At 40.0% G+C, this 576,716-nt stretch overlaps 1 protein-coding gene, 1 non-coding gene and 4 pseudogenes across 9 annotated transcripts; 2 read left to right on the plus strand and 4 right to left on the minus strand.

Moving 5' to 3' along the window:
* Nucleotides 1-9,611: 9,611 nt before the first annotated feature.
* LOC135361659 (LYR motif-containing protein 4-like) lies at nt 9,612-10,883 on the minus strand (annotated as a pseudogene).
* Nucleotides 10,884-25,560: 14,677 nt separating this feature from the next.
* FUT8 (fucosyltransferase 8) lies at nt 25,561-341,484 on the plus strand. 8 transcript variants are annotated; one of them, XM_064571175.1, is made up of 13 exons: nt 26,478-26,916; nt 76,234-76,331; nt 136,723-136,812; nt 144,891-144,994; nt 181,037-181,465; nt 242,771-242,886; nt 243,003-243,165; nt 250,295-250,409; nt 276,717-276,954; nt 314,430-314,676; nt 326,233-326,409; nt 331,560-331,710; nt 340,484-341,484. In XM_064571175.1, exons 5-13 carry the CDS (start codon nt 181,263-181,265, stop codon nt 340,799-340,801), a joined length of 1,728 nt encoding a protein of 575 aa, XP_064427245.1. In that variant the 5' UTR covers nt 26,478-26,916; nt 76,234-76,331; nt 136,723-136,812; nt 144,891-144,994; nt 181,037-181,262; the 3' UTR covers nt 340,802-341,484. The 8 variants fall into 8 exon arrangements, with proteins under 8 accessions (XP_064427246.1, XP_064427250.1, XP_064427245.1 ...); XM_064571176.1 differs by lacking the exons at nt 26,478-26,916; nt 144,891-144,994 and adding an exon at nt 25,561-25,702; XM_064571174.1 differs by lacking the exon at nt 144,891-144,994.
* Nucleotides 101,327-109,697, plus strand: LOC123862202 (small ubiquitin-related modifier 1-like; annotated as a pseudogene).
* LOC123861702 (eukaryotic translation initiation factor 1A, X-chromosomal-like) lies at nt 154,809-155,230 on the minus strand (annotated as a pseudogene).
* LOC123861703 (cytochrome c oxidase subunit 7B, mitochondrial-like) lies at nt 235,252-235,627 on the minus strand (annotated as a pseudogene).
* Nucleotides 291,991-292,097, minus strand: LOC123862548 (U6 spliceosomal RNA). The gene has a single exon (XR_006795252.1). It is a non-coding gene; the product is annotated as a U6 spliceosomal RNA (small nuclear RNA).
* Nucleotides 341,485-576,716: the final 235,232 nt, after the last annotated feature.

Here is a 576,716-nt window from a genome sequence, read left to right on the forward strand (position 1 = left end):
CCTCTAAATGGGTTTTATTTCAACATTCAACCAATCCCTCTGTTTTCAGGCCTGCCCAGAACTCTGACCCTTGGAGGTATCTGTCACCCCCAGTATCTGAGTCTTTGGGATTCTGCGACTCTGATTTGTTTCTCCAGGTTGTTTAGGTTTCAACTTTCTCTGAATATCCTTTCTTTCTTTCATTTGCTGTGTGTTTGTCTAGTGCTCTTTTAGTCTTTGTGGGTTTATGTCATTAAAAAAACCTTTTTTTTTTGCTGAATTTGTTTTGTGAGAATAGAGATAAATGTGAGTGTTCAATCTGCCATGTGTAATTTGGCAACAGTTATTTTTTTTCATTTATTTTATTGGTCAATATACCTGGAGGAGAAATTGGTTGTGATGTGTTGCATACTCATTTGTCCTGGGAAAAAACGTATTTGGATAAACTCAGAATTGTTTCTTCTCCCTTTCCTCCCCTGCCCCCCAGTGAAAGACCAAAGGTGACCCTTATGTAGGTTTTTTGGCCTTCTAGACTTTGTACTTTGACATTGTTGGCTTCCCAAGGAGAGCTGGACTGGAGTGCCTATAAATCTTCAATCTTAACCAACTGTGAGTTTTAAACCTAACTGTTCCCTGCAGGTCTGTGGCTTAGAGCAATGAACTTAGATAAGGGCAAGGTTTATTGTTGTTTGTTTTACAATAAGTGCTGTTTGCTCATGGTAATTGGTTTACAAAAGCGCTTCAGTCGCTAATAAATAAACACCCAGGGTCATTTGTTAAGTTGGAAGGTGAGAGGTCCCAAGGCTCAAGAAGAACTGAGAACCCTGGTCTTTGCCCATTTTCTTGGAAACAACCTCTGAAATGAGCCCAGGAAATTTCAAAAGTAGCCCAATTACTTCCAAAAATGATTTTCTATCAACTACTATCGTAATTAAACTAGTTGCTACATGCTGTAAATATGATAGGCAGTGAAGTTCAGGCTGCTAATCACAAGGGCCGGAAGTGAAGAGCAAGGATGGGGCAGGAGTGCCAACAACTCTCACTAGACTTGGCCCCATTTTACAGATGATGAAATAGGCTCAGAGAGCCTTGTGGCAAGTAAGTGGTGCCAGTGGATTTAAATTCATGCTTGTCACACACTGACTTGTAGAGAAGGATTTCGGCCCTCTTCGACTTTAAGAATCTTAAAGGGCCTGTGTTCATTCTGGGAAAGCAAAGGGTAAAACCAAAGAACTCTCTGCAAACAGAAATTTCCCATTCTATTTGCCAAACATGGTTTTACACAATCATTTTTCTAGCAGATATTGTAGGGCAGTGGAATTGGGAGGACGGTTGTCAGGAAGGCTTCTGTATTGGTTGTGATATTAGCCAAACCAAATCGGAAAAAATATATGGTGGCAAGAGGCAAGAATGGGAAATCTTTCTTGGTTGAGTCCACAGTTAAAGAACACTGATTTTCTTTTATAGTGGACAAGCTCATCTTCAGGAAAACAAAGAGACCTCTTCCCTCTGATAAGAAAAAAAAGTAACTCCAACCTTGATGGGACTCAGACATGGGCCCGTCTGTCACCTCTACGTAGGGAGGTATTAGAGAGAAACATGAGTTCCTGTGAAGAGTTTCATGTGGTGGGGGGGGCATGGAGGGAGGAGATGAATATGTCAGTTATTCTCAGTATTCCAGAAGAATCTGACAATGTTGGATTTTTATGTTCATTTTAATTGTTTTTTTTTTTTTTTTTAAGATTTTATTTATTTATTTGAGAGAGAGAGAGAGAGCATGAGAAGGGAGAGGGTCAGAGGGAGAAGCAGACTCCCTGCTGAGCGGGGAGCCCGATGCGGGACTCGATCCCGGGACTCCAGGATCATGACCTGAGCCGAAGGCAGTGGCTTAACCAACTGAGCCACCCAGGCGCCCCATTTTAATTGTTTTGATGTCTTAACCTAGTAATAAATTGTTAATCACTTTTCTGCAATAATAAAAGATACATAAAATGGTAAAATGGTTAGTGCCGCATCCTGCTCAGGGTCCCCTCCCAAGCATGGAGTGTTATTGAGATATATTTTAATCAGGTGAGTTGGCAATTTTATCAGAGCATAGAGGACACTGACAATTACCCCTCATGCTACAGCAGACAATTTAAAAAGCCTTCAAGTCCTAATTCAGTTTGGCCACAAGAACGTATCTTACAGAGGGAGCAGCTCTGGTGGCCTGGAGAGTTTGGTCACCAGGTCACATTATTTTGATTGTAGAGAAGGCCCATATTCCTGCTTCAGAACTTAGAAGCTGGGGGTCAGTACATAGGGAGATAAGTGATTACCAAATGTGTTAAAAATGGGTATTCTGTGTTAAATCTAAGTTGCATGAGTTTTTAGATCAAGTTCATATAAGAAAGAATTCATTCTTGAATTCTTTCCAATTTTTTTTAATTTTTTTTTTTAAAGATTTTATTTATTTATTTGAGAGAGAGAGAATGAGAGACAGAGAGCATGAGAGGGAGGAGGGTCAGAGGGAGAAGCAGACTCCCTGCCGAGCAGGGAGCCGGATGCGGGACTCGATCCAGGGACTCCAGGATCATGACCTGAGCCGAAGGCAGTTGCTTAACCAACTGAGCCACCCAGGTGCCCTTGAATTCTTTCCAATTACCAGCGAGGTCAGAGTGTCCATGGAAAGCTATCCTGCGCAGACACTGGAAAAACAGTCATTCCCAATATCTGCCATGTGACCCCATATTACCTTGCTGATGTGTTTGAGTTTTAGTCCCTTGGTTTAAGTGGAGAGGAGAACCCCCCTTAGAAGGTTACCATGTAGAAGAGCCATTGCCAACCTTGATTTTGCAAAAAGCAAGAGTCTTTCTGAAGTTGTTGCAGATTCTCAAGGTATTTCAATACCTGATACCTGCCCTTCCCACCAAGTGCATGCCATCAGGAGAAGCAGCTGTGAAATTAAATGATGGTGGGGTGATGTAACTCCAAAAAGGTTGGAAATTCTTTTTTTTTTTTTTAAAGATTTTTTTTTTTTTAAGATTTTATTTATTTATTTGACAGAGACAGCGAGAGCAGGAACACAAGCAGGGGGAGTGGGAGAGGGAGAAGCAGGCTTCCCACTGAGCAGGGAGCCCGATGTGGGACTCGATCCCAGGACTCTGGGATCATAACCTGAGCCGAAGGCAGACGCTTAACGACTGAGCCACCCAGGCGCCCAAGGTTGGAAATTCTTGATATAATAAGGTCGTAAAGCTAAGAGTCAAGGAAGAAGTGACTTGACTTTATGATGACTAATATGACCATCTCAGCACATCATCTGGTTGCTGTTGCTAAAGGAGGAGGGAGGAGGAAGAAAAGACAGGAAGATGAGGGGCGGAGGAAGAGTTGCCTCAGTTGTGACAGTTTGACTAGACTATAAATTAAGCTAATTATTAGTATCAGCTGTTACTTATTTAATTCAGTAGCGGCACTCTGTAATTCTACAACTGGTAAGTTGGCACAGCATTTTGTAATGGAGCTGTATGAAAGATCCTATATAAAATTAAGTTTATTATTCTTGTTATTATAGTTTAGGAGTCACCTTACCAAGCTGGCATGGTCATGAATTAGGAAGATGAACTGCTAAGGAAGAGGCTGAGAGGAAGCCGATATTTGGATAAAGGTTAAGTAGGATGAAATCTGCAATGGAGCCAAAGGTGTGGGTTCTATTTCTCATTTTGTCATCATTTTGACCTTTTAGAATGGAAACGAAATGAAAATGTTTGTCTTGTATCTACCCGCCTGGGATGTAATAGCGAACTCTGGGAGACTCTAGGAGAGAAGTGGAAACTCCGCTAAAGAAATGCATTAGGTAAATGTCAGGTGATACAACTCTTGATGGTCTTCCAGCTACAACACTTTGAAAAGCTATTTATTCAGGAGAGAGAGGACAGAAAGCCCTGGAGTTTCAGATTAATACTTCTGCAGTGCACCTATGTTAGAATACTTCCAGGACTATAGGTAAAAGAAGTCCGTGGGAGTGTTAGGCAAATGCCTTTGTGTCTACATAGTGATTCTTCCTTATAGAAACAAAATTTTTCTTAGACTATTCCATGTAAAGAATTATGAAAAAGTATAGTAGTGCCTTTAAAAACACTTTACAAGGAAGTTTTTTACAAATAAAAATAATATGTAGAAACACAAGAAAGCAGGATCATATGCGCAAAATTCAAACATTCAATAAATATCTAGTGAGGGCCAACTACCTTATGTGCCAGGCACTGTGCTTAGATCTAAGATCGTAGTGGTGAGTGATGTAAACTGGGATCCAGTTTCCACGGAACTTAAAAGTTGCATACTTTCTGGATTGAAGAGAGGGAGGCCTGATCATCCAAAACTTGTATTTTAAGTAGGCTAGACGTAAGTAATAAATGAGAAACAATTTGTAGTGGCTCGGTACTCAAGCTTTGGAGAGCCAAGGAGGGGTGCTACCCTGAGTTCATCCCAGCCCTCTTCAGCCTTATCTCCACCTCTACTCCCACTGGATTTTTGGCAGCTGAAGGATCAGCCCTGTGGGGTTCCCCAAGGCTCCTTCAGGCAGGTTGGTCAAGTTTCCTGCCTTTCTTTGCACATATGCACATTCCCCACCTTGGTTCACTGGGATGTCAAGGAAGGAAACCCTTGGCAGCTACTTCTGAATGTACTGATCCCAATACTGGAAAGTGTTTCTGAGAGAAAAGGACCCCCAACGTCATGAGTTTCCTATCTCGAGGCTCCATCTGCTTCTGGAAAATTGGAAGCCATTTAGCTTACTGGCCTGCTTGCCTGTGCCGTATGGCATGGAGAATAATGCGGGGAGGGGGGGTCTGGCAACGTGGGATGACTCAGTCCTGCGTTGATATCCCCTGAGTGCACACAGTTGCCCAGGCATTCCAGCTAGAGGTGACACAGTCTTAGCCCTTGATGGATTTGTAATCTAAAGTTAACATTTTTTACATTTAAAAGGAGAACTTAAAAATATACAGGTTAATTCCACTTCCTAAATATTTATTAATTGCCATTAGCTTGGGCCATTAAACACTATCTTTTTTTTTTTTTTTTTTTTAAAGATTTATTTATTTGAGGGAGCGAGAATGAGAGAGAGGGAGTACATGAGAGGGGGGAGGGTCAGAGGGAGAAGCAGGCTCCTTGCTGAGCAGGGAGCCCGATGCGGGACTCGATCCCGGGACTCCAGGATCATGACCTGAGCCGAAGGCAGTCGCTTAACCAACTGAGCCACCCAGGCGCCCTAAACACTATCTTTTTAAAGCCCCGTCTTTCTTTGCCCTCGCTAATGGAGCATTCTCAATAATAGGCTTTTTCTCTTTCTTTAAAATGTTCTTCTACGGCTCTTCTCTTTAAACTAAACTAAGGAAATATTATCATAGCTGAAATCTTTCCCTATTCAGCTAGAAATGAGCATTTAACTTAAAACAGATTGCAGGGTAAGCTTTAAAGGGCCATTAATTAGTAATGATACCACAGGAGCAAGGTGACTGGATGGCTGAAATCGGGCAGAACAGGCCTAATTTTTGCTCTTATGTCATGTGACATTTGTCCTTCAGAAGTACATTAAAAATTACTGGATGAGGTAACTTGGTAGAATTTCAGCATGGTGCCATGCACATGGAAGGTTCTCAGTAACTGTTCTCTGCCTTTTCCCCTCTCCTATCCACCTCCCTTGCTCTCACTAGTCACCCATGCCTTCCACCGCATTATGAAAACAATGCTTCAAACTCCCTCAATCTTTCTCAATTTAGAGCTTATCTCTTTGGTATCCCTTGCTTGGTTGACTCTCCTGATAATCTCTGCGCCACCCCCAGCTTTCTCTGTGGCCCTGCTCTTCCAGTCACCCATCCTCCACTGTGTATCTTCTTTCTCTTCCTCTCTGATGTTTCCTTACTTTAGTCAGCTAACATGCTCTATCGTAAAGTCCAACAAAACTTTCTCTCCATCCTTTTCTTCTTAAGTTACTGGCTCTTTTCTCCTACCTACTGGACCAAGCTTCTTGGAAAGAGTAGTCTATGCTCCCTCTGGTTCCTCATTTAAAATCTGCTCTTTGCTTCTTGCAATCTGGCTTCTGCAGTTACTGAAATTGCTTTCCCAGAGATCAGTAATAACCTATTTACCAGATGTAGTGACCTCTTCTCATTCCTCTTCCACCTGTCCATGGCATGTGATGTGTTTATCCACTCTCCTGATTAAAATTTTTCTTACTGTTTTTATCTCTGTCACTCTTTATCATGGGTGCTCTTTAACATCTCCCATGGCAGCATCCATTCTTAGCTGCTTCTGTTTTGCTCTTGATTTGCATGCAATAAGAATTAGCTAGGGAGCTGTCAAAAATCCAAACCCAGATTAAATCCAGTGAAATCTTATTAAATATACACCAATTAACTCTGATTTCTGATCCCACCCAGAAATCAGATTTAATTGATCTGGGGGTTGGATCCTTTATAAATGCTCCTCAGCCTATTCTCAAGGACCGCTAAGACTAAGACCCATAGCTCTATAATATCTACTTTTATCTCCAGTTCTTACATTATTCCTGTTACATAGACCCAATTTTTTTAGCTCTTTGCTGAGCTTTTCAGCCTTAATGCTCCACGGCACTTCACTTTCTAGGTGGTCCAAATCAAACTCATGTTCCCAAGTCTAAGAACCTCTTCCTCTATGTTTATAGGGCTACCATTTCTCTCAAGCTGGAGACCTAAAAGCCACCCTTAAAAATTCCCTTGGCTTTCCCCACTCAACTCACTTATTTGCCATGCCCTATAGATTTTATTGCTTTTAATCTATTAAAAAAGACCACTTTTAAATCTGTTCTCACTACCATCATCCAGTGCCCCCATTTTAGGACCTTATTGCAATAACTCCTTACCTGGCTTCTCTGCTTTTCAGTCTTGTCCCTCTTCATTCCATCCTCCACCTGCTAGTAGATAGATCTGATTGTATCCACTCAATAACTACTACTGGATTTCTCTTACCCAAGAATAAAGCCCAATTCCTTACTGAGGCCCTCACAGTCTAGCCCCAGCTCTCTTAAACTACTCTCCTCTACCCTAGATTCCCACTCCATGATGTTCCCCATAATGCAGTCATAGTTCCTCAATCATGACATGTGTTCCTTCTTGCCTTTGCTTATACTACTCTAAGACTGGATTCAACTTAGATGGTCCAAATGAAGAGACTATTAAAGAGACACAGGCAAGGCAAAGGGCAACCACAAGAGTGTTTAAGACATCCAGACACTATCAGAGTGGGAAGCTCTTACCTTCTATAGGCCCAAAGGGCCAAGGGGATGAAATACTGTCACCACAGCCTAGGGAGAGCTGGGGCCATGGGAAAGGGGGCCATGAGTAGGAGCTGTAGGCTGGGAAGGTTGCAGCCACTGCCAAACCACAGTGCTGAACCAGAGAGGGGACAGTGAATAAACACCCCAACCTCTCTCTCTTCCTGCCCTCTAATCTCTGGCATGTGTCTTTGATTGGCCAAACTCAACTAAAAGCCAGCCAACCACCAAGGATGGTCAGATGGTGTGGTCTCTAGATTATAAAGCAGGGCAGAGAGAGGCAGAGAAACGAATGGTGGTGTGTGGGAGGGGGAAATTAAATGGAGAAATTAATGGAATGGAAGTAAATGGAATTAAATGGGAGATTAAATGAACCGCAGAATTCCCCTTTCTATAGAGTAAAATCCCCTGTATCTTACAGGACATGGTTCAAATGTTGCCTTTTATGTCGTCTTCCCTCATTTTCCAACCCCAAGATCCAGTTATTATTTCGTTCCTCTATGCTCCCTAAGCTGTTATGTCTACGTTACTGCAGCTATCAGTCTGACTTAAGATAAAATTATTTATGTATCTGCATCCATCTTTTGCATCATATTTCGTGCTACTGGAGGAAGGGGATGGTGCTTCATTCGGCGCAGTGTCTTGCAGGTAACAGCACTCAATGACTGTTGGTTGAATTTAATTGCATTTTCATGTTATCGCCTTCTCCACCTCTGTCAGGGAGATTCATACATACTTGTAAACTGCGGTCCTCACATTTTTTACATTCCCACTCTTCTTAAGAGCTCCTTTTGGTCTTCTTCAGCTTCTTGCTTAATTTTCTCCTTCTTCTTACCCCATTTCTTAAGTTAGATACTTCAAACCTCAGCTCACCCTCAAACTGGGAATACTGCTGTCACTGACCCTGGCAAGAGTCTCTAGCTTTAGTCCGTCTTAAGTGGCTCATATAAAATGTTTTTTTCTCTAATTGATGCATGCACCAAGCTTAAAAATGAAGTTGCAGAACCCAATTTTTTATTCTTCATTGGACTTGAAACTCTTCTGAATAGAAGTTATGCTTGGCTTCACATGTTTTGCATACAGAAAAGGCTGTGTGCTTCTTCTTCTTCTTCTTTTTTTTTAATTCATGAGAGACAGAGCGAGAGAGAGAGGCAGAGGGAGAAGCAGGCTCCCAAGGAGCAGGGAGCCCGATGCGGGACTCGATCCCAGGACCCTGGGATCATGACCTGAGCCGAAGGCAGCCGCTTAACCATCTGAGCCACCCAGGCGCCCCAAAACATATTTTCTTTTTTTTTTTCTTTAAAGATTTTATTTATTTATTCATGAGAGACAGAGAGAGAGAGAGAGAGGCAGAGGGAGAAGCAGGCTCCCCACTGAGCAGGGAGCCCGATGCGGGACTCGATCCCAGGACTCTGGGATCATGACCTGAGCCGAAGGCAGCCGCTTAACCATCTGAGCCACCCAGGCGCCCCAAAACATATTTTCTTTTTTTTTTCTTTAAAGATTTTATTTATTTATTCATGAGAGACAGAGAGAGAGAGAGAGGCAGAGGGAGAAGCAGGCTCCCCACTGAGCAGGGAGCCCGATGCGGGACTCGATCCCAGGACGCTGGGATCATGACCTGAGCCGAAGGCAGACGCCCAACCATCTGAGCCACCCAGGCGCCCCTTCTGTGTGCTGCTTCTATTCTTTATAAATACCAATAGCAAGTGCAGCTAACATAGTTTTACTATGCAAACACTATTCCGCATTGATAGTTTTAATGCATATTCGTATGTGGTTTTGAGATTTCTATATGAAAAGGAGTATTTTTAGACCCAATGGAAATATTATTTTATATTTGTGACATTGCTGATGATAGAAATAATGGCAAAAATTATAATTGCATAGAAGTTCTGAGTTTTCATCTCAAATACTGTGTTTTTCATATTAAGAAGTTCAACTTTGCTCTTTTTTTTTAAACTTGCTTTTTCTTTCCTTAATATGCTCACTCCCACTTTCTTGAACACATGGAACATAGTTATTACAGCTGTTTCAATGTCTTTGTCTACTAATTTTATCACCTGTGTCATATCCTTTTCTTTTTTTTAGGGAGACAATTCTGTTTATTGTTAACCAAGAAACAAAGTGTGGAGGTGCTCTATACGAGTGGTGATAAGATACAAAAGAGAGGTGGGGTGGAGACCCCATAATACACAGCATTATTCTGAGTGAGCTCCAGCTCTTCATTTTAACACTTGAACCAAGGACAGCCATCCTTTTTCACTATGGCTGCAGAAGAATGGAAACCGGACTCAGTTTATCAGCTCCTACAGGGCAGGCAGAGCAAGAGGCTATTTTAAGCTGATGGAAGAGGCCACTCGTGGTCTGTTGGGAGCCCCCACACCAGGCACAGAATGGATGCTGAAGGTGGTCCACAGCTGCCAATGGGGGCCAGTCTCTGCTCCTTAGTACTCAGCTTCTCTTGATTCTCAATATTAAGCTTGTCAATCAAATACAGTTGGCTGATGTGGACCTGTCGATGATTTATTCCAAGCTCTCTTTTGGCTTTATTCACTAGGGTTTGAATTTCTACAGGATCCTTTATTATTATCCTCCTGACATCATAAGTTCTTTAATTGTAGGTGCTGAACCGCTTGCTCTCTCTTAGCATCGCCTGTTACAGATCTAACATTTGTGTACTGCTGGAGGTTGCTATTCTGGAAAGAATAAATGAATGAATGAATGAATGAATGAATGAATGAATGGGTCCTCTTCGAGGAGGTCCCAACTTTAACCTAACCCACAAAACTTCAGCCTGTGTAAAACCACAAAAGAAATAAAATAAAGTGCAATCTTGTTAGAGGGGCTCGGTCTTGCTAGAGGGCTGGGCCTCAGTCTCGGAGAGCCCACCTGTGTCAGATCTGTTTCTGTTGATTGACTGATTTGTTTTCCTCATTATGGGTTGTATTTCCTGCTTCAATTTGCATGCCTGGTAAAAAAAAAAAAAAAAAAAGTATCGATAAAAATATTGGATTCCAGGCATTATGAATTTCACATTATTGGCTGCTTGATTCTTTCTTTCTTTCTTTCGGTATTCCTTTAATATTTTTGAGTTATGTTCTGGGACACAGGTAAGTTACTTCGAAACAGTTTGATCCTTTTGAGGCTTGCCTTTAAATTCTGATAGGAGCAGACCAACCTTTAGAACTAAGGGCTCATTTGGCCTACTAAAGAGGCAATACCTTTCTGATACTCAAGCCAATGCCCAATGTGTTAGAAAGTTTTTCCATTTAGGCTCTTGGGAATGTGAAGTATTTCTAGCCCTGTGTGAATGCCAGTAATTGCTCCTTTCAGGTTTTTTTTTTTTTTTCCCCTTGGCCTCAGGTAGTTTCCATATACATGTATGTTAATTAAAGACTCAAGGGGGAGCCCCTGCAGATCTCCAGTATTTTCTCTGTATGCAGCTTTCTCTTCTCTGGTCATCTACCCTACAAATTCTAGCTGCCGTAGCCAATCTGAATTCTCACCTCTGTCTCTTCAACTCCGGAAAATTGCCAGGCTTTGTTGGGGTTCCCTTGCCTGTGCCATAACCTGGAATCTCTCGAGGCAGTAAGGTGGGGGTAATCATAGGTTCACTTCATTTGTTTCTCTTCTTTCAAAGATCACTGTCCTCTGCTGCATGTTGTCCAATATTTGAAAAGTACTGTTAATAGTTAACTCAATTGTTAACCCAAACCATTGAAACGGTTTTCATTTGTTTAAGGTAAAGGGTAAATCAGATCCCTGTTTTTCTATCATGGCCACAAGTGAAAGTTACAGATTTGACTTTTAAATGGGGGATGGAGAGGTATACTGAACAAATTTTGTATCTGAAAAATAAGCTAGAGTATGACCATGGCTCAGTCATTTAACCTCTCCTTAGCTTTACTTTCCTCATCTGTAAAGTGAAGAGGTTGGTCTATATGATCATTAGGTTCTTCCCTGGTTCTTAAATTCTGTAATTATATAATTAAGCATAGGTTTACCTTTGCAGAGAAAATTGATATATCGTCTTCAAAGTGATAGTTTAAAGATCCAGATCTATGAAACTTACTTTGCCATGGTAAAGTAAACTTAGAGGAGAAGATTTGTTTTTAATGGATGAAGAGGGAATCTGGAGTTACAGACTTGGGAGGGACAATACAAATCCCATAGCACACACTTATGAAATGATTAAACAATTTGAAGAGGGTGAAATGTATAGGAATATTCTTAGTTTCATTATTGTTTACAGGGCCTAGGTATCATGTATTGGACATAGTGAGTGGTCAATCAATATCTGTTGAATATCTCAGCTGATATTTGAATATATTTTCCTAACAAGGACAAGTAACTGAAAAAGCAATATATAGCAAAAGTTGGAAACAAACAAAAAACCCATCAACATTGGGATTGATTAATGGTATATCCATATAATAGAATATTATACAATAGTAACGATACTGAGGCACAGTGGTATGCATTAATATGGAATGCTTTCAAAAATATGTTGTTAAATAAAAATATGAGATCACTATCTGAATTTTTATACCCTTACTTATATATTTCCCAATAAAAATATTTAAAAAGGAATTGAAAAAGCAATGTGTATAATAGTATATTATTTTATATAATCTATATTATGTATAAATAAAATCTGTTTAAGAGCTATATAATTATACACTCAGAGAATACATCTAGAAAGTATAGAAATTGGTGTCACTAGTGCCTTAGGGAAGGAGGACTAGGGGACAGAGTGGAAGAGAGACTCATTTTTCCCTTTATGCCCTTTCATACACCCTTTGCATTTTTTATCATGTGCATATGTTATCTCATTTTAAAAACTGCTGCTACTTGATATGTACATATGTACATATACATTTTCTTTTCTTTTTCTTTTCCAGTAAAGTAACTAAAGTTCTCCAAAAGGGTTAGATTTCCATAAAGCAGTCTGGGAAATATCCCCCATCTCTAGATTACTTGCTTAAAGGAGCCAGGCCATACCCATTCTTTCTATTACTCCAGGGCACCTCCATGGCGTAATTAATTTCTTATTCCTTATAAAAAGAATCATCATGGTAGACACCTAAGTGACTGGCATCTGGAGCATCGTTCTTGTTTGAATATGGGAGAGAAAGCACAAGGCCATTTGTTTCCATGATTCTATATAGTATCTACAGTATTTAATTAACTTTTATACTTTAACCCACCCTTCTTTCTGGCTTCCAGAGGCGCTACCAAAAAAGCACAGGATGTAGGAGCTGAACAGTGAGGCTGTGTGATTCACAAGATGTTAACTTGTGGCCAAGTTGCTCCTTTCCAGTACTGCAGGTAACGTGCAAATAGGTTTGTAAGAGTGAAATGACACCCACAAAGTGGGGATGCTACCTAGTATGTTTTAGGAAGAGAGTTACACTTCTGGAAAGCTATCTTAAAAGAAATACTTTTAGCCATAACCTTTGTGTTCCTACAAGTGTCTGAGGCCCCTCACGTAAAACCCAAGTATTTCCTGGAAGACACTGGAAGATATTTGGAAACATATGTGCAAGTCCCAAAGCAAAAATCCAAGGCTGATGCAAGTCAGAAAAAGTGCTAGGGCTTGCTATTATACATGCCTAAGGCATTTTCTTCTGACTGTTATCTGCTTTAGAATCTCTGGCGCTGTTGCTAGTTTTGAATTCTTGAAATGCCAATGTAGCAAGTAGATAGTTAATGCCAGAAAGATGCCTCCTAGATCTCACTAGCCAATGAAAGAATATGAAGAATAAGATTCCTGACTTCAAGAGGCTTATTTTTGTCATATGGGAGATATTATTGTGTAGAAATCATTGTAATATGTGAATAATAGGAAGGAAAACATTGTTATTGAAGGGGGAAATGTTATTTTGATACAAATATACAATACCATATCTATCTATCTATCTATCTATCTATCTATCTATCTATCTATCTATCAGTGTTTTTGGTGGATTATACATTGGCAGGAAGAATCCTGCTTTCCTCCCCAACCTGAGCCAAAGATCAAGAATTTAACAAAAGGGAGGACACTACTTATGGTGCCAGATCTAGCAAATAAAAATGCAGGATGCTCAGTTAAATTTGAGTTTCAGATAAACAACAGGTAATTTCTTAGCATAAATATGTCTTATGCAATATTTGGGACATACTTATACTAAAAAATGATTTGTTGTTTATCTGAAAGTCAAATTTAGTTGGATATCCTGTATTTTATCTGCCAATCCTAGCTGCTCATAGAGTAGGAGCATTTTTTGTTGTTTTTCCCTCACCTCTTGGTTCCCTCATGGTAAGATGAGTTGCTATTGACACCTTCCAAGAATGGATGAGAATACAGCTGAATTCTTGCTATGCTGCAGAGCCAGAATGGAGGAATAGGCTATAGATTGACTTGCCTCAAGAACAACTGTGAGACAGCCTCCTCCTCCCCCACAAATAAACCAGATGGAGGTGACTTTATCATGTATAGGATGGAAGTTGAGCTTTTTAATTTGGATATTAAAGGAAAAGGTGACTCCTAAAGGCTGGAGGACTTGAAGAAATTCCATACCATAGAAATTCGTGGAGGGAGTGAAGGTGGAAATTTTGTAAGCTGGGTCAGTGAACGCTGGCTATGAGCTGGGGTGCACCTGCTATGTGGAGTCAGGCTGAGGGAGCTCCTGGTTTCATGTCACACTAGCTTCCAGAGATGGAGAACACAGGAGTGAGAAGACAAAAGTCGTGATTGGGATGCATAGGTGGGTTTGTTCAATGAATTGTGGAGGGTCTTGGAGACCACGTTAAAGATTTTGGGCTTAGTCACAAAGCAGTGGGACTCCTCTGGAGGTTTCTGAGCAGGAAATGTCATGATCAGGGTTATGCCTTAGGAATATTAGTCTTGCAGCTCTTTATAGAGGGATTGTGAAGGGGTGAAGGAGTGGAGACCGGGTGATCAATTGAGAGGGGATATGGTCAAGGCTACTGATAGTCCGTATGGCATCTATATGTGAATTACAAAAGGTACACCTCCCCTGAGGGGATGCAGACCAGGGCACTCATTTTGGCAAAAGACTGCCAAGCCACATGGTTTGGTACTAAACCAGGGGCTAGATTTCAGCCCCCATTATCCTCTCAGTCACCATCGTAGTTGGTTAATTAACACTAGTGGCTTAATGCAATGAAGATTTATTCCTTGCTTGTGTCATAGTCTGCTGCTTGTAGGGTGGCTCTTCTCCTAGTAGACACTCAGGCATCCTTGCAACCTACCTCTATCTCATAGTGAGTCCATCTGAAATATCTAGCCTCCAAGATCACCAAGGCAGGGGAAGAAAGAGCTGGAGGTTCTTACAGAGGCACTTAAAACCAGAATAGGAAGTAACTTAATATCATTTCTGTCTGCAACCCATTGGCTAGAACATGGTTCCAACGTGACTAGCAAGGAGGCTGGGAGATATGAAGGATGAGAGTAAGTTGTGCTGCTCTGAGTCTAGAAAACATTGGAAGATGATTCTAAGGATATTAGGGGAAATCCGATGTACTTCATTCAACTTTCAACTATAATAAAAAAAGCAATATGCTTTTTCTTGTACAAGCAATTTAGTAAGCATCTATGTCTAGCAGTTTGGTTTTTCTAGAACTGTGTATGTGGGAAATTATGAGTCATAAATACAGGAAGTATCTCCAGATATTATATGGTTCATGCTACTCTGTCACAGTATGACTGACTTAAACCTAAAACCATTAAATATATATATATACACACCCAAGTTAGTTTGTGTCTGTAAAAATTTGTCTTACTTCATCCACATGTGATACTGGAGTCTAGATTTGTTGTAATGATTGTAAAATTTATCCCACGTCCTTTGATGAGCAAAGTGGTAAGTGGTAATTGGGAGACAATGAGGAAGGATTAAAAACTCTCTTACCCAGAATCAAAATGATCTGTGTGCAACCCTTGTTTACCAGAGCTTCAGTTAGCCTCCCTATTACTAAGTTAAGCTCACATAAGACAAAGGTACTCTTCGAATATTCAAAATACTATTGCATGATCTCAGACAATCAAAATAGACCCCTGAACAATCAGAATTTTGTCATATTGGTGAATATCAGCCCTGATATACAACCAAGGACACTTTAAGTACAAGGTCATGAGGAATCATGCAGAGTTTAAATAAATATTTCAGACTCATCCCTGTGGTGTCCATGTGTCTTAGACTTCCAGGAAAATTCAGATATTAAGTACTAGATTTAGTTGTTAGATTTAGTTTCATTCCATTTGGTGAATAAAATATGATCACCACAGTCACATCTATCTGGGAGGAGTCAGTAAATGCTTTCATTGTAAGTTGGAGGGGAGAACTAATCAAGCACATTTTGTCTTAAAGGCACACAGAATATTAAAAGTAAAAGGGCTGCATAGGTTCTTTTATTAGGCCCTTATTCTAAAAATGAAAAATACTCCTATAAAAGGAAAGACAAAGTTAATTGGATTTCTTCTATTATTTAGGATTGTGGACATAAGTATGTGGAAGGTTTCTTAGGATACTTTAAAAATAGCTATTAAAAGGTGTTACAACTTCCTTGGAAACCATTTGCAGGATCTAACAACATGTAAAGACAATTTTTGTTAGTCAAATCCTTTCCGTTGACATGAAGTCACTTTCTTCATTCATTCATTCACTCATCCATTCACTTAATGTTCACTGAGCATCTCCCATAGACCAAGCACTATTCTAGACACTGGGGACATTGTCTAATTCAATGATCCTTTGCTAGGATTTTGCTTTTTTGTAAATGAAATATTGAGCCTGACAGAATATTGGGTTGGGATCAGAAGACCTGAATTCTAAATGTGATTATACTGAACTATGACTGATATTAATGGTATCAAATAACTAGTCCCCCAAGCCCAAAATCTTACTCATCTTTAGTACTTTTCCACCTAATCCATTATCACGTCCTTCACGATTTCTGAAATTCACCTCCTGCTGTCCATTTCATCTTCTGGTTATCTCATGTTTAAACTACTTTATCCAGAGCTGTGCCACATGGGACTATGTCAGTCATCTACTGCATGTGGTGGAGATATCAGTGCCCACCAAACATCCATGCGCTCCTTTGTATTTCCCAGTCCCCCTTGTTGTTAATTCAGAGCTATAGGACTTCTTCTTTTTTAAAAAAGATTTATTTATTTATTTTTAGAGGAGGGGTAAGGGGGCAGAGGGAGAGAATCTTCACGCAGACTCCCTACCGAGCGCGGAGCCCAACCCGGGACTGGATCTCACCAACCATGAGATCATGACCTGAGCCGAAACCAAGAGTCAGATGCTTAACCAACTGAGCCACCCAGGTGCCCCAGAGCTATATGCTATTTATATATTAGATATTCATAAACTCTTTATTTCAACATCTGACAGAATGAACTTTTAATGAAACTTGTCTGTAGATTAGCTTTTAAAATGTCTATCTCTCCTATGTGAAGACAGTTTTGTTCCATTATCATAGGGCTTTCACCTTTTCACTGATTTTAAAAGGAGCCATGAGTGTTGCCTTTATGTAACTCATGATTTCTTCTGAGCTCACTTTGTGACAGGCGTAAGGGGGGCTGAGTCATTTTGTTGGTGAGACGCTAGATGGTCCGTGTGGAGACAAACTCCAACAGAGTCCACCTGACTTCATAAACTAAACATTTACTGGAAACAATGCATCAGAGAATTTGCAAAGACCAATAGGAAGGCTGAGCTCGAGTTGAATTGCTAAGTACTGGGGACCGAAGGACAGAATGGTAAGATCTATATGTGAATATTAGAAAGATGAGGAGAGTTGTCAAAAGCCAAAGGGGAAATGAGGGAAAGGACTACAGCAGGGGGTCAGGGATGTCAATCCCTGTGTGTAGCCACCTCCTACCTCTGCTACAGGGTTTGCCATGCTCAGGCCCACAGTCCCTGCTGAAGGGGCAGCCACCGCCACCTTGACACAGTAGTTTGGACCAGAATGAATACCTGACTGAAGGCCGGAACACCCGTCACTTAGTAGAGAAAGATATGAAGACCCGACAAGATTTCCCTCTCTGGAGAATGTGAATCAAGAAACCGAGGAAGTTAAGGTTGTGTCTTATACTATGAAAAAGATAAAATTATACGGGAACAAAAATCATGAGCCCCAGAAACCAAAAGGTAGAATAAAAACTGGAAGTCAGTCGGTACTGAGAGAAGAGCAGGAGAGCGGAGAATGAGTTGGGGAACGTGAGAGGGTTGGAGATGTGGATCAGATCTCCAGTTGCCTTGGTATCTGATGGTGCTTCAGCCATAGGGTCAGTTTCAGTTCATGTATTTTGAACTGAAAACAGTTCAAATCCCCCTTTCCTTGGAGAAACCCAAGTTATTTGGTTTCTTGCACCTTAAAGAGCTCAGGTAAGTTGGATGAACTTCTCAGCCATTTGCAGAAGTGCCCAGAAGACAGGGAGTGTATTTTAAACGAAATGATCAGCCTTGAAAGAAATATAAGTTAGCTCCCCTTGACCCAATCTCTGTGAGTTTCCAAGTCTACTTGTAAACTGTGCCAGCACAGTTTATAGGGGGTTGTTTTCAGAGCCTTTACTCTTTGTTTTAAATACCAACACTTGTACTGTAGCATGTACTGCAGAACCGAAATGACATCCAACCTCGGTTCAGGAAATCTTGCCAATCACTATTTCTTTTTCTTCCTGAGATTCTGTTTTCATGTGATCTTGACTTTGGACGTAGGTCAGATAATAATAGTAGTGTCCACAAACGCTTGCTTTAGCTCAGGCTTTTTGTAGGGCTCTATAAATGGCTAACATTTGTTGTGTGCTAAATCTGTGCCAGGTGCTGTTCTCAAGAGCCTTACATGTAATAACTCATTTTACAGTCATGACAACCCAATGAGGTAGATAATATCATCCTTCCCATTTTACATGAATGAAAAAAATGACACATAGTTTTAAAAAGTTTCCCAAGGTTCTCATCGCTAATAAGTGGCAGTGCTTGGATTCAAAGATAGTGAAAATCTACTTTCTGGACCATGACTCCATACTGCCTTGTTCCCATGGAAACTGTAGAAGATCCTGACTAACCAGAGGTTATGAGTTTCTTGATCCCCCTGGCAGGTATGTCGCAATGAAAATTATTAACTCATTCAGCAAATATGATACATAGTGGTGATCAAGACAGAGAGGCAGGGGCTCTGCCCTCAAGGGACCTTCTGGACTTTCAGACTTTTGTCATTTGGTTAGAGTTAGGTTTTCCCCTCAGAATCTAATTTTCCCTCCAGTGAACTCATAAGATAGACTTTTGCCCCTGCAAAGCAGAACCTTAGAACTTTGGTGACTTCAGTAAGGCCCATTCTTACTGGAGCAAATATTTATAACATAGTGACACTGGTAATTTTTTGTCTTTTTTGGCTGGAATTTTTCTTTCTGATTTTTTTTTTCTCTTGCACCTATTCCATCCTTCCCCAGTCTGTATCTTTATTTTTGGTTTAAAATTTTTCAATATAGTAATATGTACTTGTCTTTGTTATATCTCTTTCAAATCTTTTTGGATTTATTTCTCTTTTTATGGAGCACTAAGGATCCAACTTAACAATTTATCAGACCACTATGGCATTGTATCAGGATTAGGTTCAGTGGCATGTAACAGAAAAACCTAGAAAATTGTGGCTTAAATAAGAAAGAAGCTTATTTATTTATTTATTTATTTATTGTTTATTTGTTTGTTTATTCACATGAAAGAATTTCAGAGGTAGCAGCCCAGGACTGGCATGGAGGTGCCACAAAGTTGTCAGGGAGCCAGCTCCTTCCTCACTATTATGCTATCCCCAGGGTTTGGCTATCTTCCTCATGGTCCAAAATGGCTAAAAGGGCTCCAGTCATCACATTATGGCCCAGGTAATAGGATGCAGAGAATGGATAAGAAGGGTATATTCCCTTTCTTTTTATGACTTTTTTTTTTTTAAATAGATGTCCCACACAACATTTCTACTTAGATCTCAACAGCCAGAATTTAGTCATGTGGCCACACCTATGCAATAATGGAGACTGGAAAATACTGGGTTTTAGCTGAGTGGCAATATGACTATCTAAAAATTGGGGGTTGGTTGTGGAAGAATGAAAGAACAGATATAGGGAGGTAATTTGAAGTCTCTGCTTACAGGTACTTTACATATAGTGGATAAAGATTTATTGGTTCGTTTTTATAAACTTGATCATATTCTTAGAACTATCATTGAAGTTGTTAATAAAGATAATTAATTTAAGGATTTTCCCTCTTAATTTTTTACTTTATGATAATATAACATACCATTGCATTAATCACAGCTAAAATAAACCCACCTGAAATTAGTTTATGCAAAATAAGGAATATATTAGAAGAATATGGGGGGAAATCTTGGAAGAGGCAACCCAAAGCAGAAGGAAAGGCAGAGATTCTGTAAATAGTCAAGAAAACCTAGAACTGAGATCTCCAGTATAACAAAGACACTTTCTTCACCTCTTCTCCTCCCTTTGTCCATTGACTTTATTCTCTCAATGCAGAATGTGTTTCTCTACTTGGCAAAAACAAAACAAAACAAAAACATGTCCAATGACATCTTTCAGATCATATATCTAGCTGAGACTTGAGATGACCTCCCCTCCAAAGTCTAAAAATCTTGGAGGAATGGCTTCATTGACCCATCTTGGGTCAGGTGTCCACCTCTTGACCAATTAGCTGTGGCCAATGGCCAATCAGTAGTAACAAGTCTTTTCTTGCTGCCATCACATGGCAGATGTGTGGAAACAGGAGGAGCAGTTCCTATAGGAAAGGCAGTCCTGGCTAGGCGATTGTATAGGCTACCCTATAATTATACATGATGGAAAAACACAGGTCAGTGGTCTGAATTAAATGAAAGATAAAGGAGAAACAGATTTATCCTAATGCAAAAAAATTGATTTAGCTATGAATAAATACCATTTGATAGGTCTGCAATACACAGAATGTTTATTATGTCAGGCATTGTGTTGAGTGCTTTTTACAAGTTGAGTCATTTATTCCTCAACCCTGTGAGCTAGAGATTATTATTCTCTCTTACAGATGGAAAACCAGAGCTCAGGGAGGTTAAGTAACTTGTCCAAGAACATATAGCTAGTAAGTGACATTTGTCTTAACTTCAAAGTTTTTAACTACCATGATAATATACCGTCTCATTGCTTCTCTATTTTCAGTTGGAAGCTATGGTCATTTCTGATGAAGCAATTATTAGTTTTTTTTTTCTTAGTTCTGCCATAACAAAGCTATGTGAACTTGATAAATCTTGAAATGTATCTGGGTCTTAATCTCTTTATCTGTAAAAAAGATTGGGTTGTATTAAATGTTAATGTATTACCTTGTTAACTCAGGTAATATTTTGTTTCTGAAGGCAAGAGCATGAGCTATTATATTTAAAAAATTTTTAATTCACCCAATATTTTTGAGTGCTTCTAGAGCTATATCTGTATTAAGAACTGTGATGAAATTAAAGATATACAAGATGTAATTTCTGCTTATGGTGTTATGGAGAAAAGACCCAGAATTGTTATTTTGCAGTAGCCTTCAGGAGTGATATAACCACCAGCTCAAACATATCTTCAAGGGTTTTTCTCTTTGTTTGCCATCTTCAGTGTGTTGACTTCATTTTAAGGTTCATTCTTCTTGCGGTTGTTAGATTGCTGTCAGTGGTAATCTCTATTATGGGCTGACTCATTCATATCTGGTAGGAAAGAGAGAATCCTCTCCCCTAAATATGGACTAAAAATCCTTCCCTTCAGCTGGATTGGACCAGTATACCCCAGGACTATAATGGTTTTCAGGTATATTAGAATATACCTAAATTAGAATAGTCTAAGACCTAGCATAACCTAGATTCCAAGTCATACTGCAGTAAAAAACAACCCCAAATCTCAGTGGCTTAAACGATAAAGGTGTATTTTTTTTTTTTTAAGATTTTATTTATTTATTTGACAGAGAGAGACACAGCGAAAGAGGGAACACAAGCAGGGGGAGTGGCAGAGGGAGAGGGAGAAGCAGACTCCCTGCTGAGCAGGGAGCCCAACGTGGGCTCGATCCCAGGACCCTGGGATCATGACCTGAGCCGAAGGCAGTTGCTTAATGACTGAGCCACCCGGGTGCCCCTAGAGGTGTATTTTTTATTCATATATCCATTCTGACCTGATGAGGGTGGGAGGTGGGGTGTTCCATATTTTCCTCTTTTAGGGACCTAGGCTAACAAAGACTCTATCATCTTCAATAACACTGGTTTTGAGACTGGAGAAGGGTAAACACTGTGAGAACTTATACTTGCAATTAAATTTTATACCTGGAAGTGACACATAATCACTTCTACCCACAACCCACTATAGACTAGTGGCTATAACTAGTCACGTGGTTCAGCTCAACTGCAAGTGTGGGGTTGAGTGGCAGGGATGTATGTATGAAAATATAATCTCTTTATATGCAAGGAAAGAGAGGGTAAGCAAGTCTCTACCATACTAGGGAATTAATTTACTGATTGATTTAGGCTAATTGAATTGCTCTTCTATAGCTGGAGGTTGGATGGGAGGTTGGATGGTTACCTAAAAAACAAACAGACAGAGAGAGAGAGAGAGAGGGAGAGAGAGAGAGAACTCTATTAATGAGGAAGGAATAGGAGTGGATGTGAACAGTGTGAACTATATGATGCTTTATCCCAATGAAGAAGACAGAAATTTCAGCCATGGAGGCAAGTCATAGAAAGGGATAGTTTGGCTAGTTTCATAAGTCTTTAAATCAATGATTTCATTTACTCTTCTAATTGGAAAGATTGGCTCTGCTCTTTGATAAGTGGGTGTAGACTGAATTTCTATTTAAGGAGTTGGCTCAAAAGTGACTTAAAAACATTTACTGGATTTCAAAGTATAGACTGTTTTTCCATATTTCATTGTTGTGGTTGCTGGCAATGGTGTGTCAAGCTGTCTAGATTTGTAGTTTTAGAACTGGCAAACAACTAAAATTTCTCCAGACCATCCCCTTTATTTTACTGATAAGAAAACTAAAGACCAAATGGGTAAAATGATTATCTCAAGGTCACACCTTTTTGCATGTAACAATAACAGTGCTGTCTTCTGAATGATTTCCTGCAAGATGTAATCCCCTAAGTAAATGTACCTAGAGCAATACTTAGAAAATAAGGACAATTAAAAATTATTAAGAATGTTTTCAGGACTGGGCGCCTGGGTGGCTCAGTTGGTTAAGCGACTGCCTTCGGCTCAGGTCATGATCCTGGAGTCCCAGGATCGAGTCCCCGCATCGGGCTCCCTGCTCAGCAGGGAGTCTGCTTCTCCCTCTGACCCTCCCCCCTCTCATGCTCTCTCTCTCTCTCATTCTCTCTCTCAAATAAAAAAAAAAAAACGTTTTCAGGACTGACGTTCAGTTGGTCCACTCTGGTAGAAATGGAAACATTTCTAAACTATTTGGTAAGTAGCTGCTGCTGAGAGCCTCTTTAGCTCCTCTCTGTGACCTCTCGGATCCCCCTATTATAATAGGATCCACCTCAAAGGGTTGCTTTGAGAATTAAATGATGGAGGTAAGAGTTATCATGGTGCCTGGCGCTCAGCAATATTATACCTAGGCTATTATTTTTATTTTAGTCATTAATAAAATGGTAGTAGTAAACTTCAAACTAGTTTCTGCATGGATGTTCACAACTTTGGAAATGTGATAATATTTAAGTTCATTAACTTTGATCTAGCTAATCTCTCAATAAAATGGCTACTAGTGTATTCACTTTAACTTTCATTTTCATCTCTTCCATTGTCTAATGGTTGACTCCACCTTGCTCCACCCACAAGACCCCACAGCTCTGGTTAATGACTAAGAATCTGACACAGGCTGTGCCAAAGAATATAATGTACTGACAAGGTTCTATCAGTTCTTGGTATAATATGACAAAAGAATGTTCTGTACCATCTCTTGCTGAGCAGAACTTATCTGCAAGTTTTCAGATAAGCAAAGACGGGTCTAAAACCTAGTTGGTGAGGGAAGGGTGGAGGAAGTGGTGGAGCACTTCTACTTGCTTAAGCAAATATCGGAAACTAGGAGTGATGAGACAGAGGCAGGCAGCTGGGGCGAGAAGAGAGAGTGAGAGGGCCCCAGGAACAGCAGTGGGTGGTGGTGGTGGGGAAGCTAGAGCTTGTGGAGAAAACATCATTTGACAGATATCTTCTGGTGACTAGTAATGTTTAGAACCTTTTGGAGATTTTTTCCTGCTCAGAAACTTAACCTAGCAAGAGAAAGGCAGAGTTTTAGCAACATTCCTCTCTGGAGAGAGTAAAAGAAATGTTTTTTAAAAGCTGGAACTGTTGTGAATTTTTTGGAAATTCATTACTGATTTGGAGCTCAGTGTGTAAAGATTTGTTCCCAAAGTCAATTGTATAACTGATACTTCCAGTTCTGAGGTGACAGCTAAATCCTGGGCATGTCCTGCAAGGGGCCTTGATAACAGTGTTCTGTCACAGGCCGAGAAGCACATTGACTCAACAGAGCAGAGTCACTAGAGAACTAATTTCTAAAGACACCCAAGTTATTTGGTATTTTAATATGTAATATAATAGCCTATCAAAATGCTAAATTTTGGGCAAATATTCCTAGGACAGATTTTTTTTTTAAAGCAGAAGGAAGTAGAGAAGATGTATTTTATTTAATTTTTTAAAAAGATTTTAAGTAATCCCTGCACCCAACTTAGGGCTCAAACTCACAACCCTGAGATCAAGAATCACATGCTCTACCAACTGAGCCAGCCAGGCACCCCTGAGAAGATATGTATTTTAATTCCTACATTTTTGGAAAGGAAAAATCAAGGCCAGATGGAAAATTGGATGTTTTGAGGCAAAAGTAAAGTAAAGCTTTGAACTTGGAGATCTTAAAGTATTATATAAGGTAAGCTTTAAAGTTAAACATGCTTGCTAAAAAAAATTTTTTTTATGTGCCATGCTCTTTAATTTTATTCAAAATCTTACTTAGCTAGTAACTACTCTTGAGAATCACAATCATGTTCTGGAGAATAGGTTAACATTGTAATCACAAAATCTATAACTTAACTCCCAAAACTCAATGACAAAGTTATATACACAGATCTAACAAGTTGAAGTCTAGAATTTATACAAAATTGGTACAATGTATTGAATAAAGCAAAACGATTTCAAGGAGAGTATTTATCTATCCTATATTCCTCTGATTTACCAATGTAAAAGCTTCAGTGAACAAATTCAGAAGTCTGGTTTTTTCCCCAACAAGAGGACACCTAGACAATCTGTCCTTAAATCAAGGTCAAAGTTGATTGACAATGTTGCTAAAATATTTTTTAAATTTCTGTTTAAACTAAAAAGTAAATATCCATCTCACTTCTGACTTCTAAAAATGATCTAGAGTATGACTGATAAGACATTAACCTTTACTTCATCTTACGATGGCATAAACCTAAAATTTCCATTCATTTCCAACAATCAAAGCTTGTGGCCCTTATAGAATTATGTTGTTTGTAAGCTTTGTACAGGAACTTCTTTAGTGGAGGATGGCAACCACGCATTAAATAAATCATTGTTTTATGATGATATACAAGCTCTCCGAGCTAGAACATAATTCTCGCTCTGCCAGTATCTTTTTTGTGTAACTTTAGACAGGTCACTCTACTTTCCCCTCAATTTTCTCTTCTTAGGGAGATAACAGTCATAAAAACGACTGGAAACTACTTTGCTGAGAGCTTTTTCTTTAAAGGACTGACAATAAATACCAGAGTCACAAGGTCCAGCAAACCTAAGAAGAAGCTGAGCTTCTTGAAGACAGGGAACTTTTTTTCTTCTCTGAGTCATCAGTTATCTTATTTGTTTTTCTGTAATACAGTTCTTCGCCTATAGAAAGGCCTCAATAAATACTGTAAAGTTATGAATGTTATTAGGCAGATTGCAGTCTTGGCAGGCCAGTGCCTTGTAAATCTCTTTGCTGTGATCCTTTTCATACTCAGCATCTAAAACGCCGCCGCTATTTGCTTTGGGATAAGTACCCAAGGCATTTATTTAAAAATATCCAAGTCTAGAGAACGAATTTTTCCGTCTTTGGGGCACCATCTCGCTTTCTGCGGTACCGCGCTCCAGGCTTGGGATCTGGGTCCCGAGGCTACAGGGAAGAGTTGGGTCCGGGAAGCTCATCCTCCGGCCGTCGGATTGGTCGGCTCGCACTCCACTCACACGGCTCGAGTCTCTGATTGGCCACCGTGGCACCCCCTCCCTCGGTCCGCGACTACTTTGTGTGCCGAGGCGGCGCATTTAGGTCCTCCGGCTCAGCTCACGGTGTGGGCCGGTCACAGCTAACTCTTCGGCCCACTGCTCTGCATCGCGGGCGCCAGGAATTTCCCGAGTGCAAGCGGGTAGGAAGCATCCTAGGGAACCCCTCTCCCGCACCCCCAAAGTTCTCTTTGCCGTACTGAATAAACTTCCGCCTCAAAGGGGCTGTCGCAGCCGCGGGTCGGGGGAGAGGCTAGGCATCAAACTCAGGCCCTTGTGGGAGGGCTTTCTGTCGGGGCAAATGTGGAAACAGCTCTCACAAGATAAAACAGGGCTTCGCTAGTTGCATGTGGGTGCGATGCCCAAGCTGCAGCCGAACGGCCAGACCTGGGCTGCAGGGGCTGAGCAGCAGCGATCCCCTCTGAAAAGTAGCAAGGAGCCTGCTTCAAATCTCCAGGACCACTGCTCCTTAGGGCCGCGGAATGAACTGGCTCGGGCCAGTCCGTTCCCCGGCTGTCGAGAATACGACATTCCCTGGAGATGGCGCTCCCGGGAGTGGGGAGTTCGGCTCGAGTCGCGCCGCCGTCAGCCTCCGGCCTGCAGGCGGTAGGGGGCGGCCTACGCTCGTGTAGGAAGCAGGCGCCCAAGCGCAGCTGCTGCCCTGCTGGAAGTCTCCCGGTCCCTCTGTGGCCCGCGGCTCTGCCTGGCAGCGGATGCTGCAGTTACGCTATCCACCGGCGCAGCGAGAAGGGGGCGGGAAGCAGCCGTGGCACATGCCAGGGTCGCCGTAGGTGGCAGCGGCCGGCGCATGCGCGCCCTCTCCCAGAAGCCTGTAACGCTGAGGGGCGCGCGCCCCCAGCCGCGCGCGCACGCTTGCGCTAGCCAAGGCTTCCCCGCCTGCGCTCGTTGTCAGAGCCGCTCCGGCGCGTGCGCGCGTTATCTCCGGCCGACCCGAGTAGCGGTGTTCCCTCAGCTCCAGGCCCCCGCCCCACACCGCCCCTTCCCAGCCCCCAGCCAACCGGTCCCCTTCCTCTCCTGGCGGAATGGGGCCGGTGCTGCTCGGGGTCGCGCGCCCGGGACCCGGCTCGCGCTCGGTCTCGCGCTGTCAGCGACTGCCCCGCTCGCGCCGCCTCGCGCTCTCGCTCAGTCAGTGGCGCCGAAGGCTCCGTTAAGCGGCGGCGGCGGCGGCGGCGGCGGTTCCTGTTTCCGTTTCTTCCTCTCCCTTCAGTCGGGAGAAGCATCCTCCACCCAGCCACCCCTCCCACTCCCCAACGGGGCAGCTGCGGCTGAGGGCTGTGGCGGCGGCGGTGGCGGCGGCAACTGGGTACGGCGGAGATCGCCTCTGCTCCCGCCTCGGGTAAGGGGGCGTTTGGGAGCCGGGCCCCGCGCCCCTCGGGGTCTGGGGCTGGGCTAGTGCGGGATTCGTGGAGGCGCCGGGTTTGTGATTGGGGGCTGTTGCCGCTCTTTTCCCCCAGGCGTTCCCCGGGCCTGTTGCTGCAACTGCTGCTGCTTACCCAGGGGCTCCGGGAAAAGTGGGGAAGAAGCCCCCGGGACGCTCTGGCGCGGCCCGGGGGCGCGGGCTGGGGGTGAGGGGCGCCTGCAGCCGCGGCTGTCCTCGGCGTCGCGCATCCTTGCTTCGGGCAGGGGCCGAAGCCAAGGAGAGGAGAAGGGATGGGGGCGGGGGTGGGAGGTGTCCCTCTTTTCCCTTCTCCACCTACCTGCCCTTTTGCCAGCAACTCGGTCCCTGTAATCACGGACTGTGGGGAGGAGGATGCTTGTACGTTACGGGCTTTTGTGAGGGGTTCTTGGGCCAGAAATCGGGGGGTGGGGGGTGGACCCGTACAAAGATCCGCTCCCGGCGAGGGGCCAATGCCTGGGCAGTTAAAGGCGTGAGTGCCGCTGCACCCTCCAGCTGATGGGGGAATGATCAGCTGGCGGCTTTTGAGTATCTAAACTTATTTGGGAAGGTTAAACGAGTCCTTATTAATTAAAGGAGATTTTTTCCTGCAAGAGTGAGTGGGTTGTCGGGTGCAGCACCTGTTCTTTTACTGTGGGCATTGCAATCTTCAGGCACACACAACGTCAGAGACGCAGTGTATATCTTAAGTTAAATGGCAGTGTCTTGGTTAGGGTTTATCCCTGGTGAGCTTTTAGCGTTTTGCCGTGTATTATTAGCCTTTTGATTGAGGCCTTGGAGAAAGGCAGAGAGAGGTATTGTTTCTTCTTTCCATGTTTGAATTAATTTACAGTGGACTTAAGCCAACTTTGGAAGGTGAACCTAGGAAAGGCAGAATCTCCAGTAGATAACCCCAAACTTCAAGGTAAGGCAGAACAGATTTCAACAAGTTTTCAATCAGTTTCGAATTAAGCTCATCAAGGGTAACTGAACTTTGACTCGGCTCTCTTTAGAAATTGTAGGCAAGGTTTCATTATAGTTTTTTTACTTCTTGTTACTCCTAGGGTTAAGTGTATATTTACATTATTAAATTTAAATTTCATGTTTTTATACTTAGGTCTTTTAAAGGGTGCATTATATATATGAAAACATTTTAGGAGAGAAATTAAGCATAACAGCACTATACTGAAATAATGGAGCAAGTTGTGTTTTCCCTTCTTTAAAATAACCTAAAAAGCAACCTAAAATCCTATGCCAAATGATAAGATCTTGTACATTGCCAGCTTTGTGAAATATACCATAAAATGTGTATAGAAAGTGGCAATTACTTGATTTATAAATACTACAGTAGTAAGGATAAGGTGGGCATTCAAACATTTGTATTTGTGAATTTACAGTTTAGTATATAGAAATGTAGGGAGTTAGAAACGAATAGGCTATAAGGACCATTGAAGGGTGATTTGGGGCATGGATTTTCCTTTTGCTGCTTTTATAAATTGAGAATTGTACTTGAAGAGCTGAACAGCTGGAATGAAACTTGTATAGATTGCAGAAACATGCAAAAGTGTATCTTTGATCAAGTAGTGAGTTAACATGAGGAGTATACTGTAGTTTATTAGGATAGTGAATCAAAATAATTTCCATAAAATATAGCACCATATGGATCATCTAGGATGTTCTTAAATTTAAAGAGTCGCTTGAAGTTGTTTTCCTACAAGTCATCCTATTTGAGATGTATGGAATTGAAAAAAACAATAATTCTGATTACATTATGCAGTGTTTGGTTTCAGTTTTAATTATTTTTAAAGTACTGGAATGTCCTTAAAAGTGGTGAATTTTGAAATTTGCTAGTGGCTTGGAAAAACTTGTGTTGTTAATTTTTTTAAGTGCAGTTATATTAGTAGGTTGGTCTGGAGGGGGAGCTAGTGCCAAAGCAAAGCATAGCTTAATATGTGTTTGAACTTTTAAAATGCCCAAACCCAGGTTTTTGTGACCAGAAGGAACATAAATTTTTAATTAAAAGAGTAAGGGAATTGATATGGGCATATATCTGAACATAGTTATTTGTGGAATATCTATATACACATATATATATGTTGTATATTACAAATAACTTAAAAATCTTTTCATGATCTGGAATAATGGAAAGTATATGCTTAAGGCTTATTGAATTTCTCGTTTACAATCTCAGAAAAATATGCCCCATAATGTAGAGTGTGTGATAGTAGTTTCTTAACTTTCTTGTGCATTGCATCACAAGGGAAGTAGTCTTAATCCTTTGTGCATGTTGTATGTTCTTAAATTTTTTCTTTATAATAACCTATAGTCCTAAAATTTCAAAAATCAAGTAGAGTCTTATATGGGCAAAGATATTGACTGGGTAGTAAGCTAAGTATTTACCAAGAGTAGAGATATTAAGAAATGGACCCTTCAGACATCTGGAAAGCAGGATGCCAAGGTCACTTCTTAACCTCTGTCTCCTGTAATATAACGCAGTGAGTCTAGCCTGTTTACTGAATTGAACTTGGGCCTTTGAATATAAAGCAATTATTTTTTGGTTTATGGCACTTTAGGTTAGATTTCTCAACTGTAATTAGGTATGCGAATTTACTTCTCACAGTTCATATATTCTTTAAATTCAAGGCTAGAAATTGATAATGTATATATTAAAATAATTAGAATATTTTGTTTTCTGAAGATAGTGGTTGGGCTGCTTGTTCTCTCTTGCTCTCCATTATGTAAACAATCTCAGTGCTGATAAAATAAAAAATAGATTCTTTGAAAAGAATGACAATACCTGTGAGATAAAGAGTAGTGAGGTGTTCACCATTTTTAAGGGGTTTATGCTATAAATTAAACAATGTTTTATAAGACATGCCAGACTATTTTTATGTATCTTTTTCAATTTCTTAAATGGTTATTTTTGATTTACTATAAACTGCATTACTAAATTTCTTGTTTTAATTAAACGGTAAATATACCCACTTCATTTTATAGGACACTTATAAGAGTTACCATTTTATAATCATAAGAGTAAATATAAACCAAATGTAATTTTTTTTTAACTGTAAAACACAACTGGGGCACCTGGCTGGCTCAGTTGATACAGCATGCGACTCAATTTCAAGGTTGTGAGTTCGAGCCCCATGTTGGGCGTGGAGGCTACTTAAAAAACAAAATACAGCTAAGATTCTAAACAATGCTGAAACTAAAAGTATTAACTATTGTAGTACTTTTATACCCTTCGTCAATACTAGTCCTGTTGGTACTCCTCAGATGAGGTACCAACTTCCAGGCTTCTGTAGTGAGCAGTAGTGTAGTAGGTGTGACATTTAGAGGACAGTTCAGTTTTTTCTTTGGTTTCCTTCTTAATGAGTCTGTGGCTTATATTTCTGTACTATTTGGTATACGGTTTCTTTTTGGCAGTTGGAATTGTTATTAAATTGTAGTTTGCTATAATGAGACAAATGTTTAAAAGTAAAAGATATTTACAATCAGTTTTTAAAAAAACATTTTAAAATTCCCAACAGAAGATTATTATATAGGGATGTATATACATTTAAGATATATTTTTTAAGAGATTAGTCTTATGTCTGAACCTTCTTTTCTCTCTACGTTCTGCTCTCCAGCCTACTCTTCTTCAACTTCCCTCCATATCCACAATTTTCTCTTTGGAATAATTAGGGATCAAACCAATAAAAGGAACGATATCACTCACCTGGCATAGGTTTTTCTTCCTTGATTAAATAAATGACCTTATTATCAGTCTCTACAATATTCTAAACATATAACCCATATACACTTTATATGATACTATACATTTTACTTTTAATGGAAGAAGAATTTATAGGGCCTATGGGATTATGCTGTGTATTTCAATATTAGTTACTCATATTTGTTACAGAAAACAGAGCTATATGGTTAATTTCATTTAAGTTTTCTTTTAAAAAGACTTTAATATTTACCAGAACCTAATAGCTCACTCACCTGTTACTTTTTAAAAATATCTTTTTGTGATAATTTGTTTTGTTTTTTGTTTTTTTGTTTTTTGGTCATCAGAAAATGACATGTGAAGAGGAAATATGTTTCGAGTTTTTTAAAAAAACTGTACTGATGTGGCTCAGACTTGCTTTTGCTTTTGGTTCTATAGTATAACCTCTTCATTTGAAGCACTGGAATAAACCTTTAAAGATCACTATTGAAATGCTCCCTATTTTTGTTGTATCCTAGAACTTGAGTTTTTCACATTTATTTTAACAATGGGAGAAACTGAAAAAATATGACAGCATACTGATGTTTCGATTGGATTTAACAGTTCTACTTGTCACAGTCTTGATGACTGGTTAATGTAAATAAAGTTCACATTATAAAATATGTAATAAAATGTTGATATTAATCATATATGTAAAGGAGAAATTAAACTACTGTTTATCTTAGAATCTGAGTTATGAGAAATATTACATGATATGAACTTTAAATGCTATAACTTTCTGATTATAAATGAACAAAAGTAACAAAAATAGGAGATTCTTCTATTTAATTTACTGCAAACTTATAACTAAAATGAAAATGAACCTGTTTTGTGTTTATGTACATCTTTTTATTCAGTTGACTGTTAATGAACCATGAATGAGTTTCAAATTTTTAATAATTTTGTGGCTGGATTATATCCCTTAAATGAGATATGAAATTCCATTAATACCTAGAGCAAGAATAAATTTGCATGTGGTAAAAACAATATTTCCAAACCATCAAACTATAAAAGCATAGCAATGTTATTAAATGACTTAAGTCATCATTCCATAAGCTAGTTTTAAAAATAATTTTTATAATTTTAAAAATATAATTGATCATAATATCTTGATTGGTGGTAAAGGTGGGAAAAATATAATTTGTAGCTTCTATATTATATCCATTGTTTTAGACTTTACCAGTGTTTGGGGCAGTCAGTGAAGGGAAGGAGATTGAGAGAGGCAGAGGATCTTACTGGTTGACGAGCCTGCTTTGTTTGGAGGTGAGGGAGAGTTCTTTAGTTTTTCTTTGTCCCTCCATTTCTTTCTTTTCCCTGTTTGTCATCCTTACTCTCCCAATTGTAGGAAATGTGGCAGTTGACAATATCCTTATAGGATTTTTTTTCTTAGAGTTCATAGAACATTTCCTGGTGAAACATTAGCTTTTATGTTACAATAGGTTTATTATAATGATTTCATTTCCTCTGAGGCAGTAGGCAAGAGACTAGCAGCACTTCAATTGGGGTAGAGTTTATTATTATTTATTAAAAAATGATTTTTTGTAACCATGTAAAAAGGGATATGGGGTTGTTGGTTCATTAATTGTTAAGGGCGCTGCATCAGTCTGCTTAATATTTAATATATCATAATCCCCTCTTCCAGTTTACTGGAATGCATTCTCATGTCTCCTTTGTTATTTCTGTCTTCATCTATGGAGTTTTTGTGTATAAGGAATTGGTTTGTAGAACATCACTTCACCTTCTTTGTGTACCACATTGCAGTAAGAAAAATGTAAAAAAAAAAACAAACCCCAAAACCGTACTGTGTCCCTTGAAAAGAACAAACTAAAATGAGCAGCAGTGTTCTCCTTTCGTGGGAATACTGTTAGCAAGTTTAAGCCAGTTATTGTGAAAAGGTCACAAGGAGAAAGTGTATGTTTGATAATTAGGGCCCTAATCATTTGGGATCTGACTGATTCAGTTTCTCTAACACATGGAATTGTACCTGAAAGAGAAATATATTCAGCTGAGATTGTGTTCTATTTTTCCTGTCTTGAATTCTTTGAATAACTGCTTAATTCATGTCAAAAGATCGTAATTTTGAGAAACCTACTCTTTAAAATTAGAGTTTAAGCTAGGATAAACATTTTGCTTTCTTTTTATAAGTTTCAGATTTTTCTTTCTCTTTTAGGAAGTTTGGTGAAACTCGGGGGCTTTAGGAAGGTGGTAATTGAAATTCTTGAGGCCAAAAGTTCTTTCGTTAGCCTTAGTAAACTGAGCCTCAGCAGCATGGGAAATGTAGGTTTACTAAGTAATCCTGACTGCTTCCTCTGACATAATTACAGATATCTAGGCCTCCATTAATTAAAACTCTGTTTATTTTTAAGGTTCAAACAGTGGTGTTTCTCATAGATGTAAAACATTAACTGTTATGAGAGAGATATAACTTACTCTTAATTTGTAAGTAAACAAAGAATAGGCTGTCAACGCTGAGTAAACTGAAGAGATGTATATACCTAATAAGGATGCACAAACAATAAACTGAAGAAACTTGCTAATATGCAATTAAGAATGGTTCCTCTTAATAAAAAGACTATTAATGTTTAAATTATAGTGGCACAAAGGTGTCATGAAAATGAAATCACTAAAGAATTCTGTTTTGGAACAATTTGTCAGACCAGATAACAGACAAAGGAGCACATCCTCTATTCTTTTTTTTTTTTAAGATTTTATTTATTTATTGGTCAGAGAGAGAGAGGGCACAAGCAGGGGGGAGCTGAAGGCAGAGGGAGAAGCAGGCCCTCCGTTGAGCAAGGAGCCCAGTGTGGGACTTGATCCTAGAACCCTGGGATCATGACCTGAGTCGAAGGCAGACGCTTAACTGACTGAGCCACCTAAGCATCTGCACCTCCTCTATTCTAAACTGTCTGCAGAGGCTTAGAGCAGTGCACATCCTATCTAAAAGGAAATAATGATCAATAACCAAAGTGTTTTCAGAGGATTTATGCACATTTCCTATGTATATATTTGTGCACTTCCTGTTACTTTCTGTATCTATGGAAAATATAAGGGTGGAAAATAAAGTACCTAACTTTTGGAAATTCTGAAGGGAAAAGGATCTGAAGTTTGCAAAACTGTTTTTTTGTGTGTGTGTGTGTTTTAGTGATACTTTTTTTTAAAGATTTTTAAAAATTATTAGAGAGGGAGCTCGAGCAGGGGGTATGGGGGGTTGCAGAGGGAGAAGCAGACTCCCCGCTGAGCAGGGAGACCCACACGGGTCTTGATCCTAGGACCCTGAGATCATGACCTGAGCTGAAGGCAGACGCTTAAAGGACTGAGCCACCCAGGCGCCCCTGGTGATACTTTTTGACGTATAATTCCCCAACAGCTTTGTGGACTTAAAGACAAAATCTGAGTTCCTTCTTAGTCATTTTTTGAATAGCTTTATTGAAGTATAAATTATATCTCAAAGTTTGCAGCTTAAGTTTTATTTATTTTTTTAAAGACTTATTTATTTTAGAAAGAGCACACACGGTGGGGAGGGGCAGGGGAGAGGGTAAGAAAGTCTTAAGCAGGGGCGCCTGTGTGGTTCAGTAGGTTAAGTGTCTGCCTTCGGCTCAGGTCATGATCCCAGGGTCCTGGGATCGAGCCCTGCATCGGGCTCCTTGCTCGGCGGGAAGCCTGCTTCTCCCTCTCCCACTCCCCTGCTTGTGTTCCCTCTCTCCCTGTGTCTCTCGCTGTCAAATAAATAAAATCTTAAAAAAAAAAAAAAAGTCTGAAGCAGACTCCCTGTTATGAGCATAACATGGGGCTTCATCTCATAACCCTGAGATCAAGACCGGAGCCGAAACCAAGAGTCAGACTCTTAACCTACTGCACCCCTCAGATGCCCCCACAGCTTAAGTTTTAATAAACTTATATATTGTGCAGCCATTATCACAATTTAATTTTAGAAATCTTTAATTCTCCAAAAAGTTCTTTCTTGCCCACCTTCCCAATCCCTGCTCCAACTCCCAGCCCTAGGCAACCACTGATCTCCTTTTTGTTTCTGTAGTTTTGCCATTTCTAGAAATTTGACATTAAGAGAATCATACAATATATATTCTTTTGTGTCTGGCTCCTTTCATTTAGTATCATCCTGTTTAGTCATTTGAATGAATGGTTAAAGTAGAAAAGCTTTAAACCTGGAATCAGGAGATTGGATACTAGCGTTAGCTTTGCTACCAAGTGTATAAACTTGGGTAAGCCACTTGTTCCCCCTGGGCCTTTGCTTTTTTTCCATAAAATGAATTATTTGGATTTTCTTCTATTCCAGTTTTTACAGCTGTGTAGATATTCACTGACCTTTTCCTAGAATGTATCTTAACTCTTCCCCTTAAATATAGTCACTTTACTATTATTTTTTGAATCAGAAATGAGGCTTATGGTCTAATTTTTTAAGATTTATTTATTTATTTATTTGAGAAAGAGAGGGAGCATGTGTGAGCTTGTGGTGGGGAGGGGCAGAGAGTCTTAAGCAGACTTGATGTCCGACTTGGGGTTTGATTTCACGACCCTGAGATCACTATCTGAGCTGAAACCAAGAGTCAGGTGCTTAACCAACTGCGCCACCCAGGTGCCCAAAAACGAGGCTTATAGTCTAGTACGTGAGTCAGCTGTGGACAAATATGGGACTGTCTTGAAGAAACAAGATGGTTGATTAAACTTTTTCTTGAACATTTCTTAGTCGTGTGTATAACTTTGAGAATAGGGACAATCATAAAAGCTGAGTTAATGATTTTTAAAGAGAAGAAAGGCAAAGTTTAATAATTCTCAGAGGTAGAGCTTTAAAAGTGATTGAAGCTTCTTACGAATGTAAGACAAAGACTATGCTTTTAGTTATTTTTTTGTTTTCTGAGTAGAATATGGAATGGAGAGATTTTAGTTAAGTTTAAACCAAGTTGGGTTCAAGGCAGTCGAGTGAGATTAGACTGTTTTTCAAAGAAGAACCAAAGACAATGTATAACTACCATTGGGAAGACTGTCCTAGGGCTCATGTAGAGGCAAAGCTGATAGGTAACATTCAGGTGTCAAACTAAGGAAAATAGACACATATAGGGAGTTAAAAAATAGTGCTTGTACATATGTAAATGAATGTGTTTGTAACAGGAGTAGACAACTGTCTGCGTAGGCTGGTATCAGATATGCCAAAGGGTTAATGTGCATTTTCAGTATAGTATAAAAAAAGAGCACTGAATAACAACTAGCTAAATTTAAAAATGAGAGTGCTGTAACTACTTTCAAATATTCAATAATTTGACTCTTAGAAACCATCAGAGCTTCTTATATTGCCTATAATAGTAGGAAGTATGGTATAAGATGATTGAATTTTTATTTTTACCCAACATACTAGAATGTATGAGTGGTAACCCACAGATCAGACACTGTGGAGGAGGGGAATATAGCCATAAATATATTTTAATGATGGAGTCATTATAGCAGCATAAGAAAATTTGTTTCATGCTTTATAGTCCTATTTTTTGTTCACAAGTGGTATTTCTAATTTAGGTAAACCGCCTTATGATAACCAGAAATTTCCCCAAATGTGAAACTTCTATTTAATCAATGAAGATTTGTCACTTTGACAATAATATAATGATTATGTTAAGACTCTAAAGGAGTTCTAAAAGTTGAATCTCATAGCTTTTTATGCAATGGCAGCATTCTAGGAATAAGTATGAGAACTTTATAAGGTGACTATTTTATGGCAACCATATTCTTTTAAATATATGCCATGCCATATTTATTTTTAAATATCTCACAGAATTTGTAATACATATAAAGTATCTAAATATGAATTGTGTAATTGGAAAAATTTCAGTGTAAAGGAAAAGAGATACTTTGAAGCTTCAAAATATTAAAGATCTTATTTTTCCAGCGAATTTTTATTTTTAAACATAATAATGGGTACCTGGGTGGCTCAGTTGGTTCAGCGTCTGCCTTCAGCTCAGGTCATGATCCCAGGATCCTGGGATCGAGCCCTACGTCAGGCTCCTGCTTGGCAGGGAGTTTGCTTCTCCCTCTCCTTCTGCTGCTCCCCCTGCTTGTACCCTCTCCCTCTCTCTCTCCTATCAAATAAATAAATAAAATCTTTAAAATAAAAAAAAATAATAAGTGAGCAGCTGTCAAAAGATACAGCCATTTTTTTAAAAGATTTTATTTATTTATTTGAGAGTGGGAGAGAGAGCAAGCAAGCAAGCATGAGCAGGGGTAGAGGCAGAGGGAGACGGAGAAGCAAACTCCCCACTAAGCAGGGAACCCGATGTGGGGCTGTATTCCAGGGCTCCAAGATCATGACCTGAACCGAAGGCAGATGCTTAACCGACTGAGCCACTTAGGTGCCCCTCCAAAGATACAGCCATTTTTAAGTTTAGAATTCCTATTCTCTGTATAGTTCTCTCACATACTTGACTTTAAGAAAATAGACATTAAGGATTTCTTGAATAATCAAATATACTACTTGAATATTTAAGCAAAGCATCAGAGCAAGACACATTAATGCAGTAAAAATGATTAATTTAAAAGTTTTATAACATAGTAAAGAAAAAATGCAGTAATATACAATGGAAAAGAAGACTTACAGAAGGAACATCATGACCTCAAATCAGATACAGAAGGCTGTTTTATAAAACAATAACAGTCAAATCAAATAGGCTAAAGAATTTGTGCCGTTCTACTAGATAAGTGAAAATGAGATTAATAATTATAAAGAGTGCTCCAAGATACTCACTCACACTGGTTGGCAATTCTTTTGTAATTGATTTCCTGCCGGGGCTATTTCTGACCTTTTCTACTCCCTAGCCCCTGATTCCTGTATACTGTTCCCAGACTTTGTAGGTTTTTTTCAATTACTTTTTTTTTTTTTTTAAGAGTAAGAAGGTTAAGGCCATCAAACAGACATGTCTTCAGCGTTGCTTTTCTTTATCTCTAAATTGTTTAATTTCCCTTCCTCTCTACTATTTGGTGTTAGGGATGTATCATTTTAGGCTTACATGACTATTTCTTCTTCTTACATGACTTATCCCTTCTGTTAGACTATATGGGCTTGCTAGTAAACTCTTTTATTATTTTTATTTAAATCTCCCCTAACATCTTCAATGGCCTAAAAAAAAATCCACCCAAAAAACACCTTTTCTTATTCTTTTTTCCTTCTTTCCCCCCCTTTTTTTTTGTATTATCCAATAGCCCAAAGGAAAAAGCAACATGTATATTGTTTAAATTTTGCTATCTTCTTTTTCACTAAAGCTATTTTCTCTGTTGTTACCAGTGACCTGAATTGCCAAATAGAGACTTTTTTCAGTTTTAATTCTTGCTTTTAAATTATCCAGATTTGACACAGTGAACCCCTTTTCCTCCTCCCTTCTTATAAGGGAGCTTATAAGCTCTCTTGTATATTCTAGCCACACTTCGTTCACAAGGTCAACTTGCCTTATAGATTTTTCTTAATCTAGCTGCTTTTCCTTGGAGTGTTACCTGGTCCTTTGGCTTCAGTGAGTACCTCTTTCAGATGACCCTTACACTGTAAGTGCCTAAACTTCAGTTTTTAGCTGGAGAGCTCCACCTGTTTGTCATGCCATTAAGTTCAACATGCTCAATTTGAATTTTCTTTCATTTTCTTTCTCCTAAAATGTATTCTTCTAACTTTCCTTTCTCTATTATTGGCTTATTCCTCCCATTACCCAAACTTGAACTCTGAGTCATCTTTGAATTCCCCATCAAATCTATTCAGTTGTTAAACTGGAAATTCTGTTACTACAGCGTTTCTGTTTCATCAGCTCTTTTCTGTTTCATTATTTTTTTAAAGATTTTATTTATTTATTTGACAGAGAGAGAGAGAGAGAGAGCACAAGCAGGGGGAGCAGCAGAGGGAGAGGGAGAAGCAGGCTCCCCGCTGAGCATGGAGCCCAATGCAGGGCACTATCCCAGGACCTTGGGATCGTGACCTGAGCCGAAGGCAGATGCTTAACCGACTGAGCCACCCAGGTGCCCCTTCTGTTTAATTTATTACTACAGAAATTTTTACTACAGAAGGTTCTCCTTACCACTAACATATAAATAATTGTAATTTGGCAATTGCTATGGTAGAGAGGAGGCAGAGAGAGGCAGCAGTACTATTAGGGTGTGGTAAGTGGAGAAGGCTGTGTTGAAAGGAGGTGATGTTTAAGCTTAGCATCAAAGAATAAGTAGGGGCATTCCAGGCAGACAAGCTGAAGAGAGACTTATTGGAAGTTTATTATATGTTGTCAATTTATACGACTTTTGCTTTAATCCTTACTGCATGTGTGTGTTTTTTTATATTGGCATATGTAATTGCCTTTCTTCAGATATTGATGAAGATGAGTGAATGAACAAGGTAAAGCCAGAGTGACACAAAGTAGTAATATATCTTTATTACCTAGGCTTGAATGAGTAGAATGGTAAAATGTCAAGTGGTGAAAAGTGAGCACTACCTGCACTGAAGACTTAAAATCTTAAAATTTACGTTAAAAGCTGTCTTTAAGGTTCCTGGCACTTGGAATGTAAATCTAGTGGACAGCTGTTTTCAGTCTACTTATATATGGCTTTACCTTTTATTTCTCTTTATACACATATGTTTGCCCTACAGCAGGGCTAGGTAATATCTATATATTAATAGCCACTAATATTGGGAATACGTTAACTGAAGGCCACAGCAAGTGAAGAGATAATTTACTGTTTTTGCTCCCTTAGAGAAACAATGTTTTGTGCTTTTAAAATGGGAAGCATTAAAACCAACAGTTCCAAATTGGCTTAAAAAGATGACTTACTGTTGGGACGCTTGGGTGGCTCAGTCGGTTAAGTGTCTGCCTTCAGCTCAGGTCATGATCCCAGGGTCCTGGGATCGAGTCCTGCATCGGGCTCCTTGTTCCGCGGGGAGCCTGCTTCTCCCTCTGCCTCTGCCTCTCTCTCTCTATCTCTCATGAATAAATAAATAAAATCTTTAAAAAAAAAAAAAAGATGACTTACTGTTTTTGTAAATGGGAAGAGCAGAGGTGGAGCAGTCCAGGAGCAAAGAGATCCAGGAATTTAAATGATGTCTTTAGGATACTTTTCACTTCCTGACTGTACTTCTTTCTGTATGTTAGTCTTATTGTCTGCTTACGTTAGAAGTCTTTCATGACAGATGCACAGCCTCAGATTGCTGAGAGCTTACAGTGAAGAACTGAGAACTTTCTGAAGGAAGGCCTCTAATGAGGCCCATCCTTCGGCTAATCACTGTGGGGAATTGTCATTGGATTGTCATCAGAACCACATAAAACTGGGGAAGGTCAGTTCCCCAAAGGATGGGAATACTATTAACTAGAGAAGTGGGGGAAGGAATGTGAAGTAGGCAAAAGCAATCTGTAGTCATTGCAGAGGAGGAGGAAAATAAAAGTTGTAACACAGGGAAAGAGAAATGTGTACATAGGTGAGAGAAGTGAGTAAAGGGAAGGGGACTAGTGTCAGTTGAGAATGTGGTAAGCCTTGTCTTAAGCATTTTATATTTTATCTCTATGGCTTACTAGAGGCAGCTATATTATCTACAGAGGATAGCCATTTCTAGGTATAGTAGTTTTCTAAAACCTTTTCTGATTCTTTCATTCTTTTTTTTTAATTTGGCATACTTCCTTTTATTTTTTTATGAATTAAATTTTCTTTTAATTTTTTAAATTTACATGCAGTAAAATACATACTTTGTCAGATACTATTCTATGTATTTTGACAAATGTATAAGACTGTGTATACACCACCATTAATTATCAAGACATAGAGCTCCTGTTGCCTCTTTGTAATTAGCCTCTCCACCTCATCTCCAACTCAATGGTAAACACTGACCTGTTCTCCATGGCTATTGTTTTGCTTTTACCAGGATTTATGTAAATGGAATTATAGTTGTGTAGATTTTTGGGTCAGCCTCTTTCACTTCGAAAATGCCTTTGAAATTCATTCATGTTGTTGTGCGTATTAATAGTTTATTCCTTTTCATTGGTAAGTAGTAATCCATAGTATGGATGGACCAGTTTGTTTATTCATTCATCTGTTGAGAGACATTTGGGTTATTTCTAGTTTTTGGCAACTACAGGTAAAACTGCTATAAACATTTGAGAATAGTTTTTTTTATGAATGTGAATTTTCATTTCACTTGGGTAAATACCTAGCAATTATATGGTATGTGTATGTTTGATTTTGTAGGTAACTGCAAAACTTCCAAAGTTGCTATACCATTTTGCATTCCCACCAACAATATATGAGAATTCCAGTTGCTCTTCATCCTTGTTAGCACTTGGTATTGTCAGGTTTTTTGTTTTGTTTTGTTTTTTGTTTTGATTTTAGCTCTTTTAGTAGGTGTATATCACTGTGCTTTTAAATTATACTTTCCTGATGGCTAATGATGCTGGGTATATTTTCATGTGCTTTAAAATACCTTTCTTTAACATTCTGAGAATACTTTTCTGCTTTTTAAAAAATGATTGCAGGGACGCCTGGGTGGCTCAGTCAGTTAAGTGTCTGCCTCCTGCTCTGGTCATGATCCCAGGGCCCTGGGATTGAGTCCTGCATCCGGGGGGGGGGGGGGGGCTGCTTCTCCTTCTGTCTGCCACCCCCGCTGCTTGTGTGCTTTCTCTGACAAATAAATCGAATCTTCAAAAAAATGATTGCAGTTTTTTTTGAAAACAGAACAATGGCCTTGATAAGGGTTTTGATAAGCATTTGGGTTATAGCTGGTGCATTGCAAAATCCAGAGGACACCATTCACATTAAAAAAAAAAAGGGGCTCTCTGGAGTTGTGCAATGCAGCAGTGTTGGCTATATATTTACAGCCATTATCTAGAATTATAGGTGATTAAGTTCCATGGAAAATTTGAGTACTATCAAATGATGCGTTTAAAAATCATTTTTCAGTGTTTCTCCGAAATGAAATTTTGTTCAGGAGCAGATTCTAAAGAAGTGCCCTATAGGCAGTATGTCTAATGGATCAGTCTTGGGAGATAGAAAGGCCTATTTCAGATATTCAACTCCACCATTTACTGCATGAGTGACCTTGGGCATCTTCTCTAGCTTTTTTGAGCCATTTCTTTATCAGCAAAACAGGGTTGATAGAATCTCCCTTTTGTGGATGTGGTAAGAATTATCAATAATGCATGTAAAATACCTGACACAGAGTGGACCTCTTCAAGTTGCAACTGCTTTTACTTCCATTTCTTACTGCTACTTAGTGCTGATTACCCAAAAGCCATACCCAACAAAGGCTTTACGGTACCAGCAAAGCAGAGGAAAAAGAATTTGAAAAAAGATTGAAAGCACTTAATATTTAAAAAAATTTTATGAAGTAATCTGGAAAGAATTTTATTGTATTAACTTAATCTTAGTTGTGTAGCATTTAATAGGGTGGAGTAGAGGATTATACTATTATTATATTTTCTGTACTTGGGGCTTCTAAAGGTCTTAATTTGGTCTTACCACCATCACCCACCACAGCTACCCCTGTATCATGCCTGTGGTAAAGAAAGACTCTGAAATGTATCATCTAATGTTTAGGGTCTTAGAAATGCAGTTTCCTTGTTTGAGACAAGATGATATGAATGAATACTAGTTAAGACATCATTAGTTCTGTCCAGTAAAGTGAGAATATTTGAGGTTCCAGGGAATTATTTTTTAAGATTTTCTTAAACTTTGTAATTTCTTCATGATTAGTGTTTTAAAAAATTTATTTAAATTCCAGTTAATTTAATGTAATATGAGTTTCAGGTGTACAATTCAATGATTCCATACTTACACACAACACCCGGTGCTCATCACAAGAAATGCCCTCCTTAATCCCCATCACCCATTTAACCAACCCCCTCACCCACCTGTCCTCATCATGATTATTCTTGTGATTCCAGGTGATTATAGTAAAATCCTAAAATAACAAGGAAGGAGAACCAGGAAGATTAGATATGCTTTATGAATATAAGGAAGAGGTTTACCAAGTAATGGAGTGGGTATGGAGAGGAGTTAGGCTGAATTTCTGGACCTGGAAGTAACTTAACTCTTAACTGAAGAAGAGTGATAGTATGATTTTGTTTCTTTGTTTGGTTTTAAACTATCTCTCTCTACCTTGGTATTTTCTGTTTGTTAGACACATTGGTTTTATACCTTTGTGTAGTGAAGCAGTTTTGCAACTTTGAACCAAATTAGTTTGATTCACACTTTTATTTCTCAAATGGACTTTTTAAAGGTAATCATATGGAGCAGAGTAAGAAATATTCTAAGAAGTAGAATTAAAGGTCCTTTTTTTTTTAAGTTTTTATTTTAATTCCAGTTGGTTAACATACAGTGTTAATATTTAGTTTCAGGTGTAGAACTTAGTGATTCCACACTTCCATACAACACCATACAACAAGTGTACTCCTTAATCCCCATCACCTGTTTCACCCATTCCCCTATCCTCCTCCCCTCTGGTAATCATCAGTTGTTCTCTATAGTTAAGAGTCTAACGGTCCTTCTCTTCCATTTCTTCTGTCCCTGGTAAGTAATAATATCAAAAACATTTCATTTTTGCCATTTTGTAGCTTCAGATTAGAGAAAGGAAAGTTTGCATTCACATCTCCTATCTTCATCTAACTTTGTTGCCTTTGACCAACTGTGGCATATTCTCTGTTTTCTCAAATTAACAAAACCTAGATTTTTAGTGGGCACTATCTGCGCTTGCTGAAAGACTAAATTTCTGAGGTTCTCTTGCAGTTAGGTATAACCTTGTGAAGAAGTTCTGTTCAATGATACGTAAGTGGAAGTGGGTGATACTTCCAAAATTCTATTTACAGGGAGAGTTGTATCCTTTTAATCTTTTTCTCTAGCTGCCAACTTAGACCATGAGGATAGGGGCTATATTCCAAAGATAGTGGATTGGAGAGTGGAAGGATACTCTATGTTGATGACATGGTAGAATAGTCCTGGACTGCCTGTTCTCAGATTATTTTATGTCAGAGAGAAGTAAACTTCTATTTTGTTTAAGCCACAGTTAATTTGGGTTTTTCTGTTATTTATAGTTGAATCCACTTACCACCACCCCCCTCCCCCCAACACACACATTCTAAGGCAGCTTCCCTTCTCTTGCTCTGTGGTTGAACTCGTGGTACCATTCACTTTTCCACTTTTTATTTTTTATTCCCTTTTTTAGGGTTTTATTTTTTTTAAGTAATCGCTACATGCAATGTGGGGTCAAAGTCATGATCCCAAGATCAAGAGTCACATGTTGCACCGACTGAGCCAGCCAGGTGCCCCCACTTTTCCACTTCTAAATCCCTGAAATCTCTGCTCTCAATATTTTCTACAATATTTGTTCATAGGTACAGCATTGTAATTAGAAGCTGCTGTAAGTGCTAGTTACATAGTTTCTGAAATTTTAATAACTTTGAAGAAACTTTTTAGCCAAGAATATAAAAGAATGTGTAAGTGCAGTTACAGATACTTTATTTCATAATAAAAAATATATTTCTTTTTGAAAAAGATTTTATTTATTTGAGAGAAAGTGGGCACACGTGGGAGCCAGGGGAGGGGTAGAGGGACAAGTAGACTCCCCACTGAGCAGGGAGCCTGACTGTGGCTCCATTCCAGGACCCTGAGATCATGATCTGAGCCAAAGTCAGAGGCTTAACCGACTGAGTCACCCAGGCGCCCTGAAGAAGATACAGTTTCTAAAAAATAATGTATAGTTATTAAGTTGCTCCCCAGCCCAACCACCCCCACTCCTCAGTGGTGATAGACATAGATTGGTTTGGTTAATTGGCTACCAACAATTCCTCCAGTGATTTGTCTAGATCACTATTAACCCTCTTGTTACCTGCCTCTTCTGGAGCATTCATATTACCCCTACTCTTGTCACAGGGAAATACAATAATATGGGGAAGCTTCCACATCAGTTATTGGTGCAAGAATGGCTATGTGAGATGAATAAATACTAGCTCTGTTCTGGGTTTTTTGGAACTGTATGTAGCAGGGAAAGAGATCATCCTCTCTAGTCTTGAGACTGTAAAGATGTGGAAAAACTGGGTTTAGGAGAATCCTACTAATACCCAGAGAGAATCAGAAATAGAGATGGAAGGATACAATCCAGTCTTTTCTTTGGAAAATGGACATTGTACCTCATCTGGGCTAATTTAGAATCTCTTTTCTAGTAATTTTTGATAATTTGTGATTCAGACATAATTTCAAGTCAGACTGGGTTGGGCACTTGAATTAGAGGGTCAAATGAAGGGACAGAAGTTTCTTTAAAGCCAAATTCCTAAATATAAATAAATATAAATAAAAAAATTAAAGGGTGGTAGAAATTATATTCTTTGTTACTTTGAAGGAAGTTCGTATTGGTTTATTAATTTACTAATGTAAGATGTTACTAATAGAGGAAGCTGGGAGAGTGGTATATGGGAACTCTGTATTATCTTCTGAATTTTCCTTAAATGTAAAACTTCTAAAAGAGAAAGCCTATTTTAAGAAAAAGTTAATTTTTAAAAATTCTGAATAATATAAATTGCTTGAGGACGGGGTCATTTGACTTGTTAATATTTGCATACTTAAGGTCTAGCGTAGTGCCTAGCACAAAATAAGAAGTAAATGTTGAGGAACATTGTTACACTTAGGTTATTTTGTAGGAGTTTCTGGAAAGGTAAGAAAGTTGGAAAAGAAGCTATTAAATTTTCTCAGTTTTTATTAAAAAGCTATGAAAATTCAGTTTAATCAAGTTGAATTTATTTGACTACATTTCCTACTCAGTGCATTGCATAAACTTTCTATGATTGCTTGTGAAGCTAATTTTATTTTATTTATTTTTATTTTTTTTATTCTTATGTTAATCCCCATACATTACATCATTAGTTTTAGATAAAGTGTTCCATGATTCATTGTTTGTGCATAACACCCAGTGCTCCATGCAGAATGTGCCCTCCTCAATACCCACCACCAGGCTAACCCATCCTCCCACCCCCCTCCCCTCTAGAACCCTGTTTGTTTTTCAGAGGCCATCGTCTCTCATGGTTCGTCTACCCCTCCGATTTCCCCCGCTTCATTCTTCCCCTCCTGCTACCTTCTTCTTCTTCTTTTTTTTTTTTCTTAACATATATTGCATTATTTGTTTCAGAGGTGCAGATCTGAGATTCAACAGTCTTGCACAATTCACAGCGCTTACCAGAGCACATACCCTCCCCAGTGTCTATCACCCAGTCACCCCATCCCTCCCACCCCACCCCCCACTCCAGCAACCCTCAGTTTGTTTCCTGCAATTAAGAATTCCTCATATCAGTGAGATCATATGATACATGTCTTTCTCTGTTTGACTTATTTCACTCAACATAATACCCTCCAGTTCCATCCACGTCGTTGCAAATGGCAAGATTTCATTCCTTTTGATGGCTTGTGAAGCTAATTTTATTTTATTTTATTTTATTTTTTTTTTAAAGATTTTATTTATTTATTTGACAGAGAGAGACACAGCGAGAGAGGGAACACAAGCAAGGGGAGTGGCAGAGGGAGAAGCAGGCTTCCCGCTCGATCCCAGGACTCTGGGATCATGACCTGAGCTGAAGGCAGACGCTAATGACTGAGCCACCCAGGTGCCCCAGTGTTGTAAATGATTTTGAAAAGACATCAAGCTTAGTTTAGTTGATAAAACTATATCATTTCATTAACGGGTTGAGTGCTGAAATATTTACAGTCCTTTAATAAGTAGACTTAAATGTAATATTTAAAAAGAAACCTGAGTATATCGATGTCATTAGCGTTAGGGAAATACAGATTAAAACCACAAAGAGATACCACTACATACCTATTAGAATAGCACAAAACCAAACATTCTGAAAGTACCAAACTGGCAAGGATGTGGAGCAACTGGAACTCTTACACATTGCTGATAGCAATGCAAAATTGTCCAGCCCTTTAGATAAATTTTTCAGTTTCTTGTAAAGTTAAACGTACACTTAGCCCATGACCCAGAAATCCTGTCCCTAGGTATTTTCTCAAGAGAAATGAAACTATGTTCTCTCAAAGACTGGTATATGAGTGTTTATAGCAGCTCTGTTCATAATTGTCAGAAACTGGACATGACCCAGGTGTGTGAATGGATACACCATACAGTGGAACACCACTCAGTAATAAAAGGAACCAACTTGGATGAATCTTAAAGCATTACACTGAGTGAAAGCAACTTGTTTCATGATTCCATTTATATGACCTTGTTAAAAATGCAAAACTGTAGTGATGGAAAATAGCACTGGTTATCGGGTTATGTTACTTATGACTACATATAACTTAGGACTATAAAGAAAGAGTATGGAGTTTTTGGGTTTTTTTTTTTTTTTTTTTTAAAGATTTTTATTTATTTGACAGAGAGAAAGACAGCCAGAGAGGGAACACAAGCAGGAGGAGTGGGCAGAGGGAGAAGCAGGCTTCCTGCGGAGCAGGGAGCCTGATTCTGGGCTCACGGGGCTCGATCCCAGGACCCTGGGATCATGACCTGAGTCGAAGGCAGACGCTTAACGACTGAGCCACCCAGGCGCCCCCAGTATGAAGTTTTTGGGTGTAATGGAACTGTTATGTATCTGCGTATTGGTGGTAGTTTATATGTTAACATTCATGGAACTGTATTCCCCTGAAAAAGTCAATTTTACTGTATGTTAATTTAAATAGGAAAACAGAAGACATACAAACCGAATATATGTCTGCTTTATAAAGCTTTTGTAAATAAGCTTAAATAAATAAGCTTATGTAATTACTGTTTGCTGTTTTCTCTATTAGATTTTTTTTTAACTTTCAAGAATTTGTATAAGGTAACTGGTATCAGAAAATCTTTTATGTTGGGCGCCTGGGTGGCTCAGTTGGTTAAGCGACTGCCTTCAGGTCATGATCCTGGAGTCCCTGGATTGAGTCCCGCATCGGGCTCCCTGCTCAGCGGGGAGCCTGCTTCTCCCTCTGACCCTCCCCCCTCTCATGTGCTCTCTCTCTCTCATTCTCTCTGTCTCAAATAAATAAATAAAATCTTTAAAAAAAAAAATCTTTTATGTTAAAAGAATTAGTACTATAATCATTCTGTACAAAGAATTTGGGTGGTCACATTTTTGGATAGGCAATAACTCGTTTATTGAAATAATACTGGTTAGTTATCACTTTGTGGAACATTTAAACTATATTTTGCTCATAATCATGGCTAAATATTATTTTTCCTGTTTTACACATGAGGAAACTGAAGTGTAGGGTATTAGATGTTTTGCCCTAGATTACTCAGTAAGAATGTGATAAAGCTGGAATTTCAGCTGTTAACTGTTGTTACTGTGTTTATGTATTTTCAACTAATTATCTAATTATATTTGACTTAATATCAAGGTAAAACCAACTACAATGTGCATATATACTAATTGGTGGGTCAAAGCAGCCCAACAACAGTCTGGGTAACAAAAATTAACTAACTTGGCAGTATAGATTTCCTTTTGCAAATGAATGTAGAGGTAATAGTTGCATGTATTAATAATTTAAACCATAATGTTTGCCAAATTGGCCATTAAGCATTATATTTATAGTTTTTATGCACCTCAACTAGAAATAGACAAAAAGGAAAATAAAAATGTGTTTGCTACAGTATGCCAAATTAACTTGTAATACAGTTTGTCTTTGACTTACAAATACTTTAAATTTAAGTCCCCTATAGAATAGAAATTGCCTGGAAAATGACTGATCTCTATGTAGAGGAATGCTGTCTCTTACCTGATTGTTCAGATTTTCCAGCAGGCACTATTAATTAATTTTCTCTTTAACTTTGAGTCTGTTGGTGAACCCCTGCCTCTCTGCAAAGCTGCCATGCTATCATGGGTGTCACGGACATTTCTGGTCTCACTGACAAACAGGGAGGCAATTGAATTCCTGAGATCACAGTTTAGCACTCAGAATATTAATACATCCACCCTCCTTCCCACATACACCTAGACACATGCATGTATATTTTCCTGTATTTATAAATGGTAGCTACATATTGTTGTTAAGTTACAATTTAAATATTGGCTGGCCTGGGAATAGAATGACCATTTTTATTTTATTTTATTTATTTTTTAAAGATTATTTGAGAGAGAGAGAGTAAGCGAGCACGAGCCGGGAGGAGGGGCAGTGGGCGAGGGAGAAGCAGACTCCTCGCTGAGCAGGGAGCCTGATGAGGGCTGGATCCCAGGACCCTGAGAGCATGACCTGAGCCGAAGGCAGACGCTTACCCGACTGATCCACCCAGGTGCCCCTATTTTATTTTTTAAAGGTTTTATTTATTTTAGAGAGAGAGAGCAGGGAGGTGGGGGAGAGGGAGAGAGAATCTGAAGCCAACTCCGTGCTGAGTGGGGAGCCCCATGCGGGGCTCGATCTCACGCCTGCAAGATCATGACCTGAGCTGAAACCAAGAGTCAGACACTTAACCGACTGAACCACCCATGCGCCCCTAGAATGAGCATTTTTAGCATTGTTTTCATATACAAGGAAAGTGCCTTTTAAGTTCTGAATAAGTTTTGGAATAGCATGTTCATTCATGGCAGCCTGCCTATTTTTATTTATTTATTATTTATTTATTTATTTATTTTTTAAAAGGTTTTATTAATTTATTTGAGACAGAGAGAATGAGAGAGAGAGAGCATGAGAGGGGGGAGGGTCAGAGGGAGAAGCAGACTCCCCGCCGAGCAGGGAGCCCGATGCGGGACTCGATCCAGGGACTCCAGGATCATGACCTGAGCCGAAGGCAGTCGCTTAACCGACTGAGCCACCCAGGCGCCCAGCCTGCCTATTTTTAATACATGAGGACCTCATTGCTTGTCAATGCCACGCATGAAATATTTGGTACATTTACTAGCTTATAATCATCAAGGATTATATATCTGAGTTTGGGATTAAACAGTGTACTGCAGGTAATTTACATTGTTGTGTAATTGAGACTGATAGTACTACTGATATTTTGTTAATGAGTGATAGAAGACTATAAATTTTATTATTTTTTTAATAATTTTTTTTAAAGATTTTATTTATTTGACAGAGACACAGCAAGAGAGGGAACACAAGCAGGGGGAGTGGGAGAGGGAGAAGCAGGCTTCCCGCTGAGCAGGGAGCCCGATGTGGGGCTTGATCCCAGGACCCTAGGATCATGACCTGAGCCGAAGGCAGACGCTTAATGACTGAGCCACCCAGGTGCTTCAGAAGACTATAAATTTTAATCTGTGTAATTTGGTGGAGTGGAAAAAGCTATGGTTTTGGGGTCAGATCTGAGTTCAGATTCTAACCCTACTACTAACTGAATTTGTTTCTTCAACTGTAAAATGGAGATGGTAATTGCAGGGTGGTTATGAGATTTTAAATGATTTGGCAGTACCCTGTGTAAAGTGCTTATTTAGTCAAGGCATTTGGTACACATTAAACACTCAATAGCATACTATTAGCTCTTTAATTCCTTGAAGTTAGTTCTTTAGTAACATGACATACATAAAAGTGAGCATTTCACTGAGCTGCAGCATAGAATTATGTTTTAAAAGGTGTAATAGTAAGTAGGTGTGATAGCATATGTTGATATCTCTTTGGCTATGTTAAATATAAGTTGGCTTATTTTAATTTTTCACATTTTAGTAATGCTCATAAACACTTATTAAGTACTTATCTATTAATGAAAGCTCAAGTAGCAAGTAAAAATGAATAAAATAATGCGCTATTTGTTTTTCAAATTATTATTTTGTATAGTAATATTTGCTTTAGAGGAAGTCTTATTTTATGGAGATACTGGCTCAATTTTTATTTCCCATTATGAAATAGTAAACTTTTGAAATGCATATGTACTTCTGAAATTCAGAGTAGGTTATCAGTGGCCAGTACTGACCTTCAAAGCTATTTCAATGAAAGTGAAGTAGAAACCTTAGAATGTAAATGAATTTGGTAATTGTTCTTATATGAACCTGATGGTAGGAGTATGGAAGTTGAACTAGTATAATATGTTTGTAGTCTAGTTTCAAGTTAATAAGCTAAGCACAATTAAACAAAAATAATATTCCTGGCCTTGAACACTCAAAATGGTTTGTGAGGAAGTTTCAGTTAACAAATACTTCATTTAAGCAATGCTGTTTGGCTAGGCCATGGTAAATATCAGATGCCTAGAGAAAATTCATTGATGAGTATCATGTACTTAAAATGTCTGGCCAGCTTTGTGGAAGGTCTACTTAGGAAGTTATTTACTCTTCTTTGGCTTTTCATCTCCCTTTACTTCCCATTTTCTCACTGCTTTCTCCTTACTTCTTCTCACCTCCTTTTTTCCCCTCCTTTTTCTTTCCCTTCCTCCCTTTTCCTCCCCTGTTCTTTTCCCATTTCCTTTATTCCAGTAGTCTCTACTGAGATTTTTTTAAGACTAAGAAACATTTCAGACGTATTAAAAAGTACAGTAAGTCATATAGCAGACATTATCAACCACTGAAATTAAGCAGATGTCACTTTTTGCAGTCTTTAGTTCAACTCTTATTTTTTTAAAAGGGCAGGCAGAAGAGCAGGATTCTTGACTCTTGTTTTTTTGCAGTAATTCAGCACTTTGAATAATGCCTGAGTCTTAGTAGCTGTCCAACAGATATTTGTTAAAAAGACCAGCAAATATATATTCAGAAAAGAACAAAAAAGCCTCAAGGCAGGAGTGTTTGAGAATCATCCACAATGTCAGAGACAATGAGAGAATTTCAGTAAAAATTGAAAGCAGTCCATTATCATTGATAACCTGGGTAGTCACTGAAAGCATTAGTTTTCACCTTAGCATTTGTCATGAGAGAGGCAGTGTGATATAGTAGTCATTTAAGGTCCAGGTTTTGGAGAAAGAATGTCTGAGTTCAAATCCCATTTTTCCACGTAGCTTTCTTTCTGTGTCACTGGGCAAGTCATGTTTCAGTTTCTTCTGTAAAGTAGAGATGAACTTAGAGGGTTGTGAAAAGTAATTCATGTAAAGAAAAATGCACTTAGAATAATGTCTGGTACACAGTAAATGCTAAAAAAAAAAAAAAAAAATGTGGCCTTTCAATAATTACTACCAAGTAATCCAAACACTGTATATATGGCTCCTCAAATCTTCTGTAGACTCTGTCTCAGTTTGGCAAAAACAAAGCCCCTTCTTCTACACATCCACAATATCTGCTGGTATGAAGTCTCTTCCAGTCTCTATAACTAAGGATGTAAACAATCTCATTATTTGTCTTTTTTATCTCAGTTCAGATAGTACTTTAAAATTTCTCTTAGTATTTTACTTGGTAGGCAGTAATTACAATATCTGTGAAAATTAAGCAGTGTGAATTTTTTTTTAAAGACAAAAGTGTGTTTTTGATGGTATTTTATTTACATAGCTTCTTATCCTGAAAATCTGATAAACTTTGATCATCATAGCTTTATGAACTTTGTTCACTTGTCATAGCTTTATGAGGATCTGAAAGGATGATCTTAACAGCTGCTAAGTAAATGGTTTTGAATTTTAGAATTATTTCTATTCTCAGCAGTACTAATTAGTAATACTGTATGCATTGAATGTCAGTATAAGCAGGGAAAGCTGAAGATTTTATTTTCTTCTTTGAGCTTTTAAATGTATTCCATTCCATCCAAAATCATTGGTTTTTCAACATTAATGATACATTGGGAATAGAGAAATTCACAACAAGAAAATACTTAGAAATTCTAAAATTTCCTTCTGTTATTTGAAAAAAGTAAGTTTGGTTATTTACTGAGGGAAAATAATATTTTAAGATAAATAGAGGTGTTAGTTGTATTTTAAGAACATTTGTTTTATCTGTACTGAATTGAATGGAGCTATGCTGTAATAATGACAATTTTTTCTTATTTTCTAGCAGTTAGAGGAAGTTCTCTGACAAATCAGTTGGTTCTGTAGTAGTGCTTCTCAAACTTGAGTTCTTTAGACCCATTTTACATTCTTAAAATTTATTGAGGGGGACTGTGAGAAACTTGACTTTTTAGATCATATTGATATTTACCACATTAGAAATTAAAACCAGGAAATTTAACATAATTCATTTAAAAATAGCAATAATAAACCCATTATGTTTATGTAAATAGCATTTTTTAATAAATAATTTCCCAAACAAAAAAAGGTAATGAGAAGAATGGCATTGTTTTACATTTTTGTAAATTTCTTTAATGTCTGGCTTAACAGAAGATGTCTGGAATTTTACTTCTGCTCTTGCATTCAGTGTATCATGATACGTTGTTCCGGTTGAAGTATATGAAGAAAATATGGCCTCACATACATATATATTTGGAAGAGGGGTAGTTTTAGCTTTTTAGATGATTGTGGATATCCTGTTTGATACTACATCAAAACTTGACACATGGTAGTCTTCTAAATTGTGAAATCTGAAACTATATCAGTTAAATCTAATTTTACTAGTTACTTTATTACATTAAAATCCATGGCTATGCTGTGTACATTGATTGGATCTTTAATCCACGCATGATTTTGTAACATTAAGCTTGGGTCATTTGGAAAATACTGGTTCACTGAGTTACGCAGATCTTCCAAATGTTGACATGACACATTTCATTACACAGTATAAAAAAATCACTTGTTAATAGCACCACCAATCTCATTAGAAAGGTAAGATGTTAAGCTCATGACGAATACATATTTTCTCAACTTGAAAGTTTGAATTGGAAGCTGTCACTTTGGAAGATTGGCTTACTGGTTGCCGCAGGAGGACGGGGTGCTGGGTTGACTGTGATGGTGTGCACCGCCTTGCCTCCATCGTCTGCGCTCCAGGCTCGCCAGTGGTGGCTGGGACACGGATTCCCGAGGCCGCTCCAGAGCTCAGTGAGGGGGGGTAGGTCGCACAGCAGGCCAGTGGCTGACTGTGGGCCTCCACGTGACACAGGCACCCTCAGGAGGAACGGCCACCACGGGCTGCCTGCTTGGAGCACACGCCCACTGTGTGCAGGAAGGCCAAGTGCCTGCTGCCCTCAGAAGCCAGCTGGACTCCAGGTGTCTTGGGCTGCTTTAGCTGCCCTAACACAATGTCACAGCCTGCTGTGGCAGCACATGTTAGTGGGGGCTGCCCCCTGCACGTTGCCACCTGTGCAGGTCCTCCTGGCAGGCTGACTGCAACAGAGCCTTGCTCATACGTGTGTACCAACAAGCCTATGCACACCTCTGCCAGGTGCTCCTCCACCATCCACATCCCCTATTGGGAGCCATGATGAATGCTTGAGATGCCAGTGCACCCGGATGCCCTGTTCCCATAGGAGAGGTGGGCCTGCTTCCTGAAATGTGAGGCCCAGCGCAGAGACACAAAGGAGGAACCAGAGCTCTGTGACAACTTTGAGGTGGAGCAGTACAAGGTGTTTTGGATTAAAAAGTGACCATGCCAGGAAGCTGCCCTGGTGGGGTTCGCTGCAGGCGGGGAGTGTATGTCTTTAAACGGTACGTTCACACACATACACACAAAAAGATAGACTTTGTTCATTTTCAAGAAGATGTCTGCCAAATACCCAAGTCTGGAGAATCGGAGTTCTTTCAAGTAAAAACAGTATCCCATGGAAAGTGGCTCTTTCAGCTTGTAGCTCAAACAGTCCTACAAGTGGTTTTCCTCAAGACAGTTATTATTTTTTGGTACACACAGAAATGCTTTATGCATACTTCCATTTCAGTACACAGACTATTAAAAAGATGCATTCTTGGGCACCTGGGTGGCTCAGTCAGTTAAGCGTCTGCCTTCCGCTCAGGTCATGATCCCAGGGTCCTGGGATCGAGACCCACATTGGGCTCCCTGCTCCTCGGGACGTCTGCTTCTCCCTCTGCCTGCCGCTCCCCCTGCTTGTGCTCTCTCTGTCAAATGAATAAATAAAATCTTTTAAAAAGATGCATTCTCAAAGGGTGAGAATTTAAAAAATAAAAATTAAAAAAAAATTTTTTTTATTGTTAATCACCATACATTACATCATTAGTTTTTGATGTAGTGTTCCATGATTCATCGTTTGCATATAACACCCAGTGCTCCATGCAGAACGTGCCCTCCTTAATAACCACCACCAGGCTAACCCGTCCTCCCACTCCCCTCCCCTCTAGAACCCTCAGTTTTTCAGAGTCCATCGTCTCTCATGGTTTGTTTCCCCCTCCGATTCCCCCCCTTCATTCTTCCGCTCCTGCTATCTTCTTTTTTTTTTTTCCTTAACATATATTGCATTATTTGTTTCAGAGGTACAGATCTGTGATTCAACAGTCTTGCACAATTCACAGTGCTCACCATAGCACATACCCTCCCCAGTGTCTATCACCCAGCCACCCCATCCCTCCCACCCCCTACCACTCTAGCAACCCTCAGTTTGTTTCCTGAAATTAAGAATTCCTCATATCAGTGAGGTCATATGATACATGTCTTTCTCTGATTGACTTATTTTGCTCAGCATAACACCCTCCAGTTCCATCCACGTCATTGCAAATGGTAAGCTTTCATTCCTTTTTTTTTTTTTTAAAGATTTTATTTATTTATTCATGAGAGACAGAGAGAGAGAGGCAGAGGGAGAAGCAGGCTCCCAAGGAGCAGGAAGCCTGATGCGGGACTCGATCCCAGGACCCTGAGATCATGACCTGAGCTGAAGGCAGACGCTTAACCATCTGAGCCACCCAGGCGCCCGAGCTTTCATTCCTTTTGATGGCTGCATAATATTCCATTGTGTGTGTGTGTGTGTGTGTGTGTGTATATATATATATATATACACCACATCTTCTTTATACATTCATCTGTCGATGGACATCTTGGCTCTTTCCACAGTTTGGCTATTGTGGACATTGCTGCTATAAACATCGGGGTGCATGTACCCCTTCGGATCCCTACATTTGTATCTTTGGGGTAAATACCCAGTAGTGCAATTGCTGGATCGTCTGGTAGCTCTATTTTCAACTAAAAAATAAAAATTTTTAAGTTAAGCTAGCTCCCCTTTACTGTCCCTCACTCCCCATTGTGTGTCGTTGAAGTATATAATGACTAGTAATATAGTTTGGTGCCAGTGCCTTGATTCATTCTAAGGCACAAGCAGTTTTATCCACCTTTGCATGCGCTATGAATGCAAATGTTAACTGTGAAAAGGCAAATATCATCTGTGTTATTATGAAAATAGTTTTGGCCTTGTGGATCCCTGAAGGGATTTTTGGGTATCCCAGTGGACTTGCACATCATACTTTATATGCAGTAGGCCAGTTTGTGGATATATCTTTTAGTTATTGGGGAGGATTATTATTTACTGATAATTTTTTTGTAAAGATTTTTTATTTATTTGACAGAGAGAGACACAGCAAGAGAGGGAACACAAGCAGGGGGAGTGGGAGAGGGAGAAGAAGGTTTCCCACAGAGCAGGGAGCCCGATGTGGGGCTTGATCCCAGGACCCTGAGATCATGACCTGAGCCGAAGGCAGACGCTTAACGACTGAGCCACCCAGGTACCCCAATTTACTGATGATTTTTTTTAAATCTGGATTTTCCTGTTCAACTTCTTGTTTTGAGATAAATTTCTTAACTTTAAGCTGTTGTGTGTTTTAATGGAATCCAGGTAGTTGAAAGTTCGTGAGAAGAACCAATTTTGGATATTGATTATTTAATAGTTCCTAAGGCTTAGAACAGTGAAAAGGAAATAATTTTACCTTGGAGTTGAGTGATTCTCTGGAGCAAGGTTTAGAAAAAGCAAGGAAAAGTTTGTATAAGTGGAGGCTGGTATTAGAGCTTCAAAATAAGACTCTCTTTCTATCTTTAAATTATCTTCTCAGAAAAAGAATTACCTTCTCAGAGCTTTTGAATCTTAAAAAATTGTTGGAGTCTTGATGCTGGGTGAAGAGAAGTTGAGGGGTTCCAAATCTTCATCAAATCCACATTAAAACTAGAGTGACTTCATTTTGTTTTCCTGCATTGAGGTTCTGTTTAAGATTTTAGTAGAGGAAAAGATTCTGCTGCTAAAATATGTGTGGAAACTTAATTTTTATCTTTAGGACTTACTTATAAACATCTCAGTTCATTTTCTCATGCAGATTATCATTGTTGGTTGTTATTTATATATTCATCCACTTAACACATGTTTGTTGAGTGTGCCTGGTGTGGGAGGCACTGGCTGGAACTGGGATTGAGTAAGACCCAAGGCAGACATAGACAGACATGTTTCCAGTCCCTACCCTGCTATACCATACAGTTTTGGACCTTAGAATGTCACAGAATCTTTTCCACCCTTCAGCTGGTCCTGGGTCAGTTCCTTGGTATCTATTTTCAAATCTCAAAATTATTACTCTAGTGACCTTTAAAGTTTTTTCAAGTTTTGTATTTTTAAAATAATTTCAGACTTGCAAAAATGAATGGTATAAGAATAGTATAAAGAATTCTATATCTTTTTTTTTTTTAAAGATTTTATTTATTTATTTGACAGAGAAAGAGACAGTGAGAGAGGGAGCACAAGCAGGGAGAGTGGGAGAGGGAGAAGCAGGCCCCTCGCTGAGCAGGGAGCCTGATGCAGGGTTCGATCCCAGGACTCCGGGATTATGACCTGAGCCGAAGGCAGACGCTTAACGACTGAGCCACCCAGGTGCCACGAATTCCTCTGTATCTTCATCTTGTTCCCCAAGTGTTAATATTTTACAAATTTTGTTAATTTTCTTCTTATTATATACATATTATTTTTTCTGAACTGTTTGAAAGTTGCAGACATGATCCTCTGAAAACTCAGTATATATTTTATGAAATTTCAGGGCAGTTTCCTGAAGTAATTAGGACATTCTTTATAAACCTTATTCATTTGCTATCTCTATATTTATTAAATATTTAGTCTATGAATTTAAGTTTCACTAATTGACCAAATAATATAGCAAAAGAAAAACATTTCCTCCAGTCCAGGATCAAATTCTGGATGATGAATTGCTTTTAGTTCTCACTTTCTCTCATTTTCTTTATTTGGAAACGTTTGTGTCTTTCTTTTAAAGATTTATTTATTTACTTACTTACTTATATATTTATTTGAGAGAAAGCGCACGCACGAGAGTGGGTGAGGGGCCGAGGGAGAAGCAGGCTGCCTGCTGAGCAGGGAGCCTGATGTGGGGCTCGATCCCATGACTCCAGGATCATGACCTGACCTGAAGCCAGACGTGTAACCAGACTGAGCCACCCAGGAGCCCTTGTCTTTCTTTTGTAACAATGACTTTTCTGAAGAGTGTAGCCCAATTATTTTGTAGAATGTCCCTCAATTTGTCTAATATTTCATCTTCGTAAATCAGGTTATGAATTTTTTGCAGGGCTACTGAGTAGTGATGTTGTGTCCTTCTCAGGGTGTTCTATTGGAGATGCACGATGTTGATTTGCCCCATTACTAGTGATGTTAACTTTGATCACTTACCAGTTTTCTTCACTGTCACAGTCACTATTTTTTCTTCCCTTTGCAATTAGTAAGTATATTGTGAGGAAATACTTGAGACTATGTAAATATTTTGTTTCTCATCAGACTTTCTTTAACTACTTTCATATCCCTTTGAGGAGTTTTGATTGAATCAGTATTATTAATACGGTGGTTGCCAATTGGTGATTTCTCCTTTAATTAGTTGACATTCTAACATGTACATACATATAGGTTCTTATTTTTACTTAATGCTATCAAATTACTATCATTTATTTTGATTCTCAGATTGTCATACATCTGGTCCCTTTAGACCAGCTTATGTGTTCTTAAGGCATATTTCCATGATTCTTTGAGCATTTCCTTCGTTTCTGGCACAAGATATTCTGGCCCAGAATATCTATCCCAGCTGCTGAGGTGAAATCAGCAATTTTCCCAAGAAGTCTCAATCCTCTTAGTGGAGAAGAGTATTTAGATAAAAGGTCTGGGTGCTAGTTATTGTGCTCATTGTCACTGGGGTGTCATTGCTTCCAGGCCCTCTAGATAGAGTAAGGAGAATATACATGCTGACACATTCATATCCATTTATATTTCTATGTATGTACATTTATAACTGAGCTCAAGTTGATAGCTCCATTTTCAATCCAGTACCCCAGGATTCATTCCAAACTTAATTTTTCAAGTATTTCTAATTCCCTTTGCTGACAGCGAGACACCTGCCTCTATTATTTATGATACATTTGCTTATTCAATTAATCTTAGAATGCATAAAAGATAGCCTTAAAATTGATAACCCATTCCAGTGGTAAAACACACTAATGTTAGTTTTGTTTTCAGCTTGAGAGTATAGACAAAATACCATGCTCAAAAGTTACTTCAGGGAACACCTGGGTGGCTCAGTTGGTTAAGTGTCTGCCTTTGGCTCAGGTCATGCTCAGGGTCCTGGTATTGAGCCCCGAATCAGGCTCCTTACTCGGCAGGGAGCCTGCTTCTCCCTCTACCTGCCACTCCCCATGCTTGTACTCTCTCTCTCTCTCTGACAAATAAATAAAATCTTAAAAAAAAAAGTCACTTCAGTTCTCTCCAGTGGCCCTATTTTTCTTTCAGTGGTGATGTGTTAATTATTTGAAATACTTTAGGTCTGGTTCCTTCTGTTTATATACTACTTTAAGGGCTAGCCCTTTTCTATACTTGTTGATTTTATGTATTTTTTGGGGTATGTGAAACACTCATATGGTCGAGAACTATAAGAGTTCATTAACAGGAGTCCAGAACTCTATAAAAAAGTATTCTCAAATGTCATTCCCCCATCTCTTCCACTCCATTTTCATATACCCTCTGAAAAATGACCTCCTAAAAGACATGCATGAGACATGCATACACTAATCTCTGGAACCTGTGAATGTTATCTTATATGAAAACAGGGTCTTTGTAGATGTGATTAAAGTGAGGTAAGGTTTTTGAGATGGAGACATTACCCTGGGTAGGTCCTACATACAGTCACATATGTTCTTATAAGAGAGAAGCAGAGGGAGACTTGACATAGAAGAAGAGAAGGCAGTATGATCATAGAGGTAGAGATTATAATGATGTAGGTACAAGCCAAGGAATGTGGGCAGCCACCAGAGGCCGGAAGAGACAAGGAACAGATTCCTTCCTAGAGACTCCTAAGGGAGTGAGGCCCTTTTAAACCTTACTTTCGGCTCAGTGAAACTGATTGTGGATTTCTGGCCTTCAGAACTGTTAAGAGTAAATTTGTTTTAGGCTGCCAGGTTTGTGGTAATTTGTTACAGCAGCCACAGATACTGATATACATTCCTTGCTAGTGACCAGTCTTACAATTTTCTTGTTTAATCTTTAATTTATTTTATCCTGATCCATGGATATTTTCTTAATTCCCCTTCATACTCAAAAGTTTACATACAATAAATATTCTTTGCTCTTTACTTTTTTTTCTTAATATATCCTGGAAGTCACGTATCTTCCTCATCTTTCTATAGTTGCATAGTACTTGATTGTATGGATGTAATAGTTTACTCAACCATGCTCCAATTTAGGATTTTTCACATTTAAGGTTTCTATTAATTTGATTAAAAGCAATGCTGCAATGAATAACTTTGTGCATATATGTTTGTATACTTTTGGGGGTTTTTTGTAGGGTAAATTTCTAGAAGTGAAATTGCTAAGTCAGAAGTTAAATACCCTATAAGTTTTATTAGATGTTGCTAAATTTTTCTCCATTAGCATTGTACTAGTTTACCTTATCACCAGCAATTTATGAGAGTACCTGTTTTCCTGTAGTTTCGGCAGCAGAATATTATATTTAAAATTTTGGGGGATAGATAAAAAGTGGCATATCAACGTAATGAGTGAGGTTGAACATTTTTTGTATGTTTAAGGGCAGTTTTAGGGTGTTTTATTATCTGAATTATCTGTTGCCAATTTCTCTATCAGGTTTTGGGTTTAATTTTCTCTCAGCTTTTAAGAATTCTTTCTATGCTAGGGATATTAGATTTTTATCTGTAATGTATGTTGTATATATTTTCTGTCAATTTTTCACCTGTCTTTTGATTTTGCTTGTAGCATCTTTTAAAAAAAATATTTAATTTTTTTAGAGAACTTTTAAGTTTACAGAAAAATTTATCAGAAAGTACAGAGTTCTCTAATTATACCCACTGCTCCCCTGTTCCTTCCGTGTTATTTACATCTTAGAGTGACACATTTGTTATAATTGATGAACCAATATTAATGCATTATTACTAACTAAAGTCCATAGTTACATTAGAGTTCATTCTTTGTGTTGTATATTTTATGAAATTTGACAAATTTATAATAACATTTGTCTGCTATTATTCTGTCATACAAAACAGCTTTTCTATATTAAGCATCTTCTCTGACCACATGGTATGAAACTAGAAATCCATTACAAAAAGAAAACTGGAAGATTCAGGTGATGAAATAACATACTACTGAACAACGAATCAAATAAAAAATTACCTTGAGACAAATGCAAATGGAAATACAGCATACCAGAACCTAAGAGATACAGTAAAAACAGTTCTAAGAGGAAAATTCATAGCAAGAAACACCACCCTCATTAAGTAAAAAGAGCTCAGGGGCACCTGGGTGGCTCAGTCATTAAGTGTCTGCCTTCGGCTCAGGGCATGATCCCCAGGGTCCAGGGATTGAGCCCTGCATCGGGCTCCCTGCTCTGCGGGAAGCCTGCTTCTCCCTCTCCCACTCCCCCTGCTTGTGTTCCCTCTTTCGCTGTCTTTCTCTCTGTCACATAAATAAATAAAATCTTAAAAAAAAAAAAAAAAGAATCGTTTCTCTAATTTCTCTTTCTACAGTTGCGTTGTTAGTGTAAAAGAAAGCAACTGATTTCTGTGCATTGATTTTGTATCCTGCCACATTACTGAATTGCTGTATGAGTTCTAGTAATTTGGGGGTGGAGTCTTTTGGGTTTTCCACGTAAAGTATCATGTCATCTGCGAAAAGAGAGAGTTTGACTTCTTCTTTGCCAATTTGAATACCTTTTATTTCTTTTTGTTGTCTGATTGCTGTTGCTAGGACTTCTAATACTATGTTGAACAATAGTGGCGAGAGTGGGCATCCTTGACGTGTTCCTGATCTTTTTTTTTTTGACGTGTTCCTGATCTTAAGGGAAAGGCTCTCAGCTTTTCCCCATTGAGGATGATATTTGCTGTGGGTTTTTCATAGATGGATTTTATGAACTTGAGGAATGTTCCCTCTATCCCTATACTCTGAAGAGTTTTAATCAGGAAAGGATGTTGTATTTTGTCAAATACTTTTTCTGCATCAATTGAGAGGACCATATGGTTCTTCTCCCTCCTCTTATTAATGTGTTCTGTCAGACTGATTTGCGAATGTTGAACCACCCTTGCGTCCCAGGGATAAATCCCACTTGGTCGAGTTGGATGATCCTTTTAACGTATTGTTGGATCCTATTAGCTAGGATTTTGTTGAGGATTTTGGAATCCATATTCATCAGGGATATTGGTCTGAATTCTCCTTTTTGATGGGGTCTTTGCCTAGTTTGGGGATTAAGGTAATGCTAGCCTCATAGAATGAGTTTGAAAGTTTTCCTTCTGTTTCTGTTTTTTGACACAGCTTCAGTAGAATAGGTATTATTTCTTCTTTGAATGTTTGGTAGAATTCCCCAGGGAATCCATCAGGCCCCGGACTCTTGTTTTTTGGAAGGTTTTTGATCACTGCTTCAATCTCGTTACTGGTTATTGGCCTATTCAGGTTGTCAATTTCTTCCTGTTTCAGTCTTGGCAGCTTATAGGTTTCCAGGAAGGCCTCCATTTCATCCAGATTGCTCAGTTTATTGGCATATAGTTGATAATAATTTCTAATAATTGTTTTTATTTCTTTGGTGTTAGTCATGATCTCTCCCCTTTCATTCATAATTTTATTAATTTGGGTCCTTTCTCTTTTCTTTTGGGTAAGTTTGGCCAGTGGTTTATCGATCTTATTAATTCTTTCAAAGAACCAACTTCTAGTTTCGTTGATCTGATCTACTGTGTTTCTGGTTTCTAATTCATTGATCTCTGCTCTAATCTTAATTATTTCTCTTCTAATGTGTGGCTTAGGCATCATTTCTTGCTTTTTCTCTAGTTCTTTAAGGTGTAGAGTTAGTTGGTGAATTAGGGATTTTTCTTTTTTTTTGAGTGAGGCTTGGATGGCTATGTATTTCCCCCTTAGGATGAGAAACAATTCCATTTACAATAAAACCAAAAACCATAAGATACCTCGGAATAAACCTAACCAAAGAGGTAAAGAATCTATACTCTAGGAACTACAAAACACTCATGAAAGAAATTGAAGAAGACACAAAAAGATGGAAAAATATTCCATGCTCATGGATCGGAAGAATAAACATTGTTAAAATGTCTATGCTACCCAGAGCAATCTCTACCTTCAGTGCCATCCAGTCAAAATTCCAATGACATTTTTCAAAGTGCTGGAACAAACAATCCTAAAATTTGTATGGAATCAGAAAAGATCCCGAATCACCAAGGAAATGTTGAAAAAGAAAAACAAAGCTGGGGGCATCACATTGCCTGATTTCAAGCTATATTACAAAGCTGTGATCACCAAGACAGCATGGTACTGGCACAAAAACAGACATATAGACCAATGGAACAGAATAGAGAACCCAGATATGGACCCTCAACTCTATGGTCAAATAATCTTTGACAAAGGAAAAAACATGCAATGGAAAAAAGACAGTCTCTTCAATAAAAGGTGCTGGGAAAATTGGACAACCACATGCAGAAGAATGAAATTCGACCATTCTCTAACACCATTCACAAAGATAAACTCAAAGTGGATGAAAGACCTCACTGTGAGACAGGAATCCATCAAAATCCTAGAGGAGAACATAGGCAGTAACCTCTTTGACATCGGCCACAGCAACTTCTTTCAAGATACATCTCCAAAAGCTAGTGAAACAAAAGCAAAAATGAACTTTTGGGACTTCATCAAGATAAAAAGCTTCTGCACAGCAAAGGAAACAGTCAACAAAACAAAGAGGCAACCCACAGAATGGGAGAAGATATTTGCAAATGACACTACAGGTAAAGGGCTGGTATCCAAGATCTATAAAGAACTTCTCAAACTCAACACCTAAAAAACAAATAGCAAGTCAAAAAGTGGGCAGAAGATATGAAAAGACACTTCTCTGAAGAAGACATACAAATGGCTATCAGACACATGAAAAAATGTTCATCATCATTAGCCATCAGGGAAATCCAAATCAAAACCACATTGAGATACCACCTTACACCAGTTAGAATGGCAAAAAATGGACAGGGAAAGAAACAACAAATGTTGGAGAGGTTGTGGAGAAAGGGGAACCCTCTTACACTTTTGGTGGGAATGCAAGTTGGTACAGCCACTTTGGAAAACAGTGTGGAGGTTCCTCAAAAATTTAAAAATAGAGCTACCCTATGACCCAGCAATTGCACTCCTGGGTATTTACCCCAAACACACAGATGTAGTGAAAAGAAGGGCCATATGCACCCCAGTGTTCATAGCAGCAATGTCTGCAATAGCCAAACTGTGGAAAGTGCCCTTCAACAGATGAATGGATAAAGAAGATGTGGTCCATATATACAATGGAATATTACTCAGCCATCAGAAAAGATGAATACCCAACTTTTACATCAACATGGATGGGACCGGAGGAGATTATGCTAAGTGAAATAAGTCAAGCAGAGAAAGTCAATTATCATATGGTTTCACGTATTTGTGGAACATAAGGAATAACATGGAGGACATTAGGAGAAGGAAGGGAAAAATGGGGAGCGGTAATTGGAGGGAGAGACGAACCATGAGAGACTATGGACTCTGAGAAACAAACAGGGTTTTAGAGGGGAGGTGGGGAGGGGGGATTGGTTAACCTGGTGATGGGTATTAAGGAGGGCACGCACTGCATGGAGCACTGGGTGTTATACGAAAACAATGGATCGTGGATCGCCACATCAAAAACCAATGATGTATGGTGACTAACATAACATAAAATTTAAAAAAAAGAAAAACTAATGATGTATGGTGACTAACATAATAAAATAACATTAAAGGAATAAAAAAAAAAAGAGCTCAAATAAATGACCTAACTTCGTACCTCAAGGAACTAGAAAGAAGAAGAACAAACTGAATCCAAAGTTAATAGGGAAAAGGAAATTCTAAAGATCAGAGTAGAAATAAATGAAATAGAGACTAAAAAGACAATAGAAAAGATCAGTGAAACTAAGAACTGTTTTCTTTAAAAAGATAAAATAGACATACCCTTAGCTAGACTCACCAAGGAAAAAAGGGAGAGGATTCAAAATCAGAAATGAAAGAGAAGGTGTTATAACTGGTGCCATGGACATACGAAGGATCATAAGATGGCTATGAACAATTATATGCCAACAAATTGGACAACTTAGAGAAATGGATAAATTCTCAGAAACATACAACTTACCAAGACTGAATCATGAAAATTGAAATTCTGAATAGACCAATTACTAGTAAGGAGATTTAATCAGTAATCAAAAACCTTTCAACAAATAAAACTCTAGTCCCAGGTGGCTTTTCTGGTGAATTCTACCAGATGTTTAAAGAAGAGTTAATATCAATCTTTCTCAAACTCTATAAAAATTCTAAGAGGAAGAAATACTCCTGAACTCATATTGCAAGGCCAGTATTACCCTTATACCAAAGCCAGTCAGGGACAATATAAAGTAAAGAAACCTACACCAGTATTCCTGATGAACATAGATGTAAAAATCTTTAACAAAATATTTTTTTTTTAAAGATTTTATTTATTTATTTGACAGAGAGAGACACAGTGAGAGAGGGAACACAAGCAGGGGGAGTGGGAGAGGGAAAAGCAGGCTTCCTGTGGAGCAGGGAGCCCGATGTGGGGCTCGATCCCAGGACCCTGGGATCATGACCTGAGCCGAAGGCAGACCCTTAACGATTGAGCCACCCAGGCGCCCCTAACAAAATATTATCAAACCAAATTTCAACAATATATTAAAAGGATCATACACCATGATCAAGTGGGATTTACCCCTGGGATGCAAAGATGATTCAACATACACAAGTCAATAAATGTGATACACCAAGTTAATAGAATGAAAGATAAAGATCTTATCATCTCAATAGATGCATTAAAAGTATTTGACAAAACATAACATCCTTTTCATTATAAAAACTGTCAACAAATTGAGTGTAGAAGAAGGAACTTACCTCAACCATGGAATGGGAGAAAATATTTCCAAGTCATATATTTGATAAGGATTTAATATCCAAAATATATGAATAACTAAACTACTCAATAGCAAAAATTTTTTAATCCAGTTATAAATAGGCAAAGGAACTTAATAGACATTTTTCCATAGAAGACCTACAAATGGCTTAGTTACATGAAAAGATGCTTGACATTACTAGTCACTAGGGAAATACAAATCAAAACCACAATGAGATATAACCTCCACCTATTATAATGGCTGTTATCAAAAAGACAAGAGATAACAAGTGTTGGCAAGGCTGTGGAGAAAAGGGAACTCTTGTGTGAACTATTGGTGGGAATGTAAATTAGACACCCACCATGGAAAACAGTACGGAGTTTCCTCAGAAAGTTAAAAATAGGGCTACCATATGATCCAGCAATCCTACTTCTGGGTATATATCCAAGGAAGTGAAACTGGATCTTGAAGAGATACTTGCACTCCCATCTTCTTTGCAGCATTATTCACAATAGCCAAGATACGTGTTAGTGGACGAATGGATAAAGGGGATGTACATAATATATATACAATGGAATGTTCAGCTATAGAAAGGAAATCCTGTCATTTGTGACAACATGGATGGACATTGAGGGCATTATATGCTAAGTGAAGTAAGTCAGAGAGAGACAAGTAACTGTGTATCATACAGTATAGGTACTTGAATTGCGTATGTGGAATCTGAAAAAGCTGAACTCCTAGAAACCGTGAAATGGTGGTTACCAGGGGCTGGGGGATGGCGGAAATGAGATGTTGGCCAAAGGGTACACACTTCAGTTATATAAGTTCTGAGAAAATTAAGTTTTTATTGATCAAACTTTAGGTTCACTCTTTCCTATATCATTTCCAGTGTGTTCTCCTTATTGTAGATACTCTTACTGTTCTAGAATTTCTATTTGGTTGTTTTTCTGTGGATTCTATTTCTTTATGAGCATATTTTACTTTATTTATTGGGCATAATTGTAAAAGCTCTTTTAAAATCCTTGTTTATTGATACCAACATCTGATTCTATAAGGTTGGTATTTACGTATTTTTTTGTTGTTTGGTTTTATTTTCTTGACCTTTGTATGTCAAATAAATTTGGATTGTAGTCTTTACGTTATGAATGTTATGGAATTCCATTATATTCCTCTATAAAAGGGCTGATGCAGGCAATTAATTTGGTTATACTCATACTACAAACTATGTTAGGAGGCAGTTAAGTTTGGCCATGCCTACTTTAAAAAATAGTTTTTGTTGAATATGTCAGTTAAAAAATGTATCTTTTGCTTTTGGATTTTGAATCACTGCTAGACTGACTTTTCTCATTCCCAGGTTATACTTGAAATCATTTATGTTTTCTTACAGGACTTTCATGGTTGCAATTTTTATATTTTGATCTCTAATCCATTTGGAATTTATCTTTATGTATTATACAGTTTTGTTTTTTTCCATTTCATTCAAAAGTTGTTTAAGATAACAGTTTTTAACCTGCAGGAGTAAGGGCTTTTTGTTATTTTTCATATGTAGTTTTATTGCACTGTGATCAGAAAACATAATTTGTGGTATTTTTACTATTGTGAACTTACTGAGATTTTCTGTATGACCTTATATATGATCAGTTTTTGTGAATAGTCCATGTCCACACGAAAAGAGATTGTTTTCTCTATCAATATACAAAATTCAATATAGCAAGTTCAGTATGTTACAATAATGTACCTTACCGATTACATTGCTTTAGTCTTCTTTAGCTTCACCTACTATTACTCTGTTTCTATTAATTTTTTCGTACAGCTATTGTAGATTTTTTTAAAATTAATTAATTAATTAATTTATTTAAAAAGATTTTATTTATTTATTTGAGAGAGAATGAGAGAGAGCACATGAGAGGGGGGAGGGTCAGAGGGAGAAGCAGACTCCCTGCCGAGCAGGGAGCCCGATGCGGGACTCGATCCAGGGACTCCAGGATCATGACCTGAGCCGAAGGCAGTCGCTTAACCAACTGAGCCACCCAGGCGCCCTAGATTTTTGTTTTATAAAGCTTGTGACAGGGTTATTTGGTGCAAAAGTATTTGTAACTGATTTATCTTCCTCATTGTTAATTTGTCCTTTAACATAGAAAAAGCCCTGTTTTGTCTTGCTAGGTGTTTTTTGGGCTTGAATTCTACCTTGTCATTTATTAACATCATAACCTCTGTTTTCTTTTTTTTTTTTTTCTTTTATTCTTATGTTAATCCCCATACATTACATCATTAGTTTTAGATGAAGTGTTCCATGATTCATTGTTTGTGCACAACACCCAGTGCTCCATGCAGAATGTGCCCTCCTCAATACCCACCACCAGGCTAACCCATCCTCCCACCCCCCTCCCCTCTAGAACCCTCAATTTGTTTTTCAGAGTCTATCGTCTCTCATGGTTCGTCTACCCCTCCGATTTCCCCCGCTTCATTCTTCCCCTCCCGCTACCTTCTTCTTCTTCTTCTTTTTTTTTTTCTTAACATATATTGCATTATTTGTTTCAGAGGTACAAATCTGAGATTCAACAGTCTTGCACAATTCACAGCGCTTACCAGAGCACACACCCTCCCCAGTGTCCATCACCCAGTCACCCCATCCCTCCCACTCCACCCCCCACTCCAACAACACTCAGTTTGTTTCCTGCGATTAAGAATTCCTCATATCAGTGAGATCATATGATACATGTCTTTCTCTGTTTGACTTATTTCACTCAACATAATACCCTCCAGTTCCATCCACGTCGTTGCAAATGGCAAGATCTCATTCCTTTTGATGGCTGCATAATATTCCATTGTATATATATACCACATCTCCTTTATCCATTCATCTGTCGATGGACATCTTGGCTCTTTCCACAGTTTGGCTATTGTGGACATTGCTGCTATAAACATCGGGGTGCACGTAGCCCTTTGGATCCCTACTTTTGTATCTTTGGGGTAAATACCCAGTAGTGCAATTGCTGGATCATATGGTAGCTCTATTTTCAACTTTTTGAGGAACCTCCATACAGTTTTCCAGAGTGGCTGCACCAGCTTGCATTCCCACCAACAGTGTAGGAGGGTTCCCCTTTCTCCGCATCCCCGCCAACATCTGTCGTTTCCTGACCTCTGTTTTCTTTTTGATTGTATTTGCCCATTATACCTTTGCTCATATCTTTTTCCTTTCAATGTTTCTTAATGACTTTGTTTTTAGGTGTTCCTTGTATAATATACAATTGGATTTTACTTCATGAGCCAATCTAAAATTTTTTTTTCTTTTAGTAGAGGAGTTAAGCTCTGCATTTATTATTGACACTGATACGCTAGATTTTTAGCTCTGACAATTATTTATTATATTTACTGTGTGTATTCTGTTTACTGTTTGGCTTTCATTATGTTGTATTATGTTTTCATTGCTCTTTTTAAGAGTTTGCTTTGACATTTTTTTTGATATTTAGTATATTTATCTGAATAAAGTATGGAGTTTCATTAGTAATAATATATTAACATTTTTTTCATTAATTGTGACAAGTGTTCAGTAGTAATGCAAAATGTTAACCATAGGGGAATCTGGGTGTGCCGCGTATGGAAACTCTTTGTATGTTGCAACTTGTCTGTAATATAAAACTATTCTAAAATTTAAAAAAACATTTTTTTACAAATTTATTTATTTGACAGAGAGACAGTGAGAGAGGGAATACAAGCAGGGGGAGTGGGAGAGGGAGAAGGAGGCTTCCCGCAGAGCAGGGAGGCCGATGCAGGGCTCGATCCCAGGACCCTGGGATCATGACCTGAGCTGAATGACTGAGCCGCCCAGGCGCCCTAAAAAACATTTTTTTAATGTAGTAGGACTGAAGGTGTCCAAGACTGGTTTGGGAAAGTACATTTTATGTGAGTTTATTGCTGAACTTGGTGAATATAAGCTGTATTTTTCAGTTTCCAGTAAATCAGCGAGCTGTAATCACTGTATTTGATGGTAAAGAGTTAGAGGAAAACATCTCTGTTTTGTAATAATGAAAAAAAATCAGTTTTTGGACTGGAAAATTTTTAAGCAAAAGATTAAGGAAAACAGTTGCTTCTAGAACTGGTTACTCAAATCATATCTTGTCAAGATGAATTATTTAGAATGTTGTTGGGGAAGAGGGCTTGTTTAGTAGTAAGGCATAAAGGTGAATTGGTATATAAACCCAAGAATTTTAATGGCTCCTACAAGGTATAGTTTAGGCTTTTACTCCCAGAATTTTAGAGCTGCAAGAGACTTTTAGAATTTTTTCCAGTTCTTTCATTTGTAGAAGAATAACTAGAAGTCTAGGCAAGTGATATGTTACATCCAAAATCATGTAGTAAATTGATATTCAGAGCTGGGACTAGATTCAAAGACTATTCTTCATTTCTGTTTTAAGATTCTTTCCTCAATGCCAGAATGTATTCTTGAAAGTCACGATAATCTTGAAAGTCAGGACATCCTGAGCTCCTCATATCCTACTTACCATGCAGCTAAGGCAAGGTTACATATTTATACTGGCATTTTAAAAAAAGGCACAAGTGATTTTTTTATTCAACATTACAGAGATAATGTTAGGTCATAAGCCTCTGCCTTGTTGATTTTTTTCTCTGTATCTTATCCAGTAGGGGAAGGGCCTGCTTGAAGATTGTAGCAAAAAGGCCAGTCATTATGAACTATAGACTGGGAGCTAGAACTGGAGCTGGTGCTGGAAACCATAAAAATGCCAGATGATGTGGGGGTTGGGATGCTGTTGGGATGATGACTAAGTGGACTCTAGAACCTGTAGAAAAGGGGACAGAGTAAAGGAGGCTGTGGAGCTACCATCAAACTCATGCTAATCATGAGGGCCAGTTCTACTTTCGTTCCATGGAGCATTCTACTACTTGCCAGCTAAGATTTAGGATAGCCATAGATAATGAAATAAAATTCATCTGACATCTGCAAGACATTTTTATTTTGCAGAGTACTGTCACAAATATTACTCTGTTTGATCCTTGCAATATCCTTGTGAGATGGGTAAAAGGGATATTGGTGAGCAGAAAATGTTAAATACTAATGGGTGTCAAGACGGCAGTGTGTTAGAAACCACTAAAGGATATAAAAATGAATACACATAGTTTTGGCTCTCATGGTGTACACAATCTTGTGGAGATGGGGTAGGGAAAACAGCGAAAGGTAGTGTTAAGGCAAGTTGAAAAAGATTTAGAAATTCAGATTACCATGGGAATTTAAAAGGAATGGTGGTATTATAACTGATGGAAATTTTAGCATTTTGCCTTCTGATTTCAGACTAGTTGAAAGAATAACTATAAAAGGATCTCTTTACTTTTTTTTTTATTGTATGTTACTGTTCTGTTAAACAAGGCATAACATTTCATAAGGCTATTTTGGGACTACAGTCAGTGACCACACAATAGTGGTCTAACTCTCTAAATAACAATACTAGACAAACTGGACACCCTCTCACATATGGACAAATCTGCATGGAAAAGTACTCAAGTTTTAGGTGTGGACTTGTGTACTTTATTTTCCCTTTCTCTAGTATATTAAGAAATGACTTGCACTTCAGCTTGCCAAAAGCAATGCTTGCATTCTAGTGGCAACATTACTACTTCTGTTACATAGTACAGTGAATACCAGAACTACAAAGGCAGGAGGTGTAAGTAAATTTTATTAGGAAGGGAAGTTGTCAACTTAAATAGCAGCAAATGATTGAATAAGGAAACTTCTGTTGTCATAGACATACAAGATCTCCATCATATACAGGATACAGGAGGCATTTCTGTTTGTGATATCTAGCCCAGAAATGTCAAATGCTTTTCCATTTAATCTCATACTTCTGGATTCCTACCAGAAAGGAATACATTAAGAGCATGGAAAAGTTGCTTACTAAAAGGAAACCCTCGAAAAAAGTAAGCGAGAGAAAATAGCAATTAAGTTATGTAGAATACTCTTTAAGTGATAATTAACTACATTTTATATCTTCACAGTAATACAAAACCCAATAACTTGCAGAACTGGTTCAGATTACTTAAATACCAGATACGTTTTTAGTCCTCTACATAAATGTTTAGAAGTTACTTACATTTATATGAAATGAAGCTATTAATACTTTTCTACAGCAGTAACTGCACACCAGGAAGGCCAAGGCAAACACAAATCAAGGAATGGAGTTTTCCCAAAGCTGCAGTGTGAAGAGAGTATAAACATTTGATTCCATACACATGAATGGGTTTCTTTGCTATAGGAAATGGGTTTCTTTGCTATAGGAAATTCAAATGGAATAAGGAATGGAGATGTATAAAAAGGTTTCTTAAGGGGGAGAAGGATGACAGCCTGTATGCACCTAAGTTTTCTGCCCCTTCTGCAGCAGCATATTCTTCTCCTGCACTGTCTGATGTCCATAATGTTAGGTTGTCTCTAAGCAACTGCATGATGAAGGTGCTGTCTTTGGATGAGGCTTCATTCACTGTATCAAGTTCTGAAGTGGCCTCATCAAAAGCCATTTTAGCTAATGTGTAGGCAAGCTTGGATTACTAAGGATTTTACAGTGAAACACAGAAAAGTTAAGAGCCAGCCTCAGGCAGATTGGGTGTGTGGGTTGCATCTCTTTTCTTGCTTATATCAAAAGCCTCTTGGTAAGCAACTTGGGAATTACCTATCATTTGTTTTTGATCTTGACCACCTGCAACTTCAGCAACATGCTGTGGGTAATCTTTCCTCATTTTTAGGTAGAAGACCTTACTCTCTAGATTAATTGCATTGGCTGTTAAATATGCATCCAACAAATAGCTTTTTATTATTTTTGATTACTGGGTCCTGTTTGTTCTTTGTGCTCAGCTGTTGTCTTTTTCACTTTCATGGTTACTGTTCTTTTCTACCACGTATTATGCATTTATTATATGCTTTAGGATAACTTATTAATGTATGAGTGGTGTTAATTGAATACATCTAATTTTTGGAAAATGTCAGCATTCGGTGCTGTCATAAAATTAATCTAGGTCGTAGCTCCCCTTCAAAATAATTAAAATAGTGCTTCCGGCCAAGTTGGACCAATAGGGATTAGTATCCTTCCACCCTAAAAAAACTAACTGGATTAAAGATATGAAACAACAGTTTCTAAGATATTTGCTATCAGGCAGCAAACGACTTTGATCCCTGAGCGACAGGAAATAAATTAAGTGAGACTTAAGAATGCTCTAGCCTGGAGAGAGTTTCTAGGCATGGAGCAGGTCAGTAGAACCCAGGAGGAATCAAGAAATCTTCCTGAGTGGAAGAGAAGGAGCTGGGAGGCTGTGGGGAGCCAAGGCAGCTGGAGTTCACAGGGCAGAATATCAGAGAGAGAGCTGCAAGAGAATTTCCAAGAATTCAGTTGAGTACTAATCAGTGAGGTTCCTTTCAAGAATTCAGTTGAGTACTAATCAGTGCATGCCTGTGAGGAAACTACTTGAGGCTAGGAAGAGCCACTCAAAAGGAATTGAAGGAACAATACAATACTCATAGCTCACATACAATACCAGGAATAGAGCCCCGAATCTATCACAGTAGAAAATCTTATTCACTGAGGTAAAGCATCTTCAGCATTCTAGTTGTCATTTTTAGATGTTTGGGTTGGGTCTTTTTTTCTGTCTTTACTGAAAATATAGTCAACCTTTTTTCTAGCTTCTAGAACATACGGGATTTATAACAACTTTTAATGTCCTAGTTTCCTAATCCTATCAACTGTGTCATGTCCAGGCTGGTTTTGATTGATATTTTTACTCATTATGGCTGTATTTTCTTTTTCTTAATCTTTTTTTTTTTTTAAACCTGCTTGGAAATCAGTTGATGCTTGTCAGGCATGTAAAAGCAGACATTGTAAATTTACCTTGTTGGGTGCGGATATTTTTGTATTTCTATAAATATTCTTGAAACTTTTTCTGGAATGTATTGAAGTTACTTGGAAAGTATTTGATCCTGTAAGGTATTGCTTTTAATCTTTGTTAAGTGGGGCCGTTTAATCTAATTGCCCCACTACTGAGGCAGAACCTTTTTGAGTACTTTACCTGATGCCCTGTGAATAATGAGGTTTTCCATTTGGCTAATCATCTGGTTACAGATGTTAAATTGAGGAGCTGGTTGTTCCTTCAAGGTTTGTTTTTAAGTTCTTTTGGGATCATTAGAGAGTAGTCTTTATTCTAGGACTGATTTTTAGCCATGCTGAGGTCTCTGCTTATTGCCCAGAGTATACAAAGTCTTTCTGTACTCTGGTTGGATGGCACCTCCAATGTCTCCAGCTCTGTTTGAACCTTGCATTGTTTTGTGTGTGTGTGTGTGTGTGTGTGTGTTTAAGCTCCTCAGCAGTTGCTTTTTGCCTGGCCTTGTGGAATTTCATTCTAAGTGTATGTAGATTAGTATTAAGTTAGAATCAAGTGGACCCCTACCTTGATGTCTAGAGCTTTTTTCTGCATAACCCCTCCTCTCTGGTACATTATTCCGGTAATTCCTGTCACCTATACCTTACTGAACTTACATCTTTGTCTTTTCAAGTTAAGTAGATTGCTGTGCTATCCTTTGACTCTCCCTGCCTACAGTGGTGTTTAGAACATGTCTCTTGGTAGAAAGTCAAGATGTTCATAGGGCTTATCTAGCTTGTTTTCTTCTCCCATGGAATGCAGATCTACACTAATTATTGTCCCATGTCCATAAACTGTTTGTCATATGTTTTGTCTAGTTTTGTAGTTGTTTACTGTCTGAGGGTAAATCTGGTACCAGTTACTCCATAATAGCTAGAAGCGTAAGTCCTAAGCTACTGGATTATTGCGGGAAGTTGGTAAAGACTTTTGGGTGAAGTTACAGGAAGGAATAACGAGCTTTGGCTGATTTTTATAGTTAATGGCCATTTAGGAATTGTTTACAGACCCCTGGAGTGGTTGACTTAGCAGTGGTTCGTCTTTTTCAACTAGATCTAGCAGATGGGATAATGTAAATATTAAAGCACTATACAAATATGCTTACTATTTTTAGCTTAGAGTAATTTATTGAGTGTTCTTATTAATAAGCTGTTCTGCCTCAGAATAGATTTTTCTTTGGAATTTAAAGTAAAAATAGTTGGATTACCTTTAGGCTGCGGGAGTTGGAGTTGGTGATGATGCCTTCAGTATTATTTCTAATTACCAAAAATTGGTTTCAGTAGGCTTTGATGTCATTGGATAAAGACTGCTTCTCACAATTAGTAATAATGTCAATCCAAAATCTCACGTTGTAACAACAGTAAAGTTGTTGGCAGAAAGACGTATTTCTGAAGATTGTATTGTGTCGCTATATTATTCTTGGGTTTTTGTACTTAGGAACTTGCACATATATATTCAGTGAACATTTGATGTGTGAATCTTTATTAAGACTATTCACTTGTCAACTTTCTGTATGTCAAACATAGTAGTAGATACTAGGGAGGCAAAAGAAATAGTAGATAGGGTCCCTTATCAGAAGATCACATGAGATGGCACATGTATAAGGCAACAACATATTCTAGCAAAGATTAATGGAGTACAGAGTGATTATGTCAGCTCTTAGGGAGAAATGGAGGGGCTCGATTTTGAGAAAATTGATGGATATGCGTTGATTCACTAAGAGGTTAAGGGAGAAAAAGTCCCTGTTCTAAAAACAAGGAAAGGTGTGTTGCAGGGTGACAGCTGAGAATGACAAAATCGTTCTGTGAAAAACACGAAATTAAGTTGGCTTTAATGGAATTCTCTGTAGAAGATAATCAGACATTAGGTTGTAGAGCTGATTGTGGTGTGAGGGATGTAGAAGATTTTGAGCATTAGTGTGAAAAGAGAGAGAATTCTGATTGCCCTATATGTTAAAAAGTAGACAAAATTAAAGAATTTTGTGTTCACAAAGTAAGTTTTATAGGTGCTAACTTATTTTAAAATAAACTGTGAAGCAAATTAAGACACTGAGTGTTACTGTGTTTGATTACAATAAAGTAAAAACCCATTCTTTATTGGGATTTGAAAAACACTGCTTACAGAAGTGAATATGTAAAAGTTTTACATGGGGGCGCCTGGGTGGCTCAGTCGGTTAAGCATCTGCCTTCGGCTCAGATCATGATCCCAGGGTCCTGGGAACAAGCCCTGTGTTGGGCTCCCTGCCCAGTGGGGAGCTGACTTCTCCCTCTGCCCCTCCCCCTACTCTCTCTCTCTCAAATAAATAAATAAAATCTTTTTTAAAAAGTGAAAGTTTTACATGTTATGACATAAGGGGAAAAAAAGGAATTTTTTAAATGGTATAATAACTGAAGGTACTCTAACTGAACTTTGAGTGGGGCTGAATTTCATTTGTTTGTTTGTTTGTTGTTCCAGGTTGCTGCTTTTGCTAAGAGACCACTCATGACCCAGATGGTATTTTCATTCAAGATAAAGTGTTCTATTGCCTTTATTGATTAACTGAACAAATTCAGGTTAGTATATTTTGTGGACAGCATTTCCCTGTTCTAATTATAAGTTAATATGTTGAGAAATGGATAATTTTGTGTTTAAAGCTATGTATTTATATGGCAGTGAATTAGAAAGACCAAGTCAGTCTAAACTCTATTGAATTATGTATCAGTTAACAGACATTTTTGCCCTACCTACTATGTATAATCTGTAGTGCATAAAATAAAAAAAAATGTTTTACTCCTTGTTTAATAGCTTTGTACTTTAAGAGGCTGGATAAAAACAAGTTGTGGCTGAATATGGTACATTGTACTTTTGGCATTATTTTGTGACATATTTGGTGCTGAAAATAAACAACTCATCTTAGAGCTTTTGGACATTTTTGTAGCTGACTTTTAAAGGATTGATTGTTGCCCAGATTTTAGTCATACATTAAAATTATTGTTTTTAGTGTTCAGTCTAAGAGTTTTGATAAATATATACTCATCCCCATAATCTTGTAAATTCACTCATGTTGTCTCTTCGTAGTCAACCTCTCTTTCCTCTCAACTCCTAGCAACCACTGATCTGTTTTTTGTCCCTATAGTCTACCTTTTATGGTATGTCATTTAAATAGAATAATTTAGTATGTAGCTTTTAAAATCTAGCTTCTTTCACTTAGCATAATGCATTTGGATTCATTCATGTTGTGTGTACTAGTAATTTGTTCTTTTTTTTTTAATTGCTGAGCTGTGTTCTACCATATGGGGATATACCATAGTTGTTTTATCCATTCACCACTTTATGGACATTTCGGGAGTTTCCAGTTTTGGGTAATTATTTTAGTCATACTTTTTTTCTTTTTTTTTGTGATAAAATACTTATATATAACATAATATTTATAACAAAATACATAACATAATATTTACCATCTTAGCCATTTCTTTGAAGAATTTATTTAAGGGAGAGAGAGATTGAGAGAGAGCACCAGAGAGGGGAGGGTCAGAGGGAGAAGCAGATTCCCTGCTGAGCAGGGATCCTGACTTGGGGCTCTATCCCAGGACCCTGGGATTATGACCTGAGCCGAAGGCAGATGTTTAACCGACTGAGCCACCCAGGCGCCCCCCCATCTTAGCCATTTTTAAGTGTACAGTTCAGTGGTATTAAGTACATTCACTTTGCTATGCAGTCATCACACCATCCATTCCCATAACTCTTTTCATCTTGTAAAATTGAAACTATATACCTATTAAACAATAACTCCCCATTCTCTGTTCCCTCCAGCTCCTGGAAAGTAGTATTGTACTTTGTCTTTGTGAATTTGACTCTAAGTAATTCATATGAGGAGAGTCATATATAGCATTTGTCTTTTTGTGGCTGGCTTATTTCATTTAGCATAATGTCCTTGAGGTTCATCTGTGTTGTAGCATAGCACAGAATTTCTCTTCTTTTTAAAGCTGAATAATATTCCATTGTATGTATATACTTCATTTTGCTTACCTACTTATTGGTTGTTGGACATGGGTTGCTTCCACATTTTAGCTATTGTAAATAATGTGGCTATGAACATGAGTGTACAAATATTTCTTCAAGACCCCGTTTTTAGTTCTTTTGGGTATATATATATATTCAGAAATGGAATTGCTAGATCATATGGTAATTCTATTTTTAATTTTTTGAGGAACACCATACTTTTTTCTACAGCAGCTTTACCATTTTACATTCTAATCAGCAGTGCACAAGGGTTTTAGTTTCTCTACCTCCTTGCCAACAATTGTTATTTTCTGTTTTTTGATAGTAACCATCTTAATGGGTGTGAAGTTGTAGGGTTTTTTTGTGTGTGTGTGTATCGTTTTAATTTGCATTTCCCTAATGAACATCTTTTTATGGGCTTATTGGCCATTTGTATATCTTCTTTGGGACAATGTCTATTCATGTCTTTTTTCTAATTTTGAATTGGGTTGTTTGTTTTTTGTTGTTGAGGCTTAGGAGTTCTCTATATATTCTGGATAGTAATCCCTTATCAGATACATGTTACAAGTATTTTCTCCAGTCTGTAGGTTGCCTTTTTACTTCATGGATGTTATCTTTTGATACACAAAAGTTTTAGTTTTCTTGAAGTCCAGCTTGTCTATTTTCCTTTCTTTCTTTCCCCCTATGCCTTTAGTGTCATATCCAAGAAATCATTGGTAAATTCAATATCATGAAGCTTTTGTCCTATGTTTTCTTCTAAGAGTTTTATTATTTTAGGTCCTACACTTAGGTACTTGATACATTTTGAGTTAATTTTTGTATATATGTTAGGTAGGGGTCCAGCTTCATTCTTTTGCATGTGGATATTCAGTTTTCCCAGCACCATTTATTGAAAAGACTGTCCTTTTCCCCCATTGAATGTTATTGGCACTCTTGTCAAAAATCATTTGAACCATATATGTGAGGGTTTATTTCTAGGCTCTCTATTCCATTGGTCCATATGTCTGTTTTTGTGGCAGCACTATACTGTTTTTGTTGTTGTTGTTTTTTAAAGTTTTTATTCATTTATTTGAGAGAGAGAGAGAAAACACAAGTGGTGGGAGGGGCAGGGGGAGAGGGAGAAGCGGACTCCCAGCTGAGCAGGGAGCCCAACACAGGGCTGGATCCCAGGACCCTGGGATCATGACCTGAGCTGAAGGCAGATGCTTAACTGACTGAGCCACCCAGGTGCCCCAACACCACACTGTTTTGATTACTGTAGCTTTATAGTAAAATTTGAAATCAGGAAATGTGAGTCCTCCAGTTTTTCTGTTCTTTTTCAAGATTATTTTGGCTCTTTGGGATCCCTTGAGATTTCATACGAATTTTAGTGTGGGTTTTTCTATATCAGAAAAAAATGTGATTGGGGTTTATCAGAAAAAAATGTGATTGGGGTTTTGATCAGTGTTGCATGGAATCTGTTGATTTCTTTGGTTAGTGTGACATTTTAACAATATTAAGTCTTCAATGTTACTAACATGGGATGTGTTTCCATTTATGTCTTCTTTAATTTCTTTCATCAGTGTTTTGTAGTTTTCATTGTATAAGTCTTTTACCTCCTTGGTTAAGTTAATTCGTAAGTATTTTATTCTTTCTGATGCTGTTATTGGAATCCTTTTTGTAATTGTCTTTTCAGATTGTTCATAGTGTGTAGAAATGTTTGTTTTTGCATGTTGATTTTGTATCCTATTTTGATGAATTCATTTATTAGTTGTAAGAGCTTTTTTGTGGAGTCTTTAGGGTTTTTTGAACATATAAGATCATATTATCTGCAAATAAATAATTTTACTTTGTCTATTTCAATTTGGATGCCTTGAATTTTTTTTTTTCCTTGCCAAATTGCTCTGGCTAGAGCTACCAGTACTATATTGAATAGACGTGGGGAAAGTGGACTTCCTTTTCCTTGTTCCTGATCTTAGAGGAATAGTTTTCAGTCTTTCAACATTGAGTATGATGATTGCTGTGGGTTTTTCATATATGGCTTATATTATGTTGAGGTAGTTTCCTTCTGTTGCTTTTTTCTTGAGTGTTTTCATCAGGAGAGGGTATTGAATTTTATCAAATGCTTTTTTTTTTTTTTTTTTACATCAAATGAGATGATCGTGTGGGTTTTTCTTTCATTTTGTTGATGTAGCGTATTACATTGATCAATTTTCATATGTTGAACAATCCTTGCATTCCAGGAATAAATCCTGCTTGGTGATGGTGTGTAAATCCTTTTAATATGAAGTTATACATTTTAAAAATAAAAATGTCATTGTATTAATAGAATGTTTATTAGTAGAATTATTAATAGAATGTTTTATTAATAGAATTTATTAATAGAATGTTATTTGTTGTTAAAGAAACCATGATGATTTTACTATTGCTTTTTTTGGGCTGGGGTTGCATTTCTTTTAAAAAGCATTAAAGCATAACCAAATAATTTTTTTTAACAGATCTTGTGGGTAGGGGAAGAGACCTGCAATTTATGATTACTTAGAGTATATAAAGAGAGGGGATGCAAAATTGTTAGAAATGGGGTATATTGGATCTTGCGGTGTTTCTTGACTATTGAAAAATCATGTTGCTTTCTTAGATCAGAAATGTACAGATAGGCTTGTATAGTTAACCCTCATATAGGTTAGGTATAGGAGGGTAGCTCCGAAACCTGTTTAGAAAAGTCAAGTAAATTTTAAGAATTTTCTTATATTAAAAATTGTACTTCTTCTTCTTCTTTTTTTTTTTTAGATGGCAAAGGCTGGGCATGAAAAGTCAGTTTAAACTTTCTTGAATGAATATCTGGGTTGAAAGTGATGGAAACTGTCCTGCCTTGGGGAAATTAGTAATATAAAAATTAGCTATGGGATGTTCTCAAAAGGGTTTTGATTATTTGTAAGGATTATCTGGTGCATTATGTGCTACAGAAATAAAAATATCTTGAGCAAAATATTATGCTCTGACTCAGAATATTGCTTTAAATTCCAGCTCCTCAGCCTGGAGATTAAGAGTCACTGCAACTTTGAACTGTTCTCTTGTTTCTGAATATTTTAGATAAATTATATGACTTGCATAGTGTCTCTATAGATAAAATAATATGTTATATTGTGTTCACAGGGAACATTTCCAAAATAGGTAAAACATTTTAGGCAGAGTCAGAGCATTATAGAGATGTTCCCGAGAGAGCAATTATTTGGTCATTGGGTAAATATGACACAGAGTCAAAGACTGTGCTCAGAAGTCATGATTTCTTCAGACTTGAGCTATTCTTTTCATGTCATGTTAATTATATAAGTTATCTGGCATAACTTTTTAATACAGCATCAAAGACATTATAACTGAAAGCCAAATATTAGGAAAGGGATGGACAACTAGCATGTAGGAACACAGATTCCATTTGTCAAAGAGCATAGTAAAAAAAAAATTTTTTTTAAGTTTTTTTCTCCTTTTTTTTTTTGAGAGAGAGAGAGAGAGTGCGTGCTTGCAAGCAGGGGGTATGGGGCAGAGGGAGAGGTAGAGAAAGAATCTTAAGCAGGCTTAGTGTGGAGCCCGACTCGGGGCTTGATCTCATGACCCTGAGATCATGACCTGAGCCAAAATCAAGAGTTGGACACTTAACTGACTGAGCCACCCAGGCACCCTGAGCATAGTATAAATTTTTAAGGCAAATACCATATATTTCCCAAAATTTATTAGGATTTTGGGTACATACATACTTTTGAGCTCTCAAATAGATGACTGAGCTTTTTTAAAAATATTTTTTAATTTTTAATTTAAATATAGTTGACATACTAATTTTAGGTGTAGAACATAGTGATTCAACAATTATGTATGTTATGAAATGCTCACCTTTCACCATACAAATGTATTACAATATTATTGACTGCATTCCCCATCCTGTGACTTATTTATTTTATAACTGGAAGCTTGTACCTCTTAATCCCTTTCATCTATTTTGTCTATACCCCCACCTCTCTGGCAGCTATCAGTTTGTTCTCTGTGTTTATGAGTCTGTTTCTTTTGTTTGTTTTGTTTTTTAGATTCTATATCTAAATTAAATCATGCAGTGTTTGTCTTTTTCCGTCTGAATTATTTCACTTAGCATAGGACCCTCCATCCATGTTTCATGAATGTCAAGATTTCATTTTTTATGGCTGAGTAATATTCATTGCGTATATATATCCCATCTTTATCCATTCATCTGTCAGCACTTAACATTGCTTCCATATCTTGGCTATTGTAAATAATGCTGCAGTAAACATATGGGTGCATATATCTTTTTGAATTAGTGTGTTTGTTTTCTGTAGATAAATACCCAGAAGTGGAATTGCTGTGTTGTATGGTGTTTCTATTTTTAATTTTCTGAGAAACCTCCATATTGTTTCCCATAGTGGCTGCACTGGTTTACAATCCCACCAACAGTGTACAAGGTTCCCTTTCCTCCATATCATCATCAACACCTGTTTTTTCTGGTTTTTTTGATACTAGCCATTCTGACTGCTATAAGGTGATATCTCACTGTGGTTTTGATTTGCATTTCTCTGATGACTAGTGATATTCATGTTTCTTTTGATTGTATATTTTCTTTCAGGTGGTCTGCCCATTTCTAATTGGATTGTTGGTTTTTTTTTGGTGTTGAGTTGTATGAGTTCTTCATACATTTTGGATATTAGTCCCTTATTAGATTTATCATTTGCAAGTATCTGCTTCCATTCTGGCTTTTCATTTTGTTGATAGTTTTTTTTTGTTTGTTTTTTGTTTTTGTTTTTGTTTTTTTTTTTGCTGTGCAAAAGTTTTTTGATTTGATGTAATCCCAATTGTTTATTTTCACTTTTGTTTTCCTTGCCTGGGGAGATATCCAGAAAAATATTGCTAAGGCCAATGTCCAAGAGATCATTATCTGTTTTTTTTTTTCTCTTAAGTTTTATGGTTTCAGGTATTACATTGAGACCTTTAATCCATTTTGAGTTTATTTTTGTATATGGTATAAGAAAGTGATACAGTTTCATTTTTTTTGCATGCAGCTGTCTAGTTTCCCAACACCACTTACTGAAGAGATCGTCTTTTCCGCATTGTGTAGTCTTGCCTCCTTTGTCATAGATTAATTGACCATTTAAGTGCGTGTTTATTTCTGGGCTCTCCATTCTTTTCCATTGATTGATGTATCTCTTTTTGGGCTGTTTGATTACTGTTTTGATTACTGCAGCTTTGTAGTACAGTTTGAAATCTGGGATTGTGATACCTCCAGCTTGCTTGCTTGCTTGCTTGCTTGCTTTCTCTTTCTCTCTTTCTCTCTTTCCCTCCCTCCCTCCTCCCCCTCTCCTCCCCCCTTCCTCTCCCTCCTCTTCCTTCCCCTCCCTCCCTCCCTCCCTCCCTCCCTCCCTCCCTCCCTCCTTCTCTCTCTTCCTTCCTCCCTTCCTCCCTTCCTTCCTTTATTTTTTTAAAGATTTTTTTATTTTTAAGTAATCTCTACACCCAACATGGGGCTCAAATTTACAACCCCCCAGATCAAGAGTCTCATGCTCCACCGACTGAACCAGCCAGGCACCCTTCCTCTAGCTTTGTTCTTTCTCAAGATCATTTTGGGTTAGATGATTGAGCTTCTTGTCAGCAGTGATTGTTTTAGATTTTGGTGTTTTCTGAAGGAAGTATTCCTATAGCAAGTATTACTGAATGAATTAGTCTCACCCATCCATGGGCTACTTAGAGTTCATTAGAGTACCATGCATCTGTGGTGGATTCTCCAAGATCGACAGGGCAAGAAGTAGGAAGTGAGTTTTCTGAAAGCCTGAGAAAATGGAACCCAACAGAATGATAAAACTGGTACTTCTCACAGAATTTTTACACAAAATGGACCTTGAGGAACATTTAGTCCAATGCCTGTAGTTTTTTTGTAAATGGGAAAATGGAGCCCTGGAGAGATGGGGTGATATGCTTTTAGTCACATAGCTAGCTGGAGACTAGTAGTGTAGTGGCTCATTTTACTCATTACCCTGCCTTTCTTGATCCTGGGATTGTTACTTGACGTAAGGGTAGGGATAAAGTTAAATTGCTCAATTTAAAATTGTTTACAGAATTCAGTTTTAATTTTTTTCAGTTGACTTTAAGTTAGAACAGGTCACTATTGAAATGGTATGAGATACAATCTTAATTTCCAAACAGATGCAGAAAAATATGCTGATGTTCAGATATATCTAGAGAAATCTAACAAATTATTTTTAACTACCTCAAAACATTTTTATGTAGATTAATTTAAAAGTATAAAATTTAAATGACACCTCTATTTTCATAAATATGGACCTCAGATTTTTTTGGTTTTAACTTTAAGCATCTTAAAATAATGGGTTATACTCTGCTCTGGAGGATTTCACTAATAAACATGTTTACAGGTATAATTATTAGCAAAGTTCAGAACTACCAGTTTCCTTTTTCTCATGAGCACTGCCAAGCCTAGAAAATTAGCAAAAAAAAACGCAAAACAAACAACAACAACAACAACACCAACAACAAAAAACTTGTTCAAGATACTATTTTAGAAATGGAACATTTTAAAATAAAGTAACATTTAAGTATTTATTTTTAGATATTTGATGTATGGCCATATTAAGAGATTGTGACTCAGTTGAAGTGGTTTTAGTTATACAGAAAGTATACCTCTTTGCTCTAATTTTTTTCTCCTGTATCATCTTCTATTCATTATATTATACTAATTTCATTCTGATTTACTAAGAATTTCTAGCCCTTTAGAACAAAGGAGACACCTATTTGGAGACAATTCTGCAGGAGTCTTTTGCGTTTCTGCCCATATACTGAGCAGAAGCACTGACAGCTTTTGTTGGGGGCTGTCTTTTCAAGGAAATTTGTATAGCAAACATCCTAGAAAGATAGGAATAGTATTTTCCGACAGGTTACAGATTTCTTTGCCGTCCAGGATAATCAAGATAATCCCTTTGGGGAAAAAATGGGGCACATTTGCTTGTAAACCCCTTGAAAGAGTGGGGTTTCATAAGCTCATCTTTCTTTTCCTGTAATGCAACCTACTGTGTGTGCAGGCATCATTGGCTCACCTTGTGTTGCCTTTTAAGAATTAGGGCTTGGGGAACCAGTGCAAATGATGATACTCTGGCTACTGCTGCTATTTTGAGTAGTAAGCTGTTCTTTGTCTCTGACCCGGGAGTGTCAGATCTTCTGCCAGGATTATCTGATGCTGAGTTGCCAAATATCATTAACACAACCTATTGATAAAATCAAGCTGAGTTTATTGCTTATTGCCGTGAAGGAGAATACCACCTTCAGAGAGCTTTGGTGATATCTTAGAGGGGCAAAGCCAAGGTCAAAATGTGAGAATTTGAAGTTCAGTTTGAGTCTTTAGTGGTGGTGGTGATGGGGCTTGATTAGGATTGAGTATCATAATAGTATAGAATTGGTAGAAACAGCAAGGAAAGGATTTGAAAATTGTTGATCCTTCCTATTGAAGAGATGATCGGTCTTTCCTGAAGCTTCTGTAATGAACAATCAAGTTATATTCATGCAAGAGTCTCCTGCAATAGTCTTTAGTGGTCGTTAATATACACCGGAAGATGTACATGTAGGTATATTAACTTCTTAGGGCTGTTATAATAAATTACCACACACTTATGGCTTAAAACAATAGGTTCTAGGGAAGAATTCTTTCTCTTCTAACTTTTGGTATTTATAAGCAATCCTTAGTGTTTTTTGGTTTCTGGTACCATAACTCTAATCTTTACCTCCACGGTGGTCTTCCCTCTGTATCTGTATCCCAAATTTTCCTCCTCTTAAAAGGACTCCAGTCACTGGATTAGGGCCCACCTTAATCCACTATAACCTCATGTTACCTTGATTATATCTGCAAAGACCCTATTTCCAAATAAGGTCACATTGACAATGAATGAATTTTGCGGGGGGACACTATTCAACCCAGTACAAAGGTACAAGGGAGTATGTGGTTTCAGTCCTCAGTATCTGGTGTGGCTAGATGATTTTGTTTCTCAGTATCCATGACACTGTGGCAGGCTGACTGCTTAGCTTGCATGTAGGCTAAAATCTCAGACTCTTCAGAGTTCTTGACAACGGGATGATATAGTGGAAAGAATACCAGTATGGAAATCAAGTTGCTTTGGTTCTAGTTTGTACCCTGCTATAACTAGCTTGAGAAAGTTACTGTCTTCTCCAGCTATTAGTTTCTCAATGGGTAAAATGGGGAGGTCTGGAAGAAAAGAGGAATGGACCAAATGATATGTATGGACCTTTGTAGGTCTCAGATTCTGAAGTTTTGTAATTGTTGAGTGTCTGCTATATACAATATTGATAGTAGTTTTGTTAGAGTGACAAAATTAAAAAAGGAAATAGGGTATGATAGATTCTGACTTGTGAATGTGGCCTTATTTATGTTTTGTTTACTTGGGTGAAGATCATTCATGAAGATACTAGGTAAACATGGGGTTAGTCCTGATCTCTCTGACTTAACCATATTTTGTTTTTCAATTTGAATAGTATATTTGGAATGGAGACATTTTTGAAGTCAGTTAATTCACTTGAAGTTAGAAAAATGTGTTGTTGCTACACTATCTCAGCTGAGTTCAGAAAATGAAATAACCTTTTCTGAAGTGAGCATGAGAGTGTAGATCTCCCTTCATTGCTCACATTGCTCTATCATAATATTCCTGCAGTCAAGGGATCTGAGAAACATTCTTACTAGAGAATGTTTACTTACTAGAGAACAGTCTAGTGAGGTGGAGGCTGGTGCTGGAGTTCTAGGTGTAAGAGATTCTTCTTCCATTGGATTTTTCTTATGTTTTGAATAGCTCACTGCAGTATTCTTTGAATAATGTTGAAAATACATAATAATTACTTCATTGACATATTGTGGATACTTAGGAAATTTTTGGTAATACTAAAACCACCTGTGGTTGTGTCTGTGCTTGTTCTTTTCAAGGTACAAATTAATAATGTCTATGTATTGGTGGTAAGTATAGATACAGGTTGAACCAACATCTTTGGATTTGCATTAAAAGTGACTGAAGTGGAAGAAAATGGATTTTTGATTCATCCCATACAGTAGAATTTCAAACCCATCTTCCAGGAAACCCTGGAAATCTCTCAACACTTGAACTTCAAGAATCTTCCAGCATATGGCTCTTTAATTACCGACAAATTTTCCCAGGCCCCTGTTTTCAGGGTGGGTATTTGGATGATTCAGAGATGATCACCAGAGACTGCAACAATGGTGATTTCTTTTCTTTCTTTCTTTTTTTTTTTTTAATTTTAGAAGACCTATTAGAATATAAAATTTGCAATAACACTGTAACAATACTTGAAATAAAATACGTTAAAAAAAAGGGTGCCTCAGTGGCTTAGTTGGTTAAGCATCTGATTCTTGATTTCAGCTCAGGTTATGATCTCAGGGTCTTGAAATCAAGGCAGCCTCCCTGCCTGCTGTCGGGCTCCATGCTCAGTAGGGAGTCTGCTTGAGATTCTCTCCCTCTCCCTCTGACCCACTCCCCTGCTTGCATACACACATGTGCTCTCTCTCTCTCAAATAAATAAATCTTTAAAAAACGTTAAAATGATCATAATATAAAAACTAATATAAATAGATGCTATAATTATGGTAATAAAAATACGTACCTTCTTAATCATATTTTCTGTTCACATTTCCATCCTTCAATGAAAACAGTAGGAGAATGTTGTTACTGTATTTTTTTAATGTGCTGTCCACATCAGTGAAAATAACTTGACCTTTAAAAAGCCAAGATTTTTTTTGATTTGTGGGCCATTCTGATGAATCCTGGAAGGCTTTTTTGGGGCGGGGTGTGTGGGGTGGATATGGTGGATGATGATTCAGATTTGTATAAAACTCTGTTTGGTTGCAATTTTTCTTCCTCATTTTAGACCTTGAAGTTGGTCTACTAATATTTAACAAGATAAAGTTTCTTCTACTTGTAAGAAATATTTTCTAGTTTCAGAGAATTTTGAATTGGCAAAGATTAGAAAGTAGAGTATGGATATGTTTGATTTATTTTATGGTTTGGAATCTTCACTTTATATGTAGTGTTCATTTTTGTTGGATTCACATATGCTTGAGAAATTAGAGGAATCTCCTTCCCCCCCACCCCTCAACCAGCTACTTCTGCAGCTTCATAGGAAAAAAAAAAAAAAAAAGGAAGAAGGAAAATCATGATCATGTTAAATACAGTTTTCTTTTTTTCTCTCCTTGAACACCTATTCTGAATTAATAGATTACTGTGCTGGCTGTTTGGTTGAAGGTTTTTTTATTGATTGATTGATTTGTCAGAGAGAGAGAGGAGAGCACAAGCAGGGGGAGCGGCAGGCAGAGGGAGAAGCAGGCTCCCCACTGAACAAGGAGCCCGATGTGGGACTTGATCACAGGATCCCGGGATCACGACCTAAGCTAAAGGCAGATGCTTAACCAACTGAGCCACCCAGGCGTCCTTTTTTTTTTTTTTTTTTAATAGATTTTATTTTTTAGAGTAATTTTATCTTTAGAGAAAAATGCAACACAAAATACAGAGTTCCCTTATATCCTACAGTCTTTCTATAATTGCTTATTACTACCAGGGTTTTTTTCCCTTTATAGTTCCTTGGGACTTTTTATGTAGATCATACCATCTGTGAACAAAGACAGTTATTTTTTCCTTCCTACTTTGTATATCATTTATATCCTTTTTTTTGTCTTACTGCATTAGCTAGGATGTCCAGTATGATATGAATAGGAATGGTGAGAGGGAAAGTCTTAGAGGGAAAGTATCTAGTTTCTTACTATTAAGAATGATATTTGCTGTGGGTTTTTTTTAGATTTTCTTTATCAGCTCGAGGAAGTTCCTTTGTACTCCTATTTTGCTGAGTTTTTTATCATAAATGGGTGTTGGATTTTATCAAATTCTTTTTCTGTGTGTATCGATATCACATGATTTTTCTTGTATAGCATGTTGATGTGTGATGGATTACATTAAAAAATTGATTTTCAAACATTGAACTTGATTTATATACTTGGAATAAATCCTGTTTGGTTGTGGTGTATAATTTGACTTGCTGATATTTTTTGAGGATTTTTTGCGTCTCTCTCCATGAGAGATACTTGCTTGTAGTTTTCCTTTCTTGTAATGTTGTCTGGGTTTAGTATTAGGGTAATGCTGGACTCAGAACGAATTAATAAGTGCTTCCTCTTCTTTCTGGAACAGACTGCAGAGAATTGGTATTTCTTGTTTCTTAAATGTTTGATAGAATTCACCCAAGAAACTATCTGGGTATGGAGCTTTCTGCTTTGGAAGATTGGTAATTATTTACTCAATTTTTTTGATCAGTATAGACTTATTTGGGTGATCTGTTTCTTCCTTGTGTGAGCTTTGGTAGATTGTCTTTCAAAGAATTGTTCCATTTCATCTAAGTTGTCAAATGTATGGGCCTAGAATTATTTATAATATTCCTTTATTATCCTTTTAAGGGTCACTAGTGATGTGCCCTCTTTCATTTCTGATATTACTAATCTGTTTCTTCTCTCCTTTTTTCCTGACTAGGGGTTTATCCATTTTATTGATCTTTTCAAAAAACCAGCTTTTACTTTGTTGCGTTTTCTCTTTTGTTTACGTATTTTCAATTTCATTGATTTCTGCTCCAATTTTTATTCTTTTCTTGTATTTTATTTGCCTTTTTCTCACTTTCCTATGGCAGAAGCTTGGGTAATTAATTTTAGCTCCTTTTATTTTAATATATGACTCCAATGCTATAAAACTTTTCTCAGAAAGAGAAAATGCAGTAGTACATTTACTGCATTCCACAGATTCTTTTGTTTTATTTTCATTTTTAAAGTATTTCTTGGGACTTTTTCTTTGACTCATGTTATTATTATGTGTTGTTAATTTCCAAATATTTGGGTATTTTCTAATTATCTTTTTGTTACTAATTTTTAGTTTAATTCCATTGTAGTCTGAAAGCATACTTTGTATGATAAGGTGTGTTTTCTGGGCCAGAATGTAGTTTATCTTGATAAATATTCTCTTTGAGCTTGAGAAGAATGTGTATACTGCAGTTGTTGGATAATATAGTCTATAGATGTCAATTAGATCCAGTTGATTGTCAATTAGATGCTATTTAGTTTTACAATATTCTTACTGATTTTCTGTGTACTGGTTCTGTCAATTACTGGTTAGAAGGACGTTGAAATATCCAAATATAATAGTGAATTCATGCGTTTCTCTTTGTAGTTCTACTAGTTTTTACATCATATATTTTGATGCACAGTTGTTAGGTGCATACATATAAGGGAAGTTACATCTTCTTGGAGAATTGACCCTCTGTCATTGTGTAATGCCCACCCCTTATCATAGGCTGGCAGTCTCTGTCTTTTAGTTGATGTATTTAGACCATTGATGTTTAAAGTAATTATTTGTATACTTGGATTAGTATCTACCATATTTTTAAACTGCTTTCTATTCCTTGCCCCTGCTGTTTCTTTTTTTGTCTTCTACTCTGTTTCTGCTTTCTCTTGTTTCATTTGAACATTTTATATGATTTTTTTTTATCATATCTTAGTATATCATTATACTTTATTTTATTTATTTATTTTTTTGATGTAGTGTTCCATGATTCATTGTTTGTGTGTAACACTCAGTGCTCCATTCAGTACATGCCCTCTTTAATACCCATCACCAGGGTAACCCATCCCCCCAACGCCCCCCCCAGAACCCTCAGTTTGTTTCTCAGAGTCCATAGTCTCTCATGGTTCGTCTCCCCCTCCGATTCCCCCCTTCATTTTTCCCTTCTTGCTATCTTCTTCTTCTTCTTCTTTGTTTTTTTTTTTTTTTTAACATACAATGTTTTATTTGTTACAGAGGTACAGGTCTGTGATTCAACAGTCTTAACACAGTTCACAGTGCTCACCATAGCACATACCGTCCCCAATGTCTGTCACCCAGCCACCCCATCCCTCCCACCCCCCACCACTCCAGCAACCCTCAGTTTGTTTCCTCATGAAGAATTTCTCATATCAGTGAGGTCATATGATACATGTCTTTCTCTGATTGACTTGTTTCGCTCAGCATAATACCCTCCAGTTCCATCCATGTTGTTGCAAATGGCAAGCTTTCATTCCTTTTGATGGCTGCATAATATTCCACTGTCATTATACTTATTTTAAAATTTTTAGTGGTTGCCCCAGAGTTTGTAATTATACATTTACAACTAATCTTGGTTCACTTTCAAATAATATACCACTTCATGGGTAGTGCAGGTACCTTATTATCATAGAGTATTCCCAGTTCCTTTCTCCCATCCCTTATAACATTGCTGTCATTCATTTCATTTATCTATAAGCTGTGATCACTGAATATATTGTGCTATTGTTATTTTTAACAAGTTGTTATTTGTTAGATCAATTAAGAATAAGAAAAATAAGATTTAATTTTATCTTTATTGCTTCTCTAAAGCTTTTCATTTTTTTAATGTAATCCACCTTTTCTGACCCTTTGTAATTTGTCCAAAATTACAATGCTTTGTAATTTTCCTTCCCTCTGGAGAACTTTTATTTTTATTATTTATTTATTTTTTTAAAGATTTTATTTGAGAAACAGAGAGATTGAGAGAGAGAGAGCATAAGCAGGGGGGAGGGGTAGAGGGAGAGGGAGAAGCAGACTCCCCGCGAGTAGGGAGCCCGAGATGTGGGGCTCGATCCCAAGACTCTGGGATCATGACCTAAGCCAAAGGCAGACACTTAACTGACTGAGCCACCCAGGCATCCCTGAAGAACACCCTTTAAGCATTTCTTGCAAGGAAGGTGAGTAGGCCTTCAGTTCCCTCAATTTTTGTTTGTCATATAAAGCCTTTATTTCCTTTTCACTTTTGAAAGATAATTTTGATAGGTACAGAATTCTGGATTGGTGGATTTTCTTTTAATACTTTAAATTTTTCACTCTGCTCACTTTGCTTGCATGATTTCTGAAGAGGAAGTTTGATGGAATTCTTATTTTTCTCCTGTCTCGGTAAGGTTTTTTCTTCTTTTTTTCCTCTTGATTCTGTCCAGATTTTCTCATCTGTTTTTCTGTAGTTTTATTATGATATGCCTAAGTGCAAATATTATAGTATTTATCCTGTGTGGTGTGTTCTGAGCTTCATGGATCTGGTTTATTGTTTATCACCAAAGACATACTTTTTCTGTTACAGTGTTGATTTGTAGCATTTCCTTTTGATTTTTTTCTTATCCATATCTCTGCTTACACTACCCACCTGTTCTTGCATGTTGTTTACTTTTTCCATTAGTGCCATTAGTATGTTTATCATAGCTCTTTTTAAACTCAGTGATAATTCTACAACCTCTGTTATACCTGAGTCTGGTTTTGAGGCTTGCTTTGTGTCTTCAGATAGTACTTTTTGCCTTTACAATGCTTTGTAATTTTTTGTTGATAGCTAGACATGTTATATTAGGTAAAACAAACTGAAGTAAATAGGCCTTTAGTGTGAGGTTTTATGTTTATTTGACCAGGAGTTAGGCTGTTTACTATATTCCATAGCAGTGGTGTCAGAGGCTAAAATTTGTAGTGTTTTTGTTTTTGTCTGCCCTGTTGTTTTTGGGTTTTGTAGAGAATTCTTTAATAGGGTCTGAGGCTTGCAGTTCTTTTACTTACATATATATATTTATCTATCAGAGAGAGAGAGCATGAGCAGCAGGAGGGGCAGAGGGAGAAACAGACTCCCTAATGAGCAGGGAGCCTGATGTGGGGCTCTGTCCCAGGACCCTGAGACCATGACCTGAGCCAAAGGCAGCTGGGCCACCCAGGTGCCCCTAAAATCAAGAGTTGGATGCTTAACTGACTGAGCCACCCAGGTGCCCCGCAGTTCTTTTAGTTAGAATGATGTGATGTGGTGGCAAGGGATGGCATTAGGTCCCAGTGTTTTAGTGGGCCTGATTTGGTTATCTTCGACCCCATGTTGAAGGATAGAGGGGTTGGAGTTGGATATTTCCTTTCCCCCAGGTTGGTTAGATTCTGTAAAACCCTGGTTGGTTAGGCTCTATATAATTCTAGTTTGTTAGACTTCATTAAATAGTTTTATTTTCAGGCAGGCCTTTTAAAGAGTAACAGAGCGTTCTGGGCATATTTTTTTTTTTTTAAAGATTTTATTTTTATTTGAGAGGGAGAGACTGAGAGAGAGAGCACATGAGAGGGGAGAGGGTCGGGAGGGTCAGAGGGAGAAGCAGACTCCCTGCCAAGCAGGGAGCCCGATGCGGGACTCGATCCAGGGACTCCAGGATCATGACCCGAGCCGAAGGCAGTCGCCCAACCAACTGAGCCACCCAGGCGCCCCTGGGCATATTTTTAAGATGGTTACTTTTCCCCTCCCCCTTTTGGAAACAAGAAATTTTTCTCAGATGCTCCCAGTGAGAACCTGATAGGGGTTCTTGGAGGTAAAAAGTCAGGAATGCATGGGGACCTTTCAAAGACTGGGTTCCCTCTCCATTTTTTCACTTCAAGCTAGTCGACACAGAGCCTCCAGCAAATTGTCAATTATTGTTAAAGTATTCCTATTGATCCTGGCTCCAACTGAGGGCTTATTATATTCCTAGGCTTCTGCAGCTCCCACACTGTGATTTTCTGTATCTGCCTGTCTGTGTCTCTAGTTTTCAGGGTAGCAGATTGCCCTCGGAGTTCAATTCTCTGATGGATCTAAGAAGAATTGTTGATTTTCCTTTTTTTCTTTCTTTCTTTCTTTCTTTTTCTTTCCTTCCTTTTCTTTCATCTTTCTTTTCAGTAATGAGAACAGGAGTGATGAATTACAAGCTCTTTACATGTTGGACCTGATTGAAGATTATTTTTGATTCTTTTTGGCAATTTTGTATTGGTAAAACTTGGTATGATATCTTCTGTCTGATTTGACAGTATTTTGGAATTTTATTTCCTTCTGGCATTAGGTCTGCACAGTTTGAGGTAATGTATTCTAATTTGCAAGAATGAGTATAGAACTTTTTCAGAGGGAAATTGATCTTAGGACTGATTCTTGTTATTGGTGAAATGACTCATTCTTAGCCCATTTACTGTTCTTCTGTTTGCAAGAGTAGTTTTGGGACAATGGCAACCTTTCCTTTGTTTCCTATGTTAATAGTCAGAGCTTCATTTTTATACTCTTGAACTAAACAAAAAATAAATTTTATTTTTACAGCCTTTTTGGGTGTAGGGTCATGTCAAGTTTCACTAATTTGCACTTATGGTAATTATACTGATGATTCTGGGAATGGTTATTAAAACCTTGTGCTGGGGTGCCTGGGTGGCTCAGTTGGTTAAGCATCTGCTTTCGGCTCAGGTCATGATACCAGGGTCCTGGGATCGAGTCCCGCATCGGCCTCCCTGCTCAGTGAGGAGCCTGCTTCTCCTCTCTCTCTCTGCTGTTCCCCCTACTTGTGCTTTCTCTCGCTTTCTCTCTCCTGCTCTCTGTCAAATAAATAGATAAAATCTTAAAACAAATTTATAAAAACAAAACAGAAAACCTTGTGCTGATGCTTTGGATATATGGAATTAATTGGATGGCTAATTCAGACTGGGTGTCATAATTTAATTAGTACATTGTTCACTAATTATTTTTATGAGCAGAGAATAGAGTAATAATGTTAATCCTTATATTTTCTGTGATGTGGTAAAAAAAAAACCTTAATGTACATCATTAATTTAATGCTTAGATATCTTGAATTTAGTGCTTGGTAGAAGTATGAAAAGAGAAATTGGTCTATATTATATGTAAAATGTAGTTTATTTTCTTTTGGAAAAAAGTTACATTAAAAAAATCACTATGTTACAGGTATTTCAGGCAACTGTTTTATTAAAATAAGAGAATCATCCTTTATCCCGTAGTTTAACATGACAGTAGTTACCATGTGTGAGTATATGGGTCTTTTAGTTCTTTTTCTTTTCTTTTCTTTTTTTTTTTAAAAAATTTTATTTATTTGACAGAGAGAGATAGTGAGGGCAGGAACACAAGCAGGGGGAGTGGGAGAGGGAGAAGCAGGCTTCCTGCCAAGCAGGGAGCCTGATGTGGGGTTCGATCCCAGGACTCTGGGATCATGACCTGAGCCGAAGGTAGATGCTTAACGACTGAGCCACCCAGGTGCCCCAGTTCTTTTTCATATATAGATTTTTTTTACATAGTTGTGATCATAATTTCTTTTTAAATTTGTGCTTTTTGTAGTGTGTTTTCTCATTCTGTATCACTGTGTTTTTAATAGTAATGTTTTTTCATTGAGTGAGGTACTGTTAGGTTGGTCAGACTGACAGTTTATTCTCTTATCACTGTGATGAACCATGTATGCATTTAGCTTTTCCATTTCTTTTGATTTAGCTTTTTAAAAAATTTTTAAAAATTTTATTATTTTTTTAAATTAGATAGGTTCTGTGCCCTGTGTGGACTTGAACTCATGACCCTGAGATCAAAAGTTGAATGCTCTACTGACTGAGTCAGCCAGGCGCCCCCTGATTTAGCTTTTCTATGTTTGTGCCATTTCCTTGCCTGGATTTTCACAAGTTTTAGTCTCTCTTTCTTTTAAGGGATATTTTATGTTTTCTTCCCCAAGGCTAATTAACTTTTATTAGATCTTGAAAATATAATTTTTTTCTTAATATGATCAGAAAACAATGCTTTAGAACTTATATTGCTGCAGTGATTCACATTGTTCTTTTCTAAAAATTGAAATTTGTAACTAGGTGATAAAAATGATCTCCTAGACGTGTCAAGCTTGGTATTCTAGACTCTCATACTTAGGTTATAAATTATCTATAAAATAATTTAATATTTTATGTTGTACTTACAAATTGAATTTTTCCTGATTTTATATTTGTGGGTTTAATTTGATGTCTTTGTTAGGATTCCTTATTAGATTTCTCAGCATTCTTCTGAGTTTTCCTCTACCCTATCACTTGTGTTTAGGCCTGAATTGGGTCTAGCCTTTTGAGTGGAAAGTCAGTAGTAATAGAAACTTCTAGAAACATTTAGTGAGTCTGATGATCCTGAACCCACTTCCTCACCCATAAAAGCTAGCAAAGGATTGTTTAGGACCTTCTATACTGCATATTCTCTTCTGGCTTTCTAAGTTGACATTTTATAAAATATTTAGCTTTTTTTACTCTTGTCATCTTCAAGATATTTTACCATGATTTAAAAAAAAATCATGTTTCTACTGAGACATAGGTGAACCCAAGGGAAGGAAAAGATCATGCAGAATTGTTGGGTTCATTTCATTTAAAAGCAGTAAAATTCCATAATTGGAATTTGTTCTTATTCTTTGCAATTTTTTCAGGAAAGATAGGATTTAAAAATATATATATCACTTAGGAATATCTGTATTGGTGTGGGATTTAAAGTGATGTATACAAGGATGCTCATCATATTTCTTTCTGTCCTTACTCCTTTCTTTTTCCTAGTCTTGCCCTTTCTCCAACAAATTTAATGAACAACTACTATGATTTTGGGCACAAAATGATTAAGACCCTGCCTTTAGAAAGCTGATAATTTAATAGGTGAGCTGGAAATGTAAGTCAATAGTTGTAGTGTAGGAAGTCCCCTAATTTCCTATATAATAATATGTTCCCCAAAATGTGTTTGAAAATAAATATTCACATGGCAGAGGGGTGGGAGGTGTTTGGGTATTTCTATGGGGAGTTATTCCATGAAGCCAAAATGTGTCATTATAAAACATCTAATTCTAGGTGAACCTGGGTGGCTCAGTTGGTTAAGTATCCAACTCTTGATCTCAGCTCAGGTCTTGATCTCAGGGTCTTGAGTTTAAGCTCAGTTGTGAAGCCTACATAAAACAAAAACAAAAACATCTAATTCTAGTTCCTGGGCGTGTTGTCTCCCTTGGGACCAGGAATCCTATTTGGTGCACAACATCAAATGTATCTGAGTGGGATTGCTAGCTGTGCTTGAGCTGAGCAAACGGATCTTGGACCCAACCTTATTGTAGAGAGGGGTGCAGCCTCTGGGATTTGAGCTCTGTTACTGGGATGGTAGGTATATGAAGCTGAGGGGAAGAGGGTCCTTCTCACCCTGCTGTGACAGTATGAGCTGGGTACATAAAGGATGTCTCCCACTTATATATTTGATTACCTGGGATATCTTTTTGCAACCCAGCAATACCTGTCGCTCTGCACTGTCCGAAGGGAGAAATCAAGGACTGTTGGAGATAGGCCTGGGGAAGAGTTAGACCGGACAAGAGGACACCTATCCTGCAGGATTTTAAAATGATAGCTTCAGTCACCCCTTCATCCTTACCCATCCCAACTTTTGTGTATATGTGGCCAAGGCTTTGTCTGTAGAAGGACTGGGAAATGAGGCAGGAAGAGTTAATTTTTTTTTCCATCATAGGCCAGGACAATAACAAATGTTTATTTCAATTTCAGGGAGGCCTGGCTTCACACTTCTTCCACTCCTTAGCATTGTGGGCTATCAGAGCTTCATGCATTACCTCATAATCATTAATAAGATGATGTCTAAGAGACTGAATTTGGTGTCCTAAAGGTAGTTTAAGGGTATCAGTCTGTAGTGTGTGAAATGTGTTGAGTTGTGTGAAATTTAGGCCTGGTCTGCTTCGTGTGGTAAGTATAGTTGGTGTATCTGTAAAACTCAGTAGTAGCACATAGGGAGGAATAATAAATTGTGCCTAGAAGGTAATGAAAGGGCTTACATAGGAGGGAATACTCAAACTCTTTAGTAAATGGGTGGCTTTAAAAGAAGATCTAATACTGAAAATTTCTGCCTGGTAACACTGGTATCTTAAGACCTTATTCAAATCAGATGGGGCTGTGGTCCAAAATACATTATTTGGGACTGAGCTCTCTTGAATATCTTTATACCTTAATTCTTTATACACAAAATTCAGTAACTTCTAAGCTGCCTTTAGTAAATTTTCACTGTGAATTATACATTAGATGATTAAATGTTTTTTTAAGTAGAACAGTTGTTCTATTTGAACTTTTATTATGATTCAGGTACTGTGTTGAATGCCTGAGACAGCTACAACATACGACATGAATTAAATCTTAAGAGGCAAAAGTCCAGAGCAAAGACAGAAATCTCTAAAATTGTGACAAATAGGGAATTGTGCTCTTACAAAATGTGCTTTGCGAGAGTAGGGAGGGAGTGATGATATTCTCAGAGTGGAGAATTAGAGAGTTTGAGAATGGTGCTTGATAGAGATGACAGTTGAGTTGATAGCAGAGATACTTTTAAAGCTAAACTTCCAGTACCTGGTCTCTAAGTTTTCTTTAACTCTAGGCTTAATTGGTTAAGTTACAGTCTCCCATAGCATTTAGTTACATATGTGTACAAGGAGAGTTACTGCTTTTAATAAGGACTGTCAGATTTTGCATGGTTCAGGATCAATAAAGCAAAATTATATTTTCCTTGGTATATTATATTTACTAGTAATATAACTAATAAATACTACTATACTACCACTACTGTTCCTGTAACTACTTCTATCAGTACTATGATTACTGTTATTAGTACAGTGTTCTAATGCTCTTACCCCTTCTCCTCCTCTTTCCACTCCTACTACTACACTCCTACTACTGGGTAATGCTTGTTTTTACTAGGAACCACTTTTAAGTTCTTTTTTTTTTTTTAATTATTTTTTATTTTAAGTAATCTCTACATCCGATGTGGGGCTTGAACTCACAACCCTGAGATTAAGAGTCACATGCTTTATTGACTGAACTAGTCAGGCACACCTACTTTAAGTTCTTTATAGGTTTTCTTTTTTTTTTTTTTTTAAGTTCTTTACAGTTTTAAGATGGGAGATTATATCAATTTTTAGAAGGGTTTTCAAGAGTATTAATTAAAAAAAAGTGACTATTTCACAGAAACTTAGTAAAATTATCCCCATTTTCAAAAAAGTATTCTGATAATTCAAGTTCTAGTTATGAGGGGTTATCCTATGTTTTTCTTTGTTTCTTGATAAGTATTATTATATGTATGGTAATATGATTGAATTTTTATGATTAGATTTATTCCAAATAAAAATTAATCCTAAATATAAAGCTTTTTTCTATGTAAGTATATGTTTTTTTGTTACTCTTGATATTTTTTCTGGACATTCAGGTCAATCAGGGTGTTTAGAATTTCTCTAAAGAGCATAAGCTATGGAGTAAGGCAGATGTGGTCTGATTCTTAACTTGGATACTAGCTGTGCTTGAGTAGTTAATTTTAGATACTAAATTTCTACATCTGTAAAATGTAAATAAATAATAAATGCGAAGTCTTTAGCACAGTGCCTGGCATAAAGTAATGGCTCAGTAAATGTTAACTACTACTGTTAACTGACTTAGGAGTTAGGTCTCTGGCCTTAAATGTGGACCTTGGAGACTGGGAATACCTTGGGGCCACCTTGAGAGCCCCTAAGTGGAGAAGACTGCCTATAAGATGACCTATTCTGGACGTGCCTTTCTGACCTGAAACTAATCAAATGCTTATGGGCTTTGCTGAAAAATTTTTAAAGAACTCTAATACTGCAAAAAACTAAGAAGAAACTCTTAGTATACATCTAAATTTTGGCATAGGATGAGGCCACAGGTTGGCTAGGTTTCACTATGATGTAAGCATAATCATGGAGCAAGAGTTGATGAGAGAACCTTTTTCACAGCCTCTGGTCTGGGTAAGTTTGGCTTACTGGGGATAAGGTAGAGGAATCTGAACTATAGAGTCAGTAGTGCCAAACAGGAGGGAGAGGTGTCTTTTTTTTTTAAGAAGTTCTAGATTTTTTTAAAAAAGCACCTTGTTTTAGATGTTATCAGGCATCAGAGGTAACTGATGAAGGTAGCAGAAAAGTCAGAGACACGTGTAGCTAAATCTAGGTTGTAGCTCCTATAATCTTTTTAGTTAGAGAACCAGGTCTGTAAACTGTTGAGAACCCTCTAAGGGGACTCCATGATAGGTAAATACTTGAGAGCTCTGATTTTACCTTGTCTTTCTTTTTGGACGGTGGAGGTTAGAAGTGCATTCACAGTCATAGAAACCTTTGTATATATGGTTACCGTTCTGAAAAGAGACATTCTGTCTTCCACTCCAGATAGTTACCTTAGATACTTAGATTTTTAGAACAATAATGTCAGTATGGTTTAGGTTCTGAGTTAGTGGCTTGAGGAAATTTGATACAGGCCATTACAGAATAGAAGATAAATCTCATTTAAAAAATATTATTTACTGTGCCACCAGTTAGTAGTGACTTGTAATATGGAAACATTCTTAAAAATCCTAGGAGAGTTGTACTTTCATGATAGTTTAATTTATTATGTGTACTTTGCATTTTGGGGGTTTAAAAAAAGTGCTACATGGGGAAGGGGATGGCTTAAAAACAAATTGGGTTCTTTTACGCACCAGTAAGTTGACAGTTTGACTAATTGTAAATGAAAGTGGAGTTATTACTATTTATTTATTTTTTAAATTAAGTAGGCTACACACCCAACGTGGGGCTTGAACTCCACAACTTGGAGATCAAGAGTCACATGCTCTACCAAATGAGCCAGCCATATGCCCCAAAAGTAGAATTTTTAATTGATTTAATTCTAGATTCTAAAGGATGCTTTACAAAACACCTAGTCTGTCAATCAGTAGGTTGGTATTTTTCATACATATTGTTAAGTTAAAAACTGGAATTTGTAGAGTGATAGTATTATACATGACACTTTATCAAAGAGATTAGTTGACAGCCTCATACAAACTCTTCCTGATCACTCAGTCTAAAATAAATATCTATTTTTTATCATTTCATCTTATGTATGACACTATGGTGTGTGTGTGTGTGTGCATGTGTTTGTATTTGTTTATTGACTATTTTCTTACCAGAATGAAATTCCATGAGTTCTTTTTCTTTTTTCATCAAAACATTTATTAAATGGTTAACTGCACGTGGCCTGAGCTGTGACTAGGCTTTGTTAAAGACTTGAGTGCCTGGCTAAAACCAGGAAAACTGCTGCCTCCTTTTCATGTTCATAGAGCAGCTACTGCTCATACTTGGGCCAGTCCTGTGGCCTGCAAAGGAGGGGATACATATACCAGAGCAGGATTCTGCTAAATGGAATGGGGCCCAGGGGTAAGGACACTAAGCCAACCCGTCCAGCCAACCCTTCAGGAGATATCCTGAGCAACTAAAATAGCACGTGACACAAAGTAGGTGGTCAACGGATATTTGATGAATGGAGGATTTTCTCTTTTCTTTCTTCCTTTCTCTCTCTCTCTCTCTTTTTTTTTTTTTGAGGGGAGGAGTGTCAAGGTTCAGATTTGAATGACATATAAGTAACTTTAAGTTACTCATTTTCATAAAGATGATGCTGGGAAAGTATATTTGCATAATAAAGGGATACATTTCAACATTTAAAAAATGAAGAATTAAGAACTCATTAGTTTTAAGGCTTGCTAGTGTTCATCATTGTAATCTGTTAAAGGAAAATATCAATTGTGATAATTAAATTGAAAATACAAGAGAAATTTTGATTGGTAAAGTGATAATGTTTGTAATAAAAATTATAAATATAGTTAAAATTTTAGAAAAGCTTGAATACCATGAGATCTCCAAAAGTTAAAAAGTCAAAGCAGAGTGACGCAATCCCTGGCAGAAGTCCCTCCATCTGCGGTGTTGTGCTGTGGGAAAGAGAGATGGATTTGTAAATCCCAGAGTGTGAGGTTCTGCCTACCCAAAGCCACTACTGTGCAGAGACCCTGGGTGAAGCCACCTTCATCATGTCTGACCAGGAGGCAAAACTGTCAACTGAGGACTTGGGGGTAAGAAGGCAGGAGAATATATTAAACTCAAAGTCATTGGACAGGATAGCATTGAGATTTGCTTCAAAGTGAAAATGACAACATATCTTAAGAAACTCAAAGAATTGTGCTGTCAAAGACAGGGAGTTCCAATGAATTCACTCAGGTTTCTTTCTGAAGGTCAGAGAATTGCTGATAATCACATTGCAAAAGAACTGGGAATGGAAGAAGATGTGATTGAAGTTTATCAGGAATAAACGGGGTCATTCAATGATTTAGATACTCTTTTTATTTTCTTTACTCTTAATCCTTTTTTATTTTTAAAAATAGTTCTTTTGTAATGTGGTGTTCAAAATGGAATTGAAAACCTGCACTCCCATCTCTTTAAAACATCTGGTAATTTGAATTCTAGTGCCTGTTACTCATTATCACTTGTTTTCATTATGCTGAGTTTTAGTGATCAAACCTTAGTCTCCTTCATATTGCCCTCTCCCTTTAAAAAATTACATGTGTGCACAGAGAGGCACAGAGAAGCATTGCTTTCACAGGCAATGTGAGTATTCATAATGACTTTCTAGTTGGCCCTAAAGTTCTAGCATATTATTGCTTCAGTCCTGGACTATGATTTTCAGTGGGAAATGGAAGTTTTTCAGAGAACTGAACTTGGAAAAATGACCTTTCCTTAACCTGAAGCTACTTTTAAAATTTGCGGGTCTGGACCAGAAGAAGAGAAGTATCAGGCTGGAGTCAAGATGACAGAGATGGTGAGAGTAATGACTACCTCCAGAGATGGCTTCACTGAGGAGAAAGCATATTAAGAAAAGAAGTCTTGTCAGAAGATCCAGAGAAGTTCTAATTTTATTAGCAGTTAATAAAGTTATTCATGCAGTTGTGTATATAACAGAACACTGCTCTTTTTAATTTTATTTGTACTTTTTGGCCTGGGATATGGGTTTTAAATGGACATTGTACCAGCTTCATTAAAATAAAGTGTAAAAACCATTAGAAAAAAAAAGTCAAAGAGAATCTCTGAAGTAGACGTTTATTCTAGAATCTGAAAGAGAAAAAGAGTAAAATTAGGTTATAAGTAGGCTAGGTATTGACAAAGCAGGCCAATCTGAGGCTAAATGTTGTCAGCCAAGAACAGATGTTAGGTGGAGGAACCCAGAAGTACTACCTTCAACCTACTGTTGAATTAGACTACATTGGACCTATCATAGACTCTCTCCTTAAGAACAGTGACTAAGTTCACGTTGTTCAGGGCTATCCCCAGTGCTCAGTATAGTTCCTGGCAATTTGTATGCTCTGCATAAAATTTTTTCTTGAAAAAAAGTGAATTAATCTGTAGGTAGTAAATTCTGGAGAGCTGACTTCAGACATTTTTAGGGGTGTTGTTGCCATGGGTTTTCAGCCATAGCTGCTCCTGTATCATTTTTCTTCGAGTTTCTCTTAACCTTTTGGGGTGAAGGATCAGAATTTGTGCCTTTGGTCCTTGTTAATAATATGCTTTGAATTATTCTGCATTATTCTTATCTATAGCTGGACCCTTTTTTTCGTAAAAGACAGGGCAAGCTTCTCTTAAGTTCTGGTAGCTGAAATTTGAGTCTATGTCCAGTGTACTAATAGAAAGTCTTGTATTTATTTTCTTTTTTTCTTTTTTTTATAAGGTATTTTTTTTCTTTTCTTTTTTTCTTTAAAGATTTTATTTATTTATTTGAGACAGAGAGAATGAGAGAGAGAGAGAGAGAGCACATGAGAGGGGGAAGGGTCAGAGGGAGAAGCAGGCTCCCCGCCGAGCAGGGAGCCCGAAGCGGTACTCGATCCAGGGACTCCAGGATCATGACCTGAAACGAAGGCAGTCGCTTAACCAACTGAGCCACCCAGGCGCCCTTGTATTTATTTTCTTAGTGAAGTTACTTTAAATAAAATTCCAAAGGGTTTAATTGTCCTGCTAAATAAATCTGTATTACTTAGTTATGTGAAGTTAATGATTGATTTAAGGGATTAGGAATGAGTCATCAATGCTTTTCTCTTGCAGTTAGTGATTTCAAACCTTTTTTGTGCTGGTAGCGATGAAAAATTACTTAGTCCTTGCTGGACATGAAGAAATTCAGAGTTGTTTTTGCTTGTATCTTCATGGAATGAAAGAAGTGGATTAAATTGTCCTTTTACTAATATAAATATGAAAAGAACTTAGTCTAGATTTTCTTCTAGGCTTTTATTTCACTTAGACTTTTTTCCCCCCAAAGATACACTCCTCTCATTTTAATGCATGTTAAAATTGGATGAGTAAGCTTAGATATGTTAGTGTGCCTCCCCTTCAGTCTCACTAGCCCTATTTTAAGTGCTCTGTAGCCACATATGGCTGGTGATTATTATATTGGGCAGTGTAGGTATAGAACATTTCCTTCTTGCAGATATACCTGATATAGACATTTTCTCTTATAGAGTCTAATGATCCAGGTAATTATAATTTTTAAGGTAAGATTCTCAGTATTTTTGGTAAGACATTTGTATTATGAAATTTATTTTGATTATTCTGTTATATCATGGATACGCCACTAATTTTTATTACTCTGTTTTAAAATGTCATTTTTATCTAATTTTGAGACTAGCTTCCATTTTGTAATATAATATAATGGGAAATTTTGATATAGTAACTAGAAATTGCCCTTACAGGTAACACAGAACATTAATCTTGTTAAGTGAGGTAATGAATATAACTGCGTGAAAATTCCTTTTAAGGCTTTTACTGTCAGTATTTTAGGAATGTAGAGCTTCCAAAACAGGCCTTTGACTCCTAATGTGTTTTGGTTAAACATGATAATGATTTTGTCAGTATAGTGCTGGCCTTACAAAAGTTGCTGATTAGATGTCAGTTCTTTTAGTACATAGATTTCATTTTCCAGAGCATGGTTCCCCAAACCAGATGATCATAAGAATTCCCTGAGGAGGGGCACCTGGGTGGCTCATTCGGTTAAGCGCGTAAGCATCTGCCTTTGGCTCAGGTCATGATCCCAGGGTTCTGGGATGGAGCCCCACATCCGGCTCCCTGCTCAGTGGGAAGCCTGCTTCTCCCTCTACCTCTGCCTGCTTCCCTTGCTTGTGCTTTCTCTGTCAAATAAATAAATAGAATCTTAAAAAAAAAAAATTCCCTGAGAAGCTTTTTAAAGATACAGATATCCGAAGCGGATGTATTATATAGCATATGTATTAATAAAATCCTTTGTGTACATTCCTTAGTATTATAAACTCCTTGAGATAGAATTGTTGGCTCAAAAGATTGAACTATTTTTTGGATTTTTGATTCACAGGAACAAATTTCCTTCAGAAAGTTTACACCAATTTATAAACTTTTCCTCACATTTTCTCTGCACTGGGTATTATTGAACTTTTAATATTTCTCAGTTGATTAAAAAGATCTCTTATTTTAGCTTGTATTTCTTTAATTATGAGTGAGAGCATTTTTCAAAATTTTTTTTTAAATTTTATTTTATTATGTTAATCACCATACATTACATCATTAGTTTTTGATATAGTGTTCCATGATTCATTGTTTGCGTATAACACCCAGTGCTCCATTCAATAAGTGCCCTCTTTAATACTCATCACCAGGCTAACCCATCCCCCGAACCCCCTCCCCTCTAGAACCCTCAGTTTGTTTCTCAGAGTCCATAGTCTCTCATGGTTCATCTCCCCTTCCAATTTTCCCCCCTTCATTATTCCCTTCCTACTATCTTTTCTTTTTTTAATTTTTAATTTATTTATTTTTTAATTTTTAATTTTTTTTAAAGATTTTATTTATTTATTTGACAGAGAGAGACACAGTGAGAGAGGGAACACAAGCAGGGGGTGTGGGAGAGGGAGAAGCAGGCTTCCCGGAGCAGGGAGCCCGATGCGGGGCTCGATCCCAGGATTCTGGGATCATGACCTGAGCCGAAGGCAGATTGCTTAACCGACTGAGCCACCCAGGCGCCCCCCCCCCCTCCTTTTTTAACATATAGTGTATTATTTGTTTCAGAGGTACAGGTCTGTGATTCATCGGTCTTACACAATTCTTTTGATAATGCATTTTTTTCTCCTCCCTCTTTCTTTCTTTTCTTTCTTTTCTCTCTCTCTCTCTTTCTTTCTTTCTTTCAAATTGCCTGTTTTTGATATCTCTTCTTTCACATACCTAGGGTTCTTCATTTTGATTAGCAATAAGTTGAACGATAGGGCTAGAAGGCAATGACTAAAAACAAGAATTGGTGTTCAGAAGGTGGGGTGATTTTGGGTATTGAGCCTGGTACAGATATGGGCAAAATGTTAAATCTATCACAGATTTGCAAGATTCTTTGTACATAGTTTCCATCTATTCTCTCATAAATGGTATCTTTTAGGAATGGTCCTTTTCAGTTTGACAGTGGAGGAATTGGATTTAAAATTTTTTATGAAGAAAGGAAGTATTTTGCTACTATCATTTGGAAACTGATCATTATATTTGGTTCTGGTTGTTATTGGAATCAGTTTGAAATAATGCCATCTAACACAACTATTTATTTTTGATTTCTTGCCTATGTATAAATATGATAGAACAGAAATCCCTTAATTATGGGGACCTTTTTTCTTTGTGTCTCTAGTGCTTCATAGTATCTGGCCCTGTAAAAGAAAACTCATTTTCTGTACTCACAACACTTCTGACACCAGATGTGTGGGTTTTCCATACCAAGCAATTCTTTAATTCTCGGAGGATACCAACTGAATATTTAGCATAGACCCCAGAGGTTAAGGCCCAGTCCCACAAGACTACCCTCCACTTCACATGTCAATTGGGAGTAGTGGGTACCCAGGTTACCCACACTTCTGTCTGACTTGGCTACAAATTGGAGGGATCTCATGACTTCCTCCTCAGGTTTGATAATTAGCTATTATGGCTCACAGAACTCAGAAACACTTAATGTTTATCATCTTATTACAAAGGATATAATTAAAGATAATGTTGAACAGCAAGATGAAGAGGTACATAGGATGAGGTCCAGAAGGATCCTGAGCACACAGAGTGGAGTGTGCCACTCTCCTGGCACATGGATGTGCTTATGAACTTGGATGGCCTCTAGGACCCATAGTTTAGGGATTTTTAACGGAGGCTTTATCACATAAGCATGATTGGTTATTAAGTCAATGTCCAACCCCTCTCTTGTCCCTGCAGGATAGGGCATGGGGCTGAAAGTTCCAATCTTATGATCTGGGTTTGGTCTTTCTGGTGACCAGCCCCTGTGTTGAAGCTATCCGGGAACCCACTAAGAGGAGCCTCATTAGAATGAAAGATGTTACTATCAAGAAATTCCAAGGGATTTAGGAACTCTGCATGAGGGATGTGTGCCCATTTGGGCCACAGACAACTGTGTTCAGTCTGAATGGGGGCTCACAGAGGGAGTGGGGGTGCTGGCACCAGCAAGAGTCCTTGAGAGTGTCTAGGGGCTCAGGTTTCCATGTGCAGAGGGAGTTGACAGCTTGTTACCAGGCTGAGGCTTCAAGGTTGCACAGGAGGATTGCGTTCTGTCTAAGCGACTGGGACAGCACTCCACTAGAAGTCCTCACCCACATGTCCAACACCACTTCATACCAAGTCCCTACTGTAAACTGGTGGAGAGCCTCTTTCTACTTCAGTGTCCCTTGAGTGCCCTCTACTGAAAAAGCTTAGCATAGTGCTCATGTTAAATTAGAATAGTTAAAGGAATTTTGTTGTTTATCACAAAACATACATTGAAAGATTCCTTCAGAGCTGGAGTCTCTGCATATGTGTCCATAACTGACACATATGGATAATACCTAAGTTTGTTAATCCAGTCACCTGTTGATGGACAGTTTTGGTTCTTTCTAGTTATTGGTTCCTACAAGTAAAGCTGCCATGAACATTAATATACAAGTTTTTGCATGGATATATATTTTGATTTCTCTTAGGTAAATACCTAAATGTGGAATAACTGGATCGTACATTAGTGTGTGTAAATTTTTAGGAAATTGCCAGATAGTTTTCCAAAGTGGCTATACCATTTTTTGTTCTTGCTGGCAGTTCCTCTATGTCTTACCAATATTTGGTATGGGTTATTCCTTTTAATTTTAGCCATCCTAATAGGTGTATGGTATTATCTCCTTGTGTTTTAATTTCCATTTCTCTAATGACTAATGATATTGAGTATCATTTCTTGTGTTTATTTACCATTTGTATATTTTCCTTGGTAAAATGCTCAAATCTTTTACTTTTTTTTAATTGGGTTGTTTTCTGATTATTGAGTTTTAGATGCTTTTTTTTTTTTTGAGTTTTGAATCCTTCTTCTATATTTTTGATTCCATACTTTGCCGAGTTTTTTTCCTGGATTGTGGCTTCTCTTTTCATTCTTTTAACAGTATCTTTTGAGGAATAATAATTTTTAATTTTGATGAAAGTTCAGGCTATCAATTTATTCTTATATCCATCATGTTTTTGTATCTAAAATATTTTTGCTTAATGCAAGGTGATAAAGGCTTTCTCCTAGGATAGCTTCTGGAAGTTTTATGGTTTTAGTTTTGTTTTGTTTTTTTGTTTTGGAAAGTTTTTTTTTTTTAAGATTTATTTATTTTTTCTAGAGAGAGCACGAGCACGGGGAGGGGCAGAGAGAGACAAGCAGACTCCCTGCTGAGCAGGGAGCCTGACAAGGGGCTCAATCCCCTGGACCCTGAGATCATGACCTGAGCCAAAATCAAGAGTCAGATGCTCAACCCACTGAGTCACCAAGGTGCCCCATAGTTTTAGGTTTTATGATTAGTACCATGTTGCATTTTGGGTTTTTTGTTTGTTTTGTTTTTTAATTTATTTGTCAGAGAGAGAGAGCACAGCAGGGGGAGTGGGAGAGGGAAAAGCAGGCTTCCCGCTGAGCAGGGAGCCTGACTCAGGGCTTGATCCCAGGACCCTGAGATCATGACCTGAGCCGAAGGCAGACACTTAACCAACTGAGCCACCCAGGCGCCCCTGAAGTATCACCTTTTATTTAGATTTTCAGTTTCTTTTTTTTTTTTTTTTAATATTTTATTTATTTATTTGAGACAGACAGAGATAGTGAGAGAGAGCTCGAGCAGGAAGAAGGGGGAGAAGCAGGCTTCCTGCGGAGCAGGGAGCCTGATGCAGGGCTCGATCCCAGGACCCCGGGATCATGACCTGAGCCAAAGGCAGAGGCTTAACCATCTGAGCCACCCAGGCGCCCCTTCAGTTTCTTTTTTTTTTAAGATTTTATTTATTTGTTTATTTGAGAGAGAGAGAGAGTGCTTTCATGCGTGGGAAGACAGGCAGAGGGGGAGCGAGAGGGAAAGAATCTTTGTTTTTTGTTTTGTTGAAGATTTTATTTATTTATTAGAGAGAGAGAGAGTGCACATAAGAATGGGGAGTGGCAGGCAGAGTGAGAAGCAGGCTCCCCACCTGGCAAGAAGCCCACTGGGGGACTCTTATCCCAGGACCCTGGGATCATGACCTGAGCCGAAGGCAGACGCTTAACTGACTGAGCCACCCAGGCATCCCGAGGGAAACTATCTTAAGCAGACTCCACGCTGAGAGTGGAGCCTGTTGTGGGCTTGATCTCATGACCCTGAGATTATGACCTGAGCTGAAACCAAGAGTTGGACATTCAACCAACTGAGCCACCCAGTTGCTTCTAGAATTTCAGTCTCTTTTAGCAGTGTTATTTTTTTTTTTATGCAGATCTTTCCCAGATTTTGCCACATTTATCCCGAAGTGTGTTACATTTTTTTGCTCTTATAAATAGCATTATTTTTTTAAATTCCACTTTCCACTTGTTCATTGCTAATATATAAAAATGCAGTTGATTTTTATATCCTGTAACCTTGCTAAATTCACTTTTTTTAGTTCTGGTTGCTTTTTTGGGGGGGGTTGTTTTTTTGTGGGGGTTTTTTTTTTTTTTGGTAGGTTCCACTGGATTTTCTACACAGTCATGTCTTCTGTGAATGAAGAGAGTTTTACTCCTTTCATTCCAATTTATGTTCCTTTTATTTCTTTTTCTTGCCTGACTTCTTTGGCTAGACCCTCTAGTATAATGTTGAATGGAAATGGTGAGAGAGGACATTCTAGTCTTGCTTCTAATTTTAGCGGGAAGGCATCCATTCTTTCATAATTAAGTATGATGTTAATTGTAGATTTTTCATAGATACCCTTTATTAGATTGATTAAATTCATTTCTATTTCTAGTTTGCAGAGATTTTTCAAATCAGGAATGGATATTGGATTTTGTCAAATGCTTTTGGGTGTGTGTCTATTGAGATGAGAGTTACTGTTTATGTTTTAGCTCTAGGTAATGCAAGTGTCTGTTGTTATGTACAATTTTGTTGGCCTTTTTTTTCCCCGAAAATGACCTCCTCCCCTAAAGAAAGTCAATTAATCTGCATGTATAATACCTGGGTTTTAAAAATATGTTATGTGCAGTATCATCTCTAATTGGTTAAAATATGAATTATAATAATGCTAATGGAGTCTAATTATTGAGCTGTGATGTGAAAAAATAGAGAAAAATCTGAGAATTATCCATAAAATAGATATCTACTAAAGAAATTTTGATTGAGTACAATTGTTTTAACTCTAAATTTATATTTAGCATTACTGAAGGGAGACAGCTATAGGATACGGATACTTAATGGTCTTTGGTAAGTGTTTAGGAAGAAGTGAAAAGAGTAGATGAATTACGTGAAGAAAAATTTAAAGCATAGAGGCTTACTTAAAGATTGAAAAAAGCAAGTAGACTTAACAGAAAACAAAGGAGTCAGAAAGAATGCAGTTGTTTCTTATAGACAATAATTGGAGTTAAGGCAATGTAGCTGGTGCCTTTGGTGAAGTGGAAAGGATTGCCCTGGGATAATTGGGTTTAAATCCTGTATTTCCCACTTGCTAACTCAGTAAGTTTCTTAAACTAAGTTTCTGATTTCTCATCTATGGAATGAACATAAGAATATTTATCCCAAGGGTTGTAATGAAGATTAAATAGAATCAGTTACATAAAAGTGCATAGCAGTATAGTTAGGTGCTTAATAAATGTTTGTCTTTATTATTTTTTTTAAATGACCAATAGAAGCATTACTTTTCTGTTGCCTATTTCCCTGGTGATTATATATAGACACAGAAGTAGTGTCCACAGTTACCCTGAAACCCATTGAGAAAATAAAAACCGAAGCCAATTCCTGCTGTGTTGACCTCCTAGAACTTCTGATAGTTTGAAAGAAAATTAACCAGAGCACAGTGAGCATAAGATTATATTAGAAAATGTTCTGAAGGAGAGTTCTAACTTGAGGAAGGAGGGCAGAATTTATAGGGCATTAGCAAGAGGGGTTAGGCATAGTTCAACTAGTTTGGGGAATAGTTGGTCAAAGATGGCTCTCAGAGAATTGGTCTTGTAGATTAGTAGTCATTGGGCAGATTTTTTCAAGAAGTTTGAGGAGAAGCAGCTGTGGGGGTCAGTCAAGGATATGAGAGGATCAATGCAAAATTCTCAGGTTTTTAGTGTCTGCACAGATTTTTCAATCATTGGCTCTTCCAGTCTTTTCCTCCTGCACCCCCACCACTAGTATAAGGGCCCTTTATTCTGGTCATGATTTTAGACCTTTGTAGCTCTTGATCTCAGAGGTAATATCTTTATGAAATTATAAAGAACAAGGAATTAAGTATTTTGTAGAACTAGAAAGTTCTCTTAGTCTTTGCTTCCTGCCTTCTTTGTATTGTGTTTTGGATTCTGTTATGTCGGTGCTCTGCAGTAGAGGAAATGGTAATGTATGATAACGAAAAGCTTCAAAGTAGACATATGGCTGGTAGGGAGATTCAAATAGGGTTTTACAGCAGCTATTTTAGATGATGACACATCTTCAGCTTAAATTGCAATTGATTTTTTTTTTTATTTTGCCTTATCTTTCTGTGATGATTCTAGTAGAAATCAAATGAAATTATTTTTGATAGCTGGTTTGTGAACATTGGTATTTGCAGCTAACCTTCCAAAGCCTACCTGTGCTTTCAGGGAGCTCAGCTTGTGACTAAATGGATCATCTCTTCTCTTTTATCTATTTAATGCCTTACTGGTTTCTAGCAGCTGGTACTTAGCATTGTTCATTCTTGAGTTTGGTGTTTCAAGTGATTTCTTTGCCTTTATGAGGTACTTTCTGACTATAGGTGAATCCATTCTCCTGTAAATATAATCTGTGCTTTGAAATTAAATGATCCTTGTCCTCTTTGAATACATAAATCCTTTTATTATCTGATAGTTTGCCTCTTGATTTGTGGCTTCCTGTGTTCCTTTTGTAATGCTTACTTAGCTTTTAATTTAAATTCAAGGTTGCCTTAGTTAGCATCCAAGGAAGACTTTGGCCTATTCAGACATTGAGAAAGTATGAATATTTGGCCACCATATTTATGATTATTGGGGCATTTCATAGAAGGGGAGGCAAATTTCTTATTTTTTCCTAATCAGGCTCACCATAGACCTTGTATTTTTCAAAAGAGCTTGAGTGGGAAAAAAAATACATGAAGGATGGCATATCTGCTCTTTCTACATGGATGTACTTACCATAACTGTGAAAAATATATTTGATTTACTGTGAAGCTCTCAGGGTAAATGCGTCAGATATAATCAATATTTTAGTATTGTCATGTATAGTTAAGCACTTTCCCGTAAATTATAAGAAAGTTATTTATGTTTTTTTGTTCGCAGAATATCACAAACATTTCCAAAATGTAGCTTTCTTTTTTTGATATTCAGAGGAAGTTAGAGATAAGATTTATCTACAACTAAATAGTAAGTCACTGGTGAGAATTTTTTCTACCTCATATATTACTATGCTTCTTAAGTCTCATTCTTCTCCATTTTTAACATTTGGTGATATGATACAAATGTCACTATCATAGCTTTCTTTAATTTCCTGGGAAGTATCTTTTATAGCCTTCATATCTTTCAATCTTAGGAACTCTGAAAGGCTTCTTTATCCTTTATTTCTTCTAAAGAAAATATCCTCATTTGCTCTTTAAAAAAAAAAAAGGTTTTTTTAATTTATTTGAGAGAGAGAGAGAGAGCACAAGCAGGAGGGGCAGAGGGAGAAGCAGACTCCCTGCCAAGCAGGGAGCCCAAAGCGGGGCTCCATCCCAGGACCCTGACATCATGACCTGAGCCAGTCAGAGGCTTAACAGACTGACCTACTCAGGTGCCCCTCTTTATTTTCTCTTGATGTTTTTATAGAGATTCCTGCTACCCATGGAGAGAAATAAAAACATGCAATGTAAAATCTCAGTCATTTAGGACATTTTAAATATTAACAAATCAGTTATTTAAAAAGTTTCATGGATTTGTGATTTTTTTTTAGTTGTTTTCAGCTTTATTGAGGTATAATTGACAAATATCATAAAATATTTAAAGTATACATGATAACTTCATATATTCTTTCTTAGTAATTATATAGTGTAGTGTTATCAACTATAGTAACCATGCTTTACATTAGATTCTCACACTTTGTACATCTGATAGCTGGAAGTCTGTACTCCTTTATCAACTTCTCCTTATTTCCTGCACCACCCAGTCCCTGGCAGCCACTTTTCTACCTTCTGTTAGTATGAGTTGGGATTTTTTTTTTTTTTTTTTTTGTAGATTCCACGTATAAGTGATACCATACAGTATTTTCTCTGTCTGTCTTATTTCACTTAGTATAATGCTCTTAAGATTTATTCATATTGTTGGAAATGGCAGGATTTCTTTTTTTCTCATGGCTGAATAATATTGCATATATACAAATATATATGTATATGGATACATACACACACATACACATACACACCCCACATCTTTATCCTTTCATCTCTGGGTGGATACTTAGGTTGTTTCCATATTTTGGCTATTGTGAATAATACTGCAGTAAACATGGGAGTGCACTGGTCCTGTTTCCATTCCCTTAGGGTATATACTGAGAAGAGGGATGTCTGGATCATTTGGGTAATTCTGTTTTTGATTTTTTTGAGGAAACCTCCATACATTCTCCATAGTATCCTGCATCAGTTTACATTGCCACCAGCAGTGAACAAGGGTTCTCCTTTGTCCACATCCTCACCAACACTTGTTAAATTATGTTTCTTTTTTTGTGATAGCCATTCTAACAGGTGTGAGGTGATATCTCATTGTAGTTTTGATTTGCATTTGGTGATGACTAGTGATGCTGAGCCACCTTTTCACATACCTGATAGCCATTTATAGGTCTTCTATGGAAAAATACTGTTTTTAAATCAGATTTATTGATTGCTATTCAGTAGTATGAGTTCTTTGTATATTTTGGGTATTAACCCCTTATCAGGTATGTAGTTTGAAAATATTTTTTTCCCATTCTGTAGGTTTTGTCTTCATTTCGTTGATGATTTCCCTTGCTGTACAGAAGCTTTTTTTTTTTTTTTTTGGCAAAACGGTGGTTTTATTGAAGGAAGAGCTGCTGCTGCTCCCTGCTGCCCAGAACCTTTTTTAGTTTGACATTGTCCCATTTATTTATTGTGTTTTTGTCACCTTTTTGTGTTTTGAAATTGAAAAAATCCTTGTCAAAACTGATGTCAAGGAGCTTACTTCCTATGTTACCTTCTAGAAGTTTTACAGTTTCAGGTCATTTTGAGGTGATTTTTGTCTGTGTTGTTTCATTCTTTTGGCTGTGGCTGTCCAGTTTTCCCAGCACCTTTTCTTGAAGAGACTATCCTTTTCTCATTGTATATTCTTGGCTTGTCAAATATTAATTGACCATATATGCAAGAGTTTATTAATTAACCATATATGCATGAGTTTATTTCTGAGCTTTCTGTTTTGTTTCATTGATTTGTGTATCTGTTTTAATGCCAGTATTGTACTGTTTTGATTACTATATATAGTAATTTGTAGTGTAATTTGTAGTATAATTTGAAATTAGGAAGTGTGAGGCCTCTAGCTTTGTTCTTTCTCGAAATTACTTTGGCTATTTGGAGTCTTGTGGTTCAATACAAATTTGAGTATTGTTGGTTCTAGTTCTGAGAAAAATGCCATTGGAATTTTGATAGGGATTGCATTGAATTTGTAGATTGCATTAGGGTGTTTGGACATTTTAACAATATTCTAATCTGTGAGCACAGATTTATTTGTGATTTCCATTTATTTGTGTCTTCTTCAGTTTCTTTCATCAGTGTCTTATAGTTTTCATGTACAAATCTTTTACCTCCTTTAGTAAATTTATTCCTAAGTATTTTTTTGATGCAATTGTGAATGGGATTTTCTTAATTATTCTTTCTGCTAGTTTGTTGTTAGTGTATATAAACACATCTGGTATTTGTGTATTGATTTTGTATCATGCATTTTTACTGAATCTGTTGATTGGTTCTACCAGTTTTTTGGTGGAGTCTTAGTATTTTCTATATATAATATGTCATCTGCAAATAATGAGTTTTACTAACTCCTATCCAATTTAGATGTCTTATTTCTTTTTCTTGCCTAATGGCTCTGGCTAGGATTTCCAGTACTGTGTTGAATGACAGTGGTGAGAGTCAGCATCCTTGTCTTGTTCCTGATCTTTTAGCTTTTCACTGTTGAGTATGATGTTAGCTGTGGGCTTGTCATATGTGGCCTTTTTATGCTGAGGTATGTTCTCACTATACTCACTTTGTTGAGAGTTTTTAATCATGAAAGAATGTTCAATTTTGTTAAATGTTTTCTTCATCTGTTGAGATGATAATATGATTTTCTGGGGGGGAGGGCAGAGTGGGGAGGGGCAGAGGGAGAGAGAGAATCTTATGTAGGCTTCATGCCTGGTGTAAGAGCTTGATGTGGGCTTGATCTCACAACGCTGAGATCATGACCTGAGCCAAAATCAGGAGTTGGATGCTCAACTGAGCACCCAGGTGCCCCAATATGACTTTTATCTGTCATTTTGTGTGTGGTAATACATTTACAGATTTACCTGTATTGAACCATCCTTGCATCCCAGGGATAAAACCCATGGTGTATGATCCTTTTAATGTGTTGTTGAATTCTGCTTACTAATATTTTATTGAGAATTTTTGCATTCATATTCATCAGGGATATTGCCCTGGAGGCTTCCTTTTTGTAGTGTCCTTGTTTGGTTTTGATTATAAGGATAATGCTGGCTTCATAAAATGAATTTGGAAATGTTCCCTTCTCTTCAGGTTTTTGGAAGTTTGAAAAGGATTGATAATAATTCTTCTTTAAATGTTTGGTAGAATTTACCAGTTGAAGCCATCTGGTCCTGTGGGAAGGTTTTTGATTACTGATTAAATCTTTTTTTTTTTTTTTAAGATTTTATTTATTTATTCATGAGAGACAGAGAGAGAGAGAGAGAGAGAAGCAGAGGGAGAAGCAGGCTCCCAAGGAGCAGAGAGCCCGATGCGGGACTCGATCCCAGGACCCTGGGATCATGACCTGAGCTGAAGGCAGACGCTTAACCATCTGAGCCACCCAGGTGCCCCGATTACTGATTAAATCTTTTTACTAGTAATTGGTCTGTTGAGATTTTCTCTTTCTTCATAATTCAGTCTTGGTAGGTTCCTAGGTTTCTAGGAATTTGTCACTTTCTTAGGATGTCCAATTTGTTGTATGTAATTGTTTGTAGTAGTCTCTTATGATTCTTTATATATGTGTGATACCATTTGTAATGTCTCTTCATTCATTTATAATTTTATTTGAGTTCTTTCACATTTTCTTGGTTAGTCTAGCTAAATGTTGTCTATTTTGTTTATCTTTTCAAAAAACCAGTTCTTAGTTTCATTATTTTTTCTATTGTCTTTTTAGTTTCTGTTTCATTTATTTCCACTCTAATTTGTGGTCTTTTTTTTTTTTTTTAAACTAACTTTGGGCTTAGTTTGTTATTATTTTTCTAGTTCTTTTTAAAATTCTTCTTTAGTTCCTTGATGAGTAAATTTAGGTTGTTTATTTGAGCTTTTCCTTTTTTTCTTAATGTGGGTATTTATTGCTATGAACTTACCTCTTAGAACTGCTTTTCCTGTAGCCCTTAAGCTTTTATATTGTGTATTTCCACATTAATTTGCCCATAGATATTTTTTTATTTCTTCTTGGACCCATTTGTTAGCATTAGTAGCATGTTGTTTAATCTTCACATATTTGTGAATTTTTCAGGTTTCTTCTTGTAACTGATTTCTAGTTTGATATTATAGAAAAGATGCTTTATATGATTTATTTTTCTTGAATTTATTAAGACTTGTTTTGTGGGGGCGCCTGGGTGGCTCAGTTGGTTAAGCGACTGCCTTCAGCTCAGGTCATGATCCCAGGGTCCTGGGATCGAGTCCCACATCGGGCTCCCTGCTCTGCGGGAAGCCTTCTTCTCCCTCTCCCACTCCCCCTGCTTGTGTTCCCTCTCTCGCTGTGTCTCTCTGTGTCAAATAAATAAATAAAATCTTTAAAAAAAAAAAAAAAAAGACTTGTTTTGTGGCCTAACATGATGTATCCTGGAGAGTGTTCCATGGGTAATTAAGTATTCTGCTGATGTTGAATGGAATGTTCTGTAAATTTCTCTTGAGGCCATATGGTCAAATGTGTAGTTTAAGTCCAGTGTTTCCATATTGATATTCTTTCTAGATGATTATCCATTGTTGAAAGTGGGGTGTTGAAGTTTCTACAATTGTTGTGTTGCTTTCTATTTCTCCCTTCAGATCTATTATTATTTGCTTTATAATTTTAGGTGCTTCTGTGTTGGGTAGATAAATATTTAAAAATGTTACAACCACTTGTTGGATTGACCCCTTTATCCTTATATAATGACCTTCTTTGTCTCCTCTTGCAGCCTTTTGCTTTGAAGGCTATTTTGTCTGATATAAGTGTAACTGTTCTTGCTCCCTTTTGGTTTCCATTTGCCTAGAATATCTTTTTCCATTCCTTTACTTTCAGTCTGTATATATCCTTAAGATATGTAAGAGAACTTAGTCCACTTACATTTAAAGTAATTATTGATAGATGTGGATTTATTATTGTCATTTTGTTAATTGTTTGCTGGCTGTATTGTAATTCCTTTGTTCCTTTTATCTCTTTCTTTGTCATTTGATGATTTTCTGTAGTGGTATGCTTAGATTTCTTTATCTTTTGTGTATCTGTTACAGGTTTTTACTTTGTGGTTACCATGAGGCTTATATAAAATATTTTATATTTGTAGCAGTCTATTTTAAATTGGTAGCAACTTATGTCAAATGTATACTAATGCTCTCTATTTTTACTCTACCCCCATTCATTTTGTTTTTGATGTCATAATTTACATCGTTTTACTTTGTATATCCATTAACAAATTATGTATCCAATTATGTATACATTAACAAATTGTTATTTTTACTAGTTTTATCTTTGAGCTTTCATACTAGATTCACAAGTGATTTACCCACCTTCATTACAAATTACATTAATCTGAATTTAACTATGTATTTACTTTTACCAGGGAGATTTGTTGTTTGATTTGTTGTTGCTAATAAGCATCCTTTTGTTTGCAGCTTGAAGAAGTTGTCTTAACATTTATTATAAAGCTGGTCTAGTATCGATGAACTCCTTAAGCTTTTACTTTCCTGGAAAACTCTTTCTCTCTCCTACAACTCTGAAGGACAACTTTGCTGGGGAGAATATATTGGATTGGTAGTTTTTTCTTTCATGATTTTCATTCCACTTCCTTCTCACCTGCAAAAAATTTTCAGATTCTGCTGAAAAATTTCCTGATAATCTTATGGTGATTCCCTTTTATGTAACATAAGTTTTTCTTTTGGTACTTTTAAGATTCTGTCCTTGTCTTTAACTTTTGACAATTTAATTATAATGTGTGTTGGTTTAGATTTATCTTGTTTGAAATTTTGTAGGATGTTTGTTTCTTTTCCCGTGTTAGGCAAGTTTTCAGCCATTATTTATTCAAATAGGCTTTCAGCCCCTTTCTCTTTTGCTTTGCCTTCTGGGGCCGCATAATACATATATTGGTATATTTGATGGCGTCCCATAATTCTTTGAAGCTACGTTCACTCTTTTTCATTTTTTTTTCTTTTTACTTCTCTAATTGGGTGAATTGCGCTGTCCTGTCTTCAAGTTTGCTAATTCTTTCTTCCACTGATCTAATCTGCTGTTAAATCCCTTTATTGAATTTTTCAGTTCACTTATTTAATTATTCAGCTCTTTGATTTGTTTGGTACTTTCCTATATTTTTAATCTCTTTGTTGAAATTCTCATTTAATTCATGCATTATTCTCCTGATCTTGGTGAGCGTCTTTTTGATCATTATTTTGTACTCTTGATCAGGTAAATCACTTATTTCCCTTTTATTAAGGTCTGTTTTGAGTTTTGTCTTGTTCATTTGTTTGTAACATATTTCTCTGTTTCTTCATTTTCCTTAACTCTCTGTGTTGGCTTCTGTGCATTAGATAAAACAGTCACATCTCCCAGTCTTGATGGAATGGTCTCCTGTAGATGATGAATCTTTTCATTCAGCCTGGCCCTAGCTCTTGGTTGTCTCTCAAACCTTTGTGATTGTCCAGCCTGCCTTCTTCATGGCTCCCAATAGCTGAGAGTATGCCAAGATCTTTGTGTCCCCAAGTGGAGGATCAGTCATTGACCTGTGTGCAGGCTGAATGAAAGTTGGACCCTCAGGTAGCAGCTTTTAAAGTATGCAAGTAGATGTGTTCTAGGGAAAAACTGGGATCTGGGTGTTTCTGTCTCCTCTGTCTGTTCTGAGCCCTGGGGGTTAGCCAGTTAAGAACTGTTTCTTTGTTTGCTACTGTCTTGTGGGACCTGTGAATGCAATCCCTGCAAGCTGTCAGAACCAACCAATCAAGGAGTGCATCCCCCGGGTGGTAGCCATAGTACTCATAGTACCAGATGTGTGTATAAGCTCCTTCCAGGAAGCTATTTGTGATTTGTAGTCATCTACTGGGAGAATGCAGAGATGGTGTCTGCTGGCTTCCCAGTTTTCATGGAGGATCGACATCTGTCTGCACATCTGTGCTAAATTAGAAGCCTCATCCTCTGACAGCAGCTTTTAAAGTATGTAAATAGGTCTCTTACTGGGAATGACTGGGAGATGGGTGTTTCTGTCTGCTCCCTGTGCATTGAGCCCTGGGGAGATAGCCACTTGAGAAGTATTTATTTGTTTGCTACAATCCTGTTGAGTCTGCTAATGCAAGCCCCACTGGCCACCAGAGTTAGGCTATCAAGGGGTATGTTCTTTGGGCAGCAGTTGCAAAAGCCAGGCACTGGGTGTGTACACAAATTCCTTTCAGGAAGATACCAGTGAGTGGGACCTGGGCAGAGAGAGAATGCAAAGATGGTGCCACTGGCCTCCCTGGTTTCTGGGGAGGATTTCAGTTTGTCCCTAGATGTGTGTTAAATGAGAAGCCTGGCCCTCAGGCTGCACAATTTAAGATATACATATAGGTGGGTTTCAGGAAAGAATGGTAGGTGGGCATTTTTGTCTGTTGCCTCTGTGCTGAGCCTTGGGGGCATAGTCACAGTGAGTCCGTGGTGCCCACCAAGAACTGTTTGTTTGCTATAGTTTTCTAGGTCTTGTGGACACAAGCCCCATTAGCTTTCAGAGCTAGATGTTTTGGGGGCCCATCCCTGAGTTGGAAGTCTTAAAAGTGGCATTAGATGTTGGGTCGAAACGCTTTAGTCTTTTTTTTTTTTTACTTAAGATTTTATTTATTTATTTGAGAGAGAATGTACACAAGTGCTCACACCAGCAGGGGAGGGGAGGGGGTAGGGAGAGAGAGAGAGAAAGAATCTCAGCATGGAGCCCCACAGGGGGCTCCATCTCACGACCCTGAGATCATGACCTGAGCTGAAACCAGGAGTTGGATGCTTAACCAACTGAGCCACCCAGGCGCCCCAGAAAATCTTTACTCTCCCAGTTGTGTGTTGCTGTGCTGGGAGTGGGGTTTATGGAAAGAGTGTTTCTCAGCTTTTCCTACCCATTCAGTGTATGTTTTTTATCTGTCCTATGTGTAGTAGTCACACAGCTAGTTTCTAGATTTCTTTCAGAGGGACTTATTTCATGTTTAGATGTAGGTTCACTATGACTCTGGGAGGAGATGAGTTCAGGATCTTGTCATCATCTTCAACTGGAATCAGAGTTGTGATTTTCACATGTTATCTTTTTGAATGAATAATTACTCCAGGGTATTAACAGAGACGCCAGTCATATCTAAAATACAATACAAAGGTAGTCTTAAAAGGTATATAACTTCATTTGTATTGCTGCATGATATAACTCTTTTCAGTAAATATACCATTAGAGAATACAGTAGTTCCCCTTATCCACAGTTTTCCTTTTCACAGTTTCAGTTATCCACAGTCAACCATAGTCCAGAAGCAGATGGTCCTCCTTCTGATGTCAGAAGGTCAGTAAGTAGCCTAATGCTGTGTCACAATGCCTATGTCATTCACTTCATTTTATCTCATCATGTAGGCATTGTATCGTCTCACATCCTTACAAGAAGAGAGGTGATAAGATATTTTCAGAAAGAGAAACCACATTAATGGTATTTTTATTATAGCATATTATAATTATTCTATTTTATTTTTAGTTGTTGCTAATTTCTTACTGTGTCTAATTTATAAATTAAACTTTATCATAGGTATACATGTATAGGAACAAAAATAGTATATAGAGGACTTGGTGCTGTCTGTGATTTCAATCCACTGGGGGTCTTGAAATGTATATATACCCTGTGGAAAAGTTGGGGGGACTACAGTATGTTTTGAATGATAGCAAAAGGCTTGTGTTGTTTATTGATATCATACATATATGTAATTTGTGTCATAGACTGGTCTCATAGTTGCATAAAATAGGTGGCATGGGGAAGGAGAAGAAACATAAAATGAGAGTTTCTGCAAAATTACAAAAGGAAAGAAGTGCAGTCTACTTTCTAATGTACTTTTTGATGTTAAAAAATTAAAAATTCCAAAACCCAAGCAAACTAGAAAGCTTCTTGGACTTACATAACAATTTTTATCTATTAGTTGCAGAGCAAAAACAATAGGAAATTAATTTTATATAAAAAATAGCTTTTAACTATGAAGTCCTCCTATCATTGTTCAGTTCATTAAGCCTACTTTTGGTTGTTATTACTTAAAAAAAATGTAATTAGGCAGTTCCAAGAAAGCTTCAGAACAGCTGTAATTACAGCTGCAGATTTAGTCAAAATAGGGGTTTTTAAAGGCTCCACTCCCTTTTTGCATCTCTTTCCCTCACCCCAAGTAACCCAAATTTAGTTGTAAAAGTTTTGGTGAGCTCAGGATTCCCGAAACTGGAGTGCCATATGTTTAACTGCATGCAGATGTGATGATTATATGTGACTCTTCGTTAAGGTTTTCGGAACCTGTTTAGTTTTACTGCTCTATGCACAGTTAAATGATTTTTATCAGCTTGTTTCTGTATTTAATTTTATAGATATATGTGTATTCCAAACATAGTTTATTGATTTTTATCAAGGCTCAGGCATCTGCTAAAACTACTTAGGGGGATAATAGTTTTTAAGTTTAAATTTGAGTTAATGCTGCTATTATTACAAGTTGACTGGAAATCTGTAAAACCTTACATCTATGTTTTTCTTGAAATTTTACTTCAAATTTTTTTCAAAAATATTTCTTCAAATTTTACTCTAATAGGAAATTGACTTTAACCTTGTCTAAAAACAAATTTGATACAGCTCTTAATTATTGGAGAAAGTTCTATTATGATAAATCAAAAGTTAAATATACATCCTTGTTAGTGCTCCTCTCACTCTTCCTTCCTATAGCTTTATGATCTAGGGATATGGATGTCATTCTGAGGTCTGGTTTTCAGTTAGTCAGGGATTGGCTATAACGGTTATGAAAAACTATGGCTAAGAGCAAGGTTTGGGGCCAAACTCCCTATCTCAATTAATTGCCATCTCCTTTGCAGATGTTAGTTATGCTGAATATCAGTCATGGGCTACAATAACTTAACTTGGATTCTAACCATAATTTTGCAGTGTTGTATTCTCAGAATTTGTTTAAAAATTATAGTAATTTGTGGTTGAATCACACATAGGGATATTCAAGAAGTCTTCTGCCAAAGTTAACAATTTAACACTTGTAGGCAGAAGAGCAAATGAAACCTATCTATATGTATATACTACCATGTTCAAAGGGATAAGTTTACAAAGATATATGGTTCTTACCTTCAAGTACAGTAGGTAGAAAAGATAAAAATATGTGCATTAGTTTAAGAAATCAACTTTTAGAAGTGCCTGGGTGGCTCAGTCAGTTAAGCGTCTGTGCCTTCAGCTCAGGTCATGATCCCAGGGTCCTGGAATCAAGCCCCGCATTGGGCTCCCTGCTCAACAGTGAGTCTTTTTCTCTCTCCTGTTGCCCCTCTGCCTGCTTGTGCTCTCTCTCTCCTCTCTCTCTCTCTCTCAAATAAATAAAATCTTAAAAAAAAAAAGAGAGAAATCAACTTTTAGAGGGTAAATAAACTTGGATTTAAATCTCCAGACTCAGGAACTCTTTAGATCTTAAAGAAATTCCAAAGCTCTAGACCAATTTTCTTCTACATGAGGAAACAGATTCAAAGACGTTGAGTGAATTACATTAAGTCATTGATTAAATAGGAGATTTATAGGACATTCTACAAATGAACTCAGGAGCAAGTTAACTTTGCTCTTAGAATCTTGGATGTCAGCTAATGTCGATTGATTGCTCATTGTAGGTACTTTTAGAGAGAAACTGCTGGTTCTTTCCTCACATGAGTCTAAGTGGGAGTATCAGCAGAATGTGGACTTATATAGTAGGTTATTTTTAGAGGGATAAAATTGAACAAAACCCATTTCAGAGAATACTGCTGAATTCAAATGAATAGTTAAATACATTCATTAAGACAGAATAAAGAACTGTATTTACAAAATTACATAACTTAAAACATAGATTGGCTTATTTGAGATTGAGTATAATTTTGATGATGAAGATACAACTAATTATGTGAAAATAAAGGAAGAAACTTAACAGAAACTATTAGGAATGAAAATAAAACTGAAGCTTTAAAAAGATAGGAAAAATGAAATGTGAAAAGCAGTTTAATTTTATTTAGGGACTGGCTATCTATTTATCTTATTACCAAAACTTAATGTTGTCACTGTCTCTTCTTTCGTCTTCCTCCTTCCTCTGCTGGTTCCCTCTGAAAAAGGCGTGTGGTGTGGTGTGATGTGGTGTGATACAGTTCAGTGCAGTTCTGGGTTTGTCACCAATGACCAGCATAATCTTGGATTTAAAGTTTGTGTATTTAAGACATACAAAAGTGAATAATTTTGAATTACTTTGACTTCTGAGCTTCAGTTAAGGTACTTCATGAAAAATGAGATTAGGTCTTGGTTGTGACTATAAGATTGTTGGGACAATCAAATGAAATCACATGAAAATGTTTTAATAACTGAAGACGTCACAAAGGTAAATAATTTATTTTTTGTAACTATAGATTCAATCCAGCTTGACAAATACTTGAGTGTCCAATAGGTCAGAACCAGGGTTGTAGACTTTTGAATTCACGAAGATAGAGTCCTTGCCTTTAAGATACTTTCTGTGTAATTTGGGGAAGAAACAAAATATATAATGCAAATGTCTGTAGTGTATGACAGAATATGAAAAGGGTAATGAGAGGTTCAACTGACCCAGATTGTGGCTTAAGCTAAAGAGCTACCCCCCTGAATCTGCTCGAACGAAGTGCATGAGACGCGATATGCCACAAGTGACAGAGTATTTTGGCCTTTTCTTATATATCTTCTGCTTTTTGAGCCTTTAAGTAAGAGTGGGCAGATTTTTAACTTGCATTACAATGTGGTGAAAGTCTAAACTTGGGCTCTTTAGTATTTGCGGATGGGAGCTTACTGGTTTTTTAGGTGTACAGACACGAATCCGTAGCTGAGTCAAAGTGTCACAAAGAATGTATAATTTTAGATTTGATGAGTATTGTCAATGGGATAGGTTCTAGATTTTAACATCCGGGTTGGATCCCTTGACAGGGACATAGAGAACGATTAAAGGGAAGCTTGAGGAATATCTGTCCAGCCTCCTTGAAGATAACTTTTACAGGGTCCCAGAATTAGCTTGACTGTTTCTCATAGTGAGGAATCTTTCTGTTATGTGATGAAGTACACTTTCTTATGTGCTGTTGTGTTTGGAATTCTTTGTTTTTGTCAGACCAAATGACCTTCTGCTCCATCTGCTGTTCTGTGTTTTTTTACATTTTATTAGATATGCTACAGGCTTGAATAAGGAGAGAACCTATTGATGGGGCAGCCAGAAATAGAAGAGGAGAATGATAGGTTCAGGAAACAAGTCAAAAAAGGAAATAATAATGCTAGTAACTAATACTTATTAACATTGAAGTTCCAAGTCCTGTTCTAAATGCTTTTCTTTTATTACCTTATAACAACATATGGTATTGATATTTTAATAGTAAATATTAATTAAATGAAATATTAATTTAATGTTAAATGGTAATATTTATTCTTGTTACAGACAAGGGAGCTGAGCTATAGTGCTTTGCACAACGAGAGGCAGGGTTCATACTAGGCGTATTTGATTCTATATACCAAACTAACACTACCACATACTGTTTGTTAGAGATAATCTGGAGGCCCTTTTAGGAAAAATTCTCAGCCTCCTCTTCTCTAAGTACAGTACTCATTAAAGTTAAAAGATGAATATTTTAAGGCAAGTAACTTGGTTGGCAGAGGTGGGGTAGAGGAGGTGAAATATTATAGAATTTATTCAACATTTTAAGACTGACTGAAGGTATCAGAAAGGAAGGAACCTGAATACGAATATAATCTACTTTGCAAATCAGGGAGAAAGGAAATTTTGGTTAGGCTGTTGTAATGACTAGACTTTATGATGCTAGATAGTCATGAAAGGTTGACATAGAAATAGTTTCATAAGAGCTTATGATTGATCACTAGTTTGTAGACCAGCATCATCCAATAGAAATATAATGTGAACCATGCATGTAATTTTACATTTTCTGGTAGCCACATTAAATAAGGTAAAAAGAAATGGGTGAAAGTAGTTTTAATAATATATTTTATTTAACCTAATATATTAAAAATATTACCTCGACTACCAATTAATATAAAAATATCAATGAAATATTTTGCATTCTTCCTAGTAAGTATGAAATGAGTGTGTATTTTACACTTAGAGTTTCTCAGTTCAAATTAGCCATATTTCACATGCTGAATGGCCACATTTGCTACTGACTACCTTACTCGACGGGGCATTTATGTACCATTAAAAGATAAAAGATTGGTTTCTCTTGTTATGTTCATAAAACATTTCTGATTGAATTACAGATAGATGGTTTATACTCCCTCTGTGTATAACACACAGAGTGGAGGTTGATCTGGGGCCAAAAAGACATCACTCACTATTCAGTTGTGTCTAGAGAATCTGCTCAGGAGGGGAATATATTTTTAATATTTAGTAAGAAGGGATGGGGAAAGATTTACCAAATGTTTAGGCTTCCTGCTGTTTGAGGTTCTGTGGGTGTTACATAGTTAGAGGGACTTCCAGGGGACTCCAGAGAATTTCTGCTACGTCGTAAGTGCTGGGGTCTGGTTTTATATAAAGACTACAGTGCTTTTTCTGTAGACAGAGCTGTGGAGGAGAAGCACACAGTTCTTACTCTTAAAACATGGCGTTTGTTAGTGACTCTGCCTGGAACCCTTCCTTCACAACCTCACTAATTTGCTTTTTGTGGGATTTAATGTTTACGGTTACATTCCTCAGACAGGAATTTCTAAATCTGCCTTTTCCTCCAAAAAAAAAAAAAGGCTATATCTAATTAAATTTACCACTTAAAAATGACAAAATCATAATTGGGACACCTGGGTGGCTCGGTCTGTTAAGCATCTACCTTCGGCTCAGGTCATGATCCCAGAGTGCTGGAATCGAGCCCCACATTACAGGGGCTTGCTTCTCCCTCTCCTCCCCGCTTGTGCTCTCTTTCACTATCTCTGCTCTCTCTCAAATAAATAAATAAAATGTTAAAAAAAAAATAAATCTTTCATAATTGTAAAAGTGTAATATGCATTCTTTGTAAAAATTTGGATAGCAGAGATATGTACTTTTATGTGTTTTAATCAATGGATCTCCAGCAGAAGGAAGCATTATCGCTTTGGTTCCTTCCTGTAGTGCTGGGGTTCCTTGAGCTCTGTAGCGTTCCAGTGAATCAGAACCTCTTTGGTTTGTATGGGTATTCTCTCCTTAAAGGAGAGGGTGAGCAAATGGGATATATCTGTTCTCCCCCGGCTGAGTTATATTTGTATATTGTTCTGTATTATGTATCATATTTTATATTTAGCTAAGAGCTTAATTTTAATGCATTTCAAAACTTTCTAGAGAGTTACCTACAAATTGTAAGGTTTATAAAACTAAATAACAGCCACAAGACTTATATTAACTTGTTGAGAGTTACCAGGTTAAAATATAAGTTCTGCTCTGTGCAATTTTAACAGAATAGAATATGCTTTTATCATTGGTAATTTCCATTTTCTGAATTTGTAGTTTTGGTGGTTATGTAGTTTGGTGGAGGTTATCAGTGTATACATATCTTTTTTTTGCATGACTAATTGTATTTGTTGTGAATGTGGTTCAAGTGGGGGAGGTTTGTGGAAACCATTGCTTACCATTTTTAGAGGTAGCTGGTTGGAACAGGCAAGCTAGAAATGTACTTGGGAGAGAGAAAATGGTGGCCATTTGGGAGGCACTGAGATGAGGGGAAAACAGATGCTTTGAGAAGAGGTCCAGAATATTTTAAAAAATAAATGATTCATACAGAAAACTTAATCATTAGGAACATAGGCAGATTTTACGAAATTTGAGTAGAAAGCATCATGAAGGAGAACTTTGAATTGCATATTTATTATGTTCATATTTTGTGTGGATGAAATCTAGAAGTCTCTGGTTGTTTTGAATTCATCCCCTTGTAGCTTCTTATACTCTTAACTAAGGATTATAGCCCTTAGATGTGGGAAGTCATGAGACTGAGTTTGTAATGTTTTTGAGTTCAACAGCTTTATGACTTAGACTGGATTTTGTTTACCTGTCTATATTCATATTGTCTGCTGGAATGTTAACAATCATACTGACCCCCACTGTGGAGTTATTGCTAATTTATAATTTTAAAGTGCTGTGAAAACATTAAATGCTCTTTAAATATTAAGTATTATATTTATTAGTAGAACATTCCAAAATATAAAGTAGTTCACTCGTTAACCTGTACTTAATTTTGCTTATTATAATTACCTATCGTTAGCCACCCATCATAGTATATACCTTTCAGTTCTTAGTCATATAGGAACATTTGTGAGACATGCTTAGGCCATGGTTGACCCAGGGATGATTCAGGAAAATTCTTCTAAAGTGTAGTTATGACTATGGAATGGTTTTATACCTACTGTTGTTCTCCTGCTGTTTCTGGAAGCTAGCCTAAGTTAAAGTAAAGAGTTCAGGTTTTGGAGTCACAGGTATCATCTTGAATCCTTTCTCTGCTCCTTAACTATCTCTGGGCAAATTACTTGCCCAGACAAGTTATTAAACCTTAATTTCCTCAACTGCAACTTGGAAATAAGTAACAACCATGTCTTAGGGTCATTATGATGACCCCCACAAAATAATCTCTTACTAGGGATAATAGTCGCTTACTGTTTCCTTCTTCTTTTTAAAATTTATTTATTTATTTTTAAGATTTTTTAATTTATTCATTTGAGAGAGAAGTGCAAGTGAGTGAGAGCATGAGCTGGAAGGAGGGAGAGAGGCAGAGGGAGAAGCAGACTCCCCGCTGAGCAGGGAGCCCGAAACTGGGCGTGATCCCAGGACCCTGCAGGGATCATGACCTGAACCAAAGGCAGACGCTTAACGACTGAGCCACCCAGGCGCCCCTCTTGCGCCCCTCTTCTTCTTTTTTTTTAATAAAGACTTTTTTTTAGAACAGTTTTATGTTCACAGCAAAATCGAGAGGAAGTTATAGAAATTTGTCTTATATCATCTGCCCCTACACATGCATAGACTCTTCCATTATCAACATTCCCCACCAGAGTGGTACATTTGTTGTAATTGATGAAGCTACATTGACATATAATAATCACCCAAACCCATAGTTTACCTTAGGCTTCATTCTTGGTGTTGTACATTCTGTGGATTTGGACAAATGTATAACATGTATCCATCATTATAATCGAGAGTATTTTCACAGCCTTAAAAATCCTTTCTCCTTTCTACCTATTCATCTCCCCTGCTCTTTCCCTAACTTCTACCTGTGGACAGCCCCTGATTTTTTTTTTTTATACTGTTCGCATAGTTTTGCCTTTTCTAATATGTCATATAGTTGGAATCACACAGTATGTAGCCTTCTCACATTGGTTTCTTTTCACTTTGTTTCCTCCATGTCTTTTCATGGCTTCATAGCTCATTCCTTTTTTAGTGCTGAATAATATTTCATATGTATCAAAGTTTACTTTTTCATTTACCTTTACTAAAGGACATTTTGGTTGCTTCCAAGTTTGTCAGTTATGAATAAAACTGCCACAAACATCCATATGCAGAGTTTTTGTGTGGATATTAGTTTCAGCTGGCAGCTAGTTTAATAAGCATTTATTTATCTTAGAAACTGTTATAGACTTTACATGCAATATATCATTTAATTCTTGTATCTGTAATAGATTATGTAAAGTTCATGGCCCATAGTAATATATGTCCAACAACTGGTTGCTATTATTTCTTCTCTGTGTTAGTTCCAAGCATGTAGTTTAATCAGAAGTCGAAGCTGTTAAGATGAGGGATAAGAGTGGGTAGTCTGATCAGACCTAAAGGACTTATAGGTCAGTTGAGAGTGGTTTGAAGATGAAGTATATATGAAAGTGTAATTTAAGGATAATCTGCATCATAATTACTTAGGAAGTTTGTTAAAATATATAGTTTTGGGTTCATCCTCAGAAACTCAGACTTTATGATTCAGAATCTCTGGTCATGGGCCTGTGAGTCTACAATTTTATGAGCTTAATATGTAATTCTGACTGACATTGAAGTTGAGAATCATTTTTTTAAGCTTATTTTTCCTGATGAAAAAATGATTCGAGTGATTTTTAAATAGTTATTTTTCTTTGATACAATAGGTTTTCTATTTTATTGGTGATGGAGGTAGTAAATTTTTTTCATTTAAATTTTTACACATGCATAATAAATATGATTTTTCTGTTATGAGTTTGGAGGAGTAGTGATTAGTCATTTGACTCATTTAGTAAACATAACTTATTTGAGGTATATTTTATTTTGTCATAAATAGATCATATTTTACTATATTATTCAAATGTCTTTTGGAATAGGGTAGCAAAGGAAGGTAGACTGAGAACACATACTATTACGAAGATAGGTGGACAGAGGAAGAGAGTGGTTTTCTGGTTTTAACTAGAAGGAAAAAATAACTACAAATAATTTACATAACTAATATGGATAATTAAAACCTGATGGAAATTTTCAAGGAGTTTTGGTATGGGTTGAGTTTTTTGTGTGGGTTGAGTTTTTTGGTATGGGGAATTTTCAAGGAGTTTTGGTATGAGTTTTGTTAGTCATATTAGTTAATGAAAAGAGTCATATCAAGAATACTTCACTTCTGGGGCGCCTGGGTGGCTCAGACGGTTAAGTGTCTGCCTTTGACTCAGGTCGTGATCCCGGGGATCTTGGGATCGAGCCCCACATCAGGCTCCCTGCTGAGCAGGGAGACTGCTTCTCCCTCTCCCTCTGCCTGCTGCTCCCCATGCTTGTACTCTCTCTGTCTTAAAAAAAAAAAAAAAAAAACTAAAAAAAAAAAAAAGAATACTCCGCTTTGTGTTTTTTGACACTTGCTTTGCCTTCTAAAAACGTGCTTCTTTTGGGTTTTGTCAGTGTTGGCTTCCTGAGACTCTTACTCCATTCGTTGGGAAATTAGGTTGCATTCTACTGTGCTACACTTGGACATTAGCTTTCTTTCTTTTCTCTCTCTCTCTCTCTCTCTCTCTCTTTTTTTTTTTTTTCTTGAGAGAGGGGAGGGGAGGGTGGTGCAGAGGAAGAGGGAGAGGGAGAGAATCTTAATCAGGCTCCATGCCCAGTACAGTACTCAATCTCATGACCCCAAGATCATGACCTGAGCTGCAATCAAGAGTTGGACACTTAACTGACTGAGCCCTCAGGCTCCCTGAACCTCAGCTTTCTTAGATTCTTCAGGTAAAACCTTACCCAAATGAACCAATGAATTGCTTCAAGTCATAGTTTTACACTTAGGTGTTTAGAAGAGTGTATTTCAGTGAGTCTTTGCTTTGGTATTTTTAGTCCTCAAATCTTTCTGGCTCCAGCATCCACTTTAATAGCTCTTATGGGTTAAGCAACTCTATTTTTTTAATATCTATAGTTTTGTTCATTCTCAGCAACTAGGTCACTCGAACTTTGTCATTGTTAATGAAAAAGGTACTGTATACTTTTTTTTTTTTTAGGAGTATGTTTGGACTGAATGAAGTTAAGGCATCTTAGAAATTGTTGCTTTGCTTTAAACACTCAGGATATAATTTTGCATATTTTAAATTCAACCTGTTTGCTGGTACAATTACATTATTTACCTTTGAGAACTTTGGCTATTCTATTATGCTATTAGTCATGCTATTTAGAATTCACATGAATTATTACAACTTATTAGTAATAAAGTAAGTCAGAGCCTCTGACTTCTTTAAAAGTTGTCTTCGATATTTTCAAAAGTAACATTTGGGTCTTACTGGGACTGAAAATTTTACTTCTGTTATGACAGAAGCAGAGAATGGACCTTTTGAGAAGTTAGGAGCAGTGGAGTACAGAAGAGGAGAAAAATCAGACTAAATTTATGTCATGCCTGTTTCATTGTAAAAATAATCACAGCCTTTTAAATACTTTACTTTTCTGAGGGTGGTGGCGATGGTGGCAGTAGGAGCAATTGTAGGGGTAAATTAAGGAGGCATTGAGGAGAACATACCTCCTAATAGGAGCTTTCAGTTATTTCCCAAATGTAGATAACTAAGTGATTATTACCAAAAATTTTTCTTCCATGGGATAGTCTCACATGCAGTATTTTATCCTACAGTGTTGACAGTGCTGGCATTATAAGCAACCTCTGGAGTTCTTGTCTTCTGTGTCATGTTCCTCTCTGTTTTAAGTGGGGCCACAGACTTATAACGGTGTTGATGTAATTAGATCACTATTACAACTCTGTTGATCTTTTTTTTTTTTAAACCACAGAAAAGCACACTGATTTTTTTTCTTTTACTCTCGTAGTGTTCTTACTACCAATAATTATACTTTTCTCCTGAATGTTTTGGGATGGTATTGGTAAACGCAGTATTATTTTGTGGTTAAGTTTAAGCTAAGACTATCTGGGTTCAATTCTCAGCCTTGCCACTTACTAATTGTGTGACCTGAGGAAAGCTATTTTATATAACTCTTGCCTGAGTTTTCTTATCTGTAAAACAGGGATTAAAGAATTACTTTATAGCCATATGTTGAGGGTTAAATCATTTTGTAAAGAACAATGCCTACAAATTGTATAGGCTGAATAAATATTAGTTATTAAATATTATTAAAAGTTATTAAACTTACTAAAGTTGTATTCTTAGAAAACTCTAGTAGATTTTAAAAGTAAAAATATTTAGGGGTGCCTGACTGGCTCAGTTGGTGGAGCATGTGTGAGTTCAAGCCCCATGTTGGGTGTAGAGATTACTTAAAAAAAAAAAAAAAAAAGTAAAACTGTTTAAGACAAAAAAAATTCAACTTAGTTATTTTTAGGTTGGAGTTTGAACACACAAACTCTCAAACCCTTTTCATACTGTTACAGAATGATGTTTTATTTTTTCAAACTTTAATGTGCATACAGATTACTCAGGGATCTTGTTAGATTCTTGGTAAGACCTGAGAAGCTACCTGTCCAGTAAGCTCCACTGGTAATCTGGATGTAGCTAAGTCCTTTGGCCATACCTTGAGTATTAAAGTTATAGAATGTTCCAGTAAGTGGTTCTCAGTCCCTCTGTCAGTACTTTATAAAACACTTGAGTGGTTTTTTTTTTTTAAGATTTTATTTTTAAGTTATCTCTACACCCAACATAGGATTCAGCTCATAACGCCGAGAGCAAGAGTCACACACTCTACTGACTGAGCCAGCCAGGTGCCCCTGTTTTGTTTTGTTTTAATATGCTTAGGCTCCATCTCAGACTGGTTAAATCAGATCTCTGGCATTGTGTTCTGAGCATCATCATCATTATTACTATTTTATTATTTTTGTAAAAAATACTCTAATTCATTCTCACGTGTAAACAGCATTTAACCGATTGAACTACCCAGGTGCCCCCAATATATTACTTCCTTAAGTTGTGTTTCCATACTTCTTGCATCCATTTCCCATATTGCACCAATTTTGAGGGAGAGGCAGTAAATATTTTCTCATAGACTATCATGTTTTCAGAAAATAGTTTCCAAAGTGATCAAGATCATACTGGATTTTATTCTATCTAGCCACGATGTATCAGTTAGGATCTGGACAGGGAAGCAATCTACACTAGATCTTTCTGCCAAGAAAATTTAATATAGTGAATGGATTATACAGGTGTTGGAGGTTGAAAAAACAAAAGGGAAATCCTAGAGTAACACAGGGAAAATAATTGCAGAAAGCCACAACCATCAGTACTGGGAGAACAAAAAAGGGCTTAGGAGTAGAGTTGGGGCTCACAACTTATGGCGGGAGTACCGCCTGGCTGCTGCTGATACTTCTGAGAGTGCTGTAAAAATTGGTGGCTGTCACCAACTGCTGCTGCTGGAGTGGAGGGCCTATGCTAGGGCAGCCCTGACTGGAAAAAGCAAGTTTCTCCTTCTAGTGCCCTTATTGGCAGCATGAAGAAGTAGTTTCCAGAGTCGATTTTCAGCATCACTGTGCTGAGTATTAAAGGGTGGATTTGGAGCTAAAAGACAAGAGCTGAATAATGAGCACATACAGCTTTCTCCTCTTCTGGTTACCTGACGGCATGGGCTTTTGGTCTCTTGTTCTCTTTCTTAGCTACTGAGACTGCTGCATGCTCTTAGAGTCTAGGATTTGGAATGAAAGGAGTTGTTATTAAATTAACTCATCTAGGGGTGCCTGGGTGGCTCAGTCTGTTAAGCATCTGCCTTCGGCTCAGGTCATGATCCCGGAGTCCTGGGATTGAGCCCCAAGTCGGGCTCTCTGCTCAGCGAGGAGCGTGCTTCTCCCTCTCCATTTGCCTGTCATTCTGCCTACTTCTGCTCTCTCTGTCAAGTAAATAAATAAAATCTTTAAAAAAATAAATTAACTCATCTAGTTCATGTGATTCAGGGACATGTGATGGGACTACCTGCTCTAAGTTAACTCTGTCACAGCCTTTCTTGGGGTCTGAGATTTAATCATTAGATACTAATTCCTTTGGCTCTTAAGGGGTTTCTATTTTTCAAGATCCCTTATTTAAAATACAAAAATTGGGGCATCTGGGTGACTCAGTAGGTTAAACATCTAACTTTAAAAGTAAAAATATTTAGTGGTGCCTGACTGGCTCAGTTGGGATCAAGCTCTGTGTTAGGCTCCCTGCTCAGCAGGAAGTCTGCTTGTCCCTCTGCCCCTTCCCCTGTTCATACTCTCTCTCTCTCTCTCAAATAAATAAATGAAATCTTGAATAAAATAAAATACAAAGATTGTGGGAGGAATAATGATGCTTTTAAACCAGAGGTTAAGAATTGATTGCTTATTGGCCAAACAATGGCCTGCAGTAAGAACCAGTCTTTGCACAGATTATACCTTCTCTCTCATTCTAATATTCTTCCTGCAGAGATTCTCAAATATTAATATGTCTGTGAATTATTTGGGGATTGTTAAAATGCACATTCAGATTCAGTCTGTCCCTGGATAGGGCCTGAGATTCTGCATTTCTAACAAGCTCCAATGGGAAGCTAAAGCTACTGGTCCCTAGATTAGACTTTTCTTCTCCCTTTGCTGCTTTGAAAACCACTGGTCTGGCTTGCATCTGCTGTTGGACCTGGGTTTGAGTGGTTGAATGGTGAGTGATCATAAAGGAAGAGTTTCTTGCAAGCTTAACTTTCTAGAAATATTTTGAGCAATCTTAATAGAGATTTATAGCTGTTTCTTTACAGGTGGAATCAGAAGGGCATATGCCTCTGAATAGGTTGAATTTTTGTCCATAATTTTGTTTGACTGCATTGTCTGTTCTGGATGCAGAGGCATGTCTATCACTTGTAGTTTTCCTGGGTTCTTTTCAGTAATTGCATACATGTTTAAGGGGAACTGACTCATGGGAGATAGGATAGGAGGACAATTAATAAATTCATGCATGAGATATCTTGCCTTCATTAGAGCGATTATTCTTGATTAAATAGAGCTACCTCTGGATTTCAAAAATTGCCTTTGGTTTGAATTTCATACTAATTGCATTCCGCCACTTTTGACACTTTCATATACTTAAACTTGTCATCAAAGCATAGGGTTTTGCCTTGAGCCAAATAAATGGTAGTCTTTTTATTTTTTATTTTATTTTATTTTATTTTTTTTAAGATTTTTTATTTATTTGAGAGAGAGAATGAGAGACAGAGAGCACAAGAGGGAAGAGGGCAGAGGGAGAAGCAGACCCCCAGCTGAGCAGGGAGCCCGATGTGGGACTCGATCCCAGGACTCCAGGATCATGACCTGAGCCGAAAGCAGTCGCTTAACCAACTGAGCCACCCAGGCGCCCCCGTCTTTTTATTTTTTAAAGGATTTTATTTACTTATTTGAGAGAGACAGAGACAAAGAGAGTGAGTGCGGAGGGGCAGGGCAGAGGGAGAGGGAGAGAGAAACTCAGGCGGACTCAGTGTTAAGTTGGGAGCCTGATCCCACACCTCTGAGATCAGGACCTGAGCTGAAACAAAGAGTTGGATGCTCAACAGAGAGCGCCGCCCGGGTGCACCAAATAAATGGTAGTCTTTTTTTTTTTTTTTTTTAAGATTTTATTTATTTGACAGAGCACAAGCAGAGGGAGAGAGAGAGAGGCAGGCTCCCTGCTGAGCAAGGAGCCCGATGTGGACTCGATCCCAGGACCCTGGGATCATGACCCAGGCCGAAGGCAGCCGCTTAACCAACTGAGCCACCCAGGTGTCCCAAATGGTAGTCTATCTTAATGGAACTTTGAAGGCAGCCCAAATTTATGAAGTTGTTAATTGCTCTTTACATTTGGATTTTACTTTAGCAAGCCATACCTAGTCACATGTGTAAAACATTAATCTTTTAGTCGCTATCCTTCAAGATTCTCTCTCTGCAGCTGCCTCATCCCCATTCCTGGATCTTTCCTTTTTTCTCTACAGACTTAGATTTTCAAAGATTCTAGGTACTTTCTTTTTGTCTGATATGAATATTATCTGTAAATTTTTAATTCAGGCTATGAATAGAGAAATAATTGGCCCCTTTATCAGCTGAGGTGAAAGAGTTAAAATGAAAGTTAAGGATTTAGGGGATTCCTACGAAAAGAAGGGTGAAAACTCAGTTTTGGGATCCTAAACAAAGCATTTTGATTGGCATATAGAGACCCTTGTATGTACATAAACGCCCATATTTGAATATTTATAGAAGATAATCTGTCAAAATTACTGTTATTTTAATTTGCCAAGCTTGGCTGATTGCTGCAGTTGGATGTTAGTTGAATTCTAGATGAGGAACTGTAAATATGATCTAGTGTGAAACATGTTTTTTGTCCTTGAAGCTGTTTGAATATCCGCCCCCCCCCCCATTTGTGTGTGTGTGTGTGTGTGTGCCTTTTTGTATAGCTGAACTTCCATGTTCTTTGTTAGGGGAAAAAAATTAAAGTGGTGTGAGAACAGTAAATATTAAAAAAATTTTTTTAGTGGAAAAAAATTTATTCACATTTAGTGATCAGGAATTATTTAAATAAACTATTTTTTCAGTCTTCAAAGGAGCTATCTCTAGAGATTTCAAACCTAGGGACATGTATCTCATTTGAATGACCTGTGAGATTTTATGTGAGATATGTTTCATGTTAACAACAAAGAAAATGTATAATTGTAGATAATTAATGCTACCCCTTTCTTTTCTCATTTTGAACAGTGATAATTTTACTGACCCAGATTCAAGCAATAATATCTTCCTTTGGAAATACCATGTTGTTTTGTCAGCTTATGTTCTAGTGGAAGGAAGGTAAGCCATTTTTCACAGTTAATATTGAAATAACTTTATTAAGAAATCAAATTTTTCTCTTTAAAAGTTAAGAAATCCTTTTCTCTTTAGGTAGGTAGTGTTCCTTCACCCAGAAAGCACTATATTGTTTATTGATGCTGTATCACTTTTCCTTAAAAGATTCCACTGATACTACATTATTTCAGTTCTGGAGATAACCAGTGACTTTCTAAAAATCATGTGACATTTTTTGGAGCAGGAGTACATTCTGTGCACTATCTGCTAGAGTATCTTGTCTCTTAGCCATTTGCACCCTGATAGTTTATTTTTACATATACATAACCACTTTTCAGGATGAGAGAGTCTTAATTTTTGTTTTTTGTTTTTTTGCTTTAGATGTTTTCATTTATCCCTTGTGAACTGACATAATTGGCTCCATTTTTATTGGTTATTACTTTAACTAGAAACTATGCCAATTACTGAGTCTTAGTTTTAGTTAGATTCTGACTTTGTTTTAGGATTGCAGGGATGTGGGGTCTCAAGAATATATTTTATGTTTAGCAAATTAAGAATGGAACTTTTAGAGCATTCTTTTCTATCTTTCACAAGTGTTCATCTTCATTCTCAATTGACAACCTCTTTTTGGGTCGATTAATCTTTTTTCTAGGAGCTTATATATGTGTGTGTGTGTGTGTGTGTGTGTGTGTGTGTGTTACTGTAGTCACTTTTCCCAATGCTTTTTGTGACCATCCACAAATTATTTCCTATGTATTTCACCCTAATTCCTCATTATCCTTGTAGGAAAAGTATTTGTCCAGCATTGTAGCTCTCCTCTGGCTGAAGAGCAAGATTATTAATAATTCTTTAAGATGTTACCCTTGTTCCTAATTTTGTAAGGGTTCACCATCTGTTCAATATATTAAGGGCTCAGGAATGTCTGTTGTACCTAATATATCACAGATGTGCAAATAATAATAATAAAGTTACATTTATGTGAAGTGAAGATACTGCTAATATGTTCCCTTAGGTTTGGTTATTCTGACATTCTTGTTACGTTTGGGGACTTCTTTGCAACATGCTTTCAAATTTCTTAAGGTGAATTCAGTATTTTCATCTTTTTTAACCAGCATGCCTTTGATTAAGTATGTTAAAACTCAGTTGAATAAAATTTAAGTCCATAATATAAAGAGTAATGAGCTGTTTTACAGTGTAATTTGGAAAAAAAATTAGCTGTATTTCTTGTTATAAGAACAGCAGACAGCACTATACAGTGGACTATGATTTTCTAAGTAAATTAATTTTGATAAAGGTTAATTCCACAATAGCAAATGCTGGGAATTGGCATCCAAATGTCAAATTTCACATACAAATTTTAGTTTTTTACTGCTTTTTTTTTCCTCCAGAGGAAGAATATGAAAACTTGAGTTTGTTTAGAAGGTATTATCATTCTATTTTAGGAATTAAGAAATAGGCTTTATTTTTCTGCAAATTGAGCAGCAAAGATACCAGTGAATTGCAGTTTTTACTGATAAATTTTTTAAAAAGCTCCTATGGAAATCTAATATTTAGGTCTTTATTTAGGAGCTGTTTTAGTTTGTAATAATTCAGGATCTAAATGATCCCTATAATTTTTGATTATCTGTTTTCATTGCTTCAGAAAGAAAGGATGGAGTGTATTGTTTAATAATTTGCATTTTGGTATTACTTATGGTGAACTCTATGATCAGTCGTATTTTAGGTAATTTATGTGCTGTTGAGACAAATTCAGATCTGTTTTCTCTCTCTCCTTAATAGCATAAGAGTGTTATATATCACTTTATCAATTAGTAAAATGTGAAGGTAAAAATTGAAAATGGAGATTTTTCAGTGGTTTTTGGTCTGGCATATAAGTTATCACTCTATCCTGACAGTAAGTAAGAAACTGAACAAACTGAAAAATATTTCAACTTTCTTAGATCTTTCATAGAGGTGAGGTCACAGGGCAAGCTACTATCCCCAAACTGGAGAGACAGACAGGCAAATACAGAGTATGACAACTTACTCTAGCAGAGCATAGGAGCAGAGACCTCTAAGGGAACACAGTACTGGGTAGGAAAAAACCTAAAATGTAATTAACTAATTGCCAGAGGCTCAATATGGACAAGTCTGAGGTAGAAACTCCAGGGAGGCCCGAGCATAGGAATCCCAAACTTTCATGGTTTTACTCCAGTTCTATCATATCTTCACAGTGAGTAGTAGAGAAAAATGCCCTGGTACTTCCTACAGGGAAAGGGGAAAGCAATAATTTTGAAATATGCCAAAGCATTCTGTTTTTCTTAAGATTTACCCTAAAGAAAAGTTATTTTATCAGTGTCTAACATATTAAGGTATTTTCAGAGTCTAACTGACCTGGAGGAAGGGGAATACCCAACTCGAGCCTGCTTTAGCCTTCCATGTAGGGGAAGATAAGTGTCCAGTTCCAGCCATCCTGTTCCTCCTCTAGCTGTCCTCTTCGACCTAAGGGGTGTGTGTGTGTGTGTGTGTGTGTGTGTGTGTGTGTGTGTGTGTGGCTGGGTGGCGGGGGTAGGTGCAGGAGGACTGAGAAGAACTTGTGAAGGTCATAACTTGGGGGGAGCACAGACTCACTAAAAGACTAAGACCTAATCATAGGACTATAGAACACTTCTCCTATCCCACATTACTAAATGCCTGTTTGCCACAGTTCCTTTTATCCAGTGCATCATGTCTGGCTTCCAACAAAAAAATTATAAGCCATGTTAAAAAGCAGAAAGCACAGTTTACAGAGACAGAGCAAGCATCAGAATCAGACTCAAACATAGCAGGGATATTGGAATGATCAGACCAAGAATTTAAAACAATTATGACTAATATGCCAAGGACTCTAATGAAGAAAATAGGCAACGTGAAAGAAAAGATGGATAATGTAAGTAGAAAGATGAAAATCTGAGAAAGAAAAAGAAATGCTAGAAATGAAACAATACTGTAATAGAAATGAAGAATGCCTTTGATGGGCTTATTAGAAGACCAAACATGGCTGAGGAAAGATTCTCTCTGAGCTTGAGGATATGTCAGTAGAATCTTCTAAAATTAAAAAGCAACAAGGGGCACCTGGGTGGCTCAGTTGGTTGAGTATCCAACTCTTGGTTTCAGCTCAGGTCGTGATCTTGGGGTCGTGGGATCAGGCCCTGTGTTGGGCTCTGTGCTCAGTGTGGAGTCTGCTTGAGGCTCTCTCTCTCTCTCTGCCCCTCCCCACCACTCTCTCTCGCTAAAATAAAAGAAGAATTAATACATATTCTTCTGAGCTGTTCCAAAAAATAGAAATGGAAGGAAAACTTCCAAATTCATTTTATGAGGCCAGCATTACCTTGATCAAAACCAGACAAAGACCCCATCAAAAAGGAGAACTTCAGATCAATATCCCTGATGAACATGGATGCAAAAATTCTCACCTAAATACTAGCCAATAGGATCCAACAGTATATTAAAAGATTATTCATCACGACCAACTGGGATTTATTCCTGAGCTGCAGGGTTGGTTCAACATCCACAAATGAATCAGTGTGATACAATATATTAATAAGAGAAAGAACAAGAACCATATGATCCTCTCAATAGTTGCAGAAAAAGCATTTGACAAAGTACAGCATCCTTTCTTGATTAAAACTCTTCACACTGTAGGGATAGAGGGCACATACCTCAATATCATAAAAGCCATCTGTGAAAAACCCACAGCGAATATCATTCTCAATGGGGAAAAACTGAGAGCTTTCCCCCTAAGGTCAGGAACACAGCAGGGATGTCCACTATCACCACTGCTATTCAACATGGTACTAGAAGTCTAGCCTCAGCAATCAGACAACAAAAGAAATAAAAGGCATCCGAATCAGCAAAGAAGAAGTCAAACTCTCACTCTTTGCAGATTATATGATACTTTATGTGGAAAACCCAAAAGACTCCACCCCAAAACTGCTAGAACTCATACAGGAATTCAGTAAAGTGGCAGGATATAAAATCAATGCACAGAAATCAGTTGCATTTCTATACAGCAACAACAAGACAGAAGAAAGAGAAATTAAGGAGTCGATCCCATTTACAGTTGCACCCAAAACCATAAGATACCTAGGAATAAATCTAACCAAAGAGGCAAAGGATCTGTACCCAGAGAACTATAAAATACTCATGAAAGAAATTGAGGAAGACACAAAGAAATGGAAGAACATTCTATGCTCATGGATTGGAAGAACAAATACTGTGAAAATGTCAGTGCTACCTAGAGCAATCTACACATTTAATGCAATCCTTATCAAAATACCATCAAGTCTTTTCAAAGAAATGGAACAAATAATCCTAAAATTTGTAGGGAACCAGAAAAGACCCCGAATAGCCAGAAGAATGTTGAAAAAGAAAAGCAAAGCTGGTGGCATCACAATTCTGGACTTCAAGCTCTATTACAAAGCTGTCATCATCAAGACAGTATGGTACTGGCACAAAAGCAGACACATAGATCAATGGAACAGAATAGAGAGCCCAGAAATGGACCCTCAACTCTGTGGTCTTCGACAAAGCAGGAAAGAATGTCCAATGGAACAAAGACAGTCTCTTCAACAAATGGTGTTGGGAAAATTGGACAGCCACGTGTAGAAGAATGAAACTGGACCATTTCCTTACACCACACACAAAAATAGACTCCAAGTGGTTGAAAGACCTAAATGTGAGACAGGAATCCTCAACCTCTTCGACCTCAGCTGCAGCGACTTCTTTGTAGAAACATCGCCAAAGGCAAGGGAAGCAAGGGCAAAAATGAACTATTGGGACTTCATCAAGATAAAAAGCTTTTGCACAGCAAAAGAAACAGTCAGCAAAACCAAAAGACAACCGACAGAATGGGAGAAGATATTTGCAAATGACATATCAGATGAAGGGTACTTATATCCAAAATCTATAAAGAACTTATCAAACTCAACATCTAAAGAACAAATAATCCAATCAAGAAATGGGCAGAAGACATGAACAGACATTTCTGCAAAGAAGACATCCAAATGGCCAACAGACACATGAAAAAGTGCTCAACATCGCTTGGCATCAGGGAAATCCAAATTAAAACCTCAATGAGATACCACCTCACACCAGTCAGAATGGCTAAAATTAACAAGTCAGGAAATGACAGATGTTGGCAAGGATGAGGAAAAAGGGGAACCCTCCTACACTGTTGGTGGAAATGCAAGCTGGTGCAGCCACTCTGGGAAACAGTATGGAGGTTCCTCAAAAAGTTGAAAATAGAATTACCCTATGACCCAGCAGTTGCACTACTGGGTATTTACCCCAAAGATACAAACGTAGTGATCCGAAGGGGCATGTGCACCCCAATGTTTATAGCAGCAATGTCCACAATAGCCAAACTATGGAAAGAGCCTAGATGTCCATCGACAGATGAATGGATAAAGAAGATGTGACACACACACACACACACACACACACACACACACACGCACAATGGAATATTATGCAGCCATCAAAAAATGAAATCTTTCCATTTGCAATGATGTGGATGGAACTAGAGGGTATTATGCTAAGCAAAATAAGTCAGTCAGAGAAAGACAAGTATCATATGATCTCACTGATATGAGGAATTTGAGAAACAAGACAGAGGATCATAGGGGAAGGGAGGGAAAAATGAAACAAGACTAAACCAGAGAGAGAGACAAACCATAAAAGAGACTCTTAATCTCAGGAAACGAACTGAGGATTGCTGGAGTGGAGGGGGGTGGGAGGGATGGTGTGGCTGGGTGATGGACATTGGGGAGGGTATGTGCTATGGTGAGCGCTGTGAATTGTGTAAGACTGATGAATCACAGACCTGTACCCCTGAAACAAATAATACATTATATGTTAATAAAATAATCAAATGCATATCTAGAACAAAATAAAATAAATGGATAAATTAAAAAAAAAAAGACTTAAAAAGCAAAGAGAAAAAAGCCTGAAAAAAATTAAAAAATAACCAAGGACTGTGGGACAATTTCAAAAGGTATAATATATGCATAATGGGAATTCTAGAAGGAGAGGAAGGAGAAAAAGGAAGAGGAAATATTTGAAGCAATAATGATGGCGTATTTCACCAAATTAATGTCAGGGTCCAAACCACAGATCCAGGAAGTTTGGAGAACACCAGGCAAGGTAAGTCCCCCAAACTTCACCTAGGCATATCATAATAAAATTGCAAAAAATCAAACAGGAAGTAATCTTGAAAGAAGCCAGAAGGGAAAAAACACCTTATCTATAGAGGAGCAAAGGTAAGAATTACATCTGACTTCTATTCAGAAATCATGCAAGCAAGAAAAGAGTGGAGTGGAATACTTAAAGTGTTGGGAGAAAAATTGAACAATCTAGAATTCTGTATCCTGCTAAATTATCCTTAAAAAAAGAAGGAAAATAAAGACTTTCTCAGATAACAAAAATGTAGAAAATTTTTGCTAGTGGGCTTGCCTTGTAAGACATATTAAAAGTTCTTCAGAGAAGGAAAATTGTACAGGCCAGAAACTTGGATCTACATTAAAAAAGGGAAGACCATTAGAGAAAGATTAGGTGAAGGGAAATAACTTTAAAATAACTTCTGAATAACTTTAAAATAACTTTTATTTTTCTTAATTGACTAACAGATAACATAATTTGTTTAAAATAATATCAACAATGTATTCAATGAGTGTATCTTAAATATAAGTGAAATGAGTGACAGCAATGATACAGGGGTTGGGAAGGAGGAATTAAGAATATTCTGTTATAAGGTACTTGTATTTCACTACCCATGAAGTGGACTTGGATTAGTTGTAAATGTATAATGTGAACTCCAGGGAAACAAAGTGAAAAAAGATGTATAATTGACATGCTAAGAAGGGAGAGAAAATGGAATCTCATAAAATCCTCAGTTAAAACCACAAAAGAAAAAGAGTGGAAGATATAAATAGGAACAAAGAACAAGGGTAATGAATAGAAAACAGTAACAAATAGGGTAGATATCAATCCAGGTATATCAGTAATTAGTTTACATGCCAGTGGTCTAAATATACTCAGTTAAAAGAGACCGTCAGAGTGGATCAAAGACTCAACTATATGTTGTCAACAGAAACCCACTTCAAATGTGAAGACACATACAGAATAAAAATAAAAGGTTGGAGAAGTGTATACCATACTAACACTAATCAAAAGAAAGCTGGAGTAGCTCTATTAACTTCGGACAGAGCAGGCTTCAGAGCAAGGAAAATCTTCAAGTGTAAACAGGAGCATTTTATAATGACAATGGGGTCAAATCTTTAGGAAGACATAATCCTTAAAGTATGTGCATCAAAATATGTGAGGCAGGATGTGAGGGTGATCTGGCTGCGACATCTGTCACCCCATTGATCGCCAGGGTTGATTCAGCTGATCTGGCTGGCTAGGCGGTGTCCCTTTCCTACCTCACCGCTCAATGTGCATCCCTCCCGAAGCTGCGTGCTCGGTCGAAGAGGACGACTTTCCCCGATAGAGGAGGACCATTCTTCCGTCAAGGGTATACGAGTAGCTGCGCTCCCCTGCTAGAACCTCCAAACAAGCTCTCAAAATATGTGAGGCAAAAACTGAGAGAATTGCAAAAAGAAAAATAGATGAATCCACGATTATAGTTGGGTATCTCAACATTCTTGTCTTAAAAATGGACAGATCTAGCAGGCAGAAAATCAGAACATACTTGAACTCAACGGCACCATCAGTCAACCAGACATAATTGACATTTGTAGATTACTTCATCCAACAACAGCAGAATACACATTCATCTCAAGAATGAAAATGGGGCGCTTGGGTGGCTTAGTAAGTTAAGTGTGTTCCTCTTGGTTTTGGCACAGGTCATGATCTCAGGGTCATGAGATCAAGACCCGTCTCAGGCTCTGTGCTCAGTGGGGAGATTGCTTGAGATTCTTTCCCCCTCCCGCTCCTTCCCCCTGTGCTCCTCCCCCTGTTTGTGCACACACTCACTCTCTTAAAATCTTAAAAAAAAAAAAATGAATGAAAATGGTATTATTCAGAAACTTCAGAGTTCATTTTAGACTTTAATTTGTTTCCTGTAGGATTTGCATCATAAACAAGATCAGAGAAAAGAAAGATGAGGACTCATTTTAAAAAATACAACAAATTATCACCTGCCTCCCCTCTACCTCTTACATATTCTAGGGTAAGAATTTTAGAACTTTGATTTTATTGTGATACTTATACATTTTTCTGGCCTCAAGTTTGGTATAATGAATGAGTGTATGTGAGTTATATACTTTTATAAATGAAACCTACCTGGCACTCTCTCATTCATTAGCTACTAAGAATATTTCATACAACTCTTTAGTCCTGTGTAGCAAAATTTGAAAATTACTCTGAAATATGAATCCTTCATGCCTTGGCCAGTATTTGATAATTATTGACCTTTGCTCCTGAATAATAGAGCTCTAGATGTCTGACTGCTTTATTAATTTTTGAGTAGATTTTGAGTAAGAACAGAGGCAGATGAAAAAGGACAGGTGAGATTTTGTAAAGGAAGAGAATATTCTAACTGGATTTCAGACGGTTTTATAGGCTAGCAGAAGACAGATACTTTGAGTGATACATTGCCGAACTTCCTTAAGGAGAGATGAAAATGATTTAGATTTGATTTTATGTTTGAAATGGTGGTGTTTCTTTCCCATTCTGAGACCAGCCTTTTCTCCCTGCTCTTGCTGTCCTGTAGAGCTATGCTAGTGGGGAGCAGGATCATAGGTTTACATTAGTGGAATGTAGGAGTATTGGGTAGAATGGGGAGTAGTATTTCACCTTCTTTCTCTAAACTTTAATTCTCTTTCTTTGTTGCTCAAAGTAGTGTTTCAAGAATTGGCACCTGGTTCAAGAGGGTCTGATTCTTAGCAAAACTATTCTAATGACAAAAGGCATTCAGTGTTTTCCTATTGGATTATTGGATTCATATTGGGTTGACATCTATTTGCATGCTAAATGCTGTATCATTGTTATCTTTTGTCTGCCTGGTAGACTCATGATAGTGACCTTACAGGGATTACCAGCAGAGATACCATTCTCTAAAGGAATTAGAAATCTTATTAAAATGGATTTGGTAAAATTTGTTCCCCTTTCTATAGAAAAACAAAGAAATAAAACTGAAAACAGGGGTGCCTGGTGGCTTAGTTGGTTAAGCATCTGACTCTTGGTTTTGGTTCAGGTCATGATCTCAGGGTCGTGAGATTGAGCCCTGTGCTGGGCATGGAGCCTGCTTGAGATTCTCTCCCTTTGCCCCTCCCCACCACACACTCTCTCTCTTAAAAAAACAAAACAAAACAAAAAAACCCTGAAAACAAAAATAAAACGACACATCAAATAAACTTCCCTCCTTGGATCACAATCATGGTTTGAGGACAGATCTATCAATGTATAATTCCAGGGTTTCTGTCCTGTCTTAGCTGCCTTTTTCTGTACAAACCTTGATCAAGTCAAATCACTTCTTACCTCAGTTACTTCATCTTCAAAATGGAGATTGTGCCTATCTTATAAAGCAGTTGTAAGAATTAAATGACAAAATATGTGCCAAGTGCCTGGGTCATGTCTGACACAGAACAAGTGTTACTTCTCTTCTTCCTTTTGGCATCAAGATTATCTGGGTTCCACCTCTTGAATTCACTAGTTACTGATTGTGAGATCAAATTATTTTGTTTTTCTGAGCCTCATTTTCCTTTAACATGAGATCATTAACACCCATTTTATAAAGTTGTGGTTGGAATTCAGTTCCTAGTGTAGTCTTAAGAAATTTTTGTTGAATCTGAATGTGAATGTTAAGGTGCTAAAAACTTACATAAATATGTGAGTTTTGCTGGATAGATCTTTTGGACACAGATCCACAATATATTTTTAGGAATATATACTAAAAAGAACATAATAAGGAAAAACACATCTCTAGTTTTTGGTTTTTTTGTTTTTGTTTTAATGGGAGGACTCTACAATAGTTTACTTAATTTTTGCTTAATGTAATTTATTGGGAAAGTAGGGAAATTATGGATCAAAGGATTTATTGTCACTTGAAATAGCTACTTCTAGAAGGAATATGCATAGGGTACTAAGGAAGTCAAACACTTGAATATACCTCTTTGCTTTTATTCTTTTTATCTTAGGTAACTTCATTTTTTTTTTTTTTTACATATTTTTTTTTATTCTTATGTTAATCCCCATACATTACAACATTAGTTTTAGATGAAGTGTTCCATGATTCATTGTTTGTGCACAACACCCAGTGCTCCATGCAGAATGTGCCCTCCTCAATACCCACCACCAGGCTAACCCATCCTCCCACCCCCCTCCCCTCTAGAACCCTGTTTGTTTTTCAGAGTCCATCGTCTCTCATGGTTCGTCTACCCCTCCGATTTCCCCCGCTTCATTCTCCCCTTCCTGCTATCTTCTTCTTCTTCTTCTTTTTTTTTTTTCTTAACATATATTGCATTATTTGTTTCAGAGGTTAGGTAACTTCATTTTAAGTGAGATTTCATTATACAATAATAGTTTTGTGGGCAGATCTTGGAAAATTAATCAGTACTGAAAACTTCCTAGTTTGGTAATTACCAGAGAAATAATTAATTAACCAATATTAAAATTTAGTTGGTAAATTAAGGTCGAGTCTCATAAATGAATCATGTTAAATGAGTTACAAATTATATCAGTATTGTTGAATTTAACTGTATTAAATCAATATAATTTCTTTGACATCATAGAATAGAAATTGAGGTATGTGTGGTATATTGTATTGAACTAGGGAGTTTATATTTTTTTTTTTAAGATTTATTTATTTATTTATTAGAGAGAGAGACCATGAGAGAGGGGAAGGGCAGAGGGAGAAGCAGACTCCCCGCCGAGCAAGGAGCCCAATGTGGGACTCGATCCCGGGACTCCAGGATCATGACCTGAGCCGAAGGCAGTCGCTTAACCAACTGAGCCACCCAGGCACCCGGGAGTTTGTATTTTTAAGAATGTTATATAGTTTCATGAATTTCAGTTAGATTTGTTTGAATGTGAATCATTTTTATAATTAGCAAAAATATTGCCTTTGTGTCTTGTAGCAGTTGTGTTAGCTTTTGTATATGTTGAGATGAATGTAAATTTTAACTTATTTTCTTAAGCATTTCCCAAAGGTTAGGAAATAATTTACCATACAGAATGTTAATCACTTTCAAGAATTCCCAGTTTATCATTTATTTGACATGCTATATTTCTTATTAGATTGTTTGTTAACTGCCTTGAAAATGTTAAAGAAAGTAGGGAATAGTCTTTGCATGTCTAGTTTTTACCTGCAAGGAAAAAGAAAAAAGAAAATAGAATCAAAACTGAATTGCAAAAACATTTAAGTGCAGACAAGCTTCTGCTGAGAAAGTGGAGATGAAATTATGTGTGAATGTTAAAACATATGGATATGTTGATTATCACTGTGTTTAAGTATTTTTGTTGTAAGGCAAAGGATTTGCAAAGTTAGAATAAATGCATGCATTATTGGTATTGCTGAAGTCAAAATAACTTTGTTTCTTCAAGGTTTTTTTGTTTTGTTTTGTTTTTACTTGTTTTTTAAGAAACCAGATACGTATAGAACTGGATGTTTATTTTTTAACTCCTTTTTTTCTTAATAATTTAATGTTAAGAGCTATTAGAATTCTGTGATTGTACATTTATGAAATATTATTTGGGCAAGTCATTCATAAAGTAATATAATATTTTGTCCTTTTTATTGTGGTAAAGTATATATAAAATAATAATTACCATTTAACCATTTTAAGTATGTAAATAGGTGTATATACTTACTTACACTGTAATTCAGTGTAAGTACATTTACATTGTTGTACAGCCATCACCACTATCTCCAGAACTTTTTCAGCATCCCAAACTACTGCACTCATGAAACATTAACTCCACATTCCTTCTTACTTCCAGCCCCTGTAACCATTGTTTTATTTTGTCTTTATGAATTTGACTATTCTAGGTTCTTCTTATGAGTTGAATCATATTTGTTCTTATGTGACTGTCTTCTTTCACTTAATGTAGTGTCTTTAGGGTTCATCCATGTTATACCATGTATCAGAATTTCATTCTTTTTAAGAATGAGTAATATTTTATTTTATGGATGTGCCACATTTTGTTTATCCATTCATCTGTCAGTGGACATTTGGGTTGTTGTGAATAATGCCGCTATGAACATTGGTGTGTAAGTTATCTGTTCAAGTGTGGTAATATGTTTTTCTAGATATTTTTTTTTTTTAAAGATTTTATTTATTTATTTGAGACAGAGAGAATGAGAGACAGAGAGCATGAGAGGGAGGAGGGTCAGAGGGAGAAGCAGACTCCCTGCTGAGCAGGGAGCCCGATGCGGGACTCAATTCCGGGACTCCAGGATCATGACCTGAGCCGAAGGCAGTCGCTTAACCAACTGAGCCACCCAGGCGCCCTGTTTTTCTAGATATTTTAATATTGAAAAATTTTTGTGGTAATGAAATTCTATTTAAATGGACTAGATAAATATCTATATTTTCAGCGATATCAGTGAGTATTAAATACCTGGTGTGTATTCTAAGTAGTGGGGATATAAGGAGCCATAAAATCATGATATACTGTTTTGAACTTAGAATCTAATAATAATAGGGTGTGTTTATAAAAATACACTGGTGGGTAGCATATGCTTTTGTTGAAGAGGTATTCACAATCTAATACAAACCAGCATCCTCTTTCACTAAATTTTTGCATGTTGTCCTCACCAGTTAGGAGGCAAAATACTTGATCATAATCAACTTGGATATTCCATTCAAGCATATGTATTTAACATATGCATTTAACATTCAAGCATAAATTCTAGAGAGATCATACTAAAATGGAAGTCGGATCATGACATTCCTCTAAACAGTTTTCTCTAATGAAAACATTCTTAGAGTGATTTAACATTTCTTTTCCCAGACTTACACCTTAACTTTTATCACATCTCTTATCCCTGGGTGAGCTGGGTAATTCTTTGTTGTTGATACATTTCTTATGTAGGTAAACTGGCTTAAGTGTACATGAGTAAAAGGCAGAAGGTTGAGCTTCATATGTCTCAATGTTCTTCCCAGATTCGTGATTCTAATTTAATCTCTACAGTACCTGTATTTTCCAAATGAGAGAAAACAGAATAGGCATGTATAACCTCTAAATAAGGTTTCTCAACAGATCTATGGTAATTTTAAAAGCTAAAATTTGATCAGAATATAAACATTTTGTTATGTTTTGGTATTTCAGTGGTCTTTTTCTCTCAAAGTATTTTTCCTGGAAAAGCAATATAAATCTTTTATGAATTCAATAATAATTTTGCCGTTTAATTGGATTTTTAAGGTTTCTCTGTGTGCCAGTTGGACCTTTTGGAGAGTGTTACTACTCTTTTTCCATTGAAATGTTAGACCAAAGGAAAACATACAGCTAGCTGTTAGATTCACATTTCCTATGGATGATGTTTTGAGCTCAAAAGGAACTTTGAACATTTTAAACGCAACTGAGCAGAGGTTCCAAAAGGCAATGCTGTAGTACTGTTTTTGTCTCCATATTCATCTACTTGACTCCCAGTAGTGAGCCTGAATTGTGAGTGATAAAGACACTTACAGGCTCATTATGCTGCAGAGTGGGGAAAAAAAAAAAAAGAAAACCGAACTAATTTCGGAGTCAATGCTTAAAAAAGTGAAGGGATGAATGAACAAGCATAATCATCCATTCATTCAACACATATATGATACTCCACTATGTACCAAACAATCCACTAAACACAGGAAATAAAGCAGTGACTAAAATAGAATCAGTCCCTACACTGTTGGAACTTGGATTGCCTAGAACAATGAGTGGAACATAATAAGCACTTAAAAATATTTGAATAAATGAGTTCTGTTTTGTGGAGAAGGTATTGGTGTAAGAGGCATTGTAGTGAAGAAGTGTGGAGTGTCCTGATCATTGTATTATAGATAGTTCATTTAAAAAAATGAAAAAATGAAAAACCCAAATATCTATTAATACGGAAAATGGTTAAGTAAGTTATGGTAATACATTGAGTGTAATATACAATGGGGCCTTTAAAAATAATGACATGCGAAGATATATACTGGCTGACATGAAAGGTGTTGTTTACCTAGTGAATTAAGCAAAGTAGGCTATAGAATAGGATGTATGCAATGAGCCCTTTAATGTAAGACGGTTTATCTTTAAGTAAAATGTCTTGAGAGATGGTGCAGAAATGGTAACCCATGAATTATTCTTTCAGAAGATAAATTTCCTATGATCTTGTCTTTATTCTTTATGCATTTCTGCGATTCTTTTGTTTTACAACGACCATGTGCCATTATTTAAAAATAATTAAGCTAATTTAAAATGTTTTCAGATAAATTGATTTTTAAACTTAGTATCTGTATCAGTAGACATTGTTACTAGTTGATGGTCCATTGTCCTGTAAATGTTCTTTCTTCTGGAAGAAAGTTAACCAGAGGGAAATACTTACCTTTAACATTTAATATTTATCTTTAATATTCACAGGACATATTTTTCAAATGAATGGTAATATTTTTAAATGTGTGTAATAGTAGGAAACTTTTATAGTAATTTTAATTTTTATAGATACTTTGAGGAATGTCCACATAATTAAAAGATGGACAACTGAGACCATTCTTTAGCTTTTTTCTGTGTTTGAAAACTTAATTTGGGGGGTGCCTGGGTGGCTCAGTTGTTAAGCGTCTGCCTTTGGCTCAGGTCAGCCCGCATCGGGCTCCCTGCTTGGTGGGAAGCCTGCTTCTCCCTCTCCCACTCTCCCTGCTTGTATTCCCTCTCTCACTGTCTCTCTGTCAAATAAATAAAATCTTAAAAAAAAAACTTAATATGGATGTAGATATTAATAGATATTAGATTGAACTGTATTTTTTATCTGAAGATTTGTTTTTGTTTTCTTCTTTGCTTAGTATGATTACTGATTTTTTTTTTTTTTTTTTAGATTTATTTATTTGAGATAGAATGAGCAAGAGAGCATGAGTGGGCCTTGAGGGAAAGGGAGAGGGAGAAGCAGGCTCCCCACTGAGCAGGGAGTCCAAAGCGGGGCTTGATTTCAGGACCCTGGGATTCTGACCTGAGCCAACGGCAGACGCTTAACCGACTGAGCCACCCAGGCTCCCCTACCCCTAATTTTCTTAATTAGGGGAGAGAATACATGTGTTTTGGGAGTCCTGGTTATAGTTGGTTAATATTCTTATGTTTTCACAGTATAGTAGGGCAGATCATATTAAATTATTTCTTCATGAGTGTTTTCTTCCAAATTCCTTGTAATAAGTTGTGTTTTTATCAGGACAAATTAGAGGACTCATGAAAAATTCCATTGTACACATAGATTATTCATAACAAACTCATTTTATTAGAAATAGTATAGCAGCTTCACTTCAGATCATATTGACTGATTATTGGAGTTTCAGATAGATGATTGAATTTGAAAACTGTGTCTCAAGGTCTGTTTATCTTTTTAAATGATTTTAAAATGATTATTGTTAAATACTTGTTTAAATGATAGGTTAACATTGCTTAGGTATAAATAAAAATATCATTCTTCAAAACAAGAGTTTTTTCAGGCCACATAGTCCTTTGGACTGTGATACACCAAATTTGAGACAATTTTTTTTTTCTAGATATTTGGCTATAAGTGCCATAATTGTATAAAATCTTCACACACTGAGCATATGAAGCAAAGAAATCAAGCTATAAACCTTAGAAGGTGATTTTAGGTCCTGTTCTCTCTCTCTCTTTAGTTTTAGTTTTTCATTTCTGAAAAATAAGATGCTTATTCTAGTTCAATGAGTATGATAATATCATCTCATATTGTCTTCATTTTTTAAGATGAGATAGTTGATTGAGTGGAGAATAAATCATTTTGTTAAATGTTGACTCCCTTCTAGAATAAAAATGGGAAACTCTTTATCAGTAAATCATTGTTATATATACTTTAAATGTTTAAAAATATAAGAAAGGAATTATAGAAAAACTGAAAATGCTTAAATTAATACCATATACATGAATGATAGATAGCATTTATAATTGGTATTTTAATTATTACATGATATGTATATAAGTAATAACATTGTGATTGTTAGTCTAAAGAAATTAATGGTTTCTTCTTTTATACACTGTCACTATACTTGGACTTTCCTTCATTGCACTCATTTATTCATTAGTCAACAATATTCATTGTCTGCTATAGGCACTGTTCTAGACTTTGAGTGATACTAATCAATAATATAGACAGAAACTATTGATCTCCTGGAGCTTTTATTCTAGTGGGAATACAGATACTAAACAAGTAAGTATGTTTGATGGTAATAAGTATTCTAGAGAAAAGTAAGTACATCAGGGAAGGTAATAGGGAATGTTGGAGTGGGAAGTATACCATTTTTATATAGAATGGTCAGGGCAGGTTTTATTGAGAAGGTGACAGTTGAGTGATGATGACCTGAATTTGATGAGGAAACAACTATGGTGGGTATTTGGACAAGTGTGTTTCAGATAACAAGTTCAAAATCCTTGTATTGGGGGTAGGCTCATAATATTTTAGAAAACTAAGAAAGTAATTGTGTAATTATTTGTTTCATATTTGCTTTCTCAGTAGATTCTGTTATCCACTAAAATGGATATTATCTCTGTTTTGTCATCATTGCATCCTTGGCACTTAGTTTAGTGCCAAACAGATGGTAGGCAGTGGGGCAATGGATAAATATGGATGAATTCATGAATGATGAGGGGGCGTTTTGAAGGAATCACCTGCCCGATCCCCCTTTCTGAAGTTCTATTTCAAACTGCAAAGGTCTTTATAGATCATAAAAAAACAAGAGAGTTCTTTAGGTAGAATGATTCTTCCAAAAGTCATTGTTGATTAGTAGTATTCTTGGGATGGCAAAGATTTTATTTCTTATCCTATTGATAGGGATCCTTTTGTTTCAGATGTTTGGTCTAGATTGGGAAGATCCTTGGCTGTGAAAGATATTCTTGCAGTAGAATCTGAAATCAGGTTGCTGGGTTAAAATTTCTGTTTGATACTTGCTAGCTATGTGACACTGTTCCTACCCCCCATTTAATTCACCTTTAAATGCCTTGGTTTTCTTATCTATAAGGTAGATATTGTTTTCTCTGTTCTAGTATTCTTTACACCGTAAACATTTTCTTTTGCATAATAGGATTTTCTCATTAATCTTCCAGTACACTACCATATAGACATTTTTCCCCTTTTTTATTTTTTATTTTTTTTTAAAAGATCTTATTTATTTGTCAGAGAGAGAGCGAGCACAAGAAGGGGGAGCGGCAGGCAGAGGGAGAAGCAGACTCCCTCCTGAGCAAGGAGCCTGATGTGGGGCTCCATCCCAGGATGCTGGGATCATGACCTGAGTTGACTGAGCCACCCAGGCATCCCATTTTTTCCCCCTTTTTAAAAAGGGAGCTATGATTAAGAACATAGGACTTTGGAATTAAATGTACTTGGGTTCTATAAAAGCTTAGCTCTTAAAGTTACTTGTTAACATGTATCAAAGTTTTTACTTAACTAATGAGAGATTAATCAAGAAGACAGAACTGCTTCCAAGAGTATTTGAGCATAAGGAATTCACCTACTCATTAAAGAAAGGGATGCCATGATAAAATGACTAAGCTACATAGGAGTCTGATAACTTTTTTTTTTTTTTTTTAAGATTTATTTATTTTAGAGAGGTGGGGAGGGGCTGAGAGAGAACCTCAAGCAGACTCCTTGCCAAGTGCGGAGACTGATGCAGGGCTCGATTCCATGACCCTGACATCATGATCTGAGCTGAAACCGAGAGTAGGCCACTCAACCGACTGAGCCTCCCAGGCACCCCAGAAGTCTGGTTAACTTTTAAAGGACAGGGAAGCCATATCTCCTTTGGGATTTAATCCTCAGAAAATTTGGAATGTAAAACATTGAGTTCAATTTAAATATCATCATGGTCTTTATCATCATCTCTAATATCAAACTGGATTTCATCATCATTTCCATCACCAAATGTATATCTCATTGATTTTAGCAGGCTTTGGAAGCTTGCCACATGCCCTCAGATTTATACCTTCATCTGCATTGTAGTTTAAAATTACATCAGTTCTGTTATCCTCATAGTCTGTCAGACCGATATAATGTATGAGGTATTTATTCAAGCCATTTTTCTCAGTTTTCCTTTCATATGACATAATCTCTTCACACCATCAAGACACATTACTTCTGATTATACATTTCCCAATATTTTGATTACTTGGTTATACTCTTATTCATCCTGTTTACACACCAGCTTTTTTCAGGTTCATTTTCACTCTTACCTCTGCACCTGTTTTTACCTCCTTTACCTTTTTTCTTGGTCATTACAATACCTCATGGCATCTTAGTCTCCTTTCCTGTGGTGGTGGTGGCAGCTGTTCTTCCAAAAGGCACATGGGATTACCTAGCATGTTACGCAAAATGGCACTCTGCAGGTGCGGGAGAGTTTTGAGACTGAGCTTTTCTGAGCCAGCCTCAGCGGCAGCAAATCCATATCCCTCCCTCTTCCCTTTCCATGTGTGTTAATGTGTTTAAGGTTTTCTAGGGCAGGTCTAGAGGAAACCTTTATTCTTGTGCTCTCTTAGCCTCATTACTAAGGTGGACCTCTCTTTGGGACTTTACTAAATGTCGCAAGGATTCAGTGAGGACTCTCTATCTTGTTTGTAAGAAGTCTAATGATTCCTGGCCCTCTATGAGCTCTAGTATCATCAAATAATTTTACTCAACTTTAGCTACCTGGTAATTTTTCTTTCCCAGAACGTGGCTTTGCTTAACCTTATGTGTTTTCACCCTATGCATATATAGGTTGTCATTCAGGTAATTTAAGGGGATCTCTCTCTCTCTCTGTCTTTTTTAAAATTTAAAAAATAGGTCTTTGCATAGTTCTCTCACTTCAGGGACTTTTCCCCCCAAATAGTTGTTTTGTTTTGTTTTTGTGGTCTGACTTCTGCCTTTTCAACTTAGCAATGCACTAGATTATTTTTGGGTTTCCCCTTCAACATACTGTAACCTCAAAAGTGCTTTCAGAAAGAATCCCAGGTAATTATAGTTCTTCCCTGTTCCCTTTCTTCTTCTTCTTCGTCTTCGTTGTCTTCATCTCCTTCGTCTCCTTCGTCTTCTCCTCCTCCTCCCTTCCTCCCTGGAATCAGTTTTGTGTTTCCTGTTGTCCAAAATCAGATACATAGTTTATTCCATTTTCTAGTTATTTACATTTGGAAGTTAATTCTGGATCTTATTACTCCCTTGTGGTAAAAGTAGAGATCTCTTTAACACTTTCAAAATGAGGAATGATATTCTTAGCAAGTGATATGTCCTGCCCATTTCAAATTGTGTTCAAATACCATTATGTGTAAAAATTCACTTTTAAATGTTGCTTAAATTAAATTGATCTTAGTAACAACATTTCTGTTATTATTCCACACATAGTTATAAATAAAAGCTGCTTTGGCTGCTTTTCATCTAATATTAGCTCCCAGTCCACTGATGCATTAAATTAAAGTTGGTGTAACACTAATGATTTATAATAGCTGATTCTTTTTGGTACTTTTATGCCTCACTGAGGATCACTGGCTGTTTTATGATACTTTTCTTTCTTTCTTTTTATTTATTTCTTTTTAAAGATTTTATTTATTTATTTGAGAGAGAGAATGAGATAGAGCATGAGAGGGGGGAGGGTCAGAGGGAGAAGCAGACTTCCTGCTAAGCAGGGAGCCCAATGTGGGACTCGATCCCAGGACTCCAGGATCATGACCTGAGCCGAAGGCAGTCGCTTAACCAACTGAGCCACCCAGGCGCCCATCTTTCTTTTTTTTTTAAACAGGAATCAGTATAACTAAAAACAAACAAACAAACAAAAAACCTTAAAATAATTCTTACTTGGTATAGTAACTTTTTAAAAAAGATTTTATTTATTTATGAAAGAGAGAGCACATGAGTGAGGAGGGGGGAAAAGGAGAGGCAGAAGCAGACTCCCCGCCGAGCAGGGAGCCTGACGTGGGGCTCAATCCCAGGACCCCTAGATAATGACCTGAGCCGAAGGCAGATGCTTAACCAACTGAGCCACCCAGGCACCCCAGTATAGTAACTTTTTACTAATAAAAATATGTTTTATGTTTCATCCATTGAGGATCCAGTGAAATATAGTGTAAGTTTAGTACTGCTCAATTCTTTAAAAATCCTCCAATTAGTTTAAGAACATTGATAATTGGAAGTAGAGTATAAACATGAACTGGTATGAACTTACCTGAGAATGTCTCATTAAGTTTGGAATTAGGGAAAAAGGATGTGTTTGATGAAGAACAATATACTGAGCTGAATTTTTTTTTTTTTATAGGATATGAGGTGTTCATGAAAGTGAATGATTCTCATGGTTGATTCTATTGGTGACATGACCTTCATTCATCATTAATGCTTACAGTATTTCAAGTTACCGTATTAGGTGCAAGATTCTTCTTCTAATAGTCATTATGTGTCTATGCTGTTCTTGGAAGAGAGACTGCAAATTCTTAGGAGAGTGTTTGAAAATGAACCAATAGCAGCACTGTGATTTGTATGTTGTGTACTCAGTATTTATTTATTTATTTATTTGAGTGGGAGAAGGGGGGATTTTCATTATATTTATTTTTTTAGAGAGGGAGGACACAGGCATTTTTGACTCTGGGATTAGAATTGTACATTGTTAATCTTAGGAAAAAATACTAAAGAAATTTATAGCCATAATATATGTATCTCTCAAAGGATGAGAGTCAGGGTTGTAATTATAGGTGAAAGAACTATAAATTTGTTAGTTCTTACAGATGGCAACAAAATGTCTGATTCTGTTACTTTTTCTTTTTTTTTTTTTAAAGATTTATTTATTTGACAGAGAGAGACACAGTGAGAGCAGGAACACAAGCAGGGGGAGTGGGAGAGGGAGAAGCAGGCTTCCCACGGAGCAGGGAGCCCGATGCGGGGCTCGATCCCAGGACCCTGGGATCATGACCTGAGCTGAAGGCAGACACTTTAACGACTGAGCCACTCAGGTGGCCCATGTTACTTTTTATTATTTCTTAAAATATTTTTCCTGATGTCTTTAAAAACTACTGCTTCTAGACATATCCATTGAGTGTGGTGTGGCAAAAAACTGTTTACTCTTTAATTTTTTGACAGCAGATGTAAAATGCAGACATCTATTCAAGATCTTTTAGATACTAATGATTATTCAAACTAATGTATGACAGTCACTAGATACCTTTGCCAAAGCTGCTTTGGGTTTATCTGTTACTAAAATGCACTGCATTTCATCCTCCTCAGTTGCTTATCATTGAAATTTGTGGATTATGTTTGTTATTTTGATAGTGTTGTTTTCTTGTAACTCTGCCCCTGAAGAGTAATAATCCCTTGGTCAGTCAAACCATACTGCTTTGATTGATTTGGAGTCAAGACAATAGATCTAGCTGTGAATTTTGGCTCCTGGTTTTGTGACCTTAGGTGAGTTACTTAACCTCTGCTGGTTTATTATTATAGTATGGTAGTTAATTGAGTAGACTCTAGAGTGTTTGTGAGGATTTGCATCCTGGCTGTGCTTTTTTTTTTTTTTTTAAGAGAGAGAGCTAGCAAGCATGTACACTCATGCATGCACATGTGTGTGTGGGGGGGGGCAGAGGGAGAGAATCCCAAGCAGACTTCACTGGGGGGTGGGGAGGGAGGGGCCAATCTCAGGACCCTGGGATCATGACCTGAGCCAAAATCAAGAGTTGGATGCTTAACTGACTGAGCTACCCAGGCTCCCCATGGCTCTGCTACTTACAAGCTATGTGACTTTGGGCAAGTTACTAACTTTTCTGCCTTCTCATCTGTAAATTAGGGATAAAAATAGTATTTATCTGTAAAATACTTTAGTAAGCCGGGCACATACTAAGCACTCAATAAATGTTTGCTATTATTATTTTCTATAAAATGAGGACAAAAATAACATAATAGGGTTATTATGAGGCCTGAATGAATAAATAGATCACTTTGCACAGGAACCTACTACATGTTCAGTAAATGAGGTACTATAATGGGATTGATGATAATTATGATCATGCAGCAGATGTGTCTATGGAATAAGATCCAAGATTTGTAACAAAAGAGAGCACACTCGAGTGCCATTGATTTGCTAATTGGTTGAGACACACAGAGTGAGTTGCAGTGTTCTCTTAGGTCACTTGTACAAAACAAATCAACTTTTGTATCCCAGTTGGTACACAAGATGTGATAGATGAAAACTCCTATTCAATAAGTCGTCAGAATTGTAATCTTATTATACTTGTTATGGTATCAGTACAGTTTAGGATTGGTCACACTCCACAAACAGCCAAAGAAGTAAAAGTATATATTGGGGAAAGCTTTTATATTAGCTCTGTTGATTAAAGATATGATATAAAATTTCTGCCAGTATCAAGCGTTACTCAGAATCTGTGAAAAATGGATAGGATCTTGTGATGCAGGCTGCTGGTATACTACCCAACCTTAAATCTGTTTTTCTCTTCTATATTAATTGATCCTCTTTTTTTTTTTTAGGTAGGTACATTGACACCTTGGAGAAAAGACAGTATTTTGTAGATAAGTGACTAAGTTATGGCAATAAAGATAAAGCAGAAATAGTATGTGTTTGTGTGCTTGTAAAGGTCAGTGACTCCTCTGGAAGAGATCCCATTTTGCCATTCAGTTTCTCCTTTTTGACCTTTATTGAAGACATAGTAACTAGAGCTTTAGCAAACATTTTGGACTATAAGGTGATCTTGACGATGGAAGCCAGTCACAGAGAATGGTGGAAGAGAAAGTTAGAAACTTGGGTCCCTGAGGATACTATGCAACCACCATCTCTACATGGCCTTTCTCTAGATGACTTTTACAAAAGAAAAAATAAACCTCAATCTTGTTTAAGCCAAGCTGCTCTTGTGTTGGGGTATTCTGTAATGTGCAGAACCATATCCTTATACTGAGGGGAAGCAGTATAAATAATAAAGCACTATTGAGATTTAATGGTTTGTGTGGGAGGAGTGAAGATTTAAGGAGAATTGGAGGCTAACACTAAATGACTAAGGAGGGATGCCCAGTCCTTAAGTGTCTGCTTTTGGCTCAGGTCATGATCCCAGGGTCCTGGGATCGAGCCCTGCATCGGGCTCCCTGCTCAGCGGGAAGCCTGCTTCTCCCTCTCCCACTCCCCTTGCTTGTGTTCCCTCTCTCGTTGTCTCTCTCTGTGTCAAATAAATAAATAAGGTCTTTAAAAAAGAAAAGTGACTAAGGGATTGTGGGTCTACTTTGATCATACTGGTGAAATTTTATTAGATTAATAGGAAATAGGAAATTTATTGTACATAGAATTGTACATTGATTCATGTACCTGTTGGCCATTTGTATATCATCTTTGGGAAAATGTATTGAGAGCCTCTGCCCATTTTTTAAATGGATTGTTTGGCTTTTTTCTATTGACTTGCATGAGTTCTTTATATATTTTGGATATTAATCCCTTATCAGATATATATCTTACAAACATTTTATCCCGTTCCATAGGTTGTCTTTTCATCTTATTGATGGTTTCCTTTGTTGTACAGAAGTTTTTTTAGTTTGATGTAGTCCCATTTGTTTATTTTTGCTCTCGTTGCAATTGCTTTGGTATCAAAGTCAAAAAAATAATTTCCAAGACTGATGTAAAGGAAGTTACAAGATCCTGTGGTTCAGAGTCTATGGGAATAAAGAAAGGCTTAACCCATAGACCTTTATTTACTAATAAATTATCATAGCTTTCATTTAGCAAGCCCATACCACATACTAGTCACCATGACTAGCACTTCACACAAATACCTCAGTTCAAAACTACTATAAATATTCATTTAAACTAGTAAAGTAAATAAGGGTTAATAGTCTCACTCAATCAAAATATTAAAATAAAAGCTATAATAATTATAGCCAATATGTTCTAACTCTACTTGGTTTGAAATGAGTGTTATTAACTAATTTACAAAGAGGTTAAATACTATGGTCACAGTCACAGCTAGAAAGTAGATGAAATGGGCAAACACAGTTGACTATAAACCTCCCTCACTGTTAAATTTCTAATGATTATATTGCTAAACATTACTGAGTATATCTCTTTGTATAGATTTTTTTAGTAGTTGCTTTAAGTATTACCTGAAAGATACATAACTTATCACAGTCTTCTCACATTGATGTCTTACGAGTTTGAGTGAAATGTAGAAACTTTACCCCTCTGAAGTACCATTACTCTCTCTCACTTACAATATAATTGTCTTAATTTCCCTCTACATGTATTTAAAACCATAACAGGCATTATCAAAACATAATGTAGAAAAGTCAAGAAGAGAAAGGAAATTCTTTTATATTTACCCATGCTTTTGCTCTTTCTGTTGTTCTTTTTTCCTTCTGGGATATATGAAGCAAAAAGAAAACTCAGAACTCACTGCTATGTTATTGCTTTAGTTCCTAGATTATTAGCAGCTCTGCCTTTTCTATCTTTCACAGTCCTCTTGTATTTGTTTTATATAGAGTGTCCAGGGTTTTTAGCTGTTCTTAGTGGGAGGGATAGGAAGAAGTCTGTCTTTACCATCTTGGAATGGAACCAAAAATCACGTCACTATTTTAAATGTAAAAAAATTAAGTCAAATGGAATTTGTTTTATCTAGCTTTCCTAACTGTGTGCTATTTGGGAGGAAAAGTTTGAGGCCTTTCAATCTCTGAATTAAATTATACTTGAAATGATCTAGTGATATAGCTGCTTGTCCTTGAGTTAAAAGGTATGTGTGGAAGGAGATTTTCTAGCCTCCTTGTAATTCTTAAAGTCAGCAGGCTATTCTTAACAGTAACAAAAAAATAGCAATCATTGGTTTTGGTTCTGCCGCTTACTGACTTTACAACCTTGGGAAAGTTATTTAATCTCAATGTGCCTTAATTTTCTCCACTGTAAAATAGGGATAATAGTACTTACATCAGGAGGTTGTTGAGAAGATTAAATAGTATTATAATTGTGAAGTACTGCAAAAAATACCTTGCATTCAGGAAGCACTACATAAATGTAGCTGTTATCATCATTACACTTAGAATGATAGGCCCCCTATGATAGCAATTATTATAATCATTTCAAGGATAAAAAATTCAGGCTCAATCTGCCTTCAGCTCAGGTCATGAATCTGGAGTCCTGGGATTGAGCCCCACATCAGGCTCCCTGCTCAGTGGAGAGTCTGCTTCTCCCTCTGCCCATCACCCCGCTCATGCTCTCTCAAATAAATAATAAAATCTTTAAAAAAAAATTTAGGCTCAGAGAAGGTAAGGTGCCCTATTTTAATTCCTTGTTGGCCCAATTCTATATTGGTATGGCCAGGATTTAGACCTGTTCTGCCTGACCTTAGAACTTAGAGTTTCCAAGGCATCATGCTATGTACCTGTCAACATCAAATCCTTCTGCATCCCGCATTTTCACCTAATATTATATTGTGTGTATTTGTCTTAATTAAGCTGAGCCATGGTAGCTCACCAGTGATTATCCCATAACTTATTTAAACTTCTCTTTTTAGGATATATAAATTATCTCTCTGTCACTCATCTGGCTCACATATTAGTGAATTATTAGCCAATAATATCGTCATAATATTCTGCATACATGCAGTAGCAAAGATTAGCCTTTAAAGGGCTTTCATGCCTCTTAGATGAAGATTGAAATGTGTGTGTATTTTTAAATATATCCCACTAAATTTTTCTGTAGCATAAAATGTTTATTACACTTTTGAAACTCTCTTGTTCTTTAGAAACAGTTTTAAGTCTGTTTGAATCTGAATTTTTAATCTGTTTTTTTAGAAAGTTTTCTAGAAAGATTGTGACTCTCTATTCATTACTTGTATCTGACTTAGAATTTTTCAGTACATTTGTCTGCCCTTCTTAGCTATGAAATGTGATGTTTTTTAAGTTTTTAATTTTAATTCCAGTATAGTTATAGTGTTATAATTAGTTTCAGGGGTACAATATAATGATTCAATAGTTCTGTAGAACTGTATACATCATTACTCAGTGCTCATCATGCGAAGTGTACTCTTAATCCCCTTCACCTATTTTACCCATTTCCCCCAAACAACTCCCCCTGATACACTTTATTTTAAATGAACACCCTCAGTTAAAGTTACTACTTTTTCTTCAACAAGAGCATTTTTTACTTGAAGCATATTTCAGAGTACATGGTTCTAAAAGATACATATAAAACATTCCATCCAAGAAAAATAGAGTATATATTTTCCTCAAATGTACACAGAAGAATCCCCTGGTTAAATCACATAAAAAGAGACATAACAAATACTACAAATTTAAGAAGACTGAAATCATACCAAATATATTTTCCAGCCACAATGATATAAAACTAAAGATCAACAATAAAAGAAAGCTGGAAAAATCTACAATACAAATATTAAATATTTAATATGCAAATATTAACACACTACTGCATAGGCAGTGGACCAAATAAAAAATCAAACAGCAAATCAAAATATGTGTCAAAACTAAAGAAAAAGAAAACACAATATTCCAAAACTTATGAGCTGCAGCAAAAGCAGATGTTAGAATGAAATTTATATTCTGATGCTTGTATTAAGAAAGTTCAAATAAACATTACACCACAAGGAACCAGGAAAAGAAGAAACTTAGCTGAAATTTATTAGAGGAAGGAAATAACAAAGAAAAATCAGAAGTAAATAAAATAGAGACCAGAATAAAAAAATAACATAACATTGAAAGTAATGATCATTAAAAAAAAAAACAAACACAAAATTGGCAATGCTTTAATTACATTAACTAAGAAAAAAAGATTCAAAAACCAAAATGAGAAATGGAAGTGAAAACAATGTAACAGTAACCACAGAAATACATAGTGTGATAACAGATTACTATAAACAATAATATAATAAACCCAAATAATTTCTAAAAATGTACAATTTACCACAATCTAATCATCAATCTTGAATCCAAGAAATAGGAAATCTTAGACCAATCATATGAATGAAAGTTGAATTAGGAATCAAAAAACTCCCAGCACATGGTTTCATCGGTGAATTCTACTCTTTATCAAAATCTTACAAATAATGGAATATAGGGAGCACATTCAAAATCATTCCATGAGGCCGGTACTACCCTGATACCAAAGCAGGGTAAAAATAATACAAGAACAAAAAAATCTAGTTTGATCTAAGTTTGCTACTCCAACTTTCTTTTGACATCCATTTGTGTGATAAATGTTTCTCCACCATCTCACTTTGAATTTGCAGGTGTCTTAAGGTCTAAAATGAGTCCTTTTAGGCAGCATATAGGTGGGTCTTTTTTTTTTTATCCATTCTGACACTCTGTGTCTTTTGATTGGGGTATTTAGTCCATTTATATTCAAAGTAATTATTATTATTATTATTATTATTATTTTCAGATTTTATTTATTTGACAGAGAGACAGCGAGAGAAGGAACACAAGCAGGGGGAGTGGAAGAGGGAGAAGCAGGCTTCCTGCTGAGCAGGGAGCCCGATGCGGGGCTTGATCCCAGGACCCCGGGATCATGACCTGAGCCGAAAGCAGACACTTAATGACTGAGCCACCCAGGCGCCCCAGTAATTATTATTTTTTAAAAGATATTTATTCAGAGAGTGTGCGTGGGGGGAGGGGCAGGGGGAGGAGAGAGAGAACTCAAGTAGACTCTGTTCTAAGCATGGAGCCCAACATGATCTCATGACCCTGAAATCATGACCTGAGCCAAAATCTTGAGTTGGATGCTTAACTGACTGAGCCATCCAGGTGCCCCCAAAGTAATTATTCATAGATATGTATTTATTGCCATTTTGTTATTTGTTTTGTTGTTGTTTTTGGAGATTTTCTACGATTCTTTCTTGTCTTTGATACTTTTGGTTTCTCCTTTACAAAGAGTCCCCTTTAATATTTCTTGGAGGGCTGGTTTAGTAGTTATGAACTCCTTCAGTTATTGTTTGTGTGGGAAACTCTTTATCCTCTCCTATTCTCAATGATACCCTTGCTGGATAGAGTATTTTTGGCTGCAGATTTTTCCCATTCAGCACTTTGAATATATCGTGCCACTCCTTTCTGGCTTGTTAGGTTTCTGTTGAGAAATCTCCAGCTAGCATTATGGGTTTTCCCTTGTATGTTATGGATTTCTTCTGTCTTGCTGCTTTTAAGATTTTTTTCTTTATCACTATATTTTGCAAGTTTAATTATAATATATCTTGGTGTTGGCCTGCTTTTGTTGATTTTGATGGCAGTTCTCTGTGCCTCCTGGATCTGTATGTCTGTTCCCTTCCCCATATTAGGGAAGTTTTCTGCTATTATTTCTTCAAATAAATTTTTGCCCCCTTCTCTCTCTCTTCTTCTGAGACTCCTATAATACAAATGTTATTGCGTTTGATGTAATCACTGAGTTCTCTAAGCCTATTTTTGTGTTGCATGATTCTCTTGTTCAGCTTCATTATTTTCCATTATTTTGTCTTCTGGGCTCTGCAGCTTATCATGAGTTGGCTTGAATGCAAGTGTTTGATTTGAAATTATTTTTGGATATATTTCTTTCTGAACATCTAGTTTGGACACTTCCTATATATAAAAATAAATGAATAAACATATGAAAATGACTTTGAATCTTAGTTTTAATTCTTCTAAGGCTTGATTTTAATTTTATTTTGCCTAGGATTTTAACTATAGGTATTAAATAAATATGTGCACACTTGGGTAATATTCATGCACTCAGGTTTTCATTCAATAAATACTAATAAAGGGCTTGCTCTGTTTTAGGCACTGTGCTCTAAGTCCTTGTTCTACTAGTTCATACCTTGTAGTATTGGAAATAAATAAGTCAGTAAGTGTTGTGATAGAGAATAATAGAGGATGGTGAATGCTTTTTAAAAAAGATAAGGTGTTGTAGCATTTAGGGTCCCAGTTTTGTTCTGGAACCTACCCTTAGGGTTAAATCCTGATTAGTCTAAGCCATAATGGTAATCCCATCCCACTTGTCAGTGATTGATTTTGTGAGGCACAGGTGAGTCAGTCCTGGATAATAAGATGTGCAGATCTTCTAGGGGATACTTCTGTTAGTAGTTTCTTCTTCCTTAAATTGAGATGGACTAAAGGTGATTACCAATTGTTCTTTGGTAATGTGTGTACCATAATTACATGTAGCTGGGATGGAGGCAGCCAACTTGTTCATGAAGAATGCTAGCCTTAGGACAGAAGCTGACATGCCAAGGGGATAGAATAGAAAGATTAAAATAGATTTTTGGAGTGATTAAATAAACTAACTTTTTGTCTACTGAGAAAATTTCCTTATTTTTAAAGCTATTTTGAGTTAGAGTTTCTCTAACTTGTATCCTAACATGTCATAATTGATACAGTTTATCAGGGACTATCTCTGAAAAGAGGTGACATTTATTTAAGTAGAGATATGAATTATAAGAATGAGCCAAAGGAATTATAGTTCAGGTAGAAGGAACAGGAAGAATGACGGTGCCATGGTAGGTAAGAACTTGGCAGAAGGCTAGCATACCTACTTTCTGATGACCAAGGGAAAAATAGTAGTAACTAATGCAAATCACCATTACATATATTATTTCATGTAATCTTTACAATTATGTGAGGATGTACTGTTATTCCCATTTTATAGTTGGGTAAACTGCCTATATATTTATAGCCAGTCATTAATTTAAAATGGTTGCTGTTTCTACTCTGTCATGCTGCCAATCAAGTATATATTATGTAATACTGGATAATCAGATAAAATGGTAAGGGTATACATTTTATTTGAATTTTTTAGTATTACTACTTTTCAGCAGTTTTAATCTATTCAGGCCAAAGGTACAGATGCCAAGGCCAGATTTCTGGACCCATTTGAATAGTACAAATTAATTGCATCAGTAAACCCAGCCTGGTGTGTTATCTTGAATTAAGCTGAGTGAGATACTCCTGATGGAAACCTCATAAATGTGATTATTTGTTTGCACTTCAAAATGAGGAAGATTAATTTCTAAGATATTGGCTGGTTTCAGTGAATTTAAATAGAGTATTTTGTGCTTAGGTATTCAGGATCCCTAGCATTTTAAATTCGTATGTGCATATACTGTGACCTTACTGATAAGCAGTGTGAAAGTATGATCGATGACTCTGGAAGTCATAAATGAAAATTGAATTTTATAGTCTTGGTAGGGGCTATATGAAAATTTCCTTTTCTGTCCTCTCCTATTCTCCCCCTTCCCCTCCACTGCCTTCTTGCCTCCCATTCTACTTTCTTCCTCCCTGCCTTTATTCTACATTTCAGTTTAGTTGATTACATCAGTGCTTTTTACCATAATAAAAGTTGATTTCAACTAGCATTAAAGGGCCATATTTATGATACTTTTTTTTCCTTGTTTGTTTCTACTTTCTTAAATTAATAAACACATAATTTTATAAACTTCCCTTTTCCATAGGGAGGCTAGACAGTAAGTGGTAGTTTAAATAAATTATATATAACAGTACTTAATTTAAAAATGAATTTAGATCAAATGGGAGGATATTTAAAGTCTTGGGTATATGTTAATCTAGAATTGAATTCTGTATGTACAGGGCTTTTAAAATATTTGTACTTTTTTTTTTCTTTTTTTCCCCCCAAGATTTTATTTATTTATTTGAGAGAGAGAGCATGGGGGGGGGGGGGTAGAGGCAGAGGGAGAAGCAGAATCCCCACCAAGCAGGGAGCCTGACTCAGGGCTCTATCCCAGCACCCTGAGATCATGTCCTGAACCAAAGGCAGACACTTAACCAACTGAGACACTCAGGTGCCCCCCCCAAAAAAATATTTGCACATTGTAATTGATAACTAGCTTTTCTCCAGAAGTTTTATTTATATTTCCCTTTATCAACCTGATACATTTAAAATGCAATAGTTACACTTAACTTCTGCTACATTATAGTAGTTATTAATTAAACTTGTTAAAGAAATCATTTTCTTTTCTGTTAAATTTTTCATTTCATTACAGTGAATTACTTCAAGAAGTAGTCTGTAATAATGATTTGGTTTTTCCACTTTCCAGTTAAGAAAGTAAATTCTTCTAAACATGATAACTCTCTGAACTATATATTTTATAATGATAATAACTAGTATATATTTATTATAATTTAGAGAATCATTTGAATATTTGTGATTATTTCTTTTGTTCTGAGAGAAGGTTAGGCTACTAAGAAAACTGAACACAGTTTATGGTTTGTTAATTTTATTACTGGTTATTTGAGTTGATTCTTACTGTTTATGAAATGTGTGCAAAATACAATTTTCACATTAACATTTGGATTGAAGTTGATTATATCTATAGAATAATTACCTTTGGAATTTTTTCATTAAAAAAAAAGAATGTACAGTAATTTTGCTGAAAAAAAACCTCTTCCATTGAAACTCAAGATGCAAGCACATAAGTTAGCCATTTAGTGACTTAGCAGCCTCCAATTATTGACATTCCCAATTACATTCACAAAATGGAGATAGTTTAAACTTTCTCTTAAAATGTTTTTCAACTGTATTGAAACATAATTTACATCAATAAAATATACCCATATTAAGTGTACAGTTAGATGATTTTTCTCAAATATATACCTTCATGTAGCTGTCATTCCCCTTTTTAGTCAGTCACCTGCTTGCTCCCTGGCCCTTTGTATTAGTTTCTTTGTTCTAGAATTTCATATCAGGGTGAATTTTTTTATCCCTGGTATCTTTAGCCAGACATGTTACTGAGATTCATCCATGTTATATATATTAATAGTTCGTTCCTTTTTACTGTTGAATAATATTCTATTATATGAATAAGTCACAATTTGTTTATCCATTCATGTGTTAGTAGATACTTGGATTTTTGTGAAATTTTGGCTCTTATAAATCAGCTGTGAACATTCTTGTACAAGTCTTTGTATGAACATATGTTTTCATTTCCCTTGTAAATACTTAAGAATGGAATTGTTGAGTTATATGGCAAATAAACATTTAGCTTTTATGAGACTGTCAAACTTTTTTTTCCTTTTTTCTTTTCTAGAAAAATTCATGTAAAATTGCTGTTACATCTTCTATAAATATGTTTGGTAGAATTCACACATAAAGTCATATGGGCCTGGAGTTTTCTTTTTGGGAAAATTTATAAATACGAATTCAACATCTTTAATCGTTATGAGCCTATACAGCTATTCAGATTGTCTACTTCTTCTTGATTGAGCTTTGGTTATTTCTTTTAAAGAATTTGCCAGTTTCAGGTCTGGCTTTGTACTTGTTGACACAAAGTTGTTTACAGTATACCCTTATTATCTTTTTGTAGCATCTGTAGTGATGCTCCCTCTTTCATTCCTAATATTGGCAACTTATGTCTTCTTCCCCCCCCCCCATTAGTTCAGCTGAAATATTATCAATTTTATAGGTCTATTCAAGGGTCTTGTTTTTGGTTTCATTGTGTTTTTTTCTATTGCTTATCTGTTTTATATTTCATTGATAGAGTTTACATTTTGAATCTTTTACCTATTTCACCAAACTTTCAAATACTGTCATACCTCTTAAAAGATAATGTAGGAACTTTAAAATAATACCATTCCCTTTTCTGCCTGTCATCCTTTATTATTGTCATACACTTTATGACATTGTTACATGTCTCATAATACTTTGTCATTACTTTAGTTTTAAAGATTCAAATTTATTTTAGAAGAAATTAAAATGAGGTTTCATTTATACTTACCATCCCTTTTAATATGTCTGTTTAGATCCATTGTTTATATTCACATTTCAATCTATAATCAGCCTGATAAGCATCCTTTTACATATATCTTGTGGTATCTGCTGCCAACAAGTTCTTTCAGCTTTTGATTACTGAAAATGTACTTGTTTTGCCTTTATCTTAAAAAAAAAAACACAACTTTTTATTTGGAATAATTTTAGAATTACAGAAAATTTGCAAAGAAAGTACAGAGAGTTTCCATATACTCTTTGCCAGGTTTCCCATCTTACACAGCTGTGGTAATTTGTCAAAACTAATAAATTAACATTGGTACAATATTATTAACTAAATATTATTACAGATCATAATGGATTTCACCAGTTTTCTTCTGGTGATATTGTAGATCCAATCCAGGATACCATGTTGCATATAGTCATTATATCTCCTTGGTCTTCTCAAATCTTTGACAGTTTCTTGGTTGTTTCATGTTTTTCTTATGACCTTGATAGTTTTGAAGAGTACATTCAGGTCAGTTTGGGTTTGTTTAGTATCTTTCTCATTACTAAAATGGATTACGGGTTTACAGATAAATACTATAAACATGATGTACCCTTCTTCATTACCATTTAGAATTGTTCCATCACTGTAAAAATTTCCCCTGCAGCCCCTTTGTAATCTGCCTCTCCTTGCATCTTCAATTCTTAGCTACCGCTGATCCATTTTTCATCCTACTTTTCCATCTTTCATATGTTAAATAAATGAATCACAATGTGCAGCTTTTGATTCTTCTTTCACTTAGCAAAATATATTAGAGATTCATCCATTTTATTGTGTGGATCAATAGCTCGTTCCTTTTTATTGCTGAGTAGTATTCCATTGTTTTTGACATATCAGAGTTAAATTCATTCACCTGTTAAAGGCTACCTCAATTTTTTTTCCAGTTTTTGCATATTATATGTAAAGCTGCTATAAACATTTAGTATCAGTTTTTATGAGAACATAAGCTTTCATTTCTCTTGGGTTGATACCTAAGAGTGGCAGTCTTGGGTAAGTGTAGTTTTAACTTTGAATCCTAAAACTAAAACTTCTTTAAGAAAACATAGGAGAAAATATATGGGACCTTGGATTTGGGTTTGAATTTTTAGGTATAATACCAAAACCACAATTATGAAAAAAAAAAAAAAATAAATCATATTTCATCAAAATTTAAAATTTTCTTGTGTGCAATACTGTTAAAAGAATGAAAAGGTAAGTCACAGACTGGGAGAAAATATTTGAAAAATCACTTATCTGGTGAAAGATTTGTATCTAGGATATGTAAAGAACTCTTAAATCTCAACGTAAACAAATAATCTAAAATAAAAATGGCAAAAGATCACAGTAGACACTTCACCAAAGAAGATATATGGATGGCAAATAAGCACAAGAAAAGAAAATTACTTGCTTAATGTCATTTGTTATTAGGGAAACTGAGTGCAAATTGAAACTACATCAAGATACCACTCTACAGCTATTTTAATTGCTTTAAAAAATTAACAATATCAAATGCTGGAGAGATTGTGGAGTAACAGGAATTCTCATTCTTTGCTGGTGATAACTCAGAATGAGCATCCACTTTGGAGTACAATGTGGCCTTTTTTTTTTTTTTTTTTTTAATAAATGTACCTTTTCCTTAGGACACAGTAGTCCCACTTGTAGGTATTTACTCAAGTTAAGTGAAAACTTAAGTATAGAAAACTGCTTTTATTTTTGAAAATATTTTCACTAGATAGCAAAGTGTAGTTTTACCATTTTTTTTTAAATTTTAGCAACTTTAAAAGATGTTCCATTGTCCACTAGCTTGTACTTTTTTCTGAGCCCCCTGAAATTATTTTTACCATGTATTTTTTTTTCCATGACTATTTTTCCCTTCTAAATTGTGATTTTATTTGTATTTTACAATACGTTGGAAATTCTGCATATGCCTAAGACTCAGCTTATTTTCAGTATACATTACTTTAAGTTTGATGACAGGTTTTGTTCTGAGAAGTCCTTTTTCAAACTGAATGTCAAAATGGGGAAATGCTGATAGTTCTAACTGGCCCTGAAGCTAATGATGTAAATTGCTTTCTTGCTAATGATGATGGATGACTTTTATTTTGAGTTTTATCACCTAAACAAATTTTCAGTTCATGATGATAGTTACTATATGGTGATACAGCTGTGGGGAAAGCTGTAAAATACCGTAATATCTAAAGATAAGTGCATTTGTCACCATATATAGTTATAATTTTCTTTTTCTTGTGATGAGGGTATTTTTTTATTGCTCTGTCTTCAAGTCCATTGTACTTTTCCTCTGTAGTATCAAATCTGCTCTTTAATCCTTTCCAGAGAATTTAAAAAACTTTCAGATTTTTTTTTACTTATAGAAGTTGCATTTTTGTTGTAGTTTTTATTTTTTCAGTACAGTGATTTTTTAATTTAAATCTTAGTATATATTTTTAGTAGTTGTTTTAGTTTTCTTGTCTTCCTTCATCATCTCTGTCTTAGGGGTTTGTTTTAAATTGACTGATTTTCTTCTTGGTTCTGAGTCACATTTTTCTCCTTTTTGACATCATGGTAAAAACACAGTTTTGGGGGGGTAAAAATAATTCATAATTTATTAAACCATATTTCTTTTGGTGGGCAATTATGGTTTTTCCCAGTTTGGAGCTATTGCAAAAAATGTTGAAATGAGTAGCCTTGTAAAATGCATTTTGTTCATATGTTAAGACACATCTTAGTATAAATTACTGCTAGTGGAATTTCTCATCAAAGGACATGTTTTTACAGAAATACTTGATGTATAATGCCGTATTTCCCTTTGCATTGTGTATAAGTTTATACATACTTATATTGGCTAAATAAGTGCTGAATTATTTTTGAGTTTTAGAAGACCACCCTCTTATGAACTTGGTTCATAGTGGAACAAGTCTTTGTTCTGACTCTTAGTTAGTTCTATAGAATATTTTTATATACTCATCTTTTGCCCTTAGCATTAAAGTGAAGCCACTTGAATGTGATTCTTGGAAACATCATTTGCACATAGTCAGATGCTAAAGGAAGTCGGTATTGGTCATTTTCTTATTATTAGATATAAGAACAGTCAATTTGACAGTGTTATAAATGGTACTGCATTTGTTGTTGTTTTTCACAGAATGATTAAACTAGTTCTGTTTTTAAGAAATTAATTAGTTGGTATAGTTTATAGTCAGTTTCTCACTGTATCACTCAGTATGTTAGTTGCTGCAAGAAGAGGCTTTTTTGAGGTTGTTTCTGTGGAATTACTTCCCTTTGCAATTAGAATCCACTGGAATATTACCTCTTGAGGGCAGAGCTTCTCATTTGTCTTATTCACTGCTACAACTCCAGTGCCTAGGACAGTGTCTTTTATATGATAGGGACTTATTAAGTATTTTTCGAATGAATGAGTGATTGAATCATGGTGCTTTATAAAATTAGGTAAAGTACATGGTAAATTTGTCCCACTTGTTCTCCATTTCAAATGTTGATTAGAACCATGCTATATATTTTAAAATAAATAATGTGTAAATGGCTACACTGAGTGAATTAACTTATTTAGGAGGTAAACTACTCATGCCATCTCTCAAATGTGCTCCCTTCTCTACTGCAGCTGTGAAACTTTCCCGTCTTCTCAAGATACTAAATTCTCTCCTCTCAAGAAATCCCAGAGTAGTTATTTATATCAGATATCTTTTGTTCATCCTTTCTGTTTTGTATTTTGAATTACAATTTCATTTTTTTCCTATTTTATCTCCACTATTGGATTTTTTATACTTATTTTAATTTTCTAAATTATGTGTTGCTCTGGGGAAATGTTGGCTGACACTTAATGAGTTGATGGAAATGTTCTATATCTGCACCATTCATAATGGTAGCCATAGGCAAAAGTGGCTGTTGAACATTTGAAATGTGGCTACTGTGACTGAGGATAAATTTTTAATGTTAATTCTAGTTTAAGTAGTTGCATGTGGCTAGTGACTATTGAAGTAGACAGTGCAGCTCTAGGGCTTACAATTTACATTTTTAAGTTAATAGTCTAATGTGCAGTGAGAACTTTATGACAGTGTTCTTCCATTTCCTCCCTTCTCTCCTTTTGTGCTTTGTCATCAGATATTCTACAGATATATAAACCTAGTGATACATTATTGCTATTTTTGAGTTAGACATTATTAAATTAAGGGAAAATATGTCTTTATTTTCTTTAGATTTTTACCATTTCTGGTGCTGTTTCTTTGTGTAGATCCAAATTTCTATGTAGTATCATACTTCAGCTTGAAGGATTTTATTTAACTTCTTTTTGTAGTGCAGTTTTGCTGGCACAGACCATTTTTCAGCCTTTTTTTTTTTTTTTTTTTTTTCCTGGAAACTATTTTTGAAAGATATTTTCACTGGTTATAAGTTGACACTCTCCCCACTCCCATCCCCCCCACCCAAAAAGTTGTTGCTTCATTGTCTTCTGGCTAACATTGTTTCTGATAAGAAATGTGTTCTCATTCTTTGTTTACTTGTATGTAGTTTTTCCCCCAGCTAACTGTAAGATTTTCTATCTTTGTTTTCAGCAGCTTTGTCTACATTTTAAATTTATCCTTCTAGCAGTTCTCTGCATTTCTTGGATTTGTGTTTTATCATTCATTGATTTTAGAAAATATATTTTTTGGGTCATTATCTCTCCTCTTTTTCTGTAACTCCAGTTACATATGTGTTAGATCATTTGATAATCAGTGCTCCCACAGATTTTAAATTTCTTCTTTTTTTCTTCTTTGGGTTTTATTTTGGATGATATCTAACGACCTCTTGTCATGTTCGCTGATTAATTTTAACTTTTGTCCAGTTTTCTGATAAGCCTGTTGAAAGTCCTCTGATATTTTATTTTTGTTAATTTGGTATTTTATCTGCTGAATCCTCCATCTACTCATATGTTGTCCATACTTACCTTAGGTTTTTTAATATATTAGTTATAATTATTCTGATTTTTCTGTCTGATAGTTCTAACATCTAGTTCCTTTATGGGTCTGGTTCTGGTGTTTGCTTTATCTCTTGAAAATGGTTTGTTATATCTTGCTTTTTTTATGTGTCTCATGATTTTTTGTTGCATGCCAGACATAAGTACAGAGCTGTAAAGACTGAGGTCAATAGTATTTATGCCCGGAAATAGGTATTTTTCCTTTTGAGGCTGTTTGTTTATGTATGGATGGGGAGTGAGTCATTCCAGTCAGTGATTAAGTTGGGTTTGTTTTGTTGTTGTTTTTGTAGTTGTTACCTTCACTGAGTCAGAGACTTAAAATTCTTGGAGTAGTGGAATGCTCTTACCTCATTCTTAGTGTGGGGCCTGGAGTGCTAAGATTGCTCAATATTCTAGTCCATCCTTACTAACGCTTTCCATGTCTTTGGATGGCTGCATCACAAGATAATCTCTCTCAATGTTCTTTGTAATTTTTGATTAGTTGTTGGAGAGTGTGATGTTTATTTTGTTGTCTTTCTTGAAAGAATGTTGAGTTTTGTTTTGATAGGCATTTAGTTTACTTTTAGATCACCTTGATCCTTTTGTAGCTTGTTTTTAAGTTTTGTTATAGCTTTTGTAAGCCTTTTCTTAATTCTATGGCTAGAGTCATTAAACTCTGGCTTATGAACTATCTATAGCCTATTTTTATATAGCTTTTGAGCTAAGAATGGATTTTACATTTTTAAAGGGCTATAAAGAAACAAAAATAAAAACAAAACATATGTGATAGAGGCTGTATGTGTCTCACATAGCTTATGGTATTTATTATCCTGCTCTCTAGAGAAAATTTTCTGATCCCTGACCTAGGGCTTACTTAACCCTAACTTCTTTTTTTTCTTGATTATTTTATTTTATTTTTTAAAATTATTAACATATAATCTATTATTTGTTTCAGGGGTACAGGTCTGTGATTCATCAGTCTTACACAACACACAACACTCACCACAACACATACCTTCCCCAATGTCCATCACCCAGCCACCCCATCTCCCCACCCCCAACCCCTCCAGCAACCCTCAGTTTGTTTCCTAAGATTAAGAGTCTCTTATGGCTTGTCTCCCTCTCTGGTTTTGTCTTGTTTCATTTTTTTCCTCTTTCCCCCTATAATCCTCTGCCTTGTTTCTTAAATTGTGCATATCAGTGAGAACATATGATAATTGTCTTTCTCTGATTGACTTATTTCTCTTAGCATAATACTCTCTAGTTCCATCCACATTGTTGCAAATGGCAAGATTTCAATATTTGATGGCTGTGTAATATTCCAACCCTAACTTCTAACGTCTAAGATGTTTTATTTCTTTATTCAGTAGGAAACTGAATGCACCAGGTTTTCTCTGTGGCATTTTCATTGTTTTTGGTTGGAACTCTTCTATAAAGGTTTTCCCCTTTATAGAATCTCTGAGAGATACTCACTTTTCAGTTACCTAGTATTTAATTTGTTGATAATTGTTCTTTGCCAGCCTCATAAAGTCTTATGCATGCAGAGCTTAGTATCCTATACACATTTTTGGATCCTTTTCTCTGGGCAGCTCCCTTCCCTTCAGTATACTGACTTGTAGATTCTATCCCCCTTAAATTTCTTAAACTTTAGTCTCTAACTTACCACTTCAGGAAGACAGCTGTGCTTTGCCTGGGTTCTCGACTTTTGTGTGGGTGTTCAGTAAATTTTAGGCAGAAAGCTAGAGTGATTATAGGACTTAACCTTTGATTGTTAACCTTATCCCAGACATCGCAATCTTGTCTGGCTATTGTCCAATCTCTGAAAACAGGTTTTCTAAATATTTAAGTTTTCTAGTTGTTTATATCTGAGGGCAAGTCTAGTGCCAGTTATTCTGTCATGGTTAAAAGTAGAACTCTGGTTAGCAAACATTAATAAAAATGCCTTTAGACTTCCAATATAGCATTAATCTAATATTTATTGAATTGCTTATTTGCTCTAAATTGAGTTTAGTTTTTATAGTATTTGTAAGATGTGTTAGAAGGATGTATAAGAAAACATGATTAAGATTAAATTCTGTCTGGTATCTTGAATGCCGGCTCTGGGCTTTAGACTTTGTACAGCTTGCTGGGGACAGAAAGAATAACACATGAACTGAAGACCAGGCACTCAGCCCCAGTAGGAAGTAGGCATGTATACTAATTATTGTTACATAACAAATCACCCTAAGACTAAGTGATTTAAAACAATTAATCTGTTGGTCAAGAATCTGGGCATGGCTTAGCTAGATCTTCTGGCTATGGTCTTTCAAGAGCCTGAAATCAAAATGTGGACCAAGTTTCAGTCACATTCAAGGCTTGACTGGTGCAGAATCCATTTCCAAACTTACTCACATGGTTGTTGGCAGATTCTGCTCCATTCCTCATGGGCCTTTTCATATGGCAGTATCAGAGTAACAAGAGAGAATGGGCGCAAGATAGAAATATGTCTTTTGTAAACTTATCTCAGAAGTGAAATCATATCACTTTTGCTGTATTCTATTTACAAAGCAAGTCACTAGGTCCAGCCCACACTCAGGAGGAGTAGATTACACAGGGCATGAGTACAGGACACAGGGATCATTGGCAGCCATTTTAGAAACTGCCTATAATAATATGTGGTATATAAATTATACAAAATATTATAAATGGATCTATAAAATAACATAACAGCATTAATACATGTAGCATAATAACAATTTGCTAGTGATATGCTAACTGCTTCCTATAGATTATTTTATCTAAGCTTTTTCTAGTATTCTGTGGGAGAGGTAGTATGTATTATATCCATTTTACAGATAAAGAAATTGAACTTCAGTAAGGTTACTTTGCTATGATGTAGCAGAAGGAAGATTCTAGTCCAGGCTTTGCCTATTCTACTACCCATATTTTTAATCTCTGTATCTTATCAGCATTAAAATACTATTACCTTTTATTGAGCACCTCTTATGTGCCAAGCATTAAGTACATTATATATTAACATCATTTAAGCCTCACAGTAACTTTATTAAAGCTCTGTTTTACTGATTATATACTTTAGCTTTCAGATTCAAGAAATTACTTTGAAAAATTACATACATTTTTTTGTTTCAGAGACATTAAGCAAATACAACCCAAAGAATCTCTGTAAATACAAAAAAAAAAATCATTTAAATACCTACTACGTTAAAAAAAAAGTGGTATTCACTAATTAAATAAATTTGTGGAAGGAAGCCTGACATATTTCAATCCTTATAATATTCTGCAGTATATATATATACATACATATATATGTGTACATATATATTCTGCAGATGAAAGGTGGTATGTGAATCTCAAACAGGAATGAATTTATAAATACTTAAAAAGAAAACAACCCGCTCCTAGAAGAAATCTCAACAAACACTACTATATAAATTTTAGTTAGAAATTAGCTCGTTGTAGTTAATGTTGAAATATTTTTACTAATGAATTTGAAATATTTTCACTAATAAAATCTTTCACAAATTGGCTTTCATATCAAGATCTGTACATACTTTCTTCAGTCATCCCATTGTCTTTGTGATATGAATCTTTTAGATGAGGAAAATAAGACAAAGTAAAGAGAAATTATTTTCTCATGTTTGAAAGGTACCATAAGTAGATGTTATGGTCTTTTAGACCAGTTTATTTTAATTATTTGAGGGTGTTTTGTAAGGTATATGTTGACAATAGTAAATCCTAAAGCTTATGGATGACTATTTTTGAACCATTTTCCTTATAATAATAGAACTGTCTTACTTTCTACATTCAGATTTGCTTTCGTAAGTGGGGCAAAAATGCAGTTGAAGCTGATGTGCATGAATTATGTCATATGTCATACTAGCATATGTCATGTGTGACATCCTTCACTCATTCATTCACTTATTTATTTATTTATTTAAAAATGTTATTAGTACCTACTACGTGCCAAGCACTGCTCTAAGTACTTGGGATACATCAGTGAACAAAATGGATAAAAATCATGGAGTTTACATTTTGACAGACATGGTTCAGACAATAGGCTGATGCTATTAATTAAGAAAATGACCATGTTTTGTTCCTACAATAATTTTTAATGTATTTTTACAACTCATGTAATATGTAGTAATTTAATATTTTGGTATTTAATATTTTGGTTATTTTTGATAGTAGTTTATGAGAATTTAAAATGTTTTATGTAACAAAATTTATGTTTCTGTAGACTTTTATTTCTATTTAAGTTATATTATACTTTTGCTGGCTTTGAGTATTATAATTTTTGTTGTAATTTTAATAAACTGTTACAGCACATCTTTTTATTTAAATGATTTGTGTTTAGAAAGCGATCTTTACTTTTGTTTATCACAGTTATCTTTTTTTTTTTTATCACAGTTATCTTTCTAAGTTAACTTTTGCTATGAAGGGAAAGATTAAAAAATTTAAAACCTTGGGGCACCTGGGTGGCTTAGTCGGTTGAGTGTCCAGCTCTTGGTTTCAGCTCAGGTCATGATCTCAGGGTCCTGAGATCAAGCCCTTCATGGGTCTGTGCTCAGCATAGAGTCTGCTTGGAATTCTCTCTCCTTCTCCCTCCTCCTCCCACCCTCCACTCCCGTGTGTGTGCACTCTCTCTCTCAAATAATAAAATTTCTCTTTAGTTTGTCTTATTTTCCTCATCTAAAAGATTCATATTGCAATTCATATCTTATTGGTATAGCTTGGAATTAACTAGACTATATTATAGGTTGGCATATGTTATAACAGCAATTTACGGTGTTGCATATGTTGTCACAAACAGTATTATTAACTCAAATGTTAATAGTTAAGCTTCTTTTGCTGACTTACTGAATTAAATCCATCCCTTAGACCATCAGAATGGATTCATTTTTTTTTTAATTTACTTTTTAACCAGGAAGCCCTGAATATCTGCATTTTTTCCACATATGAAAAGTAGACATCTTATGACTGATCTTTGACCTGAAAGGTTGAGTAGTCCCTCATCATTCTTATGTTTTAGTGAATAGATGGGGTTACCTGAGATTGGAGGAACAGGGTTTTGGGAAAGGATTTTGAGGGAGACAAGAATGAACAGTGGCGTCACTAATAAGAATGTTCTCAATAGGCTTAAGCATAGTTATTAAAGCAACAGACAAAATGCCAAGTTTTCTTTTGGATTATTGCTTTTTTAGTTGGTTTTCAAACAATTCTCAATACAATTCTTTTCATTGTGTGTTTTAACTAGTGTAAACTGGTAACAATGAAGAAAACAGTGTAGGAATAGGAAGGAAGTAGAACACTTGTTTGAAGAGATTTGCTTTTCTTTGAATACTTGGCCACTTAAAAACAGCTGAGATTTGAGGTTCAAAAGTAGGAAAATAGCAGCTCTGTGCTAATTTTTGAGGCCTTTTCTCCAACTTTTCTGTCTAGTTTTTAATAACTGCTTAATTAATACTCAAGTGCCCATCACATTCAGTCTTCAATATAGAAACTATTTCTTGTCTTTTCTCTTTTTTACAAGGAACTCTGTGCCTGGAGATACAACTTCTCTTATAAAGCTCTGAAATTATCAAATGGTGTTAAAGTTATATCTTTGCACCTACAATTTTTTTCCTTGGGGAAAAAGCTGTTTTGCTTCTAGAGGGTATTCTAAGCCTGTTGATGAAGTGACAAATGAAACCCACAGCCAAGCCTGAGAAAGCATGTGCATGTGTAACTTAAGATGCACAGTGACTGTATAACTGATATAGACTTATATTGCAGTTATTGGTATTTTTTAATAAATTCAAGGAAGGGAAAATCTAGCCTAATCTATATGAACCTTTGCTTGTGATATTTGGAATGGTTACCAGCTGCTTAATGGCTGCGATAACCTTTGCTTAGTTAATATGCATGTCACTTTTAGAATTTATCAGTGACAATTTGCCTGTCACCTGCAGAGCTAAGTAGTGTAATGGCAGCTGAGCAGTGAGATGGAGGGAGATGGAGTTGAGATCTTATAGGAATGAGAACATGTTTCTGTTGAGATAATGGAAACATTGGGCCAAAATATGTAGTTGAATATATTTTGTTTGGTTTTGATTGCTTATTCAAAGATACAGTCTTTTGATCTCCATGTATTATCTATTGCACAATGATGTAAGAAGGAAAAGTGATGATGGCACTTAGAGGACTTTCAAGTTTAGAGCTAATTAATTTATCTGGTAGAGCCCTGGTGTACATGAGTGATTTAATACGCAGACGTAAAAGCTTTTGCTTTTTACTTATTATTAGGCTGTTAGATTATTTGCCAGCCTGTTGACCAGTCAACACCAGTGTGTTTCCTTTATTTAACTCCATGAATATCAGCATATGCTATTTTGCATATCCTAAATAATTTAAATACATTTCTTACTCTTTCCACAGCATGTAGAGTCCATGAAGCACAGGACAATAAAGCTTCCTACTCATACCACCAGGAGGATCTCTTTGAAAGATTCACTACAGGACTACCAGAGACACCAATTTGTCTGAAGCATCATGTGTTGAAACAACAGAAGGCAACTACTTTTGCACTAGCTAGAAACAGAGTTATGATGTTTTCATTTCTTTGAGCTCCAGGAAGCCAGGGGAGTGAGTTGAAAATCTGAAAATGCGGCCATGGACTGGTTCCTGGCGTTGGATTATGCTCATTCTTTTTGCCTGGGGGACCTTGCTATTTTATATAGGTGGTCACTTGGTACGAGATAATGACCATCCTGATCACTCTAGCCGAGAACTGTCCAAGATTCTGGCAAAGCTTGAACGCTTAAAACAGCAAAATGAAGACTTGAGACGAATGGCTGAATCTCTCCGGTAGGTTCTAAAAAATTGAAGGAAGAGTGATGAAGTACTGTACTTTGTTTATAGTTGCAGGGCTTCATTCAACTATTAAAAAATACTTAATGATTTCTTTAAACTGCTATTTTTGCAAAAATTTAAATATTTTATTGAGATACTTCTTATACCAATGATATCTCTATATATTTAACATAGAGAATTTTTCCAGGGTGTCAAATCTTATTTTATATATTATATATTAATACATATTAATTTCTGTATTAAAATATGAATTTTAATATAGAAAAACCATGCCATTTAATTTGCTTTTATATTTCATTTATAGTTATCTTCAGCATTTTGATTAATTTTGATACTAAACATTAAAAACAAACTTTGTATGATTTAAATTAGTGCATATTAAAATTTTTATTGTATGGACAATAACAAAGACGTTTATAATAGTTGAGAGGCTGAGTGAGTCTATAACTTGTTAAAATGAAGAAACAAAAATTCATTGCTAAATAAAACAACTGGATCTGGAATCTAGGGAATTGTTACTGTTGCTACTTCTAGTCTGTTAAAAATGTGGCATATATGTTAGAAGGCATCAACTGTTTGGAAAAATAAAATCTTATATTTTCAGGGAACAAATAATTCCTAAATTCTAATTCCTCTACTTTATATATGAAGGTGATTATCTATTTAGTGCTTGCTGTTTCTCAAGCTAGAGTTTGAAGATTTGAGATAAAGAGTTGTCATTACTCTAGAGGTGGTAATTGACCCTAAGGGAAGTAGTGTAGAGAAAAAGAGCACAGAGTTCATTTCTTTTTGAGAAACAAGAGAGGAAGAGTGCTGGATTGTGGACGCTGAGGAGCATTCTGTGAAGGAAGAATATAGTTGGCAGTGTCACATACTCTAAGGCTTTAGAGAAGACTTCTTTGGTTCTCCCATTCCCTCACCTCCCCGCCACCACTGCCCTTGCACTCTTTTAGAACTTACTTCTTTCTCTCAACTTTTTTCTTCACCATTATACTATTTTTGGCCCTTTTATGTTCGATGGAGGACAACACCAGGTGTTAAGAATTTTACACAATGAAGGAAAAATTATTCCTGTCATTTGTAGTAGTACCATGTGGTAAAATATAAAGTAACCAGGGATTAGAAAGTGGACAGATAACTTCTTGAATTTATATATCATTTTATTTCCTTTTGGGTGGGAGCCTGGGAGTATCATGGAGAAAGTAGAGTCTCACTTGATGATTTGTTACGAGATTCAAAGATTGCTAATTTAGAGGTAATAGTAGCTATCACTGAGGGAGAGTGTATCATGTGCCAGGTATGTGCCAAGGGCTTTGCATAGATTATCTCATTGAATTTCATAAATTTCCTTATGAGATGCTGGTACTGTTTTCATAACCATTTTACAGATGAGGAATCAAAGGAATATTGAAGAATTTAATTTTTCTTGAGGTTATACTTTCACAAGTGGTGGAGCTTCCTTTGCATCCTGGCAGTATGACTCAAAAGCCTGGGCTGTGATGAGGTGTATTGCCTCTGTGAAGAGAAACCAGAGAGAAGTCAATGATTCAGAAATCTCAACTAAAAGTCTCATGTAGGAGATCACCAAGAGCAGCTGCTGCACTAGTTGATTTTGGAGTATGCTTTGATTGTAGTAAAATCTTGTTCTACATCCTGGGATTATTGCTTCTTGGTAAAGATTCTGCTTCTTAACAATTTAGGCTCATATAAATAATTGATTATTTTTCTCCTCATTTCAGCTTCAATACTGATACTTCATTTGGCTTATTTCTGACTGCCAAGGTTCTTGTTTTTATTGTTTGAAAGAAAGCTTGCCTTTAATAATAGTTGTTTCTTCTGCAGAATAACCTTTGGGTCTCTTAAGTCAATTCTTTGTATCCTTTTGTGTTGAAATTAAATTCTCAACTACTACATTCAAATATAGAGACAACTTGTAAAAGCTGAGACAGTATGTCATGCTGTAATACTGTAATACAATCTGAAAACAGACTGAGTCCATTTTTATATATAGGTAGATAATTTTAGGAAAATAAATAAGTAATTCTTTTCCCTCATTAGGGAAGAAAACCTCCTCAGGCCCTTCCATCAACTTTACGGGTAGGGCCATTTGTGTTTCAGCCAAAAGGATTGCATTTTAGAGGCCCTAGCATAAAAGTAGAGGTGGTACTGACATTGGTGATTTTTCCCTCTCATTTTAACATTTTGTACCCAATTTGCTATGTCTTTTTCTCAGAAGAAAATGTGTTCGTAAGCTAGACTAAAAAGGAGTAAATTCATATGTCTGTAAAACTAGGTCAATTCTTTGGGATGAGGCATATGGATTGGATTTGGAAAGAAGCTTGAAATTACAGTGTTTAAGAGTTAGGACAATAGTTTTAAGAGCAATTAACCAATCCGCCAGCTAGAATTTGCTAATTTTCTTGATTGTACTACACATTTAGAAAAATAATCATTATTCTGGGGGATGCAGATGTTTAAGTACAATATTTGGGAGGTTCTATGTGTGTGTGTTTGTCTGTGTCTATTTAATTCTGACTTATTGATGAATAATTTCTGTACAGTAAAATTCATTTTTTTCAGCATGTAGGTCTATGAATTTTGGCAAATGCTTACAGTCGTGTAACTATCACCACAGTCAAATTATGGAAGAATTCTGCCTCCCACCAGAATTCTGTTGTGCCCTTTTGTAGTCAGATTCTAGCCTTACCTTCTGTCCCTGGTACTGATTTGTTTTCTGTCCTATATTTTATTGTGTTCTAAAACATCATATAAATAGAATAATGTAGTATATAGCCTTTTGAGTCCAGCTTTTTTCATTTATAATGTACTTGAGACTCATTAATGCTGTTGTGTGGATTGGTAGTTTTTTTCTTTGTCTATTATTTTAATTCCTTTTTAATACTGAGTAGTATTCCATAGTATGGACATATCACAGTGTTGTCTTTTTTTTTTAAACGCATTGACCCTTGAAGGTTGTTAGGGTTGTTTCTGTTTTTTGGCAATTACCAACAAAGCTGTTACAGCATTTGCTCTGTAGGTTTTTATATGAACATAAGTTTTTATTTCTCTTGGGTAAATATCTAGGAGTGGGATTGCTGGGTCATTTTAGTGTATGTTTAATTTTTTTAAGAAGTTGCCCAAAGGTTTTCCAGTGTTGGTATATCATTTTGCATTCCCACCAGCAAAACTTGAGAGTTCCAGTTGCTCTCACTCTTGCTAGTATTTGGTATTGTAAGTTATTTTTATTTTAGCTGTTTTAACAGATATGTAGTATTATCTCACTGTAGTTTCAATTTGCATTTCCATAATGAATAATGATGTTGAACATACTTGTTCATGTGCTTATTTGCCACTCTTTAGTGAGGCATCTGTTCACATTTGTTAACCTATTTTATTATTTTTTATTTATTTGAGAGAGAGAGAGAGAGAGCATGAGCATGAGCAAGGGGAGGGGCAGAGGGAGAAAGAGAAACTAACTCCCTGCAGAGCAGAATGCAGGGCTAGATCCCAGGACCCCAGGATCATGACCTGAGCTGAAGGCAGATGCTTAACCAACTGAATCACCCAGGTGCCCCTGTTACCTATTTAAAAAAATTGAGTTTTCTTACTAAAATTTGTTTTCTTATGATTGCATCTTTTTAAAAATTGTGTTTAGATATAAAATTTTAAATATATATGCATATATGATAAAGTAAAAACTGGCTTAAAACAAATTTTTTTTTTCTTGATTATTTAATTTGCATTGTCCTCAGTGGGGTTGTTTTTCTTGTTTGGGGTCACTCTTGTGACTGCTGCATTGTGGTAAGACAGTCCAGATGACTTCACTCGCATGTTTGATGATTAGCTGGGACCATCATTTGGTTCCCTTCCATGTGGCTTCTCCAGCAGTATAGCCCAGGTTTCTTATGTAGTAGTGTTCTAAGAGGGCAAGAGCAGAAACTGCAGGTCCTTTTGAGGCCAAGTATATCAAAAGTCACACAGTGTCACTTCTGCCACATTTTGTTAGTGTATGCAAGAGGAAGGGACACTCCGTATTCAGGGAAGAGAGGGAAGAACTGCATAGAATTTGTAGCCATATTTAACCCACCAGTCTCATCTCCAGAAGTAATCACTTAGGTCAAATCATTGTGGTCCTGACAGCTGGAGTTTAGTTTAGACTTTGTTGATAGGTAATAGGGAGCTATGGTTGGGCTTCTGGCAGAGGAATGACACATTGAAAATGGTTGAGTAAGATACAGATTTTCAGGTGGATTGCTTCACTGGACTGAAATTAACTAGGAAACATAGTATTAATCTAGACATGAGGTGATGCTGACCTAGATTAAATTAATGGTTGAATTTGTTGGCTCGGGAACCAAGGTACATCTGCTTATTTCCCCATGTTTTCTGTATGCTCTTATTTGGTATTCCCCAGACATCCCTTTCTTACTTGTTAATTGCCAGCACATTAGGTGAACATGTGGTAGGCTTTCTTTTAAAAACTTAGAGATAATCACTCAGCCTGCCACCCTACAGGAGTGCCTTTCCATGCTTCATGTTTGTTTTATCTCAACCTTTAATAATGTGAAGTTACTGTCAGTTCACAGAATCTTTGCTTCTTGGAATTTGAATCTGCCACTTTGCCTCTCAGTCAGGGCTGACATTTAGCAGAAAATACCTAGAAAATTATTGAAACTTCTTCAGAAATCCCTTGAGCAGTGAACCTTAAGTGGGCCAGATGTCAGAACTGGATAGAACTTGTAAAATCTAAAGAGTACTTAATTGGCAGTGTTCCTTTTAACGTAAATCCTTTGTGTTCTAGGTTCATTTATTTTTGAGAGTACAAATTTAAAAAATTCAAACGTGACTTTGAGACCAATTAATAAGGTTGTTTGTTTGGTCCAGGAAAACCAAAGACATTTCTTCTGGAATTTAGACACTAGCTGTAAACTGTAAATTTACAAACCACAAAGAATATATAATTAATTAATGGCTTATCTGTTTTTCTGAGCTACGTAGTAATTTTCCCAGATGGATTAGAGCCAAAGCATGACTCTTCTGATGGAAAAATTTGACTGAGGCAACAGAAGCATGGAACACTGACATAGGTAGAAAGGAAACTGATGTAATGTTTCACAGGTCATATTTTACTTCTTCTATTTGAGAAGCTGGTATTAGAAAGTGGGGGGGGGGGATGCCTTTGTTCCTATTGGTTGATTGGAAAATTTGCTCTAGGCTGTCTTCTCTGTAACTGCTCATCTGTCATGTAGAGAGTGTACTTATATTCCTAGAGCAAGTGAATGGATTGGAATGTATAGGGCACCTGCCATCTACCTATAACCTTCCCTTATATATGTGGCTTTTATTTTTGCAACCCTGCATCCTTTACTCCTTATGCTATTAAGAATATCTAATTTTTCCTTAAGGACAATACTTCTTCCCTATGTGAGAATATCTTTTTTTTAAATTTTATTTATTTTATTATGTTAGTCACCATACTAACTAGTCATCATTAGTTTTTTTTTAGTTTTATTGCCTTAAACTATTTAAAAAATTTTTTTATTGTTATGTTAATCACCATACATTACATCATTAGTTTTTGATGTAGTGTTCCATGATGCATTGTTTGTGTATAACACCCAGTGCTCCATGCAGAACGTGCCCTCTTTAATACCCATCACCAGGCTAACCCATCTTCCTATCCCCCTCCCCTCTAGAACCCTCAGTTTGTTTTTCAGAGTCCATCGTCTCTCATGGTTCGTCTCCCCCTCCGATTTCCCCCCTTCATTCTTCCCCTCCTGCTATCTTCTTCTTTTTTTTTTTTTTTTTAACATATATTGCATTATTTGTTTCAGAGGTACAGATCTGTGATTCAACAGTCTTGCACAATTCACAGCGCTCACCATAGCACATACCCTCCCCAATGTCTATCACCCAGCCACCCCATCCCTCCCACCCCACCCCCCACTCCAGCAACCCTCAGTTTGTTTCCTGAGATTAAGAATTCCTCATATCAGTGAGGTCATATGATACATGTCTTTCTCTGATTGACTTATTTTGCTCAGCATAACAGCCTCCAGTTCCATCCACGTCGTTGCAAATGGCAAGATCTCATTCCTTCTGATGGCTGCATAATATTCCATCGTATATATATACCACATCTTCTTTATCCATTCATCTGTCGATGGACATCTTGGCTCTTTCCACACTTTGGCTGTTGTGGACATTGCTGCTGTAAACATCGGGGTGCACATACCCATTCGGATCCCTACATTTGTATCTTTGGGGTAAATACCCAGTAGTGCAATTGCTGGATCATATGGTAGCTCTATTTTCAACTTTTTGAGGAACCTGCATCCTGTTTTCCAGAGTGGCTGCACCAGCTTGCATTCCCACCAACATTCCCTTTCTCCGCATCCCCACAAAACATCTGTCATTTCCTGACTTGTTAATTTTAGCCATTCTGACTGGTGTGAGGTGGTATCTCATTGAGGTTTTGATTTGGATTTCCCTGATGCCGAGTGATGTTGAGCACTTTTTCATGTGTCTGTTGGCCATTTGGATGTCTTCTTTGGAAAAATGAAAATGGTGGCCTCCCAGTCTCCGCCCTGGAGGAGCTGAAAACTTGGGGCCGACTCCTCAGTGAGCCCCCAGAGAAAAACAGTCAGTCACTCCCGTCTCCCCGCTCTCCGGCCGCACTCCGTGCTCACCGGCCTGTGACGGCCTGTGACCGAGCACTTCTATCTCTGGTACACGACCCCGGGTGGAGTCTCCAAACCCAGCAGATCCCTGCGGTGCGCTCCCGCGCCACTCCTCCCGGGGTGGAAGGGGAGTCTCCCCGGATCTGCCACTTGTTGGGTCCCTGCTGGAAGAGCGGTGGCCCGACTGTGCCACGAATCACATTTTATGCCAACCCCGAGCTGAGAGCCCACTCATCGGCTCCGTCTCTGCAGCCGGCTTCCATGCTCCGATACCTGGGAGCTCTGCTGCACTCAGGGACCCCCGGTCTTTCTGTGACCCCGAGGGTCCTGAGACCACACTGTCCCACGAGGGTTCCACCCCCCACTTAGCCACTGGAGCAACGTCCCTCAGCGGAGCAGACTCTAAAAGTTCTGCTTTTGTGCTCCGGGGCTCTATCACTTGCCAGAAGCAGCTGTTGGAGGCCCCCTCCCCCACCGTCCATCCTCCCGAATATTGCCTCGATTTCACTTCTCCACACGTCCTACCTTCCAGAAAGTGGTCGCTTTTCTGTTCAGAGAGTTGTTGCTATTCTTTTCTTCGATCTCCTGTTGAGTTTGTAGGTGTTCAGAATGGTTTGATCCCTATCCAGCTGAATTCCTGGGACCAGACGAAATTTAGGTCTCCTACTCCTCTGCCATCTTACTCTGCCAAATCATTAGTTTTTGATGTAGTGATCCACGATTCATTGTTTTCATATCTTAGTGAGATTTGTAGTCAAGATTCCTAGCCTTCCCAGTCTGACAAACAGATGCTATCTCCCTGAAAATTTTACTAACTTTTTTATATATTGCTGGATTAAATTTGTCAGTGTTTTTTTCTATGTTAACAAGACATGTTTACCTGTAATTTTTCCTTCTTATGATGTCTTTTCAGTTTTGGAGCAAGGTTATACAGGCCAGTTCTATTCTCTAGAAGGGTTTTATAAAATTGGTACTCATTCTGTCTTAAATCTTTGTTAGAATTCTTACCAGTGAAGCCATTTGGGTCTAGAGTCTTTTGGGGAAGGTGCAGGGTTTGAGTTGGGGAGTGAAAGGGGACATGTGGGAAGGTTTTAAATTCTGGATTTGATCTTTTTAATAGAAATTGGCCCATTCAGATTTTCTCTTTCTTTCTTATATCAGTTTTATAATGTTTTTTTTAAGGAATGTTTCCATTTATCAACATTGTCAAATGTATAAACATAAAGTTGTTCATTATGCCTTTCTAATTTTCTTCTCCATACCTGTAATACCTGTAGTAATGTCCCCTTTTTCATTCCTGATACTGATTGTGTTTTCTCCTTTTATCTTGATAAGAGTTTTATCAGTTTCATTTACCTTCTCAAAGAACTAGTCTGGTTTTTTTTTGTTTTATTTGTTTTTTCTCTAATCATATGTCTGTATTTTATTGATTTCTATTCTTGGTTTGATAATTTTTTATAGTGTCTTTCATGAGTGTTTTTTTGTTTTGTTTTTTTGCTGTGGTTTTTAAAGCTTTTCAGAAAAAAATTTGTATCATTGATTTTAAACCTTGCTTCTTTTCTAATACATGCCTGGTGAACTTCAAATTTCTCTCTAAGCACAGTTTTAAGTTGCATCCCACAAGTTTTGACAATATCCTATTTTAATTTAATTAAAATGATTAAAAATTTAAAAATATTTTCAAATTTCTATTGTTATTTTTTTCTTTGACCCATAGGTTATTTAGGAGTGTGTTGCTTAATTTCTAAGTAGGACACTCTCTTCCTTCTCTCCAACTGGAGTGATTGAATATGGTAAGAGTAAGGTGATAAAACTTACTTTACATTAGTGTTCTCGGGCAGTATTTTGAATTTGCCTTTATTTTATGTAGTGTTGTGTTTTTCCTGTAATTATATGTATACATATGTAATCTTTCAAACATGGGCATTCACTTTGTAAGTGTAAATGTACAAAGTTCCCATTGTGGATGGTTTATCCTTTTGTTCATGTATTGACAAGTTATAACTGTTGATTTGGAAGCAGGTATTTTTGATGATTACTTTTTAATTGAATTTTCAAAATATAGATAAAACTATAATCAGAATTAGTCAACAGTTCAACACAAGTAAGTATAGCTTTCATATAAATAATCAGAGACTATTCAAGTGTGAATTAAATTTGGCTATCATTTTACCAGGGATCCTTATAATAACCCACTTGCTGAAGATGGTTGGATCTCTGGGGTTTTTGTGTGTGCTTGGCTTTAATGTGTGTTTGGTTTTAAATGGCAAACTATGGCTGCTGGGACAAATCCAGCCCTCCCTTGTTTCTTTGGTTTCTGTTTTTGTTTTTGTTTTTTAATGGCTCCCAAAGAAAGAATGGTTTTACATTTTTAATGGTTGGAGAAGAAATAAATTCCAAGGAGAACATGCAGCAGAGGCTATATGGGAGCCACAAAGCCTGAACAGTTCCCTATCTGGCCCTTTATACAAAGTTTGCTGACCAAAAGTTTGTATGAATCAGGATGTACTCATTTTTAGCTCGTTTCTTTCTCTTAATCTCTAAATTGTTATGCATATTGCATGTGAGTATTGACATGCTCTGAAAGTAAGTCAGAGTCCAATTATTGATATTATTCTTATGTTTTTGCTTATTTTACTATAAATATATACTTTGATTTCTTCTTGCCTTATGCTTTTACAACTATTCCATGTTTTCATCGGTCTGCCTCCTTGAAACAGTTTATATTTAGAGCTGAAATGGGACTTATGGGTAAGAGATTGGGTATGTTTAGAAACGAACAGTCTGGTGAAATGAAAGGAGTGTGAGTTTTTCAGATTTGAATTTGGATCTCAAGTATACTACTTACTAAATGATCTTGAAAAAGATTTACAATCTTTCTGATCTTCAGGTTTTTCACTTGTAAAATGGCAATAATAATCTATTTTGCAATATTGTTAAGTTTTGACAAAAGACTTAAAAGCTTATTGAGAAGACATCCTTTGTATTAGTAGTTCATCAATAAATAGTAATTTTAGCTAATGGTAGTTGATAATCTAGTTTTAGCTAATGGTAGTTGATAATCTAGTTTTAGCTAATGGTAGGTAGGTCGTAATCTAAAAAGCACATGGCCTTAAATACTTTTCATAGAATTCAGAATACTTATTTCCTTTGTTTCTAATAGAAAGAACTCTCTTATGTCAGATGTTTAGCACAGTTGGATTAGAATTCAAAAACCTATGTATTCTTTAGAGTAACTCTACCTTGAGAAAATTACTTAAGCTCTGTGGGCCTAGAATCAAAACTGAAGAACGTCGATTGGGATAGGTGATCACATTTGATAGATCTGTATGTTTTTGCAAACACAATAGTTAAATAATACACTAGGTTGAATTGGAGCATAGAATTGGCTTTACTCCTTATAATTTGGTTCTCATGACTAAATTATGTTTTTTTTAACTGATTGATGCTTTTAGGTATAGGAATTACAATTCCCCATCCTAAGCTTTATTTAAAATATAAGAATTTTAATTATTAATTATCACTACCCACAAAGGTCTCTAGGGAAGAATGGATTGTTCTTTGACAAAGGTGTCACACAATAAAAATACTAAATTCTTAAATAACTCGTTTGAAAAAATTTAAACTTTGTGTTTTAATTATTTTCCATATATAAATGCCATAGAGACAAAGTGAATTTGCATTAAATATTTTAAAATGTATGAATATTTGCGTTTAGGAGCTGGATTAAACATTTTTTACGTAATATCCTTTATTCTTTTACTGGTATTATGGAGCTGATAAGAGCTCTAAACACTTGATAATTGAAGGTAATAATAACAGGAAATATGGCTATAGTCATCAATTTCAGTGTTACCTGATTTATCGAAGGTACATAATCTAATAGTTGTTTAGAAAACAACTTTTCTGACTATTTCTCATATTTCTTTTAGGCAGACTTTTATTTCACTATGAAGATGTTTGTTTTGTTTTTGCAGTTCTCACATTGACAGTTTATAATTCATTCAGTTAAAATGATGAAAGAAAATGGTTATTTAGTTTCAGAGATCAGTATTCTAGACAAAACTGTCTGGAGGAGAATAAATATAAAAAGATTTCAAAATATTATAGTTAGCCTGTGAATTACAATGGCTAGAAGGAAGTATAGTATAAAATAGCACACTGTGCTTTTCTTGTTGTTGTTGCTGGTTCAAATAAAATAAGTTTGATTTTAATCCAGGCTTCTGTTCTTTTAAACTGTATGCAAAAGGTATTGCTTGGCAGAGATGTTTCACATCAGAAATACATAAGAGATTCTAGTAAGGTTTGGAGAGAAACTGAGGTTCCCCTAATAAATGCAGATGCTAAATCTGCAAATAAATAAGGACAAAAGGGACATTCAGAAGTATAGTTTAATATTAATTCTAATTTGTATTCAGTAGCACGTCGAAAATATCTCTTACCACATGATACGTACAGAAGCTAAGTGACTTAGTCATTTTTCTGCAAGTCAGTGGCAGAAACAGAAATAGAATCTTCCAAGGAATTATAAAGCTGTATCTAATATTCAGTACACTGCCAACACTGTCATTTTTTATACCTTTTCAAGTTCCTCTTCCCTTAAGTATTTACTCAGGACAGTATGTTTTACTAGCCTACAAATAATGACCAAAATATCCTATAATTACTTCTGCAGTTGTTACATGTGATCAGAGGCTCCATCTACCAATATTAGAAATGGTGATTTGAATCATTACAACTTTAAATTATACAGATACACCTGTATAAGCATATAGGGGCTATGTTTAATATTTATTGAACTTAACTATAGTAACAGCTTATAATCTGTATTAATAAATACAAATGGCACATTTGACACAGAAGTTTGCTATGATCAGTACTTGTAGCATTTCATGTGGGTCATGGATTTATAGGAAGAAACCATATGCTATAAGATTAGATTATTTGGTCAATCGTACATAAGCTTATTAGAAGTGGTGTGGCCACGTGGAGTAGGAATATATGTAATTATGTCCAAATGTAGCTTCCATTGGCCCTTTAGAGTATCATAAACTGCCTGTGCAATTGTCCACACAAGGTATTGTCTTGCCAGCTCTAAAGTCATTTGCAGTTATACTGTAATCTTTTTATACCTGGAACTAATGTCAGCTTTTTGGAAGAATGTTCACAGTCTATGCATTTCCATTTATGGGAATGTATACCAGCTTTGGGGTCTATAAGTTCTTGAGCCAGACCCAACACCAGTAAAGCCCTATTCTGATCCTTAAGAAGAAAGCAAAATTCAAGATATCTCAATAATAAATATGCCTCTAGCTTCCCAGCATTTTGGAGAGTATCTCTCTCCAAAATACTATTAGTGTTGTACCCTCTACACACACACACACACACACACACACACACACACACACACGGAAGATTGGTTGCAAACTAACCTACACCAGTTGATCATTATTATTTGACTACTTTTGATAGCTATTGGTAGCTATATTGGTAGCTTCCCCAAACTAGAGGTCAGTGAGGAAGACAGGCCTCCTCCCTCATAATTTTGCCAACATTTAATGTGTTACAGTGAGACAAGGCTTGGATTGAATTCTGCCACATATAGAAACATAATAAGCCGGTGCAAAAACAGTCACGCAATATATTCTGTAACTCTGAAGTCCACACCCTCTATCCTTTTAAGTGTTCTTGCAATACCTTCTGTAAAAGGTTCTCTTAAGGCAGTTGTGGCATTATTCTAACTACTGGATTTGGTCAATCTTCTGTTCAGGTATCTGAGAATATTTGAATCAGTCCCTGGACATTATGTTTTTGGAACCTAAGCCTAATGCACCATCCCAAAGATTATAGACTGCTGGGTTTACTAGATTCTTACATGCTGTTCATAAAGTACTTCTGTAACATTTCTAGATATTTCACATTTTCATGTATATTGAATTAATTATAACAATGAAATAATATTTCTAGAGTCTTCTTAGCTAATAAACTGCCTTTTATTGGAAATAAAGCTGGCTGAAGAGCTTAATAGTACTGTTTCCTTTGGGATATTGTCTTCTTCCCCCAGATTTATTGAGATATAACTGACACATAACATTCTGTAAGTTTAAGTTGTGAAGTGTGATGATTCGGTATTTGTATATATTATGAAATGTTTACCACAGTAAGGTTAGTTACTTAATTACATGTGTGTGTGTTAAGAACTTTTAAGATCTACTGTATTAGCAACTTCCAAGTATACAGTACAGTATTATTAACCATAGTCACCATGCTGTACATTAGATCCCCACAGCTTATAACTAGAAGTTTGTGTCCTTTGATCACTTTCACCCATTTTCCCCATCCTTCCATCTCTCTACCCCCTGGCTACAACCAATCTACTCTGTTACTTGGAGTTTGATTTTTTTTAGATTCTAAGTTATAAGTAATATACATATTTGTCAATATACATATTTGACATATGTATATATGTCATATTTGACAATACAGTATTTGTCATACTCTAATTTATTTTGCTTAGCATAATGTTCTCAGGGTTCATCCATGTTGTTGCAAGTGTCAGGATTTCCATCTTTCTCATGGCTGAATAATATCCAGTTGTATATGTATACACATATTCTTTATCCATTCATCCATTGACAGACACTTGAGTTGTTTCCATGTCTGACTTTTATGAATAATGCTGCAATGAACGTGGGAGTGCAGATACCTCTTTGAAATACTGATTTTATTTCCTTTGGATATATATTCAAAAGTGAAATTGCTAAATCATACGATAGTTCTATTTTTAATTTTTTTGGCAACCTCCATACTGTTTTCCATAGTGGCTGTACTAATTAACATTCCCTCCATCAATGCACAAAGGTTCCCTATTCTCCACAGCCTTGCCAACACTTCTTATATCTTGTCTTTCTGGTAATAGCCATTCTAACAAATGTGAGGTGATATTTTATTGTGATTTTGATATGCATTTCCATGATAGTGATGTCAGGCACCTTTTCATGTGCCTGTTGGCAATTTGTTTGTATTCTTTCAAAAAATGTCTATTTAGTTCTGCCCCCCATTTTTATTTATTTATTTAAATTTTTTTTTTAAAGATTTATTTATTTATTTGACAGAGAAAGACACAGCGAGAGAGGGAACACAAGCAGGGGGAGTGGGAGAGGGAGAAGCAGGCTTTCCACCGAGTGGAGAGCCCGACGCGGGGCTTGTTTCCAGGACCCTGGGATCATGACCTGAGCCGAAGGCAGACGCTTAACGACTGAGCCACCCAGGAGCCCCTCTGCCCCCCATTTTTAAACCAGCTTTCCTTCCTGTGCAGAGCTTTTTTTTTTTTTTTTTTTTAGTTTGATGTCGTCCCACTTACTAATTTTCCTTTTGTTGCTTGTGTTTTTGGCAAAAATCATTGCCAAGACTGACATAAATGGGCTTTTCCCCTGTATTTTCTCTCAGGAGTTTTATGGTTTCAGTTCTTAAGTCCTTAGTCTATTTTGAGTTAATTTTGTTAGTGATGTAAGATAAGGGTCCAATTTCATTCTTTTGCATGTAATGATCCACTTTTCCCAGCACCATTTATTGAAGAGACTTTTTCCCTTTGAGTATTCTTGGCTCCCTTATCAAATATCAGTTGACTAAGTATTTGGGGGTTTATTTCTGGGCTCTTGTTTCTTTTCCATTGGTCTATGTGTCTTTTATGCAAATACTGTACTGTTTTGATTACTATAGTTTGAAATCAGGAAGTGTGATGTTCCAATTTTGTTCTTTCTTCTTGAGATAGTTTTGGCTATCTTTTGTGATTCCATACTAATTTTAGGGTTGTTTTTTCTATTTCTGTGAAAAATGCCATTGGAATTTTGGTGGGGATTGCATTGAATCTGTAGAGGGCTTTGGGTAGTATGGACATTTTAATAATATTAATTCTCATCTATGAACATGGGATATCTTTCCATTTGTGTCTTCTTCGGTGTACAGATCTTTCACCTCCTTGGTTAAATTTATTCCTAGTATTTTATTGTTTTGATGCTATTGTGAATGGAGTTTTTAAAAATTTTTCAGGTGTTTTGTTCTTAGTGTATAGAAACAACTCATTATTGTATGTTGATTTTGTATCCTGCTACTGTACTGAATTTGTTGATTAGTTTTAACAGGTTTTTGTGGTGGAGTCTAGGATTTTCTATATGAGAGATGGTATCATTTCCAACAAAAACAAGTTTACTTCTTCCTTTCTGATTTGGATGCCTTAATTTATTTTTCTTACCTAATTGCTCTGGCTAAGACTTCCTCTACTGTGTGGAACAGGAGTGGTGAGAGTGGGCATCCCTTTCTTCTTCCTGATCTTAGAGGAAAAGCTTTCAACCTTTCACCACTGAGTGTGATATTTGCTATGAGTTTTTCATATGTAGCTTTTAGTATGTTGACATATGTTTTTTATGCACCCAATTTGTTGGTTTTTTTTTTATATGCAAGGATGTTATATTTTGTCAAATGCTTTTCTGGGTTTATTGAGATAATCATGATTTTTATCTTTCATTCTGTTAATATGGTGTATCACACTTAGTGATTTGCATATGTTGAAGTATCTTTGCATCCCAGGATATCCTACTTGATCATGGTTGTGATCCTTTTAATGTACTCTTGGATTAGATTTGCTCATATTTTGCTGAGAAATTTTTCATCCATACTCATTGGAGATATGGGTCTGTAGTTTTCTTCTTGTAGAGTCCTTTCCTGGCGTTGGTCTCAGGGCACTGCCTAATAAAATGATTTTGGGAGTATTCTCTCCTCTATTTTTTGAAAGAGCTTAAGAAAGATTGGCATTAATTCTTCTTTAAATGTTTGGTCGAATTCATGAAACAGTCTGGTCCTGGGTCTTTTTTTTGTTGTGAGATTACTGATCCAGTCTCCTTACTTTTACTGGTCTGTTCAGATTTTCTGTTTCTTCATTATTAAGTCTTAGTAGGTTGTATGTTAGTTGGAATTTATCTATTCTAGGTTATTCCGTAGTCTTAAACTCCTTTGAGTTTCTATGGTACCAGCTGTAATTTCTTTTCTTTCATTTATAATTCTATTTATTTGATCCTCTCTCTATCTTAGTCTAGCTAAAGATTTGTTAACTTTATCTTCTTAAAATACCAGCTTTCATTAATATTTTCTGTAGTTTTCCTGATCTCTATTACATTGATATCTGCTCTGTTACTTCCTTTTTTCTGCTAACTTTGGTCTTTGTTCTTTTTCTATTTCCTTGAGGTGTAAAGTTAGGTTGTTTATATGAGATGTTTCTTTCTTCTTAACGTAGGTGTATATTGCTATAATGTTGCCTCTTAGAACTGATATTGCAGCATCCTATAGGTTTTGATAAGTTACGTTTAATTTATTGTTTAATTTCTACATATTTGTTCTTTTCATAGCTTTTCTCCCTGTTACTGATTTCTAGTTTCATGTCATTGTGGTCAGAAAAGACACTTAGTGTGAGTTCAGTGTTTTTGTGACCTATCATGATGATCTACTCTGGAGAATGTTTCACGTGCACTTGAAAAAAATGTGTGTTTTGCTGCTGTTGGATGTAATATTCTGTATATGTCTGTTTGGTCCTTTCTGTGTAAAATGTGGTTCATGTCCAGTGTTCTTTCCTTGTTGATTTTCTGAAGGAATGCTTTGCTCATTGTTCAAATTAAGGTATTAAAGTATTCTGTTACTGTATTGTTGCCTGTTTCTTCTTCATTTCTGTTAGTATTTGCTTAATGTATTTTGGTGCTCTGATGTTGGGTGCCTGTATATTTACAGTTATTATATCTTGTTAATGAATTGATCCCTTTATCATTTGTAATTACCTCCTTTGTCTCTTTTTAAAGTCTTTGGATTATAATCTATTTTGTCTGATAGAGATATAGCTATCCTTGCTCTCTTTTGGTTTCCATTTATATGGAATTGCTTTTTTTCCATCCCTTCACTTTGAGCCTCTGTGTGTCCTTAAAGCTGAAATGAGTCTCTTGTAGACTGGGTATGTAGCTGGGTTTTATTTTTTTATCCATTTGGCCACTCTTTATCTTTTGATTGGAGAATTTAGTACCTTAACACACAGAGTAATTATTGCTATTTGGAAAGTTACTGATGCCATCTTATTAATTGTATGGGCCAAAACATTAAGGAGGAGGGAACACTTTCAAACTTAATTATATTTCTACAAAAAAGAAAACTAGAGACTATCCCTGATGAATATGCAAAAATTCTCAACAACAAAATATAAGCAAATCTTAAAGGGCTTATTCCCTAATAAAATATTTTGTTACTCCTTGAGTGTAGATTTAGAACACACATACACCAATACACACAAATGCATTCACCACATACACCATTTGCTAGATATTTTAAAGTTAATTACTAACATTGTGGTATAGTTATATAGAGACTGACTATTTATCATCCTTTAAGGGAAATTACATTTGATTTTCATCTTATTTTTGTTTCTGTTATATTTCCAGTAACATTTGTATACAGAGAACCACTGCTTCAGAGCAGATGTCATGCCTGATCTGCTTCATTTAAAGGAAATCAGGTTTCATGGAAATCATAAATTATGTAAATGGTTCTTTTAATGACCTTTTGTCTTAACTTGGTATACAAGATATCAATAGAACAGTCATCCTTAAAGTGATAATCTGTAGTCAGGTAAGAAATCTTAAGTTAGATGAGCAATTAGTATAGTCTAGTAAGTGAAAATAAGCATGCATATGTTGCCTGAATTGTATTAATTAATGTTCAAAGATATAACAGACTTAATTTAAATATATGAAACTTCTGTGTTTAGAGAACCAAGCAAATAAAAAATTGCATCATGCTTTCAAAGCTTAAACCCCGAGAGAATGCTGTTTCTGGTATGCCTCTATGCATGTATAAATGTGTGTATATTCATACTGTCCTCCCTTCCCCTGAGTTTTCTCTGTCCATTGAGGTTCTGTCCATTTTTCAGGGCCTTTGTCCAATAAGCTTCTTCCTAAAGACTTTCCTCAGTTTCCTTCTTGCATAAAATTATCTATTGTAGTACTTGTTTTTACCAGACTTGTATTAAAAACATTTATGGACTTGGGGTGCCTGGGTGGCTCAGTCGGTTGGGCATCCGACTCCTGATTTCGGCCCAGGTCATGATCTCAGGGTCCTGGGATTGAGCCCTGTGTCTAGCTTCCCCACTCAGCAGGGAGTCTGCTTGTTTCTCTGCTGCCCCACTCCCAGCTTGTGTGCTTTCTCTCTCTCTCTCCTTCTCTCAAATAAATGTTAAAAAAAAATTTGTGGACTTGTTTTTCTTAACCTCTTTAGTGTTAACTACCTTGAAAGTAGGGGCTATTTAATTCATCTTTGTATCCTCCACAGTATTAAACATAGTGCCTTCTACAGAGTACATTTTGAGTATGTTTTTAGGAATGCATTTACTTAGAGTTTTAATACCAAAATATTCCAGAGAAATTCATTTTAAGGATGTTTCTTTTTTCATCCTAATTGATCAATCTGACTGGTTTTTATTTACCTATTTTTTTGTTGTTGACTCCAACTGCTTCAAGGGAAGGTTCTTGGAATTAATTTGGGAAGCACCCTGACATATTTGGACTTTAAGGAAGAAAATTATATCCATATCTCTACATCAAAGAACCAGTGGTAATTATAGGAGGATAGATATTTAAAGAGCATGCCATGTAGGTTGCTATTGTGTCCCTCTTCTCTTTACTGAATTCCCATTTCCCCCTCCCCAAATATCCAATCACTAGGACAGAAGTAGGCTAGGAAACGTTTCTTTGACTAACTGCCAAGGTTATTAATGATGTTTAAAAACTTTGTAAGATGATGATTTGCTCTTGTAGTTGATGAGTGTTTTTTTGTAACTTTATAAATGAGAAACAGGATGGTTTACATGTTATGTTTAGTGTAAAGGAAAACTTGAAAATAATTTTATACTCTTTATTTGTATTCTTTATCTGAGAAAATTTTTTCTTTTTGATATAAAAAATTAGAAGAATGATGCTATAATGGTTTATATAACTATACTTCTGTTTTCATGGAACTATCCCAAAGCAGTGGTTTTCAAATTGTGGTTGTCTTTTTTTTATTATTTATTTTTTAAATTCAAGCATAATTAAAATGCAGTGTTGTATTATTTTAAAGTGTATAGTATAGTTATTCAGCAATTCTATACATTACTCAGTGCTCATCAGGATAAGTGTTCTCTTAATCCCCTTCACCTATTTCACCCATTCCTCCCCACCCCCACCTCTTTCTGGCAAAGTGTGGTCATTTGACAGTAGCATAAACATTACCTGGGAACTTATTACAAATCCAGATGCTCAAGCCCCACTCCCAGGCCTCTTGAATCATAAACTCTAGAAATGTGGCTCAGTAATTTAACAAACTGTCTAGATGGATCTGATGTGTACTTTTAATAGGTACAGTTAATAAGATGGCATTAGTAAGTCCTTACTTACTAATAATTACTCTCATTGTAAATGTATTGAATTCTCCAATCAAAAGATGGAGTGATTAGATGGGTAAAAAAACAAAGCCCAACTATATACAAGAGACCACTTCAGCTTTAAGGATACATGTAGGCTCAAAGTGGAGGGATGGAAAAGATTAAGAACCACTGCCCTAATAGGTATAAAAATTTGATATTTAAAGTCCTGATAGAGAAAATTCATAACAGAAAAAGAAATAGTTAACTACCAGTAAATCATCTTTGGGAGTTTATCATGATGCAGTTAGTCTCAGAAACCTGGTAGTGTTTACTAATGAAATAAATATTCACATCTTGTTTTCTGTTAAGTGTAAAACTTCATGCAATATGATGGAAGTGAAGTTTATATTAGTTCAAAAGCACTTATTGGGAACCTTCTATTTATTCATTTTAGGAAGATAGCTGCTTTTGCAAGATTTATATTGACTCATTTATGCAGCCAAAGCTTCTATTAACAGCAAAAGCCTTGAAACGAGAATGTGAATAAAATATTGCCATACTTGTTTGTGTCAAAGAATATAAACCACCATGTGTAACTTTCAGTTTATCTATTCTGGCTTTGTTTTCCAGTTAAAACCTACGAGGATTGCTTTTCATAATTCATCTATGTGTGATATGTGAGTTGGTATATATTACTCTTAATAGATGTCAATCATTTTTATCTTTTTTGTTCTACCCATTTTTCCTTCCTTGAATGATGCCATTAGTGCCAAATCAACAAGGAGATATTTATGAGTTCTTTGTTTTCTAACAGGACTTTTGCATATTTACAGAAAAATTTGGTTACAGAAAGGAAGGTATTGACATTTGGACAGATGTTTATTTTCTCAATCTTGGGAGGAAACAGTTTATTTTGTCCATGACATCTGGCTGAGACCATTAGAATCTCATTGTGATAACTAAAAGTCATGGTATTGAATTTGCCTTTGAGGTATTGGAAATAGAATGATGTACTTGAGTGCACTTTGTTCCACAAAGGCATAGCTTGAAAGGAGCATAATATGAGAACGGTCAGTTTAACCAGATTTTTTTTTCTTCCATCCAATTAAAGTAATATTTAAAGTCATAAATACCCATTTTGGTTATATATCCATATTTTATTCATGATGAACGCATATGGTTTCTTTTATTCTATATTTATGTGTCCCCCCCCCGAAATTTTATGCTATTCTGAAGTATTTTGATATAAAATGTACTTCATTATTTTTAGATAGATTTATAGTGATGTTGGTATTTCATGATCTCTGCTTACTTCAGTAACCTTTATTTTCATTATTCCTAATTTTGCATTCTAAACTTCTGCTTTATTGAGCAGTTTATAGTTCTTCAAGAGCGCTATGCTTCCTGCCTCTGTTCCCTTTGCACATTTTACTATTTTGCTGATTCAACCCCCATGCCCATCTTTCCTAAGCATTTTTAGTGGGTCCTACTGGTGCTTTAGGACTCAACCCAAACATGTCCTCTGAGAATCCTTTTCTGATCCCGCTCATCTGGATTCAGTGCTCTTTCTGTGTTTCAGCATGTTCTTCTAGCACCTGTGACTAACACCAGCCATTTTACTTAACCACAGTGTAATAACTTTTTATACAGTTGTCTCTTTTACTGAGTCTTAAGTATCTCTACTTAAGGAGTGAGCCATATCTTATTCATCTTTATATTAAGTACCTTGTTCAGAGGCTGGTATCTTTAATAAAATATCCGACAAATGAATAAATGAATGAACCTGATTGATTTGGGGAGCATTTGTATCTGACTGAAAATAATTCCTGTATTCTCAGCTGATAACTGTCATCTTAGACATGCTGATGCATGCCTGTTATATCTTTGATACCCTCTATTAGGATGATATTTTCTATAAATCATACAATAGACATATTTATTTACAGATTTAGTAATTTTATGATTGAAGGTTAGATGCCATCTTTTTTTTTTTTTTAAAGGTTTTGTTGATCTGCCTTTTACCCCATTGGTCAAAATATTCCTTTTGCATATTTGGGCCCCATTTTGGGTTGTGGGTTCCATTGTATTGTGGATTTTTGTGTGTGTGTGTGATCTAGATATAGAATTCTTATCAGCAATTATATAGTCATTGTTCTGAAATTGAGTATTCTCATGTCATTGTGAAAGATATTAGCCATAATATTTTTTGTAGGTCAGGTAACTATGATAGTCATCACTGTGATAAAATATAAAAACATACACTGCTATTCATAACCAACAGGAAGACCTTAGCTCTGACAAATGACTTACTTATAGGCTCTAAACAACAATGTTGAATTTATTTGGATTGCTGAACATCATAAGCATAAAAAGAGAAAGTAGAACTCTGAGTCAAATATAATGCATTCAGCATCTACAATAATTTGGTTTTAAATGTTTAATCAGCATATAGAGATCATTTGTGCTTTCCAACCCCTTGTTTAGATGCTGAGGATCTCATCTTTGTTGTATAGAATAGGAGGGTATTTAAGAAAACAGTGTTTCACATTTATTTTCTTTAAACTTTTTGAGTTAGATCTGAATTAGGCAGCTAAGATCTTTATTTTTTAATACCAAACCTTAAAACTCCTTGTTCAAAATATTAACGAAAGTAAATTGCTATCTATCATGGTTGCTATTTGCTTATTAGGAACATTAAAAAATGGAACAAAGATGTAAAGATGATAGGTTGAGGTGGTAACAATTAAAGAGGTAGAGGAAGTAAGTCAAGAGATTGAAGACCTGTAAGTTTGGGCCCAAGTTCTAGTATCTTGATGGATCCTGTACCCAGGATCTAGGTTCTTTCACATATATTACCTTTAATTTCAGGTGAAAAATAATAGTTTATTTTGCTTTAGGCTCTTCTTTTACTTACGTCTTCTCAACACTTAATTCTTTAGTTTGTATATGTTTGCATTTGGCATACTTGTTTGTCAAACTTCATTCAGTGATTCATTCATGCATTCAGTCAGGCTTTGTAGTCTGAGAAATCTGAAATTATGTTCCATCTCTGTTATTTAATTATTAGCTAGGTGAGTTACTTATCCTTTCTGACCATTAGTTTCTTCATTTATAAACCAGGAAATTAAACTTCCTGGTCAGAGTTTATTTTTTGTTTTATTTCAGTTCATAGAAACAAACTTAACCATAAGATGGAATTATTTTGTAAGAATACGTGGATATCCTTTGGAATCCAAGGGCAGGATGCAAATCAAGACCTTATATGAGCCTAGAAACAATTAGAAAGCTGGTAGAAACCCAGACCTTTAATCTCTGTTTCTCTCTTGCTCTTAACTTTTGTCTCTCTGTCTCATCTGTCTGTGTCATCTCTGTCTGTCTTCTTTATTTGTACTTTCTCTCTCATCTCATTTCTGATTCTTTTTGTATATCTACCTCATTCTTCTCTCTCCCTCTTTCTGCAGGTCACCTTTCATTACTTTAGTGTGCACATGGCCAAACACAGGAGCCCCACAACTCCTCGATTTGCATAACTTCAGTTTGAGTGACCAGCTGAGACTATGTAGTAGCTCTCAGTTTATATTCTAAATTTCCAGGAGAAGGAAACCAATTGACTCAGCTTGTCTCAGTTGTGTGCATCCTGCCCAATCAACTATGGAGGGAAGAGGGGGGGTTACATAATACAAGCATGGCTACTCTTTAGGTAGTGGCAGGGGTTAGTGCTAAAAGAAGGTTGCTGGTGGCTGTCCACTTAATGCCTTTCCATTAGGGCTGCTGTGATCATTATATAAATAACACATGAATATCTGTGACTTCTAGTGGGCAGTGGAGCTGAATTAGTAGAGAATACTATATATCACCATAAAGTAGATGCCTCTCAAATATTAACTGTTTCATTTAATCTTACTGGGCAAAAGGAGCAGTTATGACTCACACTTTATAGGTGGTCACAGAAATGTTAAGCAACCTGCCTACTATCACAAAGTGAAGTAGTTTTAGACTTAGAATGTAGGCATGTGAGTTATCTCTTTCTCTTTATCAAAATGCACTTATTAAATTCCTAATACCATATGAGGCTCTGCCAAGAAAATTACTTTGGCCTTCCCCTGGTCATGAGAAGCATATAATTAAAACATGCATTAGACATTGCAGATAGCCAATAAGAGATATTAGTCAGGTATGAAAGGTCTAGTGATGCATTTAATGCAATTTTAGGGTACATAAATATGGGTCAGAATGTAGTAGTCACATTACGGACAATATTGGGATAGATACTGAATTGAAGTATGGCCTTGGGAATTACACATCTCACCTGAGTAGGGTAAGGAGTGTCATTGATACCGTATACCGTGGGCTGTAGTGTGAAACCTTCTTTAATATTATTATTGAATATATATACATACATGTGTGCAAATATATATCAGATTGAAAACTTGAATGATTGTTTAAAATTGTAAAAACCTATGTTAGTTAACAATTAAGGACTGTAGAATTTCTGAACTATCTCATTGCCAGGCAGTCTTTGAAAGGAAGGAAAGAGCAAGAGATGGGCCTGCAGGGGTATTAATTGCATTGGCACATGCTGTCCTTGTCTGCTATATCTATATGAAAGTAGAATAGTAAACTCATTGAGTTAATTATAGGTCACAGGTAGGCACTGTCATTGATTCTTATTGGTCATTAAGACAGTTGTTGCTTACATTGTATATATTTGTTACATAAGTTAATGCATAAACTGGTAGAGGCCTAACTTAGACGGTCTTTTCTCTTGGCATTTGCTATCGTAGAGAATAAATTATCAGTTATACTCAAACATGCATGCAACACTGGAATAAAATTCATTTAAGGACTTTTCCAGCACGCTAAAAAAAGATTGATTAGAGACTATTTTTAAGGTGTAAGAGGGAGTATTATCCTTTGTTCAGAAATATTAAGAAAATAACAGCAAATGGTGATTTCTTTAATAAGATGGCAAGTTGAAAAGAGACCTTGATGACTGAATTCATTAAAATGGTGTGGTATGGTTAAGTATTATGAAACAGTTTTCAGATTTTGCTGTAGCGGGTCTGAAGGTGACAAAATTACAGAACAAGGAGGAAATTATTTCATTAGCTTATATGTTGCGATTGATTGTGCAGTGAATCTAAGGAGAATTTGTGGAAAGATATGTGGGTCCCATTCCTGGAAGGAATAAAGCCTAGAGTAAGTAAAGTTTTCTATTGAAGATCAATCATTTTATACAAGACTTTAAAAGAGAGCCTGTAGGTCAGAATAAAGTTAAGTAATGTCTAAGTTTTAGATGTGATTAAAATAGAAGATAAGTAGCATGTTAAGGCAGTGGAAAAAGAGATAATGGTTCATTATCCAAAGTTTACATTTATAGTTTTAGAAAATTTTTTCTTATGTTTTTGAATAGATTATCAATCACAGATATATATGTTTTTTCAGTTAGATGGTATTTTAGGACCCTTGGAATATTACATACCTTTAAAATATTAGTAACCTAATACATGCATATGTGTATGTGACCATATTCAAGTTTATTGAGGAAAGAATTAATATCAAAATGGCTGTAAAATAAAAGATTTGTTAATTGGAAATTTGTGTAAAGGAAATCTGAATACATAAGGAAAATGGGAATATGGAGGCTGGAATAAAAATGCTATTATAGCACTTTTTCTTCTCTATTGAAGCTCAAAAAATTTAGTTGGTTTGTGAATGGCAGGCATTTACCTTCTGCATGAAGAGCCAGTGTAATTCCGCCAAGCTTATAACATAGGCAGCCCTGCCTGAAGTTAAAGGCAGACTTGTGGTTTTAGGGATCATACAAGTTAACTACAAATCAATCAACTGCAATAGTATGAGCAAAGTGACTATGTGACTATTCCTCTGTCTGGTAAAGACATTAGTGTTTACAAAATGCAGCAGCAACATCAGTTAGTTGAAGGTTATGGCTCAAGTGCAATATATCACTTTATAGGGAATATCTTTTTAAACCTTTTTTTTTTTCATTCTTTTAAAAATTTTATTTATTTGACAGAGAGAGAGAACAAGCAGGGGCAGAGGGAGAGGGAGAAACAGGCTCCCCACTGAGCAGGGAGCCCAATGTGGGGCTTGATTCCAGGACCCTGGGATCATGACCTGAGCCGAAGGCAGATGCTTAACCAAGTGAGCCACCCAGGTGCCCCCCCCCCCAACCTTTATTAACAAATCTCCTTAACTTTGAAATGAGGAGAGGCTTTAAGGCACTCTTTTTTTTTTTTTTTTTCCCCATCAGAGAAGACAAATGAAAGATACCTTGCTGACTGATCTTTAGAATTTGTTAAATCACAGATCTCTGCCCCAAATGATTTCCATCATTTGAGGTATTAAGTGTCTTTCTTGACAGATTTTTTTTTTTTTAAGTAGGTTCCACGCCCAGCGTGGAGCCAAATGTAGGGCTTAAACTCACAACCCTGAGATCAAGACCTGAGATGAAATCAAGAGCTGGACACTTAACCAGCTGAGCCACCCAGGCGACCCTTTCTTGACAGATTTCTATAAACTACATTCAGGTATTTAGTTCAGTCTCATATAAATACATTGTAACTTTCAGAGTATAAAACAACCTAATACCATTTCCTACATAAATTACTACTAAAGTTTACCTCTCAAGCAACTGTTAGAATGACACATATTTAATTCAATCTATCTATAATACTAGAGTTTGAGTCAATTAGCTTAGATGATGTCAGAAGGCATGATGTTAAGGAAAAGGTCATGAATTGGTCCACACCCCAAACTGTTATATTTGTACGGAGAAAAATTCTATTTTGTAGTTAAAGATGGGCATTCTTATATACATATCAGTACTTGTCTTACTGATTCCTTACTCCCTCTTTGAACGGTGCCCATTTGAGAAGAGGGCTAAATTTTTTAGGAAATAAAAGAAGTTACTCAAAACATATTGTTCCATTGTCTTAATTAGTTATCTGTTTCTATGTAGCAGATTATTGCCTTAGAATTATTCTTGGGTGTTTAATGACATGACATCTGGCTGCTGCCAGAACAAGTGATTCAAGAAAGTCAGAAGCTGCAAGGTCTTATTTGACATAGCATCCAAAGTCATACTTGATCATTGGCAACATCATATGAGTTACTACATAGGTCATCTCTAGTCACTGTGGGAAGTAACTACACAAGAGAGTGCATACCAGGAGGTGAGAATCTTTCTGGGCCATTTTGTAGGCTTGCTGCTATACCTAGTATAATAAATTACTTACATGTTCATAGAATTTGAAAACTGTAAAGGATTTTAAGGGTTATATGTATTAACTCTCTCATTTTTACAGCTGAGGAATGGAATATTAGATGGCTTATTATTTGCCCCAAGGTGATATGGCTAGTTTACGGCAGAGCCCAAACTAGAACCTTGGCCTCTGAACTTTAGGACAAGTTTGTTCTTTTAGACCTTATATTGTTACCATTGGCTCTACTAACATATTATGATTTGGGAATATATGTGAACTAAATATTTAATGGTTCTAATAGATACTCTTGTTTATACCTATCTTGGTTAATTCATTTATAAATACTTCTATTTTATTTGCCTCCCAACTCATCTCTTAGGATATTCTCTCTCTGTCCCCTACTCCCTCCCTCTCCTGTCTCTCTCAATTTTTTGGTTCTCTACCCTGAATAATGATTTATTTGAAATGATATCCGGGGTAAAGTTCTGGCCATACGTAATATGAAGTAATAGGAAATAACATTAACATGTACTTGTAAAAATATGGATTTTTTAAGCTGCTCCTCTTTTGACACATGTATTGATTACATGTATTTTTTTAATAATTTTAGACAAGGAACAAAAAAAGTATAAGGTGATTTTTCTTACGTTGTTACACAATAGGGAAGATTAAGAAGTGGCATGTCTAGTTACTGTAGTTTCCATCGGAGATAATGGCTTTAGATTTTCTCCAAGGTGGCAGAACTCAGCATATGGAAGTCAGGTTGCCTTGCCTTAGAAAGATACTTGCTGTGTAGTACCGGAAGCCTAATTACTGGAATAATAAAGTAGAAATAGCAAGGGATAAAAACAATAGATAAAAATTAAATTACTAACATTGAAGAAAGGCATGACATAATCACAGATAACGCAGGTGAAAAAATGGGAAATAAAAACACAGAGAATATATTAGATATGGAGAACTAGCAGAGATACAGGATTAAGATAATTGCATGATGTAGAGAGTGGAAAATGTGGAAGAGAAAAATTATTCAAAGATATAATGAAGAAATTTTCTCTGAAAAGAATAAACAGTCATCAAGTCAAAATAATATTTTGTGTCCTAGGGATTTTGATTGCTTGACATATCTAGGTTAAATGATAGAATTTTGCTTTTTCTCCGGGTATCCAGAAAAAAGAGCATATCATTTCAAAGGGAGGAACATCAAGCTCTTAGTAAATGTCTTCCCAGGAGCAGTCAATGCTGAAGACCATTTTAGCAATCTCTGTATACTTCTGAAATAAAGAAAATGTTGTTCAGGAATGTTATTCCTAGCTAAGATACCAAGTGTAAATTCAGTAGTCAGATATTCCCAAATACCCATGGGTACTCTTTGAGAAAATATCACTTAACTATGAAATCCAGCCATCTTTATTTAAAAGATAAAACAAATTGATAACAAAATTGGCAGTGACTCCGTTTAAAAGGCAATACTAGACATTTATGCAATTTATGATTATGGAATTTAATATATTTGTTAGAAAATTGGACAGTGTGGATAATAGCATGCCCACAAAATTTGGAGTTGGAAATGTGAATATTGTTATGTTTCAGTTAATAACATGTGAAATTAAAAATGTACTTATAAAGACATGACTATTGCAGTCTGTTAATATTTTTTCACAATTTTTTAACCTTAATCTTTTAGAAAATATCAGTTTGAAATTGAGAAGTTCATGTATTTTCATTGAGGTTGTGCTTCCATTAAATTAAAATTAAGTGTATTATATTTCAAAAGCACAAACAATATCAATTGGATGCAATTTATATAAAAACTTTATTTCTGCATATGCATTGAAGTGGCTAGAATTATGTTAATGTAAATGATAGCTATTTTTGTGTGGTGATATTTGAGGGCTTTTTTTTTTTCTACATTTAAAAATCCCTTTAATCCTTTCAGATAAGTCCTAACTTATACAAAAATTAGTAAAAATATTTATACATTTTGGGACAAGTTATTTACTATATTTTCATATACTTAGGAAAAAGTCATGACTCTTACACATGGAAAAAAAGTGAGTCCCAGAAATGACATGTTTGATTCTTTGTCTTCTGCTCTTTTTACTCTCTTACATGAGTAGTAACACATGGAATTAATATGTTTCCAGGGTAGTTGTAGAGAGAGCCGCAGTGTTACAAAGAAAACAAATAATAGGCTCTGTGGGTGTATGTATGCACATATAAAATAGGCTGAAAATTTTTGGTAAAGCAAACTTACCTGCTTAGTACATGTACTATTAATATTTTGTGAATAAAATTATACTGTTTAGGTAACATTTAGAGAACTTTACAAAGTGGGCTTAAAAGATGTCAGCATAGTCTTAACACTGAACCTCATGGATTCTTGGACTTCAAATACTGCTGAATATGAATATCACTGGGGCTTGGATTTGCACAACTAGTTTGTATGTATGCATGCCTGATTTTATAAAGGTGTAGTTACACGTTACCTATTTGTTGAGGGAAGATGATCAATCTGAATTAATGACAACTGTGAATCATATAGCATTTCGTGATAAATACAGCTATACTGCTTTCAAGTTCATGTAATTCAAAATAAGTGCAACAAACTATCTGCAAAGAGAGAGTCCACTGGACCTGATATAATCAATAGGTAATGGTAATGGGTTAATAGTACTATCTGTTTATACACCAGTAATTAGTATATTTGTGTTCTGAAAAAATTGTTTTTGTCAGTGAAAAATATTGCTACCAAACCTCACCCCAGTAAGTATGTACACAATTTATTTTTAAAACAAATAATTCTTCTACAGTTTAAGAAACTGACTGTTTCCACTGTTTTAGCTTATTCTCCTCCTACTCCTCCCCTCACCTTAACCTCCCTTTTCAGTTTTACTTTCTGGTCTCCTATGCTCCAGCCATGTGAAATTATACTCGTGTTTCCTGAATGCAGTGTGCTCTTTCACACTGCTGTTCCTTTGCTCATACTCTTCCTTCTTGAAATGTTCTTCCCTTCCTCTATCACCCAACAAATTCTCCCTTAATTTTTAGGATAGCTTAGATGTGACTGCCTTTTTATAGCTCCTTAGCTACACCAGACATTATTTGCCTCTTCTTGGTCTCGTCCAAACCCTCATATCCAAACATGACTGTTAGTGTAATTCATATTTCATAATTCATGTCTGACTTTTTCCACCAGGTTGTGAATTCCTTAGGATAGTAACTGTTTCTGATTCATGTTTGTGTCCTTAAGTACCTGGTGTGTAACAGGCACTTGGCAAATAGTTTTTTTGTTTTGGGGGAGGTTTTTTGAGTGAATTGTGATTCTTAGTCCTGCAGAGATCTTTTTATCAATTTTATTTTCTTTCTCCTTCCTTTTCGTCCTCATTCTTCTTTATGTCTCCATCCCTTTGTTCACTTCCTGCCTTCCCCTCCTCCCTCCTTCTCAGTTTTGTTCTTTTCTTCAGATTCCTTCTTAAATATCAAAGTCTGTTCATAGCTTTATTTAACTGTATGCACATAATAAAAAAGGAATAATGGGCTTATGCAAACTTAAAGGTAAGAATTTGTCAGAGACTTATAATTCTACAGAGAACACTATGGTACCTCCCATGAGGTACCATGCTTTGACATTTACCCTTTGCTTGTCAAGGGCTTTGCCTTCAAGGTGTTGATTCAAAGTTGTTCACCTTCACTCGGGCACCTGGGTGGCATCGGTTAAGCATCTCCCTTTGGTTCAGGTCATGATCCCAGGGTCCTAAGATCAAGCCCAGCTTCGGGCTCCCCGCTTAGCGGGGAGTCTGCTTCTCTGCCCCTCCCCTGGCTCAAGCTCGTGCTCTGTCTCTCCCTCTCTCTCTCTCTTTCTCTCAAATAAATAAAATATATATATATATATATTTTAAAGATTTTATTTATTTATTTGAGAGAGAGAATGAGACAGAGAGAGAGAGCACGAGATGGGGGAGGGTCAGAGGGAGTAGCAGGCTCCCCGCCGAGCAGGGAGCCCGATGCGGGACTTGATCCCGGGACTCCAGGATCATGACCTGAGCCGAAGGCAGTCGCTTAACCAACTGAGCCACCCAGGCGCCCCTATTTTTTTAAAAAGTTGTTCACCTTCACTCATTCAGTATGAAGACCTCTTTCTTCATTTTCTTTCCCTTCCTTTCACAGTAATAAAGGTATATGTAATTTACTTGAATAATTTTTGACACAACAAGGAATTCCAATTTTTTAAAAGGTGATCCATAGACATGGGAAAACATTCAATTGGTATAAAAGGGTATACAGTGGCAACTAATTTCCCCCACTAACCCATTCTTCAACCCTTCATTTCCTCTTCCCATAAGCAGTTGCCTCTATCACAATCTTGTGCATCCTTTCAAAGATACCCTCCCTGTCTATGAGGGAAAGAGCCAAAATATGGCATACTAATGGATCCCCTCACCTGTTGGAGTAGTCTTCTCGCTATGTGTTCAGAGCTCTGCCTACTTGATTTTGTTCTTATAAATTCAATTTGTTGTCTTATAACTATACAAAAATAAGAATCACTTACTGATCATGAGTGTATGGGCAGAAAATTTAATATTTTAATAGCCACTTAAAAAGAAAAACACTGGGGCACCTGGGTAGCTCAGTTGGTTAAGTGTCTGACTTCGCTCGGGTCATGATCTCAGGGTCCTGGGATCCAGCCCTGTGTGAGCCTCCGTGCTCAGGGGAGTCTGCTTCTCCCTCTCCCACTGCCCCTCCCCCTGCTCATGCTCTCTGTCTCTCTGTCCCTTTCCCTCTCCCTCTCCCTCTGTTTCTCTGTCTCTCTCAAATAAAAAAATCTTTCTTAAAAAATGAAAAACATTAATTCTAGGTCTTTGTAATTGGAAATGACTTTGCAATGAATCTGTTTTCAAACCAGCATAACCAGTTCATTTGTCACGTGGGATTAAAAAAAAATAGAGGAAAGGAGTTGAGCTTATGCTTTTGCTGAAAGCTGAACATCTCCACTTAACCTGCAGAATTGTTTTTACATCTTTGCATCATGGGGCCAAAGAATAGATACTATGGGGAAAATCCTTTGAGAGGTCTCTTTCTCTTTCTCCCTTCTTTAGCAAACAGTGGGGAATAAAATAATGGAAAAGGTTTTATTGCCTAGATGGCAGCATGATGGAACCTAATGTGTCATTCATTCATTTCCTGTAAGTGGATTAGTGTCTAGAAGAGATTTATGTGGAAGAACTGCAGTTCTTTTGTGAAGTAGGAATACAGTAAAAACCTGTGATTCTTAACTCCAGACAAAAGGTTTCAAGACACTACCAGGGTTCAGTACCTCAGTAAAACCCTACTTAAAACAATGTTTTAACAGTCTCTTGGTATTTGTTAGAAATAGCTTTCATACTTCAGGCTGGAGTCATATGCCTGAGGGCAAAGGATAGTAATGTTCTTGCACCTCCTTCTGCCACTCCATCTGTCTTGATAAAAATCTCTGTGGGGAGAAGAAGTGGTGTTAGTGCTATATTTTGGGGAATTTTACACATTCGTCATTTCATTGTAGGGGAAAAACAAACAGAAGCATTTCAGTATTTACTTGGGAAAATGTTACATCCTGAAGTTTGGGTTCTTTTATCTACATTTTGTTAAGGCACACACACAAATATAACATAGAGTGCTGGGCCGTCATGGAAGAAAATAGAAAGTACTTTGTTGATACTTTGGAAACAAAGTATCAACAAAAGCCCAGTCTTTTGGGGGAAATGTTTCCTCATAAGAATTGTTATGTGGATGTTTGTTACTTAAATAGGGAGTTCTATGTGGTTTTCTCTTGGCCTGTCTGTCATTTGTTAATGTTTTCAATGAAAAGCAAAGAAAAAAAAAAGTTGTTATTTAGTTCAGGTTTAGATTTAACTATTTAAGAACATGAAAGGGACATAAAATTCCGCTTCTGAACTTGAATGTCCTTGTTCTGACAAGTGTGTTATACCTCGGCCAGGCAGCAAGATGATACATAAGTAAAATCCTAGTCTTTCTTGGAAAGAATTAACCCTCAGTTGTTGATAATGCTTACCTCACTGGGGTTTTGTATAGCTTAATGAGCATGGCGAAGCAGCTTGATAGCACTGGATTAAATGAAGTTAAGTTATTAAAGGTTTGGTAGTGCTTTTATGATTGTGGTTTTGCAAACCAATGATCATTTTTTCATTTGTCACTGGAGGGGAGGCTGAGGAGAATCTTTATCTTGGTCTTAATCTCTAGGACAGTGTAGTTTGATGCTAGAGGGCTTTGTGAAGTGGGTCCCACTGTTAATATCTTAGCTGAAAATTAGTTGTTGTCTTTCCCTTCAACAATTCTGGTATAATGTACCAAGGGAAATGTGCACTGTTAAAGTAGGCTTTTGTGCTATGTGTGTGAAAGAGAGAGTTTTATAATCTAGTAGCAGCTTACTTTACTGATACGGTTAACACTGCAGGCAAGTCACAGATTGATCATAACAATTCTTTGCATGACTTGGTTGTGACTAAAAGGGTGTAAAATTTATTACAAGATAATAAAAATTTTTTTAACTGGAAATAAAAGGTCATTGCTTCTAGATCTCACCTCCTAGTTCTTTAGGAAGTTTCTAGTTGCATTAACACAGGGATTAATTATGAAGGCTTTTCTGCATCCTTGTGTGTTTGCAGCCGTATGTGCAGTTGGTTTTTTGCCAGCTCCATTTTTAAAACAGGCACTGAATGCCTATGGATATATCTGAGAATTTTTTTACTTTGTTTTTGTTTTTGTTTTTTTTAAAAGATTTTATTTATTTGACAGAGAAATAGCAAGAGCAGGAACACAATCAGGGGGAGTGGGAAAGGGAGAAGCAGGCTTCCCGCCCGCCGAGCAGGACGCTGGGATCATGACCTGAGCCCAAGGCAGACGCTTAATGACTAAGCCACCCGGGTGCCCCTTTACTTTGGTTTTGTATCATAATTGCTTCTCTGCTAGAAAGTAGTTCACCAAAAAGGATTGTGAGTGTAACTTGAAATATAAGTATACATTTGTAATTCATGCACAAAAGCATGAGCATGTTTGGTGGGGGAGAGGAAGTGACCTCTACCTATTTTTTTCCTTTATTCAAACATTGCCTTTTTATAGGGGATGTAATTGTGTTGTCTTAGAGAGTGAAAATTTGTAAGGCTTGAAGTCTTCCTTAATTATAAAAGATATAAGAGATTGTTCAAACCTCAACCTTTGGTGGAAAGCAAAAGAGGATGTTAGATGGGCTTCCATTTAAGGAATGTCATTCATGCAAATAGCCTAGTTCTATCTAATAATGATACTAATGGACATTTCAGTTTGTCATAGGACAGTTTATCCTCCAGGATATAACCTCAGAAGTTTTCAGGCTTAATCACCTTTTCCCCTAAAATAATCCTTATGAATCTGCTATCAGTTGGTTTATTGTAACTTTGTTTGAAACTGAGTGGGTTGTCAGCATTGGGAACAATGCATTTCATGTATTTCTATCTTTTATGGAAAATATTACTTTCTCTTACTTGTTGGGAAACTATCTCTAGTCATTCTTTAATGCATCAATCATTTGATAGGAATTTCCTGAGCACTTACTATGTGCCAGTACTTGGGCTGGGACATGCCATGTTCATAGAATTGAATAAGACAAGGTAGCTGCTCTCCAAGTGGAAAATTATTATTTGTGGATATATTGGGCATTTTGCCCTCCCTCCCTTCCTTCTTCTTTTTCTCCCTTCTTCTCTCCTTCCCTTCCTTCCTTTACTTTCAAGTAACAAAATTTACAGTTATATTACCTTTCACATGATGCTGTAGCATATCTTCACTGAGTCTTCCAGAAATTCCTTAGCAATGGTAAGATGGTTATTGTTTATAAAGTGTTTTGTTTTTCAAATGCAAGTCAATCATGTTCCACAAATTATATTTCTTTTTAACTGAATAAGAGTAATGAGAAATCAAAAACATAAAATTTCCATTGAGTAGTTTTAGGATACCTTTTTTGCTCTTAAAAGTAAATATTCACTGTTACAACTAGTGATTGGATCCATTCTACCAACACCATTTTTCTCCTTCTAGTGGGTAGATTGCCCTTTTGTCCATTTTCCCTGTCTTATTGGTAGTTACCAAATAGGTTCCAGTGCTGAGACTTGATATCCACCTTACTACTTAGAAGATTGTTTGGCTCACTTCATTGCTCTCAGCTGAGTTCCAAATAGGTCAGGCATTATGAACTACCAGTATATGGTATAATTAATTTAGAAGTATGATATTAACCTATACCTTTTTTTTTTTAAGCATTCTTTCATGTTAGATTCAGAATCATTTTAAAATATGGCTGATCATCAGAATTACCAGAGATGGTATTACTATTATCCTGAAGTTCTCTGAAGCATTCTGAGGCCATATTAAGGCTATTAGTCAATGAAGACCACTTGTAGGTTATATCATAAAGCAGAGCAATTGGCTTAAACGAATGGGGTGTTCAGTCTGGGATTCCAGAATCTTGACAGTCCCAAATATAATATAAATGACCCCCTTTTAGGAAAGGTACATTCCTGTAAATGCTAGCATTGATTAAATCAGTACTGCAAAGGGCTGTAAGACCATAGTCTCCAAAGAGTAAGTTCTGTGCATGGTATTTTGGTAGTTTCTTAACCATTTTCTTCACATATGAGGGATCTGCATAGTTTCTTGCAACTAGTTCAGGCAATTGATCAGTCCTTCCAGGCTTCAGTAATATTTATAATCCCTACCATAATTCCATAGGATTTTCAACCTAATCCTATATTGCTTGTTGATCTTTACCATGTATTTTTCTTGAATTATTTACTTGAATCACTGTAAAACAGTCACCTGCACGCCACTCCTTTGTGAGTATGTGCCAATGCTATAGACCTTATACTTACCTTTTTTAAGTGAAAAAGTAGAGTAAGGAAAATATCCACTATTTTAAAAAAAGAATAATATAACTTAACTAAAATGAATCTTGAAGTGGGGAATCTACTACTACCTTTACTTTGAAAGAAGGATAATAATTGTTCCTTTAGCAAACAAACCAGATTTTTTTTTGTTTTTGAAATGTTCAGATTTTTATCATGAGCACTGTAGATTCTGTATGTCCCAGAGTGAAGATACAGACTAAACTTGGCTGCCTAAAATATCTATGTAAAGGAATGTTATATTAAAACAAATTAAAATAGTTGTGAGATGATGTGCTTTTCTAAAATGCACTTTTATAATGAATTTTACAGTGCCAGTTTGACTTCTAAGAAATCTCTATTAAAAGTAATTAGAGGGGCCCCTGGGTGGCTCAGCTGGTTGAGCGTCTGGCTTTGGTTCAGGTCATGATCTCAGTGTCCTGGGATTTACCTGTCTTGCCCCCTGCCGCCCAGTCAGGCTCTGCATTCAGTGGGGAGTCTGCTTTTCCCTCTTCCCCTCCCCCTGCTAATGCTCTCTCTCTCTCGCTCGCTCTCTCTCAAATAAATAAAATCTTTTTAAAAAAGTAATTAGAAAATAAAATGAAAAATCACTTTTAAATGTGAATTCTTAAAATATATATACTATTTAACCTTTCTTAATGACATTTATCTACCGTGTTATGTTTACTATGTTTATTAGTTAATAATCCTAAATCTCTCATTAAGTATCAGAGCATCATTAACATGAATGGATTTAATAAACTACAATTTCATTAGCCACATTTCAAAAGTATTTAGATAGGGACTTATCTTGAACTATCTTATGTCTATTTGACCATTATGAACTGAAAATATTAGAATTTCTTTTTTGAGGCGGAATGATAAGGGAAATTTGTTTCCAGGGTTCACTTCTTTCTGAAAATAAAGTTTGTTTTCTTTTTTTCTCATTTCCACAGTATTCTTCAGTCTAGTTTGAAACTTCCAGTTTAAAACCAGTTACCTGATTTTGAGAAGAGAGGTCACTTTGAATTAAGTAGAATTTGACATATATTCTTTATCAAAGAATTTGGTGAGAGTCAACTGTTTATCTTCTACAGCATTTTCTTCTATCATTTCTACTGTAAAACATTACTGCTGGAGCTGATAATTATTCTGGTTTCTTAAAGTATGAGCATAAATCACATTATCTGGGCTAGAAAATGCAAACTTCTAACAATGGAAAGGAAGCTTATAAATGACCTGACAAACTGGTGATCTGGAATCTAAAACCTTTTCAGTTGAATTGAAATTAATTTTTGGCCCCTTTAAATTCTGTTAATTTTTTTATTTTTTTTATTTTAGGAATGATTATTTATCTTAACTGGGTTAAATAAATGTACACAGAAATGATCACATGCACATATATATGCAAAATGGAAAGTTATAATTTTGATGTGTTATGATTTTAACTGTAGATATATAATAAAAACCACATTTTTTACTTGGATGTGAGTATGCATAGTTTGAAGATTAAATGTACTATTAATCATTGCTTTGACAGTAGTGTTCAGTTAAAATTCTTGATATTGTCATATAATTTATATAGTAGTCTTTCCAAAGCTGTTAATTCACTTATAGCAGTTATCGTGACTATTGTTCTGGAGAAGGATTATCTTCCTTTCTTATATGAGAAGCTATTTTAATGTTACTGAAATTTTTAAAAGCAATCCTTCTTTCATGTTCCTTCAAATTTTCCTAGCAGACTATATGGTGTGGGTGTGCAGAATAGCTAGGGAAGTTACTAAATTATTTATTCTTTTGATAGTTTTCAGCTAACATCTCCAAGATGCCATAATAAGAAAACAGAGACGAAAATACATAATTCTTTGATGACCCAAGAGATTCTTTTGTTTAAAAAAAAATTGTAGAGGTGCCTGGGTGGCTCAGTCAGTTAAGTGTCTGCCTTCAGCTCAGGTCATGATCTCGCGGTCCTGGGATCGAGCCCTGCACTGGGCTCCCTGCTTGGCGGGGATCCTGCTTCTCCCTCTCTCCCAAACAAACAAACAAATAGATAAGTAAAATTTTTAAAAAATAAATAAAAAAAATTTTTTTAAATAAATAATTGTAGCTTAATATTTATGATTATTTTCTCTCGTAGGACTTAGTATATCATAGTATATTAAGTTTTCCAAGCATGGTCCTATGTAAACACTTACTTTGATATATAGATTTTATTAAATTTTTTGTAGACCAGTCATCCTAGTTACCTCAGCAGCATAATTCATAAAAAGAAGGTGTAATCATATTCTTTATAATCCTTATAAAATTTTAGGGATGTACCATAAAGATATTCCACAGTGTTCTGTACTATTCTTTTTTTTTTTTTTTTTAACATATAATTTATTTGTTTCAGGGGTGCAGGTCTGTGATTCATCAGTCTTACACAATTCACAGTGTTCACCATAGCACATACCCTCCCCAGTGTCCATCACCCAGCCACCCCATCCCTCTAACCCCCCTCCACTCCAGCAATCCTCAGTTTGTTTCCTGAGATTAAGAGTCTCTTATGGTTTGTCTCTCTCTCCGGTTTTGTCTTGTTTCATTTTTCCCTCCCTTCCCCTATGATCCTCTGCCTTTTTTCTCAAAATCCTCATTATCAGTGAGATCATATGATACTTGTCTTTCTCTGATTGACTTATTTCGCTTAGCATAATATCCTCTAGTTCCATCCATGTCGTTGCAAATGGCAAGATTTCATTTTTTGATGGTTGCATAATATTCCATTGTATATATGCACCACATCTTTTTTTATTATCATTTTTTTATTATGTTATGTTAATCACCATACATTACATCATTCGTTTTTGATGTAGTGTTCCATGATTCATTGTTTGCATATAACACCCAGTGCTCCATGCAGTACATGCCCTCTTTAATACCCATCACCAGGCTAACCCATCCCCCCACCCCTCTCCCCTCTAGAACCCTCAGTTTGTTTCTCAGAGTTCATAGTCTCTCATGGTTTGTCTCCCCCTCCGATATCCCCCCCTTCATATTTCCCTTCCTGCTATCTTCTTTTTTTTCTTTTTTTTTTTAACATATAATGTATTATTTGTTTCAGAGGTACAGGTCTGTGATTCAACAGTCTTACACAATTCACAGTGCTCACCATAGCACATATCCTCCCCAATGTCTATCACCCAGCCACCCCATCCCTCACACCCTCCACCACTCCAACAACCCTCAGTTTGTTTCCTGAAATTAAGAATTCCTTGTATCAGTGAGGTCATATGATACGTGTCTTTCTCTGATTGACTTATTTCGCTCAGATAACACCCTCCAGTTCCATCCACGTCGTTGCAAATGGCAAGATCTCATTCCTTTTGATGGCTGCATAATATTCCATTGTATATATATACCACCTCTTCTTTACCCATTCATCTGTCGATGGACATCTTGGCTCTTTCCACAGTTTGGCTATTGTGGACATTGCTGCTATAAACATTGGGGTGCACGTACCCCTTCGGATCCCTACATTTGTATCTTTGGGGTAAATACCCAGTAGTGCAATTGCTGGATCGTATGGTAGCTCTATTTTCAACTTTTTGAGGAACCTGCATCCTGTTTTCCAGAGTGGCTGCACCAGCTTACATTCCCACCAACGGTGTAGGAGGGTTTCCCTTTCTCCACATCCCTGCAAAACATCTGTCGTTTCCTGACTTGTTAATTTTAGCCATTCTGACTGGTGTGAGGTGGTATCTCATTGATGTTTTGATTTGGATTTCCCTGATGCCGAGTGATGTTGAGCACTTTTTCGTGTGTCTGTTGGCCATTTCAATGTCTTCTTTGGAAAAAATGTCTGTTCATGTCTTCTGCCCATTTCTTGATTGGATTATTCGTTCTTTGGGTGTTGAGTTTGTTCTGTGCTGTTCTACAATAGAACACAGTACAAATGTTAATAGGTAACATTTATTGAGCCCCTACTGTTTTGGAGCGTTTAGTCATCAAAATGAATCTTTGTGGTACTATTGTTTTTGTTTGTTTGTTTTTTCTCTTAAAGCCTTTACTTTGAGACATGATGGAAAAAATCTTACAGGTACACATGGAAAAGTAAGACATGATCACAGTTTGTGGTACTATTGTTATTTTCATGGTACAGATAAGGAAACAGGGGCTTAGGTTAAGTAACTTCAGAGTCACACAGCTAGTAGGACCCTGATCAAGGTCTGTCTTACTCTAAAACTACTGTAATGCACCTAACCATATGTGGAACATAAGAAACAGGGCAGAGGACCTTAGGGGAAGGGAGGGAAAACAGAATGGAAGTCATCAGAGAGGGAGAAAAGCCATGAGAGACTCTTAACTCTAGGGAACAAACTGAGGGTTGCTGGAGGGGAAGTGGGTGGGGGGAAGGGGTAACTGGGTGATGGACATTAAGGAGGGCACGTGATGTGATGAGCACTGGGTGTTATACGAAACTGATAAAAAAAAAAAAAGATCACTGTGATAAAAAAAATAAAATAAAACCACCATAGTGTACCTAACCAGCAGTTAAAAAGGCACTGATTTAAATGATCTTTACAGTGATGGTAATGATTAATTCATCTAATTTATCCATCCTTACTAGAATGATATATATCCCAGAGTAGTTTGGCTTTGGATAAAGGGCATGGTAATGTAACAAGTTTTCTTTGGAGACCTAGAAACTCTTTATACCTGTCTTAAAACAGCTGAGGATATTTGGCTCTAGATCACTGGCCAATACGGATAACTAAATCATGCCACCTCATAGTAAATTTGTTCTTAATAGGTTTTATTTTATTCTGTTAACTAACAGAAAGGAAGAATAATAAAAGCCTGGACTCCCAATTCTGGCTGCACTGCTTATTAGCTTTGGAACTTTGAACAAAGTGCTTAACCTCTCTGAACTTCCATTTCCTTGTCTGTAAGGATACCTCCTTTTTCATGATTATTGTGAGTTGTAAATGAAATAGTTCTGTTAAATGGTAAACACAGTGCCTTGAAGATAATGGGAGTAACATATATGATAATAGCTGTTTATAACCATATTGTCGTTTTCATTATTCATGTTAGAACAAACAAGAGTAGGGAATGAATTTTTTTAAAAACTTGTTTTGCAAACTTGAGTCCTTTGGAAATAAGCAGCTTGGTGATAAGCATTCAGACAGACTAATGTGCCCTACCCTTACATGAGAAACATCATAGTCCTAGCAATCAGCCAGTTTGTTTTAATTTCAAAGAGTTCTATTATGAATATAAGGGTACATGTTTTTACTTTTAGATATGTCTGTGTACATATAACTATACTTTTTGGGGAGAAGAGAGTATGTGTATGCATCTATTAAATCTAGACTAATTTAGCTTTTAGTGTTTTTGGTAGAAATCTTACCTCATTTCTTAGTTTATTGTCATCGTTGAATTGTGGAAGAAAATAATGTTATGTTTCCGTAATAGTACACTTATTTATTTCAAAGACTAAACTATTGTTGCAATTTTTTACAAGCCACTGAACATAAAACTTAATTTTTGCTTGAGCTGTTTTTCACCTCATAAATGAGAAATAAGCAAAAACAAAAGCAGTCATCAGCACTAGTAAACAGAAAACATGATTTTCAGAATATGCTGCCCACTCTAATATCAGGCATATAAATAAGAAAATCATTTTTATAAAAAGAAATTGAAGAGCGGGCGAAACTCATTGAGAAAACTTGCAGTTTCCTCCTTTCCACGCATGCTTTTAACAGCATTTCTTTTAAGCATTTTGTAAAAACTGAAGGTGTGCCTGAAAGGTGACAAAAAGTACCCTTTTAGAAATTTATTTTCCAAAACATAATTTTATTTACTTTTTTAAATTTTTATTTTTATTTTAAGATTTTATTTATTTATCTGACAGCACAAGCAGAGGGAGAGGGAGGCAGAGGGAAAAGGGAGCATTAGGCTCACCCATTGAGCAGAGAGCCGGATGAAGTGGGGCTTGAAATGGGGCTCGATCCCAGGACCCTGGGATCATGACCTGAGCCGAAGGCAGACACTTAACTGATTGAGCCACCCAGGTGCCCCTAATTTTATTTACTTTAATATATTCTTAGTTTGGTATGAGTATTTTCTGAAATGTTCTAAGTTCTTACTAATGCTAGGGAATGGCTGGTACAGGGTTGTAAGCAAGCTACTCAAGTTTGGGCCTATGTCATATAAAGGCCTGACCCACTACCTTGTAAGGAAGTCTATGTTTAGAAGAATTTGAGGATACATTTCTGGGCCAGACATCCAAAGATACTCAGGTTTGCAAGGTTTCCAAGTCTCTTTTCAACATTTATCCTAGGGGTTCTGCTTCACTTAGTAAACTAGTAATTGTTGTAGTGTTACCATTTTTTTTTTTTTTAAGATTTTATTTATTTATTTGACAGAGAGAGACAGTGAGAGAGGGAACACAGCAGGGGGAGTGGGAGAGGGAGAAGCAGGCTTCCCACTGAGCAAGGAGCCCGATGTGGGGCTCTATCCCAGGACCCTGGGATCATGACCTGAGCTGAAGGCAGACACCTAACGACTGAGCCACCCAGGCGCCCCTGTAGTGTTACCATTTTATTCTACCTTCAAACCTTGCATCTAAAAGATCCGTAGTAGCATGATTTGGCAGGCAGTCAAGGTCTTTCCATTTCTTAATAAGGCCATTCACTACTTTCTTAATTTGTAAGAAAAGATTTCCAATAATAGTTTCTAAAGTCTACTTAGTATATAAGCTTTGACAAAAATTCAGTAGTCTGTAAATCCTCTGCCCGGAAGATATTCTCACCAAAGATTCTTGCCCCTTGAGTACATGATGAAAATTAGCTGTTACTATTGAGAATGTTGGCATGGAGAAATTTCTCCAAAAAACAATAGATGTTAACAGTAGAATAGCTTGATAATAAGGCCAGGATTAGACACTTATTTTAACCAAAAAACCTAGAATAAAATGTCCAAAACTTTTACAAAAGCCTGTATTTTGAGCATTTTCTTATATTAGAAGTATTCATTCTTAATGAAAAATGTGAATTTGGAAAAAACAAAAACAAAAACAAATGCGGCAATTTGATTTTTGAAAAAGTAATTGTATTTTCCATTTACTCATATTTCAATTTCACAAATGCTTTATTTTTCACCTCTCACTGATCTTTCACTTCTCACTGTAGCTGGCTACAAACAGAGTTTTGTTGTTTTCCCTTTCCTTTACCACCTTCTTTTTTTTCCCCTTGGCTCTGATAAATAGTGATTTGTTTGTTCATTTATTCAAAAAATATTTATGAAGCAATTATGGTGTGTCAGAGAATGTGTCAGATGCTAGATATAAAATAGTGCCCTCACAGATTTGAATGTAGCAGAGAGGAGAAACAAGCTTTTACCTTAAATATGTGGTTATAGAAACAACCAAAATCACCATCAGTAGGGGATAGGTTAAATAGATTATGATGTTTGTGTAAAATGAATGTTTTATAGCTCTGTGTGTGTGTGTAACATTTTTAGAAAAATGCCTAAGACACTGCCAACAGTGATTGCCTCTACTGAGGGTCCATGGGGACTGGACTTGTTATTCATTATATATAATCTTGTACCTTAAAAAAGAAATAAACCTCTATTCATATACTATATTTTCTTTTTTTTTTGAAGATTTTATTTATTTATTTGAGAGAGAGAGAGAGAGAGAGCATGAGAGGGGGGACGGTCAGAGGGAGAAGCAGACTCCCTGCTGAGGAGGGAGCCCGACGCGGGACTCGATCCAGGGACTCCAGGACCATGACCTGAGCCGAAGGCAGCCGCTTAACCAACTGAGCCACCCAGGCGCCCCATATACTATATTTTCAAAGAAACTTTATGTAAATAAGATTTCAGAAAAATTCGCAGTACAATGAATAAGCAAATAAGCAATTACACTTTTGTCAAAAAAAAATTTGGAGGTGAAACCTTCAATTTTTAAAACAATCACTCATTACCTTAATTTGTATGTTTTGTCCAAAATGCCTTCTTTTAACAGGGGTGCTGTTGTCACGTTTGAAGTAAGCAGGGACAACTATCAGTCTAGATTGTTCTGTTTTAGGCTGTTGGATGATGAAAGAATGGTCTAATTTACACTTTCTATTTCACTTGTCAAAATAAACTTGGTCACAGATTTCCTTGGAGAATTGAGCCTGAGACCTCTATTTAATGTTGATATTATAGTATCACAGAGCTGGATTTGGATACAGATTATCCCATGTGATTATTCTGTTAAAACTGATGTGGTTGCTTGACCCTTCTATTTCTTCTTGGGTTCCATTTCTAATTTGTGCACATTAGGTAAAATGGGTAGGTATAATGACAAGAAGCAGTTCATTTGAATAAAATGGTATTTTCTCTCAAAAGAGAGAAGGCCCGGCTCTTCCATCTAATTTGACAGACCCTTGGCAAAGCTTGACATTTGAATAAATGTAATTTTTTTGTGCTTTTGCTAGGAATATTTTAGTCCCATGAAATTCTAACTGAAAAAATATTGAGCATCTATGAGTTATTGAATATAATGCCAATTTTCAACCAGTTTAGTTCATATTTATAAATGGTCCAAATTTATGTTAGTCTTAGTGGTTTATTGATAGGGTGCCACTATTACAGATTCTCTTTATAAACTGTGTTCTTTCTTTTTTTGTTTTTAATTCTTTTTATAGTAGGAGCTCTTGTCCCATAACCAAAGTTTAGGTAGATGATGAGTAACTATGTTGGTTAATCTCTTTTAAATAAAGGACAGTCCACTTGATATTTTTATAGCAGTATTGTAATATGCAGTGTTGCCTGATGCCAGAAGTTGAGAGTTAAATAGCATTAATGATGAGCATCTACCCAATTTTTATCTAGTTTTTTAAGAGATGTCTCTGTAATTAAAGAGTATTTTTAATACATACATGAAGCTCAGAAAATAATGTAATTCCATGTCCCTGTTACTCCTATTGAATAAGTGTTGACATTGTGCTTCAGATTGTTAGAAAAAATACAGATATTACTCCCTTCCTCAGTCCCATTTTCATTCCTCCCTTCCCAGAGGTAATCACTATTCTGAGTGTCATATATACCTTCTGTCCATACTTTTATTCTTATATTATGTATATATGTATGAAAGCATGTTGTTTTATGTGTTTTAAAGATTTATATGAATGTGTCATACTACATATGTATGTATTCTATGACTTCTTTCATTCAACATTGTGATACTTGTGCAGGATTTTGCATAAGTCGTACTTGGAGATAGACCCATTACTCTATTGATAAATAGAAAATATCTCCTTGTGCTAAAGTCTCTCTAAGGTGATTTCCTGGAAGGACATATGCTCAGTCTTAATATATGGGCATCCTTGACTTTGAAGTAATTTCACAGCTATTTTATAAATGGATTGTTCTACATTTACCTCTCTACCTTTATTATATGTTATGGGCTGAATTGTGTCTCCCCTGGCCCTCAGATTTGTATGTTGAAGCCCTATCCCCCAGTAGCTCAGAACGTGATTATATTTAGAGTAGGGCTTTTAAGAGGTTATTAGTTAAAATGAAGCCATTAGGAATGTCCCTAAAACAATCTAACTGGTGTCCTAATAAGAGGAGGATGCTTGGATACACAAAAGAGACCTCAGGGAGTCACTCACACAGAAGAAAGACCACGTGAACACACATAAGAAGGTGGCTATCTACAAGCCAAAGAGAAAGGCCTCAGAGGAAACCAAACCTTGATTTTGGACTTTAACCTTCATAACTGTGGGAAAATAAGTTTCTATTGTTTAAACCACCAGTTCATGGTATTTTGTTATGGCAGCCCTAGCAAACTAATAGAGTAGTTCCAAATACTGCCCTATATCCTCACCACCATTCAGTATCATACTTTTTAATTGTTGTCAGTCTAATAGGTGAGAAATGGTATCTCTGTTTTAATTTGAATATCCTAGTTAGTAAAATTTTAGAGCTGATCATTTCTCAGGAGTATTAATCAGTAAAGTCCTTTTCTATGAAGTGCTAGTTCATATACTTTGCACATTTTTCTATTAGTTTTTTTCTTTATATGATTAGCTATTTTCCATTCTCCTGTACATCTATGACTTGCATATAACTGTATTGCATAGAAATTCCTATTCAGGGCAGTCAGATTTATCAGTTTCTCTTTTTATGGTTTGGACTTTTAAAATCTTCCGGGTTTTTTTTAAGATTTTATTTATTAGAGAGAGAGAGTGAGCGAGCTCGTGTGTGTGCATGGGGGGGTCGGGAGTGGCAGAGGCAGAGGGAGAGGAAGAAGCAAACTCCCCGCTGAGCAGGGATTTCCCCAGGTGGGGCTCATCCCAGGACCCTGGGATCATGACCTGAACCTGAACCGAAGGTAGACACTTAACCGACTGAGCCATCCAGGTGCCCCTGGACTTTTAAAATCTTATTTTTTAAATTCTTCTCTTTCCCAATATCTTGAAGAATGTAAAATTTCTTCCAAAAATTAAAAGTTTTAATTGTCAGATTATTTTTCACATTTTCCAAGTAGGAAGCCAGATATCTCAGTGATCGTTTATTGAATAAATTTATCTTTTCCCCAGTAATTTAGAATGATAACTCTGTCATACATGTGGGATCTATTTCTAGGTACTTTATTCTGTTCCATTAGTCTGTTTATCTGACCTAATGCCAATACCACACTGTTTTAATGTATTAATTATTATTTTGCAAAATTATCTCGTCTATTTGAGGCCTTTGGTTTTTCATATGAATTTTAGGATCACCTTGTCAAATTCAGTTAAAATTTTTTGGTAATTTTTTGTTAGAATTGCATCTAATATACGGGTCAATTTGGGGAACAATTACTTCTTCAGAAAATACATGGTTTTTTTGCCCTCATACAACTCATGTTGCTCTTTTGTTAGATTTATTCCTTAGTACTTGATTATTTTTTAGTTACTATTTTAAATGTGATATTTTTTAAAGATACATTTTGCAATTTGTGCTTATTGTTGTTTAGGAACATTAAACTAATTTTTATACCTTAATATTGTATCTAGCAATTCCCCTAAACTCTTTTAGTATAATTAATTTGTAGATTATTTTGAATTTTCTACATTAAAGATCGTATCATCTGTGAATAACACACCAGTTTCTTCCTTTTCTCTGCTTGTCTTCCTTCTTACTACATTGGCTAAGACTCCAGCACAGGGTAAATAGAAGCAGGAAAGGGCAGACATTCCTTCTTTTGTTCTTAACTTTAAAATACTTTTGATTATTTGATCCATGGAATGTGATATTTACTATGAATTTATGATAGATACACCTATCAAGTTAAGGAATTTGCCTACCATTCCTTGTTGTTAAGAATTTTATAATGATGCGTATTTTTTTTAAAGATTTTATTTATTTGACAGAGAGAGAGACAGAGAGAGAGAGGGAACACAAGCAGGAGAAGCAGGCTTCCTGCTGAGCAGGGAGTCTGATGTGTGTGTGTGGGGGGGGGCTTGATCCTAGGACTCTGAGATCATGACCTGAGCTGAAGGCAGACACTTAACAACTGAGCCACCCAGGTACCCCTAAAATGATGGGTATTAAGGAGGGCACGTTTTATAATGAGCACTGGGTGTTATGTGCAAACAATGAATCATGGAACACTACATCAAAAACTAATGATGTACTGTATGGTGACTAACAACAATAAAAAAAAAAATTTTATAATGAGTAAATTTTAAAATTTGTCAAACAATTTTTTTCCTGTTTCTATTGAGGAATTTTATTTTATTTCTTTATTTTGTTTTTTTATTTCTTTAATTTGTTAATGCAGTGAATTTACATGAATAACTTTTCTAATGATAAACCAATCTGTTATTCTTGGATAAAGTGTGGGTAGTCATGATGTCATTTTAAATACATTGCTGTATTTGTTAATATAACACTTCAGATTTTGAAAATAAGATTTAAATTGAATTGGCTTTTTTATTTTCCTTTTCTTGATCTTTATACTCCTTTTATATCAACCTTATACTAATCTCAGGAATGGAATTTTAGAGGATCCTCTCTTAATATAATCCATAGAAAACTTCAATTCAGATAACTGTTTTATGAAGATTTTTATAACTCGTATATAAAAATGCCTAGGGGTGTCTGAGTGGCTCAGTAGGTTAAGTGTCTGCCTTTGGCTCAGGTTGTGATCCCAGCATCCTGGGATCAAGTGTGGCATCAGGCTCCCTGCTCTGCGGGGAACCTGCTTCTCCCTCTGCCTTTGCTTCTCTCTCTGTCTCTCATAAATAAATAAATAAAATCTTTAAAATAAATAAATAAAAATGCCTGGACCTAGAATTTTTTTAATTCAATAGATTTTGACTAGTGATTCAATTTGTTTCTTTTTAAATACATTTGGTAATTTAATTTTTTCTAGAAATTACTTACTTTTTCCATGTTTTTAAGTTAAGTGCCTGAATAGGTTTATAGTATTTTGTGATGAATTTTAACATTCCTGGTCTGTGTTTATAGTTTTCTTTTCATTCCTAATATTATTTGTGCCTAGGTTCTTTCTCTTAATTAAGATCTTTATTGTTCCAACATTCATGGCATAATTGTTGAAAGTGTTTAAGAAAGGCAACCTGTTTTAAATATTAAATATATTTCTGATGATAAAAGTTTAATTTTTCTGAGAGTGCTGTATAATCATCCCACTTAGGCTACAAATTCACTGTTTTTTCATATTCTGACTAGAAAGTAAGAATGTACTGGTTTTCATATTTTTGGACAGATCCACTGAATTCCTTGAAGAGTGGGGCTTATGTTTGGGTATTAGTAGGGCAACTTCATGTTTTAATAAAGATTTTTGTCAAATGTTTTATTCAGGAGAATTTTAAAACTTTTGAAGTATACAACAAATCTCTGAAAAACCTAACCTGTAGGCATTTTTACTTTTTTCCCCCAAGTTTTTATTAAATTCCAGTTAGTTAACATACAATATAATATTAGTCTCAGACGAATTTAGTGATTCAACACTTATATACAAAACCTATTGCTCCTCATGATAAGTGCACTCCTTAATCCCCATCACCTACTTCACCCATCCCCCACCCCCTCCCCTCTGGTAACCATCAGTTTGTTCTCTATATAGGTAAGAGTCTGTTTCTGGGCATTTTTAAAGGCACTTTAAATATGGAATGAGGATCATCTGCAGGAAGCCCAGTTTCATATTTAGGACGTCATCTATAAGCAGTGAACCAGGATAGCACAGTCTATCAGCCAAGTCCAATTTCAGCAAAGTCCAATTTATCCATTTTTTTTCTTTTACAAATCTTGCTTTTGTGTCATATCTAAGAAAACTTTGCCTAACTGAGGATCGCAAAGGAATTTCTTAGTTTCTTCCAGAAGTTTGATTGTTGTAAAAGCTGTCCTTTTTCCAGTAGATTGCCTTTGTGACTTTGAAAAATCACCTTTACATGTACATGTAAACCTCTTCCTGGACTCTCTTCTGTTTCATTGGATCTCTTTGTCTATCTTTATTGCTAGCAAATCACTGTCTTGATTTTTGTCGCTTTACAGTAGTAGATCTTGATATCAGATGGTGTTACTCTTTCGTTTTCTTAGTCTTGTTTAGATGTGTTTGTTATTTTAGGTTTTTGCATTTTCAGTTTTTTCTAAAGAACCAGCTTTTAGTTTCATTGATTTTTCTGTTGTTTTTTCTTATTCGCATTTCATTGATTTCCTCTCTGATCTTTATTATTTTCCCTTTTCTACTTAATTTGGGTTTCATTTGCTCTTTTTTCCTAAGTCCTTAAGGTAGAAGCTACAATATATAATCTGCAATAAATCCCATTGGTTGTATTTTTCAGTTCAGGCATTTTAATTTTCATTTCTCAAAGTTCAACTTGGATCTTTTTTATGTTTAATATGTTTTTTATATCTTCCTTCTCTCTGTTTAACTTTTGAACAGATGAAATGTGGTCATAATAACTGTTCCTTATCTGCTAGTTCTAACATCTATGTCAATTCTGAGTTGGTTTTGCTTGATTGATCCCCCTTATTATGGATTATATTTTCCTGTTTCTTTGCATGTCTAATAATTTTTTGTTGGATTTCAGACATCAATACCTTTACCCTGTTGCTAACTAGATACATTTGTGTTTTTCCAAATATTCTTTTTTTTTTTCTTTTAAAGATTTTATTTATTTATTTGACCTAGAGACACAGCGAGAGAGGGAACACAGGCAGGGGTAGTGGAAGAGGGAGAAGCAGGCTTCCCGCGGAGCAGAGAGCCCAATGCGGGGCTCTATCCCAGGACCCTGGGATCATGACCTGAGCTGAAGGCAGATGCTTAAGGACTGAGCCACCCAGGTGCCCCCCCAAATATTCTTAAGCTTTATTCTGGGATGCAGTTGAGTTACTTGATAATAGTTTGAGCCTTTGGGGTCTTCTCTTTAAGAAATATTAGGCAAGACCCAAGTAGTGTTTGGTCTGTGGCTAATTCCCCCACTGATACCAAATCCTCTGAACATTATACCCAGTGCCCCATGAGTTATGAGGTTTTCCAGTTTAGCTGGTAAGATCAGGAAATGTTCCCAACCCTGTATGAATGCCAGTCACTGATTTCATTAATTCTTTTAGAGAATTATTTTCTCAGCCTTCAGCAGTTTCTTTACATACATGTGCTGATTGTCAAGTAGTACCTATGCCTATCTCTGGAGTTTTCTCCCTGTTCAGCTCTCTGTTCTATGGTACTTTGGTCATCCAAACTCTAGCTGTCTCAGTTTTTTAGACACAGTTTCATCATTTCAGAAAATTTATCAGGATCCACCTGAATTCTCCTTCTCTGTAGTCAGGAATTTCTCTCAAGGCAGTAAACTGGGGCAATAGAAGGGGTGTCATCATTTGTATTTCTTTTCTGGGGGTCACTGCCCTTTGTTGTCTGATTCCAGTGTTTTTTCACTTTATTAGGATATAATTGATAAATAACATTGTGTAAGGTTAGGGTTACAGCATGGTTTGATACATATCTATATTATGAAATGATTACCACTAAAACATTAGTTAACACAACCACCTCAACTCTTTGAAATTTTCAAGTATACAATACAGTATTGTTAACTGTAGTCACTATGCTGTACATTAAATTCCCCAGAATTTATTCATCTTAGAATCATAAGTTTATACCCTTGACCAACATCTCCCCATTTTCTCCACCCCTCAGCCCTTGGCAACTACCAGTCTACTCTCCCATTTCTGTGAGTTTTGATTTTTATGTTTCACATAAAAGTGAGGCTGTACAGCATTTGTCTTTTTCTTTCTGACTTAGTTCATTTAGCATAACGCCTTCAAGGTTCATGTGTATTGTTGCAAATGGCAGTATCTCCACCTTTGTTAGGGCTGAATAATATACCAGTGTGTGTGTGTGTGTGTGTGTGTACACCCAATGCCAAGACACACACACACCCTATATACCATATATTCTTTATCTGTTCATCCTTCAACAGACACTTAGGTTTTTTCCATGCCTTGGGTATTGTGAATAATGATGCATTGAACATAGAAATGAACATGTTTCTTTGAGATACTGATTTTATTTCCTTTGGATATATACCCACTAGGATTACTGGATCATATGGTAGTCCTATTTTTAAATTTGTAAGGAATGTCCGTACTGTTTTCCATAGAGACTGAATCAATTTACATTCCTGTCAACAGTGTGAAAGTTTCCCTTTTCTCCACATCCTTACTAGCACTTGTTATTTCCTGTCCATTTGATGACAACCGTTCTAACAGGTGTGAGGTGGTATCTCATTGTGGTTTTCATTTGCATTTTCGTGATGATTAGTGGTGTTGATCATCTTCCATGTACCTTTGCAAATGTTAGCCGTTTATATGTTGACTTTGGAAAAATGTATATTCTAATCCTTTACTAATTTTTTAATCAGATGATGATTTTTTTTTCAGTTTTCAGTTTTTGCTACTGAGTGACATGAGTATTTTATAGATATTTGATATTAGCCCCTTATCAGATATATGGTTTGCAAATATTTTCTCCCATTCAATAGATTCCTTTTCATTCTGTTGATCATTTTGTTTGCTGTGCAAAAGCTTTTTATTTTTTTTTTTATTTTTAAGGATTTTATTTATTTATTTGAGAGAGAGAATGAGAGAGAGCACATGAGAGGGGGGAGGGTCAGAGGGAGAAGTAGACTCCCCGCCGAGCAGGGAGCCCAATGCGGGACTCGATCCGGGACTCCAGGATCACGACCTGAGCCGAAGGCAGTCGCTTAACCAACTGAACCACCCAGGCGCCCTGCAAAAGCTTTTTAATTTGACGTAGTCCAAGTTGTTGTTTTTTGCTTTTGTTGCTTATGCTTTTGCTATCATATCCAAAAAATCATTGCTAAGACCAGTATCAAGTTTTAACTTTTGTTTCCTTCTAGAGTTTTATGGTTTCAGGTCTTTTACTTAAGTTTTTAATCCATTTTGAGTTAAATTTTATGAGTGGGGGTAAGATAGGGGTCCAATTTCATTCTTTTGCATATGGTTATCCAGTTTTCCCAGCATCATTTCTTGAAGAGGACTATCCTTTCCCCATTGAGTATTCCTGACTCCCTTGTTGATTATTAGCTGACTGCATGTGCAAGGCTTTATTCCTGAGCTCTTGATTCTGTTCCATTGGTCTGTATATCTGTTGTTGTTTTGGGTTTTTTTTTTTAAGATTTTATTTATTTATTTGATACAGAGAGAGAGACAGAGAGCAAGCACAAGCAGGGGGAATGGCAGGCAGGGGGGAAGCAGGCTCCCCACTGAGCAAGAAGCCTGATGTGGGGCTCGATCCCAGGACCCTGGGATCATGACCTGAGCCGAAGACAACTGCTTAACTGACTGAGCCACCCAGGTGCCCCTGTATATCTGTTTTTTTATGCCATGCCATACTGCTCTATATTCTACAGCTTTGTAATAGTGTTTGAAATGAGGAAGTGTGATGCCTCCAACTTTGTTCTTTCTTAGTATTGCTTTGTCAGAATAGTGTCTTTTGTGTTTCCATACAAATTTTAGGATTTTTTTTTTTATTTCTCTGAAAAATGTCATTAGAATTATGGCAGGGATTGTGTTGAATCTATAGATAGCTTGGGTAGTATGGATATTTTACAATGTTAATTTTTCTGATTTAAGAACATGAATATTTTTCTATTTAGATCTTTTTTCATCAAAGTCTTATAGTTTTCGGGCGCCTGGGTGGCTCAGTCATTAAGCGTCTGCCTTCGGCTCAGGTCATGATCCCAGGGTCCTGGAATCAAGTCCCGCATCGGGCTCCCTGCTAGGCGGGGAGCCTGCTTCTCTCTCTGCCTCTGTCTCTCTGTCTCTCTGACTCTCATGAATAAATAAATAAAACATTAAAAAAAAAACTTACAGTTTTCAGTGTACAAATCTTTCACCCCCCCTTTTATTCCTAAGTATTTTATTTTTTTTGGTGCTGTGTGAATGGATTTTTTAAAATTTCTTTTTCAGATGTTTCATTATTAGTGTATAGAAATGTAATTGATTTTTATGTTTCTTTTGTATCCTGCTACTTCACTGAATTTATTGATTAGTTCTAACAGTTGTTTTGGTGAACTCTTCAGGATGTTTTATATACAAGGTTATATCATCTGCAAACAAAGATAGTTTTACTTTTTCCTTTCTGAATTGGGTGCTTTTTATTTTATTTTATTTTTTTGCCTGATTGTTCTGGCTGTGAGTTCCAGTACTGTGTTTAACAGGAGTAGTGAGAGTGGACTCTTTTGTGTTGTTCCTGATCTTAAGAGGAAAAGCTTTCAACCTGTTACCATTGAGTATGTTAGCTGAAGTCTTGTCATATATGGCCTCTTAATGTAGAGGTACATTCCTTCTATACCCACTTTGTTGAGAAATCTTACCATGAAAGAATGTTGAATTTTATCAAATGCTTTTTCAGAATCCATTGAGATAATTACATGATTATTATAGTTTGGCCTATTAATGTGATGTATCAGATTTAATCACATATATTGAACCATCCTTGCATCCTAGGAATGAATCCCACTTGATCATGGTATATGATCCTTTTAATGTGCTGTTTTGGTGTGCTAGTATTTTGCTGAGAATTTTTTTATCTGTATACTTTAGGGATATTGGCTTGTAGTTTTCTTCCCTTGTAGTGTCCTTATCTGGCTCTGGTAGCAGGATAATGCTGACCTTGCAAAATGAATTTGGAAGTGTTCCCTTCAGTTTTCTGGAACAGTTTGAAAAGGATTGGCATTAATTTTTTTTTTTTTTTAATGTTTTGTCGAATTTGCCCTTAAAGCCATCTGGTACTGAACTTTTCTTTGTTGGGAGATTTTTGGTTGCTTGCTCAATCTTCTTACTCGTTATTAGTGTATTCAGATTTTTTTTATTTCTTGATAGATTGTATGTTTTTGGGAATTTACTCATTTCTCCTAGGCAGTCCAATTTGTTGGCATATAATTATTCCTAAAGTCTCTTACAATTCTTTGAATTTCTGTGGTACCAGTTGTAATGTCTTCTCTTTCATCTCTAATTGTTTTTAAGGTTTCAAATGTACTTTATTTCTTCAATCATGCCATATTTTAATGGGTTCACAGTACTTTTACTTGGCATCAATTATGAGTTGGTTTTAAAGCAATTCAGTATTACACCAGCTGGGATGATTACTGATCTCTCCATTCCTTTGGGTTGACTCTGCCAACAGGAGACAGGTTCCATTCTATTCCAATTTGTGTTGCTGTATATGCCCATACAGCAACACAGAAAGTGGCTCTACTAGCTAATACAGCATTGCTATATTTGTCAGGGAAATCAGGTGTCCCATTCTGGTGGCTCTATCTTGCCATTGTTTGCTGAATGCTTTGAACTTGGAGACAACTTAGAGCATTTTTGGCCATGGGAAACATCATGAAGCTGAAGACAAAACGGTGGCAACTGCAGCTATTGGTTAGCTACAATTTCGTGCCAAGTCCCCTTGCAAAGAGCCCTGAAAAACCTCTGATTTTTTTTTTTTTGCCCTTTTTTTCTTGGTAAATCTAGCTAAAGGTTTGTCAGTTTTGCTTATCTTTTCAAAAAACCAACTTTTAGTTTCATTAAGCTGTCTTATTGTTTTCCTCTTCTCCATTTCATTTTCTTTCTGCTCATATTTTTGTTATTTCCTTCCTTCTGCTTATTTGGAATTAGTTTGTTCTTTTTCCATTTCCTTAAAATATAAATTTAGATGGTTTATTTGAATGTCTCATTTCTTAATATAAGTATTATCACTATCAACTTCTGTCTTAGATCTGCTTTTCTGTATCCCCTATGTTTTGGTATGTTGGTTTTCCATTTTCATTTGTTTCAAGATATTTTTTTATTTCCTTTTTGATTTTTTTCTTTGGCCCATTTTTTCCTCAGGAGTGTGGTTTTTTATTTCTACATATTTGTGGATTTTCCATTTTTTTCTCCTATTACCTAGTTCTAGTTTCATACCATTTGGTCAGGAAAGATACTTGGAATGATTTCAGTCTTCTAAATTTGCTAAGACATTTCTTGTGACCTAAAATATGATCTGTCCTGGAGAATGTTCCATATGTGCTTGAATGTGTATTCTGCTGCTGTTGGTTGGAATGTTCTGTATGTGCCGATGAGGTCAGTTTTGTCTAAAGTATAGTTTAAATCCAGTATTTCCTTATTAACTTTATGTTTGATCAATCCATTGTTGGAGGTAGGGTCCCCACAGTAGTAGTAGAACCTGCTATTATTGTTGTCTGTTTCTCCCTTCAGATCTGATAATAGCTGCTTAATATATTTAAGTGCTGTAATGTTAGGTATGTATATGTTTACAATTGATATATACTCTTGGATGACTGACGTCTTTATCATTCTATAATGAACTTCTTTGTCTTTTGTTACAGTTTTTTGACCTAAAGTCTATTTTTTCTGGTAGTATAGTTACTCCTGCTCTCTTTTGGTTACCATTTTCATGGAATATTATTTTTCATCCTTTCACTGGAAGAGCCTATATGTGTCCTTAAAGCTGATGTAAATATTACCAGCAGCATATACTTAGATCTTTTTTTTTAATCCATTCAGCCACTCTCTTCCTTTTGATTGGAGAATTTAATCCATTTACATTTAAAGTACTTATTGATAGGTAAACACTAATGCTATCATATTAATTATTTTCTGGATGTTTTGTAGTTTTTCCCCTTTCTTCCTCACTTGCTGTCTTCCTTTGTGATTGATGATTTTACTTGGTGGTATTCTTTGATTGTATTCTCTTTATCTTTTGTGCATCTACTGTTGGTTTTTGTTTTATGGTTACGATGAGAGTTACATGAAACATCTTATAATAGTCTATTTTAAGCTGATTACAACCTAACTTTGATCATCCAAAAAAACCTCTACCCTTTTACTCTCTCCCCACATTTTATGTTTGAATGTCACAATTATATCTTTTTATATTGTATAGGGGTTAACAAATAATTGCAATTATAGTCTGTCTTTTAATTTTTATGCCAGAATGAAATGATTAAAACACTACGATATTACAGTATTGTAGTATTCTGAATTTAGTTATATACTTTCCTTTACTATGGGTTTTATATTTTTATATGTTTTCATGTTACTAATTAGCATCTTTTCATTTCAACTTAAAAGAACTTTTAGCATTTCTTATAAGGCTGGTCTGGTGGTGATGACCTCCCTCAACTTTTGTTGCTTTTGGAAATTCCTTATCTCTACTTCATTTTTGAAGGACAGCTTTGTCAGATGAAGTGTTCTTTGTTAGTAGTATTTTTCTTACAGCACTTTGAATATATTATCCCACTCTCTCCTGACCTGTAGGGTTTCTGCTGAGAAAGCCACTGATAGCCTCATGGAGGTTCCCTTGTATGTAAAAATTTTTTTTTCTCTTGCTGCTTTTAAAATTTTCTGTCTTTGATTTTAGATAGTTTTATTATAATGTGCCTTAGAGAAGATTTTTTTGGGTTGAAACTTTAAAGGGGCTTTCAGGCTGCATGAACTTAGATGTCCAAATCTCTCGCCAGATTTCGGAAATTGTAACTTTAAATAAGCTTTCTGCCCCTTTCTCCTTCTCTTTTCCTTCTGGGACTCCAATAATTATAGATTGTTTCTCTTATGGAATCCCATAATTCATACAGTCTTTTTCACTTTCTAAATTTTTTTCTTCTTGCTCCTCTAACTGGATAATTTCAAATGACTGCTTCAGATTCACAAATTTTTTCTGCTGCTTGGTCAGGTCTATTGTTGAAGCTCTCTATTGAATTCTTCAGTTCCGTTATTGTATTTTCCAGCCCTAGAATTGCTTTTTTGTTTTATTTTATTTTTTTTTTATGGTTTCTGTTTTTTGGTGAACCTTCCATTTTGTTCATGTATTGTTTTCCTAATTTTGTTTAGTTGCCTATCTGTATTATCTTGTAGTTACCAAATTCCTTTAAAAGGATTGTTCTAAATTCTTTTTTATATAGTTAATAGATCCTTTTTAAAATTTTTAATTATTTATTTTTTTAGATCTTTATTTCTTTAAGGTTAGTTATTAGAGCTTTATTAGTTTCTTTTGGTGGTGTCATGTTTACTTGATTCTTCCTGATCCTCATAATCTTATGTTGGTATTTGCTCATTTGAGGAAACAGTTTCTTTTCCAGCCATTGTAGGTTTGCTTTGGCAGGGAAAGACCTTCACCATTCAGCTCAGCTGAGGGTTCTGCAGGCAGCTGCTAGCAGCTTCTGGCAAGCAGTGTGTGCCATCAGGTTCTCTAGTTGGGTGGGGCCAGTGTCTGTGCCTCTGAGGTTGGTGGGGGGGAACTGCCACTGTTCTGCAGTCAGGTGGGTCTGATGGCTGGGCTCTGCATTCAAGCATAACTGCTGGCTTGTGTCTGTGTTCAGGCAGAGCTACTTGCTGGGCTTTGCAATCACATATGGTTGGACAGGTTGCAGGTTATGTTTCCTGGCAGGGTGGTATTGCTGGTTGCCCTCTGCGATTGCGTTAAGGCCACATGCTGAACTCCAAATTTGCCTCTAGTCAATTGAGTCCCCAAGCTGTGCCCCCTGGCTTGATGGTGCCACTGGCTGGACTCTACATTCAATTAAGGCCATACACAGGGCTTTGCAACCAGATGGGAACTCAGGCTGTGCTCCTTAATCAGATGGGGCTGTAGGCTGTGCCCCAAGTTGGATGGGGCTGCAGGCTAAGCTCTACAATTGAGCAGGCTACTGGCTGTGCTCTGCTGTTTGACAGTGTCTCTTGCTGGGCTTCCTGGTTGGGAATGACTAGCAGCTGTACCCCACAGTTGGATGGGACTGAAGGCTGTGCTCCATGGTCAGGCAGGGTTACCTTCTGGGCTCATTGGTCTGGTGGAGCCACAGGCTATACTTTGTGATTGGGTGGGGTGACTGGCTCTGTATTCTGTCTGGGTCAGTCTGCAAGCTATGCCCAGCAATTGGATGGGGCTGTAGGCTATCTGTGCTGTTGGATAGAGCTGTCAGGTTGAGCCCCAGAGCTGGAAGCTATGCTCAACAGTAGGGTGGTGCTGCTGGGGTTGGCTCCCTACCTGAATGGAACTGTAGAATGGGCTGTGTGGCTGCCTGGGATCCCTGGCCAGGATTCCCAGTCAGGAGCTGCTGGAGGCTATGGAGGCTATTACTTAGACGTTTGATGGGGCTACTGACTTGCTTCACTGCCTAGGCAGGCCATAGGATGTATCGTATGCTGCCCATGGCTGCCTGGCATCTTTGGTCAGTCTTCTCTTTTGGGTGGGACTGGAGACTATGCCCAGCAGTTAGGTGTGGCCAGTGACTTGTTTCTCTGCTTTAGTGGGCCATAGGATGTGCTGCATAGGCCCAGCAGCTTAGGGCAGGCTTCCTGCTTAAGTGGGGCTGGAGGCTATGCTCAGCATTTGATCAGGGCTGCTGACTTGCTTCTTGTGTAGGTGGGACTCCTCACCAAGGTATCCCTTTGGCTGGGGACCCAAACCAAGAAGAACTGCCATTTAAGCTCCCTGGCCAGTTGGAGGCACTAGCTCAGCTCTGCAAATGATCAGAGCCAGGGTCTGGGATCTCTGCCCAGGCCCCACAACTAACAGGAATGCTGTTGGCCAAGATCTGCACGCTTGTTGCTATGGGTCCCTTTCCCCTTCTCTAACTGTAGCTGATTCTCACAGTAGTCTCTGTGAGGCATTGCTTAAGTGGAGCTCCCAGGAGGCATCAGGGATGCTAGGGAAGCTTGATGTCCACCTTGCACTCTTCCTTTTCTCACTGGAGAAACTGTAGTGAGCACTGCACTGACCTGGGGGAGGAACAATGCAGTCATAGTGAAACTGCTCCTCTTACCTTATTCTAATGAGGTTTTTCTCGGGTTTTGTGGCCCAAGTGAATGCTTCAGCCTCACCACCATATTCTGGGAACTTCACAAATATCTTGTCTTTAGATAGTTGCTAGTTGCCCTTTCCCTGAAGGGGACCGAAGTTGGGAACCACCTATTTTGCTATCTTTCTAGTGGCGGTCTCCTGATACCAGTTTTATTAAACCATTGTTAAATACGTTTTGTCTGGGTTTTCACTTGTTTCAGGAATTATGGTAAATTTAATCTCTGTTGCTTCATCTTGATAGGAAGAAGATGTCCTATATATCTTTTGTATAGTGAGTATGATTAAAAAAAAAAAACCCTCAAATCCCAAATATACAGGTAATGTCCTTGCAGATTGACTCTTTTCTGGATGGGTTTTGGAAAGAATAGTCCTTATTGTGTACTTTTTTTACACTGGCTTCTCCATTACTTTTATCTACAGTGTATCCACAGTTGGATTAGATTATTGTATATTATAATGTAATATAAATTACTAATTCATGTATGTTTTATTAAAATTAAATTGGATTTAGTACTTAATGGAAATCTGCTGAAATGATTTTATGCTGTTTTTTCTTACCTATTTTACACTAATGTTTTTCCATCAATATATGAAGAAATGAGATAAAAAGGAGAACCTAGACATATCTTTGTATTGTCTGAAATTTTCTATCGTTAAGGTATGTTCTGGAAAAGGACATTCTTGTCCTATGGCATATTGCTGTCAAAATAAATTCCAAGAGGTAGTAGTTTTATTCTGTTTTCAAATTATTTCCTAGAAATCAGCCATCTAATTCAGAAAGAGATTAAAAGCCAAATTTTAAAAATTATATACCAGGAAATGCCTCATTTATGAATGTATGCACATTTGAGCTTATAAATTGGGTAATTGTGCACCTAACAACTCTATATATTTTATCATTATTCACTTTATATGTATACAAATGAAGGCTTTGTAATTCAAATTTTGTAGCCTGGGATACTCATGGTTAGAGAATCATTATTTTTCATGCTGCTGTTCAATGTTAATGCATACAATTACAGAATACCTCATTTACTCTGGTAGAGCTATACCAAGAGCTTCTTTACTAAACATGTATTCTGAAGTGGTATAGGTAAGTAATAGTTAATTTGGCTTCCTCTGCTATATAAAAAAGTGTTCGAAAAGGAATAAGAAATCTGTATTGGAGTCTTTGCATCAAATGACTGAGTTGACATCTGAATTTAAGTTCTGCCAAGTATATTTTAAAAATTGTTTCCTTAAAATGATTGTGATAAGGATACCCCAGATATTTTGAGATTACAGCTCATCTCTAAAATGATTGAGCCCAGATACAATAGTCCTGAAAGTTTATTGCCAAATATTGTGCTAAGTACTTTTATAGATTTTGGAAGAAAAATCAGCCATTATTTAATCTTCACAATAATTACGCAAATGTATATATACAGATGGATGTATGGATGTGTATGTGTATGTGTGTTAGTTTTCTATTGCTGCTGTAACAGATACCACAGACTTTGTGGCTCAAAACAATAGAAATGTATTCTCTTACAGTTTGGGAGCTGGAAGTCTGAAGTGAGTTTTACTGGGCCAAAACCGAAGTGTCAGCAGGGCCATATTTCCTCTGGGAAACTCTAGGGGAGAATCTGTTCCCTTGCTTTTCCGGGCTTCTAAAGTTGCATTCCTCATATTTGTTGCTCATGACCCCACCACCCTCCATCTTTAAAGCTAATAGCCACACCATCTTCTCCTCTTTTACAGTAAAATCTCCCTCTTATAAGAACCTTTGTGATTACAGTTGGGGCGCACCTGGATAATCCAGGATGATATCTTACCCCCCCATCTCAAGATCCTTAACTTAATTAATCACATATTTAAAGTTTCTTTTGCCATATAACGTAGCATTTATAGGTTCCAGGATTGGGATGTAGATGTCTTTTATGGCTAAAATGGAGTACAGAATATTGCCAAAGTCATATAAAAACAAACCATGTTAAGAACAAGTCCTGTTTGTAAGTTGTACAGATAGGTTGATCATATAAACAAGAGATCCTGGAGTTCCTCTGCTATGTTCCAACATTTTATGTTGTTGACTGGTATTTTTCATTTCTGATGGAAACAAACAGGACATTAATCTTCAGGTGTTTTTCCTGATATACTTCATCTCCTAGTCTTGTCTTACCCTTCTATAAAACCAGTACTTAGTAATCTAAGGTCATGAGTTCATGAATTGGAGCACAGATTTACATAGCCTGATACTGTGGTTAATTCAGAAATAATTTGTATTTGCTATTTGAGCACAGGCACATGTTCAGATACATGCTTTCTTATTTCCCTTAAGCCTTTTTGTCACCCTGTCCTTCACCTTTGTTGCTCTTGACACTAATGAAGAATTGACCACTTTGCTACTGATGGTGTTTTTCTAAGTAATATGATGAGAGTTTTTAGGACACAGTTCTAAAGATTCCTTTATTCCTAGAAGATCATAGATCTCTGAGCTAGATTATTTTTTCTGTTTTTGTTCAGTATCATTCCATTGTTTATGCTTTATCCTACACCTTTGGAGAGAAAATTTTATTTTGTACTTCTAATATATGGTTTGTGACTTCTAGAGTTACCGAGAAATATGTTGTAGCAAAGTAAGCTTTAATTTTGTTGCATAATTTATAAGCTAAATGTTTACATTTTCTTTTTTGAACTACAGGATACCAGAAGGTCCCATTGATCAGGGGCCAGCTTCAGGAAGGGTTCGTGCTTTAGAAGAACAGCTTTTGAAGGCCAAAGAACAGATTGAAAATTACAAGAAACAAACTAGAAATGGTAGGTGATTATGCAGTGTTTTTCCTCTTTAATATGTTGATATTACCACAAATAATTAAAGACTTTCTTTCATCAAAATGTTGGGAATATTGATACTATTTATTCTTTGACTGCAGGTCTGGGGAAGGATCATGAAATCCTAAGGAGGAGGATTGAAAATGGAGCTAAAGAGCTCTGGTTTTTTCTACAAAGTGAATTGAAGAAATTAAAGAATTTAGAAGGAAATGTACTCCAAAGACATGCAGATGAATTTCTGTCAGATTTGGGACATCATGAAAGGTGCTATTCTTTTTTTACATTTCACTTGGGCTTTGGTAAAGATTATAATCTAAGAATATAAACTGGAACTTCTGTTAATTTCCCTGCTGAATGGTAAGTGATACCTACCATATTTAGGAGAAGAGTACCTGAGGTTTCAAGGACAATAATTCCCAAACGTAGTTCATCAACTAAAACATATCACTGGAAAATATTATTTAAAATGTATTTCTAGGGGCACCTGGGTGGCTCAGTCGGTTAAGCATCTGCCTTTGTCTCAGGTCATGATCCCAGGGTCCTGGGATCAAGGCCCACATCGGGCTCCTTGCTCAGCAGGGAGCCTGCTTCTCCCTCTGCCTGCTGCTCCTCCTGCTTGTGCTCTCTCTCTCTCTCTGCTCTCTCTCTGACAAATAAATAAATCTTAAAAAAAAAATTTTTAAATAAAAATAAAATGTATTTCTAGAAATCTTTTTTTTAAATTTTTATTGTTATGTTAATCACCATACGTTACATCATTAGTTTTTGATGTAGTGTTCCATGATTCATTGTTTGTGCATAACACCCAGTGCTCCATGCAGAACCTGCCCTCTTTAATACCCATCACCAGGCTAACCCATCCTCCCACCCCCCTCCACTCTAGAACCCTCAGTTTGTTTTTCAGAGTCCATCGTCTCTCATGGTTCGTCTCCCCCTTCGATTCCCCACCTTCATTTTTCACCTCCGGCTATCTTCTTTTTTTTTTTTTTTTCTTAATATATATTGCTTTATTTGTTTCAGAGGTACAGGTCTGTGATTCAACAGTCTTGCACAATTCACAGCACTCACCATAGCACATACCCTCCCCAATGTCTACCACCCAGCCACCCCATCCCTCCTACCCCACCCCCAACTCTAACAACCCTCAGTTTGTTTCCTGAGATTAAGAATTCCTCATATCAGTGAGGTCATATGATACATGTCTTTCTCTGATTGACTTATTTTGCTCAGCATAACAGCCTCCAGTTCCATCCACGTCGTTGCAAATGGCAAGATCTCATTCCTTCTGATGGCTGCATAATATTCCATCGTATATATATACCACATCTTCTTTATCCGTTCATCTGTCGCTGGACATCTTGGCTCTTTCCACAGTTTGTCTATTGTGGACATTGCTACTGTAAACATTGGGGTGCACGTACCCCTTCGGATCCCTACATTTGTATCTTTGAGGTAAATACCCAGTAGTGCAATTGCTGGATCGTATGGTAGCTCTATTTTCAACTTTTTGAGGAACCTGCATCCTGTTTTCCAGAGTGGCTGCACCAGCTTGCATTCCCACCAACAGTGTAGGAGGGCTCCCCTTTCTCCGCATCCCCGCCAACATCTGTCGTTTCCTGACTTGTTAATTTTAGCCATTCTGACTGGTGTGAGGTGGTATCTCATTGAGGTTTTGATTTGGATAGAAATCTTTATATAATAAGCCCTAAGTAAACTCTGAAGGTAGTGATGTCAGCCAGTAATACATTAAAATATCTTCCTGTAAATTTCCTTCATATACAATCAATAATTGGAGTATGCAGTTTTTACATTACAGTACATTGGAACTCATACTGAGGCTGGCAGTTATGTTTCTAATTCAGACATTAAAAACTTTAAAATAGCACCTTTTTAGGATTTCTAATTAAAGGTTAACAGTTTTTTGATTAAAGGGTGCATTCTTTTAATTATTTTTCTATTTAGTTGCTAGAAATAAGAATCTGAAATCTCCTGTTAAGTTTATTTCTCCTGTTTACACATTCCTGAAAATATGCAGTTTATCTTCCATAGAAAGGAAAACCTTTTGGTACTGGTGTATTCATGCAGAACACAGTGTATCTGAGAATCATTATAAATAAAATGAAACCTGTCCTTATGCCTATTATATATACAAGTCTATATTCCCAGTAGGATTCTGATGGCAATTACTGTCTCATTAGTGAACAGTAAAAGAAAAATTGTTGTATTAACACAACCTACCACTGTGAAGAAGAAAAGAATTACTCCACAACCAAGAGATTCATATATATTAACATCATTAGCAATATTGTACGGATTTTGAAATATTGTTGTGCTATTTTAAGTGAAATTACAAATAAAATCCATCAGTTTATTGGAATCATCTTAGCATTAATCTACAGAAGTAAGCATAAATTTCAAGAGGCATTCAGCCCTCCCTTTGTAAGTTTTAGCCGTACTTAGATCATCAGACCAAATGCTGACTATGTCCTTATTGCTTCTCTACCCTAAAGCTAATTCTGGGCATCATGATTCTGCTAATTGGAGCTGTGTGCTTGTGTGCTTTGCTTATCGAAGCTTTATAGGAAAATGTAGATCTGAAGAGGATTTGAGTTGGGTAGACTAGGTGGTATTTAAAGGAGAATTTTGGCTATTGAATTCTTAGTGTTTAATTTTAAATTTTGAGTGATTTAATTAAAGTACTTGAGAATTTAACTTTCAGGTCTTTCCTAAATTAAAATTATTATTTAAAGAATTATTTTGTGCATATATTTTGTGACTGTATGTCGAAATGGAAAAACACGTACAAATGTAAAAAGTGGGCCCTAAAGTTGATGTAAATCAATGTTAAATTTTTTGTGAGTTGCATTTTGTTTTAAATATATTATGTTCCTGACACTACCTTTTAGTAGATGTTAAATAATACTATTTTACTGAAAACAAAAATGGAAAGGTACCCAAGGTACCCCAGTCAATTTCTTTTGCTATCTAAAGCAGAAGTTCTAAGGAACTTGGGATGTAACTTCACAGGGTAGTAATTTAACTTGAGGCAGCTGTATCAGAATGCAGTGAGACAATAATGAGCAAAAAGCATAGCCAGACACTAGAGAAATAACCCTAAAGTTACGAATGTACAAGTAGAGAGGATTTGTGTGTATGAGGAATATGCCATCTTACTGATAATATTCAAGATTTTTAAGTATAAGAATTAAAATTAAAACAGACTTTTGTGTTTGCCTCTGGTGATTTTTACATTACACAAAAATCCTCATTGCATTTTTACCCTTGCCCGAATATAGTGTATAGGTTGCCTCTGGACTAAAAGTCTGTGTTCTCTGAGAAATCAGTTAGAGGTTGAGTTGATCAATGTTTTTGTTCAGCTTTCCCTATGAATCACTTTTGTCAATATTTAGTTCAGAAAGACATCAATTATAGGTAACAAATTTATGGGCTTTTGTTTTTTCGAAAGGGTTTTTTTTTTTTTCTTAAAACTTTGTTCTGGTAGAAACACTGATCCTCTTTTTTTCCCCCTTTCTAAATCAGTTTTATTGTGACATAATTTATATACAATAAAATGTATGTATTTTAGTCTATGTTTCTATGAGTTTTGACAAATGCTTGCAGTTTTGTTACCACCACCACAATCAAGATACAGAACATTGCTACTACCCTGAGAAATTTCCTCATGCTCTTTTGTAGTCAGCACCTTCCCAACCCCAGTCCTTGGTTGTCATTAGGTCTGTTTCCTGTACCTATAATTTTGCCTTTTCCAGAATTTTGTGTAAATGCAATCATTATATTATGTAGCTTTTTGACTGTGGTTTCTTTCACTTGGCATAATGCACCTGAGATTCACCACGTTGTTCTGTGTATTGGTAGTTGATTCTTCTTATTGCTAAGTAATATCTCACTGTATGGATATACCACTCATAGTTTATCCATTCACCAGTTGAAGGACATTTGGGTTGTTTACTTGTTTTGGTGATTATGCGTAAAGCCACTACAAACATTAACACGCATGTTTTTGCAGAAACATGTTTTCATTGCTTTTGGATTAAATATCTAGAGCTGGATTTGTGGGTCATGTGTTGAGTGTCTCTTTAATTTATAAGACACTGCCAAACTAGATTTTCAAGTGATGGTTTCATTCTAGCAATTGCATATCACCATACTTCCTAGTAATACAGTCAAATTTACCTGCTGCTTTTGACATCATTGATCATGAGTTGACTGTGGCCTCTTTCAAATAGAAGAAAATTAACAGTTTAGAGTGATTATTTTTGTCATTGTGATTTTATTATTTGTGTAGTAGTATGGGTTCAGTGCTTGGATTTATAGCTGTACATATCTGTCCCTGAACCTCTGCGGATATCATGGAAAATTCTGCCTTATCACCATCTTAGGTTGCCCAGAGACATATTTAACTTAATCACTGTTGCTTTGGTTCTTTTTGCATTTCTTATATTGCCAGACACCAATGTTTATGAAGTAGTTCCTGGAGCTACTTCTTTTCTGATTTTAAATTATAGCAATTATTAAACTTCAGACTGAATGACAGGAGGGCTTACAGGGCTGATGAACTATTTCTCAACTTAGTTGACTGAAATTACTGAGAAATTATCTGGTGAAGCAGCACATCTCATTGCTCTGGCCTGGTCTGCATCATCTCATTATCAGTAATATATAAAACGCTTTGGTAAGACTGAGATGAGATATTTCCCAAATGATAAATGATACTTATGGCTAATTATGCTGATTGTTTGATACTCTGTATAGGGGATTATGTAGCAAAGGAAAGGACTTCGACTCAGATAAGGAGTGCAATATCTGGTTATAGGGAAGATTAGTAGCTTAATAGCTTATAGATTTATTTGATCCGAATTGCTGATCATAGCTATTATAGCACAATAGCTTGTGTTTTCACTCTCTTTATAAGGTAGATGCTACTAGACTGTCTTTGAAAGGTCAAAGAGTTGATATTTCCATTCTTGAAAAGTTAAGTTTTGTGAACCTTCAAAGCTGTTCTTGTTTTTTATTTCATACACACACACACAGGAGGGAATGAAGGAAGACCTTAAGTTCTTTGAGATGTGACCCGATTGAGAATTACATTAAACTGGAATGTAGATCACTCTTTCTTCAGTTTTTAATTCCTTTAGACAAAATGTTTGTGTATGATTGTCTTTCTCCTAAGGAATCCAGGCTTATTTTTAAGTGGTACTAGAACATTCCCCCCAATATCCATGGACAGAGGGAACATTGAAATTGTCCTTATTCTTCTTATCACTTAGTCTCTATCAGCCAGATCATGATCCTCCACCTTCAGTAAGGAAACATCCTCCTCTAAAATAAAGTTTGCACTGGAAGGAGAATCTAAAGGTAGAAAAGGTGTCTCATCTAATTGCTCTGATTCTGCTTTGCCTGCCCCCAACCTTACATCTCCTTGGGTGTGGTTGATTGGACACTCTCAAATAAATAAATAAATAAACCTTAAAAAAAAACAGAAAATAAACTTCCAGCTGAGCCCTGTAACACCATTATAGTCTAAGATTTCTCATGTATTTCCATGATCAGCTCACACAATATCATATGGGTGGTGACATTTCCCCTAGTAAAACTATAAAAGAGTACTGTAGGCTACATAATAATCTATAGGGGCCTCAGTTTTATTATCTGAAAAAAACTTAAAAGTTGAACCTCTGTCTGTTGTGTAAGACTGTAAGTTAATTTCTCAAGGAGGCAGTAAGTTGTAGGTTTGGTGTTTCCAACTACAGTTACTCTTTTTCATAAAATATTTTGAAAATGTTTTGACTCTTCAGTTAGAATAATATAAAAATAAAACATCACATAATCAACTGTTGCCCTGTTTAAAGAAGGGCAAACATGGCAACAGTCAAGGTGCAAAGTGTTCTGTGCACTAATGTTGACACATTAAGCAAACGCCTAAAATCCTTCACAGATGACCCACTGTTGGATGAGTATTTTAAATTATGGCTATTATTTTTAACTTTTATTTGTACATTAATAGTTTTGCTTTATTCAAAGATGCTAGCTATTATTAGATACTCTCTGCTAATTGTGTGTAGTTTTAATGGTTTTCTATGATAATAAATAAGACTTTGGTTTTTCCTGTGGGGGTGCCATTGGTTTGTTATTAAATGGTTTAGCAACTAGTAACAGAGAATTGAGACTATGCCATGTACTCCTAGGTAAATCACAATTGTTAAAGGCTGGTTTCATTATCTCTTAAATGAGTTCTCACTAATTAATCCCCTTCTTCAGAGTGCTGTAAGGCACAGGACATTGGATCATTTTTCTGACTGGCCTTCAGTACCATGTATTACTTTCACCCACACCCAGTGGATATTTTCTCTTAGTTGTAGAATTATTAGTAGGTACTCTTCATATACAAGGTAAAAGCTCTGAGACAACTCTGAGGCATTGGAGTATAAATAGCAATGTGTAGTCCATTCAGGCTACTATAACAAAAATACCAAAAACTGTGTAGCTTATAAACAACAGAAACATTTCTCACAGTTCTGGAGCCAGGGAAGTCCAAGATCAAGTCCAGATTTGGTGTCTGGTGAGGACCTGCTTTCTTATTCATGGACAGCACCTTCTCACTGTGTCCTCACATGGTGGAAGGGGCTAAGGAGTTCTGTGGAGTCTTTTATAAGAGCACTAATCCCATTCATAAGGGTTCTACCCTCATGACCTAATAAGCACCTCCCAAAGATCCAACTTTGGGCCATACCCTGTTTTTGTGAATAAAGTTTTATTGGAAAACAGGCACATGCATGCATTTACTTACTATCTTTGGCAGCTTTCCTGCTACAAAAGCAAAAGAGGCCCACAAAGCCTGAAATATTTACTATCAGGCCCCTTATAGAAAAATGTTTGCTGAACCTTGGTTTGGAAATTGTTTAAGAGTTATGTCAGAATTTTCCTGTCATCTTTTATTCCAACCACTCAGAGTGTTTATGTATGAAGAGATAAGTTAAGAGGGGTAAAGAAATGACAGAACAAAAATGTAGTATTCAAGTACTGGCACCAACTTATTTCTCTCCCTTATGTTAATTTACCTATTTCTTTGCTATGGGTTTCCACTTCCCCCTGATACCTGTAGTTCTCTGTGTTGGGAAATAAGTGCAGCTGACTGGCCTGGGGGAAAACAGTATATTTTTCTCAGTGGTGGAAATTTACTGTAGAAACGAATCTTGGATGTTAGGGACTAATTGTTGAATTTCACAGTCTTAATAGAAAATAAAGAAGGAGAACCAGCATCAGTGAGCATCAATCAATCTTTATGAAGAATTTGATTCTCTTCTTATGATTTTGTGTAATCCTATGATGAAGTACAAGTAAGTTAAACTTCCAAATGTTGTTTGTTTTATAGGTCTATAATGACGGATCTATACTACCTCAGTCAAACAGATGGAGCGGGTGATTGGCGGGAAAAAGAGGCCAAAGATCTGACAGAGCTGGTCCAGCGGAGAATAACATACCTTCAGGTAAGAAAACTAGGTAAAGAAAGAAACATAAATGCAAAAAGAAGGAAAATCATAATAAGACTAAGAGTTGCTGTTGGTTTTTAGTCTTCCTAGCCCTTTTTTTTTTTTTAAGTATTTACTCATTTTACATATTTGTTCAGAAAGATGCTGTATTATGTCTTCAGTGCAATACAAAGATGTCTAAAACAAAGCCTCTGCTTTAAAGGAGCTACTTACACACACACACACACACACACAACAATGCAAAGTAGGAAGGGGTACATTTTACGTGAGACATACAGATGAAATGCTCATTGAAGGAAGAAATGTCAGGGATAGCTTTGTGGAAAAGGTTTTTGAATTGAGCTGAAAAGGACAATTGGATAGGATTTAGACACACCGAAATGGAAAAGAGTGTACTAGCTGGAGCCTGTGATATGAATAATGGTCCATAGTTGGGAAAGAGCAGGACAGGAACCCATTGAGTAATGGGACATTTTAATTTGTCTGGAGTTTTGGGTTGTGTAAACAGGTGGGGTGTAAAATAAGCTGGAAAAGGTAGGTTTGGGAGCCAGATTGCAGAGGTCCTTGGGTGCAGGTTAAGCTTTATGGTGCATAAGCAGCAAGTGGTTGCTAAAAGATTTTGTTTCATAAACATCATTATAACAGCAAACAGCCACAAGTCCCAGGCCCTTTTACATTTATTCTCGTCTTTTTTGTGTGTTTTCTTCTAACTCTTATTACTGTGCATACTCAATCTTACATATTTGTAAGAACAGAATTGATTTACTTTTTAAATTCTGGTTTTTTGCTTAATATGTCATAAGCTTTTTTCTATTTTGGAGCCACATCCCACTTTTGAAAGATTTTTACACTCAAGAGCAGCATGATGAGGGTGGTACTATTAATCTGTATTATTTTGGCTGAACTGGATTAGTATTGGAAGAGACTAGAAGCAAGGAAACCATTTAGAAGGTGAGGACCACCCTGCAGGTGAGAAATATGGAGGTATGTGGCAGTTTGCATTGCAAGTGAAGAGACAAAGGTGAGAGAGACTGGGAAGGTGGAACTGATGGGCCCTTCCAAGTGGGTGAAACAGCTCAAGGGACCAGGATGAGAGGTGCATTGTTATCTGACAGGGAACTTAAAGAAAGAATAGTGTTGGGGTAAACAATGAATTAGAAGTAACTTCATTCAAAATGCTGGAAGTTGAAAACCGCGCCCATCCTTTTCTAATACTATTAATGGTATATTTTCTGTGTACAGTCACTCTGCTTTCCTTCTAAGGTTAAAGTGTCTTGTAAAATTAAAATAATAACAGTGACCTAATTCTCTATATTTCAAGGTGCACGTTTTCCTACACTTAAATAGGAAAAAATAGAAAATGAAGTGTTTAAAGAGATCATTAAAAAACAAACTGATTTTGGCATGCTATCTTGGTCTCATACTCCCATGACCATTCATCAGAGGTGTCTGCAGAATGAGAAACACTTGCCTCCTATAGGGAAGAGGTAATTATCTCCTATCAACTAGAACCTCATTCAGTGGACTATAAACAGCTGGTGGTGCAGAACTATCATCCTCATTTAAAATGGAAATAACTATGGTTTCTGAGTTCCTTCCATTTCCACATATTCATTAGATTTTTATTCAACAAAAGTTATATTTAAACTATGATTTGGTCATAGTTCAGCTCCACATACTGTAACAAGTACCTGCCACCTGCTTTAGTTTATTTTTTCTTCTTGGCCAAGTGCTTTTACTTATAGTGCAAATTTGATCCTCTATGTGCTGATTTTTCTGGTTCTGTGTTAGAGAATTTCACTTGTAAATCATGCTAATGATTTAAAACCATGTTGGCTTTTTTAATCTTTTAGACCATAGCAAAACAGCATTTCAGTTGGACCTTACTTTGTTTCAAATATTGCTATTTAACAGATGCTTACTTCCATGCTTTTCTTTTTTTTTCCACTGAAAAAGAAAAAGTGGTTTTTAATATTCAAGAAGATGAGCAAAATCTCAGTAGGAAAAAACATATTTCAGAAAAATATTTTTCTTTAATTATTTAATGTATTCATGATCATTTTTGCCATCTAGTCCAAAAGTTCTCTGAAGTCAGGAACTATATTTTTAACATATTATTTGTTAGAGATTAACAATGGCAGTCACTCACTCTTTACCTTCTTTGGATAGAGGTGAATAAGAGTCCTTTCTCCCATTGCAACAAAATTAAACACATACAGGTAAGGAATGCTTTACTCTGACTGGAGCTTTTATTCCCAGCTTAGAAAAGCACAACAGCTACTTTAAAAAGAATGATTTGTTACTGGTTTAACTAAATGGATTAGGGAGTTTAATGAGATGAGGTGAGCTATTTATACACATTTTTAAGAGTGATTACATTTTTTTCTGTTTTAACTTTTCTTGGTATTCAAATGTATTGGTGTTCCCAAATCATTACTTTAAGTGAAATATTGTAAAAAGGCTATTTAATTAACTTAAATTCTGAGAGACTTCAACAGGCTTAGAAACTGAGTAGTATACTAGATAATAAATCTGTAAAGGGAGATAAGGAAAAAAATCTTTGACCCTTAATACCTGTATTCTACATAAAAATAAGCAGTGCATATAACTTAATGGAGATTTTAGAAGGCTCTCCTTGTTTGGCCTATCAGGCAGCAGTTATATAAAGAATGATAATAATTTGTAGCTAACTAGGAAATAATAGGGAAAAGATACAATAAAAGAAAATGTTTTTAATGGTTTAAATCTGTTCAGGAGATTTTAGTCATTTAAATACCTTATTGTGTTCCCAATAAATAATTCAGATGATTTTATAATTACTTTAGTGATTGGTTTGGACAGTTGAAAACATTTTCAGTTTTACTAGATTTTTACTCATTCTGATGAAATTTATTATCAGTTCTTATTATCACCAACAAGCAGTTTTCTAAACTCTAATTTATTTAAGGTATAGTGCAAGACCTGGTCAAAGAAAACAACCTAGATTAAACCCTTGTCTTAATCCATAATCGGTTTCATTTTAAATCTAAGCCTTTTTGCAACTCTCCAATGCTTTGAATTGAGCAAATATCATTATGTCTCATGAAAATCCTGCTTGACTTAGTCATATAGTTCAGTCAAGTTTAGTCTCAATGTTAGATATTCATTCATTTATTCTATACCATGGTTTTACTTGGGAGAAGCAATTTCATAAAAGTTACTAGAAAGTAAAAAAATACATATGCCAACTAGACTTCAGTGAGACAAAGTTCCATGGTTGTCTTAGTTAAAATTATTTTCTCTTTAGAGTTGAAGGAGTTATGGAGTGGTATAAAAAGGCTAAACTGACTAAAAGATTATAATAATCTTACTGAAGACAACTTTGGGTATCCTGTTAGGCTCAAGTAGAATGGAGCAAGTAATTCTCTTAAGGTCTTAGTCTTCTCTTATGTTTACCTGAAAGGTTCTGTATCCATAAAGTAAACATAATATTGGGTTGTTTTAAATACCATTTTGTGCTGGTCTTTACTAGTGTGCTATGTAAATCATAACAAATTGAGAAAGTGCTGTTTTTTATATTTTGAAATCTAATTTCGGATATCAACTCCAGGCATGTTTTAAAAACTACACATTGCTGATATTTTCATCACGAGTCCACATTTTGCCATAATATAAGTCATTTTTCTAGACTTTTGATTGACATGGAAGAGATTCTGTTTTCATTACTGTTATTATAATTTACTTTGTGGCTTCTAATCAGCTCATATTAAATTCTAATCAGCTCATATTAAACAAACAATGGAAGAGATCACAAATGCCTTAGTTTCTTGTTTGGAACAGTTTGAAGTTGGCAATCACAGTGGTGAGAGCTGCTAGTTAGGGCATATAGCTTATGGCAAAAGGCATTTCCCAGTTTACTTGAAATTATCTGTCTTCTGGTTCAGGATAATTTTTTTTCTACCTAGACCCAAAGTTGACTATTTAAGCAATATTGAGCCCATTTTCAGTGTAATCTAAGTAAAGCATATAAAAAATAACAATAGTAAAAGATGTTTTTGGGGGGCATTGCTTGTTTATGTTGTGAATAGGACTTTACTAACCTACCAGTTTCCAGTAAATTTTCCTTGTTTTCATAGAAAAGTAAAAGATGTGCAAATGGAGAACAAGTATTTTACTTTTCAAAGGAAGATAGAGATTTGTTTTTTCCATTCAAAAACAACAGACTGGCTAGAGATACAGCAATTTCTCTTTTCCTCTGTGGATTCCAGCAATTGTAGGTGGTCTACAAAATGGAAAGTGTCCAGGTCACACTAGGAATGCATTGTTGAGGCTATTAAACATGTATTTCAGATTGTGAAGAGACCCTAACTCCAACACAGGATGTAGACACATTTTTCTTTGACAGGACAAATTCTTTAAAATAGATTTAAGGCTAGAATATAACTATAAACTTCATTTGTCTGCTGGTGTACTGATCATGAGATCAAACCCATCATGAGGTGTCCTCAGAGTTGTGAAGTGTGTTCTAATGAGTGATTCAGACAATAATTACATTTCTGCCCAACAAGGATGAAAACCAAAATAAAGTCAGAGGTAGTAATACTTGTAACTCATTAGGCAAAGTCATTAGCGTAGCTGTATTAAGATGTTAATTAAATATGTAAAACAACTGGAGTAGGGACAAACTTTTAGGACCTTTCCCTGTTTGAAAGAAATTATTAGTTTGAGAAGAGATCAAATAGAGAAAAGTAGACAGTTTCTTAGAACTAAGACTTATGAGTATACTGAGAAGGAGACTATCTTCCTCAAGAACAAAAATATAAACAGTTTTGATGAGGAAAGAACAAGAAGTGGTAAGTAGATACAGTGTCAGGAGTAGCTTTCATGAAATGAAAGAGGGGATTGTTATACTAGAAGTTGATGAAGGACAAAGGTGGTGATAAGAAAAAAAAGAAAATTTATTAAAGGTAGTTTTCTAAGCATTATTAAAAACCACATTATCTTGAATTCTTATAGATTTTACAGAGCCCTTGCATGTGGGAGCATAGGTGTGATTGAATTGTTTGTTTTGTTCACTTATTCAACAAGTATTTGGATGTACTGGACATTAGGTATGTTACTAAGGATTTAATGGTGAACAAACAGATATGGTATGTTGTCTGCCCTCAGAAAGCTTAGAGTTTAGTAACATTCTCAGAGTATCTCTGAATTAATTATCCTCAAATACACACAACTGCATAGACACACAATTTTTTTTAATTCCTGTAGTTTTTTGTTTTGATGTTTATATTTTTGTCTCATTATTTGGATCTTTTTACTAATTCCCCTATCTCTATTACACTAATATTTGCTACAGGCTTTTTTTTTTTTTTTTAAAGATTTTATTTATTTGTCAGAGAGAGAGAGAGCGTGCATAAGCGGGGGGGTGGGGGGTGGCAGGCAGAGGGAGAAGCAGGCTCCCCGCTGAGCAAGGAGCCCGATGCAAGGAGCCCGATGTGGCACTCCATCCCAGGACCCTGGGATCATGATCTGAGCTGAAGGCAGACACCTAACCAACTGAGACACCCAGGCATCCCACTACAGGCTTTTTTATTACTCTTTTTAATAAAGTTTTTATTATGGAAAACTTTCAGCATATATAAAAATGAGAAACTAGTGAACCCCTATGTACCCATTATCCAGCTTTAATAATTATCAATTCATGGTCAGTTTTGTTTCATCTGTACTGCCATCACTCCTTACCATCTGCAGGATCATTTTGAAACAAATCCTAGACATTTTATCATTTTATTTATAAATACTCAGAATAAATTTCTAGAAGTTAAAGATACTTTTTCAAAACATAACTGCATGCTAAGAATAGTTCTTTAATATCAAATAACCAGTCATCGATCAAATTTCTCTGATTGTCAAGCACATTTTTAATGTGCTATTTAAAAACTGATTATCTGGGGAGGAATTCCAAGAGATGGCAGAGTAGGGAGCACCAAGAATCTGTCTCCCCCACCTAGAGACATCAGTTGCACTGGCAGAAACTAATATAACCAATTTGGAACTCTGGAGTCAGTTGAAGGCTTACAACTTCCAGGGGAAGGCTTTGACTGTAAATTGCATTAGGTTTGGTTAATTTCTGCTCTTCAGCTCCACAGTAACTGCCCATCCCCAGCCTCCAGCCTCATGGTAGCAGCTGTGTACATGTTCAGCATAGGAAAATTGATCACTGTAATATTCTGCATCAACAAAATAAAGGAAAAAAAATCTGATCATCTTGGTTGATGCAGAAAAAACATTCAACAAAATTTAATACCTTTTCATGGTAAAAACAATGAACAAAAGAGGAACAGAAGGAAACTACTTCAGCATATAAAAGCTTGATTTTTGTAAATTGATCTTGTATCCTGCAACTTTGTTAAGCTTATACATTAGTTCTAGTAGCTTTTTTGTAGATTCCATCAGGTTTACCACATAGGTTATCATGTCATACCTAAATAAACATGTTTACTTAGTCATTTTCAATTTGGATGCCATTTCTGCAGAACTCTCTTAAAATTCATTCACCTTAATTACATAGTATAATTTAGTATTAGCATAACATACAGTAAATCACAAATTTAGTTCCTTCTTTTAAAATCCTTGCCAAAGTCTGATTTGGGACTTTAGATTTTCTTAGCAAGAGTTTAAAAACATTTTGAGACGCCTAATGATTATGGAGGCAGTTTTTAAATTCCTAACAGTGCGGTCAGCAAAACTCTGCCAGCATTTTGTTGTTGTTTTTGTTGTTGTTGCTTAAATATTTGAGAGAGCATGAGCAGGACGGGCAGCAGGGAAGGAGGAGAGAATCTAAAGTGGACTGTGCGTTGAGTGTGGAGCCTGACGCAGGGTTTGATCTCACGACCCTGAGATCATGCCTGAGCTGAAACCCACAGTCAGATGCTTAACTGACTGCACCACCCAGGTGCCCTAGCATTTTGTTGTTTTGAAGTTTACATACTTACTATATATATTTGTGCCTTCTTAATTATCAATAAGAACACTTTTATTTTTTTAATTTTTTTGTGTTTAACTTATGTTTATTTTTTTCTTCCAAGTTTTTATTTAAATTCCAGTCAGTTAACATAGGTGTAATATTAGTTTGAGAAAGACTTTTAAAACATCATTCCTTAGTGAGGTATATAAGAGAATGCATATGAGGTTCTTAACATATGTTACCTAGAAAAAAATAAGCAACTGATGACATTCTAGATGCTACTCCCCCAAACCATTTTATCTTTGAGGATAAAAACACCTAATAAAGATTTTATCCTCCTTACTTTTTTGAATATAAGTTGAACTTAAATTAGATTTTGTTTAATTTAGGTATATCAGTCTAGCATCTATCTCTATTCCATTTCCTTAGTGGTTTTCTATTTCTGGAAATATGCCTCTTTTCTTCCTAAGAAATGGCAAATTTCACTATAGTTTGACTCTGCCCTAGGTTACAATATACAGTGTTGTTATAGAAACAGTTTTCCAAATCTTAAAGCAGATCTGGTTTCCACATAGGAATAGTGTTATAATTGGGGATTTTGACCCCGACTACCAACTCCCAGGCCAGAGGTTCATCTTCCAGAATCCTGGTCTCAATTCCAGCAAGGCAAGAAGTGGGGAGTGGCAAAGTTCCCATGAAAGGAAGAGGGAGGCTACCGACCAGAGGTGGATTCAGATTTGGGGGCTGGACTTGAAACCTCTACAGTTTTAGACACTCTCTTTTAGAAAAAGGAATACAAATACAGAATTAAATATTAAACAGTCGATTCTCACTATTTGTATCAATTATATTCTATAAAGTCACCAAAAACACTGAATTAGTGAACCTCTGCTCCTGGGTTCCTATGAATCTCTGATCACAACTTTTTTTTTTTTTAATGTTCAGTTAGCCACTGTATAGTACATAATTAGTTTTTGGTGTAGTGTAAAGATTCATTAGTTAAGTATAACACCCAGTGCTTATCATAGCACGTGCCCTCCTCAGTTTTTGTCAACCAATTAATATATGACTTGTGTTATGTATGTTTCTGTTTAAAAACATTTTGTATAATACATATTGTTGATTCATTAACATTTAACTCATAGTTTATAGCACTGCAAGTCATACTTGAATGAAACTTATGTAACACACATATTTTTTCAGTAAGGCGTATCACAGCTTTCCTGTGCTTAGGAACGCTAGACAGCACTTCAGCACTATGCTTAGGGGCGATTTTAAACAGTGAAGTAGTCAACAAATGCACAAAAATGCAAAAAACATGGCATTGTATAGATTGCAAAAGGATGCTTGTTCATAGTATGACAGCTAAAACAAGAAGGCAAAATGCTACCTTGTTTGACCTCAGCTGAGAACTGTGTGCTTCGGACAGCTCATATTTTCACTGTGTTGCATGTGCCCACAAGTGATCCTGAGAGCACCTCAAGTACTGATTTTGAGATTGCAAGTAAATTTTAGCTAGTATGCAAATTTGCAAATATGGAACCTATGACTAGTGAGGATCAGTTATTTATAATGAAAAAAAGAAATACTAACAAATTAAAATTTTACAAAGTTGACATATACCATAACACAATATTCCAGAAAAATTGAAAGTCTTATTAACTGCCTGACACTCTTTATAATACTGTTTTCCCCATATTTCTTAGCTTCATACTTTATTATTTATAGGATTTTCTATAAAGTGAATTTACAGTGATTTCATAATATTTTCTATAAAGAGAAAGGAAAGATTGAATCAGATCTTTCTCTAACATGGTTGATGAAAAAAGTTTTTTATTTTTTATTTTTTTTTAATATATATATTTTTTTTATTTGAGAGAGAGAGAGAGACAGAGATAGTGGGAGAGAGCACGAGTGGGGAGGAGAGGGAGAAGCAGGCTTCCTGCTGAGCAGGGAGCCTGATGCAGGGCTCCATCCCAGGACCCCAGGATCGTGACCTGATCCAGAGATGCTTAACCAACTGAGCCACCCAGGTGCCCAATATTAATGACAAAAGAGAACTTCTGTGTTACTAGGCATTATTGAGAACTGACTCCCAATTCTCTGATTACCTGACACTTCTCATGCTGGGTGCAATGGGATCCATTGACATTGTAGTATAAACCATTGCCCTGTATCTATGTCACAAAAATAGCTGCACAAAAGTAATCCTGAACCACATAAATATATCCCTGTAGATCTAAACTAAATGAATCCCCAGCTTAATTTTCCCATAACAGGATCCCAGAAATGCTAAAGGCCACTTCATTGCCACCCAAAACTGATACCAACACCAGGAAAATGAGATGGGAGGGAATTCCAAGTGGAACAAGGCAGCCATCTTAACTCATTGTGGTCAAAGTTTACAATTTTTACAAAAACACATGACCAGATGAACACATTACATAAACCCTCCTCCTCCTGGGGTCTTTGAAGGTCACAATTTCACAACCTGTTCAAATGAGCGTCCCTTCAGCTTACATTTCAGTAAACCCACTCTGCCCCTAAGGAAGCCCTTCTCACTGAACTAGAAGGGAATCTTATGTCCCTTAGACATAAGATTACATAAGATTCCCTAAGAACCACTGTAATTAAGAAGTCTGAAAGAGAGAAAGACATATGGCAAAATTAGATGAAAAGTAATAGATGCTGACGATTTAAGATTGAGTGGGTTCTGTCTCAAGGACACAGATAACAAAGAAAAACTAGGTTGCCTCCGGTTAAAATTTCACTTTATTTATTTTTAAAGATTTGTATTTATTTATTTATTTATTTATTTATTTATTTATTTATTTATTTGAGAGAGAGAGAGAGCACGAGGGGAGGAGGGTTGGAGGGAGAAGCAGAGTCCCCACTGAGCAGGGAGCCTGATGAGGGACTTGATCCCGGGACTGCAGGATCATGACCTGAGCTGAAGGTGGTCGTTCAACCGACTGAGCCACCCAGGCGCCCCAAAATTTCACTTTATTTATAAAGCAGCTTTCTGACTAGGACTTTCACTGTCCTTCAGTCCCTAGAGTATGCAGCACTTTCTCAAATTGACCAGCCTACAATTGATTATCAGCTCTTGTTCACTGACTGCCCACAACCTTCGTGTAAAACTGCCATGCTCTAGGTGTAAGTCCTGATTACTGTAGACAATAACCGTGTCTGTTCCATAAGCTTCACTACCCACTCTTCCTGTGCTCCTACCCACTGAGTGTTTAACTCAGGACTCTGCCATTTACTAGGCAAGTTACACCAACTTCTCCAAGCCTCAGTTTATTCTGCTACATATTGAATATAACACCACCTGCCTCATAAGAGTTTTGCTTACTACCTAGCAATAGAGAAACTGTATAGAAGGGCGGCAGACAGACATTATTCATCCTTACAACTTCCTTTAATGTAGCAGAAGATTAAGAAGAAATATCTTTTCCCTTTCACCTTTCAATTAAAGGATTTTAATGAGACCTTGAGATATTTGGATGTTTTATCATCTATTTTCAACCTTGAACCCAGTATAACAGCAATGTAATGACTTGAGTGTCTCAATTTTCCTTTGAAAAAATAGATTCAGTACTAGCCTTTCTCAGATGGGTTTTTGAAGTGATATGAGCTGTGCAAATCATACGTACCACCTCCTGATAAATATTTATCATAACTGGCATTTTTGGCTTAGGCAGGTCAAATATATGATGGCATTCTATACAGACCATCCAAGCACTTTTTAGAATAGCTACTACAGTACTATAAGCAATATGAGAACTATCACGCCCTTTTCTAGTGTCAGAGCATATCTATGTATTTTAATTTATTGCATAGACATATAGTTGTATGCTTTTATGACTTATCACTGACTCACATCTAAGACTTACTTGATCTTAGATTCTTAGTCAGTACTCTGTCTTAACTGCAAGTTGTGATATTCACCATTAACAAGTGCTTTGAGGAGCCAGTATTTTGTTTGTTTTTGTTTTGTTTGTTTTATTTTCCTGGTGCTTTGTTGAAGGTGACTAACTGAATATAAGCTTTAGGGCTGCTTTTAATATTGGCTGGTGAAGCCACATCCTATTTTGCACCTGCCCATCATTAGCAACATAAGACCTTGCCACAGAAACCTTAAACAGATTTCTCATGTACTGCATTAATAGAGGAAATTGAAGTATAACTTTTAAATAACTAAATGAGTAGAACCATAAAATATGAAGTTTCTAGGAGTGGCTTTTGCCTATATATATTGTTTCTACCTCTTAAGATGATTTCTTTATCATTATAAGAGATTATCAATTGTGAAAACACTTAGAAATTTGCAAAAGTCAGTAGAGAATATAGACTTTTTTTTCGGGTAATGAACAAGTCTGAAGAAAAAAAGAGATACGGTAATATTATAATAGGGAAATCCTATGGGAAGTATGTTCAAAAAGTCATTATCTTTGCCTTTAATCATAACAGTAGTCATGAGAAGTGATTTTCTTCGGATTATAAAAAGTTTAACTTAATGGTGGTAGAATATAGAATGGTGTGCTAAGTAGATTAAAATTCAGATAGAGGTGTGAGTAGAAAGCCTGATTTTTCACAGAAGAAATGTTAAACATATCCTGACTTCCCCATTATATCTATCAAAACATCTTTCTTTCCTGGAAAGAAACTGTTCCTATCCAGTTTTCAGTGTTGTTTCATACACGGTAGAGGTATCCTTCCAGTATATCTATGGACGAGGTAAATGTCCGATTCAGAAAGAGGAGTCAAGATTTTAGCAACTGAGACATTAGGAAAATACTACTAGCGTTGTAAGTAGAAAGTAATGTGGGCATTGGATTCTAGGTTTATTGAAGAACTAAATCTATGTATCTCATTAATGGTAAAAGATCTTAGAACTTGTATCAAATCAGAATACAAAACAGAATAAGATATACGTTCCCATATTCTTAAGGAACATGTATTCCTACCCATCTTGTCTAATGTTGTCTTTCCTTTTGCCAACCTGTTTTTACAGACTTTATTGGTCTAGACCAGAAGTCAACAAACTACCACCCTCAGGCCAAATCCAGCTCAGCTATTTTTGTAAATAAAGTTTTATTGGAACAAAGCCATGCATATTTCTTTAACTATCGTCTATGACTGTTTTCAGGCTACAGTGACAAACTTAAATAATTGTGACAGAATATCTGGCCTGCAAAGCCAGAGATACTTACTGTATGGTCCCTTACAGGAAAAGTTTGTTAACTGTGGCCTAGACAGTAATAGAAATAATTCTTAAATATTTTTGCCTTCTATTTTCTTTTGCTTCCTCCTCCTGTTCCTTCAGCTCAAGATTCAAATTATTGAAAAAAGGTTGGTTTATCATTTTTAAAAGAAACTTACATGAGCAAATGCTTCTGGAAACACAAAGTCGTTAGTTTTCCAGTAAGTAAATAGCATTATAGATGTGAGTTAAATGTGCATTAAATGAGACTATGTTGGGCTAAAATATAGGCTTCTGTTTCTGGATAAGATGTAGTAAACACATTATATCCTATTCTTCCTGCTAAGTACCCAAAAAAATCCTGTACAACATGGATCTTCTATGTTTGTTTATTTGCTTGTTTTATTCTTATATATCCCAGTTGGAGGTGCTAGAGAACGCTTCCACCTAAAAATACTAATGGATGGAGCCACAAAAAAGGCCTAATTTTTATTACATCTAACCTGTTCCAGGCAAACGTCATGAAAAAAGCTGCCCCCTGCCCTTCCTGGTACCATCGCTATGGAGCTTGAGCACGTAGCCCTTTCCACCATACCTGCCTACCTGCCCTGCAGTAATGAGGGCACCCCTACGTCTCCCAGCTGGTGTTACAACCTCAGAGGCTTTGGACAAAACCCATCCACGATCACCACACTGCAATAATGAGGCAGTTCCCGTTCTCACCACCACTACAGTGGAGGGAGGGTTATAGAGAAAAGGAAGTTAGAGAACAGGATTTTTCAAATCTGTATTTGAAATCCTGGGCAGACCTCTGAACATCACATGCATGTAACTAATAAGAATTGATGCAGAAAAAGGTTTGAGAACTGAATTCTGATATGATATACCACCTAGGCTTCACACTGGCTCTTGGTTAGCCCACAAGTGGGGCAGAACAAAATAATACTGAAAAAGCTTTAACAATTAAACTGACATTTGAGCCACAGCCGATAAAAGTGAGCTAGGAATCTGTGTAGTTTGCTTCCTACCAAAATAGATCATTTAATAAAAAGCAGAGTCTCATAATATTCACCATATACCAAGAATCAGGAAAATCTTAAATGACAAAAGGTAATCAGCAGCAGCTAGTACGCTGAGATGACACAGATGTTGGAATTACCTGATAAGGATTTTAAAGAAGATACAATAATAAAATGCTCCATTAAGCAATTACAGACTTGAAACAAATGAAAAAATAGAAAGCCTGGGCAAAGAAATAGATGATATAAGGAAAAAACAAATGAAAATTTTAGAACGGAAAAATACGATAACCTAAGTAAAAAACTGGCTTATGATAGAATAGTTGTAACAGAGGAAAGAATCAGTACACTTGAACTTAGATCAATGGTAATTATCCAGTCTGACAACAGAGAGAATAAAGATTGAAAAAAAAGTAAACAGAGCCTCAGGGACCTATGGGACAATAACAGCAACAAAAATTTATGTTTGTTATCTTTGGAGTCCAAGAAGGAGAGAAGTGTAAGAGTAAGGGGTTGAAGAAATGACTGAAAACTTCCTAAATTTGGCAAGCCAACAAGTTCAAGAAGTTGAGCAAATTCCCAATAGGAAAACCCCAAAGTAATCCATTTCCAGACACTTTATAAGTAATTTGCTGAAAACTGAAGACAAAGAAAAAAAATCCTGAAAGCAGCTAGAGAGAAGCAATACATTACATAGAGAGGAACAATTTGAATGACAGTGAATTTCTCATTGGAAAACATGGAGGCCAGAAAGAAGTAGTAAGATATTTTTTTAAGTGCCAAAAGAAAAGAACTGGCAACCTAGAAATCTTCATCCAGTGAAAATATAATGAGGTGAAATAAAAACATTTTCAGATGAAGGAAAACTGGAAGAATTCATTTCCAGAAGACTTGGTCTAAAAAAAGGAAATTTTTTTCAGATGGCAAGAAAATGATGACAGAAGGAAACTTGGAATGTCAGGAATGAAGAAAATGCAAATGAAAGAGTAGACATAGAGTAATTGATTAGTCTTCTCCACTTAAATTTTAAAAAATTTTTAGTGGTAGAAAGCAAAATTTATAACATCATCTGATGTAGTTTTCAATGTATATAAAGGTAATCTTTAAGACAACTATATCTTAAAAGGGGAGAGAGTAAAGGTAGTGAAGTTTCTACATCCCACTTGAAATAATAAAATGTTGATACGAGTGGACTGATAAATTACATGTGTGTATGTATATATAGATGAATCAAAATTGAATACTGAAAGTTCAAATTATGCACAGGAAAGCAGGAACGGGTGTTGGATTTGTCAAAACTTTTGCTTTATGAATTGGTATAATCATGTAGATTTTCTTCTTTAAACTGTTAATGTGATTACATTGAATGAATTTTGAATACTTAACCAGCTTTGCATTCCTTGAATAAACCCACTTGGTCATGATATATATATATAAAATATATAATCACATATATGTATATATCATAAAATAGGTTGAAAATGATAATAAAATATATTGATAAGATGATAAAAAATGGTCAACATGATTAAAAAAATGTTGACAAAATCCAACACCCATTCATGAAAAACACTCAGCAAACTAAGAAAAAACGGGACATTCGTCAATCTGATAAAAAAAAAAAAAAAAGGATTTACAAACAACCTACAGGTATCATCACACTTAATGGTGAAAGACTAACTGAAATACGTTGCCCCTAAAATTGGAAATGAAGTAGTCATATCCTCTCTCACCTATTCTCTCGCTCCTATTCATAGTAATGGAAGTTCTAAGCAGTCCAGTAAGGCAAGACAAAGAAATAAATGGCATACATACTAGAAAGAAAGAAAACTATCCCTATTTCCAGGTAACATGATTGTCTACATAGTAAAATTGCAAGTAATCTACCAAACAATAACAATAACCACACAGCAATAAAACTCCTAGAGTAAGTGAATTTAGCAAAGTTGTGAGATATGTGATCATCACACAAAAACTAATCGTATTTCTATATCCTAGCAAGAAATAATTAGAAACCAGAATTTTAAGATATACTATCATTTACAGTTGCTCCAAAAATTGAAAATGAAATACTTAGGTAAAAAAAAATAAAATGCTGATGAAAGAAATTAAAAATCTAATGAGTAAATTAATATGTTGGAAGACTCAACATAGAAAAAATGTCAGTTCTTCCCAGACTGATCCATAAGCTTAATATAATTCCTATTAAAATCCCAGCAAGTCCTTTTTTCTTTTTGTATAAATAGACAAATTGATTCCAAAATTTATATGAAAAGGCAAAGGAACTAAAATAGCTAAAGCTAATTTTAAAAAAGAAGAATAAAGTTGGAGTAATCATACTTTACAGTTTTAAGACTTGACAACTATAGCAACGGTAATCAAAACAATGTATGGTATTGGAGGAGGGGTAGACCTATAAATCAATGAAACAGAAGAGAGTCCAAATAGACCCATATGGGTATGCTAACTTTTCAGTGAGGTGAAATTTATGAAACCATTTAAAATGGACAGTTCAGTGCTATTTAGTGCATTTACAAGGTCATGCAACCACTACCTTTATCTAGTTGCACAGCATTTCATCAGCTTAAGAGAAAATCTCATAGCCATTAAGCAGTTGCTCTCATTCCCCCATTCCCTCTTCCCATAGCCCCTGGAAACCACCAATCTGCATTCTCTATGGATTTGCCTATTCTGAATATTTCGTATAAATGGAATCATACAATATGTGATCTTTTCTTTCTGGCTTCTTTGACTTAGAATAATGTTTTCAAGTTTCATCCATGTTGTAGCATATGTGAGCACTCCATTCCTATTTATGGCTGAATAATATTCCATTGTGTGAGTATATCAAAATGTGCTCATCCATTCATTTGTGGATGGACATTTGGATTGTTTACACCTTTTGGTATTTCCAAATAGCATTGCTGTTAACATGTCTCTACATGTATTTGAGTAACAGGTTTCAGGTCTTTTGAATATATACCTACGAATGGGCAATTGATTTTTGAGAAAGGTACAAAAGCAGTTCAGTGGAGGAAGGACATCTCACAGGGGAAAAAATGAACCTTGACCTAAACCTCACATTTTACCTACAATAACTCAAAATGGATAGTAAATCTAACAGATAAATGTAACATGTAAAACTACAAACTTTTAGAGGAATATGTTGGAATAAATCTTAAAAGTTCTTAAACACACCAAAAGAAGAGCTTATAAAAGGAAAAAAAATCAATAAATTGAACTTTATCAAATTAAGAGCTTTTGTCCTGTGAATGACCCTGTTAAAAGGATGTAAAGACAAGCCATAGACAGGGAGAAAATCTTCACAAATCACATATCCAACAAAGGTCTTGCATCCAGAATGTATTAAGAACTCTTTAATGTCAAAAGTAAGAAATAATGCAATTGGAAAATGGATAGAAGTTTTGAGCAGACAACTTTACTGAGGAGGATATATGGATGACAAATACACACATGAAAAGATGTACACAATCATTAACTATCAGGGAAATGTAACCTAAAAACATGATGAGATCCCACCACACACCCGTCAGAATGGCTAACATAAAAAATACTAAGAATTCGGAGCCACCAGCTCTCTCACTTACTCCTTATGGAAATGTAAAATGGTATGGTCACTCTGGGAAACAGTTTGGCACTTTGATCCAGTAATTATACTCCTGTATATTTATCTTAGAGAAATAAAAATGCATGTGCACACAAAGATCTGTACATTTGCATGCATGGCAACTTATTTGTAACACCCTAAACCCGAAAACAGCCCAAATGCCCTTCAGTAGGTGAATAGGCTGTGGCACAATCCACATAACAGACTAATAAAAAGGAATGAACTGTTGATATACACAGTAACTTGCATCGATCTCAAGAGCATTGTGCTAAGTGATTTAAAAAAAAAGAGCCAATCTCAAAAGGCTACATACTGTCTGATTTCATTTATAACACTCTCAGAGTTACTAAATTATTGTCATGGAGAACAGATCAGTAGTTGCCAGAGATTAACATTTGGGGAAGGGTGTGACACTTAAAGGGAGTAGTGTAAGAGAATTTCTTTGTTCTGATTTAACAGTTTATTTCCTGATTGTAGTACTAGTTACATGAGTCTATACATGTTATAAAATTGGATATACCAGAGCCCCCCCCCCCGAAAAAGAGTGCTGCGTATAAAACCTGGTGAAATCCAAAGAAGGCCTATGTATTAGTTAATTATGTTATGTAATGTCAATTTCCTGATAATGATAATGAATTGTGGTTAAGTAAGATGTTCTCATTGGGGAAAGTTCTGTGGAAGGTATACATGGTAACTCTACTGTTTTTGTAATTTATTGTGGGCCTTAAATTATTTAAAAATAAATAGCAAAAAATGCAGTGTTAAAGATTTCAAAAAGTAAATAACCTGATTCGGTTAGATGATTGTTAAACTGACGCAGTGAGAAAAATGGTCTTAAGAATGTTTTATTTTTAATTAAAAGTAATAGTAGTAACTGTAAATTTCAAAGAAATTTAAGCTCAGCTAACGGTGGATTCTCTGTGCATGGATAACTGCATGGAGAAATGGAACAATGCCTCTGTCCAGAGAAGAGGCAGCAGGATTTGACGTCTGGTTTAGTTATTGTTGATGGTTTGATTTAAAAGCCGATGAGTAGACAGACAAGTGCTGTAAGTCCCATTGCTCCTGGGACGAAGGACACTCTGCAGAATGGAAGAGCTGGCTAAACATTTGCAGCAGCCTTTGCACAAGAACAGAGTTTCAACTAGTGTTTCTCTTTTGTATCTGCTATCCACTCTTTTTTTTTTTTTTTTCTACTTCACCTTTTGATCTGGGCTAACCATTCCCAAACTTGCTTTTACTTTTCTCCTTCTTCCCCCTTCTGTCTCTTCTTCTTTCCCTGTTCCCCTCTCTTTCCAACACTTCTTCCCTTTTCCTCCTTCCCTCCCTCTTTCTTCTCTCTTCCCCCTTTCTTCCCTTTCCCTCTGTCCTTGCCCCATTCTTTTCCCTTCTTCCTCTTTTTTTTTTTTTTTCTTTTTTAAAGAGTACCTGCCATGTCCTCTCTGAATTTCATTTTTGAGGAAAGAAAGCCTAGTGAGTTCTGGTAAGTAAAATAGTGGAGGACATTTCTGAAATTCAACCTTAATTTTGAAACTATCTTATTTTTAAACTGAGCAGTTAGCTGGTTCTGACACTTAGAAATCAGACATAAACCTCTGGAGAAAAAATTAAAGGTGCATGAGGTTATACATCTTCTGTACATTTGTATAGGATTGGCGGAATCTGGCTTCTTGGGTAACTTAGCTTTTCTTCTCTAGCCTTATTTATGTTAGATTCTTGAATGAGAAAAGTTAGACTTGGATGCATCTCTTCTTTCTCTGCCTTTCCTTTGTGGCTTTTATAGTAGCAGAATATATTACCAAGGTTGCTCTAGTGTACTCATCTCTTGAACCTCAAGTAGAGATTTTGTAGAGATCACCTGGAATATCCAGAGATGATAGACTACTGTCTCAAAGACCCTCAGTAGAAGAAATGCCCCATGATGTTTGTTGCTTTCCACTGGATTTGTAGAATTTCCATCTTTTTAAAAAATGGCTTTAGAACATTCAATAGAGACTTTTTGGCAAAGAGCAAAAATTTTAAAAATGCATTTAAAGTATGCCAATTGTTGCTTTACTTACCAAGATCTTTCCTCTTCTATAACTGTATAGTGACCATCTGCCTTTGCTTCAGTGTGTATGTATCTTGATATCTTTTCTCCATTAAGTTTCCATACTTAAAATTTTATAAAATTACCTAAAGGGAAATTGATTTACTGCAGCATTTGGTAACCTACTTGTGCCTCAGCTATTGTGTTGTTCTTAAACTACTCGCAACAAATTGTTCTTTGCTGGAGGGTTAGAAAGGACAACTTCATACTATCTTAACTTTGCTATGAAAATGTTCCTGTTTAATGCATTAAAAGACAATAATTTCCAGTCCTGGCTTTTAAAAATGAGAATGCTTTTTAACTTTCTCTTTCATGGTTATTAGCTATGCCCAGAGTTTTCATTTTAATTACCACAATGCAGTACTCCAGTTCTCTTATTTGCTTCATTACCTTTTCTGCTTTGGTTCTGAAAATAATTTTAGAGAAATAAAATCAGACTGTTTCCAATACAATGAAATGCTTTCATCACACTATTAATGAATCTTTTCTTCATTAATGCCAACACAAAGCTAGGTGTTGCAGATCTTTTTAAACAAACAAATTAAAAACTATTTAGTCTTGTGATTAGAGCAAAGAGTACAATAAAATTTAGCTTACCTGGCTCATTCCTTTGGTTTTTCTGACCTCTCTTCATTGGAAATAGGAGCTGTCTATGGCTTAACTCCTCCCTAAAGAAGAAATGTTGTTGGGGAGTTGCTGGAAGGATCCTCAGTGTTCTGAGTCTTAATCTTAAGTGTAAGACCTGAAACCATGAGAGTACTAGAAGAAAACTTAGAGGAAAAGCTCCTTGGACATTGTTCTTAACAATGAATTTTTGGATATGACACCAAAAGCACAGTCAACAAAAGTAAAAATCAGCAAGTGACTGTAGCAAATGAAAAGGCTTCTGCACAGCAAATGAAATGATGAACAAAATGAGAAGGCAACCTGCAGAATGGGAGAAAATATTTGCAAACCAGAGTTAACATCCAAAATGTATAGGGAATTCAACTCAATAGCAAAAAACAAATAACATAATTAAAATATAGACTAAGGATCTGAATTGACATTTCTCAAAAGAAGACGTATGAATGGTGACGAGATCACTAATCAAGGAAACAGTGAGATATCACCTCTTACCTGTTAGACTGGCTGTTATCATAAAGATGAAAAATAACAAGTTTTGTTAAGGATATGGAGAAAAGGGAACCTTTGTTCACCATTGGTGGGAATGTAAATTGGTATAGCCATTATGGAAAACAGTATAGAGATTCCTCAAAAAGTTAAAAATAGAACTACTATATGATACAACAATCCCACTTCTTGGTAGTATATATCTGAAGGAAATGAAACCTATCTCAAAGAGATACCATACCCCCTTCATTGCAGCATTATTCACAACAGTCAAAATATGGAAACAACCTATATGTCTGCCAGTGGATAAATGGATAATACACGTGTGTGTGTGTGTGTGTACATATATATACATATATATGTAAAATGGACTGTTATTCAGCCACAAAAATAAGAAAACCTGCTTTTGCAAGATGGATGAACCTGAAGGACATTATGCTGAGTGAATAAGACATAGACAAATATTGCATGATCTCATATGTGCAATCTAAAAATGTCAAATTCATAAAAGCAGAGAGTGGTACAGTAATAACCAGGAGCAAGGAGATGGGGGAAATGGGGAGATGTTCATCAAAGGTTCACTTATGTGGGATGAGTAAGTTCTAGAGATCTAATGTACAGCATGGTGACTGTAACTAATAATACTGGCATTATATACTTGAAATTTGCTAAGAGAGTTGATCTCAAGTGTTCTCACCACCAAAAAGTAAATTGTAATAATATGAGGTGATGGATATGTTAGCTTGATTGTGGTAATCATTCTACAGTGTGTATGTGTATATATATGTATATATATCAACATGTTGTATGCTTTAACTATATAAAGTATATTGTCAAGTATGCATATGTCTATAAAGCTGGAAGAGTGACCAGATAAGTGCTCTCAGCCTGCACTTCTTGTTGAATCTTGGATTAAAGACCTCATGGGAGGATGGATAAGAGTATTGAACAATAGATTTAGAGAGCTGAAATCCAAATTCTGGCTTGTCACCAATTAATTTATTTTTGTCACTGTCCGCTTGACATCACCTTTGTCTCCCTACTTGCAATTCAATTGAACTAATGGTTATTGAGCATTTACTCTTTACAAGAATTGCCTGGAGATATTATGTCCAGTTTATATTGACTAAATTTTTTGTTTGTCGTTAATTTAGCCTTTTAATGCAATGTTTTTGGTCTGTAGTAAATCTAGGCAGATCAGTGAGGGAAATTACATGGTGGCTGGAAAATTTTCCTCTGAAGAGGCTTTTACTTGTGAATATTGGAAATCTAAATTGTTGTGGGAAAAGGTTTTATTTTTGATTTAATTTAAAAGCCATGGAATCAGTACTGTTTTATAATGTTACATCATTAATTCACAATTACTACTAATTTACTAAATGAAGGCAGTGGAAACTTCTAAATCTTAGCAGTCCCTACATAATACAGGAATAATTCTGGTTTACTAGTTAATTCAAAATTATTCTTTTTTAGCAAAGTAGAAATTAAGCTGGCTTCCTAATTTGAAATATGTCCAATAGTAACTATTTTCACATTTTAACCAAAGTGAAAAGGACTAAAGTATTTCAACGTTATGATGGTGCCTTAGTGAATTAGTAATCATTTAAGTTTAAGAGATGCTGCTTCTCTTAATGTACCATCTTAGAGGCATATTGATTTAAATATACTTCTCAGTTTTTATTTATAGGATAATGAGAACAAATAAAGCTTTTGGTTTTATTGATCTAGGGTCATTCTTGGAAACTAGCAGTGTCAGAACAAATGCCTCAGATAGTGTTTTTAAAAAATGGAAGAAAAGGAAACTGAATACAGAAGAACCCTGTTTTATCTCAAGTCCTTATTTCTTGATTTATATGTACTATAGTGAGAGCTTTGCTGCAGAATTATACCTGTAAAAATGTTACATAACATTGTTAGCTTATAAAGGTCCATAATTGGGCTACCTTGTAGCACTAAATGCAAAAAATATTGCATTTATCCAGTGTTCTATATTGTGATTCTTTCGATTTTTCTCCTTTCTCTCCTTTTATGACACTCTCCACTCATCACACCCCGCCCCCTCCCCACATGTGTGCGCTTGGAATACGATACACTCCCAGTAGAAGTCCTACTAGGAAGTGCTTCTCATCTGAGAGTAGAAGATGGGGAAATACAGATTGAAAATACACCCCTTCAAGTCCCCTGGGAGAGGGTCTCATCTCTTTCTGCCTTGAGTATCACTCACTGACCAAATATAGGTGAACTTTTGTTCATTAAATATGTATTTATTAAGCACTTAGTATATACAACAAAACTCAGGAGATGACAATCTAATAGAATAAGAAATTATACATAAATAATAATAAGACAACTTAAATGTAATAAGATTGCAATAAACAAATTGTGGAATAGAAGAGGGAGAAATATCACTTTTAGCTGGACTGGAAAGGGTTATAAGTAAAATTATATTTAAGCTAAACCTTAAAAGATAAAATTTATTGTGTTTATGAAATGCTAAGTAAAAGTACTTTTTTCATTAGTAAATAGGAGTCCATATTGTAAAGAACAATAGTTAACAACAAAGTAAAATTATAAACTCTCTAAATTATACTTAAATGTGGGATTTTTATATAGAGGGTCTTCTTGAAGTCAAAGGCATTAATAGGCACATACATTCTTCTTCCTTGCAATGATGATGATGATTCAAGTTTTAGAAACAGGAGGTAATTTTGTCAAAATTACTTGAGACAACATGCTCTAGTTAAAGAACTTTGCATAGGGAGGCTTACGATACGATTTTGTTCTAATTCCAGCTCTGTTATGAATTAAATTGTATGATTCTGTTTCATTTTCTTTATTTAAAATTGTGACACAAATTACCTCCCTCCACTGCCTCTTTCTGCTTACCCATCCTTCTTTCTCAGAGATACTATGAAGCTCAATGACATGGTATATGCTCAAAGCTAATTCAAACATACTATCTCATTTATCCTCACAATCTCAAGCAATATGCCTGCATTCTTGCATAGCTGATAGAGAAATATAGAAGAAAATGCATCAGGCACACTATAGAAGCTATTGAAAAACAGGTTTTATTGTCAGAAATAGCTACCCTGTTAAAGTATTAGCATAATTAAAGCTTGTTTTAGTAATGAGGCCCTTGTATATTATATGCTTTGTTATGAATGAGACATACTGGCAAGCCTTTTGCAGACAGAAAGTATAAAACCAGGATCAGTGGCAATTGACAAAGGCTATTTGGTAAGAAAATTGAAGATTATGCATACGTGTACACACACACACACACACACACGTGTGTAACAAAGGCTCTGTTTTCCCTTAATAGATTCCTATAAATCTCTGTTGTTGCTAATCCGTAACAATGGTGGATAACAAAGACTTAGGTCAGGTAAAGGGTTTCCCATGAGGTTTCTTTCCATCTGAATAAATCCCTGCCCATCTCAGAATTGTTGCTTTGTTTACCTTATAAATATCTGCTTGTTTTTTCTAGATATTTATTCTGGTGAGCCTGATCTTGTGTTAGATACACACACATTTTTTTTTTTCTATTTCTCACTGTCTCTGCCTTTTTATGAACAAGATGTTTTGAAATTTTCAGACTTTTAAGTATTTTTGTGAAAAAATTGGGCTGTGGCTCTGAGCTTCTTCAGTACTTTATTTACTGTTCTCATTCTAGTCATTCATTTTCTCTTCTCTTACTGCTAGCCTCTGCTTTGGAATCTTCCATTGGTTACCCTGTATATATGTAGACCTTTTTCATTCCAGAACCAAACATAATGGATTTTTTTCATTTCTCCATGTTACCTATGACTTAACAGAAAGATTTAAATATTCTCGATTTAGCTTGGTTTGAGGAGCACTAAAGCTCTTGAATTAAGCTTCATCTCATAAATTGTCCATTTCTTTCTCTTAGGACTCAATTCTTGTGCTCAAAGCATTGCATTCTAATTAAACGCAGGAAACACAATAGATGTGCCCGTCTTACATGCAGATGTGTCTTCTTTTCATTAAAAAAAAAAAAAAAACCTGTGGTTCCAAATGTTTAATTATTATGTTCCCTCTTTTTTCCCTTAAAAAAAAAAATGAAGATTAATGTAAGACTATGTAATAGGGGAAACTGGATGTGAGGTATATAGGATCTCTGTACTATCTTTGCAATAATTTCTATATATCTAAAAACTGTTCTAAAAGAAAAAGTCTATTGAAAAATATATAAAGAACATTTTCTTTTCCATTCATATGAATTCGAGATATTCAAGTGCTAGATTTCTTACAAATTGTGAAAAACCTGACAAATGTCAGTGTTCTTTATTTGCCATTTTGTTAAACTATTGAGTTAATAATAAAGCTTTGGATCAGTTGGAGAATGTTACTTATTCCCAGGATTCTCACATTATATTGGATAGAAAAATGATATTGGTCTTCCAATAACACATCACATACCCTTCTGTTCCTCTCAAATCTTTTGCGGCTAAACCAACTAGAGTTCAAAGTCTCAAAATGAAAAGAATCAGCAACTCTAGTACTTGATTGGGCAAACAGTATTGACCAAATCTTGCTGAATTTTATCTGGATTCTCTCAGATTCATAAGGACTCTTAACTTTTCAGAAGGCTCTTGATAGGGGCGCCTGGGTGGCTCAGTCGTTGTGTCTGCCTTATGCTCAGGTCATGATCCCAGAGTCCTGGGATGGAGCCGCCCGCCCCCCTCCCCCCCCCCCCCCCCCCCGCCAAAATCAGGCTCCCTGCTCAGTGGGGAGTCTGCTTCTCCTTCCCCCTGCTCTTGTGCTCTGCTTGCTCTATCTCCCTCTCAAATAAATAAATAAAATCTTTTTTTTTTTTTTTAAAGAAGGCTCTTGATGGTATTGGGTTTAGCTTTGATCTAAAAAGACCAGCCCCGCGGTGTCACATTTGAATGTAAAAGATACCCTTCTGAAAGTAACTGTGTTGTATTTTCCCTTCTCAGCTTTTCCTTCACGATCATTTTATACCTTCACCTTCCTAGCTTTTGTTTCTAGGGCTCTGCTTGACCAAATAGATGATATTCCTGGAAAATAGTTGTAGATTGTGGTTTGGCAACTGCTTTTTCTCAAGGCTCATATAAATTGAGAGCTGGTTACTTTGCTTCTCACTTTGTGGGAGAAAAGATTCTGTTACTGAAGGCATCCATCCTTTCTTTTAACCTTGCAGACAAAACAGCTTAAAACTTCCTAGGCTAAGGAGTCCCTGTCAAAACAGATTTGTATTTGAAGAGCTAAGATGCCTAGGGATATTTAGCAATAGCCCATATGAATTATAGCAGAGTCAAAGCTTTAGAATAAAAAAGACATCTCTCATTAACTAACCCTGTTGCACCCACGGTTAGATAATACTGTTATAACCACTTGCTACTCATCTTATAGCAGGGTATACAAATAGAAAAATGGACCTCCTGATTAAAAATTGGCATAACAGTGGATGGGCAGATGGGTGAAATAGATAAAGGGGATTAAGAGGTGCAAACTTCCAGTTATAAAATAGTCACGGAGATGAAAAGTACAGCATAGGGAATACAATCAATAATATTGTTACAATGTTTGGTGACAGATGGTGACTACACTTTCATGATGAGCACTGAGTAATGTATAGGATTGTTGAATCATTATGTTATACACCTAAAACTAACATAACACTGTGTTAATTATACTTCAGTGACTAAAAAATTGGCATAACACAGAACATATTCTGCATTTTATTGTGAAAATTACTAGTAGCTATCCAGATTCGTTTTTTTTTAAAAAAGTCCCGAACTCATTTTTTTTTTATTCAGTGGTTTTCACTTCCATAATGAAAAAATATATTTTGTTTGTGACATCTAGAACTCTGGAGATAGATGGAATTGATAGGTAAATTATAATTTTTCATTTAAGATGATTTGAGTTTCAGCTGGAAAGGTAAGCACAGCATGCTGAAGTACAGCTGGAATAAATAAACGGTTTTACTTCTTTCATGAAGATCTCAGTGTATGCAACTTTTGAGTTCAGAGATGATCATACTTGCATGTTCTGAGTGATAGAGAAGTGAAAGTATTTTTTTCAGTGTAATGCTTCATATTTTTTCAGTGATGTTTCCAAAGCAACTCTTCTTTTCACTGCCATCTCTTTAAAATAAACTTTCAGTGGATTCTTTGAAATTCAATCCTTAAAGCTGGATTCTTTATTTCGTAAGATACACTGGATCAGTCCTGGCTAATTATATGATTTTTGACACTTGTCACTTATAAAGAGAAGGTAACCACTCTTCACCTTTGTCTTTCTCCCTGACAGAATCCCAAGGACTGCAGCAAAGCCAAGAAGCTGGTATGTAATATCAACAAAGGCTGTGGCTATGGCTGTCAACTCCATCACGTGGTCTACTGCTTCATGATTGCATATGGTACTCAGCGAACACTCATCTTGGAATCTCAGAATTGGCGCTATGCTACTGGTGGATGGGAGACTGTGTTTAGACCTGTAAGTGAGACATGTACAGACAGATCCGGCACCTCCACTGGACACTGGTCAGGTAAGAAGCCTGTGCAGTATTTCACATTTCTGGGTTGAACTGCCATTTCTACATTATCAGATTTCTAGGCTCAGCTTTATGGTTATGGGCATCTTTTTCTCGGGATCCATGACTGTTCTACATTGCCAAGGTAAAATCTAGAATGATATTTTATTTTAAAAGTGCTTTATAACCTATTTCATTTCTTATGTTCATTTTTATCTTGATTTAGCAAAACCACTAAGTTTTTTTTAAGGAATGTAATTTACTCTTTTAATGATAATACATGATTCACTTTTTAGGGTACTTTCACATTATTGAACTCATTTGATAGTCATAATCATCTAAGAAAGTAGACTGATACATGAGAATCTTCCCCATGCGTGAGAATCAGCTGGAAGGCTTGTTAAAACACTGGCTTCTGATTCAGTAGGTTTGGAGGGGGAGGTGCTGAGAATTTGCATTTCTAACAAATTTTCCAGATCCAGGGATGACACTTTGAGAATTACTGAGGCAGACCATGCAGGTACCTTTACCTCCATTTTACAGTTGAGGACAATGAAACCTAATTTGCTTGTGCAATTTTAATTTTATTCAGGAAACATTTGAAGAGGAAAAATATGAATAAGGTACTATGCTAGACATTATCTCCAAGAATTTAGTGATAAATGAAATAAAATATTGAGTTTCTTACTGCTAATCTATTGTTCTTTCTACATGATCTTTAAACAAGATCTAAAGTTGAGATACCTCTGTGAAAATCCTGGCTTTATCACTTTGTAATCTTGGGCAAGTTACTTAACGTAGGCCTTAGTTCTCTTATCAGTAAAATGAGAAGTAATAATTTACTTCTTTGAGTTGTTGGTAGGATTAAGTAGAATAATATATGTAATGGACTTAGCACAGTACTTGATACATGAACTCTAGTAATTATTAGCTATCATTAGTAGCTTTATCCATTGGGTAGATATACAGTGAGAACCTACAGTGTGGCAGATACTGAACTGATTAGGTGAAATGCTAAGCAAGACAATACACCATCTGTTAATATAATTTCTCATGAAGCGGAGCATCTTTTTTCACAAGTTTGAAACACTAGATATGGACTTAAGAAGCTCTGTCATTGGCAAAGTGAGTAACTTTAGTTCCTTTGTTTCTTTTTTAACCTCCTTTGGAAAATATCAGATAATACTGACTCTTCACAGAAGTGACAGAAAAGTTAATTGGGTAATTTTTATAAAATGCTTTAAGTTGTTCTATAAAAGGTTCTATATGGATTTATTTTTTATTTTTTAAAGATTTTATTTACTTGAGAGAGAGCACGAGCTGGGGGAGGGGCAGAGGGAGCTGGAGAAGCAGACTCCCCGCTGGGCAGGGAGCTGATACATGGGGCTCCATCCCAGGACCCTGGGATCATGGACTGAGCCACTCGGCTGTCCTGGTTCTATATGGATTTAAAGTATTATTTTGTGATGTGAGTTTTGTCTTCCTTAGGATGATTTTGGAGCCTTATTGTATATATCAACATATTTTTTCCTCGTCACTCCAAGTTTTAAAGGAACCTCTTAATCTAGAACCTTAGCTGAGCTTTAATTTTGAGGTTACATCTCCCATTGGTCTGGTCTATGGCTTACAGCTGGGGCAAAAAGACTAGGTGTCAAGGTTAGGAAGTTACAAGAAAAGCAGTTCTTGAATCAGACTCATTGTGGCTAACTTTTTCATTTTGTGAACTTAGTTTAGTTTCAAGCCTCTTTGCTTGTGAAGTACATAGCCAGAGTAGGGCAAGGTTCTTGTGTTAATAGAAAAGTAAAAAGTTGGTCTCACTAAACTTAACCAAATTTAGTATATAGTTTAGCCTTGCCTAAAAGCCACAACTAGTTATTTGGTTTGATTTTTAGTGCTTGCTCATACATTTTGTAGTCTGTAGTGACAACTACAAGATATGAAGGCTGAACAGGCTTGAATTGGAAACATGCAGAATTTCTTAATGTTATAGTTAAACAGGTTCTAGAAATCATCCTTCTTTTATGTGGATTCTAAGGCCTAGTAGATACCAGGTGATTTATTCAGGATTATGCATCTTATAAATGGCAGAACTGTGGTTGGCACATTGACTTTCACCTGCCTTTAGTCTACATCCTTCCCAGTCAGCTCATGCCAAACACCTTACTCATTAGAACAATGACAGGCATAGAGACCGTCCTGAATGTCTAGGAACTAAATAATTACTAATTTATTTCCTCCCCCTGCCCTGTAACTTTTTCCAAACCTTCCATATAATTTCCACTGAAGAGTTATCAGTGATATTTTCTTCTCAGTCATTTGCAGTCCTTGCTTAAAGAAGTCGTTTTATCCTGGTAGCACAGAATTATGATTTTAATTTATAGATCTTTCCTTTATCACTACAGGTATTGTATAAAATCATATATTTTTCTTTGTGCTAATGAAATAAACTGTGCCTGTTGAACACCTTTAATTAATTAAACTAGTGATTATTTTCAGTATGCTTGCAGAACTCATTGTAACTAAAGTAATTTAGATGCTAATCATTTATCTAAAAGAAGGAAGAGGGGTGCCTGGGTGGCTCAGTCAGTTAAGCGTCTGCCTTCAGCTCAGGTCATGATCCCAGGGTCCTGGGATCGAGCCCCACATTGGGCTCCTTGCTAAGAGGGCAGCCTGCTTCTCCCCGGCCTGCCATTCCCCCTGCTTGTGCTTGCTCTCTGTCTCTATCTCTCTCGTTCTCTCTGTGTCAAATAAATAAATAAATAATCTTAAAAAAAAATAAATAAAAGAAGGAAGAGATTTATGTTTTGAGCTTAGAATACTTTATTTCTTTGAAAGCTATGGTAGCCGTCCACTTCTGTTTCTGTTTATATACATTATCTGTATATGTACCTTTTGGAGAAACTAACCTATTTCTAGAATTAGAAGAAACAGAATGAATTTTAATAAGCTCTTTAACATTAATTCTTTAGTTAGCCATAAATCAACTACTACATCTCTTACTGTACTGACTTGTCTAAAGAATCTTGGGATATTTCCCCTGGCACCACTGCCATGAAATTATTATTGTTTATACATACTTGACATGATGTGCCTGCAGGTGGAATTTAGTGATTTCTATTGAAATCTGTCACCAGTACAGGAATTAGTATGCACATCTGATCATTTCAGTAGCTAAATCATACCTTGTTGTGGGTTGAGTTCTGTTTTTCTCCTTCATTATTTATAAAACCATATCCTATTTAGTAAATAATTTCATTAAGTGAAGCAAAATACTTAAAATTATGCTTCCAGTTAAAATCATCATCATCATCATCATCTTCCCCATCACCTATAGATGTCATGTCTATTCTAAAGTTGCTGATAAGATGGTCAATTTATTTTTCTATATATACAATTTATTTTTCTGCATATACAAGCTATTTCCTAAACCTGAACTAACTACATTTAATAAGACTCCTTCTTTCAAATATATTCCTTATGATAATTCAGAATAGAATCTTGGTGTTTAATACTTTGAAATATCTTTCAACAATTATTGATTTGATTTTTAATATATATTAACTGTTGGGCTATTATATTGACCAGCTTCCAAAATGCTTATCCAGTTGATATAAGTAGTCTTGAATAGACGATTAGCAACAAAGAACCTCAACCATTTAAACTCAATTCTCCACTCTAATTCAATTCAATTTTTCCATTCTAAAAATTGAACATTTATTCAGATTAGCAGTTAAGCCACTTTGTTTTGTATTTCCTTCTCTTGTCTTTTCCCACTGTCTTATTAAATAAATTGAATTGACTTAATTTGATAGGTCTAATTGGAAAACTTTCTTTTAAATGAAGATAATGACTAGTAACAAAAAGTGTTTCTAAATATGGTAAAATTTAATGCCCTAGAGGTGCCGGATTTAAATACATCTTTAGGTAAATTGACATTTGCTATATTTAGTTATCTAAACTGGATGGTTACCTTCTCTCCATACCTCATTTCAAAAAGGTTTTGGTCAGAGTTTTATTTGTCATCCTTATATGGAGGCAATCTTAAAATAAAAGTAATTTAATAAAAGCACCTGCTCTATGCCAGGCACCATGCTGGACTGTACGAAGAAGACAGACACAGTCCCTGCCCTGTCAGAGGCAGCCTAGGGGGAAAGGCAGACAACTGAATGGACATTAAAGTATATTGTGATATGGGTAAGTTGATAGGACTCTGAAGCACATATCTAACACATATTTGGGATTCTTCTGGAAGAAGTGATTTTTAAGCTGAGGCCCAAGGTATGGGTAGGAGTCAACCCGGCAGAGATGTGGTAGAAGGATTTTCTGTCATTGGGCACGACATGTGAAAAGAGAGGCAAGAGAGCATGGAGTCACTGGGGGAACTAGAAGTAGTTCCCTGTAGAGTTTGATTATTGAGAGAGTAAAATTTTATTCTGAAAATATTTGTCATTTATCGGGTCTGTTTGGATGGTTGTATGATTTTGTTCCTCACTAAAACCAACAGGTTTTAATTCAAGATTCAAAGCCCTTTGTTTTGTTTTTGCTTCAGAGAGGGGCAAAGTTAGAAATTAATTGGCTTTTCTCTGGCTCTTGGTGTCATCCAGGAACCATTAAACTTTTTTTAATTAAATTTTTGTTTCATTTTTAATATCTTTTAGAGTTTACTCTTGGTAAATTTTTAAAAGCTGACAAATAACCACAAACTAAAATTCAGAAAAAAACAACATATTTTTGTTAATTGTCTAAAATAATTCTATAATGCTATTTTCCCTGCATTTTAAAATTGGATAATTTCTATATGACAACAATTTGCATTATCACTTTGTATGGAAAGAATAGATAGGTAATTCAGTCTTCTAGCTTGATCAAATTATTTTTCCAGTTTTATTGAGATATAATTATCATATAACATTGTTATTAAAGTGTATAATGTAATGATTTGACGTAAGTATATTGTGACAAGATTACTGCAGTAAATTTAGTTAACATCCATCACTTTACAAATTTTTTTTCTTATGATAAGGACTTTTAAGATTTGCTCTTTTAGCAACTCTCAGATATTACAGTATAGCATTGTTAACTATAGTTATTATGGTACATTATAGCTCCCAGAACTAATTTATCTCTTAACTAGAAGTTGGTACCATTTGACCACCTTCACCTTTTTCCTCTACTCCACCCTTTCCCAGCCAATCTGTTCTCTGTTTCTAATTCAGTTTTTTTTTTAGATTCCACATACAAATGAGATCATACAGTATTTGTCTTTCTCTGACTTATTTCACTTAGCATAATGTCTTCAAGGTCCATCGGTATTGTCACAAATGCTGGGATTTCCTTCCTTCTAATGGCTGAATAATACTCCTCTGTGTGTGTGTATTTTCTTTATCCATTCATCCATCGCTGGACATGTAGGTTGTTTCTGTGGCTTGGCTATTGTGAATAATGCTGCAGTGAAAATGAGGGTACAGATAACCTCTCTGAGGCAGTGACTTCGTTTCCTTTGGATATATACCCTGGGATTGCTGGGTCACATGGTAGTTCTACCACTAAACTCCTTAAGCACATATCTGTCACTTAGGTCAAAAGGAAAATCTTTAGGGGCTCCTGGATGGCTCAGGCGTTAAGCATCTGCCTTTGGCTCAGGTCATGATCCCAGGGTCCTGGGATCGAGCCCTGCAGTGGGCTCCATGCTCCTATGGGAGTCTGCTTCTCCCTCTCCCACTCCCCCTGCTTGTGTTCCTGCTCTCGCTATCTCTCTCTCTCTGTCAAATAAATAAATAAAATCTTAAAAAAAAAGGAAAATCTTTAGCAAACAAAACACAAATTAAATTATACTTCAAATTTGCCTGTGAAATTAGTATTTTTAACATTTACAGAATTACTAAGATGTCTGTTAGAATCATCCAAATGGTCCCAGCTAGCTTGTATCTTAATAATGGCTGAACTCACATAGACTGATTGATAAAGTAATGAAGTGATTAAGAATCTATAGGAGTACCTATTAGGATAGGCTATGGATATGCTATGTAGCACTTTTACAGTAATATTTTCAACCTTTGGTTATTGGTTAATAGAAACTTGAAACAAATGCATATAATATTTTGGATCCCTCTTGCTGTGAAAACATCTTGATTTCTCTGTTTAGGTAATGTGAAGAAGAGAAAAAAATATGGGCTCTGGGTTTGACCCTATCTGATCTCACTTCTGTTGTTTTTATCTTTCTGGATTTCAGCAATTAATTATAGCTTCTGAACCTTAGTTTAGCCATACAAAAAGCTCATGATACTCAATACCTACCTCCCTGTCCACTTTTATAGGGCTGTAATCACAAGGAAAAATTATTAAGAACTATAACAGGTATTAAGATGATTTTCACATACAGTTTTTTTCATCATGTATGTTTGGTCCCCAGATTTTAAAATACAAACATGATAATGGAATATATTATTAGATTATAATCTGCAACAACAGAAAACTTACCTTTTTACTCTTAGATGAAAATTGAGCTTTTATAAGAGTGTCATAAAGTTTTTCCTTTTTAAAATTGTAGAGTTAAATGAAAAAATTGCAAGAGATCCAGAGAGGAAAAATAACTAATGAGAATAACTTCTAGACATTAAAATATCTCTGTGTTTAATAAACCCACAATTGAATCGTAATAAAATTCTGGACCAAAGAGTCTCCCCTGTAGCTACCTTAAGCCTCCATCTCAATATGTTTTCTATACTAACACATCTGAGAAAGAAGATTTACTCCCACCCGTAACAGTGGCTCACTGTAGTTAATGGTTTTTAAACTGGCTGAGTTTGGGGGCAAGAGGTGGTGGTACAGGGCTTGGAGAGTGAGTTGGTGCCATACATAGTTGAAAAGGAAGCTGTCCGTGCTTCAAGATTCCAGTGGGTCTCTCTGCCCTCCCTATACCCACCCCTCTGAGAGTTACTGACCTAGGCAAGTATCATTGCCGATACATAAGGACTTCTGTTTCAACCTATATGCCTTTTGTTCTGCTATTCATGGTTCATAAAAGAAAGAAAGATCTTTGTTTCAGGAATGTAAAATACCAGATTATAAGTATGTCTCAAAAGAGCTCAAACTACTTTTCACTATGACATTTCCTTTATCTTCAACTTCCCACTCAAGGACATAAAAAGAAGCCTTTGATATCTCATTTATAGTTATGAAATACAGGATTAGGAAGCTGAAGCTTTGTCCACACAGCCTTGCCCAGAGTGAGCCCACATAGATGCTCATTTCCAAATTCATTCCTATAAGTGCTTCTCAAATTGAAATACAAATAAACCTGGGAAAGTGAGTCAGAGGCTTACAAACTGCCAGGATAAACATGGTACATTTTCTTGGACTACTAATTTTATTTGCTGGTATGTAAGTTAAATCATTTTCAAATAATAAAACAAACAGGATATTACAATGGTGTAAAATGAAAAATTCGATGAAACATCAAACTTCAGCCCATTGGTTTAGACTAAGCTTCATAAGTAGTATAAGTTTACCCTCCTCTGCTATTAGGAGCATTTTGGTGGAAAACTTTAAGAAGCACCACTCTATATTTGAATTTTTAGTTTATTTTATCTTCAAGGGGAAACTCCAGAGGGCAATAGGGCCTAGGTCTTCTAGGTTATTTACAGAATGCCAAGCACTTGATCGGAACACAATAAATGCAACAAAAGAAACAAATCAAATCTACCTCTCCTGCAACCTGGTCCAAATCTCAAACTGTTACTCTGCAAAGCTATATGAAGAACTTTTACCAAATTGTAGACTTTGTTTTTTAAAAAAATAGTTTATCACTAAGAATGAATCTTTTTAGCAATATATTCTGGCCTTTTTAGACAAGGTTCTGGCAGAATGAGTTCAGAGATAAAAAGAGGTATGATTTAGGAAGTAGCAATACATAATAAGCATTAAAGTCATTGTGGAGTAGAAACAATTTCATCGGAAAAGTTTTTGAAAAAGTCCTCTTACATCTAGTTAGAACCTATCCAAGGTTGCTGGAGCTAGAAATAGAATCCAGGTACTCTTATTCCCTATGCAATGTCTGGGCCACATAGCCATGATACCGGTCTCAGAAATTATCAGTGGTTTTGTAAATACAGGTATCTTTTTACGTTACAAGTGTGTTTCTTAAAGATATGCTTAGGGGCACCTGGGTGGCTCAGTCAGTTGGGCATCTGCCTTCGGCTCAGGTCATAATCCCGGGGTCCTGGAATCGAGTCCCATGGCAGGCTCCCTGCTCAGTGGGGAGCCTGCTTCTCCCTCTCCCTCTGCCACTCCCCCTGCTTGTGCTCTCTCTCTCTCTCAAATAAATAAATAAAATCTTTTTAAAAAAAAAAAAGATTTGCTATAAATGGAATTATTATAAATCAAGTCATGTTTTAAACATTTTAGTGGAACTATGTAAAGGATTCCCAAAGGAAATCCTTTCCTAAAATAAAGAATCTTTCTTCTAATATGATCTAGTAGTCCCCGGATTCATCAGTTGTTTTTCCTTCCTTCCTTCCTTCCTTCTCTCCTTCATTCCTTCCTTCCTTCCTACACCTACCTTTTTCAAATGTTTGGATTTTTCTGTTTTCCTGAGGCACATCTGTGTAAGTCTTTGAGGCTCAGTCACATTTAGCTTTTGATTCAAACATCAAAGTATATAAAAGAAAGAATGCAGTCTTTCAGTAGCATTTTGATAAGAGTTCTATTTGTTTAAAACATGTAGATCACATTCAAGTTTAGAAATGATTCTACAAATAAGATAACTGTTGAAATGATAAAGAAAGTTAATGCCTCCTAGCTCTTTTTTTTTTTTTTTTTAAGATTTTTTATTTATTCATTCGAGACACAGAGATAAGAGAGCATGAGCAGGGAGAGAAGCGGGGGGGGTGGGGGGGAGGGGAGAAGCAGACCCCCCGCTGCGCAGGGAGCCCAACGTGGGGCTCGATCGCAGGATCCCGGGATCATGACCTGAGCCGAAGGCAGATGCTTAACCATCTGAGCCACCCAGGCGCCCCTGCCTCGTAGTTCTTTGCTTAGTTTTATATGCAAGAGTTCTGGGTATGATATAAATCTAGAATTTCCTTATCTTTCTTCCTCAAGTTTATATAAATTATAGGCTAATTCCATGGAATAGGAAAAGATAATAGTCCATGGTCTTTAGTGGAATTATACATACCTTTTTTTCCTTCCAAAAGGATGTTGCCAAGTAAGAAGGCTCAGTAGAGATTTATACATTAGGTAACAGTATAAAATATATTTTATATATGTAATTTAGATAATAGACTTTTCTTCTCACACATTTTCCTTGCCTTTAGAAGGTCAAAAGTAGATTACAGAATTATAACCATCCCTAGCTGATACTTTAGGGTTCAGTATTCTTTCTCCTGTTTTTTTTTCCCAGAAAGCTAGGAATAAAAATAATTCCTGACAGTATTGAAAAGGATTAGACCTGAGTTCCCTACCTTTTCAAAAAGAGGTACTCCTTTTCATTCAATTAAAGTTTAATCTACTAATGTAAGTAGCTTTTAAACAATGCAGATTGTATTCCCTAGAATCAAGAAATTGCAGATAGTAATGCTCTAAGTCAAATGGATTTTGCCAAAAGACATAATATTATAATTAGGATTAATATAATTCTTGTTCAAAAATTGTACGTCCTGGGCAACTGGCTGGCTTAGTCGGTAGAGCTTATGACTCTTGATCTTGGGGTTGTAAATTCAAGCCCCACATTGGGTGTAGAGATTACTTTAAAACAAACAAACAAAAAAAACAATTGAAGGGGCGCCTGGGTTGAGTGTCTGACTCTTGATTTCGACTCAGGTCATGATCTCAGGGTTGAGAGATCGAACCCAGTGTAGGGCTCTGTGCTGGGCATGGAACCTGCTTGAGATTCTCTCTCTCCCTCTTAAGTTTTTTCAGGGTACAACTGCCACACAAATACTGTATGTTTATTTAGGTGTAAATATAAGTGGGCACATTTATATTTTTAATATTTTTTTATAATGAAGATTCTAAGAATGTGGATCACCCTCATAAACAGGGTAGTGCACTAGACATCAAGTAAAACTTCTGAGTGTTTCTAGATGCTGTAGGGGATATAAAGATTAATAAGACCCAGTCCCTGCCCTTCAGGAATTTGCACTGAGTATGATAAGATCCGTAAATCTGTAAATGTAACAAAGATAGGATATGTTAAGTGTTATAAGAGAGGTATAAAGTTCTGTGGGCATTTCTGGCTGAAGGAATTAAAGACATCACCAGGAGCACAAGCTAGGCCTATACAGAATGAGGAAAGGCAGGACAGGTCAATGTCATTGATTTGGAATCAGGAGTTATTAGCCGTGTGATTTTAGTGTCCCACAACCTTTCTTAATATCTGTTCTATGTTCCTTACAGAGTTATGAGGTTTCAAAGTGATAATGTATTTGACAATGCTTTATATATTTTAAACATATAAATGTTTTTATTAGCACTTTAGCTTTATGGGAACAAAGCAAAATAATAAAATAACATAATTAGGTCATGGGATTTCAGCAAGGGCTTCTTTAGAGAAACTTTAACAACCAACATTAATGAAACTTAGAAATACTCAATGGCTTTTTGTGAAACTCATTCAGAAATGTAAACGAAAACAGAATAGGTAAGTTATGCTAGAGAGACAAAGATAACCACCCCCTTTGCTCATCCTCCCATGGAAGGCCAGGTTTAGTTCCCCAGCCCACCTGAGGATCATTGTCTACTTCTCTTGGGTTTTACTTGGAATGCCCAGTAAAATCCCCATGTCTACACTGATTCCAGCAGTATCCTGTCAAGGAAACCTGACCAATCCCTCCTAGTTCTGGGGACTAAGTTGCCTTCTTAGCTAGAGCACTGGCCCCAATTAGAAAACCTTCCTGCCAAAGCAGTTAGTCTTTAGGTAGTTCTTTAGCTGTCTAGGCTGATAGAATGATGATCTTGAGAGGTAAGAGGGGGACTTGGAATAAAACGTACTGTCTTGGAGCTCTAATATATAGATAATACTAAGAGAAACAAGATTTCTGTGAAGGTTCTACCCTCTGGAAGCTGTGTCAAAATTAATGCTTAGGAAACTGTGAACATATTCAAGGTGTTAATTTTCAAGTAACTTGCCTAAAAGTAGAGTTACGCTTTGGCAAAGAGGTTTTTTCAAAACACTAGCAATGGAATTGAGCAAATCATAAGGATCTGAATATTGGAAATACATAGAAGTAAGGGTCTTGGATTGACTATCCGTCTGTTACCAGTCTATTGACTAGATGGAACGAGATGTGATGGACCAGCAGAGATTATGTTTAGGTAAACAACCCAAAACATAGTACTGAAGCATGGTAGCATGCTCCTGTCCTCTCTAGTTTTGGAGTATTAAATACTATATTTGAAGCTATTTTTATTCTGGGAGGGTAAAGTGGACTTCCCTAAAACACTCCAATGGGACTTTTTTTTTTTAAGATTTTATTTATTTATTTGACAGAGAACAGGAGAGCACAGGCAGGGGGAGCAGGAGAAGCAGGCCCCCTGCTGACCAGGGACCCAGATGTGGGGCTCGATGCCAGGACCCTGGGACCATGACCTGAGCCGAAGGCAGTCACTTAACTGACTGAGCCACCCAGGTGCCCCTCCAATGGGATTTTAAGGCATGATGAAAAAAGCAGTCGATAAATGGGTTAATTACCAGTATTTTCCTTTCTCTGTTGCCACTGCCCACCTGGCTGTGTCCACTGAAATTGGACAGTGGGACAAATGGAATTGGGGAGTAGTCTGGTTTAATAGCTCCTTCTGCTGCTACCTCTGGCCAGTATTGATCCATGCAGTCCAGAATATCCAATAATATGATTGACAAAGGTCAACATTGCATTCTTTGTCCCTTTTTTATTTATTTATTTTTTTATTATGTCCAATACCAACCATGGGTCCACCCAGATTGAGATTTTAAAATCTATGGAGCAGTCCATGTGCATCTTTTGGAAACATCTAGCAATTAGTACCTGGATTGAATTCAGAGATTAAGATAGCCTTTGAAGAATATGATATCTACATTTTAAAAGTAATGTGGTATTTCTATTTCAGAGGAAAGATTATCTTATGGTAGAAACAAGTGCTAGTGAGGATGTGGAGAAGAAGGAATCCTCTTGCATTGTTGTGGGAATGCAAACTAGTGCAGCCACTGTGGAAATCAGTATGGGGGTTCTTCAAAAGTTAAAAATAGAACTACCCTACAATCCAGTAATCACACTACTGGGAATTTATCCAAAAGATACAAAAACACTAATTTACAAGGATACATACACCCTATGTTTATTGTAGCATTGTTTACAATAGTCAAATTATGGAAGCAGCTCAAGGGTCCATTGACAGAGGAATGGATAAAGAAGATACGGTGTGTGTATAATGGAATATTATTCAGCCATAAAAAGAACGAAATTTTGCCATTTGCAGCAACATGGATAGAGCTAGAGAGTATAATGCTAAGCCAAATAAGTCAGTGAGAGAAAGACAAATACCATATGGTTTCACTCGTACGTGAAATTTAAGAAACAAAACAAATGAGCAAAGGGAAAAAGAGAGAAACCAAGAAACAGACTCTTAACTATAGAGAACAAACATGGTTACCAGAGGGGGGGGGGGCGGGTTAAATAGGTGATGGGGATTAAGGAGTGCACTCATCATGAGCACTGGGTGATGTACGGAGTTGTTCAATCACTATTTTACACCTGAAACTAATATAACACTGTATGTTAACTCTACTGGAATTTTTAAAAAAGATTACCTTGTGTCTTGCCATGAGTGACCATCTTAGAGGCACCCATTTGTATTATACACGTGTTAATAGGTGAACATTTATTTTTTATTATATTGTATACATGTATCATGATTTGTGTATTCCCTCATTGATGGATGTTTAAATTATTTCAAGTTTGCATGTCTCCTTGTGCATATGTGTTAGTTTCTCTAGGGCAGTGCTTATCAAAGTTTTTCACATCTTAACCATATGTTAAAATATGTCTTTACTGCCCATATTATCACTTGGGAGGTGGTGGTATATGGTAAAGCCACAGAGATCTCTATGGCAGTGTGTTACAAATAAAATCTTATGCTCTACTAAAGGGCTAGGCAAACTCAACTCCCCACTATTTTGGTAGTTTTACTAGAACACACCCATGCCCGTTTGTTAACATGGTGTCTATGGCTGCTTTCATACTATGGTGGCAGAGTTGAGTAGTTGCAACAGAGACCATATGGCCTGCAAAGCTAAAATATTTACCATCTGGCTTTTTACAAAAAAAGTTTGCTGACTCCTACTCTAAAATAATAATTACCAAACAAATACGGTTTCGACCATTGTAAATTTGTGAATAATTTCTTTAAAATTTGATCTTTTTCGTGTACTTATTAATGTGAGGTAAAAGTAATTTCTGGTGAAATAAGCAGATCTTACTTGTATAATTCAATGAGTTTTGATAAACTTATCCAAGTCTTAAATTAGTTTTTAAAATTGGGTTGTTTATCTTTTTATTTTTAATTTAAAGGAGGAGTGTGTGTGTGTGTGTGTTTCTGGATACAAGTTTTTATTATAAACATGATTTGTAAGTATTTTCTCTCAGTCTGTGGCTTTTCATTTTCTTAACAGTGTGTTTTGAAGATCAAAAATTTTTTGTTGAAGTCCAGTTCATCAAGTTTTTGTTCTAGTACTATAGAAGTTAGTGCTTTTTATGTCCTAAGAAATCTTTGCCTATCCTAAGATCATAAAGACATTATTTTATGTTTTCTTCTAAAAGCCTTATTGGTTTGCCTTTTATATTTATGTCTGTGATCTCACTGATATTGTTTTTTGTGTACAGTATGAGATAAACCTGGGTTGAAGTTCATTGTTTTCCATAGGTTTATCCAGTCAGTCCAGCTTTATCTGCTGAAAAGTTTGCCTGTCCCTGTTGAATTGCCTTGGTGCTTTTGTCAACAAGCAGTGGACAATATATGGGCCTATTTCTGGTCTCCATTCTGTTCAACTGCTTCATTTATGTCTGTCCTTATACCTTAAATTTTTACCTGCCATCAAATTTTTTGTAGCATGTTGATTGGAAAGCTGTACATATGCCTAGAAGTGTAGTAAATTGCTAGGTCATAGTAGACTGTACATATCTTTATCTTGTCTACATATGCCTAATCTCTCTGTGGGACAACTACTTCAGTAGTCTCCTAACTGTCCCTCTTGCTTTCAGAAGCTATCTCCTTTTAATCCATTCTCCACACTGCCATCAGAATGATATTTCCAAAATCAAATATGATTTTGTTTCTTAAAATCTTCCATGGCTGCTCAGTGTCTAGAGAGGTGTGTTTAAACACCTTACTTAGCATATAGGAAATAAGCCACTTCTCAGAATGTGTGCAGTACTCCTGATCTCACCAGTCCAGCTACTGATTCATTTCTTGAAAGTTATGTACACTTTTATTTCTATGCTGGGAACATGTTATTTCTTTCTAGAATGTCTTTCCTACATTTCATCACATGAAATCCTATTTATCTTTTAGTATCATTTCTTTTGTGATATTTCTCTCCAATTGACCCCATGTTCTCACTTATACTATATTTAAATAGTTTGTTTTTCTTTGAGAAGCTTGTCTGATTTATTTTGTATCCTTTTTTGCCCAATAATACTGGGCAGTACTTGTTACTCCGTTGTTAGTTATGTTTTGTTTTTTTTGTTATTATGTTATGTTAATCACCATACATTACATCATTAGTTTTTGATGTAGTGTTCCATGATTCATTGTTTGTGCATAACACCCAGTGCTCCATGCAGAACGTGCCCTCTTTAATACCCATCACCAGGCTAACCCATCCCCCCACCCCCCTCCCCCCTAGAACCCTCAGTTTGTTTCTCAGAGTCCATTGTCTCTCATAGTTCATCTCCCCCTCCGATCCCCCCCTTCATTTTTCCCTTCCTACTATCTTCTTCTTTTTTTTTTTAACATATAATGTATTATTTATTTGTTTCAGAGGTACAGATCTGTGATTCAACATTCTTGCACAATAAAAATATGGAACGCCTCACGAATTTGCGTGTCATCCTTGCGCAGGGGCCATGCTAACCTTCTCTGTATCGTTCCAATTTTAGTATATGTGCTGCCGAAGCGAGCACTGTTTGTTGTTTTTTAATTAAATTGCCTCTAAGCAAAATGATCCCTAAAAATTTTAGGCTCCTTTTCCAAATCTACCAAATAAAGGAAATGTAGCCTAATCTATGTGATTCACAGGTTTCTGATGAGGGGTAAGTGAGGCAACAGGTGTGGAAAAAGGTTAGTTTGTTTTTTTGTTAAAGAACGTGATTTTTTATTTTACTAAGGCATGGAGGTATTTGAAAAATGCTTAAAAAATATGGCCTTATTGTTGCTTATAACAAAATTCCAATAGAATTTAACCCTCTTGGTGTCTTACAAATTTTATTGTGATAGAATTTCACCTTCACATATTTGTATTAGTGAAAGTAATCCTAATATTAAGTATTTTAAAATTTTTATTCCTAATATTTTTAGTAAAACATAAAAATATGTTCAGTAAAACAGTAAAACTGAAAATAACTAAGAAAATACTTAACACTGAAAAATACTAAGTTAAAAAATAGCTAAGTTTAAATGTACTTTATGGACTAACGATGACATTTTCCTGTACAAAGTCTCAGCTCTGTATGTGTATGTCTGTCTCTTTGGATGTCTTCGGCTCAGTAAACATTTATTGAATACTTTTCAGTTTAGGCACTATGAAAGTAATACTATATATAGTGATAGCTAACATTGAGTGAATCTTACTATGTAACAGTGCTTCAAACTTTACATATGTTATTTCATTTAATATTCACAATTAACCTATATGGTAGGTACTATCATTGCCGTATTTTATGTAGATGAGTAATTTCCTAGAAGTAATAAGAAATCCTCAGTTTGCCAGTCACATTATAGATGATTAAGACAGAGTCCCTGTTCTCAAGAAGCTCCCAATTAAATAGTAGATTAACACAAACATTTAAAAAATCGATCTCATGAGACAAAAAATAGTTCACGATGTTATAAAGATATAAACAAGGCCCTACAGAATTGGGAAGTATTGTCATTCTAGCCAGAAAAATGAGAAGGAAGTAGCTTTTGAACTGGTTTTTAAAAAGTTGTAAAGTGACCAGAAATCTTAGATACAGAATTCTGCAGACTGGATTGCTTTTCAGATGATGATAAAAATGCTTATGTGCCTGTCATACCTTACTTAGAATAATGCCAAAGTATCAGAACTCCTGGGCATTATTTTTCCTTTTGCCTGTCCTTTGCTGAATTATGTGGAAGAGAGCATTAAACCGTCTGCTCAGTTTATCCTTTAGGAGAATGTGACTAAAAAATCGACCTGATAGCACTTACATTGCATTTCTCAAGGGACACCAGAACAAATCTGATACAGGATACTTAGGTACAAGTATTTTCTCAGCTGTAAAAGTATGAAAATGATAGTGCTTTAGTTAAATAAACCTTGCATTTTGTATTCATTCTTAACAGTCATTGAATAGGCAAAACTGAAAACCAGTGTTTACATTCACAATAATTGCAATTTTTGTGATAGGTTTCTTATATATAGGAATTCAACATGTAATTTTATAACATTAACAACCATTTTTGAAAAACAGTAAATTAATGCAGCTATGCTTTTGAAGAATATCAGCAAAAGCAGTCAAGTTAATACAGAATTGCTTCTTAGGAAATTTTTTAAATTGAGGAAATGACAGGATTGACATTATTATTATTACTCAGACCTTTGTTTAAACCATGGCAAGGATGTAAACAATGAATGTTACTCTGAAAGATTTGTGTGCTTTCTAAATTAAGCACACAAGAAAGTATTATACTATATCAGGAGATGCATTTTCTGCTAGCATAATTTATAATGTGACAGTTAAATAATTAATCAAATGGTTGGATACAGAGGGATTTTTCTCAAAAAGAGAGAAAAGGATAAATTACTCCATGCCAATTGAACAATATTCCAAACACAAAAAATAAAGTCAGGGGGAGACATAAAGATCTTTAATTTTGTAGTTTGTATAGACTGCCATCCATTATATGAGTAATAAATGTTATGTCCATATTCATGACATTTAAAAAAATCTGACACTACTTCAAGCTACTTTTTCTGAATATCATTAATATTAATATGTAATTATTGAACTAATTAATGTATATATGGACAAGTCACTGTTCCCTAGTCTGTTGTGGATATGTAATTTAAATGTTTCTCATTTGATTAAATGAAATCTCTTTTTTGAACATTTTGCTTAGCCTGAAAAGAAATATATATTAGTGATAAGTAGCAGTTTTGGTTTCTGTATCCTATTGTTGGTGCAGATATTTTGTTTGGCATTAATTTTATATAAAAATGTATATTTGATGGCATATTTAGTTGTTTAACAAAAGACTGATACATGTTTTACTATAACAACTGTTAGCATGCCCTTCACTACTTATTTATACATATTCCTCTCTATTCTAGTAGTGGAATTATCTATGTAATTGAGTAAAAACAGGAGTGGCCACAGATGTATAAGAAAACTCTTCAGCAAATTATTGAATTTGCCAAACCTCTTCTTAAAGACCATTTTTGCAGTTCTGTCCCATTGAAATGAATTGCCTGGGTCTTTAGAGTATGCTGAGAAGATTAAAGTAAAAGAGAGGAAAAAGAATCATTTGGAGAAGGTTTGAATGAAGTCTTTGCATTCTGGCTAAAAAATAGTCTGAACTCTATCTAGCCCCTAAATATAAACAGAGCAGGGAAAGAAATGGTTCCATAACTGTATGTTGATGGAATGAATTGTTTGTTTTCAAGGGCAAACTAGCATTTTAAAGCTATTGCTTTTTTAGTAAAATATAGTATGTTGTTATCCAGTTTTATGTTTAATCAGTTTAGTTTAATAAAATGCTATTTTGTATCAGGGACCGAAGATAAGAAATATTTACAGAAAAAGACTGTTCAATCTGTGGATTTTTAAAAAGGCCATTGTGTTTTCTCCTGTCCTTCCTCTTTATGTTTATGTTAGTGACTACCAAGAAATAAGGAAAAGGTAAAAGCTCAGACTTTTTTTCCCTTGCTTGACATTTTATAATCTCTTTCGTCATTGGAATGTGAGACAACACATTTTTGCAATCTACCAGTTTCCCAATTCAAAAAAGAGATTTGGACACATTTTTTCCTAGCAGTACTCCATGGAAGAATTTACTTTCTCTCAGTGGCCGTTACATAAAACAGTAAGAATGATGCAGTCACCTCTCTCCTAAATTAACTAAATGAGATATAAATAGTAGATCATTTAAAACAGTATAGTCAGAAAGTCATTTTTCCTTCATTTTGAATAGTTTTATGCCATGCTGGGGTAACTTAACACCAGGGTACAGAAATGATATGTAGAGGCCAGAGTCCATGATGCGGATAAGACATACCTCAAGAAATAGAAAGCTTTTGTGTTTTTGTTGCATGATGGTGAACAGCTGTAACCATCAGCTAGCATGCCCTTTTTGGCAGCTGGCTGTTTTTAGCATTTAAAAAAATTGCATGCTATTTGCCTCTGGTGCCTGGCATTCTTCAATTAAAATTTTAAATGTATTCTTATCATCCCCTAACACAAGGCTCAGTTATGCAGTCCCCAATCTAGCCTGAGACACCTGTTCTTGAATCCTCTTTTTTTTTTTTTTAATTCAGAAAAGTTCAGTGTGAAATAAATCTCTGTGCTGTGTCATGCTAGAATAAAGAAACCATACATTATTATAATGGAACCAGATCAAGCTACTTAGATGGGCTTAAGTGAATGGTTGAGGCCTGTTAATGGATATGAGATATGATTACACCAAAGCCATTTCAGTAAAGGATTAATGTTGTTAATTTTAAGAGTTGTTTTGTTTTTGTTTTGTTAACAACAGTCTGGAGACAATAAATAGGGAAAGGGGCTTGATTATATATTGCTTTGATTTCTTGTAAGCCTTAAAATTCCATTAATTAGGAAAGAGTAAGAAACTATATGTATGGACAAATTTTATGTAGTTGTTTGCCATAAAAGAAAGAGGACTTTGGAAGCACTGAATTTCCATTTATCTCAAATTATAGTCTTCAGATCAATATTGACCAGAAAATTCCTACATTTGTGAACTTGAAAACATCTGCACTGAAGTAGAAATTAAATACATTCAGTAGAACAAGTTTCTTCCCAGGGCAGAGGTTTCAGTTAAACCATGACTCATACTTTATTGAATTTAAGCTGTTCCTCCATATAGCCTTACAGTTAGACTGAGAAAGCCTTTGATTAAATAGAATGCTCTCTTTGTATTTCTAATTTGTGATAAATTTAGCCTTTGTTAGTTGGTTAGAGGTTTCATTGAAATCATTCCAGGACTGCCTCCCTCTTCAATCAAAGAAAACACCTTATCTTTTCCTATAATTAATCATTTTTAGCACTTTCTTTGATATCCTTTTTTTAATTATTATTTTTAAAGAGCTTTCCTCATTTTGTCTCCCCAGAAAACAACTCTAAGGGGAGATAGCATGATTTTTAATTAATACATGAAAAGAAAAAGAAGGTTTAGAGATTATGTTAACTGGACAACAGTGTCAGAGATCAGAATTTTTTTGGATTTAATTTCATCTGGATCAGATTGTTGTTCTGTTTTAATGGCGAATTTATTCATTCCATTTGGCATATTTTAAAATAAATTTTTAAAATATAAAGCAATGAACACCCATTGTTGAAAAACCCAGAAAGTATAGAAAATGTAACAAAGAAAATAAAAATACATAAGTTATGTATGTATATTCTTTTAGTCTTCTTTGAATGCATGTTTTTTTTAAATTAATAGACTTTGTTTCTTATAGCAATTATATGTTTACAGAAGAATTTGTTAGAAAGTACAAAGTTCCTATATACTCCCTCCTTTTTTTTTTTTTTTTTCCTTATTCCTTCTGTCCCCCTCCATGGCCCTGTTTCCCTATTGTTAACATTTACCTTGGTGTGGTCCACTTAATACAGTCAATGAACCAGTATTGATACATTATTTTTGAAGTTCACAGTTTAGTGTTCAGTCTTTGTGTTGTATAGTTCTGTGGGTTTTGCCAAATGCATAATGTTATGTATCCACCATTACATAATCATACACAGTACTTTCACTGGCCTAAAAAACTCCTGTGCTCCACCAATTCACCCCCATTCCCTTCCTCCAACCTCTGGCAAGTATGATTTTTTTCTGTCTCTGTAATTTCACCTTCTCTAGATTTATCATATAATATAGTTGGAATCATACATTAGGAAGTCTTTTCTGACTGACGGCTTTTTTAAAAAGTTCCTGTGTATCTTTTTATAGCTTGACAGCTCATTTCTTTCTGAACAATATTGAATTGTATGGATGCACTACAGTTTTTGTATTCACCTATTGAGGGACATCTTGGTTGCTTCCAATTTGGGGCATCTAAATAATGAATAAAGCTGGTATAAACACTCGTGTAGGTTTTTGTATGGGCATAAGTTTTCAAATTATTTGGGTAAATACTTAAGAGAGTGCTTGCTTCGTTATATGGTCAGACTATGTTTAGCTTTATAAGAAACTGCAAAAGCTATCTTCAAAAGGGCTGTCTTAGTCTGCTTGAGCTGCTGTAACAAAATACCACAGACTGGGTGGCTTAAACAACAGACATTATTTTTCATAGTTCTGGAGGCTGGGAAATCCAAATTCAGAGTGCCAGCAAATTGGTTCTTGCTGGGCGCCTGGGTGGCTCAGTTGGTTAAGCGACTGCCTTCGGCTCAGGTCATGATCCTGGAGTCCCTGGATCGAGTCCCGCATCGGGCTCCCTGCTCGGCGGGGAGTCTGCTTCTCCCTCTGACCCTCCCCCTTCTCATGTGTTCTCTCTCATTCTCTCTCTCTCAAATAAATAAATAAAATCTTTAAAAAAAAAAAAAATTGGTTCTTGCTGAGAGCCCTCTTCCTGGCTTGCAGGGAGCTACCTTCTTGCTGTATTCTCACATGATAAGAGTGAAGAAACTCTGGTGACTCTTCCTCTTTTTATACGGGCATTAATCCCATCTTGGGGGCCCCACCCTCATGGCCTCATCTAAGCCTAATTACCTCCCAAAGGCCCCTACCTCCTAATACCATCACATTGGGGGTTAAGACTTCAACACGTGAATTTGGGGAGGACACAAACATCCGGTCTTTAACAGTAGCTATCGCAATTTTGCATTCTCACCAGCAGTGAATGAAAGTTTTTGTTGCTCCACATCCTCTCCTGCATTTGGTGTTGTCACTGTTAGATTTTAGCCATCCTAATAGGCATGTAGTGGTATCCTATTTTAATTTACAATTGCTAATCATCTATAATGTTGCGCATCATTTCATGTGCTTATTCTCCACCTGTAAGTCTTCTTTGGTGAGATGTCTGTTCACATCTTTTGCCCATTTTTTGATAGAGTTGTTTGTCTTCTTGTTGAGTTTTAGGAGCTCTTTGTATATTTTGGATTAAGTCTGTTAATAGATATTTTCTCCCTTCTGTGGCTTTTCATTTAATTCTTTTAACAATGTCTTTCACAGAGCAGAATTTTTCCATTTTAATGAAGTACAACTTTTCAATTTTTCTTTTATGGATTGTGCTTTTGGTGCTGTATGTAAAAACTAAGTGCCAACCCAAGGCCACCTATATTTTCTCCTGTATTTATTTTCTAAAATAGTTTTTGAGTTTTACATTTAGGTCTGTGGTCCATGTTGAGGTAATTTTTGTGGAAGATATAAGGTCAGTGTCTAGATTCTTTTTTTCTTTTTTCTTTTATTTTTCTCTCTCTCTTCTCTCTTCTCTCTCTTTTGCATGTGGACATGCAGTTGTTCTAGCACCATTTGTTAAAAGATGCTTCTTCTTTCTCTATTGGATTGACTTTGCTTCTTTGTCAAAGATCAGTTGACTATATTTGTGTGTGTTTGTTTCTGGACTTTCTGTCCTGTTCCATTGATCTATTTGTCTATTCTTTCACCAATATCACAGTCTTGATTACTGCTGCTTTTCAGTAAGTCTAGAAGTCAGGTAGTTTCAGTCCTCTGAATGTGTCCTTTTTCTTCAATATGGTAATGGCTATTAGTCTTTTACCTCCCCATATAAACTTTAGAATCATTTTGTTGATATTCATGAAGTTATTTGCTGGGATTTTCATTGAGATTGTATTGAATCTATAGATCAAGTTGTGAAAAATTGACATCTTAACAATGTTGGGTCTTCCTGTCTATGAATTTGAACTATCTCTCCATTTATTTACATCTTCTTTGATTTATTCAGAGTTTTACAGGTTTTTATACATATTATCGTATAGATATCTCATACATATTTTGATTTAAACATCTTTCTCGCTCTTTCTTTTTTGGTTCTAATATAAGTGATTGTATGTTTTTAATTTTTTTTCAAATTTAAATCTGTATGTTTTTAATTTTAAATTCCAGTTGCTCATTGGTGGTATATAGGAAAGTCATTGACTTTTATATATTAGCCTTGTTTCCTGCAACTTCGATGTAATTACTTATTAGCTCCATCAGTTCTTATGTCAATTCCGTGGGATTTTCTACACAGATGACCATGTCATCTGGGAACAAAGATAATGATATTTTATGTCTTTTTTTTTTCCAATCTGTATACCTTTTATTTCCTTCTCTTGTCTTAATGAATTAGCCAGGACTTCCAGTACAATGTTGCATGGAAGTGGTGAGAGGGGACATCTTTGCCTTGTTCCTAATCTTAGGGAAAAGATACCAGGTTTCTTACAATTATATATGCCATTAGCTGTAGGGTTTTCTAGATGATCTTTATGAAATTGAGGAAATTCACCCTCCTGAGAGTTTCTGTTATGAATGGATTTTGGATTTAAATTTTTCTGTATCTATTGATATTATAGGATTTTTCCTCTTTAGCCTGTTGATGTGAGGGATTACATTAATTGATTTTTAAATGTTGAACCAGCCTTGAATAACCTAGAATAGATCCTACCTGGTCATGGTATATAATTCTTTTTATACATTATTAGTTTTGATTTGCTAATGTTTTCTTGAGGGTTTTGCATTTATATTAATGAAAAATATTAGTCTGTTTCCTTTCTTGTAATGTCTTTATATAGTTTTGGAATTAGTGTAATGGCCTCATAGAATAAGTTAGGAAGTGCTCCCTCTGCTTCTATTTTCTGGAACAGATCATAGAGAATTGATGTCATTTTCCCCTTAAGTATTTGGTAGAATTCATTAGTGAAACTATTTGGGTGTGGTGCTTTTTGTTTTGGAAAGTTATTAATTATTTATTCAGTTCCTTTGATTAATATAAACCTAACCAGATGATCTATTTCTCCTTGTGTGAATTTTGGTAGATTGTGTTTCAAGGACTTAGTCCATTTCATCTAAGTTATCAAATTTGTGGGCATAGGTTTGTCCATAATGCTCATTTATCCTTTCAATGTCCATGGCATCAGCTGTGATGGTACCTCTTTCATTTCTGATATTAATAATTTGTGTCTTCTCTTTTCTTGGTTAGCCTGACTAGGGGCTTATCTATTTTATTAATCTTTTCAAAGAACCAACTTTTGGTTTTGTTGATTTTTCTCTATTTTTTCCTGCTTTCCATTTTATTGACCTTTTTCTGCTTATTTTGGATTTAATTTGCTCTTTTTCCCCCCCTATTTTCCTAAGTTAGAATATTGGTGTTATCTTTTTCTTTTTTCAATATGTGCATACAGTTCTATACTGTTCCCTCTAACTACTACTCTTGCTGTATCCCACAAATGTTTTTTAAATTCTCATTTAATTCAAAAGTTTTTCAGTTTCTTAAGATTTCTTTAATTCTTGTGTTGTTTTTAAGTGCGTTGTTTAATCTCCAAATATTTTGGGATTTTCTAGCTATTTTCTTGTTAATATTTTTTCATTTAATTCCTTCGTGGTCAAAGAGCATACTTTGTATGATGTCTGTTCTTTTAAATTTGTTAAGGTATGTTTTTTGGCCCAGAATATGGTTTATTTTGGTGAATATTCCCTGTGAGCTTGAGAATATACATTCTTCTGTTGTTGGATAAATATGCAAGACAAGTAATGTAAGCAAAGAGATGGAAACTCTAAGAAAGAATGAAAAGTAAATGTTAGAAATCAAAAACATTGTAACAGAAATGAAGAATGTCTTTGATGGGCTCATCAGTAGACTGGACATGACCAAGGAAAGAATCAGTGACTGTGACAATATGGCAATATAAACTTAAAAAACTGACTGGGAAGAGAAAAAGGAGTGAAAAGGATGAAACATAATATCCAAAAACTACAAGACAGTTACAAAAGGTGAATATACATATAATGGGAATACCAGAGGAAAAAGAGAGAAACAGAAGAAATATCTGAAGTAATAATGCCTGAGAATTTTCCAAAATTAATGACAGGCACCAAACCGCAGATATATAAAGATCAGACAGCGCCAAGCAGGATAAATACTTTTAAAAAATCTGTATTTAGGAATATTATAATCAAACTGCAGAAAATCAAAGACAAAATCTTGAAAGAAGTCAGGTAGATGGGGGTGGGGATCTTACCACTAGAGGAAATAGGATAAGAATCACATCAACCTTCTCTTCGGAAGCCATGTAAGCAGGAAGAGGGTAGAGTGAAATACTTCAAAAGTTTTGAAAAAATACAGCCATCTACTTAGAATTCTGTATTCAGTAAAATTATCCTTCAAAAGTGAAGAAGCAGTAGACTTTCTCAGACAAACAAAAATTGGGGGAATGTGTTGCCAGCTTCAGAGAGAATGAAAATGATATAGGTTAGAAACACTATATATGAGTCTTAGAAAAGGAATAAATAAAAGGAAAATAAAATCTTGTCTTTTTCTTATTCTTAATCTAACAGATAACAGTTTGTTCAAAGTAATAATAGCAACAAAATATTTGGTGATCATATCTTATGGATAAGTGAAATAAATGACAACAGTGCTATAAGGGATGGGAGGGAGGACTTGGGATTATTCTTTTATAAGGTGCTTGCAGTTCCCATGAAGTGATATAGTGTTACTTGAAAGTAGACTTGTATTATTTGTAAATGTGTATTACAAACTCTCAGGCAACCACTTAAAAAAAAAGTTGTAATTTCTATGCTAAGACAGAAAATGGGATATACAGTGATAATTAAAACCAGAGAAGGCAGAAGAATAGAGGAAGATAAAAAAAGAACAAGGCCAACGAATAGAAAACAGTGACAAATATGGTTTACTTTCATCCAACTATATCAATACTCACTTTACATGTAAGTGGTCTAAAATATACTAATTAGTAGACAGGGACTGTTAGAGTGGATGAAAAAAAGCAAGACAACTACATGGTATTTACAAGAAACCCACTTTAAATATGAAAACACAGGTAGATTAAAAGTAAAGGGATGAGAAAAATACATCATGCTAACACTAATCAAAAGAGATCTGGAGTAGCTCTATGAATTTCAGACAAAGCAGATTTCAGAGCAAGGAAAATTATTAGCAATAAAGAGAGGCATTATATTATGATAGAAGATCAATTTGCCAAGAAGCCGTAACTATCCTTAATATGCATGAACCTAACAACAGAGCATAAAAATACATGAGGTAAAAACTAACAGAATTACAAGGATAAGTATAGAGAGTATAGTTGGAGACTTCAACACTACTCTATCAGAAAGTGACAGAACTAGCAGTCAGAAAATCAGTAAAGATATAGTTGAACAGGACAGTATCATCAGTCAACTGTATCTAAGTGACATGCATAATGTTTATAAGCGTTATGTACAGTACCCAGTAAATATTATTATTACAAGACAGAGACTCTAGCTTATCTGAGGGTGAAAGACTAAGTTGTTAAATTCTATAGACTGAGGCTGATGTCTACAAGATGGGCCCTGAGCAAGAGTGGAATCAGGTGGCAAAAAGGAGGGTGTTGCTGACCCAAACAGACCCTGTGGCCACAAAGACATGGTATGAATTGCAAGTTTCCCACCTCCTGACATACAGTTGTACTTCCTGCTTTTTTTCTTGGCAAATTCCCTTGTATTCTTTTGGTAATTTCCTTTTTATTTGAGCTAATTTGACTAGGTTTCTATTCTTTGCAACCAGTGATCCTTGGCTAAAACAGTTCTCAATAAGTATTTTTTGGTTGCTTGATATTGGTGAGAAGAAATAGTCATGTACAAGATTTGTTCTAACAAAACAACTATGATGTACTAGCTTCAGAACTCCAATATCCTTTATATTGTGAATTTTATATTCTACTCTAACCAAGCAAGCCATCATCAGGCAGAAGTAATATTCTATTCTTCGTCTTATCCTTTTCTGTTTTTATGGTATATCTACCTCTTATCTCCATACTGCAAGGAAAAGAAATAATGGTTTCTTGGTACACAAAGAAAAAGCATCCTTTAGAGCCAAAATGTAACATAGTCTTATTATCTGATATATGTAATTTCCTGTGCATTGAAGCCCAAGAAGGGCATTTGGGGGTCATAACACTGATTAATCCAGTTAAGTACTCTGATTTACAGTAGTTCTCAATGACATTTTATAGGAAATATAGTTGTCATCCATGGTGTCATGGTATGAACATTCATATTTTACCTCAAATATCATTTCTGGCTTAAGTTATCGTCTCTTGAGATAGTGAGTTCTGTAAGAATTCTACCTTTTGTGTAAAATTAGACTTTATTTTATTTATTCTTAAACTGCTTCTTTCAAACACCAATGAAAGATCCCTAATTCTAAGATTTGGTGAACACATTCTTTTTTTTTTTTTTTATTCTTATGTTAATCCCCATACATTACATCATTAGTTTTAGATGAAGTGTTCCATGATTCATTGTTTGTGCATAACACCCAGTGCTCCATGCAGAATGTGCCCTCCTCAATACCCACCACCAGGCTAACCCATCCTCCCACCCCCCTCCCCTCTAGAACCCTGTTTGTTTTTCAGAGTCCATCGTCTCTCATGGTTCGTCTACCCCTCCGATTTCCCCTGCTTCATTCTTCCCCTCCCGCTTGGTGAACACATTCTTGAACACCTTGTTTAAATCTTCCATAATTGTATATGCTTGGAACATACAACTCTCAGTTCTCCTCTTTTAGGATAGACAAGAATCATCCTGTTGTCATTTGGAAGATCTCCATCCCTCTAAATATTATTTCTCTTTGTTCTTGAGATGTAGTAGTTTAACTGAATGAATTTATTAGTATATAAACACAGTTATGATTGTCCCCTTTCATTTATGTTCAACTAAATGATCTATTGAATTGACTTAAAAATTACTTTGTATCACCTCTTAAAGCCCTTTCTCTGATCTTTTTCATCTTTTAGAAATTCCACTGACATGAATAAAGTTCATTATTATAATAAGGCTGAAATTTGTTTTGGAAAATATAAAATATTTGTATTTATTTTGTGATTCATTTTGGATAGCATCTGTTATTATATCCCGAATTTTGGATAATATCATCAGGAGTAGAAACTTCAATTTATAAGGTCTTCAGGAGCAAATTGAAATTTGTTCATTTTTACCTATCTATTAATATACCATTTAAGAAATTAAAGGTGGAAATATTTTTTAAAAACAGACATATTTTAGACTGCAAAATATTTTTGCTTTAATGTTTAATAGTTGAAAATAAGTATGTAGATGAGAGTGGTTTACATGTTTAATAAATCTCTTTATGATAACTTTGCTTTTTAGATTCTTCGTTCTGAAGTAGGCTGTTTCTCTTTCATGGAAGGGCTATTATATAATTATTAGGAAATAAGACTGTCATAGGTTGGCTAATTTATATTCTCTTTACAATCAAATTATGAAGGTATTATTTTTTTTTAAAGATTTTATTTATTTATTTGAGAGAGAGAGAATGAGAGACAGAGAGCATGAGAGGGAGGAGGGTCAGAGGGAGAAGCAGACTCCCTGCCGAGCAGGGAGCCCGATGCGGGACTCGATCCCAGGACTCCAGGATCATGACCTGAGCCGAAGGCAGTCGCTTAACCAACTGAGCCACCCAGGCGCCCCTGTGAAGGTATTATTAACTCTTAACCATGAGCTTCAAGTTGATTCAGAAGCACCCTAATTGTTTCATACAAATTATTTAAATTTGAGATAATCTGTCTTTAGCCATTATTTTTGTTTCTTCAGGGATCTCAGTATGAACCCAAAATGACAGTGAATTAAGTTGTTTTGTTTAGCCACAATCTAATTGCTTTGTATGTATATGTGATCAGTGTTTGAAGTTTATGTTCTTTACTTAATATTAAATTCCTTGATCTAGTGCCTGCTGTAGAGAGAGATGTGGACCTTACCCATTGGTGTTACCTTACTCGTACCTGGAGCCCCACCCCTCCCTCCGTTTTAAAAAATTCTATGTAGAGTCATTTTTTTTTATGTTATGTTAATCGCCATACATTACATCATTAGTTTTTGATGTAGTGTTCCATGATTCATTGTTTGTGTATAACACCCAGTGCTCCATGCAGTACGTGCCCTCTTTAATACTCATCACCAGGCTAACCCATCCCCCCACCCCTCTCCCCTCTGGAACCCTCAGTTTGTTTCTCAGAGTCCATAGTCTCTCATGGTTTGTCTCCCCCTCCGATTTCCCCCCCTTCATTCTCCCCTTCCTGCTATCTTCTTCTTCTTCTTTTTTTTTTTTTTTTAACGTATAATGTATTATTTGTTTCAGAGGTACAGGTCTGTGATTCAACATTCTTTGTAGAGTCATTCTGCTTTCTGTGAAACTTTAAGGTAATGGAGTAAGGTGGTATAAAACTTCAAATTCTGGAGTCAGAAGGATGTCTGGGTTCAACTCCTGTTTCTGACTCCTAGCTGGGTGACCTTGAACAAGTTACTTAAATTCATCTGTAAAATGGGGATAAGAGAATAGTCACCTCATAAAGACTTCGTGGATTAATTGGGATAATGTATGGAAAAGATTTAGTGTATTACCTGGCATGTAGTTGGTGCTCAATAAATGTCAGCCTTTAATTAAAGTTGCTGACAGGGAGCTGAGGCAGGGAGGCGATGGATGCAGGGGCTATTTTAGAAATGTCTTATAGCATGCATGGGTCATTGAAGAGGAGTAAAGTATATGAAAAGAACAGACTCAGGACCCTCATCCCTGCCAAAATCTTTATGATTTGGAATAAAGATATGATTATGATAAAATAGTAGCTCCTGATTTAGAGATTTTACAGGTAAGACTTTGGGGCCTATTGATAGATAACTCTCTGCAGGTTGAAAAATATGTTGCAGATGATGAGAAACCATAGCTAACCGTGGGAGGGGAGTGACAGAAGTATTCCTTGGCAAATTCTGGTCCAGGTTCTCAAGAGGGTTGTGGTGGTGCTGTCCCTGATTTAAGTATAAATGATTAATGTCATAGGAACCATAGTGTGAAGTATCAAATCTGTACAAAGTATTGTCTTTTGTAAGCAGTAACAAGCAAAAGACTACTTCTCTCCATCTCAGACATCTCCTTGCCCTATTTGTCTTTTATCTTCCTCCTTCCTCCCCTTTCCATGCTCTGTTAGTTAAGGTTTCATGCCTTTTGCATCAGAGTTCTTTCTCTTCCTGTATGGATATCCCCTGCTCTTCCCCCAATTAAACCAAAAAGAGTAAAATATAGCCACTCCTTGAGTAATGTCTTTACAGTATTTACCTCAGCTATGCCACCAGAAGCTATAGATTGTAAAGTGTTAGCTCTCTTCACTCTAGAGACGTAACACAACCCAGAAAAGGAGAGAAGGGGAGGGTCAGCTGACCTGGACCAGACTGGTGGCTGCAGTGACAGCAGGAGCTGCGGTGTGACACACAACGCTGTGCCCCGTCCCCCATCTCTTCTTCCGCATTGGAAGCCGAGGCAGCTGGGAGAGAAGACAGGTTCTGTAGTCTGAGATGGCAGCACGCTAAAGGTGGAAATGGTGGCAGGGCAACTTTTGGAGCTGCTGGTACTTTATGGGTTGGGTTGGCATACACAACGAGGGAGAGAATCACAGACCTGTACCCCTGAAACAAAACAAAACAAAACAAAACAAAAAACCAAGGGAGATTTGCTACCCCAATCCCTAGTTTAGTAGGCAAGATGTTTGTTTGGTCAGCAATTTGTGGAGTTCTTTAGCATGGTGATACTACACTCGATTTGGTTGTCTTCTCTCCTCATAGCTCACAAAAGTCTTAACTGTTAGGATTTTCTTCTTCCAACATGACTATATTTTCATTTTCTTCTCTCATGGGGTAGCCAGAATTTCGAGTTATAATTCTATAATTCTATACCCTATCATCAGGAAACTCAAATTCGGCCTTCCTGATTTAACATCTGAATGATAATTTAGCAGAAGAATCACAAGGAACTGTAAGTCCAACATGAAACTTTATATTCTTAACTCCAGCCAAGTGCTAATCACAAAGGCTGCTGTCAAATTCCCCCAAAGCAAAAGGGAGCACAGCATGCCAACTGACAGCTCTGTCCTGTGAGATCTGGGTGGCCACCAGCAGACGCAGTCGTCTCTTTCAGGAACCCTCAGGCGATAAAAGGTCCTTCCTCCTTCCTTCTTCTTTCAAGGAGAGTGACTTGTGGTGAAGGAGTAAGAGGAATACGAAAGTGGAATTGTGTTTTTTTGTTTTTTTTTTTTTGTAATGAGAATGGGGGAAAGAGAGTTTGGGTTTGGCTCTTTAATAATTTGATATCAAGAAATTAAGCCTTATCTTTCTTTCTGCTGCTTTTCATTCCTCTATTTTCTTGTTTTTTCCCCATGAGAAAAGCTATTCTAAAATTCTTTGGGATCCCTTGGATTAGAAGGAGTTTCTAAGTTAGGAAAAAGTACTAAATTATTTAAAAAAAAAACAAACAAAAACCAGAACACTCTTCCAAATCTCTACATGGAGTTATAGGGCCTATGCAATGTGAGTCATCAGAGAAACTGTTGACACTGTCCCATTTATGAGCAAGCTGTCTATGGACTGTCTGGAATCTTGGCAAAGTAACATATATGTATATAAAAGTTAAATGACTAAATTTGTTTCAGAAACATGCAGAATGACTGCAGGGAGGCTTCTGTTCAGTGGCATGAAGCAAAAAATCTCTTCGGTCTTTTTTCTTTTGACACTGTCCTGCCTACCTTATCCTGAACTACGTAACTCACTGAGATATTACATATTTTCCATTAGCCGTTCTTTTAGTCCCATATCCAGTCTGTCAGAATAACACTGAGGTCGGTGAACCATGAGTCTGGTTGCTTTTGCAAGGCATTTCTGTACTAGTGAAAGCAGAAAATACCTCATAAGAATGCTGTACAATCATTCCCACAGTGTGATATGCTAATTCTTAAGAATGTTGCTAACACTGCACTTTGTTTCATATGATTGAATTTAGAACTTTTACTCAATTGGTTGAAGGCTTCAAACTGGCAGTAATAACAGTCTTTTGAGTTGTTGCTTAAGTAGAGCAGTGATGGAATTCTTATGGCAGGCGACAGTTGCTCATTCAAGTTCAAGAAGAAATCTCTATCAGCCGCAGTGGTTGAAAAACAAAAGGAAAGTAGCCCAGCTGTTCACTTTTAATAGTGTATCTTTCCTCCATATTTTAAATGAGAACAGAGCTCAGTCATTAAATGAAGATATAAATATTAATGTCATCATTGTTAAAAATCCTGAAGAATAGACCTCACACATTTATGTGACTTTTTTTTTTATGTCCCATCTTACTGTGTCCAAGTAAAAATCAAGAAAGATCCCCCAGTGCCTCTAGAGGTCTCACCACGGCTAGTTGGCTTTCAGTCTTGATCTCCTTTTACTTGTACCTCCCATACCAAGTCTCAGAGAGTTTAGTAAGAATTTAAGCAGTCATATTTGGCCACACAGTGTTAAAGCATGTAAATCCCAGAAGTCCATAAAGTCTTTGTAGATCTAATTTAAGCATACAGATTCTTTGCTGTAATACATATTACTAGTTGTCTAAACTATGTCATTCTGTGCTTTCAGTGTAGAACAGAATTTTGGTCAAATCAATTTAGTGATGATAGGATAGCCAGAGTCACTACCCTTCAGTTTGAACATTTGTTGATTATTTTGAAAAGATAAAAGCTGCCCATTATTCTATTGCCTATGGTAAACAGTATGAATAAGATTTACTTGGGGTGTGTATCTTCTATACTCCTTTGGGAGTATATCTTTGGCTCACTGAAATTGGGAACTTTGATTATTTTTCAAAGAATATGATGTTTTGGCACATAATCTCTTCCTTGACCAAACTCTAGCTAGCTTCTTAAGAATTGTTCAGCAGAATTGATACCAGGGTAAAGAACTAACATTTTTTTGAGAATTACTATGTGTCAGGCATTGTGCTTAGCTTTCTCCATGTAATATCTCATCCTTAAAATAACTTGATGAATAAGATACTATAATTAATCCCATTTTACAGATGAAAAGGTGCTGTTATCAATGCCATTTTCCAGATGAAGAAACTGGGGTGAAGTTAAATATAACTTACCCAAAGTCACGCAACTGTTACGTGATAGAGTATTTGAACATGAGTTTTTGTCATTCCAAAGCCCATGCTTGTAATCACTATGCACTATAGTCACGATGCTGGGTGAATAGGCATTTGCTTTACCATATTTGTTTGATGTCTCTCCCTTGGTCCAGCCTCATGTAGGGCCGTGAGTCTCAGCAGTGGGCACACTCTTTGGAAAGGCTCTTGGATATGATGGCATTTACCAGCTCTAACCATTCAAGGAAACCCTTAGGGAATTAAAATCTCATTCTACACATCTGTACCTATTTGAGGGAAGTCTGGACATAATGTGGATATTGAAGGAAATCTCCTTAGGAGTCTTGAGACCAGAAAGCAGATAGCTTTTTTGGTTCAGAATTACCAAAGTGTTGCTTGTCATTCCCTCCTCCTCCCAAGTGAAATTTAAGTTGCAGATAGTGATGCTTTATTGGAGATTTTTCCCAACTGGCAACCCTATTCCAGACCTCTTTATTTTGACCATTCTGGCTATATGAATTCTGTCTTCAGGAGATTTTCTCCTCTTAAGTTCTGTTTCTCTCACAAGTCAGAGTGATACAGTCACTGAGTGACAACTGAAGAAAGAAGATAGTAAATGCAGAAGAAATCTCATGGACTGGGACCCCAAATCTTTTCCGCCCTTGAACATTTTTCATTATAGCAGAACCTATTCATTCATGATAGATGTTAAGACCTTTCTGTTGAATCTACTAATGATTAATAATTCTAATTGACTAATTCCTGGGCTAGTGTCTCCGTCTTATGGCACATGGAATGATAACAGAATAATGCTTTAAAAAATGGGGTTGCTATGAATTGAGCAGCAGGGAAAAGGGCTTCTCTAGAGATACTTGCCTGCAGCTGTGGAGATCCTCCCTGTCAAAGAGCTAACTATGCTACTGGCAGAGGGCTATAAGTATACTAACAAGCCTATTGAGTCCTCCCTGCCTTTAGCAAAGAGAATGACCTTACGAAACAGAATTAGCAACAGGAAGAGGTAGTCTTGAAAATGAGTCTGAAATAATTAATAATGACCATATCAGTTCAAGTTGAAGTAGGCAGTCAATTGTGTAATACCTAGGCTAGTTTGCTCTGATTCTTTCCAAATGCATAGTGCTGACTTTTGTGTGACTTACACATATAAAACATTCTCTTGCTGGAAGGTTGATGCAGTGGTACTTTTTTTTTTTTTTTCAACACTAAAGTCTTAATAGAATGGCAGGGCACTCTTGATTGATCAAAAGGGGACATACTTAAATGCTTGAAATATGTAGGTTCCAGAAAGCAAAATGTAATATAAGTAATGCAGTAAACACTAGAGTCTAATCCTGGCCCTTTATTAGCCTTATTACCTTTGAGAAATTTACTTAACCTCTCTAGTTTATTTCCTCTGTAAAATGAGGGAGTTTAAGTAAATCTGTGTTTCCCAAACTCTGAACCTACCACAGATTACTAGAGATTAATTTAAGTGGCATATGAGACAATTTCAGACAATTTCCTGATAAAAGATTAAAATAAACATTGAATCGCATAGTTGAGAAAGTTACTTCTTTTTCAGTCTTTCTAATTATGTCAGGCAAATTCTCAATTTGATATCAAGATATCTTTAATAGTTCTTTAACACTGGATAATTGTTTGGGGGTAGAGATGGGTAGGAATAGGTACTGGGAATCCTCTATTCCTCAAGAGTTTTTTTTTTTTTAATTTTATTTTCTTATGTTATGTTAGTCACCATACAGTACATCATTAGTTTTTGATGTAGTGTTCCATGATTCATTGTTTGTGTTTAACACCCAGTGCTCCATTCAATACGTGGTGGGGGGTGGGAGGGATGGGGTATCTGGGTGATGGACATTGGGGAGGGTATGTGCTAAGGTGAGCACTGTGAATTGTGTAACACTGTTGAATCACAGTCCTCAAGAGTTTCTATAGAAGAGAAATGAATTCCATTCCTTCAAGGGGAAAGTACTGAAGTGCTTTTTTGCTTCTTTCTGTGTACCATTTCCCTTCCACTTGGAAGGAAAGTAGTATACAACTGGTGAGTTTAGGAGGAGGAACCAAACGTGTGAGGCACAGCCCTTTCTGGCTTCTCTCATGGTACAGCCCCCTCTCAGAAGGCATGCTCCTCCTCCTCCCCTGTGTAGTAGGCCATGGTTGACAAACTCTGCTTAGGGCTGGGTGGGAACTATTAGGAAACCCATAAGGCCAAAAATCCAAAATAAAGAACCACATTCTGTAGTTTATCCTTATAGTAATCAAGCTGATACTTTGATTGCAATTTTATTCTTCTCTGTTTCTCATTTGGTTTTAAACTCCTAGGAGATGTAAGGGAAAAAGCAGTTATACCCCTTTAACATCGCTGATAATCTTTTAAAATAGAAATCTGGCTTGGGCTCAGAACCCTTCACAGGGAATAGTATCTATATAGAATTTAATAATATGGTTTTGTTTTCAATGAAGTTATTTAGTTGCCATCTTTAAAATAAATTCATGCAAGTTTTAAAATGAATTTTTAAAACATTAAACAGTACAGATAGTGCATAGATACGGTAAAAATTATAAAGTTTGTACATAAATGACTAAAGTTTAGAAAACACTGAACAAAATTATCTCTAGGATCTGTTCCAGATTTAAATTCTTTTGAATATGTAGACCAGTGGAATAAAAAATGTTAGGTGGTAAACCAAGTTAAAAAAGGAACCTTCTTACATAACATACGTACTATGTTATTTTCATTTATTTTGAAATATATCATTATTGAGGAAGCTAAACTTTTATTTTTTATATAAATGAAAATGATAAATTCGTAATATTTTACTAGGCAGTTGAGTATTGATATCTTTTTGATAGCATGTTTTTTGGTGATGATATTTTGTTTTATTTTGTTTATTTTTCTTTCACTGAAAGCAGTTCTGGGAGAGGTTCTTGAACTAGAAATCTTGGAATGCAAGAACCATGTTATCATTGTATACTCTGCCTCATACAGTGTTTGGAATATAGCAGCGTTCAATAAATATTTGAACTGAATGAATGAATAAACAAAGAATCAACAAAAATAAACCGAATTCTCTGTCTTGAAGGTATAGGCATAGTTTTCATTTATATCTGAAAGCTGTCAATAGGACTAGCTGTAAGAAAGCTGAGGCCTTGGAGCAATCAGAAAGGGTAATACTTCTATATAAGTGAAAGAGGGAGCTAGTTACACAGAGCATTTAGAATAACCTTGTTAGGAAGAAATCACAAAAGGGAGGTAGCCCTATTAATTTTGCTTTTGTTTATGGTCATATAGGAGAGGCTAGATTTTTTCCTTTCTTTCTCTCTTTTTTATAAAAAAACTGTTTTCCCTTCCTTTTTTTCTCTCTCATTCATGTACTACATCTCTTATCATGTCCATATCAGAGAAAGCACCCCAGTTTCCCTTGCCTTAGGGAGATTATTAGAGCTTAATTTAAAATGTAGCTCACTCTTTCCCCATACACTCTTAATTATAGTTTCTCATCTGATAGAGGTGCCCACCCCTTTCTTTCTTCCTTTCTTTTTCTTCTTCTTTTTTTTTTTTTTTTTGGTGCCCACCTCTTAACTGGCACCCTAGATGAACTGCAATACTGGTAAATTTTTTTATTGCCATTTATTCATGCAACAAATGTCATGTTTCAAGGGCTTTGTTCTAAGAATACTGAAATGAATCTTACATATCAGAGAGAATATTAACCAGACATTTTTAATTTTTAGTTAGGCCAACTGACTTTCTAATAATCATGCAGTTGGTTTGAGTGATTACTTTCCCAGGTCATGTAACTTACCTTAAAACATTTTGCATATATGCAAAAAAAAAAAAAAACAACCAATTTGAGAACTGTGTTCCATTCTGGTAAATACATTTTAAATGTATTCTAGGTTTATTCTCTATAAATGCATTCTTTTTTTAATGGTCCAGTGATAAACTGTGATTCTAATTCATTATGCACAATGACAACATCTTAAGTGGAGTCATTTTGTATGTTCGGGTTCATATTTTCTGTTATTGAAATTTAAATCAGTACATTTATATTTGTGAAATTTCTGTGCCTGATGTCTTTGTGTCTTCTAGTTATTACTATGTGGTCTTCAATACATAAACTCTAAAGTCACTGGCTTATCCCATTTTGGGATGTTCATCTCATTGCCTTATAAAATTGATAGAACAGCAATAACATTAATGATATAGAAGTTGGTTCTGAAACTAATCATCATCTACAAAAATTAGTATCTAATCTCTGTTCTAACTTTAAATTAATATCCAGGTAAACAGTCAACATAGATTATATTATTATCATAACTGAAAATATAGATAATTTGGCCAAGAAAAAAGAAGACTTTAGAATTATCTGTGTTTTTTTTTCTTTAAAAGATATAACTGCTTGGTTTATAATTATAATCTTTAGGTATCTCTAGTATCATTGTGCTCTGTCATGAAAGTAATGCAAAAGCCATTGGCTATAATGACAATCTGGAAGTTTTGAGAACGCTTTATTGTCTAGTTCACAAACAATTAAAAAAACAGAACTTTGCCTCGCTGGCTGTTTTCACTAGCAATACGGTTATTCTCTGATTAGATACTTTGAGTGCTAGATACATCCTTATCTGGGGTATGAGGTGTTGATATGGCAGCTATGTTATGACAGGAAAAAAAGAAAAAACGCCATGGGCTTGAGAGGCAGACCAACCTAAATGTGCAATTTAGCTCTGTCACTTCTGTGCCAGTACCTTAGGCAAGTGACTTAACTGCCTCTGTAAAGTGAGAATTATAATACAGCTTTAGAGTTGCTCTGAGGATGAAAGCATCCAGAGTGAGTTCTTCTTAAATGGTAACTGTATGAGGAAAGCAGTATGGTGATGATACGTTTTGATATTCTCGCAGGTGAAGTAAAGGACAAAAATGTTCAGGTGGTTGAGCTCCCCATTGTAGACAGTCTTCATCCTCGTCCACCATACTTACCCCTGGCCGTACCAGAAGACCTTGCAGATCGGCTCGTACGAGTCCACGGTGATCCTGCAGTGTGGTGGGTGTCCCAGTTTGTCAAATACTTGATCCGCCCACAACCTTGGCTGGAAAAGGAAATAGAAGAGGCTACCAAGAAGCTTGGCTTCAAACATCCAGTTATTGGGTAAGAATCTGATATATTCCTCATAAAGTGATATGTAGTAGCAGAGATATGTATAGTTTACAATATACTGTAAACTTTATGATACACAGTTTAATTTGCAGAGCCCCACCCAAAAACAGATGTTCCAGAGTTTACCTTAGGTCACAGGGAGATCATTTTTCCTTTGTTCACTTAGAACAGCTGAGTCATCATACTTTATTACCTTCATTCACTTATTTATTCATTCAACAAATATATTAAACCCATATTTCTGAAATTAAACCCTGTCTCCTGGGGAAGCTAGCAAAATTTTATTTTATTGAGAGTATTTTGGATGTTATACATGACTCCTGTCTTATCCTAACAAGGCCATGAGATGAAGCTGTCACATTTATAGCTTTTCTATTGTACTTTTTTTAGGCTTCATTAATTACCACTGGTGATTATTTTGCATTTTTTTGATGTTCTGTTTTCTTTTCTATCCTGGAAGCTATTTTTGAGAATAAGAGGACTATTTATAGTGTAAGATAATGTTAAAATTATTATTTAAAATTATCTCTTGGCCCACTTAGGAATTATCATGTCCATATGCAATGAGTCTCATGCTTATGTTCAGGGAGATGTATCAGGAAATCCTATGACCAAGAAGAATCCAAAGAAGCATCTTTGCTCATAAGTATGTGCTCCTCTACACATACATAAAAAAGTTATGGGAAGAGGAATTTTCCTGAGTCCTGGTGCCAGATTTCATACATTGGGAAAATTTTCTTTGCCTAATGGAAAGAATACTGGACTGAGACTTAAGTGACCTGGCCAGTATCCCTGGCTTTTTCCTAATTCTGGACCAAGTAACTTATTAATGGTATTGGGCTTTGATTTTTCCATCTGTAAAATAGGGAAGGTAATACCTGCCCTAAAAGTGATGATAAGGAGGATAAAAAGATTTTAGTTCAGTGGGGAAAAAAAGTACTGTAAAATATTACTACCTTTCAGAGAAACTGATGCTAAAATAATTCCTGAAAATAAACTTGTAAGCTAGGCTGTGGCATTCTGTAGCTTATACTGTTTGTAATAAAGTCAGCTATTGAGTAATATTAATACATGTGTTGATTCATTCACTTATTTGCAGAACATTTATTGAATACCTACTACTGTGAGGGACAGAGATTTTTTTTTCTTAATGGCTTCTTCTAGCTTATTATAGTCTATTGGAAAAGAGACATGCACAGCTAACATTATATGGGTAGAATGTGATAAATACCCTGAGAGGTATTTATGAGAGGTCAGGGAAGAAGAAATGTACTTCCATCTGTATCAGGAAAGTCTTCATAGATTCAGTGTTTGAACAGGATCTTGAAAGAACAGTATAGTAATTAAATTACCAAAATACCTTCAACTACATTATGTCATTGATTCTATAACACAGTTCTGTGAAGTGGGCAGAGGTAATCATTTTACAGGTAAGGAAACTAAAGGAAAGAAAATTTCTGCCCAAAGTTCCAGAGTTAATAAAGGCAAAACCAGGACTTAGACCATCTTAATTTTGCTTGGAAGCTTTCCTGCAGACCAGAAAGCTACCCTAATTGTCATGGACCATCCATCATATTAAGAGTTGGCCAAATATAGAAAATTGAAGTACCACAGATAATTATTTGTACATTGAGGTGTAGTGTGCTGTAATGAAAGAGAAGGACACTAGAATTCAAGAATCTGGGGGTACCATCTAACTTCTACCACTAACAAATTATGTGACTTTGGGCAATGTACTTGATCATTCTGGGTCTTCATTGATTGCCACTCTTTCCTTGTTTAAAACTGAAAAAACTAAGTTAGATGGTATCTAAGGTTTCTATTCACATATTACTAAACAATTAGATTTTTGTGTCCACCCAACATTCATTCATTTATTCATTGTATTTGATGCTGTTGGAAATAAATAAAATCAGATTCCCCACCCCGAAAGAGCTTGATATCTAATACAGATGACCATTGAACAATGCAGGGTTAGGACTGCTCACCCCCCATGCAGTTGAAAATCCATGTATAACTTTTGACTCCTCCAAAACTTAACTACTAATAAATAGCCTGCTGTTGGCTGGAAGCCTTACCAATAACATAAATAGTCGATTAACACTTATTTTTTATGCTATATGTATTATATACTGTATTCTCACAATAAAGTAAGCTAGAGAAAAGAAGGTATTATTAGAAAATCATAAGGAAGAGAAAATACATTTACAGTACCATACTATAAAAAGTCTGTGTACAAGTGGACCCACACCATTCACACCTACGTTGTTGAAGGGGCAGCTGTAGTGAAAAGCAAGTATACAACTTTTACTTTGGTGACAACTAGGTTGAAATGTATGTGAGAGAAACCAGCTTCCCTTTGCCTTATGTTTTCTTTATATGTCTTCATATTTTTCACTGATCATGTCTTCAGAAGCATCAGTTTCCTTAACTATCTGATGAAAGACTTACATTAAATTAAAATGACTTCTGATACCTTTCACAGGCCTAATATCCTGATTCTTCCATAAAGACCATCATGCTCCTCTCAAATTCTTGATTCAGGCCTAATTTCAGGAGTACTTGGAGAATTGAGAAAATTGATGAGTAGTACTCTGCCACTACCTCAGATGCTTCTCTTCCTTTGATTCTTCCTCTGTTATTACAGCTCTTATTTGTTTTTATTTTCATTTTCATTTTCATATGTCCCACCCCACATCTTCCCTTGTCTTAGTCTTCATATGTATAGAAGTTACTGATCCCCATTTTATTTATTTTTAAAGATTCTATTTATTTGAGAGAGACTGCATGAGCGGGGAGGGAAGGGCAGAGGGAGAGGGAAAAGCAGACTCGACAAGGACCCTGGGATCATGACCTGAGCCACCCAGGCACCCCTGATCCCTATTTTTTTTTTTTTTTAAAGATTTTATTTATTTATTTGACAGAGAGAGACACAGTGAGAGAGGAGCACAGGCAGGGGGAGTGGAGGGGGGAGAGGCAGGCTTCCCGCCGAGCGGGGAGCCCGATGCGGGGCTCGATCCCAGAACGCTGGGATCATGACCTGAGCTGAAGGCAGGCGCTTAACGACTGAGCCACCCAGGCGCCCCCCTGATCCCTATTTTAAATGCTAGAGCTAAAGAAAGTACATGGTGAAATTATGAGTAACAAATAGTGCTTCTTCTCACGAAGCTTTTCATTGAAATTCAGTGGAATTGTTCTTTCTGTCCCACTTCATCTCTATGGATAACAGTGAACAATTCCAATTTCATGACAGAAGCAGTGATTAAGAAGGATGTGGGAAGGGGGGGACGGAGCAAGATGGAGGAGTAGGAGACCTGGATTTCGTCTGGTCCCAGGAATTCAGCTGGATTGGGATCAAACCATTCTGAACAGCTACAAACTCAACAGGAGATCGAAGAAAAGAATAGCAACAACTCTCTGAACAGAAAAGCGACCACTTTCTGGAAGGTAGGACGTGCGGAGAAGTGAATCCGAGGCGATATTCGGGAGGATGGACGGCGGGGGAGGGGGCCTCCAACGGCCGCTTCTGGCAAGTGATAGAGCCCCAGAGCACAAAAGCAGAACTTTTAGACTCTGCTCCGCTGAGGGACGTTGCTCCAGTGGCTAAGTGGGGGGTGGAACCCTCATGGGACAGTGTGGTCTCAGGACCCTCAGGGTCACAGAAAGACCGGGGGTCCCTGAGTGCAGCAGCGCTCCCAGGTATTGGAGCAGGGAAGTCGGCTGCAGAGATGGAGCCGAGGCGCAGGCTCTCAGCTCAGGGTTGCCATAAACTGTGATCCGTGGCACTGTTGGGCCACCGCTCTTCCAGGAGGGACCCAACAAGCAGCAGATCTGGGGAGACTCCCCTTCCTCCCCGGGGAGGAGCGGTGTGGGAGTGCACTGCAGGGATCTGCTGGGTTTGGAGACGCCACACCGAGTTGGGTGCCAGAGTTAGAAACACTTGGTCACAGGCCGGGTGAGTCCAGAGTGCGGCCGGAGACCGGGGAGACGGGAGTGATTGACTGCTTTTCTCTGGGGTCTCACTGAGGAGCGGGGCCCCAACTTCTCGGCTCCTCCGAGGCAGAGATTCAAGGCTGCCATTTTCACTCTCAGCCTCCAAAGCTGTACAGAAAGCTTGCAGGGAACAAAAGCTCCCGAAAGCAAACCCGAGCAGCTTTCTCAGCCCAGACCGGGCAAGGGCGGGGCAATCCCGCCTCCAGCAAAGACATTTGGGAACCATAGCAACAGGCCCCTGCCCCAGAAGATCAGCGAGAACAGCCAGCCAAGACCAAGTTTACCGATCAATGAGAACGGCAGAACTCCAGCGCTAGGGGAATAATGCACATAGAATCCATGGCTTTTTTACCATGATCGTTTAGTCTTTCAGAGTTAATTTTTTTTTAACTTTTTTTTTTTTGAATTTTTCTTTTTCCCTTTTTCAACCAACATCTTATCAATCCCATTCTTAAAAAACATTTTTATTTTTCATTTTTAGAGTCCTATTCTACCCCTTCATAGTAGTTACCCTTATTTTTGGCATATATATATAAGTTGTTCTCTCTTTAAAATTTTGAGATAGTTTCTTCTAACAGATCAAAATATACCCTAAATCTCTAGTGTATGGTTTTGTTCTACTCTCCTGCCTGATCACATTCCCTCCCTTTTTTTCCCTTTTTTTTTAAATCCTCTTCTTTCTCTTTTCAAACAACTTCTTATCAACAATTCCTTTTATAAAATTTTTTATAATTTTCATCTTTACAGTCATATTCCATCCCTTCATCATATCAACCCTTCTTTTTGTACATATATAAGTTTTTCTTTCTTTAAAATTTTGGGAGGCACTTTCTTCTAACAGACCAAAATACACCCCAAATCTAGTGTGTGGCACTGATCTATGCACCAACCAGCCTGCTCATGTTTGATCATATTCTGTTTTTTTTGTTTTGTTTTGTTCTGTTTTTGTTTGTTTTTATCTTTTTCTTTTTCTTTTCTTTTTTTTTTTTTATTTTTTTCTCTTTTCTTTCTTTCCCTTTCTTTCCCCCCAGTGTCAGGTCTTTTCTGATTTGTTTAGAGTATATTTTCTGGGGACGTTGTTACCTGTTAGCATTTTGTTCTCTCATTCATCTATTCTCCTCTGGACAAAATGACAAGACGGAAAAAATCACCTCAACAAAAAGAACAAGAGGTAGTACCGACTGCCAGGGACCTACTCAATACGGACATTAGTACGATGTCAGATCTAGAGTTCAGAATCATCACTTTAAAGATACTAGCTGGGCTTGAAAAAAGCATGGAAGTTATTAGAGAAACCCTTTCTGGAGAAGTAAAAGAACTAAAATCTAACCAAGTCGAAATCAAAAAGGCTATTAATGAGGTGCAATCAAAAATGGGGGTGCTAACTCCTAAGATAAATGAGGCAGAAGAGAGAATCAGTGATATAGAAGACCAAATGATGGAAAATAAAGAAGCTGAGAAAAAGAGAGATAAACAACTACTGGATCACAAGGGCAGAATTCGAGAGATAAGCGATACCATAAGACGAAACAACATTAGAATAATTGGGATCCCAGAAGAAGAAGAAAGAGAGAGAGGGGCAGAAGGTATATTGGAGCAAATTATAGCAGAGAACCTCCCTAATTTGGGGAAGGAAACAGGCATCAAAACCCAGGAAGCACAGAGAACCCCTCTCAAAATCAATAAACATAGGTCAACACCCCGACATCTAATAGTAAAACTTATGAGTCTCAGAGACAAAGAGAAAATCTTGAAAGCAGCTCGGGACAAGAGATATGTAACCTACAATGGTAGAAACATTAGATTGGCAACAGACCTATCCACAGAGACCTGGCAGGCCAGAAAGGACTGGCATGGTATATTCAGAGCACTAAATGAGAAAAATATGCAGCCAAGAATACTATATCCAGCTAGGCTGTCATTGAAAATAGAAGGAGAGATAAAAAGCTTCCAGGACAAACAAAAACTAAAAGACTTTGCAAACACGAAACCAGCCCTACAAGAAATCTTGAAAGGGGTCCTCTAAGCAAAGAGAGAGCCTAAAAGCAACATAGACCAGAAAGGAACACAGACAATATATGGTAACAGTCACCTTACAGGCAATACAATGGCACTAAATTCATATCTTTCAGTAGTTAGCCTGAATGTAAATGGACTAAATGCCCCAGTCAAAAGACACAGGCTATCAGATTGGGTTAAAAAACAAGACCCATCAATATGCTGTCTGCAAGAGACTCATTTTAGACCCAAAGACACCCCCAGATTGAAAGTGAGGGGGTGGAAAACCATTTACCATGCTAATGGACACCAAAAGAAAGCTGGGGTGGCAATCCTTAGATCAGGCAAATTAGATTTTAAACCAAGGACTGTAATAAGAGATGAGGAAGGACACTATATCCTACTTAAAGGATCTATCCAACAAGAAGATCTAACAACTGTAAATATCTATGCCCCTAACATGGGAGCAGCCAATTATATAAGGCAATTAATAACAAAAACAAAGAAACACATTGACAACAATACAATAATAGTGGGGGACTTTAACACCCCCCTCACTGAAATGGACACATCATCTAAGCAAAAGATCAACAAGGAAATAAAGACTTTAAATGACACACTGGACCAAATGGACTTCACAGACATATTCAGAACATTCCATCCCAAACCAACGGAATACACATTCTTCTCTAGTGCCCATGGAACATTCTCCAGAATAGATCACATCCTAGGTCATAAATCAGGTCTCAACCGGAACCAAAAGATTGAGATCATTCCCTGCCTATTTTCAGACCACAATGCTTTGAAACTAGAACTCAATCACAAGAGGAAGGTCGGAAAGAACTCAAATACATGGAGGCTAAAGAGCATCCTACTAAAGAATGAATGGGTCAACCAGGAAATTAAAGAAGAATTTAAAAAATTCATGGAAACCAATGAAAATGAAAACACAACTGTTCAAAATCTTTGGGATGCAGCAAAGGCAGTCCTAAGAGGAAAGTATATAGCAATACTAGCCTTTCTCAAGAAACAAGAAAGGTCTCAAGTACACAAGCTAACCCTCCACCTAAAGGAGCTGGAGAAAGAACAGCAAATAAAGCTAAACCCAGCAGGAGAAAACAAACAATAAAGATCAGAGCAGAAATCAATGAAAGAGAAACTAAAGAACAGTAGAACAGATCAACGAAACTAGGAGCTGGTTCTTTGAAAGAATTAACAAGATTGATAAACCCCTGGCCAGACTTATCAAAAAGAAAAGAGAAGTGACCCAAATCAACAAAATTATGAATGAAAGAGGAGAGATCACAACCAACACCAAAGAAATACAAACAATTATAAGAACATATTATGAGCAACTCTATGCCACCAAATTAGATAACCTGGAAGAAATGGATGCATTCTTAGAGATGTATCAACTACCAAAACTGAACCAGGAAGAAATAGAAAACCTGAACAGACCTATAACCACTAAGGAAATTGAAGCAGTCATCAAAAATCTCCCAACAAACAAAAGCCCAGGGCCAGATGGCTTCTCAGGGGAATTCTACCAAACATTTAAAGAAGAATTAATACGTATTCTTCTGAAACTGTTCCAAAAAATAGAAATGGAAGGGAAACTTCCAAACTCGTTCTATGAGGCCACCATTACCTTGGTCCCAAAACCAGACAAAGACCCCATCAAAAAGGAGAATTACAGACCAATATCCCTGATGAACATGGATGCAAAAATTCTCACCAAAATACTAGTCAGTAGGATCCAACAGTACATTAAAAGGATTATTTACCATGACCAAGTGGGATTTATCCCTGGGCTGCAAGGCTGGTTCAACATCCGCAAATCAACAATGTGATAGAATACATTAATGAAAGAACAAGAATCATATGATCCTCTCAATAGATGCAGAAAAAGCATTTGACAAAGTACAGCATCCTTTCTTGATTAAAACTCTTCAGAGTATAGGGATAGAGGGTACATACCTCAATATCATAAAAGCCATCGATGAAAAACCTACAGCGAATATCATTCTCAATAGGGAAAAACTGAGAGCTTTCCCCCTAAGGTCAGGAACACAGCAGGGATGTCCACTATCACCACTGCTATTCAACATAGTACTAGAAGTCCTAGCCACAGCAATCAGACAACAAAAAGAAATAAAAGGCATCCAAATCGGCAAAGAAGAAGTCAAACTCTCACTCTTTGCAGATGATATGATACTTTATGTGGAAAACCCAAAAGACTCTACCCCAAAACTGCTAGAACTCATACAGGAATTCACTAAAGTGGCAGGATATAAAATCAGTGCACAGAAATCAGTGGAATTCCTATACACCAACAATAAGACAGAAGAAAGAGAAATGAAGGAGTCGATCCCATTTACAGTTGCACCCAAAACCATAAGATACCTAGGAATAAATCTAACCAAAGAGGCAAAGGATCTGTACTCAGAAAACTATAAAATACTCATGAAAGAAATTGAGGAAGGCACAAAGAAATGGAGAAACATTCCATGCTCATGGATTGGAAGAACAAATATTGTGAAGATGTCAATGCTACCTAGAACAATCTACACATTCATTGCAATCCCCATCAAAATACCATCCACTTTTTTTCAAAGAAATGGAACAAACAATCCTAAAATTTGTATGGAACCAGAAAAGACCCCAAGTAGCCAGAGGAATGATGAAAAAGAAAAGCAAAGCTGGCGTCATCACAATTCCGGACTTCCAGCTCTATTACAAAGCTGTCATCATCAAAACAGTATGGTGCTGGCTCAAAAACAGACACATAGATCAATGGAACAGAATAGAGAGCCCAGAAATGGACCCTCAACTCTATGGTCAACTAATCTTCGACAAAACAGGAAAGAATGTCCAATGGAACAAAGACAGTCTCTTCAACAAATGGTGTTGGGAAAATTGGACAGCCACATGCAGAAGAATGAAACTGGACCATTTCCTTACACCGCACGCAAAAATAGACTCCAAATGGTTGAAAGACCTAAATGTGAGACAGGAGTCCATCCAAATCCTAAAGGAGAACACAGGCAGCAACCTCTTCGACCTCAGCCGCAGCAACTTGTTCCTAGAAACATCGCCAAAGGCAAGGGAAGCAAGGGCAAAAATGAACTATTGGGATTTCATCAAGATAAAAAGCTTTTGCACAGCAAAAGAAACAGTCAACAAAACCAAAAGACAACCGACAGAATGGGAAAAGATATTTGCAAATGACATATCAGATAAAGGGCTAGTATCCAAAATATATAAAGAACTTATCAAACTCAACACCCAAAGAACAAAGAATCCAATCAAGAAATGGGCAGAAGACATGAACAGACATTTTTCCAAAGACGACATCCAAATGGTCAACAGACACATGAAAAAGTGCTCAACATCGCTCGGCATCAGGGAAATCCAAATCAAAACCTCAATGAGATACCACCTCACACCAGTCAGAATGGCTAAAATTAACAAGTCAGGAAACAACAGATGTTTTGTGGGGATGCGGAGAAAGGGGAACCCTCCTACACCGTTGGTGGGAAGGCAAGCTGGTGCAACCACTCTGGAAAACAGTATGGATTTACCCCAAAGATACAAATGTAGGGATCCGAAGGGGTACGTGCACCCCGAAGTTTATAGCAGCAGTGTCTACAATAGCCAAACTGTGGAAAGAGCCAAGATGTCCATCGACAGATGAATGGATAAAGAAGAGGTGGTATATATATATATATATATACATACACACACACACACACACATATATATACACAATGGAATATTATGCAGCCATCAAAAGGAATGAGATCTTGCCATTTGCAACGATGTGGATGGAACTGGAGGGTGTTATGTTAAGCAAAATGAGTCAGTCAGAGAAAGACATGTATCATATGACCTCACTGATATGAGGAATTCTTAATCTCAGGAAACAAACTGAGGGTTGCTGGAGTGGGGGTTGGGGTGGGAGGGATGGGGTGGCTGGGTGATAGACACTGGGGAGGGTATGTGCTATGGTGAGCACTGTGAATTGTGCAAGACTGTTGAATCACAGATCTGTACCTCTGAAACAAATAATGCAATATATGTTAAGAAAAAAAAAAAGATAGCAGGAGGGGAAGAATGGAGAGGGGGAATCGGAGGAGGAGTCGAACTATGAGAGACAATGGACTCTGAAAAACAAACTGAGGGTTCTGGGGGGGGGGGGTTGGGAGGATGGGTTAGCCTGGTGATAGGTATTAAAGAGGGCAACTTCTGCATGGAGCACTGGGTATTATGCACAAACAATGGATTATGGAACACTACATCAAAAACTAATGATGTAATATATGGTGATTAACATAACAATAAAAATTTTTTTAAAAATCAGAAAATAATAGGAAAAACAGCTCCCTATTTGGTCCTATAGCATTCAAATAAAACATGCATATTGAAAAAAAAAAAAGGATGTGGGAAGAAAAAGATGATAGAATAGGTGTTCATACGATGGTATTCACATCTGTAACTATAGTCTGGAATGCAAAGGAAAGAATACCTGCAGAGATACCAGATTAACTACAGTGAAAATAGACCCTCTCTCCAGATTCATAATGAAAAGCTGGCCTTTGGCTTGACCTAAGGCCTGCCCATATACTGTGACCTAAGGGGAAATAAATCTACCTTTTTCTTTTTCCCATACATGAATAGTGTTTTAGTAATTTGGTAGGGGGGATGCAGGAAGGGCAAATTTAAGGAGAGTTTTAATCTATGAAAATAAACTCTGACCATTATTATTTTCATTACAATTACTTTGAAAGCACTAAGATGGGAGGAGAGTACTGTGGAAGTCAGCACATATTCAGTGCAGGACAATGTAAGTCTTTGTCCCCAATTTTACAGTTTTAGAGCTTTTTTTTGAATAGGACAGATGAGATCAATATCTGCTTGTGTTTGACAGAGTGAAAACAGCAAAAGGAAATTCATTATGCATACAACAAAAGGGCTGGAACGTCTCCATGAACTTAAAATAGTAAGAATTCTTAAAAGGTTTGCCTGCCTTGATTGTGCTATAGGAAGAATCCGTGCAGGTCTGTGTTTTCCTCAGACAACTTTCAATTCTACAAGCTGGCAGTTACAGTAACTATACAGGGTGTCATGAAGAAAAAGAAAAGTTGGCATCAAAATGTTGCAAAAAATATATTTAATATTCTGTAATAACAACTGTGAATCTTGGTATCATTTGTTGTCAAAAATCTTAAAAAGTTATATCCAGTTTTTATGGAAGGCTGGTTGGTATTTTGCTCCCTATATGGAGTATAACTCTGGAATCTTCCATTTATTTTACCATTATTCTTGGATATGCAATTACCTTACAAGAAAGCATTCTTCAGAAGCTTATTTTTTAATTCTCCTTGTATTGTGTTAACATGCAAATATATTTAGAATATATTTGTTTGAATTTTTTAATATTTTTTTCTAATGGCAAAATGAAAGAAAAATTCGTTTAAAATGTCTATAATGCCACCATGAATAACGGTATAAAGTTGAATACCCTATCAGCAGAATCTTTCTCTTTCTGCCCCCCAGAGTCCATGTCAGACGCACAGACAAAGTGGGAACAGAAGCAGCCTTCCATCCCATTGAGGAATACATGGTACATGTTGAAGAACATTTTCAGCTTCTTGCTCGAAGAATGCAAGTGGATAAAAGAAGAGTATATTTGGCCACGGACGACCCTTCTTTATTAAAGGAGGCAAAAACAAAGTGAGTTAAATGAGACTGGGATTCTTTTCAATTGAAAGGAATCCTTAATTCCCATGACTTGTGATTCTTGTTATAATATTACTACTGATTATTGGCAGTTTTTTAATTCAAACAACTGTGTACTTGTGTGACTGTTAATATAATCAAAGCATATTTGAGGTGCCAGCAAGGTGTATGTTTCATTCTGAAGTCTCTTCTCTTGGTGTGTAGGCCACTGCCATCCTGCTGTGTACTCACATGACCTCTTTGTGTGTTTGGAAGAGAGAGAGCAAACTTTCTGGTGTCTCTTCCTGTAAAGGCATTAATTCCGTCAGGAGCACCCCATTCTCATACCCTTATTTAATCCCCATCATCTCCCAAACGCCCCATCTCCAAATACCATCACATTGGGGGTCACAGCTCAAACATAGGAATTCTAGGGGGACACACACATTCAGTCCACAACACTAACCAACTGCTAGAAATAAAACACACCAGGGGCTTACCTTTTTGCATTCACTATCTTCACTAGCAATTGTGGGCAACTGAAACATATGTAAAATATAAGTTTTCATCTCATAAGAAATTTCTGGAACTTGGAAATTATATTAAAGAAAAGTAAAGAATCAGAAGACAAGTTTTATAAGTGGAACAATAAGAGCTTCTAGTATGTATTGGACAGTAACCATCATTTATGGGACATGCTTGTATTTCAGGCACCGTGGTAGGTGCTAGGGATTCCATGATATGCAAGATACTCTGCTTTCAAGGAATTCCTAATCTAGTAGGAGGACAATATGAGTAGTGCTGCTGTAGAGTTAATGTAGGGTGTTTGGAAAATACATAAAGCACACTGATCCTAATTGGGAATTTATCACAGGATCTAGGTTAACCTAGAATTGGCCTTTATTTACTATTAACAATTAAAGGATGTATTAAATGTGTGAAAGTAGGAAATGAAGGAGAAGAATCTGTAGTCTCAGTTCTGCTCAGACACCATTTACTCCAGAAATCATCCCTAAGTGAATCCCTAAGTGTCCCTCCTCTGTGCATTCCCCTGACTTAGTGTTTAGCACTTGCTTACCTCTGTCTTCCTCACTGGATTATAAGCATGTTAGACCCAGTACCTAGCTCTAGTAAGTGCCCAGTAATTATTGAATTATGTTTATTTCAATCCCATCGGTTTGGAAACATTTCATTAGCTGTTAATCATTTAAGCTATTTGACTATTTTATTTATTTATTTCTTGGTCCATTTTTTATGTCACAAATAGGAGTTGGGAAGAAAAACATATTTAAAGTGAAGACTGTAATGTGGGTGTTTATCCAAATCATTGGATAATAATTTAAATCCTATTTCTCCCTCCTAAGAATCCAAATTAACCTGATATAAATTGCGTGGTTTTTTTTTAAGTCTCCCTCTATCAAATACTCTCTCACACTGTCACACTCTCACACACACATACACACAAAGGACCATGAAATTCATCAGCCAAGCATAAGCCAAGTTATATGCTTATAGTTAGGGATTAAATGAACATTTGGGCACAAAACACAATACAAAATCTTCACAGATACTTTTCCAGTTTGATATCCAGACCGATTAGAAACAAAGTAGAAATAGTTCACCATGCTCCTTCATTTTAAAATACCTGACTAAATTTGTAGCTTGGTTGAAAAAATAATAAAATTAATTTTATCTACTCTTTACTTGTTCTTGAAGCATCACAAGGTTTTTCCTGTCTTTCTTATTTCCCTGATTAGCAAAATAATTCATGCTCATTAAAAGATATGGAAGTTGTTAAGTATACAGGCAAGGAAAAAATGTTACCCACAATCCTATTACTCAGTGGCAACAATTACTTAAATGTTGACTTATTCCCTTTAGTCATTTATATAGTTACCCATTTTAGTAGTTGATCATATTGTATATAACAATTTGAATTCTTTTTTACTTAATACAGCAATGGATCCATTTTCTCAGGTCCCTAAAAATTTAATCATCATAAATGTCCCTTTTAATGACTATATATCTCCTATATTGGTGTGCAGTTGCTTGCTTGCTCATTTGCCTAATATTGTACAGTTAGGTTATTTCCAGTTTTTTACTCTTATAAATAATGCTATGATGTATTCTTAAAATTGTCCACATTATTTCCTTAAGCTAGATTTTTGGACTTGGAAATATTAGATAAAAGGATATGAACATCTTACAACTTTGATCCATAGTGCAGCATGATATTTTTACAAGAAGCAACCCTTATAGTAGAGTTGGCAGCAGGGAATAGTACAGTTTGAATTTCCTTTTTGTGGTCAGCAGCTAGTAACTCCTCTCCCCATGGTAGTCCAGGAGGCAGGGGTTTTTTTCATATTCTGTTATAAACATAGCAGCAGCATTTTATGCACTTTTTTTCCCCCTCTGGAAATCCTTTAATTTTAATTTTCTGAGTCATTTTTTTAAAGATTTATTTATTTATTTTAGAGAGAGAGAGAAAGCACGAGCAGGAGGGGCAGAGGGAAAGGAAGAGAGAATCTCAAGCAGGCTCTGCACTCACAACACTGAGATTATGACCTGAGCCAAAATCAAGAGTCGGATGCTTAACCGACTGCACATCCAGGCACCCCAATTTTATGAGTCATTTTGAAAATTTTCTCAGGAACTTAAATGCTGTTTCTCTACTTCATTATTTTACATAGATGTTTTTCTACTCTGAATCAACTCTGCTTTAGACCTGTCAGGATTAGTTTTGATACCTAAGCAAACCATAAAACCTCTGCCATTTAAGTTTTAGGAGACCAAAAACATGAATTAATCTCTCATCAAGGTGTATAGTGTCCAGGGTGATTATGAGACTTCTGAGCTTCAAGAGGGTGAAGAGCTGAAGAATTAAATGATGCATAGAATTCACACAGTCAGGGAAGAATCCATTTTCTGGGTAGCTTATCTTTTGTAAAAGCAGTCAAGATTAACTTTATATATGTGATTTCTGTGTGAAAATGAGCAGTTAATGCTTTGCTGCTTGGTATTACACCTCAGGTTTCTCTTGGTTAAGACTGAGTTTGTCCATGAGATTTTGGCACCTGCACTGACTGTGGCAGCCATTGCTAATGTGGAGATATCTCTCTTAGGTAATTCACTGTTAGAGTGTTTAAATCACAGAATCATTGGCAAAGAAATAAAAACTGTTAAAGCTGTCAATCCAATAGTGTAGTCTGAGACGTGGAGATTGGGAACAGGGGTGAAACAGGAGAGGAAACAAGCCTTTAAAAATCTCCCAGAATAAATATTTACATATTTAGTGCGCTCTTTATCAAAAATGCTGGCTGAGCCTCCTAAAATTAGTTCCGTTTAAATGAGTAGAGGCAAGAAAAATGTATTTAAAAGTTTTTGTAAAGGGTTTGGTTGCCTTGTGAAATGAAGACTCAGCAATAAAGGGTGGTGATTTTTTTCACTATTTTATTGAAATGTAATATGCTAGACACAGTTACAGGACACTAGAATACAAAGAGAAATAGAATATAATATGTGGCTCCTTATTTCAAGGAGTATCCAGCTGGTAGGCATATACATGTACATGTAACAAGTTATTGAAGTATAGTTAGATGAATGTGCTGTAGGAGTTGTATACCAGGACCAGTAAAAGTAATGCCTCTGCTGATGTACTTGTGGTCAGAAGACAAGAAAGAAGCATGTTTGTGTAGAAATTTCCATACATTTTATTGGAGATGCAAAATCTCCCTTTTCCATTATTTACTTTGTTTCTGTTTGTTTTTTCCAAACTCCGTATCCTTCATCAAGCAGTCTCAGATAAGGCCTGAGGAACTTGGGTGTTCTTTGGTTTGATTCCAGGGAGAGGGGTCTTTAAGTTAGGAAGGGCATTAATGTTAGTGTCACATCTCAGCAAAAGGATCACTCTTTTCTTTTCACTGGGCACCCAAACCATGCTGACAGAGTTAGTCTATTCGAGGATAAAACCTGTATTGGTGTGTTTTAATGATTCCCTCGGTCCTCTATCCTCCAGCCTTTTCATATTTATTTGTTGCGGTTTCTGCCCCATGCCTGGGTATGCAGCTTCACAAGAATCACATTAAAAGTCTTTTTGGTTGTTTTCTTTTTAAAACAAATGTGACATTTCCTTTGTCTCCCTGATTTGGGGCTGAAGAGGGCAAAATGTCAAAAATAATGAGGCCAAATGGATCGGAACACTGATTACCAGTCTGAAACAGTGCTCAGAGACTTGGCTGTCACAGTCATTATTAGAGGCAATGAGAAAAAGCTCCTTGGTGGCTGTGAAATGAAGAGAATCTGAAGCAGCTTTTAGGGGATTAGGAAAAAGTCCCAGACATAGGAAGCACTCACTTATTCATGTATTTACTCACACAGCATTGTGTGGGGTACTAGGTGCTGTGAAGCAAAGAAAAATAAAGTCTAGTTCCAACCTTTGGGGAATACTGTGTGGGAGACAGACATGTAAACGGACTTCTGATTGTTCAGGGTTTACAAATAGGAACTCTTGCCCTCTCAACAAATATTTATCAATCCTTTATTCCAGATTCTCTTCTAAGTACTAAGAATAATACAGTGAACAAAGCAGATGAAATGCCTCTTTATAAAGAGCTTACATTCCACTTAGGGATGATGAAGGTGGGGAATGGATACAGGCAGTAAATAACAGTCAATATATATTATATGTCCAATGATAATAAAAGTCATGAAGTTAATCAGGTAAAAAAAGATAGAAATTGCTGAAGTCCTCATTAATAAGGCTATATTTGAGCAGAGATCTAAAGGAAGTAAGGAATAAAACCAAGTGGATATCTGCAGAAGAATGTTTAACAATCACGGCTAATATTTATTGAGCATTTAGTACATGTCAGGTGCTCTTCTAAGCACTTTACATTGCTTAGTGTATTTAATTCCCACAGAATTATATAAAGCAGGTACAATTATTATCCCATTTTGATTTAACTCCCTAAGTTTGCAACTTAACTCTGAAGATCTACCTCACGCCTGAGAAAATTTATTCACTCTGTACTAGAGTATAATTAAAACCTCTTAATTCACAGTAGAATCATTTGAGCATATGGTAGACTTTCTGGTAAGATAATACCTCCCGATAGAGTACTGTGATTTCAGTGACTATGTACAAATTTATTTCTTTTTTTTTACAGGTACCCCACTTACGAATTTATTAGTGATAATTCTATCTCTTGGTCTGCTGGGCTACACAATCGATACACAGAAAATTCACTTCGGGGTGTGATCCTGGATATACACTTTCTCTCCCAGGCAGACTTCCTAGTGTGTACTTTTTCATCCCAGGTAAGTGATAGTAGGGCATGTTTCAATGGCCAATATTTTTTTGGTCATATTGAGTTCAGGAAGTTCTTGGTTGTTTTGTTTTGTGTATGTATGTATGTGTGTTTAATGTTATCATGACTCAGGTGCAATTTTCCTAATATTTGGGAATGATCTCTTTTGTGAAAGAATGGGAAGATTCCATACCCTCCCCTCCAAAAAAAATAGGTATTCAGGTATTTAGTTGCTTACAAGCAATTGTTGACTACATCTCCACTGAAGCCAGCTATTGGAGTTGTTTAAAGTACTGGCATGTTCACAGCATTTAACCAAAATAGCAAGTAAGTAAGCTTACTTAATACTTTCTGATTTTGTAGGGGTGCCTGGGTGGGTCAGTCAGTTAAGCTTCCAACTCTTGGTTTCGACTCAGGTCATGATCTCAGGGTCATGAGATCAAGCCCCATGTAGGGTTCCGTGCTCACTGCATGATCTACTCAGGATTCTCTCTCCCTCTGTCTCTGCCCCTCCTCCTGCTGGTGTGCACTCGCTCTCTCTCTCTCAAATAAATAAATAAAATCTTTTTTCAAAAAATACTTTCTGATTTTGTATAGTCAGTATGCAGCCAGCATCCATCCACTTCTACACATAGGTGCACTGATACTGAGAGGCTTAAACACCAAGCATTGTGTCTCACTCAATTGCTTTATAGGAAATAAAGTGTAAATGTAATTCTTTTTCAAGTCCTGTTACATTTCTACCAAGCAAGAGACTGTATATTAAATTTAGGCAATACCATATTACAATCGTTCTTTGAGTTTAATTGTTGCAGATAATTATATGTTATGGGCTTGGTGTTTTTGTTTTTATGAGTGGTCCAATCAGCCTTGTATACACAGTGGAATACCAGCATAGAAATATTTATTGTTGGTTTTATCCTGCTCTCATTTATGTGCATATTATGGGTTAGTTCATTCAACAAGCTGTTAAATGACTATTTGTGCTCAGAATTATATTAGGTGTGGAGAGGATTTCTAGGGTGATTGAAGCTACAACAGATCTTACCCTGGTCCAGAATCTAGTGAGCAAAATACTCACATGAAGTAACTGGAGAGTAATTACCAAGAAATATAGATCATGTAAGATAAATCTTTGCCTAAAAGCTTAGAAGAAGCAGAGAAAAGAAAATGTGAGAAGGGAGGCCGCACCATTTTCATGGGAATATACTTCAGAGAGTATAAAGAAATGGACAGTTTTTTTATTTTGTGACAATGCACATTGTCACAATGGGGTGGTGATATGATTATTGGAAAGATACCTACCCCAGCAAAGGCTATGAGTTTCTTCAATATGAAATAAGAATACAACTTTCCACCCAGAGCAGAAGTCACATAGCAATAGTCCTAGTCAGAACAGAAAACTTCCTTGGCCTTCAAGTTCCCATGACGGCATCCACTGCTGACGTTTTTTTCCTAACGGGGATAAGGATCCTCTCATTGAGAAGCTCCCTTTTCTAGTCTCTTGGTGGGTAGACGGGAGGAGTTATAACTACTTGGTCTCTCTCAAATGTTATTGAGAATCTGGCTATATGCCCACCTGATCAACAGGTGCAAATGATTAGTAACAACCTCTACACATTTTTGAGTGCTTATTGTTTGAATGATGAAGCAAGAGTCATTTTCCCAGATATACCACCACCTCTGTAGGCCTAGATTTTAAGCCTGTCTAAAGTCTATTCCTGTAGTCCAGGGTTGCTCAGCCTAGGCACTTTTAGCATTATAGGCAGGTACTTTGTTGTGAGGTACTGTCCTGTGCCTTGTAGGATACTCAGCAGCATTCCTGGCCAGTAGCATACTACCTCAAGTTGGGACAACTGAAAATGTCTTCAGATATTGCCAAATACCCCACAGCAGTGGGGAGGACAAAATCACCTTTGTTTAGAATCACTGCTGTAGTCATAAAGCTTGAAAATTAAATAAATATATACATGTCTGAACACTCAGCAGCCTTACATGTGGGCAGACACTGAGACAGGCATGTGCTCTATTTTGCTTTCCTTCTTCCAGCCCTCCTTAATAATACCATTAGGCTCATTCCAAAAAGAAAATCCTTTTATTTTTTTTCTTTTCAGGGATGTGCTATAGAATTTTTGATTCTTATAACCTCATGACTCTAATTTTGACCCAGAAATCGGGACCTCTATTACTTTATGATAGTAGAAATCTGTCCAAGCTTGAGGGGCATATTGTTCATACTACTTTGTTCTATTTTATGCATATCAACCTCAGGGTGTTCTCCAGACCTCAGGTTCAGAGAAGTCATTCACATGAAGGAAGAGTGGTGCTGAAAGAACTTTTTGTCTCCAAAGGAATGAGATTTGTGCTTATATATTATATTGTTCCTAAAAACTCTTGATAAGTTAGACAAAGTTCATCCGAAATAACTTTTGTTCATTTGAACCAAAGCAAAACTCAAACCAATATCTTATATACCAAAATAGATTTGAATACCTCAAAAAATTTTATGTGAGGGTTCAGAATAAAAGTTTAACAGTAAAAATACCTTACATTTATATACTGAGTAGCAGTTTGCTAAATGTGATCACTGCCATTATCACAAACCTTTCTTGATGACTATCAGCTGTAGCATTTGAAATTATGGAATAATTCCACATTCACTGATAAATCTCTGGGCTTACTTGTATTCCAGCATTTTTTGCAAATATTTTTAGAAAAAAAATGGGTTTAGTACAGTTCAATATTTTTGCACTGTGAATGAAATTGGTTGCTTGATTGTAGAGGTTCTCTTGCCATAAACCAAAATTGGAACTGTTTGAAATTTTCCCAGAAATGTCTCATCATCATCACCAGTGGAGTGTGAGAAAAAGTCACTGATAGCATCAAAATGCCAGGCCATTGACTCCTAGGCAGAGAACAAAATGAGGCAACATGGACTTTGGAATCAGACTGGGTTCAAATCTAACTTTGATCACTTAGTATCTGGGTGGCATTTGAACAAATTAGTTAGCCTATCACTGACCTTTTTTCCCCCAGCCTGTAAAACAGTAGTAGGACCTACTGCATAGAGTTTTTGTGATGATTAGAAGTTATATGTAGGGGCGCCTGGGTGGCTCAGTCGTTAAGCGTCTGCCTTCGGCTCAGGTCATGATCCCAGGGTCCTGGGATCGAGCCCCGCATCAGGCTCCCTTCTCGGCGGGAAGCCTGCTTCTCCCTCTCCCACTCCCCCTGCTTGTGTTCCCTCTCTCACTGTGTCTCTCTCTGTCAAATAAATAAATAAAATCTTAAAAAAAAAAGAAAAGTTATATATAGGAGCGCCTGGGTGGCTCAGTCAGTTAAGCGTCTGCCTTCGGCTCAGGTCATGATCTCAGGGTCCTGGGGTCGAGTCCCGCATCGGGCTCCCTGCTCAGTGGGAGTCTGCTTCTCCCTCTGCCCCTCCCCACCGCTTGTGCTCTCTCTCTGTCAAATAAATTTAAAAAAAAATATTTAAAAAAAAATAAAAGTTATATGTAAAGCACTGAGAATAGTACTTAGCAATATATTAAATACAATGTTAGCTGCTGTTGTTATTTATAAAGGGAAAAGTATAGGAGTACCTTTGTGTGTTAGACTCTACAGTATTTATTTGAGCAATCTTTTTTCACATGGCCCCATTTCAGACCACATACTCCCATGTTTTAGGAGGAGCATGAAACATGCTGTTCAAGGACTCTGTTACTCCTGCTTGTGGTCATGGGTAATGCTTAGGTTCCACTGAATAATCATGTACATTGTACGGGTATAACAATTCTTTGTTAAGAGGAGCAGCCAGAGAGCGCCTGCATGGCTCAGTCAGTTAAGCATCTGACTCTTGATTTCTGCTCAGGTCATGGTCTCAGGATCATGAGATCAAGCCCTGTGTTGGGCTTGGAGAGCAGCAGGAAGTCTGCTTGAGAGTCTTTCTCTCCCTCTCCCTCTGCCCCTTCCCCGACTCACACTTTCTCATGCTCTCTCCCTCACTCTAAAATAAATAAATAAATCTTAAAAAAAAAAAAAAAGAAAGAAAAGTAGCCAGTAAATTCAGCATTTCAATTTCTCTGTGCCAACGTACCTCAACTCTTTTATTTAGCTTATTGAAAGAGAACATCACCATATAATATAAATTTTCAGAAACAAAAGCTCTTCATTCCCAAAGGGTGAATGATAAGTAATAGTCTTTGCTTTAACAAATGCAAGTAAAATTGTGTATGTGTTGACTTTAGGGAAATTAATCTGCAGAACATTCTTACATATGCCATAGGCATGCTGGGAAATGGAAAAGGACTAAAGTGTTACATCCAGAAGGGTGACAAAAGAATAAAACATCGAGAACCAAATCTCAGCCCAGAATAAAACATGGACAACCAACTCTCAAACTTTCTTCAATGATAATATCATATTCCAAGAGATTATTAGAAAGTGACAAAGAGGTTAATATCTTCTTCGTAATGCTTTGACAACCCTGCAGTTTTGTCTCCTATGTCCAATCCTTTTAGGACTATTACACTATAAGACAATAGTGAGAAAGAGTTTATCTGTTGACCATGAGCTGTTGTAGGCAATACTGGAAGAATGAAATGCCATGCAAGACTTGGTTAATGTTTGAGAAACCGCAGGCACCAATACCATGGCACCTTGATTGGGATTCCTCATCACATTTTGGACCCATCCCCCTCAGTCTCAGGATCTGGGAATTCTCTCTCCTTAAAGGAAAAGTTTTTTTAAGCCAATAATATGACTTTACTCTCTAGTTTTGTTACTATTGTTGCTCTTAGTTCTCTGAATCCCTTCATCAGAGCTGTTTCTCAAGGCCAGGTTTGTCCTAAAAGCCTCATAAATTGAAGGGAACAATCCTCGGGATTTAATCTGAAAATTAGAGGCAATATTAACATTTTCAAAGAACATCATGTAAGTTTTGAAAGCTATGCAATCACATTCCAAATTATTCTTGCCTATACCCGAAGCATCTACTTTGTCACTTATTTTCCTATTTAATAAAACCATCTTAAATATGAAACACAGAAATTATAGTTGGTGAAATAGCAGTGGTTATTCAGTTGTACTTAGTTGTAAATAGGCAAAATATCAGAAAGGTTTTAAAAAAAAAAAATACTACTTATCCGGTTTTGGAATCAGTTTTTATTACTCTGGAATCTAATTTACAGAAATTGTTGTAGATGCTCACTTTAAAGGCTTTGGGTAATCAGCATTTTTAAAGGAGCAATCAACATTGTTCAGTAGTTTTAACCATTAAAATAACAATAGGACAAAATTACTTTTCCCTTGTAACACTTTCCTTTTTCACCCTTAATACAACACTCTCATGGTACTCTGTTGTCTGGTTCCAAATCCACACACAATACACCTGGCCTCCTTACCTTCTGAATCAGATTTTGGAAAGCCCAAAGGGAAAAATATATACTACATTCATTTTATTCGACAGATGACTCTGGATAGGAATTTCCAGTGAGGTAAGGCCCATGAAACAATAGTAGATACTGTTCTCTCGTTGAATCGCAAAACAAAGTAGTTTACAGGAAAAGTGCATACATCTCTCAGCATCACCCAGGGAGACAAGAACTTACTTCCAACTTCTCACACTAGGAGATCCTCCTGGCCCCATCTATTTTGACAGAAAAACAAGATCCCATCTGCTCTGATAAGGCTTTGGAGGCTCATATAAACTCAGCTGGTTGCTTCTCAGGGATAAAATTCAGGTTAATGGAACTTCCTCTCCTTTTTAATTTTTTTTAATACAGTTGCATCTGTATTTTATCCTTTGGCAACATTTTTGCTCTTACTCATCACTGTGTGCTTAGTGGTGTTCTAAATGATACACTGACATGAAATAAGAAATAAAACTTACTACATATAGCCAGCCACTGCTTTCAAACCAAAAGGTTTGCCTCTCTCAATCATGCTACCTGTCCAGTATCAAACTTAGTATTGATATCAGCTGAAAGCCTTCCTTTACCTGTCACACAGTTTGGATTGGTAAAGCCCAGAGAGGAAGCCTAAGGTAATTAAATGCAAACATTAACACTATAGTCATCTTTCTAGCCCTTTGCAGTAAGGTGCCCATGGTAAATATAGAGAAATCTTTTTAACTACTAAGAATGTTATATGTGGATCTTAGAGATTAAATATCACTCATGGACCTGCATTTCCACTGCTAGGCTAGTATTATGCATGAAGCAGTATTCATTCAACAGGTACTCCTGAGCACCTACTATGTGGGCACAGTACTAGGTACTTATTCTAAGACAGTTTAGTGTATAGTGGAGAGCCAGAAAGTATTCTCATTGTAGCTCTACCATTTACTAGCTCCTTCCCCTACCCCCACTTTTTTTTTTTTTTTTGAAATTCACTTAATCTTTCTGGGGCTTATTTCTTCAGCTGTAAAATATGGATAATAACAGCACCCACCAGTATTATGAGAAAGATAAAGGGCCTTATATCAGCCTACCTCAGTGTCTGAAATTTCTACCATTCATTTTTCTTTGGCTTAAGAAAATACATATGTTATCCACAGGCTAACACTTTATGGATACCAAAATATAAACTGATTATTAGGATTATCCTCCAAAAGAAAGTAGATCCCTAAGGGTGTGGGACTGCAGGCAATGTTTTTATGAGGGTGAGACATTAATAGTGGAGAGGAGGAAATACATCAGAGCTCATTGCCACAGTGTGTGGTCATCCCAAGGGCAATGCAAGTTCCTGCATTCCTGGCTAGAGATAATTGAAGAGTGGGCACTGAAGAAAAGAAAAAAAAAAAAAACCTGTCAAGTTTGCCCAAGGCTTGCTTTGGCCTTATGTTTGTTCTTTCTGGTGTTACAATCCAAATATGGAGACCAGGATATACAAGAGAAATATGCTTAGGAGTTAACAAGCATACACAAACTGCCTAGGTTCAAAACTGGAATCTACCACTTAATAATAGTGTGACCTTGGGCAAATTCCTTAACTGACCTTTGACATCTGTAAAATGAGCATGATAGAATTTTATGGGGCTACTTAGAGGATTAAATTCAGTAATACCTAAAAACAATGTCTGACAGCAAAAACTCCAAAAATACCAGCCTCTATCATTGTCACTATACTTTGCTATTATTGGAGCTGCTTTGTTTTAATTGTTTAGTTTCTTCCTCTCCGGAGTCTCCACTTGATTTTGCTTATCCCCTATGGGCCTTCGGCTGACTTTGGAGTTCCCGTTCCAAAACTTTTTGACCCTTATTTTGTTACAATCTCAGTATTCTACCAATGATCTCAATTGTACCATGACATCCCCACATCCCCAATGTAAAATTAGTTTGTTGATGGAGTAGCAAACTTGCAAGCAAAGTCATTGTCTTGGTTCTATGACTAGTTGAAATTCTAGCACTAGAATTTGGGCCGATCACTTACTCTCCTCATATTTTAGTCCATATTTGCAAAATTTAAAATATTTTCTAAACTTAGTTTCATTTGCAGATTACATATAGCATTTGAAAAGCACCCCTGCAGTTCCTGAAATTCAGATTCTTTAAGAAGTTAAGGTGATGCTTAACCTAATCAGATTTCATTTGCTCATAATAGTTAAGGATGAGTGGCTCCATTTAGTTTTTGATCTCGTAAATACCAGAGTTTTAAAGGACTAGTGGGTAATCCTGATTTTGCTCCACTGAGCGGGTTAACAATTACTGTTAGTAGTATCATTTTAAATAAATGCAAAAGTATTGGCATAGTGACAATAAAGCTTCATTAACTAAGACAACTACAACTGAGATTTGAGAAAATTTGACTTGAGTTCTCTGTTCACAATGATTTATAATGGAATAATTTTCTAAGTAAAATGGTAGTGTTCTCTCTTCTGTGTTCACCTATTCTTAGAAAAGTTCCTGAAACCCATTTCCTCTATAAAGAATGTATTTATTAATTGCTTAAAATGTTATACCCCCATGAAAGTAGTTATTGTTTAACTTTATCACCAAGCTGCAGGCTCAGTGTACAAAGTTCATATTGTGGAATTTCAGCGGCCATCCAGCGGGCATAGTAGGTATTCTTTGGACAGAGGAATCTTTTAAGTAGCCTTAAATGCATCAGGTAGATGCATCTTCACCAAAGGCTAGGCCATCTTATTTTAGTTCTAGAATGCTAATATCTACTCAGGGCTCTTAAAACTCTTTAGAACAGAAATGACAGATATGTTTTAGCTCACCTGCCAATGCTAGTTGTCAATAATTACATGAATTTCTATTGAGAAGAGTTCTGAGATCAAGTCCAACCTAGCAGAAAAGAGTATGTGATTGACTGAGACTGAATGGAGGGGAAGGGAGTAGCAGCATATGTGTTAAGTATTTATAATCCTAATGCTCAACCTTAAATTCTTCAAGGGCACAAACGATGTCTTACTCATTTTTCTTTCACCAGTGCCCAACACAAGGTATACTGTGTGACTCTTAATAAATGTTCATTAAAATTAACTGATTCATATTCTTAAAGTACTTTGCATTGTATATATATATTTTTTTTTCTCCCAGAGACTTTAGTTGTAGTAATCTTTTATGTTTAAAAAAAAAGAGAAACAATTGTGCACAAAGATGAAGAATGACTTGTGCCATATCTGAGAGCAAATGGACTGAAAACCTGTGACTAGAATCTACTACTTCTCATCTTCTCAGTCCTAGTCCTGGTCTAGTCCTAGTCTGTTTGTCCAAGGGCCTTCAGATTGTGATGAAGGAGATTTTATGTATACTAACATTTTTTTTTCATTCTTTCCCAAGGTCTGTCGAGTTGCTTACGAAATCATGCAAACACTTCATCCTGATGCTTCTGCAAACTTCCATTCTTTGGATGACATCTACTATTTTGGGGGCCAAAATGCCCACAACCAGATTGCCATTTACCCTCACCAACCTCGAACTGCAGATGAAATCCCCATGGAACCTGGAGATATCATTGGTGTGGCTGGAAATCATTGGGATGGCTATTCTAAAGGTGTCAACAGGAAACTGGGAAGGACGGGCCTATATCCCTCCTACAAAGTCCGAGAGAAGATAGAAACGGTCAAGTACCCCACATATCCTGAGGCTGAGAAATAAAACTTCGATGGAAGAGAAGGACAACTAAACTCAGTTCAAATCATTTGAGCCAAACAGTAGATGAAGAAGGCCCTGACCTTACAACACATGGTGAAATGAGTAGACAACTTCAAGCACCAGGAGGAACTGGAAATGACAGATGCTTCATTGGTGGAATTACTCTTTAACGAGGGCTACAACGCCCTTAAACTCATGCACAGTCCAGTAATGTACTCACATATAACATACAAACAGGTTGTTTTCTACTGTGCCCCTTCTTTCAAGATTATGTCCCCATGAACAAACACTGCCACATTGTGTAATTTAAGTGACACGGACATTTTGTGTGAGACTTCAAACATGGTGCCTATATCTGAGAGACCTTCGTGACCTAATGAGAAGACCAGAAAAGCTCCCTACTATGGGGAGGTTGGTTCTTAGCCAGTGGTGCTATTGTAACCACTGAATTCACTCCAATCAGCAGATTCAGAATGAGAATGGATGTTTTTGTCTGGATTTTTTTTTTTTTAAGTAATTGCATCAGTTCCTCCACTTCGTCATTAATAAGTGAAGGATACATCAGAAAATAAAATATTCACACTCCATTAGGAACTTTTGTAAAACAATGCCGTGAACGGATCTTTAGTACTCAGTGTTTCTGGACATTCTCTTTGATAACAAAAAATAAATTTTAAAAGGAGGAATTTTGTAAAGTTTCTAGAATTTTCCATCATTGGATGATGTGGTGGTCAGCTTTATAGTAGAAAATCTATGATAAAAAGAGGAGTTTTCTAGTTTTTCTGCTTAATTTTTTTTGTTTCTGATTGAGTGACTACTCAGTTCTTAGGTCAAAGAGTCATTAGTCCATTTTAACAGAGTCATTAGTCCATTTTAACACTGAAAACTGAATTTAGTTGATACACATTACAGAGTTGTGAAGATATTCTCTGAGCGCTTTTATTTTCTTATTTTGGGCGTTATTTTTTTAATTGAATTAAATAATCACACTTCTTGTCCCAGAGGAACTGTCACCTCCATTTCCAAAACGAACAATTTCAGGCTTGTTGGTAACCTTTCTTATTGCGGCCATTGTCATTTTTTGTGAGTTGAGTCCTGTTGTTTTACCCAGGAACCAATATGTGTCTTTTCTTATGTCCTGCTTTTGAGAGCACCAGGAACCTTTGGGGTTGAGAAGCTGGCTCTGTTTCTCAAGTACATATCTCACAGTATGTAGAGTTTGCTGAATAAAGGAGAGTGGAACCAGTGTGAGACCCAAGATGGACTTGGGATTCTCTCTTCCAAATACTTCTTTTAGTAATTCCATGAGAGAATCACTTCAGAAGATAAGACTTTGATGCCCTCTATGCTTTCTCTCTGAACATCACTTTTCTCCTTGTAGAAACATTTCCTACTTTCAGGAGCCTGCCTCCTTCAGATGCATGGCAAGCATATTTCATAGCATGTGTTCTACATTCTGAAGGAAGAATTTGATCCATTAAGAACCAGTAGCAGGCCTGGTGTTGAATATCAGGAATGCCAAACAGAAAAGCTGTCTTTGACATCCTCACTAAATGAAAATACCTATATGTAAAATCTCCCCACGAAACTTCCCTAAATTCTTTCTACCTGTCATGTCAAGTCTCCCAAAGAGCAAAAACTAATTACCTATAGTGTCAGCAAGCAACTTTCAGTTTAGTTTTAGTACAAATAAAAGTCATTTGGAATAAAAATCTCCCACTGAGCAGAGGTACTTTTGAATGAGTTATTTTCTTTTTTTCCTTTTTTTTTTTTTTTTTTTTTAAGTAGGCCCCATGCCCAATGTGGAGCTTAAACTCACAACCCTGAGATTAAGGGTCACAGGCTCTACTGACTGAGCCAGCCAGGTGCCCCTGAATATGAGTTATTTCCTAATTCCCATCTCACTTGTCATCAGAACATCAGTAACCATGGGTTACTAATGATAGTATATCTTCCTCTGCTGTTAATTTCTCTGCTGAGATTTCCTGTTTTTATTCATTACAAGCATTTTATTTTCTCTATAGAACATAGCTATAACTACTTTAAAATTATTTTCTACTAAATCCAATATCTGAATCATCTCAGAGTTGGTCTCCGCTCTTGGTCTTTTCTCCAGAGAAGGAGTCATATTTTTCAGGTTCTTCAAATGCTGAGTAATTTTAGATTGTTTTGCAACTGAATGTTGTAAATGTTTGTGTTGTGGATTCTGTTATATTCCTCTGAACAGAGTACTGATTTTTTTGTTTGTTTATTTGTTTGTGTTAGCAGGCATTTTAGCTTCATTGGACTCAAACTATCAATTGTGTTTTGGGCCAGAGCTCAAATCTCAATTCAGTTCTTTTATCTTTAGATGGAGTTTACCCTGCACTTGTGTAGTTCAGGGGCCCGCCAGAGATCTGCATAGAGTTCATACATAAAATTTGAGTTTCTCTTTTCTTTGGTTCTTCTGAGATTTTCCCTCTCACTTTCTAGCAGCTGTGGTTGCCCTGATTCTGTGGTTTCCTCTGATTCTTCAACTGCAGTTTTCAGTCAGCTAAAAGCCATAAAAATGGGAACTCACCTTGTGCCATTTCCTTCTTCTAAGTTTCAACCTGTCTCCAGAGTTTGCCTGCTTTTTTTGTTCATTCTCTAATGCCTTTGGGTGGTTTTTTTGTATTTTGTCAGGTTTACAGTTGTTCTCCATTGGAGGATCTGTTCAGTAGGTACTTAAACTCCACCATACCAGAAGTGAAACTCTGAGGCAGAGACTTAAAATGAAAAAGCAAGGTGTGGGAGGAAGGAACAGTCTTACGACAGCCTGTTTAGACTCTAACCTTAATAGCTAAGCAGCCAGTAGCTTCAGGCAGTAAGGAAGATAAAGAACTAACCTAATTATTAAACCTGCAGGTGTGAAGGGCTAATGAATACTGCTTACCACATCTTCCTGAAAAGCTTTTCTGAGCCACTTTTTTGCAAATCATGTAAATGATGTTGATTCCTCTTTTACTCACTGTCTTGTGGGGAGGGCTGGCATTTCCTCCCCACTGGTGTACTTTCTCCATGAGGACATGGTACTTAAAAACTGCATGATTTTGAATTGAGTGACCAGTGCTAGATTAGGAAGGTTTGGGTCTTTTCCTTTTATAAGACCCATTTCTGAAGGAGCCTTATTAGAACCAAATTACTAGCCTGGGCTGATTGAATGCAGGCACCAAAATCCTGCATATTAATGACTAAGGGGTTATAAAAGGTCTAACCAAGGTTCTCCTGGTCCTACCACTGAAGTCTGAGTGAGTTGGTACTGAGCTGGCATTTTGTGCCTGCTGTGAAAGTGCTCCCAGCCCTAATCCAGGGTTTCTTGGTGTCCCAAGTGAGGGACAGACCAGTTGTTTCCCTCTCTCAAGCTTTAGTTTTTCCTATTATATAGAGCCCAGCCTATCTCCTGGGTTCCCTCTTAAATCAAGAACATGAACTGAGCTTCTGAGAGGGTTGAGTGTTAAAAGAGAAAAAGCACACTTAAAAACAATCTCATGAAATATTGGTGTATTTAGTTCTGAGGGATTACAATTACCGAATATTCAAAAAGCAGGAAAGGTATTAGTCTAAATGGTGCACTAGAAAAATCTCTGCCTCAGTAAGAAATCTCTCTTAGTTGAGGAGCAATAGACAAGTCCTCTTTGATCATAGCCAATTGCCTCATACTTCATTTGTGCTCCCAGGAAGGCTGTGCAATAGCCAGGATCAATAGACCTATATAGAACAGATGTGTGGCTTGGGAATTGATGAATTTGGGGACTTGGTTATGACACCCAAATATATGCCAGATACAGACCCTAGGGAATTTTTAAATGCGGTGTCCCCAGGAAAGCACAAAGGAGAGTTTGCCTCTGTTCTTACTGGTTCCTGGCAGCATTCTCCCTTATGGAAACATGGAGGAGCTAGTCCAGGATCCTTGGCAGGGCAGAGGGAAGCCTTGGTAAGTTCTTGGCTTCAGGTGTCCTTGATATTATACGTGTTTGATCCTTGCCTTTGACAGTGGATTCGTTTTTGGTTCTTTATGCAAGTCAGAATTTCTGACTCTGGGTACCTGCTCAGCTATTCAGCCTTGACATCACCAGTCCAGTTCAGTTGCCACCTGCTTTCTCCTTATCCTTAAATTAGACAATCTTGATTTTGTTTCCTACTACCTTTACAGAGAATGATCTCATGTGTTGCTCTTGTTACTGTTCATTCCCTATGCAGTTCCTATCCTAATTACTAACGCTATAGTTTTGTCATTGACATCTCCAAGATATGGAGGGAATATAAAGGAAACCAAATATTCCCCTGGACAGTTTTAGGTAAGATATTCCTGGACCTGAGGTATAATGAAGCTATGATACTCTGTATTTGTGTCTATTTAAGCTAAAGATTTCAAATATTTTCATACTACACTGAAGCAGAGCATGGCCAGGACATCCTTTGTGTAACACTATGTCCCATCTGGACAGAGCCTGCACTTTTTTAAAAGCAATGTATCAAAGACCATGGCCATAATCATTTGGTGTTTGGGAAGAGAGCCAGTAAGAGAGTTCCAAGCTTCTGCTGACCTCCTGTCATCTGTAAATGTTCTCTGTGACCTCTCCTCCAGCATCAGTGTCCCACAGAGGCTCTTGTTCCCTAACTGCCTGTGTGGGTAGAGAAAAGGCCGTTAACAAAGGAAAAAGCAGTATGTTTGTTCATAACCCAGCTGCATATGGGAGCATCTGTGGAGGCTGGGAATGTGCAGTGCTTTGTATAGAAAGCACAGATAGTTTAGACTGTGGGTGTGGTCAGCAGTCTGAAGAATGCTGGGACTTTGAGTTTCTGACTTGTCTTAACTTCCCTACTGGATTGCAGCCCCTAAGAATTTCTGACCCAACAAAAGAAATGGAGCAAAGGCAAAAGTTCTCAGTTTTATTTCTTTATCATAGTGCCTACAAGCAGGTAATGTACATGTATCTCAGATCCTCCAGGGGAAAGAGCAACAGTACTGTTGGCCCTTGAACGGTGTAGGTCCACTTATACGTGGGCTTTTTTTTTTTTTTTTGTGATACAGTATGGTACTGTAAATGTATTTTCTCTTCATTATGATTTTCTTAATAGCATCTTTTCTCCAGCTTACTTTACTGTAAGAATATAGTATATAATACATACAACATACAAAATATGTGTTAGTCAATTGTTTATGTTATTGGTAAGGCCCCTGGTCAAGTAGGCTATTAGTAGTTAAGTTCAGAGGGAGTCAAAAGTTATATATGGATTTTCAACTGCATGGGCGGGGGGCGCTGCCCCAACTCCCACATTGTTCAAGGGTCAGCTGTACTCACTGAAAATCACTGAACTGGAATTCAGAACACTTAGCCTTGTGATTTTGACTCTGCTATTAGATGTGAACAGGTCAAATAGTTTTTCAGTGCTCTATTTTCTTCATTTTTGGAATGAATTGCTTGGATTTAATCAGGTTCTAAAAGTGTTTATTGTCTGGTTGGGTTCCACATGTCTAAAGAAGATAGCTACTACTCAGCCTGAGCTGATTATTGTCCCAAGGACAGAATATGGCCAGATCTTTGTATTTCAAGACCAGCAAAATCTGTTTGTTAGGCACCATCTTCAAATCTTTAAATATTAACAGCTAATTCAAAAAATACATAAAACACTAAGGGGAGCAAATAACACATCTGTAGCTACTTTTGGCCCATGGTCCATTAGTTTACAATCTCTAGATCTAGAAGGTTCTTTCCTAACTTCAAGATTCTATCTCTGGAAAGGATTGGTAATATGGGTAACAGCCGTATAGTGCTTTCAGGTTCAGTTGCCACACATGTCCCAAGTCTTTGGAAATACCTGCTTGGGTGGCGCTTATCCTGGGCTCAGAAGTAACTTAGTATGCTGAAGGACAGCTGTGCTGTGATAGCTCCTACCCTGGGCCCCTCTCATACTTGGCCTTAAGGATCCAAAGTTGGCTCCGTTTCAACTGCCTTGACCACCAACCTTGATTTCCTACACTAAGGCTTACGGACTGCCTGTGACTCAAGAGGCACAAACTGAGGTGCCACCTTAGGGAGTTCCTGTTATTTTTCTCCATTATACCCAAATATTAAGATACCAGAGTACGCTTCAAGTCTCTTGTCCTCAGTGTAGAGAGAGATAACAGGGCCCTTGGTAGTCTTTGAGGAGACATGGTGAACTAGGAGATACTGAATGGATTGAAGATGAGCTGATATTTCTGTTTCTAAAAATGAGAAGATAGATTACCAACATATAGATGGGTACATTGACAAGTCATGAATGAGGTTTTGGACTAGATTGTTAAAAAGGTGACAGTGGTAACTATGCAAGAAACAGACATACCAGACTAATCTTATTTCTTGTTTTCATACAGCTTTACAGTAACAAGAATGACCATAACAGTTAGCACTTAGCACTTTCTATGTACCTGGGGTTTTTCTAAGTACTTTACTGGGTTGACATAATCACCATCATCATAAGGTAGGTACTATCATTACCTTTTCTTTATTGACTAGGAAACTGAAGCACAGAAGTCTTAAGTAAATTGCCCATGATGATAAAGTTAGAGGGCAGTAGAGCCAAGATTCTAATGTAGACGGTATGGCTTTTAACCACTCCAGGGAATACCGTGTCTGTGCACACTGCTTTACTAATATTTCATCACAGCATCTGTCATTGTACTGTAGGGAAGACAGAACAACTGAGGCTGCCTGGCATAAACAGTTGTATTAAGAACTAGCTGTATTTATTCAGAAGGTTTTGTTAACTCAAGTCTCTGCTAGTTTGCCATAGAGCTCTATCCTGACTTGTTCACACAGTTTATTAATCCTTTGAAAAAGGACATTGATGGGAACAATATGATTAGTAGTTAGAAACCTGAGTTCTCCTGTCAGTCTGCTTGGGTTCAAATCCTGGGTCTTCTACCTATTGGCACTGTGATCCTGAGCAAGTAACTTAACCTTTCTATACCTTCTCTTACCCATCAACTAAATGAAAATAATAAGAGTAACTACATAAGGTTTTTATGAGGATTAGATAAATTAACATGAAAATCTCTTAGCCCAGTGCCTGGTATAAAGTTCAACAAAATGAGCTATCATCACTATTCTTAGTTCCTTGTTGTCAAATTTTTTTTAGTGACTAAAAGCTGAGATAATAGCAAATTATACTATTTGAGAGAATCAGGATCCCTAAAAGTTGCTTAAAAATTGAAAGGATTGGGGCACCTGGGTGGCTCAGTCGTTAAGCGTCTGCCTTCGGCTCAGGTCATGATCCTAGGGTCCTGGGATCGAGCCCTGCATCGGGCTCCCTGCTCGGCGGGAAGCCTGCTTCTCCCTCTCCCACTCCCCCTGCTTGTGTTCCCTCTCTCGCTGTGTCTCTCTCTGTCAAATAAATAAAATCTTAAAAAAAAAAAAAATTGAAAGGGTAAATCTAGCATATTGTCAGGGCTAAGAATCACTGTATTAGATAATAAATACTAGAGTGTTTGACATCTGCACAGCTTACAAGTGTAGTTTATTCTTAGATCCAAAGGCCGGTCGTGCCTCAGTTCAGGCCACAGGAGCTGTAACTAAAGACCTAGAGAACTTAGTTGCCTGTAAACTCAGTATTGCCATTAGTGGGCTGTGACTTCCCCTCCTACCTTCCCCTACCCCTCACAAACAGAAGTCTCCTGACAGGGAAGATACTGAACTCTTGAATCTCACCTTGAATCCTGTGCTTGGTTCACGATAGCCGGTTCAGGTATTGGTGCGCCTGCTGTGGGAAGAAGTAAATAGGGTTGTTTTATGTGTCTGCAGTGTGCAGAAGCAGCAGTGATGAGACTAAGATTAACCCAACGCATGAAAGAACTTCCTAATAAATTAAGCTGTTGAGAATAACACAAGCTAATTTAGGTGGCAGCTTTCTGTTCTTGCAGGGATGTCCAAGCAGAACGGGATGCCCAAGGGAACCTCAAGCATCTAACTGGGGTTAGATAACCTACAAGTTCCACTCCAGCCCTAAATTTCTAAAAAGGTCATGGATTTGTGGTCATGCTGTAGAGACTGAAATTCCAGTGGTGCCAACCTGAAGCTGCCTGCACTAGAAGCCTGGACAGCTTGATCTGGTAGCAAGAGAAACCAAGGCCTGTTTACTAGGCTAGGTGACGATGTCTTTTCCTAGACATCAGTTATAACTGAGTAACTTAAATTTCTTACCTAAGGTAACAGGCTTCGTGAACCTCTGTTTAAGTCTGAAGACTCCTCTTTTGTTTTCTTTCCCCCCTTTGTTCCTGGTAAAGTTTCTTTCATGGAGTCACAGCTTTTTTCCTATCTAAACTAAGGGAAGAGACAAAGGCCAAGAGAACTGAGAAGTCAGGCTCTCTGGAGGGCAAGGGTTGGGATGACATCCCCCGCTGGACGAGATCTGACTTTTCCTTCCCACTCAAGAAATCGAAACAAGTGTGAGTCCCTTCTGATCTATTTCATTATTTTTAAATATCCATAAACACAAAATTGTTTGTAAACATACCTCACAATTAATCCCTGCATACTGGGGGTTCTCCTTGCCAAGAATGAGAACATCTGATGTGGGTTAAGGCTAAAGCACAAGATGTTTGAAATCAGTTAGCTCTAGTTTCTAGTTTTGGGTTCACAGCTGTTGAGTATCAACAGGTTTAGTCTGAGGTAGTGTTCTTTCAAGAAATTCTTATTGACAATTCAGACAGCCAGAATTCTCTAAGTCAGTAATTGGCACGCTCTAGCCCACTGCCTTTTTGTTGTGGAGCAGAGTTTTATTGGAACACAGGCACACCCACTTCAGTTACACACGGTCTGTGGCTGCCTTCAGGCTATAACAGCGCAGCTGAGTAGTTGTAAAAAAGACGGACTGTTATAGCCCAAAAGGCCTAAAATATTCACGGTCTGGCCTTTTACAGAAAATGTACTGACCCTTGCTATAAGTAATCCTACCTTCTAGATTCAAATGGATAACCCCAAGGGGCTCAACATCCCAAAATACTGCTTGAATCATCAAAGAAAACTTCAGTTGTAGCGTGGTAGGGCCTCCACTAATCTATGTGGTGCCTCCGTGCAAACTGGGGAAAGGTGCTCCTTTGGGCAATTATTGTAATATGCTTATTTTTATAAGAAAACTCTTACTGCCATCTGTCAGAAAATTACTTCCTAAATATACTAATAATCTGCAGTGTCTACAGTATGAATTACACTCCCCTGTAAACCTGCATGCAGCTGCCTCGGTATAGTTATGCGATCTGGTGGAAAGAACACTCTACTTGGAGTACTAGCCGTGGATTCTACTTGCAGCTCTGAAACGAAGCTGCTCGAGTCTTGGGCAAGCCATGTAATCTGTCTAGGCCTCGGTTTTCTTACCGTTAGCAGGGAGGGAGCCTACAGTAGCTGTTGTAAGAAATTAAATAAGATGATAGACATAAGATTGCTTTGTAAAGGCTTACAGCTCTGTAAAATCCATCTCCAGTCATGTTTTGGGCAGCTGCTATAGTTAGTTCATTTACAGTGTAACTGGAAAGTTGGACACATATGAACTGCACTGGAAAGTTACAATCTAACATAAAAAGTTATGTAGAGGGTGTGCCTGGGGGGCTCAGTTGGTTAAGCCTCTGCCTTCAGCTCAGGTCATGATCCTCGGGTCCTGGGATCGAACCTCGCATTGGGCTCCCTGTTCGATGGGGAGTCTGCTTCTCCCTACCCCTCTACTTGCCACTCGCCCTGCTTGTGCTATCTCTCTCGCTCTCTGTCAAATAAATAAAATATATTTTTTTAAAGTTATGTATATTTAAACTAATTATCCTTTTTTATTATTATGTTGTTGTTAATCCCCATACATTACATCATTAGTTTTTGATGTAGTGTTCCATGATTCATTGTTTGCGTATAACACCCAGTGCTCCATTCAGTACGTGCCCTCTTTAATACCCATCACCAGGCTAACCCATCCCCCCACCCCCCTCCCCTCTAGAACCCTCAGTTTGCTTCTCAGAGTCCATAGTCTCTCATGGTTTGTCTCCCCCTCCGATTTCCCCTTTAGCTAAGGGACTTCTTCCACCTTCAGCTCTCCCCACCCTGAAGACGGGGTATGAAATACTGGTTCACATTTACTGACCTCCTACTATATGCCAGACATTGTATTAAGCTCTTAACATGCTTTATTTCGCATGTGTAATCCACATCAGCCATGTGAGGTAGGCATTATTATCCCCATCTTTACAGATAAGGAAAAATAATAACTGGCCTCTATTTATTTATTTACTATGTTCCAGACACTAAGTGCTTTACATATTTTAACTCATTTCATCTTCACAATGCCCTTTGAGACATGTATGGTTATTATTTCTACTTTTCACATGAGGAAATTTATTCAGAGATTAAATCCGTGCTTTCCAAACTTTTTCTCATCATGGCACACAGAAGATTCTGATTTTTTTGGCATTCTGGATAAATTTAAGGGTTTGGGAGCAACTATATGGGGCTAGGCAAAAAATTCAGTACATCTGTATTGATAATTTGAGTAGCTGAGAGGATTCAGTGTAAGCTCGGGAAGGGTCCATGTGATGTAGTCAGCTCAGACTGCTGTCTGGCAGTGGGTACTGGCAATGAAATAACAATTATGATAGTCAGGAAATCTCACAAAGTGCCATACAAAGAGTGTTCAAGTGTAACTTCTGTTATAAAATGTTGAATAGTTACAAAAATTGCTTTAAATCCTTCATCCTAAAAATAAAGTTCACAAGCAATAGTATTTTGTGGTGCACGTAAGCCATCTGTGCTTGGCAAGTTCTGAGATGAATTAGCTGCAAGGCAAATAGCTAATAGGTGGTTGAGTAGAATCAAGACTTGAATCCAGGGCTGTCTGACTGGTAAGTCTGTTCTTCAAGCCTCTATACAATCTTGCGCCTCTGCAGTGAAAAGCCAGACTATGTGAGCCATGCTCCATTTATCCTTAGAGTATTTGATCACTTGAGGTTTGATCATCCAGACTCACTATAAGGTAAATTTGTGATCAACCATGGTCTTCAGCTAACCCTTGTTCCCCTCCTCCATTCTCCCAATAATTTTTTTTTTTATTTATTCATTTGAGAGAGCGAGAATGAGAGAGAGAGAGAGAGAGCGCACATGAGCGGGGGAGGGTCAGAGGGAGAAGCAGACTCCCCGCCGAGCAGGGAGCCCGACGCGGGACTCAATCCCGGGACTCCAGGATCATGACCTGAGCCGAAGGCAGTCGCTTAACCAACTGAGCCACCCAGGCGCCCTCTCCCAATAATTTTAGAACTAGTATTCCATACTTCTTTCTCTTCACTCTCTACCCCTATCCATAACAGGAAATAGAAAAGCAGGTGAGACAAGTGAAGATTCTGTGAGTTGAAAGGCAGTAAACGTCCCCCGTGCTCTGGAGATACCTGCTTGGGCTCACTCTCCCTTCTCTGCTTGCCTGCATCCACTGGGAGGTGAGTCCTAGCAGAGTATGCCTTCCCGGCTCAGCCTGCTGTGCTCACACAGAGATGCGAGGGTATAATAGATGGCTACTTGAGCTATCAAGTACCCAGCCCCTAAATGCAGGAGATTATTTATATATATATATATATATCCCACCCCAGAATGCTATATATATATATATATATGAAGGCACATTATTTTAATATGAAGCTTGATATTGCATGTGTATTTTACTTGATGATGACTTGTCAAGTTCCAAGCCTCTTTGCATTTGAATTTCATATTCCATCTTCAGGGTGGGGAGAGCTGAAGATAGAAGACGCAGACAGTATTTTATTCCTGGCTTTGTCTGGCATGCCCAATGACTGGTGTGTAGGCTGTGATATGTGCCTAGACATCTGGGGCAAGGTTAGTGACCCATTAAGGTGTCCTGAGCTCCGATTAGACAGAAGTTGGAGCCAGCAGAGCTGTCAACACTCAGTTTCTTTTTGATTAAGATTCTGCCTCTTAACCCCTGGAGGCCACTTATCCTTCCCACCTCTAAAAAAAGACAGAGTTAAAGCCTGAGGTCATTGCTTGGTAGAAGCCCCGGAGCTGACTGGGCGGGAAAGGGCCTCTCTTAGCCTCTCTGAGCAGCTTTCCATTATCAGGCACCAATACTGACGGGTGAGCTCATGCCCTGTGATATACAGAGCTCCTAAGCTAAAATGGCTCTCAGAGGAGCAGCTTCTCAAGGAAGTGAAAATGCTTATGCAAACCTGCTGGTTTAGGGAGATCAGGGGAAAATAAGGTTATTAGTTATTGTGGGGTTTTTGTTTTTGCTTTAGTCCATGTTGGAGGACAGGTCATGATTTCAGGGTCCTCCCACATCAGGCTCCCTGCTCAGCGGGGAGCCTGCTTCTTCTCCCTCTCCCTCTGCTCCTCCTCCTCGTGCTCACACACACACACACACACACACACACACACACACACACACTCTTTCTCTCTCTCTCTCTCTTAAACAAACAAACAAATAAATAAATAGAACTCCAAACTTCTGGGCAATGATGAAGCCTAGGTGAATAAGCCTAGACCTCTGAATTACTTCATGGAGCAGAACCACCTCCCACACTCTGCTGATGAAGAGATAAGTCTTTGTTGTATAAAAACAAACAAACAATACAATATTGAATTGACCATAATCTGGCAAATGAGGTTTTGAGCCTACCTATTTTAGATATGGGAGGAGGCTTAGTAGCTATTTGACCTTTTAGGATATCCAGAGCTATAATTAAGTACCTCTGAAGATGATAAAAAAAACAACCAACTATCATTTATTGAATAATCACTATATACCAGGTACTGTTTTACATGCTTTATATGTACTGACTCATTTATTCTTTACAAGAATCCTATGAGGGAGAATCTGGTGGTGGTCCCATTTTGTGAAGGAGGGAACTGAAAGAATGATTTCTGAGGTCAAACAAATTCTAAGTGCCAGAACCAAGATTAAAATTCAGGTCTGACTCCCAGGCTCTGTCTCTTCACTAGCCTGTAATATTGCCTCAATATTTTGTACTTTGCCATGGGGGATGGCATGAAATAATATCTGGGCAGCATGAGGTATCACCTATAAAGTAGGGCTGGACCCCCATTCTGGGGAGGAGTACACAGAACTGGAAAAGGTACAAAGTCTGCTCTTCCCCTGCCCTTGTAAAGGGTGTCCTAGTGACCACAATTTAATGATGGTGTCCTTAGTCATCTGGGATAAAAACAAGGGTGAGGGCTTCATTTACTCTGAATTTCTCTGATTTAATTCTATCTCCAGTCAACCTTGGCCTATCTTGGATTTACCACAGGAGCAAATGTATATCATCTGCCCCACTCACATCTCCTATGCCCCCACACCCTACACTTGGTCCACGCTTTGTGAACCCCCTCTCCTTCATCCCACCCCAGAACCTCTGTCTCTCCTCCCTCCTGGGCAACACAGAGCACATATTAAGGCAGAGCACATATTAAGGCAGAGAGTTATGTCAATGCCCATTAAACCTCCAAATGCTAGCAGTTACTGATAACTCCCTTGCCTCCTGACCTTACTTGCCTGCCACAGATACTGCCAACCCTCAACTCTGCTGGCTGTTGAGCCACCATCAAGCTTTTTACCAGTTTCTATCTGGGACGGGAGTTTCAAACCGCATCCTGTGGAGAGGCTTCGGGAGCCACCTGAGAAGATGGGAGAGGGTACGGACAGTGTTGAGTGAGTGGGCCACAAATCCCCACTCTCACAGCAATGCCACTTGATCTGTTCCATGTAAGATTGCATTCGGAGAATTGTCCCACTCTTGAAATAGAGAAGAAAAAAAGCCCTTGCTTTGGAAAATCCAAACCTTCCACCATTGCTGCCCACCAGGAGCAGAGGTGGGAAAAGCCAGCTGACTGTCCCAACTCCTAATATCCCACTCTCTAGGCTCTGGAGCCAAGGGAAATTACAGCAGAACAGAGCTTGTGCGTAGAGAAAGGACTGTGGGTTGCTGCGCCCCTACAGTTCCCACAGTTCTGAGTCTTCCCGTGGCCTGACGTGGAGAGGCACTAGATGAACATGGCATGAATAAGTGAGTGATTCGATCTCTGTTGGTCTGGGTGTAGTTCCAGTGGGGGGAAAACCTGGCCTTGGTCACAGAATGGCCACAATATTTATTATTTAAGATTCACAGAGGCAATTTGGCACTGACATTAAGAATGTGGGACCTAGAATAAGAACCTCTGGCTTCACATCCTGACAATGCCGCTTTCAAAGTGTGACCTTAGCCTTGCAAAATATGAATAATAGTTCCCTCATAAGGCTGTTGCAAGGATTGGGTGAATTAATATGTGTAAAGCTCTTGGCGCTTGACATGTTCGTGCTCAGTAAACACCAATAAACACTAGCTCTCACCATTGTTGTTCAAATGCTCCCTTCTGGCGCTGCAAAGCAGAACTCGTTGTCCTCTGCACTCTCGAAGCACTTTGCTCAGACCTCCAAGGAAATTGTGAGGACTTTTTTTTCTACCCCAAATCAAGTTAGATGATGGGGACAATAAAGCAGATTCTTTGAAATCAAGGTACATAGATGTCATAAGTAAAGCCCTACTCCCTCCATAGCTTTTATGGTTATGTGTCTGTCTCTCCCTCTCAACCTCTGGCTCCATTAGGGCAGGTTCCACTTTTATTCATCTTTGTATCCCGAGGGCATGGTGTGCGGTAAGCGCTCACTGCAGTTTGGTTGCATGGGTGAGCTGCATTGGCTCTGTCTGGAGTCGGAAATAACCCTGACCATTGCCTCCTGGCCTTCCTGTCTGCCTAACTCCCTAGATGCTAGCTCCTTTCTTTGCCCCAAGATGACGAGGACGTTGAGAGGCTGGGCTAGGGCCAGGGTCCCTCTTCAGGGCTTGGCTGTGTGGCTGTGGGAATTCAGAGCATACAGAGGAGAAGAACATTTGCTGATCAGCTACCATGTTCCTAGAACTGTTCTGGGCTCTTTACAACACGTAATTCTCACAGCAACTTAGTAGAGATATATTCCTGTTAGTCCCATTTTTCTAGATGAGGAAACTGAGTTTAAGCAACCTTTTTAAGGTCACATAGCTGATATGTCTGAGGCAGAATTCAAAGCCGGGTCTGACGACAAAGCTTGTGCTCTCTCCACTGTCCTTGCAGGCTCCCACCGAAGCACCCATCCCATTCTTCCTCTCCTCTCTACCTCAGTCTTTTCTTCATTTTCCTCTATTATCCTCCCTGAATTATTTTTCTTCTTGAGTTGGCTTATTTATCAGTTGGCCATGTCTCCTTATTAATATAACCAGAACTTAAACAATATGCATCCCCACTGCCTCATTTGCCAGCATGGTGCTGAGTGCTTACGAGCCTGGCAATTAGACTGAGCTCAAAGGGGCCATAACATCTGCATCTTCAGCTGCTTTCATAGGGAAATGGGGTGGAGAGGAAAGAATGTGAGATGGGTCCATGCAAGGCAGTGCATAGTGTATACATATAGAGGAGGGACCAAGGAGGGAAATCAGATGATGACACCACCAAGCATTTCTCCTGTGGTGTACTTGGCCTTAACTCAGAGTGACCTGCTTGTGGCCTAGGGCTGTCAGCCTCCAGGAAGACCCTAGGTCATTTCTGCCCAACCGCCTTCTTCTATCTTATTCCTATGCCTGGGATCAACAGCAGTGGCAGGGAACACTCACTTATTGAGTACCTACTGTATGCTTTACACGCATCCCATTTGACCCATACAACAATCCCATGAGCTAGGTATTAATCTATTTCCTTATTTAGATGAGGAAGCTAGAGCTCAGACAGTGTAAGCAGTTTGTTCAAACTCATATACCTAGCAAGTGGCAGAATAAGGAAAGGGGTGAAAAGACCTGAAAATTAAGGAATAGAGAGTGAGATGTAGAGTAGGCCTTTCAAAGCTTCCCTTGTTTGGGCATCTGCCCAAGTGAGCTGACAGAGTACAGAAGCAGCTGAATGCTCCTATCAGCTCGCCTCATGGCCTTCCTGGGGAAGAAGGATTTCTGAGCCCCAAAGGTTGATGATCTGATTTTTTTCCTGACTTTCCAAGAAGAAAGAGGTTGTCCAGGGACCAGGAGGACTTTTTCCTCCAAAGCCCATCATTCTTCATGCTTCTTGGACCAAGACACTTTACATTTCCAATGGGTACCTCAAGAGCCCTCCTAAAAAGATGTCTGCCCAGCTGATTGATTGTTCTGCCCCAAGACTGCTCTTTTCTGGTGGCTCTTCCCCAACTCTTTTACTTCTTTAGTCCCTTACCCCAACCTCATGATTTCCTGGGCCTAAGACTTCCAAGCCCTGTTGGAGCCCTTCCAACAGGTATCCTAAGACAGTTCCCTCTGAGTCATAACACAAAACCAATTCTTAAGAAAACCAGGATACCTGAAATTTTATCAGTTACCCTGGAGTTGGCCCTACCCTCCAGAGGTCTCTTAGAACCCAGCACTGGTCCAATTCACAGATCTAGGCTATGCCACGTGACCCAGGAAAACTAACCCCAAGCATCTTTGTGGAAACAGCTACTAACAAAAAGTAACAAACGTTAATGGAATAACTGGCTTTTTTTTAATTCTTAAAATTTATTATTAATAGATAGGTATGATTAATAATGCAGGACCAAGTATTAATAAGGCAGATCTTAGTAGTTCTAGTTGAAGCTGGCTGTGCTTCATGCCTCCTCATACCTCACGCCACCCTTCCCTGTGCTCCCCTTTCCTCATCCCCCATCTTCCCATACAAATGTTATAGTTGGCAATTCCCACTGCGAGCGTGTGTGCCCAGTGGGCAGCAAAGTCATGCTCACTGGTTTATTTAAATGTGATATTACCAGGAGCATGGGAGTGGTTGGAAGGACCTTGGAAACTATGCATTGAACAAATATTTATTGAGTACATACTATGTGCCAGACACTATGCTAAGCCTTAGAGATAGAGCAGAAGACAGAAAAAAAGATTTCCACACTCCTGGAGCTTATTATTAAGGAGGGAGACAGATAATAAATAAGCACATGAAACTTACAGTATGTCAAATGTTAAGAAGTATGACAAAGACAAAGTAGAGAAAGGGTGTGAAGATTGCTATGGTAGGAGATGGAAGGTTATCCTTTTAATAGTGGGCAGTAAGAGGTGGCCTCATTTGAGCAAACAGCTGAAGGAGGTAAGGGAGTGAAGAGTGCGGCTGACTAGGGAGGAGCACGTCTGCAGAAGGAACAGCAAATGCAAAACCTCTGAGGCAGGAGCATGCCTGGCCTCTTCAAAGAAGAGCAGGGCAGCTAGTGGGACTGGAAAGGAGACTGACAGTGAAAGAGGTGAAAGAGGTCATGGAAAACTGGATGGTGTGGGACCTTGCAGACCAGCGTAAGGACTTAGCCTAAATGAAATGAAAAGTTTTTGAAGGGTTTTGAAAAGTGGAATGATATGATCTGATTTATGTAATAAAATTACTCAGGTAGCTCCCTGTGGGTGGTGATAGAGATAGAAGCAAGGAGCCCATTTAGGACATAGGGCAATCTTCTACGTGGGTGATAGAGCTTAGGTCGTAAGAATGAGTCTCTGGAGCCAGACTGGCGGAGTTCAAATCCCAGCAATGCCACCTACTAGCTGCATGACCTGGGGCAGACCATGTAATAAGCTCCCTGTGTCTCAGTTTCCTCATCTATAGAATGGGGATAATAATGGTACCTACCTCATAGGGGTTTTGTAAGGATTAAATGAGTTATTAAATGTGAAACACTTAGAACATAGGGTTGTATGAGGATTAAGTGAGTTAAAACACCTGTTACAGCACATAGCAAATGCTGCTTCTGTGTTTGAGTTCTTGTTATCATTATTATCTACTGAGTGAGAGATGATTGCGGCTCAGGCCAAAGTGGTTGCAGTGAAAGAAAAATGGTCATTTGGAGGGGTGTTTTCAAGGTAGAGCCAACAGAATTTGGTGACATATTGGATGTGTGGAATGCAAAGATAGAGGAGTCTCCTCTCTCCTCTTTAGGAGGATGAGACTCCTCCACCACCCTCCTATTACAGATGAAGAAACTGAGAACAGCTGAGTCCACCATTGTTAATACCAAATTTTTTTTTTTTTTATTAAATAGGCTCCACATCTCAGGCTTGAACTTATGACCCTGAAATTAGGAGTCACATGCTCCACCAACTGAGCCTTAAAGAGCCTTGTTGCTAAATAGTTTAACATTAACAGAAATCAAAATTAAAGAACAAGTTCACTCTAACATAAAAATCCCAATGTAATAAGCTATTTTAATTTTTATCTATTCCTTTCAATTCTTAACATTATACATGCATGATTCTCAAATAATTATGATAATTTCATTAATATAACTTTATATTCAAAAAAATAGAGGTAGGAGACACTTCATGATTCTAGCAAGGGTTCATTGGTCAAACATTAAGGAAATTAATGTGCTCCACACCATTTATACTTCAGGATATATACAGGGCACAGCACTCCCATTTTAAGATGAAACAACATACAGTCCTGAATTAGCTGCTAAAAGAGAGCTGTGGGAAGCAGAGAGTCATTCTTTCATTTATTTTCTCAGCGAACTTTTAAGTGAGTCTATATACAGCTACTAGATAAGTTGATTGATAAGTAGATCACACTTTTTTATTTCAAGGAGTTAGGTGGGGACAAGAGCACATTGCTATAATTGGTTTTTATATCTAAGAACTATACACATACATAGAGGTATGCGTATGCAAGTTACCTTGGAAGCACCACGGAGGATACACTTAATTCTGCTTGTAAAGGTAGGGAGGCTTCCAAAGAGAGATCACATCTGGAAACTATAGTCTTCCAATAGGGCACAGAAGAGACTTTGTTCACTGACTTGCGTTGTTGACTGTTCTGACCACCTTTCCCACTAAGCTACGTGTGTATCTCTCATCCCTGGCACTGTCCAGATGCCTGACACATGGTCACTGATCTTTTACTGTCTGTTGAAAAACACACAGCATATCTTTAAAAAGTGACCAAAACAGCGGCAAATGAAGAAATCACATAAGTACAATAGCTTTATAAGTCTTTGGCGGGAGGCTGAGGGAAGGGGAGGTTGTCAAAAAAAATTCTTCCTGACTTCCACAAGGACCACATCTTTCACCTGAAGTCTTGCTTAATGGGTGGTCCGGGGACAGAAGCTACTCTTGGTACTCCAGGTAGGAAGGGTTTAGTACAGGGAATTAGAGACTTGCACAAACATTAGATAAGCTGGAGGCGAGAAGGCTCAGGGAAGCCACTGTTAGAGGCTATAATAGCAAAATATGCTGGGATCTCAAAGAAGCCCCCGCACTCCCAACTGCTTGTACTACCAAAGCAGGTGATTTGCAGAAGCTTGCCCAGAAATCACTGCAAACCTTGGTTCTGTCATCTGCTAATATATTTGCCCCCAGTTGCCGCCAGAGAAAAATTACTTCTCTCCTGCCTTCAATCTTTCACAAGTGCTTCTCATTAGCAGAGTATAACCCAGAACCATCTAGGAAGAAAGATGCCCCAAAATTCCAGACTTCTCTCCTGAAGTGCCAAGATTTTAGGAAAGGGCAGTGCTTACGCTGAATTGACAACAGGCAGCTCAGCATAAATGGCTTCCCCAAGATGAAGACGATTTCTTCATCTCTGAGCAGGGAGCTCTGCACAGCTCTGGTAGCGTCTCATTCTACTTACCCTACCCCTAGGAAGCTGTCGTGTTCAGTCCAAACATCTTCCTGATGGAGCAGTATGGTACCTATAACATTTCCATACAACCAAATCATGAAAATCTGCTATTTAGTAAGCAGATCCAGGCAGTCTCAAGGGTCAGAAAGAACTCCAATTTTGGAGGCGGACACACTCTTGAGTGCTGATCTCAGCTCTGCTGTTGTTAGCTGTGTCAAACTAAGCCATTGAACTCTTCTAAAAAAGGTGGAGAGTATAACATAATCAGAGCTCTATGAAAAATACACATATAAGAATGTTTATAACAGTATTTTTAAATAGACAATTTATTATATGAGTTATGATACCTCCCTATTAAATAATCTCATGCATCCACTTAAAATTATCTTATAGAAGAAAAAGGTTGACATGGGAAAATGCTCATGATACAGTGAGAAAAGCGAGTATGAGCACTGTGATTCCATTTTTATAAAAACAACTATATAACTGAAAGCCTATTTATACCAAAATTTTAACAGCAATTACCTCCAAGGGTACTTAGGATTACAGCTGGGGTTTTCTCTGATGTTCAGCATTGAGTGTGTATTACGTTTTTAAGCTTAAAAAATTATATAAAAATAAAAAGGACTCAATAAAATTGAGAGAAGTAAATCAGACAATATATGCAAAGTTCCTGATACATTTTCAATCAATGATAGTTCCCTGTTCATTTAGAAATGATTTTATTTTATATTCTGAATAAATAATAGTCACATTCAAACATAAAGGTAAGGAAATGAGAATTATCACTCCTACCTCAGGCCTCCAGACACTCCCTTCCTTTTCCTACATTCATCAGTGTTATTGGTTTCTTACATATCCTTTAGGGAAAATATGCACATACAAGCAAATATATAAAGTTCTGTGTTATTTTCACTCATTTTTTACACAAATGGTAGCATATGACCTTTATGACCCTTTATACTCTTATTTTATGCTCCTCCTATTGGTAATCTTTCCATATCGGTATAGACAGATATTACAATAATTTGTAGCATTTATTTAACCAGTCCTCTACTGGTGGACATTCAAACCAGTGATACCTTCTGAAGGAGGCCCCAGACACAAGGGATGCAAGGGCGGCCTGCACTTTAGGAATGACTTCCCCATCCTCGTCTTTTCTGGGCTTGCAAGCATCGTCTGCTCCATGGGCTCCAGTCCTATCTTTGCCTCGGCTTCTGAGACTGAGGGGCATCAAGAGACCTCATACTGGTTCCAGCTCAAACCCATACTGGTTACAGTCTTTTTACCTATTTCTTTGCCTTTTTTTTTTTTTGGCAGTGACCCGGGTCTGGCATGATTCTGAAGACATTCTAGTCTAGGATCTAAGAGCTGATGAGCCATGTGCCATGTATTTAATAATCTGTCCCCTCCATGGGGCTCTCTGTGTCACTTTTTACTTCTGCACTGTCTTCCAACCTCAGTATTTTCTCGGGAGAGGTCAGTGGCCCATGTATCCCAGAGCTCCCTCTCCCTCTTCCCTCATCCTCCTTACCATCTTGGAGGATCTGGAAATAGGACTGGGGTGTTATTCCCTAACACCCCGGGTGACAAGGGTAGTGATAATGAGGAGCCAGGCCCGGGGTGCAGTGTTGACACAAGGGGGTGGCAGCTGGATCTACTGGCCCCTGCCAGATAATCAGGAATGTAGACGTGCAGAGTTAAGTGAGACGTGCTTGGCCTGTGGTAAGTCTTCTGGATGAGAATCCCTGGTGGTAGTCTGGGGGAGGTAGTTAGGATCTAAGCCAATAAGAATGGCCTAATCCTTATCCTTATATAAAGCCTATAAAGAGAACCCTTTGGGTCATTTATTAATTTCATAACTGAACTGATACCGATACTGATTCAATACATTACATGCAAAGCACTCTATTAGGTGGTTCTGCAGTCTGTGTGTTATCATTTTACGCATTTTGTTTTGCCTTTCTTGCTGGGGTCACTAAGTCACACAATCTCTTTCATTGTTTTTGCTTCAAACTTTTGTGGTCTTTCAAGGCCTGCAAGTTTTCTTCCTGGGGCTCAACCTATAGACCAGAGTCCAAGTCCTTGAAAGTCACAGTTTAAATCAGGGCAGTCACAGACACAGACATCTCATCAGACTGGCACATAGACAAGCTGAATCAATGTTGTCTACACTGAACGGATGCGGGTCAACGAAAGCCTTCTTGAACTGCATGGGCTACCACGTGCCCTCGCCCTCGTTCACTTGAGATAATGGCCTTAGGGACAATTATCAGCCTAATTTCTTTCTACATCGTTGTAGATTTGATGTCCAGTAATACATGTGCTGTACCTTTAATGGCCTTTTAATGATGAAGAGTATCAAAAGCATTTTAGATGTGAAACTGCACCATTAGTTTCCATTCCAGAAATCCACTGTCATTACCGCAGCTGCCTCTCTAAGCCCGACGAGAGCATCGAGTTGCTGTGCACATAGCTGTGCAGTTAATCACCATCAGTGAGGAGCCGTGTCTGATGCAGTTCCGGAAGGTGGTTACTGAAGGTGGAGGACGGGGTGTGGTCCAGGAGGGAGCGAACAGAACAGAGTGAAGGGCCGAGTCGACTCAGGGCCTGGAGTGTAAAGATCCCTCAGAACAGGGGTTCTCCCAGCCCTGCTCTGCTCTTCTCTCCTCATGTCATATTGAAAAAAACTACGGGTTCTTGGTAATTCTCCATTCTCCCCCATCCCATTTATGAAGATCTGGCAGGGGCAGGGGAGTGTGTGGGGCAGAGGATGCAGGGTGCCCAGCTGAGTGAATGTGAATAGGCAGAATTTGGGGGAGAGGGCATGGAGAGAAGGATCTAAGGGAGAGTGATTCTTCCCAGGGAAGGGCGGTGTTCCGAAGGAATTCATAGTGAGCTGTTTATTCTTTTGAATCCCTATCCTCAAGATCCATTGTCTGCTGTTCCCTGTGCCCCGGGAGGCTGACCACTGGGGACCTCATCACCCCGGCTTTCTTGCCCCCTGGCTTCCAATGGGCTTTGGCCGTAGGAGGGCACTGGCAGGAGACGTGAGGGTCTAAGGAGCCAGGGGTCAGGGCATGTCTTCCTCCATCCCCTTCCTGCATAGGCATTGCAGTTCTGGCCCTGGTTGCATCCCTCCACAACTATAGCTTCCGTTAGGAAGCTCTTCTTCCATGGCACCAGCTCCAATAACATGTTTTCACTCCTTGCCCTTGGACTAGGGGTGGTATAAGCTACCTGTTTTTGCTAGCTAGTGGATACTTCAAAATCCCATACAGATTCCCTTAACCCCTTTCACACCTCTGTAAATAGTACGCTCATTAAATTCAAAACCCCAGCTGAGTGTGCCATCTGTTTCCTGCAAGAACCCTGATTGATACAATGGGTGTGTCAGAAATCAACTCATGTTTACCCATCCTGTTTCCTTTTCCTGGACACACAGGAAGACTACATTTTCCATTCTCCCTTGCATTTAGATTGAGGTTCTGAGACTGGGTTCTGGCCAGTGGGATGAAGTATGACTTCCAAGCCTGGCCATAAAACACCTTTTGCAATTGTCCCCACTCTCTTCATTTTCCAAGGTAACATTGGAAGTTATATATTTAAGGTTACAATGTCTCAAGCTAGAATAAGTTTGGATCCCTGAGTCACTGCTTGGAGGAGAATTGCCCAACTGTATTCAACTATGATATGAGTGAGAAATAGCCTTTATTGTGTTGTGCCACTGTGATCCTGAGAGTGGTTTGTTACCACAATGAGGGTTAATTACTTTGACTACTTCGGTTGAGGTTTTAAATAAAGAGGCCACCGAGACCAAAGGAGTATTCAAGGTATAAAGATAAGGAAGCGTATGATTTTCTAACTTGAGTGATACTGCACTGAGAGTTAACAGAGTGTTAGCATTATTGCTTTGTGAAAAGAACAGGGATTTGGCCATCAGAGATGAGTTTAAATCTAGGCTTCACCACTTCTAGTGACGTGATCTTGGGCTAGTAACTTCACTTTTTTAAGTTTTCCTGTATGTAGTTTTAAGTTTTCCTTTGCCTTTTTAAGTTTTCCTATCTGTAGAATATCTATCTCATAAGGCTCTTTTGTGGATAGATGACTTATGTCTATAATAGTTGGTACTCAATAAAAGTTCCCTCTTTTTCCTCTTTCAGCTGTGAATTATAAACTCTGTGCCGCTAGTAATTGGTAAATAATTTCAGCTTGTGAGGCATCTGTTTCTTAATCTCTAATGGCAGAGAACAATTCACACTACCCTGAGCATCCCGGTATGGAAGTAGCTTGAATATTGACCAGGAAAAAGGGATTTCCTTTAGGTCTTGGACTTAGGCATTAACTCTTTCACTTCTCTGCCCTCCAGGCCCCATCTTGAAATTTGCAGGCCACCTAATGCACGTGTCAAGTCAAGCAAAATTGAGTCCCAGTGCCATTTCTTACTTCATGAATGAGTTTAGATCCTGGGACTAACATGTCTTTTGGAAAAGTAAAGAGAAAGGACTCTCCATGGAAACTTTTTCATGATCAAGAGGGCTTATTTGTCCATCCATCCATCCATCCATCCACAAATCCAGAAAATAACCATTTAGTGCCTAGCATATGTGAAAACATTTCTAGGCCCTGTAGTAGATACAAAGATGGATTAGACACATCTGCCCTGAACAGCTTACATTCTTGCTGAAGACAAGATAATTTAACTTCACAAATAACTGCAAGACAGACCAGGTTGTGGTAAGCATGGAAGACCACATACAAAGTGCTATGGAATTCAGAGGAAGGGAAACCCCTTCTGGCTGAAGACACCAGGGAGCATTTGAGTACAGCTTAAAGGTAAGGCAGGATTTGGACATATGGAGATGAGGGAAGAGACCCTTGGGGAAACAGAGGCTGATAGTTTGGCCAGAACACAGCTGCCAAGAGGGGGGTTGAGGGAAACAGTTTTAGAAATGTCACCTAAGAGCAGATTGTGCAGAGCCTGAATTCTAGGCTAAAATGCCTTAGAGGAGGGCAGAGACAGGTCGTCAAAGGTTTCTGAGCATTGGGTTGGCGTGTGCCTTGGGAAGGGTATTGGGAAGCTGTGTTCAGCAACTTTGGAGGCAGCAGGAGGTGGGGATAAAGAGCCCAACTAGAAGACCTGCAGCGATCTAGGTAAACTTTAATGTGGGACTAAACTAGGATAGAATGTATGGACTGTAAAGAATGTTGGGAAGAATCATTTAACATGTATTTATTCTGTATCTGTTCTCCTTCTGTCATTCACTATAGGGGATGAAAACTAAGCAACACAACTCTTGCCTCCTTGGTGCTTAGCATATGACTGGAGGGATGAATCAGTCAAAGGAAGTTGGTCCCTTCTAAACTCTTTCCCTTGATGGCCCACACAGCATAAGTGTAAGCTGGTTTACTGTCCCACTTGCACCCCATCAACAGCATCCTGTCTCCACCCCAACAGAATCAAAGAGAAGATCGGGAATAACGTTTTAAGTTATGGTCTGCTGTCCAAGCTTATTTAACATCCTATAGTACTGATTATATGCTCTATATATCTTACTATATACTCTATTTTAAGAGCTTTATAAATACTACATTATTTATTTTCATAATAATCCTATGAGGTAGGCACTATTATCATTCCCATTTTATAAAGGAGGGCACTGAGGCACAGAGAGATTAAATAATTTTCCCAAAGTCATACAGCTAGTAAGCTGCAGATCTAGAGTTTAGAACCCAAGGAATCTGGCTTCAGAATCTTACACTTAACCTTTACATTGTACTGCCTCCTGGCAACACTGCTTGCCCTCTGCCCACCTGCAATGAATCATAGCCAAAAAGGAATTACTCTTGGACCTTACGGGTCCCCACTGAATCAGTTCTCTCTTCTTGGCTTGTGATGCTATCCGAGGTCACAGTGAGCTAAAATCTGCTCAATGATCTCTGGTACAGTCATAGTTACAGTCAATGCTGAATTTGACTGCCCCACCCTGTTGGGTAACCAGCCAAGAAGCTGGGTGGGGCTGAGGGACAGCCATCTTATGAAACGTGGTCCTTTAACTCTTTGTTCAGAGTGGTCAAGTTAGTGCTGTTACCCACATACCGTTGTGGAAGAGGCAGACATAATGGCGAAGCCCACAGCATGGGCTCTGATATTTACTACCCAAGAACCCGTGGACTAAGTATCAGTTTCCTTATCCCCAAAATGGGGGTATTACGTAGGAGTTTCCTCATAAAATTGTAGTAAAGAGTGAATGAGACACTTTCTGTAAAATGCTAAGCTTAGTGCCCAACATGCAGCTGGTACTCAGAAAGTGTTAGCTGTTGTCATTTTGCTGAGTTAAGAACAGACTCTTCACCTGATCCATGACACCAGACTCAGAGGTACTCAGAAGCCCCAGGTTGGCTCTTTAGGCCCTCATTCGAGAAAAAGACTAAAATAGCCCAATAGCTTTTTGGAGTGGAGGAACAAGTGATTTTGGGCCTTGCCATACAGAGCTGTATATTATTCTTATTGCATTGCATTGTGCATTGTGTTCAAGGCTGTACTGAATCATAGTGAAACCACTAGCCTGGATTTAAATCTCAGCTCTGCCATTTACCAACTGGGTGACCTTGGGAAAATTCACATTTTTGAGCCTCAGTTTCATCGTCTGCACAATGAGGCAATGATGATATCCTCTTCATAGGGTTGTTGGAGGATAAAGTGAGTTAATTATGTAAAGTCTTTACAGCAGGACTCTGCGCACTATAGATACATAAAGATTAGCTAATATTGTTGCGTTCCTTTGTATTAAACTAGTAAATTCCTTTTCTTCTAAAAAAAAGGAGACTAGTGCAGACTTTTCTTCTTTTGTGGGGAGAGATAACCCACAAAATCCAGGAAAGGAGATAAGCCAGACCTTGATGGTGGGAGTTTTTCCCTCTCCTACAAATAGGAGATGGAGGACGAACCCATGCCTTCCAAGACTGTGGGTGTGAAACATAAACCAGGCACAAAGACCGGGACTGACTCCAGGCAGCCACAGTGAGATGGCAGCTCCCTACAAGGAAGAGGTGAACCAGGGTGAAAAGGAAAGTAACCCTTTTATCTGAGGCTTTTCAGGGCATCAGTGAATAAGGCTGCCATACCTTGGGCTTTTTTGGAGACAACACAGAGGCTCTAAGCTTCTGGCATTCCCTTCACCTCCACACTGAGAATGGGGGAGCTCATCACATAAGCCTTTCAGCTCAGGCAAATAGGGGCTTCTTTTGCCCCCTCAAAGACCCCCGAACAAGACAAAGCAGATGAGGCATGCATGAAAAGGCCACTGATAATCCGTGGCAGTAAATGCTACACAACAAAGAGGGACTGCAGGATAGGGTTCCCGGGGGTCTGCCAGTAACTAGCTGCTAAGCCTTAGGCCAGCCACTTCACCTTGCTGAGCATCCATTTCCACACCTGGGAAATCCTCTTATCCCAACCCTCAGTGTGCCGGGTGATCTCTAAGTAACATCCTCCCAGCTCTGTGATCCTGTAAGTGTTGGGACAGTAATTCCATTAGGAGTTCAAAGGAGGGACAGATCAATGGGGGTTGGAGTGGTCAGAGAGGGTTTCATGGAATTGATGAACTTGGGAGGGTTTGCATAGGCAGGAGGGAGGAAGTGCTGTTCTTGTTCCCTTGGCCTTCAAACCTCACCCTGACAGCTGGCAACCTTTCTGGACCCATTCATCAGGCCAGAAGAATTTCTCTCCAAGGAGTCCCTGCTCCCTTTCTCACTCCAGGATGTCATCCAACCACACCAAGAGGACCAGCAAAACCCCAAACCAAGGTCATAAACTGACTAAAATATCACCTGCCTTGAGGCCACCTGGAACAGTCTCCTTTCTAGTCAGGGGGATTGCATTCCATCTGTCTCTCAACGGCTAAGCATGCCCTGATCAACGGGAATGAATGTCCCCTAGGCTGGAGAGGCTGTCTTGAAACAAGACGAGGACTGGATCCCACTGTTCTCTCTAAAAGAGAAGGATGATGTTCATTCATGAGTAGGGTTGTGGGTGGAGTGGATTCACTGAACTTGGCATCTCCCCCCCTTCCTATCATCATCTCCAGGAGGGCCCACCAAGGAAGCTTTCCTGGACACCTGCTTAGAAGGAAACCTATTCCTTTACATCCCACACCCTTAAGTGGCTCAAACTGTCAAGCGCTGCTGGCCTCCCTGCCAAATCTAATCCAATGACACAAAAGGCCGTGGCTGTCCTTCCAAGCTAATTAGAGGCCCAAGAAAGGATGCAAGGAAGGGAGAGATCAGCCCCTGAGAAAATGGTACTTGTGAGAGCATCGTGGAATGCCAATGGGGATTAAACTTCCTGCTGTGTGCCTTTGCTCTGACCTCCATTTTTTATTCTCAGCTCTCTTTGGGGGCCCTTGCCTACCTCCTTGAAAAGCTGTACAGTAAGGTCATTCTCTATAGCAGGGGCCATCTGCCTATCGCCTGTGTTAGAAAGGTGACGGATTTTCCTTTTCTCCTAAAGATCAAGCTAATTTACTCCCATGTGAGAGATTCCAGTGTGCTTGTCATGAGTGAGAGCTGGGCTGTGATGATGGAAGTGGTCCCAGTAGCTCCAAGTCAGGAACTTGCCTCTTCCAGGAACCAAACCCCCTGGCTGCTTCTGGCTGAGAGATTGAGTCCAAGTGAAAGTACAGAGGCCCATGGTAACAGCTGCCCCTCCATAGGCCCTCCTGGTTATCAGTTTTCTGCAGTTCCATCCTTCCAGTCCTCAGTTCTGTCATTGACCTCTAGAGCCAGGGGAGTAGCTCAGCTTCATTAACTACAGTTCTCTCAGGCTCCAGACCCTGAAACTGCCTTCAGCTTTTTCTGGCTAGTGACATGGAGGGTTATCATTTCAGATGTGACATCCAGAGGATTTTTCAGCATCTTTCCTTCCACTGCTACCAGAATAGACTGCAGAGGTCTCTGTCTGGGTTTGTCTGTTTGTTTTTAATTACACTTCAGAGTTAGGATCTCATATTATTTTCTAAAAATGAGAGGTGATTAATGCTGACAAAACATTGTACTTCAGCAAATGAGTAATGATGCCCTCTTTCTACAATGAGAAGACTTGTTCCTCACAGAAAAAAGCCCACAGTCACAGAATGACACAGCTGGAAGGAAGCTTAGAAATCATTCAGGGCAGCCCCTCAATTTCTAGATGAGGGAATGAGATTTGGAGGAGTGAAATGACTTGGATGCTCAGAAAATATGGCCTTAAAATATGGTTCCCAGTGACCCTGCTTCTCCTCCTTAGTGGCCTGAGAAGTTAGATGTTCTTCATGTTCCTACTTTTGGGGTCTGACTCTCATCTTGGAAAAACATATAGAAAACAGAAATGATGTGAGAAAGAGAGTAATGTTTCTACTTCAGATAAGAAAACTCTATCTCCACAAACTCTCTGCCCCTAGATCCTTAGGCCTTCTAGGTATCTATTTCCACATAGACTGGATCCTGGCTGGCTATACTGGGCATATCTGGTTTTGCTTCTCTCCCCACCCTGATTGTCATGAGTGATTGAGACTCCAGATGATTGGAGTAGAGAGAGACATCTGACCCTGAGGATCCTCATTCATAGACCAATCATCTGCCAATGACATGGCCTGGTTCCAAATGTTGAAATTGTAGTTAGGTGACATAAGGCCCTGGACCTGGAAGGCCACGCAGATCCCGGTACTAGGTGACCATGTGGGACTTTGTGCAGAAACAGTAAGCGGAAAGGGTGGGTTTGTTAAAAGAAGCAAAAGGATAGAATCATTATAGAGACACATGGGCATAAGTGACCATGTTCCCAGAAAGAGGAAAGAGGACTGTGGCTCTTGGTAATTTCTAGTGTCATGAGGTTCTGCTTTACTTCATTTCCCACCCTTGACTGGCATGGATTTTCACAATCTCCTATCCTCTGTCCTTTATTTGTATTGGCCTTGGTCCTCACACCTACAACATCTCTAATCAGAACATTATCTTGTACTATCCATGTCTGTAAATCTTGTTCCTCAAACCAGGAACAAGCTCTCAAAGGCCAGAGGTTTATGTCTTAGCCTTTTGAAAAATCTTTCCAAGTAACTTGTACATATGACAAGTTGAAATGTTGGGGCTGAAAGGCTTTCTGGAAATTCAATTTTATAAGCCCTTTTAAACATTTACATCAGTTGGCCCCAAGGAAGCCTTGTTGAGCTTTCCAACATAAAGCTGCTCAGTATTAACTGTCACTATACAGTTGACTTTGAACAATGAGAGTGTTAGGGATGCAATCAAAAATTCGAGTATAACTTTTGATCCCCCCCAAACTTAATTACTAGTAGTCTATGTTGACTGGATAAGCAGTCATTTAACATATATTTTTTATGTTGTGTGTATTATATACTGTATTCTTTTTTTTTTTAAGAGGGAAAGAAATGGGGAGGGGCAGTGGGAGAAGGAGACTCTCAAGCAGACTCCATGCCTGACATGGAGCCCAATGCAGGGCTCCATCTCACAACCCTGAGATTGTGACCTGAGCCAAAATCAAGGGTTGGACGCTTAACTGACTGAGCCACCCAAGCTCCCCTATATACCGTATTATCATAATAAAGTAAACTAGAGAAAAGAAAACGTTATTAAGAAAATCATAAGGAAGAGAAAATACATTTATGGTAGTGTACTATATCAAAAAAAATTGCATATAAGTGGACCTGTGCAGTTCAAACCTGTATTTGTTTAAGAGTCAACTATAATTTTAAGGGAAACAAATGAATTCCACTGTGTCGTATATAGTCCTAATTTCCCCAAGCCTCTTCGAATACCAGGTTGAAATGGGATTACAGGGATTTTAATAACACAGAAATCACTGGCTCGTGTAGCACCTCAACCCCTGAAAATGCCCCTCTTCTACTTTTGTGGGTTCCAGGGGGATGTCTCACTTGGGTGTATGGAGAGATTTGCTTCTCCAGGGGCCGCTAATGGTCGACTATCTCCCATTTATCTGTACCTTCTTACTTCCCCCTCCAGCTCTCCTTCCACACTGCCAACAGAGCTGTCTTCCAAATGTAAATCTTATCACGTGATTCCCGTGCTTAACACCCATCTGTGGCCGGTACTATTAGTTGCTCTTCCTCAGTCATTCCCAATACTGTTCTTCCTTGTTGGGAGCGCTGGTTTCCTATGGGAGATGCCCAAAGTCCCAGATATTCGCCCTCCTAGATTCCCATGCAGCTGTGGCATAGGAATATGCCCTAGCCAACTGGACTTGAAGGGAAGACTTCTGAAGATTTCTGGGAAATAAGTTCCTCCTTAATATAAAAGACACAAGTGAGAGGAATTCCCTTTTTCTTGCTTTGGGATTTTGTGTGTTGAAGCTGTGCTGCTTGGACCTGGACTCCCATATTGTATTGGTGGAAGGAAGCTGACCCAGAGCCCTACAGTGATGAGCTCCTGCAGCTTTCTACTGCTGGACTTTTTATTATATGAGAAAATTAAATGTCCTTACAATTAAAGCCACTTTTAGGTGGGTCTTCTTTTGTTACTTACAGGCAAAAGCAACCTAAAACATTGTCCACAGATCCCTACAGGAGAAAATCCAAATTCCTTAGCATGGGTACATCAGGCCTTAGCAAGTTTGCTCTGTATCCTGCTCCAGCATCATTTATTGCTAAACCCACCTTGCATTCCCATTCTGTAGCCATCACTGACTTCAGTGGTATAAGCGAGTCTAAAACTGGAAAAGATAATGACTGGCCCTGTTCCATTTCCCCTGCGGAAAGGGGAAATGAAGCACAGCTTCAACACACAAAATCCCAAATGGCACATGAGTCAGGGGCAGATGGATCAGTTGTAGATGTGAGGGTTGTCTTGCTCTTGAGGAAGCCCCTGAAGAAAAGGCAGTTTTAGGGCCCCCGAGGTGGGAGGAGAGGGATTGGGGGGAAGGGCTCAGAGTGGAAAAGTCCCAGGGACTGAGACCGTGGGGAGAGTGTCTTCATGGCTTCCTCCCCTACCCGCACTCACCCTCAAAGGAGGCCTCAGCGGAGATGGGCGCCTGAAGAGGGCCACTGCCCGAGCCTCAGACAGAGACAGGAATGCGGGAGCCTCCCAGCGAGGAATGCAGGCGTGCGAAGTGCACGACCAGCGAGGGGGCCCCAGTGCAGTGACTGCACCTCCCTCCAGATGCCATCCGTGGGCTGTGCCCCAAGGCTGCTGAGCGCAGGGCGCCTTCCCCGGGCCCGCCAGGCGAAGCCTCTGTAACTGCCTACAGGTCAGGCCTTGAACATCACACACAGATTTTTAAACAGGAGCTAGTCTCCTCAATAGTTTTTCTCACCAAAGCGTCCACTTGAAATTCACTCCTATCCATTCCCCTTCTCTTTGTCTCTCTCTGCCCCTTTCCCCCTTCACCTCCTTCCCCCTCACACTTTGCATCCCCTGCAATGCCACTCATCCTTCACAGCTGTATTAGTTACTGATTCATCACAAATTACCCCAAGACTTAGTGGCTGCAAACAACAAACATTTATTATCCCAGTTTCTAGGAGTCACAAGTGAAGGTGTGGCTTTGGTAGGTGCCTTTGGTTCAAGTTCTCTCGTAAGGTTGAAAACCATCAGCCAGGGCTGCAGTCTCATTGGACGAGGGGGACCATGTCCAAGCTCACTCACTCGGTCATTGGCGGTGTTCAGTTCCTTGCTGGCTACTGGCAGGAGGACCACCTCAGTTTCTTGCCATGGGAACCTCTCCTGGGGGCATCTTATAACATGGCAACTAGTTTCCTCAGGGCAAGCGAGCAAGTGAGAGAGTGCATGAGAGGGAATATCCAAGATGGAAGGCACAGTCCTTTTATAACCTAATGTCACAAGTGGCATCCCATTACTTCTGCTGTATCCAGTATCTTGTTTGTAAGAACCAAGTCTTACGTCCAGCCCATATTGGGGGTATAATCAAGGGCTTGATTACCGGAGGTGGGGATGTTGGGGGCCTTCTTAAGGGCTGCCTATCACAAAGGTCCAGACAGCATTTTCCCTGTCCCTTAACTGTTCCTTTAGCACACTATAGAGTCTGTTCTCCAAACTATAACCAAGCTTTTGATTTCATTCTGTTCTGGACAGTTGTTTTATTACCCCAAGTGTCTGAAGCTCCTCTTCTTAATGGAATTCCAGCTCCCTTAGGAGCTAAGACAACGAGGTCTGGAGGTCTTGTCCCTCACTTCTCTTAGAGCCCTCACTGTACCCATCCCAGGAAGAGAGCTATGATAAATATTTGTTGATTAGGGTCAACTCTCAACTTAAACTTGTTTAAACTTTTTCCCTTTTAGTCTAGCTTTCTGGGGCTAGGGATTTCTGTGAGAGCCTTTGTATTCAGAGCCTTTTCCTGCTGAGCCAACAGACCTCCTCCCGCATGATAATCCTTGCTGGGAGGGTGAGGCAGGGTTATTGTTTACACTACAGAGCTGTCTTCTAATGCCTTTAACATTGGAATTTAGCTATTGAAAGGAGCAGGAATGGTTTGGAGCCCTTTAGAACAGAGAAAAGATGAAAGGCAAGAGAACTGGCACTTGGTGTTGAGTTTCTCATTTTATCCTCCCAACAAACATGAGGTGGAGTTTATCATCCTCACTTTGCAAATATAGAGTTTGGGACCCCACAATTAACAAGGAGCAGAGCCAGAACCTGAGCCCAGACCCCAGAGTCTTTCCTTCACCACTGCCTTACGCTTCTAGGTGTGATTTCCAGAGTGATTTACCCTCACATCAGGCTCCTTCCTCCTGGGGCTATTTGCAGTATCACTCTCTGTGATTCCTGTGGTCCATTCCTGAGATGCCCAGTAAACACCTGATGAATGAACTCTTCCTCCTCTGGAGTGGGGGGTGGCCAGGGGCTTCCACACTCACTCCCAAAGGCCAAGCAGAACATTAGACCCACCTAGCCAGTGAACCTGATTCCAGGAGTGGAGTTGTGGAGTGAGGCAGGGAGAAGCTGGGTTGGGTGAAGTATGGCAAAGAGATCTTGTCAGAAGCTCTGACACCACAGGAAGAAGAAGTCACTTGCAATGTAAGCGTATATAAATGTATGGCTTTGCCAAGCAGACTTGTCTGGCCCTTTCAGAGGGGCCTCAGCAGTGGCCTCAATCCCCTGAGTGGGACACTTGGTGGAGGTTAGTGTTTCAGGGGACATTGAGCAGACCCAGAAATGAATGCAGAAAGAATGACGCTAGCAGGCCTGACATGGCTGTGTTTTGAGGGGCCAGCTTGCAAGGTTGGCCTCTGGGAACTTGCCATCCAGGAGGGTTCCCATCAGCCCAACTGATAAGTTGCTCACTATGCCTATACTGTCTGTACAAGCAATGTGGTTTATGTTCAACAACCACTCTCCTTCTGGGAGTCCAGAAGGTGGGGGCATGCTAGGCAGACAGTGCCTACACAACTAGCCCCCAGTGAAAAGCCTGGGCACCGAGTCACTATTGAGCTTCCCTGGTAACATCTCATAGTTAGGATTTGTTGCTGGGGGGATTGAATGTGTCCTGTCTGACTTCACAGAGATAGGACTCTTGAAAGCTCATGCCTGGTTTCCCTGGGCTGATTTTGCTTTGTAGCCTTTCACTGTAATAAATCTTAGCCTTGAGTATGACTAAATACTGAATCATGTGAGTCCTTCTGGCAAAACATGGACCCTGATGTGGTCTTGTAGACACCTGACATACTAGGGCAGGAGGAATGGAGGGCAGGTATGGGGGCAAGAGCTTTCTCTGGCTAAATGTCTGTAAATCCTCTTAACTCCACAACTGTCCAAACTTCTCCCTCCTGATCTTCCTCTTTCCCCTCTCAGGGTATCTAATTTTCTTCTTTCCCTCATTGAATAGTCTCACTATTCAAAATAAATGCTTGAGGGTGTCCTCCTGTGATTGAACCTCATCTGAGCTCTGATATGGGAAAATGAGACCAGGGCTTGGTGATATGAAAAATTCTTGAAACTTTAGCTAGTAAGTACGATGTAGTTTTTGAATACAAGTGAGGTTTGGTAGTGTGAGGTCTGGAGCCGACAATCAAGAAGGAATATTTGAGACATCTTTGGTGCAAAATGGTTTTATTGAAGCACAGGGATGGGACCTTGGGCAGAAAGAGCTGCTGCCCCGGGGTTGTGAGGGATGACTGATTATATACTTGGGAGTTGGGGGAGGTATGGAAGAGGGAGGTTTCAAAAGGATTTGCATATGTTAAAGAGGACCTACAAGATACTGGAGGCCTTGCCATTTTCAAGTTAGGTTGTTTTTCCCTCTTACTAGACATGAAGACAGGAGCTTCCTGGAGGAACATTATACTCTGCCTGCCTCAAGTATTTGGGCTGCAAGTTGTAAGGACATTTAATTTTATCTACATTTCCTTCTGGAAGTTAGGTTATTGGTAAGAATGCTTTTTTTCTAATAAATCACTAAGACATTTGTAAACTGAGGGAGACTCTCTTCTTGCAGGACTGTGATCTCTATAAATTAACCATTTGTTCTTCCTTCCCTTCACTTTAGGGCAGCCAGGAGTGCGTGAGGAATGTCACAGATCCCACCTGGGAGTCGGGGGCTGGTGGGTTGTGGGGTGTCAGCTGATGCTTTGTCCTCCACTTGCCTCCTGCTCCCCCATCAAGTACACTGATAATAAAGTGCCTAGAGGTTCTCCGCTTAAAATTATTTTCTCTGTTAAAAGATCTGAAATGGTGTTCTTCTCTGAAAATGTAGGTGGGTGTCACCTGGAGGGCTGTCACGGAACAGAAAGAGTGTCACTTGGCATGGACACAGGAGTCAGAGTGCCAGCAACCCCTTAAGGCGGTTGAGCAGATGTGAGGGTTTTCTTCCCCCCCAAATCTGAGAGAGGACAAAGGTGGGAGCAGGGCCAGATCCTGTGGGTAGCAGAAGCCTTTTTTACAACTTTGAATTTCAAGTCAGGTGCAAGGGGAGGAGGAGTCCCTGGACAGTTTTCAACAGAGGACCGAGATCTTGAATATCTTTTCTAGTTCAAAGACTTTATATATGAATTCCTGAATGTCTCAGACCATTTCTGAGGAAGTATAGAGCCATTTTGGAGAAATTGGTTCTGTAATTTTATGTCCTTTTATTGCAATTTCCTGGAGCCATTGAGCCATCATCAGGGATCCTGCTTGGTTTGACACTTATTTCCTTCCCTTCCTCCTTGCTTTTTCTTTAAGAAATAGAGGCCTAGTCTGTGATGAAAACCCAGAGTCCTCATTTTCTTCTCTACATTATTGTCATTCAAATTATTTAATTTAGTGAATGGGCCTATGATTTGCATTTAGAAGAAAATTGCCATTTACATTTTTAACCCAAACAGTGGGGTGATAAATCAAAAGGAGCTCATTATACCCATTTCCCAGTGGGGTGGGACTCCTGACCCAGCCACACAGCTGGGGAGCTAACTCCCCACCAACTACAGGCACCTTCCCTGCTCAGACGCAGACCTTTGCCTGTGGTTAGGCCACATTTGCCCTCTGAGCAGAGGTCTAAAATTCGTTGATCCACCATGCTATTGTGACATACCAACACCATGAAGGCAATTAGAAAATGGTGTAATAAAAATCTTTCGAGAGTTGAAAGCTAAACCCAACATTTGTAATAGAGTCTTTCTGGTATTTCTATCAGAGAGTTTCTGGATGATATTAATGTTTGAATTGGTAGACTGAATAAAGTAGATTGCCCTCCCCAGCATGGGCGGGTTTCATCTAATCCGTGGAAGGCCTGAATAGAATAAAGGTTGAGTAAGGAAGAATTCTCTTTATCTGCCTATCTCTGAGCTGGAACATCAGTTTTCTCCTGCCTTGGACTCAGACTAGAGCTTACACCATTGGCTCTCCTGAGTCTCCAGTTTACTGACTCCAGAACTAGGGACTTTTCAATCTCTGTGATCATGTGAGCCAATTTCTTAGAGTATATCCATCAACCACTCTCTCTTTTTCTCTCTTCCTCTCTCCCTCTTTCTCTTTCTCTCTTCGAATAAGATCTCTCTCTCTCTGAGGAAAAAAAAAATGTCCTATTGGTTCTATTTCTCTGGAGAACTCAGACTAACACACCCCATTTCATGGAAGTAGAATCTAAAGCACAGAGCCAAGATTAACATGGCTATGGTAAGAGGATCCAAACTGTCTGATTTCAGAGTTCACAGCAGATAGTCCAGCTCACCACATAGTAAAGAAATACAAATAACAATGAGGGTTTGATTCTTTTGCCTCTCAAATTAGCGAACATGAAAGACAGTGGAGGGGGGGGAGGAAGAGCTATATTGAAAGATGGGAAAATGGGGACACCTGTGCCATGTTGGTGGCACTGCCAACTAGTACAATCTTCCCAGAAGGCAGCTTGAGGATCCCACAGTACAGAGTGTAGAGACCCTGACAACAGCTGGCTCCTCAAATATCACCAATGCAACCTGTTGCTAAGACAAAACTGAGCTTACTGCTTTCCGCCATGAAGGAGACCACCATCTTGAAGATCTTTGGCAATGTCTCAGAAAGGGAAAGGGAAAGCCAGAACTTATTGAGAATGGAAGTTTGGTTTCAGGCTGGTCTTTCCGTGGAGGTTAGGAGGAGGATGACATTTGCTTAGGATTGGGTAAGAATATCCAGAGTTGGTAGAAACAGCAAGGGGAGGATTTTGAGGGGAGGGATTCAAAGAACCTTATGACACCCTCTGTCTATTGATACATACATATATATATATATATATATATATATATATATATATATATATATATATATATATATATATCTTAAAGAGTGGATGCGCCTTTGGGAAGTTCCTGTAATGAGCAATCAAACCATTTGCTTATGCAGGACAGTGAAACCAAGTCAGAGCTCTTGATCAACAGGGCCGAGGTGGGGTTTGTTGTTCATTTTGGTAAAAATTATAATGAAGTTAAAGTAGATTTTTAAAGGTTGATGAAAAATAAAGATGTTTCAGGTGGTTAATCTGAATACATCACATGAACTACTGCTTCAAACTTCTTTAAAGGATCACCACAGCACCATTAAGTGTAAACAACCCAAGTGTCCAACAGTAGGCAAACAGGCTCAATAGTGTGTAACAACACATCAGCAATGGGGTTTGGCCATCCGGCCACTAAGGAAATGATCGTAGAGAAACATACAATCTCTACTAGTATGAATCACCTCCCAGCCTACGTGTCCTTTTTTCATCTTGTAGTCGCCCAGGCTGGCACTGCAGGAAAGCGATCTCCAGGATAACTAGAAAGGGGCAGGTTTGCTGTGGATGGGCTTCGTTCCAACAGACAGTTGGTTTAAATGAAGAGAAATGCCAATTTTCCGGGGTGTGGGTGATCTAAAGCCCTAGTGTTGGCAGGCATGGACTCCGACCCCACACAGCTCCTGGGCAGTGAAAGAGTGCTCCCAGCCCCTCCCTGAGCACCTCCTGAGCAGTCTTCCCCGCTCCAGGACCGCTGTCTTAGCTCAGTGTCCCCCGTGTCAGGATTATGTTCCTCTCTCCTCTGGAGTTCCTCTTTTGGTTAGTTAACTTCTACTCAGCATTCTTGAAGCTTACATGCTCTTTGCATCTATCTATTCTCTGTCCTAGTACTTATCATACCACAGTATGGTGTCTCCGCTCCTCCATCTCCCATCACTTTGTGAGCGACTTGAGAACAGGCTCTGTGCTTTGTTCCGCGTGTCTAGTCCCCGGCATATAGCAGGCATTCAGTGTATTTTGTTAAATAAAGGGATAAAAAAATATCTCTCATTAAATCATTTGAAGAGTTATCTCTTCCTTTTACGAATAGGTCAAAAGACTATTTCTCAAGTGCATTTTGTGTCCGATTTTTCCTTCACCCAGAGGCTATAAAAAAGGGAAATCCTTTTGATAACACCTTCCCAGCTGATCCCCTATAAAAAAATCATCCAAATGGTCCAGCTATCAGGCTTTCCACTCTTAGGTCCCAAGGTAGCAAGGCTTCTTTGTCTAAAGCCCAAGGATGGTGTTTGATATAAGGTATGAAAAAATTTTCCCTTAGGTCTGAGATGGGCACAGAGAAGTAGATTTGGGCAGGTGCTCTGGGTCTTCCCTGGTTTCTCTCAGAACCTGGGGTCAGAGAGGAGGCAACAAATCTGGGGGGAAGAAAAGTTTCCTGAAGAATCTATACATCTTTAGAGAGAAAAAAAGAGCCCTTAAAGAAAGTTGAAGAACTTTGGAGAAACCAGAAAGTGACAAGAAACCTAGAGAGACAATGGAAGTCTGATTCCTCTTAGAAGGGTGATTCAGGGAGGAAGTAGGTGCTTGGATCCCCCGTTTTCCTTGCCCTTGGAGGGAATGACCCCTACCTTTGAATGACCTAGGGGTCCAGGATCCCGGAGGTAGAACAGAGAGAACAGAAAAAGGTGCCAACACCACTGGGGGACACAACACAGTGAAAGTGGTTTGGAAAACTCAGTCTTGTAAATCTTCCATTGTTGTGTTTGGGGGTTGGATGCATCCTTGTTCCCTCTTCAGTTTCCTTCTTTGGGGAAAAAGTCTCAAAGGAACAGCAGAATGAGTTGTTGGGACTGAGGCTTATCATATACAAAAGAAAAGGGGAATCAGGGTCCCATTTCTCTCTTCCTGATGGTGTCTGTTAGGAGCTGTGCTTTTGGAAGAGGCCTTTCTTCCATGCCTGCAGAGAACTGTAGGGCTGACTACTTTATCATTCTCCTGCACCAGCTTTCCCAGATCTCCTCCTCTCCTCCCTGTCAAAACGGTTTGGTCAGAAGACACTGAGATACTGCTCTCTTTGTCGTCACACGCAGCAGAATTTTTGAAGCTCCAAGAAAATCCTAACCTAGCCAATTTTTAGAAACAGCAGAAAGGATGCATGGAGCATCACTGGGCCCAGCGACATGATTTAAATTAGATAACTCTGAGTTTACGATTTTCAAGAAGTAGGCTTTCATTGGCTTTGGTGTCTGCTTCTCCCTCTGACCCTCCCGACCCTCCCCCTCTCATGATCTCACTCTGTCTCTCTCTCTCTCAAATAAATAAATAAAATCTTTAAAAAAGAAAAAAAAAAAAAAGGAAGTCTGGAGCTAGGTCCCTGCTGATGTTGAGTCAGAGGTTTGATGATGCCAGGACTATGGCCCCGGGATCCTCTTGGCAAGTCCCTCATGGTTGTCACAAGGCTGTTCAGGCCATCTTGTCTTCATTCAAGAAAGGAAGAAGGTGCAAGGAACAAAAAGGTGGTACAATAGTTTCCCCACCCCTTACCTGCAGTTTTGCTTTTGGCATTCCAGTTACCCATGGTCGACCGCAGTCTGGAAGCAGATGTTTCTCCTTCTGATGGATTCTATCATCTCTCATCAACACAAGACACAACAGAAGGGTGACTGCAGCATAATAAGATATTTTGAGAGAGAGAGGCCACATTCACATAACTTTTATTCCAGTATAATGTTATAATTGTTCTATTTTAGTATTAGTTATTGTTGTTAATCTCTTACTGTGCCTAATTTATAAAGTAAACTTTGTGATAGGTATGTAGGTACGGGGAAAAAACACAGTATATATAAGTTTTGGTATTATCTACAGTTTCAGGAACCCACTGGAGGTCTTGGAACGTATCCCCTGTGGGTAAGGGTGGAGGGTACTCCTGTACTTTTTTACTGGGAAAAACAATAACCTTCCAGAAGGCCCTAGCAGACATCGTTGGCTGGAATGATGTCACATGGCCATTCCTACATTCAAGGAAGGCTGGGAAAGAGAGACTTTTGCCTTCCAGACTCTGTAGGAGAGCCAGTCAGGAGAAGAGGACTGGGAATGGGCATTGGCTCCGCCCACCTGCAGTTTCCCATGGTGGCCCACAGCCCGGGTTTGAGACATTCTCTGTCCCCCTTCTGTTTGCGCTTCGTTGTTCTCCTTGCCAGTTCATGTTAGTCGGCACAAACTAGTTGGCTCAGTGTTTAGACCCTGTAAATACTACCTAATGGATGTAACGAACCTTTATCAAAATGAGAAAAGCACACAGTTTTAAGGGACAGGGTGGGCGAAGCAGGCTGGGCAAGTACAAGAAGAAAAAGCTTTGGAGGAGAACGTCCTCAGAGTACAGTTAGACTTTGAACCCTGTCTGTCTGAAGTACGCTGTTATCACTTCCCAAACAGGGGGAAGGCAGTCCCAGTGGGAACCAGACTCAGAAGCTTCTAGCTTTGGGGCACATCAGGAAAGGCAGACCCCTGGGGTTCCGTCAGAGGAGAAATTGGTCTCCTCTTCAAATCAGCTGAACTCAAAACCCTCGGAGGCATATTGTTCACTCCTTCAGCGTATCATCATAGGGCCCATTAAAGGATAATGAAAGGACTCTCCAGAGCCCCAGAACATGCTGGAGGTTGTGAGAAGGGCCAGGTAATGTTTAAAGTGAGTGCGGAGAGGCTGACTTCCCATCCGAAAGGCTTTGCAGGAGTGCGGAGAGTGGGCTGAACGAGCCAGGCATTTTCTCAAATGGGGAGGCATTCTCTGAACCCATCCGTCCACAACTCTGTAACTCATCGCTTTCCCCAGCACCAGTGGCTCCCGCAACCCGAGCGTCAGAATTGCTCATTGCCACAGCAACCTCGAGAATGACTTCAAATGAGGTCTCTTAGGTCCTGGAGGATGCATGTGCGCTCTTCTTTCCTTTCCCTCTCCTCTTTCCCTCCTTCCTTTCCTTCCCTCTCCCTCTCCCTCTCCCTCTTTTTCTCCTTCTTCCTTCTCCAGGAGGCAGGGTCGGGCACTGGTGGAAGAGTGATGAAAGATAGGGCTGAAATTAGCTGTTGAAGTTGCCACTCCAATAAGAAATGGCACAGGCTTGAGGCAGAAGATGAACAGATGGTGTGTAACTTGTACTTTCAGCCTCTTGAAGCATCTGCCCTCACACAGATTCTCGGATAATCTCCGAAGGAAAAGGGGATTATTGGCATTATGGCTACAGGAAATGAGAGAAATGGGATTGCTCTCCTAGGTAGAATTCTGATACATAAACAAGAAAGTAAGAAGAACGTTTTTCTCTTATTGCCCTCTCTTGTGCTTACTTGTTTTTCAGAAGCAGTCTGGTTTATGTGGAAGGATTCAACAATTCAATAAATACAGCAAATTTTATGGAGTGTCTTCTCTTTATCATTTTATCATTTATATCTCACCTCTTCCAACAGGAATTCCAGGCAGTTTACACTAAAGGACATAAAAGACTAGACTAATAAAATAGAAATCAGGACCAAAAAAAAAAAAAAAAAAGCAAATATTCTAACCACTAGGGTTAACATAGTGGTAGCTGAGGATTAAAATTTAATTTGAGAATCCTAAACACAGAGACAAAAAAAGAAATTCATATTCTCATCATCTTTCTCTTAGAGAAAACAATTTTTCCCCTACTAAATTCCAAAAGACAGTTCTCTTGGGGAATTTGGATTTAGTTGACATTGTGTAACATACCCTTCTTCTTCCTCCTCTTCATCATAAATCATCAGTGACATTTATTGAGAGTTATTTACTAAGTGACATTTATTTGTTGACACTTATTGAATATGCTAGATACTGTTCCAAGCACTTAATTCTTTTTAAAGATCTTATTTATTTGAGAGAGAGAGAGAGAGAGCCTGAGTTGGGGGGAGAGGCAGAGGATGAAGGAGAGGGAGAAGGAGAAGAAGAGGGAGCAGGGAGCCTGACACTGAGCTTGATCCCAGGACCCTGGATCATGACCTGAGCTGAAGGCAGACGCTTAACCGACTGAGCCACCCAGGCGCCCCAAGGCACTTTAGATATACTACTGTCTCGTCCTTAATATAATCCTAAGAGGTACGTGCTGTTATCATCCTCATTGTCTAGGAGGGAAAACTGAAGCACAGGTGAATTCTTCCATGTAACAGACTTGGTTCCTGGGCTACTGTTCCTGCCAAGGAGACATGTTCATCTGCTGAGCCTAACACTAAAGGTGTCCTTAAGGACCAGGACTGGCTTGTGCCAGGGATCCCTCAGCCCATTCACATGCCCCAGGAGAGCCACGTGCTTTCTTAGGTGGAAGAACAGGGAGCTCTGCCTCAGTCAAGATGCCCTTGACCTTAGCTGATGAAGCTAATATTCTGGTTCCACTGCCAAAGTTGTTCTTACTGTAGAAGGGTATGCAGAAAGTTGATTCTGGCCAAGGTCTAGTATGTCCTTTTTGAAGTAAGAACCGAGAAATCAAGGCACTTTTGAGACATATGGTCCCACTTCATGGAAACTTATCATCCCATGATCTGCTCAAACCACTGACGTCTGAACCTTCTTCAAGCGCTTTCAGTTTCTCTCTAGTGAATCGCCTGCCTCGCTTATAGACTAGGGGGCAATAGATGCTTTCCATTCCAGAAAATCCTCTGACATGAGGACTTGTAGACGTCCAGCTCCAAACATACAAGGCAGCATGATCTGGTACAGAGAGCAGCCTCCCAGGATGAGCTCCAGAAGGCAGAGGGGGCTGGTAGCCCTGAGTGGAGAAATCTGCCCCAAATATTTTTGGTTTCGTCAAGATGCCACGCAGATTACTGTGGCACCACTGAGGGCCTGGAGTGTTCTGAGCAACTAATCACAGGTTCTTTCTCTCTCTCACTTTTACACAATTAGAGTCGCCTCCACGGGTCTTACGGTTACGTCCTTCAAAGAATTCGGCAGCCTGTATCTCTAACTCGACTGAAATGGTACTTTTGTCTAAATCAATACCCATCTTTCTTTTGCACTGTCCACGATTTGTGGACTGCCGACTGCCGTAGTCCATCACAACTAGTGATGCTTTGCTCTTGGCCTCCAGATTCTCCCTCCCCCGCCCTCCACCCTGCCATGATTTGCACGGGCATATTTGAAATTTTGCACATTCCTCTTCACAATAATCATTACTGTTTCTCAAATGCTTATTATGTAGCAGGAGTGGAGCTAAGAGGGTCCCATAAATTAACTCATTTAAGTCTCCACTCTGCAGGGTGGGGATGATTATTATCATTTTACACAAGACAAGACTGAGGTTCAGAGAGGTCCCATTACCGCCCAGGGTCTCATAACTGGTAAGTGGCAGAACTGGTGTTTTACCCCAGGACACTGACTCCAAAGCCTGGATTTCCACCACTCCCTGACCGCCTTCCCCTTCCACCATTCATTGCACTGCTGTGATGACAGGTTTTCACTGGATGGAGCACGGGGGCTATTTTGCATATACCACTACGTGTTGCTTACAAACACCAAAAAGCCAGTTTTAAAAATCAATATTTTACTCAATTTTAATTATGAATATTAGGTTGTATTTACATATGTTGTCTTTTAACTGTTTGTGAATGGATAGCTACTCCAGAAAATAAATCTCTTAGGACCCAATGTGAAAAAAATCCTTGTTGAATATTTCGTTAAAAACCATTTAGTGTTGCTGCCAAAGCAACAGAAAATAATTAAATTCCTTTGCATTTTATGATATAATTTACATAAGTCGTCGTGCTCTTCCTATCTGTGAGCGTCAAGCGTCCTAGCCTGGGCCCCCTAGGGTAACCTGTGTCCGTGTCATGATTTCAACGTTGTGAGCCAAGGTTGAGTGGCAACTTTGCAGTTCATGCCACACACAGGAGGCTCTGACTAATTCTTGGAAATGGACAGTGTAGACCGGAACCAGGGAAAGGTTCTGCAGCCCTAAGAGCCTTGAGAAAATGCAAAGCAAAGCAGGTTTCCAGGCCAGCTGTCGCTGCTGTCCCCCGGTCACTGACGGCTCTGCAGACTGGCCCGAGCCCCATCACTGTCGCTAGCGCCACCTACAGTGCGTTCTGGGGACCTCCAGTGACCTTTTCGTACTCAGTCCCTGACTCCCGAATGTGACCTCGCGTGATCTTATCTTCTCTCCATGCCTAGGTTTTTCTATTTCTATAAATGGCTCTCCCACTCTATTGAGGAATAGGCTTTTGTACTCATTGAGGGAGGGAGGTCTTCAAATAAAAAACACAGCATCCATATCCGTATTTTTCTTTAGTGTTAGAGACAGCCGAAAGTTATGCTTTCTACTCTGTGTTCCAGGGAGTTTGTGGGTGGGTGTGGGGAGTAGGCATGAGTAAAGGGAACAACCTCCCAATGGCCCAAGGACGGAGAGAATAAAGCATTTCCTGTTTCCTCCTGCAGTGCGGGCAATCCAGCAAACCCGTCTTTGGGCTTTCTGCAGGGGCACGGGGTCAGCCACATAGGCCTGTATGGTTTTCATGACCTTCATCGACTACACTGAAGTTAGTTATTCTAATCAACACCTCACTGGTATGTAGTGGGAGCTGGGTTTTTTAAGTGTTCTGAAAATTTCGCCAAGCTAGCTGGTGAAGGCTTGGATGCTGGGGTCATAGGTCACCATAAACACAGAATCTACTAGCAGGATGCTGGCGGGCGGTGGTTAACTACCTTTATCTACTGGGAGACCCATGCAGCATCCTCGCGGCTCTTAAATCACATGGAAGAAAATTTTGTGACTTGGGAAGAAGACAATGCAAGCACTCCAAACCCACCGCTTCCTATTAGGAAGAAAATGATCAGGAACTCAGGAGCCACAGGGAAGGGTCAGTCCCAGCCCCATAAACCATGAGGGTTCCGCAGGAGGAGAAACAATTTCTCTGGCTCCAGACCCAGGAGGAATGGAGAGAACAATGAAGGGAAAGGGATCTAAAGACAATAGTAAAAACAGAAGGAAAATTGGGAAAGAGAAGTCCCCTGGGTAATTCATTAAAGAGGGGAATTAATTTCAGGTCAGACTGAGCTGCTTCCGGTCTTCCCTACTGAAATAAGGTGGCTGCTCGGGGCCTCCACCCATTTCTGCATAGAACTCCGGGGAGTACCTCCATCCTGAGGTGGTCTCAGAGATCCCAGGCTCTCTGGACTCAGTCCCCCTAGCCATACCTTCCGGATACAGAGAGGTGCAGGGGCTGAAGAGGCATTCATAGGGACAGGAAGTTTCTGCAGACCCACAGAGGGACCCAAGGGTACCGAGACCTCCACAACACTTGTGGGAGTCTGTTGCATTCTAATAGTGACCCACCCTCAGCTCCATTCCCTAATTTTGCTGATGGCTTAGTCAGCAACTTATGGGTCACAGAATCAATCAATCAATCAATCAATCAATCAAACCCACAGAAACCAAACTCCCTATAACAGCAAGGGAAGCAAGCCAGAGTGAGACTGGGGCAGGTAATTCCTTAGACTGCTTTTCTGTTCTGCACACTGTGAGGACCAGAGACCAACTACCATTTGTAATCGGAGTCTACGAAACCCTTTCTGAGGGGGTCTGGACTCTCAGGCCATTGTGCTGCTTGGAATTTCCTCGACAGTTGAGATTTCTACTTTCTCTTCTCTTTCTCTCAAAGGGTGCCAGGATGGGCCCAGCCTGGGGAGATGAGCCGGAGAAGAGCATTCTAAAGCGGGGGTGCCTTCATTTGAAGATGCAGGAAAAATTCACTTGGTTTAGTTTTTCTTCCCCAGAGAGTAATCCATGATGGTTTCTTAGCTCATAGACAAGTTACAATGAGTTTAAATGACTTACAATATATTAAAGGATGTGAGAGGGTGTTTAAACACATCCATATATCCCAAGGCCACACAGCATATAGCAAAAGCGAGATGTCTAATAAGATACAATTAAGGCAATAGAAAAAGAATGGCTATTCCAGAGCAAATAAAGGAATATTTGAATAATCTGAACCTATGTAAACAAATAAATCATCTTGCATCCTTGGGTGATAATAAAATTAGATAATAAACTGTAAGATTGGAAAATTTCTTTGATTGCACAGGACTAAGGGAGGGAAAAGGCTAGCTTGGTTTTGATCTTCATAAATGTTATTAGTGATGCTTAAAATCACAACTGAAGAACTCTACTATACGCGATTAGGCAAAACAAGTAAAACCAGGAAGTGGAAAAAAAGGCCTGATACAGAATTTCCCAAAGACTGTGCATAGGCCTTACATACTGTGGGTGTCTGAGATGCTGATGGGCCTTGGTGGCATGCTGGGGCGGGCCGTGCAAGATTGGAAAGCGTCGTCAACGGCATTACCCAAAGCAGAGAAACTTCTGACTCTCCCACTCCCCTGATACTAGGTCCAGAATTGATTTCTTCATAGATTGGCTCATTCTACTGATATTCGTGGGCATCGATGTTAAGCAGGCTTCGCTCTGGGCCCGGGAGACATCACGGAGAATAAGACAAACAAGGTCTTTACTATCATGAGGCTTAAATTCTGTGGGGGAATATATTGAAAATAAGCCCATAAACAGACAAGATAAAACCAGATAGTGATAATTGCTGTGAAGAAAGGACAACCAGTGACAGGACAGAGTGTGACTGGAGTGGTAACAGGAGAAGGATAAGATAAGGATGGGAGATTGGGGAGGATCTCTCTGGGGAGCCGAGAGGCATTTGAGCAGAGATCTGAATAGTGAGAAAGACACCGTCATATGGAAATCTTGGGGAAAGACCTCGCAGACGGCAGGAATGATGTGGGCAAAAGTGCTGGGAAGGCCACAAATCTGCTGTGCCCAAGAAACTGAAAGAAGCAGCATGTCTGGCGAGGCCCAGGGAGCCTGGGAAAGGTCTGAGATGCAGGGGGTGGGGGTTGGGGTGCTAGATCTGGGAGGGCCTTGTCAACAAGAGTAACAAATATGGACCTTAATCTAGGTGCTGGGAACCCAGGGAGAGTAGGGAGGGATGTGTTCTGGCCCACGTTGAAAGTCTAGGTCCCAAACTTAACACTGGGTACTTGTGGGAGTCTCCCCAGAGGAAGAAGGAGTTGGGAAAGGGGAAGAGATAGTCTTGGACGTGGGTCAGGCTGCCACATGGCCATGAGGGTAGGCTTGGAAAAACCTCCAGACTGGTCGGCCAGCTGTGTTTTCCACCTTGTAGATGGGACAGCAGGAAAAGCCGAGCAGAGAGAATAGTAATAGCAAGCTGACCTCCACACGCTGGGCGCTCCTCTGTGCCATGAGGACACTTTACATATATTCTCTCATTCTACCCTAATGACCACCCTATTCCCATCCTTGTTTCAGAGGAGGAAACTGAGGCACGGGAGGTTAACTAAGTTGCCCCAAACCTGCAAATGAGGCAGGTGTGCAGAGCGAAGAGCTCGCACACGCGTCTCCCTGAATTCCCTGCAGCCACCTCCAGACCTTGGCTTTCCAGCCATCTTGAGATGCTTGCCTTTGTTCTGGAAGATGCTCCTCCTTCCGTTTACCGACTCTCCCCTTTCTGCCAACGCCGCCTTGAGTAGATTTCTGTTATGTGTGACTACGAGTCCTAGCTACCACATATTTAAACCCCTGGTTGTGGGGAAAGAACTAGTTTCTACCCGACAACACAGGCCATTCAGCTGGTGTCTCAGGGAAAAAGGGACACTCCCATCCCTTCCACAGACAATTATACTGACAACATTGCTAATCACAGACAGCATTTGTAACACACGATGTATCAGGCGCTGTTCTGAGTCCTTCCTTATACTAACTTATCCAGTCCTCACAAACACCCTAGGAAGAGTGTAGTATTATTCTCTTCCTGTAGGGGAAACAGAGGCACAGAGATAGTTATGAGTTGAATTGTGTCCTACCCCAAAATATTTTGAAGTCCTAACTCCTTCATACGTCAGTATGTGACCTTACTTGGAAAAAGGGTTGTTTGAGTTATGATGAGGTCTTACCAGAGTAGGGTTGGCCCTCAATCCAATATGACTGCTCTCTATACAAGAAGAGAGAGAGAGAACACCATATAAAGATGGAAGGAGAGAGTAGAGTGATGACCCACCTACGAGTCAAGGAACACCGAGGATTTTGGATAGCCACCAGAAGTTTAGAGAGACAAACAGATTCTTTCTTAGAGCCTCCAGAAGGAACCACGCCCACCAACACCTTGATTTCTGATTTCTAGCCTCCAGAACTGCGAGAGAATAAATTTCTGTTTTAAGCTACCCAGTTGGCAGTACTTTGTTCTGGTAGGCCTCGGCAATGAAATCAGAGAAGTTAAGCCATTTGCGCACGGTCACACAGCTGACGAAGTGGTAGAGTGTAAGCCGGGGTATGCATCTCAGACCTTCTTCTCTGCAGTAACGCCCTCCACAGCAGTGCTGGATGTTGCGTTGGGAGGGACCCCTAAGCAGATGGCCCGCTTGAGCCGCTGGAGAATCAGGGTGTGCCTTTTTCTCTCCGCTCCTCCTCGCTGTGGGGCTAAGGCAGAGAGGGGAAAGAGTTCATGAGTGTGCAGGAAAATCTGGAGGGGGCAACTGGGCTGCAGTGAAGGCGAGCCAGCTACACCATCCCTGACAGGGGGCCGCGCGGCATCTCTCTCAAGACCTGCCTGTTCTCGGTGCCGTGGGTGCATGTGCAGGAGGGCAGTAGGCACCGGACTTGGAATCCTGCTTGGCCTCCCATCGGCTGGGTGACCTTGGCCCAGGTGCCTGACTTCCCAGCGCCTCAGTTCCCTCAAGCAGAAAAGGAGGGCGAGTCCGACCCCTCCTCTCCCCAGTGCTGTTGTAGCAAATGTGGCAGTGAAAGTAAGCGTGTCTGGGCCCAGAGCGGGACCTCAGAGATGAGACCATAAGCAGGCATCCTCTGTTCCGTCTTTCCCAAGCCACGAGGTGCCACAAGTAAAAGCCACAGGGCGCCCCTCTTTCCTTCCCTCTCCTTGGCTTTGTCTACGCTGGGCCAACTGTGGCTTCTCAAGTTTGGCTCTTAGTATGCTCGGCTCTTCCCCAAGCTTCCAAGTGGGATGATGTACATGAAAAATTAATTGCGTATTTTTTTTCTCCTTTTTTTTTTTTTTTCAAATGGAGAAATTATTTAGGGCTTTGGGGAAGATGGGGCAGCCATTTGCTATGCAGTGGCTCATCCCCTTAGCCATCACCCCTGCCATGTTCAGCAAATGATTCCTCTATTCTCTTCCTGGCAGGTGGTCTCGCAGCTACATGTGTTCTGCGTATCCAGCAGGGTGCTCTGGGGAACGCGACGTGGTGATGACTTCTGTTTCTAATTACTGCCATATCAGGAGGCAAAGGAAAGTAACTTGGCCGGCCTGATGGGCTGCTGTGGAGCACTGACATTCTTGGTTATCGGGTTCCTGGGGACAGCGGGGCCTGGCCACCTGACTGGTCACTTGAGTCTGGACTTGCCTTTCCCCAGACAAACCCGGCAGCTCAGTGACTGACAGAGACATAGGAATCGATACGCCCTTATTTACTGAAAACCTAGTATGCCCCTGGTTTGGGGTCGAGCACTGGGGCTGGGGGAGAGACAAGCAGTCACAGACTGCTTGTCTGTGGTAAGTCCTTCGGGGGACTTACCATATAGCTGGGGACAAGGACAAAAGAAATAAAGAGAAAAAGTTGTTCCATTTGTCCATCCAACAGCATTTAGTCCGAGTTGCCTTGTGGAGTTTATAGTCTAGTGGGGCAAAGAGACAGCAATCAAATACCATCCCCAAAACTCCGGAGCGAACCATGGTCAATGCTTTGAAAGCAAAGTACAGAGGCTGGTAGGGCATACAGGGGGACCCGACGTCTCTGGGGTTAGAGGACTCCTGGATGAACTGCTATGGGATCGAATCAAGGACATGGACAAGCAAGGTTCCTCTAGGAAGTGTTTAGGAAGAATGAACAAGAATTAACAAGCTGTTAGGTGTAGTGGGGAGGAAATTGCTAACTAGGACTTCCAAGTTTCTAACTAGAATAGCTGGAAATCAAAGGTGCTCTTGTCAGGGCCCTTGGGATGGGGAGGGATTTCTGCAGGGCAAGCAGCACAGAACAGGACACGTGCGGAGGACGGGGCGGCGTGACTGGACGTGTTGGGCGAGGTGGGCCGGCAGGCGGCCTGGAGCCCCGGGTTTGGGGCTATGAGAGGCGGAGCCTTCCCAGGGAACCCTACCTACGGGCAAGTGAAGGCAGGGGTGGGGGGCAAGTCTCAAGCTGGGGAGCTGCTCTAGCTAAGGCTTCCGAGGGAAGACAGGGGCCTCACACTAAGGGACACCCTGACACTGCCGCGCTGTGGGGTCATTAGGCAGCCAGACTCAGAAACTCGCTCCAGGTCATTTCAGTAAAGTGTGTGCGCGCGGATGCGCGGATGCGCGGATGCGTGGTGTGTATATGTTTGTGGTGTGTATGTGTGTGTGGTGTGTATGTGTGTGTGTGTGGTGCTATAACCCAGGGCAGGAAATAGCTGGACCACCTGGGAGGGGACCTTGGAAGTCATTTAGGGCAGCCTCTCCTTCCGTCTTTCTGGGGACACACCGTCTCTCATCTCTGCCTTTCTCTGTGTACCTGTTCCATGTTCCTGCCTCTCTCTGCTGGCCTTTGAGTGCTGCAGTGAGTGACTGTTCCTTGCTTCTTCGTGGCCGTACTATGGCTTTTTAGTTCGAGAATCCAGTATTATCCATCTATTCATTCATTCAGTAAAACTTATTGAATACCTACTGTGTGTCAAGCAGTATTTTTAGCAGATATCAAAGCAAAGCCCCTTATTCCTAGTAGGGAAAACATTAAACAAATAAAGATATAATATTTCAGGTGGCCATATGCTGTGAAGAACAATAAAGCCGAGGGAGGGTCTGGAAAGTGTGTTTGGGGGATGGGGCTCAGTGCCATTTTTATAACTGCTGTCTGGAGAGGCCTCGCTCGGATCCAGCGACATTAGAGCAGAGACTTGAGGAAATGAATGAGTGATCCATGCAGGTAGCTGAGGTAAGAGTGTTTCCAGCAGAGGGGAAAGATGGGTGAAGACCCTGAGACGGGGCATTGCTCGAGACCCTCGAAGAAAGGCGAGCAGACAAGTGTGGCTTGCGGGGAGTGGGGTGGGGAGCCCCTGTGGAGATGGGCCCCGCAGGGGAGGAGACCGCACTTGGGAGGCCCAGAGTAGAGGAGGAAGCGACGTGACCCCCACGGTAGCAGGTGCATTGCGGGCACGAGCGGGCGTGGGGGGTGGGGTGGGACACAGACTGTGGGCATGCGCGCAGGCCGAGCGCGAGCGGCCAGCAGGCTCAGCTTGATCCGGCTGAGATACGACGGTGATCTGGGCTGGGGCAGAGCCGGGGAGCCGACCAGAGGACGTCACCGTCTGGATAGGTTTGAAGGTTGAACAGCTGCCAGTGGATCTAACTGATTTTGTTTCTGGATCTTTCAGTTTAGCTTGTTGAGAGAATCTCATGGGCCCAGAGCAGCCTGTGGATGAACTAACCAGAGAGGGAGAAGGATAGGGTCAAGTTCAAAGCAGCAGGACTCCCCGCGAGTGAGCGAGGAAGGACTCAGGTGTCCCATGGTTGGCCTGTTTCCTTCACTCATGCCCCGTGAATGATGAGTGGTGTCCGCAACGGCCCGAGACGGAGACGGAGGCGCTCTCGGGCCAGTCCGCTGTTTCAAAGGCGGGGGCTCAGCGAGGATGAGTCACTCTCCCTCGGCCACACAGCTGGTGGAAGGAAGAGCCTGGATCCCACCTTTTGGATTCCGTCTGCTTCCAAAGCCCGCGCTGTCACCCCGGAGTCAGGCCGCCTCCGGGGGGAGGAAGAGGACAGCGGAGGGGGGAGGCGGGGGCCGCGCGGGCACAGGTGCAGGTCTGGGGGGCCCCCGAAGGAGCGTCTGGAAGCGGGAAAGCGCTGGCGGTGCCCGCGCCGCGGAGAAGCCGCCAGAGGGAGCTGGGAGCCGCGGCCTCCGCGCTGGCCTCCGCGCTGGCCTCCGCGCTGGCCTGAGGCCCCGGCTGCTGACTCGGCGGCGCTGCCCGGAGAGCCGGGAGCCCGAGCCAGGTCAGTGGCCCAGGGGGGCTGTAGGCCGGCAGAGCGGGGGCCGCGGCTGGGAGGACTGCGCCCCCTGCTGGCGGGGCCCCCGGGGGCCCTTTCCGCCTCCCGGCCTCCCTTCAGCTCGGGCTGGGCCGTGTGAAAGTGCCCCCCAGGAGTTTCCGTCGGTTTCCCGTTCTAGGTTCAGTGTGGACTGATCTCTGCGCTGCTGCTGCAGGTCCTGTTCCCTCTGGCCCAGGCTGACAAAGCAGCCCCTTGTCTGGGGCCTTGCCAGTTCAATGACGGGGGGGGGGGGGGGGGGGGGAGAGGGAGGGGGGGAAGGAGAGAGGAAAGGATGGGAGGAGGGAGAGACACGGAGAGACTGACGGAGGGAGGGAGGGAGATAGGATAGAGAGGAAGAGAGGAAGGGAGGGAGGAGAGAGAGGGAGGGAGGGAGGAGAGAGAGGGAGGGAGGGAGGCGGTAAGGGCCCCCGGGGGCCCCGCCAGCAGGGGAAGGGAGAGAGGAAGGGAGAGAGAGAGAGAGAAGGAGGGAGGGGGGAAGGGAGGAAGGAAGGAAGGAAGGAAGTGAGGGAGGAGAGAGAAGGAGGGAGGAAGGGAGGGAGGAGAGAGAAGGAGGGAGGAAGGGAGGGAGGAGAGAGAGGGAGGGGGAGAGAGAGGGAGGGAGGAAGGGAAGAATGGAGGGAGGGGAAGAGAGGGAAGGAGGGAGAGGAAGAGAGGGAGGAGCGAGAGAAGATGGGAGGGAGGGAGGGGAGAGAGAGAGAGAATATCACCGCTCATAGTCCAAGTGAACGGGAGAGGAGCGCATAACCCCCCAGGGAAGGGACAGAAATATCTGGAGGACAACACGACCTTCCCCAGTGCCTGCCTCCCCGGCGGTCAGAAGTTCTCAGGGCAGCACCTTGGCACAGGGTGAGAGCTCAGAAATGGTGCCTGTGGCTCTTGCTAACAGGGCTAGCACGGGCACCCGGGAAGGCAGTCTGCCCCCCCATGCCTAGGGAGGCTCCCCTTGCTCTCATTCAGGTGTTTGTCACCAGGAGGAGAACGAGCAGTGGTACCTGGCCCGGAGGCTGTCATGGAAATCTGTCGGGATACCCACAGGCCTGCTTCCCGACACTGAGCGCCGGCCCCCCCCTCTGCTCCCCACATCCCTCACGCTGCCACCTCAGCTACACCTCCTCCAGGCTCTCCTGGCTCTTCTTCTTAATACTGTTTTGTTAAAAAAAAAAACCCAAAAAAACAACCCCCCCCCCAAAACAGAAATGTGAGTGGAAATCATTTTTAGTTACAGATTTTGGTCGGGATCCCTAGCTAATCAAGTTGCACTAGAGTGATGATTCCTTACTTTCAAGACTGCAGAGTGAGGAAAATGTTGCCTCCAGCTTGATTTCTAATCGGAAAAAAGAAAAAGTGAAAGCTGAAGCCAGCTCCGTTATAGACCTGGGGAGTCGCGGGAGGGGGTGTCCCCCTGCAAGGGGGCTCTCATCATCTCTCCCAGTAGCACTGAGGATGTGCCCACAGACTGTTGCTTACTGTATACATGTTCATAAAGAAAAAAAGTGGGACGGACACAGCCTAACTAGGAATTCACATTTTCAGAGAACAACACTACGGACACTTACTATGGACACTTACGTACCCACGGGAGTGCATTTTATCCAGACCTGGAACGGTGGCTGAGAAGGCCAATCCTACTTACAGGGGCTGCAGCAAACTTGGGGAGGAGGGGGAAGTGGGAAGACCTGTTAAGTCAGGGAAGAAGAGCCGGTGAGGAGAACAGAGTGCCTATGATGAGCTTGAATTTTTGTCCAGGCCACAGACGTTATGATCCGCAAGGCATTTTTTTTTTGAATTTGATTTTCTAATTTTGGCCTCACAGCAACCTTGAGAAGTAGAGAGAGCTGGTATGTTTATCTGTACTTTCCTACGTAAGATCAACAAAGCTCAGGAGAGATTAAGTGAGCTGAGGACGTAGCCAGTAAATGAGAGGGGCCAAATATTTTGACTCTTTGCTACCTGTTATTTTTATTACTACAAGTAGCCTCTAGAAGGTGAACATAGGTTTTATAAAATGTTCGTGTAACCATTATTCCTTTCTTCATTAGGAATTTGGGTATGCCCAAGTGGTTCTGTTGGGGAATGAGCAAAAGCAGTAGAGAGCAGATTTAATGAAGGCTAACTTTTGACCAGGAGTTACAGCCAACTACTTCAGTTAAGTGTAGGTTAATTGGTCCAAGGCTACAGCCCTTTTCTCACAGGTGGAGATGGTGACAAGATTCGTATCAGGTGTCCGCTGGTGTTCTTGGGTTGCAAGCAACAGAAATCAGGTTGGATAAGTTAAGCAGACGATTGTGTTGGGGAGATTTCAGGCAGCTCTCCGGGTCCACAGGAAGACTGAAGAACTGGCCATGGACAGAAGCAGAGGCCCGAGCAGTGGGGGGCTTATAAGGCAGGAACCAGTTGGGGGCAGCATTGGGCCAGTGCTGTCAGAATGAAGGGCAGAATGTCTGGCTCGCCTCCCCTGAATCACTTGATGTCCTCTTGGCCAGGACCCACTTGACAGTCTCAGTGAAGTGACCTGTCATCAGAAAAGGAAAACAGAATTTTCAGTTACTGAACGAGGGGGAGCTGGGAAGACAATACCCACCCTTTACGTGGACCCCTCCAGCCCCGTGCCATCTTCTGGTAAGTAAAGGAGAGTTTTGCTAGCCCCAGTCCAGGATCTTCTGTGACGTGGACAGTGGAGGATAAGTGAGGAGGGCTGGCGGGGGTGATGAAAGGATTCAGTCAGTCAACACAGAGAGTGAGTAGGGAGGAGAGGGGAGGAAGGTATACATGCCTTGCTTGATGCTGGGACTGAGACAGGTTTGGAGTTTAGAGTATCTCCCAGATAACATCACAGAGAGCAAAGACAAGGTGCTCCTGAGATGTGTTGTGGTGAATTATGAATTGAGTCAGGATTTTTTTTTGTTGTTGTTAAAGGTTTTATTTATTTATTTGAGAGAGAGAGAGAGTCCGCACGAGCCTGGAGGAGGGACAGAGGCGGAGGGAGAGAGAGAGAATCCCAAGCAGACTCCATGTTGAGCGCAGAGCCTGACACTGGGCTTGATCCTGACCTGAGCAGAAATCAAGAATCTGACGCTCAACCAACTGAGCCACCAGGCGCCCCTGAGTTGAGTCAGTTTTAATGTACTTCGTGAGATGCAAGAAAAGATTAGCAATTCCGTTTTAATGACATGTGGGTCCTGGGTCATGTGACTTTGAGTGTGACTTTGTGCACAGACTGGATAGGGCTCTGGATTTTCTTAGGGTCACAGTGATATTTAGTGTTTGTCATCAAAATTCTTGGAAAGTGAGTGGCCTATGGCTTGCAGGGCAGGAAGATGAGTGTGACTGAACTGATCCATTCCCTTCTTTTTGTCCTTGTTCTAGAATTGCTCATTTAATTTTCCGATGAGGAAAATTTTAGATCTGCTTAAAATTTCCTTAAGGAAGTAAAATCTGTGATGGCTTTATTTTCCAGAAAGTGAGCATATTTCTGGTCAGGGTTTAGGATGTATTTGGATGGGTCTTGCATTTCCATCATTGTTGTTCCCTTATAAACAGCTTATCATTTTTATTATAAATAAGACCTTGAGTGCATAATTATATATATATATATAAATAGAATCACGTGATCTAACTCATAAAAGTTTAATTTGTTAGTCTGTAATGTCACTTGGAAGCCAACATTATTATCATCATAAGAACTAACTTCCAGAGTAAGAATTTCACGTGCGTAGTAACCCTGGGAGGTTAATCTACTCTTATCTCCATTGTACAGATATAAACTGCATATAAACAGATATAAACATTGCACAGTATAAACAAACTCATTTGTTTACAGTCACACAGTTAAGAGGAAAGAATGTCACAAACCGGCCCATCTGCATAGTTGCATCACTGATTAGTTCGACCTACTAGTGTGGCTCATTTACCACAATGCTCTAACATTCCGAACCCAATCTATTATATTAGCATCATTAAGAGAACTAAAAAAAAAAAAAAAGGCCATTGGTAGGTTAATGAATCAATTTTGGCTTAATTAGTATTTGCTAATTAATTAATTTAAACTCTTTTTGGGGGCATTTACTATGTGCTAGGCCCTGTGGACACAGTGGCGAGCTAAGATAAAATACCTGTCTTCAAGGATCTTAGAGCCTGGTGGAAATGTCAGATGATAATCAAATAATTGCAAAAAATAAACATAATTATAAATTCTGATAGGGATACGTCCTTTGAGAGTGAATGACAGTAGTAGTGATGGGTGGAGAGAAGACAGGAATGAAAGGGAAGCAATTAGATATGTCCACCTGTCATCCACCCGCATTTCTCACGTCCTGTACGACTGTGTCAATTGTGATGGACGGAACAATGATGAACAAGATGCAGTCCTTGCTCTCAACAGGAAGTCAAGGGAGAGAACACGTGTACATAAAGAACCAGAACCATATGCCATAAAAACATGAGTTAAGATGACAGGATGGCGGGGTTAGGGTATGACAGCTAACATTCCTCCGGCTGGAGGAATCAGGAGAAACTTCCTGGAGGAGTGGGTATTTGATGTGGGCCTTGAAGGATGGGGAGAACTCTGCAGGCAGAGACTGGGGCTGTTGGCCCAGATGGTGGCACGCACCAAGGCCAGGTTCATGGCGGATGTGCTGGGCTGGGTACGGATCTCCCTGGGAACTGTGCAGGGCAGTGGTTTCTATACCTGGAAAACTTTTTACACATTCAGGTTCCTGGGATCCACCCCAAGACTCTCATTAAGTAGATTAGGGAACACCCATTTTTACAAAGCACCCTGCGTGAATCCGATGTATAGGATGGTATGGCGAGATGGGGTGTGGCCAGATTCTGCATGGCCTGCGGCTTGGGGCCTAGGAGTTTGCTTTATTTGGTGGGACATAGCTGAGAGAAGGCATCACCTGAGCCAGGCTCCAGGAAAGTCAGTCTGATTCAGGATGCTGGGCTCCTCCAGAGCCTGAAGGCAAGGAGACTAGTAGAGACTAGTTAATTGCACCTGCCAGAAGTTCATGGCCTGGGATGGGGCAGTGCGAGTGGCCAGAGCATTCAAATGAGTCCCGGGGCCAGAGTCAGCAGGACCTGGGACCCAGATGGATGGGGAGGGGATGGAGAGCAGCTGGGTGGTGCCACTGCAGGGCCACATCTGGAGCTCCACAAAGGACGATGAGGGAGGGCGGCTGGCCGGAGGCCTGAGCCTCTCACGACACAGGTGCCTGGCCTGCGGCTTTCTCTCCTCATTATGTCTGCCGGGGAGAGGCGTGGAAGAGAGAAGCCTCTTGGAAGCCCAGGTAACATTCCAAAAATCCTTCTGGCTGAAAGGACGGGTTCTTTTATAGAATCAGAAAGGAAGCCGGATGCAGGAACAAAGACATCGAGACCAAGGCTGAGGAAAGACCTACTGGTTGAGTAGATCGGTCTTGGCTCAGAGACAGAACAATTTCAGCCAAATAATAGTATCAGTGATTGTAACACTAACAGCTATTGGGCACTAAGAGGGGGATAGCCACGTGTTAGAAGCTTTGTCAGAGTCATCCCTTTTAGCCCGGGCCATAGCCCTGAGGAATGGCACTTTTAGCTCCAGTAGGCAGACGACGAAACCAAGGCCCGAGGCCCTCCAGCTCCTGAAGGGCAGAGCCGAGATGCTGTTCGAGCCCTCCGTGGGACTAAGTACCTGCAGTGGCACGGTACTCGAGGGGGGCGCGGGGGGAGATGGGGGGAGAGCCCTGGGCCTGGAACCAGAATCCGCAGGGCCAAATCCCAGCTCTGTCTCTCCCCAAAGCCTCAAACCCAGGCCCAGATCTGGCCCTTGTAAAGTGTCCACAGTCGCACTCGCTGTCCCAGCCTCGCTGCGTGGTTGTGAGGCTGGAGCAAACAGAGCAGGTTGCAGTAACACCACATGGCTTGCTCTGCCACTGCCTGTGCAGGGGGGACCCGTTCTGCTCTCACGTATTCATTTAAAGGGCCAAGTCTCAGGGGAGGGTGTAAGAGACCGTTCCTCTCAACTCCATTCAGCACAACAAACCCTGAGGGCCAACTCTGTGCCGGGGCAGGCACTGGAAGTTTCCTGGTGATTGATCCTCATGTGAAGGGGCAGGGGAAGGACATGAAAGATGAAGGCCAGCACTCCTACCCTGCAGCACAAGGAGCAGTGGGAAGGAACAAGACATTGGAGACGTCCTTTTCCCATGAACTTCAAAACCTGGGAGATGACTGGATCAATAGACTGTAATTTTGAAAGCAACTAAAGGACAGGAATATGATGATAATCAGTGGGGTGCATGGGTTTGTCAGATACAACTCCTATAACACCGAAACATTGCTTTCCATCACAAGATAACTGGCTTTGGCTCGGGGCCAACAAAAAGTAGATTTAGGGGAATATTGAGGTTCAATGAAGAAATCACTCTCACTTGAGCTTTCTCTGAATCCTAACTTGGGGAAGCAACAGCAAATGCACTAGTTCTTCTAAACTGGGGGGGTGGGGTGGGGAAAAAAGGGAATGAGAAACTGCAGTTTGCTCATCTTGAGACCGTGGCTGAGTTCACTTCCTTTCCACCCAAGGTGAAATTCTTCCACTGAGGTAGGGTTGTCCCGGGGCTGCAAAGCTGTAGAGGGAGAATGTTTATTGATTGAGTTCATGCATTTTACAAGGAAAGAGATGCCCTGGATTGCTCTGAATCTGTTTTATGGTATAACTGTTTCTTAGAGCAAAGTATTTATTTTTAAGCATCAGCTGCACATAGTCTGGTGGTCCTCAGTTGCGTCAGGCAAGTATTTTGTTTTCCGAACTAGGAACCAAGAAAATTTAAGGCAGATGTGCAACCTCCTCCCCCCAGCCCAAGCCCAGTCCCGATCCAGGGTGAGACCGTGAGGAACGCTCTGGGTCTGGGGTGAAAGCCCTCTCACCCAGCCTCTTGGTTCCAGCTGTAGCATGGCCTCTGGGGCGCTGCGGGTGTGTGCGGGGTTGACTGTTGAATCTTGTGCTGTCTGATGTATGAGCAGGAGGCTCTGTCAGATGGGGCTTATCTTGCCTCACCAATAAATGCAATAAAGCCTCTGCGTGTCATGGTTTATAGCACTCGAGGTTGATAAAACGTCGACAAGCCTGTAGGATCTGATCTGCCCATATGGTACTTACATGATTATTTATGGTTTATGTGTGAGTCTTGTCACTCATTCCTCCATCCAACATTTATTGAGCACCTACCATGTGCCAGGCACCGTGCTAGAAGCTGCTGATATAAAAATAATTGAAAGACAGCCCCAGCTGGGTTTTTTTGACGCCCCTAGCTCTTAAAAGCCCAGAGAGAGTATAACACATACACACAGAGTTGTGGTTCAGCGTGATGAACACAAGGATAGAGAGATGTCACAGGAGAAAGTAGATGACTTTTGAGGGTTTTTAGAAGAGACTCTCTGGAGGAGGAAGGAGAAAACTTATCAGGGTCTTAAAGGACTCAATAAGTGCTTCTCAGACAGTCTAGGTTGGAAAGCCCTTGGAGGCTGAACCGCACCGACAGAGAGTTGGGGGCCCTTGAGATAAATCAGGGTGCTATTGCTGGAAGAAAGGGAACTGGATGCCAGGCAGCAGAAAAGATAGCAGAGTTGCCTTTTGAATTCCTAACATGACCTAAGTACCTTGAGCTGGAAACCTGGATCACAGATTTGTCTTGACCTCCATGGCAAGTGGGGACCCACCATAATCACATGCTGCAGAATCAGCTTGGCTCCCCAGCTGCAGTGTGGGGCCACTTGGGAAGCATCTGTCAACACAAACTTGCCTGGGAAGGGGCTGGGTCCCTTGAGATCCACTCTCCTTTTTCCTTCCATCGGGCTCTCCCTTTCTGCCCCAAGAACAGCAAGCACTTTGTACCTTCCCACCAGGGGGCGCCCTCACTGTCTGGATGTTTGGCAGCTGTCCCTGGAGGCGTAGCCAGGTCCACTTCCTGATTAGTCCTTGATCCTCATAAGCTTCTCCAGCCAGCAGGGCCATACAGGGCTGCATGCCAATTCCCTTCACATAGAGCTAAAACGTCCTCCAGTATATGGGAATTGATGCTATAGGGAGCTTCTGATACATACTGTCATAAATTGAAGTGACAGGAAGCTACTTAGCCCTTAGCTGGAAATGGTCTCTAGCAGATGATTAGGGTAGTCAGGGTTTTCACACTTCATGGCTCCAGGCAGACTGGGAGGGAAAGGAGGCTGGGATGGGAGCAGAGACAACCCCTGAGCAGGGAGGCCTCTGGGAGCAGGGCCAAGGTCAGATCCAATGTCACAGATGGCCCAGTTTCTTTGGTACCACTTCTACTGGCTCCTTGGCCAAGGGAGAGAGCCTGCAGCTGAGGAGAAAGAGCCGCAGAGCAGGATGGGGAAACTGGAAGTCTGGGCCCAGCTCTGCTTTGAATTGGCTGAGTCACTCAGGACAAGGGGCTTTCTGTGTCTGTTCCCTCATCTGTGAAATGGAGGGTGGCCCACCCATGAAGAGTGTTGTGAGGGTCACAGGATATTAGGTGCTCTGAACTTCATCTGCTTCCTCATTTGTAAATGAGAGAATTTGGCTCTCTCTCTAGGCCCTTTACAGCACTAAAATCCAATAGCTACTTTGAAAAATGAAAAACTATAATGCAAATACTTGGTGTTATTTTTTGTTGATTATTATTCCCAAGTGGCAAATGAAAGATCCCACTAAGGTACTGAATAACCTCCTATTCTCCACTGGCCAGTTCTTAGCAAAAGGGAGCAGGGCAGCTCAGAGCTTATGACTGACCAGATGCTTCTCTGTGGAACAAGATCATGATGGCCTGCTTGCAGAGGAGACTTCATTGCAAAAAGAATAATAAAGGAAATTGCAGCATCTCTCCCTGACAAGTTATTGAAGCTTATTTAATAGCAAAAAGGATATTTCTGGTAAGGAATGGGTATTATGGTAAAAAAAATAATCTGACTTTGGCTAGATCAAAAACAAAACAAAACAAAACAAAAACATCCTTTAAGTGGGGACCCATGCAGGGTTACAGAGAGAAGCACAAGATCCCTCGCTGTCATGCTAGGGAAGCAGGACATCTGAGCATGAAGCATATAATAAAGGTAAGTTAGATGAGACTATATGGAGAGTGCCCAAGATCCACAGAGCATTCCTTGGTTAGTTGGTGAATGAATGGCAGAGAGTGGCCTGTGAGGGTGCGAAGAGATGCTGTGGGAGCCACGTGCATGATGCTTGAGGTTTAAGAGCTCACAAGGAACAGCCAACATGGGAGCCTCGCTGGTCCCCCCAGAAGCAGAGGTCCAGGGGCCAAAGGGGAGGGGAGGTGACATGGGCTTCATTAAATCCAAGGTAGTCATTTCCTTCTGTATTGACACCCTCCTACACCTTCTGCTTCCCCAGATTCACTCTGGGACCTGGCAGACTTTGAGGTCTCCTACAGGAAGTCTCTCAAGAAAGAGGCTTCTGGCTTAGGAAACTGTGTGTCAGTTATGGGAAAATCACTTGTTTATACCTTGCAGGCTTTCTCCAGGAAGCAAGAATGGATGGGAAGTACCATGGGGAAAAAATTGAACTCGGAGGGCAGCTGGCCCCAAATTTGGATTTCATCCAAGTCACTTAAACTCTCAGGGTCTCAGTTTTCTTGTTTGTAAAAAGGGGTTCATTCTCACAGCCGGCTGTGAGTCTGAGTCAAAAGGAAATATTCGATGTGGAAGACCTTTGTCAACTCTAAAGTTATTATCGAAAACTGAACAATGCTGTCTGGTGTGGCTCTCCATGTTCTAGTTCTTTGAGCCCCATTTCCTCATGTGTAAAATGCAGATTATAACAGCACCTGCCATGCAAGGTCCTCCTGAGGAGGAACCCAGGCAATGCGTGCCGAGTGTTTAATTTAGGGCCCGCTCATGGGGCATATGGAATCCATGTTCGTTCCTCTTCTTCTAGTGGTTCAAAGCTCGGTCATGAGGAAAGCTTGAAGCTAGCAAAAGACTCCATTATAAACACCCTGGTGACTGTCACCTCTGGAGAGGGTCTAAGGATTAAACCAGCCTTAGGTCACCTGTCCAGTCCAGCAATTCACAAGCAGATAGGTATCTTTAAAGAGATAGCTCTTTAGCAAACTGTAGCTCAGACAGCAGCCTATCTTGGTCTTTCCTGCCTCCTTTCTGGGCCTCTGATCTGGGCAGGTGAGGAGCAGCTGACAAATGGTGTGAGGCCAGCAGAGAGGACTCTCAGGGACTTGCCTCCCACAAGTGGAGCAGCCCACCTGTGCAAACCAAGGTGGCCCCTCTATGGCCGAGGAGCCACACCACTGAGGACCAGAGGTGACGCTGAGCAGTCCTGCCCGCCCGAGTTCCATGGTGACCAGGGTAACTGAGTGCTATGAGTTCTGGGCCATGAAGGCCATGAATCCTGGTTTGTTAGGTCTGCCTCGGCACTAAGTAGTGCCTTGCACTGGCTCGGGGAAGCTCAGATTGTCCAGCATCGAAGCTTGATTTCTCTCTCTTGGACGCTTGCTTGGAGTCTTTGAGGCTTTTCTCTGCCTTGTGATGGATATTCCTGGTCCCATTTGCTTCAACATCACTCAACTGTATGGCCTGCACTCGGTGTTCTACCCACAGGCCTTTCTCTTCTCCCCTTGTGGTCCTTGGGCAACACCGCCCACTGCCCTGGCTTTCACCATCACATCATGCTGATGCCATTGGAATTTCTATCTCGAGTCCCACCTCTCTCCTGAGCTACATGCCCATATCTCCAGCTGCCGCCTAGACAGGTTCACTTGCATGGCCCATGTGAACCTTGAACCCCAAACATCCCAGACCTAACTCACAGCTTCCCCTACATTTTGGGCTCCATTTGGGAGCCAGATTATACGCTTCCTGGGGTGGCACTTCATCCAAGACTGTAGGATGACTTGGATGACTAGAGCTCAGTGTGTGGGCAGGACACATATTCCTGGAGCCTCCATTTTTATGGAAGGTAGGCAAAATACTATAGAATAGAATGCAAAGTCCATATTAGAAATTAAAGCAAAGGGCGCCTGGGTGGCTCAGTCATTAAGTGTCTGCCTTTGGCTCAGGTCATGATCCCAGAGTTCTGGGATTGAGCCCCGCATCGGGCTCCCTGCTCCGCGGGGAGCCTGCTTCTCCCTCTCCCACTCCCCCTGCTTGTGTTCCCTCTTTTGCTGTGTCTCTCTCTGTCAAATCAATAAATAAAATCTTAAAAAAAAAAAAAGAAATTAAAGCAGAACTTAAGATTTTATTTTTTAATTTAATTTATTTATTTATTTAAAGATTTTATTTATTGATTTGACAGAGAGAGACACAGCAAAAGAGGGAACACAAGCAGGGGGAGTGGGAGAGGGAGAAGCAGGCTCCCCGCGGAGCAGGGAGCCCAATGCGGGACTCAATCCCAGGACCCTGAGACCATGACCTGAGCTGAAGGCAGACACTTAACGACTAAGCCACCCAGGTGCCCCAGAACTTAAGATTTTAAACAAAATGTGTCTGCAGGAGTTGCCTCAGACTGTGCCCCCAGGTCTCAATGGGGGACAAGTTTGTTCTTCCCATAAAGGACTCAAGTTACATGGGGTTAGAGCATAAATATGCAGTCATCTGCAGGAAAGAGAACGGAGAATTCCCAACCAGCAGGTGTTGGTTGTAACTGACTGAATGTGTGAGCAGGGGCTGGTCAGGAGAGGAGCCATAGAAGAAGGAGTGTGTTTTTGTGCACTAGCCAGGGAAGGGGCAGTCGTGCCAGTAGACATGCAGACCTATTGACAATAGTATGTGTAATGGGAAGGCTGGGTGCATAATAAGCCAACTGTGAGTGTTCCAACACCATTGACAAGAGCATGTAATAGTAAGTTGTAGGCTGTGGGGGAAATTCTTATTTCTTTCTTCTACTCTTTGCTCATCCCATTTTCATTTATAGCCCTCATTAATGTTTGAGATTCACCCTCCCTCATTCCAAGGCCACGGTCCTACCCCAACTTAGGGGTGGAGCACAGGATGGGCCTAGGCTAATCAGCAAACTTCATTCCTCCTGATTACAATGTGAATCTTAGGACTTTTGCAGGTCTACTAGAAAAGAGGCTGTGTCCTTAACTAGTTTTAGAGTTGTGAATGTGAGGCTGGAGCTGCTGGAGCCACTTTGTCACCATGCAGGGAGACTTTGTCTGAGAATGGCATCAGTCAAGAAGAGGCAGAGACAAGAGGTGGAGAGAGAAAAACTGAATCCCTTGGAGCTCTTACGTTAAGTCATGCCTGGGGTCAGTTCTACTTCCGGCTTTCTCAGTTGTATGAACCAGTAGATTGCCTTTTTGCTCAAGCCAGTGGGTTGGGTTTTCTGTCACTTGCAACCATGAGAATTCTAATGGCCTCTAGTTCATTAGGTGGTCATGTAACCTGATGGCAACTGCATATTTGTTTCTTCTCACTTTTTCTTGATTTCATGTCCTTATTTCATTCATTATTACTCATTTTATTATATCATTATTATTTTTGGTCAGTGTTGATTTTCCAAGTGGCTCTTGCCAGGGAGAGTGAATGTACTGATTACATATGTGCATAGATTTTCCCCCTCCAAATAACAGGGTTTTTTGTTTTTTTTAATTATAAGGAAGTAAATGGGTTTTCTGATATTATAATTTGGTCACTGTAAGCCCAATTCCTTAGAGAAGGTGCAAATTGGGTTTCTGTCTTCAAAAGATGGAGGGTCAAGTTCTGGATTGTGGAAAATTGACCAGAGTAGTAAATGTAGCCTCTAGGCCTTTTCCCTGGAAGAACAAGCTGATATCAACATGTAGCTGTGAGTATTGGAAACCTTTTACCTCCTCGTCCTTCAAGAACCATCTGAAATGTCTCCTCCTCCTCTTTTCCCATTCATTCAATGATTATTTACCAAGCATTGGGTAAGCATAGTGGAGAAAACTGACAATAACCCCCACTTTTATTGAGCTTATATTCTTGTGAGGGAAGGCAGACAATACACAAGGTAAATATGTAATATAGATAGTAACACACAATTGGGGGGATTGACATGTTTTAGACAGGGTGATTGGAGGAGGAACTCTTCACCAAAGACCCAAGGAGAGTGAGGGAAGCATTTGAACAGTCATCCGAGAAGGGTCCCCAGTAGAGGGAATGGCCAGTGCCAAGGCCTGAGGCGGTAGCTGACTGGGCAGTTTGGGTGAGGGGTGACCAGCAAGAGATGGGGTTGGAGAGAAGGAGGCCCAGGGTGTGCAGACACACAGGGGTCAGAGTGAGGGTGTAGGAGGTGGGAGTGTTGGAGGGCTTTGAGCAGACAGTGACAGGGTTCAACTCATATTTGGACAAGATCCCTCTGGCTGCCATGTTGAGGATGGATGACAGAGGGACCATGAGCAGAAGCAGGAGAACAGCTGAGAGGTGATGGTGGCCTGGCCAAGAATAGAGGCCGACTGGATTTTCTTATCAACTGCATCGATAGCAAAGATTGAACAATGGCACTGAAGTTTATTTTATTTTATTTCATTTTATTTTATTTCATTTCATTTCATCTTATTTTATTTTATTTTTTATCCTAAGGACTAATGTGTCAACTTTGTCTATGCTATAATGGACACTTACAAATAGAAGTGTTCCTTCTCCTGGGCTGTGGCTGCTTTAGGGTAGGGTGCTTTTATTTCTCCATCTTTGTCTCCCCCCAAGTCTGTGTAGGAGACACTCCTGCAGGGAGAAGATGGTGTGACAAAATGGAAAGCACCACACGACTGGGAGCCTGAGCACCTCTCCTTTGGGAATGCCTTTGAAAGTGCCGAGCAAGGAAAGGGAGTGGTTTCCTGACTGGCACAGGCAAGCAGCGCAGTTGTGGAGGTAAAGCTTCAGGACCAGTGTTGGGTGGACTAGACTCTGGGATTTTTAGAGGTCAAGGGGGATCAGGGCTCTGGAGTAGGTGGACTGGGCATAGTGTCTGGAGTGTCAGTGGTCTTGAACCATGGCAGGTGTCCTGCAGTAGCATGATGCGGAGCAGAGATTAGCCTTCTGGGGGCAACTGGCCATGGCAGTGGCCATGAAGGACATCCAGATCAGAGGCTTGGTAGAGTCAGGAGTGTGCCACTAACTAAGGCCAGCAGAGTGACAGCAAACAGAAGTGGTGCAGAGAAGTGGACAGATACTGGAACAGGGAAGAGACTCTGATTATAAATGGAAATATCAATCAAAAGTCTTCATCCTTTCAGAGATTCTCAAGGACATACAAGAAGGCAGAGGACTAAGCTCATGCAACTTGGTAGGTGGGTGAAATTGATCTAGAGGTCATACTACAAACTATTAAAGTGACCTTGCGCAGGGTAGGACCTAGGGGATATTTTGATTTGTAAGTGTTGTCTCTATAGGACAGTTCTGTTGATGGCTCTCAATGTTCTCGGTTCTCCAGGGGCATTAGCAGTGCTAAAGTGGTTCCCTTCTGGGTCTAAACCTCCTCTTCATTTGTCTTCTCTTTATCTCTGTTGTTTGTTGATGTCCCATACTGGCCCATATCCCTTACTGGCCCCTTCTGGTCAATACTATTTTGGTTGCTCCCCTATATCATAGCTTGTAGAAGGATTGTTGTGTCCTCTCCGTCTCTGTCCGCAACTGTTTGTAAAGATTAGGCTTTAATATACACAGACTTCTGTCTCAATTGTATAGCCTTAATCAATTTGGCTCTCTTTATTTCTTTTTTATAAGATCTATTGTCTTCTGATTACAAAAGAAATACATGCCCATTGTAGAACTCAATTGATTTTCTAGAGCTTTTATTTTAAATTTGCATTCCCTGTGAATGCCCATCTGGGCAATTTGGGAGATGCTGGAGGGGCAGCTCTCCTTGAATGCAAATGCACCCTGTGCAGCCTTTGCTGGTGAAAGGGTGTCTGGGAAACAAGGATTCACAGTGGAGTGCTGCCTGGACAACCTTCTTTGTTGTGCAAACATTCTTCCCCTAGAGTTGTTTTTGCCCCCCACTTTCAAACATGCTTTTAGCAACAGCAGCTGGAATTAAAGGCATTCACTTACCAGTAAATATGGCCTTGCAGGGGCTTTGTTGCTTCTTATTTCATGCTCTTCACTTGGACAGTTCACATGCGATTTGAAGGGCTTTGTGCAAAATTCTGTAGTTCATCTGTGTGCTGATTTTCTTGGGTACACGCTTTGACTTCTGAGTGTGCAAGGGTATTAGGCCTACAGTCTTTGGTCAAAGTAAGAAAAATCAGATAGTTAACCAAGCCTAGTTACTATCGCATGGTACACATTTTCTTGTACCTTTTTCTTCCTCCTGAATTCATTAAGTGCTATGGGATCATATATATGAAAATTACCCATCTTCATAATCACCAGGGAGAAAAGAATAATCCTTCCGGCACATCCAGTTTGTGTCATTCACCTATCATCTCTGACTCATAATCCTCACCACGACTCTTTGAGGAAGTATTGTCCCTACTTTACAGGTGTCACTGGAAGATGGATGAAGAAATTGGCACTCAGAGAAGTTAAGTACCTGCCCAAGAATTTTGAGTCTGGCCACCAGATTTGCTGTGACCTTGGTAAGTTCTTAAATGCTATTTCAGGGCTAGGGCCAGAAAATTGCAACTTGAGGAGAACAAATTAAATTGTTTAATTGTTAAATTGCAAAGACCAAAGGTGTTGATTTTCTGTCCAGATTATTTTTTTCAGCTCTTTCTCAGCCCTATTTTCTCCTCTTAAACAACCCAACCAGCCAGTTATCCAGGGATTGATATATGGCTGGGAGCAGACTTGTGTGAGCGTAGGCAGGAGAGCCCAAGGAAAACCTACTGGCTTGGCTGATGGGGGTGACAGCTTGGTAATGGACCTCTGAGAGTGTATATATGAATTAAGCACCTTTCATTTCCTTTGCTGCAAAACATCAATTAAGCTTGAATAATCCATGGGTTTTCCCCACTTTCAGGCAGAAGAAAATCAGCACAAATTAGCTGGAGTGTTTTTTCCTCTAGGCTTTGATCATCAATCGTCTTCGGCTCCTTTCTGCCCTCCCCCCCAAAAAAAAACCCAGCCACACACTGCCGTTCCTGGCACCCACCGCGAACACTTACTAGGCAATTTGTTCAGTCTTGAGTATAATGAAGATATGCACTCAATGTTCTGAAGGCTGATTTTATGGAGAGGGTGCCAGGCTATTCGCTGAATGTTGGTGAAGGTTTGTTCAGAGCCCTTTTTGCAGGTTGGCCAAGTTGATTGGCTTTGACATCACAGTCTGATCCCTGGCTGGTCCTGCCCTGCACTTGAGCCAAACAGATGTGTCTCCGCAGGCTTCTCCATCTGACACCAGCCAGAGAAAGCCTCATTTGTCTTTGAAAGGTCTCCCTCAACCCATACTTTTTTTGAAATGAGGCTGGAAAGGCCACGCTGCAAGAATCGATACGAGCACGGACCTTTCCTTCCTTCAGGAGCCCAGTATTTCAGTGTTTTGGGTGACTCCGCCCGCCCCCCCCCCCCCCCCCAGCTCCATAGCAGCCCGGTTCCCTGGGATAAGCAGACTCCCGGACATCATCTAGCTGCCCGTTTGCTCCTAGGTGGGATAAACCTGCACCTGCCAACCATCGCCTGTCCTTCTCACAAGGACAACAGTTTATTAAGAGCCAAAGGAGTGTCACTTTCTGTTTGGTCCTTCCCACAGCTCTGCGGGGAATGTCAGAGGGAGCCCGCAAAACCAAGACGTGCAGCTACTTTGTCAATTCAGTTCAATAGGTTTTATCAGCCCCATTTTCCAAATGAAGAAAATGAGGATCAGAGATGTTCCTTTTTTTTTTAGTAGTGGTAAAAGTCAGGCTTCCTACTCAGAGTTGACTGGTTACAAATCCCATTTCCTAAAGTTTTTTTTTTTTTTTAAGTTGTGAAACACGTTAGTCACATACAGAAGCAGGTATACGTAAACCTCATATTCACATGTAATTGGAAAAAAGCACAGTACTCTTATTTTAAATAGAAGTTTGTGATATTGTATTGTTTTGTTTTTTAACTATTGTTTCATTAAATTTGGTGTTTATTTAATAATGGTGGAAATAGCTCACATAATTTTCACATAATTTTCATATAATTTTCACTTTTTGGGTGTGAATAAAAATTCGGGGTTCTTCTCCATCTGCCCAGAGAGGTCCGCCCTGCAGACTATGGCGAGCGGCTCCCCTGTGGATGACTCACATTTTCATCCCATGTAAGCCTACCATGAACATGTGACTGCCATGTTTTGCATTTTTATGTTCTACTTAATTGATATCAGATTGTGATTTGCTGTTCTTTTTTCCTTTTGTGACTTGTTTTTTACTCAATTTTTGTGTGTTAGATATCTATCTGTATTGTTAAAAGTAATGGTTCATTCATTGTAACTGCTACATAATATTTTATCATTTGGTAAGCCATAATTTTTTATTCATTTTCCAGTTAATGTACACTCTGGTTATTTCCAATTTTCCAAACAATATTGTTTGGAAATTACAAAATGACAATATTACAAACAGTGCTGCAATGAATGTGCTTTTTTAAAAAATTTAATTTTATTTTATTTAAATTCAATTAATTAACATATAGTGTATTATTAGTTTCAGAGGTAGAGTTCAGTGATTCATCAGTTGCATATAACACCCAGTGCTCATTACATCACGTGCCCTCCTTAATGTCCATCACTCACTTACCCCATCTCTCCTCCCCTCTCCCCTCCAGCAACCCTCAGTTTGTTTCCTGTGGTTAAGAGTCTCTTATAGTTTGTCTCCCTCTCTTCTTATTTTATTTTTCCCTCCCTTTCCCTATGATCCTCTGTTTTGTTTCTTAAATTCCACATATGAATGAAATCATATGATAATTGTCTTTCCCTGATTGACTTATTTTGTTTAGTATAATACCTAGTTCCCTCTACGTCATTGCAAATGGCAAGATTTCTTTTTTTATGGCTGCATAATATTCTATTGTATATATATATACCACATCTTCTTTATCCATTCATCTGTCGATGGACATCTCAGCTCTTTCCATAGTTTAGCTATTGTGGACATTGTTACTATAAACATTGGGGTGCTGGTGCCCCTTCAGATCACTATATTTGTGTCTTTGGGGTAAATACCCAGTAGTGCAATTGCTGGGTCTTAGGGTAGCTCTATTTTTAACTTTTTCAGGAACCTCCATACTGTTTTCCAGAGTGGCTGCACCAGCTTGCATTCCCACCAACAGTGTAGGAGGGTTCCCCTTTCTCTGCATCCTCGCCAACATTTGTCGTTTCCTGATTTGTTGGTTTTAGCCATTCTGACTGGTGTGAGGTGGTATCTCTTTGTGGTTTTGATTTGTATTTCCCTGATGCCAAGTGACATTGAGCATTTTTTTATGTGTCTGTTGGCCATTTGGATGTCTTCTTTGGAGAAATGTTCTGTTCATGTCTTCTGCCCATTTCTTGATTGGATTCTTTGTTTTTCGGGTGTTGAGTTTGGTAAGTTCTTTATAGATCTTGGATACTAGCCCTGTATCTGATAAAACATTTGCAAATATCTTCTCCCCTTCTGTAGGTTGCCTTTTAGTTTTGTCGACTGTTTCCTTTGCTGTGCAAAAGCTTTGTATCTTGATGAAGTCCCAGTAGTTCATTTTTGCTTTTGTTTCCCTTGCCTTTGGAAATGTGTCTAGCAAGAAGTTGTATTGGCTGAGGTGCAATGAACATTCTTACATATATCTCTTTGTATATACATTTGGGAATTTTTCTAAGAGTGGATTGATTGATTGATTGATCGATTTTCTCTAAGAGTGGATTTAGGGCACCCATTTCCTTGGTTACTTCTGAATTGCAAGCCAACATGGTCACATCAATCCACACTCCTGTTAGCCACATATGAAAATTTCTTTTCTCCACATGCTTGTCGATGCATGGTACAGTTAGACGTTTCTGTTGTGCTGATATGATGGTGTAAAATGGAATCTCACTGTTGTTTTCCCAATCCCCCCCAAATGTGCTGCAATGCCTGTCACCTGGGCCTTGTCTGGGGGAGACTATGTCCCCACAGTCAAGATGGTTCCAGGTTCTCTGGGGTCTAATAACAACCTCATGGCAGAGCCAGAGAGAATCTCACTGAAGATTTGCTGCAGTTGATGGATGCCTTGCCCTTCACACATTGTGTCTCTTCCAAAGCCCCCTGCTGAACCTCAGACATTGTGTTTGGAGTAAGTTAATGGAACCAGGATATCATTGGCTTTTCAACTGTGAGAGACCCAAGGTCAAATGGCCTCAGTGAATCTGTCCAACATCTGGTAGCTGTCTTTGTCTTGATGGCCATTCTGTCTCTAATCCCTTCATTTCACTGTAACCTCTCCCCTTGTTACCCTTTCCCGTAAATCCTCCATCTACACACTCTTTGGGCTAGTGTTTCAAGACCACTGGCTTATGAGTAAGTATGAGCAAACATACCGCATTGTGTCCAGGTCCTCCTCCAACCCACTCCTTGAAGACAGTCGTTTTGAGCTGTCTCTCTTCTCTTTCTCTTTTGTCCATCTTTGTTCACTGTTAAGGTCCAGAATAGAGAACTAAGATTGTTTAGTGGCTGCCAGAAAAAGTAGGATTGTAAGACCCAGCTCTGGTTCCCTCCTCTTAGATCCATTCCCATAGCTGTACCCTGATACTGGAACAAATTTAATGGGTAGAGAGAACTTTGGGGAAAAGGAACAGGAAAGGCAAAGAAATCCTGACTAAACCCACTGAAGTTGTAGTTTCCCCAAACTGTTATATGGTATATTGCCTGAGATCATGAAAAGTGCGTGTGCTTTTTGGAGTATCCAGGCCTATTTGATCCCAGTTATTCCACTTACTGGCTATGTGACCTTGAGTAAGTCACCAAGCCTTCACCTCTCTGAGACTCGAATTCCAGGTTTGTAAACAACATTTGTGGAGTTGTGCAGTTTGGAGATACTGGATGTGAATCACTCAAAGATCAGGCACAGCTCTTAGCAAAGCCAGGTCAGAGCCTGACTGAGCATCGTCCATTCCTGGCTCACTGCCCTGCCTGACACACACACACACCAGACACACCACACACACACACACACAGAACACATACACACATGCCATATATATACCACACACACAAAACATACACATATACACACTAAACACATAGGAACCACCCTCACATACCCCACATACACACATATACATATACCTTTTCCCCCATATACACCCCACTGGGATTGATTTCGCTGGGAGAGAAAAGAATGCAATTTCCTCACTTTACCTGAGACATACAAGAAAGTAAATAGAGGGAAAGAACAAAGTCACAATCCAGGGAAGAGGTTAAAAAAAGAAACCTAATAAACTGCCCTTTGCTCTTTGGTTGTAGTTCCAGCAGAAAGGTCTTGAGGAAGAGCAGGTCAAAACTATTGTCTAAAAATGTAAGGATTTTGGATGATGATTTGTCTCCTCTTTCCCGGGGAAGTTGGCTCCTTCTTTCCTCAGAGGGGCTCTCTGGAAGAGATAAGAACCAAGGTAGTAACATCGCCTTAACACCATAAATAGTGTTATATCCTTCAGAATGCCTCAAATGTATGTTAAGTGATTATGGAGCCACCTTTGGGATGTGTCACAGCTGACAGCCATCTGCCCTTGTCAAGCCCCATGAGCTGTGGCCAAACAACAACTCGCTTAGATTCACATTGGATCACAGTTTTGGGTCCCAGCTTCTAGCCAGACAAAGTGAAAGACATACACCATCAATTTTCAGGTGTATTTTGTGTTACATACTATGATATTTGGGGAACACCCTTTTTCGGCAGGAGGAATTTGATTTCTTGAGCACTACTGGGCTCAGCCCTGACACGAAGTCTCTCACAACATCCGCATGAGGTGTGTGGGGGGGTGCTGCTCTTCTCCCCATTTTACAGATGACAAAACCGAGTCCAGTAACCTGCTCAGGGTAACATTACTAATCAGTGGTTGAGCCAGGAGTCACACGGAGCAGCCCGGCTCCAGAACCTGAGCTCCCTCCTGCGCTCTGTATAGATGTCATCCCGTGCGGTGCTGCTGGGGTTCACTGTCCTCAGGGGCAAGGTCAAAGTCAGGTTATCAGGAGAGTAAGCCCTGCCTCATAGGAGACTAGCTGACGTTTCCACAAGAAAAATGACCATTCAACTGCATGCTGGCTTCGTAGGCAGACCAGTGAGAAGATCAGCTGGCAAGAGCCTGGGGTCTGGTTTTCCTCTCGGCTCGCCTCTCCCTCGAGTGATTCTTCTGGGGATTCTCGGCATTTGAGATGGGACAAGGGTGTCCTGACCATCCCTGCTTGTGCAGCGTCCCTGGCCCTGAGGCACTGGATGCCAAATAGGGTGTGCAGCCACTGGGGCTGACCCCAAAGCCCCTCCCCATTTCCCAGTCCTCCCACCTCGCTGACGAGCCGTGGGAGGACATCTTGCTGACAGCGGAGGTGCTAGTCTGAAGGGCTGGGGGAGGGTCTGAGGGGACAGCACCTCCTCCTGTGGGGGAGAGGTGCAGTTGCCGCAGTGAAGGGGAGGGACTGGGGACCTGGAGGAGTGGGCTGCATGGAAGGGGCGGGGTGGAGAAGAGAAGTGAGACTGAGATCTGGGGAAAAAGGCCTTCGTGAACAATCCAGTTTGTGAAGGCTGTTCTTCATGAGCTGAAGTGACCACGTCGCTTTCCCACCACGTGCTGCTATCTGAGACTATGGTCTGCTCTGGGCTTGACCTGCGGAAGGTTGAATAAGTGGAGCTCAAAAGAAAAAAAGAAAGAAAGGGAAAGGGCCACAGGTGCTTCCACACCATCTTGCAGTGGCTCCAGCCAAGAAGAAGCAAGCAAACCCCCTTCCCCTCATGGCGGCATCACCTCTCAAGAGACCTGGGGTCCTGCTGTGGCACAGAAGACCCCTCCGAGAGCCAGGTGGGTTGTAGATAGAGCTGTCACATTGACCCAGAGGATTTCAGGGTGCTGCCCCCTTTGGGATGGAAAGTCGCATAAAGCACTGAATCATGTGTCCTTTTCAGGCTAATCACAACCCAGTTCCCAGCATGATGCTATTAAGATACAAATCAGACCATGTCACTTCTCTGCTCAAGACCCTCCAGTGGCTCCCCAGTTCACTCAAAGTAAAACCCAAAGTCCTCACAATGACATCAAATGCTCTATATGTTTTGGTGATTATTACTTCTATGACCTCACCTCCTTCTACTGTCCCCCTCATTCACTCCGCTCCTGCCACATTCCTATCCCCAGAACACACTGGGGCTGCCTCAGGGCCTTGGCACCGGTTACTCCTCTGCCTGGAATGCTCTTCCTCTACACGCCTGCATGGCTCTCTGCCCCCCTTTTAAACATCTTTACTGAAATGTCATGTTTTTAGTGAGGTTCCCCGACCACCCTTTTCAAACTGCAAACGCTTCTTCCCGGGCCCCAACCCTCCTAATCTTTCTCACCTTACTTTACTTTTCCCACAACAACTGCCACCAGAATCCAGTGTACTCGATTGTGTATTTATGGAATATAGTTAGACTCTTTCCCCTCACAAGGACAGAAGCTCCACGAGAGCAGGGATTTTTGTTTGACTTGTTCATGGATGTATCTCTAGTGCCTCGAACAATGCCAGTAGAAGCTTAATACAAATTGTTGAATGAACTATTTCCCATAAATTGGCATTCCTCTGGAGACGAGGGCTCTGGGGATCTAACTGAGATGCCTTCCAGAGCTTTCATGTTCGTACTCGCTAGTCCTTCTGTCGGTGTGGATGCTGTCAACTTAATCCTTACCCAGCCGCAGCCCCTGAGATTCTAGATGCCCTCTGCACGACCCTGCCTTGTCTGTGCTTCTCAGATTGGGTTGCACTGACCTGGGGAATGGCCCATTGGAATCCCCCACACCATGATCTGGGGTACCCTGGAATGGCCTCTTCCAGCCTGGGCTCTCTGGTTTCCTGGGCCTCCTGCCCAAGCCTTGACCTGATGGTCCATGAAACGCAGCCCTTCCCATCCCTGGGCTGGCCTCCTGGATGCCTGTTCCTGGCTCTCCCAGAGTCTGTCTCTGTTTTATTTTTTTTCCCTTGAGCCAGAAGTTTGGGAACTGAAAGCTGCAGACATGGATGAGAAGCAGGGTGGGCATCTGCCCACTCCCAGACAAGGGAGTCAAAGGATTTCTTCCAGGCTGGGGATGAGAATTGCTTTGTGTTAATTTAATGAAAATGACATAGTGGAGCCTGAGTTAAGACCAAAAATGATTCAGAAATTCTAAAAGTTATAGAGTGGATCAGCAGGTTGAGAACTCTTTAAAATTCTAATGAGCTTTTTAGCATTTGCGCTATTTGCTGGGCTTAAAGAAACACACACACACACAAAACAAAGAACAAGAACTGCCTTTTAGGTAGGACAATGATGTCTAATGCATTTATTTCCCTCAATGTGTTCAGTTTCCATTTCATTCCGAGATCCTACTAAACTCAGGAGGTTGCCTTTGGCTTTTCAGCACTGCAGGGGATGATCTAAATCTAAATAATAATAAAAAGCCACTGCTTTTATTGGAATTTTATTTTATAAGTTGATGGAAACATTTCATATACACATTAGGTTTTGTAACCCAATCGTGGTACTTGCTGAGTCCCGGAGGGGCAGTTTCACTACTTGGGAGTTGCCTGGCGTTTGCGTTACTCCTCCAAGGCAGAAGGAGAAAATGTTTTCAGTGAAGGCAGAATAATGTTTTTATTTGAAAGCATTCATGTGTAAGCCAGGACACACACATTCATAGGTATACACACACACACACACACACACACACCCTTATACATTCTTTCTCTCTTACACAGGCTATATCATAAAATTATAGAGTTTTAGAATTGAAAGGACCTTAGAGATGATCTGTTCTCACGCTGACATCTTACATACGAGGACGCTGCTGTCCAGACAGATGAAGTACCTCACCAAGGTCACCGGCATTGAGGAGAAGAGCCCAGACTACAATTCAGGGTCCCCGACTCACATCTAATTTTCTTTCTGCTACACCACATTGACTCCCAAATAAGATAATGTATATAAAATCATTTTGAAAGCTGGAATGCATTATGCAAGTATTGGGTGGGGAGAGGGAGCATGAGAAGGAGCTTTCTTTTTTCAGAGACAAGCCCGATATGTTCAGGTCTCTTTCCAAATGAAGTGAATATATGTGATGTGAGTCACATATCATACTTCTAATTAGATTCCTGGGTATGGCTTCCAGTAAATGAGCATCAAAGGGATCAAACCAAAATACACTCTTCATTCAAATTCAACATCTATATACCCCATCTTTTTCCCTTCCTTCTCACCCTCTCTGTCTACCTCCCTCTAGTACCCACATTTAGAAATTGCATCTATGCCAATGCAGCATACGCACATTACGAAATGTTCATGTATTCTTTATTAAAATTATCTGGCCTATTTTTTATATCAGCAGCTGTTATCAAGAGAATGTTAGAGTGTTTTTCACATCAACAGGAATAATTGGCTGATACAAAGACTTGGATATTGTTAAGAAAAGTCTTTAAAATAGTTTGTGATTAGAATGAGGACATATTTAAAGTTTGGTGGTTAAATTGTTTTCAATACACTTGAATCGCATAAAAAGTCCTTATAAATAATTGAGACATTTTAATGGCAAAGAGATATAAATGTAAACTAAGTGAACTAACACATGATTCATCAAACGAATTACTACTTTAACTATATGGAATACTGGCAGTTACTAAATATTATCACAGGTGACTTGAGAGATTGAAATTTTATTTTGGTACTATTAATAGATGAATTCACTAAGTCATATAGTAACTACAGATAATTTTTCAGTGGTCTTATGTTAACCTCTCTGATATGTGTATTTCGGCCCTGATCCATTATACGTTCTGTGTTCCCTTAAAAGGAGTGTATCTGACTTTTCAATATTCTAGCCAGGTCCCTTGTTATAAAATATTGGCAAGAACATCCAAAACTCATTGGAAGAAGATTCTTTGGTAGTCTTGCCTAAAAGCTCTGGATGGAGTAAGACAAATAGGTTGCTAGCAAACTCTATAAACTCTGGACTCCATCTCCTGACCTTAAAAAGTCTGTCCAAATATCTGAGTGATATTTACAAACAAGAGCCTTCCAGCACGTTCCCAGCTCTCGTCGGACTGTGACAAACAGTTCAGCGTACACAGTGAGAATTGGCTCTGTGCGCCTTTCCCCGCTACCTGCCTTGGTCTACCAGCCCTCAGCTGTCCTTCCACGCCCCTCCTTGTCTAGAAACACACACGGCACCGCGCACCTGTTGCACACAGGTCCCCACACCTGCACACCTGCATTCTGAAGGCCGGAAGGGGGGACATCATCATGGTGGACATGGTGCGGGTGTTGGAGGAAGGGCAGGAACGGGCTGTGCGTCGCCAGGCTGCGGGCTTACTGGGCACAGGTCAGCAGGAGACCGTGGTCTGAGGACACTCTGATTGTCTCACCCTCTCTTGAAGAAAACTGTCAAATAACAGAGAATGAAAATGAGGCTGCAAAATAAACATTTTTAAGGTTTTAGAATATAACGTGACACACCCTACTTTAACACTCTAAGCGCCATCCAAAAATTCAATCACATAAATTGTGGGGGAGCTTGCTTGCCAGGTTAATGCAATGACCAGCGTGAGCCAGTGGCCCAGGGCCGAGCTGACTGCCAGGTGCGGGATATCTGCATGGGCTTTAGTGGGAATGCTTTAGGGAGAGGTTTTAGTACTCCTGAGGGAGGAAGTCGAGGTGGCTACCGTACTTTTTCCACCTTCTCCTAGTGACAGACTTCCTCTCTCTGCCTGTAGGGGAGTGAGTGACCCAGGAAAGGCTGGCCACAGCCCCTCCTCCCCGGCTGCAGACCTGGGTCCGAGGACAGACACAAGGCAGAGCCATCAGAGTCCTTCCCTGACACTGTTCTGTCTTCATGAGGCTGTAAGGGCCTACGTCCAGGGGACCTTGGCGGATATGCAGGGAAGCAGAGAGAGCCATCTAAGAGAGAAAGTTCCAGTGCCCTTGTCCCTAAGGCCAGTTGTACCCGCTCACGTCCCTTCTTGCAGTTTAGTATTTCCTCCCCTTTTTGGCCTAAGTTAACTTGAGTTTCTGTTACTTGCAACTGGAAGACCCTTGAAAAATAGAAATGTCTCCCCGGGTCTGGAGTCTGAAGGCGCATTAGTGAGACAGTGGTGACAAGTGACGAAATCCCATCTTCAGTTAGCTTCAGCAAGAATGAGACATGTTGGCTCACGGAGCCAGGCTGTCCAGGAGAGGCTCTCGTTTTACTCAAATGCTATCTTCAGGATCCCACTTTTCCTCCGACCCTCTCCTCCCCCTTCCTCAGTCTTGGTTTTATTCTCAGTGTGGCTCTCACTGCCTGTGGCAAATAGCCCCTGCCTCCCAGCCTACCCCTCTCCAGAGCTTCGGGCTCGCAAGATCCTTAGCTCTCACAACGCGGAGAGAAAATGATCTGCCCCCTCCCCACACCGGGTTATCCCCGAGAGAACCAATCCCTGTGTCCGGAGGAACGGGAGCTCTCAGCGGTCAGGGCTGCTCTGTGCCCCCGAGTAGGAAGCACCGAGCCACCTGCTCACTGCACGGGCAGGGGCAATGCAGTCGACCGGGGAGAGGGACGCTCCCGCCCTTTGGTAGACAGTGGAGGGACTAGAGCTGGAACGGATTGAGCCCAGAAGACAAGGAAGAGGAAATGCAGGATAGAAACTATGAAGAGGCAACAGATGTGGCAGAGAAGTGACATTCAGGCAGCCAACCTGGTGGAGAAGTCCTCTGGCTTCCCCCAGGAGGGCGGGACCACTGCCGCACACTCATGCAGACGCCCCAGCAATGCACGCTTCCAGTGGTGAGCAATCTTCTGGAAGGAAGTCATTGCTTGGGAGAGCAGGCTGTCGGTGGGGTAGGGGAGAGGGAAGGGAATGCAAAGAAAAGGACAGGCCAACAGCCTCGGCCTGCGGTCCTGCACACACGAGGCTCAGGCTAGGGCATCCAGTGGATGGGCGAGAAATCTGCCTCTGGGGACTTTTCTTTTTGTTTAATTGACAGCTTTTCTCTCCCTTTGGCCTGACCAGCATGACGAGGAAGGGAGGGCTGACTTAGTTGTAGAAAGCAGACACGTTTGCTAGAGACTGGGGTGTGTGGTGGCTACAAGGCGTCACCCAGGATTTACTGCCATAAATGGGTCAGGTGTAAAAAAACAACCATTAGTGGGCGCCTGGGTGGCTCAGTCGGTTAAGCGACTGCCTTCGGCCTGGGTCATGATCCTGGAGTCCCAGGATCGAGTCCCACATCAGGCTCCCCGCTCAGCGGGGAGTCTGCTTCTCCCGCTGACCCTCCCCCCTCTCATGCTCTCTCTCTATCTCATTCTCTTTCAAATAAATGAATAAAATCTTTAAAAAAAACCCAAAAAACCCTTAATGAATGCTGATGATCTCAGATGACATCGGGTAAGCCCTGAGCTGCTCAGCATGGGATGTGCTAGTAGATTCCAGGATGTCAAATTACTGAAATCCCTTGTCAGCCAGTGTCTTCCCTGGGATGCATCTGAAGTGCCCTGAAATCTTTGTCGAGTGTTGTGTCTTTCTAAGCTCACCCTGTCCTTTTTCCAGCACACGGTGTTTGAAAAAAATGGGTTGGCAAGAAATTCCAGGCTGAGAATTGAGTCAAAGGGAAGGTACTGTGTGGCTTCAGAGGACAACTGTGGTTTGGGGGCAAAGCAGATCATCTCACTGCCTTCCCAGGAAGGGCCTGGCCCCTGGGGGAACTCCAAAGCAGAAAAGGGTTCAAAAGCTCGGCCAGTTTCCTGTGCAAGTCCTTGGCAGGGACATAAATCCAACCCAGCTGAGAAAACTCTTTACTTACAGCACCAAACCAAGCAAGTCAGACTCAAGCTGGTTGGCTGCTTCCATTCTTGAATTTGGCTCTGCCCACAAATTACTGATTTAAGGCATTCGATTTCCTGCACTCCTCTCCACCCTGAATGAGGAGGTGGTGTGACCTTGATTTTAGGCAGGAAAGGCAAAGGGAACGAGGGGCCAGGCAGGCAGGGAGGGTTTAGTTCTAAGCTCCAGAGTCCATCCTCTTGGCGTGGAGGCCGTTATGGTGCACATAGAATGCTCGGGCTTCAGAGATGGACACCTGCATGTAGCCTGGCATCAGCTGGAGATGTCAGTGGGGTAGAAGGCAGGCATGGTTCTTGCCCTTCTAGAACATAGAATCCACTAACAAACTGATGAACCCTATAAAAAATATCTAGAAATGTTCCTATTAACTGGCATGAGAGAAACTATAAATTACTGCAGCCTGGTCATTCCCACAAAGGACTCTGGGTGGGACTAGATGGTGCAAGAGAGAGAAGTGGGGGCTCATGGGGGCCAGATTTCTGGAGGGCACAAGAGGAGCTTGGCTTAGGTTTTAAGGATGGAAACAGAAAAAAACTGAATAATTCATTGCTTACAACACCCACTGAGAGCCCTCTGTGGCGGGGACGTGGCAGGGAGGATGAGGGGAAGAGTGAAGCCAGAATGCTCCCCCATCTCTTTAATTCCAGGGTGTCTCCAGCTACCCTCCCACCAGGCCCACCCACGTGGGCAAGAGGGAGAGAGGACGGAGCAAAGACAGCCAGGTTCGAGAGGGTAGAGTCTGATTTTCACCTGCCACACAGGACCGAGTTGTAACTAATGAGACCTAGGAGCTGGCCCCGCGTCACCGTGTGATAGGACATGCTGGCTGTTCTCAGGTCTCCACGGGTGGGTGAAGTGAAATATCACATCTCTCCTAATTTCTCTGCCACATTCGGGGATAATGACTGTCACACTGCTTTATTTGTTCTGAAGAAAATCAAATCTGCCTCTGAGCTCCCACTTACCAGTAGTAAGAAGTCAAGATTGGTTACAGATTAGCCTCACCGCTCCTGTGCGATCTTGTGGAACTCTAGGAGGACCCAGGCAGAGCTTGATCTTCTGGGGCAGGGCCTCTGGTCTCCACAGTCTTAGTGTCACTGCTGAGGAAAGGGCTAGCGAACGGGGTGGCCCACAGCTTCTGGACCAATGTGGTCCAAGCTGCCAGGCCTGACGTCCATCCCCTGGGCACCCACACCGTGGCACCTCCTCAGAGAGAGATCCAACCACCTCTGGGTGTCTTGTGGCAGTGAGGGGCCCAGTAGATACTCTTATCCTTTCCTTCCTTTTTGGCCTTGAAGAAATCACCCATTTCTCTTCCTGGAATAGGTACAGTTCCTGCTGTACCCCCTTTCTTAATTGGCTTAATCTTCCAAACCAAGTACTTCGATGGGGAGGGGAGGAAACGATGCCCGCACGCACATGCGTGGCTGTCTCCTGGACATTGACAACCGGGGAAACTCCCCCCAAACTAGGGAGCCCAGCTGTGCGACAAGAGGCCTCTTGGGATGGGAGAGGTAAAAATGCTCTTCATTTTCGACTCCCGCTGAAGCAAGACCAACACAAATTAATCTCTTAGTAGGTTATTCTGTACAATCTTGTTTGCATTTGGGGCTTGGTAGGACTTCCTCTAACTGTATTTACCCAGTTATATAGGGGCAGAGACTCTTGGGAGAGAAGAGATCAGGGCCCCGAGAGTGTTCTTCTTGTTCTCACCACCATCATCACCACACATACGCACAAGTGCATGCGTGTGAGCTCAAGTGCACAGACAGAAAGCCAGGTCTGACAGTTTGGGCTGCCCTCAACCAGGGAATGACCACTGAGCTCCTCAGAGGAGATCTCCCAAAGGAGGGGGTGGTGCCTCTCCTGGCTGGGCCTTGGGAATTGTGGTATGTTCTCTGGTAGGTTTAGCAGGTGGCCCAAAACCTATGGTAACCAGCATGTGGTGAGGGAAAGCCCCTTCCCCACCGGATAGATCGAGTGTCCAGTGACTGCAGTGTGTCCCAGGTAAAACGGCTGCAGATGTGTGAATGGAAAAAGCTGTACCCTGAGAGGTACTCATTCTGAGCCCTAGGTACTGACTTGGCAGCCTGGAGTGCAGGGAGTGAGCCGTATCCACGTGAACAGGGACGTTGAAGGCTGTTCCTGTCTCCACAATCCCCGGCTCCATTCTTGCTGGGTGGCAGTGGTGCCTGAGTCACTGAGGAGGAGCTGGTGGGGGCAGGGCTGGGGCTGTACAGCTTCAAGGGGCCCCTCTGGAGCTTCGGCTTGCCAGCAGGCTGCAGTAAAGGGAGGGACCCTCAGAAATTAGGCATCCAGGGTCCTGGGGACCCGGCCAAGAAATGGGGTGGAGGTTAGAGCTGCTGGGCTTTGGGGAGCTCATACCATTGCTTATTTGTAAAGGGTGCCACGGAGTACCACGCAGATCTGGTGCATCTCATTGTCAGTGGCACTGAGTCCCTGACCATTCCTCACCTCCCTGGATAAGGTACGGTTGCATGTTCTGTCAGATCCTGACAATTGTGTCTCCAGAGGATTTCCTTCTAAATTATAGGCTGTCATCTGAAGTATGGGGCACATTTGGTATTGGGTTTAGCAGGTGATCCAAATGATGTGCTCACTGAGCCCACGGAGAAAAAGAAAATCCAAATAAAAAGCATGGAGGAACATTTTCCCAGCATGAAACTGCCAAGTATTAACTGCTCACCAACGGCTTTCTTCTACCAAATTGTTAAGCTGGTTGCAAGCATTTATTTAAAAAATACAATAAACTCCTCTCCTTATTTGTACGGTCTGGGTTTGCGGTTGCTGTTTTCATAGCGTTATCACGGCCGTCCATCACATCAGAAAGCAGAGTTAGGTAAGGAACCTTTCAGGGCATTTCTGGTCTGTCCCTAGAGGACAATTGTTCTTTCTAGTGTGTTCTCCTGGGCTTTGCGAGGGCTAGTTTTAAAAGGACCCCGAAATGAAGTCCTGTCACTTCCTCAGGGAAAGACTATTTTAAAGTCAGATCTTATCACAAAGACAAGTTTCCCCTTGTGATTCTTTCCTAACTTTCTGTTCTAAATGTCATCCTCGCAATCATTAATCACAATGAATAGGAAGTTATAATTAATAGAGGCCCAAACCATTCAAGTGGAAGATTACTCTTTTGAATTCTTGTATTTTTCTTGGAAGATGTCCTTGAGTTAATTATTTAGTATTTGGGAACTTTTTTTTTTTTTTTTTGCCACAATCTTGTTTCCAGAAAGAACAAATTGATCACAGTAATGTGGGAGGTGGGGTGAGGGGATTCTGTATAATGTATGCAGGAGACGGATGTTAAAAATACAAACAAGGCTCTGGGGGCTGCTCCCCCTGCTGGCTTTTTAGAAAGGAGAAAGAGGGGCTGCCTTGACCCAGAGGGGCACGGACCCTGAGGATGCTCGTAGGGTACCCATGAAGTACAAAACCCAGATGGACGTGCCCATTGTCAGGTTCCCTCAGGGGCCAGTGGCAAGAATGGCGCTGGGCTGGGTGCAGCAGGTGCGGAGGAGAGGAGGAGAGGAAGGTTTCACTCGTGCGTGAGGGTTTGGTGGCCTCAGGTTCCCCGAGCCTGCCATCTTATGTCCTGAGCAGTCCCGGCTTTTGGATGGACACACCCTGCACTCCCAGGATTAACAGCCTCGGTCACACTGGGAACGTGGGACATTTAAGTCCTAAACTGGATTCTGGAGGCAACTATTTGACAAGGAGACATGGAGAGTGCAAATTAAAAACCATACAGCTATAGTCTCTGGGTCTGTGGCTGAGAGGGAGGGGCAGAGGATGTGGAAGCCTCTCGATGGTTCTCCCACAGCCTCTCTGTTCCCTGACCTGCTGGCCTGGCCTTTGCAGCTCGGCTTCCCTCTTGGGGCAAGCACTAGGATCACGTTCCCAGGTACATTCTGTATTTATGTCCTATGTTCCCTTGCCGGTCTCATTGGTGCCACTTGTTTTTGAAAAGGACATCATTGTGTCTGTATTCTCCAGGCTCAGCAACTTCTGGGACTACAAAGCCCCAGGGAGGAGCCCGAGCGCTGCCAGGCTCCTGGGCACTCGGCCGCATCTCTGGTGTTGGGTTACAAGGCCTGGCCCGCAGTCCTGCCGACCTCACTTCACCCTGCAGGCCTTGAGAAAGCCCTGGATCCTGATGGAATTCTGTGACAGAGAAATGGAGCAGCTAGGGCATGGTGACTGGAATCCCAAATGATACAAGGGTGGGGATGGAGCCGTGTGCTTAAATCCGAGCCCGAGGGAGGGACTACAATTCTCTCACTTGCTCATCCGCCACTGACATAATCAGAGATTCATCCTAATAATGGCAATAGTGAGTTCATGCAGCCTTAAAAAAATTGTTTCCAGCATTGAATCTTGGGGGTAAATAGTTGGCAAAGATGACCCCAATTCTTCCCCTCCCTATATCCACTTAAAAAAAAAAAATGTGGCTTTGCAGCTTTCTCCTCGAAGAGAAGGAAACTTGTTCTCCTGCCCTGCAAATTGGGCTGCTCCTAGACGCCTGTTGACCAGTGGAACGTGGCAGAGTGACCCCATGCCAGCTCAGGGCCTGGGCCTCAGGAAGCCATGAACACTTCTACGCCCTTTCTCTCTGTGTCCTTCTCGTTCTCAGAACCCTGTCACCAAGAGGACAAGCCCAGGACGGTGGTGTTCCCTGTCCGCAGAATAGAGGCCACATGGGAAGATGGCCAGTTGTCCCTGCTTGAGGACAGCATAGACCATCTTACCACCTGCTGACCCCCAGACACCTGTGAGAGCCCAGCCAAGACCAGGCGAGCCACCTACTCTGCCAGTGTGTGAGTAAGCCCAGCTGAGGCTAGAGACTTCCCAGCCAACACATAGGCTTGTAACCAATCCTCAATGCCACTAGGTTTCGGAATATTTTGTTACACAGCAGTAACTAAGACACACACACACACACACACATACACACAGCAGCTGGTTCCAGCTGGAGTAGACTTCTAGAAGGGGTGGAGCATTGCTATAACAACCAGCAGCCCCTCATGCTGCCCAAGGCTGTCTCTGGCCAGGCATCCATCAGCCACACCTTCAGTCCTGTTGGCAGTGTCTCCCCTGCAATCCCTCACTGCCCACCCCTGAGGTCTGCAGACTGCTCATGCAGCAGAATGAGGGTTAGCCGCCTGTAAGGAGGGTTTGTAAACCCTGGTGGGGAGGAGCTCTGGTCTCCAGGGCTTTAGGACCACTGAGGCCTGCCAGGAGGCCTTGGAGCTGCAGGTGGGGTGGCTCCTACTTTTACAGGAGCTCCTTGCCCCTCAGGATTGAAAGGGCTCAGGGAAGCACCCCAGGGTCTTGGCCCTCACAGAAGGGGATGCTCTTGTTCCCACGCCTGCTGCTGGGATTGGGGCTCTACAGGCCTAGGCAGCAAAGAAACAGGGCCCTACACTTCGGGATGCCTGGTGAGCCACAAGCTTCCTGCTGTCTCAGAATCCTGCCTTAGGTTTGCTCTTCTCTCCCTCAAGTCTGGAATTCCCACCATTGGAGCCATAAGCTGGCTTTTTAGATGACGACAGTGCTGGGGCACCTGGCTGGCTCAGTTGATAGAGCATGCAACTTTTGATCTTGGGGTTGTGAGTTTCAGCCCCATGATGGGGGTAGAGTTTACTCACCAAAAAATGATGATAGTATGTGTATTATCTCATTTGTATTTTTCTCACCAATGTGAGGTAAGTGACTTTATTCCCACTTTTGAGGAGGAAATCAAGGTAAATGCAAGTTGACTAACAGCCCGAGGCCATGCTGTCCCTAAAGGACAGAGCTGGGGTTGAGTCTGCGTTGCCCGGTTCGAAGGGCCCAGCTCTCACCCACTGTGCAACACGAGCATACACAACAGAGAGAAGAGGCTGCCGTCAACGGGAGCCCTAACCGGACAGAGGGGGTGGGAGCTCAGAGTTGTATCAAGCTCAGAGCAGTGTCGCTTCATAGTGAGGGGAGATGGGGCCCAGGACCTCTCAGTTGTCCAGGACAGGGGGTGCAAGCACGGGGTGGTTCTGACACTGGTCACAGAGGCTCCCTCAGCACCCACAACACTGTGCATACCTCCACATTAGCAGACCCTGCAGCACCCCCCTGGTGGCTTCCTTGCCTCCTCTGGGAGACCCCTTTGAGCACCCTGAGATGAGGGCTCACGGAATATGGCTTGCCCATGGCAAGGAGGACTCTGTGACTGCAGCGGGCCTGGGTCAGGGTGGGCCATGGCAGAGCAGCTGGGCATATCAGGCAAGATAGGCCAGGTTTTGCCTAACATGGTCCCTGAGACTGGCCGGCTGAATCCTCATCATTATTTAGGTGATGCAAAGTCTCTAAGAGGATGAGAGATCATTCTCAGGGATTTCAAGGGGAGGCCACTTTTGGTGGTGGTATAGAGAGAAGGCCAGGTAAGGGTAGAACATTGATCCGGGCTTCGAGAGAGGGGGAAATGCCATTATTTATCCCTTACAGCCTTGTCATCACCACCTTCGTGGGGAGGCCTGTTGATGAGAGTGTCAGGGAGACTAGCTGCTAGTCCAAGTTCTTCTCCTTTTAGGCAAAGACATTCTGGTACATCTCAGATTGAAGGCTCGCCATGGAGCTGGAGGCAGTGGGGGTGGAGAAACCAAGGCACTGTAGCTATTTCTGTTGATCTTGGCGGGTCAGTTAGGAAGGTTCCTCTGTGTGCTAAAGCAGTGTGATGGGCCACTTGGGGCCATCCCTTAAGGCTCACAGAGCTGGCATGGCACATCCCCAAAGCTAGGCTTGGACTCAAATATATAGCAGGGAATCCCTTCATGTGGTTCTCAGCTCACCCTCATTAGGTTCCCATGGAGGGCTTTTAGACATGCAAATTCCTGGGTCCCCAAAACCTACTACTTCAGAATGAGGGGGCCTGGCCCTGGGAATCTACTTGTTTAGCAGTGTCTCCTGGTGATGCTTCTAGCACACTTAATTGGTGAACTACTGACCAGAGGAGACCTGACCCAGTCCCACAGGACCAGCAGGGAGCCTCAGGTACGGCTCCAGGGCCAAGTGGGCAAGCACAGAGCTCTCTCAGTCTTTACAATGATCCTATTCTCCACACATTCCCTCCTCTATTTTATTGGCTTCCAAACATATCTGCACACCAGAATTGCCTGGAAAGATTTTTCTAGAATATGTATTTCAAGTCCTCATCCTAGACCAACTAAAATAAGATCTCATAGGATGGGAAATCACCTCTCCTTTTTAGAAGAAAAATCTCCCCAGTAGACCTTGATACTCAATCATGTGAGGGGACCATTGGGCTCTACCCACTCGGGCTCATACACAGGTGACCCATTCTTAAATCAGGGCTCAAGGATCCAACTCCACCACCATCCTCTTAGTGTATTTACTCAGGGCATGTATTTTTTTCCGTTTAATTTGGGGGCGCTCTGAGTCAACTAATTTTTGAGTCTTTGAAAACCAGAGAGAGAACAATGAACATGGACTCGTAGGAGGCAAACTGAAACAACATGCCATCTGTGATAAAATCAGCATAAATTCCCCAAATGGCCTCACGCTGCCAAGATAATTCTCCAAGGCTTCTCTGTCTGCCTCAGTAGAGCACGAGCCCTGGAGAGGTTCAATTATCCTCCACACATGTGCTCTTGGGGACCCGGCAAGAGGAGGGACTGGAATGTTCAATAATAAAGGGAAGGGCAGGTAAGTCAGAACCTGGCTTGCATTTCTATTACAGCTTTGATGACTAGTAATTAGCCAATAATTCAATTGTGATCACTTGCATGATTCACCTAATTGGAAAATAACCGATGGACAGCGTCATTATTAGGGACTCATGTCACATTTGAATATCCATTCATTCATTTAACAAATCTTTGTCTACCATGTGCAAAATACTGGACAAGCCACATGGCTTCTGCTGTCCAGTTGCTTATGGAAAGGAGGGTGTGATATTGTAGAGAGACTACAAATTAAGAGGTTTATGGGAGATACTGTTCAGCTCAGGGAAAATAAGGATGTTTTTAGGGAGGAGATGGAATTTGCACAGGGCCTCGAGTAATAGGTTGGATTGACAGACGTGTGCATGAAAAACGCACAGAGGTAGGTGGGTATATAAGAGGTGTCGGACACAGGGCAGTGTTCTGCTTTTCTAGCAAGAAATTGGAGAGCTGTGATGGTAAAAAGATGCTGATGGTGGGTCAAATGATGGCCTGGAAGTGGGGCGGCCCATAGCGGGCATGGGTGTCCCATTGCATTCTTTTAGGGATCATGAAAGACATGACCCACTCTGCTCCTGGGAATCTCTTCCATTAACTCTGGATACAGCCTCAGAGTCCTTTTCCACACTGTATGTCATTCTTCCTGCGTCCGCCAGTCAGAGTTGGCTCAGGAGGGAAAACTCATTCCATGCCCCTCTTTGCCCTTTTGAAGCCCAAGGAATTAGCATTTTATTCTGGAGACAGTAACTGGAGGATAGTCTCCCACCCCATCACCACCACTGAAGGGGTGACATCATCACACACACGATTTTTGGGATGATTTAACCTGGCAGCCGAGCCTGGAAAGGACTGGGATGGGGCAAGTAGTTGAGGCTGGGAGACCAGGTAGGTGGCTGTTGAGACAGCTCAGGAAGAAGCAATGACAGCCACAGTTAGGGACGTGGCAGTGATGATGGGAGCACAAAGGACAGGACAGAAGCAAGACACCTTTTCAGGGTAGAATCGGCAGAATTCAGAGGCTTACGGGATATCGGGGGCTGGGATGGGGAGACATCTAAGCACTCAGCTTCAGAGCTGGGAAGAGAGTTCCTGCAGAGGAAGGTGGCTCCGAAGGAGACCAGGTTTCAGAGGAGTGGGTGGGGAATTTAGCTCTGGACTGTGTGAGAAGCTGGCCCCACATTCGCGGGGATATGCTTAGGAGAAGTTTGGACATGTGGAATCAAGATCAGGAAAGAAGAGGCGCTGGAAATATGTACCCGAGCGTCATATCTGCAGATGGTGGTTGAAGACATAGGAGTCGATGAGAGCGTCAGGGGAAAGAACAGGGAGGAAGCAAGAGGAGGGGAGAGCAGGGAGAAGGCGGGAGACAACAGACTCTGGCTCACTGAAGCTATTACAGAACAAGCTGCTTATATTTATCCTCCCAAGTCTGATGGTTCCCAGCCTATTGGAAAATATCCACGGTCATGTACTAAGAGCCTCTGGTAAATGTAGCACCCCACACCACTCCTCATCAGTTGGGCTCAAGAAAGACGTAAACCCCAGACATGAGCTGATAGACCTCATGGCTGTTCCTTCTGGACACTCAGGTTTTTGTTGCTATGCAGACACCCAGACACGTAAACATATAAGAGGGGTACGAAGGAAACCCCAGTTGTAGCCCGGGGCTTTTGCCTCAAAATGTACCCCCGATGCAGCCCTGTGGTCTGGGTGCAGAGCAGGGAGGTTGCCCAGGGGTGGCCCAGCCCAGGCTTCACGGCCAGAGCGCCACTGTTGGCCAGGCTATCCGCTGACTGCCAGCCCCTGGCAGATGGTCAGGTGGCTTTGTGGGCCCGCAGCGGAGTGTCCAGGACAGTACTCTGCCACAAGGGGCTTGCTGACCCCTTAATAGAGTGTCCTCCTTGGCCTAAAGACTGGAATGGGGGCCCCCATCAGGCCTACCCTGAAACCTGCAGGTCCCAGACCATAGATGCAGAATGTTTGGGACCCTGTTTGTATGTGCTCAGGGACCCCTTAACCCTCCCCCAATATTTACCTGGTTTAAGCACTTGGATGGATCCCAAAGCAGGCTGCTAAAGCTAATTAAAAAAAAAAAAAATTCTGGGGATGCCTGAAAGGCTTAGTTGGTTGAGCGTCCAGCTCTTGATTTCGGCTCAGGTCATGATTTCAGGATGGGATCCAGCCCCACGCTCAGCGGGGAGTCTGCTGGAGATTCTCCCTCTCTCTCCCTCTGCCCCTCCCCCTCTAAAATAAATAAATAAATAATTTGCAGAGATGTATTGTGGGAAAAAATGCTTTAATAAACGAGGTAACAGTGTAAATTCACAGACAAAGGTAAATTCCTGTATCGATTGCCTGAATTTTCTTTATGTTCTTGGCCATCTTTGTTTTTTTTTTTTTAAAGATTTATTTATTTTAGAGAGAGAGAGTGCACACGCACGCATGAGTGGGGGTGGGTGGGGAGGGGCAGAGGGAGAGAGAGAGAGAATCCCAAGCAGACTTCCTGCTGAGCTCGGGGCTGGATCCCACCCTGAGATCATGACCTGAGCCAAAATCCAGTCTGGCACTTAACTGACCGAGCCACCCAGGCGCCCCTTGGCTGTCTTTTCCTAGCCCTCACTCTTGTCCTCTGTCCTGTGGGAACTCTCCCAGCAGGAAAGCCCGTCCCTCTGGCCCCAGGCCTCTGCAGCTGCCCCATCCCTACTTGTCCTCCCCCGGGTCACTGTTGTTGCCCCTTCCTCCTCGAGCTCCTGTCTCTGGGGCATGCCTGGCCTTCCTCACCACCACCATCTTCTTGGCTGCCCTCGGGATCCCTTGTGGCCAGGGGGGACTTCTCTGCCTGCAGTGGCTTGAGTCCCATTTCTTGGCGGATGACATTGCTGCCCTCCTGTGGAGGGTCACAGCTGCTTTCTTGCCAGAGGTGTTAACTACGCTTATTTTGGCTGGTGAGGGCATTGTCTTTGTCTTTTAAATAGCCAAGGCTTTGTTTGCCCTTCTTCCAGAGACAACAGCTCCTTCACTCCTCCCAGATGTCACCCTAAAATGTCCATAGAGATCATCATTTTCATGATAATAGTAGTAGTAAAAACTAACAGATTGCACTTACCATTCTAAGATCCACCCAAGGAGAGCTCATTTCATCCTTACAATGATCCTATAAAGTTGCGATAAACACTATTATTATCCCCATTTCACAGACGGGGAAACTGAGGCTCAGAGACATTAAATAATGTGCTCAAGGTCCGCGTGAAGCCCTGAATGCCTGAAGCTTGGTAAGCCCTAGCTGCCGTATTATTTCTATTACTAATTCATGTCTGCCTCTGACTGGCTATGATCTGGGGAAACGCACCCTGTCTTTCTTAGTCTTAGTTTCCTCATCTGTAAAGTACAAATCATCTGTAAGCTCCTTTCCAATTGTAATCTTCGTGCTCTTTGGTCATCTTTTTCCTGCTTTTCCACAGAATGAGTCCTGTTTTCCTAGGAAATCTATCTTTCCAGCTTTTCCTGGACTTTGCAACGAAATAATTGCTTGACTGCTCTGGAGGCTTCCAGAAAACAACTTGAAACAATGCTCAAGGGGGTCCCCTTTCTATCAGAGGGCTTTGGAGTCACAGCTACCTCAGTTGTCTCCAAAAGCCTTCATTAAACCAGCGTTGTGAATAATAAATCAATGTGTTCCAGTCTGAATTCCCTCTGGGAGAGTCAAGAGAAGAGACGTGAGAGGTCAGGTCAGTCCTCAATCACGCTTCCTTTCTGGTCAGGTCTTCTGTCTCCACTGCATTAAGCTGACGAGACTCCACCACCCTGGGATTTGGCCACAGCAGAGGTTAGAATCAAGGGCTCCCCCTTGGCCATCAAAGGGTTTCCTTCTCTTGGAAGAACCACAGTGATGAGGGGTGCATTGATTTTGCTTCTTGATCTGTTGCCATTTATAGGAGATTGAAGTTTGAGCCCCTAGCCCCCCAGAGTGATAGGCAGGTCCACGGGCTGGTGGCCTGGGCTGAAGACAACTGTGCAGGCAGGAGGTCCTCTGATCCCGTCTTGTAGAGTCTAATAGAATGATATCCCAGGGGCTCTGAAGTCTCTGGTCAGAGTGCTGAGAGACAGAACACTAAGAGGGGAAAACTGTCTCTGAGTCCTGCAAAGCACAGGACAGTGTCCTTGCCAAACCAACACAGTGGAAGCCTGCTGGTTATTAATAGCAACGGCTAACATTTATGGAGCGCTTACAACGTACCATCTGCTGTGCTGAGCAGCATTTAATCCTCACGATGACCCTCTGAAGTAGGTCTTATTATTAGTATTGCTGCCAACACTTTGTAGATGAGGACACAGACTAAGAGAGGCTGAACTACTTGCCCCGGGCACACAACAGTGCCCCACTCCGATGCAAAAGCCCACACCCCATCCACTGCACTCTACTGCCGTCCTCTGGGGCCCTTGGGGCTAAAGACACCCTAGTGCATAAGGGGACCCAAGGACAGCAGCTGAAATCTTGCTTGGGCCCCACCTTTGGGTTGGGTTTGCACATCATGGGACCTTCAGTCCCAGGTCTGGGTCTTGGTGCTGTGGATTAAAAGTCTGCTATTGGTTATTTAGGGAAATTGAGCCTGAGGGAAAGAATTTCTACTGAGCTCAAAGAGAACTCAGGACACCAGCATGCAGATGCTAGCATACAGGGTGACCCACACCAGCCATCTGTACAGTAATCCTTCCTGGTGGATGGTCTGCTCAGGAGACCACCTGGCAGACAGGCACATTGCTCAAGAGATATTTCTACCAGTGAATAACTGTTCTGTTCTCTAGGGATCTTCCTGCCTGGCTTATTGGTACCGGTTTTTGGAATTCAGAGTATTTTCTTTTTTGATCTGTATCAGTGATATTCCAATATATTCTTACTCTCCAGTTTTTATTTTCCAACATTTCTCCTTAAGACCCCAAACCTTCTGTCATTGCAACACTGCTTTAAAGGGTGCCTGGCTGGCTCAGTTGGTTGAACATGTGACTCTTGATCTCGGGGTTGTGAGTTCGAGCCCCACGTAGGGTGTAGAGATTACTTAAAAATAAAAAAAATCTGTAAAAAACAAAACCCCACACTGCTTTAAGAAAACCATGATAGAATTTCTGAGATTCATTTTATTTTATACCAAGACCTTAAAATTCCTGTCTTCCAAAGAAGAAATGGAAAGGGAAGTGGATTATGAGGCAGGAAAACTGAATGTCAGATACAGCTCAGCTCCCACGGAGCTGTGTGGTCCTGGGCAAAGTCAACCCAAGGAGTGAGTGGACTAGAGACTCTAGTGGACTCGCTAGCGTGGACTAGTGAGTGGAACAGTGAGTCCAATCCATCTATTTTACTTCTTGGCCTGGAGGAAGCTCAGCACATACTCCTGCCAGCAGCTGGGATGGAGAGGTAATTGAGACTCCTGGCTAGAGAGTGTGGGAGGAAGGAGGGTGTCAGGGCTGATGGCCAGGAGGGGAGATCCAACAGTTCCCGATGATGGAGGGGCACGTGTCCTGGCTACTTCGTAATGAAGAGCTCCAAACAGCTGAGTGGTCACCACTGAGACCCCCTCAGAGGAAACTTCCCTGGCTGACTGATACAGGGGGCTGGACTGTGAAGCACTTGGGAAGTAAGAATGGGACCCAAGATGAACATCGTTGGCGCAGACTTGTCTTCAGGTCATCTTCACGTCACTTCGGAGCATCATGTTTGCATCAGGCGTAAAGGTAGTCAAGGCAATTTTTTTTTTTAACCTTTCTGCTGTTGACAGATGGGTATTATAAATTACCTTCTTGAAAAGTGATTGCTGACCTAGAGATCTGGACTTCCAGGTCACATCAGGGATATTTGCTATTTTTCTGTATTTTCAGTATTTCAGAAATTCTCTCAGAAATTGTACATTTACACAGATAATCATGTCTATGCTAACAAAAATGTCAAGTCTCTTTGCCTTTTGGCTAGGATTATATCATTAGCTTGGCATGGTAACACTGGTTATCTCATGCTAATATGAAAAGTTGGTTGGCAGCGATCTCTATTTTGAATAACTAATAAGTAGGGAAAAGACACTTGCATGCATTTGTCATTTACACCCTGCACTGTTACACAGCACTGTGGGGGTAGCTGAATTACTGCTCCATTTTTTGTTTTTTTTTTTAATTGTAGAACATCTTTTACAACATTGGGTCTCCGTAGGAAAAACCTCGTGAAGGAAGTACGAGGGCATGAAGGGTTGGAGGGCTCTTTGTGGTTCATTATCTCTCACCTAAAAGGGAGGTGGGGGTTGAGGGTCAGCAGAGGACACCTAGAGGCCCTTTAGTAGGGGTAGTACTTGGGTTCAGCTTCTTAGACACCCCTCCAACTTAAGGGTGCAGGAACTTTTTCTGGTTTATGTTCCCCTGGGCTCTTTAACTGACCAGTTCTTCAAATTCTTAAGGACTGACTTCACTCCCAACCTCTCTCTCTAAAACTGTATCTTGTAGACCCATTACCCCTGGCTTCTCTGAACGACTGTGGCCCTTTGTTCTCCACCCCACTTAGCAGGTAATTAGGCGCTGCCTTGGTGTCTTCCCTAGATGCTCCTGCGTTATCCATCTCTGCCGAGGCCTCATTGTAGGCTCCTTCCACGTCTTGGTAGCAGAGGGTTTGATACAATGCTATAAATACCTTATCATTTTTCATTTACTATTCCAAAGTGCTTTAGTGGTCATCACCGCACATGATCCTCACATCAGTTAGGTGAGGTAAGGGGGAGGATATTAATATCCTCATGCTGCAGATAAGGAACAAAGACTCAGCGAGGTTAAGGGCACACCTGGAGTCACCCAACGGGCAGGTGGTGGATCTGGAACGCGTGCCTTCCTGATGTCTCATTTTCTTCTTACTGTGCTACATGCTGTCTATGTTGGTAGCCAAGGGCAGTGGCTTTTAAAATTATATCGCCTTACTTGATAGGACTACAACAACTATTTCTCAGAGGGTGTGAGTGAGTTCTTACCATCCCCATTGAGTGGGTACGGGGCTAAGCTTGGAGGTGGCAAAAGTCACAGTACAGGTTTCTTTGCCTAGCAGACTTCTTTATTTTTCCATTTGATACCTGGGCCAGCCAAGGACTGGGGAGCCCCCCTATGGCCCTCCATCCCTGTTCTGCCAAGAGAATTTGCAAAAATAAAGCCACCCAAGGAAAACGAAGTTGCCCAGTGTCCAGGGAGAACTGAGAGCCATTGTCTAAAAAACAGTCTACTTTTGCCTTGTCGATCCAAGCTGCTTGCTGATGGGAGTTTTGCTGGTTTGTTGGTCTCTGTGCCATTTACTTTCGAGTCTTTTTGGTCCCTCACTGCTCATGTTAAGCTCTAATTCTGGGTTCACTAGGACAGTCAGTTTCTACCCAAAGCCTCACTTCCCTTCTCAGTCAGGACACAGGGCAAACCTGGAAGGTGAGGATTGACTTGTGCCCCTCAAAGCCTGCAAATCCAAGCTCTGCCATCCCCAAGGCAGAAGCCCACTCTGCTAACCAAAAGGAAGATTTGAGCTGTTCCTTTAAGTTGGCTGCCAAGTCTCAATCCCAGACCCCTGACATACTAGTATGCACCCTCCTGGGAGACGGAGAAAGGAATTGCTTCATTTCAAGGCAGCCAAGTGGATAGATGGTGGGAAGTATCTGTTTTGGAAATGCATTTCTCACAGCAAATATCATTTGCATGATTGTGCCTGCAAATATCACTGTGGCATTTGCTACGTTAAACATGGTGCCTTTGCTTGCCTGACCTTCACCTTGCTTCAGACCCAAGATGCTCCTGGGGTCTGGGAGCTCCACCTTGGGGAGGGACTCTCCCCTCAGCTCTGTCCTCTGAGGGTGGGACATTTCCTCGTCAACCTGGGAGGATACATCTCTTGTACACACAGAATCCAGGTTTTTTTTTTTAAAGATTATTTATTTATTTATTTGACAGAGAGAGACACAGTTAGAGAAGGAACACAAGCAGGGAGAGTGGGAGAGGGAGAAGCAGGCTTCTCCGCGGAGCAGGGAGCCCGATGCGGGGCTCGATCCCAGGACCCTGGGATCATGACCTGAGCCGAAGGCAGACGCTTAACGACTGAGCCACCCAGGCGCCCCCCAGAATCCAGGTTTTAAGAGAATTCTGATCCTGGTGGTCCAAGACATGGAGGCAATGACGTGACCTCTTATAGTTTCTATTTTCTGCCTTGCATGAGCCTATAACACGTAAGATGGATGATAGGCCTTTTCTACATATATTTTCACTATATATCGATAGTGCCATACCACCTGTGTAAACTTTCCTCCCCTGCCTTGTGTTGATGTTTTCGTATATGTGCATTGTGTCCTCCAAAAGATGGTAAACTCCTGGCCGAGAGAGACTATATCTTTTACCATGCTGAGTCATCTGTACACGTCAATATGCTTTGTTTAACTGTATGTGCATATGTGTTTGTGTAAGATCATATGGGCATAAAAGGGTGTAAGATCATATGAGCATATGGGAGGGTACAAAATAGGTTGTTAACACGGATTATCTGGGCAAAGGGTGGCTACTATGGATGGAAGGAAGAGGAAAGTGGGAGTGGGTGGTTAAACAAAGAAAAGGATAAAAAAAGACCACATTAAAAAAAAATTCTTAGCATATCAGTTCAACTTTGTGGGGGGGCAGAGGGGAGAAAGCCAAGATGGTGAATCAGCAGACCATATTTACCCATCTATGTAAAATTTTATATATGTTTATGTGCCAAGAAATTAACATAGAGTACAATTAAGGAAGAGAAAAGTCTTATGCATATAACATTCAGTAAATATCTGGTGAATGAATGAATGCTGAATAGTATGTGATATGTGATAATTTTATAGATTTGGATTTTCAAGGAGCTATTTAGTTGCTAATGTTACTATGACATGTGCAATGCTTGCAGTGTGTTCTCATAATCAGAATCACTAATGCCTTCTGTTTCACGGGTAGGATAGACTCCCCAGGAGAATCCTAGTTTACTTTATGGTCATCCTGTTCACTGACCAACTGCATTAGAATTAGCTGGTGTGGTGGCCAGAAGTGGAAATGACAGGGTCCCAACCCTGGTATACTGATTAACATCTGGCGTGGGGAGAAGGGGGGTGCAGGGACTGGGGCGAGGGGAGGGAATAGGGAATCTACATTTTAACAAGCACCCTAAGTGATTTTTATGCTCATTCAAGTTTCAGAGCCATTGCCCCCGGCATGGCTAGCTGCCAAAGTGGTGCACTGCTTTTATAATTAAGTATTCTTCAAACAAAACAAAGATTTATTATTTACTATATTTAAAAAATCATGCCTCATTGTCTGACCTTTCTTTGTTTTATTGCCGGTATTTAAAAGACCTAATTCATGTGAACTTTCTAACATGTAGGATGTTTGAATGGATCCATCTAACTTGGGGGAGCCACATTCCCTGAGCTGAAAATGTCTCGGCATTTTCTCCTGTACCAGCTTTGTGTAGTGGTGACCTGCCCTAGTGAAAACAATCTTAGGTCTTTAGTCACCCTAAAACAAATATCTGGGAAAAAAATGCAATGTATTGAACATAAAAAAGACTCGAAAGTAAACGGCACAGAGACCAACAAACCAGCAAAACTCCCATGCTTTTTAAAAAAATGTTCGATATATATATATATTTTAATATAAGATCCATACTCTTACCACCCAGCTTTGTCCAGTCTTAACATTTTCCTATGCTTTCCTCAACTATGTGTTTTCATAAGTAAAACATGGTAGAAAAATTGTCTGGCCCTCCCTGATCCATCCTTTTTCCCCTCTGCAAAGGTAGCTACTGTACTGAATTTAGTGATTTTCTTCCTATAAATATTCGTATATTTTTTACTATATGATGTATTCATACACAATTTGGTTTGACATATTTTAAACTTTACGTAAATGGTATCATATGGGATGCATTTCGCTGCAAATAGATTTGTTCAGCGATTTGCCTTGTGGCCATACACAGCTCCAGCTCATTTACCTGCTCTGTAGTATGGCCCAGTGTGCCGCGATGTTGTGTAATAGAGAATGGCAGGATAGGATCACTGATGGGGCCACGATACTATGCCCCATTCTATTTTATCTAGTCTTTTTTTTTTTTTTGATGTACATTTATGTTGTTATCTTTTTTTTTTTAACGATGATGGGTGATGTCGAAGTGCATTTTTTGTTGAATTTCTCCTGCTTGTGTGAGGATGTTAGGTCTCTTGCAATGGACTTGTGGGCCGTAGCATATGTGAGTCTTCAAGCTTTAACAGATACTGCTAGATTGTTCCAGAAAGGAATCGCACCAGTTCCCATAACCACTTCTTGACTATTCCAGCAAGTTTTTCCTCTCGTGGCCTCAACTTTGAAAGCAGAAAGCAGAAAACAGATATATAAGCCAAAGAAAGAAAAAAGCTTTGAGAACGTGTTTAATTATCAGTGGAACTTACCTCAGACTGTTCATTGTCCAATCTGAAGGCGTTTCTCCCATGTGACCACCTCCCTTCAGCTCTGGCATGGAGGCATTTGGGAGTGGGGCTATAAAGGCGTACATTTGAAAGGACTTCTCTGAGAGTTTAAGAAGAACTGGGCAGCTAAGACATACACTATAGATAAAAGTTAATTATTTAAATAACACTTTAGCAGAAAGAGAGAAGAGATATCACTGGATAGTGCTGATTCATCATTGAATGAGTTGCGCCTACATTACTTCTATAGGAGTTCTCAGGACGGGGAAGCCAGAGCCTGGGTGATTCCAATTTGCCGTAGAATGGTTTCCTAGCAACCATCACTAGATGAGAATCGGCTAACTCTGCTTTTTGAAGCAGACTTTAGTCCCTTTGAAAAAAAGGAGTCAAATAAATGCCAGCTTAAAGTAGAATTTGACCATGTAAAAATATATTTGAAATATATGACTTTTGAACAAAGATCTAAAGTGGTTTCCTTTCCCAGAACCTAACCAAGGGGGAAGTGTGGAAGTGGAAGGGGCTCCAGACTGAGGGACCCAGGCATCTGACTTTCCCAGGAATTGGGGTTGGACACTGATGTGCCAAGAGAGCAGACCAACTGGGGGTGGGTCAACAAAGTCACAGGCTTGGATTATGGAAGCGAGCAATTTCCTCAGCACACCTGGCCCAGGAAGCCTTAGAGACAGCTAAAAGGGGGGGAAATTAGTCATTTGGGCATGAGCCCTAGAGACTCGCTCTACTTTGTCCCCAGAGGTTAGCTCCAAGGGACTAACATCATGTATCTCCTGACATAAAAAAAAAAACAGCATTAACTGGATAGTCCATTTCTATTTCTCTTACCACGTCTTATGACCTCTGATGGTGACTGGTTGGAAAAGGGAAGATCTCGTGGGCATTCCCGGGAAGAAAGCCCATGAGGGGCCTGTTTCTGTAGTTCGAGCTTACTATGGGCTTGTGGCCCTGGCACCCAAGAGAACCTGCCAGAGGAAACGGTCATCACTCAAGGACAGAGTTTCCAAAGCAAACTCTCAGCTAGGACCACATCAAGGAGAACATTTCTGGGGCTTTGAAATCGAAATGGAGACTCACAGAGTTCTAGATTTGGAAGAGACTTTTATATATCGAATATACAGTATACAGAAGAAACTAATCCTGCCTTGCTGTTTGGAGTTATAATTGTACCCAACTTCGCCTGAAGAGGAAACTGCCTCTTTACCTTCCTCCTTTGTACAAAACAAATGCTATTAGATACTCTCAGAGACCTATAAGAAAAGGCAGAGTTTTTTTCTTTAAAGCTTAGTCAGTAAAACTGAGAATAAAATATAAATGGAGAAATCCTGAAAAAACTCTTACTATTCTTAAAATTGTGTAAGGTTTTTTTTTTTTTTTTTTTTTAAAGATTTTATTTATTTATTTGAGACAGAGAGAATGAGAGACAGAGAGCATGAGAGAAGGAGGGTCAGAGGGAGAAGCAGACTCCCCGCCGAGCAGGGAGCCCGATGCGGGACTCGATCCCAGGACTCCAGGATCATGACCTGAGCCGAAGGCAGTTGCTTAGCCGACTGAGCCACCCAGGCGCCCGAAATTGTGTAAGGTTTTTAAGATAAGATAAATCTAGAGTTGATAGAATTCTATTAATGATAGATCACCTTGGTGCAATTTCCCAGCACTATAATTTCTTCTGCATATCAAATGTCATTGAAAGTCTTTAGAAATCAATGCTGTGCCAATTTGGGAAATTTATGGACAAGTATTTTTTTCAAGATGGTGGACTAAGTCATACAATTACCCTTGAGGTTTTCCTTGGCGTCATTTTTTGATATACCCATTCTTATTAAAAGTAGTTAACTTCTTTGAATGTAACTATGGTAACAGATACATAAAAATTAAGTTTCCAGCCCCCACCAAAGCTTGTGGGTCTTCTGGTTTCTGACATCTGAATTTAGCCTATTCTGGTGGATACAGGGGTATGTTGGGCCTGGCTCTCTTCCCAACTCGTGTTCAGTGATATATTGGCATCTTGGAATCAGCCATGGTGCAAGTATTTATACCGCTAAAAGTGGCAAACACAACAAATCAGGGCTTTTATTGGAGAGCCAGTTGTTAGAGATTTATCATGACACCCCTGGGCAGATATCACCTCTGTCATCACAGTGAATAGTGAACCCTAGGCAGACATTCCTTCCATTGCCATTTGTGTCCAGCTCACATGTGCCTAGGGCATAGACTTAATTTTCCTATTGTCCAAGCAAAATACAAAGGGAATCTACAATCACTTCTTCAAAATCAGAAAAGGAATCTACAATCACTTCTTCAAAAAACATGCTTTTTAATTTAAAAAAATCTCAAAAAGCCTCATAGAATCCATTCTGGGATTGACTATTGGGTATAATATTTTGTTCTGTGTGATTATCTACACCAGTAGAAACCTGTTTCCATGGATTATGGAGACATCTCTGGAAAGCCAATTCAATCTTCTTGAATATTCCTTATTTATCTTTCACAGCGGGCCCAGCCTGATGACCGGTCTGCCTGTTGGGGAGCAGCTTTGATGCAATAGCCCTTCACAGACCCCCAGAGGACCAGAGAGTCAGAAGTGCCTTTGATTCATGCTGCTTATTAGGAGCTTAGCTCCTTTAGTTCTAAGCATACTCCCTCCTGCTGGTTAAATCCCTTGTTTTTTCCTCTTGGTTGCCCTAAGTATTCATCACATATGGGCAGTGTGCTAGGTACCGGTCTGCTGGGAAAACAGGAAGTGGTTTTTTCACTAAAGTTAGGAGCCAATCCACCATTATAAGGATTTAATGAGAGGTTAGAAAGAGCCCTGGTGACAGGTATATGAGGAGAAACCTGTACCCGGTCCCATTGGCATGTCAAAAGTAGCTGATACTGAGAGACCTGCACAAGACCCAGTGTTCTTGTTACGTTTTTGCTGCTGATATATTCTTTAAAAAAACAGCAATGAAAAATGTGCTGTCCCTTAGACTTTGGGATTAAGTCCCTTTAGGCAAAATAGATATCTATCCATCCATCTATCTATCTATCCATCCATCCATCCATCCATCCCAGGATAATTTATTAAACATTACAAAATCCTAGGATCAAGTCTACTCAGGCTCTATGGGAACCCCTTGCCTATGGGTAGACAGGGATCTGGGGGTTAGGGGTTGTAAAAGAGGGGGAGAATTCACCTACTATCTGCTTATTCCTCCAGGGTGCTGGTTGTTGTGGAAGAACAAGAGGTCTTTTCCCATGAGAAGTTTATTATGGAGGGGGAGCCACCGTGTCATCTGTGGTGACAGGGTGGAGATGTTGATTTTATACTTTTTGCACATTCCACTCTCTCTAGGCTTTAAATAAGGTGACTTAAATAAGAAAACAAAAATTCAGAAGGTATTAAAGGAACCACTGATGTCAGCTTATAAGCCCTCCTTAGGTCTTCATTCCCAGCTTCATACTGATCAGTTGTCTCTTTTTCTCAGGGAGGGGGAGGGAAATGACCTCAGCAGAACCACAATCTCCTGCACAGCTTGCCCCTCATACCTGCTGACCTACCACATTCTGGGGACGCAGGGCTACCCCAGCCTCTCCATCCTTCTGCAGTTGTATCAGTCTTTGTACTATGCTTACTGACTCAGAAAAACCCAAGCAGAAATAGTAATTTGGTGGAGGATCACGTTCCACGAGTTGAGTCTCATGCTGTGTTGGTCCATAGATGCAATTAGTTACCCAACAGCAGAAAGCTTGTTCTGTTGTTGGCAGGTACCTTGGCACATTACCCATAGAACAGATGGCTACTGGTTCCACAAATTAGATTTCCAGATGATTGTATAATAGTGTGTCAACCAGCCACTCCTGCCTTGCCCTTCCTGCCTCCCAGATAAATGGGAGTGAGTCTATGTAAATGCACTGACTTCCTACCAATTAACCATTTCTGTGGGTGGGAACACAGTTGAGACAGGGTTGGAGGGAGGGCAAGGGAGTCTGCTCTTTCAAAACAATTAATTAATCCTCAATGTGTTTGTCTTCTTGCCCTTTCTCTCTAGTCCCCATTCCAGCTTTCCCAAATGTTCTATGCACTGATCTGATGGCGCCTGGTCTCCCTTCAATCTGCTTTGATGACCAGGTTGGGAGGGATTCCCTTGCCCCAGGCCTGCGCTTCTGATTCATAGTGATGCAGATAAGAATCTTTCCCTATTACTAAGAGGTGGAACAGGAGGGGCTTTTGCAGCAGACCTGCTCATTAGTCCTCCCCTGCCTCCATACTTCCTTCTTTTTTTTTTTTTTTAAGATTTTATTTATTTATTTGACAGAGAGCAAGCGAGAGAGGGAACACAAGCAGGGGGACTGGGAGAGGGAGAAGCAGGCTTCCCGCAGAGCAGGGAGCCTGATGCGGGGCTCGATCCCAGGACCCTGGGATCAGGACCTGAGCCGAAGGCAGACGCTTAACGACTGAGCCACCCAGGCGCCCCTCCATACTTCCTTCTTAGAGGTAGTTCTTCTGCTGTGTGTTCTCCCTCCCACCCCAATGGTGGTTGACTAAGAAACCAATCCCATCTCCTCTCTTGAAAAATGAAGAGGGAGGGGTCAGGAAGCAGAATAGTGTCAATGCACTGGCATTACGGTGGAGGTCTAGGCAGTCCTGCAGAGGGCCTCAGAAAGGTGCTGGCTCCAGAGTCTAGTTGGTCACCTCCTCTTTGGATTCTACTCAATCTGAGTTTTTTGAGTAAATGTCCCTTTACATTTGCATAAATAATTTCTCTGCAGCCAAATGATTCCTCTCTGGAACGTCCCCCTACTCCATTTCCTTTCCCAAAGGAAAATCACGGAAACCATGTCACTGTCTTGGCTATGACTTATCTCCCAAGCCCTGAAAAGCCAGATGACCACCCCTGTACCAAGCAAAACATTCCTGAGCCAGAACCACAATCAAGTTCAATTATGAAAAAGTGGGACCTCATCTGAAGGCCTTTCACCTGTGCTCTATCTACTAGAGCAGCTACATAGCCCATGACTTGGAATCATGACACCAGTGTTCTTTCCTCCAGTGGCCAAAGTGACAGTGAGGAAGGGGTTGCACTTCTCTGTCTTGGGCTTGCCTACTCAGTGGTGTTTGGATCATCACACTAATGGGATAAGGTATGAATCATACCCCTTGATTTCCTTCTTTTCATAAGAAAGTGGTTTAGAGTAGAGAGAAGAAGTGTCTCTCATGACAGAAGTCATTTGGGCCGTGGCCATTCCTCCAGCAAGGATGCAGCTGGGCTCAGGCTTGAGGCCTGGCTTTGGTGGAGAAGAGTCCCTGGAGGCGGGGCTGGAGAAGAGGTTTGTCCTTTTGGTTTTGATTATTTTGTTAGATTGCTTTTGCTTATTTGTTTCCTCACATTTTTAACAAACCTGTCTGGCAAGGTGTGTGCCAGGAGCCCATTGGACTCAGTCTTCCTAAAGGGGATGCTTGGCATTGTGAATAGGATGAAAGTGACCTTCCAAACTCCCTGCATATGATGGGACAGAGAGCAGAAGCATCACTCACATTCTTCTACCAGTCTCTAGACTTGGATCTTTGAGGCCAAGCCCTGGTCAACTCAACCAGTGGCTACCATCTGTTAACTGTTCAGAGACAGTCCTGATATGAACCACTGGGGAGCTGCTAGCCAGCCTGTAGAGGGACTTGGGGTAAAGCAATCTCTGTTGTCATACTATATTTGGCCAAAGGCACACTAAAAGGGTAGTGACTTTGGGTGATGATCCTGTCTCCCCCTGTACGTAGCATGTTCTTTCTGTGTGTTTGGTGACCAGCTAGCTACAAGTGATGTCATTGTCAGGGATGTGCTAGGCCACGTAAATAATCCCCTTTGGCCAGAAATGTGTGAGTTTGTGGTTTATATGAGGCAAGGCAGTGAGGTCTGGTCCTAGGGAAGAAGCCAAGCAAACTGCAAAAGGATCATTTCCAGATGTGTTCTGTTTCAGTATAGAGTCTGCTACCTCATGCAATCAGGCTTGTGCCCCCACGACAAAAGGCTCGCTGAGTCTTCAGCGGGCATTGGCTCTTGTTCTCCTGGCCTATGTTCATTTATCTGCTTTAACTTCAAGCTGACCTGCTGTTCTCTTCCTTGAAATCCCTAGGAGTTTATAAGCAGATAATTATGAAATTTAAGTAAGCATACAGTTACAAAATAGGGGGAAAAAAGGACCAAGACTCAGACCTTAGGCCAGGTTGTAGGTTGCCACAGATCAAAAACAGGCTTCTCCGTACTACACACAGTGGGACTGTGTCTGACTGGGGGCAAGTGGCTTGCCCTGTTCTGTTTCGTGGTTGAGCAACCACACTTGACCTTTTCTGGCATAGAAGTGCCTTTTGGCCTCAAACTCACGACTCTTTGGAACGCTAGCAATTTAGAAAGTGTTATCTCTTCAACTCACTACCTGAAGGAGCAACAAAATCCTAATGGCATGATTAAAAAACATACAGCTAAGGCAAAAATGCATCAAAGGATGAATAAATCCTAAGGTGTGCAGTAAGTTCAGGACGAGATGGTTTTATAGCAAAATGTCCAAGGCCCAGCCACTCTTGCCAGATGTTTTCATGTAGCACCATGCAATTTAAGGACGGGCATCTTGTTGCTATCTCCAAAGCTGCCTTAGGCCATTTGGGCAGGCAGTGTCTATTGGGTGTTTGCTTTATGAAAGGCATGGGATTAAGAGCTGAGTGGGGAGAGACAGAAAGGAATCTAAAGATCCCGTTCTTGTACTCACCGAGTTTGCAATCTCATTGGGAGCTATCCTACAGGTCAAACCGTTTAAAGGTAGTTCTCTGAAATCTTAAACTACAAAGTACTAGTAGTACCAGGGGGTGTCATGGAGGAGAGGGACCGAGACAATGAAAATCCATCCATCTTGTCTGGGACATTTCTTAAACATATTCTGTGTGAAGATGCATCCAACTTAACTCTAGGAAACAAACTGGGGGTTGCTGGAGGGGGTGGAGCTTAGGGGGAAGGGGTAATTGGGTGATGGACATTAGGGAAGGCATGTGATGTAATGAGCATTAGGTGTTATATGCAACTGATGAATCATGAAACTTTACATCTGAAACTAATAATACACTATATGTTAATTAAATTAAAAAAAAAAGATACACATCCAACTAAGTCCAGGATCTAGCTGCATGGATGTGAATGTCACATGAGGGTCTCTGATCTGCTTAGCTGCTCAAACACCAATGGTGTGTTGTGAGATGTTCCATCATCATCACCTGGGGACTTTCACTGATGAGGCTATTAACCAAGAGCTCCATGTTACCAACTTCTTTTCTCTTTGAAGTCTTGTGAGGGGAGAGTCTACTCCTTGCCTCATTGTGATTGGATAACATCATTATACACCAATAAGCTGTTGTCACCCTTTTACCAAGAATGTGTGGGAGGTTAGTGTTCTTGTTGGGCATAAGGGTAATCATATATCTGAACATATGTGCTTGGGAGAGAGTATATGTATATATGGTAAAGGGTGTGGATTTGAACACTTATATATTCCTGTGACAGGATAAATGGCCCCAATAAAATGTGAGTATTTTAATTTTCAACACTAGTTCCCATGTGGCTTTCTAGTTCTTCCTGTGTTCTTGGCTGTCAATTTAAGGTAACTGGAACATATGGGCCTTGGCCTGTTGATTCTGGCCTCGTGAGCCAAGCAGCTAGGCTCCCAGGAGGTTCTGTTGATTTAACCAAGTGAATAACATGCTTTGCCTCTTATTTTTTAAAGTACTCTTTCGTTAAAACAGCTAATCACATGCATTTTCTAAAACTTTATTGCCGACTCTTAAAGATGGCTGAATTTTAGAGCAGTAATTAAGAAAACAATTAAGAACCTATGGGGTATTATGATAAGTGAAATAATTCGACAGAGGAAAACAAATACCGTGTGATTTCACTTATATATGGAATCGGAGAAACAAAACAAACGAACAAACAAACAAAGCTCATAGAGAGAGACCAGATTGGTGGTTGCCAGAGGGGAGGGAGGTGGGGGTGGGAGACATGGGTGAGGGGCATCAAGAGGTACAAACTTCTGATTATAAAATAAGTCAGGGAGATGTACAGCATGGTATCTATAGTCAATAATATTTCCCTGCATATTTGAGAGCTGCTAAGAAAGTAGATCTTGAAAGTTCTCATCACAAGAGAAAAAATGTGTAATTATGTATGGTGATGGATGGTAACTAGACTTATTTTGGTGATCCTTTCCCAATGTAAACAACTAAGAAGTCATGTTGTACATTTGAAATTAACATAATGTTATATATCAGTTATACTTTAATAATAATAATAAAAAAAGAACATCATGACATATCAGAGTAGACTTTGAGAAACAGTAAGGAAAAGAAAAAAAGAATGTATGGGCCAAGTGGTGAATCCATTTAACAAACGTTGGCATATTGGTAGGGGATACTCCATGAAACTGGAGAGACAAACCTATGTATATGGAGTTTGTTACCCAGAGGAGATAGAATGGGCCAAAATGAGAATAAATTAAAGTTTGGATTGGTTCTTGGTTTGCAGGTTGATAGGATATTGAGGAAAATGAAGATCGGACATATATGACTACAACATTTTTAAACAAGAAAGGCGCTAAGGTTTCTGTATCACTCCCCCAGAAAAAATATTCCTTAGGATCAAGTTGGGAGAAAGAATGAAGGACTGACCTAATTCAGTATAGGAGGACCTTTGTATGGGGCAGACAGCAGCTCTCTTCATCAAGGTCTGTGTAATATTACCGTGACTTTGTGAAGACAACTGACCTCCAGTCAACAGAATAACTCTTACCCCGCTTACTTCCAGCTCAGTGAGGACCCACAGTGGGGAAGGCCTGCCAAGTCTGTGTGACTGAAGTGGCAGTGAGAAAAGCCTAGAGACTAGAATAAGGGAGAGGAAAGCCCCGTCACATCCTCTTCTTAACAGACCACTTCTGGAAGGATCTTTCTAGAAAGGCAAGTTGGAGTGCCAGTGATGTTACAACTTTGAGAAATAATGCCCAAATATTTATATATCCTTTGTCCATGTTCTAGGATTCTCCAAGTGGCTACATCTGTTATCTCACTGAGCCTCAATACAAACCTATAATGTAACATTATCTCCATATTGCAGGTAAGAAAACTGAGGCCCAGGGAGGGTAACAGGCAAGCCAGGAGGTGGAGCCTCCAGAACTTAAATATGAGCTCTCTGGTTCCGGGATAGACAATCTTCTGCTATATCATGAACTGAACTGCAACAAGCCCAGAGGCAGGGGGCCAGGCCTGAGGATTCGGGAAGCCACATTCCAGGAGGAGCTTTTGAAGAAACCAGAGATGCTTGGCTTGAAAGAGAGAGGCTTTTAGAGGGCCCGAGACAGCTGTTGTCAAATATTTTGAAACCTGTCTTACGGAAGAGGGAGGAGACTTCCTTACAGCTCTAGAAGGCAGATCTAGGACTAATGGATTGAAAACATGTAAAAAGCCAGAGGGTGAATATTAACCCATGTCTGAAACAGTGCCAAGGGTTGAGCCACAGCATTGTGTCCAGCTAGGTCAATGAAACAACAATCCCAGAGCACCCGAGAGCCATCCCAGTGGTCTAAGCAGGAGGCACGGCTGGGGCGTCTGCACATGTGTCTGCAGGGGGAGTTTCACCTGCTTTTGTGGGCTGGCTCTCCATCTAAAGCACCAGTCCTGCTCAGCTTTGATTCCATTTCCAGTGGTTTCCACTGATGTGGGGGCTTGTCCCGTGGGGGAGCCCTGGCCGGTCAGTCTGGAAAGTTCAGAGTTCACAGCTGACGGCAGACCGCTCCCACTCCCCGATGGGATGGGACAAGGCCCCTCCTAGGACAGGCCACCTTTTAGCTATTTGGGGTTTTCCTGTTCTAGGTCTGTAGATGCCCTGTGGCTTCCCTCTGCATTCTTGCATTTGGGGTTCTTGGGAATATCTCACCACCTAGTTTTATGGCCGGTGCCATCCACAGCCAGGTTTCTTGGTTTGCTGGTCAGTAGCTCTGTCTGTGGGTGGGGATTTAAGAAGGTCCAAATCCTGTGCTTCCCCATCAGAGCCCTCCTGCTGGGACTCTCAGGCCTGTTAGGGTCACTTCAAGCTCCTCCTGCTTCGGCTCTTGGGCAAGGTATCTGCTAATTCAATTACAACCAACTGTCTTAGAAACCATCCTCAGGGGGCGCTTGGGTGGCTCAGTCGGTTAAGCGGCTGCCTTCGGCTCAGGTCATAATCCCAGGGTCCTGGGATCGAGCACCACGTCAGGCTCCCTGCTCCGTGGAGAGCCTGCTTCTTCCTCTCCCTCTCCCTGCTGTTCTGCCTACTTGTGCTCTTTCTCTCTGTCAAATAAATAAAATCCTTAAAAAAAAAAAACTTTAAAAAAAAAAAAAGAAACCATCCTCAGCCTGTAATAAAACAACACTTCTATGAAGGGACTTGGGGTTACAAAATAAGTTAAGCTCTGCTGGGACATAGCTTTAAAAGAAACTCAAGATTTAAAAACAAATACAGGGGATTTTTCCATAGTGAGTTATGGTCCTGGGCTGGGTAAGATATGTCATTTATCCACATTTTGCATTCTTCACCCCGGTAGAGAACAATTCTCACAGTTGGATGTCCGACTCCGTAATCTGTCGGTTTTGCCTGACTAAAGTCACATCATTGATTGATGCCAAATCTTGCTCAATTAAAGGTTCATTTTTCTTTTGGCCGTTGGCAAATGCAACATTGATTATGGGTTATTAGCATCCACGCCCTCAGATTTCGAATGTACGAGGAGTGTTTGTCTGCATACCAACGATGGCAGCAACAACAGGGCTCCCCCCCGCCTTTCTGTTCTGGAGCACGGACACCAGCCATGTGTCTGACCGGGGAGGGGAGGGCGAGGTGGCATGCTCAGTCAGGGCCTTCCCAGGGAGATTAGAAAAAAGGGATCTTTTCCCAGCCTCCAATTCCCCACCAGCCAGCACCGACCCCCCTCCCCACCCCCCGCAACTTTCAGGCTAAGAAAAATGGTGTTATTTTGTGATAATTATTTGGGTTCTTTAACTTGTCTATTTATTCACTCACTTGTTTGTTTTATTCATTCAGTAAGTATTCTTGAGGACTGGCTTGTGGGGCAAATGAAAACCATAGAGAGGCTATAGAAAGACGAGACTGGGTGAACCCTGTGGGAATGTAGACTCTGTCACAAAAGTTGCCGAGCAGGATATGGAAACTCTGAACCACACCTTCCTGTCAAGCCCTTCCTCTGAGGTTTTCTGAGGAGAGAGGAGACGTCGGGCTTCGTCTGCCAAAGGACTTTACGTTTTTTCACTCACCATCTCCTGCTTTGGGATGGCCCCCTGACCCCTCCACGTGCTCTGGCCTTGAGCTGTGCCTCGACCCATACCACAGCTTTACGAGGATGAAAAGCAGCTTCTCTTCCCCACAGGCTGAGGCCCCCATGTGGGGAATGCTGCCAGGGTGGTGTCCGTGTCCCAGGGCTGCCCCCGCGGAGGTTCCTCACCCCCAGTCCGGAGGGGGCCCATGGGTCTCCACCATGACCCAGGGCATTTGTTTGCTGGGGCTGCTGGAACAAATGACCACAAACTTATATAAAATGCCACAAATGTATTACTTACAGTTCTGGAGGTCAGAAGTCTCACTGGTCTAGGGTCGAGGGGCTGGCATGGGGAGTTCCTTCTAGAAGCCCTAGGGGAGGATCTGTTTCCCTACCTTTTCCAGCTTCTAGAGGCCGTCTGTGTTCCTTGACTCCTGACCGCCTTCCTTCCTCCTCAAGGCCAGCACGGTAGTGTCCTCTCTCCTCTGTGACTTCTGCGTTTGTCTTCACACCCCCTTCCCTGGCTCTGAATCTCCTGCCTCTCTCTTACGTGAGGACCCCCGTGACTTCATTCACCTGTGTGATCCGGGATACTCTCCCCTTCTCCAGGTTCTTAAATGAATCACATCTGCAGAGCCCCTTTGTTTATATAAGGTAACATTCACAGGTCCTAGAGATTAAGAAGGGGAGACCATTATTCTATCTGTCATACTCAGCTCCTTTGTTTTAATCCTTTTTATTTTGATTTTTCTCAATTTTTTTATTGTGGTGAAATACACACGAAATTGACCATCTTAACCCTTTTTAAGCATACAGTTTAATGGTCTTAAATACATTCATAATGTTATGCAACTGTCTCCGCCATCCACGTCCAGAACTCTTTTCGTCTCGTGGAATGGAAAGCCTCTACCCAGCTCCTTTGATCCCCACTAAGACAATTAACTCCCCTGGCCTGGAATTGTCAAAATGATAATAATGAGCACTAACATTTAATGAACGCTTGCCACAAAAATCCCAGGCCTCATAAGGGCTGTAGATACATTTTCTCATTTAATTCCTTGCCAACATCTTAGGTAGTTGAGAAACCTGAAACACGAGAGGTTAAGCCACTCGCTCGGTATAACCCAACCAGGGGCCACCGGAAGCAAGCGATGGCTCCGGATCCACGCGGCTTCCCCGAGGTCTGATGGGGACACCAGGGGCCCCACAGATAAAGACTTGTTCCCAAATGGTGCCCGCAGCCGGGGAACTTGAAGGATCTCACAAGAAAGGCAGAAGATAAAACTTCTCAGAAGCTTTTGTGGCCAGTGTCAATTGAACACCATTGCTCTAGGAGGTTGCTAATCAGACACTTCCGTCTCAAACATAATGCTGCTGAAGTAAGCAGGACCTCTCTACAAGTTACAGAATCACTGTCAAGCTTGTTAGTGGAAAGTCCCCCCAGCTCTCCCCCGTGCGGCTTGCTGCGGACACTGCTGCAAAAAAAAATGCCTCTGACTGCTTTTTCCAGCCACGGTTTCTAGACGGGTCTCTCATCTCACTGCTTGCTGTTAGCGGTGATGGTCCTGTGGGTCTTCAGGAGTCCAATTTTCTTTCTGGAGGAGAACTAGCAAATCTTCACCAGAACTTGGCAGCCCTGTAATCCAGCTGACTGCTGTGTGAAAGATCGGCCAAGAGATCAGAGTTTAGGGGAATGAAAAGGGCTCGCAGCCACTTGCCCTGAAGAACACGAGCCTGTGGAGAATCCAGGAAATGAAAATAAAATGCCCAGTTTGAATAGGGAGCCAACGAGACAAATCTTGTCCCTGGTTCGGTGTTAAATGATGCCCTTAATCCCCAGCTCTTGGGACCTGGTATCTCCGCTGAACTTTGATCAGCCTTGGCTCAGAGTCTTCGCCTTCCCTGCACTGATATTCAGGGCTGTTTGCAGGAACAGTAAATATTTGTCCTGTCAAACGGCATTTGGCTCTTCACACGTCTTGTTTAAGAGATAAATGTCAGGGATTTCTCTTTTTCTCTTTCTCTTTGGTGGGAACTGCAAGCAGATGTACATACATTAATATCATTCCTACTTCCCTCCCAACTGTGAAGCCACAGATAAAGACTTCTATCTTCAGGGTTCTCATCTCCTGACTGGGTTTGTGTCAAGTCAAAGTGAAGTCACCCCCGCCTCCGTGATATACGTGTCATCAAGAGCACAGCCTGTTCCAGACCAGAAGCAATTTCTGTTCTGACATGTCTCTGTTATTAAAAAGTTAGGGAAAGTAGAGAAGGGAATACAAAGATTAGATCTTTCAAAGATGAAACTACAAAGTTAATGGCACTGAGCCATCTGGAGAGGCAAAAATCTGCAGTGACTTTACCCAGCAGGAGATATGGGGACTCCTCACAAGAAGGCTCGACCAAGAGGAGGAAAAAGAAGAGGGGGGAAAAAAGAACACTTTTGCCCTATAGATATTATGTAAAGATTACAGGGATAAAGGGTAATAATCAAGTAGAAGGGAGCAAGCATTGCGGTAACGGAAAACCATCCCCTTGATCACTGCTGCAAATTAAAAGAACAGAATTGGAAATGATGACTTCATACTTTCCTAACTACATATTCATAAATGGCAAGTGATGCATGGGGAAGTGGGCAAGGGGTCCTTTTGTGTATGCTTATAGGCAACCGGGGCAATGATTCTGATTGGTTTGGGGGAGCTGTTTTTAGGCTGGGGTAGGGGGTGTGGTGAAAAGCAGTGAGGAAACGTCCTGATCTTGGAGGAGGGGGTTATGTGCTTGCAATAGTCATACTATGCTCACTGCCACTGGGGCAAGTCACCTAATGGTAATCATCACTCTTGTGAAGCTGATGTGCCCTCACCCTAGAGCTAGTCCCCTCATTAAACTGCCTTTAATCGCCCTCTTGGAGTGTGCTATTTCCTTTTAGGATCCTGACCCATACCAAAGGCTATGCTGAGGAAGTGATTTTTAATTGGAAATTAACCAAGGGAAGGAATTGTTGGTGGGGAGGAGAGGGTACTAGGTAGAGAGAACATGTTCAAATTCTGTTGGCTAGAGTGAGCCAGAACACATTTCAGAAACAAGAATGAGGCTGGAGAGATAGGTCAGGCCCCAGGGCCTGGGGTACAGCTGTGTAGGCTGCGTACTGCACAACTTCAAGGGGAGTCTTCACCCAGACTATGATGTGAATGGTGGCCTCTGAAGTTGGGCATCGTGGTAGCTCAGCCAGGGCCTGATCTTGCTGGATCTTATAGACCAAAATAAATAATTAAATTAAGGATTTGGATCTGGAGTCTAAGAGCAAAGGAAAACATTGAAGAGCTTTAAACAGGGTGAGCGTGTGTGTTTATGCATGTTTTCTTATATTTATGTGTGTGGGGGGGATCATATTTGCACTTTAGAACATATCATTGGGCTTTCATTTTTCAAATATTATTCAATAGTCACTCAGGGCAAAAGTATGTGTGGGGAAGACTGATGAAGAGGTCAATATTGTTGACCAAGTGAAAGATGATGGTGGCTCAGAATGATGGCAGGAGGATGGAAGGAAATGGACACACTTAGGACATACGTAACAGATAAGCTCAGGAGTACTTGGTGGGTTAGATGTAGAGGGCAGGAGAGGAGGGAGGAGGTGTTGTGAATGGATCCAGATTAATTCTGGCTGCTACAACTGGTTGGATGGTGGTCCCACTCCTGAGCTTGGGAGCACCAGATCAGGACCCACTGAGGGGCTAGGCAGAGAGGTCAGCTGACTTGAGACATCCAAGGGAGTCTCTGAAGTATGAACTGCTACTCAGAGCTGACATGAGATGAGAATGGAAAACTGTCCACTGTGGTTAGCAACTTGGAAATCATTACTAGGCTTTGTGTGCGTTGTTTGGGTGGAGGAAAGAACCAGATCTGGGGTGCCTGAGGAGAGTGAGAGGTGACCAAAGGCAGCCAGCTCTCCAGACCTTTAGCTTTGCCAAGGAGGAGAGCTGGAGGAGGAAGAAGGTGTTGGGTGAGACCTTGTTTTTTTAATGGGAGAGCACTTAGGGGAAATCCATTGGAATACAGAGATTGCATGTATGAAAGAGAGAAGGAATCACTGAAACCTAAAATTAAGTCACCCTGATGGTCAGTGGCAGAGCTGGGTTTGAACCCAGGGTCTTGTGGATAGCACACAAAGCCCCGGCCCCTCCTTTAGGCCACACTGCGTCTGCCAGGGCGAGTCTCAGCTGCAGGTTGTGAGATCTGGTGTGTCTGGGGGACCTCACTGGAGGTTGTGGTAAATAGTCCCCTTCTTGTACCTGTAGGATGACATCTCTCCCCTCCCTCCCTCTCTGTCTCACAAAGCCTCCCTGCACAGTCTCAAACTCCTCAGATGCCATTATCAAGTACCGCAAGACCAGCCCTCAGACAAGCCTGGGCATGGTCCTACTCACTCAGTGATGAGTTAAGCCCCGCCCCCTTCTATGTCCGTCCCACTGCAGCCCGGTTTGCCGTGAGCAACTCAAGTCACAGTGACTACTTTTGCTGAGCTTTCCTTTGGGACTTTGTCCACAATAGAGACAGGCTCATTTTTCACCAACACAAGTTTTACTTCTTTTACTCCCTCTGCTGACAAATAATTTCCTTGGGAACAGAGATTGGGACCCAGACTTGACTATTTGGCTTGGCGTAGGTCGGGTCCTCCAATGCCCTGTGATCTCTGCTTCTCCCATTTTCCAGTCACTGCTGAGCCTGGGGAAGGATTCATGTTCCGCCCAATAGGAGTTAAGGCCAGATTTGGAGCCTGGTTGGCTCAGGGCCTCTGGGATTTAGACCCATCAAGGCTGGGCTCCTCCTGTTTCCTTTTGTAATCTGCCTTGCAACTTTCCAATTTGAATTTGTTTAATTTGTTACTAGATTGTACAGCCTTGCTTCAAAAGACTTTTTCCATTGTGAAATAAAAAGTTTTTAAACTATGTAAATGCTTATGCAAATGTGTCTTCCCACCCCCATTTCCTCCTTCCTACCCCAATCCCTGCTGCTCAGACTGCTGTGGTTCAGAGGACAGATGAGGTCACAGAGGAGCAGGAATCTGGGGCAAATGTTACCATGACTACCACTTACTGAGCACTTACTCTGTGCCAGGAACCATGCCAAGCCCATTACATGTATTATCTCATTTTCCTTCACAACAACTCTTAGGCTTAGATTATTATTAACATTTTTATTTTCACAGGGGGATTGAGGAACTTGTTCAAGAGAGAACACACAGCTTCTGGCGGGGCCAGCTAGCAGCGCTGAAATCCAATGCCTAGGAGCACTGTGCTTTCCCGTCAGATGTCTCCTTAGCCAAGTATAAGGATGATGGGGCTGGAGGGCGGAAGACCCAATAGGGGAAGGTTTGAATCATCTGGATGAGATTCTCTTAGGAGAGCAGGCCTGAGACCTACTACCATATCCTGGGCAGTGGGGAAGGCAGGCTCTGAGGTCAGGAACCTGGGTTCGAATGTTGCTCGGGCCCTCGGGACTGGGCATTCAACCTCAGCCTGTTCCTCACCTATCAGATGGGAAGAACAATAGTAATATCCAACAAATCCCTCTACCTAATCTGCTTCTCATGTTCGATTCCTTATTTCTAGGATACATATGAGTATGTGGCACATAAGAAATGCCACCGAAATGGTAGATATTATTTTCGATTTATACATTTAGCAAACATTTATTGACTACTCAGTTATTTTATTTTACCCCAAAAGCACAGTGCATAGGGCTTAAGGGCTTTTCAAGGATGTTTGATGCCTAAAATACAATTATTAGCTCCAAGACAGGAAGCAAAATTAATAAATGTTGACATTGAGTGTGTCTACTAAACTAACATTCCATCAGCCAGTTGACTGTTGACAATTTAACTCTTTTCCAAACACATGTATAAATAATAAATATAATCGTTTACACCACAAGAACAAAGCGAAGAATTTGACATGTTAAAGGATAATTTTTTAAAGATAAAACCGTGACAGTCATGTAAATATACAAAGTGAGTATGTCAAATATTTTATTTAATTTATTAACTAATGAGGAAATCGACAAGATGTTACAACTGCTTCAAAGGAGAATTCAAAGAGCAGAGACATATGTGGGTCATGAAATGAACCCACAGATACAAGCAAAATTGCCTTTCTCCAAGGGTGCCTGGGTGGCTCAGTCGGTTAAACATCTGCCTTGGGCACAGGTTGTGAACTCAGGGTCTTCAGATTGAACTCCCTCCCCACTTTGGGCTCCCTGCTCAGTGGGGAGCCTTCTTCTCCTTCTCCCTCTGCAACCCCTCCAACCTCAGCTCATGCTCTCTCTTTCTTTTTCTCTCTCAAATAAATAAATAAAATCTTAAAAAAAAAATCTGGCTTTTTCCATACTGGTGGGGTGGGAAGAGATCAATTGTTCCTCCATCAGATAGAATTAATTTGCATGTTTATAGATAACAATTATTTGCCTCGTTATCATTTTAAAAAATAACAGAATTGTAAAATAGTTCTAAGATGATGAAAGGTTTAAATTACATAGAATCAGATAAACCAAAATGGTGTGCTCTAGATTATACATAGTTTGCCAACCAATACAGCCAGCAATTTTTTGGATACTCTTTTGGTACATTTCTCTTTTTCCTTTTAAAGATTTATTTATTTATTTGAGAGAGAGAGAGAATGGGGAAAGGAGGAGTGGCAGAGGGCAAGGGAGAGAAAGTCGCAAGCAGACTCCCCGCTGAGTTCAGAGTCTGACTTGGGGCTCAGTCTCACCACCCTGAGATCACGACCTGAACCAAAACCAAAAGTTGGATGCTAAACCGACTGGGTCACCCAGGCCCCCCTCTTTGGTACATTTCAAAGTCTGTCATAATTTTTTAGATAGTCTCTCCCTCATTCCTCGTGATTATGGAATCTCAAGAAAAGATTATTCTTTTGGGGCGCCTGGGTGGCTCAGTCGTTAAGCGTCTGCCTTTGGCTCAGGTCATGATTCCAGCGTCCTGGGATTGAGCCCCGCATCGGGCTCTCTGCTCTGCGGGAAGCCTGCTTCTCCCTCTCCCACTCGCCCTGCTTGTGTTCCTGCTCTCACTCTCTCTCTCTCTCTGTCAAATAAATAAATAAAGTCTTAAAAAAAAAAAAAGATTTAAAAAAAAAGATTCTTCTTTTTTTTTTTTTTTTAAGATTTTATTTATTTATTTGACAGAGAGAGAGACAGCCAGAGACAAGCAGGGGGAGTGGGAAAGGGAGAAGCAGGCTTCCAGCCGAGCGGGGAGCCTGACGCAGGACTTGATCCCAGGACCCTGGGATCATGACCTGAACCGAAGGCAGACGCTTAACAACTGAGCCACCCAGGCACCCCAAGGAAAGATTATTCTTGACCACAAAATAAGATTAATTTCTTTTCCATTTTTTTAAAAATTTATTTTGAGAGAGAGAGAGTGCGAGCAGGGGGAGGGGCCGTGGGAGAAGGAGAGAGAATCCCAAGCAGACCCCATGCAGAACTTGATATCAGGACACTGAGATCATGACCTGAGCCGAAATCAAGAGTCCCATGCTTAACCGACTGAGCCACCCAGGTGTCCCAAGATTGATTTCAATTAGGTTTCGCTTGACTGGCTTGATTCTTTACATAAAAGCAGCAAGGGTATGCATAAACATATAGACTTCCTTAAGTTTGCTTTGCAAATCTTGAGCCATATAGTATTGAACAACTGCTGATGTCATAAAATTAACTTCTGTCTGGGAATTTTCAAAAGGAATCTCAGATGGATTTAAAAGCCTGCACTATTTACTGTCTTAAGACTAGGAAACCAATTCTAAAAAACGGTCTCCACCAAATTTCACTGCCATACCTATGAATTTAGGTGAATTCTCTCTTCTTAAGTTCCCTAAATACCCTATGGTTCCTGGTCGGCTAGGAAGTGGCCTTCCTAACCACCTGAAAAGCCTGGGACACTGCCAGCCAGGAACCAGGCCACCTTTCCTGAGAAGGTTTTGTAGACCTTAGTTCCATAAGTACAGCCAACCTTTGTTTCATAAGACGAAGTGGTGGGCGTGTCTGACTACACGGGCACGACCATTGTCAGAGACGGCGCTTCAGAGAAGGTCCATGTTGCACACTCAACTTGCCCAATTATATCCTGGTAGTAGGAGGGCTGCCAACCATGCAAAGAACCTTATTGCTGTGAAAAGTGAGGAGACTCTTTAGTGTTTCTTGAGTTCTGGGGACCCAGTGAGAATCAGATATCACTTAAAATCTATTTCTGTTTCCAAAAGCAGAACTTACTAAACTGTTGTGTGTTATAGAAGTATAAAAGGAAAGAAATGGCTTTCTTATAGATCCAGAAAATAGAACCTTAGAAAAGATGAGCAGTATTCCAGATAACCATACTAAAATTTTCCTTTTCCGAGTATTTAGTCCTATAGTTAATTCTTGTTCTACTGGGTCTTGGGTTAGCAGTCCTGCGAAGCCATCCTGCTTCGCAACTGGAAAGAGTTCTGGAAATCTTGACTCGGGTCACTGGTACAGTCTGAAAGTTGTCTAATGGATGTGGCTTCATAAGACTGTACCTAAGAGTCTATCGTTTGAAATGTCAATCAATTGAAGTACCTGGTAAAGTCCTTTTCAATGAGACTCTGAGGCTGTCCTTTGTTCAAGACAGGAAGTCTGGCTCTTCCCTTATCTCATCACCTCAGGGAAGCTTTGGTTTAAAACAAAAACCGTTTATAGATAACAAAGATTTAGACTGGCTGTGGTTAATTTATCACTGATAATTTTGAAATGAAAAAGGTCTCATGACTTGCAAAACAAAGATAATAAAACAGTAAAAAAATTTAGACAAACATCTCTAAAGATGTAGGCTAAACTTCTTTCCAAAGAAGCCAGTGAACGCTGCATTTGGTTTATCAGAATGTATGAATGTAATTTTTATAAAGGAAGATAATTTTGAGGTATAGCATATAATGATCCTGAGACATAATATACACAATATACCAAGAGTGCACCAAGAATATCAAGTAAAGAGAGTCAATAAATCTGGATCTTATTTTTATTAAAAATATAAATGGGCATTTACATTGCCATTTATATGCCCATATTCCATAGGTAAGATTCCATGATGTATATTTCCAACTGAGAACCAATGGCCTAGAAGCCTCTAGATTCAACTTAAAGAAGTAAGGTTTGACTAAGTATTTCAAATAATAACTAAATTTATGACTGATAACACCACAGTGCTGTGGCCTAATATATTAGGCAAAGCATCTGCAGAACACTAATATATATAGGAAAACTTGAAAGGAACTATTTCTTGAGGTTTTTTTTTTTAAAGATTTTATTTATTTATTTGAGAGAGAGACATACAGCGAGAGAGGGAACACAAGCAGAGGGAGTGGGAGAGGGAGAAGCAAGCTTCCCGCTGAGCAAGGAGCCCGATACAGGGCTGGATCCCAGGACCCTGGGATCATGACCTGCGCTGAAGGCAGACGCTTAACATCTGAGCCACCCAGGCGCCCCTATTCTTGAGTTTTGATCAGTGTTTCCCCTGGGCTGAAAACACAGAAAGCCAGAACACTGACAAATTTCCAGGGATGTCCCACAAATCATACACTTACTGAAGTATTTATTTTAGTACCATTTTATTTATACAAATTTAACCCAGGGCAGGCTGAGCGTTTCTGCTGACAGTTCTTCCCACAAAACTGTCACCATAGTCACTTATCAAACCTAATTTTTTCTAGGACTTTTCTTTTTATAAAGTAAAAGAAAAAATAACTTTGTGAGTTTTTCTAGGGGTTTTCTGGAAACTTTCAAAGATGGTTTTAAGTATAGAAAACATCCTGACAGTTTTGGTTTTTTTCTACACTTAGGATCTCATTTTGGGAAGGCACAATTTACAAAAGTTGTCAGAGGAGTTTGGACAATTGATTAAAATAGGCTCACAGATGTCTGAGAAACAATATTTGGTTACCTACTTAATCAAAGTGACAGTAAAATATTTTTAAAAATCCACATGGATGGCAATGCAATTGGAAAGAAACTTACCTCTTTCATAAAAGGAAATTTAGGTTTTTTTCTCTTTAAATAATCAAAAACATAATAAAATCCACATAAAACACAGAAAATTATTCCAGTAAGATACAGAATCTTATCTCACTAGGCAATTTACACAGAAAGGAAAAAAAAAATCACCATTCATACTGTAAACAAAGTTATTCTCAATAAACCAGATAAACAAACGCATCAAAACAGAGTGAAATTTGCTAAGATTTTAACACATTTCATAACTTCTTTTCAGACTCAGGTATTATTAGCAAAGCTAAATAAAATTCACATTCTGAGTTTTTCCTTTCATTATCTTCTTTCATATTCTGGAAGAAATTGACACTTTGCATTAGTATAGATCTCAGGGGATCAAAACAAACATTTTTATAATTCTGAGATGTCATTTATGTAAACATGCAATTTGTTCATTACTACCATCCTCAAATTAAATAATAGACAAATATTCTTAAAATTCTCAGGTTTTTTTTTAAAGATTTTATTTATTTATTTGACAGAGAGAGACACAGCGAGAGCAGGAACACAAGCAGGGGGAGTGGGAGAGGGAGAAGCAGGCTCCTCGCTGAGCAGGGAGCCCAATGCGGGGCTCGATCCCAGGACCCTGGGATCATGACCCGAGCCAAAGGCAGCCGCTTAACGACTGAGCCACCCAGGTGTCCCAAAATTCTCAGTTTTAATTGCTAATATGACATTGATAGTTATAACCCACATATGCAGAAGCCCTTTGGGGTCTGGAGACCAAGAACACTGAGGACTGATGCTTTAGGATAAAACTACTCTTTTTCTTTGAAAAAGCAAAACATTTGTGCAGTTGGATTTTTCTGTCACTATTGCTCCTAAGTGTAATTGCAACCACTCATATTAATTATAACTTTTAACCAAAGCCGCTAACTTCTCACTCATAGAGAAAAGTGTGTGAGGGGTGATAACTGAGAACTCTCTGGTCATATACCAGCATGATAGCAGACTAGAAAATCTCATGAATAAATATACTTTTGTGTAGCCATGATTTCTCTTTTACATGTTCTTAAAGTAGCAAAAATAAATATGTGCACTAACATGACCCATAGATAGCCCCTCTAGAGCATATAATTAATTAATTTTGTGTTTCAGTATTCTATCTTATTTAGGAATTATCTTAAATAGTCAATGACTATCCATTAATTAACTCAATTTAATACCAGCTCAAGGTTTTAAGCTACCTAGGAATCTTGGAAGTCATCTTCAAACCAGCATGCTACAAAACAATTTTTCTTGAAATAAAATTATGAAAATCGTAGTTCAATTTTGTTGAACACAAATTTACATTTTATAAGAGTATTGTTAGTTTATTTAATCAGTAACCTGTATAACCACAGGAAAAAGTACACCCAAGCAGAATAAAATGTATGTTTTTATTATGCTCAACACTGATAAACCAAAGAAGGCATAACAGTTCTACTAAACCACACATATTGAATTAAATTTGTTTGCTAAAGGTTTACCTTAATTATATGAACTTGTATTTTCAAAATGTCTCTGAGTTAGTTTCTGTAAGGATTTTTTAGTGTAGCACATTTAAAGAATTAGAAATTCAATCCCCTTGTATTAAAATTTTAGGAATATTTGATTTATATAAGCACATTTTTTCAAGTCAATTAGAGTAAAGATTTTTAAGATAATTGATAATTTATAAAGACTGTCTCAAGGTAGGAATATTTCACACTTACACTACAAGAGTTAAAAGCCTGATTATGGACACATAGACATACAGACACAAAGTGAGCTTAGAGTTTCAAGTCTACCGTTTTTGCCGCAGGTTGAGACATATGGGGCATAGAAACACAAACGCTCACTGGTCCAGATATCAAGAAGCTGTTTTCCTTCTTGGTGGGTGCAAAATTCTTTGAGCTCAAAATACAAATCGACAAATAAGACTAACCAACCCAGATTCTCTATTATCTCTTCACAAAACAGAAAATATATTCCTATAATTTATTAATCCATTTACAGAGATCATTAAATGATCAGACTATAAAGTCAAATTCCCAGTCATTGCTTCCACCATTGGGAAATAACTTCTCAGCCATAAATAAAACACATAAATGAAAGAAAACAAAACAATACACAAAACTGGTAGAAAGGAAAATAAAAACTGGAGAGACTGAGTCAACAGAGTTCTATCGCTACTTCAGGTTCACCTCTGGGAGTCAAGAAGTGACATACCTGGGCTTCAGCTGCCCATAGGATGCACTTCTCTGACAATATGATTTCTCTTGCTCTGTCAGGTGAATCCACTGGGCACATTGGTGGTAGATCTCTAAAGCTGATAAAGAATAACTTTTTTTAAAAAGATAAGATCATGACTTTCAAACAATTATAAAATGAACACATGTCAATAATTTTATTTAATTCATTAATTAATAAGGTAACAGGTAAGATGTTATGACAGATTCAAAAGAATTTTCAGAGACCAGAGACACATACAGATGTTTACATGAGTTTACAAATAAACACAGAGAGGGAGGGGAAATGAACCGTCCCTCTACTAAAGTATATTTTCATGTTAATAGACCAGAATAATTTGTATTGTTATCAGTTGTCCAAAATTTACAGACATGTAAAATAACTCAAAGACCATGAGAGGTATAAAATCTATAAATCAGGTAATCTAGAAGGGTATGTTTTGTTACTCAACTTATAGATTTCCATTGAAGATATACCATAATTTCTTTTTTCTTTGGTTTATTTCAAAGTCTTTCAAGAACAAAGCTCAAAAGCATAAAAACTACAAAGGTCATACAAATACTCAAAAAAATTTTACAGCAAAACAGTTCTATTAAATGTGGGCTATAAGTACATTTTAACACATTTGACTCGATGTGAAGTGGAATGGGGTCTCCCAAAGTGGAAGTGCCTGGGATCTATGAAACTCTCCTTGGTGTTGATTAGGTACTAGTACTGTGTGAAGTATGGAAGCTTATTGAGAAGAAAGGAGATGTGGACCAAGCCTTCAAGGAACACTCCATCATGGTGTACAAAAACCAAGGAGATAAGCAAGTAAATTAATTTTAGATATCGACATGCACAAGAAAATGAATTGAGTTCAGTAAAAGACGATGGTGCAGAGGGACTGTGACTCACTAAATACAGTGGTGTGGCCGACATTGGTGCTTGTTGACCGAGTAGCCATATATCCATCTTTTTCTTGAGATTAGCTCCCCAATTTTTTTCAGGTATCAAGTCTCAAGGTGTGTAGGGAAAGTAGGCCCCTCCCTCAGTCAGGCCCTGGTCAAAGCCATTCATGATAATTCCATGACCACAGACGTTACTCTAATTGGGGCGTGATTTTCTCCCTTTTAGATTGTTGCCTACCTTTAATGGTGCCATTTTCCAAATCACTTTCTTTCTTTCTTTTTATGAACCTGTTTTAAATTGTGAAAACACACACACATGCACACACCCCACACCCTGAAAAATACACAAAACAAAAAAGTGAAGAATAGCTTTTTCTAAAATGAACATCCATATAACCATGACCTAGGTAATAAAATATTGCTAGCAGTGCCCAGTCCTTCTATATGTCTTTGCCTGCTGGCATCCCTCCTTACTGTCAGAGGAAATCACTGTCCCAATTTTGCATCATCCCATCTAGCTTTTTCTTTAGAGTTTTACCACCAATGTAGGCACCACATTGCTGGCAAACTGTAATTTGCTAACTCTCATTGCTATATAGCAGAGCTTCTCAATGCATTTTGGTCTCAGGACCCCTTTACACCAGTAGAAATTACTGAGGACCCCAAATACCTTTTGTTTATGTGGGTTATACCTATCCATGTTTACTGCAGTAGACATTAAAGTGGGAATTTAAAAATATTTGTATTCTCATTCATAAATAACTCATCCTGAATAATTCATCAAAGAGCTAAACATAGAATTACCATATGACCCAATAATTCTACTCCTGGGTATATATGCAAAAGAATTGAAATCAGAGATTCAAACAGCTACTTATATACCAATGCTCACTGCAGCATTTTTTGCAATAGCCAAAAGGTGGAAACAACCCAAATGTCCATCAATAAGTGAATGGATAAACATAATGTGCTAGATACTCACAATGGACTATTATTCAGCCCTAAAAACGAATGAAGTTTGATACATGCTATGACAAGGATGAACCTGCAAAACATGTTAAGTGAAAGAAGCCAGACACCAAAGAACAAATATTGTGTAATTCCATTATACGACATATCTGGAAAAGGCAAATTCATAGAGACAGAAAGAAGGAGGGCACCTGTCACCAAAGGCTAAGGAAGGAGGGGAATGGGGAGTTACTGCTTAATGGGTACAGAGTTTCTGTTTGGAGTGACGTCATTAGTGTCACAAAATTGCACACTTAAAAATCATTCAAATGGTAAATTCTGTGTTAATACATGTGTTAGCACAGTAACAAACAGAAAATAATAATAAAACCATTACATGTTAAGTAATATATTTTCTTGAAAAAAATAACTATTTTTAAAAATTTGAAAAATTATGAGAAGAGTGATATTGTTTTACATGTCTTTAATAACTGGTTTAAAAGAAAGCAGTGAAATTCTCACATCTGCTCCTTCATTTAATCTGTTGTGGTATCTTGGCCTGGTTGAAGTATATGAAGAAAAGCTGGCTTCACACAAAAATGTAGTTGGAAAAAAGAGGAGTAGTTTAATAGCTTTTGCATATCATTGTGGATATTCTTCTTTGATATTACACCAGAACTTGACAAATGAGAGTTTCTTAAAGGTTATTTGCAATGTGGAATCTGAAATTACATTTTTGGGTCTATCTTGCTCTTTGAGTGGATCTCTTACCTATGCATGATTTCATAGCAGAATGCATTGATCATTTAGAATACGTTGGTTCACAGAGTCATGCAGCTCCTCCAAATGATAGATTTCATTATGCAGTATCAAAAATCACATCAGTAAATATCACACAAATCTCATCCAAAAATCTTTAAGTTTTGGGAAACATATAGTGATGGGTATAAGCTTTCAAAAATTCTAACTTTTGCTTGAAACCTTGGATTTCATTATTGGTAACAAGTACTGTCATTTTCTCCCCTAAGCTCACTTTGTTAATGCTTGAGAAAATATCTGCCAAGTTCTCAAGTCTGAATAACCATTTTTGCATGTTGCCTGGTTGTTTTTGTTTTTGTTTTTTCCAAATAAAAACTGGTGTTTTATGAGAAAAAAATGTATAGTTAAGCTCACAATTTAAATATTTGCACAAGGGCTTTTCTACAAGGCAACCATTATACTTGGCATGCAGCAAAAGTGCTTTTTGTGCATGCCTCCCATTTTGTCATACAGAATATTAAAAAAAATTAACCCTTTTGGAGGGAAATTTGGCAACACCTAACAATAACATATGCGCTTACTTTTGGTTCAATAATCCTATTTCTGGGGCGCCTGGGTGGCTCAGTCGGTTAAGCCACTGCCTTCGGCTCAGGTCGTGATCCTGGAGTCCCGGGATCGAGTCCCGCATCGGGCTCCCTGCTCAGCAGGGAGTCTGCTTCTCTCTCTGACCCTCCTCCCTCTCATGCTCTCTCTCTCTATCTCATTCTCTCTCTCAAATAAATAAATAAAATCTTTAAAAAAAAAATAATCCTATTTCTGAAGACATACCTCAACAATAAAAAAATGCATATGAACAAGTTTATTATAGCATTGTTTATAATTGTAAAAAATATAGAAACAACCTAAAGGCCTCTACAGAGAATAGTGGTTGAATAAGCTATGGCACATCTCCAAAATGGAGTACTATACAGCTGTCTAAAAGAATGAAGAAGCTGTATTAGAACTGATTTACAGGATATACTGTTAAGAGAAAAAAACAAAGAGCAAAAGAGTATCTGTAGTATGCTACTCTTTGTGAGAAAGTAAGGATACAAGAACACACATAATAAACTTAACTGTTTAAAAATGGAAAACACTGAACAGGAAGGGGAAGAAGAAAATCCACCCGCACAATTCTAGAAAGCAGTGACACCAGCCGGATTTGTTAAGGCCAAAGACAAAAGGAACAGCATGCAGTTACTGTATTCTAGTTAGTAAATCTGTTTCTCATGGGGGTATGTTAGCAATTCTGCAGCTACTTTATGTTTCTACTAGGATTGAATAAATAAGTGTAGATAATGAGAATCAGATTTCTCACTGTTGGAGAAAGAAGTTGCAAATAAGGAATGCAGAAATACTGGAATAAGCCTTGTGGTTATTTTGGGCTGGAATCAGAAGTATTGCTAGGAACTCATGATTTTTTAAACATAAATACAGATAGAAAGATATAGATATGAATATAGATGTGTCTTTAAGCGTGGTTTCATCCTAATTCTCTATGTTGAGAGGGCCCCAATAATAATGAGCGCATTTAGTTTCCAGATTTTTGTTTCTCTAATAAAAGAAACCAGTGTTATGTGGGAATAATGGTAGATCACAGGATTTGGGCATAGGAAATGCAAAATGAGCTTGGAACATTTTGTGGTACCAGAAAAAAAAGGTGTGCATGAAAAGGGATAGGGATATATCAAAAATATACAGGAACCCACCTGAAGGAACAACCAATGGCCAAATTTGGAACAATTTGAGCAACAAAATAAATAATGATAAAATAAATAAATAAATAAGAACAAACAGCTTTTTTCTTTTTCTTTCCTTTTTAAGATTTTATTTATTTATTTGCCAGACAGAGAGAGAGAGAGCACAAGCAGGGGGATCGGCAGGCAGAGGGAGAAGCAGGCTCCCCGCTGAGTAAGGAGCCCAATGCAGGACTCCATCCCAGGACCCTGGGATCATGACCTGAGCCGAAGGCAGACACTTAAATGACTGAGCCACCCGTGTGCCCCTGAACAGCTTTTTCTTACAGAACAACCCTATACCATTGAAGGAGGTAGAAAGAAGGAGAAGAAAAGCATTCTTGAGAAACTAGGCATGGCAGGCAGAGAAATCACCCCCCAATGATGTTCATGTTCATGTCCTTGCCTCCAGAGTTTGCAAATATATCACCTTACATGGCAAAGAGACTTTATAGATGTGATTAAATTAAGGACTTTGAGTTGGGAAGACTATCCTGTTTTGTCTGTATGGGCCCAAGGTAATCACAAGGATCTTGGAATTAATGTTGCATCTATAAGGAACTTCCTAAAGAATAGAGTAACAGGTTATAAAACTAATGAATTAGTGGGAGGGTCTATTGAGAGGGTAAAAAACAAACAAAAATCTTCATTAATCTTAAAAGAGCAAAAAGAACATGGAACAGATAGGACAACTAGAAAACATAGTAAAATGGTTGTTTTAAATCCAAGGCATGGAATGAACTGAAAAAAGCAAGATCCTGAACTATATGCATCTATTAAGGAATTTTTTATAGGCTTGTCAATTCTGTGAATGCTTCTGGAAGAATACATAGGGTTTCACAGACGGTCTCAAATGAAGGAAGGCTTCTCTTTCATTATTTACCTCTACTTGAAATGTCTGACCATGCGAATGAACTACATTTCCAATTTTTAAAATGTTAATTAAAATAAATATTTATTGAAGGAATACACTGGATATGAAAATTCCTTGAACAGACATCTTTTTGGTTTAAATTTAGATTTTCTCTTCCCTCTCCCCTGACCCAATTCTCTCTCCCCTTCTTCTCCCTTTCTTCTTTTAATATATTGTGCCCACAAGGGGATTAAGGTGGCTTAATTAAAATATTGCAATTTAAAAAGAACACATTGTACTCTACCCTTTGAGAACTTTATTTCAGGAGCTGATCCTTGGTGGGTTGGCACAGGATTCTGCCTCACCAAGGAATGGGCTGTCTCTGAGCTGGCAGGCAACGGTTTCCTTCTTAGGATAAGCTTGAAATTGTCCTGATTTTGGGGGGGAGAGGAAGAGATTGGTTTCTAGTGACCTTTACCACCAAATTTAAATGTTTGCATATATTATTATTTTTTTTCATTCAGCAAGCCTTTATTGAATGCATACTGTCAGCCATGGACATGTCAATGTTTGAGGAGGTAAAAGAGAGTTTTATAACCTTAGCTTGTCACCAGTAGGCAATCTTACAGACTGAGACCTGTGATATGGCAGTAAGACAACCAGCATTCCCAGAATTCGTCACTTTCATCTCTCCTTCATGAGACGAGTGGCTATAAAACAGGGTCATGGCTAAAGTAGACTCAGGGCCAAATCCAGTTCATGGTCAAGTCAGCCCACTGTCTCTTTTTGTAAATAAAGATTTATTGAAATGCAGCCACATCCATTTGTTTATATATTGTCTATGGTTGCTTTCACACTAAAACAGCAGAGCTGAATAGTTATGACAGCAAGTGTATGACTCTCAAAACCTGAACTACTTATTCTCTGGCCCTTTACAGAAAAAGTTTGGTGACCCCTGTTATGAACTCACACAGAGCAAAGAAGAGTCCAGTGTGTCATCTGGAGATACATCCAGAACGAAACCTATCTTAGTAGGGATTGAGAGACAGAAGAAATTTAGGGTCATGTAGTCTGGTGGTCGTTTGAGGATTGAGCCTTGGCATACTTCAGTGTGCACTCTTTCTGGGAGAGCTCAGACGTTATGACAGTACACAGGGGCAGAATAATGGAGTTGGGCAACGATTAAAGCCAGAGCAGGTCCCACCCACAGTTGTTTTTCTTGGCCAGTGGTAAGTGTGAGAGAAGACAGATAAATGTCATAAGTCTACACCCATGGGTGCAGCAGCTAGAAGTATTGGATTTGATGAGCACCTATGATTTATGAACAAATCATAAAAACATATCATCTGAATAAAGTAGTGCTTATGTCAGAACTGCTTATGTCAAAAAAAGATGCATACACATCAACAATTTACATCTTATTATATCACTTATAAGCAAAAGATCTGCATTAAACACATTGCCTTGTGGGGAGAGGACAAAGGGAGTGGCTGCAGGAATAAGAATGAATCAATCACCTCATAAGACTAGGGGGAGACCTCCCATGGACAGATGATGACCATGTGCCATGGGCGGAGGAGTTTAACCAACTCAGTCCTCAGCACCTGAGGTCCGGGGACAACAAGATAGCAACGAAACAGAAGGAAGGGAGGAGGGAGAGAGAGAGAGAGGGAAAGGAGGGAAGGAGAGAAGACAAGGAAGGAGAGAAAGAAGGAAGAGAGGGAGGGAGGGAGGGAAGAAGGGAGGAAGGAGCAAGACTGAAAGAACCTGGAGACGTATTCTGATTTTGTCATAGCTCTGGCAACTAAATAGACTTGTGACTTTCTGACAGCCATCAAGGCTCAGCTTCCAAACAAGTCAGAGTCTGAATGGTGGAGGCAGTGGTGGTGATGGTACGTTTTGTGTGTGTGTGTGTGTGTATGTGTGTGAGAGAGAGAGAGAGAGAAAGAGAGAGATAGGTAAGAAGCGGTCAGAGCTACGGGGACTCCATTCCAAATAAGGTCCAGTTTAGTCTTCAGGGAATGGAGCCCGTCTAAGGTAGGCAGGCTGTAAGAGTCTTAGGAAAGTTGGGGTTCAGGCCCCAGTTGGGATCCACAGCCCAGCTGAGAACCTGCTGCTCTGTCACACGGTGTGGGTCAGGGGAGAACACTCTGGCTCTTTGGACACTCACCTCAGGCATTTTAGGTCATAAACTTAGTCCATTCTGGGGAGTGGGTTCTGAATACGATACTACTACGTTCCTATTGACTCAGACTGAGCAGAACTTGGGCAACAATGGGTTTAAGGTCTTTAGAGGCAATCTTTGGATTCTTTGGGCAAATGTCGTCATCCTTCTGTACTTAATTTCCACAATTTGGGATTATAATACCTGTTCTGACTACCTCATTGGACTGTTTTGCTGATCAAATGAGATGACATATATGGAAAAACCCTGGAAAAATAAAGCACCCCACACCTTAGTTACTAATATATTTAAGCATCTTCTTAGAAAATAATTCCTCCTTCTTATCTACTCCATCAGCTCAGTTTGCTGGAAAGAAAGAAAAAAGGGAGCTGGTAAAATCTCCTAACAGCCAATTTACTCTGAAAGGCTTGAGAGGAAACATAACAGCTTTTGTTATTTTGGTAATTTTCTTCAAAAGGAACATGTATTATTACACATAATTTCCTCCTTAAATTCACAAACATTAAATCAGTCCTTTCCCATAGTTTTCAAATATTTCTGAGCTGTAGCTCTGGACCGCCCGGTTTACAGCTGGCTCCCAGCGGGCTACCCGTGCTGCGGACCCCGGAGCTTTGTCCCGTGGTAACCGGTCAGCCTCGCAAACAGGAGAGATGGGCCTGACACTGAAGTTCATGAGTCAGTGGGCTTCATGGGTAAGGAAAGACATACTAAGATCATAGTTTTCAAAGAATACAATAAATATTCTGGTATCATTTTCTATTATCAAATAATTTAATACGTTTATAAAATACACTGATAATTTGAAAATTACAGCAAGGCCTACCTAGAGAGTAAAATTCACTTGTAATCCAGCTAACATTTGGGACACACACACACACACGCACATATATGTTATATATATTATATTCAGCTTTGCAACATCAGGTTCAAACTAGATGTACAATTCTGTCATCTGCTACTTTTCACATACACTATTTCATCACCAGTACCTTTTTATGTTACTAAATTTTCCTCAGTAACATGAGTTTTAAGTACCAAATATAATTCTGTCATATAAATGTATCACAGTTGATTGACCTTTCCTATAGTTAGGTTACTTACAATATTTTTTTTTACCAGGGTGTCTGGGTGGCTCAGTTGGTTAAGCGACTGCCTTCGGCTCAGGTCATGATCCTGGAGTCCCGGGATCGAGTCCCGCATCGGGCTCCCTGCTCATCAGGGAGTCTGCTTCTCCCTCTAACCTTCCCCCCATCTTGTGCTCTCTCTCACTCTCTCTCTCTCTCAAATAAATAAATAAAATATATAAAAAATATTTTTTTACCATGAAAAGTAACATTTTCATGAATATTCTTTCATGTACATCTTTAATAACATTGCTGATTATTTCCTAGGATAGATTCATGAAATTTGAATCACTGGGACAAAGTATGCTAAGATTTTTAAGTCTCTTGATACATAGTTCCAAATTGTTTTTCAGAACCACTTTAAGATTATATTCCAATCAGTACCAGCATTGAGTCTCATCTTTAAAAACAAAAACAAAAACAAAAACAAAAACAAAAAACAAAACAACCCTTGCCTATTTGAGGAGTGCAGAGAACAAAATGTGAGGAGTGCAGAGACCAGATAGGAGTGTTCTTCCCAGCATCCCTTTGGGGAGCATTCCTGCCCCTATTCCATAATCATTCAGATCAGACCCTAGAAGCATAAACAGTATTCAGCGACGACACGGATATTGTATGCCTCCATGGGACGGCAACATATATTTTCTTCCTGAAATTGGCTTTGCATCATAAAAAAGGAAAGCTCTCACAATTCATCTTGATGATTTTAGAAAAAGTCTTATGCAAACAGCATCTTGCATTCATATTACTCTTCTAGAGGAATCTAGGCTTCATTGAGTCAGGGCTTCCCTCTCAGTGAGAAAAAGCTCTCCAAAGTACACTTTCTTTTTGGATTTGTGGCTCCACACAGGGTCAGCCCCGGGGTATCCTATGCAAATGATGGTATTTCTAACTCAGCGTGTGATAACTTAGGGAAGGAAATCCCGTAGAAAGGCTCGGCTGGACACCCGGTGTGAGCTAGGGAGAGGTGTGATGGGAAACATCGTGTGAGCCCACCAAAAACATGCAGGAGGCAGAGGTAAAAAAAGCGTGTGGAATGAAACAAAACAGCAGGAGGACTGTGTTGTTCAGAGTTTGAGATGTAGTTTCCTTTTAAACAAAAGCAGGTCTTGACATGAAAGACACATTGATTTTCACTGGCTTTGATTGAGGAGAGAGGCAGGGGTGAACTAGAGGAAAAAACCAGAAACCTCTGGGAGAGCAGGATGAAGAACCTACATGCAAAAAAGCCTGGACTCGGGGATTTGGGTTCCAGAAACTTCCAGTGAAGACTTGGTATCTGGTACTGGATGAGGAGGGTGGGCTCCATCTAAGAGCTACCTGTCATTCACCTGTTCACACATTGCTCCTGTTCTAAGGGTCATCATCAGTAGAGTTAAATAGCATTTTTTTCATTATTGAGTACAAAAGTTAAATACCCATGATGGTTGTTTTACTAAAGAGTTATGATGTAGGGGGAAAAAAGCACACTTCAGTTTGGAGAAGAGTGTTTGAATCTCTCTCAGATAGCTATTCCTGGAAAAAAAAACAGCTTATTCGTAACTCAAGGCTCCATGTCCCTTTGGCAGCTCCTGGAATTGTTTGCATCAAGACCGGATGGAAACAGCTGGTCTCTAGAGGATTTGTCTGGCAAACTTTACAGAAGAGCTTCTCTGCGTCACCACTGGGAAGAGATGCTGAAGGGGAAAGAAAAAGGCACAAATTAACACTTACAGGCTAACAGAAATACCCCAATTAACTTTCTGTTTTAGCAAAAGTTAAACGTGTGCGCTCCCTAACCACCCCTATAATGAGCTGTCCCAGCCAGCTATTAAGCTATTGTTTCTCCATCCTAACCCACTTTTCTGTATAATATTTAGTGATACTCTGCAGAACACATCTGTGCTTTGCCGGGAGGCTCACTGTTAGGCTGCTCAGTAGGGGGCGCTATAGGGAGACAGCGATGCTGGAGAAGGCAGACCCATCATCCCAGCCAGCGAGGCACCTGGATGCAGTGGGCTGTTTTTTGCAGTGAGCCACCTCTGTGATACCATAGGATTCTCTTAGTGTTCTTTCAGATGCCTAGATAACAACTCTCTATCTAGCTAACAGTTCTTCTTCTTCTTTTTTTTTTTTTAAGATTTTATTTTATTTATTTGCCAGAGAGAGAGAGAGAGAAAGAGAGAGAGAAGCAGGCTCCCCGCTGAGCAAGGACCCTGATGCGAGACTCAATCCCAGGACCCTGGGATCATGACCTGAGCCGAAGGCAGACACTTAACCGTCTGAGCCACCCAGGCTCCCCTAGGTAACAGTTCTTTACATTAAATTCATTCTGTATAAATAGCTGGTGTGGGGTCTGACTTCTGAGTGACCCATGAGCCTACATAGATCTTCATACACAATGAAACAAGTGGCCGGGAAAGGTTCAATCATCTCTCTTTTTGATACAGTGTTGTAGCTTGTTTGTCACTGAATATGAAAGGATAACCAAAATGTGGTATGTCCACACAATGGAGTAGAATATTATACAGTAAAGTATCGATACAGGCTATAACATGGATGGATCCTAAAAACATGATGTTAAGTGAAAGAACCCAGCCACAAAAGGCTACATATTATACAATTCCAATTACATGAAATTTCCAAAATAAGCAAATACGTAGAGATAGAAAGTAAATTAGTGGTTACTTTGGATGGGGGTGGGAAGAGGGGGAGGAGATGGGCAAGGGAGGGAAATGGGGATTGATTGTTAATGGGATTTTTTTTTAAGATTTTATTTATTTGAGAGAGAGAGAGAGAGAGCATGAGCGGGGGATGGGAGGAGTAGGGGGAGTGGGCAGGCAGAGGGAGAGGGAGAAGGAGGCTCCCTACCAGGCAGGGAGCCCAACACAGAACTTGATTCCAGGACCCTGGGATCATGACCTGAGCCGAAGGCAGATGCTTAACAGACTGAGCCACCCCGGTGCCCCATTAATGGGATTTTTTATGCTAGATAAAAATGTTCTAAAATTAGATTGTGCTGATGGGTGCACAACCCTGTGAATACACTAAAAAGTATTGAATTGTACATTGTAAATGCATGAATTGTATGGTATGTGGATTATATATCAAAAAAACTGTTAAAAATGGCAGGACCAGCCTCTGGAGGCCTATGATTTCTAATACTCGACTTATGTTCTTAGCTGTTCTGTAAATATTTATTGAGACCTAGCGTGTGTTAGAAACTGTGCTAAGTATTGGGGATATAAAGATTAGTTGGACACAGTTCTCATCCTCAAGAAGTTTATAATCTGTTAACAAAAACAGGTGTAGCCAAATAATCCATGCCAAGTGATACGGCATATAATGAATGGTTCATGTTTCTGGTAGAAAGAAGAGCTATTTCAACTTTTCTTTGATGGCTGGACGTTGAGGGAGTGCTGATCAGAGAAAGTGGTAGAGCAGTGAGTCCTAAGAGGTTGTGTAGGAGTCTTCCAGGTGCGCAGAGGGAAAGGGCATTGCAGACAGAGAAGCGAGCGCAAAGCGTGGAGGTCTGAGTCAGCACCGTGCATCTGGGAAGCTAAGTGGTTCCGCAGGCAGAAAGCCAAAGCCGGGGGAGGATGGCAATGGAAGGACAGCTGGGCTGGAACCTGGGCCCCTAGTTGTTGTGTTTTTTTTTAATCTCAACAATCCTGCTGCTCTTTCCACTCAAGCTACTGCCTCTCCTTTGCCCCCAATTCCCATGTAAACGTCCTTCTCTGTCCTCAGTCTCTCTTGCCAGCCAGCCACGCTTTCTTTTTTACTTCTTAGTATCTTCCTTGTTTCTCCACCATGATGGTTTCAATAAACATATTGTCTGTTTGCTATTCTTCAGCAAATCTTTGGTTACCTTCTGTTAAGTCTTTCCCACTGTTACCACCAGTTTGGCCAAGTGTTCTGGCTCGTCTCTCTGATCTGTGAGACTTCTTAAAGGTTTTGGTAGCTAAAAATCCAGAGGTCAGTGTTATGCTAAGTTCGCTTTCTGTACTTGACCAAGGACAAGCACTCACTAGCATTCAAAAATGATACATTCTTGTATTTTCTCCCTGATGTTTTTCTCACATCAGGAAGACAGAGCTCAGGGGTCCCGTGACTGGGGCATCCATTAGACATGACTATCATCTTGTGGTTCCTGGAATCTCCCAGGGTCGTGTCTTCTGCTCGGAGACCAGATTTGTCAAATGAATAACGTGGTCCTCCTGCCCAAAGCACTTTTTAGATTTTACCCACAATGACACTGGCACTTCATGATTTCAGACACAGGAAACCACATGCCTTGGCTCTGGAGTTGTGACATTAACACATCTGGCCCTGATATTCTCTCTGCCAAGGTGTAGTCTCAACCAGGTAGTGACCAAATGTAAGAATATGTCGTGGAGTTAGGCTTGAGGAAGGGGAGAAGTGACAGGTGGCAGAGAGGGGAAAAAGCAAGCCAAGATGATCTGGAAGAAAAGAAGCAGGGTGGGGGCAGTGTGTGGGGGTGGTGGGGGACAGTTAGGGATCACAGTCAAACCAGTTTATGCCAAGAGTGAGTTATCTATAGCGGGAGAAAGTTTGCTATTGCCTCAAATGTGCCCCTGATTCCTAAAGCCAGTCATACAAATTCTTGGAAAAATAAGAAGAAAAATGCAGTTGATATGTGGGGGGCACTATAGTGGGGTGGCATGTGGGCAACAGTGTCAGCTGATGGGACAGTTCAGTGGATCCCAGGGCCGGAAGGCCAGCCAAGCTGACCCCAGGCAGCCCACATGGGCACCTCAGTGAGGGCGGGGGTGACGCTGCTGGTCATGGAGGTCTGTTGGACTCTCTTAAAAGAGGCCACTTGAGGAATTTGCGTTTAATAGTTTGCCAGTATTTCTTTTTAATTTTAGTTTCAATAAATATTCATATCACAGTGACTATCAAAGATTAGTCATAGAAATTAAAGTTTCTTTTTATTTGCGTCCCCAATGTACCTCGTCAGCATTATGAAAATGAATGTTTTCTTGAAAATGGATTTTGGGAGGGCAGGAAATGTCTCCGGGGAGGGAGTGGTGAAGTATCTCTTCAGCCTGCACTGCTATGCAGTGAAAGCTGGCCTCCTGGGCCTCCGCGCCTCCCGGCCTCCCCTCCTCCAGCTCCCCAGCGGCACTCAAGGGCCCACCCTGCTTCTCTCTGCTCTCTGTCCTTTCTTTTCTTTCTGCAGAAACATGACTCTGGGAATCTCAAATATCCCTTGGCCTGCCAGGTTTGTATTATGTTGGAAAGTCAAAGATTCTGAGCAGAAAGAGATATCAAGCCTTCCCCTGGGCTTCCTTTTCCTTTCTACTCCTCTGCTCTCTCTCCCCACCCCAACCCCACCCTTTCCCCAAGAACAGGACAACAAAGCCCTCAATGACCAAACACCTGCTAAATGGATTCAAATAGCTCCCTGAGCTGGGGGACTGTCGACATCAGCAGGGTCTGAACCCCTGGTTCAACCAGCCAAGTGTTCTGCTCTACTTACCATCTCTGACTTGACTTTGCGTCAACCTATATCGTGAAATAAACCAGCTGGCGACGAACCAGCTGGTCATGCCGCAAACACAGTGTCAGAGCAGGGCATCAGTTCCCCTCACCGGGGGAGGCTCCACGTCTCCCTGAGGCCTTGCCTCTTTTCCCAGGGAATCACTGATACAGATTTTTTTCAGTGCACCTTTAAGGGCTGAAGCCCAGTGTGGCCCCACTGGGAAGGGAAACATCTTATTCTTGAATTTTTAATTAATATTCCTCCTCACCGTCGAGGGGTCTTCCCCCGGGGCAACCCGTCCAGTCTTGGTTTAAGTGCGGTTGACCTCGCTATGCCAACCCTGCCCTGAAATGCTGAGATCCCAGAAAGTGCGGTTGACCTCGCTATGCCAACCCTGCCCTGAAATGCTGAGATCCCAGAACTGACATTGGTCAAGTTTGGTGATGAGCAGTATCACATAAAGTGCCGAATTGTTCAGGAAGCTTCCCTACTGCCCTGCAGAGGAAACTCGAGGAGACCATGGGGAACCAATGAAAGGAAGCAAAGACAATTTGGGAAGCTAGATTTACTTTATGTGAGGCTCCCCCTTCGTGAGCTCTCTGGAAATGCCTGCAATGAAGTTCCCTGCCCTGCCCCCTCCCCAGCACGAAGGCCTCGCTGGGCAGCTGTGGTTTTATGAGTCTTTCTCGTGCAAACCTCATTAAACTTCGGATTCCTCAGGGTAAAAAGCAAATGGGGAATGAGAGTTGCCTGCCTGGGAGATACTGAGGTTAAACACTGAGCAATAAAGCCACTCACTGATTTCAAACTTCTCTTTATTGTTTCTTTGGCTTTCCCTCAAGACTTCTATCTGCCCAGTGCTGGACAGTGGAATGTGGGGACATGGGGCTGTGAGGACAGGGGGCTGTGGGGATGCAGGGCTTTAGAGTTGGTGGTGTGTGTGTGTGTGTGTGTGTGCGCGCGAAGGTCGAGGAAGGTCATACAGGGTGGGAGAATTCAGCAGGTCCTGGCCTCTCTTTGTGACAACCCCAGGAGCATTTGAAGCATGTCACAAGGAACCATGGGTGCACACTTCCCCGTCGGTCCTCCAGCATCTCTCTGCGGCGGGCTTTCAACGTCGGCCTGCAGGTAGCTGGTCAGAGGGAGCAGAGCAACCCTGTTACGCTGTGGCTGGATGTCAGGCTGACTCCCGCCAGCATCATCAGCTCTGCAGGATGAGGGCTGGAGTATCTTATCCTGGACCAGAAGCCGCTTCCCAATGTCTAAGGCAGTGATTCATGGACGTGTCAAGATCCACACCTGCGAAGGGGTATGGCAAGAAATTTCTTACTTATAACACTTACGGTGAAATCTGCTGAAGGCTTACTTAGAAAAGGAAAATGTTTTCCCATATTATCCCTAGAGTGTTGTCCCTGATGTTGCCCCCCACTTGGATATGCTTTCTTGTGTCGCAATGAGAATGGTTGAGTTACAACTACCATACTAGGTATCTGATGAGAGCATCATCCATTGGGTGGTGGGGGCTGCTGACCCAAGGCCAGCATTTCACCATCCCCCATGGAGGAGACGAAAAATGAGAAGCAACACCAGTAACAACAAATACTACCAGGCAGACAAAGCTGAACGTGTCTGTGGGATTGTCTCTCTTATACCAATCCCCACTGGTAGAGGCCGTGTGAGGGGAGGGATGCGGGGCTGTGGGGGGGCTCTTTTGGCGCCGTCTGCCATGGTGAGAATGATGGTCTCCATCGTGTATTTGACACACACAAACGCTCAGATGGACTTCCATAACCTACTCTATTTCCACTCTCCCTAGTCCCTTTTCATACACCTCTTCCCCAGGAAGAAGAGAACAGAGTGAGTCTCACAAATGTCCATTGCTCTTCCCAGCAGCCTAGAGGAAGACTCTCCATGCAGTTTTGTCCTTTCTGCCTGGTGGCAAGTCTGACAAGTACCTCCTAGGCCTCTGGGTGAGTCCTTGGTATTTCTCCCTCCCACCTCCCTCCTACCTCCCATGGGCACGTGGTAGTACTTTTGTTGTGATTAAACCTTGGAAACAGGTGTATTTTCTATTGAATTAAAAAAATCCTGGAGAAATCTCAGTGGTGACACTGGAACAGTCATATACCAAGTTTTGGAAAGCCATTTTGGTTTTTATTTATATCACACACAGATTGTACGTTCATATTTTAGCTCCAGACTTTGCTAAATGCCCAGAGAGAGAAGTAGGACAGGGGGTGATGGATTGCTTCAAATACTCAAGAACCTCCAAATCTTTCACAAGATAAAAAGCAAATGAAGGATCCTTGACAGGTTAAAATCAAGTATTTGGGGTTTCTCCACTGGAACAAATGAATTTCCACTTTAATAACTTTCTTAGAATTCCCCCTGCTACTCTATGCTGTGATCCTTTCAACTACTGAGCTTATTCCTGGTGTGTGTCATGAGTTTTAAATCTGACAATGGCTTTTAATTAAATTCTTGTTTATCATTCAGTTAATGGACTAAGACTAATGATGAAAGGAAAAACAGGCTTTCAATGATTTTCTCACGCATCATATGATACTTGAGAAAAATAATAAAGTGATTTACTCAAGGGTGGGTTGGTATAAATGCCATTTCGCCTATTTGTTTTCTTATATGATTTCTGGAATGATTTGGGACAGTCACTCTGCTTGGGTACATGCAGAAATTACTATAAATCTGTCCAGAGGAGCTCGGAGACATCCAACGTCTCCCTCAAGCCAGGAGCTGCTGCTAGGTCTGGGCACATGGTCATGTGCAGTGTGATCCTTGAAATTTGAAATGACAAATCTTCAGGGTCACCTTTCTTTCTTTTCTCTTTTTCAAGTGTTTACACTGGGAACTTTAAACACATTCCTATTAAATGCACACCAGTTGGCCTGATTTCCCTGGCCTCATTTCCTTTGTGCCTGTCTTCTCCACCCCTCCACCTCAAATTTCTAAATAAGGAGTAGGGTTTGAAAGTTAGGAGTCCTGAGTTCTCTTCTCTGCAGTGAATTACATGACCTTGGGGTAGTTCCTCAATCACTTCGTACCTCATTTTTTCTGCCTAAGGAGCAGGGATAATCACACTATCCTCTGAGCTACCAAAATGAGATATTATGAGTATCAGTTATGGAAGTGAAGGTTTAAAATGAAAACAAAAGAAGAAACCAAGAGCCTCTGACTATCCGAGGATATACTTGGACGTACTTCCCAGAGCCCTGGGTGGGAAGGTGGCACATGGATACAAGATGGATGGTTGGGATGCTCGTGGTCATTATCATGGGGTACATAGAAAATTCAATGACTTCAGGCACTGTGGTAGGAACACCCATAAAAGTTGAGCTTGCAAGTTGACCATCATGACCATGAAAATGTCTCTAATTCTCCTTGCTTAATCCAAGCCAGCAATCTCAAATTTCCTCCTTTGGTCTTGTAGGAGGAAGGTTAGAGATAAGATTTTGAGGCATCCTACAAGTAGACCATTTGCTTGCATTGGGAAGGAGGATTCAGTCTGAGCATTTTGAAATCCCCAGCCTGAGAAGCCTAGGTGGGTGGTCCTAGAGATTCCATGGATAGAACTCAAAGCTTCTGTGATGGGGAAAAAATGACATCTTTATTTTCCCCAAACTTTATCTGAAATTAAGTATTTTTGTCAATTATAACTGTGGGCAATAAACCATAATAGTATTGGCAGTACCTGTGTCTTCGTTCCTATCAGAAATTAAAGATATTTTCATATGATATTGCTACTGTTGCACGTACCTTAAAATATAATTTACACTGATCACTGCTTTGAAATTGCAAACATTATTAGATCAGCTGTTAGCACTGGATGAGTTAATAAAGAAGCACTTGTATAACACTATATTGCACGTTTGATTAAAAATATTTTTCTATTTCAATATAATTGGATTTCTTTGAAACTCTATGTATTTGACTTCGTGTATTTAAAAACATTATTCTGTGAAGGGGTCATTATTATTCTGTGAAGGTTAAGACCACCTGCCCCAGAGTCTGCCTAGTGCCTCCCAGAGCCTGAGACAGCAGTTCTGAGCAGGTGGCAGAGCCCAGGTCTCCCTTCTGAATTATAGTCAGAAAGCCTAGGGCTGAGCCCTGGATTCACCTCTGTCTAGCCGTGGGGTCACTTAGCTCCTCAGAGCTTCCATTTCCTCCCCATAAAAAGGGAATAATCATAACTCCCCATATGTTTTATGGGGAGAGCACATGCAATCAAAAGTATCAGGATGCTTTGTAAACTGTGAAGTGCTGTACAAATGTTAGGTATTAATATTCGGTGGTGCCTGACGTTTCTTTCCTTTAGCATTTCCACTTCTTTTACTTAGCATCAAATCAGTGATGAAGGGGAAAATGAAAGAAAATAATCAGGGGGCCAGATGTTTTGTGTGCAAGACACTGGAGAAGGAAAGTACACGTGTGGCTTGAATTATGGAACATCTACGCGTATGGTTAAGAATATAATGGAATCAGATAAATCTGGGTAAAAATCCCTGCTCTGCCACATACTAGCTGAGTGTCTTTGGAAAATTATTCACACTCTCTGAGTCTCAGTTTGCTCATTTGAAAAATGGGGACTGTAGCTACTTACCAGGGTGACGGTAAAGATTAAATAAATGTATTCCTGTGCCAGCATGCAGGGCCCAGGGTTTGTGTTTGCATATGCTTTGGCAGACACATTGTTTCTTAACCAGATAGGGCACATGAGAGAAATAGCCAGGGGCACAGAACTGTCTACTGAATTTCCTCATGAGTTGCAACTCCAGGAGCTTATTTTCCACAATGTGTTTTAGATGAGTCTTGCCAAGGAAATTTGCAGTGTGCGTGTCGATGAGCTTGACCTTCCTTCTGGTGGGCTGCAGGGGGCAGAGAGCTCCCTCGGGGCCACAGGCAACCTCGCCACACTCTAATCCATGCTGCTGTCTAGTATGTAGTTATTTAATTTTGAATTAAAATAAAGCAAACTTAAAAATTCTATTCTTTAGTTGCACTAGTCGCATTTCAAGTTTTCAGGAGTCACGCGTGGCTAGTGGCTGCCACAGAATTGTAGAACACTGCCGTCTTCATCCGGACTCTGTTGGAGAGCGCTGTGACTGGGGATGAAGAGTGAAGTCTTTGCTAACAGCATAGCCTAAACTAGGTAGGGTAATGTACGTCAAATATGGCAACAAACAGCCTGGGGTAGACCCTCCCAACCCCCTACTCCCTCCCCATCTGAATCTTAGCAGGCTCCAGATACTGGGATGGAAGGTACTCACTAAAGACTTGTTTGCACGGAGCATCAGGCATCCCCAGTGCCCACCGCACAGTGCTCTGGACCTCACCGCAATCAATAAGGGATGGTCTGTGTGAGACAAAGGAACATTCTTTCTGTCCACCTCTGTTCTTCCTCTTCACTCTTCGACTCCCTCCACCCCATTTCTTGTAAAGTCTCTGATTATTCTGGCAAGAAGCCCTGGCCCTATCCTCTCTGATCTCACCCACCTCCACATTTACCTAATTAGAATTCAAATTGGGAAAGGATTGTAGGAAAAGTGGTGATTCCAGTGCAGCTTTCTCTTTGTCTGTATCACAAACGAAGGGAGCCTCATACCCACTTCCTTTGATATGGTAATATCACTAATCTTACTTGCAAAATCTCATTCAACCAGTGGAATGGGAGTCACAAAACCAGCAGCCCCGATCTGATGGATTTCTCAGCAAAGTTAAGCATTCATTCTGCCTCAGTTTCTCCTTTATAGCATGGGGATGTCACTTCTCACCACTCACCACCTTCCAAGCTTACTGGGGGGAGTCATAAAAAGGAAGTGGTTTATAAAATCACTCTTACCAACCGAGAAGCTTATTTACCATCTCTTTCAAGATTCTTTCTACTTGCCTCTCTTATCTCAACATACTCTTGGAAAGACTAACCTTCTCTACCAGTAGCTTGTCTGTTTTCCAAAACCAATGAGCTAGCTTCCATTTACTAAGGAGGCATCTTTGTGGATTCAACAAATGGGTCACTGGAAAGGAGGGGGCAAGTATAACCCAGGAAATTTGTCGCTGTCACCTCATACACAAAAAGATGCTTTAGTTAAGGTAACACTAGCTGCTGTAAAAGACAAACCCCAAAATAGCAGTGGTTTAACATGATAGAAGCTATTCCTCACTCACCTAAAGTCCCACCTCGTGTTTCATTAGAGGCTTTCCATGGTGAGTTTTGCAGACACAAAAGCACCTTCCTTAGTGTCTCTACCTGCTCGATCTTCCAAAATCCGCCGGTGGATCAGGCAGTGAGAGCAGATACTGGAGAAGTTTGACGTGGGTCAGGCTGCATGCTGCGCACGGCACCTGCTTTGCTGAACGTACAGTTTGCGGTCTGATCTACTGCACGAGGGCTTTGGACTGGCAATGACCAAGGCTGCCTTGGACCCACAGTTTTCCTCTTTTGCCAACACCAGGGACGGAAGGGCTTGTTAAGCCACCGCCGACCTCAGCATCTGTTGCTTATCCAGAGCAGAGCTCCACGTCGCAGCTGGGCCGGGTTGGCCCAGGATTGGTGGCGTGGCTCCCACCTCCACCAGCAAATCCCAGCCACAGAGGGTGCCAAGGGGGCCCTCATCCTTGGCCTAGCACAGAGACCACCTCCCAGATTTCCATTTCTCTGTTGATAGACTAATCACGGGGACATGCGGGTCTAGAGAGACCTGTTCTCAGAGAGCTGCAATGATGTCCCCCCTGAAAACCGATGAGTGACATCTTCGCTATTCCGGAAGAGTGAGGGGGTGGGGCCATCAGTGAGCTCTCGGCTCCTCGAGGCAGGTCCTCAGAGACTGTCCACCTGATAGAACCTCAGCAGCAGATGTTTCAGATCAGATAAGCTTCCCCTCCCCCTAGGATTCTCTCCAACCGTCTCTCCACAAGAGTTGGTGTCAGCTCGGGCAACAAACTAATTTTAATCCAAGGGCAAGTAAAAACACAATTTAGGAGGTAAATCTGTGTAAAAACACAATTTAGGAGGTAAGAGAATCCCACAGTTCTCTGTTCACTGTGCATTTTTTTAAGCATCTGTAAAGACAAAAGACATGCATTTGTCAATACAGAGACAGCTGCTCATTTGTTTGTGGAGTTTGCAATTAAATACCCAGCCTCTGCTGCCCAGTGCGATCTATTTTAGAGGGCAGGAGAGAAAAGAGGAATTTTAACTCAAAGCATTGAGCAGAGAGGGAAGCAAAACCTTGAACAGGCCCTGAATTCTCTTTGAATAGAAATGTTGGCAAGAAAGACTTAGGCACTAAATTGTCCCCCAGGGTGGGGCTGCGTTTTGCTTGATGTTATCTTAGCGCCTTCCCATTCCCCTGAAAAAGCCAACAGATCAAGATGGATGAGCTTTTCCAGTTGCCTAAATATTTAAAGCCATAAGCGGGCTGCTGCCTTTCCTGCAGGCTCCAGTTTAACTCCTGGGCTGCAGCTGGGCCCACTGTTGTATAGACCAGGGGCAGTGAAATAGCAGGGCTCGGTCCCCAGAACGCAGGGGACTTGTCTGCCCACCTCCCTCTCCTGGAGGCCAGGAAGCTCTTTAGTATGCCCTACTTCGCTTACAGCTCAGAGAAGCTCGCTCTTTTCCCAAGAAGGCACTCAGTCATAATAGATATGGTTAGAATGATAGCCCAGAGGCTGTGGGTTAGGAAAACACATTTATTGGAGAAGGCTGGAGACCGCAATAATTAAGTGACACAAATGAATGCAAGTTAATGCAATCTCACTGTACGTGCCCCCACTTCCCTCCACCTCTCCAATGCAGCAGCCCAGGCCCGAGAAACCATGGATGGGGAAGGAGGGTTCTGGAAGGTGGGGTCTTCACGCAGTCCCTCCTGGAAAGTTAGTCTTGAAGGTGGGGGCAGGACCTGGATCTGCCGTGCTCTGTCCCCAGACTTAGCTGGCAGCTTTTTGTGTGACTTTGGATCGGCCTTTCTATTCTTCAGTTTCAAGGCTTGTCAGAGCCAGAAACCTTCTCCCTAGTACATTTTGAAGAGCACAAAGTGATTCTTAAAAAAGTATTAAAAAAAAAAAATAGCACTAAAGATGACTGCAATGATATACTTACAATTTGATCATCCATTTGTTCTTTTTATTTTTGAAAATACTTTGGGGGCACCTGAGTGGCTCAGTCAGTTAAGCATCTGCCTTCGGCTCAGGTCATGATCCCAGGGTCCTGGGATCGAGCCCCACATCGGGGTCCCTGCTTGGTGGGGAGCCTGCTTCTCCCTCTGCCCCTCCCCCTGCTTGTGCTCTCTTGCTCTCTTGCTCTCTCTCAAATAAATAAATAAAATCTTTAAAAAAATACATTTTGGAGTATAGTTGACACACAACGTTACACCAGTTTCAGGTGTACAACATGGTGATTAGACAAGTGTATGTGTCATCTGTACCCGTGTTCACCACAAGTATGGCTGCCATCTGTCGCCGTACAATTTTATTACAACTGCGTTGGTTATATTCCCTCTGCCATGCCTTTTCTTCCCGTGACTAACTCAGTCCGTAACCGGAAGCTCGGATCCCCACTTTCCTTCACCCGTTTTGCCCATCTTGCCAGTACCCGCTGCTCTGGCCACCATCAGTTTATACTCTGTATTTATAGCTCTTTTTCTGCTTTTTGTTTGTTTATTCATTTGTTTTGGTTTTTAGATCCCACATATGAGTGCAACTGCATAGTATTTGTCTTTCTCTGTCTGACTGATTTCACTTAGCATAATACCCTTTTTTATGGCCGAGTAATATCCCACTGTGTGTGTGTGTAAATATATATTATATACGTACACACCACGTCTTCTTTATCCATTCATCAGTCAGTGGAGACTTGGACTGTTTCCATAATTTGACTATTGTAGATAATGCTGCAACAAACTTAGATTAGGGGCACATATATCTTTTCAAATTAGTGGGGTTTTTTCCTTTGGGTAAAGACCCATTAAATGAATATTGGCTCATTTGATATTTCTATTTTTCATTTTTTGAGGAACCGCCATACTATGTTCCACCCATTCTTTTTTTTTTTTTAAAGATTTTATTTATTTATTTGAGAGAGAAAGAATGAGGCACAGAGAGAGCATGAGAGGGGGGAGGGTCAGAGGGAGAAGCAGACTCCCTGCCGAGCAGGGAGCCCGATGCGGGACTCGATCCCGAGATTCCAGGATCATGACCTGAGCCGAAGGCAGTCGCTTAACCAACTGAGCCATCCAGGCGCCCCATTCATTCTTTTAATAAAAATGTATTGACTGCTAGCACGCGTCAGGCATGCAGACTATGGCCGTAGGTGACAAGAATGACGAGGATGCCGACACCATCAAAAACTAACTCGTGCTATTTTTCAGGCACCGTTCCAAGTGTACCCTCTTCACAGTAACTCAGTGCTACACAGGCCAGAGAGAGCGTGGAGTGGGTGAGGCAAGACCTCTGCTGGCTGAGGGCACATGGGGGGCACGGGCAGCCCAGGGAACCAGGGAAGGCTTCTGGAAGGAGCACTGGCTAAGCCCATCACCAGCCGTGGCTGAGGTGGGAGGAAGAAATGGCCTGGAGCAGGGGACCGTGTTTGAGGGGACTGCAAGGACAAGAGTTCTGCTGGCTGGATTTGGGGGTCTTGGTGAGGGACGTTGGGGTGGAGGAGAGGGTAAGAATACTTTCTAAAGGAGACAACAAGTGATGTCCCCAGAGACAGGAAGGGTGCATGGGAGCTGGCCAGGCAGGGGGGTGGGGCATGGTTAAGGTCCTAGAGGGTCTAAGGAGAGGATAGATATTGGGATGGTCAGGCACAGCCACCTGTGTGTAGGTGGGGGGACACGAGGTGAGGCTGAAGAGGTGGGTGGGACAAGGGTTCTCTGCTGTATTCAGGAGGCTATATTCAGCAGGTGGCATGTAATTCTGAGGGCACAGTCAGATTTCTGAGGAAGAGCATGCTGGCTGCAGTATGGAGTGTAAATAAAAGAAGACATAGGGCAGGGGGAGGCAGGGAGGCCCCCAGGAGTCTAGGTGAGCCATGTGGTAAGTGCTGAGGGCCGTGGCGGGGGCACGGAGGCAAGAAGGAGATAGATTTAAGAGATTACCAGGAAGTAGGGTGGGAGAGAGGGTGGGACCCAGAATGAGTCCTGGGAACCCCACATTTATGCGGGGCTGAGGAAGGAGACCCAGTGAGGTCCGTTCCTGCCACAGCTCAGCTCCACTCTGACCTCCACCCCCACCCAGGGTCACAGTGGAAGTCTTCTCCACAAAGGGGTTTGGCTGCTATACCCTGTTTCCCTCTTGCCCCCTCTGCCCTGTCTGTACCCCACTGCCCACCTTGGACCTTAGGGTCCAGTGCACACCGTTGGTTAAAGTGCCCACATAGCTCTACACCCACAGGCCACTTGTGAATACAAGCTACGTGGCAGGGACTGAGGAGCTACTCACAGGGCTTCCTCAGGAACCCAGTGGGCCTGGCTAAGCACTGGGGCATGATGCATTTGTTTCCAGATCTTTTCTGACATCAAGCCCTGTCAGTCTGCAGGCTTTTCTCTCTCCTACGAGAGATTCTTAATCTGAGGTTAGCTTCCTTCAGGATCTGTGAATGGGCTTCATGGGGTCCAGGGTCATTCTGGAATTCCATGGAGAGCATTATGTGCATGTGAAGTTTTTCTGGGAAGACTGCATGTAGCTATCAGATTCTCTGAGGGATTTATGATCCCAAAAGCTTAAGACTCATTGGTTTGGGCTTTGATTTCAAGGTTAAATTTTTTCCAATATTCCCCTCTCATTATCCCCATCACCTCCCAATGCTAATGTCCTTGGATAGAATTTGCCTTGTCTCTTCATAGTCTTGCCAGGAATTCAAAGTAAGCATTTGCCTGTTAAAGCTGTTAAAGCTTGTCCCCATCTTGCCCTGAAAAGCCTCCATTACCCTACCTTAAATATTTGAAAATAGTCCCCTCACATATTTATATTTTACGGAGGGAAAAAAAAATCCTTATCTGCGGTCCCTCTTCCCACAGGTCCCTGTCACTTTTGAAGAGGGAGCAAGCTCGCTGCATACTTGCCTGATTGTTGGGAACTTATTAGATGTCAGGCTTTGTGCTAAGCACTTTACTGGTATTATCCTGTTTAAAACTCTTACCTGTGCTGTGAGATAGACACTAGACTTACCTCGATTTTGAAATAAGGAAACTGAGGCACAGAATAATAGCCAGGTAGCAAGTAGCAGACCCAGGAATCACACTCAGCAGAATTCGAGAGGCTTTGTCCTCACCTCCCACTAAGCTCTGTCTTTCCTCCATCTGTTTCCTGCTCCACCTGAGGAGGTCCCTATTCTGACTTGCCTCCTAGCTTCGACTCTCTCTCTCTCGCTATCTCTTTCTCTCTCTCTCAAATAAATAAATAAAAATCTTAAAAAAAATTTACAGATGAGGGATAAATAATCAAAGTTTGGAGACCACCGAGCCAAGATGGTGGCTCTCTATGTATCTCTAACTCCTAAAGGCACATAAGAGTAATTTCTCTTCTCATAATTGCAAGTGCCCTGAAGAGTTCGTCATTTGTTCCCTACTCTTTCCCCGGCTTCCTAAAGATGTCCAGGCAGCTACTCCTTGCTTATATCAGGGAGAGTTATGTTGTCATTACCATAATTGTTGTCTATGAGTGATTGTGAGTAATGGCTCATAGAAATGTGTTCTATTGAATGGACTAGGAAGCAACAGAAAATTAATCTGTTAAAAACCATGCTTCTCTTAAACTTCTCAATTTGGTCCCCCACCCCCTTTTTCCTTTCTACTCTTGATGAAGAGCAGCACTTTAGAATGCTGAAGTTGCCAAGATTACTAAGCGCTAATAGCACGAGGGAAGGGTGTTTGGCAGATCTCTGCTGCTCTCCCAGTCCCTGCCGGTCACAGCCAGCCCCAATTCTGGTCTCGGATCAGACTCTGAAAGCCTGGCCAGACTCAGGGAAGTGGGTCTCCTCAACCCCCACCTATCTCCAATTTAGGGACTCTGCTTGTCACCCCTTGAAAAACTGTCAATAAAGTGGTTTAGTGTACACACGCCTAAATTAAAAAAAAAAAAAGGAATTGTTGATCAGAGACTCTGGAACTCAAAGAGAAAGCCAGCCAGGCCTTATGATCCTCGCACGGAGGGCCAGGGATGACCCACCTCAGTCCTGATGGCATCTTGGCCACATTCATTCTTTGCTTTGTGGTTAGGCAAGAATCATTTATCTCCATTTAAAGAGGGAAAGATGCCCTACCCGATTCCAAAGTGGGCCAATCTGGCCTGGCTCTGTGAGGTGCAGACTCACTCAATGGTCTTGCAACTAGACAGGACCTGGAAAGCTCCTGGAAGTGACTTCCCCTGGCAGACACTGCCCAAGATTGAGAAAGAATATTTCTGGTACGCACATTAACCCTGCATTGAATTATGCCAGCAGAATATCTGAAGTGGAAAAAGTCAATGCTATGGTGGTGACATTAAAAATGTCTCTTTGGCAGAGTGGTTAATCTCCTTTCATTGTTTAAATGTGCCTGCGGGGCCAGGAGAGTCACAAATCTACATGAAAGGGAACTGGCTCTCAGAATTGGCTGGCAGATCTATAGTTTTCCTGACAACTGGTGAGGAGACCACGTAGCCTGGGCATTACTTCTGCCATCAGCACTTGGGAGTCACCATGACCCATGTCCTAAGTAAGTGCCCCTTTGACAGGAGCATAAGCAGAACTGGCCTCCGGAGCAGGGCCCTCTGAGACCGATCAGGCTGTCTCTGGTTCGGCAGCTCCACGGTGACATAATGAGACATAATGTCATTTGGGGGCAATGCCAGTCACACTCAGAGCCACGTATAAGGCCTTATAGCCTTGCTCAGACCCCACATAGTTAGGTTTCGGTCTCAGCTTTCTGGAATAAGTGCAATGTAATGCTATCATGACAACAGGAGGTGCTCTGCAGGCAGACAGATCCCGTGAGGGATACTTTCTTTCTTATGAGGGTGAGATTGTGGACGAGAAATAAATTTTCTCTAGCTCACAGTGTTCTCATCTCTAAAATGGGGATAAGACCTATTCTACAGGTATTACTGTGGTGAGGGCTGTATGCAGTCATGTAGGCAAAACCAGCTGTGCCCACAAAATTGTGTCAGCTTCCTCCCTCCCTTCCCAGCCAGCAGAGAGCTGAGGTGTCGCCCACCATGTTGTCTCTGTTTGTAGCCATCAACAGCTGTGCTTCCCTTTGTGTCCAGCCCAACGTTACCAAGGCTTGCTTTGGCTTTTTTTTTTTTTTTTTAAGAGTATTAATTCATTCTTGTATTCAGTCACTCGGCACAAATGTATGTTTCTGGTGCTAGGTGGGTGCTGGGGACACAGTGTTGAGCAAATTAGACAGAATGCCTGCCCTTGCATAGCTTCTGGCTCACAGCCAAGGTAGACAAAGACCCACGGGCCTGTCTGAGCAGGTGGTTAGAGGAGGCCTCCTCCAGGAAGGGATGTTTAGTGAGATCTGAAGGAAATGTGCAATACAGCCATGTTCCCTCCTCTGTTGACTCATGCTCAATGATGGACATTTATAAATTAGCTGGAAAGGAGTACTCAGGGCTTATTAGGCAGAGAGCAAATCCACAGCCCTGGCTTTGTTATTGCTGTTCTCTAACCAGCTCAGCTGGCCAGCCATGTCCTCAGTCTCAAGTTTGAAGTGGAATTAGAAAGTGGGACTCAACAAAGCAGAGTTTGGCAACTGATGATACACAAATTTGGCATTGGTATTTTGCACGCTGCTTGACTTGGAAATTCCACTTCTGGAAATTTACACTAAAGAACTAATAACTTACTTGTACAAATATTTGACTACAAGGATGTTGTTTGCCAAATTATCTTCGCACAACATTTGAAACAATCTAGACCCTCCAAAATAGTGGATTGGGTAAATAAATCCTGGTAAATGTACTTGGAGAAATAATAAGCAGCCATGAAAATGGTTTATAGAAAATAGGTATTAACATGGAAAGATGTTCACAATGTGTATTAAATGAGAAAGGGGGAGTTGTAAAATAGTACATATGACATTATTTTTATAATCTTTCTCAGAAAAAATATGTAGAAACGTTTTATTAATAATTATTTCTAGGTTATAAAATTAAGAATGATTTTTATTGCCTTTTTGGTTTTTTTAGTTTTTTTTCCCCCCCAGTTACTTATATACTCTCTGTCTATTAAGGAAAAGTTAACATAAAAAAATAGAGCTTTTGCCGGAAAAGATGGTCAGCATCATTAGTCATTAGGAAAATGCAAATCGAAACCACAATGAAATACCACTTTACACCAACTAGGATGGCTATTATCAAAAAGGTGGATCCTGTGAGGATGTGGAGAAATTGGAAGCCCTATACATTGCTGGTGCAGCCACTTTGGCACAAATGTTCACAGCAGCATTATTCATAATGGCCAAAAAGCAGAAACAACCCAAGTGTCCATCCCTGATGCACGGATCAACAAATATGATCTATCCATACGATGGGATGTTAGTAAGCCATAAAAAGGAATACTGACACACACTACAACATGGATGAATCTTGAAAACATTAAGCTAAGTGAAAGAAATCAGATACAGAGACCATATGTTATATGATTTCATTTATATAAAAGGTCCAGAATAGGCAAATCCATAGAAATAGAAAGTAGATTAAGTGGTTGCCAGGGCCTGGGGGGAGTGACTGGTAATGGGGTACAGTGTTTCTTTTGGGTGGTGATGAAAATACTTTTGAATTAGATAGGGGTGATGGTTACACAAATTGTGAATATACTAAAAACTACTGAATTGTATTCTTACAAAAAAATAAACAAAACAAAAAAGCAGGGCTCACCACCCTGCCATTAACCCTTTTGTACAATGAAGAGTCACTGTCAAGGTCCCCCCAACATACGTAAGACCAACACTCCTCTAGCCCTTCCTCTGTGTTGCAAAACAACAGGAAGTACAGCTTTGGCAGTCATGCATTAACGATGACTTTTTTGTATTTTTTTTGTATTTTGATGCTTTGACATCTTGGAGCCTTGCTGATCCAGGAGGGTTCATCCTTCCAGGACTAGCCAGTTCCTAGAGATAATGAACAACTTGCCTATGAGTGCGCCTTCCATATTCAAACCAAACAATACAGAGTCCATACCCTGAACCATGGTCCTTATTGGGCTTTCACACTCAGGACCACTATTTCCCTGCCATAATCACCCCAGGGTCAGGTGCCAACCAACTAGGGACAGCCCCTATACCGTGGAGCTTAGCAAAATTATCTAAACCAGACAGTCCTAAACATGCTTGCTCTGCCTAGCCTGTTCCTCCCTTAGGAAACTGTGATAAAGGCTCTTGCCCACATTTTCCCCTTGCTCATGCTTCCTGACTGACCCTGGTGTTTCCCTTGTGGTCCCCTGCAGGGTATGCCATGCTTCCCGTTCCTAGAGATCTGTGAGTAAAAAACCCTTCTCCCTCCACGACAGTCATTTGCATGTCTATGTCTTGCCATACCTGATTAAAGCAAATCTTGGGTACCCTTAAAACAATATACATCCGGACGACTGTCAAACCCTGGCCTGACATATTGGCAGAAATCACAGGATGAACAAGGAAATCAGTGCTTCTATGAGGTAACCAGCAGAAGGGACAATATTGATATTGTCAGAATCTCTCTCCAGGACTCCTGAATGTCTCTCCTGGACAGATTTTTCAAAACCACTTTTCCCACACATAGCCAACATCCATTTCTACCCTATTATGGGTTACCCATGGATACCCGGATCTTAATATCCCCAGGGTCTCACCTGCCATATAAACACATGTGATGTGTGTGTGTGTTTGTGTGTGAGTGTTTGTAATTGCATTTTTGGCCCATCAAGCATGGATATCCCAGGTAGTAGGAACTGATTGATTAGGGTTTGCTCTTCATTACAATGCCTAACTGACAAAAATTAAGGTAATCTATTTTTTATCCTCTTCCTTCTCGAAGTCTGACTGGCCGTCTCAGACGTAAAATGGGACCAACTTTTAGGGGATTAGAGACAATCCCATGATTTAGGTGTTAGTTACCACACATAGAAGAACTAATCTCCCCTTCCCTCAGACAGCAAAAGGATTTGAATTTTTATTGAATACTGTTACATAAATAAAAACCAAACGACTGAATTTGTGGAGCACGGAAGAGGTAGAAGTGCCCCCAAGGTCTTGAATAAGTAGGTGCAGGATTGTGCATCCCCAGGAGAGACAGGAAAGGAGACAATAGGCTCTGAGGGAGATGGCAGGACCAGCTGGGATGAGAGAAAGCTATTTCAGGTTGTTTGTTGTCTGACTTCAGCTGACCACACTTGAGTAGCTTCACATCTTGCCCATTTTCCCATTGCCTTTAGAGAATCATCCTGACTTGACCAGACCCACCAAACAGAAATCTAAACCAACTAAACCAGATGCAACACCAAATTTGAACAAGTCTCTATTGCCTTTGAGATCTTTCGTCTCAGACTCACCAAATGGCTCAGAGTTGATGGAACCAGAAACAGTAATTATGAGTCTCAAAGAATACTTGGCTTTAGGTCACTGTCTACCTTTGGAGAATGAGGTTCTTTATCTGTAAAATAAGGGCAATAACAATAGCTATTGCATAGAAATGTTGTGAATATTAACAAGATAATGCATAGAAAAACTTGACATGTACTGAAGGAAGGAAAGATAATGTCTCAGGCTCGTGAGACCTTGTTAAGAATTTGAGATTCTATTTCATTTATTTTCCTTTAAAAGAAATAAAGGAAGAAGAAGGTACAATCTATTTCAAAGGATTAGTCTAGTCATATCATTTTCCTTCTAAATAACATTTCTCCTTCTGGTTGTATTTTGGATCCACTGCTAATGTGCATTAGCTTCCAATTTCCCTTCAGCCACTCTCCAGAAGCACAATGTTGGTTCTTTGTCTTAGGGATATTTCATTTCCTCAGTCATGTTAAATCAAACAAACCTCCCATACCAGCAAACAGAAAGGAGCAGCTCTGGGCCTCTGAACTAATTTGCACTGGCAAAACTGATCAGGCCTCCTCCAGTGTCTTAATTAGGAGCCTTAAACCCTTTGATTTAAAACCAGAAGAAGTACAGGACATGGTAGGAAACTCTGAGCATATTTATTTAATACAGACAAATAGGGTTTAGAAAGTTCATTTAATATACAGTGTCAAAAGAAATGTATGGCCCTTTCTTCCTAATAATTCTTCCAGGATAAAGTATGGCCACGCTCAGATTGGAGCAATCAGTTTTCATGGTCTCTTCAATTTAAAGAGACAGTTATTCCCAACCCACTCTATGTTTCTGGAGACCTTTGACTGGTTTGCTTTAATTTCTCCTGTGACATAAGGAAAGAGTGACTCAGAAAATATATGCAATATTGTTCACGTTGAATTTTAAAAAATGTGATGAATGGGTGGTGGTAGAAGGAGGTTGAACATGGGAAAATGAAAACAGAATATTGACGAGTATGAACAATCTCTGCAGACTTCCTGAACAGATGGTAGAATGCTTTGGGGATTCGGTATCAGGAGGGTTCTTCTCGAACCCTATCCAAGGTGGTTTTGTTCTTGAGGAGACAAAAGGACAATGTCAAGGTGCACTGATGTGGTGCTTAACAAGGGGCCCAGATCAGCACTGGGTGGCGTCACCCATTGGTATGATCAGTGTGGGCTGCTCGGCAGCTTGCCTTTGACAGGACCACAAGCATGTGGATATTGATTAAAAACTAGGTGACTGTATTGATGACTGATGTGAACCCCAGACACCTCCGAAAGGATTAGAAAGAGATCATGTGGCTGAGTGGGCCCAGTGCCCCATGGAGTCTTCAGGCATTCTCCTAAGGAACAATGACTAGGTCCTCAGAAACTTTCAGCCTCTCAAGAGGAGCACTCATGATTTTGGATGTTTCTCAGCACTGATTCCAGGGGGCAGTTATTCACAACATCATGCATCGGATGCTCGAGGGGGTCTCAACGCCTTTGATCTACTGTCGTGTCTTAGAATTTGTAAATAATAATCAGTGTAATTGGTGTGAGTTACCTGGGTTTGGGCTCACACAGGAAAACAGTGATGTTATGTTCCCTTTCATGTAAAAAGACAATCTTTGTAGATCTAATTTTTAAAAAATTGGAACAGAACCAAATTTAGTCTGTGTTGAGTCTTAAAAAATTAGTTTGATCTCTTTCAAGAGCACAGAAAAAGCCTAAGTAGGCAAAACGTGAAAAAAAAAAGTAATCACAGGTGTTTAAAATGCTTTCTTTAATGTGTAAAACAATTAATTGACATAGTATTTTTATACTTAAAAGTCACTGTCATCTCTTTTATTTCATTTGTTTTTATAGTACCCCTGTGAAGTTGAAAAGTCATATCCCTATTTTACAGAAAAATAAAACAATACAAAGCCAGCTAAGAAAGAAAGCCAAGAAACCTGTCTAGAGAAATACAGAGGCAGGATTGGAGTTTGATCTCTCGACTGTTAGACCCTAGAAGGATCTGGAATGAATAAATTGGCTGTTGGTATGTGACCGGGCACTGATAAAGACTGACAGGTGATGTTGAAAAAAGTTCATCCCCTGAAATATCTTCAACATCCCCCCACCCCAAAGTATTATTTACAACATCAAGTTGCACTATCCTCTAGGAAGAGATCTTCTTGAGAAATAATCCACATCCCATCCAAATTATCAGTAATTCCAAAATTAGTGAAATCTAAGCGAATAAGATTTGATTGTTACTTTGCCTCAGCACATAACCATCATCCACAATCTAAAGCCTGATACCGCATGATCATCCTATAAAGTGGGCCTTTCTTCTCGTGTCCCCAAAGTGCTGCTTGGCTGCCTCAGGTGGGTATAAATAAGAAAATAAAGAGCCTCATCTAACTGTGGCTAACGTCTCCCCTGGAGAAATGGGGAGGCCCGAGAGGGTTTAGATGCAGGCAAGTCCATTCCGCAGTCTCCCCAAAGATGCTATCAATTAATGTGCGGCAGCCCCCAATCGTGGGAAGAGATAAGCCGCATAAGCATATGAAACAATTACACATCAGTCACACCCAGCCATCAGCAGAAAAACCGCAAGCGCCGCTGAATAATTATGGCTTGGGCTATTGATTGGGACCACGGAAGAGTTTCCAAATGCTTTTAATTTGCCAAACAGGGGCAAGTGAGCTGCAATGAGGTTGCTTCCAGTAACGGCATTTGTCCCTCTGCTAATTAAGGGGAGAGCTTAACAAGGTGGAGAGGAGTGTTTTAAAATCCTGCCAAGTAAAATCTATGGCCATTTGAAAGGTGGCGAATAGCAGATGAAGGGCTCGTCATAAGAAATGCTTAACACAATTGGCCTGGGATGGGCTTGGGTTCCGAAGGAGACCCCAGTCTGGTCCGGGACCCATGACTTCCACTGGCCAGAGGGCTCATGCCATGATCCTCTGAGAGAAGCTGGTCTACGGCTGAGGTGTCAGCTGGAGACCAAGCAGGGCTGAGGTCTGCTCTTTGGGGTCATGCACACTTGCCACCCTCCTGTGGCCTCAGTACGTATCTTTACTTCCACCCTTGGGTTTGCCTCCTTGATGAGGAATGACACTATTATCTAATTGGAACTGATGAGTGATTTAAAAAAAAAAACACATCATTATTAACGCAAGTCCTAGTTTTTTCAGATTTCCTTAGTTTTTAACCTAATGTCATTTTCCTGTTCCAGGATCTATCCAAGATCCTGCATTACCTTTAGTCATCACATCTCCTAGGCTCCTCTTGGTTGTGACAGTTTCTCAGACCTCCTTTGTTTTTGATGACTTTGATAGGTGTGAGAAGTCGTGGTCAGGTATATTGCAGGATGCTCCTTTGTTAGAAGGCGTCTGATGAGACAAAAAGCACAGGATAACGGCCCAATCAAGGTGAGGAGGCAAAATCAACCATGTACAGCAAACGTATGCAAAATTCACCCTTCTCAAACATCATAGAGACACATACACGTGGACTTCGCATCTTCCAAAGTGTCTAGCCCTGGTCCCCAACAGCAATAATGTAAGTAGCTGGATGGATGAACAGAGTGATGGATGGAAAAACATGTTCTCACCTGCCACATCCCTACTATCCTCATGTAACTTTATGTTATTATCGTGCTAAGTCTCTCAAAGGACATTCAACCACTTTTTTTTTTTAAGATTTTATTTATTTATTTGACAGAGAAAGACACAGAGAGAGAGGGAACACAAGCAGGGGGAGTGGGAGAGGGAGAAGCAGGCTTCCCGCCGAGGAGGGAGCCCGATGCAGGGCTCGATCCCAGGACCCTGGGATCACGACCCAAGCTGAAGGCAGATGCCCAATGACTGAGCCACCCAGGCGCCCCACATTCAACCACTTTTTAATCACACCACAATAAAATTCATATTGACAATATGTGTCTTCACTCTTGTTTTAAGTGCATGTCATGTGACCCTATGGGCTTAAATTGGCCAGTTATTTTTAGACCCCCAGTAATGAAATCTTAAGATTTGTGCAAACTCTTCTCAGAGGTTACAACATACTAAGCCCCCAAGACAACCCCACCCATTTGTACTCACCAAGAATAGTTCTTGATCTTCAAAACTGTCAGATACTTTGTAAGATGAAGTGCTCATCATAAAAAGAATAAAAAATGAGTTGGAGTTGTTTAACCTAGAGAAAAAAAAGACCATGGATGACTTCATTACAATCTTCTAGGATTGTGGAAGAGTGAAAAGAGTCAATCAGACTTGGGTCACAAACAAGCTGTGTGTCCCTGGGCGATTTACTTGATCTCTCTGTGCTTCAGTTTCCTATCTGTAAAATGAATAAAATAATGCTTTTCTGGCAGAGCCACGGTACGCTTATAGGGAGATACTGTATGTCATGTTCTTAGCACAGTTCCTGGCACAGACTGGTTATTCAACAAAATGTAGTTTCTGTCTCACCTGCTACATGATCTACATATAAAAAGAAAACCACTTCTTATTTTTATGAGTCTTTTCAGCTTAGAAAGCATTTTCTCATAGTTTCAGGTGATAAGACCATTGTTGTCCTTGTCCTTCAAATGCTAAATAAAAAAATGGATTTTAATTGAAGTAATACTGATTTCGGTTGGAGAAAGCTCATTTTTGGCCATGGAGATAATAAAACTCAGAACAAGTTATCTGGGGGCACTGTGAACTCCGTCCTTTGGGAGCTTCAGAGCAGAGTGGGCAGCGTGGGACAGACAGCCTTGACCTCACCACCCACCCCTCCCCGGCCAGCCATCAAGTCTTGGGTGATGGGAGCAACACGCTGCAGTTCTGGGAGGCGTGGGAGGCGTTGGACTCCCTGTTTATCCTCGGAACACTCTAATCCCACCTCCTGCCTTTGGGAATGTTCCCAAGTTCTGCCTCCAGAACTCAGTTTCCTGGAGCTAAACTTCGTGGGTGGAAGTAAGTCTTAGGGTAAAACCCAATGTGCAAGAAATATATTATTTCTATACACTTAAAAAAAATCACTTTAAACCCACTTCTGAACTTCTCAGCGGGGCTTATGAGAAACTCAGTTTCAGTCATTTAGGGGCCGCTCTCCAGGGTCGTGCCAAAGTTCTGGGGTCTCAACCTGGCACAAAAGCCCGGGAAAACTCTGGTCCTGCTGGGACCTCCTGGTGCATTAGGGACCCCTGGGCTTAACAGTCCCGGCCCTGCCCTCCTACAGTGCCCTTGCCCCACAGGTGTCTGTCACCCCTTCTAAAGAATCAGCAGCCCGAGGACAGGACCTGTGTCCTTAAACACCGTCTCTCTGGAACTGGCGCATTTTCCGGTCTGAGCAGAGGCATGATGAACATGTGTTAATGAAAAAACAAATGTTTCCTTGATATCATGAAGCCCATTAGATGGTATTTTTTCTCCCCCCACGACTGATGAGGGAAAGGATGGTAATTTTGCCTCTACTTCCTCATTGCTTACAGGCCCTAATAAATGTTCCTTGAGTAAATGATCGAACGGTGCTGCTTTCTCGTGCATGCGTTGTGCGGGTTTGTCTGTCTTGGCGCCGTGTGGTCTCCGTGGGCAGGGCTCAAAATTGGTCGTTGTGGCAGAGACTGCCAATTGTCCCCACATCTGTTTTCTCCCTCATAAAGCCTCCGAGTTTTAGCTGGGCACATGGCTGCCTGAAAAATAATGTTTCCCCCCTTTCCTGACGGGCGACTGTGATCCGACTGCAGAGACACCAGCTCCGAGCCTGGCCCAGCTCTGCCCTTCCCATTCCTTCCTTCCCCCGGGCTGGAGTGTAGACGGGATGGTAAGCCGTCTTCACTCCGAGGGTGAGGGGAACACCCTAGGAGCAGTGGAACCACGGGAGGGAGGAGGCTGGGACCCCAACACTGGCCCCAGACTGCTGGGGGTGAGAGAAGTAACTTCTGTTTTGTTCTAGCCACTGTACTTTGTGAGAGCAGCTGAGCCTTTATCCCCACGAATACCCTCAGCTTGGTACCCTCGCTGGCTGTGGCCCAGTGGCTGGCAGGAGCAGGCCACCCGCCGAGGGGGGGCCTTCCGGTGCTGTCGGTCTCTGGGTTTTCATCCCGCCCCGTGCAGCTCCCAAAGGCCAGGAGGCAGGGCTCCTTCGCTCCTTCTTTGCAGCCCAGCCTGAGTCAGCAGATGTTTTCAGTTTAATGAGATGAGTCTAACGATAGTGCCTCCCTGCAAGGAGTGGGCCTGTCCTCCCTGGAGAAGTATGGAAGGTCCTGGCACTTCTATCCTTGCTGAGCTTGGAGGTCAAGGCGAACAGTCTCAGAAAGGGGCAGGGAGGTGATGGACCTACAGAACATGCATTTGCCACTCCAGAACCAAGTCTGAACTTCACCAAAAGGGGAGAAAACACCACCTGGGGTGGCTTCATGCTGGCAGGTGCCACCGAAAATGCCCCCTTTACATCCACTGGGTTTGCCAGGTCAAGCCTCCCAGGACCCCTGGCAAGTGCTGGGTGCTTAGCCTCTATGATTCTCACCAGCTCTCTCAGGTATGGAATGGTCCATGGGCCCACTGCAGCCCAGGTTTGTCAGGTGGCATGAACTGTGGCTCATTCTGTCATCTCTCCCACTGTGGGTTCCTTTGGGGCTCTACTCCTTGGACCCTTGTCCCACAGACTCCTGCCCTCTAGATCCCTGCTCCTCAGCCTCTGCCCAATCAGTGTGAACGTCTGCTCCTCAAACCCCTGCTCCATGGACCTCTGCCCATTCCTTAGCCACATTGCATTAACTCAATTCATGATTCTCCCTGGGGTTCTGGGTCCTTCTTCTGAACTCGGGTGTCTAGGACCAAGAAAGCACCATTACTCGAAACATTTTTATTTTGTATTTTGGGGGATATGGGTGGTAAGCATCCATTTCTCATTCATGACAGTCAGGAGGGCCTTGAGGGTTGAATTTCTTATTTTATCTAACATTTGTTGAGTGCTTACTGTGGGTCAGGTACTTTGCTAAGCACTTATATGTAGATTCACTTATAGGGAATTCTCTCTGCAATCTTATGACGCTGGTGCTATTATGATCCCCATGTTACAAATGAAGAAGCCAGGGCTTAGGGAGGCTCAGTAACTCACTGTGGTAATCCGGCTCACAACAGATAAATCCCAGAGCCAGGAGTCACACCCAGGGAAGCGGGCCCAGACACCTGCCCTTCCAGCTAGTTCAGCTGTGTTCCTCGTATTCTAAAGCATATGGTCTGGAACACAAATGCAAATTACCTTTAATGAGGGGAGAAAAAGGGCAAGACCTGATGAGCAGTATCAAGGGTCAGACACCCTGGACGAGAGTAAAGCCAGATACATACAGAGCATGGGGGTCAGAGGTCGTGTTCCGAGATGACCAAGAACAGGTGAGACTAGTGGAGCACGAGGTGGGTGGGGCAGAATGGTGCAGGGTGTAGGCTGAGATTAAGACCGAAGGCCAGGAGCTCCCTGCTATTGGCTGTTGGCCCCTTGGGTCAGGGAGAGGCCACCTGGCTTGCAGGTGCTGGTAGGGGCTTGGGATGGGGAGCGCTAAGTCTGGTGTTAGCAGCTCTCCCTTATAGTGAAGTTAGCTGCTTCCTGCAGCTCCTGTCCTTGCAAACCTGTCCTGTAGGTTCCAGGAAGAAGCAGGAGAAGGTCCTGGAATATATATATATATCCCTGACCCAGGTAGTCAACAGCCAATTGCAGTGTGTAAACACACACACACACACACACACACACACGCGTGCGCGCGCGCGCATCTCCCCCAGCAAGGAGGGAGGAGACCCAAGGGGTGGGCCATAACTTCTCTGACATAAAGCTTTCCCTCTCCAGCCTTGTCTTTCTACAGCTCCCTCCCGGCTGCAGGGCTGAACAGTGAGGAGCAGTCCTTGCCAAACCAGTCATCCTCTGCCACAAACCTCCTCCATTTATTTTCAGATTTTATGTGCTTTAAAATAGCCTTGCTGGTAGGTGCCCAAACCCAGCAGACCCGAAAAATGCTTACCAGGCTGAAAGACCTGAAGGACACTGGCTTCTCCGACCAGACTCAGTGTTGCCCCCGCCCGGCCTCTCGCAAAATACATCTCTAGGTGCACAGACCCCCAAAACTTTCCCCAATAACCCCAATTCTAGTGAACACGCCACAGAAAGCTGATAGGAAGCAAGAGTCCTAATGACCTGGCAGGAAAGAAAACTCCATTTTCATCCTCCAGATGCTGACATGGACCAGGTGCTCCTGGGTCAGATTCACAATGAATTTGGATTCACACTGCAGTTTGGAGACAGGACGAGATGAGAATCAGGAGGGAGGCAGGAGGGCAGCCTGGCGTCCATTTTCGTGGCCTCTCTGCTCCGTTCCTTTTCCCCACTGCCCCTCGGAAGCTTCAAGGGCCCAGGGGAGGCTGTGTGGGGGTGTTCACCCCAGGGGCGGTGTCGCTGCACGAGTCACCACCTGGGCTGGCTGCTTTAACGGTGCCTGTGACCAACAAGCTGTACAGGGGTTTCAGACACTGTGCTGTGCCTCGCTAAATAAAACATGGTCTCCACCTTCAAGAGAGGCAAGAAAACACAAGGTACCCTGGGTGCACACAGTAGGGGAACCTAAAACCTCTGGAGGTTGGGGAAGGCTCTCTGGAGAAAGTGGCCTTGAGACTGGGACTGGGAGGAAGACCAGGGGCTGGGAGTCAAGTAGCAGCACGATGAGTCGGGAAAGGATGCTCCATGCAGAGGGAAGGGCACGTGCAGGGTTCCCAGAGGTGAGCCAGAGCCAGCTGTGAGTGTGAGACCACAGTCCCTTCAACATGAGCAGAGTGGAAAATGCCAGGGTACGGTGGGCGCCCACGGACCGGGAAGCATGGTGGGCCTGGAGGCTGGCAAGCCTCTATGTGGGGCTTACAGAGTTTGGGGTCACAGGGGCAAGGTTTGCTTGGGTCACTGCTGTATCCCCTGCAGCTAGATGGGTGACTGGCACAGAGTGGATGCTCATCCGTATTTGTGGCTGAGTAAGTGGTGAGCATGGAGAGATTGAAGCAGGGACAAGATCTGATGAGTTCTGCATTTCGGAATCACCACCAGGCTGCGGGGCAGAGACTGATTCCAGGGCAGTGAGGCTGAGGCGGGCGGCGGGGAAATGACAGGGGCCCTCACCACACATGGCCATGGCGGTGGAGGCGAGGGGATGGTAAAATCCACAGGACTTGATGATAGGGCAGTGGGCAGGGGTGGGAAGAAGGAGCCCAGATGAAGGCATCAGTTGCAACATCCTCAGAGATGAGCCCTGGGCAAGGTATGGACCACAGCCCCGAGGTAGGGCAGTCCCTCTCGGGCCATGGGAGTCTGGGCTTCATTGTGATGTTTGGTCCTCTCAGCTGCAAAGTGGAGATACCGCTCTTCGCCTTGCAGGGAGAGAGATCTGAGGTATGCAAAGCACATAGCACAGTGCCTGACATGCGGTGGAGGCTCAGTGTAAAGCCTCTGGCTCACCTGAGCTGGACTTTGAAGGACTGTGGGAGATGGGGTCAGGGGAGGACATCCAGGTGGTGAGACTGGAGAGCACAAGATGTCTGTAGGAAACACGAGAAGCCGTGAGTCATTCAGCTTGACTGAAGTGTGGGCAAGTGTGTGAGAGCCGAGAGAACAAGGAGGGTCTGAGATGCCCTCCGCTCCTTCAGACCCGCGGTGCTTCCCTCGTGCAGCCTCCTCCAGGTCGCCCATCTCCCCGCCTCCTGCCTTTTGCCTTGCACTCCAGTCTCCACACCACCGTGGGGGTTTGCACGCAGCGTGGGCCTAACTCAGCAGCCACGGAAGGTTTGGGGCAGTGGCATGACCAGGCGGGCACTGTGCGTTAGGTGCATGGCCCACACAGGAATGGGGTGAGGGTCGCACTGCAGCCTAAGCAGTGTATCCACCTCGTCTAGGCAGGCCACCTGGACTCTCCACCACCTACAAAGACAGCCCAAGCTCACGTCCCGTCTGCCCCCAGTCGGCCTCACACCAACTCCGAGCCCCACAGTGTGTGGACGCTGGGCTTCCCCTCCTTTCCGCCAGAGTACCCCGAATGACAGAGGCAAAGACAGGAAGACCCCAGGATCCATGTCTGGAGCAGAAGACCAGCCCCCACACGCATACTATTTCCTTGAGGGCTAATGCTTCATTTAAAAAATTCACACCAATTCTGCCTTCTATTGCATAACATTCATGCTTATTTTAATTTTAAAAATGCCTTTAATCTCTATTTAATAGCTTATCTTACCCAAATACTCAAGCAAAATGAACAGCCTTGGAAGATACACCATACATATTCTGTGGCTTTGAGCGCGCCTTGACCCACAGCACTGGGCTCCCGAGCATGGGGGTACCCCGTTTGGGAGGCACTGCCTTACACTTCAGCTGTGTCCTTGTGCTCAAACTTTTTTCCTGCTTGGGGTGCCTCCCCTTTTAGTAGAACAAACATAGCCTTCGTTTGCATTTCCATATACTTCGTGATATCGCCATCATCGTGCGTATCTCCTCATGTTAGGAAGTAGTTCTAGTGTATGTGCTGCCAAGCGAGCACGTAGGAAGTAGTTCCGACGGTCGGTTTGCCTGCCCTGCCAGTGCGGTGACGGCAAAAGCCAAAGAGGAGGTTGGTCCTGGTCGCCCCTTTGAGGCTAGTGCACTGACTGGCCACAGGGGGCGCTCTGTTCAACAAGGACGGAGCGGCCCTGCAGGTCTGGGAATGGCGGGTGAATCGGATGCCAAGGGCGGCGGGATTCCCTGGGACCACTGCGGCCCTTCTGCAGGGTCACAGGATGGCTTGAGGGACGCGCCCCCGTCCGCTTTCACCGCGGCCCGCCGAGTGTGTTCACACGAGGCAGCTGGGTCTTCCTATAATCCTAGTTAAACGTGCCTTTGCTGCCAGATAGCCGCCCAAAGCCGGACGCTCGGAGCGAGGAGGCATCCTTAAAGGGCCTTAGAGCAGTACGTGATTGAGATGCTGTCCCCACTGCAGGGGCCACCTGGGGCTTTCTGTCAATTTCACAGCCTCCAGACCACCCCAGTCAGTCTGCACCCCTCCATGATCAGCCCAGGGACCGCCCCCCCCCCCCCCCCCCCCAGTCTGGCCTCCTTTGCCCTTTCTCACAGGAGTTTCCCAAATCTGGGATCTCAAGGCCTCCGGAGAGCCCCCTCCCGGTCCCCCAAACCGAGGAAGCCTGCGGCAGGCAGTGGCAGATAAAGGGCTTTTGATTCTGCCACGTCGTCAAGGTCTGGGTTTTGACCTTGATGGGATTTATTGACTCGGCTATCCAAACATGGATTTCTAGACTATAGGATTTTTCTGAGGGGCAGTGCGACCCAAACCCCCTACCTCCTGCCCCTGACTATTTATAAAGCACGAGCTCCAGTTTCTGACGGCTCCGACCCGGGGGCCGGGCGTGGCGGTCCTTTCTGTCCCTTCTGTCCCTTCTATTCACCTGTCTGGGCAGCTGCAGGAGACAACGAGCAGACTCCCTACAAGCAGGCCCCGGAGACTCAGGAACACAGAAGAGCTATTTTAGCCAGAGCTGATAAATTCTAGGAATTCTTGTTCGGAAAAGAAGAACTTTATCAATGTTTGCTTTAAGGAATAAAGACCAAACTTCTCCGGAAAAAACAAAATGTGATTTTCAAATTATCAAAGCTGGCTTTAGTACTCACAGAAGGAACTAAATGCCCTGAAGCTGTTAACTGTGTGCCTGCTGGTCTCCTTGCTGGCTTCAGTCCCAGGTCACGTTCATTACTGATGCTCGCATTCTCCTCCTTCCCGGCTGACCCCAGAGACTTGCCTCTGTCCCCATCTCCAACCTTTCCCGTTGCATCCGCCACTGTATTATCATTCATCTATGGATAAGGTGGGGAGAATCGCAGGAAACAATGAAGCCTCCTTCCAAGACATATGCCATTTCTTGCTCCAACCATTAAAATAGGCTTCTAGCCCACCTCCCTGGCTCTAATTTTGTTCCCTCTTCATCCTCCACACAGCTGCTTCTCCTGATGTCTAAAATGTAAAATTGACACTGCCCAATGCTGGCCACTCCAAGTGTCCTCGTTGTCCCATGCAAGGTCTCCAGGATGCAGCCCCACCTCTTCCTCCTGTGATTAAATCCACCACCAAAAAGGACGGCATGACCAGCTCTTCGTCCAGAAACCCAGGTTCCTAACACCATGCCTGTCTCAATGCTTCCTCCAACTGGGTCTTCCAGAAGAGCTAAGATCTGAGTCAAAAAGTAAATAAAGGAGAAGCGAAAGGAGAAAATCTACTAAGAAGGGATGTGCAACGAGAGGTAATGGAAGGTGAGAAAAATTTTCTCTCCCTTCTCGACTTCCCAAGCTGCCCCGTGTTGGATGGCGCCAGCAGAGGCCGCAGAATCAGGAATGCTGGTGAAATGGGCTGCTGCTTCTTTTTTTGGCTTGAAAATGTCTTTATGGAAGTATAAAATACCTTCAGAAACATGCATAAATCACAAGCGTACAGCTCAAAAGGATGCTCATAAGCTGAACATACTTAGCAGGCAGCACCCGGATGAAGAGACAGAACTTGGCCAGCCCCCAGGACTGTTCCTCATAGTCAGCACACTTACAAGGGTCACCATATTGGCTTCTGTCGCCCGACAGTTTTGCCCATTTTTGAACTTTAATGTAAACCTACATTTTGTGTTCAGCTGCTTCTGCTAAACATTATGCTGATAAGACTTAACCATGTCCTGATATTTATTCATTCTCATTGCTGTATAATATTCAATTGTGTGAATATACTTTTTTTTTTCAAGATTTGTTTATTTTAGAGAGAGAGCACAAGCAGGGGATAGGCAGAGAGAGAGAGAGAGAGAGAAATCCTCAAGCAGACTCCTTGTTGAGTGGGGAGCCCAGGGTGGGGCTTGCTCCCAGGACCCTGAAATAATGACCTGAGCTGTAACCAAGAGTGGGACACTTAACCGACTGAGCCCCCCAGGCGACCCAGCAGATAAACTTCTTTATCTAGTCTACTTTTGATGGGCATTTGGGTCATTTACAGTTTGGAGCTATTATAAAATGCTGTTATGAGAATTCTAGTTCATGTCTTTTGGTGAACACAGGAATGCATTTATGGTGGGTATGTACCTCCAAGTGACGGTGCTGGGCCGTGGGAATTGGATATGCCCAACTTTGGCAGGAGCTATCAAATGGTTTTCCAACGTGTATGATTTGAACCAGTTAATAGAGTGTGAGACTTCTGAGAGCTCCACATCCCCTGGTGTGGTCAGTCGCCTTCATTTTGGCCATTCTAATAGGCCTTTTGTCTCCTGAACAGGTGGCTTTAAGCAGCATTTCCTTGAAACTACTGATGTTGAGCACCTATTCATACGCTTTTTGGTCATTTAGATATTCTGTTTTGTGAAGCGACTGTTCGGGCATTCTGCCTGTTTTTCCCTGAGTTGTCTGTCTGTTTCTTACGGATTTATAGAAACTGTGTCTTTTTAAGTCATCACATATTCACCACCTTCTCCCTCTTAAATCCATTTGGAGTAATTTAGTTTAGCAAGCCTTAATTGCGTGCAGTTGGCATGACTGCGTTAGGTGCATGGGATCAAAGAGGAGTGATGTCCAAAGCTCACTCTCTGTCCTCAAGTTTGAGGCCTTGGCTTCTTCCCCTCACTCCCCTTGACCGCTCCACCCACACCGAGGCTTGGCCTGGTGGGTGGAAGTTAGGCTGAATTTCAGAAATTGAGTAGTTAACTTTTCTGCAGATTCCCATAAAAGAAACAGGAGGAGAGGATCAAGTAATTTGAGGCAGATGAGGGATTACTGACTGTGCCCGGCTTCGCAGATCTGCTAGGACCACACTGCAGAGGGGTCTGGCTGTGGCCCCCATGCGAGGAGTGGACAGAATAGTCAGGGGCAACACATTGATATTGATGCTGCCTTACTTCGTGCCTTCCAGTAATAGCCAGTACTTCGTTTGGTTTGAAAAATGTGAGCTTTCCGCATGACACCTGCTTCAGAACTCCATTGCCATGTCTTAACCCATGGCTTCCATTTCTGGAGACTCCTACAGAACACAGATATGTAACAGCCATAGGAATCTCTAACTGCTGGGCAGAAATTCCTTAATACTTCATGGATTCACTCAGGCCTTGTGTTGATCTCGTTTTTTGACCTGATACTGTTCTGGACGATGATGTGCTGTGTTCAGCAGGCCTGGGTCCTGACCAGCCCCTGACCAAGTTGCTGTGTGACCTTAGGCAAGTTACTTGATATCTCTGAGCCTTTTTTCCCTCTGTTCATCTGCCAAATGGGAATCCTATTCTCTGCCTTGCCTACCTTGCCAGGTTTCTGGAAAATTAACATAAGGTGATATATATGAGAAAGCATTTTGAAAAATTTTAAGTTCTGTATAAAGGTTAAGTACTACCTACCACACACCAGATTGTGTTCCCACAGAGCAATCCGTGTCTCAGGTCTTTTTTTAATCACCAATTTCCATTTTGTTTGTTTTAGCTGGTCCTCAGACCTGTGAGTCACCCTTGGGTTAGAGTTCTTCTATGTAAAGGGTACCTCTTTGGTCTAGATAAACTCTTGTACTTTGGCATTTCACCACATGGCTACTTCCTCCGTGACCTTTTCCTTCCTTTGTTTCTTTCCAGGGTCTAGCAGACCTTTTGTCACCTGAACAGGATCCATGCAGGCAGGCTCCAAGATACATCAAGGGATGTTAATTTCCTCATGGCTTTGTTAGCATTTCACATTGTTACAGGTCAAAACACAAGGTTATTTACTAGGAAAGAGAAATGTCACTAATATTAATTATGGGAGCCCCATGATTTCCCTCCCGGTATTCAGAACAACACACAGCACCCATCATCTGGTGAGCATAGCAGGGTCCTGACCTCCCCGGGCTTCTGAGCGCAGTGGGCTTGACTGAGGTCCGATGGGAGGACAACCATCCCAGGCTGGGAAACGCCAACACATGTTAGGTTTGTTCAAGGAGGCTCTTCCTACTGGCTGCCATTTTGTTCAAGGAAATTCTGAAAGGTTCAAAATCGATTTCCTAATCAATAAGGGAGGGGAATGAAGATATGTATTCATTCATTTGAAAGTCACCCACTTGTCTTCATACTCCTTCAATGGTGAGCTCCGGCTATGCAAATACTAATGGGAGAGAATGTATGTAGTGGTTTATGTTTTATCTTCCCATCTGCTTCCTCTTTCTTTTTTTTTTTTTTTAAGATTTACTTATTTATTTGAGAGAGTGAGAATGAGAGAGAGAGAGTACATGACGGGGGGAGGGTTAGAGGGAGAAGCAGGCTCCTCGCTGAGCAGGGAGCCCGATGCGGGACTCGATCCAGGGACTCCAGGATCATGACCTGAGCCGAAGGCAGTTGCTTAACCAACTGAGCCACCCAGGCGCCACTCTGCTTCCTCTTTCTATCACCATAAATATAGCAAAGAGCTGGGATAGAGGAGGCCATGATAAGGGAGGGAACCACAGTTCTAAAGGGAAAAAGATGCTTTTGGTAACTGTCAGAAATAGGACTTTTTGAAATCTCCCTTCTTCCAGCTTCTATGGCACCTGGTTTTTCTCCTTTTCTGTCTCCTTTTCTTCTGAGCATTGGCGTGCCTCTTGGATCTGTCCCAGGCGCCTTCCTCTTTTTACCAAGAAGGTCTCAGCTATGCCCGAAGCTACAAATGCCTCCTATGGGCCACCCCTTCCATGGCCAGCCCGGACCTCTCTTCTGAGCTGCAGGCGAGTGTACCCACCCACTCACTTGATATGTCCACTTGGAAGAATCAAAGCGTCTCCCACTTTGCCAACGGTGGAGACGTCTACTTTCATTCCACGCCTGCGCCTCCTCCACATTTCCTCACCTGGGCAAAACGGGAAACCCAGGAGGCCATCTTGGTGCTCCCCTCCCGCTTGCCCCCACTGCCCCACCCCTTGCACTCACCTCTCCAAGCCCTGCAGGTCTCACTCTCTTTCCAGAGCCCTGCCCGGGCCTCCTCACGGAGCCTCCCCTCTCTGCCTCCTGCCCCACCACTCCGCAGGAAGAAACGACCAGTGGGAGCTTTTATTATTTTTTTAAAATATTTTATTTATTTATTTGACAGAGAGAGACACAGCGAGAGGGGAACACAAGCAGGGGGAGTGGGAGAGGGAGAAGCAGGCTTCCCGCGGAGCAGGGAGCCTGATGTGGGGCCGGATCCCAGGAGTCTGGGATCATGACCTGAGCGGAAGGTGCCCCCAGTGGGAGCTTTTAAACAGGAGAATTAGCCCACGCTCCCTCCCCATCTGAAAGCCTGTGGGCCTCCCCGAGGCACTCTAAATGAATGCAAGCTGCTCACAGGCCTCACAAAGCAAAGCCTGGCCTTCTGGCCTGCCCCCCCCACTCACCGCTGCTCTTCTCCTTCCATGCACCCTCACTCCACCTCACTCAGGCACCTCCCTCGGCCTGGAATCTGCTTCCTTCTTAGACCAAATGTCACTTCCCCAACATGCCTTACTTTGCCTCCCCATTTCTTCATCTCCCTTGTTATTCTTATCTTACCAATTTATAATTATTAATTTATTATATGTGAATTGCTATAATGCCTGCCCCCTCTATAAGCCCCACGAAGACAGGAGCATGCCCCCCACTTTTTTTGCCTGTAGCAGGAACTCAATAAACAAACATTTGTTTAATTAATGTCCAAACTACACAAAACCAGCTATTTGAAGTGCAAAACATGCACATATGTCTATTCTTTGAGAGCATAAAGATTGTCACTGAAGAATACTGCCCTTAGTCCTGGGATAGCGGGACCTAGGGCCTGCGCTTTAGGGGCTACGCTCTGGCCTCCCTCCAGCTGTGGCCCTTCCTGGGGGTAAGGAGTCCAAAGGGTCAATGGGACAGTCCCAGGCAGAGCTCCTGCCTCAGCCAACATGGCCAGACTTAACAAATAAAAATACATGATGCACAGTTAAATTTGAATTTCAGATAAACAACCACTTATTTTTTTTTTTTAGTGTAAGTATGTCCCTTGCAATATTTGAGACATACTTACACTAAAATAAATAAATAAATAAATAAAAATCACTGTTTATCTGGAATTCAAATTTGGCTAGATGTCCTGTATTTTACTGGCAACCCGTGCCCTAGCTTCTAGACTAAATGTCCACAAACTATGGCCTGTGGACCAAATTGGACTTGCTGCCAATTTTTGTAAATTAAGTTTTGTTGGAGTACAACTACCCCATTCATTTGTGAATTGTCTATGACTGCTTTTGAGATACAGTGACAAAATGGAATAGTTTTGATAGAGACCATATTGCTCATAAATGGCTAAAATATTTACTCTTTAACCCTTTAAAGAAAAGTCAATTGACCTCTGTTCTAGACCATGCTATGGGTACCTAGTACCGCACAAGTGCCTACCCAACACTCCTGAGCCTACTTCCAGAGCAAACAGAGGTCTGGCCTCTGAGGGTGAGGGACACAGGGTGTGGATGGAGTGTGCAGGATGGAGCTGAGCATTGATATGTCCACTTGGAAGAATCAAAGTGTCTTTGAATGGCTGGATGCTGACCTTCCCCGAAATTCACTGTTCCTGCCCAGAACTCTGAGGATCTCAGAATTCTAAATTTGCACCTGGCCTTCCATTTCATTAGGAAGATATATTTTTCAAGATAGGTAGCATATTTTATTTACTTTGTGTGTTACATTGATTTAACTTTTAAACAAACATGTGGCATGCGGACCTCCCTTTGTGCCCTTGATCTGGGCCTCCTCAAATGTCAAGTCTTGTTTTAAACGATCAAGGCACAGAAATGTCATCAATGCTGCCATCTTGTGGTGAGATCTACTATTACCATTTCCAAGCTGCCAAGCTCCCTAAACACTGTGGTCGTCCACAGGTTCATGAGCCTAGCAGGTCTGCCTATGACAACAAGCACAGTTCAAAATCATACCGCTGAGCCATTGGGAGGTTCTGAAATGCTTTATGAGACATTAAAGAGATACTAAATTATATTCAGCATCGTTTTCTTCAAAATTAGTAATTTTAGGGGCGCCTGGGTGGCTCAGTCGTTAAGCGTCTGCCTTCGGCTCGGGTCGTGATCCCAAGGTCCTGGAATCGAGCCCCGCATCGGGCTCCCTGCTCGGCGGGGAGTCTGCTTCTCCCTCTCCCGCTCCCCCACTGCTTGTGTTGCCTCTCTCGCTGTCTCTCACTCTGTCAAATAAATAAATAAAATCTTTAAAAAAAAAACAAAACAAAATTAGTAATTTTGGGTGGTCCACAATAATTTCTCATATTTGTATAGTGCTTTACAGTTTATAAAGCATGTTCACACACAGCTTCATAGCTGAACCTCACAGCCACGCTTTGGGTCCCACTGAAAGTGGAAACTCTTAATGTCCATGACTTGCCCCAGCCTGTCCAGCCAGTCAAGGGCTGGTCTCATCATATTAGACACATCTCGCTCTTTTTTTTTTTAAATGGGGGTTAGGCAGAAAATCAATTTCCTTAACCATGAAAAGAACAGAGAGGTTCAATTTCAGCAAACTGGAACCTTGGGGACGACTTTTTCTTAGTGCTCCTAGGTCTAGATAAGGGAGAAGTGGTTTCTGAAAATGTATTCTAATCCTTCAATAGCAGAGATTTGTGACTATTTTTTCTTTTTATTATTCACAACAAAGCGTATTTAGCAAGAGTTGACTCTCTGACATTTCTATTATTTCTCAAACAGTTCCTTTTCTGCTCTGCAAGCAGCAGGCCATAGGAGATGCCACAAAGATGTGGCCTTGAATCTGGGCCTGAGGGGTTAACCTTCAGGAGGCCTTCACTGCAGCGGAGCCCGGGGCGGGGGTGGGGGGGTGGGGGGGCATCTGAGCTGCTTGGAGGACTTTTAATTCCAGTCTGTCAGAGATTAACATCTTGTCCAGAGATAGCTGTGAAGACAGTTTTCTCCCAACAACCCGGTGGTGAGCTAGGGATTTTACCATGATTGGGGCTGACACACACAGTTGAATTTCACGTTACAGCTGGAAAGACATGGAGGAAATTCAGGGAACAAGACAAGGAGCTGGAAGCAGCACTTTTGTTAAATTATACTTTTCTCAGAGATCAATAGATGCTCCAATGCAGTCCACTGAGGGCGGTGTTTGTGTGGCTTTGACAAAACAGTTGTGCTTCTCGCCTCTGGGAGAGCCAATCTGAACCACCCAAGAGATGCTTTCCCAACTTTTTGATCATGCGTGATGTGATTTGTGGGAAAAATAGTTTACTTTGCCTTTCATCATGAACTTCTGGGTTATGCAATGAGCTGGGGGACCACGTTTATCAGATCCAGCCTTGCCTGCAGAGCCCCAGATTTATTCATTTATTCATGCATGCATTCAACAAATGTTTATTGAGTCCCATGTATACTGTGGACGCTGGCTATCAAATTAGTAAGACTTGACCATGGATGGTCACGTGGCATTCACAGGTTCGTGTTGCTGGGGATTCATGTTGTCGGGGGCCCAGGAAAGGCTTTCCAGGGGAGATGCTTAGTCAGGTTTTGAAGGACCAGGGCCAGTTAGCCAGACAGATGGGGACGAAGGAAGGGAACCCAGGCTGGCTGACACCAAAGCCCATACTCCAAGCTGCAGGCTACAGGGCCTCCTGGGAACTATTCTGACAGAGAACATCTCAAGAAGGGACTTCACCAAGAGAAGCTCTGTTCTGAGAGCTGCCACCCCTCGAACGGTACTAAGACTGTCGCTCATACAAATGGCAAAGGGAGGAGGATGTGGAGGCAAAACGGAAACAGACTTGGGTAACCCAAGGGAACCCAAGCGAGTCTGGCATGTCCTGCTGATCCTGGCCAGCAGGGGGCAGTGCATAGCTCTTTGAGGAGGTAGACTACACCCTTTGGCTGGGAAGGGCCTAAAGGTAAAGTGAGCCAAACTCCCTCCCCAGGAAGGAAGGTTACACCCCTTGTTATTGTCTTCACAGTGCTTATTACTTTCTGAAATGTTACTGCTCATTTGTTTACATATTCATTATTAGATTTCTCTCCCTTTCCAGGACATCAGCTTCACGAGTGAAGGCCTTGCCTGTCTTGTTCTCTGTTGTATTGCAAATGCCTATGTTAATGCCTGGTATGTGTTGATTTCTCAATAGATATTTAAAAAATAAGTTAATGAACATGTGAATCTCTGTGGCATTGAGAAATGGGCACTGTGGGAAAGTGAAGACCTATACGTTGCCTTTTGCTCCTGAGAGAGTATCTTGATGTGTGGTCTGTTCCAGTTTTGCAAGATGTGCAGCTAGGAGCCTAGGGGACCACAGGAGAGCTTCCTTGTTGACAAAATAGACACCCTTTGTGTACTCTGGACTGAGTGTTGCTGGGAACAAGGTAAGCTGTCAACGCCTGGCCAGGAGGCCAAGGTTAAGGACCAGTGGGTGGGGAAGAGTGGACTAGGTAGTGAGCCTGCATCTGCAGCAGCAGAGAGATTGGAAGGCACGGTGGTAGCACGAGATGCCTAGCCCACGAAGGCCATGCTGACCCCACCGGGGCAGTCTGAGGTCCAAAACAGAGCAGAGTGATGAGTAAGAAGGTATGGAAGTCAGAGCGGGGGTGTGGGAAGTGCGGGGCCACTTCCTGGGGATGTGGTCTGGGCCTGAGAAACCTTTGAAGGTCAAGCTCTCCCTTGCAGGCTTGTCCGTGTCTGACTCCAGAGGTAGTGTTCTGATTCTGATTCTTACTGTTACTCTGGGACTTGCTTCAAGCTTTAACCTAATGGTCTCTCTCACTTAGGGGCACCCCTTTTGTTAGCTAGATTTTTTAATAAAAATCTAAGAAAAGGATGAAAAAGCTAGTTAGATATGCCATTAAGAAAAATACTGGTCTAGCCAGTCAGTGATCTAGATTGGCCACTCAGTATATACTTGGAGTGTGCTAGAAATTTGAGGTGTTGAGAACAAAATGCTGATAGCTTTTTAAGGGGGCTTCAGAGAAGTAGGAAGAGGACACAGACCACAGGTGCTGCCCTTTGAGAGTTGAGCAGTTTGGGTCACATCTGTGGCTTGCTGTAGGAAATGCTTCCAGTGACCAGGGCCACAGAGGCAAAGTGGCAATTTTTATTTTTTTATTATTTTTTTAAATTTCATTTTATTTAAATTCAATTAATTAACATATAGTGTATTATTAGTTTCAGAGATAGAGTTCAGTGATTCATCAGTTGCATATAACACCCAGCGCTCATTACATCACGTGCCCTCCTTAATGTCCATCATCCACTTACCCCATCCCCCTACCCCCTCCCCTCCAGCAACCTGCAGTTTGTTTCCTGTGGTTAAGAATCTCTTATAGTTTGTCTCCCTCTCTGGTTTCTTCTTATTTTATTTTTCCCTCCCTTCCCCTATGATCCTCTGTTTTGTTTCTTAAAGTCCACATATGAGTGAAATCATATGATAATTGTCTTTCTCTGATTGACTTATTTCACTTAGCATAATCTCCTCTAGTTCCATCCATGTCGTTGCAAATGGCAAGATTTCATTTTTTGATGGCTGCATAATATTCCATTGTAGGCATATACCACATCTTCTTTATCCATTCATCTGTCGATGGACATCTGGGCTCTTTCCATAGTTTGGCTGTTGTGGACATTGCTGCTATAAACATTGGGGCGCAGGTCAAGTGGCAATTTTTAAATTTTAAATGTACTCACCTCGAAGTGATATTAGAGTATGTGTCAGGATCTTCCCCACCTGCTCTACATAATTAAAGGCCCTATTCTGTCTACAGAGGGTGACTGACCATCCCGGTTGGCCCAGGAATGATGCTGTTCCCAGAATGTGAGATTTTTAGTTTTAAAACTGGGGAAGTCCCAGGCAAACCAGGCCAAGTTGGTCACCCTGTTACCCACGTGGCCAGGGGCGGTTTATCTTTCCTTCTTTCTCTCTCTCTCTCGGCAATATTACTGATTTTTGTTCCCCAACCCTTCGGTCTCCTTTCTCCTTCGCTCGCATTCAGATCTACTTCCCGGGCCTGCCCGATCTTTCCAGGTGTCTCAGGCCCCACGGTTTGACACCATCCAGGATGGCTGATGGTGAATGAAATGCGCCTGCCGGGGGGCTTCCTTGCGGGCGATGACCTTGCCCCTACAGTAGTTTGGGAACTGTCAAAACCACTGCCAGCTCAGATAAGGCAAGAAAAGGCTGTTATATGAGGTGAGGCAGGAGCAGGGAATGGAGTCTCTAAGTGTGCAGTGCTTAAGTCCAAACCATTGCTCACAGTGTCAGGGTTCTGGAAAAGCAGGTTGTTAACTGAGGCATGAGTGGGGCCAGGCAAATGGAATCCCCACAGAGGATGCTCAGGTCCGGCCAGATGTAACTGATGGGCCAGTGCTACCCATCTGCTGACTAAGCACATGAATGAAATGGTAGCACACATGTCTGTCCAGATAAATCTTCTCATTAAGATAAGCAAGTATTTAGGAAAGACATTCAAGGTGCCAGTTGCCAGAGAACATTACTAACATGCACCACAGACGCCATACCCTGGAGGGGATGAGATCTGTTTTACCTTCCCCATCCTGGATGACAGGATCTGTTCCAGTAAAGCCTTTGACCTTGCCGAAGGGTTGGAGAATAATGGCCTTCCCCTTCTTACACATCAGAAATAAGAGAGAGGGAGGTGTGTCAAGAAGATGTTGGGCAGATCCAGCTGCCACTGTGGATTTGTTCTGGCCAGTCTGGGTTGAAAGTGGTACTTCTGTTGATGAATCTGCTATTACCCCTGAATGAGACTCTGGTAAAGCTGCAAAATGGAATCCAGCCGGGTTGGGGGATGGGGTGGGTTTTGAAATCTACTTTACAGCTTCATTTAACAAATTACTCATGTTCAGAATACCCGCATAGTTCTAAAAGTATTTGAATGCCACGGGTCAGCTTGTCCTGCCATCTAAGAGTCCCTTCCCCTAAATTTCTGACTATGTGAATGAAAAGGAGTTGGAGGTTTTCATAAATTATAGTCTTGCTATAAATCCTGGCTGAATACATCACACACACACACACACACACACACACACACACACATGCATTCCTACCTTTAAGGAACTTCTAATTTAATGCCTCCTAGATCAAAGCCATCATGTTTGGTTGATCAAGTTTCTGTAGGTGAGGGATGCCTGGGTGGCTCAGTTGGTTAAGTTTCTGTAGGTGAAAACTGCACTTTAAAATTATATAGGTTCTATTCTCTAATAACAGAAACATTGCTTTGTTTGTGGAAAATTACATAAAAAGAGAAATAATGAATAACATTCTAGAAAGACTTTGCATCAGTCACACGGCCCTGCCTGCTCTGCCTCAGGAGTGCTCTGAATCTCCCACCGCTTCAGATAGTGATTGGTCCAGGGCTGAGCACCTGATCCAAGCAGAGTCAATCAGAGCCCAGTTTTGGGTCCTGGGAGTAGGTGGAATTCTCCCTTTCTCTGGGATTCCTGAGGTTTCCTCCATTTATATTGCTGCTACTTGGGAGCCTGCATGAAGAGGAAGAAAACAAGCAAATACGGCCAAGGGATTGTACTGATTGAATGGTGATACCCAAAAATGCATGTCCAACTGGAAGAACCTTATTTGGAAATAGAGTCATTGCAGATGTAGTTCATTAAGATGAGGTCACACTGGATTAGAGTGGGCCTCAGTGACTGGTGTCCTTTCTAGAAGAAAAAAAAAGATACAGAGACAAACACACAGGGAGGGTGCCATGTGCCATTAGAAGCAGGGATTGGAGTGATGCGTCTATGAGGCCAAAGACTCCTGGCAGGAACCAGCAGCTGGAAGAGACAAGGAAGCATCCTCCTCTAGAGCCTTCAGAGAGAGCATGGTTCTGCTGGCACCTTGATTTTAGACTGCTAGCCTCTAGAACTGTGAGAGAAAACATTTCCGGGGTTTCGTGTGTTTTCGTGTGTTTTTGATTGTGGTAAAATATACATAATGCAAAACTTGCCATTCTGTTCTTAAGTGACAGTATGTATATTCACAATGTCGTGCAAAATGTCTGTTGTTTTAAGCCACCACGTTGGTGGAGCTTTATTAGAGCCGCCACAGGAAACAAATACAGAGATATATAGAGAAAAAGAGTCCTGATGGTATTGTTTGAATCCCTGGATCCAGCCATGCCTGAATTCCCCTGGACTCACTGATCTGAGGCTGTAAATATCATTTATCTGCTTCAGTTATTTTTTGAGTGGATTCTGTCACTTCAGTTAAAGGAATCCTGACAAATACAAATGGAGTAGGTTAGTGGCAAATGTTTTTATCATTCCATAAATGAAGGTCCTGACACTTCAAGAGAAATTGCCTCATTGAGTTATTCTAGACCTTTTACTCGTCCACTTAGCTCATGATTCCAGTTCCCTTATTACGTTAGTATCCATATCCACTTGGGTACTAGCAAATAATAAAATATTTCATAATACGAGCCAACTCCAAAGACAAAAATTAAGGAACAGCTTGCAAAATTACAGCCAGATTAGAAGCCTCATTAAAATGCTAGGTAAGGGCAGGTAGAAGTGAGGTGAGAATAAAAGAGTAAGGGAAGAGAGTGTGGTGTGTCTCAGAGAACTACCCAGAAAACTTCTCCATGCATACAGCTGTTCCAAGGCAGCTCTAGGTCTTACTTCTCAGGGATGAAATTGATGATGCATAGCAAACAATTAATTTCTGTTAAATACCAGCTAGTTAATAAAAAATATTTTCAAGTCCAGGACAATCCCAAGAAGAATGTACATATAAATGGCACTGATATTTAGCCAACCAACCATGTCCACTGCAACATTTGAATTTAATGGGACTGGTTGCTTTATATTAATTAACTGCAGATTGATTGCTACCTGTATTTGTTGAGATTTCACACAGGTGATTATTGAATAATCGGAGAGCAGTTAAAACTCATGCCATGATTTCTCTAAGAGCTAGATGATATGACACAGGAAATGAACAGCTATGCTAAAGAACAGTAAAATGGAGTAAAGAAAATGGGGTTTGGCTATATGGGGAGGCCTGGTAAAATCACTACCTGGAGCTAAGTCACAGCACTGGCAGATGGTGAGTGGCCAAAATGGGTTATATCTTGTCTTCATAGACACCGTGGGCTCTCAGGTCTGGGTGGGACAGCTGAGATCAGAAATAGGGTACTGACCAATTATTAGGCCACCGCCCAACAAGACTATCATTCATCCTGTGAGCCAAGAGTAGTGAATTGTCCAGCTTCCCACCTAGATTTGATGGAACACCGTGTGAATACAGCCAAGGTCATAGACTCAAGATGGGATATGGAGGAAGGAGTAGGTCCAAGACCAGGCTCCACAAATGAAAAGCTGAGTGACATTGGGGCCATCTCTCATCTTCATTACTCCCCAGATATAAAATGGGGACGAATAATGGGTTCTCATAAGGCCAAGATATTACAGTGTATGCGATATGCTTTGTGGATCCTAAAGCCGTAAGCCCCAGAAGGCTGTTCAGCTTGTTCTTAAGGGCCAGGTGGGATGGCCCCAAGCCACAGACACAGACTGCCTGTCTAGGCCTGGCCTGCCTCCTACACGTTCAGTGCCTTCAAGATGCCTCTAGAGGGAAAGCTTCTGTAGCAGGGTCAACAGCAAATTGAGATTTGTCAAAACTGCTCCATTCTGAAGTTTCCCTCACAGGAAACTTCAGATTTGACCCCTTTTCATCACCAACTTGGCTTCACCCACAAAGTTTGGTTCTGTCCTCCCCTGACTCTAAGCTGGGCCCTTCTGGTTTCTGATCCACCTTGCCCCTGATTTCAGGTTTCTGGCTCTCTCCTCAGAATGGCTGACACAGCCCTAATTCAGTTCTGTTCCTTGGATGAGGACCAAGTCCAATGCTCAGTCCCCCACTGATAACCCAGAAGGGCCCTGGGTTCTGTTTCTGCCAAGTCCCATCCCAAAGGTTGGACAGATCAGAGCACATGGAAGGCTCAGCCTGAACTCCTCCCTGTTGCTAGAGAGGGAGCTCCACGTTGGTCCCCTTGCTGAGAGTGATCCCAAAAGGCTCCGGAAGAACAGGTGGTGGTGGGGAAGGGGATCACAACATGGCGGGAGTTGGAGCGTAAGTGGGAGGCTCCCCGGGTCCTGCAGAGCCGCATGACTGCCCACGCTTCCAGATCTGAGTAACCTGCAGGATTGCAAATGTGGGAGGGTAACCCACATTTCCTGACCCAGATTCTGTAACCAAGAGTATCTGTTCACATGGCCAATTAAAGGCTCAGGAAATGACATCCATCCTCACACAGTGGTGGGTATCTGTCTGAGCCCCTCACCCAAGGTCTCAGCTTTCTGAATCAGGTCACGTTGCCTGCATCCTCATCTCCTCCCCGATCCCTGGGACTCTGTTCCTCCACCCCTGGGGAAATGTGAATTTTCATCAGACAGGAAGCCTTGAGTCGTCAACTGTGAAATTGCTCCCTAAACACCTCCAATGCCTAGTCATATGCAGTATTTAATTTACTTTTAATATTACAGATTTTTTTTTAAGTGCCACAAAGCTAAAGCTCAGCTAAAGAAGAGTTTATGTCAATGCTCATTTGGAGTGTATTTTTGAAAAATTACCTTGAGAATCTGAGCCGTTCCTTTCCAGACAGCTGCGGGCTCCCTTGTTTGATGCTGAGTGGTTTGCTATAAATTAAAGCAACATTATACTCCGCTTTTAGGTGATTCTCTAGTTATTTGATGTTTGTATTCGCTTGTGGATTTTAAGATCCTTACAAGGAAGGGGAAGAGAACTCATTTTAGGAACACGTATGAGCTGGCTGCCGCCCTTCGTTAATCCTGATCACAATCCGCAGAGGGGCTTTTATTGTCCCCATTTCCAGATAAGTGAGGCTCATAAAGCCGAAGAAATTTCCCCTGCTTACAGGGGGGAACCCAGACTCAACCCAGTGCTGTTTGACTCTTGCCTTTATTTCTTTGGCTTGAGCCTTCGTGCCTAAAACACATTATTCTTACTAAATGTTGGTGAAAGGAGTAACTGCAAGATTTTCCCATTCTTTGCCAGTTCTGTGCAGCACCCTATAAACACCCCCATTCACAGAGATTTGAGCAGCAGGATTCTGTAGGTGAGGCAGGTTTGCCACAGCCTCCCCAGAACAGTGAAAACTGGGCTCTTAATGGGGGCTCTGGGGTACAGCAGGATCCCAAAGTGCTTGGTAAATCCTCAAGGAAAGAGTCCATGATTTTCAGTTCAACTTGCCATCTTCGAAATCCCTAGTGATTATGGATCCTGTGTAGTAACTGGGGAACTCTCTTCTAACTGAATTAAAAAGAGGAAAAAGCACCTTGTGATCATGTGTTATGTTTGATAATTGAACTTGACCGTTGCCTGTTTCTTACTTGGAAGGTTCACAGGAGCTGTTACTTGGATAGAGGGGAGCCAGAGGCTTCATCTGAATCTTGAAGAAATTAACAAGCCCCACGCTGGGCAGCGAGATTGAATCAGGGCCAAGGTGAGGCTGAGGACCCGGTCCAGGCCTTACTCTGGGCCATGCTTTCCTGTCATGTATCTGTTAAGGCTAGAATTGCTAATACTGTGTAGTTTTAATTAATGTTTGTGTTTGTACAACATGTCAGCAGTGAACAAAATGTTCACTTGACACGGATCCTCCCCCCTCAAAAGTATATATTATAAGCAAACTATATGGATTAATCCGTCCATCTGAATTCACACATCTTCATTGGTTTAGACATAGGGCACTGTGCTAGAGGCTGAGTGGGAGAGCAGGAGAGAGAAGTGTATCAGGCAGGGTTTGCCTGCGGGTGGCCCAGAGTACCAGTGGGAGATAAGAAGTGGTCTCCACAAACGAACACCAGACCTGCAAATGTCCATATCTGCACACTGACACCGACCCTCAGCATCACTGGACCCTACAGCCCACTGGGCATACTTTTGGAGAATATGGGAGCAGGAAGTGGAAGAAAAGGCAGTTGGGACACATGGAAAAAGCTTAGGGAAGCTGGGACTGGGCAACCTTCACTATTTCTCACCTGGGCTATGTCTCAGCCCTGGGGCTGCTGGCCCATCCTCTACCCATGTCCCTGGCTGCACCTGGACTGGAGTCATCTCAGCCTTTCTCTGCCCAAAGGCCCCCACCATCTATAGAATAAAGTCCGAGGCCCATAGTGTGCCTTGAAGGCTCTCTGTGATTGTCCCTCACCCACGGCAGCTTATCTCAGCTACCCCAGTCTCTTCGGCACCTACCTTCCCCGTCATTCAGACTGTGCAGGCAGCGCAGCAGACCTCACTCTCTCTCACCTGCCCGCCGCTGCTGGAACTCCTGCCCTTCTGATCTTACCCCCTGGGTGAGTGCTAAATCACTCTCCCCGTGAAGCCTTCATGCCCACCCAGAGCGAGAACTCTCCTCTGCACCCGCTACCTGCCATACTGTGCTATCATCATCAAGCTGCCTTCTTGGCAGGGTAAGCTTCTTGAAGACAGGGCCTGGCCATTGTCTTATTTCCAGTGCTTATTCCAGAGCCCAGCCCACAGCAAGTGCTCAGTAAGTGCTTGCTGAGTTGAATATGATGGTTTAAAAATAGGATTTGTAGGCTAGCTTAGGCAACGACAGCATTAATAACTTTTTCCCTATGAACAAAGAATATTCCAGTGAACTTTCAGAACTCATTTAAAAGTTGTGAGAATGAAAAAAATACATGACTGGGATGGATGGTCGCCCTGAAACTTCAGAGAGAAGATAAATTACCATGACTGAAGATTCTCAGAAAGGGCTTTGTAAGGCAGTGGGAATTCACTTACCATTTACTGAGTGCCTATTGTGTACCAGGGTTTATGCCAGGTGTTTTGTTTAAAACATGAATTAAAAAATGGTTCCTGAAGAAGACTCCACAGTCTGGTGGACCAAAGAGATAGCGTGGAGACAGATTATTAAAATACAATGTGATAAGTACTCCAACAGTTGCTATTTAAGTTTGGGGAGTTGACATAAAACGTGGAAAAGCCATTGGAATTGAGGAGTTGTACTTCTGGTTTGGGACAAATTCAACCTACTCTGGTTAAAATTTCTTTCTTTTGGTTCCTTGGGATTAGTGATCATTTCAACCCCTGGATGATATTCATTAATTGGGGCCACCATTATCGCTCATAACTAATATGTAAGATCTGTGTAATTTTGATATTCATCTGATCTGTGTGTGCTGACATGAAGGAGAATCCACCCAGCCTCTGTGCAGGAATATCTAATACAGCTCAGGTTCCTCTAGGCTCTCAGGGGCAGGTGCACAAGCTCAGAAGATGCCAAGAGCTCACCCAGAGAAGACAGAACAAGAAAGGTCTTTGAGTCCATCTGTTTCCATTTGGTATTGTTTCTTCTCCACTCACTCCCTGCCACAAACTCACGCGATGAATCCACTCTCCCACCCCAAACTTCCTTATCTATTTGCCAAATCTGGGCTAAAGAATTCAAACTTAACCCTGTCAGTGTGGAAAGTCCCAGAAAGTTTTTGAGCAAGGATCTGACATGATAAAAGTGGTCTTCTGGGAAGACTATTGGTGCGTAGTTGGGAAACTCTCCTAAGAGTCTAGTCGGTCACAGTGGTGAGAAACTAGGCTCAAGTAATGGTAGCTGGGATAGAGATGGTATTCATTCTTGGTTTGTATTAAATCCTTGACTAGTAAACCACAGGCTGCCTTTTGGACATTATAAATTAGACTGGGCTCTCTTTAAGTTAATTACCTCTCCTCCTATTATAATTGCTCATTTATTTGTCTCTACCACTAGAATGGAAGTCCCCTAAGGCCAAGCACTGGTCTTTCTTGTTTATTACTGGCTCCCGAGATCCTAACATTCATACCATAGATGTTCAGTACATATTTGTTGGTGGATCCCTGACTATATAGGATTGTGAAGAGAGTCCTGGAATATGTCCGTTTTGGAAATCACAACTAAACTGAAAGGGAGACCTAAATTTACAGATGCTCAAAGCCCATCATGCCCCCATTTTAATCAGCAAGCTTTAAGCTAGGCTCTCATTAAACCAAAAAGCAAAGGATAAGTCAGGCAAATTTGGCTTTTGCTGTTTTAATTTTCTCTTCAGTAATTTTAGCCTCGCGGCCGTTTGTACATCACAAAGTTTGACAACTCGTCTCCCTGCCTCTTTTGGATGTTAATTATATCTTTGTTTCTAATGACTTCACAGTTCCCATGAGGGCATTTGGCAGGGTTCTGGCAAGGGGTCCAAGGAGCAGGCTGGTGATCAGTGTGATCACCATACTTTATTTCCTGCTTGGACTCTCAAACAGTTCACCAGTTCCCAAATATACGAAGTCTCCTTGCCAGAAAAAAAATGAAAGAAAAGAAAAAGAAAAAAGAAAACCCTTGACCCACGTTGGCATTATAACCAAGTCCCTTGAGTGATTTAAGAAAGCAGCCATTTTTTTTTAATTTTATTTTTTTTAATTTATTTATTTGAGAGAGAGAGAGAGAAACAGCATGAGAGGGGATAGGGTCAGAGGGAGAAGCAGACTCCCCGCCGAGCAGGGAGCCCGATGCGGGACTCGATCCCGGGAGTCCGGGATCATGACCTGAGCCGAAGGCAGTCGCTTAACCAACTGAGCCACCCAGGCGCCCGAGCAGCCATTTTTTAAATACCAGCTTCATCAATTAATTTTTCTTAAGACTCAACTTCAAGACTTGCCACCCTGAGGCTGTGGAAGTGGACGTCGGAGATATCACGTGCTGCCTGATAGTAACAGTCAACAGTTATTGGTTCCTTGCTCTGCGCCTGCTGATTTGCAAGCCTTCTACCCACTCAATCAGGAAAACAACACTCAGAATTAGGTACTATTATTACCCTTCTTTCACAATTGAGAAAACGGAGCCTTGAAAAGATTAAGTAATTTGTCTAGAAGTGTCCCAGCTTGTAAGAGGTGGCTCTGGGGTTTGAATTTAAGTAGTTGACTCCAAGAAACCCCTCCCTCTTGCATATTTGGGAGTCGCCCCAGGGCCACATATTTAATTGGTCAAAATGTGCAAACTTCCCTGGCTGAGGTTCATTTTTACCTAATTAACTGCTGGAAACACCCACCGTCAGAAATAGTCTCATTTATTCAAACATAGGCAGATAAGGGCTCTTTCACGCATCTCCTGGCTGGGCGGCTGGGCACCCTCTAAATGAGCCTGGTGGGGGACAGAGGCATGATCTCCTCCACAGTAGCAATTGCCCCAGAGGGTAAGCAGCTGGGCATGGGCCTCAACCCAAGCACCGATTACCTGGCCCCTGGGTTTCAGAAGCTAAAATTTTAGCTGTGAAGGCCCAGTTTTAATCTGCTAGACACTCTCTGCTTTATCCCATGGATCGGACAGGTCACTGCCCTGCAAAAAGACTTCAGTGGCTCCCTACTGCTCATTAAAATGCCCATATCCTTTTTTTTTTTTTTTTTTAGAACGCCATATAACACATGCTAGAAATTTCATGAGACATACATGTCCAGGTTATAAAATAATTACAAAGCAACCATCCATGCCAATCTGTGCCATCAAGCAATAGAACATTGTGTCTAGGAGACAACTATTAACAGCTGCTGACATCACAGAAAGAGATCATCAGGCTTTATGACCCTCCGGATGGAAGTGCCCAACCACACCGAAAAAGGAGTCTTCCCATAAACACGGAACCCAAATCTGAGCACGCTCTATATTGAATTGTCAATTTATACAAAATGCAGGGGGCAGAGGAACAAGAAATGTTCTAGAGAGGCAGTCAGCAAAATCCCGACTTAGGGAAACTCTGGAGGACAAATGGTGTAGTTTCTTCAACACCAAAGTACAAGGAAAAGAAGAGAGGAGGAGAGTACTTACAGGACCTGTCAACCTTGTTTGTGTCCTGGTTTGAACAAGACAGCCATAAAAAACTTTGAGACAATGGAGGACTGATTGCATACTTGATGACATGAAGTAAATTGTTTTAAGTATAATTGTATTGTGCTTATATTAAACTAGAGTCTTTATTTATTGAAGTGCATTCCTATAAAATGTTATGGCTTTCCGGGGTTTGAGTGGAAATGATCCCATGGGGGTTATAGTGGGAAATGGGTAGGGTTTTCTGTGAGACTGTGTGTGGAGGTTTGAGGCTGGGTGATGTGCACAGGGTAGTCTATTATACTATTCTCTCTACTTTTGTATGTTTGAAAACATCTATAATGAAAAGGAAGTTCTTGAAGGTGCAATTCAAATGCCTCACAAACCAAAAGTAATCTTTCTCCCCTCCGTTCATTCCCAGGCTCTTTGTTCTGGAAGCACAGCACGGCATTTCCACATTTGTTTCTCGGTGCCCTTCCATTTCCTCCTTCCCCACTGCTTGTCGGTACCTTGGGACAAAATCTTTGTCCTTGTGTTCCCTCCTGGTGCCCAGCAAAGTGCCTGGCCGGCAGGTGTTCAATAAACATCTACTGAATTAAATGGAACAAGACTCCAGAATGCATCAAAAATATCTCTAACAAAACCACCAGCTGCCCACACCTCCAACCAGCCATAGAGGGGGAACCTCTGAGTCAGGGATGATCTCAGTAACGCGCTTGCCCCCCACCCCCCCTTAGGCAGCCACTAGCTTCGGATTCCCTTCCAGGGGGGGTTCCCCACCGCAGACAGCAGCGCCCTCAGTGAGGTTTCCTTCCACCTTTGTCCTCTCTGGCTTTTCTCTCTGCCTGCCAGAAACCAGTGAGAAAGTTCTAAGTGTTTTGAGTAAGATCGGGATGTGTTAATGCCTAGCAATACGCATTAATGCCCCGGAGATTGGAGATAATTGTGACCAAACAAATTGTCCTAGAACACTGCTGAGTGCTGGCAATTGCCTGGGACCAACTTTAGCTTCCCATGCCTGGAGCGCCCCCCTTCCCCTCCCCCAGCAGAGGGGATGTTCTGCAGGCATTAGTGTGTTCCAGGAATCCCATTCCCTGTCACCATCGCTAGCTCACCATCATTTCTTTCTCCTTTCATTAGGATTATCAGTTACCATCACGGGCCACTCTTTTTCAGTGTCATTATATGCCATTATATTTATAACAGCCGAGTATCATACAATTAAAATAGGCATTTCTGGGGGGAGAAAACCATCTGAGAATCACAGTGAAATAGCCATGACTTAAGTTTGAAGTTGGTGTTTTTAATTTTTTAAAAAGACTTATTTATTGGGGCGCCTGGGTGGCTCAGTCGTTAAGCGTCTGCCTTTGGCTTGGGTCATGATCCCAGAGTCCTGGGATCGAGCCCTGCGTCGGGCTCCCTGCTCAGCAGGAAGCCTGCTTCTCCCTCTCTCACTCCCCCAGCTTGTGTTCCCTCTCTCGCTGTGTCTCTCTCTGTCAAATAAATAAATAAAATCTTTAAAAAAAAGATTTAATTTATTTATTTGAGAGAGAGGAAGAGAGCAAGGGAGCAGGGGAGAGGGGCAGAAGGAGAGGGAGAGAGAGAGAATCCCAAGCAGATGCCCCCCATCCCAAGCATGGAGCCCAATGCGGGGCTCGATCCCACGACTCCGAGATCACAACCTGAGCCGAAATCAGGAGTCAGAAGGTCAACCCATGAGCCACTCAGGTGCCCCAGAAGTTGGTGTTTTTTAAAAGCCAACCTGCAATTTGGGGACAGGGTTACAGAAAACACTCCTCTGTCTATTGGAGGGGGTTACTACATTTCATCACTATATTTGAAAAGAAGGTACAACAATTGAAAATGGTACTGAAAAGAGGCACGGAAAATAGGGGACTGGCTTCTCACCCTAGGATTCCAAGGGTAGTTTCTGCTGGAGAAAGACGAGACCCAGTTAGGAAGGCTGATTTCTAACCATGGTCTGTACTTCACCATCAACTCAGAAGATTAAAGAAAAAGAAGAAATAGGCCTCATCAAGAGAGATTTCAATTAGAATAAAACTGTGCCCATGATCACAAGCCAGAACAGGCTTTCAAAAGAGGTAATTGAGTCCATTGGCTCATATCTTTAGAAACAGAACGATTCCGTTTCTCCTACATGATCTAAGAACAGGTGCACTCAGGGACATTTGGTGAAACCGGGAGCCTTCTGACTCTGACTCCCACCTTCCTGAATGCTGTCTCTTGCCTAGAGTTCTACATCAGGCACTGGGGCGCTTTCGGACTCCCCCTCCCGCCCCCCCGCAGGAAGGCTCGTGGACTTATTCGCACAGGAGAGGGTGTGATTTAGCAGCACTTGCTGGGTTCACAGATACCGGCCCAAACCTGAGGCTTGTGACTGCCAGATCGGGCTGAGAGACAGAGCAATGGGCTCACGGCATCTGGAGCTCACGGCTTTAGTCTTTCACCATCGAAGGGGTCATGGGCAATTTCACTTTTCACATTCCAGGTGCCATTGAACTTGGGGTTACCCAAGGCAGGTCCACAGCCTCTCTCCCCACCTGGTTTACGTAAAGAATTTAGGGTTGAAAATGGCCTTATAAATGACCCTTTTATTTTGCAGATAAACAAATGGGCTTGGAGAATTGACCTGCACGAGGCCACACCCTGGCAGACTCCTGCCACTGCCCAAGATCCTCTATCTCCTCTGTCACCGTAGACGCGGGAGGGAAGATCTACTCTTAGGAAGAGCGGCGCTCAGCTCAGTTCCAGCCACAGGCAAAAGATGGATGAGTTTTACAAGATGCAAGGTTATTCTTTTTTTCCATCCCCTGAGCTTAAAAGAGTGAAAGGGGTAGACTGGCACTACTGGGGTGAGGGACAGAGAGATCTGCACTTCTGGGAAAGCCCCATGGCAAGTTTCTCCTTGCCCATCAATCCTTCCATTTAACATTCGCCTATAAGGACCCACTATGTGATAAACGCTGTCCTCAGAGCTGCGATAGACAAAGATACTAACCAGATCTCTGGTTTCAGGTAGCTCACAAACAGGAGGGTCATAGGGTCATGTGATACAAACATGTAGACGCCTAGGCCTTCGAACAGACCTGACTCTGTGCCTGGGACTACTGGCAAGTCATAGCCTGAAACCAACTACCTGGGCACAGTTCCCAGCCAAGTGCAACCGTTCTGGACCATGAATGATGCATCTATTCCTACCTCTTTCATTAGCTCTTTTTCTCCTTCTCAGAATCTTAAGACTGGAATGAACATTGGAGATCATCAAGCCCAATAACTATCTTAGTTACACAGATGAGTAAACCAAGAGAGGGTAGCAGAGGTGCTAAATGAATGCCCCTGTCAGGGTGGGACATGGCTTCCCCACAGGGAGCAGTCCAGCCTCCCTAGGCATGGCCCATGAGCTGAGCAGCTCCTTTCCCACTTCTTCTGGTTCAACATCAGGAGCCAAGCCCCAGTGCAAAGCTGGTTTTCAGGCAGAAACCTGCTAAATGTGGACACATTGAATTATTCATATTTGGGCTCATAAATAATGTACTGGGTGTTAATATCAGATGTATAAATGCATCCATAACCCAAGGGGTGATTAGTCACTGTTCTATCTTGCCCAGAGGTAACAGATTACCTGGCCTGGTGTCCTTGACTAGCTCCTGTCCTTGGGGATGGCTCCCCTGCAGAGCACTATGCCCTTCCCATCTCTATTAGTCTGATGAGAAATAGCAGATGTCTGGGCCAGGACACAGTACTACAGAGCCCCGGTGTACTTATAGCCCCTAGCTCTTGACCCTGGCTGTTTTGGTTAGCATCCAGCAGAGGTGTGTGAGGCCTCCCATGCACCAAGGCAGAAAGCAACTACTTGACACTAAGACTCAGTGTCTTGTAATAACACTCCCTAAATCCTCAGGCCTCCTTCCTGCTTCTTCACAGTGGTAGAGAATCTACCTAGATGGCTTCATTTTAGGTGGACAATTTAGAGCAAATGCATTCTCCTCAGCCATCTTTTGGTTCACATTTTACTACTGTGTAAAGATAATCAGGAAAGTATAGGTCCTTATTTGAAGGTAGGCACTGAATTGCATTAGGGGTGATTTGGGGAGATGGTCGTCTCTAAAAGATTGTCCCAGGACTAACTTTCTTCAAAGGAAGGAACCGGAATGGAAGATACTGGTCCAAGAGATGGCAAAAGTAACCTAGGTTTCAACTTTGGTCCAAGCCAGGAGAAGAGAAGGAGGGAAAAAGGGGGAAAGAAGGAGGGAAGAAGAAGTTACTATCTCTGAGGTAAAAAGGGAGGGGGGGGGAAGAGGAGTCACACCCAGCCTTGAGGTCTTTAAGACTAGACCTTTGTGTCACACTAATGAACACCTCACTGGTCACCAAAGCTCTTGCAGGTCCCTGTAGCCCAGGCCAAACACAGTATAAGGGTCTTGTTTCTCACTTTTGTCTCTAGGCTCAAAGTCATATCTCAATCCTCAAAGTTTTATCCTAGAGGCAAGAAGCAACCGTGCCCTTCTCCACTGGAAATGGAGGGAGCCCTTGAGCTCCCCCTAGGGGCCAGAATGAGCCTTAAGTCTGTGGAGGAGACTGGGGTGTTCACCAGGGTTCTGCCCACCACCGGCATTTTGTCCCTGGTGCTTGGTCCTGGGGACAGGAGCACCCACACTGATCAGGAGGCCCCCCGCTGGTCCCTGGTCCCTGGAGAGGGCCACTGGGGGGCAGAAGGGCCTCTCCACCAGGCATCCTGCTAAGTGATGGCTCTGGGCCTCAGCGGGGCTCAGCGGGCAAACTGGCGCGTGAGCGTGGCAGCCTCAGCGGCACCCACTCTTAACATTGGTGTGAAAACAATAGCATTGTGGCGTTATTACAGGGGGCACTGACATGTTGATGCAAAAGCTCATTTCCGACAAGACGGAGAATGAAAATGGCTCAGAAGGGAATGGGGAAGTGTCCAGGGAGTCATAACTGTTAGGCTATCAAAGAGTTTCAACAGTGGATAACTGCTGTGATTTCATCAGCCCAAGCCCAATTAACCCCTGCGGAGCTGTCTACTGCCGGGGCTCGGCGTGGGAAATGCTCATGAACGTGCATGTCACGAGGCCACACAATCAGATAGGTGAGGTCCCTGTCGTCGTCTGGTACCCACCAGAGACCCCCTCCCAAGGACCAGGGTGGGGGAGGAGTCAGCCAGACTGTGTGGTGTCGCCCAGTCTGGGTAAGAGGCGATGAAGCAAGAGGGCTTTGGATGGACGGAGCCCAGGACACCTTCCTGGGAAACTGCGCCTCCCATGGCCCCTGCTGCTTAGGGGTCTGCCTTCTACCAAGTGGCTCTGTTCCCTTCCTCTCAGGAAGAAATCAGCAGGCCCAGAAGAGGCCACCGACCTAAGCGCAGCCTCCCCCCAGCCGGCAGGACAAAAGGCCCAGAGCCCATCAGATTCCCTCCTCGTTTTACCTCAAACTAAAAGATGTCAGAGCCTGGGCTGTAGGCGGATGGAGCCAACCAAGGTCATGAGGTTGGAAAAGGCCATGATGGGCCAACGCAGGGCAGAGGGGAGAAGGAGCAGAAACCACGTGCTCACAGAGGGGGCAGCTGGAGAGAGGAAAAAAACAAAACAAAACAACGGAGCAGACAGACGCTGGGGTTGGGCAGCCATGGGGGAAGAGGAGAGAGCCGCTGCTCTCTGCATCTCACCTGCCTTGGATCCCATCACTTCTCACAGGTACACATCCGGCGTCTCTCCAGGTGAAACTTTGCAGTGACCACGCCCACATCCTCTTTGCTCCAGGTGATATGAACGAACCTCTGTTTCTGGCAACCAAAAATGCTTCCGTGGAAGAAAGTGGCCTAGGGAGGAAAGAGCCACCTTTCAAATAAAGCCATAAAAAACCACATTCAAACAACAAGATGTAGCCCCTGGTCATGAGCCTGGAGAAGCTGAAGTTGACCAGAGCAGGGTCCAGAAGAGGCAAGGAGGGCCCAAGACAAAACATTCCAAACAATGTGTGCTGATTGCCCACTTTTCCCCCCTCCCAATCCATTACAAACTGATTTTCCAATTCGTAAAATGCAGTGACAATGTGGTGGCAAGGTCCGATTGCTGTAAAAACTAGCCCCTTGGAAGACTCAGGAACCGCGCACCGCGGTCACGCATGCGCAGATCCGGGCAATCCTGGTGTGAGAGTAGAGCCGAGGGGTCTAAGGCTTCTCGTTACTGGCTGCCAGCTACAGCTGGTGGCCGAATAGAGTTGGCGCCAAGAGGTGGCTCTCACTGGGGGTGGTGTTGCCCCCTGCCCCTGCCAGAGGTGCCCAAAAAGGGGCTGTCCTGCCCTAATGCCAGAAGCAGCCCCGTGGACAAACACTGGTTTGTGCTTCCAGATCAGGGCGAATGCCATCCTCTGTCGGAGGTGCCGCGCAACCCCCCGACAGACGGCCTGTTCTCCAGCATCTCTGCCCGAGAGCACCAGGGATCCTGGGCCCAGGACAGGGCTGACGGGAGGGTGTTGGAGGGGGCCGCGGAGCTCTGGGCTCAGAGCCAAGTGGAGACAGAAGCACCCAGGGACAGATAACATAACCTTTGACAAACTGCAGTGGCTTAAGAATTGTCAGCTCAGACAGAACTGCCTACATCCATTTAATTAGATTTTAATTTCTCTTTACACATCTGGTTTTCAAAGATTCTAAGAAGTAATTATTTCCAGTATCAATTGATAAGGAGGAACAATCCCCAACTTAGAATAAGCAGCTTATGGAGGCCTGTCTCATCCCTGTTCAAACACCAGTGCCTTCCAAAAGCAGAGCTGCCTCGCAGAGGCCCCGGAGCCCGGGGCGGGGGTTGGGGGAGAAGGACACCTGGTGGGAGAGGGCGGGAGGGGGCCGTGTGGGAGGAGGGGGAGAGCTCTCCCGCCTCTGTCGCTTCAGAGTCTGAGGATAATGAAAGAGGGGACAGAAAGTCCAGTGGCCCCAGGCATGATGGCACTTGGGCCAGTGAGAGTAGAGATAGAAGCAGCAGGACCTTATCGTTTGGTGTTTGGTGAAAAACTGTCTATGCCTGGATAAAAAGTGAGATCCTCTCTGCTCTGAATTACCTTTCGGAAGAGACTCCATCACCTTCTAATGGAACCCTTACCAAGTGCCTCACATTAGAGGATATGTCCTTCGGATACCTTACTTGGAACCCCAAACACAGGAGAAACCACCCCAACCAATATCAGAGAGTCACCTCTGGTGGACTCAGTGGAGAAACAGGAGACAAAGATATGTAATGGAGGGGCGCCCGGGTGGCTCAGATGGTTAAGCATCTGCCTTCGGTTCAGGTCATGATCCCAGGGTCCTGGGATTGAGCCCCGAATCGGGCTCCCTGCTCAGCGGGGAGCCTGCTTCTCCCCCTTCCTCTGCTTCTCCCCCTGCTCATATTCTCTCTCTCTGTATCTCTGTGTCTCAAATGAATAAATTAAAAAAATCTTTAAAAAAAAATTAAAAAAAAGAAATGTAATGGAGTTTAAGCTCCATTAAATTGCTGAGTGGGTAATCTCACAATTTCAGCTCCATTATTATTTAGCTGTTATTTATTAGTCCTAGCTCCATTTATTATTGCTGAGTGGGTAACCTTACAAATCCAAGTGTGGTCATCATTGTAAATAAGCTTTTTTCGAGACTCACTTTAAGGGACTATGTGGCAAGGGGTTGATAGGTTATAAATAGCAAGAATATGCTCACAGGCAGGAATAATATTTGCAATATCTAAAAACTGCTCAGAACAAAGTGCAGATCAATCAGAATGAAGCAAAGGGTAAGCCCTGCCTACCAGCGGACGGCCAGCCCTGTCCACAACACACAAAGACGGCCAACTGCCTTGATGTTATGTAAATGTATTTTTTGTGGCATGGGATAAAATTTCCAGCAATCACATGATACCAGTATTGAAAAACCAGTGTATTTAGATCAGTGAAGAGCCGTGCAGGTGATATGGGCCAGGGAATTGTGCAAATGGCCCTGAATGAGGCTTCGGGGATGTGAAGACAAGAATGTGCTGGATGCGTGTGAGAAGTCAAACTGGGAAGTCTTGTGGAAGATGAGAATGGAAAAAGCAATGTTTCTAAATTAATTTTCTACTCTGCGTAATGCATGATTTTAAATGTATATGTGTAACTAAAGAATTAAATATGAGTAGATGTTTTGATTATATTATTTATATTTCTAAAAGCTCATATATCCAAGTTAGTCAAAACTCAGTGGGATTCCTTTCAGCTGTGTATTTGGGCCTTTTCTTATATGTTGGCATATACGGTTTTGACGACTGGATGGCCAAGACAAAATGAATGCACTTTACGTGGATGCCCAAACCACCCTAAATCTAAAGCATTAGAATCCACGGGGGGAGCTATTTTATCTATAGACACTTACAGGTTCCACTCTGGAACAAGGAAATCAGAAGTTCTGGAGGTGGTGCTCGGCTTCTGGTACTTTGGAAAGCTTGAACACTGATTCTAACGTGTTCTAAAGGTTATTTCACATATCCGCGACAGCATCCTTTTGGAGGGGGGCATTCAGTGAAGGTTAGTGGTTAAAAGCAAGGGATATGGATTAATTCAAATCCTGGCTTTTTCACTAACTAGCTGTATGACCTGATAAAATTACCATACTTTTCTGTGCCTCAGGTTTCTCATATGTAAAATGAAAATTTAAAAAAAAGGGGGACCATCGGCGAGCAGTTGTTATGAAGATTAATGAGTTAATATAGAAATAGTGCATAGAACCATGCCTGGCACAAAATGCGAGCTCAACCCATGCTAGCCTGTACGATCCCCAGGGCCGAGTAGAGCAGATGGGCTTCCTACTGCCCACCTGCCCTCCCAGCTATGGCATCTGTACACTCTGCCCTACCATGGTTCATCATTTAGCATGGCACTTTTTAAGTAGAAGAGACAATGAATGGGAAACTGGAGTGGATGTGGAAAACTGGGGGTATGGCTTCGACACAATGTCACATAGCTCTCCTCATGCCCCTTGGCAGTGACTGCAATGGGGAGGGCCAGATGGCATCTGGGAGAAAGAGAGCAGCCAAGACAGCCACTTTAACCTCAACACACAATGAGGCTAGTTTCTTCAGAGCATCTAAGCCCCGCACCCTTCACTACTTCCTGAGTGGCCATTCCTGCTGTCATCCATTCTCTGGTCAGGGATTATGGCACCATTTCTATGTTTAGAGAGGCTTATGCAGCAGCCCCATGCTTGAGGGGTGACCCTTCAAGGCTCTTTAGATCAGTGGCTCCTCTGAGACTCCAGGAACACTGGTTTACATGTGGGGGTGGCTTATTAGACAGAATCATGCATGTCAAAAGATGGGTGTGTCCTGGGGGCTCAGCTCACTATAGCACAGTGAGAAGCAGGCTAGATAACACTGTGGTTGGGAGCAGGCGTTGGGAAGCCAATCTGCTTGGATTCAGTTCCATCACTAACTAGCTGTGATCTTGGGCAAGATGCTTAACCATTTTGTGCTCAGTTTCCCCATCAGAAGAAGGGGTTTTGTGAGGACTAAATGAATTAACAAATATGGAACATTTAGAACAATGTCTGGCACACAGTAAATGATATATGAATATTGATTGCTGTTTTTATAATTTTATGCTGTGAAGATGTCAGTCTCTTATTGGACACACATTTTGTTTTTAATTTCATTTTCCTTTCCTTTCAGATCCCACTAAATCTCAAACAGGTCCCTGTGGCATCTCTAATCCATGTCAAGTCCTTTTTCTGTGTTTTAATGAAGAGCTTTTAGAAATATCATTGTGTGCCAGAGTGTTGTCACTCCTAGCACATTACCAAGTCAATAAAGTTGGAATGAAACCCACACCATCCATTTCTGGTGCATTCTTCATATATCCAGGGACTTAATCTACCATGATAGGTAGGACATAGTCCAGCTGTGGGGACAAGACAAAGATGCAAATGGTACAAATATGACCAAGGGAGGTACAAACCATGGGTAATGGGAGACCAAAGACAGAAAGGATCCCAGCTGGTGGAAGCGCCATGTGAAGGGGGTGATGTTCAAGATAGCCCTTGGAGAATGATGGGTAAGATTTTATCAGATGGGCTGGAAGAGTGGGAGTGAAAGCAATCCAGACTTATTAGGTAGAGGGAATAACATATGCAGAAGTCTGAAGATGGAGAAGTACCAGAAGTCAACTCAATTGATTGATGTGTAAGATGCAGTGGGGAAGAGTTGGAAGATAAGGTAGGTCAGGGCTTTGTCATAAAAGACCTTTGATGTAAGGGTGAGTAATTTACATTTAATTTGTCAGTCAGTGGGGAGACACTGAGGGTTTGGTTAAAAAATGTTTAATCACAGCTGTGCTTGAGAAAAAGGAATTATTCTCATAAGATGACTCAGAAGGGAGAGAGGCGAGAGGTAGAGAGACTGGAGAGGAAGTTGCCAGACTATTTCAGTTGAGAATTAATGTGGGTTTAAACAAGTGTGGTTGTGAAGGAACAAGATAATGGCAGCATCCAAAGGACATGATAATGGATTGATTGTTAGGGGAAAAGGAACAATCAAAGAGAAGCCAAGGTCACCAGCCTGGGGAAACAGAAGACTGATGGAGTGATTAACCAAAATAGTAAACCAAGTGGAGGAACAGTCTGGGGAGGCTGGTGAATTAGGGTTGAGGTGCCAGATAGAGAGGTAGGTAAATGGAACTGGAGGACAGGAAATTAAGACTCAATAGTTCACTAGTCCCATAGCTGTGCTGCCTTCTCCCATATCTGTAGCATCTAACTCTATGCTTAACACAGAGTAGGTGCTCAATAAGTGAATGATCTCAACTGGAGAGTGATCTCCATGAGTGTGCGAGCCGAAACCTAAAGAGAGTCTTATCACAGAAAGAGCAAAATTCAAAGGGAAAACTATCAAGAACATACATGCACATCCAGGGTGAAGCATCTAGGGACACCAAGGAGAGAGGAGAAAAGAGCAGAGCAGTGAAGAAGTAAGGTAATGCTGGGTTAAGGCAATCAGGGTAAGGGAGAGTTTTGAGACAGAGAAGAGGTAAATGGAACAGGTTGAAAATGCAAGAGGAGGACTGTATCTGTTTCCAAGCAGCCATGATAAAGTAGCACAAGGTAGGTGGCTTAAAACACAGATTTATTCTCTCACAAGTCTGGAAGCTAGAAGTCCAAAATTAAGGTGTTGGCAAGGTCATGCACCCTCTGAAGCTCTAGGAGTGGATTCTCCTCTGCCTCTTCCTAGCTTCTGCTGGCCCCAGGCGTTCCTTGGCTGGTACAGCATAACTCAAATCTCTTCACATGAGTGTCTTCTCCCTGTGTGTCTCTGTGTCTTCACATGTTCCCTTATATGGCCACAGTCAAATTGGATTAAAGGCCCACCCTACTCTAGCATGACTTCATCTTAACTAATGATGTCTGCATGTTAGGTCACATTCTGAGGTACTGGAGGTGAGGACTTCAATATGTCTTTTACAAGGACATAATTCAGCCCATAGCAAAGACAGAGAGAGACTAGTGTGTTTGGCAGTAGGAGGTGGCTGGCAGGGTTTGTGAGGATACTATTTGGCCCAAAAAGTGGGGAAGGAGACCAGATGGCACTGAGTAAAGGGGGGTGGAGGGAAGGAGAACAGCATGCAATAAGTGGAAAGTGAGATGGAGGCGTGAGGGGGCATCTGTCCAGGTCTCTTCTATGTGTGATCTTTCCTTTTCTGCAGGTAATGATGTGCTCCACAAAAGGTTTTGCTTTCACACCACTAGCATTCACTCCATGATTCAGTGAGCATGTGTTGCCTGGTGGGGCTGTGGGTCTTGACATCAGAGCCTCTTTACTCGCAATTCTAATGGCCAAAATTGGTTCCCATTTTGGTTCAAGGAACTTCTCTTCTTGTCTAACCAAATCACTTGGTTGTTTACATAGGTTTGTATCATTAGGGTTCCTTTATCATTGGAACCCAGCCCCTGAAATGGGGACAAGAGCATCTGTCTGACATGGTCCCACTTTTAGGTGACATGAGGACTGGGAGGTAAGGCCTTGTGAGAACATAACAACCAGAATGTACCAGTGCATGAGTTAAACACAAATGATTAGCAAGTACGAGTCTGAAGATCTCTTAATGAATTCAAGATTAGCAATTGAAAATTATTACCCACTCCAGACAACAATGAGGCCAGATCGATCACATGCTCCTCTCCAGAGTTTCAGGAACTTTTTGTATCCACCAGTTCTCTGCAAATCCACAGACACCATCTGAGCCTCATCCACCTTCCCCAGTGTAGGTGGTGGCAGCCAGATTTCTTGGTGATCTATTGGACTAAAGTCCCTAGGGAACTCCATAAACTGCTCATTTTAGTTCATAAATACCCAACCTTGGCTTCTTGACAATCTTTAATTGCATGCTTGGTATATTAAGAACTAGCTCATATTCATACATAATAATGCACCTGGTACAGTGACTGACACATAACTTGGTCAGCAAATGATTCTTATTCATATTATCAAACTGATAGGAATTCAGGAGGGCTGGTTGGGAAATAAAATTGCGCGGTCAGCCCTAAGATGAGCTCAGAGCCTCCTCTGACCACTAAGATTTTCTTATAGGGTTAAGCTCATTGTTTGTGGCTCCTGTATTCCCCTAGAATGGGCGATACTTCTTAATAGACTTCTGATAAGCCCACCCCATAAGTTAGACATAGCTTAACCTCAGGCTTTGGACCCAGCTGGGCCTCCAAAAGATTGAGGATCTTCCACATGATGGAGATAGGGATAGGGCAGGGGGAAGTGCGGAGAGGAGAGCACAGGAGTCTCCTGCTTCCACAAATACTACTCAATGGCCCAGCATTTGAGAATTTCCCCTCTGCTTTATAAAAGTGGCTTCCCCAAGAGAAGCTACACATGGAGTCATCTAGATGAGTTGGGTGTTGCCTATTGAGACATTTATTTTTCTAGATAGCCAATCAGTAAGGCAAAGTGGAGGTTACGCCCTGAAAATGTTCCCTAGTGGATCTTTGGAAAATACAGAGATGGCTGAACTCTCAGCCTAAAGAAAAACTGAATTGCTACCTGGAAACCATTCCATTTTTCTTCCTTTCCTCTCCACATCTCCTGGGCCCTTTAATGCTTTGCAAAGCCAAATTTGTTCAGATTATGAAGGCAGTAACCTGCAACATTTACTCCAAGGCTTGGAGGAGGACTATATCTATGACCAAGCTGTGGTAGCCCTAGGCTGCAGGTGGGTCTACTCCAACCTTCTTTTCTTTCTCCTGCAAACTAGACTCATTTTGCAAGGAGGAACCCCAAGAAATTCACCAGGCTTCATAGCACACTCAGAACCTGTGGAAGAAACCAAGATTCTTCAGCTTAATTGGGAGCATGGAGGAATACAACTTGACTGCTGAGTTTCAGTGAGTTGACCAGGCAGCAAACCAGTAGTAGTTGGGTGCAAATGCCTTCTCTCCCTTCAGCTGTGTTTAGTTTGCAAATAGCATCTGTTTTGCTGCATCAGAAAGAGCAATTTAAGCAACTTATCTTTGTCCTCTTTTGGCCCAGTATACTAGGTGAAGTAGAATATGAGAATCATGAAATGGTCCATTTTCAGTCCTTATGTGGCTTGGTAGCTATACATAGGCTCCTCTTCCCACCCCCTACTATGTCTCAAATAAACTATATGAGCATTTCCTGTTGCACTGTCAGAGTTGATTTTGTCTTGTTGGTGATAAGCTTTTTGGGGCCATTCACATACTAGTGTATTTGTGAGCTCTGAGCCATTTCTGGAAGATAGCAGCCCCGTCTTAGAGGTATTGTCTGTTGCCTTTGGAAAATCTCTATGTCAGAGTAGCTGGGCCATATACGATGGGAGCCTATGACCTTGACCTAGAGTCTTAAACCCACCACAGCAGAGATATGCTCTTCCACATTGCCACACCCTTTTGAGTTGGACAGAGCTAACTAGTCACTTGGTTGTGATTGGAAGTGTTATATGCCCCATATTTATAAGCAAGCTAGGGCTTGGCCCTCAGTTTTCTCTTATGCTTCCTGCAAAGGCCTTAGAGGCCTTGTCTTTTAGATGGTACAACTAAATTCCATATGCATGTAATTTCCTTGTAATGTATAGCCTGATGTAAACCATGGGGTGGGGTATTTAAGATATCTGGGAAGCTTGGATTCTGAAGAGATCTCACTAGCTCTTTGTTCTCACTAGTCAGCATTCCATTCCTGGTGTGTGTGGTGTATGAACGTGTGTGTGTGTGTGTAGTATATATAGGGGCATTGCTTACCCAGAGTCCTAATGTATGGTTGCAAAAATCAAATTTTGAATGAAATCTGAGGGGGGGAATACCAGCTCAAGTCAGACTATATCTAAAGCAAATAATCAAATCGTGAACATATAAAATAAAAATTGGAGGCAGTGAGAGAACCAGATGAAGACTGAAAACTCAGGGAGAAAGGGTCAGAACAAGTGAGATAAATGGAGGTTTAGAGTTTTCCTAGAACCATGGTCAATGTTCCCAGCTCACATTTTATGTGCTTGTAGCATGTGATTTTATAGGTGGTTCAAATTCATGGAAGTGGCCCAGCTGATAGACGCTGACTAATAAGCTGAGATTAGAAATACTGACTTGACTCCCCACCATCTCCATCTCTATGCCCTATCAGCTGTATCAAATCTAGCCTTGACCTTCTCTTTGTCAACTTGACCCAGCTTTTCTGAAGTTGTTTTGTTGTTGTTGTTTTGCCTGAATATATCATTACCAGGTATTACCATGGATGATGAGAGTATACTCCTAGATCTATTCTTCTCTGTTACCCACAGACTCAGGTGGACGCCTACTCAAACTTTGGTTCAAATGTAGAGACTGACAATGGCCCCTGAGCACACAAAGAGGGTATGGAAAGGTTTGGATTATGTAACAGGTCTTTGAGGAGGGCAGGGCAGGCCACTCAGGCAGGGGTGGGGTGGGGGGAGGGAGATGTCCGAGAAAGAAGACAAAGCATCCAGCACAGAGATTTTTTTTTGTGGTAGGGAGTAGAGCCAGAGTGAGAGTTCTTATATAGGCACCAGCTTGCTGAGTGTGAATCCTTCACCCCCACCAAAAAAGGGAGCACCCAGGATTTCTTATCAGCTGCTGTGGGCACAAGAGGAAGAGGGAGGGGTGAGGCTTAAAGGCTGTCAGCAGTCAGAATTCAACAGCTGGGGTCAGACTCCTCATTCCTTTGCCATAACAATGGTCTCTCCATTGGTATGAGATAGCAGCCCAGCTTCTGCCTGGTATAAAGTATGACTCATATGTTTCTTATCTTCCCTTCCCAGCACCCCAGTGCTCCCCAGCAAGTCTTGCCCCCATCTGGTCTTCTCCCCAGGTTCAACTCTGGCCTTATCTTTCTCTGCCCCCCAGTCTGGGTCTTGCCCTACCTTCACTCCTAATGCTTCACCAGCTTGGCTTCCTACATGCTCATCTTACTCTGGGGACAGTAGTTAATTGGAGGAAAGCCCCTCCTGTTAATTGCAGATAGTAGTGGTTAGAAGGAAGCAAGATTTTATTTTTTGAGGATTAAAAAAAGAAACCCAGAAAATAGAAAAGTAGAAAAGGAATGAGGGATGCAGAGGGGAAAGTAAGTGGCTCTATGAACAGAGACAGAATTAAACTGCATCCTTTTGATCTAATGGCTCTGGGTGATTAAAGATATCTGCTGTACCAGGAGAATTCTGTTTCCCTTAGGCCATTCTATCTGGTGCCCTCATGATGAGGCCTGCAGGAAGATGGCGGAGTACAAGCCAGTGGATGTCAAATTTTGACCAACTATTTAGGTCTCTTATCCCTATGACTCAGATTTGGTTGCTTGTCTAAAGGAAGCTGGTTGATGGCCAGGAGTTTTTGCTCCTAGCAGAAATAAGCTTGCAAAGCTCCCCGCTATTGTAGGCTTTAATTGGCCTTCTCTTTTGTGTACATGTGTGAAGACATTCTTCTGCCTTCTTTGTAAATACTTTTCTTTTCTCTAGAGCAGAGAAATGGCCTCAGCTTTATAATGGATTTTACATGCAGAGAAGAGAAAGAAAATGATTTTGCAAGACTCTTTTCTCTGTTGACTTGCAACACAAAGAAACATCCACCTCAGCCCAAGCATCTTAAGAGCTAAAATTGGCTGCTTCATCAAATGGAGGAGAGATGAGGGGAAAGAAGGGGGGGGGGGAGATGCTCAAGTCATTTGGTCCCTAGCTGACTTTCTCATTTTAAGACTTTCTCTTTTCTTCATACTTGTCCTTTTCCTATGGCCATTTCTACTTCTGTGGGATTTACTTATTTTTTCATGTACTCTTTAGTTGCTGAGCTGAGTTCACCTGTTTTCAGATCTTATGTTCTTATTTGGATTCTGATAAACTGGTAAGGGAAGTTTAGGAAATAATGCCCCCCATTGTCATAATTATAAAATGTCATCGTGCTCTTAAAAGACAAACACACACGCACAATTATTTATAACTTGATTCTGGCTGAAAATATCTGTCTGGGCATCAGGTGATAGCCACAAGGATAGCAGGCATGAGCAAGATAGGTAGTCTTAGAAATCAGAGGGGGGTTTGGCATTAAAATGGTATTAAAGATGGCGTTTTGGCCAGAGGACACAGGAATACATGAAGCCTGACCACATTAATTATTCCTCCCTGCAGGTGAGGTGTGCAAGGGAAATATAGCACAGGACAATGGTTGGTCAAGGCGATACTTCATGACAGCTGGGGCTATTACTCTAGGACCTGGGGCCAAACTTGAGGGAACTAGATTAAGTCCTGGGGTACCTTATTTGTCCTAGGCTAGAGAATTAAGTGACCTTGTTGTTTAACCACAGACCACATCCATCAGCACCAGAGAAAATGGAACCAGAGTAAGAGCAAGGAAAAGTCAAATCAGTGCCCAGGAGTCTAGTCAATCAGATCCATGGTTCCTCTCTAGGGAGTAAAGAAGAGATGTTGAAAGTGGTACCAGATGCCTTCATCAGGAAGATGAGGAAAGAAGCATCTTGAAGGCGTGGTGTCTCTCATAGGCAAAAATTTGTCACTCTTTTTTTTTAAGAGAGGGAGAGAGGTAGGGGAGGGCAGAGAGGGAGAGAGAGAGAATCTCAAGCAGGCTCCATGCCTAGTGTGGAGCCAGATGTGGGGCTCGATCTCACAACCCTGAGATCATGACCCGAGCCAAAATCAAGAGTTGGACGCTTAACCAACGGAGCCAGCCAGGTGCCCCGTCACTCTTTATAGCAAAGCCCTCACCCCTTTTTGTCCCTCTCTGCCTCCTCCCTCAATCTAACTCTAAAGTTGGGCTTCAAATCGAATACCTAACCCAAGCCCTCTCACCTCTCACGCTATATTAATTTCTTCCAGATACTCCCTTCATTTCAGAGAGTGTTTTCTCTAAGAAACCTCCCCAAATCTACCAGGAAGTATCTGTTTTCTCCTTCTCCCCACATTTACACATCCATTCAGGATCTGCATATGTGAAGCCACATTCACTACTGGCCACTCTCACTTTCTGTTTCATACCTTAACCCCCTCACTGCGCATGTGGGGAGGAATGGCATCTTTTCTGTTTTTTGCAATCTTCTCTGCATTGCTCATGTACTAGTCATTTGTCACAATGCTTATTTTTCACCCCTGGACATGTCAGTTGCAAGCCCTGCTTATGTTTTCTTCATTCTAGGATCCAGAATGAAGGAGCACCCCCTAATAGAGTCTTGTGGCAAAGGCAAAGGAACCATGCAGTGGTTCTTGAAACTTCTGCTTGGATGCGGCACATAGCATGTTTCAAGTGCTCACGTTCTATTGGCCAAAAAAGTCATATGGCCAATCCCTGTGTCAATGGTGTGGGAAACTATAACCCCTTTAGAGGGACAGGAGAATGAATAATTGGGAACAGTGATACTGCCTGTCTCAGTTCTTGAGTAGGGTTGAGTGTCAGGTGCCTTTTGAATGACAACCTTCCGGTAAATTCAGTAACTGGCACCAATAAAACATTGGTTATTTTTCATTGGAAGATTTATATAAAGCTCACCTCTTATAGTTGAAGATATGTATTTTGTTATGAGATTCTCTAAAATATATGATATATTTCCCAGTCCTCTTAAACCAATGCTCCTATACATAATGTAACTTTTTCTCAAAGATTTGGGGTTGTAATTATGCCCATCAACTTGGACTTTGTTACAACGTAGTGATACTCCTTGGGACTGCTAGCAAGTATAGGGCTACGCACCTCTGCTTAAATAGTCCCAGGCCACTCTGCTTTTGGAGCTCAAGACTCCATCTTAAAGTTTTTCTGTCTCTTCCCATGACACTGGGCTCTCAGCTGTCACATCTTGATAAAGAGAGAAATCTTCCTCTAGCTCTTGTTACTCAGTAACATCAGCATCACCAGGGAACTTACTAGAAATTCAGAATCGGGGCCTCACGCCAGGCCTTCTCAATCAGACTCTGCATCTTAGTAACCTCCCCAAGTGCTACATATGCACACTCACATTGGGGGAGCAGCCCAGGGGTTCTCAACCTTGGCTGCATACCGGCATCACCTGGGGAGCATTATAGGTACTGATGTCCGGGCCCCGGCCACAGTGCTTGGATGCAATTGGTCTAGGGTGTGTGAGGGCACTGGAGGGTTAGGAGAGCCCCAGATTCTAATGCGCAGCCAGGGCTGATAACCACTGCTGTCTGGAAGACTTTCTCCTAGTTGCCTGAACCTACTGGTTCAGTGATCAGAGAAGCAAATGTATTCGCCTCTGTGCAACGGCATTACTGACCACTATTGGCCCCAACAAGGACTGGAGGAGCCTAACCGTACAGATATAGACTGTACTGTAATAATAGTAGCCCAGTTATTAAGGAGCCTCTACAGGCCAGGGGCATTATCTCTAATCCTTACCACATACTGTCACCCTGACTTAAATTTAAGAAACTGAGCCTCAAAAAGGGTGAGCAACTTCCCAGTCACACAAATGGCAGAAGTTGGTTTTGAATTAATCTGTTCTCAAAGCCAGAAACTTTTTATCCTGAACCCAGGGAACTTTTGCTCCCAACCTGTGTGAGCTATGATGGGTGGACCTTGGAACACCTACGCTGACTGCTCGGAGCCCCTTATCACTGCCTTCCAAAATCTGGGTTGGGGTCTGGTTGCACAGTGTTACCAGGTGAGAGATCACTCAGATAAGTGACCTGTATGTGACTCCTAACCATTCCTTAAAGTGTGCCAATTCACAGAGGGGTAAACTGATCACCAGGAGGACAGTTCCATGTTTCTAATGAAGAACATAGTAGAAACTGATCAGTGCAGAGGAAGCCCAGGAGAGGGAGGAATCATGCTTGGACGGAAGCAAGCTTCTCCATCGTCAACCTCTTAATAGTAGTGCGGAGCCAAGCGCGCTGGCAACATTGTCTCATGGGATTTTCACCACAATCTTGTTGAATGTGATATTAATTTTGCCCAATTTATACATGTGGAAATGGAGGCTGGAAGGTAAATTTACCCACTACTAGACAGCTAATGGAGAGCAAAGCTAGCATGCATTTCCAGATTCAAAGCCTGTGCTATTTCCTCTACATTTCATGACCTCTTAATTCCTTAAGTGCAGCATTCTGCCAACCGTGTCCCATCTGGGTCACTACCTGCTGTGAGCCAGGTTTGGGACAAACTGCTCAACATCACTTGACATGGGATACGGGATAGGGTTTTTTTTTGTAGGAAAGGGAAGAGCTTCAGGTGAACAGCAGAAGAGAAAGAACAGGCTTCCGTCAGTCATCAATCCACCAGAGATGCATGGTGCCAGGCTGATCCGCCTTTTCACAGATCAAGGGTGAGCAATGACCGTGTGAACTGGGAAGCGGATAGGAGGCACGGTGCCAGGCAGCTTGGGGCTGGATCGCGGCTGTTTACAGATGTTCTCTTTGCATCCAGTTGCTCAGGACTGGAAAACTTGCGGTTTCTGGGCTATCATAGACCGCCCTTCTGAGGCAGAGAAGCCCCTGGTGCTGTGGGAAGCTGAGCTTAGGGTCAGGCCCACACCTGGAGAGAAGCAACGCCCACCCCAGCAGTCAGCTTATTGTCTGGGTTACCCGGAAGGAGCTCCCAGCGCCAATTTTGGAGAGGACACCTGTGAAAATCCCCACAATCTGGGTCATAAATAGTGATGTGGGCAGGCAGCACTGGATCTGTCCTGCAATCAGCGGAGCTAACTGGTTGTGAGGAAGGCAGGGGAGGAAGAGGACATGGCTCTGAGGCATAGACAGTGTTCTGCCCCCTTGTCATTCGGAGCCTCCCACTTCGGCCATCTACCCGGCTGGCTGGTGGTGGTGGCAAGGGGCACGTGAGGCAAAAAGTAAGCTGATCCCACACTGGAGAAGTTGAGGGGGGATGTCACATTTGCTGGGGGTGGGGGTTTTGAAACTGGTAAAATCTTTAAACATCACTGTCTCATATTTTTGCTCCCTCTAAATTTCAGTGCCAGTGACAAACCATGAGAAGCCGGGAAGCAAACTGAGGGTTACAGAAGGGAGGTGTGGGGGGTTGGTAACCAGGTGACGGGCATTAAGGAGGGCACGTGATGTGATGAGTCCCGAGGGTTATACACAACTAACAGATTATTGAACACTACATCAAAAACGAATGATGTACTATACGTTGGCTAATTGAATTTAAATTTTAAAAATTCTATATTTAAAAAAAAAATAAGAAAAAAAAATAGGTATGCCCCTCTGTGGGGCACGAGTGTATCTCAAGTTGTTCCCTGACTGCAACTCTTGTCGTCTAAGCCACATTGCCACAGACTTATCTTTCTAAAACACATCTATTTGTGTCACTCCTTTGCTGACAAACTAGGACTCCATCCCCATTCCCTACAAGATAAAGTCTAAATCCCTTAATATGATGCATGATGCTTTTTATATGCTGAGTCCTAGACCCAGTTCTTATGTCAGTCTCTGGGACATGTCCCTTTCACTGTGCCAGGCTGGTTCTGAGCTCCCAGAGCAGTCACTCAATTTCTGTTCTTTTCTGCATCATAATTTTTATTTAAATGTGTTTCCTCTATTGGTCATAAGCTCTTGAGGGCATGGACTATGCTAGATACATAGTGGGTATTTGATTAAGCTTCAATGATTTGTTGAGTCTATATCACACCCCAAGTTCCAAAGATATAAGGAATCTTTTTTTCCTTTTTTTGGTTTTGTTTTGTTGTGTTTCTTTGAGAACAACAGTTTGTGCTGAGGCAGTCCCTAATGCTTCACTTCCTACTTTCCCTTTTCATATCTCCCCACCTTTTCCTTTAGCTACTAAACATTCTTCTCACCTCTCACTATGCTTCTCTTGCTTCTTGGCCACCAGACAGCACTTCTCTTCCTAGAGAGAATGTCAGGAAGACAAAGCAGGGCCCATCCCCGGGGAAGAGGTAGTTCTGCATCATCTGTCTGCTCATTTGCAGCTAAACCTAAATATAAACCATGCTGTCGAGGAGGAGGCTGGAAGCCACTTGTGTGGAATCATAGCCAGAGATAACACCCTAGAGAGAGGAGTAAGAGACATGGGGGTCAAGCCCAGAGGTCCCAAGGCCAGGCCTGAGCATGAAGATTGCTCCTGACATTGTGCACATAGGAGAAGAGAAGGCCGCTATGAGGTCACCAAAGGACACACCTGGAAATGGGTGGGGGAGATGGTTGTGGTGAGGGAACAAACAGTGAACCTGTTCCAGCCTAAGCACAGAATATGTAGTCCAGGGACAAGTAGGAGGATTTTTCTGGGTTGGGTTGGGTTGATGAATGGTGGGGAGCTGGCTGTAACTCTTAATGATGTAAGGACTCCACTTTCAGCAGGTGTGATTCTTTGGGGTGCTTGAGACAAATTAAAACAAGACTCAAGCCCCATAATCTTGTGCAATCCTGGGAGTGATGTGAAGGGCACGGTACCTGCCATATCAAGGGAGCTAGGATATGGGAGTTTCCTGTCTAGCTTCAGAAAGGACATTCCATGAACAAGGCTCACAGAAGAGTAAATTGATCTGCGGTTCAGCTGCCTTCAGATGCAGCTCTATGTTGTGTGACAGGGAATGGGGAATCTTATCAGGAAAGACGGGTATGTGTCAGCCTGCTGCTGAGACCCTCCTTCTGTTCTCAGAGATGTTTGCCAGGAAGGTCCCCCAGTGAGCTCATGGCCGTCTTCAAAAAAGCATAGTAGAACGTGGGCTTGGGGTGCCTGGGTGGCTCAGTTGGCTAAGCGTCTGACTCTTGATCTCAGCTCAGGTCTTGATCTCAGGGTCATGAGTTCAAGCCCCATGTTGGGCTCTATACTGGGCATGGAGCCTACTTAAAAAACAACAATAACAACAAAAGAAGAATCTGGGCTTTACCAGACAGCCTGGCTTGTGGGTTCGTCTCGAATATCCAGTGCTGCTGGGTTAGCTCATTAATACCTAGAATTCATAGACTTGGAATACCAACTAGGGAAAGACAAATGTTCTACCACAAGCGGTATGCAGCTTGTCACTAGTAATTAAGAGATAAGGGAATTCAAGAGATAAGGGAATTCAAGGTGTAAAAGGGCAGTAAACTTGCTTAATTCCCAGACCTCAAAAGCTTAAGTGAGGAGTGCAGAATACCCCACTCTCCACTCAGTTCTGAATTTTATAAGTGGATAGATCTAAAACTCCACTCCATTCTGGACCCTAGAATCCCAACTCAACATCCCTCAGTGTCCACGAACCCCAAAGCCTCCAGGGCACAGTCAGGTTTCAGTCCAATTCAGCACCCTGGGCTCAGCACCCTGAGCCCACTAGCTCACAAAGCAGCCAGACACAGAGATCTACATGGCCTTTTCCCAAGTTCTTTCCTCTTGCTGGAAGTTGTTCTTACTGAGACCCAGCTCTGTTCAGGAGCATGGTGCTGCCCTATTTCCATGGCTGCCCTAGGCTTCCTTACGGAGTTTTCCCCGGAGGTTCTGTTTCAGTTATCATCCCAAAACGCAGTGGCTCAAAACAACTATTTCTTATTTGTCATAGTTCTGTGGGTCAGGAACTTAGGTTGGGCTCAGTGGGGCAGTTCTTTTGTGGGAATTATCTGGGCTCACACATGTCACTGTGGTCATTTGGCAACTCTATGAGGACTCATAAGGGTAAATTCTCCTCATTCACACGGCTGGGATTCGGTGCTGGTTATTGGCCTGGCCTTGTTCTCTGTATGGTCACTTGCCGCTTAGTAGCCCAGACTGGGATTTCTTACGTGGTGGCGGAAGCATTTCAACAAGGTGAAGTTGGAAGCTACAAAACCTCTTGGCGCTGAGCCTTTGGAATTAACACATCATTTCTGCCACGTTCTGAGGTCAAAGCAAGTTACAAGGCCAGCCCAGATTTCAGAGATGGGAAAATATACTCCAACTCTTACAGAAAAGAGCTGCAAAATATAATGGCCTTGTTTTCCAATTTCCCATAGCTCTCTACTGTACTTAGCATGAAGTTCAAATTTCCTACTGTTTATGGTCCTGCATAATCTAGGCCCTGCCTCTCTCTCTAAATTGACCTACTACCAATCTCTCCTTGACTCGCTGCAAACAGTTCTCCCTTTAGGGCTTTCATATGTGTTGTTTCCTCTGCCTGGGATGCTCCTCTCTCAGATCTTTGTGAGGCTGAATTCTATTTTGTCTTTAAGTCTGACTGTCAGTTCCTCAAGGAGGCCTCCTCTGAGTACTTCTCCCAGTTACTTCCTACCACATTACCCTGTCTTATCCCCATGTGGCCCTTAGCACTATCAGAAACCATTCATTCATTCATTCCCTATCTTCTCACTAGAATTTGAACACCATGAGAGCATAGCCATTGATTCTCCAGTTCACCTCTGTATCCCCAGGGCCTACAACAGTGCCTGATAGCATGTAGGTGCTTAATGTTTGTTGAAGAAATTAACCATGCAGTGAAAATCTGCTTTGAAGATCTGTATCAGCTTAGAAGACAGGACAAAAGAGGGGGAAAAAAATGAATCTCCATTCTCAAAGTTGAGATTAAAAAAAAAAAAGTGGGTTCTTTTCCCGTAATTAGCACACACTGCCACCAAGTGGCAGTAGAAGTCTTAATCATTTTGGGCAATTTATTGGACAATGTTTTTCTTTAGATTCAAATGATGTTTGCCCATGTCCAAACTAACAGATTTATAGTAACGTATTTTCTACCTTTTAATTATTAATTATTTAGTATACTTTTTAATTTTATCTTAAAGATTTATTTATTATTTGGGAAAGAGAGAGCGAGCACATGCAAGCATGGGGGAGGGGCAGAGGGAGAGGGAGAGAGAGAATCCCAAGCAGACTCCCTGCCCAGCACGGAGCCCGACACGGCGCTCGATCCCCTAACCCTGAGATCACCACCTGAGCTCAAATCATTCGGATGCTTAACCAACTGGGCCACACAGGAGCCCCTTAGTATACTTTTTTAAATTGCTGACTTGAAACAATAGACAATAAAGCTGTTTATCCTTAGAGAACAAACACTTTTCTTAGAGAAGCACCTTTTTTCTCTGTTTTATTAGTTATTATCATTAAATATAACTCTTCTCCCATAGCCACGTTCTGATTATTATGTTCTTTTTACTTTATTACAAATTCCACCTTACAGTCACTATGACTCAGGGCTGACGTGCGGAGCTGGACCTTCAGGCTAGATTTATATTGCAAAGCTTCACAGCTTCTCTCCACTCCTAGCTCTATCCTCATTGAAAGCCCGCCGATGACTTCGTTCCCCAGGTGTTTCAACTCCCTTTTTCTCAATCCTAGCTCTTTTATTTCTCTTCCCTATATCAGAATTAGGAAGGGAGAGAAAAACACCTATTCCTTTATCCTGAACACATGATTCTGTCCCAGGTTCTTTCTATTACAAAGAAAGTAATTTCTACTTGTCCTTAAATAAGAGTCAAATATCTCCCTCTATTCAGTTTTCTTGTTGGGAGTTCTTTAAACTCGTGATTATGTACAATAGGACTTATCTTAGCGAAGCCAGAGCAATGGTTCCACAAGAGGCAGTTTATACAAAGTGTTTTTGTGATAAGAGTTCCTCAAAAACTCTTTTTCTATAGAAACAGCGCTCTTAAACAGAAAAGTGAAGCAACATTTAGACAAAGCTCCTGATTGGGCATTTAAGCTCCTCTGAAGAAGGCCTGTCCCAAAGGGTGGACCTTGTGAATCAGCCGCAGGGCTCCGCTGTGAGTCACCTTAACATCTCTGGGACCACATCCTCTCCTCAGCTTACATTCCTTCACCAGGCCTGCTGGGGATACCATAAATGCTTGCTGAGGGCTCTACAGGAATGATCCAGACCTGGGGCATTCTACAGTATAACTGCCTAATCCTACCTAAAGGGTGACTTTTTTCTTCTTTTGTCTTTTTCTTCTTTTGTCTTTTTTCTTCTCTTGTCTTTTTTTGCTAACAAAATCTGATCACCCTGAGGCTAAATGTCTTTTAGAATATATATGTAGTCGGGGCTCCTGGGCGGCTCAGTTGGTTGGGCGACTGCCTTCAGCTCAGGTCATGATCCTGGAGTCCCGGGATCGAGTCCCGCATCGGGCTCCCTGCTCGGCAGGGAGTCTGCTTCTCCCTCTGACCCTCCCCCCTCTCATGCTCTGTCTCATTCTCTCTCAAATGAATAAATAAAATCTTTAAAAAAAAAAAAAGAATATATATGCAGTCAACAGTCATTAAAACAATATTTGTGTGTAACAAATGTTCATTGAATGAATGAAGGAAAATGACCAGAGTTCATAGTGTTAATTTATATCAGCGTCTTCTGATATTTTTGTATTGCGCGCCCCATTAGTTAAAAAGTAAACAACCCTCAAAATGTATATTATGTATTTATAAGTTATTCAAATGTACTACTGTACCAATGTTTTCTGTACATAAAAATATATACAAAAATATAAACTTTAAAAAGGATAAGATAAAAAATGCTTTTAAGTCATTATTTTATTATTGGTAAAATTTTATTCTCACTAAAATCTTTTACATATTATTAATACTCTTTGTGAGAACAATGCAGTTGAATATGCTGCTTTGTGTTTTAAAATCTTGGTTTAGAACTTTGTGATAAAATCATTCAGTGGTCTAGTTCTGAGTTTGGTTGGTTTTCTTACTTGGTTACAATTGCTGTCAGAGTGAAAAAAGGTACTTCGTTGATCCAAATGGAAGGCTTGCATCATCAGCCTCTTATCAAATCATGGTACTCATTACTCAATCATGCTCACCAATTATACAAATGTTTTTGTGGAAACTCCGCTAATACCTTTCTATGTTCTCTGGTCTCAACCTGATTTTCTTACAAATGATCAGAAGGGGCACTGAGGGAATATAGCTATGTTTTTATAGTTTTATAAAATAGGTTGAAGATTGTGTGATTGATTTTTAAATGCTAGAAAATCCAGTTTTTTAGTGTGAAGAGATGAAAGATTTCATAGGTGGTCCCTATGTCGTGTTCAACAACGTCACATAATGATGAAAACAATGCTTCCTCCATAGAACCAGCTACTTATGAAGGGCAGTTACTTTCTTTCTTTTTTTTTTTTTAAAGATTTTATTTATTTATTTGAGACAGAGAGCAGCACACGCGAGGGGTGGGGGGGCAGGGGGAGAGGGAGAAGCAGGCTCCCCGCTGAGCAGGGAATGGACGCGGGGCTCAATCCCAGGACCCTGAGATCACAACCTGAGCCGAAGGCAGACGCTTAACCGACTGAGCCAGCCAGGTGCCCCTGAAAGGCAGTTACTTTCTCAGTCATTGTTAAATTGCCACTTTGACTTTGAGAAACAGATTAGGTGTATCTGTGTATTATGTACGTATGTAGTCTACCTGCTAGGTTGAAATCTACTGTTATTTGTCACTATTTAAAAGGTCAGATATTTGACAAAATTGTCGATCCTCCCGAATGACCACTCTTAAGGACTTTGCCACAAGATAACCAGCAAACCTCTCCACGGTACAAATGGTTTGCATCACTCCACATGTCATTACAAAATAAAGATTTTACTATATTGCACATGATCTTATTTTTGTAAAATTAATCCCAACCCTAACATTCTCTATTTCTTTATGGTCTCACTTCTCAAAGTGTGGTTCATTGACCAACAGCATCAGCATCACCTGAGAGCATGTTAGAAATGGGGAATCTCAGGTGCCTGCATGGGATAAAATCTTAAAAAAAAAGAAAAGAAAGAAAGGAAAGAAAGGAAAGAGAAAGAAAGAAAGGAAGGAAGGAAGGAAGGAAGGAAGGAAGGAAGAAAGGAAGAAAGGAAGAAAGAAAGAAAGAAAGAAAGAAAGAAAGAAAGAAAGAAAGAAAGAAAGAAAAGAAAGAAAGAAAGAAAGAAAGAAAGAAAGAAAGAAAGAAAGAAAGAAAGAAAGAAAGAAAGAAAGAAAGAAAGAAAGAAAGAAAGAAAGAAAGAAATGGGGAGTCTCAGGACAGGCCAGAATGACTGAATCAAAATCTGCATTTTAACAAGACCTCAGGTGAATCACGCACACATCCAGGTTTAAGAGTCCTGCCCTTTGAAACTGTGGTTTCCACTCCTTTGCTGCAATACCTTGTTTAGGAAAAATGCATTAAAGAATTTCATACATGGCACAAATCTGTAGCCTGACAGGTGAATCTTTTTTTCTCCAAATCAAAATTCTTTTTTCCACCTGTTCCTTTAGGTGGTAACACTAAGTTTTCAAGAAGTCATTTTCTGTGGAGAATACATCTTCTTCAGCGTCTCTTTCCGTTAGCGACTCTCTCTCTCATACACACACACAATAGTTCTTACACAGTTATTATTGAAAAAGAACCTAGTAATACCATTAACTCAGACATCTGTACTTTCACCCCAAAGCATAACAAACCTCCCACTCTGAATGATTTGTTCCGTACACATTTCTTCTAACCTTCAACCACGTTTTCTACGCATCTGTTAATATTATTTGCTGGGGAAGGAATACATTCTAGTTTGTGGCTCTATTCTCTTCCACATCTGTTTCAGTCATTTTTACCACAGATGGAAGGAGACAGAAAGAAGATGTGTGATTTTTTTGCTTCTAAGAAATACTTAAACATGTTTCTTTACTGGGGCAAATTAATGATAATTCATGAGAGTGGATGTAAATATGTATTTTAAAGACTCATCGTTTCCATGTTTCTCATTTGGCTCCCTTCTCATCAGAAGTGATCAGATCACCACTGTTGCACCTTGCAGGGTGGCCGACCCAGAGCCCGTTCACGTGCAGGGCTAATGGTCAGCTGGGTCATTTCCGCATTGTCTGTCCGTGCAAATCTTTCACCTGTTATTTCTTTGCAGGGAACTTTTAAAGCCAGGTGTTCATTTTCTGAGAGTTAGTTAAGTTAAAATCAGATACTATATTCCATCAATGCCCCAACAGGGTATATTTCACACTATGCTGAATCAAAGGAGAGGGGATGCCACGGGTAGACCCCTGATTTATGTCAGTGCAAGATCCACAGGGGACAACCATGTACGCCTTGACTAATTGTTTGTAAAACCCACAGCAGCACGTTTCAGTCCTGCTTCTAAAGCAGAGGGAGGTATTTGTAGAATAGATCTGCCTGGAAATAGAAAGGAGGAAGACGGGCAGGTGATGGTCACTTGGGTTGGCTGAAGCAGATGGCGAGAGCTGCCTCATCACAGACTTGCCTTCCTGCCCCCTGGGCTACCCCTTCAGTTTGGCCCTGGGGGATCTGACTTTGTGGATCCAGAAGATCATTTCTTGCCCATCCACGGATAACATGGACAGAACCCACAGCTGTCTTGTTCTCCCTTTGGCAAACACCCCTGTCTCCCCACATATACTCTTATCCTCTCTCACAGTTCAATAGTCTTTTCTTGTAAGATTTGGAGAGAATATTTTTTCTTTTACCCAAAAGCCGATTCTACCCACTCCGTTGAGGTGGTAGAGGGCTTTTCCCCTCTCTACAAAAGCAATAAAGCCGACTTTGTTGTCGTTAAGTTTTATAAGGTAGTGCTGACCCTATCACGAAGGATTCTCCTCCAGACAGCTTTACTCATTAACCACAGCTGAGTGTTAACCTTTCCAGACATAAATAATACAGCAGCACCTTGGCCTGAACGGAAGAGGGAATGGCTAAGCCTTTAATTTGTCTTTTCCCTTGGATACTTGCAAACTTCTTTTTCTTCTTGTGTTTGACAAAATGTCAAAACTGTATTTCTCTTTATTTCTGTTAAGAAATTCTTCATCCGGCCCTGAACCCGTGCTCTCTGCCATTTAACTTTGCAGTGTGTGGCAGGGTGTGTGTGTGTGTGTGTGTGTGTGTGTGTGACTTGAGACGGGGCTCAGCCGTGTGACGTGCTTTGGCCACAGGGTTATTAGTAGACATGACAAGCGGGTTGCCCATGGGCGGGGGGCCGGGGGGGTATTGGCGCTTGCCCCCTCATGCCTCTGCAATCACTGGGGCAAAGATAAGCTGTGTTAGCCCAGGGTCCCAGGATGGAGCTGAGGGTCAGGTAGAGCAGAGCCTAGGCACTCCAGTTGCCCCAGTTACCACAGACTCATCCCCATGAGCTGACAATGCCGAGAATCAGACAGGGGAGTCCCGCCAAGATCAGTGAGTGGAGCTGCTTAGCTGGCCCCAAGTTGATTCCACAAGTGGAAACATAGACACTTACTGGTGAATACCTCTGGGTTTCTACAGTTGCTGGTTCACTGGCACTGGGTCTGTCCTCTTGTCTAAAGCCTGCTCCACACCCCTTGCCTCTGCACTCTGGACCCAGGCAAGCCCCCTCATCAGGGGCCCCTCTCTAATCATCACCCCCGGCTCCTACTTCATGAACCTCTTCTTCCTTATTGGCTCTTTCTCATCAGTATCAGAAGCATCTCAAGTCTCTCCTATCATTTGCTCCTTGTGTCTTATCACCCTCTTCCACTCACCACCTCACCTGTCTTCCCCTCCACAAGTACAGTCTTGAAGGAGAAGGTTAGCCCTGCTCCGAGGTCACACTTCCCACTGCCCATTCACTCTGCAATTGCTCTCCTGTCATATCACTGAAACTGCTTGCACCCAGGCCACCAGTGATCTGCTAGTTGTTCAATCATGGACACCTGCCCTCCTCCTCCTCTTTGCCCTTCTCTCTCTCTCCCTCCTCCTCTTCCCCCTGCTGTCCCTCCTTCTCCTCCTACGTCTTCCTGTTCATCCTCTTTCCTCCCCCTCCTCCCCCTCCTTTCCCTCCTCCTCCCCGCTCCCATACTCCCTCTGGCACCATGCTTTCCTAGATCTTCTACTTCTCTGCTGCCCCTCCAGCTGCCTCCTGGGCTTCTCATCCTTATTCCAGCCTTATTCCAGCCTGCTTGGTTCCCTCAGGCTCTTTCCTCAGACCTCTCCTCTTTACCCTCTACTTAGAATAAGCTCATCCCATTCTCATTGTCTCTGATACCAACAATAGGCTGGTGACTCCCAAATTTATAAGTCCTGCCAGTTCCCTGTACTGAGCTCCAGATACATATGTCTAAGGGTCTGTTGGATATCCCAGAGATAAATGGGAGATCTCTAAAATGTAATGCACTGTTGTCCCCCTTAGACTCTTCCCCCCGTGTTCACCATGTCAGCAACCAGTACCATCCCCTCCCACCCTGTAACATAAGGATTAGCCTTAGCTTCTCTCATCCTTCCTTTTCCCACATTCAACTCATTCTCAAGTCCTGTTAATTCTACTTTTCTAACACATCTTCAGTCTGTTCGCTGCTCTCTATTCCATGTCAGCTACCTTAGTTCAGGCCATTTTTATCCTTTGACTTGATTACTTTTCCAGGCTCCTAACTTGCCTCTTGTCCTCATCTTTCCTGGCCCTAAGCTATTCCCATACGGCTACTGACACCATCCTTCCAAAATGAAAATTTGACCCCCTCATTCCCCTGCTTTGAAGCTTTTAATGATTTCCCATTGCCAGGAACCACAGAAGGCTCTTTGTGATCTGGATCCCTACTTACCTCTCCAGCGTAACCTCTTGACGTTCCCTTCCTCAAACTAGTGGAAGCCACTGAGAGCTACTAGCAGTTGCTCAAGGACAACCTGTTTTGTCCCTCTTGCAGCTTTTGTACCTCCAGTTCTGCCTGTTTGGGACAGCCTAGGTCAGGTAGAAGCATCCCTGCATCCCCCACATGCATTGGCACATCACCCCCTGCCTTTTCTACCACCTACCCCCTCCCCTTGCACTCAGTGGCCTCCTTCCTGGTCTATCATCCATATGCAAGTCCTTGAAGCAGGGAATGTGTCTCATTCATCCCCATATCCTCAGAACCCACCTCATCTGGGAGCATAGTAAGTGCTCAATCCATGTTGGTTGACTGATTTGACTGAGGAAATAAATGATTAAATTAATACACACATGAACCACAGGTCTCTCACCTGAAAGTGTCTCCACCTTATATACCAGAGCTGGAAGACCTTTTGACTCCTCAAAGATTTCCTCTTCTCACCTATCATCTACAAATGGGTTTCATCCTTATTCTGTTGGTGCTATCTTCAGGTCCTATAAAAATGCCTTCAATTCTTTTACTAGCTATCTCAGAGCGATATGCCTCTCAAGCTTCCCTTGTCTCTAATGGCTGCCATATGGGGGCATGAGACACTAATGCTCACTTCAATAAGCTGAAGTTATTGTTAAAACAAACTGAACTACCTTCACCTCACTTCCCATTCTAAAGGGCCCACTAAAATTGATTCTGTGAAATAGGCTTTTAACAATATCCTCCTTAAGGAGAAAATATAAACAGGGGAGGGCTGTCAGCTCAGAAAACACAGGCCTATTTGCAGACCCAGCTTGTTTCACTTGACCACACAGGAGTGCAGCACCATGTGCACCTGTTTTCATCCACACTAACGGACCCAGGCTTCTCAAAGATTCTGAGAACAAGAAGATGCCAGATTCAGCTGTGACTGACTTGGGGGATGACCCCGCTATGACATGCCCACAATCCATGTGTCTGGATGATGGAGACAGTGCACAGAAGCCTCGAAGCACAAAATTTCTTGTTCATTCGTGCCATGGGTTCTCCATACTAATAAACCAGACTATCACAATTCTGCATCTAAAAACTTTTCTTAGGACTTCATGAAATCTGTGGAGTATACCAATTCAGACACGTACACACATGCATACATTTTATAATATCTGTCGTCTTGTCGTCTAAGCCTTCTGTTTACTATCTTCTAAGACTGTAAGCAGTAAATAGCTCCAGACTGAGCATTTTCCCGCTCTATGACCAACTGGGGTCATATTGTGAATGGAGGGTCCTGGAATCACCACCAGGAAAGTACTTCAAGACTGGAAGCTGAGTTTCAAAATGGGGAAGTAAGTTTTGACTCTCTAACTCCTGTTGGTAGATATCCTTGGCAGTGGTCATTTGGCTAGGTGGTTTCCTTGAACTCTGATTGCTTGTGTCCCCTGGCAGGGTGAAATTGTCTTCAGAAGCCTGAAAACACACCCCAGACAGAGAATAAAGGCAGACAGGCCGAGGAAATGCATCAAAGAGAGCTGGAAGAGCAGTGGAGGCTCAGAGCAAAGAGCCCCGGGCAAGGTACCAGAAGGAGAACCAGTGTGAGCTCTGAGTGGGGCCATGAGCTGTCAATTGCTTTTGAAGGTGCTGATATATATATATATATGTCATGTCAATTCTATTTTTTTTCTTTAAACAGAGAAATTAAATCTTTGTGGTGTCTACAGAGTGAAGCAAAAGCTGTGGAAAAACATATATAATAGAGAGAAATGTTAGGAAGAGAAATCATAGGATATAGCAGAGGAGCAGAAATGAGTCTCAGAGAATGGGGCTATCCAAGGGTCAACCACAGTGTCCCAGCCTTGGGCCTAGCAGGCACATTCCCTCCCCAGACTGACACACGGTTTGTTGTCATAACCCATGCCAGACCTTCTGTTTTTGGACTGAAGAAGTAGAGTTCAGTGCGTGCAAAGTTCTGAATGAATGTTTCTCCCCAGCCATGAAAATCCTAAGAACATAGAGAATGGCTCTCAATGGCTTCAAAAGGTAGTGGAGTGTCCAAACTCTCATGATTATACACCCCCATCAGTTAAAAGTTGTATATTTATTGATTAATAGACTGCAAGCATGAACTACTATACTAATATCATGTGCACATGATAAAATATACACAAAAAATAGAAACTAAGCAATGCATGATAAACATACAAAGCTTATAGCACCATACTTTCCTTCCCACATGATAGATTGCCGTTCATGCCTCCTGTGGTGGTGAGGGTGGGTCCCCGCCAACAGTGAAGAGCGTCAGCTACACCCACCCCAGCTTACAAAGAAGAAAAGGAAGATCAAGAGAGTGAGAAGCTGGCAAATTCTTCACAGAGGGGATTATATGTGGCGATGTGGACTTCCATTTCTGGAAATATAATGGACTAGAAATCCTGATAACCTTTCCATTCCAAAATAAGCAAGCAAACGACGACCATTTAAAATACTGAATAATGTATTTAAAAAATTCAGAACTCTTCGGGCAGTGGAGAAAGACTCAGGATGTGAAAATAAAGTGGCCATAGAAGATGCCCTCAAGGGTTTCTTGGCCCCCATCATCTATTCCAGTGTCTTTGGTTTTGTCGCCATGCTGGAAGAGGCAGGGAGTTGAAATGGCAGGGATCCCCCACACGCTACACCCTCAGCAGAAGGATAAAAGGGGAGGTGCGGGGGGCGCCTGGGTGGCTCAGTCGTTAAGCGTCTGCCTTCGGCTCAGGTCATGATCCCGGGATCCTGGGATCGAGTCCCGCATTGGGCTCCCTGTTCCGCGGGAAGCCTGCCTCTCCCTCTCCCATTCACCCTGCTTGTATTCCCTCTCTCGCTGTGTCTCTCTCTGTCAAATAAATAAATAAAATCTTAAAAAAAAAAGGGGGGGGGAGGTGTGGGGTGGGGGGGGATTTCCTGCTCACAAGGACACAAACAAGGAAACTTGTCTGAAGTTGCCTTGGCTCTTGGAAGAAGAACAATCTCTCCCAAATAAATATCCCAATTTCCCCATTTCCACGCAGGTTTGGAGCTTGAATTCACACCATCTTTATATACCAAAAAGGACTGAAATTAATTACCGGGAAATTAGTTCAGAGCAGCCCAATGTTGAAAGCATCCCTGGCAGATGGCAGAAGCAAATGTAAATTTTTTCTGGAGGAACATACTTCGGCCCCTGTCTCCTGCAATTCCCACAGATAAAGTCCTGAGGGACAGGGGCGTGGAGGAGAGAGAAGGTCAACCACAGATCCAAGCAGAGATCCCAAGACAGATAGTAGAGAAAATGGGAAGAGCCAATATTGGAAGAGTAAAGGCTGAGGACTTGCCAGAGTTGGAATCACAGTAAATCCCAAGCAGGCTAATAAAGAAAAAAACCCACACTCTGACACACTGTAGTAAAATTGCTTTCATACCAAAGGCAAAGAACAGGTCTTAAAAACAGGCAGAGAGGAAACTTAGATCATAGGAACAGCAACTGACAGCCATGAGCCTCCTCAACAGCAACACGGAAGCCCAGAAGTAGAGGGATCCCAGCTCCAAAAGGCTGAGAATCAAAAGTGGTATACCCTGTATACGTGTCTTTGGAGAATACAGGAAAAAGAAAACCTTTTTCAGACCAGTGTCAAGACAGTTCGCCACCAGGAGAACCTCCCTCTATAACCTCTTACTTTTGAGAGAGCCCTCCTCAGTTCTCACCGTGCTGGTCCTGAGACAGGCAGGATGGGTTTCCATGGAAGATGGTCCCCTCCCTTCCGCTCCCCTCACACTTCCTGTCTAGGCCCAGGCCCCATGTACCCAGAGCTACCTGGAAGGGCTGGACGCATTTCTTCTCTCCCTTCTCTTATCACCTTGCTGACATGACGTGAAGGAGCCCCTGACAAGTTGTCCTTTTCCTTTCCTGATGGGGCTGTCTGCAGCAGATGTTAGAAATCAGATCCTGTGCAAATGTCAGCGAGTCTCGGAGACAAGGCACTGCCTGGGCTCCCCACAAGGCAAGGCCAGAAAGGCCTGCTCAGTTGATGCAAGAAAGAGAAGGCTCATGACCTTTGTTTCCCAGTCGGCCTGATGCTCATCCCCACCTACAGCAGTTCAGTGTGCTTGTCACCGGCAGTAGCTGGGTGACACTAACAGGTCAAGTGAGAGGACGCAGTGGAGAAAGCACCAGGAGGCATAATTACAACGGAGCACTAATAACTCTGCCCGTCAAAAAGCCCCTTTCCTTGTGGCTCTGAGCACAGTTCATTAAGCAGAGCTGCCATCTGGAAGGGGGCAGGCAGAGCATGTGCCAGGGTGGCTCTGTCCTTGTCCTTGAGGCCAAGCACACAGACGCTGCTCCCTGCCCTCCTCACGGCCCAACTGCCTAGACAGCTCGCGGACTCCGTGTGCCACTTGAAGCTGCTCACGATGCCAGAGCTCCGGACTGGCCCTCCGCACGCCATCACGGGGGAGCGGTGCTGGTTCTGCAGTGAATTCACTCTGGGATGGAGTCCTTCAGGGCACCAGTGGCCTGCGGAGCTAGGATTGGCTGTTCTCGGGGAACTTGACCATCCTCGACGGCAACACTAATCACAGGGTAGGGGAAGGGTCCTGGCAGAGGTTCATGCATGAGCCAGGAAGGCAGGCAACCTTCAAGTGTCTGAGTAATTTTATGATTTCCAGATAATACAAACATTCCACTGTCCTGCACAGAGAAGAAAAGCTCAGGCATAATTCCTGGCTCATTTGCTTCTTAAAACCAACTTGGTTAGACAGAGGTTACTGGTATTCTGACTTTACAGATGGAAGATGCTGAGGGGAAAGTGGAGAGGCCAGCACCCTGGGGCCAGGGAGCTCAGAGCCCCCATCCTCTCTACGCAAAGACAGAGCTTTCTCCAACAAAGAGCTTTCTCCAACAAAGGCTCCGAGCCTGAGATGTTATGTGAGTACAGAAGAAATCGTATTAGTATTTACTGAGCTCTGTCCTGTGTGCTAGGAACACTCGAAAGGTTTTACATGTTAACCCATTTAGTCCTCACAGGGAGTAGGGGGTAGGCACTATTTTTATTATTCTACAAAATTGGAAAACTAAGGCCCCTGAGAGGTTAAGTTTCTTGCGCAAGGTCCTAGAGCTGGTAATGTGGCTGGGATCAAACCCTCCAGAGCCTTTGTTCTTAATCCCTCTTGTGAGTGTCACATTCTTTCATCCTTCCTTCCTCCTTCCTCTGGCTCTTTCTTCCCCTTCTGTCCCTAAATAAGGCTCTGGTAAGTACTGAAATGATAAATCAATATAAAGAAAATGTTCATTGCTTTTTTTTTTTTTTCCCCCACCACCAGTGCTGCTGCCTGGTAGGTTCTCAACCTGGAGTGTGTCTCTGACCGGTTTTTCTGAGGAGGGAAGGGTCAGCATTAGGCATCTGCATCTTAAACCCAGTCACTCTTGAAGCCAACAGGTGCTTTGCGGCCAGACTGGCCAGGACTGAACCCCGGGCTTGGCAGGGTCAACCAAAACTCCATCTCTGTGACCTCACCCAGGGCACAGCGTCCCCGGGCTGGCATCCACACACACACCCAGGGCAGAGTCCCTGCTGGCTTCCCTGCAGCCTGGACCAGGTTCTGTCCTGGAACGGCTAGCAGAGCAAGCCTGCTTGTGCTCTCCTCACTTCAACTCCCCAGAAAGCAGGTGTGCGAGTGGGCAAGCCAGCCGATGAGGTGGCTGCCCCCCTGGTGTTAAGCACAAGGTTTATTAAACCGCAGAGCATCAGAGCTTCATTTGTGACTGGCCGGTCCTCAGCAGCCTGCTTTTGTCATTTGTGTCACCGACTGTGTTTCGCTGCCACGGCTTTATTAGAATGTGGTGACACCTTGCAATTGCTCCTTTGTTTGGGCCCATTGACTGGACCATATGTCTGAGGAGTCTCTGCCAATAGATCTAGCATATATTAATTAGCTCTGCTTTGGCTTCTGCAAACACTGCCAGCCTCGTCATGGGTAGAAAAGGTATCTTCGGGGACAAAGATACAGAGGAATGGACAGGCCTGGGTTTTTTGGCCCTGAAGTTTGTATAATCATGAGGGCCCTCTTTAAGAAAAAGAATACAACATTATGAATATGAAATTTCTGGGGCCTTGCAAGGGCCTATGTGCGTGGTACGGGGGTGCCGATAATTAAACTTCATTAGCTTCATGGTAAGAGTATCTCCTGTATCAGGTGATTGACAGACAGATGGAAGCAAGCCTGCCGCATCTGTTGTTGCCATTTGGGTAGACCTCTGCCGTGGCTCGTTTGGGGGTCTGTCCATGAAAATTGGTCTTCCTCTTTAGCACTCAGCAAAGGAGAAGAATGCAGGAGGAAGAAAAAGACACAACTCCCAACATGACTTCAATGGCTCCACCTAACAGAGCACAAGGCAAAGGGACAGAGAGAGTGGAGAAAACAGAAATGTACAGAGAGTGACACAATCACTCACTGGACTCTCCAAACTCATCAAGAAATGCTTTGACACTATTTTGGAAGGGGGCAGAGGGGCTGAAGTAATGAACTAAAATATTTTTCACTCATCCCACTAACAAGTCTTGCCGTTGTTGGTAGGTAGAGTCGTCTCTGTGTTGGCTATCTTCTATCTGTTCCCCACCTGCTGCCCCCTTCTGTTGCTTCCAGCCACTGTCTGCCTGTCTCTATTTTGCTGTTTGCCCAAAAGCTACCTCTATAGGTGGCATTGCCCAGGCTCCCTTCCAGCTGGCCCACAGTTGGTCCTGGCCATTGGGAAGCACCAGTGGGAGACTGGAAGGTGAGAAGAGAAAGAAAGACTGGGGTCTTTCTTCCCTGTTCCTCCCTGCTTCAGTGCCACAGCTCTGGCGGGGGCTGAGCAACCATGCCTCCATGATTACAGTTCTAATGGACTCGGGTCATAGGCCTGGGGGTGGCAATGACTTCCCACTGTTAGTGTCTGGGTGCCTCAGCATAACAAAGGACTGTCAGCCTGTCCCATGAGCCCTCTGATGAAAGAAAGTCATGAAGAGAGGAGGAAAGAGAGAGGGACACACAGAAACAGGGAAACAGGCAGAGAGTAAGACAGAGAAAGAGAGAAACATACTTGAAATGATTAAATGAGAGCTTCTTTTCCTTTGCTAAACCCAGCTCAGCCATTCTCAGTCAGGATCTCTGAAAGATCTTTGAAACAGAGCCTAATGTAAAGGGTTGATGATTTATAAAAGTAGCAGGGACTCTTATGTGGAAATAAAGGGGCAGAAGATCACACATGGTCTTGAAAAGAGATCTGTTGTTTTGAAGTGGGAAGTTGTGCTAAGGGTGGCCCTTCAGCAGAAACATTTCTCTCAAGTCTTTAGAAACTGATGAAGGGTAAATAATAAAGCAAAGCCTCCATTTTCCTTTGGCTGCTGGTGGGTCAGAACCATCTGGGCTAGAAGAGCCTGCTGGAGAGCTGAGATCTTGACCACTGCAACCCCAATTAGTCATGGAGCTTGAACAAATTCCTAAACACCAATGAGTCCATTTCCTTTCCTGTAAGATGGGATCGATGATGCTTATACTACTTCCCCAGGCATGCTTCATCAATGGAAACTTGAACAAATATCACACTGAACAAGCACCAAGCACCACACCAGGGCTAGTTCCTTTTATAAACTGATGATACTTGGTCCAAGAACAGAGATTATTTTAAGTAAGTGTTACAACCATATAGGTTTTCCAACATATTGGAGAGCCCCCAGCAAGAAACAGAATTCAATGAGGACACTCTAACAAAAAGCCTTCTTACTAAGGTGTGGGCAGGGTTAAGAGAAACTGCAAGGCATGCTGAAGCACCCAGAAACTATGAAGAATGGGAAGACATTACTACCTCTAGGTTTGTGAGAGCTAAAGCCATGGAGGAAAGGTCACTCAGGGTCACTTTGAACAAGGAACTCAACCCTAACTCAAAAAAAGAGGGTAGGAGGTGAAAGTGCCACCATAAATCTCTTGGTCGTTTTCCCTTAAGCCTATTTTGGAAGTAGGTGAAGGTTTCTATTATAAATCAATTAACCTAATGGACAAACATTTTTACTTACATAACAGAATTTGTTAACTTTTATTCCAGGATAAATTGTCCAGGCCTCTTTAAAGAACAAACATTTTGGCTTATTAAAGAATATACACTCACTTAAAGGGTTTTCTGACTTGCCTTTGTTTTGGAAACTTAAACATGTCATTGACTAGATAAATATACGTGACAAGAAACCATGGCCCACGGCTTTCCCACTGACTAATAGCTCTTCTCTTTGGTGGTAGGTCCATCTGCCCACTAACCCATTATCGAATCCCCACTTTAGCTCTTAAGGAAGGAGGCCCAGTGGTCCAACTGGCATTTTAGGGTTGCTGATTCAGCTAAGAGTTGGATAGAATCTTGTGGTTCTCCTATACAGAAGCTTTCTCTTAGCCACTTCATAGTCCCTCTCTCACTACACATGCCCCTGCTGCTGCCGAGGGAAAGGCTCAACCACCGTACTTTGTCCAGGAAAGTTTAAGCAGGACAAAGCCCTTCACATTGGCCAGAGGGTCCCTGGGGCCCATCTGTGCACTGAGCTTTTTCCACAAGGAGAAATTGATTCCCAAGAACTGCACCTAAAAAATAACTTGCTATTGATTATCTTCCTGCATCAGGGAAGAGCCAAAAGACATCAAAATCTTATGACCAAGAGAAGCCAAATGAGCAGATACCCTTTGCTCTGGGTCATTAGTTTCTTCCACCCTACTTAGGGATTCTGTAAATCACCCCAAACAAGCAGAGTAAAAACAAAGCAAGGTGAGGGAGTGCAACTAACTGTAGAAGGACCACTCAACCCAGCATACTCCTGATCTGTCAGTAGCTTTACAGCTCCATGCCTTGAGTGGGATGCCTGACTGAAAATCTTTCCCCAGGCTAAAATTCTCTACCTGTTGGGAAGTCAGATGATGAAAACAAATGGGAAAATAATTGAGCTGGGGCTCTATCTGAGTTGCAAAATTTCAGGGACGAGTTCCCTCAGCCTAACTCGATATGAAGAATATAACCTTATTACACAGCATCTTTTACTCTATATCTAAAAATGCCTTTCAGAGGAAATTTATTTGTGATTTGGACAATTTAAGACTTTCAGGCCAAGGAGACTCTAATGTCTTTAGTTGAGATTTGAAATGAACTAGAAATCCAATGAGGCACAGATACAGTCCTCGTGAAGGGAGTCTGAATGAATCCTGTGGCCTCAGCTTCAGGACTTCCTGCACTGGAACCTACCTTGACTATCCATTTGGTTTTCCATTCTTTGCTATGGCTTTGGCCTATCTTCCCTCTGGCTCCACCTGTCTTCCCTCTGGCTCGGACTACACTTGTCTGAACTGCCCTCTGGCCTCCCAGTTCAGGTCATTCAGATTCCATTGAACTTTAGGTTAGTTTAAGAACTGCCCTTCTGTTGTCCTTCTCAGGGAACAGAAAGTCAAGCCAACTGTTGCAAATGAGGGGATGGAAACTAGGAATAGGGACAAGGTAGAGCAATTGCGGGGAATGTAAAAGGATTAAATTAGTCATTATGGAACCAGACCAAAAAGTTTCAGGTGCCAAGAGGTTGGCATCCATAATGCATAAGGATGGCCCCATTATAGGTTTTCACAGGCACCATTAAGCAGAAGAACTTGAGGAAGTGGGTGGCTGGATTTCCAGAGTTGGTATCTTCAGGGTGCTGATTATCAGTGGAAGGATGACATTCAGTAGGCAGAGGAGGGTACTGGGAAGTGAAGTGACTACCAATGAAAAACAATGGTAGAAAAGGAGGGATAGCCAGAAAGCCCTGAGAAACTGGGAGGCCCAGCAGAGTCAGAGAACTGGAAGTCTTGAAGAATGGAAGAACGTGTTTGGTTGAGACTGGTGACATGTGTGAGAGAAATAGGGAAATGGCCAAGAGTGAAAATCCCAAATTTCAGACAGCATGAAGGGAGAGGGAGGGGGTGGCTTGGTTCAGGGTGTGGCCATGGTGGTTGGTGGACAAAGGGAGTGAGGGGTCTGGACTGGGCTGATAGATAATTGGTCCTTATGGACCTTGAGGTCAATTAGCTTAATGGCAGAAAACAGATCTTGCCAGAGAACTGGTGAATAGCAGTTCTGTGACTGGAGCCCAGGCCTCTGGGCTACCACCTTTGTGTGTTCCACGTTAATAAGCACTCTCCACCTTTCCTGCTAACTATCGTGCTAGCAGCAGCTCACACCAAAGAAAGCTTCAGGAAGCCTCACTTAGATCTCGAATTCTAGGTATCAGGATGGCAGCCCCTTTCCTGTCCAGGAAAACCCTGGGATGCTTCTCTCTATGAGGTTGAGAATCCCGACTCCTATTCCACGTCCTCATTCTGGCTTAAAAGTACACACCTAGTGGTTAGTCTGGAAAAAATGATGAAATGGGCTTTCTTTTTTTTTTTTTTTAAATGAGGTTCTTGGTTCTTTTCTCCTGGTGAGATCTTGGCTCCTCCATGACCCTGTATCTGAGCTAGAGAGGCCACAAGTACCAGCCCATAAGCAACAGGGAATCAGCAACTCAGCATTCACTTGAGTTCCAAGGCAACATTTCTGGCATCCAATCTTGATGCTCGCTTTTGGTGCATATTCATAAGTCAGCACCACCATCAAAAACAAAATCGAAAGAACCAGAACATTGTTTTTTTAAAATGAAAATTTCCTCTTAAAAATGAAAATTTAGCTACCAAGAAATGCCTACAAGCCAGGAGATAGGGACACCGTGATCCTCTGTAAGTCACACTGCCTCCCTGGGCTTTCTCATCTCTTGCAATATCTGAGGTCTCTCTCAGCTTTAAACATTTATATGAATCGACCTAAATAATTAAATAGCTTTTATGGACCCCAAAAGAGAAAGAAAAAGTCTAGTTTAGTTGCTGTTGTAATTTTTTTTTTTAGAGCTGCTGATAGAAATCCTGCACCAGTGTTGTTCCTGTTCACCTCATCATTTCCTTTTCTTTTGTTGCATCTCACATCTCGGCAGAGAGTTTATCTTTACTCTATTTCCCAAATCTCCCATATTAGCTTCATGGTGTCTGTGTGACTCTATTCACTGTATTGAAGTTTGGAATACCGTTTTCTTGAAAGATTAACACCCAAAGCCAAATTCTTATAAAAGACTGTCGCTTCAGCTTGAAGAGCAGAAATGAGTTGGCAGTAAAGATAAGGCCCTCCCTTCATGTTAAGACCAAAGGATTCTGAAATCTTTAAGAAGCCCAATTATTAACTGCATACTTCACTGACAATGCCAAAATAGATACATAATGCTTTACAGTAAAGAAATATCACCTTTAGCAAAAGGCAGGGACACAAATTCCATTTAATCATCATTTATACAAGAACTTGGGAGTCCCAGCATGACTTATACCTTATCACTTTAAACATTACGTCATTTATTCCCAGCTCAGTTCAATTCTCTTGTGTTGGATGTGTTCCTTTACTGAAATTGATCTTTGTTAATATCAGGCATAATGTGTTCTTCATTTCTTAAAGGAAACCGATGGACTCCTGCCATGACAGGGGATAAGTGGAAATGTATATACTCCGGACACCAATTCGCCATCAATACACCGGAATGTCTTTTCTTTAAAAATAACTGCCCTGCATGAATGTGATCACTTTCCCAAATTAGTATAATTGATGCACCCGGAGACCTTAATGATTCAGAAAGTGCATACTCAAGGGATATTTAAATAGCTATTTTGTAGGGAGATAAAATATGGGCCAGTTCACCGAAGATGCATTCCTTGAGTTTAGGTAACACTCAGAGCCCAGTGGGGGGCTGGCCAGTGTGTCAGGAAGGCTACTGTTAAATGACAAAGAGGGCAAATGGCTTTGTACTCACATTATCTCATCCTTTTCCAGGCCTTCAGTGAAAGATGCAGAAGACTGCATTTGAGGTCACGTCAGTTATTACAGCCGGGATTATTAAACCAAGTATTACCAAAAGTGAGATGAACTTCAGTTTTCTAGCCTGAAAAATTGGGATGATAATAATTTTTATTTCCTGGGGATTGTTTGCTGATTTGAATCTAAATGAAGTGCCAAAGCATGATTGGGTCTGTAAAATAGCTCTGAGAGTCCCTGGAACTTCTTCCTACAGCACACCCTGTCTCTCTCCAGTGTGGTACGCTGCCCATGGAGGCCATTCTGGGAATGCTGAGTAAATGAATACATGAATGAATAAATTCCTCCACCAATACCCTACAGGCATGCTCCAGCTGCATATCAGCTAGGAGGAACTGACTGCATTACTTCCAGCTAAAAGGTAGCAAGCATACCTCACTCATCATTTCTAAGCCCTTGGCAGACATAACTAATCAATCACAGCATTCTTCCCAAATGTGGCCTTCAGAACATTTCTCAAGACAATGTTCTGGGCAGCCATAACCAATTGTTCAGAGGTGACACCAGAGATAAAATCCATCTGAAATCTCCGAGGCTCTCCAGATCATCGTCGGGGCACCGAGGCTGCCCCTGAGCTGCTGTTCGAATCACTGATCCATCACAGCATCCCTCCTGGATTTTCAGTGCTGCCCTCAGCACTGGCTGGTTGCCCTGTGTGTGGGGGCAGTGGGAAACCAAAGTCTATTCAAGGGAAGACCATGCTTTCTGCCAAAGGACCCTGCAGGGGGACTTACCTGTTTTGTTTTCACCCAGCAGTCCTTGCCCCTGCCGGCCCCACTTTCCTTCCCAAGGGAAGCAGCCCGTTTGTCAACTACCTGAAGTCTGGGCTTTCTGCTCTTGGCCCAGAAATCCCCCAGAAGTTACCCGGTTTAATAATAAGCCCCATTCTTGTTCTTTACTTGTGTGTCTATCACCCTCTCGGTATGTGTTGCTTCCGACTTCATTTGGCCCTGACTCTTGCCTGAGACCTTGCTCCTTGCTGCTCAAGCCCTCACTGAATCTCTAAACTCCTGATGTCTGCTTGTCTACTACCAGTCATCTGGATACTTGTCTGCAGTTCTGATGACCCTGGGCAAACATCAGGCACATTACGCTGGATGCTTCTCAAGGTTGTCAGCCTCAACTAAAGAAAGATCCAACACTTATTGCCTGCTTTTCTTGCCAGCCTCTTTAAATCCACTACCTAATTTAATTTTTTTTTAAAGAGTTTATTTATTTGACAGAGAGAGACACAGCGAGAGAGGGAACACAAGCAGGGGGGGTGGGAGAGGGAGAAGCAGGCCTCCCGCTGATGCAGGGCTCGATCCCAGGACCCCGGGATCATGACCTGAGCCAAAGGCAGATGCTTAACGACTGAGCCACCCAGGCGCCCCTAATTTAATTTTCAAAACAAAGGCAGGAGGCTGATACAGCATCATTGTAACCTATACGGGACTAGAGATTTAGAGACATTAAATAATGTGCCTGAGGTCACAGAGCTGGTGGGTGGCAGAGCTGGGATTCAAGATCTGACCATTCACTGCACTGCCTCCTGAATTACTGCATGCATGGTGGGCTTTTGGAGGGGGCGGTCCACAGTACAGGGAAGTTACCTCTTTCCACTCTTCTCTCCCCACCACCTCTAGTCTCAGCGCTGCTCATCAGTACTACTTATGCTCATGTGACTCATGTGAGGAGAGGGAGAAATAACAGCCTTCTCTGGGTACAAGAATCCCCATACAGGGATTTGTGGCGTGGGGCCTGATAATTAACCAAATAGGATCTTTTACAATGAGACAATCTCACCAGTTTTTATTGCCACATTAAAATGTGAATCTTAAGCAAAACAAGAATATAAATCTTATTGGAGGATGCTGAAGTTTAAAACAATATATACTCAATTCAGTTCTTAATAGAGAGCAGTCTTTATTGAAGGCCATAAACATTTCTGCATGCCAGAGGGGAAATATGACCATAAAACTAGTTTCTATTTAGTGATTTGGTAAATGAATAGAATGTTTGTCTGGGTCCCAGCAGGATTCTTGGGGGCAGTCATTAAGGTCCCCATATGCAAGAGCAACATTCTGTAGATCAATGTCATCCAAGCGCAACGTTGTTCCCTCAGGGTGCTCATGGTATTTGGGAGAGGATATCTTCTTTTGGGGGGACTATTTTGTGCATTGCAGGACATTTATATCTCTGGGAATAGACCCCTTCCCATTCCCAAAACTACTTCAATGCATTTCCTAAAGAACCCATAGGGGTGGCACTCCTCTCCCTTCTATGTGAGCAAACTAGAACAGAAGTGAGCAAATCAAGGGTAAGTATTCACTTCTCCAAGCCCCGGTTGTTTCCTCTGTACACAGAAGAGAGTGTCATCTGCTTCTGACTTACTCCAAGACATGTAATTGTTCAGAACAAGAGAACAAGAGAAAGTGGTCAGAGGAGGAAGACTAGAAAGGAGGTTAAGCTTTCCAAAAGGTACTTCTTTATCAAAGGGGAAATCTCGACTCTTACACAAATATGAAATGAATGTGTCACTATTAATGAGGGAACTAATAAGACATTACAACTAGTTCAAAGGAGGATTCAAAACCACACACGTACGTAGACCATCAAGAATGCTGAAAATAAATACAGATACCAAACTAGTCAGTATCTACAGGGCAACAATCACTTGCCTCTCTATTGGACACAATTTGCATTTCTATGGGCAAGAATCACTTGCATGGCTCTCAGGATTCCACATCCTGATAGAACTGCAACATAGTTTATGGACAGTGAAAGATGAACCACAAGGGTGCTAGAGCTAGGACACCCAGAAATCAATTTTGCTTATTTCCAAAGTTTTTCACAGCTGATGTGATCGTGGCCACATCTCTCCTGCAATTTTCTCCAATCTCCTCCTTCTCTACATTCGAGCTACACTATCCTCTTTTACTCCATCAAACAGGACAAGCTCATCCCTATTTTGGAGACTTTGCACTTTTGTTTCTTCCTCCTGAAAATCCCTTCCTCCAGATTTTTGCATGGTTGCTTCCTTCACATCATTCTGTTTCAGCTCAAATGTCATGTGTTCGACAGACCTTCCCACCTCCGGCTCCCCTCACAGTACCCCACATCACCCCTTCTTGTTTATTTTGTTTTTGGTGCCTATGACCTGGCTCTTTCCTCTACAATATAATCCCTGAGGGCAGGGACTCTCAGACCTATGCACTGCTGTCCCCAGGACCTGGGTTATGGGTGTGTTCCAGAAATATCTGTAGGTTACCTGGTTGCTTAGACAGCCAAGCTGAGGCAGCCCACTCTTCTCTCTTGTGGCTGAGTGGCACAGATGTGACTCTTAGATCTGGCCTCTTAACTGGAACAAGAAGATGACCTTGGTGGGTCTAGTATGAATTATAATTGCGGAGGCCCCCGAAGTATGGGCATTTTGGGAAATGACAGCTTGTGTAGGTACCTCCATGGCCAACTCCCAATGCTTCAAAATTCTGTTAATCCCCTAGGCATAGAGCCCATGCCAGGGAAAGTGGGTTAAGGAAGTAACTCTGAAGTGACCGAATTTATCCCTGGTTGGTGAGACTGTGTTTTCTGCTACTATGTGGAATGGGACTCAAGGCAAAGAAATTTTAAAATGATGTTTTGGACACCTTAGATTTGTGGCCTGAAATTATTTTCCTTGCTATATAAACAAGTCTCTAGCCTAACCATCAAAATTTTGTTAGGTCATGAGTATTGCATATCAATGTATGTAAGAGGCTCCCAGGAAGAGGAGGAGGTTGAAACTTTTGCCTTCACTAACTTACCCAGCTCTTCTCCAGCACCTTGAACTGAATATTCTGTGTCTTATTGTGTTTATTGGCTTTGCCAATATAGTGAGGGCCAAGGTGGGAGGGAGGTAGGAGATGGGGAGAAAGGAGGGCATCTCTAATTCATGTCATTGCCACAGGAACTCTGAGGACATCTATTCATGCTTTCCACACATATTAATTGAATGCCTGCACGTGTCAGGCCCTATTCTAGGAGCTTGGGATACAGTGGAGAATAGAACAGGTAATCAGCTCTGCCCTTGAGAATCTTGTATCCTGGCAAGGGAAGAGAATAATAAATAAATGATAAATAAGCAAATTCCACGGCAGGTAAAAAGGAGATGAGTGTTTCGAAATAGAAAAAAACAGATCAGGATGAAGAGATTCAGGAGTGGGTGGCGAAGGGCAGAACAGGTTGAGGTATTAAACAGCACAGTCTGGAGAGACTTCATTTGAGCAAGTTTGAAAGAAGTGGGGAAGGTCCCCGAGCATCAGCTTGAAGGAGCAACCAGAGCAAAGACCTTGGGGAGTGGGGTCATGGTTTGTTGAAGGACAAGGACAGATGTGCCCAGAGCCAGGAAGGATGGGGAGAGGGGTAGGAGGGCGGTCAGGGAGTTGACAAGAGCTAGGTCCCATAGAAGAGTGTAGGCTTTTAGTCTGAGACGTAGTGGATATATTCGTTTCCTGTGGCCACCATCACAAATCACCACACACACCTCGTGGCTTAAAACAACAGAAATGCATTTTCTCACAGTTGTAGGAGCCGGAAATCCACCATCAGTTTCACTGGTGGAAATCAGGACAGGATGTCGGCATGGCGGTGCTCCATAGAGGCTCTGGGGAGAATCTGTTTCTTGCCTCTTCCAGCTTCTGGTGCCTCCACGGTCACACTGAATTCTCCTGTTTGTTGATCACATCTCCCTCCGCTTCCCTCTTGCAAGCATCCACGTGGGCTGCTCCAGTCTCAGAAGTTGTGGGGAGGGGGCCGTAAAGGGGCAGCCCTAAAAGGAATGAGAGCATAGGCCGGGCCTTTTTGGGCCGGTGACTTAGAGCAGGCTGGCATGGCTGCTCAGCCCCAAATGCCCTCTACCCCAGCACTGGGGGCTTCCTTCCAAATTACCTGAAAAAAAATTACCTGACAGAAAGGACGATAAACTGAGAGGGTCAAGTGAACATCTGGGAATTCAAAAGGGCTATGGCAGTTTAGGGACTAGGACACATACTCAGAGCTGTAGTCTCTCTGCTGGAGGGAGGGCGGAGGGCAGCCAGAGCAGAGAAGCAGAACAGAGATAATGGCGGGGAGTTAGGGTTCTCACCTGGGGTGAGCCTGCCCCTAGCTGTGGTCACTAGGCTTCCAACCAGGAGGGAATTCTCCCAGCCCCAGACTCCATCTTGCAACCTCTTCTATGGAGAAGAGATACTCTGCCAAGAAGTCTAGCCTCATGCAATCTGGCCAGACCTAGTTTGGAGGTCGTCAAACCTTTGCCAGCGTGGAGAGGAAACGGGAGAGACTAAAGAATGTGGATTAAGCACCCCCAGCTGCTGACATGTGCTGACAGAGGCAGATGAGAGGAGTTGAGTAGCATATGCTGAATGCAAGCTCCAGTAGTCCTCCACTCGACTGCTCTCAGATGGCTGGTGTTCAGTGTACTTGAAATTATTTATTCAGACCCATCAGCTCTGTTTGGGAAGCCTGATGAATGTTTGCAGACACGTGTGAAGAGTCAAGGAAGCTGCAAATCAAATGTTGTCATGGCCCACACTTGCCTAGCCCACACATTGCCACCCCTGACCCCAGGCTCATGGTCCCTTGAATGGACTCCCTCCTCCTTTTTTGTATTTGTAAAAAAGTGAAAGGGGCCTATGGCTCAGGGATCCAGGCAACCCTCTGACTATCCAAAGGCAGGTTTGTATGCTATTAATCCCTATACTTCCAAAGTAAGGAAAATATGTAATGTTTATAAGCACCCAAAATGGAGGTTAGAGCAAAAAACTGTAGCACTCTGATGTAGTCCCTACCGAGTACGGAGAGTACTCTACTCATGATGCGGGCAGTTGGGTCACTACCCATATTACACTGGGCAGGATGTGTTACCTCCAAGCTTCCAAATTCTCATTAGTAAAATAAAAGAATTAGATCAGACGGAAACAGTTCTTTTCTCTTCTTTTGCCTTTCATCCTTTTCTTCCTTTCTCTCTCTCTCTCTCTCCCTCTGTCTCTCATTTTCTTTTAAAGTACGGAACAATTTTCTCAAATGAAGAAAATAATTTCACTGGAATTGCTTTTGCTTGGTTCTTGTTCCTAGCTTTTTAGGGTGAAATGATCATTAACAGAATAATTTATGGACAATCTGTGGTATATCCAGAGGTCAGCAAACTTCTTTAAAGAGCCAGATAGTAAATATTTTAGGCTTTGTAGGCCATTTGGTCAAGTGAAAAATAGCAATTGACGATAGGTAAACCGATGGGCATGACTGTGTTCCAATAAAACTTTATTTCAAAAATAGGTGACAGGCTGGATTTTCCCCTTGGGCTACTGTTTGCCACACCCCCACCCCCACCAGGATAGCTCTTCCAGCAATCTCCTTCACTCTTGAGCCTTGTTGTAAAACTGCAGAGTTAAACTGAGTGAGGGAGGAACGGAGACAAAGGAACTAGATCACTTCATTTTCCTGCCCTTAACCCAGTAGCATTCCTCTTACACCCCAGCATAAGGAATAGTTTGCATTTGGAAATAAATTGCTCCACATTCATAAAGAGAAAAGAGGCGAGAGATCAAAACTCCAAACTGTTGTTAACTTAACAGATGAGCAGATTGGCAACCACTCCCCTCTGCCCCACTGGGCCAATGACAAGTCCAGAGCTAGGTCCTGGAATCTATAGGGTCCTGCCATCTTCTTCTACCACAGCAGAGACCCCAACAGTAGCCCCTAGAATGTCCCTCTCTGCTTGCACAGTATTGCTTATATCAATAGCTTCCAAAAAGTCCCAGGGTAAGGTTGTTAATTATATAATTAATCTGCCTATGTGAGGATAGAGATTCTAATAAAACTCTCAGGTCTCCACTGTTTTATAGTAATAGGGAACACTTCCTAAGTTAATGGCCAGTCCATTTTTTCTGAGTACCATTTCTCCCCACCTCCTGTATGATATGTGCCCGAAGAAGGCCCAAAGCCCCCACACCCCGCCTCAGAACCTTTGCACACGCTGTTACCTGGGCCTAGATGTCTCTTCCTCCCACTCTTGCCATGATTAATTCTTAGTTATCTTTCAGGTCTCAATTTACATATCATTTCCTAAGAATTACCTTCCCTTGCCCTCCAATATAAGCCATTCCCCTTTAGTATTCTCTCTTAGTATCCTATTCTCCTCCTTTATCACATTTATCATAAGTGTTATTATATATTTATTTTTTGTCTTTTGGTTTAATGTCCATCAACTCTAAAAGAATTTAGGGGGAGAATATGGGGACCATAACTATTTTGTACAACACTGCATCCCCAGCATCTCACACCATGTGGTAAATTGGCACTTAGTTAACAGTTGTTGAGTGAATGACCCATCATTTACTACAGTTGTAAAAGAAAGACTGACATCTTTCCAGTGGGCTGGGGTCCAAGCCCTCTCTCTAGCTTGCAACTTGGACTGAGGGTCTGTTATGGAATTCATATGTTGAAAAATTCATATGTTGAAATCCTACCCACCAATGTGATGGTATTCATAGATGGACCTTTGGGAGGTGATTAGGTCATGAGGGTGGAACCTCATGAATGGGATCAGTGCCCTTCAGGAGGCAGCAGAGAGCTCCCCTGACCCTTTCCACTTTGGGAGGACACAGTGAGAAGTCAGCGGTCTGCAACCAGGAAGAGGGTCCTCACCAGAACCTGACTGAGCTGGTACTCTGATCTTGGACTCCCAGCCTCTGCAACTGTAGTAAATAAATTTCTGTTGTTTATAAGCCAGCTAGCTTATGGTCTTTGTTATAGTGGCCAAGTTGGACAAGACAGGTTCTTACTAATCACTGTGGAACTGCTCACAGAATGGATGTAAGTGATGTACCCTGGACACTCGCACTGACATTAAGCCAGAAAAAAAGAGGTGGGAGCAGGATGAAAAGTCAGCAGAGTACAATATCTTTGTTTCCAAAGTGTGAAAGGAAACTTTAGAACTCTAAACCAGGTGGACATGTGTCATATCTTCCACCTCTTATGAGTTTTCTTCTCCCTTGAGGAGAACTACCTACCTACCTACTCCTTGACATTTCCCAAAGTTATGGTAACCCTACTTCTGTCCCTACTCTATCCCCCACCCCCAACACACCCAGTTACTTGATCCACACTTAACCATGGCCACATAAAGTCTCTTCCCTGAGAATGCCCAGTGAAAACAGAGAGAGATTCAGTCTCTCCCACATGTCAATTGGGTGACCATGGTCTCTGGATCAGGAAAGCAGAATCAAACAGATGTGAAGGGAGAGCCTGAGAGGAGACATGGAGAAAGAGCCCGGGTGGATTCCAGTCCCTGATTCCAGTCCTTT

This window comes from Mirounga angustirostris, unplaced genomic scaffold, assembly GCF_029215605.1.
Source record: "Mirounga angustirostris isolate CCGP_5_RB_7025 unplaced genomic scaffold, mMirAng1.0.hap1 SCAF_9, whole genome shotgun sequence".
Taxonomy (NCBI): Eukaryota; Metazoa; Chordata; class Mammalia; order Carnivora; family Phocidae; genus Mirounga; species Mirounga angustirostris.

Coding starts and splice junctions, on each gene's coding strand:
- FUT8 (XM_064571176.1), top strand. CDS start 181,263: ATGCGGCCATGGACTGGTTCCTGGCGTTGGATTATGCTCATTCTTTTT. Junction 242,887..243,002: donor CAAGAAACAAACTAGAAATG/GTAGGTGATTAT, acceptor CTTTGACTGCAG/GTCTGGGGAAGGATCATGAA. Junction 331,711..340,483: donor TGTGTACTTTTTCATCCCAG/GTAAGTGATAGT, acceptor TTCTTTCCCAAG/GTCTGTCGAGTTGCTTACGA.